Raw genomic sequence first — 576,716 nt, forward strand, 5'->3', positions numbered from 1 at the left:
GGTACACTTCCTGGACACCACTGTACAACTACATAATGGACGAATAAATACCACCTCATACCGGAAACCAACAGACCGATACTTATATTTACATGCCTCCAGCTACCACCCTGAACATACCACTCGGTCTATTGTCTACAGCCAAGCTTTACGTTATAACCGTATCTGCTCCAATGCTCTCGACCGAGACTCACACTTAAGAGATTTACAACAAGCATTTTTGGGACTACAGTACCCACCAAATGAAGTGAGGAAACAAATCAACAGGGCCAGACTAGTACCCAGAAACAGTCTGCTTGTAGGTAGTTCTGTTTGTCCATGATGACCACTGCTCCGCCTTTGTCGGCTTCCTTGATTACGATGCCAGAATTGTTTTGGAGGCTGTTTATAACATCTCTTTCTGCATGGCTGAGGTTCTGCTTTAGGTGTTGTTGTTTGTCAATTATTTCAGCCTGGGTACGTCGACAAAAGCATTCAATGTAAAAGTCCAATGAAGAGTTCCGGCCCTCAGGGGGTGTCCATGTGGAATTCTTTTTTCTGGCGTTTTGTATCCCCAATCACCCTCTGAGGTGGGTGGGGCTGAGAGAGCTGTGTCTGACCCAAGGTCACCCAGCTGGCTCCAAGGGGAGGAGTGGGGAATCAAACCTTGTTCTCCAGATCAGAGTCCTACTGCTCTTAACCACTGTACCAAACTGGCTCTCTTGCCTGCTTTTTGCATCTGTATAGTCTTCTTTTCCCCACCATCACACATATTCAAACTTTAGATGTAGACAAGCAGCCTATTAAGCATTACGATCATTGTCCACAAGGAGGATGTCAAGTGAATTGACAAGCAATTATACATTTTTTATCTAGATGTATTATCCTTGTTAACTGGACCTAATTGCACCCATGTGAAAGTAAATATATAACCTTGATTCGGCCATCGTGGTGACATACATCTTAGGAAGCTCAGTTTATGAATGGCTTGCAAATCCATGGTTTCTTGGCAAATCAATATGAGAAACCATGGATTTGCAAGCCATGAGTTGCACTATCCATGGTTTGGCATGATGCCTTGGTTAACAAGCCACAGTTGCTGTGATTGTTCTGCCTCCTGAAGTTACTGCAAATAGAGCTGGAAATACAGAGCAGACCAAAGTTTGCTTGCCAGGAAGCCCATACTTTGTTTTAAGTTCTAACATGCAAGGTTTAGATTGCGAACCATGGCTGATCCACATGTCTGAATGGAGTCATATTGTATAAGGAGCTGAACATTTTTTTATGGTTAAGCACTACAAAACTGCGGGGTAAATGTTGAGCAGTTTATGTGAATCAGCCTCTTGCAGATATATTTTCCAATTTCCACCCACAGTATTAAACTGGAAAAAAAATCAGTATATGAACTTACTGTGTAGACTAGGAAATTGCAAATTTATTAGATTGATCAGAATGAGCCAATAAAGCTACAGGACCCGTTAAACAGTATAAGAGTAATAAAACGATTGATTTAAGATTGCCTTCAGAAAATTACAAGAAGCTTGTGAAGAAACAGGTTTTGGATTTTATTTTGCTGTTGCTGCGGATTTGTTTTCTTCAGTATTCTAATTGGGGCCCCATTTTAACACAGATATTCATAATTCTAAGCCTGGCATGGGTAATGCTGGGAAGGAAAGGAGAGGAAAGGGAAGAATGCCTTATGGCTTAGAAATACCACAGAAAAGACCGAGCACGTCTTCAGCAGCATATTAACTTGACACACTCTACTGAGAATCTGTAATAGCACCAGGATAATAATTAGGTTTCATTTGCTTTGGGATATTAAGTAAGAAACTGCCAGATGTTCCTGGGAACCAATTGCTGTGCTACAGTGGGTGTGGTAGCACTACTGGCATCAGTATTTCCCAGGTATGACTTGGCATGTTTAACATGCCCCATTATTACTGCTAAATTGTTACCTCCTTTTCCCTGCAGCGCCCTTTGCTTTCATTTCTTCCCATTCTGTTGTGTTCGCACATCCCTAACTTTCCTCTAGCATTCCATTAATTAACTGGAGATTGATGAGTGGAAGAAATTCAGACTGGAACAAATGTTCAAAACTTGGCAAAGGAATGCAAAGTCTCAAGGTTGGTCTGTAACCTCTGGAGTCCACACATTCAGCTGTGTAAATATGTTATGTGTGAAAGAATCTTTTCAGATGTTACATACCGAGACTCTAAAAACCACGGTACAGGAAGTTGTGCTACCTGCAGCCCTTACAATATGTGCAGTCATCATTTTGTGTGAACTGGGTCAACACACATCTTTATCATGCACATAACAACCTCAGTATTTGTGAATGAGAATCCAGAAATAGCTGATGTTCTGTTTACATGTTCTGAAGCTGTACACTCATGATAAATGCATGTGTTCACACAATGTGGTGACCATGTTTGTCTCAAGAAGATTGTGGGTAGCACGCTCCTGTTATGCACAGATGGTGGGCTCCTGGTATGCCTGGTTGTAATGTCTGAAAAGCCATATAGTGTGAGTGAACTATGGTCATCAATCTCTAGTGGCCGTAAAACAGAAAAGAATAAATAATGTCCCTTTCAGAAACGTATGTAATCCAAATAAAACTGTCCTTTAATAGATACACAAAATGTTCACGAGTAAGAAAGCATTCACATGAAAAGTCAAAAAGGACAAGATGTGTTTCAACTGAACATTCTTCAATGCTCTCTAACATGTAAGTGCCCTGGCACCTTAAAGACTAACTAGATTTCCAAGGTAAGCACTTTCAAGAGTCAAAGCTCCCTTCATCAGATATATAAATGCTCTATCTATCTATCTATCTATCTATCTATCTATCTATCTATCTATCTATCTATCTATCTATCTATCTATCTATCTATCTATCTATCTATCTATCTATCTATCTATCTATCTATCTATCTATCTATCTATCCATCTATCCATCTATCCATCTATCCATCTATCCATCTATCCATCCATCCATCCATCCATCCATCCATCCATCCATCCATCCATCAGCAGAGAGCCAGTATTTCATTTCCTAATGAAAGGGGGACCTAGAGGAGGCAGGAGATGGCGGTTCTGTTGCTATCTTTCCTCCTCTTTTGCCAGGTAATTAGTTAATGTGCCAAAGGTTGATGGTGAGCTTTTTTCTGGTCTGTGAGCTCGAGTTGGTGCCTGGCTACATCCAACCCTTGATGTCATCCCTTGAATGCATGGGAATCTGAAAGAGGTCCATACGTTGTAATCCCAACTTGCACTCTCATTTCTGCATAGCTTAATGGGTGAACAGGGTTTAAGTTTGGTCATTCAAGGAGTCATTCAGAGCGGCTCTGCCATCTCATTACAGTCTTGCTTCTTTGCATTGGGCCTTTAGCCTGTCTTTTGGCCACTTCTTACAAATGGAGAACAGGCAGGAGGCCTTCTGCACACACACTATGGTTCTGATCTGAATTGGTCCCTGTGCATGAGAGAACTGAGGGAAAACCAGAACTCATGGCTGACGGTAACACATTTCACAGGGTGAGGACTCCAGACCCAACCTGTATACTCCATTATGTGTGAATATTCTGTGACTCTGATTCTCAAATGTATTTGCATTCTGCATTGAAAGGAAATCAGTTCCAATAATGTTTTGCCTGTGGTGGTGTATCTTTCTACAGTTTTGAAAAGCTTTAGTTCTCTCTAAATTTATAAAACTTCCAAGATGTGTGTCATGCATTGTGGCTTGAACTTATCCCATTGGAATGGGTTAACACCAAATGTTCAGTAACTTTTATTATTATTATTAAGCTTGAGGAAGAAGAAATCAACTACAGCATTCTTTAACACCACTTTAATTAGATCATTAGGGATTTAGAGTTCTCTTGCTTGAATTATGCTGTGGTGCCTCCGTCTTGGCTATTGAGTTTATTTGAATTGCTTTTCAAACCATGCATTACAGAAAGTGGTTTAAAGACATTTAACAGCACAGAAATAAAGACTACCTCTTTGGAGGCCTTTAGGCCGTGAGAATTTGAGCTTGGTTTATGAAGTGTCTCCAAGGAATGATTTCATCTTGAATTTAACCAGTCTTATCCTTAATATTAGGAAAACCTTTGCCCTTTCAGATGGTCTGGTTTTCAAAGCTACCCATTAATTCCAGCTTTAAATAATAATTACGAGTTAACTTTTAAGTAGGGTTGAGAAACATGGATCTCCATGGTCCGTCTTGGGATCTCCAGCAGCTTTCTCACTGGTTAAAATGTAGAAGGATTTCAAATTCCCCATCCCTGGTGTTTTAGATTCAGTTTGAATCCCGCCCCCCTGTGAATCAAACCTATCATTCTTTTAATTTTGTGCAATTTTCTGCTTTGTGGCACCAAATTTTACCCATAATACGTATTCATTTTTATCATCATCTGTGCATCAATACATCTATCTGGGTTATTTTTTATTCTGCCTTCTCTCCAAGGAGTTCAAGGTGACATTCGTGCTCCCTTTATATCTTCACAACAGCCCTGTGAGGTAGGCTAGGCTGAGAGAGAGTGACTGTCTGAAGATCACCAAGTGAGGTTCATGGCAGAGTTGGAATCTGAAATTGGGTCTCCCAGATCCTAGTCTGACACTCTAACGACTACACAGCGCTGGCTACATTTGTTCCTTAGGAAATCGGAAGAACTTAGAATAGGGTTGCAATATTCCATTCCCCTAAATTTGCACATTAGGGATCCCATTCCCTCATGGTCTGAATGGGCCCCACACAAAACATGAGAGAAAGCCTGCTGCTGGCACGATGACCTTACTTCCTGGAAGTGACATCATCATGTTGGCTCCAGAAGCATGCCCACACTTCCCATGTGTGCAAGATTAAGTGCAGAGGGTGCAGGCACCTGGCAACCCTACTGCAAATCCTAATCTGCATTTGGTGTAACCCAATAATTATACAAATCAAGATTTCTCATTGTTTTATTGTCTTTTACTTTACTGTGTATCTGCTCCTGGGTACTACCTTAATAACTTGAGCGAGAATCAGAAGCAGCATTTTTTTTTAATGTTCAGGTCAGGAGGGCTTTCCTTTTTTGACAGACAACAGCAAAGCTTCTCGTGCTATGATGCTGAAAAAAATCAGAGCTAGAAAATGGAAGGCTAGAAGAATGAAAGGCGGGACTGACCTTGTTTCTTACTAAATGGTAAGGTAGAATATTGCCAGTGTGCTTTGTCTTCTGTCTCTGGACCTTAAAATATAGACAATTGATCATTATTTATTGGAAGTTGGGGACACTAGGTGGGAAGCCCAGGATTAAATTTCTGTAGCTGGAGCCCTTTTCAGATATTATGTGCATGTCTAACAGGAGCCTGGCAACCACATGTAGATCCTCCCATTATGTGCAGTTGCCACGTTGTGTAAACACATGCTTTACTTGTGCTTTGGTATGCATGAACAGACTGCTCAATTTTTCTGTATTCTGGTTTCTGTGCATCAGAAAAGCTCATATATGCAAAATACATTTGTTGTTCCTGTTCAAACAATATTGACCATGCAAATCAGGAGGATGATGGGTAGTGTGTGCTCCCACTATGTGGGGTTGATAGGTACACATGGATATAGTATCTGGAAAGGGCTATGGCATGGGCACGAATTGAAATACGAATCAAATTCCATGACAAAACGGTCCAATTCGTGTATCACGAAAATGTGTTTTGTGAGGCCATGCTTTTCATGAAATCCATTACTTTCGGGGCCGATTCATTTGATTTGTGAATTCTTCATGATGCCAGACAGTCTGACGCCAATCCATTGATACTTTAGGCAACATAGGCCAGGAATGTCTGCAGACCTTTTGTTGCTGTGGAATCCCCAATCTAAGCCCACATAACCTTGATAGGCAGGTCTCCCTGCCAACCTGAGGTCTCCCATTCTGTTCTATGAGGGCAACGAGCAGGGGGGAGATGGGCCTTCTATAACCATGGGAATACCAATGTCATCCCTCCAAACCCTGTTAGGCAGGTCTGTCTGCCAACCAGAGAGGTCCTTTTCTGCTCTATGTGAGCGTTTTTTATATAAGGCACAGCTCTGTGCCTCCTGCTTTCAGTTCCAGTAGTTAGAGAGAGAGGGAGGAGCTGTTGTTGGGATTGGAGTGAGAGAGAGGGGATTTGGGAACTTTTGGTTGGATTTGCTGCTGCTTCAAGACTGAAAAGCCTCTTTCTTATTTTCTGCTCTTGTCCTTGCTGGGAAGGTTGTTTGATGAGGGTGCCTTTGAAATATCTCTGTGAGTTTGGCATTCCTGGGTATGAACGGGGCCATTGTTGGGCCCCGGGATCTGACGAATTACAAACCTAATGAATCGTTTCGTGAAATGGGACAATTTCATGAAAGTTTGTGGTTCATGGTTTGTGGAATGCAATGAACCACGAAACTAAGGGTCCTTTCGCCCCAGTTTCGTGCCCATCTCTAATCTTATTGCAAACTTAGAAGACAGTCTATCAGTGCAATCCTGTGCAGAGTTACTACAGAGAAAGCCCATTGATTTCTGTATAAGATTTCACTATATGCTTGTAGGGTTCTATAGGACTCTAGTGCTTTCCTCCCTTCATGTAGTGAGGATCCCTGGGTCTTTTAAGACTTTCCAATGAAGTCAGGTCCACTTTTATATGAATTCATTGTATACCCATCAATCTGTTGAAAATTAGCCCTTGATAGAAGGGGTTAGATCTGGCACAAAATTTCCACTTTTGCTATTGTGTAAGCAGAAATCTAAGAAAAAAAGAATGTGGTCACTGTTTCCACTAAATCAGGCTTATTGCATCCCCACCTGTGATTCCATTTGCTGAAGATTTTGTGCAACTAGTTTCTATATATAGGGAGGAAAGTGCTAGTTGTTGTACAAGATCGTGTGCTAAGCTGGTTTATGTTTCCGCTTGAGCATCATTGGATCTAAGCCAAGGCTTTTGTCAAGCTTAGGGATGCACCAAGGAGATTCCTCACAGGACCCTTCCAACATTCTCCTCCCAATGGCTTCAAATGTTAACCCCCAAAACTCTGATTTTTGTGACTCTTTTCTTGTATGGCTTGTTTTCATGTTATCTTTTATTTCTCCTGAATCTTCATCATCATTTAAGATGAGCATCATATATGATTTCAGCAGCAAGACTATTATATGCACAATATTGAAAGTGTCCAATACTGCTGGTAATGGATGAATGGGTGATAAAGGTATTGGAACTTGCAACGGTGGCAAAACTTACATTACTGATCAGAGAGAAGACAATGAGTTTGTTGCTGAATGAAAACCTCTTATTGACTTTCTAAATGAAATGAATAACAATGATTTGATGACTTGTGGATTTCTGGACTAAGGAATTTGGCCATGAGAAAAAAGAGAGTTTTTGTTTTTAAAATAGAGTAAGAAGAAATTTGAAAATACTAATATTTGTCACGGAGAAAATCAGAAGCCTCCTTTTAGTTTATGTCTTTCTTTCTTTCTTTCTTTCTTTCTTTCTTTCTTTCTTTCTTTCTTTCTTTCTTTCTTTCTTTCTTTCTTTCTTTCTTTCTTTCTTTCTTTCTTTCTTTCTTTCTTTCTTTCTTTCTTTCTTTCTTTCTTTCAAGTATACCTTCTGTTCTATTTGTATGGTTTGCTACTGATTCCATTTGGCTAGTCTTTGGGCTTATTGTAGATTTATGTCTTGTCTTCCTTTTCTGTTTTTATTTTATAAGATTCTCAATTAAAGAAAGACTAGCGTCAATGCACTTGGTTGTTTGAAAGCTCTGGACAGAGTAGCTCAGGCATGTCGTTGTGAAAGAGGTGTGTTGTAAACAGGAAAGTTGCCTAATGCTGAGGCGTCATCATGCATAATTCAGAACAACTTGACTTCTATGTCCGCAGTTATGTTTTTAGAGTTCCAAGGTGCTAATAGTTTAAACACTACATATGATCTCCCCGTGCTTTGCTTTTTGGTGCCAGTGGGTGGTTACTCAAGTCTGATTCACAGCACAGTTATATACGTATCTCATGTGAAGAAAATTAATGAGAAATGCCAAGATTTTTGATAACAGCAATAATTTAGGTAATAACATAATTAACATTTTAGGTATGCCAGCTATTTCAAAGCACTGTGAGGGCTGGATTATTCCTGGGGACTTTGCCTGCACCTTGAGTGTCTTTTCTTTCATCCTCTCTCTCGCGAGTTACACACTGCTGAGCATCTGTGAAGAATTCTTGCTTGATTGCACATGATGCCGGTTTGATTCAGAACAGTGCGTCAGTTCAGGATTGTGCGTTGCAGCTATGGCACTGTAAAAAAATCCAAATGGTCCCTTGAAGTCATCAGTATGTTGATCTTGGAGACACTTAACATTTCGTGAAAACATTTGTTACAGATCGAGGGTGCTTGAGAATAGAACAGGAAGTAATGAATGAAGCTGGAAATGAGGCTTAATCAGACAGTAATATGCCATGGGAAATGACATTTCAAGATTTACTTATTTAAAATATTTATCAGTGGAATCCTAAGAACACTTTTCCAGCAGTCAGCCCCATTGAATAGATCAAAGTAGGGTTCTGAGTAGAGATGGGCACAAACCGGGAAAAAAACGAATCATGTGGTTCATGGTTCATTGCATTTCATGAAGCATGAACCACGAAATTTCACGAACCACGAATCCTGGTTCGCAAACTGGTTCATTTGGTTCATGAAAATGTCACACTCAGGTCAGCAAATCGTCACTTCCGACTCAGCAGAAAGTTACTTCTGGGCCAGCAGAAGGCCACTTCAGGGTCAGCATAAGGTCTGCAGGAAGTCCATCCCCTATTGCCTAGGAAACTGATTAATCGGCGCCAGGCTGCCTGCAGTGACGAACCAAAAAAACGAACCAAATGAACCAGCCTAAAGTTTGTGGCGGTTCATCAGAAATGGGCTCTGACGAATCACCGGTTCACGAACCACAAACCGGACCAGTTTGTCACGAACTTTGGTTTGTATTTCGGTTCGTGCCCATCTCTAGTTCTGAGTAGACTGGCATGCATTGATTGCCCACTGAGTAGATCTGCATGGACTGAGTAGATCTGCATGGATTGCTCATTATATCCACTCCGTTCTGAAGGTATCTTCTAGAATACACACACACATACTTAATTACATATCTAATAGCAGGGAGGAACAATTAAGCCATGGCTTGTGCTTTGGACATAATATCTTATATCCTAGACCTTTGCCCTATGTGTACTTTAATCCATATGTACTGTAATCCTCCTTGTGGAATTTGCTTCCTCTCATGCTGCTAACACATTGGGGCTCACTGAAATCATGTGGGGTTTGAGCTAATGGAAGTGCCTAGTATGAGAGAGAGCACCTGGAGAGAACTACACACAGAACAAAGGTACAGCATCTAAGCCAGTGGGTGGTATTCCACAAATGGAGAAAGAGCTGCTTAAGTTAGAAAAATGCATCCAACTTTGCTTAGTGGGTTGATAGGAGGAAGATTCTGGTTTGCTGTGAAACAGACAGCTCCTTTCACAGACCCCGAAAAACTGACAGCCCAGGCAGCAGGAAAAGAGGCTGTTAGTTTCACAGACCCTGTGCCGGTTTCAACCCAATACCAACTTTGTTCACCTCTCTGAGTGGGGCACTCATCTGTCCAGAAGGGCAGTAAATAAGCACATTGTTGTTGTTCTGCTGTTGCTGCAGTGAAATAGACCCCAGCACTGTCTGGCATTGTAAATTGCCATAATCAGTAGTTGCATTTGTTTGAATAAGAAGTGTGGTTAAATTTTTTTTAAAACACTACATTTTGTTTGGCTCTGAACATGTCAAGGAAGAGGTCTTATGTAAACTGAAAGCACTCAGCTGGAACTTAATGACTTAGGGTCTAACTACGTGTTATGTTTTCCATGGGGATGTTCTTAGGCTGGGTGGGGAGGTATGTTGTAAAGCTCTGTGTTTCCAAGACATGTAGGGTTCCCAGGTCCCATTACTCTCCTAGTGGGAATGAGGGACCTGCCACTTACCTCCAGTTTTACCTCCCGAGGCACGCTCCTGATGTAGCTCGATGACATCAGCTCCAGGAGTGACATCATTGTGCAGACCCTGGAAGTGCTGCCATGCTTCACTCCAGGCCTATTTGGACCCCCAAACAGGCCAAATCAGCCAGGCATGAAGCCTGGGAGCACTGCCCGGGCCTATAGGATGATGTCACACTTGGGAGGGATGTCATTGCCCCATGCTGAGAGTGTGTCCCAGGAGGCCTATTCCCACACCATTTCCCCCACCAGCCAGATGAGTGGTGGCAGGAGGAGGCAGCTGAGAGCTAGGGATCTCCCACCCCCACCAGGCTACTGGCCACCCTAAAGGTATGCATGGGACCAATTTGGAGGACTGCCCAACAGAAAGACATAAACTGGGGCTTAGATTCTTGCAGTCTGAAACAGTCTGGGGTGGCACTGTCTGCCCCATTGGGGCCATTTCAGGTTTTAAAAAAAGACATGTGGGTGGAGGTCTAATTCTTTCTCTCCACATGGTGCTGTCTTAATGCAAATCAGGCCCACAAACACCTCTCTACCCAACCCAAGGGGCTTCCTCTGGAAAATGGAATGTACAGTTACAGCCCTGTAGTGCGGTTGTTGCAGTGCTGAACTAGGATTGAAGAGACCAGAGTTCAAGTCCTTACACAGATACAAAACTTTCATTTCAGGGTGGCCTCAGTTAACCTCTCTCTCATAAAATAGATTGTTTAGGATGGTGAAGAGATAAAAATGTGATAGCTCGTAATAAAAACAGTGTTATCATATTGCCTGTAAAGAAACAATTAACAGTGACATGCCAATTCAGGGAAGATGTTCAGTTCTGTGATAAACTCTCTTGAATCTCATTTCTTTCTTTGTTAAAGTGATATTTGAAAATGAGGTTGAATAAACCAAACCAGAGAACTTAGATTGATGTTGTGGAAGTCTTCTTCCGTCCTCTAACACTCGTAGAGATGTTTGCTGTCTGTGAATGGCCGCTTGCAGTTGCCATTTCACCAAGCTGACTCTTCTTTGACTATCTTGTTTCCCTTACAAATAAAGATTTGCATCAGTGACAACGGTGGCAATCTGTCTCTGCCTTCTGTCTTAGGCAGATGTTTTTGGGAGAGAAAAATGAGGTCGATACTGATCTCACTAGAAGCAAGATTGTTTATAAGCCAACTTGGGAAAACAAAGCTAGCAATCAAAATGTAATGCCTTTCACTTTTCTTCTTCTTTTTTCTACAAAAAGCAACAACTAAACCTATCAACTAAATTTTAAATAAAAGGAAAGAGGAAGAAGGCCTTGAGAATATTTATTTTAGAAATATGCATTCATACCAACTAGCAGCTTTTTTCAAAAGAAAAATAAAAGTTTATATTGCTGGACCCTGGGATATCAACTTTATATGGTTGATTCCTAAACTTGTCCTCTAACATGAACAAAAGAAAACTGATGATTGTGGCAGAACACCACACACACACACACACACACACACACACACACACACACACACACACACACACACACACATCCACTAAGAAGGGATTTTAAGAAATTTGCCCCCTAAGGGAGTAAAACAGGGTAAATGTGTTTTCCCAAAGGGATACAGCTTCCCTGTGTGGCTGGCAGGCTGCTGCCTGCTTGCACCCCCATCCACTGCCAATGTGGTCACTCTTCCCTGATTGGACCAGCCTTTCAAGGTCATTTTTGGGCATAGAAAGTGCTTTACTCTATAGGGAACTTGCACATATTCTTGGATACTTCTAGTTGTTACTTGATGATGCTCATTATGCCAGAGTATGTTCACATTTTAATAGAGTATCAGATTGTATTTTGAGGCCTAAATGAAAATTAATTCTTCTGTATTGCATAATATCGAATCTCAAATTAAGATTTGAAATAACAATTTTGGGAGAATTAATCAGCTCCCTTTTGTTCAAAGAGTGTGGGATTCAATGGAAACCTATGGTAGGATTGTTATTTCTGATACATATAAAAAGAAAATTAAGGAAAATAGGGTGATTTCATTGCAAGAAGATTTGAGCAGAGACTTACTATGAATTTACTCTATTTAGTTGGAGGTAAATTGTTGGTAGGAAAGTCTACATTTCTACTTACTTACTTACTTACTTACTTACTTACTTACTTACTTACTTACTTACTTATGTCATTTATAGTCCACTTTTCTCACTGAGACTCAAGGTGGATTACACAGTATGAGATTAGTAAAATCAGTATCAAGTACATTTCAATACAGTATCAAGGACATTTCCATAAACAATGCCATAGGGTAAATAGATACAAGTTTAAAAGACATAGTATTAGCAAGTATCCAATACAGAGCAGAAAAAATACTGAAGCAGAAGGTAACAAAATGATTGAGAATTGGGAGATGAAAATCAGCTTCATGTTTATTGTCTTAAAATTATCACAGATATTGCTATAAAACATCTGCTATTAGAGGTTCATCGGGTAACATGTATAACAGTGTTTAGGGCATACCTACACATCTTGCTTCAGGTAAGCTTTCATGAGCATATTCCATCAAATGCACTGATGAGTGAGTAGGGACAGGGGGAAATGTTCTCCTAAAAGAGTAAATACAAAGCTAAAGAAGAAAAGAAAAGAAAAATCTGGAACACAATCCTGAAGCTAGCTCATTCTAAGTCGGATTATGTATGGTTTATCAAGATCTGTACTTCCTGCAGAGGTCTTTCACTTTGAGTAGTCCCCGATCCTTTAAACTGGAGCTACTGGGGATTGAACTGGAGACCTTCTGCATATAAAGCAGCTGAGCTCTGCCACTGAGCCACAACCCCTTATCTTCTTTATAGTTGACCAATACATCCCTACTTCTGCCTTCAGATCAAAAGAGAGAATTGTTCCCACAGGGCTTAACAAAAAGTGGATGGGAGTACGGGTTAGTATCCCTCTCCCTCCCTCCATGTTACTTTGTAAATTAGCTCTATCCCTCCTCTTTTCAGTAGAAAAATAAAAATAAGCAAATGTTTATATTTTTCTCAATGGTTTTAGATCTTCCTGTTGTTTTTGTAGATGAATACGTTTGCATCTATATGCATTTTATATGGTATTTATACATACAGAGTACATCATTTATACATATGATAAATGATTTTATGGAAGAAAGAAAAAAAATGACATGAAAATGAAGTATTGTGGAAGAAAGAACCAATGCTGAAATGAATTTTCAGGTTGAAATGAAGATGAGAAATTTGACAATCACCCTACTGTGAAGCACAACCCTTGTCTAATTAGGTCCTTTGTTTGCATGCTGTGGCTGTGTGAAGTTATGTCACCATTTTGGAAGAAAATCACATCTTTGAAATGTATTCTGTGACAACGGAAGTCGGCCTTTCCTATAAAGTGTCAATACTGGGCTGCTCTCCCCCCGCCCCGTTCTTTTGTGAACAGAGAGCAGAAGAACCTGTACAGTGGCAGCAACACTTGTTGCAACAATATATTTTAAGGATATGGTAAGCAAGCAATGCTCTTATTTCTCAGGTCTTGATGCCTCAGGTAATAGAATTATCGCCTTATAAAGAAACTGTCTCGAAAAAAGAAAGAAAGGGAAATCTAGTCTCTTTATAGGTATGTACAGTCATTTTTTGTACTGTACAGTTACTTGTGATTTTATATATATATATATATATATATACACAAAAATAGGTTTGGAGAGAGCATGAGGTAGCCATCATAGAGAAGCTAAGAAGCTCTCGCTCTGGCCAGAACTTGGGCTAATTGCAATAGATTGCAGCAAGGGAGCTACTCTGCTGTGTACAAAGCCCTGATCCAGAATCAAGTTGTCTATGAGTGCTTCAGCTTTGCTATGGGCAAGATGCGCCCTCCTTCCAGCTGCACTCCACTCCCAAGATGGATGGCTCTCTGCACTGGGCCAGGCAGCACAGCTGTCCGTGGCTGACTGAGGCTCCTCAGTGCTGCAGCAAAATCTGATGTCAAGGGCTGATCATGAGTAGGCATGGGCACGAACAGCATTACAAACAGAAAAAACCCACAAGCAGCCTAATCTGCTGTTCTCAAACAAGCTGTTTGTGAGGCCCCATCCTAAACGAACAGGTAGTTGTTAAAAGCCTCGGTTTGTTGCCTTCAGCAGCCGTTTGGCAAGCCAGACAGTCTGGCACCTGCTGCAATCAATCCTCTTGGCAACTGGAGGCAAGGAGGGACTGAACTCTGTCTGAACTTCTTCTGGCTTTAACCCTTCAGAGTACTTCCAGCAGAGAGTCCCGTTTTTGCCACTGTGAAGAGAAAATGACAGCCAAGGGGGAGATCCATGGATCATGCCTTTCCCGGGGTGCAATCTCTCTGAAACTTGGGGGGTCTTCAGAGGACAGTGAGGACTATGTCCCCTGCAAATTTGGTGGGTATTGGACATTGGGAAGGTCAGTTTGTGGGGTGCTTAAAGGGCCCTTCCCCTTGCACGTGGCAGGAAAGGGCCCTTTAAACTATCAGCTGGCAGGCAGCAGGGGGAAATCCCCCCGCCGCCGCCTGCCAGCTGATAGTTTAAAGGGGTCTTTAAAGGGCCAGGTAAGTGGGTTTGAGGGGAGGGGGCTAAGTGGGGGGATTGGGGTGGGGGGTTCTGGCCCCCATGAACAACGAACATGTCCAGGAACAGTTCATGTTCGTCCATGTTCGTTGTTCGTGGATGGCACTGAACGATGAACAGGGTGCTTGGGTTTTTTTTCTGTTCGTGCCCATGTCTAATCATGAGATTAGACATGCATAAAATGCTTTGAGTTCCATGTTGGGGGAAAGGCAGGCTAAAAATGCAGTTATTGAGAATGATAATGGATTGGAGCATACACTGATTTCCTTTTGGTGCTATAGAAACCTCTCATATCATTCCTCAGGGTCATCTGTCCTCAGGAACTTAGTAGAGATCTGTGGGCTGCAGTAGGAATGGGAAAGGTAGGAATGTTAGTCTGAATTTCACCTGTTGGATTCAGTGCCTGAGATCTGGATCAGGGTATGTGGGTATTCTAAACAGGCGCATTCAACCTTACAAGTGACAGCTCCCCAAACCATTCAGAGCATCAGGGGGAGCTTCTGCCAGAAGGATGTTCTTCATCTACCTCTTGTGCATGAGTGGAAGTCCTTTCTGTTTGTGCACAGCTGCGAGTGCATGTGCATGCACATTCCTCCTTGCGTTGCACTAACATTATGTAGTGATGTTTTTATATAGCATGCTAAGGAAAATAACCAGCTAGATTTTGTGAGACACAGAAGGATCTAAATAAAGCAAGCCCCAACTTACACATCTGCCTGTCCCTCCCCCGAAGTTTTGATACAACAACCCTAGTAGCCACCTAAGTTACTAGCCAAGGTTTTGATACAACAATCCCAGTAGCCATCTTGTTCAAGTCTTTGGTGGCTTCTGTCTTTTGGGAGTGTGCTGAGGATAAAAACATCTAGTTTACTGGATGAATTAAGGGATCTGAATAGATAAACAAAGGCTTTAACACACAACTCTACCCTCCCTCCCCAAACATACAGACACAAATACACATAGAACATTTGATGTAATTACGCATCTCATCTCAGCAGTCATCCCATTCAAGGCATTTTGTTGATTCTGACTTCTGTGGAACGTACTGAGGATTCTCTTTCGCTTCCCCAATCCTTCTTTCATTCTTGGCAATCATAGTGTGTGCTGTAAAAAAACAGAAACTCCCTTTCTTCTTGAGTCCAGCTTGGAGTCAAATAACTCAGCAGTAAGCATCTCTTCCAGCCATTGAATCAGCAGTTTACCCCATCAAAACCTTTAAACCTTAATCATGACAATTGATTTGTGAATCGAGTTGGGGGGGAGGGGGGAAAGGCTTCTCTGGCTCATTCCAGCCAATGACTTCAGTAAATAAAATGCTACTTTAGCTAAGAGTAAGCACTGTGGGACAAGGTACAATTATGAGCCGAGTTTGGCGATTATATTTATTCTTGCCCTATTGCTTGTATGCAATCACTTGCGTCAGCAAAGCTGTTTCGGTCCAGTGTCTGATAAGCCGCTGTGTTAAGTCAATAATGGAGCCCGGGAAGGGAGTTAGTTTCCACTCCTTGGTTTCGAGCAAATGGGATCTTTCAGTTGATGAACAGTTTTCTTTCTGTAGAGGTCCGTCCCTTTAATGGCTTTGTATCTGACACAGATAATGCAAAGGCTGGCTATTTTCTCAGAAAGAGAGTGAGAGTAGTGTAATTGAGTGCCTCTAAGAAGGACTGGGAATGGGTATACAGATGAGCAGTGGTCTAAGATGAGGCATAGTCAGATGAGGCAGTGGTCTGAGATGCACAGTTCAAGAGTCTGCAGCAGCTGCGGATGGAACTCCTTCACTTTTTCTCAGGTTCTGCTTGGGTTGGCACCCTGTATACAGTGGTTGCACTCATGATTTTCTGTGACATGGTGGGGGTGCTAGGATGTGCTCTGTTTTTGCTTGTTGTGATGATGGTTTGAATTTTGAGACACCAAGGCATGCAATGAGAAAAGCAAGTAGTTGCACCAGCCACAATGGTGAAGTTTCTGGGTGATGGTTTGTGATACACTTCTTCATACAACACACAGTTATCATGTGGGATTTGCTGTAGCATTGGTTGCTATCTTAGATGTCTTTAAAAGGGACAGATTTTTGGAGAAGAGCTTCACCAGTAGCTATCAGCTGAGAAGGATTAATGGGTCTTCTGTAGTAGCATATATCTGAATACTAGTAGCTGTGGGTCAGCGGGTCATTTTGGTGCCTGTGCCCTGCTGGTATGCTTTGGGGGGGGCAGGGGATCTACTGTGAGAAACACATTGCTAGAAATAGATGTACCTTTAGTCTGATCCAGTAAAGCACAGGTAGAGCTCTGTGGGATCAGATGGAAGATATCCAGTAGTGTGTGCGTGTGTTACCTCTCTTTATAATGAGAGGGGTTTTTTTGTTTATCAATATATCTTTATTAAAAAAAATATAACAATGAACTACTAAACTATATACAATAATGAATTTGCAGTCTATAATGAGAGTTTGAGCCCCTCTGAGCATACAGGATTAAAATTGCTTCATTTTCCATGCTTTAATCCAAACAGTTTGTTTGGAGTAAATTACAAACACACTCAGCATACTTTGCGTAGCGTATTGGATTCATGTGAATATGCGGCAGATGAAGACGTGACAATGTCCTTTGAGCCAACATGCCCTTTTAGAGGAAGTTAAATGGAGAAGGGAACAGCAAGGAGCGATCAAAGCCTTCATGCCAATATGGAAGGCGGTGGAAGTGGACAGGGAGTAATTCTGTAACAGAGTGAAGGGAAAGGCTAAGATCTATAATGGGAAGGGGGGTGGGAAATGGTTGAGCTTCATTAGTGAAGGCAGATGACCTTCAGTTGAACTCCCTAGTTTGTCTCAGGCTTGGAAAGCCACAATAATAAAAAAAAAAAATTACACTTTCTTGTTATTCAGAATTGCTTCATGGCATACAACAAAGAGGCCCACCTTTATTTATTTTTTAAAAGCTATGTGCTGTATTACTTTGTGTTTAAAACCATTTACAAAAAAAGCATGATAACTAGCCATAAAATCAACTATAAAAACACAGCAAACAATCGAAACAGACGATCTCATTTGCTGCATAAAGGCTGCTCGACTCTTAACCAACTGTCTGTTTTCTTCAAGAACATTTGATCTCTTTTGTGAATGGACATTCTGAACCTCTTCAGGAAGATTGGTCTAGAGCAGAGGCAAGCATGAACCAAAATACGAACTGAAGTTTGTCAAGAACTGAGCCAGTTTGTGGTTCATGAACCAGCAGTTTGTGGGAGCTCATTTCTCATGAACCCGGTTCGTTTGGTTTGTATTTCGGTTTGTCATTGCAGACAGTCTGGCACCAATGAATCAGTTTCCTAGGCAACGAGGGGGGGATGGGCTGTCTGTAGACCTTCTACTGACCTGGAAGTGACATTTTCATGAATCAAAAGAACTGGTTCATGAACCGGGGCAAGTTCGTGAAAGTTCGTGGTTCGTGAAATGCAACAAACGATATGGTTCAGAATTTTCCTAGTTGGTGCCCGTCTCTAGTCTAGAGCATTGGTGTATGACTGCTGCAAAACCACAATTCCTTGATGCTGACTGAGTCATACGGGGGACTGATTACACATGCACTAAACACATGTTTAAGGGGGGGGGAACCCCAAACTGAATTCGCATTTTGCGTGCGACTGCACTCATCTTCAAAAAGCTCATGTTGGGGACTGGGTTCATAAGGAAGGAGAAGGTTCGTCAGTCCCTGTTTTCAACCCTCAAAAGAGCCATGGGAGGCTTCCTCTGCATGTATGCTTGCGAGCTCATCCCCCCACAAAACATTTTAAAGGTGAGTATGGTCACATGGAAAATGTGAGTCCATTTGGAGTTTACCACTATTAAACATGTTTTTAGAGCAAATGTTAATCAGGCCTTGGCAAAGTATTTGTCCAACTAGAACTGGGCTTGATATCCAGATGTTAACTCGTGCATGGGCTTATGTAGGGAGTGATGGTCCTTCAGCTATGTGGATCCCAATGCCTTGAACTGGACCTGGAAGTAGATTGGCTGTGAAGCTGATGCCAAATAGGATATATATGAAGCCGCCAGTCAGCACAAAAGGGAAGATGAATGGCATAATTCTGCAGTAATTGAAGCTTCTAGGTTATTTTCAAGGACAGCTTCATGTAAAACACATTAGAATAGTTGATAGTCAAGTTTCTGAAAACATGGATGGAAGAATCTAGCAGGAAAGAAAGCAGCTGTACAGTAGATACAAATGGAGAAGAAACACTCCAGGTTGGATGCAGGCTCTTTACTTGGCCAGGAAAGGTAATCTCTGGGATGTTCCCTTTTGTTCGCATGTCAGGAACAGGGTACTCATTCAGGTTCTGGCTCTTAGGTTCACGCAGCAGAGATGGGTGTATTCAAAATAACATGCGCTTATTAGCAAAATGATATGGGGAATGGAGCAACTGAGGTTAGGAAAAGGGAGCTCATGTAATATACATTTCTAACTAACAAACGAACAGAACTAAGGAGCAGGGGGTCCACTCCATAAGACTAAACCAACGCACACAGATGGGGGGACAGACTGTTCCATTGTAAGATGTACAGGGTAGGATATTTGGAAAGGGGGTCAAAAAGGAACGGAAGGATTTTTGGAAAGGGGTGGGAGAAAGGAACAGGGTAGGTTTTTCCATAGGAATCTTTGGAGGGAGGGAATGTGTAGGATCTTTGGAAAGGAAGAAAGAAAGTAACAAGGTAGAATCCTTTGTAGAAGCAAAGCTAAGGCAAGGGGAATAAGGTTCTCCTTCCTGCAGCTGCCCTGCTCCACTGCATCATTCATCACTATGGCATCACCCTATGAGACTGCCACAGCTCTCTGTGTGGCCAGACTAGGCGCAGCTCTCTCCCACATCATTTTTACACAGACCCACACCCACCCACCTACACAAACACACAAACACACACTTGCTGTAATGCTTCTCTGAAGAAGGGATCAAAATATATATATTTTTAATTGGGGAAGCCATTTATTTATTTTTGAAATGGATCAATACATGTCAGTGTGAGAGTGGATGCAACCATAAAATAATTATAATAGCAGTGTGGGTCCAGAGTGAGTAACTTTTATTGAATAAAGGGATATAAGATCAGATTTATCATGTGTTCTGCTGGCATCCCAAATTAGGATAAAAAATTAAATATGAATTAAATAAATTATTTTACATTCTAATTTGATTGTATAAGAAGGAAATATCAGTGCAGAAAACAAATTCCTCAGTGTGCTTGTTTGTGTGAGTGTGTTTGCAGTGCTTCCTTAATGTGTCAGTAATATTTATAGAAATTTAAGGGGAGCTTTTTTGGGGAATAGCCAAGTTAAACATTAATACGAATTTACATTTTCAAGGAGAAATAGCGATCTCCTAGAAGCTCTTAGGATTTAATAGTGCAGTTAAGCAATTCAGCATTATTAGCAAAGAATTTGCTTTTCCATAAGGGAAAAGTTGTCCCTTTTCTTTAAAAAACTGGTAACATGACATTGTATTTGGAAAGAAAATTCATCCTTTGCTAGAAAAAGGTTTCCTGCTTGGCTGCTTCTTCATGTATTTGAGGATTCCTACACAGATGGCACTTTGATGTAGCAATTAGCATGAAATCCTCATGTGACATTTGTAACTGCAGGTTTTTCTGCGGAGAGGCAATGTCCCCCACCTCCTACCAAGTCCCAAACTGTGAACCATTTCAGAAGTTCCATAGAACTCAGAGGGGAGCAGTGAAAATTGATTTTATTCTGTTCTCATTTATCTGCAAAGTCCAGATGTAGATTTGATTTTCCTTACCCCATTGTACTGGGAACTCGGGAACCAGATTTAAATGTTATTGTTGCTGTATTTTCCAGCAGTATACTCTAGCAACTTTGCAACAGTTCTGCAGCATTGAAGTTAATGAAAAGGAACACAGCTTTCAATCAGTAACCAATTATTGCTTCATTTGAAGGACACAGAAGTATCAAGTCCTTTGAAAAGCCTGAAAATATTTAAGTATTTTGTAATTTGTTTGTACAATATATGTTTTCTCCTAGATGTTCCCTGAGCTTTTTTAAGCGGGGAGAGACAGACCCCACCCTGAGCCCGTTCACGGGGAGGGTGGGCTGAAAATCGAATCAATAAATCAATAAATAAACAAATTCCAGGTTAAACACAGAAATCTTTCTTTCTTTCTTTCTTTCTTTCTTTCTTTCTTTCTTTCTTTCTTTCTATAAAATAATATCCTTTCACTAAGGTATTATATATTCTTGTATTTAATAAATAGACTTAAATGACACAGTTTAAGCACATTTTTCAGAGTGACTCGCAAATTTAGAAAGTAATAATAATAATAACAACATTTGATTTATATACTGCCCTTCAGGACAACATAACACCCACTCAGAGCAGTTCACAAAGTATATTATTATTATCCCCACAACAATCACTCTTGAGTAGATATGTCAAACAAATGTTGGAAATGTGAGCAACATGAAGGAACATTTTATCATCTTTGGTGGACTTGTCTTAAAGCAAAAAAAAAGGTGACTAATTTATATGATGATACAGATAGGGTTGCCATTCCCCCACCAGAAGAGGGGGATCCCCAGATCCCACCCTTCCCCCCATGCCCACTTATGTGGCTGGCAGGGGTGCGTTCCCTGGGAAGTCCCCTCCCCGGACAGCACGGCACACCCTCGGGCAGGGGGCGCAGTCCCGTGCCGTGAGAGTGGGCGACGGTGGTGAAAGCAGCAAGAGCAGGCTCTGGCTGTGAGCATGGCTGCTTGTTCTCACCGCAGCCACTGCCTCTGGCTCTCGCTGCCGCCTCTCGCTGCCACAGCCCCTGTATGCCAAATGAGAGCAAGCGGGCAGGAACGTGGGTGGCGGCAGCTGCGCTCGCAGTGAGACCTGGCGGCGCTGGTAACAAGGGCTCCCTTTGACCCCAGGGCACCCTTTGACCCTGCGTGATGACATCACTCGCATAAGTGACATCATCACACGAGCCAGGAGAAAGGAAGCCGAGGTAAGTGCTGGCTCCCAATCCCCCAGTAGGAGACTACAGGGACCTGGGGATCCCCTGTTGAGGACCTTCAGGTCCCTGGCAACCCTAGATACAGACAATTTTGAAGATCAATATACAATTTAAATCAGAAGCCATTTTGCTGGGATTAATGGACAAACAGTTGGAAAACAAACATGGGTCGAATCCACATTCACCCATTACCCGCATGTTTATCGGATATCTTCCGTTTGCCTCCAATCCATGATTTTTTCCTCTTCGTTCACATTCCTGCTTCCAATCCGTCTTTCTCGCGCGTCCCTCTGGTCACACGGCCGCTCGAAAACCGCTTTTTTGGGCGGGACCTTTTTCCCCGCCCATTTTTTTTAATTTTTTTGAGCGCACTTTTCTGTTATTTCGATCTTGCCTTATAAAGAAACATCATTGAAGATAATGATGCCTCTCTTTCCCCCCACTGACAGCACTGATGGCTCTCTCCCGTTTCTTTTTGGGGAATTTGGAAGCATGTGGGAAGCTTTCGTGGGCATTTCCTACGCAGGACAGTTCAGTGCCTGAATTTTACTGAAGTTTCACTTCCTTGGAGTGTCATTATTTCAATATTTCATAATTTTGATATTACAGTAATATAAAATAAAAAAAATAAAAAACAGTTAAAAAGGAAGTTTCGCGAGTCCGTTCTGAGGATGGATTCACCCCAAAATGATTTTTCAAACTACCAGATTTGATTCAGAAACAGCATAATCAATAAATCCAATGCTATGAAGTCAAAAACAGTCTTTTGCAGACTACGGAGCACTTGCAAGTTGAATCAGCCAATAGGAACTCTCGGAACGGCCGGAGAGACAGGAAGGGGGGTGGTTTTTAAAAAAACCACGTAAATTGCGCATTGGCCCATTCACGGCCACCGTGAAACTCCCGTTGAAAACCTGTGACCACATATTTGGGAGAAATGCGAATGAAATGCGTCTGTTTAATGAGGTAATGTGACCGGCACTCAGGATTGCGTGGGGAATGCGGGGAACATGCGACTTAGAATGAGTAATGTGGATTTGACCATGGTGTTCTATTTCTACATATGACAATAGCGGCTAGGCTTTTATATGTGCAAAAATGGAAAAGTACTGTTTTGCCTTCAATGGATGATTGGATTGTGAAAATGGAGTTAGCAGAGATGGCTAAACTTACAGCTCTGATTAGAGATAAAACACTGTCTACTTTCATGAATAATTGGAAACCCTCATTGACTTTCTGTGTGAGACAAGAAACAATGAATTACTGATTTGTTGATTTCATTTCTAAGAAGATAAATTTGGAAAAATAAATAGAAGGGGGGCAATATTGAAAAGATAAATTTTAGGAGTATTAAAACTACAAGTACAATGTGTGTAAAGATATTAATAGGTGGTGTAGAGGAAAATGGAAAATGAAACATATTATTTTTCTTTTTCCTTTCTTTAATTTTTGTTTCTTTTTCTCTTTTTTTCTCTTTCTATTCCTTTTTCTTTAGTTTTTTTCTTTCTTTGCCCCTTTATTGGACTTTTAATCTCATTAATAATAATAAAAATATATTAAAAAATCACTCTGTGAGGTGGGTAAGGCTGAGAGAGCTCTGGAAGAGCTGTGACTGACCCAAGGTCACCCAGCTGGCTTCAAAAACCCGGTTCTCCAGATTAGAGTCTCGCCGCTCTTAACCACTACACCAAATACCAGGTGTCATAAACAACATGAACCATAACTATGAAAATATTTAAAAACACAGTTCTGCCGTTTAAATACAGTGTAGTTAAGAGAGTTCTCAAATTCAGTCTTACTTGCTGGCTAACAGCCAGAAGGAAGAAGTTGTGGCTTAGGGTGGGGGGCAGGCAACTTCACACAAAATTCCTCTTGTATAAATGACTATAGAAAAAATGGGGTTCCTTTTATTATTTAATGACTGATGCAAAAGATTTGGTACATGCCTTGAAGGACAGACAGACAGACAGACAGACAGACAGACAGACAGACAGACAGACAGAAAGTGTTATTTTCATAAAAGTTATATGAAACCCTATAAATCTGTGATATAAATACTGCATTGTATGTTAGCCAGTTCTTTCTGCATTTGACTGAGTTGTTGAAATTCATGACCTCAGATTGTATTATAACATCCTACATTGTGTCTAAGATTATAATTATCTTTTGTCAATCTATATTGAAGAATTATAAAATTAAAACACAGTTTAAAAACATGCAAAGATGCCTTTAGATTTTCCCCATTTACCCTTCTTCAGATGGTAGAGAAGCTGGCAGGAAAGTCTCTTTGAATGATCCCAATAGATCAAGGACTGGCATAAATATAAGAAGAGGGATTTCTTTCAGATCAATAGGACCAAAACTGTGTTAGATTTTTAAATGATCAAAATCAGGGGTTGAACTCAAAAATGTAGCTAATATAGGTATTTTATTGGGTTGCCAGGTTCCCCCGGGTTCAAAGCAGATAATGGTGGGATTGGGGGGGGTCATGATGGGAGCACCTACCTCATGGACAGTGCACTTATACTCTGGAACGCTTTCACATTGTGCAGCGAATGATATTATTCCCAGTGCAACATGGAAGTGTTCTGGAACATGCAGGAACATGCTCTAGGGGTAGTTTCTTGGCTCGTTCATGCACCTTTCCCACTGGCATTTTTTTCAACACTGCTTGCTGCATCAGCCATGTACTGTCTTGGATGGTTCAACTGGCCTTCATAATCCATGCCTTGGTAGCCTATATGCTGGACAACAAAAATGTGTTCTATTTGGGCTGCCTTTACATTTAAAGAATTCTAGAGCATGCAGGAACATGCTGTGGGCATTTCTTGGCCCGTTCCTGCACCTTTCTCCCACTGGCCATGTGAGAGGTGGCAGAGGTTGGAGATTGGAAGCAGAGGATCCCCCACCAGTAGGCTGGTAAGCCTAGTGTTTTAGGATAAATAAGACGTTCTTTGTAGCCTGCTCCAGTTTAAAACTTGGGGTGCCAAATTATGGACAAAGTGAACATTTAAAGGCAGTCCATCTAGAATATAACAAGAATATGTCCTTGTCATCCAGTATATAGGCCACCAAGGCATGAATTACGGAGGCCAGTTTGACCATCAAAGACAGTTGATGCAGCAAGCAAAGCTGACAAAAATGCTCCCCTGACTATCACATGTGCCACTTGAGAATGTTGTGGGTAACATTGCTTTTTATCTCTCTACAGAGTCATGGTAAATAGTTTGATCCATCCATTTTGCAGCAGACTACGAGTCATTAGTTTCTTTGAGGTATTTCTCATTCATTTGTACTCAGTGTATAGGCTCAGTATATGCATACATAATATGTATATAAAAGGGATTTATCAACATGCAAATAGCATTGAAAATGCATACAAGCGTCAATTGGTGCAGAATGCCGCAGCCAGTGGGTCATAGGGAACTTATCACTTCAGTCCTAGTTCATCTATACTGGCTTCCAGTTTCTTTCCAGTCACAATTCAGGGTGCTGGTGCTGACATTTAAAGCCCTATATGGTTTGGGACCAAAATACTTGAATGACTGCCTACTCCTTTGTGAAGCTACCTGACCACTGTGGTGATCTTTGCAGGCCCTGTTTCAGGTGACCCCTCATCCTTGGAGGAGGCAGCTGGCAATGCTGTAGAAGGCCATTTCAGTAGGCAGGGTATAAATGAAGTAAATAAATACATAAATAAAATATTTGACAGAAGAGGGAGGGAAGGGGAAGACATGAACAGCTGAAGGTGCATAGATACCATTCCATAAATCTTGTTTACAGCAAGCTTTCTGAGCACTAATGCGTGTTTAGAAGCCACGTGGTTTGCTGTATCTGTGGGTAGTTTACAAAACACATGGCTTCTACCATTTTGAGCTTTCTGAAACACGGTGAGAACAAAGCACTTTTAGAACCTATACATTTATTAATCATGGTAACACTATGCAAGCCAAATAGAGAAGTCATAAGCTAATTAGAAGTAATCCTTTTATTCACTTTAGTTTTCATGCTGCAATCTAAATGCTTTATTTGCATAAATTAAAAATGCATTACCAAATTGCATGTGACGTTGGGTGTAAGAGAGATTGCATTCATGAACATAATTGGCTTTTCTTTTACTTTCTTTCTCAGCAATTCTTAAGTTTAATCCAAAGGAACCCAGAGAAGATAGCTTGGGAGTTAATTTTGATCATCACATACTTGAGCTTGCTTTTAGGCATACAAGAAAACCAGTTGATTCTTAAATGTATATTCTTGGCTAGAAGGGGAGTGAGGACGGATACATCTTTGAATTTAGGGCACGCACCAATAGATATTCTCTGTACTGAGAACATATGCCACCAAATACAGCAAATGTGTGTTTGCACTCTGAAATCTCTGCTAAAATGTTGTAGAATGTTATCTAATTGTGGGTGAAGAGGCTTGAATGCGTGTTCTCCATCCTCCAAGCAAACGTCTTAAAATGAAGCAAGCATGTATTCAGACTACTTCCATTTTAAGAGAATACATCTGTCACTACCATTCATTCATTCATTTTCATTCATTCATTCATTCATTCATTCATTCATTCATTCATTCATTCATTGTTTAAAACATTTGTTTGTTACCTTTCAAAGCAAATATGGTCCCCAGGGCAGCAAACATTTTTCTCAAAACATTAAGACAACATTTTAAACAATTTAAATAACAACTTAAACAAATTAAAATACAATTTTAAAAACATTTAAAACATTTAAAATAGTATAAAAAGAATTCAGTAAAACATCACCAAGAACTGGGAGGAGGGCCAATAACAGCTATTGGCAGGGTTGCCAGCCTCCCTCTGGGGGCAGAGGATCCCCCGCTCCCCCGCTCCACCACCCACTGTCAGTCCCTAATTTGAACATAAGTGTGTTATTGGATTCAAATCTTGCCACTCTACTGGGGAGTAAGTACAACTGGGGAGGGAAAGCAGCATTGTATATAGTCAGATCTTGGAAGCTAAACAGGGGTCAGTATTTGCATGGGAGACTACCAAAGAAAACTGCAGAAGAAGGCAATGGCAAAACATCTCAGCTTCTCACTTGCCTTGAAAGCCCCTTGCTGGGGTTGCCATAAGTTGGTTGTGACTTGATAGTACATACTAGCCAGGGCTTTTTTTCTGGGAAAAGAGGTGGTGGAACTCAGCTCCCAGGACTGCATGATGATATCACTTTGGGTCAGTTGGAACAAGGGCACGAGAGCAATCTAAACTCCCCTCTGTCTGGAGATCAGGGGACGGGGTCACCGGCCATGTGACCATTTTCAAGAGGTGCCGGGACTCCATTCCACCACGTTCCAGTGGAAAAAAAGCCCTAATACTAAGAGAGATAAGTACAGCTGAGCAGAATGGGATTTTAGGATTGCAATGGGTGTGTTCTTTTTAACCTGTTGTCTCAGAATGGAAAGTTTCAAAAGCAAAACAAAAGACATATATATGAGAGATGAAATGTCCATTATTATGACCAACACAGTGCAATGGGGTCGAATCGAGACTGAATATTGCAGAGAATTCTGAGCAGCTGCTGTCCCGATCTCTTCTCATCAAGACCAACTTAATCACTGTCAGAAGACCAGTCACCCGGTCTGGACTCAGTTTTGGTTTTTGAAACCGGCTACCCGCCTCTATTGCTGGCATTTTAAAGGAAAACAGTGCTTTAAAAACACACAGTATTTCCCCTTTTTAATGTTAATAACAAACCAATGACCCTGGTCTGAATATTGAAACCAAGTGGAGAGTGCAAGGTTAAACCTGTCCTTTCCTTGCATGGCTCCAAGGTAAATTGAAGCATGCTCTTTGCTTTTATAAAGGGGGCAGGAAGCGTGATCTTTGTCACATCTGTCTGAACCCTGAGAAAGTATGAAGAGAGCACCAATCTGGGCCAATTTAACTTGCAACTGAGCACTCCAGAGGGCCTTCAGATCGTTGTAGATAACTGGCAGCAACCTGCTGTGTTTGCAACTGCTGCAAAAGCTGCCACAAAGTAGCTGATGAGAATTCAGCAAGATACAATATAGCCCCAATGACGGTACTTTGCTAAGAATGAATGACAACCGTTCATTGAAAAGGAAGAAAACTAAAGGAGGCAGCATTCAGAATTGCTATAAGCACGGGACCTTCTTATGTATAGTGGGAGCCAGTTGCCCTTCTTACCATTATTAAGGTATTTACCTGGTTTCAGTATGTCAAAGGGATTTAATAACTTCCTTCCTTCCTTCCTTCCTTCCTTCCTTCCTTCCTTCCTTCCTTCCTTCCTTCCTTCCGTCCGTCCGTCCGTCCGTCCGTCCGTCCGTCCCTTCCCTTTCTCTTCTCTTCTCTTCTCTTCTCTTCTCTTCTCTTCTCTTCTCTTCTCTTCTCTTCTCTTCTCTTCTCTTCTCTTCTCTTCTCTTCTGACCTATAAGTCTTAAGTAGCATTCTTCAAACATGACTGAAAAATATGAGGAAGAAAGGAAGAATTCAGGCCATAGGAAGTTAGTACGTAAACTATAAAAAGGCGAATTTCTTATAAGTTGCCCAGTTCTCATGGCCTGAACAATTTAATAATGTATGTGAGCATTCGTACCCTTATACCAGCTTGCATGCTTAACACTAGAACAGCTGCTTAGTGGAGATGATTTCAAAATCCCCCATTTTGATTTTGCTTCTTCCTTGTACCAGTCAAATCCTTCATTCTTGATTTTTGGGCCATTTTGTAGTTTCTTTTGCCACGTTTTCCCATGAAGTGTTCACATTTCTAAGTGGAAAATCATAGTATATTCTATAATATATAGAATGCTAAACATGGATAGGAGACCTACAGTGAAGACGAGGGTCACAGAGGCAGGCAATGGCAAACCACCTCTCTTGCCATGAAAACTCCACCAGGGGTCACCATAAGTCAGCTATGACTTGAGGGCACTCTCCACCACGACTGCATCAGTAGAAACACCCCATAGGATCCAACCTATGGTGTTTTAATGTTTCAATGTTTGCTGCCTTGAGGAATCCTCTTTGAGTGGAAAGGTGTCACAGAAATGTTTTAAGCAAACAAACAAACAAGCTACATCCCTGCTTTTGGGGTGGAGCAAGGCCACCACTGTGCAAAGCAAAATGGTCCAGCATGCCACAGTCTCGGCACACATAAAAAATATAAAAGTTGTTCAATGAGTAGACACAGTACAAATGAATATACAAAGCTTGCAGCAGAGAGCAAAGTACCAGAACACTGACACAAATATTAACAAATATGAAAAGCAACGAGATGGGGGAACATCCATTCGTTTCGATTGCTCACTCAGTTGATGACTACTGAATTTGTTGAAGTGGTCACCCACCGCTACGTTCTCAAGGTAATTGCCTCGACTGCTTGAATGGTGCTCTTATTGAGGGGCTGATATTGTTACACTTGAATGTATCCAAGTTGCAGATGGCCCTTCAACAACAACCTGATTTACCAATTGTCATAAAATGTGCAAGTCAGTGGAATTTGTTTGTTTAACTTCTTTACACAGGAGATTGGAGAGATCTTCCTTGACTCCCATAGTATATTGTTTGAATAGAAGAGACCTCTGTGAACTCATGAAATAAAATGCATAACTGTCTGGCAGTATCAGATAATTCTGTTGGAGTCAACCCCCCCCCTCCATTACCTTTTTCTCTCCTGCATTTTTACATTCTTTGTACTTTGAATGTTAGCTAGAAGCCTTTTCAGTACAGATTTTCCTGTTTAGAATGCTGGAGGGAGGAAACCTTTCTCTGAATTTAAGGAGGGAAACAAAAGATTTATATTCCATATATTCTATGTCTTTAAAAAAGCACTCGGTGTTAAATAAATGCATGAAGGATTCTTCAAATTTGTAATCCATTTAATATTTAATAAATGCAATATATCATTTTTATAAATATGCATAAGTAAGACACAGATTTAGAATACATACGGGATTACAATAGTATAACACATTCATCTCGCCTGGCAAGAGAAGGCCACTAGTGTTTTCTAAAGATTGTATTAATCCTCATTGGTGGAGATAAACTCTTTGCCCTGATGCAACTATTATAAATTGGGTTTATGCAAAATGGTTCCTTTTAATTTCCCCAAAGTGTAAATTTCACATGAAACTGCCGAAGGGAGTACAACAGAAAACATAAGTGAAATATTTAAATGTAAGAAAGAAACACATTGTGGGCAAAAAATATGGCATTTCTGTCATCCACACAAAAAGAGCTGCAGAAACAATAATGATGCTTGATTATCCTAAAGGTGTTCTCTGGATGAGAGATCCCAGGTTTCAGAATTTGACCTGGAGAGCCTGAACTTGTCAGATCTCAGAAGCTAAGCAGGGTTGGCCTTGGTTAGTAACGGGATGGGAGACCTCCAATGAAGACCAGGGCTGCAGAGGCAGGTAATGGGAAACCGCCTCTGTTAGTCTCTTGCCATGAAAAGCCTGCCAGGAGGTGCCATAAGTCAACTATGACTTGAGATCAGGATTTCATTTCATTCTACATGGAACCAACGGGCATATGATGTGTAGAAAGGATTCGGCTTTCTGAAAGGAAGGATTGGCTCTGGTTAGTGTTTTTGGTCAGTCTCACTCAATGCCCCTCTTTGCAACAGCTCCCATTGGAGCTTTTTGTCCGTGTGGGTTCCATCATTCCCAGCATAACCCATGTGGTGGTGAAATGGGACCCCTCCTAAGAAAGTGTTTTCACATCACTGATGGCACCTGCTGTAGTATATGTATGAAGTGCAAAGAGGAGATGCATCCACACAGTGTTCACATTTTAAAATATATATATATATTTAAAACCAGGGTTTTTTTCTGGGAAAAGAGGTGGTGGAACTCAGTGGGTTGCCCTTGGAGAAAATGGTCACAGGGCTGGTGGCCCCTCCCCTGATCTCCAGACAGAGGGGAGTTTAGATTGCCCTCCGCGCTGCTCGGCGGCACGGAGGGCAATCTAAACTCCCCTCTGTCTGGAGATCAGGGGGGCAGGCCCACCGGCCATGTGACCATTTTCAAGAGGTTCCGGAACTCCGTTTCACCGCGTTCCAGCTAAAAAAAAAGCCCTGTTTAAAATATTTTAAAGTTTTCCAGCCCATTTTATGGCCCCTGAGGTGGTGAACAATAAAACTATTAAAACCAAGTTTTAAAACACATGTAAATTAAAACTGAACTGAAAAACAAACACAGGAATGGGAGGAAAGGCCAGTGACAATCAGTGAAGAAATGCCAGACAAAACAAAAGAAGGGGACTTATTTCTCTGGGGTTATCAGAGGCATGTGAATGGTTTCAGTTCTCTGGGCCAGCATCCTTATATTTGGAGTTGTGTATGCATTTGTCACATTTTATGCATGTCTCAACGCAAACACGGGCATGGAAATTATGAATCAGCTCTCAGCATTTCCCCACTTTCTCAAGAGCTCTAGTAAATCTCATCAGATAGTAGGTGTACATATACATAGTTATGCATGTTAATATGCATTTTCACACTCACCCACACACAATGTCTGATGATACTCGCTAAAACACTTGGGGAAAAAAAGACAAAGTTGAGATGAATTTATCCACAATTGATGATAATATCAGCAAGTTGGCCCTAGTCAGCTCTTCTTGAGGTGTCTTTGAACAATCTGCCCTCCTGGATTAGTTCATTTGACCTCACTCTGCTTTGTTTACCCAGCTGAGGTGCTGCCACAACTGAAAATCTCAATGACTAGGCAGACAGTTGGCAAACCTACTCAAGACAGGTGTTTGCCTTGACAGCCAATTAGAACTTCCAAGTCCAGGGCAGTATATCTTAAAAGCACTGGATGATACAACAAACATCCCAGGAGAGTTCTTGCCTTTATGTCTTTCTTATAAGCTTCCTGGGAACATCTGGCTCATCCCTGCAGGCAACTGGTTTCTCGACTAGAGGGAGCATTGGCTTGATCCAGCAAGGCACTTACATTGCAATTCAAAATAATATTTCTGTCAGTGGCAGAAATGCTACAGTTTCAACTGGCACATTAGCACCCCCCGCACAAAGGAAAATAAAGATTGAACATCTGACAAGAGGCAGTGAGATATGTGTAACAATTATACAGAATCATTAAATATTTTAAACAAATAGAATAAACACGCTCCCCGTTGTGATGCACATACTCTGCAAATTAAATTGTTTATGGAATCTACACGGCTTGTTCTCCAGAATTATATGGATCAAATCCATCACATTGACTGGGACACCGAAATAAAAAGTGTTTAACAATTGAGCTGGCTTCTGTTGCACTGTGGAACAGTCTGACTCAACTTGAGATACATCTCAGCTTAATTAGAAACTATTTATTTGCCAGGACTGCCTGGGCTATCCAAGTCAAGTCTTAGATGGGTGCAATCAGGAACAAAATATGTATCTTATTATTACATGTCTTTTAGGTCTACTTGCTCCTTAGTCTTACAGATTTTGTTTTGAAAACAGGCCGCTCCTGAAATATAGGCCATTTTCATGCGTCCTTATAGGGATATTCCACTCACGGAATGCTGGTGGCTTTCCTCCATGAGTCCAGATGTCTCCATTTGTGAAACGGTTGCAGGCTGTTTGGGTTCCGATTTTTAGTGACTTTTCTGGGACTGCATTTTCCCACACTTTCCCGCAGTTTCAGAAACGGTATCCATCCCCCAAAGGAAACCAAACAGCATGCAGAAGGTGCAGTATAAATGTTGTTAAATAAATAAAATAAATAAATATTCGAAATAAACACTGCATTTAAAAAAAAATCTCAGCTTTGATGTTTGATGCTGGCTGACCATCTGTCTAGATCTGTAGAAGTTTGCAAATGCATATTTTCATAGTCCAATGGGAGACAGCCTCTTATCCCGCATCACAAAGGCATTTCTTCCCCACAGTAAATAATGAATGCAAGATGAGTCCATTTCAGGTTCGATTCATGAATTATTGTGGCAGTTGAAAAGGGTATATTTACTTGCCAAACATATTCCCTACAATGTTGTCAGCACACTTAGAAGAATGGCTTAATCCTCATTCAGGAGCAGGAAAGATTGGTTTGAATCAGAAGCATCTTTGTACATGCACAATTTTGTAAATACCTGATGCCAACCTGTTCAGCAGATGTTTGCAGCTGTAAAAAATGAACCTGACTAGCTAGGTGATCAGCTTGTGCCTGATCAACATCTTCGAGCATGGGATGTTCAGCTGTCAAACTGTGATACATTTGCAACGTCCCTGCATTGAATTTCCTTCAGCTGGAATAGATAGCTGGTTTTGGTCTTTATTCTCATACATATCCATGCGTTTCTAATCTTGATTATGAAAAAAAAAAGAATCAAATGTGATCTCCCACTGGGATCATTTCTATTTGCTTTTCTGCTGGTGCAAGAAGGAAGAGGGTCTCCTTTTGACCCCTGTGGTAGTGATCGTGTGGGGCAAGGCTGCAGTGAGGAGGAGAAATGGGAGAGGGGGTCCCCCCCCCATCGCATCAGTACAAAATCTGGTAGGATCCAGCTCATTACCTTCCACATAGATTTTCTTGTTGTGTGCATCACTGTTGTGATGAATTGGGGTTAAACTGGCTATAGGCTTTGACATTCCCTTCCTGACTTAAAGGACTGTTTACTGCCACCTAATGAATTCACTTCACACTTGCTGCTTACCCATCTATAAAATGGATTTGATAACACCCACTTCCTTGGTTTCTTGAATGGCGTGTAAAAAGGATGCATAGTCCTTTCAGATATTTGGAAGACAACTAGTATGTTTTTTTTAAAAGGATGCTTAAAAATACAGTGACCCATCATCTCCTACAGGAATGCTCCATGTAATATCATGTGCCAGCCCTTAATGCACACAGAAATCAGCCATCAGCTATTGACATTCTGATAAGCTGGGAAGAGATTTCTGGTAGGTGATTCTGCACATGCTGCCTTTGTGAGATATTTCAGATTTATTTCCACAACTTATTGCACATTCATTGGGGGGGTGTCCTTGCAGAAAATTGCCAGGGGAAATGGATTTTTGTTTTCTTTTAGTGGCAGAACAATTTTCCACTTGTCGCCCAAGTATCTGATGACAAGGATAGGACAGAGGAGCTGCAAGTCCTCATAGGAAGGTTCTGATGAAATAGCTATTTTGATGCCACTGGTGGGTTCTTCAGTGTGCCTAATGCACACCGGGAGAGCAATCCTAAGCAGGTTTATTCAGAATCCTACTCAGGTCTATTGAGTGGGGCTTACTTCCAGGAAAGTGTTCTTAGGATTGCATTATTTACATAATTTTAGACTACCCAAGGGCTGTGTATATAAAAGCAGTGCCTAAAATGTAATGGGGAAGGCACCAGACAGAGGGAGACAAGGCAGTAGTTCTAAAGCTGAGGTGCAACCACATAAAAGTCCCTGTCCTTTTTGATCAGTAGTCTATGATTAACGTTTTATGCATGACCCCAAACAGCTGTGTTTCATGTATTCCAGTGATACTTTTAAGGATGTGATTGGAAAGGGTTAATTTGCATTGCATGGGTACTGTATTTAGCAGATGTGTTACTTGTGTGACGTATCATATGACACACTAAATCAGGAGTGGGGGAGCAATGGGATCAGCCATAAAAGAAGCAGCAGTTCAGCTGCAAATAGGCATAAGAGTCAAATCAGGCCGCCAGTGTTCACCAAGGAGCTGGAAGGGGAATTGGGTGCTATTACTAGCCTGTTCAGGAATAAAGACTTGTTTGGAAGTAGGACGGGTGGGTGGGTGGACAGAGATCGATCGATCGATCGATGGATGGATGGATGGATGGATGGATGGATGGATAGTTTAGTGGCACTGGCAGAGGGCCAAGTGTCCCCCAGCTTAAAGAGAGTAGGTTCTCCTAAGTGCATTCCTGGTCAGGGAGGGAGAACACAGGCTGGGTTCTAACAAGAACTGTTCTGCCCCAGAGAGCAAGCTTAGAAAATGGGCCTGAGGTGAAAACATAAAGAGGACAAATGCTGTCATTTCCTCCAGAGAGATCTGATCTCTGTTGTCTGGAGATCACTTGTAATTCCAGAAGAACTGGAGACCTCATCTGGAGGTTAGTAACCCAAATGTATATACAGACCTCTATGCCCCTGGTATCTGGTTGTTTTGGGGGAAGTTGAAGATAGGACACCCTGGGATGATGAGGCCCCTGACCAAGAGACCATGGCCCCTGATCATGGCTAAAAGATCAAAACACATTTTCACAGCCCCCAAGTTGTTTTCTGGGCCATTCTGCCTGGTTTCTGAACACACTATTGACCAGTTCAATGTATTTTTTTTTCCTGTAGGGAGGGGGAAAATAAAACTTTCCTTGCTTGGTAAAGGCCAAAGAGCTGGATGCCTCTTTCCCACAATAAAATATCTCTTGGTTCAGAAGGAAAATGAAACACATTCATAGGCTGCTGTTTCACGCTTCTGCAAAACTTGACAGAGAAAAGTGGTCTAAAATCAATGAGGTAGCACTAAGCAGTCTTTTATTGTCTGGGCTGCGAGTCTCTTACAGTGACGTCCCAAGCAGAGTTACACCCTGCCAAGTCCATTGAAGTCAATGGGCTCAGAAAGGTGTGATTCTGCCTAGAATGGCACTATTAATCTGTCCAAAAAGAAACTTGAGTCTAAATGCTGTTAAAATTATTTCTATGATTATCCCTGATACACATTTCATGGTGATAATGGTGTATCCCTCCCGCCCCCTTTGACTGGGTATCTTTTTGTTTGTTTGTTTGTTTGTTTGTTTGTTTGTTTGTTTGTTTGTTTGTTTGTTTGTTTTAGGAAATAGAATTACGTTTGTAATTTAGAATGATTGTATAGAGCAGTAAAATTTTAAGTGTGGTATACTGGTTAAAGACAAGATTCTCTGGAAAAGTCAATAAAGCCAGGAAAAGTGGAAGGCACTAGGAAAAGAGGAAGAGACTGCTTGACTCAATAAAAGAAACCACATCCTCCAGTTTGCAGGATCTGAGCAAGTATGTTAATGACAGGACATTTGGGAGGTCTTTCCTTCAACTGTGGGAATAGTTGGGCTCAGCTCTTCAGTCTACCATGAGGAATACTGAATGACAAATCAGTCCCTTCTCTTTCTCAGGCTAACCTATTTTACCAGATTATCGTGCAGATAGAAGGAGGGAGGGGGAGAGACTGTACAGTCTGCCCTGTGCTTCCTGGAGGACTTTCTGGATAAAAGTTAGATGGCATACTACTTGAGGCCATTCCATGCAATATGTGAGGGATTTGTGATCAACAGAACAATCCAATCCAACACATAGGTGTACCTTCTGAAATCGATTGAAAGAGGGCTTAGAAGAATGTAACTCTATTTAGGATTGAAGCCTTTAACCAGTATACCACACTTAAAATTTCACTGGTCTGTGCAATCATTCCAAATTACAAACAATTCTATTTCCTAAAACAGACGAACAAATTTCTTTATCCTTACATTTTGTCCACAGGGGCTCCCAGCTTAGATCAGAACCATGGTTCTGACAGAGGGGTGATTACCTTTTTCTAAATAGAATACCTTTTGATGGTGATGGGAGGGGAGCGGGGAGACAGATATAATAAAGATACAATAAAGGTATCTGCCTGGGATTTTTCCCTCTTCGTATACCAGCTTTTGGGGAAACAACATGGGATGATATTTGCCCAGCCATATGAGACAGGAGGCTATAGTGTCACAGAAAGAAAATCTCTTCATGGTTGCTGCTGCAGTGTTTGATTTGGGGTACCCCAATAGGCAAGCCTGATAGATCTTGGAAGCTAAGCAGGGTTGGCCTTGGTTAATAATTAGATGGGAGACCTCCTCAAAGACCAGGATTGAAAAGGCAGGCAATGACAAATCCCTTCTGTTAGTCTCTTGCATTGAAAACCCCAACAGGTGTTACCGTAAGCCAGCTATATCTTGATGGCACTTTCTACCACCACTACCAACCTGGATTGAAATCAGTGCTAGATTCTTCTCCCGAAAATGTTGGATTTTTATAAAACATGGCAAGACTTTATTACATATACTAATCAGAAAAGTACCCTACTGAAGTTCTATTCTTATCATTAGATATTGAAAAAGCCTTCGATTCCTTAGAAATATGTTATTTAGATGAAACACTATACCATATGGGCTTTGAAGAAAATTTCCAACGTATAATAAAGACAATCTATTCACAACCCACAGTGCATGTCAAAATAAATGGCAACACTTCAGACAAAATCTATCTACATAGAGGAACAAGACAAGGCTGCCCTTTGTCACCTGCTTTATTTGCAATTGCCTTAGAACCACTGACAATAGCAATCAGGGAGAACACCCAAATTCAAGGAATCACAGTTAACTCTAAAACATATAAACTCAGTGCTTTTGCAGATGATATGCTGCTATACCTCACAAACCCAATCCTATAGCTTCAACACTTATCAAATCTTTTAAGTTTATTTGGTCAAATTTCAGGATTAGAAGTAAACTACACCAAGTCGAACATACTTCCTTTAAACACAACTACAACTCAATTGAATATTAAACACATATATAAATTCCAGTGGGAACCAAAAAAACTACCATATCTGGGTATAATCCTACCATCTGACCTCAACCAGTTACTAAAGTTAAATCACATAGATAAAATGGCTAAAATAAGAGCAGAATTAAGTGACTGGAATAAAAAACAATTATCATGGTATGATAGATACCATCTAATTAAATCATTTGCACTTCCTAAGTTAATTTTTCTCTTTCGAACAATTCCAATATAAATCCCACCAAAACTTTTAAAACAATGGCAAACCTTCTTCAATAAATTTTTGTGGCAAGATAAACATCCAAGAATTGCATTTACAACACTAAGATTAAAAAACACACAAGGAGGCTTTAATTTCTCAGATATTGATCTCTATCAAAAAGCTGCACGATTAAAAAATGTAATTTCTATGATACAGAAGGAAGATCATATGGATTGGATCAACCTTTTACAAAACACACAACAAAATGAATCCATTCAGGATCTTCTATGGAATAAACAACACGTCCGCCCCACAAACACTAAACAAAACATCTTTTTTACAGCTATCCTAAAAGTATGGGATGCTTATAGAAATAAAATCACCCCCCAAATATTCCAGGTTCTCTTCTTTTCTTTTTCAGGATTGGTTTCCACCGGGTCTCTCACCTGCATTCACTAAAAAATGGAACCAAAACAACATAACAAGGCTAACTGATATTGCCTCCCGAGAAGGCTTACTAGATAAACCAGAATTGGAGCAAAAAATTAATAGTAATATATCATGGTTTATTTATTTTCAATTAAAGAATCTAGCCTCTTCTATAAACTTAAAGGACATTATGAAACAACCAAAGACTGCATTTGAACAAATTATAGATAGGAAAGGTCTTTCAAATAAAGGAGTAATCTCCAAAATTTATAATATTTTGCTACAAAACCTTAAACTTAAAACCTTAACATATCAGTCAAAATGGCACCAAGACTGTGACAAAATATTATCAAAAGAACAATGGGAAATATTATGGTCCTCTAAAATATTTAATTCATCAACAATTAATATTAAACTACAGTCCTATAAGATATTAACAAGATGGTATCTTACACCCAAAAAATTAGCAGCTATTTACTCTCACAGTTCATCTTTATGTTGGAAAGGATGTGGGGATACAGGATCATATATACATTGCTGGTGGAAATGTCATTACATAGAAGAATTCTGGAATACAATCTTGCACCAAATCTTTTTGTTAACTGGCTACAAAATACCAAAGAAACCTGAGCTGATATTTCTGAATCAATGGGATGATATAGAGATCCCACCAATTCGACGAGACCTCATCAATATCTTCTTAATGGCAGCAAAAAAATTAATTGCTTTAAAATGGAAATCACATACTGTATCGACAATTACCAGTTGGTATTCTAAAATATGGGACCATTTTTTATTTGAAAAAATCAATGATGGAATCTATCAAGCTGAAAATTTCCCCAAAACAACAAATTTTATGGAAAAATGGTTCCCCTTTTTTGAATACATTTCTAAAGAATAAAATATACTGCATTTCTAAAGAATAAAATAGCATTTCTAAAGAATAAAATATATCAAACAATCCTGAATCTATAATCCAAAATATATCAGATCATTCAACTTGAATTTGTCTTTCCATGTTTTACCTTTCTCTGTTATGTAGTTTTTAACAATTTACTCATGTTGTATTTCATATTGTAAACAGTTTTGTTAATAATTGAAATAAAAATATTTTAAAAAAAAAGAAAAAGTACCCAACACCAACATTTATCTGAACTCTTCCTCAAACTCTGGAAAAGAGATTAGATTTATAGTATACATGCTCTAGAAAAAAAGGAAAAATGCCATTAAAATTTTCTTCTCCACATTCTACATAGTACAAGATAAAGTTGAGAAGGCCTCCATTAATAGGTTAATAGGTTGATTCAACATTGCCTGCTTTATTTCTCTTTTCCTTTTATTTTTTTCTCTTATTTTTTTCTTTTATCATGTTTTTCTTTTTCTATTCCCTTACATAACTCTGAATGTTATGTTTGTAGTCTAGATGCTGTTTGATGATGATGATGATGTGTTTGAAATTTTTTTAAAAAATATTTTTTTTTAAAAAAAGATTCTTTACACGAGAGAGTTACTGCTCCTCAAAACTAATTCAACTAAGTGGGAAGGACAAAACGTTTGAAAAGAGAAGGTGCATTGATCTCACATTTTATCATTGTTTTTCTAAACGGCAGTGACAGCATTTGCTTTCACGAGGGTCACACCAGGAGATTTTTTGCAGTAGAAAACAGCCTCCTTCCCTAAAATCCCACTTCAGACTTTCCTCCTGTTTTCCAAGTATATCACCAATGTAGCAGGCCCTGCACAGAAATCCCTCTGTACCTGTCCACAAACTGTTTCTATTAAATCTGTTATCTGGGACATTTCTGGGCTTGCATGCAGTGCCAGAAAGCAACCGAATTTTGTGAACACAGTGGTTCAGTTTGAAAGTGCAGTCATATTTTATGGTTTCTCCCAGACAGAGAGGAAACTACAGTCATGCCCCCAACCTCTCCATACATACAAATGGTACCATCCAAGTTAACTCCTGTTTTTGCATTACTTGCAAATGATGTTAAAATGGTATATACCATGCAAGTGGATTTTTAAAAATGCCAAAGAAAATAAATGTCATGAAAAAGGTCTTCTAGACCATATGCATAAATTAAAAGAAATGAAATTTATAAGAATAATATTATATATCTGCCTCGAAATAAAATGGGACATGGGATTCTGAATTTGCTTTAGGAAGGGCAGAAGCAATAGGTAGTACCTGGATGTCCAAACAGATGTGTTAAACCTCCTTTGACAGATGTAAGACACCCAAAATGCATGACAAACATTTCCTGCTTTCAGATAAAAACATGGCAGGAGCCTATATTTCAGTGGCATTCTTTGATTTAGAATTTGCAATGCTACACACATCAGCATCCCCTTGACACCATTGAGATGGTGTCTGTGCATCGCACTGTCACATAGAAAGACATGTTAACATTGCCCCCCCCAGTGCCTTGACATTGAACAGTTGTTTTCCCACACTTGCAATGACATTATTTTGCTACATCGTGATCTCAGAAAGTCATCTCTGTTTCAATAGCACAGACATCTCTTTTGTTTTTCTTCTTTTTCTCTCCGTTTGACATTGTCTTACCATATCACACTTGTAAGGATATTATCTTGGCAATCCAATTATGATTGCAAGTTCTATTGAAATGAAACAAGAACGCTATCACTGCAGAAATCTCAGGGTAAAGAGTGTGTCGAGTCCAGAATGGCTGACTTATGCCTTCACAGGAGGTCAGAACATTGTAGCCACCTCATAGTCTCTCATGCATGAATTAATCCGCATTGTTTTATTTGGGCTGTGATGTTCAGACCAGTTGTGCATGTAAGGAACATTGAGCTCCAAAGGCCTGTCAATTAGCTATGATATATTAGCCAGCTGACAGCACTTTTGAGCATCATATTGCTTCAGTTTTTTCTGGAATAATCACACTTCAGTAACATCTAGTTGACTTAGAGAATGCTTTAGTTATGCTTGAAGTGCTGTCTTTGTAATCTGGTATGCAGCCGAGGAAGAAGTGAAATACCAGACTGGTTTGGACATGTTGCCAAATCCTTTTGGGGGGTCATATGAAAGGGAAAGGCTTGTGATTTACCTGCTTTCTCTATCTCCTGGAGTGGCCCACAGGGCAGGCATGGCCAGGCACCTGCCAAGACCCAGAGGGTGGCCCATGGCCCATTGCTGACTAGCAACGCTTGGCCTCAAGCACTTGTACTACAAAGACGGAATCATAAATGCCAGTAAGAGGACCTCCCATAACCTGGTAATAGGGACTCTTGGGAGGCAGTGGAACGTAACTCTTGTGTGAGAGTTGCATTCTGTTAGCTACTGGTGCTTTCCACCAGGAAGTCAGAGAGTGTCCCAAGGCCTGTGCAAAAAATCTCCTGTTTGGAAAGATGTTGGAGGGACTGGAGCAACGATTCTCGCTGGCTCTTTTTAGCCCTGATGGCATTAACTCCACTGATGCAGGGTAGAGAGATGTATATTTGTCTGTGTGCGTGTGTGCGTGCATGCATGTACACACATGCATACATCTGTGGATGAACCAAAGGTGTCACATTCAGTGGGGCATCTTCCTGTCCCTCCCTGAAAAAAATGGAGCTGCACTGCTCATGCACTCCTTCCTCCCTTCAGACTAGCCTATTCGTTCTCTTCCTTGTTTGTGGTAAACCAAAGGTTATCACAAAATACAATTATATTCCACAAAATTACATTTGCAAACTCCACAAACGTGCAGAATCACAATTCTTCCGCTACAATAGGTAAATGTGATACAAAAAATTCAAGCTGCAATACATGTAGGCAATAGGCTATGTAGAGGTACCAGTCAAGAGTCCAATTAAAGACCAATCGTGGTCATATTAAGTAACAGTGTGAATGCGTATACAAAAGCCAGTGCTGCAAGCAGATAATTGGTGAAGTAAGTGGATGGCAACGAGTATGAGCCGGCAGTCTTTCTTCGCTCGTTTCAGACTGCAATGTCTTTCTTCAGGCCACCATATCTGGAAATAACAATGCACAGTAATACTACAATTATCATGCCAATAGCACAAGATGTTACAAAATTAAACGCCATTCGATTACTTACATCAAGGAAAAAATTTTTTCAATCCATTCAATTCCACCAGAGTACCGCATCCGTAATACCATAAGTTATCCAATGTGAAACACAAGCCCTCCTTTCCCATTTAAATATCCCCTGATAAGTTAATTGAAACACGCCCAAATTAATAAGGGTTCCATTGCACTTTCCCCGTTTACCAATTACAAGTATTATATGTAGTTTTTAATAAATATTTCAATAATAAATACTAGATAAAAATGTTTTAAAATTTAAAACTTTTAGATTATAATATGTTCTAAATGGGGAAGGCACCTAGAGAACCGGCGTTTAAGAGGAGGGCGAGAAAATGAAGGGGGGAGAGAGAGGGGGAAGGAGAAAAAGAGGAGGGAAGATCATATAAGAGAACTTAAAGGGGACTATATAAGGCCTATTGTTATATTCATAAAAAGGATGAAAAATCGATGTCATGGTTAAGGCCATGAGGGATCATAGTGTGTAATCGAAAGATCCATCTGATTTCTGCTTGAAGGAGGAACTTCACATGATGTTCAGACTTCGATATCGTTTCCAAGACCGAGAAACAAAAGGTTCTGTCATTAAGATGTGTAGAGCGGAAATGTTGGTATAAGGGTGTATCCATATTAAGATTCTTTATCCTTGAGATGTGCTCTTGAATGCGAAGGCGGACCGGGCGGGTGGTGCATCCCACGTACAGGAGACCACAACTACACTGGAGGAGATAGACGACATATGAAGTATTGCATGTAGAGAAAGACCTGGAATAGAGTGGTTTACCGGTGAGTGGATGGCAGATCTGTTTTAAGTCTATGCAGAATCTGCATACACTGCAATGACCACAGGGGAAATGTCCTAATGGAAGATCGTTTTTTTCGGTTCCTCTCCTGAAGTCGGAGTGCACCAACATGTCCCGCAGGCTCTTGGTTCTCCGGTAGCCAATCTGAGGTGGTTTGTCACATCCAGGTAAGTTTTTAAGTATATTCCAGTATTTCCTGATGGTCCGAGTGATCGCTCCTGACATAGGAGTGAAATCAATGGCCCAGGTAATCCCATCTGAGTCCCGATCTCGAGGTCTATAAGTGAGTAGGTGGGATCGGGGTGTTGACTCGGCTCTTTTCATGGCCCGATTTACAGTCCAGCTGGGGTAATTACGTGCCATAAAGGCTGCCCCCATTCGTACTGCCTCTTTCTGGAAGTCTTGTCGGACCGTAGCATTCCTTTTAATACGGAGGAATTGTCCCACTGGTATATTTTTCTTTAGAGCTGATCGGTGGTGAGATGTATATTCCAGGTAAGCTGCTCTATCTGTGGGTTTTCTATAAGGCTTGACCCCAAGTGATCCCACTGCTCGTTTAAACACAATCACATCTAAAAAGGAGAGATGTTCTGAACTGCTTTGATATGTGAATTTGATGTTAGGATCGATCCCATTGATCCAGTTCATGAATCCCTCTACCTGGTCCTTATGTCTAATTATGCAAAAAATGTCATCAATAAATCTCCTAAAGCAAATTAAATCCTCATGAAAGGGGTTAGATATTGGATTATAAATAAACCGTTCCTCTAAATCCGCCATATACAGAACCGCAATGCTGGGAGCCGCCGGGCACCCCATAGCGACTCCCTTAATTTGATAAAAAAATTGGGATTCGAACCTGAAATAATTCCTTTCCATTATAAGGTCTAACAGGTCTAGGAGGAAGCTGGTAGGAGGTGACCTCTCAGGACGGGAGTCAAAAACCTTCTCAATTACTATCCGAGCATCTTGATGGGGGATGGACGTATAAAGGGACTGAACGTCCATAGTAAGTAACTGTACTCCCTCTGGGACATCCATATTTTCTATTAGTTGGATAAAATCCGTGGTGTCCTGAATGAAGGATTTTACACCTTTAACAGCCGGTTGTAACAAGCGGTCAATATAGATAGCTAACGGCTCTAGGACCGAATTGCAGGCTGATATTATTGGTCTTCCAGGGGGGGATTGTAACGATTTATGAATTTTTGGTAAGCAATAGAAGACTGGGACTCTCGGATCTAAATTCAACAGTGCTCGATGTAATGACTGATCAATGAAATCACTACACAAGGCATTATCAAGCACTATTTTGATAACCTTTGTAATTTCCCGTGTTGGATCGCCATCTATGGGGCGATAGAATTCACAGTCCTCTAATTGTCTTAAAACCTCTTGCCTATAGTCTGTGCTGTTTAAGACTACAATACCCCCCCCTTTGTCGGCTGGCTTAATAATAATGTTGACATCCTTCTGTAAGTCCCATATCGCTGTTCTTTCTCGGTTGGTCATATTATGTCGGATATGACGCTCCTCTGTCTCTAACTTCCCTACCTCTTCTAGAACCAGTTTCTCAAAGGTCTCAATCTGTATATCAGATACACGAGGTATAAAAGTCGATTTGGATCTCAGGCCATCAAAAAGAGGAGCTGAGCCGGTGTTACCAAAATATTTTTTCAATTTTATTTGTCTGAACAGTTTGAATAAATCTACCTGGGTGCTTAGCCTATCATATCGGGGGGTTGGTACAAATCCTAGTCCTTTGTTAAGAGCATCAAGTTCAACTTTGGAGAGGGATCGTGAAGATAAGTTAAATACTATATTCTGTGTCTCCCTCGACGGGACAGCCGTCCCCGTGCCAAAAAAGAACGTCGCGATTGTTGGATGGGCACTACGCGATTCCTGAGGTTGCGGCTCCCCTCTTCTCCCGATAACTCTGTGTCTGAGGGGTCTGTAGTATCGAATTCCAGCCCCCCAGATGTCGTTGGTGCCCAAGTAACCCTTTTCTTAGGGGCTTGCTCCTTCCAATTGTAAATATTCCCATTGGAATAGTCCTGTTTATCCCGATTGAGTTTCCTCATCTTCAAGTCTTTCAATCTTATTTCACAGTCTCTAATAAGTCTGTTAGTCTCATCTAATTTTTTCTTAAAGTCCTCTTCTGAGTAGTCAGATTTTAACTGTGTCTTTAAGTCCTCAATTCCCTTGTCTACCTCTGCCTTCTCCTGAGCTATGCGTTCAATCAACAGCAGCATTAAATCAAAGGAGCACTTATTTAGGATCGACGCCCATCTCTTTTTAAAGGGCTCATCCGTTTTATACATCCCGGGGGGTTTATGCATGCGTAGCCCCCTTGGGATGATATGTTCTTTACAGTACTCCGTAAGGGAGGCGGCATGGAGAGTTAGTTTGGTGGACTTATTCAATTGCTCTGTTAATAAATCCCAATCCTGGGCTGGAACCTCACCTCTATTAGCGGACAGGGAAGGGATAATAGACAGAATCCTGTCTCTTTCAGTCAGTGAAAAAGCAAAAGTATCCCTATAATCTGCCATAATTATCCCACTTCAACTAAGACAAAACAAGAGGGGGAGTTCCACTTCCAATACAAGGATACGCAGAAAGAAAAGAAGTGGAAGAAGCACAATCGTAATCACAAAATACAATTATATTCCACAAAATTACATTTGCAAACTCCACAAACGTGCAGAATCACAATTCTTCCGCTACAATAGGTAAATGTGATACAAAAAATTCAAGCTGCAATACATGTAGGCAATAGGCTATGTAGAGGTACCAGTCAAGAGTCCAATTAAAGACCAATCGTGGTCATATTAAGTAACAGTGTGAATGCGTATACAAAAGCCAGTGCTGCAAGCAGATAATTGGTGAAGTAAGTGGATGGCAACGAGTATGAGCCGGCAGTCTTTCTTCGCTCGTTTCAGACTGCAATGTCTTTCTTCAGGCCACCATATCTGGAAATAACAATGCACAGTAATACTACAATTATCATGCCAATAGCACAAGATGTTACAAAATTAAACGCCATTCGATTACTTACATCAAGGAAAAAATTTTTTCAATCCATTCAATTCCACCAGAGTACCGCATCCGTAATACCATAAGTTATCCAATGTGAAACACAAGCCCTCCTTTCCCATTTAAATATCCCCTGATAAGTTAATTGAAACACGCCCAAATTAATAAGGGTTCCATTGCACTTTCCCCGTTTACCAATTACAAGTATTATATGTAGTTTTTAATAAATATTTCAATAATAAATACTAGATAAAAATGTTTTAAAATTTAAAACTTTTAGATTATAATATGTTCTAAATGGGGAAGGCACCTAGAGAACCGGCGTTTAAGAGGAGGGCGAGAAAATGAAGGGGGGAGAGAGAGGGGGAAGGAGAAAAAGAGGAGGGAAGATCATATAAGAGAACTTAAAGGGGACTATATAAGGCCTATTGTTATATTCATAAAAAGGATGAAAAATCGATGTCATGGTTAAGGCCATGAGGGATCATAGTGTGTAATCGAAAGATCCATCTGATTTCTGCTTGAAGGAGGAACTTCACATGATGTTCAGACTTCGATATCGTTTCCAAGACCGAGAAACAAAAGGTTCTGTCATTAAGATGTGTAGAGCGGAAATGTTGGTATAAGGGTGTATCCATATTAAGATTCTTTATCCTTGAGATGTGCTCTTGAATGCGAAGGCGGACCGGGCGGGTGGTGCATCCCACGTACAGGAGACCACAACTACACTGGAGGAGATAGACGACATATGAAGTATTGCATGTAGAGAAAGACCTGGAATAGAGTGGTTTACCGGTGAGTGGATGGCAGATCTGTTTTAAGTCTATGCAGAATCTGCATACACTGCAATGACCACAGGGGAAATGTCCTAATGGAAGATCGTTTTTTTCGGTTCCTCTCCTGAAGTCGGAGTGCACCAACATGTCCCGCAGGCTCTTGGTTCTCCGGTAGCCAATCTGAGGTGGTTTGTCACATCCAGGTAAGTTTTTAAGTATATTCCAGTATTTCCTGATGGTCCGAGTGATCGCTCCTGACATAGGAGTGAAATCAATGGCCCAGGTAATCCCATCTGAGTCCCGATCTCGAGGTCTATAAGTGAGTAGGTGGGATCGGGGTGTTGACTCGGCTCTTTTCATGGCCCGATTTACAGTCCAGCTGGGGTAATTACGTGCCATAAAGGCTGCCCCCATTCGTACTGCCTCTTTCTGGAAGTCTTGTCGGACCGTAGCATTCCTTTTAATACGGAGGAATTGTCCCACTGGTATATTTTTCTTTAGAGCTGATCGGTGGTGAGATGTATATTCCAGGTAAGCTGCTCTATCTGTGGGTTTTCTATAAGGCTTGACCCCAAGTGATCCCACTGCTCGTTTAAACACAATCACATCTAAAAAGGAGAGATGTTCTGAACTGCTTTGATATGTGAATTTGATGTTAGGATCGATCCCATTGATCCAGTTCATGAATCCCTCTACCTGGTCCTTATGTCTAATTATGCAAAAAATGTCATCAATAAATCTCCTAAAGCAAATTAAATCCTCATGAAAGGGGTTAGATATTGGATTATAAATAAACCGTTCCTCTAAATCCGCCATATACAGAACCGCAATGCTGGGAGCCGCCGGGCACCCCATAGCGACTCCCTTAATTTGATAAAAAAATTGGGATTCGAACCTGAAATAATTCCTTTCCATTATAAGGTCTAACAGGTCTAGGAGGAAGCTGGTAGGAGGTGACCTCTCAGGACGGGAGTCAAAAACCTTCTCAATTACTATCCGAGCATCTTGATGGGGGATGGACGTATAAAGGGACTGAACGTCCATAGTAAGTAACTGTACTCCCTCTGGGACATCCATATTTTCTATTAGTTGGATAAAATCCGTGGTGTCCTGAATGAAGGATTTTACACCTTTAACAGCCGGTTGTAACAAGCGGTCAATATAGATAGCTAACGGCTCTAGGACCGAATTGCAGGCTGATATTATTGGTCTTCCAGGGGGGGATTGTAACGATTTATGAATTTTTGGTAAGCAATAGAAGACTGGGACTCTCGGATCTAAATTCAACAGTGCTCGATGTAATGACTGATCAATGAAATCACTACACAAGGCATTATCAAGCACTATTTTGATAACCTTTGTAATTTCCCGTGTTGGATCGCCATCTATGGGGCGATAGAATTCACAGTCCTCTAATTGTCTTAAAACCTCTTGCCTATAGTCTGTGCTGTTTAAGACTACAATACCCCCCCCCTTTGTCGGCTGGCTTAATAATAATGTTGACATCCTTCTGTAAGTCCCATATCGCTGTTCTTTCTCGGTTGGTCATATTATGTCGGATATGACGCTCCTCTGTCTCTAACTTCCCTACCTCTTCTAGAACCAGTTTCTCAAAGGTCTCAATCTGTATATCAGATACACGAGGTATAAAAGTCGATTTGGATCTCAGGCCATCAAAAAGAGGAGCTGAGCCGGTGTTACCAAAATATTTTTTCAATTTTATTTGTCTGAACAGTTTGAATAAATCTACCTGGGTGCTTAGCCTATCATATCGGGGGGTTGGTACAAATCCTAGTCCTTTGTTAAGAGCATCAAGTTCAACTTTGGAGAGGGATCGTGAAGATAAGTTAAATACTATATTCTGTGTCTCCCTCGACGGGACAGCCGTCCCCGTGCCAAAAAAGAACGTCGCGATTGTTGGATGGGCACTACGCGATTCCTGAGGTTGCGGCTCCCCTCTTCTCCCGATAACTCTGTGTCTGAGGGGTCTGTAGTATCGAATTCCAGCCCCCCAGATGTCGTTGGTGCCCAAGTAACCCTTTTCTTAGGGGCTTGCTCCTTCCAATTGTAAATATTCCCATTGGAATAGTCCTGTTTATCCCGATTGAGTTTCCTCATCTTCAAGTCTTTCAATCTTATTTCACAGTCTCTAATAAGTCTGTTAGTCTCATCTAATTTTTTCTTAAAGTCCTCTTCTGAGTAGTCAGATTTTAACTGTGTCTTTAAGTCCTCAATTCCCTTGTCTACCTCTGCCTTCTCCTGAGCTATGCGTTCAATCAACAGCAGCATTAAATCAAAGGAGCACTTATTTAGGATCGACGCCCATCTCTTTTTAAAGGGCTCATCCGTTTTATACATCCCGGGGGGTTTATGCATGCGTAGCCCCCTTGGGATGATATGTTCTTTACAGTACTCCGTAAGGGAGGCGGCATGGAGAGTTAGTTTGGTGGACTTATTCAATTGCTCTGTTAATAAATCCCAATCCTGGGCTGGAACCTCACCTCTATTAGCGGACAGGGAAGGGATAATAGACAGAATCCTGTCTCTTTCAGTCAGTGAAAAAGCAAAAGTATCCCTATAATCTGCCATAATTATCCCACTTCAACTAAGACAAAACAAGAGGGGGAGTTCCACTTCCAATACAAGGATACGCAGAAAGAAAAGAAGTGGAAGAAGCACAATCGTAATCACAAAATACAATTATATTCCACAAAATTACATTTGCAAACTCCACAAACGTGCAGAATCACAATTCTTCCGCTACAATAGGTAAATGTGATACAAAAAATTCAAGCTGCAATACATGTAGGCAATAGGCTATGTAGAGGTACCAGTCAAGAGTCCAATTAAAGACCAATCGTGGTCATATTAAGTAACAGTGTGAATGCGTATACAAAAGCCAGTGCTGCAAGCAGATAATTGGTGAAGTAAGTGGATGGCAACGAGTATGAGCCGGCAGTCTTTCTTCGCTCGTTTCAGACTGCAATGTCTTTCTTCAGGCCACCATATCTGGAAATAACAATGCACAGTAATACTACAATTATCATGCCAATAGCACAAGATGTTACAAAATTAAACGCCATTCGATTACTTACATCAAGGAAAAAATTTTTTCAATCCATTCAATTCCACCAGAGTACCGCATCCGTAATACCATAAGTTATCCAATGTGAAACACAAGCCCTCCTTTCCCATTTAAATATCCCCTGATAAGTTAATTGAAACACGCCCAAATTAATAAGGGTTCCATTGCACTTTCCCCGTTTACCAATTACAAGTATTATATGTAGTTTTTAATAAATATTTCAATAATAAATACTAGATAAAAATGTTTTAAAATTTAAAACTTTTAGATTATAATATGTTCTAAATGGGGAAGGCACCTAGAGAACCGGCGTTTAAGAGGAGGGCGAGAAAATGAAGGGGGGAGAGAGAGGGGGAAGGAGAAAAAGAGGAGGGAAGATCATATAAGAGAACTTAAAGGGGACTATATAAGGCCTATTGTTATATTCATAAAAAGGATGAAAAATCGATGTCATGGTTAAGGCCATGAGGGATCATAGTGTGTAATCGAAAGATCCATCTGATTTGTGCTTGAAGGAGGAACTTCACATGATGTTCAGACTTCGATATCGTTTCCAAGACCGAGAAACAAAAGGTTCTGTCATTAAGATGTGTAGAGCGGAAATGTTGGTATAAGGGTGTATCCATATTAAGATTCTTTATCCTTGAGATGTGCTCTTGAATGCGAAGGCGGACCGGGCGGGTGGTGCATCCCACGTACAGGAGACCACAACTACACTGGAGGAGATAGACGACATATGAAGTATTGCATGTAGAGAAAGACCTGGAATAGAGTGGTTTACCGGTGAGTGGATGGCAGATCTGTTTTAAGTCTATGCAGAATCTGCATACACTGCAATGACCACAGGGGAAATGTCCTAATGGAAGATCGTTTTTTTCGGTTCCTCTCCTGAAGTCGGAGTGCACCAACATGTCCCGCAGGCTCTTGGTTCTCCGGTAGCCAATCTGAGGTGGTTTGTCACATCCAGGTAAGTTTTTAAGTATATTCCAGTATTTCCTGATGGTCCGAGTGATCGCTCCTGACATAGGAGTGAAATCAATGGCCCAGGTAATCCCATCTGAGTCCCGATCTCGAGGTCTATAAGTGAGTAGGTGGGATCGGGGTGTTGACTCGGCTCTTTTCATGGCCCGATTTACAGTCCAGCTGGGGTAATTACGTGCCATAAAGGCTGCCCCCATTCGTACTGCCTCTTTCTGGAAGTCTTGTCGGACCGTAGCATTCCTTTTAATACGGAGGAATTGTCCCACTGGTATATTTTTCTTTAGAGCTGATCGGTGGTGAGATGTATATTCCAGGTAAGCTGCTCTATCTGTGGGTTTTCTATAAGGCTTGACCCCAAGTGATCCCACTGCTCGTTTAAACACAATCACATCTAAAAAGGAGAGATGTTCTGAACTGCTTTGATATGTGAATTTGATGTTAGGATCGATCCCATTGATCCAGTTCATGAATCCCTCTACCTGGTCCTTATGTCTAATTATGCAAAAAATGTCATCAATAAATCTCCTAAAGCAAATTAAATCCTCATGAAAGGGGTTAGATATTGGATTATAAATAAACCGTTCCTCTAAATCCGCCATATACAGAACCGCAATGCTGGGAGCCGCCGGGCACCCCATAGCGACTCCCTTAATTTGATAAAAAAATTGGGATTCGAACCTGAAATAATTCCTTTCCATTATAAGGTCTAACAGGTCTAGGAGGAAGCTGGTAGGAGGTGACCTCTCAGGACGGGAGTCAAAAACCTTCTCAATTACTATCCGAGCATCTTGATGGGGGATGGACGTATAAAGGGACTGAACGTCCATAGTAAGTAACTGTACTCCCTCTGGGACATCCATATTTTCTATTAGTTGGATAAAATCCGTGGTGTCCTGAATGAAGGATTTTCTCGCCCTCCTCTTAAACGCCGGTTCTCTAGGTGCCTTCCCCATTTAGAACATATTATAATCTAAAAGTTTTAAATTTTAAAACATTTTTATCTAGTATTTATTATTGAAATATTTATTAAAAACTACATATAATACTTGTAATTGGTAAACGGGGAAAGTGCAATGGAACCCTTATTAATTTGGGCGTGTTTCAATTAACTTATCAGGGGATATTTAAATGGGAAAGGAGGGCTTGTGTTTCACATTGGATAACTTATGGTATTACGGATGCGGTACTCTGGTGGAATTGAATGGATTGAAAAAATTTTTTCCTTGATGTAAGTAATCGAATGGCGTTTAATTTTGTAACATCTTGTGCTATTGGCATGATAATTGTAGTATTACTGTGCATTGTTATTTCCAGATATGGTGGCCTGAAGAAAGACATTGCAGTCTGAAACGAGCGAAGAAAGACTGCCGGCTCATACTCGTTGCCATCCACTTACTTCACCAATTATCTGCTTGCAGCACTGGCTTTTGTATACGCATTCACACTGTTACTTAATATGACCACGATTGGTCTTTAATTGGACTCTTGACTGGTACCTCTACATAGCCTATTGCCTACATGTATTGCAGCTTGAATTTTTTGTATCACATTTACCTATTGTAGCGGAAGAATTGTGATTCTGCACGTTTGTGGAGTTTGCAAATGTAATTTTGTGGAATATAATTGTATTTTGTGATTACGATTGTGCTTCTTCCACTTCTTTTCTTTCTGCGTATCCTTGTATTGGAAGTGGAACTCCCCCTCTTGTTTTGTCTTAGTTGAAGTGGGATAATTATGGCAGATTATAGGGATACTTTTGCTTTTTCACTGACTGAAAGAGACAGGATTCTGTCTATTATCCCTTCCCTGTCCGCTAATAGAGGTGAGGTTCCAGCCCAGGATTGGGATTTATTAACAGAGCAATTGAATAAGTCCACCAAACTAACTCTCCATGCCGCCTCCCTTACGGAGTACTGTAAAGAACATATCATCCCAAGGGGGCTACGCATGCATAAACCCCCCGGGATGTATAAAACGGATGAGCCCTTTAAAAAGAGATGGGCGTCGATCCTAAATAAGTGCTCCTTTGATTTAATGCTGCTGTTGATTGAACGCATAGCTCAGGAGAAGGCAGAGGTAGACAAGGGAATTGAGGACTTAAAGACACAGTTAAAATCTGACTACTCAGAAGAGGACTTTAAGAAAAAATTAGATGAGACTAACAGACTTATTAGAGACTGTGAAATAAGATTGAAAGACTTGAAGATGAGGAAACTCAATCGGGATAAACAGGACTATTCCAATGGGAATATTTACAATTGGAAGGAGCAAGCCCCTAAGAAAAGGGTTACTTGGGCACCAACGACATCTGGGGGGCTGGAATTCGATACTACAGACCCCTCAGACACAGAGTTATCGGGAGAAGAGGGGAGCCGCAACCTCAGGAATCGCGTAGTGCCCATCCAACAATCGCGACGTTCTTTTTTGGCACGGGGACGGCTGTCCCGTCGAGGGAGACACAGAATATAGTATTTAACTTATCTTCACGATCCCTCTCCAAAGTTGAACTTGATGCTCTTAACAAAGGACTAGGATTTGTACCAACCCCCCGATATGATAGGCTAAGCACCCAGGTAGATTTATTCAAACTGTTCAGACAAATAAAATTGAAAAAATATTTTGGTAACACCGGCTCAGCTCCTCTTTTTGATGGCCTGAGATCCAAATCGACTTTTATACCTCGTGTATCTGATATACAGATTGAGACCTTTGAGAAACTGGTTCTAGAAGAGGTAGGGAAGTTAGAGACAGAGGAGCGTCATATCCGACATAATATGACCAACCGAGAAAGAACAGCGATATGGGACTTACAGAAGGATGTCAACATTATTATTAAGCCAGCCGACAAAGGGGGGGGTATTGTAGTCTTAAACAGCACAGACTATAGGCAAGAGGTTTTAAGACAATTAGAGGACTGTGAATTCTATCGCCCCATAGATGGCGATCCAACACGGGAAATTACAAAGGTTATCAAAATAGTGCTTGATAATGCCTTGTGTAGTGATTTCATTGATCAGTCATTACATCGAGCACTGTTGAATTTAGATCCGAGAGTCCCAGTCTTCTATTGCTTACCAAAAATTCATAAATCGTTACAATCCCCCCCTGGAAGACCAATAATATCAGCCTGCAATTCGGTCCTAGAGCCGTTAGCTATCTATATTGACCGCTTGTTACAACCGGCTGTTAAAGGTGTAAAATCCTTCATTCAGGACACCACGGATTTTATCCAACTAATAGAAAATATGGATGTCCCAGAGGGAGTACAGTTACTTACTATGGACGTTCAGTCCCTTTATACGTCCATCCCCCATCAAGATGCTCGGATAGTAATTGAGAAGGTTTTTGACTCCCGTCCTGAGAGGTCACCTCCTACCAGCTTCCTCCTAGACCTGTTAGACCTTATAATGGAAAGGAATTATTTCAGGTTCGAATCCCAATTTTTTTATCAAATTAAGGGAGTCGCTATGGGGTGCCCGGCGGCTCCCAGCATTGCGGTTCTGTATATGGCGGATTTAGAGGAACGGTTTATTTATAATCCAATATCTAACCCCTTTCATGAGGATTTAATTTGCTTTAGGAGATTTATTGATGACATTTTTTGCATAATTAGACATAAGGACCAGGTAGAGGGATTCATGAACTGGATCAATGGGATCGATCCTAACATCAAATTCACATATCAAAGCAGTTCAGAACATCTCTCCTTTTTAGATGTGATTGTGTTTAAACGAGCAGTGGGATCACTTGGGGTCAAGCCTTATAGAAAACCCACAGATAGAGCAGCTTACCTGGAATATACATCTCACCACCGATCAGCTCTAAAGAAAAATATACCAGTGGGACAATTCCTCCGTATTAAAAGGAATGCTACGGTCCGACAAGACTTCCAGAAAGAGGCAGTACGAATGGGGGCAGCCTTTATGGCACGTAATTACCCCAGCTGGACTGTAAATCGGGCCATGAAAAGAGCCGAGTCAACACCCCGATCCCACCTACTCACTTATAGACCTCGAGATCGGGACTCAGATGGGATTACCTGGGCCATTGATTTCACTCCTATGTCAGGAGCGATCACTCGGACCATCAGGAAATACTGGAATATACTTAAAAACTTACCTGGATGTGACAAACCACCTCAGATTGGCTACCGGAGAACCAAGAGCCTGCGGGACATGTTGGTGCACTCCGACTTCAGGAGAGGAACCGAAAAAAACGATCTTCCATTAGGACATTTCCCCTGTGGTCATTGCAGTGTATGCAGATTCTGCATAGACTTAAAACAGATCTGCCATCCACTCACCGGTAAACCACTCTATTCCAGGTCTTTCTCTACATGCAATACTTCATATGTCGTCTATCTCCTCCAGTGTAGTTGTGGTCTCCTGTACGTGGGATGCACCACCCGCCCGGTCCGCCTTCGCATTCAAGAGCACATCTCAAGGATAAAGAATCTTAATATGGATACACCCTTATACCAACATTTCCGCTCTACACATCTTAATGACAGAACCTTTTGTTTCTCGGTCTTGGAAACGATATCGAAGTCTGAACATCATGTGAAGTTCCTCCTTCAAGCAGAAATCAGATGGATCTTTCGATTACACACTATGATCCCTCATGGCCTTAACCATGACATCGATTTTTCATCCTTTTTATGAATATAACAATAGGCCTTATATAGTCCCCTTTAAGTTCTCTTATATGATCTTCCCTCCTCTTTTTCTCCTTCCCCCTCTCTCTCCCCCCTTCATTTTCTCGCCCTCCTCTTAAACGCCGGTTCTCTAGGTGCCTTCCCCATTTAGAACATATTATAATCTAAAAGTTTTAAATTTTAAAACATTTTTATCTAGTATTTATTATTGAAATATTTATTAAAAACTACATATAATACTTGTAATTGGTAAACGGGGAAAGTGCAATGGAACCCTTATTAATTTGGGCGTGTTTCAATTAACTTATCAGGGGATATTTAAATGGGAAAGGAGGGCTTGTGTTTCACATTGGATAACTTATGGTATTACGGATGCGGTACTCTGGTGGAATTGAATGGATTGAAAAAATTTTTTCCTTGATGTAAGTAATCGAATGGCGTTTAATTTTGTAACATCTTGTGCTATTGGCATGATAATTGTAGTATTACTGTGCATTGTTATTTCCAGATATGGTGGCCTGAAGAAAGACATTGCAGTCTGAAACGAGCGAAGAAAGACTGCCGGCTCATACTCGTTGCCATCCACTTACTTCACCAATTATCTGCTTGCAGCACTGGCTTTTGTATACGCATTCACACTGTTACTTAATATGACCACGATTGGTCTTTAATTGGACTCTTGACTGGTACCTCTACATAGCCTATTGCCTACATGTATTGCAGCTTGAATTTTTTGTATCACATTTACCTATTGTAGCGGAAGAATTGTGATTCTGCACGTTTGTGGAGTTTGCAAATGTAATTTTGTGGAATATAATTGTATTTTGTGATTACGATTGTGCTTCTTCCACTTCTTTTCTTTCTGCGTATCCTTGTATTGGAAGTGGAACTCCCCCTCTTGTTTTGTCTTGTAAACCAAAGGTTGCCAAACTGTGCTTGTGAAAATCATAGTTTACCTCTAAACCACAACAGTCCAAGACGGGGAGAATCACATGAGCAAAGGCTTGCTTAGTTAACAGTAAACCATTATTTGGCATTTTGTCCAAATGAACCGGGAGTAGTGATCACATTCCATTTGTTCAGGTTCTAACAGTGAAATCCTAAGCAGAGTTACTCCACTGAAATCAGTGGGTTTAGAGACTAATGTAACTCTGCTTAGGATTTCACTGAAAAAATGCAAAGGCTCACCTGAATCTCTTAGGTTGTTTGCATGTTGCTCCTAAATGGTCCATTTTCTTTAAACATGAAGACTAGACATGGGCACGAACCAAAAAGCCCCCATTCTCTTTCCGCTCAGGGTGGCAGGAGAATGGGAGCGGTCAGCTTCACTCACCTTGCACCGGCTTCAGCCCATTGGCTGAACCCAGCGTGGGGTCTGAAACTGACAGCTCCCTTCTCCTGCCTCCCAAGCGGCAGGAGAACAGGGCTGTCAGTTTCACATACAATCAGCGGCACAAGCTTGTCTGGCTTTACAAACCACTGACAAGTGATGACTTGCACAAACCAGGTAGAAGTAGTCATGGAGTTCATGGAAAACGCAGTCCCATGAAACATGCTTTCACGAACCACGAATCACCCTGGTTCGTGCTTTGTTTTGCTTCATATTGTGATTCATGCCCACCTCTAGTGAAGACCTTAAGTGTATATGTGATGCTTTTGTTGCAGAAGCTCCAGGTAGCTGCGGTTGCCAACTTGTAAGTTGTTCTCCATCATGATACTGTTGGTGGTGGCTTGATCTACTGAAACTAGGAGGTGAAACATGGTTGCTTCCACATTTAGGATTTTGTCCACTTTGCAATGATCAGATGCATCAGGGGAGTAGATGAGTGAGCATTCTCTTGCACTGTGCTCCCCTCCCCTCCTTCCATGGGATGTCTAATTCCTTAGGCAGAGATACTGGTATCCACAAGTATTGATTCAGCTATGACCAGTGAGAGAAAGCTTTGAGGTTCAGGGCACGGCTTGGATTCAGAGAGAGCATTGGGAAATCTATTGGTTTCTTCCAGATTGGCTGATTGGGCAAAGCCAGCCCTGCTCCCACCAATAAAGGGGAAGGAGTCGGTACAGTATGTGGGTGGAGCTTGCTGTGATTGGTTGTGCAGTTGCAATTGTATGCACTATTAATGCTACCCAAATTATATGCACTGATGATGTACACCAGCTTCTTTCGAAAAAAATGTACACATGCACTGAAGTCATTTGAATCCCATATTTTCAAGTTATGAAATAAGTCACAGATTTTTTTAAAGAACTGCAATTCTCTGCTCCCCTTTAAGCTGCAAAACAAATCAGCATGCATGTTCTGTTGCTGACCACTCTCGCTGTTTCCTTTATTGTCAGTCTTTGCTAAATACCATGTCCCTGTAGGTTTTAGTAAATCCATGTATTAAAGGTACAAAGGTATTAGGGATTTATGCGGACATCAAATCCCCTACTCTCATCAACATCTTAAGTAATTTTAAAAAGAAATCCTCATGCAAAAAAGCGGAGGAGGAAGGGGGAGGAAGGTCTCCTGATTAAGAGCATGTAGACAAGGCCCATCTGGTTGTTTTCCCATCTGAATAATGAATGTGGGTTTTGTGCTAATACTCTTTCCTTGCGTGAAACCCTTGCACATTCTCCAGCAAATGAATCCTCGTGGCCCTTGTTTTTCGCTCTGCTTTTATGTTGCTGTCATCCACTTATGCATCATAAAAACTGAGTGTAAGAATGAAGCCAGAAGCCTTTTGAGTTATGCAGCAAAGGAGAGGGAATGCAGGTAGAGAGGAACACAGTGAAAGATTATGACTGTATACAGGCATACTTTGAAATTAGGGCTCACTGCTCTTTTTCCTCTGACAGCTCTAGTCTGGCTTCCTCTAGCCTTGGCAACCTGTTTGACAGATGTACTAATCAGCTAATCAAACAAAATTCACAGTGCAGTCCTAAGCAGAGTTACTCTAGTCTAAGCCCCTTGATTTCTACTTAAGGTTGCACTATCAGTGTCCCTCTCCTCACTTTAGTTGGGATGATTTAGAAAACAACACACATTTTTAAAACCTATCATGGAAGCAAAATTAGCTTTTCAAACTGCCCCAGGCAGGCAGGGAGTGACTAATGACAGAGGCCTGCCAATCAGTGCTCCCCATTGCCAACTTCTGCCAGACATAGAAGGAAACAGCAAGAAGCGTTCTTTTTCCTGAGGTCATTCTTAGAGAGAAGGCTGCAGACAGGTACAGAATAGAGTGAGTGTGCTTTCCCAGCACACTCCAGCTTTGCACATTTGTATACAGTCTTAATGAGTGAAGACAAAGTTTGGTGCAGTATATACAGCAGTGTCAAAATAAATACAAAGTCCTGTATACCTGTACAGTGCACACTGATACTCATGTTTCCTTTTCAGGGGTTACCAGTTTACAGACAGCCCCCTCCTCATCCAATGCAGTGGTCATAATTAGAGATGGGCACGAATCGAATTACGACCCAAAAAAACACACAAACCAGGCTGGTTCGTGGTCTGCGAACCAGTGGTTCGTGGAAGCTCATTTCCATGCAATTCCATGAACTCATCTACTGGTTCATTTGGGTCATAAAGGGGAAGTTTAAATGGACATTTCCCCATGGAAATAGCCATATAAACTTTTTCTGCGGCTTGCAATCCGCAGGGCCCTTTAAATTGCCCAAACCCCATCCCCCACCCCTACCCCCAGCCCCACACTTACCTTGCCCTGCGGGCCTGTGTCATCATCCCCCTCCTCCTGTGAGGGGCAGGGAGGCCGTTTTTGGCTTCCTCTGCCGCTGAAAACAGCCTCCCTGCCCCTCAAATGGCTGCTGCGGTTGCCATTTGAGGGGCAGGGATGCCATTTTCGGCCTCCTCCTCTGCCACATGGGCCCAGGGGGTGGTGGAGGAGGCCGAAAATGGCCTCTCTGCCCCTCAAATGGCCGCAGCATTTGAGGGATGGGAAGGCCATTTTTGGACTCCTCCGCTGCCCTGTGGACCCACGCAGTGGCGGAAGAGGCCAAAAACGGCCTTCCCACCCCTTGCAGGAGGAGGGGGAGGACACCGTGGGCCTGCAGGGCAAGGTAAGTGCCGCCTGCCAGCTGATAGTTTAAAGGGACCTGCCACTTGCAAGGCAGGAAAGTGCTGCTGCTAAGTGGCTGGAAAGGGGCATTTAAACCCCACAAACCACGAACTGGTTCGTAAACTTGCCCCAGTTCGTGCCAGTTCGTGGTTCCTGGTTCATGAAAACCCACGAACCTCATGGTTCTTTTTTTTGTGTGTGGTTCGTGCCCATCTCTATTCATAATCCTATTATTTCCCCTACCCTCTCTGATTGCCATTAACATGACTTCCAGTCTCAATCCAGTGACAATTTCTGGCCGTCTCCTGCTGTCTGGAGCTTGAAACAAGATGGTGGGATCCTTCATCCTCTCCCTGTAACCTGAAGTCAATGCTGAACCATGTCTGGTAGTAAGGGAAGAATCATAACTTGTTCTGTGGTGAGATTCCAGCCTTTTTTGTGAGGTAAACGTCATGCCTGTTCCCTGTTTTTAACCATCAGATTGTTAAAAACACAAAAAGTATTTCATGCTTCCTTACTAAGTGTTAGCATATCCAGTGTCTGCTATAATAGGTTTAATGCTGTTTATTTCCATTATGGACCTCTTTAACACACACACACCCCACCAGCACCACTACTCTGTCATGGAATTATGGAATTTATTAAACTGAGTGCTTAAACTATGACTGAGGGAAACCCTGATTCAAATTTCCACTCAGCCACACAGTCATTCTACCTGACTGCAGAGTTAATATTGAATTATACAAGTAATTACTGAATTTTAGAAGTCCAACAGGAAAATACAGACTGTTCTGGCACTTATGTCATGATCAACCAGTTGCTTGTGGGATATGACCAACATCTATCTCTATTTCCATCATTTACCAGGAAAGTATGACAGCTGCTTTGGCTGGTTTGTCCGGGCATGAAGGAAGCCCACAGAGACAAATATTTCTGACATATACCATTCTCAAAGCCAACCATGTGCCCCTCCCCAGTAAATTACTTTTCCTCCCATCATTTACTATTAACCCCCTCGCCATTTGCAATGAGCAAGGTATAAATCTCAAAGACAAGACAGTGCTCAGTAATTCCTGACATTTACTAGCAGATCTGAAGAACTACCAGCTGCCTTCAGTAATTTATCCTGTAATTGTTGTCCTTTACTATAAACACTGCATTTTGTACAACAGGTTGGGAAATGCCTAGAATTGTGATGGAACAAATAAATTATCAGACCTTTTCCTGCATTCGTTATGATTTTATTTAATAACATCAAAGGAATTCACAGTTTTCCTGAAGGATGTTTTGCTACAAATAAGTTACGGTCTGAGAGGGGATATTTTTTTTTTCATTTGAGTGTATTCTTTGTTTCTAGTCCCCCCCCCATTACCCCACTTGTTATTTCCCACTCATAGATCATTTTTGACTGATATTTGAAAATTGGATGACAAGGAGACCTGGAAATGATTGGGGGACAAAGACTGAATGAGCAACTTTTTCTTGGGCCTTTGGCAGGTAGCAAAATTTCCTTTAAATCTAAACTATCCCCAGTGTTAACACTTCACAAGTGATGCCTAAAGTACAAGTGAGTTCAAATAATTCATTCCTGCTGTTTCAGTTTTAACACCTCCTTTCAATTCTGAATCTCCCTTGTGCAAATTGAACAGCAATTTGTTATTTTCATGCTTTTTTTTTTTGTTTCTTCCCATCAATCCCCTCCCTCCTATAAAAATGTACAAACTTTTCAGGGTGATTTCTGCATCAGTAAATCAGCCTCATAATATGCTAACTATAAGGAACTGCAATTTGTATATCCTCTCTTTACCCTGCATTATGCACATCATTTTTATGTATAATGCTTGTATCATTCCTAATAGTAAAGTAACTGGCCCCGTTATGACCACAAACACTGCTCAGGCAGACTACGGGCCAAGCTACAAGTGACAAATGACACTTGAACAGCAAGTGTATTTCTCCCTGTTAACTTGCCCTCCACTCAATCCACTTGCTGTTCAAGTGTCATTCGTCACTTGTAGTTTGGCCCTACATGAAAATAAGGTAGGGATTATCACATACCTGGGTAATTCCCCAATGAGACTTTGAGGCAGTTTGATGTAGTGGTTAAAAGCGGCAGGACTCTAATCTGGAGAACCAGGTTTGATTTCTCACTCTTCTGCTTGAAGCCAGCTGGATGACCTTGGGTCAGTCACAGCTTTCTCAGAGCTCTCTCCGCCCCACCCACTTCACAGGGTGATTGTTATAGGGATAATAATAACACACTTTGTAAACCACTCTGAGTGTGGAATTAAGTTGTCCTGAAGGGCGGTATATAAATCAAATGTTGTTGTTATTGTTATTAAATTAACCAAAAGGATCCCCCTGAAAAACACTGAAGACTGAAGATGTTTCAAAATTCACAGAGTGATGTGAGCAGTTGTGTGTGAGGAAAGTGGGGGAAGATTAGCTCTTCAAAGCCCCAGAATCAAAGAGGGGGAGATTTGTATAAAGTACATTGTAAAACCATATAACATGTATACCCTGTATAAATAAATCTACAAAACTAACATCTAAAAGCACAGAACTGGGAGTGTTAGTGAAAATATTTTTAAAAGAATGAAATAGCAGGATTGCATTGTGCCTTTACTTTAGGCTTGCCGCCAGGTCCCCTTACCCTCCTGATGGGAGAAGGGGAGGCCTGGCTCTTACCTTCTTCTTGCCCTCTTTAGTTCTTGTGCATGCATGGACCTGCAGCGGCATGATGACGTCACTTCCAGTGACATCACTGCACAGGCACAGGAGTGTGCATGTCCTTTGCAGCAGGCTGATTTGGGCCTCAAACAGGTCCAATTTTGCCCATTGGGGGCCCAAATTGGCCTGCAGCAAAGTACAGGAGTGCTGTCAGGGCAGCATGATGATGTCAGTGACATTGCCATGCCATCTCGGGAGGCCCATTCCCGTGCCTTCCTCCCCCGCTGGCCAGGTAAGGGGAGTGGGGGGTGGAGGGTGAAAGCAGGGGATCCCTTGCCCCCACTGGAGGAATGGGATCCCTACTTTAATAATAACAACAACAACAACAACAACATTTGATTTATATACTACCCTTCAGGACAACTTAATGCGCACTCAGAGCGGTTTACAAAGTATGTCATTATCCCCACAATAAAACACCCTGTGAGGTTGGTGGGGCTGAGAGAGCTCCAGAGAACTGTGACTAGCCCAAGGTCACCCAGCTGGCTTCAAGAGGAGGAGTGGGGAATCAAACCCAGCTCTCCAGATTAGAGTCCTGCGCTCTTAGCCACTACACCAAACTCTGGCTCTTTACATCCTGATGTCTTCCTAATCTACACCTCTCCCATCTAATCAATCTGCATTGTACTTTACATCCTGATGCCCTCCCTTGTAACACCTGACCCACCTTTGGTTGGGATATAAAGACTCAGGGATATGCATTCCTACTCCTGTCTGAAGAAGGGAGCTGTGACTCTCGAAAGCTTGCACCCTGAAAATCTTGTTGGTCTCTCAGGTGCCACCGGACTCCAGTCCTACTGTTCCAGTGCAGACCAGCCCAGCTACCCACCTAAACTATGAATGAAATAGGAAACATTTGCTCACCTCTAGCATAAAAGGTGCTGAATGCTTAGCCACTTCTGACATGGTTTGTTGATAAGTGCACTTCGAACTTGACCCTTACAGGCAGGCTGAGTTCACAAATAGAGAAGTGAGGGGACTGTGAATAATTTGTGGAGAGGGAAAATCTCATCTCTCCATTTACTACATCCTGTCCCTATGTAGTTTTCCCCTTCCCTTTTTCTTTGTCCTTCCCTTTTCTTTCTGATCCTGCATATTTCTCCAATATTTCTAGAGATTGGTAGGCAGACTAAAATGGTGGTTTAGAGATTGCAGTGCTACATTGCATCATCTCCTCCCCCTCCCCAAAGATGTGACATCACTTCAACTGTGTTGTTTTATTTTTTATTTAATAGAAACTAGATTCTTGCTTGCCTTTTTAATGGCAAAAGATATGTTTGGCACCCGGTTCCTTCTGCCCCCAGGAATCCCCACATTTCCCCAAATAAGATTTCTAATAAAGGAAGTTATTAGTTTTGTTACGACAAATCCTTCTTCTCGCCGTCTCTTTGCTGCTTCCTAAGGCATGTTTTTTGGAATAATATGCTGTTTGGTTTTTATAGGGCTGTATAAACCGTAAAAAGCTACCACATTGTAGTCCATAAAGTGGCACAATTTAGAATATAGCAGTTTGTGAATGGCATCTGCTATAACATGGTTAATGCCATTTATTTCCATAGGAGTATTTTAATACATTTTTTAAAAAGGAATCTGATCTTAGTTTAAAATGCACATTCCATAGAGCTAAAAGTTTGGCCAAGATTACATCTTTCAAAGTTTCTTTAGAAGGCTACTGTAAAATTTGTGTATATGTTTATTTATCTGTGATTTTAATTTTCTTTAATGTGGTTTCTCTACTTTGACTGTCAAAATTTGAAAGAACAATACATGTACAAATACTTGATTTTTTAAAAATAATATATCACTGTTTCTCTCTTTTATTTTTTGTTATTGCCATAAAAAAGAATTAAAGGCACTGTAAAGGACATTAAATACAAGCACATTCTGAAAGGCAATTTCACGAGCATGAAGGAAAGAAAACAACCAACACAAAAAACTGTGTTTGATTGTTGGTTATTCTGTCATTTGCTTCAACATTAACTTTTTTTTTGGTATAGCTATGAATGGCCTTAATCTTTAAAACTGACAGATCTAAATGAAAAGCTATAATATTTTGTAAGTAGAAGCCTTTCAGAGCCCTGCTTGGTACCAAACTATGTTGCCAAACACTAATAAATAAATATATTGAATAAATAATGTCAAAGATGTTTGATTTGGTCCAGAGGTTGCTCTGCTGATATCAGCCAGACAGTGGCTTTATTTCATCTGAGCTAACATGCATCCATTTATTTCATGAACAGACTATCAAAAATAATGTAGGGAACAGATGCCTTTCAATTATGTGTGTCTGAGAGTAACTGTGTATAACTTCAGGCACCGGGGCACGCTTCAGGGGAGGGGGGTGACTAAGGCTTAGAAAAATTATAATGAACATTAGTGAATAAATGCACTCATCATAATAGAAATGGGGAACATGCAATTAATTTGCTCTGCAGTTATGCGCAGGATAGGGAAAAGAGTGTTGTTTGGAACTTCCACTAGTCAGTGGATAAAGCTTCTGTCCTCTGTCAAGCACATTGTTCCTTTCTGAAAAGCAGAATAAATAATAGGAAAAGTATGGCAAAAATATGATGGATTTGGATATTGAATTGGGCTGGGGGGAGTCTCTTTGACACAGAATTTAGATTATTATCCAGGGAACATTTAATGCAAATATATATAAAGATAGTCTTGACTAGAGATGGGCACGAACTGAAATATGAACCAAAGTTTGTGACAAACTGGGTCGGTTCATTATTTGCAAACCAGCAGTTTGTCAGAGCCCATTTCTGATGAACCACTTCGAAATTTAGGCTAGTTCATTTGGTTTGTTTTTTGGTTCCTCACTGCAGACAGCCTGATGCTGATCAATCAGTTCCCTAGGCAACAGGGGATGGACTTGCTGCAGACTTTCTGCTGGCCTGGAAGTGGCCTTCTGCTGGCCCGGAAGTGACAATTTGCTGACCTGGATGTGACGTTTTCACGAACTAAACATACTGATTTGCAAACCAGGGCATGTTTGTAAAAGTTCGTGGTTCATGGTTCATGAAATGCAATGAACCACAAACCGCACGGTTCATTTTTTCCCAGTTCGTGCCCAGCTCTGATCTTGATCATGCTTTATAACCTGACTTCTTCAATTTTTTTCCTACCTCAAGGAGCTCAGCATGAAACTCATGGCTCATATCCCCATCACTGTTTCCTCACAACAACACTACAAAATAGGCTAGACTGTCTCACTATATGAAATGCCTTGGCACATGTTTGTCAAGTGTAAGAGGAGGCAATGTTAGACGGCAAGCATAGTTTAAAAAGACAGATCGCTCCTCAGAGGGTTTGTTAATTTCATCTTCGCTTCCAGAAGTCTGTCAATTTCACCTCTCCAGTCTAAAACACTGCGGAATCACAAGCAGAGGACAGTGAGGGATGGAAATGGGGTTGAACTACCTTCCAGAGCTGGGCTTAGTCTGGAGAGGTTATAATGGGCTGAAGTTTCCCTTCTGACATTTCACAGCCCCTTCACACAGCTCCAGTGTATAGCAAAGCCTTTGCCTTGCCGCTGGCTATGTCTTTTAAAACTACTCTTCCCAGCTAACATTGTATCTCCCAACACGTGTTCTTTGTGTGTCAAATGTCTCGTGTAGAGAGACTCTAAGTGCATGTGAACAATGAGTTTCAAAGTAGAGTGGGGATTTGAACCTAACCCCTCCCATCCTGAATTGCTGGTCTAACTACTGCACATACTAGATTATCATCATCATTTCAAAGGCTGCATACTTGGGCCTGAAGTACTTTCATAGTCTGGGAAGTAAATCGGTCAATCTGGATTTGAGTCCAGTAGCATCATAGAGACCAACAAGATGCTGCTAGACTCAAATCTTGCTGTTCTACTACAGACCTGCTGTTCTACTGCAGCCACCCACCTAAACTATCCTTGGTGATTCCTGTAAATCTTCAAGTCCTATCACAAAGCAGTGTATCCAGTGCCAAGCAGTATATATCAGTAGCTATGATAAGTGATTGTAAACTATGCCATTGCTATCATAATGGCCACCATTTTGTTTTTTAGGAGGATCCACCTCACACCATTGTGAATCAGAGTGGTGAATCTGGGCAGAATTTCATAGCAACAGGCCAAATGCTGGCTATATTTTCCAAATGAAAGTAATGACCCCCCCATTGTAAGGCTACCATTTGGATGCCGGTGCAAACGATGTAAAATGGAATTATTCAAGAGGGCTTTTTACTCAGATAGGAGGGCTGTGCTGTGAGGAAGTGGTCTCAAGAGAGCTGCCAGTAAAAGAATAAGGAACCCATCAGTAAAGGGATACGGAGGGACATCAGACTTTACTACTATTGCTGTAAATATTGAGGGACCATAGAGTCCACTACCATTGCTATAAGTATGATCCTACTGCGTAGTTCCTATGTTATTTCATATGTCAGTTGTAGAATTGGGCTGAATCCACATGTCCTGGCGTTGCACTAAACTTTTGCTAAAGTTCTGGAAGTATAGTGTCTTTCTAGCGCAATTTCTTACTTGTGGCGCGATGAGTCAGAAATTGCGCTAGAAAGACGCTATACTTCTGGAAGTTTAGCGCAATGCCGGGACATGCCAGGACGTGTGGATTCCACCTTGCTTACACTCTGTTTCAGCATTTCTTCAGTTCTGTATTGGATTTCTGCTGTTTTTTAAATCTTTACAAATTTGCATGCTTATTCCCATAACGTGTTTATTGAAATGTTTTTGGTATTGACTGTACTGATTTACACTGTAATCTGCCTTCAGTCTCAGTGAGAAAGGTGGACTATAAATAACTGTAAATAAATAAATAAATAAATATAATGTTGGTTTTGTGCTGGCTTTCCTGTAAGACAGGGTTCAAGTATTCTTCCAACCCAAGAAGAAGTTGGAACAATCATAAGCACACATGAAACTGAGTCGGATTATTGTTTTCCCAAGGTTAGTATCATCCAATCTGACTGGCAGAGGCACTTGAGGTCCCACATTGAAGAATTAGTGTGACCCACTACCTGATTCTTTCAAATGGAGTTGCTAGGGATTGAACCTGGGACCTTCTGAGTGGAAAGCCGATGCTCTACCACTAAGCCATAGTCCATGCTGTATCCCTGAACAACAGTCATAGTCACTTTTATAATCAAGATGAGCATTACGAGCTATCAGAACTTATATTAAGGTTACAGAGTGACCTCACCCGGGCCTGCTTAGACTCTTTTATCCAGTCCCTAAAATGAAATGAAAAATGTGAACATTAAATAAATCATCTGAATTTCAATTCAGCTGAGACCCTACTTTGCAGGACTTAACATAATGGTGATAAATTCATCCTGATAATGATGAAAAAATGCTTCCGATAAGAAAAAATCCTGAGGACCATGGATGAATTGAAGGGCCAGCTATCCAATTCCATGATTATTGCTTTTTCCTGCATAATTTTTTCCTGTTTTCACCCATGCAGAGTTGAACTGTGCAAGTATAAGCACAAATATACAACTTAGAAGTCGCTCAAGGCACTGGTGGAAGCATGGCGTTCTGTTCTTGCATAAAATCTGTTAATGCCTTTTGTTCCTTCTAATGCATGGATTTTAATAAAGCCTACAGGGATGTGATATTTATTGTTGGTTGGCATGTCATAAATGGGTGAACTGCATCATTTTAACAATATATTAAGGAGTGTGTGAGTGCAATTTAAATCACACAATATGTCCCCACAGCTCCCTCTTAAGAATGTATGCAAGTATTTACATTAAAACAGACTTCTGAGACTCAGGAGGGTACAGACAACCTTGTTTTCCTTATAGCCGTTTATTAATGATGCAGTGGGTCAAGCTAGATAGGACAGTAGCAGTCCCTGCTTTCTTTTCTCATGCCTGCCCTGTTAATGTATAAAGTAGAGAATTGGGGCTACAGTAATAATGAAAGGGGCACCTGGGACAGCACAGCTAAACCTTCCTCCCTACAGTCTATTGCTTTAGCACTTCCTTTCCAGCTCAAGTGCTAGAAATGAGCTAAGGTCAGTGGACCAAAGCAATGGAGGGGAGGCAAGAGACAAGGGAGGAGGCAAGAGTTCAGCATCTCTGCCTCATCTGTATTCTGTATTATTAAAGAATCTCGAGCCACATTTTATAGCTGTAAGCCGTCCCCTTCATGCAGGTTAGCTCTGGGTCCTTACCCTGTGTCAGACATAACACAGTCACATGTGAACTGGTGATTCTCCTCAGTTCTTGTGTGTGTGGTAGGCAGTTAGGATCAGGTCCATGGTGCATGTGGAAAAGGGACTTCAGCTTTCCCTTTGCACCATTTCCCCAACCTGAAACAGCCCAGGAGAGTGCTGCTTGGGGAAATGCATGGGTTCCCTGGGGTATATGTGGGTTTCCCCGACAGACCCAATAGCATCTTCATTAAGAGGACCTAAGCAGACATTAGATTTGTTCTCCTTAATTTATTTCTGCCGCAGGTACTCTGGGAGCAGGCATTCAGACTGAGGGCTAAGCTACAAGTGACAAATGACACTTGAACGGCAAGTGGATTGAGTGGAGGGCAAGTGAACAGGGAGAAATACACTTGCCGTTCAAGTGTCATTCGTTACTTGTAGCTTGGCCCTGAGAGATTGTGCTGTAAATGAAGCACAGTAAAAATGGGACACTTCCGTGTGTTTAGATTGGAACTGTGTAGGTACTAAAGAGGGAAAGATTGAAATGCTTCTTTCATTTCCACTTCATTGTCTGTTTTCAGGCCTAGCTCCTCCTGTGTTCTTTGGATGAAACAGCACCAGGATGCTGATGGATGAGCTGACTGGCTCTTGAGGACTCATGGTGCTGCAAAACTGCTGCAAAGCTGCCATAAAGTATAATGTTGTAAAATTGTAGTGAGAATGCAACATGTACTTTCAATGTATTGCAATTAGTGTTGCCAGGTCCAGGTTGGGAAATTCCTGGAAATTTGAGGGGTGGAGTCTGGAGAAGGTAGGGTTTGGGGAAGGGAGGGGTCTCAGTGGGGTATAATGCCATAGAGTTCACCCTTCAGAGCAGCCATTTTATCCAGGGGAAGTGGTCTCTCTTACCTGGAGATCAGTTGTAATTCCGGGAGAGCTCCAGCTACCACCTGGAGGCTGGCAACCCTAATTGCAATCAATATACAAATTAAGCTGAGGCAGTAGCATGTAAACTGTTTAGTGTCAAATAGCATTTATTTAGCCTAGAATTGTCCATTTTTTCTGATATAAAACAACGCCACTGCTAGGAAGCATCTAGGCAATTCTAATCATTTATAAGCCTTCAAGTCACTATCCACATTCTCCTTCTATTATAGCTAATGTTCCAGATGTGTCAATTCTCTGTAGATCTTTCTGGCATGGTTGTTGGTTTTATACTATTTTGCTCCAATCTTCTTTCTCCGTAGTCTATATTGTTTTGGTTCTCTCTCCTGTCAATCATAGTCTATTTTCACTTCTTCCTTGTCTTGATTCCCCAAGAGGCTTCAGTACGTTCCTGCTTAGGCTTTGCCAGTAGAAGGACAGAAGCATTAGCAATTGCCCAGCTAAACAGCTTCCTTTTCGGTTTAGTCACCTCTGTTTTCACAAGCTACAGGCTGACAGTGGTACTAGCAAGGGATTCTATGTTTAGAACCCCCTTATCCCCCCTGAAGGACAAAACTCCGCTAAAATCATGGTAAACAGAGCTGATCCAGTCATTATGCTCTGTTTGGATGTTAATCCAGGGTTGGAGAGATGTAGAGAATATATCAGGGTATCAAGATTTGCAATATAGGCAATCTGTAATTTGCATCTTTTTGTCAAGCATTTCTTAAAGAATTTCTCAGTGAAGAGTACAGCCAAATTTTTTATTCCCTTTCATACTGACCATGCTTTCTTGCAAGTGGCATCCTCTTGGTTATCATTTTCTCCCCTGCAGTTCATTCCAGTTATCTTTAATTTTCTTGTATCCCTCAGGACAGCTGTAGCCATTCCAAATTATGAGTCCCCTTGCTAAACTACTAAGTCAAAGGCCTGCTAGAGGTGACACCTCTTCTTGTAATCACAAGTTGATTTTTTTTTTTGCTATAGCAAATCGTGGGTTGGTGCTATGACCTTTTGTGACCTTTCCTTCCCAACCTGCAAAAAGAGTATTTTAGAATCCAGGAGAGAAAAATAAAAGTCATCTATCTGGGGATGAAACCATATCTCTGGAGCTTTCCCATATTTTCAGATTTAATAAACATTCTTTTATATGCCAATAAAGGCTTGCTTGACTGACTGACTAAACATCTCTGAGAAAGTAACTCCTGTCGGATTTTCTCTTGGTCAACCAAAATAGCAACATTCTCTCGGTGGCTTGGGAGCCACTTCTGGCTCTTCTGAGTACCATTCCCCAATATGGCATCCAACCCGTGTTTCAGGAGAACAGGCAAGGCCTTTAAGCAAGGGGGAATGTGGTTGGCCATTGGTTCCCACCTTGAAACAGCTGCTGCCAAAGGAATGGAAAAGCTGTAAATGTCCTTAAGGTGTAGACTGCATGCCAGGAATAGAAGTAAATGTGGTTCTTTTGTTCAGTTTTAACTGTGAATATGGTTTTCCATAAGCCACAGAGTGATCACCAGTGTTCTAGAAAGTTTCAGCTGTGGCACTTTTCAGGGACTGGAGAAGTGCTTTCTAATAAAGGATCTGGAGTTTTAAATGGAATAGCTGATGTTCAGGATTTATACACCGCTTCCCTTTTTCTATTTCTTTTTCAAGACCCCCCCCCCCAACCTCATTTATCTTAGTCCTGGGCCCAAGTACCCTCCATGCAGAGAGGGAGAGTATGCTTGGATGCCCCTCCCATGTGTGATCTCCAGCTTGTCAGTAGTGTGTCTACATGTGCGGGAAGTGTGCATGGATTCAATCCAACCCCATGATCAGGAACATTCAGAAAGCATCAGCATTGATAATGGGATGCTGCTTTTGAGCACTCATTGACTGAATGTGTGTTTGTGAAGGTTCTGTGTTAAGGGCTCTGGACTCTATTTAAATATTATTAACTGGCGAGGAAGTGCAAAATCCCTTTCAATGAAAGATCAAATTCTTTAGAACTTGGATCAGTGCCTTCTGAATGCTGATCCTGTGGAATCGCCTACTAAAGGTGTGCACTGAGGAAATTTCAGTTTCAGCTTTGGATCCAGGGCTTCTGAACAAGCACCATTCCATTTTTGGTTTGTTCTGGGTGGCCTGGTGTCGGTTCAGATCATTGCACACATGAGAGGCAGGTGTTGGCTGCCCATGTGCACACTGTTTCTTTTCAAGGAGGGTTGGGAAAACACGGATCTGGGACAACTGTTTTTGCACTTAATGGCAACAAAATCTCACAGAACACAGTCTTCCCTCCAAATCATCGACCCATCGAGTTTGAGCACACACACAACAATGGGGTTCTGCATTTACTGACCCCAAAGAATGCTTGAGGAAAGGCACCAAAGCGAGTGTTGCATGGCTGCACACAGAGAGACTGTTATTTTCAGGGGAGGAGTTGGGGAAGATGAAGATCTATTTGCACTTAAGCAAAAACCCAATACCAAGCATTAGACCTAATCCAAAAACCCATCAATCCAAAGAGTTTCTCCTCAAGCACAACACACACACAACAATGGACTCCCCCAGAATGGTGAGTGGGGTGGGTGGGTGCACACAATGGTGGAAAACTGACTGGCAAAGCAGCGGCAGTGAGCTGGTGCCCAAGCAGGAGAGCACTCTGTTGCCAACCAGTGTAGCACAGCAATTGTATTTTAAAAAAACATTCTTGCTTTATGATAGTGCCAATAAATTATCTTTGTGTCCTATTGTTGTCTGTTGATGCCATGTTTCCTTGCACTTTGTATTTGCATTCCCATAATGAGGGGTGAATCCTTCCTTTTGATGCTCAGGAGGAGCCGCCTATGAGAGTTGATATGGGTGGATCTGACCAAGTTCAGTACTCAGTTCTGACCTTTGAACGCTGGAACCAAAAAGCCCAGAAAGAGCATTGTAGAGCTCTTCTCAGGCTTCAAAAGTAAGAGCAAATTGTTCACAATAAAGGCCTTCATCTCAGCATCAGATTTTGTGTCTCAGGGCCAAGCTACACATGACGAATGACACTTGAACGGCAAGTGGATTGAGTGGAGGGCAAGTGAACAGGGAGAAATACACTTGCCGTTCAAGTGTCATTCGTCATGTGTAGCTTGGCCCACAGTGAAGAGACCTGCTTGAACTGTGATAGACATTCAACTCAATGTCCTCTGCCTCTGAACACCTGTTTGTCTTCGAAAGTCGCTAAGTTTTTGACCAGAGTAGACCATGCAGACCACATTACCATGATCCTTTGTGTTTGGCTGTCGCTCTGTCATGAGTTGACACTGGGCCATAATGTTGTTTCATGCCATACCCCAAACGTGACAGAACACTGGCAGAGAAATGTGTAGGGGTGTGCTGCCATGCCGTCAACATGGGGCTCATTTTATGTTTCACTCTTATCCTCCTGCATCAGTGATTCCTCTCCAGCCTGAAACAGTCCACTGCAGTGAGATTGGGAGGCAGGGTGTGGTCCTTTGGTTTTGTTAGTGGGATATTGAGGGAATGAGGGATTACCCTCTTTCTTTTCTCTATTTTTTACCAATGAAGATGGGAGACCGGGCAGGTCACCCAGTCTTCATTTTCCAACTAAAACCGTTAACCCAGAGTTGAAGGATGAAAGGCAGTAAGTTAAAATAGGGTTGCCAGGTCCAGGTTGGGAAATTCCTGGAGATTTTGGGGGCGGAGCCTGAAGAGAGTGGGGTTTGAGGAGGGAAGGGGCCTCAGTGGGGTATAATTCCATAGAGAGCACCCTTCAAAGCAGCCATTTTCTCCAGGGGAACTGATCTCTGTTGCCTGGAGATCAGTTGTAATTCCAGGAGATCTCCAGCTATCACCTGGAGGCTGGTAAGCCTAAGGGCCAAGCTACACATGACGAATGACACTTGAACGGCAAGTGGATTGAGTGGAGGGCAAGTGAACAGGGAGAAAAACACTTGCTGTTCAAGTGTCATTCGTCATGTGTAGCTTGGCCCTCAGTTAAAATGAAGTCAAAGCTACAGTCTCAATAAAGAAAATAAAGGGAGCCCAGACCAGTCCATGTGGAATACTGGTCTGGAAAGACTTTGGTGTCTGCATGCAACTGGTCACAGTACACAGCCTTGCAAGCTCAGCTAATTTAACACTGGGTTAACAGTTTTAGTTGGGCGCCAGAAAAGGTGAAAAAATAGAAGCATGTCCTAGTGCTTCCTGACCCATTAACTTAGGTTGAGTTCTGCAGTCACAGTTGGCTATGGTGGCACCTATATGAAAGTCAGCAGCAGAGAGCATTGAATGGACAACCTGATCTGAACTTGCCTAGTTCCTCCTTGGTGTGGCTCTTCTTTAATAATTCTTTATTATTTCCAATGTTCACCCTAATCTGCGTCACATGAGCCTTTTTGGCAGTGGGGGCTTGGAGGCCGGAGGTGACCCTTCCCTCCTCAATTCTGCGAGGGCACTGTGCCGTGGGCTGCTCCCCTCCCTAGTGCAAAGCAAGCCTTTTAGGAATTGGAGCTACTCAATGCAGATTTCATTGGCCAGGAGACACCAAAGACAAAATGCAGTCAAGCACAATGGTCACATTCCTCTTCCAACTAAAGGAGCTACGCTACCCTAGGGCTCAGTCTCTCTCCTTGGGATCCGATTGGTTGGTTGCTTTTAAGGAAAGAGATACTGCCACTGCTGAACTGGTGCCTGCCTGCCAGCTCTGCCCCTATGCAGTAAGAACCAAAACCAAAGACACAAAGTTTGTCAGTGTTGGCGGGGGGGGGGGGGGGAGTCGTTACAGCTTCATTTCCTGACTTTGTTTCACCATTCTGGAAGCCACTTTAACAAACTGAACTTGCGATTTCCATGTGTGTCCCCAGCTCGTTCACTTCATTTTGCACACCCATATCATCTACTCTCCAAGACCTGACCTAGTGGGCCATATTTATACAAAAAAACCCACCCACTTTTTTCTTAAATTTGCTTTTAAAGAAGAGCTAATAAAAGTCTTGTGGTACTATTTTGAGGAATCCAAGGGGACTGTTTCCTTCTTAGGGCATATTCTGCTCCTTGCCATACACACTTTGCTGTCCAACGTGCGCTGGAGATGGAACAAATGTAATCCTTGACTTGCAAAAGTCTGAAAAACAATGGAACAGTTTATATGGGACTAGATGAAACAGTGGTATTACTTGGTATAAGGCCGCTTCATATGTTCACAAGTCCCTATAGTGTATTGGCTTTCTGAAGCATCTGGTTAGCCGAGTGGGAAGCAAGAAACTGGATTAGATGAACCTTTGTTCTGATCCAGGAGAGCTCTTATGATCTTTATACATTTCGGAAGGGCGGCAGGGGAAGGAAGATTAAATGAGTCTGTAAGGGATGCTGATTGTAACTTTTGACACTGCCATCCTAAGCAGAGTGCACTCTTTTAAGTCCGTTGGAGTTGAAAGGTTTAGAATGGTGTAGGAATGACACTGTGGCTGATTCCGCACACATTGGATAATGCACTTTCAATGCACTTTATCAATCATTTGAGGTGGATTTTTTGTTCCGCACACAAAAAAATCCGTTCCAAATGATCTATAAAGAAGATTGGAAGTGCATTATCCAACGTGTGCGGAATCACCCTGTAAGTGTCTTTATGTCTGATTATGGCAAAAAGAAAATCTTGTTGGAAACTTACTCCTTTCCCTCCAACAATAACTTAAATATCACCAAGTGAAATGATCTTGCTGTTGAATAGGCCATCTCTTCCTATGTTGATGTTTTATTGACGAAGCTCAAAACAATCCAATACTGGCCTTGCGTGGAAGTTTTAGTATACTATGAATCCTAGTGGTTTTAACCAAAATATTGATAGAAGCATGCTGTCTGAACTGAGAGCCTCTGTGCAGCCATCTGGAATTGACAGGAGACCCCGTCATGTGACATGCTCTTTCTTTTGCCTTTTCAGGTAACGACAATAGCGAAACCCTTCCTGAGTCTATCCCGTCTGCTCCTGGGACACTGCCCCATTTTATGCAAGAGCCAGATGATGCGTACATTATTAAAAGTAATCCCATCGTGTTGCGCTGCAAAGCTGTGCCTGCAATGCAAATCTTTTTCAAGTGTAATGGGGAATGGGTCCATCAGAATGAGCATGTCTCAGAAGAGAGCATGGATGAAAGTACAGGTAAGGGAGAGCAATGCTTGTGCATTCTCAAAAGATTCTCTGTTCCCAAATACGTCACTGGCGGTGGTTGGAGTATGGGAGGGGCAAAGTGAACCAAAAAAAGAAGTGTTACATTGGGCAGATGGATGAAACTTCCAAGAATGGGGTTTGTTTGGGGGGTGGGGGTGGGTATTTTGACTAGAGATTAAAGAAATATGTGAAATGAACAAGCATGTGTAGTTGATCCAGGACTCCAACCCTTTTCAGGTGTTTTGTGTGGGTAGAATGAATGCTTTTGGGGGGAAGTGCTCTCGTGGTGTCAAGCTCCACCTCAGGCTTTCCACGTTCATTGGCATGTATGCATGTCGATAGCAGGGGTACTTCATTGGATCAGCTCTTTGAGGAAGAGATGGTGTTCTGTACAGTCATCTAGAATTGGTAGAAAGGGGAAGAAAGGGAAGAAAGAATTGAAGAAAGGGGAAGGGTTTGCTCCCCGAATGTGTTGCTAACCAAGCCAGGGTGCACAGCCATGAGAGACCTGCTTGAGATGAATGCTTTGCTAGTCAGTCAGTTGGTCAGTAACATACTGGTCTCTTGTAAGGCAGGGCACAGAAGTGAAGAAAAATTGTGCTGGGCCTTATAATAGCAAAGCTGGGTATGAATTTAGGTAGCTTGCTAGCTACAAAGTCAATTGAGGCCAAGTTGGGAAATGTTAGCTGTTTATTCGTTTTGAAAATTTATTTGCTGTCACTCTGTAGACCTGCCAAAGGTGGCTCATGAGATAGAAAAAACGCAATACAATTATTTTAAAAAAATCATTATTTAAAAACAAAACATTATACCGTTAGCCATAAAACTAGTGGTTGGAGATAACGTTTTTCAATCAAATACATCCCATCATCTTGTTTCAGTTTTAGGGCCTCCTGCCTTGATAGGCAAGTTTGCGTATTCAACAAAGAAGATAAATTTGAACAGTAAAATATTCTAAAGACATAATTCCTTTGTATGAAAAGAATAAAATCTAACTAGGATGGTTTTGCCCTTATTGCAGGATGGCTCTTTTGGTAATTTGCAAACTTATTTGGCTTTTGGCTGACTGATTGACCTTCCCACAGGGCCAGATCTACGGGGGGCAGGGGGGGTCGCTTGCCCCAGGCACTGCCAAACAGAGGGTGCCAGAGCGGCTGCTGACTGGGAGCGTGCACTCCTGGCCCTCCGGCGGCAGTACGGGAGGGCTGGGAGGCCGCCTGTGCTGAGCTGGGCGCCTGCCACTCTGATGGGGCAGCCGACTTGCTGCGTGCTTCTGGCCCTCCAGAAGCAGTGTGGGTGGCTGTGCGACAGGACTAGGAGGCTACCTGCACTGTGCGCCTGCAGTTGAAGTCATCACACATTCCTGGGAGCTCACATGCGCTTTGCACACGTGCGTGCACACGGGCAGGGAAGACACCAGACTTGGGATGCCCCGAGTGCTGGCAACCCCAGATACAGCTCTGCCTTTCCATTCATCATTTGTTTATTTTATTTGCATCCTGTCCTTTATTCAAAAAGCTCCTATCCATTTCAGATATGATTGACTATTACATTATGGACAAATTTTTGCACCATTTTCTGGAGCTTTGCTTGGAGACTATCCCCACAAAGCTTTTCCCCCCCGCCCCACAAGGTGGTTTTACAAAGTTACTCTGGTGACTTACCCATCAAAGCCTGCCTCTCTCATATCGGCATTCGGCAGCTAATGAAGTTAAATGAGAGGGCTCAATATTGCAATAACGGTATATCTGCAAAGCAGGAGATTGGGAGGATGTTGAAAAATGATCAACAGATTTTATCAGACTTTCAGACAATTCTATACCCTTTCTTATTTAGAAACATCTTGATAAGTGTTGCAAACCAATTTAACGGTTACACTGCCTTGTAATTTCACAACTCTTGTTTTGTTATTACCTCCCCCTCTACCTTAGCTTCCCAGATTGCTAGGCAACTCTGTGTCTTGGAAATAATAATGTGGATAGAACATCTACTCATAGAACAAAAATTCCCATTGAATGGAGAGTGGCGATTGCGGGTGAGGAGGAAGAAGATGCAATTAGAAATTGTCACATATTCTAAAGGGGTGTTGGAAATAACATATTTGTGCGTGACAGATTCTGAAAAGATTACCTACCCAAGACATTTTCTAAATGTTATTCTAGATTATTATATTTTTTATGCATTTGAGTTTGTGAAAAGAATTTAATAGGTATAACCTTTTACTTCCTAAACTGTTTCTGCATCAGTGCAGAAAGAAATATCTTCATCCCCACCCTCCACTTATGGTTAATGAAAATTGTTTTTTGTGTGTGATGTATTTATTTCGGATTAATAGCAGCAAATGCTAAAACAGATCTATCTAAATGGAGCTATTAGAGTTAAGAGAACCAAAACAAACATATATACAAGTCAGCCAGTTTGGTACAGTTGGTAGAGTATGTCTAGGACCTCTGAAACCTGAACTGAGAGCCAAACTAGATGTGATGCTGTCCTTGTGTCCAATACAGGGCCACTGCTGTCATCTTAAAGTGATTTTAAAATGCCACAGGCAGAGACACTCTTGCCCCCATGCACGTTATTAAGTGCTGAAACTAGGGTTACCAGGTCCCTGCATTCTCCCAGCAGGAGATTGGGACACCGGCACTTACCTCCCCTCCTTCCCCTGCACGTGCACACTCCCAGCTGGTGTGATGATGTCACTTCTGGAAAGTGATGTCATCACACGGGTCAAAGGGCAGCCCAGGAGTGCTCCTGCACTCACCAAAGGACTGAATCGTCCTCCTACAGGGCCCGATTTGGCCTGAAATGGGCCCACTGTGGAGTGCGGGAGCACACTACGCCACCTGGGAGTGCGCCACCCCCACTGGCCAGGTAAGTTGGGGGGGAGGAGAGAGCAGGGGATCCCTTGCCCTAGGCGGGGGAAGGACAAGCCCAGGTGAATCAGCCACCGGGGGAGGGGGGAGAGTGCAGCTGTTTAAGCATTTGAAAAAGGCATAGAGGGAAAGCACCTCAGCCCACCATGCTGTGGGCTCAATCATGATGAGTCCCTCATGACATTTTAAAATCACTTTAAAATGCTATTGCTGTCCCATGGCAGACATGAGGAAGCTATCATGTCTAGTTTGGCCCTGAAATACATTTTCAGCTGTGAATCTGGATGCCTTGGGCTGGCCACTCTCTTGCAGCTTATGGAGAAATGCGCTGAAATTTGGAAATTTTGACTCCATAAAACCTTTCTGTTTAGTGGAAAAAACATTTTCCCCTTTCCTCAGCAGAGATCAGGTGGGTCGGGGCAGGGAAGGGAGATCCAAATGGTCTCCAGTAGGACCCTGCCAGGGATTTAGACATGCAAATCGCATTCTGCACCAAAGACATGGTCAGCTCAAAACTTGCTAAAAGTGGACATAAAGGAAGGGCTATAGACTAGGTTTGCCAGCCTCTAGGTAGTGGCTGGAGATTTCCCGGAATTACAACTGGTCTCCAGGCCACAGAGATCAGTTCACCTGGAGAAAATGGCTACTTTGGGGGGTGGACTCTGGAATTATGCCATGCCAAGGTCCTTTCCCTCCCCAAGCCCCACTTTCTCCAGGTTTCTCCAGGTTTCACTCCCCAGATCTCCAGGAATTTCCCAACTTGGAGCTGGCAACCCTACTACAAACAACTAACTGGGAACAGAGATTTGAGTGGTTTGGAATGCCAGAAAGTCCCTTCCAGAAGAGTTCAGGAAAAATTCTTTGACCTGTCCAGGAGGTAGGCAAACTGAGATGATAAAATCCCCTGGCACAGAGGGGAAACCTCTATTTTGCTGAGTTAATCTGGAGGCTGAAGGGGATGCCACCTGGCTGCTGCAAGCGGCTGTTGCCATGTGGTATACTGCAGGCTAGAAAACAGACTCCAAGATCATGGAAAGCCTTTAGAACCCAATAATTTCTAAGTTGAAGAGCCAGCCTTAGAATAAGATATGGCTAAGGCATGTATAACGCAAGGAACAGAAAAACTGCATTTGTACACCTTTCTTTCAGGATCCCTTGCTCAACCTGTTGCTTGAAAGTATGTGAAAATTTTCTTTTTGGTAGAATTTTATAAATTTTGATACTAGTAGCTGTTCAATGTACCAGGTGATCTGTTGGCAAATTGCAAATCCCACACTGTTGTGCAGGTGTAGTGAGACTTTGGCCATTTCCACACACGTTGAATAATGCACTTTCAATGCACTTTCGTAATCCTTTAGAAGTGGATTTTTTGTTCCACACATGGAAAATCAGTTTCAAATGTTCACTAAAGAGTACTGAAAGTGGATTATCCAATGTGTGTGGAAGCAGCCTTTGGGTAGCAGGAGACTCAAGTATGAAGTGGAACCTTAGGGCCAAGCTACACATGACGAATGACACTTGAACGGCAAGTGGATTGAGTGGAGGGCAAGTGAACAGGGAGAAATACACTTGCTGTTCAAGTGTCATTCGTCATGTGTAGCTTGGCCCTTAGAATTGCAAACCAGTACAGGAGAGCGGGGAGCCTTGACCCTCTCAGGGCCAAGCTACAAGTGACGAATGACACTTGAACGGCAAGTGTATTTCTCCCTGTTCACTTGCCCTCCACTCAATCCACTTGCCGTTCAAGTGTCATTCGTCATGTGTAGCTTGGCCCTCAGTTGGCAGTTCCTACGAAGGCCAAGTGGTGGCAGTGGTGTATCAAAAGGAGATAAAACCCCCTCTGAGAGTTGGGAGGAACCGGGTGGGTGGTGAGTACCAGACTGGTTAATTCCCAGATGCCTCAGAAGGCAAGGGGGAGTAGTGCCTATGTGTCACTGGGGCTGTTTCACCACATAGCATAACCCACCTCAGAAGTCTTCTTTTCTCTTTTTAATTAAGAAACAAAATATAGGAATTGTACATATTTGTTTAACAAAATCTTTCAGCATCCAGGATCTAGTCTTAATTACTCTTATTTACACCCAAAATGTAGGTGTAATACTCCTTAATTACTCCTATTACACCCAAAATATAGCTATAATAGGGTACATCCTTTGAAGCCTAAATCTACTGGAATGAAAGGGAGATGCACACATTTTGAACCCTGTTCTGTCATGCTTGGCCCCCAGTTTGTACCATGCATGTGTTTCTAAGGGGACAGGAGCCCCGTTCACATGTTATGGTGAACACTTGTTGTCTGTTCTGGCTAGATGGTCCTATCATAAAAAAATCTGCATGAGCTATCCAGGCAGTAAACAAACTGCTTGGAAAATGTTTCTTTGTTGTTTGGCACGTTCCAGAGAAAGAACAGCCGAAACGAGTGGAAATGCTAGCTCCCTTGTTGAACGGAGACGGTTAACACCTTTTCACCTTCTCTAAGCTAAAAGGAAATACACAAAGAAATGACTAGTTTTGGACTTTAATGAACATATTTAAAGCACTGTAGCTCTTTTGAACCCTCAGAGGAGTATAACTCTGGGACTCTTCGTGGCTTAACCTCCCTTTGTATATTTATTGGCTAATTTGCACTTTGCACTTGTTTACGTTTATTCACTTTCTGGAAGTTGGAATTGATATTTATTTATAAATACTGCCTTTGACATTTTCTCCTTGAGAATTGTTAAATTTGGTTAGTAAGTTGGCTTGTGGTGGGGGGTTTCCTTGTAACATTTGCTGTCTGCGTCCGCAGCTCTCTGGTTTTGCTGGTTGCATGTGTCAACCAGGCCTTAACTGGCCATTACAACTAAATTCTCTCCCCCTCTTCTTTTGGAAGGGAAGTAGGTACTAGCTATGAGTAACTGTAGTTCTTTGTCTTTCTAATATTCCAGCTGGGAGGGAAGGTCAGAGCATGTTAGCACCCCACCAGATTTTAGAAATCCTGCTGACAATTTGTAAGTGCTCACACCCCCATCGAAAACAACCACATTGTATGTGTCCTCTGACATTTCTAGAATCTCATAATTATCTAAACTAGTTCCTTGTCTTCTTCAAACACCGTTCCAATGGTTTTATAATTTTAACCATGTAATGTTTGTTTAACCATGTATAGTTATCTGAAGAAGGGAGCTTTGACTCTCAAAAGCTTATCTTGTTGGTCTCTAAGGTGCTATATAACCATATAATGTACATTTAAATTGACATTTGGGTTTAACTGTGGATAGAATCATAACAGTACCTAAAAGTAACAGCAGTGCCTATTGCAATATGATAGTGCTGCAGAGAGAGCTGTGGGTATAGAATGAAGAACAGTTTTATAGACCTCTCAGGCGATGTCAAAGGAAGTATTTGAATACACAGATAATAAATGACATAAATGTAGTCAGTTTCTACAGGAATACCTGTGCTGGGTACATTTATATAGTCTAGCACTGAATTTAATGCAAGATCTTATTCCCAGGTATAAGCAACTGTTGCAAAGTCCTGAACTTACTATTCCTGATTCTGACAATGATGATAGTAATTAATAATCATATGGCAGGGAACAGTTATTTGTATTTGTTAGGTTGTCATAGTATCCCACCACCTACTTCCTTAAAAATATCAGAATACCCTTTAATCTTGTTGCTAGGATGGAAATGCAAAAGACATTTTAGTTTCAATTAATTATCAGTTCTCTTCCCCCGCCTCCCAATAGGAGAATAGCACTCTGCTTTTTAATTATCTACATTTAAATGGCCAGTACAGGTAGAGTAGCCTACAGGCATCTAAGCTTTAGAACAGATTGATTCACTTGATCTGACAATTGATGCTATGTGGTCTCTTTAGTGTCCCAGCTTGATATTCCTTTTTAATTTTTTATTGAGATGTAGACTGGACAAAGGAATTTGCTTGACAAGGAACAAGATAAGGACATTCCTCCTTATCTTGACATCAGCAGGCTGGGAGTGTGTCTGCAGGCACCGTTGTCTTAATTTTTCCAGTCCCAGATTTTCTGATTGGCCCTTCTTCTGTCACCTAGTTCATAGTATTTGGCCTAGCATGATGCAGGGTGGTAGAGACAACATGGGGTCTGGATATAGGGACCAAGTTCTGTTCTGTGCTCAGCTGCAAAGTAGAGCAGGTAGCCTTGGATATGGCATTATTGACAGCCAGTGTTGTATAGTGGTTACAGAGTCACATGAGAATCTGGGAAACCAAGGTTAAAATCCCTGCTATGCCATGGAAGTTTGCCTTGGGCCAGTCACATGCTCATAGCCTAATATACCTCTCAGGGTGGTTGTGAGGATAAAATGGAGATGGGTAGAAGGTTGTAAGCCACTTTGAGGAGAAAAAATGGGGTATAAATGAAGCAAAATTGATAGAGATAGAGATAGAGATAGAGATAGAGATAGAGATAGAGATAGAGATAGAGATAGAGATAGAGATAGAGATAGAGATAGAGATGATGGAGATAGATGGGACAGAGGCATGGTATAGATAATGAAAGCTAAGCAGGGTTGGTACTTGGATGGGCACCACCAAAGAAAACTCTGCAGTGGCAGGCACTGGCAAACCACCTCTGCTTCTCAATTGCCTTGAAAGTCCTGTGCTGGGGTTGCCATAAGTTGATTGTAACTTGGTGGCACATACATGCACAAAGATAGAGAGATATAGGTATAGATATAGATATATCCCTCTGCCTAATGTATCTAAATATGTATTTATTTATTGGTCAGATTTGTATTCAGTGAATTTATATTCACTAGCTTACACAAAGCAGAAGACAACGTCTGTAAAATGCATCGTTTCATTTAAACAATATATCTATGTCATTGTCATCCAAACATCACTAAAACTATGCAATAAAAGAAGCTTGACGACTCACCAGCAGGCTGTGTTGGCACCGGGGGCTGGACGAAGTGGAGGCGTGGCCAGCCTTGAAGAGGAGGAGCGGCCCCCTCCTCTGGGCCAGCCACGTGGCCAGTGCCATTCCATTGGAGCAATAAATGGATATGTGAAATGAGATGGGGATGGTAAGAGAGGAGAGTTTGGCAATAGTGACATAACAGACAGAAGCCTTTTTGGTGGCTGGTGAATTATTCAAGCAGGAGAAATAAAATTACTTACCGTGAAATCCTAGGATGTGCTTAGGATTTCATTGTTAATGTATAAATACTGCCTTGGAAATCAACAGCACATACTTTCAACATTTAGCTGGTTTTCACATGAGAATGAGCCCCCCCATGAATGACCCCAGCTCATGTGGCAAGTCCAACAGGCTAGTAAATTATAAGCATGTCCCAAGAGCTGGAAGTTCCCACTGCACATGGTCAAACTTCTTTGAAATCTGGCTCATTTTAAATTGTAAACACATTATCAAGGCAGTTGTATGAAACACTCCAATCAAGAGAGAGAATGGGGATTGCGCACAAGGTCCATTTAATTTTTTAAAATGCCTTCCTCTAAAAAAAAAAAACCCTAGTGTTTGAATAGTTTAATCACTGCTCTACCTACCTCATTGATAATAGAGAGAATTGATGTGCTTGCTAGAGAGACGAATTTCTGTGAGGCTTTGACTTCTGGGAATGTGAGATACGCTTGCCACCGAAGTGCAACCTTGCAAAAAAGACCCCTGCATCCTGAACAACTGTATATTTATTGATTTTTTAAAAAAGTCATCTAAAAAAGGCTCTAAGTATATTGGCAGAGCAATGTAAAAGCAGACGAGAATTATGTTAAAGATAAGAGATGCTTTCCCACGAATGTGTACCTTGGTAATCCTTGTGAACGGTGGTGTTAAATGAAGTAGGCGCTTGCATTTCTCTTTTATATGGCGGCAGCTGAGTGTCAGCATTTCTGAAGGTTTACATGATGGCTGAGCAGAGCAAAACCGAACCGACGGGAAGAAATTTAATCGTGATGGTCAAGAGTCTGTCTGGGGATCCCTGCAAAGACTCCCTGTAGTCTCGTAGCAAGCTAATTTGTAGTGAGAGAGGGAGCCCAGTGCAGTCTATAGATTTGGAAGGGGATCCATTCACATACTACAGACTAAGAGCAGAACCACAAGTGACAAAAGGCACAGGTTGGACACTTGTCAGCTTCCCTCAAGTTTTGATGGGAAATGTAGGCAGCTTGGTGGAATGTTGGACAAGTGACAGTTGAAAAGTCCATTGGACAGCAGTCGGAGAGCCAAGCTGCAAGACTAGGATGCCTACATTTCCCATCAAAACTTGAGGGAAGCTGACAAGTGTCCAACCTGTGCCTTTTGTCACGTGTGGTTCTGCTCTGAGTGGTTTTGGAGTCCAGGCACATGGAGAGCTGAAGAAAGGAATGTGAAATTGTGTTGTTTTTAAATACTAACTAGGGTTTTATTTTATTTATTCATTTTTATTTTGCCATTTTAGACCCCATTTTTCTCCCCAGGGGGGATCCCCCCACTGGTATAAAACATTCTCCCCTGCTTCATTTTATCCTTATGACAACCCTGTGAGGTAGGCTAGGCTGAGTGTGTGATTGGCCCAAGGTCGCCCAACAAGATTCCATGGCAGGATAGAGATTGGGATCAAGGAAGAGGGAAGCAAGGGGAAGGTATAGTGGACTTCCCCTGCCTGTTTTCTGCAAAGAGAGAAAAAAACTATTTCAAAGCTAAAGCTGAAGGTATTGTACAATCCAAACCACCAAATTAAAACCGTTTTCTCCATAACCTCCTTGAGTGAGTAAAAAGTGAAATACGTTCTCTTGTCATCATGACCCTGATACATGTGGCCAGCTAGAATCTGGGAGCCCTAGGTTCAGATCTGCACTCTGCCATGGAAGCTTGCCAGATGCACTCTGAGCCTAACTTACCTCACGAGGTTGTGAGGATAAAATGGAGCAGAAGAGAATAACACAAGGTGCTTTGGGTTCCCCTGGGACCTCACCCAGCTTACCACTTTAGAAATCCTAATGGCCTCCCTGGTTAGAGACAATGAAGTGGTTGACTCACACATCCAGCTAGAAGCTGACACTTAGCAGGGAAGAGAGATTTGGGAGACTTACGTTGCTAGAGAGCCAGTTTGGTGTAGTGGTTAAGAGTGGCATGACTCTAATCTGGAGAACCAAGTTGGATTCCCCACTCCTCCACTTGAAGCTGGTCGGGTGACCTCGAGTTAGTCACAGCTCTCTCAGAGCTCTCTCAGCCCTACCCAGCTCACAGAGTGATTGTTGTGAGGATAATAATAACACAATTTGTAAACCACTCTGAGAGGACATTAAGTTGTCTTGAAGGATGGTATATAAATTGAATGTTGTTATTATTATTATTAGAAATATCCTTCCTGGAAATTTCAGGAAAGGCTTCTTTGACCTGCCGGGGTGTGGACAAACAGATAAGGGTCAGGGTTAGCTCCCTTTGGCTAAATAGTAAAGAGTCCAGTAGCACCTTTAAGCCTAACCAACTTTACTGTAGCATAAGTGTTCGAGAACCACAGTTCTCTTCGTCAGATGGCTGATTCCCCCTTGGGAGAAGGAGCTCTTACACCTGGCTGAAGGTCACCATTGCCATGTGGATGGCTGCTGGCTTAAACAAAGACTTGAAAATATTGGGAAGCTCTTACATCGCTGTAACTTCTGTGTTAAAGAGCTGCTAGGGCATGTACAGAGTGAGGAGAGAGGAACTGCATGTCTTTTGGGTTCATTGCTCAGACTGTTGCTGTGCTAAGAGTATGCATGTGGGCATTTTCCTTTTAATAAATGCTTTGTAATTTTGGTTTTGGGTGGTTTTCTCTGTACCACCTAGGCCTCCGTTGTTCAAGAGCACTATTTAAAACAGGTGCCCGGAGAAGGGGGCAGTCAGCTGGCAAATGGCTAACCCCTCAGTGGTGCATATGTGGGGTAAGCGCTCTCTGTGGTGATCAGACTCTGGGTAGCAGGAGACTCCGGCAAGCACAAGGCAGAGGCTTAGGGCCAAGCTACACATGACGAATGACACTTGAACAGCAAGTGTATTTCTCCCTGTTCACTTGCCCTCCACTCAATCCACTTGCCGTTCAAGTGTCATTCGTCATGTGTAGCTTGGCCCTTAGATGGCAAGGAGATAGATGGCAAGGAGAGCTGGGAGCCCTGATCCTCTCAGCAGGTAATTCCTACAATGGCCAGGTGGTGGCAGTGGTGTACTGAAAACCCTTCCAAGGGAGTATGGCACAAGGGTGTGACTCAGGGCTAGGCGGTGTCCCAGATGGTTGCTGGTGTGTAGACATGTATAGAGTGTGGCACAGTGAGTGTGGCACAGGGCCAGGCGGTGTCCCAGATGGTCGCTGGTGTGTAGACACCTCAGAGAGCAAGATGGAGAAGTGCCAGCGGGTCAGTGTGGCTGTTCTGCCACAGAGAATATCACAAGTCAAAATTGACCTCTCACCTTCTGTTGTTAGCCCTGCAAAGATGGGTAGGGAGAAGGTTGTGTTGTGTTCCAGAATTCATAATAGCAGGATCTTCTTCTGTTCCCTACAGCAGACAGATGAAATCAGCACCTCTTTATGTAGAGATTGAGGAATGACCCCCCCACACACACACCTGAACTAGAACCAGAAAATACATACATTCTGTTCCCTCTGACAGTGATCTAAACTTTGCTTTTTCTCCATCTTCAGCCATGCTGAATTTCTTGTTTCCTAGAACTCTAACCAAGCCTTAGTCCAGGAGTCTCTTTTCAATTATCTACGGCCAAGTCCTACAATATAGGAAAAAAATACCTTTGTACATACATGGAGTGCTTGTCCCTAATTTTCAGTAACTACAGTCTCCTTATTCACATATAATTCAGGGGTGGGTTCTGTATAGGAAGTAAAGCAAGGTTTTCAAGCACAGGATATGAGCATATGATCCAATCCCTTCCCTCCAAGTTCAAACCCCCACCTTTCTATGAAGCCCACTAGGTGACCTTGGACCAGCCATTCTATATCAGCCTCATATATCTCATCAGGTTGTTAAGAGGGTAAAAAAATCCTCTGCATGGCTTCATCTAACCCGTGTGCCTATCTGGTTAGCCTATCAGTTTGAATGACTGGACTTCTGTGCTATCTAATCAGAACATTGGTGGCAGGAGTGATTTCCTGAAGTCAACACTTCCTTTTTTTATAACATTGGTCCAATGACTTAATTTCCTTGCAGCTTATATCTCAGGTTCATTCAGAGTCATAAATATCACCTTCCGCTGTGCATTGCTGCAGTTTCTGGAATCATCTCAGCCCATTTGTTTTGGGGGAATATTTTACAAACCATGAATGTAGTTTCTTGTTGCTCTGGCAGTTCACCTTGGCTAGATAATGTAGACAGTGATATATCATCAAACAGAGGCAAAAGCAGGTAAACATTGCAGGTAGGTCTACTAGTTAATGAGTGCAGGGGAAAGCAATAGTGGTATAATACACTTTATGTGAACAACTAAAAATCATAAAGGAACCAACTAGCATTTGTGTTCCCCAGATCATATCTTCAGGGTGGACATTCAGTTTAAAAAGATGGGGAACAGAGAGTAAGTGTTTCGATAAAAAGGTATGTTAAAAGCCTGAATCCCAGAGAAAGTTCTATAGATGGAAGGGATTTCTGTGAGTCAAGTGCGATTTCTCAGACTCCCCCTCCCATTGCAGCCCAAAAATTCCCCATGAAAAGCTGCTCCTGGGGGAAGAGATCTCCCACAAACAGCATGAGGGAGAGGTAGGCATCTGCAATGGGAGGGGGAATCAGGAAAAATCACCCCCCCCCTTCCTTTCATGAAATCCTTTGTTTGTGGTACACTGAGATCTGGATTGTGTTTGTATCTTACCTATTTTTTCCACAATGTGTTTTATGATGGCTACAGCTGTTTTGCAGCCCTGAAATTCAGCAAGACACACACTTTTCCATAGTATCCAGTGGCTGCTTTTTGTCTAAAGGACACAGGAGGTGCTAAACTCAAAAGGAAAGCAGGAATATGATAAATGTTTTGCTGTTGACTGTATCTAAGCTTTGCCTTCGGTCTTCCAAATAGCTTTTGCATATAATTAATTTCTCATTAAGCACACACGTTTCTCAGGTTGTGTTTGCTGTTGCTACTATACACAGGTGGATTTTGAAGTTGATTTCATTATCAAGTTCTTTCCTCATTTTGCAATGATCTTCAAACTGAAACATGTCTGTAGGAGAACTCGTGAGCAAGGGGGGGGCAGATTTATTAGGACAGGAAGGATTAGTTTTTATTATCTTTATTATTTTTCCTTATCTTTATTATCTTTATTATTTTTCCTTGTTAACATCCTGCTATTCCCAGAGATTGTGACCTCAAAACAGTGCCACACAACACCACAACAACACTTCTGGCTGGGTAGGAACCTGGTAAAACCATAGAGATTGGGAAAACTAGACTGTCACCACACTGAGCTGATGTCACTTCCAAAGCCATTCCACCTCCTCTATTTTTCCTTTTCTACTGAGTGCTGGCAAAGGACAGGTGGGATGGTTATAAGTCACTTTGGGTTCCCATTTAGGAGAAAAATGGATTATAAAAGAAGTAAATTATAATTTTCTCCCTGATGTTGGCAAATCATTCCCTCTGTGATTATGGGGGCCCATAGAATCACTTTCCACAGCACGAAGATTGAGGAATCTGGAAATATCACATCCATATGTTGCAACATACAAATAATAACCATTAAAAATTGTTTTATGGCCTGGAATTGTATTTTGTCATACAAAGAAGCTAGTTTGAATGGGTTTCTATGATTTTTCTTTCTTTCAAAGTTGCAGAAGAGAACAATTGTATTCTTCTGCAACACAGAAACGTATAATAAAAATCCCTTCAAAATTAGCCCTTTGTGTATTGTAAAACATGTTTTCAGTGCACAAAGGATTAGTTTTCAAAGGATGTCTGTATTTTTCTTTATTTTTATGTTGCAGAAGAGTTCACTTGTAGTCTTCTGCAACACAGAAATACATCAATAGAAATCCCTTCAAAATTAAGTCTTTGTATACTGAAAAAAGACAAATTCATCTGGTCCAAAAAGTGAATTTTGAAGAAGATTCAGTTAATTTTTTGTAATTTCTTTTTATATTGCAAAATGTTGAGTGCATTTCTTCCTTGGCATTGTGGAAGGTGGTGGTAGGGTTGCCAGCCTCCAGGTAGTGGCTGGAGATCTCCTGGAATTACAACTGGTCTCCAGGCCACAGAGATCAGTTCACCTGAGGAAATGGCTATTTTGGGGGGGGGGTGGACTCTATGGGAATTATGCCATGCCATTCCCTCCCCAAACACCATTTTCTCCAGGTTTCTCAAGGTTTCATCCCCCAGATCTCCAGGAATTTTCCAACTTGGAGCTGGCAACCCTAGGTGGTGGAGGTGGAAAGTACCCTCAAGTCACAGCTGACGTATGGTATCCCCTGCTGGGGTTTTCAAGGCAAGAGCCTTAACAGAGGTGGTTTGCCATTGCCTGCCTCTGCAAACTGTTGTCTTCTTTGGAGGTCTCTATTCAAGTACTAACCGAGGCTGAACCTGCTTTTCTTCTGAGTTCTGACAAGATCAGGCTTGCCTGGCCTAACCAGGTCTGGGTAGACACCTTTAAAAAAATCACTGGTGTCTATAGTCTTATCACACATTGGGCCAGGGCTACCTAGAGCTGCCAGGGCCCCCCAAAGATTCTCTCTCCCCTCCACCACTTGACTTTGATCTAAACCAAATATAATAACAAAACAAAGTACTTGGGTTGTTGTTACCATTCATCTCTAATAAAATGATCCAGGTGTCCACCTTTGTGTCCATTTGTGGCAGAAAATAAAGCTAGGAGTCTCACAATTGACCACCAGCCTTGTTCGATCATGTGAGTTTTAGCGACAAAAATGAAGGGAACCAGAATATCTTGGCTCCAATTATCTCCAGAGTCAATCACCCCCACCCCCCAGTGTTATCTGCAGCGGAAGCTGAAGTTCTTTGTTTGCAAGCATAACTCGTTAGAAAATGATGTCGGGGTGTTCAAAAATTGGCCACCAACCTCAGAGTGATGATGGGAGTTGCAGTGCCAAGGATGAAGGGATTGTGGAATATCCTGGATCAGGTTATCTCTCTGAGGGCCAAGCTACACATGACGAATGACACTTGAACGGCAAGTGTATTTCTCCCTGTTCACTTGCCCTCCACTCAATCCACTTGCTGTTCAAGTGTCATTCGTCATATGTAGCTTGGCCCTGAGAGGCAATATGTAATAAGAGAGCTTTTAAGCAACCACTCATCTATGCCTCATACTCAAATCCCCAGTCTGCCACAGAAGGTTGCTGAGTGACACAGTCTCATACAGGCCTACTTCACAGAGTTGCTGTGATCATGGGGAAATATTAACTGCCCCCCTTATGTTCATAATATTAATGAAGGTTTGTGACTACATTATTATTAAGAATGTTCTAAGCTGCTAAGCAGGATAGAGATGAGAAGGAGTTAAGACCAAGGCTTGAAAATAAGGGCAGAGGAGAGGACAGAGAACAATTAGAAGATGGAGAGAGAGAGAAATGAAGGCAGATTATGAAAGGAAGAGAGTGACATGAAGGAGGAGAAAAATATGGAAAAGAGGAAGAGAAATTAAGGAGAAGAGAAAGAAAAATAGCTTTACTTGATTACTGTGTGCTAACAGGGGCTATACCTTTGCAAGATCTGGCTGGGTAGACAAAACTATGGAGCTGAATGGAGTGAAAGGATCAAGACGAAGATAGACTGCTGGAGACAATGGCCTTTTAGAAGGCTGCAGCAGCCATCAGATGGTCTTGCCTGGTTAGCAGCATCTTGCCATATAGTCTCCTAGTAAAGTTTGCAGAAAGGTGCAAAGAGCAGATAGTGAGAGCTACTGCTGTTTCCTGGGCTCTTCCTTCCCTGTGCCTCTAGTGGCTGCAATGCAGAACTGCATTAAAAGTAAAATAGATTGAAATGCTTTTCACAGAATCACAGAGTTGGAAGGGGCCATACAGACCTTCTAGTCCAGCCCCCTGCCCAATGCAGGATGAGCCTAAAGCATCCCTGACAAATATTCATCCAGCCTCTTCTTGAAAACTGCCAGTGAAGGGGAGCTTACCACCTCCCTTGGCAGCTGATTCCACCTTTGAACTACTCTGACGGTGAAAAAGTTTTTCCTAATATCCAGCCGGTACCTTTCTGCATGTAATTTAAGCCTGTTGCTTTGAGTCCTATCCTCTGCTGCCAACTGGAACAGTTCCTTGCCCTCCTCCAAATGACAGCCTTTCAAATATTTAAAGGGAGCAATCATGTCCCCCTTCAATCTCCTCTTCACCAAACTAAACATTCCCAAGGCCCTCAACCTTTCCTCGTAGGACTCAGTCTCCAGACCCCTGATCATTCTTGTTGCTCTCTTCTGCGCCCTCTTGATTTTGTCCGCATCCTTTTTGAAGTGAGGCCTCCAGAACTGCACACAGTACTCAAGGTGCGGCCTGACCAAGGCAGTATAAAGAGGTGACCTCTTGCGATTTCAATGCAATGACCCTTTTGATACAACCCAAGACTGAGTTTGCCTTTTTTGCCACCGCATCACACTGACTGCTCATATTTAGTTTACAGTCCACTCTTACTCCAAGATCTCTTTCATATATACTACTACCCAAAAGTGTATCCCCCATCCTGTATTTGTGCTTCTCGTTTTTGTGGCCCAGATGTAATACTGTGCACTTATCTATGTTGCATTGCATCTAATTCCCAACTGCCCACTTCTCCAGAGTATTCAGGTCTTGTTGAATTTTAACTCTATATTCTTGGGTGTTTGCCACTCCTCCCAATTTGATATCATCAGCAAATTTAATGAGTAGCGCATTTACCCCTTCATCCAGATCATTGATAAAAATATTGAAAAGTACCAGACCCAAAACCGAGCCCTGCGGCACCCCACTAGACACCTCCCTCCAATCTGATGAAACACCATTGACCACCACTCTTTGGATGCAGTCCTCTAACCAGTTCCCTGTCCACCGAACTGCCCTATAGTCCAGTCCACAGTCTTCCAGTTTATCCATTATAATGTCATGGGGAACCTTATCAAAAGCTTTACTGAAATCCAGGTAAATCACGTTGACAGAATTCCCACAATCCAGTAAGCTTGTCACTCGATCAAAGAAGGAAACCATGTTGGTCTGACAAGATCTGTTGGGCACAAAGCCATGTTTACTTCTCTGGATCACTAAGCAGTCCTTCAGATACTTAAAGATTGATCCCTTTAAAATCTGTTCTAATATCTTCCCATCAACAGAAGTCAGACTGACCAGCCTGTAGTGTCTCGGGTCATCCTTCTTCCCTTTCTTAAAGATTGAGATAACATTCGCTCTTCTCCAATCTTGTGGCACATCCCCAGTCCTGCAGGAGGCCTTGAAGATGATGGACAGAGGCTCTCTAGAAACTCTCTATAAAGTTCTTTGAGCACTCTTGGGTGCACACCATCCGGCCCAGGGGATTTGTATTTGTCCAATGCAGCCAGGTGCCTCTCCACAACCTCTCTGTCAACTAGCCCCCCAGGTGTTCTGTCATGTCTACTACCATCTCTAGATGGGCTCGAGTTCTTCAGGGAGAAAACAGAGGCAAAAAAGTCATTAAACTTGCCTGCTTTTTCTCTCTTCTCTATCAGAGTTTCTCCTTCCACACCCAACAGTGGTCCAATTGCCTCTTTTACCTTGCATTTGCTTCTCACATATCTGTAGAAGTTTTTCTTATTGTAGCGAGCCCCCCTGGCCAGACCCAGCTCATACTGAGCTTTGGCTTCTCTGAAGGCTGATCTGCAGTACCTAGTAACCATCATATATTCCTCTTTACAGGTCTGTCCTTCTCTCCATTTCCTGAACATTTCCTTTTCCTCCCTTAGCCTATTCTGGAGCTCTCTGTTCATCCACACCAGTTTCTTGGAACCCTCACCATGTTGCTGGAATAGTGAGAGCTATTCTGGCTTGCTGAAATGGTGAGGGATCTTCTCGTGGCTACGCAACACAGTCATATTGATAAGCATGCTAAGTGTAAATGGTTTTGTGTTGCAGGGAGCGGGGGCTACCAAGGCCTTGGCCGGAGTGGGGGAAACCCAGAAGTGACTTTAGTCCTCTCTAGGAATCTCCAGAAACTTGGTGGCTTTGCCCCTGTCTCGCACTGGTTGTCAGACTAAGCCTGTCCGCTGAAGGGGGGATTGTCTTGGTGACCTTTTGTTTTTATGACATAATGCTGTGAATAGTAGCTTTCTTTTTATACTGGCAAATGAAGTGTGAGGGTATCATTGAACAATCTGAAGGAGAGTTACTCCACTCTAGTCCCATTGACTTCAACTGCTAATCTCTCTTGCTTCTGAGTGCTTATATGATACAGATACATTAGCTGAGAGATTCAATATATTTAGAGAAATGGAGAGGGGTTTCCCCCCCCTCCCCACTTGAACGTTTTTAAGAGCATTTCTCAAATTGGCTCTAAAGTACTTCAACTTCTGTTTTCCCAGTGGGATGAGACCTGCTAAGAGTAACTAAAGTTTCCTTGTCTGATAAATAAAAAGATTACAGCAATAACTGCTGTCAGCATTTTTCTCATTTAAACAAATAAAGCTGACAAATGATGAAGTTTGGTGCAGCTCTGTTATGTTTAGTACATACATAGCAATTATTCATCCTCTGCCAGCATTAGTCTGTCTACCGCTAAACCACCCAGCAGTGCAGAAAGCTTATTAGCATAGTGGCACCAGAGGCAAAATTCTATGTGCTTTGAGGCTGGGCTTGATGACAAAGGATGATGCTCATAATTTGCACAATAATTTAAAGGGCTGGGCAACCGCTGCAAATTGGAATTGCATAAGGTATCAGGGAACAATGTTGGCTTTCATTTATAACACATTGGTTCTTCCTCAAATTGATTAGGGTTTTTTTGCCATGTAATTTCCTATATTTGTTTTCTCCCCTTCAAGGCATAAAACAGCTGAAATATAAAAGAGCAGAAAAGATTTCCCTTCCAAATATGCTCACACGCTAACTGTGGTATTTTGCATTATGATTATTTCCCAAATAACTAGAGACCTAGTAACAGTTAAAAATAAACCAGACCCTATCCATAGGCTTATAATTTAAAGTATGTTCAGATTAATGGAGCATCCATCATTGAACCATCAAAGTGACCCTGTGAGGGAAGTTATTCTGAGAGATAATAATAAACCTAATTGAACTCAAGGGCAGACTGGGCGGCAAAAATGACCCTGGAAAGGGCTGGTGGGGAAGATAGCCTCCCAGGCCATTGGCACACTGGGTAGTTAACGGCCAATCCACTCCTGATATGATCCAGTTATCCCCTGGCCAAGGGGGATGTATCAGAATGAGGTAGTAGAATGAAATCAGTCAACAGAGAGCAGATACCTTTTTATGTAAAAAAAAAAAAGATGACAATCAAAAAAGGAAGCACATCAAGGATGCAAAATTGTATCCTAGCCTATTATTTTCTACGCTGGTTCTCTGCTTTTATAGAGAGTTCTTCTTATATAGAGGAGCTTTTGAAAATATTCTGAAATGAATGAGCCCATATTACCACTTCAGAATCCTATTCTGTTTCTCACAAAGACCAGACACACATGCTCGCCTATGCACCTGGTAGTTACTGCATGTTCAACCTGTTTCCACCACCCACCCCCACCCCCGTTCCATATAACACTTCTGCAGAACGTTCCTTCACCTGGGGATTACTACAGCACCTTTTCTCTATGTGTAGAGTTGCAGCTAGATAATTCTGCAGAAGGATGTATTCATGTGAGAAGTGATGTAGAAGTACAATTAAGTTGTTTTAAATGGAGTACAAAAACAAGATGTGAGCAATTTTCACTCTTAAAGCAGGGATGCTGCCAAATCTGACAGCTCCCACAATTTCAGTGTTGGTTTTTGTTTGTGGGGATCAAACCTGAAAGTCTTTAATTTTTTTATTTTTCCCTTGGGCCAGTATTCCCCCTCTTAAACATACAAAAATTCTTAACATCCTTTTTTGTCTCAGTTATGTATAAATGGTATAAAATTCGCCAAATTGAATAAAAGAAGCAAATTGGAAACATCTGTGCAAAGGAGTGAAGCAAGAAACAATGTTAAGAAAACAAACAAAAAATGCCTATTTGTGTTTCTTTGGCTAAAGATGATCGCTTTGATATGTGTTGGTCAGTGAGTGATCCTGAGAAGTCTGTGTGTATGTGGCAGCGGGAGGGGGGAGGGATCATTCCACAATACCACACCCAATAAATTCCTGGGAGACTCAAGTTCAAATCCAGAAGTGTGTACAAAACAAATAACAACAACAACAACAAAAAAGATTGATCTGAATCTGGGTACCAGGGAAACCAGAAAGAAAGAAAGAAAGAAAGAAAGAAAGAAAGAAAGAAAGAAAGAAAGAAAGAAAGAAAGAAAGAAAGAAAGAAAGAAAGAAAGAAAGAAAGAAAGAAAGAAAGAAAGAAAGAAAGAAAGAAAGAAAATAGGCCACAATGGCCAGATAAATCGAGGATTAGAGAATCCCGGATTTATCTGGCCATTTTGGCCTATGGGGAAAAATATCTAGGTGGCTGGTGTGTGTGTGTGCATTTTTCAAGTAAACTCTACCACATTTGCTGGAACTGTACTCCTGACTGTACACTAAATACTCCTCCTCAAGTTTCAAGAAGATTGGAACTCGGGGTCCAGTTCTTTGGGCTCTTGAACAAGATGCCTCCAGCCACTCTCCATTGTTTTCTACGGAGTGAAAAATTCCAAACTGGTTTTCAGACAAACACACACAGAGGCAAGGCAGCCACCGGCCAAAGGCACAATCTCAATGCAAGCTGAACTAATAGAAAGCCCAACAGAACCAAACTGATGCAAGGGAACTCCCCCAGAACCCAAGTCCCTACTGAACGCAGACATTCTTCATTATTTCCTGGGGTGGGAAATTGAACAAGCTGGATCTCAGACAAAAACATATAAGGCCAAAGGCACAATCCCAAATGCAAGAGAAAGCTCAACAGAACCAAAATGAAGCAAGGGAATGGAATCCTCCCAGAACCGAAGTGAAGTAAAGGGATCAACATCAAACCAGAGAATCATATCAAACCATCACATTCCACCAAAACCAAAGCCAAGGAAGGGAAACTGTTGCAAGCCTAACAGAACGAGTGTCAATCACAGAAGCCAGGCAGAACCCAGAACCAATGGAGGAACACCATAGAATAGAACCATGCAGTACCCACATCATCAGCCGTGCAGCACCAAAACCACCAAGCGCAAGGCAATGGCAAGCAAACCCAGTTGTTGTAATTTAGTATAAAATGGATCCCACTCCCAAGGAAGGCCTTTCGAAAGTGAGAGGGAGGGGTAATTTTGGGAAACCCAAGTTCTCCTGTCTCTAGTCTCTGCAGGCTGCTCTGCAGCCCAGACTGCCACTCTCACTGACTCAGAGGACCCTCAAGACAGAACTGCAGGCTGCATCAGCCCTTCTTCACCAGCCATCCTGTTTCATCCCACCCCTGCATTGAAGAAAGTTAACATTACACAGAAGGACAACACAACAGCATTCTGAGGCTTCATTTTGGGTGTTTCTGTAGGTTTGCCTGTGCTTGTTTGTGGCACTTGCATGGTGTGTCAAGGAACTTTAACTAGGGAAAAAGCAATTCCACCCCCCCCCCCCATACGCACAGGAACAGAAGTTAACGGTAATGCAAAAGCACCTCCAAGACCAATTAAGTAAAAGCAATTAATAACTAAACTTGAAGCTTAGAAAACTGCCCCTTTGCCCTATTACCTAACTCCTCCCCAACACAACACAAGGCCAGCTAACCTGTCCCCCCCTCAAATGAGGGGAAGAGTCTTTGGGGGCTCAAAAAACAGGTGAAGTCAGGTGGCCCTCCTCAGGCAGGCAGGAAGACCAGGCCATAGGGCAGGCAGGTAAATCCAGTATCCAAGGCAAATAGAGCAGCCCGCAGTCATTGTCTTAGATCCACACAAGATCCACAGAGTCTTCTCTGAGCTAAGCCTGCTTTTTTAACACCTTGCAGACAGTTTGAAAAAGGCTCTGTCCCATCCAGAAAGGTTCTCTTCCATTGGCCAGACAAGGAGAGCTCTTGCACCGATTGGCCACTCATTTCCCCTCCCTGCCTCACCCCCTCTCCTGCTTCACCTCCCTCCATTCCCCCGCCCCAAAAGCACAGGAAGGATTTGGAATGGGCCAGCCATCAGGATAAACCTGCATTTCCTGAATTAACCTGGATTTTCCCTGATTAATCCGGGCATCTTGATCCAACTTCCTAGATCTGGTCCAGGATTCTCTGATCTATTCTGGCATAGCCGGATTATGCTTAATCTTATAAATCTGGCTATAAAAGATGAATCAGAAAGCCAGATCACACACCCCTATACAAATCACCCTGCCTTGAAGCTTCCTGTATAACCTTGGGCCGTTATTCTCTAATTTATCTCACATGTAAATTTGAGGATAAATCATGGAAAGTAAAATAATATATGCCACCTTTTTCCTTAGAAAAGGGAGAGATAAAAATATACTAAAAATAAATCATATTCTGTAAACTGAACTAGGTCTAGAGTTTTATGTACGAACACTTGTAATGTTTATACATTATAGTGTACATGCCACTGGTGTTGCATCATTTTTACTCTCACTAGCGTTGAATAAGGAAAATGAAATGAGCATATAGAATCAAAATAATAAGATAATGGGTTAGATCCAGCAATTTTTTCCTTCACACTCTGTAACCAAAATCCCTCATCATACAGCAGTGACCATCCCACATGAGTTTTGTATATGCAGGTTCCATGATTCTCAGCATAATTTTTTGGGGTGATCAAAGATGCCTTCTTTCTTTCTCACTAGCAAAAAGCTGCTGGGACTCAACTCTGTATTGCTAAAGGGAAATACTTAATGAACTGTACCCCCACATACACACCTTTGCAGCTGATGTCATCATGGTCAATGCAACTCCATTTTTTAAAATTGCATTTGTTACTTCAGAGTTCTATTAATTAATGTTTTTAATATAAAAGATTTCTTGCAACCGTTTGTGACTGTGCTTCTCCCTTTTTTCCGGACATCTGCATGCACACTTCTCTTACACATAGTAAGGACTATCTGCCTCGAATGCTGGTGTGTATTCTAGCTCATAGCACAGTTTTAAATGCTGGTATTTGGTGGGGAGAATGTCAGCTTCCATACTTTGTACCTCAGTTTAATGACTGGAATAGGTCATACTGACTTTTAAAATTCCAAGAATAGTACTGTTTGTAAACTTGGTTTGATACCCATCTGCAACCTCCTCCCATCTGCAATCTGGTGGAGATTTGATATCTCCTGGTGGTCCTCTGCTCCATGCAATCATTTTTTTCCCCTACTTGCCTTCCATTGTAACTTGGGCCATGATTTATGCACACTTTCTTGTGAGTAAACCCCACTGAACAAGCAGTGCAACCCTAAAAAGATTTACTCCAGTCTAAGCCCGTTGAAATCAATGGGCTTAGACTGGAGTAACTCTCTTTAGGATTGCACTGTAAGTGGTATTTCCTTCTGAGTTAATATGCTTAGGACATCTCTTGTGGCAGATCTTTGGTAGGGGGCGAATTGCCATTTGTACTTTTTTATTTCTGTTGTTGATTTTTGATTTGATGATTGGTTCCACTTAATTTGATATTTATTTTAAAATGAACTTTTACTTTGATCTGGCTTTACGAATGCTACCCGTGATGATTTCTTTTTCTTTTACTGTTTTTGCTACTGCATTACCTCACTGACATTCTCTGTGTTGTTATCTACCATAAATATTATGTTTTGAAACAGAAAGGGAGGGTAGAAATCACCAAAATAGACAATAAGAGGAGAAAACAGAGCACTGCAGTACACAAATATAATCATCAGTTGATTTGGCAGTAGCAGAATAACAACGGTTGGACATGTTTCATGGCCTGTGCCAGCCACTGGACCCAGCAGCTGACATACATCAGTTGCTGAAAATTCTTTGACGAGAAGTTCTGTATTCCTCTGCAAAGCATGGCATTGCAGCAGCTGTCTTTGGTGAGGAGCATCTCAGATGACACAATTGCCCAGTGACTTCTCTAACCTTCACAATGAAATCGATGCCAAGGCTTGCCCCTTTGTTTCTACTCTTGCTTGTAGCAGTGAAACGGGTCACTGAAATTGTTAAGGACTGCCGTAGATGGAGACTCGTTCGCTGCCCATGCTGTTCAATTACAGTTGTTTGACACAATTCAGGGAGCTGGACCAAGGATGGGTGAGTGGGGTTTGGATAGTAGGTCATCTTTCTTCATCCTTACTTGAAGGTCAATGCAGAAACTGCATCAATGTGTGTATAATGCACTTGGTTCTTTGGAGCAGAGACACTGCTGGAACGCAAAAAGAATATTTCTTCTCATTCAGACAGGTATACCACAAAACTGATTCAGGTACACAATGTTTTTGCTGAGTGAGCCTCAAATAATGACAATAGATCCAATTCACCTTTTGTATTTTGCATTCCCAAATCCTAGAAATGCATTTCCCAAAGAATACAGTATGGTACCGAAGAGGACCAGCCCTGAATCAAATGTCGCTCTGGGAAAGGAACATCTTAGTTCCCCCCTCCATTTATTCAACTTTTAAACACTGTTTTGTTGCATTTATAGCCCATTTCATGACTTTGATGCATGATTTGCATGCATAATTATTCTTGTCATAATATGATGATAAATTTTCCCACTAGGCTATGTAAATTTGTATTTATTCATCCCATATATAAGCAAATAAAAACAAATAGGTTCCATCTAAGCTCAGGGAAGTCTCTCCCCCCCCCCCATTTTACAGACAACTGAAATGTACAGCCATCAAGAAATTACAGTGTGAAACGAAACTGGCATTAAACGCCCGTATGGAATACAGCTTATTTGTTTGTTTATTTATTTAAACATGTAATCCTACTTCTTTTATACATTATAAATTACCATGGGATAAAGTACGATATCCCAGCTCAGTTTTTTAAAAAGACCGTCACCTGCCCAAATAGAAATAATCCTTTTTGTAAAAATTCTAGTTGCTCAGCAATAAATACAAGCCATCAGACAAACTGGGGTTTGGATCCTGTCACCTGTGAGTGCAACCATTCAGGATCTTTCCTGTGTTCCTCTCCCACTAAAACCACCACCCAGTCCTGGGGAAGTCGATTCTTTGCGTTGCAGTGCCTAGTAGGTCAGGCAGATGAATTCCTATTACTACCTATTTTATGTTTAACACAACATACCAAGTTAAGCTGCAATTGTGCAATGGACATTTCAAGCAGAGTAGTGTTGGGTGAGGATGACGCCTTCATCTGTCTTCCACTCTCACTGTTATAACAACAACAACAACAACAACCAACATTCGATTTATACCACCCTTCAGGACAACTTAATGCCACACTCAGAGTGGTCCTCACGACAACCAGCCTGTGAGGTGGATGGGGCTGAGAGAGCTCTAGAGAGCTGTGAAGTTCTTTGTGACACAGCTCTAGAGAGCTGTGACAACAACATTTGATTTATATACCGCCCTTACCAACTTAATGCCCGCTCAGAGCAGTTGACAAAGTGTGTTATTATTATCCTCACAATAATCACCCTATGAGGTGGGTGGGGCTGAGAGAGTTTCTAGAAGCTATGACTGACCCAAGGTCACCCAAATGGTTTCAAGCAGAGGAGTGGGCAATCAAACCCAGCTCTCCAGATTAGAGTCCTACTGCTCTTAATCACTGCACCAAACTGCTGCTCTTAACCACTACACTGTTCCTATCCTAACCACTGTGATTGCTAACACACTCTCCTTTCCCACTGTTCCTTTGAGTAGAGATGCTATGTCATTTCGTGGCCACATTTTTTTCACTTAAAAATTCTATTTTTTATTATGGAATCTGTCTTCTTGAACAAAACTGCAGATCCTCCCTCCACGCCCCAAAACTGATACTAATAAAATGTTATCATGATATTACTGCTAAAATGTATGCCCGTTGTTTTGCATCAGTTTTGTAGAATGTTATAGCAATAATGTAAAAATAGTGTACAACATACAAATGGCATAAAAGAAACACATAAATAAAACATCAGCAATAAAAATGGGTGAATGGAATGTGTTTACGACATTAACATACAGAAACCAATGGAATGGCTCCTACCCCTATTCTACTAATCTACTGAGCAAAGTTTACTTATTTATTTCCGTTCCTCTTGTTTAGGGAACCTTCCTCCAAATTAAGTCACTCTTCCATTAGAGGGAGAACCATTTAAGTTGGAGTAAGTCTCCTTAGATCGTAGGATGGCTAACTTGGTGAACTGTTGGATCCTCTTTAATGTAAAGCAGCATATTTGTACATCTTCTGTATAACTGCCTAAAGGGACAGTACTTATGGAGTGGAAACAAGAGTACTTTGGCTGGGGCATATACAGGTGGAAAGCCATGTCTGAGTTTTCTGTATGGACTTTAGAAAACACTGTGGAAAAAGACTAATTTGCTTAAAGGATTGCTGACCCAGCACTGGGTACTCTATGGACAGGAATCCATCGAGATGGAGTCACAGAAGTTGTAAAGAAAGTTTGGGTAGTTTTATTCACAGCACCATTAGGAGAACAGAAATAAGGCAAGTTCAACCATTTTTTATAGACATATATGTGTCCCATGACATCACACAAGCCTTTTTTTCAAGTAATACAGTGGCTTGCTTCATGGGTCATAAACGTGTACCAGCTGTCTTTTAGACCATAAAATGTATGGCACCTGTTTTATCTGGAACAACCTCACAAGTATGTAGAGAACAAGAGAGTCCAACATGAGATCTTTAAATCCGTATCAAAAAGCTGATCTTAGCTGGAGTCAACTACAGTTGATGCTGACTCCAGATCATTTTAGCTACATAACATTTTTATATAGCAGTATGGTAACCAGATATGAAACACAGATCCATACCCAACAATGGCATCAACTGAGAAGAGGAACTCCATTCTTTCTCAACACATAGAATAGTTCTCTTATGATGATGCCAGTAGTTCATTAAGCATTAGATTTGAGATGCCACTGGACTGAATCTTGCTTTTCTACTACAGACCAACATGGCTACCCACCTGAAACCATTAGAGATGTCACCAAAATTCATTCTCTAGGTTCAAGATATGTCCTTTGATGGCTTGCAATTTTCACTTTCAGCTCAAACTCAAGAATCAGAGCCCACAATTCTTCTCTGGCTAAGATCTATATCTGTGTTAGAGAACTTCATTACTCTTCCTCCGACACATACAGCTTTTGACAGTTAACCAGCCAAAGCGAGGCAAGAAGAGAATCTAGCACCCAACTAAGCTAAAATCTCCACTCCAGTTTTAAGCATCACCTGAATGGGCACATGATACTGGAAACCACTCAAGATACCACAGACATGACAACAAATGTGATCCAGACTGAGCTTAATCTTTGTCCTTCCTGATCTACCTGGGTAGGTCTGTAGCAACAGAGCAAGATTTGAATCCCTTAAAGACAAACAAGATTTCCAGAATAAAAGCTTTTGAGAGATACATTTTGTATCTGTTGAAGGGAGTTTTGACTCTCTAAAGCTTGTAAGGTGCTAGTGGATGAATCTACCTGTGGTTTCCCCTGGATGTCATGAGTCTGTCTCTGGTCCTTGGATTCTGATCCTACTCCTTGGAACTCCAGAGCACTGCACACTTTTGACTGTCCCTCTGGCCCATTGTGCTCTTAGGTTTAACCTGGCTATCCATACACTCGCTGTAAGGCACCATGATTACTACAGAATGACCCAGGTATGCTTTGCATGTGAAAAGTTGCCATTAGTAGTCTTAACAGAGGTTAAGACAGAAGAAATGGCAATCGATATATGTAATATGTATTTTTTAAAAATACTATAAAAGGGAAAAAAGATCTTTGTACTAATTAATTGGGGGAACCTTTTTAATCCAGTCTTGAATATTATACACATCATACAGTTTGACCCTCAGTCAGATCACATTACTGATATAGTTCTGGTATCAGTATATATAACTAACATTTCAAAATTGTATTTTCCTCAAGTTGCTTGTCTATGCATCTGATGAAGAGAGCTGTGGTTCTCAAAAGCTTATGCTACAGTAAAGTTGGTTAATCTTAAAGGTGCTACTGGACTCTTTACTATTTTTTTATAGAGGGTTGCTCATGTGTAGTGTTATCTGTATGACATTAAATCAGGTCAAAACATGTTTAAAGTGGTTCAATTGCTTTCCAAATAATTTCACTTAAAAAAAAAAGGTGTATTTGAGCTGGAATGAAGCCAGTGTTCCAAACTACTAATAAAACAGCTGGAACTGACCCCAAACTCCCTAAGCTTTGACTTCTCGGGTTCAAGATTAAAAATGTACAGAGGAGCATCTCACCTGAAGGATCTCAGTGAGCACAGGGAAAAGAAAATGTGGTCAGATGAGAAATAAAATATGCTAGTCACACGTTATTCAGAGTTGCTCTCTTCTGTTTCAGGAATGCTGCCATATTTTGTGGCCTTGCTGTTTTGATTTGAAAATGCCCTTCCTGACATGGGCTCTCCCCACTGAACCCCCCCCCATGTTAAATGAAATTCAAAAGCACTGAGCCACAGCCACTATCTAAACTTCTGCCCTATATTTGGGAAAGCCAAACCCAAGTCTATCAGCTTGGTATTATAATTTCCAGTCAGGGCAACTTGGTGTCAATCTCTGATCTCTAATGGTTTTGTCCAGAGGATATAATGAAACTGGGAATTAATGAATTGTGTCATGCAAGTTGTGAAGAACATACTGTGTAATTGAAACAGTTGGGATTTGCTTGTTTCTTTTCAATTCAGACCTGTGTCCACTGCATAAAAATGGTGTAAAAGAAGCCAATGAATTGGGAACTCTGGTCCCCAGCAGCAAAATGACTGAAATGAAAAGGCTTCCAATGACAACATATGGAAGAAACAAAAAACAATGAAGAGGGCATATTTGTAAATCTCTATTATCTTTCATAGTTGACAAAGAAAAAATAATTATGATTTTCTGCAGGCTATAAGAGTATCAAGACATCATTACCATAATGAAAAGCTAGACAGCTATCAAGGGGTCTAACTGAAGGACTTTGAATCTCAAAATGCGGAACATAATCATTAAGTGAAGCTGGTACCATAGCAAGGAAGATCAGAAGAATTTTATTCTTTTTTTTTCTCTTTGGGGTCCTTAAATGGTAAAGTATATAGGATATTGGGTTTCAGACATCAAATCTTGTCTGGCCATGAAGTTCATTGAATAGTCTCGGGCAAGTCATTCATTACCTGTCAACTAGAGGCTTTTGCAGCTGCAGAATTCAGAAGGAAACCCAAAGAAATGCTGGGACCCTTTAACACCTCAACGAGCTTCATTCTTGGCCCTTCCTCATCCTTTAATCCATTGCTCTTGAATGTCCCCCCTCCCAGTTCTGTCTTAAAAATCACAATAGGCCTCCCTTCTTACTTGCTGAAGGCACAAACTAACTTTTGAATGCCTTTCAGAAATGAAATAGCCTCTTTTTAATGTCTGAGATTGAATGGAAGGCAATTTTATGGAATCTAGGTTTATGAAGCAGACCCTCCCCCAAAAGAGAAAGTGTGTTTGTAGGTGTGTGTGTTATGTGCTGTCAAGATGCCTCCAACCTATGGTGACCCTATGAATGAAAGACCTCCATAACATCCTATCATTAATAGAGATGGGCACGAACCACACACACAAAAATGAATCATGAGGTTTGTGGTTCGTGTATTTTCACGAACCAGGAACCATTATCTGGCACGAACTGGGGCCAGTTTACGAACCAATTTTGTGGTTTGTGGTTTGTGGAGTTTGCAGCGGCAGGGAAAGGAACGTTTGACAATTTAAAGGGCCCTTTCCTGCCTTGCAAGTGGCAGGTCCCTTTAAACTATCAGCTGGCAGGTGGCAGGGGGGGATCCTTTAAACTGCCCAGCCCCCAGCCCCACACTTACCTTGCCCTGTGGGCCCGCAACATCCTCCCCCCATGAGGGCGGGAAGGCCATTTTTGGCCTCTTCCACCACTGCATGGGCCCACAAAACGGCCTTCCCGCCCCTTAAATGGCGGCTGCAGAGGCCATTTGAGGGGTGGGAAGGCCATTTTCGCCTTCCTCCACCACCGAAAATGGCCTCCCTGCCCCTCAAATGGTGGCCATGGGGGTTTGGGCTGGGGTTTGGGCAGTTTAAAGGGCCCTGCAGCTTGCAGGATCCCCCCCCACCGCCTGCCAGCTGATAGTTTAAAGGAACCTGCCACTTGCAAGCCACAGGGAATTTCCCTGGGGAAATGGCCATTTAAACTGCCCCTTTATGACCCAAATGAACCAGTAGACCAGTTCATGGAATTTCGTGGAAATGAGCTTCCATGAACCACTGGTTCGAGACCCACGAATCGGCCTGGTTTCTGCGTTTTGGGGGGTTGCAATTAGAGGTGGGCACAATCAAGCCGTTTATGGATCTGGGCCGCCGCCGAACTCAGGTCACCGATTCTAACCGATCAAGTCCTGTTTCCGATCCGGAATCGGGAAACGGGGAGGCCAAAGCGGGAGGCGCCCCGCTGTTTCCAGCGATATAGGAATGGTGGTTGGTGGCAGCAGCCGCCAGGCCCGGCGGGCACGGGGAGGGAGGGGACGTACACACACACACACACACACACACACACACACACACACACACACACACACACACACACACACACATAGAGCAGGAGGGGAAAGTTTTTAACCCGGCAATGAGCCGCGTCCCCTCAGGGAGGGGACATTCACACCAGGGCCGGATCTACGGTTGCCAGCGCCCAGGGCAACTGTAGTCAGGCTCTTGCGTACGCGCACGTGCTCCTGGGTCGCCACCCCGCCCATGCAGCAAGCCGGCTGTCCCAGTGCGCTGCGGAGCTGGCAGCAGCGCGAGTGGCTCAGAGGCTGCCCGCACCATTCACCTGCCCCGCAAGACAAGGGGCAGCCGGCTTGCCCGCGCGCTACTTGTCCTGGGGAAAGGCGAACAGCACGGGCGGCCTCCCAGCCACCCGCACTGCCTTTTACCTTTCCCCAGGACAAGGAGTGGCTGGCTTGCCCGCACGCCCCTTGTCCTGGGGAAAGACGAACCGCACCGCCTTTTGCCTTTCCCCAGGACAAGGGGCGGCTGGCTTGCCTGCGTGCCCCTTGTCCTGGGGAAAGACGAACGGTGCGGGCGGCCTCCCAGCCACCTGCGCTGCCTTTTGCTTTCCTCAGAAGCCGGCTGCCCCCTTGTCCTGCGGGAAAGGCAAAAGGCAGCGCGGGTAGCTGGGAGGCCACCCGCGCCATTCAACTTTCCCCAGGTGCACTCCTGGGGCTGGCAACTGCGCCCGGCGCCCCCTCTTTGGCAGTGCTGGGGGCAGACTACCCCCCTGCCCCCCCCCGTCGATCTGGCCCTGATTCACACACACACACACACACACACACACACACTTAGAGCAGAGGGGGGGATCTATCCCTGCCTCTCCAAATAGAGACACCCCATCAACATGTTTCAGCCAGCTTTTAACAAAAAGCAGGGACAGAATCCTCCGTTCCTCCCCACCCTATTTTAAAAGCAAGCAGCCAGTCTTCAAAAAGCATATTTTAAACACACACACAGAACTGTGAATGAGGTTTTCCCACAAAATACGGTGTTTTAAAAGCAGGTTAAAAACAGAGAGTGACAGACAGAAAAACACCCATTCCTCCTACAAAGCCCCGTTTTTTAAAAAAAGCAAAAAACCTTTGTGCCCATGGCTTCAGAACACCCCCTTCCCCCTCCCTCCCCTGGGTTGCTGCTCCGTGGTTGGAAGGAAGCCTGCTAATCAAGGAAAGCTGGGCTTCCATTCGGTTTTCCAGGGTGACAGGAGGGCAAACACAGCTCAGGCATTACCCTGGCTCCGTTACTAGGAGAATAGATTATTGGCGCCTGAGTGTCTGGCTCTCCGATTAGATCATGATGGCCCCCCCGATCAAGCCCCCCCCCCGAACGCTGGATCGGTCACCGTGGACAGAACTGATTAGCTGAGTCCCGATGGCGCAAACGCCATTATCGGGGTTTTTTTCACATCGTGATTCCGATTGTGCTCATCTCTAGTTGTAATTCAATTTGTGCTCATCTCTAATCATTAACAAACTTGTTCAGATCTTGCAAACTAGAAGATGTGGCTTCTTTTATTGAATCAAAACATTTCATTTTAGGTCTTCCTCTTTTCCTACTACCTTCCACTTTTCCTAGTATTATTGACTTTTTCCAGAGAATCTTGTCTTCTCATGATGTGACCAAAGTACGATAGCAAATCATACTTATTATCAAAAGTGATGGTAAAGATGCCTCTTGTGTTTTAAGCTCTTCATGTGTTTAAATAAAAAAATGAACAAGCAAGTCCCAGCTGTTTCAATTACATGATAAGTTCTTCACAACTTCTCTGACACAATTCATTAAATATGTGTTTCCTTTCAATATATCCTCTCGACAACCCCATTGGAGCTTCAGAGAGCAGCACCAAACTGCACTGACTAGAAGTTATAATATTAAGCCAGTAGACTTGAGCTTTGCTTTTCCAGATATTGGATAAAAACTTAGCTAGTGGCTCTGGTGCAGTGGTAGAGCATGCAGAAGGTCCCAGGTTCAATCCTTATCATCTCCAGTTAAAATGATCATGTGGTAGGTGATGTGAAAGTTCTCTGCTTGAGACCCTGGAGAGCCTCTGCCAGTTAGAATAGACAAAACTGAGGTTGATAGACCAGTGGTCCAACTCAGTGTCCATTTGGGATGGTGGTAGAGGAGCATACCTTCATGTCAGAGTTGACTTACAGTGACACCTGGTGGGGTTTTCATGGAAAGAGATTAACAGATGTGGTTTGCCATTGTTTGCCTCTGCAACCCTGGTCATCTTTGGAGGTCTCCCATCCAATTACTAACCAAGGCGACCCTGCTTAGCTTCTGAGATCTGAAGAGATCAGGCTCACCTGGGCTATCCAGCTCAGGGTGTTCATATGGGATACTGTCTGCTTAAATCAGTTTGTAGATTAAAGTGCAGCCTAACTTATCCACTGTGTTCAAAACACCACCAGCACCCGGTAACACAGCACCCCGCTGTGTTAGTTATCATGGGAAGTTCCTTATGGATTGTCGGGAGTTTCCGTGTCAGGAATGTATGGTGTTGGTAGAGAGTCCCTTTGTGTGATCAATGAGAACTATTTAACTGCATTGCTGCTCATTACTGTACAAGTATGAAGGAAGTATGTCAGGCACAGTGTTCCAGGCTGCCTCCAACTGCTGGGCGTAGCATGTTGTTCATTCCCCTTAGAATAGTTTTAGGCTCTGTAGGTAACAGCAATTCTTCCATTAGCCAGTGTTAGTTTCCTGTTGGCCTTGAAGCTCATTGCTGTTTATTGTTCTAACTAACTAACTAACTAACTAACTAACTAACTAACTAACTAACTAACTAACTAACTAACTAACTAACTAACTAACTAACTAACTAACTAACTAACTAACTAACTTCATTTATACCCCATTTTTCTTCTCAATGGTGGACCCAAAGCGGCTTACCTTGTTCGCCTCTTCTCCGTTTTATCCTCACAACAACCATATGAGGCAAGCTTCCACAACAGAGCAGAGATTTGGACTGGGTTCTTCCAGACCCTAGTCTGACACTCTAACCACTATTCAACAGTGGCTCTCCATCTCTCCATGGCACAACTATGTCTGCAGTGACCATAAAGCTTTAAGTTAATTTTGTTTACCATTGAAGCGATGGATTCACTCTTACCTTGGTTGAGGTTGTGAAGGATATCTCTTCCTTGAGGACTGGTCCTGCTCTTTGATGACGTTGTTCACATGGAATTTTTTGAAGTATGAGATTTCATTAAAGCAGTCCACAAGCCACAGGATATACATGTGATGGGAGTATTTTTTGTTGAAACATTAGGCAAATTCATTTAATGTGTTTAAAAATACTATACAATTAGCCTTGTACTGTCTGTAAATTGGCAGTGGCAGAGGATTATCCTCTCTCTCCTTGCATACTCTACTGACAATGAGAGGTATCAGGGATGAATAAGAAAGAATAAAGCTTTTTTTCCTCTCTTTAATTTCCTAAATCCCTTTCTGTGATAGCATCAAAAACAGCAGCACTATTCATGCATGAAGGTGAAGTGGTTTTAATTAGTTTCTGTAAGAGAAAGGGCAGTTTGTACGTTATTATTATGGGACCTATATTTTCTGTAATTTACCATTCGAGATTTGTATCTGTTGATGGTTATTCCAAGCACACTTGGCGCTTGCTCCTGCATATGTTTCCTCAGAAGCAAGTTCCTCTGTGCCAGTAAGATTTATTCCCAATCAGAGTCACCGTGGATCCCCAGGCAGAGATTCTCTTTAAATGTCCCATTGCACCACCCATATCTAACCAAAACTTCCTGTGGAGACAAATTGCGTGTACTGCTCAGCTCTAAGTGTCCCCAGGGTTTCCAAAGCACCTGGAATTTTGTCCCCCGAGTCCCCTGCTCTTCGTGGCTCTGTTTCCTAATAACTGTATATAGAGGCTAAACTACCGTCTGCACATATTGGATTCCATGCCTCTTTTTCAAGGCATCAAAGCAGCCACAGGTAGCCCAGTTTTTAACTCCTCTCTCCCAGCACTGTGATTCCAGTGTAACTCCCCTTCCTCTTTCAAAAGTTTTCAAATTGAGCAAAGCTACTCCCTGTCCGTGCTGTTTTCGGATCTAGCTTGGTTTTTAACTCTGGGTTTTAATTATTAACCATTTTATTGCGTTTTATGTTTTTATGATTTTGTTCATCAGCTCAAGCAGGTTTTCTGTAGTGTTGTGATTGAATTGGACCACTTTATTTCCAATTGCAAAAGTGTTTGAAATGTATAATGTCAAAGTGACACATTTTTGACCCCTACCAGTAACCATGCCTTGGCATTTGGGCATTATAAATGGCATTAGTTCTTCAAATTTCATCAGCCTTAGTATTTGTGAGACAGAAGGCTGAAACAGATTTATTGCAGAAGAATGTACAAATATGGATAGCCTGAGGGTTGTAGAGCTGCTGACGTCAATGACAACAAAGGATTTTTTATTTATTTATGTCATTTATAGTGTGCTTTTCTCACTGAAACTCAAGGCATATTACATAGTATGAGAAGTACAGCCAATATCAATGACATTTCAATAATGAGAGCCAGTTTGGTGTAGTGGTTAAGAGCGCGGGACTCTAATCTGGAGAGCCGGGTTTGATTCCCCACTCCTCCACTTAAAGCCAGCTGGCTGACCTTTGGTCATTCATGGCTCTCTCAGAGCTCTCTCAGCCCCACCCACCTCACAGGGTGATTGTTGTGAGGATAATAATAGCATACTTTGTAAATTGCTCTGAGTGGGCATTAAGTTGTCCTGAAGGTCAGTATATAAATCAAATGTTGTTGTTGTTGCTATAAACAATGCCATAGGGTAAATAAATGCAAGTTTACAAAGACATAACTCCATTGAAAGTGGGGAGTACAATGTCCTCCAACATCTTTGCCTTCCCAACAAGCATCACTTCTGTCTTGTCTGGGTTTAATTTCAATTTGTTTGTTTTCAGCCATTCAGCAACAGCTGTCAGGCAGTGATCCCATATTTCTTCTGCATCCTGTGGGGAATTGGATAGTGAAATATAGAGTTGTGTGTCATCTGCATATTGATGACATTTTGCTCCATAGCTGTGAATGAGCTCTCCTAAAGGCATTACATAGAGCTTGAATAACACAAGAGATAGTATTGGATTCTGCAGAACTCCACAAGATAATTTTCATTCTGAAGATAGCTGATATCTGATGGCAACTCTTTGAGACCATCCCATGAGACACAATTTAAACCAGTCCAAGGCACATAATTTGATGCCCGCTTCTGTCTCTAAATGCCTCAGTAGAATGGCATGGTCTACTGTGTCAAAGGCTGCAGATAGATCCAGGAGGAGCAATAAGAAGGCATGGCCTTTGTCTATGTTCAGATGGAGATCATTCACTAAAGCTACTAGTGCCCTCTCTGTCCCATGACCTGGCCTGAATCCAGACTGAAAAGGGTCCAGAGCGCTAGAGAATTATCCAAGAAGAGCTAGAGTTGGTCATCTACCACTCTCTCAGTCATTTTGCCCAGAAAGGGTAGATTAAAGACTGGGCAATAATTAACCACATTATTTTTGTGTAGGAATTTTAAAATTATTATTATTAGTGGGGGAATAACCACCTGTTTGAGCAGCCAGAGTTAGAAATTGATTTACAATAGATTTGATTTACAATTGATTTACAATAGACATCAGTGTTTCACTTATATGGTCCTTACTTGATTTTAACAGACAAGGATCCAGTGCGCAGGTAGGGGCTTTCATAGATTTGTAATTGTAAGTGGTCCAAGGCAGTCCATATGTAAGCCAGATGGTGTATTAAGCATTTCTTCCATCTCCTCTGTATTACAGCTAGCATCCAGATCACAGCATATTCATGCTATTTTATCAGTGAAAATCTTGGCAAAGGCCTCACAGTGAATTGTTTGTTCTTGAGGCTGTAAAGGTTCAGATTTAGGGGTTAGAAGGTGTCACCTTGAACAGTTGGGATAATTATGAACTAGCTCATGCAAGGGTTGCTGAGAAATAACATTTCTTTGACACTTTAATTGCTGCTTCATAGGCCCTCCAATGGGTTCTACAGTGTGTTCTGTCAGTTTACACGGAAGTTTTCCTCCAGCATCTTTCTAGGCATCTTCCAACCCTCTTTAGGTCACCCAGCTCCATGGTAAACCACTGGGCTGGCTTCCATCCCTAGGGCCAGAGGGGTCGACAAGGAGCAATGATGTCAATAACTTCAAGGAACGTCCATAGAACACGTGTTTGGAATTCTAAAATCTCCTAAGGCATTTTGGAATCTAGAAGGATCTTTGACACTTTGTGGATGAATCATTTTAACTGGAACCCATCCCCCCATCTGCCTTCAGCAGATGATGGTCTGACCATCATCAGTTCAGGCCGAATTGCCAACATTGAAACAAGACTTTCCCTCAAAGCTCAGCGCAAAATATTAAGTCCAAGGTGTGGCCTCTTTCATGTGTAGGGCCTATTGCTATTTGAAAGAGACCCAGGGTTGACTTCCGGTTTGGGATTCATGGAGGTCTAACGCAGCTCCATTTGCGGAGCTGACCGGACTGCCGTTTTAACCGGCCGGAGGGGTGAAAATAACCCGCGGCCGACTGCTCTCAGGCGGGGAGCAGGCAAAGAACGCTCAAGACCCTAGGGTGAGCTAGATCTCGGACGAGGGGGGGCTCTACTCAAGGAGTCTCCCCCCCGATCCTTGAGGTCCCACCTTGCGACGGGTCGGCTATAATCTCTGCGGCAGTTTTGGGGCCAATTCGGCTGGCATAAGACCTACATACCCAAGCTTCGATCGGGGAGGGAAGTCGAGAGGAGAATTTAAGATCGAAACAGCGATTACAACCCGAGAAAGTTGAAGAGAAGGTAAAGATCGCTATCTCTTGAAACGGGACAGATTGATAAAAACAGAGAGGAAAGAAAGTAGATTTTTAAACTGCAACAGACTAGTGAAAAGGAGGTGAAGACTCGGCAGGAGTTGTATTTTAAAAGAGACTAAATTTAAAGAAGTTATTGCAAGAATCGGACTATTGTTTTGAATACCTGTGGTTTTGGAGCTGTGGGAAAAAGACACCATCGCGAGACCTGCTGTGGGAAGACGGGAGACAGGAAGTGCGTAACAACAATAGAGTGGCTGGAGGGAAGCGGCCCTTGCCGACGGACAGGAAGTAGGGAATCGCCATTTTTGAAAGGGGAAGGGTCGCGGCTTCAGCGGAAGAGGAAGTAGGCCATCTTGGATTACAATAACATAGAGAAACCATAGAGAAAAGACGCCCGACATTTTGGATACAAAAAAATTAATTTTGGCAAAGATTGGGACATTTGAAAAAAAGGAAAACGTTTAAATATACGCCACGGAGCTAAGGAAGAGAGCAGATTCGTGGGAGCGAGCTAAAGCAAGCCCCACGATGTCGAAAAAAGAGTGGCAATCGGCAATAGAAAATTTGGACAAAAAACTTATAGACATGATGAAAGAACTTAAGGACACGAAATTGGAGCTTATTAAAGAGGTCAAAGAAGTTACACAGACAGTAAAGTCGGAGCTGTCAGAAGTGAAAAAAGGCGTGGAAACGATTAGTAGTGAATTACAAGGAACGCAGCAGAGAGTTAAAACAGTAGAAGACGCGATGGAGAATTTAATAGACACGCAACAAACAGAGATGAGACTGGTGAAGGGGAGGATGTCAGTTGCAGAAACTAAACACATGGAGAAGCAGCTTCGTTTTCGTGGTCTGCCAGAGGTGGAAGGGAAGTCAGCGCAAGAACAGATGACTGAGGTGTTGGCTGATTACCTGGGGAAGGAGGAGGAGGAAATTGTGGCTATCCTAGATGTGGCGTACCGTGTGAACTCGAGAATTGCAACCCAGAGGAAACTGCCAAGGGATGTGATTGTGCAGTTTACAACTAGAAACATGAAAGAGAGGATTGTGACAAAACAATTTCAAGATCCATTGGAGATTGATGGCAAGACGATTATCATAATGAAGGAACTGCCCAGATCAGTGTTACTGGACAGGAAAAAATATAGAGTGCTAATTCAGACTTTGAAGGACATGAATATTAGATACAGATGGGAGTTACCGGAAGGAGTGTCCTTTGAGTTTGGAGGGGCAAAAAAACGCATCAGATCTGAGCGGGAGATGGAGAGATTTATCAAGGACAATGAAAAAGACTTACCAACAAAACCATGAATATGGAGTGTAAAGTATTATCTTGGAATGTAAATGGACTAAACTCACCGAATAAGAGGAAAAATATTTTTCATTGGCTACTAAAACAAAAATGTGATATTGTTTGTTTGCAGGAGACCCATATTAGAAAACAGGATGTAAAATATTTAAAATCTGGAAAATTGGGCAAAGAATTTGTAGCGGCCTCAAACACGAAAAAAAGAGGAGTGGTGTTGTACATAAAAGAGGAGCTGCAGCCAAAATTTGTTATGAGAGATGTTGAAGCTAGATTTGTAGCAGTGGAATGTAATTGGAACTTAAAGAGAGTGTTGGTAGTCGGACTTTATGCACCTAACGGTGCAAAGGAAAGCTTCTTTGAGGATTTAAGGAAGCACTTAGACGATCTTGGATATGACCAGATAATTCTTGCTGGAGACTTCAATGGAGTGACAGATTTGGAACTAGACAAAAAGACTACAACAGCACAAAAGAAAAGAGGACTATTGCCAAAGCTTTTTTTTGAGTTGATTCAACAAGAGACTCTCGAAGACGTATGGAGGAGAGAATATCCTAAAACCAAACAGTTTACTTTTTATTCTGCAAGGCATCTTACATTATCAAGAATTGATATGATCTGGGCCTCAAAGGACTTAGCGTTATGGACTAAGGAGGTAGAAATAATGCCGATGGTAGGCTCAGATCACAATCCAATTATGTGGAAATTTGGAAAAAGGAGAAAAAGGAAAGCCTGGAGAATAAATGAGGACTTGTTACAGGAAAGTGAGAATATGGAAATACTGAGAAGAGAGACAAAGTTTTTTATACAATACAATGTGAATAAAGAAGTACCAACCAGTAAAGTTTGGGACGCGTACAAGGCGGTTGTAAGGGGCATACTAATGGACTTAAATGGCAGAGCAAGGAAAAAGAAAGAGGAGAAAAGACAAGAGATTGAGGAGAAAATAAAGGCCAAAGAAGCACAGTTAAAAAAGAGACCAGGGAAAAAGAAAATACATCAGGAAATCAAAATTCTTCAAGAACAGTTAACAGCAATGAGTAATAAAGAATTGGAGTGGAACCTTAAAAGACTGAATCAAAAAGCTTTTGAGGGTGCTAATAAACCTGGGAAATATTTGGCATGGCAATTGAAGAAGAAAAGGGAAAAGAAAATAATAAATAAAATCTGTGAAGAAAATAAAACGTACCTGGAGCAGACTACCATTAGTAGAGCCTTTTATAAATTCTATGCTAAGTTGTATAATAAAAAAGAAGTAACCAAAGAATCAATAGCATCATATTTGGAGAAAACCAAACTCCCAGAGATTTCGGAAGCTTGGAGAAATAAGTTGAACAGTGAAGTAACTGATGAGGAAATAAGTAAGGCAATACAATCCGCAAATCTAGGAAAGGCGCCAGGGCCAGATGGACTTACGGCCAAATTTTATAAGATAATGGCCAACGAACTGGCACCATTCCTAAAAGAGGTGATGAACGGAGTTTTCAGGGATCAAAGAATTCCAGACACTTGGAGCGAAGCGAATATATCATTGATCCCAAAAGAGGGCCAAGATCTGACTAACGTGAAAAATTACAGGCCTATATCATTACTTAACAATGATTATAAAATTTTTGCGAAGATATTGGCGGAGAGACTGAAGGGGTGGCTCTCGGAAGTCATAGAGGAAGAACAAGCAGGCTTTTTGCCGGACAGACAAATAAGAGACAATTTAAGGACAGTGATCAATGCTATTGAATACTATGATAAGCGTTGTGATAAAGAGGTTGGTTTCTTCTTTGTAGACGCTGAAAAAGCGTTTGACAATTTAAACTGGGATTTTTTGTTTGCCACTATGGAAAAGCTACAACTGGGAGAAAGATTCATCAGAGCAATTAAAGAAATTTATAGAGACCAGACTGCAGCAATTGTAGTGAATGATGAACTGACCAAGAAATTGACGATTAGTAAAGGAACAAGACAAGGTTGCCCGTTATCTCCATTGTTGTTCATTTTAGTATTGGAGATTCTGATGATACAAATACGACAAGATGAGGAAATACGAGGAATAAAAATAAAGGACTATTCATACAAGGTTAGAGCATTTGCAGATGACATAATGTTAATTGTAGAAGATCCATTGGAGAACATGCCAAAAGTGATAGATAAGATCAAGGAGTTTGGTGACTTGGCAGGTTTCTTCATTAACAAAAAGAAGTCAAAGATATTATGCAAAAACATGACTAAGCAGAAACAACAATTGTTAATGGAAATAACGGACTGTGAAGTAACTAGTAAGGTGAAATATTTGGGAGTTGAGCTAACTGCAAAAAATATAGATTTGTTCAAGAACAATTATGAAAAATTATGGACTCAGATAGAGAGAGACTTGATCAAATGGAATAGACTGAATTTGTCATGGCTGGGCAGGATTGCAGCAGTTAAGATGAATGTGTTACCAAGAGTAATGTTTTTGCTACAGACAATACCAATCATCAGAGACTCTAAACAATTTGAAAAATGGCAGAGGAAAATATCAGATTTTGTTTGGGCAGGCAAGAAGCCTTGAGTGAAAGTAAAAGTTTTACAAGATGCAAAGGAAAGAGGCGGAATGCAACTGCCCAACCTGAGACTTTATCATGATGCAATCTGCCTAGTTTGGTTAAAAGAGTGGATGACATTAAAGAATAAGAAACTATTAGCCCTAGAGGGATATAAAAAAATTTTTGGATGGCACGCATACTTATGGCATGACAAAGTAAAGGTCAACTCGATGTTCCTGCATCATTTTGTAAGGAGAAGTTTATATACAATCTGGAAGAAGTACAGAATTTACCTACAAGAAGGAACCCCCTGGTGGGTGGTTCCATACGAGGTGATAGATCCGAGAGCTGTTGATAATGAACAACAATGTTTAACGTACAAAGAAATAACCAAAACTGAAGCATCTAAACTTAGAATAAAGACGCAAGAGGAACTATCACCTAACTATGATTGGTTCCAGTACAGACAGATTAGAGACTTATACAATTCGGACTCTGCAAAAGGGGGCATACGAACAGAGAACTCGGAACTAGAGCAGACCCTTCTTAAAGAAGACAAGAAAAGAATATCCAAGGTATACCAAGTACTGTTGAAATGGTATACCGAGGATGAGATAGTTAAAACACAAATGGTGAAATGGGCTATAAACTTTAATAAAGAAATAACAATGGAGGCATGGGAATACTTGTGGAAAACTACAATGAAGACAACGACATGTATTAATATTAAAGAGAACATTTTCAAAATGATTTATCGTTGGTACATGACACCAAAGAAGATTGCGCTAGGGAACTTGAACACTTCTAATAAATGCTGGAAATGTAGGAAGCATGAGGGCTCCCTCTATCATATGTGGTGGTCGTGTGAGGTAGCTAGGCAGTTCTGGGGGGAAATAATAAGAGAAATGAGTGAAATTTTACAGTTTCAAATAAATAAGAACCCAGAACTCCTGCTGCTAAACTTGGGAATGGAGGGAATTCCAGCCCATCATAGGACGTTGATATTTTATATGACTGCAGCAGCTAGACTTTTGTATGCGCAGAAATGGAAAGTACAAGAAGTGCCAACTATTGAAGATTGGATCTACAAATTGCTGTATATGGCTGAAATGGATAAGATGACAAGAAAACTGAGAGATCTGGACTCAGGGCAGTTTAACACAGACTGGGAGAAGCTGAAACAATATCTGGAGAAAAAGTGGGAGGTGGGAGGAAAACTGTGGCAGTTTGAGAACTACTGAAGTATAATAAAAGTATAAAAGAGAGGGGTGACTTTACCGGGGGAGGAAGAGAAATGTGAATTTATAAGCAGTTAGATTAATTAATTGATTGAGATATATATAGATATGTAAAGGTTAATTGATAGAATATTGATAGAGAATAATTAACGGTTTAAACATGAGGATTGAGTAATTAACAATATTTTTTTTTTTACTTGATAAGACTTATATGCACCAAACTGAATGTATAGAAGAGTTAAAACGACTGATTATGGGATGAGTTATATAGAAATACTATAAAAAGAAGAAATGATTAATATATAGAGAACAAATCAAATTGTTTGATTTAAATGTGGGAAACTTTTATGGTTTATGATATATAGAAATACTCAAAACTGGAAAATGGGATAAATTGTTTATCTAAAGAAGTATAGTTTGGATGTATAATAAGTAAAAGAGTTAAAGATGTACTGCTTAATATAATGGAGAATATATATTTGTTTTAGAAAGAGGAAGTTAATAGAAGTAAGGGAAAAGGGACAGAGGGTGGGAAAGCTGTTGGAAGTCAACAAAAGGGGGGGAAAGGGAGGGGGTTAGAAACGAAAAATTTAGGGGAAAATTGAATGTAATGGAATGTAAAAATATTAATGTTCTAACCCAATAAAAATTTTTAAAAAAAAAAAAAAAGAAAGAGACCCAGGGTTGCCAGGCAAGCTATAAATTCCTGGGCTGGACATGTCTTGGAACACTCAGCATGGTTGTTGAAGTCCCCCAGAACAATAAGTCTAAGTGTCTTCAACACCATATCTGCTAGCAGCTCTGCAAACTCAGAAAGTTGCTGGACAGAAAGTTGCTGGGCTAGAAAGGGGATGCTGGATCTTAGCAACTATACATAGTCAGATAGATGGCCAGCATGGCTTGATTGTTGTGATGTAGACAGGGTTGATAGAAACTCATTTACAACATTTCCAATAATTCATATGAGTGTGAGAAAAAAGTGTGTTTGAGCATGTACAAGGTACCATAACCTCAAGCTGCTTCTATATCTTTGGGCTTCTGGGGAGACATGAGACTTGTAGGCATGCTTTCATCTCCCCCCACCCTTTCTAAACTATATAGAGATGGATAAACAGATAAAAGCAAACATATGCCTCCAGTTTTTAAGTGTCATTGATGTGACCATCAAAGAGAGGGGGAAAGAAACAGCAGCCAGGTATCTCTCCCCAATGTGGTGTTTCTTCTTTGTTCCTTTTTTGCAATGTTTTAATGGTTTTAACTTTGCTATGCAAACCACTTCGAGAATTCTTGTCTTGGAATGTGGGAAGAATCCAATACTGAGTGATGGATGCCTGCATTGTCAAAGCCTTTCATGTATATTGATGCAACCAGCATACTTGCAGAAGGATGGACACCTTGTGTGTTACACCTCTTTGTAAGAAGTGTAATAAGATTGACCCCAGGAACTATAGACCTGCCAGTCTTTTGGGTATGGCCTCCAAACTCTATATCTTTTTCCTTTTGAAAGAGGAATGGGAAAAGTGTATCTAAGTTATTTTTGTTAAACAAGCAGGCTTGCGAAAGGGCCATAGCACTATTGATCAGAACTTTGTTATACCATTTGATTCATAAATGTATTAATACATGAACATGTATTTTATGCATGTTTGATTGTCTTTTTCTATGTTTAATTGATAGACACCGTCTCTGTAATTGTTACGAAGACAGAATTCCCCCTTTTCTGGGGGAAATTGAAAGGCTATGTGCTGATACTCCTATGAGATTAAGGGGTGGGACTTAAATTAACCACTTAAAGAAGAAGTGCAGATAATAAGTTCAAAGCAGAAATGTCTATTCATCTCTTTCCTTTTAAATTTTGATATCAATAAAGTGATCCAGCAGTTATCATCTTTAGCCTTTTTCCCACTGATAATTGAGATTTGGAAGGTCACAGTGCAGTTATCCGTAAATCATAGGATACTGCTTTCAGTTACTGGCAAAACTGGAGACCATTGTAAAGACAGTTGGCCTATTACTAACCACACAATTAATTATATAATTGTATTAATTAATCATCTGTGCAGAAATGCTTGGGGCCATAAATGGACACTGGAAAGACACAAGATCTGAGAGTGCCATTTTAAAAGTAATTATGGGACTATTTAATGATAATATTTCATGCAAGTTTCATTTATCTGTAAGTAGATTATTTATATCTAAATCCTGCAAGGTGAATTTAAAATTCCTTTGTTCTACAGATAGTCATTTGGTAGACTAAGCAGTGAAGCTTCTTGAGGGCAAAGTCGTCAGCCAAACGTTCTGAGCCAAGTCAGCTAGAGTAATGGTACAAGTCCTGGTGCAACCATGCTTATTTATTTTATTATTTTAACATATCACACTCTTTCTTCTAGACACTAGTACTACTTGATATACAGTGGATACCCAGGCACTGACCATATCAGCAATGAAAAAGCACTGTATATTTATTTCTCTAGGTTGTTACCTAACTTGACCTTCCTATGGTTACCAATGTATTGATTTGCCATGTTTCACTTTAATTGTGGAGAGAAAAGTGCCAAGAAATGACCTTAATATAGTGATGGAGGAATTTGAAGATGCACAAGCTGTTATGTATAGGTGGTACTGCAAAATATTTTTCTATCTATGTCATTATACTTGTGGGGATTCTTTGATATTTATTTCACTGTTTTTATAAGAAGATTCATGCTAATTTTTGCAAGCAAATTCTCTAATATTATGAATAGAGATGGGCACGAACCAGAAAAAAATGAACTGTGCGGTTCGTGGTTTGTCACATTTCACGAACCACAAACTTTCACGAACTTGCCCTGGTTCGCAAACTGGTTAGTTTGGGTCATGAAAACGTCACATCCCGGTAAGCAAATCATCACTTCCGGGCCAGCAGAAGGCGACTTCCAGGTCAGCAGAAGGTCTGCAGGAAGTCCATCCCCTGTTGCCTAGGAAACTGATTGATCAGTGCCAGGCTGTCTGCAGTGACGAATCAAAAAATTAACCAAACAAACCAGCCTAAAGTTTGTGGCAGTTCATCAGAAATGGGCTCTGGTGAACCACCGGTTCGTGAACCACGAACCGACCTGGTCCATCACAAACTTTGGTTCGTATTTCAGTTCGTGCCCATCTGTAATTATGAAACCTTCTCCAACTTAGAGTATTTCGGTTTAGGTGGGTAGTTTGTGTTGGTCTGCAGTAAGATTTGAGCCCAGTGGCATGTTAGAGATCAACAAGATTTTCAGGGTGCACGTTTCTGAGAGTCAGAGCTCCCTTCTTCAGACACAAAGTAATTTAGAGTTTCTCCTGGCCAATAATGATGAAGAAATTTCTCACTGAATAGCTGTTTTAACTAATAGCTGTGTATCAAGGGTGAACTTGCTTACTATCACAAGAATTTGTGCCTCTGAGAGACTCTTAATTCTGGACTATTGATTTTCCATTGGGTTTCTTTGTATCTGTTATTTGATTGTCTAGTCTAGTGCCTGATCAGTTTTATTTTATTGCTTTTGGTTGCTGATTGTTGTCTTACTTTGTTATGGCCACTTGTTGAAATATGTAATCAGACCACAACCCTACTTGCAATAACTTGGAAGCAAGTCCCATCGAGTTCAGCAAGGAAATTCACTTAGAATCATAGTCACAACAACCTCTTGCTAGCTTGTGTTTTGTGTGTGTGTGTGTTTTGAGCCAAGCAAACCAACTTTTTTTTTAAAAGAGCAAAAGTGCAAACAGAAGATTTTCAAGGCAGATATTTATGTGGTTCTGAATCCTATCTTGGCAGAGTAATGCTTTTCAAATCATGCATTCTGACCTAGTTGGCTGTTAGAATTTAATTAGCAGCCATATATTATTGTCAAAGTAATTAAAGCTTTGCCTTGATTAAAATATGGAATTGCTTAATTAAAAAGAGAAGGTTTGGTAACCTTAGTGTTATGCTTGAGTAAGACATTTCGTATCGGCTAATTCTCCTGTATCTTTCCCGTTCAGGCTTGAAAGTTCGGGAGGCATACATCAATGTGACAAGGCAGCAAGTGGAGGATTTTCATGGGCCAGAAGACTACTGGTGTCAGTGTGTTGCATGGAGTCACCTAGGGACTTCAAAGAGCAGGAAGGCTTCGGTCCGCATAGCCTGTAAGTGGTTGGAACTTGTTACAGAAAACTACACGTCGGCTGTGCAATGCAGTCAATTTCTCATTATAAGTATAGGGGTTTCCTGGGAGCCCATCTCTGTTCTCAGACTCCATAATTTTCTTTCAGCTTTCTCTCTGGCAATGTGTAAAGAACATTTCTTACAATGCATTGTGTACTTGGGTTACAAAAGACAAGAATCTTAGACATATAGAGTATAATTTTCAGGGTTTTTTTCTTGCCTAGAAGTATTTTTCAGTAGAAGCCCCTGATAGAAACATGCATGCACCCTTCTCAGCAGACTGAAATGTTTGCATTTCATACTCAGATTTCTCTGACCTGAGCACACACCTCTTAAGTACTTGGGTACTTTACATATATGACAAGAAATTAATGATCTTTTCTGAAGTTCCACCAAAATCAAACCCTGATCTGGTGATCCATTTAGAAGGCTGAAACACATATTACTGGATGCAGCTTAATTTTGCCACTAATACTGTTGTTGAAATTTCTTTTTTCTCAGTTTAAATATCCATCAGCGGTTTGATCTGAGTTGCTTTGAAGTGTTTATGGTTGCTTGCTTTTGCTTGGAATAAGCCCTGCAGGTGTCACAATAAGTCCATGCCAAAAAAGGAGAGAAAAAATATGGAAATTGAAAACCTACTGAAATATGGCTGGTGATAAAGGTTTGCAGATGCTGCAGAACTATTTAAACGGATGTGTTTGCTACATTTTTTAAAAAGGAGATAGGACCGAATGCATGATAGGGTCCCCTCACCCTGCAGCTCTAGATCTGCTCTGGGATGTTGAAATTCATTTTGTTCAAGGGTAGGTGGAAGGTGGCAAATTGTTTTAGCTCAGCTACTGTAATAGTATTATTATGTTTCTGTTTCAGGTGGGTAGCCATCTTGGTTTGTAGTACAAAAGCAAGATTCGGGTCTAATAGCACCATAAAGACCAACTAAATTTCCAAGGTGTGAGCTTTCAAGAGTCAAATGTGCCTTCATCAGATAGGGAGATAGACAAAGGGAGCTTTGACTCTCAAAAGTTAATGCCCTGGAAATCTCGATGGTCTTTAAGATGCTATTGGACTCTAATCTTACTCTCATGCTAATGTATTTATTTAGAGGATGAACCAGTGAGAGACTGAGATTTAACTAAGGCTATCCACTGAATTGGATTTGGACCAAGGTATTCTGATATCCAAACTCTCGTCTATGCTTTGTGCTTGGGCTGGCCTATATATGTGTTTTGAAGTGAAGAAATTGTCTCAGGTCACTTTATCATAAGAAGGGATTTTAGGGGGCGGAGGGGGGTGGTTAGATTGATTCAAGAACCTTCACAAATATAATCCAGAGATTTGGGGGGAAGTATGAATTATAACTGCAGATCACTGCTTGCTGTTTTCATATGAGTAAATTTAGGATTCTAGGTGGAGTGCCTCCCTGCCTGTGGATGCCCATAGGCTTATAAATCAAACTACTTATCAACCACAAACTACATATTGGGTGTTGTGGCTAGAGCTGTCAGCCTGACTAAAGAACAACTACTAGTTTATTTAGGGGTGATTTTAAACTTCTCATTCCTACTACTTTGACCCAGGAGTCCCTGTTTCTTCATTTGTTTTGCTTGTAAAATATACACATTGTCCAGTGCTATCTGTGTTTCAGTAATGCACCATTATACATATATGTATAAACATGCACATTGTATGTAGGAATGCCACACAGTTTGCAAATGAATACCATACAGCATGGCTATGCAGTACATACAAATCTAAAAAAAGAGCAGCAAGAAAGCATAGAGCTGAAACTGTTAACAAAAATGTAGTTAAAATTTTAAAAGAAATGGACTGCTGTATGTTCTCTCATTCCTACTTCTCATGTAGCTATAGTTGCTCATTGGAGCAACATTGGAAGCATCTGCAAGTCTCAAGAGCATCTAGATTAATTTCATTACATGAGCCCAAAATAAGTGCAATGCTGTTTTTTTTCCCCAGGGAGTCATCAACCCCACCCCACCCCCATTTTGGTGATGGGCAGACACTCAAAGGGTACAGAAGTATTAAAAATATTCTTGAGGGTTTTTTAAAAGACATCTGCTCATTTATCTATATTAACACAGTTATGGAGCTTTAAAAATGTTTTCATGTGCATTAACAGATTCATTATTGCCAGCAACAGGCTTAAAAAAAGACTTAATTCCACAATTGTTTTTTAAGCCAGGCATTTATGTGCATTAGTGCAAAGCAATGGACTTTTTAAAACAAGTCTTTTAATTCCACAATTGTTTTTTTAAAGCCGACCATTTATCTGTGTTAACACCACAACAAAGGGGCTTTTTAAAATAAAGAGTCTTTTTGTGTCTGTGTGTACATGTCTGTGTGTGTACGCACATCAGTATGCAGTTCAACTTACAGCAAAGAATGTGAGCAAAGTCCTTTTCGGTAAAATAAAGAAAAATGGAACCAAGACAGCATTCCCAATGACGCATATGGAGGGAAAATGCATGAGAGAGGAAAGTAGGGCCTTCCCCCCCACCACCCCAAACCAGGCTTTTCCCTACCCTTCAAATTGGCAATTTTCCCATTACAAATCAAACACCATGAAAAATATGGCACTCTGGTTTTACATGCCTCTTGTGGAAAAGAACTTAAGGGAAGCCTGTCAGAATGGACAAGAGAACCACCCTTCAGCTTAGTAGAAAGCATCATTGTTACTCGGCAGACTGTACCCCAAGTTTAAAATACTGGGCAGAAGGAGAGAATGGCTTTGTTTTCTTCTCAGGCAAGCTAACTGTTTCTTATTTCTTGCCCTTTTTTCTCCAACCGTGCTTCCAGACCAAGGCCTCACTGTTAAGAGATGGTTGTCTTGGTAGAAGGAAAAAAGAAGTGCTACAAAATTCAGAGTGAGAGTGGGGAAAGAGAACCACACAACCGAATCTGTGTGTCCACATTCCACAGTGTTTTCTGTTGCTGCTTGAAGTTGCTTATGCTAACAAACCTAAGCTAAGTTACACCATTGAAGTACATGGACTTAGAGATCCTCCTGGAATTTCACTGTACATCTTGCAAGTCATTTTCAGTATTTACCTTCACACAAACGTATGAAAATTCTATGGTTTTATGCAGGGCTTTTTTTAAAGAAGGAACGCGGTAGAACGGAGTTCTGGCACCTCTTGAAAATGGGCACATGGCCAGTGGCCCTGCCCCTGATCTCCAGACAGAGATTGCCCTCTGTGCCACTGGAGCGGCATGGAGGGCAATCTAAACTCCCCTCTGTCTGGAGGTCAGGGGGCGGGGCCACTGGCCATGTGACCATTTTCACCGAGGGCAATTTAAACTCCCCCCCCTTGTTCCAGCTGACCCAAAGTGACATCATTGAGTCTTGAGTTCCACCACCTCTTTTTCCAGAAAAAAAGCCCTGGTTTTATGAGTATGCCCTCTTTTTGTTTTTTCACTGTGTATTTATTTACTTCCATTTATACTCTGCCTGTCTCCCCAGTGAAAACACCAAGCAGCTTACATTGTTATCCTCTTCTCTACTTTATCCTCACAACATCCCTATGAGGTGGTTTTAGCTGAGGGTAACCAAGGACACCCAGTGAGCTTCCATGACAGAGTGGAGAGTCAAACCTGAGTCACCCAGAGCTTACTCTGACACTAACCACTACACAACACTGTCGTTGTGAGCCTGTTAACTCTTTCAGTTTTTCATTCTGGCATTCTTTGTGTGTGTGTTTCATGGTGTTTTAATACAAATTATACACTATGCTACTTTATGTACCATTTATACCCAAGTGATGCAAAAACAGGTATAAATTGTAATGATGATAATCCTATCAAATCTGATTAGTAGAGTCAGAGGAAAAGGGAAGACTACTGTCTCATTCTAAGCAGGGAAAACCCAGGTGAGAAATGAGTATTTATTACTTCAAACAATATATTCATGAAATTCGGTAATATCTTTAACATATACATGGGGCACAATCCACTAAAATTTGAAGTTATCTCTTCACTTGATTTTCTGTAGGACTAAGTGTCAAACTGTACATGATGTCAGAATTTATACATGGGCTGGACTTGATACTGGAGCTCTCTTCTTCATGCCCTAATTCATTGCAATTGGACTCTAGCATTTTCTCAGGGCTTATCATGTATTGTCTCTGCCCCCCCTCCCCGCTGCTGCCACTTACCTAGCTGGCAGGGGGGGAAGGCATGGGGAACAGGCCTGGAAGGCAAAAAACCTTCTGGGCAAGTGCACAGCAGGAGCCCTCCCCAGTGGGTGCAACAACTTCGCTTCTTCGAGTGACATCCTGCCAGCTGTGGGCATGCTCTCACACTTTGTAGGGGCTAGTTTTGACCAACCGCCCCCCCCCATGGGCTGAACTGGCTCTGTGCAAAACATGGGAGCAAGCCCATTGCTGGCAAAATGATGTCACTTCCTGGAAGTGACATCATCATGTCAACCGTGGGAGAGTGAAGTGCAAAGTGCTAGTGAAGGTTTTACCCTAAGGTAAGTGCCAGACCCTCCCACCACCACCAGGAGGGTATAGGGCCCTGGCAACCCTATATTGCACATACTTGCATGTCTTTTTTTAAATACAGAATTTCTTCCCTGCCGTTCCACTTGTAGTTTGAATGCATTTTGGTATGGCGAGTCCTGGCATTTTTCACAGGTTTTGTTGTCAATAGATTTCCCTTCATCTTGCCACAATCAATACACATTAAAAAGTAATGCTTGTCCTACTGAGCGGTAACTTTTACCACATCAAAGTAATGTGTGAACCGTGTTTTAAAAGAGAGGTTTAAGGGGAAAATTCTGTTTGGCCATGGTCATTGTATTCCTTCCACACAAGTCATCAGACATTAGAAATGAACTTGCCGCTGGATTATTCTCTCTGCATTTAGATCTCCCCCCCACCCCTTGGAATATTTTTTCTACCACTTCTTTTCCCCCAGATGTCTGCTGAACGGGGCCACTTTGCATTTAACAGTTGGATAAACTAATAACACCCGCCTTGTGATTTTTATAAATGTCTGTGATTTTTCATTGGCTGATTTGCTTGGAATGAGTAAATTATCTTTATTTCATTGCATTAACAGCCATAACAGTGAACGAGCTGATAATTCCTCAGCATTGCAGGGCTGCAAAGGCCTATTATTCCGAATTGAATTTTTATTGACTCTTTTTCTCTACTATGAATTTTTCCCCCTAACATGGAAGTGTGAAAAGGGAGCAAGAAATTTAATTGAAGAGTTTGGATCGATCTGGCGGTCTGAGTTCTCTAGCCACAAGGGCACCGGCTGCTGGAGCTCACCTGTATACCCTGACATCTACTTGCATCAAAAACTTTTTAATTAATGGACAGCCTAGGCAATGCAAAATTAACATGAAACAGACATGGATTTAATCAATCAGGAGAGGCATAGATAGTCACCCAACTCTATGCATTATTCAAACCTAAGCCCCATTTGTCCTGCTTTCTGTGCCCCTATTTCAGAGGTGGGTGACACATAGAGACAGGGCATTTTCTGTGGTGGCACCTCTTCTGGAATGCCTACCCCTTGAGGCTCACTTTGTGCCCACTTTACTGTCTTTTAGGTGTCAGGCCAAAAAACATCTTTTCACCCAGGCTTATACTAGCTTATCATAACGGCTTTTTCGATGGTATGCTTCTGTTTTATTGATAGGGTTTTTAAAAAAAATGCTTTGTGTCCAATGGGTGGGACTTGTTTTTTATTGTTTTGATTATAAGCCACCTCAAGTAGGAGTCTGAAGAGGTGGCATAGAAATATCCCAAATAAATAAATAAATTTGATTCATTAAAGTTTACTCTCAAGTAACCATACATAGGCTTGGACCACAACCAAAGGATATGATGCTGGACCCTCTTACTAGGGAGCAATTCCCATTGAATTTAATGAAGTGTCCTTCTGAGTAAGCATATCGAGAGTTAACACTACATCTCTTCCAAAATTTCTCTTCCAAAACTTTTCTTCCATATCTTCCAAAAATACTTCCTCCTCTGATGGAAGACTGGAGAAATCAAAGCATCCCCCCCAATAACTAAGAATTGCCTTTTGGTGAGTTGTTACCTACCTTATCTTACCACTCACTATATATTTAGTCTCCCTTTTCATGTACCAAATTTGAGCACACTTGCGAAATACAGTGTTCTCCTCTTCATACCACATGGCAATCACTTATATGAATAGTATTGTAGATAATGTTCCTGATTAGAGATGGGCCCGATCTGAATTACAATTTCAAACCCCCTCCCCCCCCCCCGATTTTGGCGTTTTCGCCATCGTGACTCAGCTAATTGGTTCTGTCCATGGCAACCGATCCAGCAGTCGGGAGTTTGCTTGTTCGGGACTTGATCGGATGGGTCAGTTTCTGTTTGGAATTGCAGACACTCTGGTGCTAGTCATTTATTCCCGGGGCAATGGAGTCAGGGAAATGAGCTGTGTTTGCCCTCCTTCTGTCACCCTTGAAACACGAATGAAAGCCCAGCTTTCCTTGATTAGTAGGCTTCCTTCCAACCACGGAGCAGCAACCCAGGGGAGGGAGGGGGAAGGGGGTGGGCACAAAGGAAAGGCAAAAGGCAGCATGGGAAGCTGGGAGGCCGCCTGCGCCGTTGGCCTTTCCCCAGGACAAGGGGCGTGTGGGCAAGCCAGACGCCCCTTGTCCTGGGGAAAGGCAAAAGGCAGCGCAGGAGGCTAGGAGGCCACCCGTGCCGTTCGCCTTTCCCCAGAGCAAGGGGCATGTGGGCAAGCCAGCCGCCCCTTGTCCTGGGGAAAGGCAAAAGGCAGCGCGGGAGGCTGGGAGGCCGCCTGCGCCGTTCGCCTTTCCCCAGGACAAGGGGCGTGCAGACAAGCCGGCCGCCCCTTGTCTTGTGGGACAGGTGAACGGTGCGGGTAGCCTCCGAGCCACTCCGAGCTCCGCAGCGCACCGGGACAGCCGGCTTGCTGTGTGGGCAGGGGCGACTCAGGAGCACGCACACGTGCAATAGCCTGACTACGGTTGCCCTGGGGGCTGGCCTCCCTGATTCCCGATTTCGGACCGGAAATGGGACTTGATCGGTAAGAATCAGGAACCTGTGTTCGGCAGCAGCCCAGATCCATGATCAGCTTAATCGGGATTTATTTTTGGATCGTGCCCATGTCTATTCCTGATAGACATACTTGCTGGACTTCTCATATATATGAAGAACAAGATTCAGGTCTAATTGGTCTCTAAGGTGCTACTGGACCCAAATCTTGCTCTTCTACTATAGACCAGCATGGCTACCCACCTGAAACTATCAGATGATGTATGAGCATAACATCTGAAAAGGGCTGTGCACTCCATATTAGCTATCCACTTAAGAATGTAAGAAAAGCCTCCTAGGTGTAGTGTAGTGGTTAAGAGCAGCAGGACTCTAATCTGGAGAGCCAGGTTTGATTCCCCACTCCTCTGCTTGAAGCCAGCTGGGTGACCTTGGGTCAATCACAGTTCTCTTAGAACTCTTCCAGCCCTATCCACCTCACAGAATGATTGTTGTGAGGATAATAACAACATGCTTTGTAAACCACTCTGAGTGGGCCTTAAGTTGTCCTGAAGGGCAGTATATAAATTGAATGTTATTGTTATTATTATTAATCCATTTAGTTCAGCACCCTGTTTCCCACACTGACCAGTCCAGTACCTCAGAAGGCCTATAGCAGGGTCACTAACACATCTGTTGAAGTTTGGTATTGCCTAAGAAACCTCATACTGCAATACATCCAAGTTGTGTAGGAGTGTTTTCTATATAGATTGCAATACATTAACAAGGCTATTCTCCTGGATGTTTGCAGTATTGAACTTCTGTGTGTCTTTTCCAGATTTACGGAAAAACTTTGAACAAGACCCCCAGGGAAAGGAGGTGCCTATTGAAGGGATGATAGTACTACACTGTCGGCCACCAGAGGGAGTACCAGCAGCTGAGGTGAGCAACGATTCCTCTCTCTCTCTCTCTCTCTCTCTCTCTCTCTCTCTCTCTCTCTCTCTCTCTCTCTCTCACACACACACACACACACACACACACACACACACGCACACACCTAATCTTCTTCATTTTGTCAAAATCATAGAAACATAGAACTGGAAGAGACCCTAAGGATCATTTAATCCAACCCCCTGCACAATATAGGAAATTCACAACTATCCCCCTACTCTCCAGTGCTTCCTGCTCTATGCCCAGAGGAAGGCAAAAAGAAACCCCAAAATGGCAATTGACATTACCCCGGGTGCATGAGAAACGTCCACGAGAGTCCTGCCCTGGCTCATCTCTTCTTGCCCTCCCTCTCTCAATCTGCCTAAGTTAATCAGGTTGTTGTAATAAGAATGTAAAAGCTACAAAAAGCAGAACAGTAATTTGCATTGCAAATGGATTTCTGCTTTCTCTGTCATAAGAGAAACAATCAGCCATTGACATAAACCGTGCAAGGGAGTCTGAAAGATTATTTAAGGCAAATGTGTGAAATGATTTTAATATTGCCTATGTTTTGAAATATACTTTGTATCTTTGTATTATACTCATTTAAGAAGTCAGATATGAAAATGAAAGTAAATACAAGGTTTGTCTACTCATAGAACAGGAGCTATAATCTCAGAACTCATATTACTTACAGGAGCAGGCCCTAGTTAAGTTTAGGATTGCTAGCCATAGCTGCCACTCTAGTGGGAGAATTTGGGGAGGTGGGTTTTAACCATTGAGTTCTGAATGAATCCTAGACATGATGCACTTCTCGTTTTGTGCCGCAAGTAATGCATGATACTGAAGAACTGCCCCTCCTTTTTTTGACCGCCAGCCATCCAGCAATGATGGGAAGTAGGAAAGAGTTCTTCCACTATAGGAAAGTCATCTCCAGTAGCATTTGTGCTAGCTTTTGGTTAGGTCCCACAAGCTAGAATTAGGCCTCATTGAACATCTGAGGAACAGATTTGACAGATGTTCCAAAACCATGTCTCTATCAGCCCCTGCAGCAAATTCAGTACAATACAGCAGCATTAGATAGTTGCCCCACACCCTTTGAGGGTTGCCTGTTTATGGGCCTTTTCAGTGGTCATCCCCCTTTAGATTGACCTCCCAGACAGATTTAGGGAGGCTTTGAATCTGTTGGAATTCCATCAGCAAAGTAAAACAACCTTTCAAAAAGGCCTTTAGAGTACCCTGTTACTGGAGGAAAGCTGCTACAGCATAGAGTTTAAGTGGTTGTGCTATGAATCAGTGTTTTGTTGATCCCAGTCCCACTACTACCTTGGGTAACCCACTCCTCTCAGCTCCAACATCCCTGCTGTATTGTGGAGATAATAACAACACTGACTTGGTTCCCTGCTCTGAGTGGGGCACTAATCTGTCTAAAAGAGTGGTATAGAAGTGCAGTTGTGGTTGTTAAAGTTTGTTGGGGCTTCTTGGTAAGGGTCTGTGGAATGACTGTTGCTTAGTGTGTGTTTTTACTGGTTGGCTTTAAGAGTTATCTTTGTTATAATTCCCCATGTTCCTCTAAAACTGCTGCACATGCATATGTGCAGCTAGCCTGCCCCAACTTGGAGATACTTAATTTACTAAGTAGGTTGTCTTAGGCCATCCAATAATTCTTCCTTCAGTATATGCTTTGGGTTTGCCAGGTGTCGTCTTACAGGAGAACTCCTACTCCCTACCTCCATTGGCCCAATAAGCAGCAAGAGGAAAATGGGAGTGGGGAGGGATTGCTGCTGATGTGAAGACCTGGAAGTGATGTCACTCCCCCTACCCACATGACTCTCTATGAACTGACCTAATGTATATGGTGCAGAGGGGAAGTAATGGGTGCTAGAGTAAAGGAAGTTCTCAGTTGACCTTCCCAGGTCATTGTGGCAAATGGTCAAGATGTGACATCAGCTGTCTAATTCTCCACTCTCCCTCAAATTTAGGATGCTTAAGTGTTTTGTTCATCTCCATGTAATGGAATTTGAGGCTCAACTGAAAATTCAGTCCAGTCCAGTTTCTTCCAAACATGGGGATCTTTCTGTAGCAGTCTTAATTCTTTATTATTTTATTATTTTTTTAAAAAAATTGTGCTTAATTCTTGTATTTATATTGTCCACCTTTGATGAACGGACAAAGCTGAGTGTATAAATATTTGTAATTAAATGAATACCACTATGTGAACATTACATGATTTGGTGTGTGCCCAGGCCTATGTTATCTATCTTCCATGCTGCTGAGGTATTGTATGAAACAAATGTTAGACAACTGATTTTGCTACAAATCTAAATGGCAGCAAAATTCCAATTATGTGGTTCTATTGTATTAACCTTAGAGAAGTGGGCTGCTGCTTCTAGTTGTGATAGTGGATAAATTGTACATTGTGTGGGAAAAAAATATTCCTTCACTAGCTCTTTGTAGGCATTCGTAATTCTGCATGTGCACACCTCTAGCCATCCAACATATGGATGAACATCTGCATCAATCCCTACAAAGTAGACCCGTCATTGGGATCTTCCTTCTTCAGCATTTTTGATCATAAGTACATCAACTGTGCTTGCACAGTCCTAAGCACATAGGATTTATTGCAGTTGTCAGAGTGTGCACAATCCCTGATCCCTTCTGCTTTGTGTGCACATGGTTTTGAATGCCTGTAATGAAGGTACAGTATGTGGCAAAATACATACTTGTTTGTGCTTTCTCATTTTTAAAGACTTCTTATGTAAAGTAAACCATGTGTAGCCCAGCCTTCTGTAGCAGTGTTAGTTTTCTGTGAGCTACATTCTTATTTTTTAATTTGTTTTGTATAATCTGAATATTCAAGCATACAATCCCCCACCTACTGCTTTTCCAGGAAGTTTTATCATGTGGGGATCTTTTTATCTAGACCAAACCTTTAATAGAGGAACACAGTGAACAGGTAGAAGAGAATGATGTAATACTCCTCTGTGCAATGAAAATGCAGTGGGAATGCAGATTCACTAATCAGCTATGCCCAGCAGTGCCACTGAGTAAAATTGCTTGTCTCTATTTGGCATTCTCTTTGATCATCTTTGGCCATACAGTTCTCAGTATTCTGGAGCTTTCTGCAAAGGGTTTGTTCAGTACTCCCCCTGAAGACAGATGGTTGCTGAGGATGGCCAGTTTGTTTTTCACAAACTCAGTAATAACATGTGCTAGAAGACTTCTGCCCTAAGCACCGATATATCTACTCACCTTCAGACTAGTAGATGGAGGAGTTGTACACCTCATCCCTAGGTTGTTGTTATTATTATTTATAGTCCGCCTTTCTCACTGAGATCCAAGGCAGATTACACAGTGCAAATGAAAATATAATACAATGAACTGCTAGGACATTCGCAGAACAAAGAAAAATAATGAACAATAGTTAGGACATTCCGTGAAAGAGATACAACAGGGTATGGTAGCAGAAAATTTGAAAATAAGCATAAAGTTGAGCATAGAAATGAAATTTTTCTGAAAGTTAACTAATTAAATGGCATGTTTAGCAATGTGGAAACTTCCTAGTAGGTGCATATCTGCATCAGCAGACAGTATCCAACAGTGTAGCATATAGTTCCTGTCCCTACCAATGTATCTCTGAATAATTCAGTTTTGCATAGTTTGCAGAAAGCCAAGAGAGTGGGAGCTTTCCTGACCTCCTCAGGCAGGCTATGACTTAAAGTGGGGGCTACCACAGTGAAAGCACATGTGTGGACAGCTGTTGATTCTGCAGGGTGGTGTCTACAGAAGGCCCTTACCAGATTGAGTGAAGGCTCTTACCAGATGAGTGAAGCTGCCGTGTTTGTGCATGAAACATCCTTAGAGCCAAGCCAGATGAGATCCTGGGAGTTCATGTATGGAGCTTGCATTGGTCTTTTTGGGGGCTCAGTTTGGATTTACAGTATTAAACTTACTTACTTACTTACTTACTTACTTACTTACTTACTTACTTACTATCCCTTCTTTTCTCCCCAAAGTGGGGGAAATGGCTTATATTGTTCTCTCCTCCATTTTATTCTCACAACAACCCTTTGAGGTAGTTTAGGCTGTGATCGACCCAAGTTGGAGGATTCATCCCAAAGCTGTTCTTCATAAATTGTTTCAACTGTCTTTGACTTAATTCAGATTCTTATTTCAATCATTACTCAATGCAATCTATCCCAGAATTCTTAAACTCAAAGCAAGTAAACCATCTTCTGATACCTTTGGTAATGTGCAGTTTGCAGCAATTAGTTCTCCCATCCAAACTATCTTATCACAGGTTCCTAGAGCAAAACCTCTGCCCGTGCATGTGTTTAGATTACATTGTCTGCACAAGCTGAGTCAACAATCTTGGATACTGCTTTTACGGTGTGTGATGGAGGAGTGGGGGCATTCAAAGGAATTTGAAGAAGGAACTCAGAGCCAAGCTACAAGTGACGCCTGACGTAGGTTGGACACTTGTCAGCTTCCCTCAAGTTTTGATGGGAAATGTAGGCATCCTGGTCTTGCGGCTGTAATGGAGAGCCAAGTTATAAAACCAGGACGCCTACATTTCCCATCAAAACTTGAGGGAAGCTAACAAGTATCCAACCTGTGTCAGGCATCACTTGTAGCTTGGCTCTCAGTTGCCCGATTTGAGTCCATCTTGAGAATAAGAGGGGCTCTTTTTAGAGATGGGTGGTGGTTTTACCTAACAACTTAACCCTGAAGCTTTGGGCCGTTCCTGCGGTGGCATATTTATTTTCCAGAATGCTAGAGGTACATCTCTGTAGCCGCTATTTAGATGCTTAGAGAGAGAACTGGTATAATCCAGAGATTGTTTCATATCTCACTTGAAATCACTATGGTATCTATTAATTGGGTGGACAGAAGAAGCAGGGGAAAAATAAACTTTAAGGAACAAGCAGCACATTCTGTTCATTAGTCAGAAAGCCTGCTGAGGCACTTGCCATTGGAAACTGATTTGTGGGATGAGTAATGAGGCAAATTGGGAGGAAAAAAGTAATGGAGAGAGTGCCAGTGAGCTAGAAATATGGTGTGTGTGTGGGAGGGGGGAAGCTGATTAATAATGAGGAAAGAAAGGAAATGTGAGTTTAAGCCTAGAAGACTGGAGGGTTTACGGGGCTTTTTTTTGCAAGGGGCTGAACGTGTATTGAAAGGGAAGTCATTGCTCAGCATGTGAATATCAATATTCATCCCACTTTCACCTCTGGTCAACAAGTGTTGGCAGGTTTTTATTGTTTCAAAAACCTGCACAACTTGTTTAATCGGAATCAACAGTGAAGCAAAAGAAATACACGTTCATTGTGGAAGAGGAAACCTGCCTCGAGCTTTATGCACCTTTTTCATTAGAAGTTCAGCTCCTAGTGTTCAGTGGTATAGCTAGGCAATTTTGAACTATGAACTATAATTCCCAGTATGCATTGGAAGGAAGAATGTAGAAGAATCATGATAAATGTTAGGCAGACTCATCCCTCTCTACCTACATCGTATATTTGGGGGGGGGGGGGGCTCTATTGAGCCATGTTGGCTGGAGCCCTAGGGTTTTACCCCTAAATCCAGCCCTGATGGTACTATTTCAGCTGTTAAGAAGCATTTTTGCCCACATTTCCTTTCCAAGAAAGGAAGATGTTGAGACTTGGAGGAGTGTAAATGGGAGCTTGGTGCTTCCTAGCCCATCGGGGAGGCAGAGAGGTGAACACTTAAATATGCACCACCTCCACCAGGCATATGCCATTTCAAGTTCCCTATCATTGAACCTGAAGTGAGATTAGCTGGTCATTTTGGAGCCATGCAGGAATTTTTTGTATCTTTCTTCAACTGATCAAAAGAACTCCTTCCCCCCCACCAGCTTTGTATTGTCTGTTTGGGAACCCCCAATTTAGGATTGGTAAGGCCTTAACTGGGTATGTACAATAATAGGTAAGGAAATCTGGCAAGTTCCGTGAGCCATCTAACAAGAGGAGGAGGTTCAGTTGAAAGAATTCAGATGGTAGGGCAGGAAAAGTATCATTGCAAGATACTGCTGATCAGAATAGACAACACCTACCAAGATGGACCCAGTATCTTCCTTGCTATCAGATAGTTTCAGGTGGATGACCATGTTTGTGTTTAGTAGTAGAGCAAGAGTCAGGTCCAATAGCACTTTAAAGACCAACTAGATTTCCAGGGTATGAGCTTTTGAGTCAGAATTTCCTTTGAACACTCAGACCCTGGAAATCTAGTTGGTCTTTAAAATGCTACTGGAGCCAAATCTTGCTCTTCCTTGCTATAAGGCAGCTTCATTCATGTCTTCATTAGACAGCACAGCTTTCAGCCCTATCTGCAACTTTCTCCTGGAATGGCAGCTTAATGGCTGGACAGTTGGCACATTTTGCATTTTAAAGTCTTAACAACTAACAAAAAGCTCCAGCATAGCAATTAAAGGAAATGCAAAGTAGTTTTGAGTGGAGCAACACATATGCTTGGCAGAATTTAAGTTTGCATGATATTGTGATATAGTGAAAGCTATGCATAGCAATCAAGGAAAGGGGAGTCGGTGGTAAAATAGATTTACTGGGTGTTTTTAATCATTCGACAAACATAAAGGGAGTAGATTTGGTTATTTATTGCAATTAGGTAACTGCCTTTTTTGTGAGACTCAAAATAGTGTAGACTGGGAGGTCTCCCATCAAGGCACAAACCAGATCTGGCTCTGTTCAATTTCAGTGATCACATGGTTACCAACCACCCCCTGGTTAGGAAGATAGAAAGTATAATTTGGGAATTAATAGGTAGACCTATGAACAGCGCTGTGATATCCTAAACTTTACACTTCAAGTGACTGTTTTACTTTTTTGACTTTTAAAAAAAAATTCCAGTCAAAAGAGTAAACAGTACAATTACAGACATATACTCCATGTCAAAACTAGAGGCCACCAATGCACACTGGCAGTGAGTTCCTCAAATACGTTTTTCTGTTGTTTGAAGAAATACTTTATCTTTTCTTTCAATGAAAGTATACTAGATATGATGGCTCAATGAGAACTCCATGTACAGGGGCAGTATACCACTGAATACCATGTATGTCTGTGTGGAGAGGGGAGAAGTGGAAAACGTTGAAAGAGGATGAAACAGGATGTCGAATTAGATGGAACACTGGCCTGATCCAGACTCTTAGTTTTTACTTATGGTATGGATTGCTGGACCTGCAGGACTTTTTTGTAACCCCCTTTCTCTGATCCACTGCTGCTTGTGCCAGTTTGTATATGTGTACATTAGAGGTGGGCATGGACCAAAAAATGGACCAAAATTTGACATGGACTGGCTCAGTTCAGCATTTGCAAACAGGTGAGTCATGGGACGCTCATTTTTCATGAATGCGACAACTTTAGGGTCAGTCTGTTGGTTTGTGAAACCAGACATCAGTGCACTGAGCAATCAGTTCCCTAGGCAACATAGGGGAGTCGCCTGCAGACCTTCTGCTGCCTTTGGAACACATCAATCTTAGCCCTGAAAACCTTGATGGGCAGCTCTGGCTGCCAACCAGAGAGTTCCCATTATTCTCTATGAGAGGAAGCAGTATATATACACCCAGCGCTGGGCCACAATTTTACTTTTCAGCTGTTTACCAAGGGAGTACCTGCTTGTTGCAGGAGTTTTTTTGGATTGTGAGAGGCAGGCTTGGGGCTTGTACTGCAGCAAGGCTCTGGGAGCAAGCTTATTGGGTTTCCTCGGCTGAGGGCTCACTCTTCTGTTCAATATATATATTTTATTTCAATTCTTATTTACTTGTGGGGGGGGGGGTCTAGCCTAGGGCTCTGCCCCAACCCAGACTCAGGGCTGTAGTAAGGCTCTGAGTGCAAGCTTATTGGGCCCTTGATGGCTCACTCTTCTGTTTCATTTTTTAATTTCAATTCTTATTTGATTGTGGGGTGGCGGGCTAGTCTAGGGCTCTGCCCCAACCCAGTTTTAGGGTTGCAGTCAATACCTGGGACCAAGCTTACTGGGCTCCTTGAGGGCTCACTCTTCTATTTCGTTTCCCCCCTTTCAATTCTTATTTGATTGTGGTATATTGGGCTAGCCTAGGGCTCTGACAATTGCTGCAAGCCAATGCAAGTCAATTGGCATTTGAGACTCCTATTCAATCTACAGGAAGTTTCCTGGTGGCGGCCACTTTGGGGGTCTGTAACTCAGTCCCCTGAAATGCAATCTTGGCCAAACTTGGAGGGTGGTTGGAGGAGAGCCTGCTGAAGACTCACTGTGAGTTTGGCATCTCTGAGTGTGAAGGGAGCAGTCATAGGGCCCCTGGAAATGATGGACCACAGACCAACAAACCAGTCCACAAACAGGGGCGGGTCTGTGAAAAGTCCATACTCCGTGAAACACGACGGACCTTGGACCAATGGTCCGCGATTTTCTCCTGGTCCATGTCCATGTCTAGTGTACATGTGTTTGTGCATTGAGGGTAAGACTTCATGCAGCTAATCAGTAGGCCCTTAGTAGACTCTTAGTTTATACCTATGGTATGGATTGTAACCCCCTTTCTCTGATCCACTGCTGCTTGTGCCAGTTTGTAGATGTGTACATAGATACATGTTTTTGTGCATTGAAGGTAACACTTCATGCAGCTGATCAGTAGGTCCTAAGTCATAAGACTTTCTGCCCCAATAAATGTGTTAAGCGCTAAGGTGCCATGGGGACTTAATTATTGTTACCTGTCTGGAATCTTTGGAAGGGACCACTTTACTGGCAAAACTAAGTAAATAAACCAGCGAAACCCTCAAAAATTCAAAATCCTGCTTGTATCCAACTACTCCAGCTCACCGTGGCATAAAGATTCTCTTCCACTCATAGAGAGCTCCTTCAGCTGTATTAAAGTGCAGCAGAGCAAACAAAGTGGTTGGGATAAATTTAAGACTCATAAGCAGAAGGATAGCTGGTGCTATCCTACAAAAGCCTGGGCAAAAATTTTCCCGAGAGCTCATGCAGTGCTTGAATAGGACATGTAATAACATTCTTCCACTTCTGCCAAGTGGTTGTACAACCCACGGCCACGTGTGGAAGAACATTTTTGGGTATAATTTTTTTTCATTGAACAATACTCTAGTTTGAGTCTTCCAGGAACAGAAGACCCCTTCTGCATTCAAAAAGCCAGACACAAGTTGTTATGTATAAAATCTCATCTAAAATAATAAATATACCACTGTTAAAACCCAGCTTCAGGGTGTTTTTTTCCTGTACTAAAATAGAAATTAATATAACAGTTCCTGAAAATGTTTAGGGCTAGGCTATGGCAAGTCCACAAAAGTAGACACTTGAGCAATCAACAAGTATTTCTCTGTATTGGGGCTGCCAGGTCCTCCGGAAGGGGGTGGGGATCCCCTGCTCTCACCCTTTGCCTTCACTCACCTAATGAAGGGAAAAGGCGGGGGAATAGGCCTTGTGGATGCTCTCCCAGGAGTGATGTCATTGCGCCACCACACGAGTGCTCCTGCACTTCACACCAGGCTGATTTGGGCCAGTTTGGGGCCCAGATTGGCAAAACACACACATGATCCTGGGCCTACATGATGATGGTACTTCCCGGAAAGAAAAAAGTGAGTGCCAGATCCCCCACTCCAGCAGGGAGGGTAAGGGGACCTGGCAACCTACTCTGTATATGCTGTTGTCATTGTGTGGACTTTGTTAATGGTAGATGCAGCCAAGGTTGATCCCTCATTTAAACTTAAGTCATTTTATCAAGGTGATAGGTGGTAATAAAATAACTGAGGTATTATTTGAGTGAGAATTGATTTCTTGAGGAAATAGCCCACCTTTTCCTGTGCATTAGCATGTGCTAATTTTGTAATGCATCTAAACCATTCCAGGGGTTAACCCTTCTGGCTGCTGAGAACCTCTTGACTACTTTTTCCTCAATTCATTATTTTGAACTATAGTACTTTACATTTACCAGCTAAATGAAAAATCTATCTTTCATAAAAGTTAGGAATGATGTCCAATAAAAAAGCGACATTTTAACAGCTTTCCACAGATTAAAATGGTGGAGTTCTCAATAAACCCTGATTTACTGATGTTGGTAGTAAAATGGTTATTGCTGCTAATAAAGTCTGTAAATCCTAACAGGTCATATTTGCTTTGGACAATAAAACTTCTCATAAAGGCTCAGTGTATAAGGCTAATTCTCTTCACATCAAGGTAAGCAGACTATTCAGAGCAATAATTCATAACCTTTGCTGACTTGGTCTACATTTAAATAAATGGCAGTGTGTTCCTACAGCAGTAGAATTCCTAGCTCTACGTTCTTTTGTTCTGGCAGGTGTGATAATAGATGTGCAAAATGGCAGATTCACGCAACATTGGGCTGGGTTCCTTTGGAAGGAGAAAGTTATTCCGGAGCAGTCAGGCATAATCAACAGCACTACTTCTTCTCTCTTTGTGCCTGCAGAAAACCTGTGATACCATGCAAATGGTTGTTCGTGATAAAGGTTAAGCTGATTAGAATAGAGCACTTATCTTTTGATAGAAATAATGATTTTACATGTAGCATGAATTTTTATCTATGCGTTTTTTTTATCAGCCATCCTTTGACAACATGCTGTGCATTCCTTTTCTTATCAACTGTTGCCAACGGTCTTTCTGTTTAACTGAGAAAGTAAATATACCAGAGGAAAAAAAAGATTGACTCGACCCTTTTTAAAGTAAAACCGAAGTAAACAACACTGGCTTTGGGAGAACATGGATGTTTTCAGGAACACCGCAGAATGGTGTATTCATAGGAAGCGTTCAAAGGCATGGTGAGATGTGCTTCTTGGTTCCTTTGACTCATAAAAGTCCCATATGGTATAGATCTCTGCCACATTTGACCCTTCATGACCAAAACAGTGGAAGGGTACCAGAGCTGTCAAATAAAGAGTGATGCTGGCGCTGGGATTTTTTTCTTCTTACTAATAATATAAGGAACTTCTCCTGAGTTTTCTTAGTGCTAAAGAGTATAAAAAAATGTATGAAGTGCACACTACAGTAGACACTCACCATTCATAGGAAATGTGTTCCTGGAATCACTGTGAGCAGCAAAATCCACAAATACTGGGAGACAGGAGTCTGCTCCTTCCTGTAGCATACAACCAAACTTGCTGCAAGAGTAATACTTATAATGATGGCACAGTGGGAGCAGAAACAGATTGGAGACTGCATCACACAACTGGACCTGAATCACAGATAAGTCAAATCATGGATCTGTAAATGGTGAGGGTCTAATGTTTTTTTGTTTCATGCTGGAAAAAAAATGCTATTTTTGAAAAAAAAACTTGATAGTCCGGCAATTTAATTCAGTGATCTTGGTTTTTAATTAAAGGCAACACCAACTTAAAGGTTGCAGGCCTCTCTTTGCAAAGGTGTCTTAATCAAACATAGCTAATGAGCACAGCTACTACACTGTGGATTAAGGCGCCTTTGCATTAAGGATTATTGTGAAATATATTTGCTTGGATATCACAATCAGAAGTGTGTCTTCCCTTCTCCTTGACTCCTCCTTTCCCCCCTTCAGTGTTGAAGACTGTAGATACCCAGGTTGGAGTGGGGGGATTATATGAGTGCATATTTCCACAAATCAGAGATAATTGGAAAAACACACACCCAGTACTTTGGTTAGTTTTTGGTGTCTACCAAAAACCAAAGGTAGACAGCAGGCGTGGGGGGGGGGAGTTTTAGGTCCCCTGAGTAAGCATCTTTGGATAAGTGCATCCAATTATTTGTTAAAAAGTTCTAGTGTGATCGCAGTGATTCTTTTAATAATATAATATAATATAATATAATATAATATAATATAATATAATATAATATAATATAATATAATATAATATAATATAATATAATATAATATAATATAATATAATATATTCACACTAGAGAACCTTAAAAACACTCTTGGCATGGACAGTCATGCATCTCCTTGCCACCTATTGATAGCTGTCCTTCCTTCCTAGCCAGTTTGGTAGAAAGGACACGTGGACTGGTCCTACCCATACAGTCGGGTATTTTAAATGTTATTGCAGTGGCATTTGGTGATGTTTCAAATGCTGTTTTCTGAAAGGCCACTTGGAACACAGTTAAATAATGGAAACACTAAAAACTTGGGAGAAAAAGAAGCAGTAGGTTAGATCTAACCACCCAATTCTCCTTCCTACTGCCCCGTCTCACATGGCTTTTGATGACGTGAGTCCCATAATCCCTCAGCACAACCTTTTGCATGGTTAAATAAGACTCCCTTCCTGTCTTTTTCACTAGTAGAAAAGGTGGTTGGATCCAACCCAGTGTCACCAGATAAATAGGGGAGCAGCAATACCAAACATTTCTTGAATTTTTATAATAAATTAATGGTATGAGGGTTAATATGTTGGGTTGGATCCAAAAGTTGGGTTCCATAATAGTGGAACCTTCCTTTCGTAGAAGACAGACATTCCACCAGGGGAAGGGCTCCTTGAGCAGAAGTCTCCCCTATCACATAAGTCAAGGTCTGACATAAACAAGGGAACTGCATGATATCAAGCAGAAAACCTGATAGGTTTCAGTCCACTATCTGCACCTGTATTAATTCTGTCTTTGCAGTAGTCAGTATAGCTGACAGAGTTTTTGAGGCTGGTTTGTTTGTATGCATACAAATAGCGTGTTTAAAAGCATGTTTATCATTTTATTCATGTTCCAAATATTTTTTTTTTTACTATTAATCTGCTCAAAACATTTCTCAAGCAGTTCAGAGTACTGTAACTGGTCAACAAACTGTTTTTTTTTAATGTTAGTGTCTGAAGCAGGATCAAAACAGAGTTAAAGAGAAATATTCATGAACGTCAATCACGACTGAACCAATTTTGGTGAATCAGCTCCCAACTTCTCTGCTGAAATTCCATTTCAAAATAATCGTACAGAAACAAAATACTGCTGTACTGGCAGGAGATCTCAGGGAGGATCTGCAATGGGTGATTCTCCCCCCACACACACACCTTTTTGCCATGCATGCAAAATTATTCTTTAAGAAAGCCTTACCTGAATTATTCTTGAGAAATTTGTGAACCTCTAACTATAAAACAAAATATTTAGTGTTTAAACATGTGAGTAGGTGTGGATAATTCAGATCCAGAGGAAGTTTAGATCAGAGTATGTGAATAAAATACATTTCAAGAAAGAAAAAATATATTTCAAAATTCCTTTTTCTGCCCTATGGGATTGTGGTCCAACTTTGCATTAATTTGCAGGTATCTCAGAGTCAGTTTTCCAAACTTGATCCTCATACTATGATTCAGATACTCAGTTTCCATTGTCTCTAAGCATATCTCATTGTTGTAGCTCCTGGCACTTTTCCAAGTTTAATTATTGAGTTATGGCATCCAAATTCAGACTGGAACCACCACACAAGGAGCGGGGATTTAGTCTTCCTTATGCCATTTCCTCACCTTTAAATGGCCCCATGGAATTGCTGTTTGCCTCTTTGAGGTAAGCCCAAAAGTTGGATAGAAATATGTTAATTAATAAAATAATAATTATGATTAATTATGTTTTTACACTAATGGACAACAACTTGCTGAAGAAATTAATACAGCATGAAGGATGATGCAGAGATCAGTAATGTGCAGTTATGCATGTGTTTCAGTGTTGCTTCTGGATGTGAGAACTGGGGCTCAACAAATGCCTCTGTATTTTCATCCATGTAAGGTTGGAGTGGGTGATTTCCTACAAAGTAATTCCTGTTGGCATTGGTGCAACTAACTCCTAAGTAAATATCTGTAGGATTGTGCTCTGTTTCTGATAAGTGATGGAAAACATAGTAAAATACTAAACCCACAGGATAACCAATATAGCATATTCGTGTATTTTCATTACATTTAACTTCTGTGTGCTTTGGGGCTAGGAAATAGTCTGTAAGTACTCTGGCTATGAGAGCTGTAATGTTCTTTCCGCCCAGTTTGTTCTGTTTGGTGATTTGTAAAGGATGCACCTCTTCCAGGATTTGCTGCTGCCGGAACACTTCATCCTTACGATTCCACGCAGTATTAATTTGATGGAGGGCGAGTTAGATGAACCAGTTCTTAAGGCTTTAGCGCTGTGTTTGCCAGGATCAAATTAATTTGCAGATAAAAGAGGCAAACCTGACACTGTCGATGCATCATGCGCGTACACAGTGTCGTTTTAGCAAATAGCCTTTAAGCTGAATCACGTATTAGTAAAAGCAAACAATCAGGGAGGCTTGCAAATAAAGAGCTGCAGTCCTGTAATTCTGCCTGAATGTTGCACAGGCATGAATCAAGGGACTGGGATTCCTGCTGAGGCAGCACAGACTGTAACATTGCTCTGGTTTTTTCAGCAGCAGGTTTCAGTTCTCTGATTGTTTGTTTGTTTGGGGGTGGGAGGGAGGGCGAGATGTTACTGGTTGAGGGCATCCTGTCTTACGCTGGGGGAGGATTGAGGAAGTTCCTGGCAGATTAAATTGGTTCATTTGAGTACGGGGGGGGGGGGGGGAATCAATGAAAAAGATCTCTGCAGCACATTGGGCCAAAGAGGCCATATCCACACACCGTTTCAAAATACAGCCTTGACGCCTATACTAAATTTCCATAAAACGGAAGCCAGGGCAATTTTTGCCACTGCCCCCTCTCACCTGTGATTCCCTCCTCATGCTTTTTATGGGGCCCCTCCCCCCACCCCGGGAGATCATTTTGGGTTGCAGTGGGAGGGTGAGACAAGGATGCCTGTTCCACTGATGGAAAGGTCTTCCATTGATGGAGATTTGCTGTAGGATTCAAGCCAGGAAATCTTGCAGTTATTCATTTCTGTCTATAGTATTAACTGGAATATGCTTGTCCTTTGTAAAAGTTAGGGACATTAATGTGGACCCTATCTTTCCATACATGTTTCTGTACCTCCTGTCTACCCCGGAAAGATTGTTCCCTGGGTCATCATGGGACTCATACAGAAGCTGGAGTGAGGAAGGACATGGGGGTGAAATTTTTCATCATTCCCCTTCCACAAGCACACCTCTGCTGAGGAAAGAGGTGACGTTTCAACCTCTTGTCTTTCCTCACTTCAACCCACAACCTGCATCGCTATTCATCAGCACAGATCCTGTGGCTGCAGGAATTATCTTTCTGGGCTGGCCTCAGAAGGAGCTGCAGGAACAAAGACGTATGCAAGAAAATTCCATGTGTGGGTGACTGTAACTATCCATGCCATTGGCTTCATCTAAAATTATTCTCAAACTTTGTTAACTATGTGCACGTAACAGATTGTAAACTGAGTTGCATTACCTAGTGGTTGGAAGTATGCTTTCTCCCCCTAAATCAAATTTCATCATCTGGTGGTTAAAAATGCATCTTCCACCAATTCTAGGATTCTTCTTCTGCATATCTAAGGCTGATTCCGCACATGTTGGATAATGCACTTTCAATGCACTTTATCAATCGTTTGAGGTGGATTTTTTGTTCCGCACACAAAAAAATCCGTTCCAAATGATCTATAAAGAGGATTGGAAGTGCATTATACAACATGTGCAGAATCACTCAATATCTAATTAGGGTTTTTATGGGAAGGCGTAGGATTTCTTGTTCCATTTTTTTAAAGATATAGCATTGTCTTTTTCTTCTTTCAAAAGAGGAATTCTCTTTGGTTTCTCATTAATTTATCTTTAAGTGTTTTTTTAAACTATGTGATAGTGTATAGTTCCTTAACTGTGGATTTCTGCATGTTGTTGTGCCATTAAAATATGATACAAAGGGTAAAAACAGTTTGATACAGCATGGATATGTTCAGGCATGCACTGGCTTGTGTTTAATTGTTTCTTTAATGACTCATTTTGTCCTTAATTTTTCAACTATGCTTGTACTATACAGATAAATTACTTATTGGAGACTTGAATTGAATCTTCCTCTATATGAAAAAGGAATTGATTCAAAACTGCCTCAAATTCCTAAAAAGAGAAATAGAAACTGATTGCTGGGTTTCAGGAAGAAATTTGGCAAAGGGAATTAAGAGAATTCTTCTTAACAACCCTACATTCAATAGACATGTTTGTTCCTTGGGATGGGCAAACACAGCTGCCTTTGGGGGGTTTTCGTCTCCATCTGAGATTATTGAATTGACAGCCAAAAGAGCAAAAACAGAGTGCCTCATCTGGGCTTCAGTTTCCACCATGGGACTTGTGCTCAGTCACAAATATTCAGCTAAAAAAGTGTGGTTGATTGCTTCCCTTCTCCCAAAGTTGGTGAAAGTTGCTTGCAGCAAGGTGATAGTTTGAATAATCTACCATGAACACTGTATGAGTACTCGGCATACCTCCACTTACTCCACTTGAGAGGGGTTTGGTGGTGTTTGGAAAGTCATTTTTGCTTGTTCATGCCACAAACCATTTTATTGACATGCTCACCTCAAGCAAGTTAGACAAAATTGCCTCTCCCAGCTTTACAGCCTTGCTCAACTTTTCTTCACCTTTTCTAAGCCACCAGGTGACATTCGTTCTCTTCCCCTTCTGAGGTAAAATAGCACAGAGAAGCACAGTCTTTATGACTCTTAATAGCCACAAAAGAAGTCAAAATAAATCTTGTGAGGGTTGGGGAGCATTTTGTCTTCCACCCTTTACCCATTTTGCCCTTTTTTGTGGGTAACAATGCAGGGCGGCTGCCTACCACTTTTAATTCCACTCTTCCTCCAAGAAGTTCAGGACCGCATCTCTATTTTAATTTTTTACAAAAAAACAGTTAGGAAAGTTAGTCTGAGAACTGGGCCAAGGTGAGTCTTATGACAGAGTGGAAATTCAAGACACTCTGCCCCACACCCGCACTGTGCTAAACATAGCATGCTGGTGGTATATTTCTGGCAACTTATTTAAATTGCCCCCAAACTTTAGTCACCATCCTTTGGGCTGTTGGGGAGAAATCAGAAGCAGAAACTGCTTGTGAAGTTCAGCTGCTGAAGCAGAGAAGTAGGATGCTGCCTCTGGTGGTGACTGAATGTGGCTGAAAATTTCAGGAGACCTGTGACAGAAGTGAAGGCCCTTACCTAGTGGGCAAGCTCCACTCCTTTGGATGTTAATTAAGCTCTGAAATCACAGTCAATTTACCTAGCAAAGACAGAACAGGGAGTTGGACCACATCCCAGATAACACAAAGATGCTGTCCAGCGTCACTAGTAATGCTGCCAAATTTTAAACTACACACAAAACAGAATTTAAAAGTGCTTCTTTCATTTTTTTCTCTTTTTAAAATTGAAATAAAGCATTTAAAATATAACATTAGGAGGGAGCTGCAATGACTTTAAAGCATTTTATAGTCTGACGGAATCTTAATTTACATTAGAGACACAGTTAAATAATGCAGAGCAAAGGAAGTTAGACCTTGGCCTTGCCTTCTGAAGAAACTCTCTCTCTCTCTCATACACACACACACACCCCTGGCTGACTCCTTTCTGGGCTTCTCCCTCTTTTTTTCCAAAAGGGAGGGGAGAAGAGGGTGGAGGGAGGGGTGAGGCAAGGAGGGAGACATGAGTGGCCAATCTGTGCAGGGGCTCTCCGGGTCTGCCCGGCTTCTGTGAATGACAGTTGAGCTAAGTGACAACAGTGTCCCTTGCTTCAGTTTGGTTTGAGTGTCATTCTCTTTTTTGACATGATTGTATGGTCTGATGATGGCCCCCTTGATTCACTTTGGTTCTGGGGGATCCTATCCATTCCCTTGATTCACTTTGGTTCTGTTGGGCTTCCTCTTGCATTTGAGAGTGTTCATTTGGCCACTGACAGCCATACCCATGTGTGTTTCTGCCTGAGAGCCTGCTTGGAAATGTTTTCTCCATAAAGAACAATTGAGAGTAGCTAGGGGCACCTTCTTCAGGGGCCTGTAGAGTTGGCCTCCAGTGTCCAATTTCTCTGAAACTTGTGTGGCCTTTAGAGGACAGTCTGGAATAGGTTCCCTTAAAAATTGGTAGAGTTTTCTTGAAAATGCCCCACAGTACCCCGGATATCCCCCAGATAGTTTTCCCGATAGGGAATGGCTGAATAAATCCAAGATTCTCAGATCTGTCTTAACCAGATTGGAGAACCTTTCCTGGATGTAAGGAATCCTGGATTTTTCAATGATCCCTAAAACTTGGATACAGATTTTCTGGATTTTCTGTGTATTTGTTTGTTTTTGGTGTACACCCCTACTGAGCACCTGTAATGGTTTCTGCAACAAACCTGGATTAACCATGAAGTTATATAGGTAAAGAGTAGGGTCACAGACACAGTGGCTTCAGCACCACATTGCAGTTATCTCTCCTCTATCTGGTATGGTACTCATCTTACTCCCTTGCTATAACAACAACAACATTTGATCTATAAACCTCCCTTCAGGACAACTTAACACCCTCTCAGAGCAGTTTACAAAATATGTTATTATTATCCTACTTCCCACACTTCCTTGCCAGCTTTCTCTCAGTTCTCCTGTCTGTATTAAACTGCCCTCAGTCAGGGCTGAATCTTGAAACTGTCAATACTTGACTACCCTAAGCTAAGGCTGAAATCACGCCCCCCCCTCTCCTCAGCGTCCAGTTCAGAAGTCTCTCTCTGTTCAGCTCATGCTATCCAATCAGATTCCTTGGAGTAGCCTGTCACTCAAGGCTCTGGGTTTCTGTCAAGAATTAACCCTTCACATCCTTCAGTTGTTTGTACAGCACTTCTAAGCTTTTAAAAAGTGCAATCTCTCACAGTAGTCTTGATCCAACCCATTGTAAGCTCAGTAGTACAGTGTTTTAGCTCTAACTCTAACCCATAGCATCTCCAGTTAAAATAGGTAGGTAGTAGTGGGAAAAACCTTTCTCTGCTTGAGACTTTTTAGAACAGCTGCCATTCAGAGCAGACAATGCTGAGCTATATTGTATAAAGCAGTTTCATAGAGGAAGGAAATATGTTGAACATTCCAGTTGCTCATACAGTGGAGATTGATTTGTTTCTCTTTCTCTTCGTTCCACCCCCTTCTTGAAATGCACTGGAAAATATGGAATTGATAGCCTTGAAGCCCCATGTGGACATAAGAGGCAGTGTGATGTAATAGTTAGAGAATGAGACTGGGACCAGAAAGACCCAGGTTCTAATCCCTGCTCAGCCATGAAGTTTGGTGGGCGGGCTTGGGCCAGTTACTCTTTTGCCTAGCCTATCTCATGGGGTTGTTGTGAGGGTTAAAAAAGGTGATGAGGAAAAATATGTATACTCAGTACATTGAAGGAAGGATGGAATAAAAATGGACTAGATAGAGGATAACAACCAGTAGATGAAAATCGAGGCTCAATTTTGTGGGTCCTGCTGCATTAAAACCTTTGTAGGAACGAGAAGATTTTTGGTAAGGTTTCTAAAATAACACTTGCATCTCTCAGTTAGACAGTGGAGTGCTCAAAAATGGGTTTGGCTCATTTGCAAATTTTTTTGCAAGTTGTGGCCAGCACAGCCGAATATTTGACAAAGTACCTGTGTTCAGCTGGATGTGCACATGCAGTGTCAGATAGCTTCCCTGCAGCTTCCACCTCCTCTTCTGCAGTTCACCATAGTCGTTGCACAAAACATTAACATTTCACACTTAGTAACTGACAGATGCAGGGGGGGCTCCCTGATTCCCCAAGGGCTTCTTGATGGTATGTCTTAATGAGACTTAATGAGACAGCAAAATCTCTGGATAGGGGACCATTTGAGCATGCCCGATTTTTGACTATCTGTGTTTTTACACACACCACTTTACATCCACCAATTATTGTTAACACTTGTTCAACTAAGCAAAAAAACCAACAACTCGGGGTTGTGTGGCTTATGTTCTGTCTGTATTCTTGCTCTAACCCACCGACAGCAGCCTATGTTTTTTGTTTTTAATTGAAATTGTGCATCTTGGGCATACAGGGGCAAAGACAGGGTGAAAAGCAAATCAAGAAGTAGATCACTTTAATGACCTATTAATGTCCTTGGAGCTTGCAGGCTTTTGTGATCAAGGAAGTTCTGTGTGCTAACTGTGCCCATGCCAAAGCTCCAGTATGCAAGTTGCAGAGGTGGCTTATTTACCAAATCTGGCCTGCCCATGACCCTGCGGCATAACATCTGGAAGAAGTTGTGTAGAAGAGTCTGTATTTCTTTCTTGTGTTGTTTATTTGTTTTTTGTCTATTTATTTATTTATCCAACATATACTGCCTCTCTACCATGTCTGGTGCTTGAGGCAGTGATGAAAACCAATAAACATATCTGAACATTAAAACTGGTAATACAATATTAACATGGAATGCAGACATTCATACTCAATAACATAGTAAAATACAAACACTAAACGCCATAGTAGAATGAAAACATTAAAACCCATACATCTAAAAGAACATCTAAAAGGACAGCACCACCCCTAAATCCTTCTTATACACATTGTCGGTTGCTTATCCAGCAGGATATAGAGCTATCAGCATACTGGTGGCACCCAACTCCAAAACCCCTGACAATCTTTACTAAAGCGTGCATATAAATATTGAATAACTTTGGGGAAAGAATTTATCCCTGAGGGACTCCACAAAGAGTTCCCACCAGGCCAACTTCTCCTCCTCGATTGCAACCCTAAAGAAGCATCCTTGGAGGAACCAGGAGAACCAAGCCAAAGCAGCTCCCCTCACTCCAGTGAGGCCAAGCGGTTAACCAAAACGGCGTGATCAAGACTGTCAAGCAGTGCCGACAGATCTAACAAGCTGCTGCTGCTTGACATGGTGTTCAGTTCACAGTACAAGAAAAGCCATTGCAGTGATCTCTAAGGGGGTTACTCACCTGGAAACAGAAAGTTTGATTATGATGAGTTGGATCCAGCCAGCTTTTAGCTCTGTCTTGCCCCCATCCTTCTCCTTACTACAGTCAACATCCCACGTAGCTTTTTAAAATATAGTTCTTGTGATCCCCATCATAACCTTTTGGGGTGATCAAAGGGGATTTGCTCCTTCCTTTTTCATCTACGAAAAATCAGGTTGTATCCAACCCAGTATGTCTGAGTATCTATTGTATTTGTGCCTGGGTTGTGAATAGCAATAATTTTAATTAGTTAAACCCCATAAGGCATACGAATAACTCTGTCCATACAGGTGGTAAATCTCCAGAAACAATTCCTATTGCTGACTTTTTTATTACTGCCTGCTTTTTTTGTTGCTTCCTTTCCCAAACGTAACTTACATCTCCACTCCTGTGGAGGTATACATTTTCTTCCTTCAACTAAAGGTACATAATGTAGCTCTGTCTAAAATAAAACATCCTCTTTTATTTCTTTACAATCTACCATGTAGTTATCTTCTGTATTTCACTGAAACCACATCTGTTGTATAGTTCAATAATCACGAGTAATAAAGACCCTATGCTGTTCCACTGCGTAAGTCTTTCCATTCAGATGGTTTTGGATATTTTCTAAAGTAAAACCTATTTTTGTTTCATCTCTCGTGTGTTCCTTCAAGCAAATGCCCTGACATAGCCTCTCTTTGTTGATGTCCTTTGCTTTAGTTTCTTTAGATGTAACTTCTCCTACATTGTTCAGATGCGTCTTTAAGGGCCGCTTATCACCAAATCACTGTTGTTTCCTTTGTTGTCGCACTCAAAATTGGAATCTCTTTTGTACTCCTTTGTGTGCTGAAAATAAACATTGCTATTGCTTTCACCCTCCCTTCCTCGATGTCTTCTATTACTGTATAATGGCATACAGTACTTTGGTGCTTAGATTTAGCACATCCTGGTTTTTGCAGTCCTACAGTGGCAATAGATGGAGTGCAAAGTTTTATAAGACTCCTGTGCAGTCCAAGGAATGACCCCTTTGATTTAGTTTCCCAAAGGAAATGCTTTCAATCCCAACATCTTCTGATGGGAAACTTTGTGGTTGACCGGAGTGAACTGTTTCAGTTGAGTGTGGAGAAAACAAACTGGCCAGAACTTATGTGAATCACAATGCAAAACTAGATCAAGATGGGTAGCCATGTTAGTCTCTCTGTAGCAAGACTAACAAAATTAGTGGTAGGGTATGAGCTTTGTAAGCTCAACTCATGAAGCTCATACCCTACCACTAATTTTGTTAGTCTTATAGGTGCTACAGGACTCTTGCTCTTTTCTAATGCAAAACTAAATAGAGTTACATCCCAGTAAGACCATTTAATGAAGTTTGGAGTGTGTAACTGCTTAGGATTGCACTGTTGATAGAAGAAATTTCACTGCATATGGAAACTGAAGGTTCTCAGTCTGTAAAGAAGGCCTTCAGGAGGCAGACACATCTAGAGATAGAGGCAGAAGAAACCACAATGATAGTGGTGATAGGGATGGAGGAATCTGACATGGACAGCGGAATAGATTCTCAAATTGAAGTTATGTTGCAGCAAAAAAAAAAAAAAGACAACTGTGACACTGTAATAGCTAAGTAATGTGTTGTTGCAAGCCCTCTTATTTAAAAAAAAATATTGATTAGTTCCAGAGGCCACATTACCAGGTTTGGTTTCCAATGGATTCGAGCATCCTAGATACCCATGGTGACTTTGTAACAGTTGATTTATGTACAAATACATGATAGCATGGGAGACACTCCAGCAGATCTCATAGCCCCCCAAAAGAAGCTCTGTACTCCGAAGTGTTTTTCTTTCAGATCCCCCCCCCCTTGGTCCCAAATTCAGAGTTCTCATTCTTCACACACACGGACATGCACACGGACACACACACTTGCCTTCCTCCTAAAATCAGGGAGAAGTCACCTACAAGAACGCATGGGTATTGGATAAGCTTGCCAGCCCCCCACCCAGGGTGGGATAAACCATGCTTCTCTGGCTGGTGTCTTGGGGGAGGGAGGCACAGTGGGGGAGATGTACACATGCTCCCACTGCGCTGGAAAATGACATCGTTTTCCAGTGTAATGGAGAAGCTGTGGCTCATGCTGAGGCCCAGTTCATAATGAATTAGGCTTTGGTCTGACCCATGGCTTCTCCATCATGTGCACATGGGAGATGACTGACCCCCTCCCCCTGATGCCCCCGTTGACCGCTAGGGGAGCTGGCAACCATAGTATTGAAAAGAGCTATCAGATCATCTCCTAAGAATTAGCTCACATAGAGGGAACATTGAACAGCCCCTTTTTACAGTGGCATTATGATTAGAAGTTTCGTCATAAGATACATGAAATGTTGGTACAGACGTGTTCACAAACACACACAGACACACAGAGTGAGAGTGTTTTAGATGCCTGAAAATCTATTTGTCTTATATTTCTGTTTGTCTTATTTTTCATGAACCACTTCACCGGCACAGAAAGGAGAGACATTGTAAGAAAGCGGAGAGAAGTAAAAAGTGTTCTGAAAGAGCGTTTAGTTTTCACATGGAAGAACGCTTACTGAAGGCCCCACCCTCCTAAGAATAATGTTCATATACATGTTTCCAGTGCAGTGTGAAGGGCAGTTACGATGTCAGCAGTGCTAGCTCCTGTCATCTCCTTTGACCTCTGCCCTCTTTGCAGTATTCGAAGTTCCAAAGCAACCAGCAGTCATGCTAGCCTGTGCTGCAGAGTGCAAAAACAGCTGAAACACATTTGAACCTTCCAGGGAGCTTAAAAAAGCCTGAGGCAGCTGCCAAAAATAGGTGACAAACCTAAAGGAAGCAAAGGATAAGGGAGAGAAAGTTGAGGCAAAGCCATCTGAGTTGGGGGCTATAATTCATCGAGTGAGCTAGCTAGCATCCTAGTTTATGGTTACATTTGAATATACATTTCATGGTCATCTTGTTTCCATGGCCACCAGGAAGGGCTACATCTGAATAAACTGTAGCAAGGTAAAAGATACAAGAGACTGAGGTTAGGATGCAAATGAAACCAAAAAGAATAGGCAATTTCTCATCCCTGCTGCTCTGGCTGCCAAATTTTGCTTCTCTCATAAACCTGAGTCTCTTTTTTCATGTCATTTTCTGAGTCTCATGTTAATTTTTCCGCAAATAGTATATACATTTTCAAAAATTCTCTGTACATCAATAAATATTCATAATATGATTATTATACAAATAAATGAAGTACATTGTACACAATGATGTCGTATCCACCATGTATATGCAATACAAAATGGATCTCTAAAACGGATAGCAAAAAGCAGAGAACAAAATTGTTGACCAAAATATTGATAAGTGAATACACAAGTTTACTCCCTGACCTGGAAAATCCAGTTGAACCTGATCTTGTCAGATCTCAGAAGCTAAGCAGGGTCAGCCATGGTTAGTAATTGGATGAGAGACCTCTAATGAAGGGTTGCAGAGGCAGGCAATGGCAAACCACCTCTGGTAGTCACTTGCCATGGGGTCACCATAAGTCAGGTATAACTTGAGGGCATTCTCTACTCCACACAGGTTTACATCTTACATTTCTATGATATTTTTCTTAAGGTGGCTTATACAGTATGAATACAACAAGGTTAGAAGTTGACCTTTGATGATAATTAGATTTGTTGACCAACTGGAAATGTTGGAAATGTTGGTAGTGGGTAGAGCTTCTAATTCAGGCCAGATGGGATATGGCTTCCAGTTTTTCTCACGGTGTTGATGAAGTAGGGAGCTTAGGAAAATATCAGGTATTTTTTAACTCATATACGAATCTTACAGTTATCCTAACAATATAAAATAAAAGTCCTTATGTGTGCCCATTATTTATTGTATAATGCAGGCCATTCTTGTTGCTGTCCATTTCTCAAGAGTGATGTTGTGATGGCATTTGTCTTTTATGTTTAACACATAAACCAACTTGGTCACACTCTGCATCCATAATCCTCAAGCCTATAACCCTTATGAGTAAGCAGGCTGCTTGAGGGGCTTTCTATCCATAAGAACTTTATCTCTTGCAATTCTAAATGTTCTACTGAATACAGGAGCCACTACTTTACCATGACACACTCATTTACTTTCAAAGTAAAACAATGATGAATGTGGATAACTTGATTCTGTCATTGTGTGCGGCTCTGTACCATCAGAGGTGGAACATCCGGAATCAATATGACTAATAGATTCTGGCTCCCTGTGATAGAGTCAGCAAACAGGATAAATGATCACATCCTCTCTGGCTCACTGCTAGTAATTTCTTCCTACTCTCTGATCCGTAATAGCCACAATGTTATATTCCGAGGCTGCTGTCAGACCAGTCATGGCTCATGAGATAGTTTCCTTTTTTTAATAAAATTTTTATTAGTGAGTGGTAAAACAAAGAAAATTTTGCAAATTCGACACAAATAATCCCATTTTACCCCTTGCTCTATCCCCCACCCTTTTCCTCCCCCCTCCCTATTGACTTCCAACAGCTTTCCAACCCCTAACCCTTCTTATTACTTAAATCTATTTCGTTTATATTTCCCTACCAACTTTAATTCAATATCTCTTATTCTAAGCACATTCTTATTTTTTACATAACCTCTATCAAACCTACTATCAATATAGTATATCTCAACTCAATATAACATACTAATATAATATAATATATAGCAAGGATCGCCCTATCTCTTACTTTAAACTTATTCTATTTCTTTTCTTTTAAGCATATACTCCATCAAATACACTATCAATATAGTATATATCACAATAATATATTATATATATGTTGTATGCTATGCCACCAATGTAGCATAGCACACATCACCACACAACACAACCACATATTATATTATATGTAGTCTGATCTACTAACCCATTGTTTTATGTCATATATCATATATAGTATACCTCATTGAGATATCTGTTTTCCCCTTCTCATTATCCCATATACTCAATGTAAAATCCCCTTAAATATTATATAGCCCATGAGATAGTTTCCAATGGTCAGTTTCCACTTGGTCAGTTTCCAATGGGGTCAAGTTTTGGGTAGTCTCCATGATCGTTTCACCTTATTACTTCTACAGGGGGTGAAATGTTTATTACTTTGGGCATAGAAGCAAAGGATGTGTTGCAAATTGTGCAAGTTCTGCACTCGGTTAATTTGTTAGGCCTGTTGGTGCCTTTCATCAGCATCAATCACTTCTGTCCAGACTTCCCAGTTCTTTGGACTCAAATCGGTGTGTTGGAGATAATGAATATTGATAGCCAAAGAATAGGCAGTCATCGAACAGTCATCGATTTTATTTACTTCATTTATACCCAGTTCTTCCCCCCAGTGGGGAGCCAAGGTGACTGACAACATTCACCCCTCCTCCATTTTATTCTCTCAAGGAAGGTTAGACTGAGAGCTTGTGACTGGCCCGAGATTACCCGACAACCTTCCCTGGCAGATTGGGGATTTGAACTTGGATCTCCCAGATCCTTGTCTGACACTCTAACACTAGCTGCCAAATTAACCTTTTATTTTCTGTAGTCTAGATCCAGCTTGGGTTGCTACAGAAGATGGCTTTTGTATTTTAATCCTAAAGTGAATGGAAATATATCAATATCCCCCTTTTCATTTTCTTTTGTTTCTATATGCTGTCTTGAAAAAAAGGTTGCTCCTTCCACTTCCATTGCTGATACCAATAATCTGTTTATTTCTTTTGTACATTTTAGTGCAATGTATATGCAATGGGTACATGTAATGTTGATTTTGTGATGCACAGATCAAGCTCGGAAAAATGTGCAAACTGATGGCAAAAATGTATCAAACAGTAACAAAATGGTACCAGCATAAAGGCTCATAAATTCTGTTTGTCCAAAGGAGAAGCTAATTAAAACTGGGGGTATTCAAACTGAACCACCACACATGGGAAATTCAGTGGCATACCAGAGGCAGAACCACCTGAAAGAATGGGTCACGAGACTGATCCAGTAGTTTACAGGAGATGTGGAGCCTTTCAAAAATATGAATTCAGTCTGCTATTGGGGGTGGTGGGCTGGGTTCAGTCATCCTCTGTTCTTCTCCCCCCCCCTTTTAATTTTATTTTATTTATACCCAGCAAGCTTCTGTGGCAGAGTGGAGATTCCAGCCTAGATCTTCCAGATCCTAGTCTGACACTGCAACTACTGCTTCACATGTTTGGTGAAGGTTGACACAACAAATGACGGTTTAATTCAGCAAGGCAAGATTAAACCAGGATTCGGACAATGTGTAAACCCATAGTTAAGACTGAATTTAATGTCTGAACTGGGCCATTAGGTTCCAGTACTGAGAAAGATTAAAATGAATGGCAAAATGACCTTTAAGAAATTCCAGTTTTGTATCCCGAATTGAGGACATGTATTTGATTTTCTGGTCCTAGCTGACTGGACTCTGGAAATCACCATTTGGAGTTCCTCTGCATGATCCAAACCCATGTTTTTTTGTTTATTTCTGAACCCTTTTATCATTTTGCCCAGGCGATGTATACTTTCTTCAGTGTTTCTTATGCATCAATAAACCAGCATTTTACATTTAAATGATTAGCACTGTACATATGGATACCATATGCGATGCATATTAAAACCATGCAACATATGTACCAACACATTTATAAAGTCAATAGTGAAACCGAAATTACCGACAAAAGTAGAAGCACGTATAAAGAGAAAAGAGACAGGGAACGCTTGTTTTTCCCTACCCAAACTTCCAGTGGTCACCCAAGTCACATACCCGCTCCCATCTTTGCCTAAGGAGACCCACATGAACACATGAAACTGCCTCGTACTGAATGATACGTTGGTCCGTCATGGTCTATATTTTGTCTACTCAGACTGGCCACAGCGCTCCAGTGTCTTAGGTAAAAATAGTTGTTTATCTGCTCATAGTTGTTTAGCTGCTCATATGACTATAGTCTTGAGCATCAACAATACAGAAGATCAGAAAGCAAGTATAATGATAGCAGCAAGTAATGATAATAATAACAATAGATATATAACCAACACCACCCAGCTGGAACACCTAATTGTCCAGATCTGACTATCTATTAGATTTAATCACATAGAAAAAGAATTTGGCTACTGCCAGAGTAATATTATGTTCACTTTCAGCCAGAAGGATCTGCATCTTATAGTCTGGGTGTAGTGTTTAAAGTGTTAGACTAGGATCTGAGAGACCCAGGTTCAAATCCCCAGTGTGCCAGGGAAGCATTGGGCCAGTTGATCTCACTCAACCTAACCTACCTCACAGGGTTGATGTGAAGGTAAAATGGGAGAGTGATGTAATGCCATCCTGAGTTCCTTGGAGGAAGGGTGGGGAAAATGTACCAAATAAATAAAAGAATAGATTAATGTCAGTAGCCATATAGCTGATAGTCCCTTTGTTGATATCAACAAGGGACTCATCTTGCTGTGGCTTTGGTAGCATCTTGCTGCACACCTACCCTTGATTCATCACAAGCCAGGCAAAAAACATCCTGCACTGTTTTGAACAGTCCAGTTAAATATCTCGTTTATTTTTTCTTTTAAATTAGTTTTGAAGCAGGCTTTCTCAGAGTTGCTTTTTTCAACCACTCAGCATATGTTTTGACAACTTAATGGACTGTTGTAGACTGTGAAAACTCCACTAAAAACTCTGTTAGTTTATTTAATGCCGTTGCTTTTAATGGAAATGTAAAGCAATCTTTCTTCTGGGCAGTCCACACTCGTATTGAAAACCCATCAACAAAATATGGGGAGGGGGCACATAAAACACAAAACGTTGTAGGTCCACCCAAAGCAGCTGGAGTCCTTGTTCGGTGTTCTAGATGGTGTATTTATAGTGCTTGCCCCGAACAGTATAAAGTGTAATCTAGCAGGATAACTATATTGTAATAAAAGCACTGTGGTTCTTGCCAAAATGGCCTGTGAATTATGGTCATCACTAAACCTTGTTTCCAGTTATAGAAAACACAGTATGATTACTTAATGCGTATAGCATGCATTTTATATACTTTGTTATAGATCTTAGGCCTTGTGTGGCTAGAATATCAATACTTGTTTTACTTTGGAGGCACGGTGCTTACTGATATAATAAGTCTCTGGCATTTTTCCCCCCGTCCACAACATTTGGAGCTCAGCATATGCAGAATCTTCCAGTGTGTACTGATGCAAGTACCAGCAGTGCCAAAGACTGGTTCAACGTAAGAGGAACTCTGCTAGATCATGCCGTTGGTCCACCTAGATCCAGCATCCTGTATCACACTGTGGCCCTGGAGGGCCAACAAACAAGGTGTCAGGCCAAAGCCTTCCCCTAAAGTTGCCTCCCAGCACTGGTATTCAGAGGTTTGCTGCCTCAGTATATGGCGGCTTCCTTGACTCATCTTGGATGGTAGCCACTGATGGACCTGTCCTCCATGATTCTGCCTAAGCCCTTTTTCAAAGACATTTGTTCTTGTGGCCACTACTATATCCGCTTGCTTAATGACCAGGGCTTTTTTTCAGCTGGAACGTGGTGGAACGGAGTTCCGGAACCTCTTGAAAATGGTCACATAGCTGGTGGCCCCGCCCCCTGATCTCCAGACAGAGGGGAGTTGAGATTGCCCTCCGTGCCACCAAGCGGCACGGAGGGCAATCTCAACTCCCCTCTGTCTGGGGATCAGGGGGCGGGGCCACCAGCCATGTGAACATTTTCTCTGAGGGCAACCCACTGAGTTCCACCACCTCTTTTCCCAGAAAAAAATCCCTGTTAATGACAGCCTTGCAAGCATATTTATAAATGTGTTAGTCCCTGTTCATAGTTTTGAAAACCACTAAATTATCATTTGAAGGAAGAGTTAAGAGCCTGAGATCAATCCTGATGCAAAAAGGAATATTCCGAAACAAATAATTTCCCCTGCTTTTCCAGCTTTTCTGTTTTTAGCAATGCTCCCTAAACCTTAAAACTAACAGGAAACCTACCTGTGCATTTTCTTTTGGATGTACTTATGGGCGCATCTGCAACACTGAAGGAGGGGGTGGATAATGTTTAAACTGGCCTGTGGGGTCTGATGGCTTAGAGAGATCTGGTTGGGTGGGGTGAAGTGGGGAGAAAACTAATAAAAGGAAGCCAAAACTCCTTATGCAGCACCACTGCTTTCTCCTACTCTCAATCCCCTCCATTTGCTACCCCTTAGAGAGCCAAGCTACAAGTGACGCCTGACACGGGTTGGACACTTGTCAGCTTCCCTCAAGTTTTGATGGGAAATGTAGGCGTCCTGGCTTTACAGCTTGGCTCTCCATTACAGCTGCAAGACCAGGATGCCTACATTTCCCATCAAAACTTGAGGGAAGCTGACAAGTGTCCAACCTGTGTCAGGCGTCACTTGTAGCTTGGCTCTCAAACTCTTAGCTCCTTACTGTAGAAGTCTCCCAGGACAGCTTCTCCCCACACTGCCCCCAGTAAGTAAAACCATACCCATTTCTTCACTCCCTCAGCCTCAGGCTACTAAGGTGTAATAGACCTTCCAAATGGTCTGTTACACATGTCTGGAAATCCTGCCTGCCTACACGATTAAGAAAAGCGCTACTTATTAATAACAATTTACAACAGCATGTTGCTTTCAATCACAGAAGAATCCTTCTGTGAACCGAACAAGGGGGATACTCGTGTTAGTCTGTCTGTAGCAGTAGAAAAGTGCAATAGTCCAGTAGCACCTAGAAGACTAACAAAATTTGTGGTAGGAGATGAACTTTCGTGAGCCACAGCTCACTTCTTCAGCTCACCATTGAAATGATGTTGGGTTTTTTTGCAGTTGCATTTGCCCCTCCCCTCCCCGTCCCATCCCATCTGGCTTCTAACTTCACTTCCTGGAGTGACTGTAATACATACTTTATGTGACAAATATGAACCAATTTTCTTTCTAGCTTTATTTCTCCGGGAAAAAAATCCATGTCCTGCAGCATCATAAAGGATCGTTTAATGGAAGGCTAGGGGCATGGGGGATGCATCAAGAATAACTCATCTCTAGACCTCCTGATCTGAGCTCTAAACAACGATTTTATTTTTATTTTTGCGGCAAATTAAAAATGTTTGCAAAAACGCAGCCTTGCAGATTTGCCCATGAGTCCTTCTTGGTACAAGTCCTCTGGGCAAAGCACATGCGTTCTTTAGCTGATTACCATTCTTTTTGAGTGAGCTGTCAAAAGCTTGCGGTTTTTGTTTTATTTGATATCTCACAAAAATAACATATCTTTAGGGGGAAGATGCTCTGTTGATTACAACGCCACATTCATGCTGAGTGGCAGCTATTGATTAGATCAAGGGAGTCTATGGTAGTCTCTTGATATATGCATGTTGCTGCTTCCCTTAATCCATTGCAATGTAAGTTTCCTCTGCTTCTAGCAAGAAATCCTAAGAAATTCAAATTCATTTTTAAAAAAGTCTTTACAGTACATCTATTCCTAAACAGACAAGTAGAAGAAAGCCCATGAGTAGGTTTATTTTGCAGGACGTCTTCTTATATCATTTTTAATGAAGACGTCAGGGATTGTACATACGTGGGAGCAAGCTGCTCAAGTCTTCCGTGTGATCCCCTCTTGCACCTAAACTCACCGTGCACAGATAAAAACACATCATTACCTTGTGGAACTTATGGCTGCAGGATGTTTTGACAACTAGTAGATAAATGCCTTGAAAGGAAGATTAGAATGATTAATGGCTATTTGCTATGATGGTTACATGGAATCTCCATGGGCAGAGGTAATATAATTCAGTTAATGGGGAGGGAATAGAAGAGGGAGACTTTGTGTTTCTGGGACCTCTGTGGCTTCTCTTTGGCCTCTGGTGGATTTCAACTGCTTCTTTAGTTTTGTTGTTTGGAAACTGGCTGTCCCATCATTTTACATAGTCCCATATAAATTATATACATCAACCATCCACAAAGACACATGAATCTATAAAAACAGCAGCAAAAACTAGAAAAGCTATAGTTCCAAAAAGTTAAGTGAATATAAAAAGAAAGTCCACAGGAATTATTTGTTCATCTTTTGCATGGAGCAGTGGGGAGCAGGGTCAGCTGGCACGATTCCCCCCCCCCCACACACACACACCATGCATGCTTTTGACCATATATTGGAGTCTATGCAGAAAGGATCGAGTGGTTGGATCTTTGTGAGTGATAAATTTTAATTGAATGATACTTACTTGGAGAAGCAGAGCCATAGCAGTTTTTCAAAGGAACAGAGCCCTCCCATCAACCCATCTAGCAATAAATGGAAGGAATTCAGCATACCTGCCGAACTCAATACCCATCACTTTTGTGCTCCCCCCCCCATCCCTTCCCAGGCACAGTTTCTTTCTCTAAGTAACTAGCTTGAAGCAACGAATAAAACCCAGTAGCTCCTGCAGGACCTCAGCTAGCTGATAAGAATGACTATCACATTCATTTTTCATTGTCACCTGCTCAGGCACTGTAGGTTGTGCAATTTACAGCCATTCTGGATAATTCATAAGATTTGGTCTTGTTCTCCCAGAATCTAATGGCGCCTCATTCATCAGTTGGTCCCTCTCAGACTTCCTTTGTCCATCTTTAAGGAGTATTTGCAGAACAAAGAGCACTGGAGTTTTTGTTGTGGAGTGCCATGTTGAAGCTCTGTTTGTTTTTAAGAGACCGTTCCACCAGCCCAGTGTTTGTTCTGTCTTCAGAACTGCTCTGGCTTGCCTGCTTTGCCCTTTGACACTCAGATCTTTTGAAGACAAGATCTGTTTGGGCAACATTTTTTCATTCTCTCTCTCACACACACACACACACACACACACACACCCTTCCCAAGTGCTTCATCTTTGCTACCCCGAGCATATTTTTTGATGGCCCTAGATCATAGATTAGGTATTAGAACAGCAGGCACAAGTGCAGAGCCTGGAGTAATAACTCTGTGGAGGTTCAAACAAAGAGCAGATTTCAAAGGCAAGCTTGTGATCGCTGGTGCTTGTAGAAACTGTTTAATGCTACGTCTCAATATGTTAAAATAAAAAGGGCTTAGATTTCATGGAGATGTCAAATAATTGGAGTATTGTCTGAAACAAAGGAGTTGTTTCACCGAGAAATATTTAGAACACAGATATGATTTTAAAAACAAAAATCTGTATATGGTTTTAAGCATCAAAGGCATAATCAGCATTTTTGGGCTTCTGCTTACTTAACTCCAGTTAATAGTTGGCTGGATCCTTGCCCATGATAATGCCTGCAGTTGATCCCTCAAAAATAAATTAGTGGTGGGTATCAAAGGATCTGGAGTGTTGCTTGAATGGGAAAATGTCACCCACCCAAAGAATGTCAAGCCAAAAGCGTTTCTTGAGAAGAGACGTGCCTTCATTTCTTATGTAGGTTGTTGCTCATTTGTCCCCTTTCTCAAAAGTCCAGGATGTATGTTATTGCAACCTTTTAGCATACTGCTAAAAGGGATTGTTATTGTTGTTGCTTTATTTTCTATGTCAGTTCTAAACTAAGCAAGTAACACATTTCAGTTTTCATGGCTACTGCTATAATGGCAAAATAATGTCGAATAAAACATCTTCGTAAGCTTTGTGTTTTCTGCACTTCTCAGCTACGTGTTCCTGTATAATATAATTTTACAAGATAAAATGGGAGTGGAGTGATGACGTGAATTATTTTTATTTTTTATTAATAAATTACTTTGCCACTTTCCTCCCCAAAACTCAGGGATGCTAAATCTGCGTTGGACAGTCCTTGAAGATTTGGGAGTGGAACCTGGAGAAGGCAGAGCTTCGGAAGGGGAGGGGCATTAGCAGGATGTAATGCCATAGAGTCAATTTTCCAAGGCAGCCATTTTTTTCCCTCTGTCATGTGGGGATCAACTGTAATTCTGCGAGAACTCTGGGTCCCTATGTCAAGGGCAGTTGCAAAAAAGGGTAATTTAGTAATTTTTAGTAATGTTTATTTAGAGGCCCCTCATAATCTACTGAGGCCCTAAGCTGTAGCGAGCACTGAAAGAGCTGTGTACAAAAATTTCCAAAATACATCATGAGTGGGTTTTCATTTGCTGGACTTGCTGTTGTAGGCCCCAGGCAGTGAGCCTCTGGTAAGGTCCAAGAGCCCTTTGGCTTGTTACCATGATCTCGCTCTTCTTGCCATGCCTAGACTTGTATACCTACAGAAACTCAGTTAGATATTGGAGAACACCTGGCTAGGTGTTCTCCAAAAACCTCCTCCCCTCTGTTGCCAGATTATCAGGGTTTTATCAAAGCTAGCCTGTGCTTTCCATTTTGGGTACCCCTCTCACAAGGAACAAACTGCCCACTATCCAGGCTACCATCAAATCTTAGCCTTTATGTTTTTTAAAAAAAATATTTTTAGTATAACTTTTAAATAAAATGTTCTAAATTTTGCTACAAATCTTTCAATCTTTTTGGGGACTGAAGGGTTTCCTAGTTTGCTTTTGTGACACTGTGTCTGTGGAACTCCCTGCCAAGGAAGGGCCTGAGCTGTCTTGATGTTTACAAAGCTTGTCAAGACCATTCTGTTCTGTCCAGTTCTTGGTTAATGCTGTCTTTTACGTCACGCCTTACTGCAGTGCTTACTGGCTGTTGTTTAATTTTAAGATGTGGTTTTAATGTTTTGAAAGTACGGCTGCTGTGTTTTTTGTACTCCCAGCTTCCCCAAGCTGTTGGAAATCACGGGTTCAGCTGTTTCAAAGCCAGTTTCCATGTGAGGAGACATTGCTGGAAATTTATGGTGTTCTTCCAATACCTGTTTATTTAACAGCCACTCAGGAAAAGGGAAAGAGGAATACTACTAGTATTTAAAGGAGCATATAAAGCTCCTGTGGCTTCGAACTACAGCCAGACCAAATACTCTTCTGTTTATGCAGAACACTGTATCCCTCCAAGGAACATAAAGGGGTGTGTACACCCTCTCTCAATTTTATCCTTAGTGCAACCCTGTGGAGGTAGGTTAGATTGAGGGAGAGTGACTGTCCCAAAGCCACCCCATGAGCACCATGGCACTTAGGGATTTGAACCCAGGTCTCTCAAATTCTAGTCACTCTAATTATGACACAGCCCTAACTTTCATTAGATCTTATTTTCTTTATGAGCTTGCACATGGGTGCCTCTATTGCAGAAGTCTGCACAGAAGAAATGCATCTGCAGTGGAAAGGGACCTGTGAAATTTTATCCGGACCTCTCTCCTACCTCATTTTCTGAATTAAGAAACTGATGCACTCCCAGGGTGGGAAACTACTTTTAAAACTTTTAAAAGCCCAAGAGAACTTTTAAAAGCCCAAGAGTACTGATGCTAATTCTATAGTATTGTGAGGCTCCTACCTCACCAGCACCCCTACCTGCCTCCCATCCTGCCAGTTCCCCAGGCAGGTGTCCTCTAGCCTCAAACAGGCAGGGAAAGGGGTTGCACCACTTTGTTCCTTCTCCTGCTCTTGGACTGCCATCACACTCCTGCTGCAGCTCCCTGCAATTCCTCCTCAGCCTTCACAGGAACCTAACTTTAAAGGATCCTGCTTGCCCCACCTCCCCAGATCTTCTCCCAATCCTCACCCATAGGGTTACCAGCCTCCAGGTAGTGGCTGGAGATCTCCCGGAATTACACCTGGTCTCCAGGCCACAAAGATCAGCTCACCTGGAGAAAATGGCTACTTTTGGGGTGGACTTTATGGAATTATGCCATGCCAAGGTCCTTTCCCTCCCCAAACCCCACTTTCTCCAGGTTTCTCCAGGTTTCACCCCCCAGATCTCCAGGAATTTCTCAACTTGAAGCTGGCAACCCTACTCACCCAGCCTCCCTGAGTGGCCATTCTCCCAGCCTATCTGATGGGAGGGCTGGATAGACTCTGCAGTCTCCTGGCCCCCACTCCAGCCCAGGGTGGGGCATTTGCTGTTCTCTGCCTGGCTCAGCCCTGCTGCTTTTGGAGCCTCGTCAGTGGTTCCCTTGGCAGCTTGGGGCAGTGCCTGCCTGGTTTATGCTGTCAACAATCTTCTGTGGGCCTGGCTGAGGTAGAGTTGCCTAGGCAACTGCAGGAGAAGGGTGAGTCAGCTTGATGGCTGCAGGCTGTTCCCCAGGGTTGTGCCTGGGCATTGGCTGCTGCTGTCCTAATAGTGAAGGTGGCCTGGGGCTCTGTAGAGGTACCTGTAGCTGAAGTACTGACAGAGATGATGCTGCAGGGCCTGAGGAGAGTGCCTGCTACTGCAGGGTTGATGAGGGGTGGTGGTGGACAGGAGGACGGCATCACTGGATGGGAATCAAAGAAAAATGTATCAGTATGGACTGATTATATCATTTTTTATTATTAATACTTTGAGATAGTACTACTCTGGCAGTTCTCAAGGAAAGTATCTGTTGTTATACCCTGAAAACCCTGCTATCAAAGCATTTGGGCAGGAGGCCTCGATATTTTGGGAGGAACCCATTCGTTAACTCAGAGTGCATATGTAACCTTAAATTGACTAAGGATGTCCACTTGGTACAGACAAAAAAAGAGAAGTTTGCAAAGATTGTCTGCCCAATCTTTGGAATCGGAGGGAAATCGGAGGGAATCGGAGGGAAAAGAACTTCTGTCCTCCTACTTGTCTCCATCACAAACAGAACAAATGGGTCTTGGTGCAGCCACGCTTCCTTTCCGCTTTTTTCACCTGGTACTGTACCAGCTCACCGTTTTGCCAGTATACCTGCCTGCTTGAGGCCTGCTCTGATTGGCCTCCCCCAGCTTGCCTATGTGATGATCTCTAGTTTTCAGCCAGCCTGATTCAGACACAGCTGTGCACCCAGACTGCAGCTCCTGCCAATAAATTCCCCAAAGGTATACCTTGCAGTTCCATCCAACCTTTCGTCTTCTCAGCCAGCTTCAAAATTCAGTCTGTCTCTCGCTGCTCAGATCTGACTATCCCATCATACATGCGTAGAAGTGAAACATTCATTTAAAACTCCATTTTGCCAGGCAGACATGGTCACTGAGTACCTACCAGTCACCATAGGATATTAAACAATCATCTATTGCTATATTAAGTCATGCCAAAGCTGATACAATAGCACTCCTTTAAAACAATTGGTAGTGGCTTTGAGCTCCCATCTGAATGGACAAGCTAGTAAGATAAGATAAAAATGAAATTTAAATGCAAAAAGAAATGAAGTTAGGTCACATCTGAACAATATCAAGCATTTACCTAGAAAAAAAGAATATATAGTTCATTCACTGTTTCCTCCATTGGTAGTTCAGGTTTCAGGAAGAAAAAAAATGCCTCCCATAAAGGAATGTCAGCATGAGGATCAGCCTAGATGAAATACTGATCTATGATCAGAACTTTTTCACTTTAAAATTCTCTTATCAGCAGCTGTGTTGGTGCAGGGGTTGAATTTGGATCACTGCACTGGGCAGGAATTTCTGTCTGTGCCAATGTAAATCGTTTCCAGGACAGACCTATTGTTCTGGTTAGAAAAGTATATTTGTCACCCTACTAGGTCAGATAGTTTCTCTAGGCTATTTACATCTAGAAAAGAACACATGGAAAAAGGTTAAAGTTCTTGCTCAGAGCTGTGGATATAATCCAGATCTATTTAAAGAAGTGTAAAGAAGCAGGAGAGCCAATCAAAGATCTTAAATGTCTCATCTCGTTTGACCCTGATAGAGAAAATGGTCTGCCCGGCCAAATTCTTTCCTATAAACACCCTATTTTTAAACAGCATAGCTCATTACTGGCAAGGAATGTTGACCGATAAATTGTATCCTTTTATTTGAAATGTGTTTATTGCATAGGCACTTTGTTAGCTGAGAACAGAAGATAATTAAGTTCCAGGAGAGCATCTTGCTTCCTGATCTGCCTCGGGAATCAAGCTTCACTGAATCCTGCCTATTGCATCTCATGCTTCAGCGGAAACTCATGTTCCTCTCTGGAAAAGTCGGAGGCCCTTGGCTTAGCTCTGTGGCACTTGGCAGTGGATTATGTTTCCAGAAAATACCGTGGCAGGAGCAAAATGGCCAGGGAGAAAATGAAGCTACAGGATATACGAGTTACAGAGTTGCAAGAGGGAACTTATTAGTCCTATACCAGGGCCATTTCCACACACGTTGAATAATGCACTTTCAATGCACTTTCGCAATCCTTTAGAAGTGGATTTTTTGTTCCACACATGGAAAATCAGTTTCAAATGTTCATTAAAGAGTATTGAAAGTGGATTATCCAATGTGTGTGGAAGCAGCCCAGGCCTGGAATGGGAGTCTTTCCTTTCAGGGCCTATGTAATCTGTTGCTAGAGCTGAGGTAGACTTGAACGATGAGTGCATGAATTAAGACCTGGTCTTATATTAAGAAGGGCAGATTCTGGCCTTAGTTATAGGACACAGATCAGAACTCAAAACAAAATATTAATTGCATTTGAAGAATGGTCAAAGGATAAGGAGTGGTTCAGGGCTAAGGAGATTTTCCAATTAGGGTAAAAAAGAAAAGGTTCGAGCTGGGAAGGAGGTATGTTTGAAGACAATCTTGGCTTGATCAAAAAAGTGAGATTTTGGCAGGCAACTCATTTGGGCATGCAGTCCGAGAAAAAAAGTCTTCTCTTTGGGAAATACTAATGTGGCACGTACCATTTGTGGGTAAAAATACACAGATTAATCACGGAGAGTCCTTGCTTAACAGTCTGATTGCCAGATGCTGGACAAGATTACCCTTCTCTCTGGGATACCTACAGTGCAATTCTAAATTGCATCTTTCTGTGTCCACTGAAGTCTTGTGGCTTAGAAGGGTATAACTCTATTTAGGAGGACTGTACTGCTGTTCTACTGGCAGTTACTGTGATGGAGTTAGGCACGGTCATATTTCTTCTGCTCCTTTTTGTCTTGATAATGGCCAGAAACTTATTTACTAGTTTCAATGTGACTCACACAGAGAGAAGTTGATCGCAACCCCAAGATTGGGGACTGGGGGAAATACAAAATAAGGATTTGTTAGTAATTCAGCAGATCATTTAAACCAGGTTTCCTCTGTCAAACATTCAGACCATTGCATCACACTGGCTTTCTTGTTCTGGAGATCAGAAATACAAATAAGATGAAGGAACAAACGAATAAACAAATGAATGAACCATGAAGGTAACAAAACAGAAATGTTGGAGGAAAAACAGCATATCTGCTTAATAGGTTTGATCATGAGACAGAAAAAAAGGATAGCTTAGAAAGGTCTTTGGATTCAGCCTGGTTTGATTGCTTCCTTTGTGACTGGAGGGACTCTTCTAGTTCTATAATATAATTTGATACTATAGAACTAATAATTTGATATAATTTGATTCTTAATAAATATTCACATTTTTGAGTGAGTAATCTCGGTAGGTGGATAAATCCATTTATCCCTCAAAAGATACGCCTGAACACATCCTATAGAGAATGAATAAAATAATATATGAAATTACCTTATACCAAGTTAAACCAATGCCCATTATTGTCCAGTCTGACCATTAGTAGCTCACTGTGGTCTCATGCAGAAGCCTCCGTGGTGCACAGGTTGGAGTGTTGGCCTAGGATCTGGGAGACCTGCCATGTAAACTCTTTGGGTAACTTTGGGTTAGTTTCCTTCCCTCCCTCCTTCCCTTCATCTCTATCAGTCTAACCTATCTCACAGGATTGTTGTTAGATGGATAAATAGGAGAAGGTGAGAATCGTGTTGTCTGATTGGGGGCTCCGTTAGGGAGAAAAGTGGGCTATAAATATCTCAATAAATGAAGTAATTTGCCCCCTACTACCTGTGATTCTTTGAACTGCAGATAAAGGATCATGGGATCTTTTGCATGCATAGTAATACAATAAACACCATATTAAAAAAAAACCAGTAAAAAAGACATGAACAAGACCTGCTCAGGATGAAGCAGCTGGGTTCATTTTCTGGCTCTTTTGAACACATCACCTCTGGCCCCTCTGGTCCACCCATAAAGTACCTGAAACAGGAAACCAAACCTTAGCAGAGATGTTAAGCAGCTGGTAAGATGTTTCTTCTGCCCTGGATAGCCCAGGCAAGCCTGATCTCATCCAATCTTGGAAGCTAAGCAGAGTCAGCCTTGTTTAGTAATTGGATGAGAGACCTCCAAAGAAGACTGGGATTGCAAAGGCAGGCAATGGCAAACCACCTCTGTTGCTTTCTTGCCTTGAATACCTCAGCAGGAGCCGCATAAGTCAGCTATGACTTGATGGCACTTTCCACCACCAAGAAGTTTCTTCTACTCCTTCTCTTCCTGCTGAAAAGGTCCCTTAAAAAGGGAGGATATAAATAATTTTTTGTTGCAGGCTTCTCCATATTTTCAAGCAAACAGATTCCATTTTCTCTTGATGGTAAGGCCAGAAATTAAAACAAAAAGGATATTAGTCCAGGAATATTAATATCTTAGTAAATGGAGCTTTGTGAAAGATGATGTCAGATGTCCTCTGGAATGTTTTCATCACAGATACAGCAGCTAAAATCATATGGTATATTCCTGAGATGTCCATCTGGAACAGTAGTGGTCATTCATTGGACCCTCTGCTGGTTGAAACTTCTCTTTGGAAATCTTTTGATGCTCCATTTTGATTCACATAGTCATGATCAAATTTTAGCATTATACAGAGCCAAAGAACCAACTTTAATTTTGTCATTCTCTATAAGACACTCTGAATAAAAATATCCCTCAATCTGTTTTTAAACTCTAACTTGTCAAATGCTAGTTTGACAGATGAAAAATAGACTTGAGAAATTCCGTAAGACCGCATTAATAATAACATCCTCTGCAACTAAGATCCCCCATTTAAACTATTAAGTAGGGTTTTTTCCCCTTTAAAACTAAGTTTAGGTAATATCTATATAGGAGGAATTTTGATTGACAATACTCCAGTTTTGTGTTAATCAGAAAGTAGGAGTTCCCCCATTTATGTCTAATAGAGCTCCTGGCAAATTATTTTATACAGTTTGCAATTCAAAAGTAATGTGAGGTATATTTTGGCTTCTAACATGAGACACTTGGGGGATGTGATTTGGGGTATCCAGAACCAGGCCATGAATATCAGCAACCCCGTCTCTCTCTCAGCCTCCCACCTGTAATAGGGGTAGCTTATCTTCCATGGCAATTGTAATAATTACAATAGGGAGTATGAAGCACCGTGAGCACTGAAACAGCCATATAAATGCAAAGTATTATTATGTAAGCTGGGAAAAACAGCCTTGAACGTTATCTCAAAACAATCTGTGGTGGAGCCTACAGTCCTTCTCCAAACTTGACTTGTAGGATGGACTTAGTAGGTCCATGCATTTTGAGTATACACATGATAGGGTCTCACACTTGCATGTATTTGCAAAGAAGGGGGAAATCCCTCTGGATTCGAATGGAATCCTCCAGGCCCTGTAGAACTTCTGTAGAAATCTGTCTCTTGAAGTCCAGGGACAGAGTATTCTATGGAATTCTACAGTTTTGCTCATCCTCAGTCTCAAGGCAAAAAATTGGAAGGTCTTAGTCATCGTCTGACTATATCTTCTGATGTAACAAGAAAATAGCAACAATAATTGTATGAGTTCATTAATCCATGTGTATTTCATACCTCATTGTACTTGTGTATAACAACAACAACAATAATACCAATAACAACAACAACAATAGTAATAATACCAATGACAACAACATTCAATTTATGTACTAGCCCTTGAAGACAACTTAATGCCACACACAGAGTGGTCTACAAAGTGTGTTGTTATTATTCTCACGACAATCACCCTGTGAGTTGGGTGGGGCTGAGGGAGCTCTGAGAGACCACATGGTCACCTAGCTTGCTTCAAGCAGGGGAGTGGGGAATCAAACACGGCTGTCCAGATTAGAGTCCTGCCACTTTTAATCATTACATCAAACTGGTATCAGTTCTCACTGTTTCTTTATAGTGTCCACAGCCAGTCCAGGTGATTTTCTTTTTGTATGTGGTGATTAGGTTGGGTAATTATAGTTTACTTGTGTCTGAGCCTAGAGGCATCCATAGCAGAAATTAATATCCAACAGTAGCTAGGATGTTGTAAATGTCCATCTTGACACCGGAACATAACTATTGCATTGCATCAACTGCTTGTTTTGTCTAGGGAGTTTGTGGTGAGTTGCATAGGGAGTTACCAGTATTTGAATTCAGACCCCTCCAGACCAGTCTAATATTCAGTTTCTCTAAATGAGGGGTAGTATCAAGTTCTGTGATTATTTTGTTTTTTTCTCAGCACTTAGGAAGCAATATCACTAGTCCATTTCCCTTGACCAAAATGGTAGTGGTAACAACAACAACAACAACAACATTCAATTTATATACCGCCCTTCAGGACGACTTAACACCCACACAGATTGGTTTACAAGGTATGCTATTATTATTCCCACAACAAACACCATGTGAGGTGGGTGGGGCTGAGAGAGCTCCTAGAAGCTGTGACTCACCCAAGTTCACCCAACTGGCTTCAAAAGGAGGAGTGGGGAATCAAACCCGGTTCTCCAGATTAGAGTCCCGCACTCTTAACCACTACATCAAACTGGCTCTCTAACAAAATTCGCATTAAATTTCATGTCCATTTGTGCATAAACTGGTGTTAAAATTACATATATATATATATTTTAGATGTCATAAACCATTTTTGGACATTATATAGTGGGAGCCTGTCAAACATATGCGAAGGGAGCACATTTGACCTGCAGTCTTCCTGACTGGTATGATGGCTGTTGTGTCTGAACAAGAGCAATGTGCATATTTACCATATATGAACAGCCCCTCTGTACACATGAACATGAATCATGGAAAAGCCAGTGGTCAGTTTCTCATGCTGGAGCTTACATGCATATTAAATATGCTTGCAGTCCATGTTCACATACCATGGTTATTACCACATGTATTGGGAGGATCTACGCATTGGTTGGTGGTCTCCTTGTATGTGTGATTGTAATGTCTGAAAAGGTCAAAAAGATGGCTCACAAATGGTGGGGAAATGACGTAGCATCCGTAAAAAACAAAATAGAAAGTAGCAGAGAAAATAGGTGGGATGACAACGTGCCCAACAAATATGTGTGAAAATGCCTGCTGTAAATTTAGCTACTGCTAGCAGAAGCAAGGAAGAATCCAGAGTCCAATTCTCCAGGGAAGCCAAACATATCCCATGGGTTGAGGCAATGAAGATTTTATTTGATTGAGTGAGTGAGTGAATGTGTACCTTGTCTGTCTGTCAAAGTTCCTGAGGCTATTAGCAATAAAATTCGGCAAAGGTGTAATACCAGAACAAAATTGTACCATAAACAGAAGAACTCATCACTCACAACATACAGGGTAGGTGACTACATAGAGTGCGGCAAGCTTCTTGATTGGTTCTTGGCAGACAGAACAGACCATATGATGTTGGCTAAAATGTACATAGAGACAAGGTTGTATGATTCCTTGGGAATTGTCCACCACACAGTATACACTCACACAAGTCTCTGTAGGAGTCTTGTAACAAGCTTACAACAGTGAGAATATTGGCTTTGCTAAGCCCAGAGGTCTGCTGTCAGAGCTCCATTTCACTGCTTGCCTTTCAAAAGCCCTCTTTTGTGGATGAGGCTAGGAAATGGTCTGTGCTGCATTGTCTCAGAAACAATTTTAACATTTGACCTTCTTTGTATAGCAAACCTACAAGTCTTGGGGTGCATTTTAAATTCTAAAATGATGTAGTGATGAAGAACATAGGGTTAAGAAAGATGGGATAATTGTATTTTGCAAGCAGCTCTTATGTCAATAGCAGGGGAGAATCAGATATTTTCATTCGCAGTCTGTTGTCTTTGGCCCTAATGAAAGCATTACTTGTGATCAGTTTTCTGCAGGGAGACTAAAATGTGGGTATAGCATTTTATTTAGTAATTTTTGTGGCAAAAAAAAAGCCATGTTCAGATGTTATGTCTGGACAACGTCAGGCCTGGCTAGGGGATTCTCTCAGACTCTCCACTTCATCCAACACAGTGGTATGAGTTAAAAGGGTCCTTATTCAGATAAAACTCCCTAGAAGTGCACTGATATGTACACACTGCCCAGAATGCTTAAGTACAGTCTTCCCCGAGAGGTTATACTTCAGTTCCCCTCCCCAGTCCAAACAAGTCAGTTGAAGTCAGTGAAAGATCTGCAAGAGATGCCCAGCTGAAGTTCCCACGCTTGGTTCCCATATAGCTGCACTGATAAGGTCTCTAAGCAAAGCACAGGGACAGTGAAGGAAGCTACACTACAGGAAGAAAGCCCATTCCCCCCCACCCCCGGTAGACATGGGCCATTTCCACACACGTTGAATAATGCACTTTCAATGCACTTTCACAATCCTTTGGAAGTGGATTTTTTGTTCCACACATGGAAAATCAGTTTCAAATGTTCACTAAAGAGTAGACATGGGCACGATCTGAATTACGATTTTAAAAAAACCTCGATTTTGGCGTTTGCGCCATTGTGACTCAGCTAATCGGTTCCGTCCACGGCAACCAATCCAGCAGTCGGGGGTTTGCTTGTTCAGGACTTGATCGGATGTATCGGTTTCTGTTCGGAATTGCAGACTCTCTGGAGCCAGTAATTTATTCCCGGGGCAATGGAGCCAGGGGAATGAGCTGTGTTTGCCCTCCTTCTGTCGCCCTCAAAACACAAATGGAAGCCCAGCTTTCCTTGATTAGCAGGCTTCCTTCCAACCACGGAGTAGCAACCCAAGGGAGGGAGGGGGAAGGGGGTGTTCTGAAGCCATGGGCACAAAGAAAAGGCAAAAGGCAGCGCGGGAGGCTGGGAGGCCATCCGCGCCGTTAGTCTTTCCCCAGAACAAGGGGTGTGCGGGCAAGCCAGCCGCCCCTTGTCCTGGGGAAAGGCAAAAGGCAGTGCGGGTGGCTGGGAGGCCGCCCGCGCCATTCGTCTTTCCCCAGGACAAGGGGCACGCGGGCAAGCCAGCCGTCCCTTGTCCTCGGGAAAGGCAAAAGGCAGCACGAGAGGCTGGGAGGCCGCCTGCACCATTTGCCTTTCCCCAGGACAAGGGGCGCGCTGGCAAGCCGGCTGCCCCTTGTCTTGCGGGGCAGGTGAACGGCACAGGCAGCCGCCAAGCCACTCTCGCTGCTGCCAGCTCCGCAGCGCACCGGGACAGCTAGCTTCCTGCGTGGGCGGGGGGGGCAATCCAGGAGCGTGCGCGCACGCGCACGCAAGAGCCTAACTATGGTTGCCCTGGGCGCTGGCAACCGTAGATCCGGCCCTGGGAATGTCCCCTCCCTGAGGGGAGGCGGCTCGTTGCTGGGTTAAAAACTCCCCCCCTACTCTGTGTGTGTGTGTGTGTGTGTATGTGAATGTCCCCTCCCTCCCTGAAGGGAGGCGGCTCATCGCCGCCACCTCCTGCCCACCAGGCCTGGCGGCCGCTGCCACCAACCACCATTCCTATATCGCTGGAAACAGCGGGGCGCCCTCCCGCTTTGGCCTTCCCGATTCCGGATCGGAAATGGGACTTGATTGGTTAGAATCGGTGGCCTGGGTTCAGCAGCGGCCCGGATCCACAAACGGCTTAATCAGTATTTTTTTTTTTTATCGTGCCCATCTCTACTAAAGAGTATTGAAAGTGGATTATCCAGCGTGTGTGGAAGCAGCCATGCATTCACAGTCATAGCAGGCAGGCTGGTTCACCTGCCTGACACACATACCAGAAGGCTGGCAACTGAGTGTATCATGGGCTTCTCCTGCTATGCGCAGTTACCATATTGTCTGAACAGGGGCACTACATTATTTTTCATGTATGTACGGTTTTGATACGTATGAACCATAACCCTGAAAAATCAAATGTGTGTGTCCATACTGAAGCTGCACACACATGTTAAATAGATGTGGTGCCCCTGTTCAGACAGCATGGTACTAGGTGCAGTACCCTCGTGATATATGTGGTTGCCAATTTCTCTGTATGCTAGAGTTGCCAGGTCCAGGTTGGGAAATTCCTGGAGATTTGGGGGACAGAGACTGAAGAGGGTGGGGTTTGGGGAGGGGAGGGGCCTCAGTGGGGTATAATTACATAGAGATCACCCTTCAAAGCAGCCATTTTCTCCAAGGGAACTGATCTCCATTGCCTGGAGATCAGTTATAATTCTGGGAGATCTCCAGCTATCCCCTGAAGGCTGGCAAGCCTACTGTATGCACAGACATAGCATCTGAAAAGTGCTAGTATTTTATTTGAGATGCTACGAAAGAGGATCAATGAGTACTTACCAACCTGTTGACTTTTATTAGCTCTTGAAGAGTATTCTGGGGAACTTTCCCCATCCATTAAGAGTGTCTTGATATTACTCTGGGAAGTGGCAACCAGTTGGTAGAATGAGTCTAATGGGAAAGGTGTGTTTTTTGAAGGATCACTCATGAGGGACACAGTTTGTAAAGTATCCATTTTTCTCCAAGGGACTGAGTAGATTAAACTGGCGGATTTGTGGCATCCATCGGGAACCTTTGGGAAATAAGTTGATCTGGTTGCTGAGATGTTTTCTGTTACTGTATTAAGCTGAAACGTTCAAAGCTCTCTGGAAATTCTCAAGCTTTCAAATTCTGTTAATGACCTATTTTAACCATCAATTTTATTTTATTTTTTTAAAAAAAAGTTTGAGTGTAATTTCTACCTCAAACTAAATTCCAATGTATCTTGGGGTAGAAATGTCCCACAAATCCAATGTTTGTGGTGGCAGAAGTCATTGAATTTGACAATGCCAAAACATCCAGAGCTTGAAAACTTGCATATATGGACTTTTTTTTTCCTTTGAGTATATGTAACTCTCCCCTTTTACATATTGAATAACTCACATCAGTTTTCCTCCTTTATAATGATTATAAAGATGTAATGTTTGAATGAACAAAAACCATTATTTTGAACCTAAGATATTAGAAAAGGGAACACCAACAAAAAATCTACTACACCCCACCACAGCAGCTTTGCTCATCTGAACAGGGCCTTCTGCAGGTGGCACCCTGCACATAGGCAAAATCAACAGCCTAAAAATGTGCATTCTCTGTGGTGGCCCCCACCTAATAGAATGGCCTGCCTGAAGAGGTGAGGAAAGTTCCCACTCTCCTGGCTTTCTGCAAACTTTGAAAAACCAAATCATTTAGGAGGACTTTTTTACATCAGTAATAGGAATGTGCTGTAAGGAACTGATTCAGAGAAATCTGTTGGAAAGGAACAGGGATTATAGACTATACTACTGTGTACTGTCTGTTGCTTTAAGTATGCTCCTACTGGATAGTTTCTTCATCTTATAATATGTCATGTCAATTTGGTTATGTTTTGTTTCAGCATGGTTTTCATGTCTGTGTCAAATTTGTGCTTGTTTTTCTGCAACCCTTACCCTTTTGAATTATTCAATTGCATGTTCTAGCCATTGTTCATATCGATCTATGTAATCCACTTTGAGTCTCAGCAAGAAAGGCAGACGATAAATAATTGAATTGAAAAAGAATAAAATAAATCTTGTTGCATAGATCCCTCCATCTCTGTTTCCAACCCATACATATAGTCTCTTGAGCCATGAAAGGAATATCATAAATGGGTGTTCAACCTGGGATAGCCTCCCTGAAATCCTGGACCCTAAGGATCCCAGGTCCTCCAGTGGAGGATCCCTCACTCCCACTCTCTGCCCTCCGCCACCATTCACTTGACCGTCGAGGGGGAAAGGCGGTAGAACAGGTCTCCCGGTGCGGTGCGATGGCATCACTCCCTGGAGTGACATCATTGCACCATCCCAGGAATGCTCCCAGGCCCTGTGTGATGACAACATTTACTGGAAGTGATGTCATACCAACAGAAATGAGTGCCGGGTCTCCCCCCCCCTCCCCGCTGGGAAGGTAAGGGGACCTAGCAATCCTACTGGACCCTATTAAAAGTGTGCCTAGTTTTGTCCCCCAAGCTTGGGCTATGTGTATGTACTTGTATTGTCTCAGACTCAGATGAGTCTTTTAAGTGGAGATGTTGTGTGAATAGCACTTGGGATCGTTCACATGCCAAAGTAGGTACTCTGCCAATGAGGCCATTTTGTTCTTTTTTTTCTTTAAGGCACCAAGGTTGCAAGGTTGCTATTTGATTTTTAAAAATTCAGGAAGAAAACAGGGTTGGTTGCTGTTCAGCCAATCAGGATGCAGAGGAATAAAGAGGAGGGTGAAAGACAGGGCCAGACCTCACACCAAAGAAAGCATTCTGCACTTTAAAAAAGCCCCATTTTGACTTTGCCAGGAAAAAAAATCATCAGGGTATGTACCAGAGCGAAAAGCAAAAAATCCAGGGAAAGATCGATTCTGCGGCAGATGCATCCCTTCTCCGTGCGGAATGCAAAAATGTCTGGGAAGCAGTTTGGAGACCCATTTGGGGTATTTTGACCCTGTGTGTAGAACTCAATGCAGTATGGGGCCAGAACTGATGAAAAAGCTCCCTGCAGAAAATACCTAAATCTCTATGAATCATAAAAACCTGCATATCTTTAAAACACTGGTGAGTCCAGGCCAAAATTATGATCTCACCTGTTATATGCGTCTACATCTGGTGTGGGAAAGCAAAGCAAAAACAGATTGGCAAATACCTTTGTTTGGAGACACTAAAACTTTCTTCTCCCTCCCCTTCAAGCTGGTTCAGCTTGTTTCTGTGGCCGACACATTTGTCATGCGATGGTCCGGTTGCATTTCTTTTTACTGCACGCCGTCTGTTAGCTTCTAAAATAAACGGGAGTGGGGGTGTGCTCACATTCTGTAGACTCAATATGCCTAGCTGTGACTTTTTAACAATCTGGAGGAAGTGCCATAAAACACAAGCCCAAACCGCAACAGTTTTACTATTAAAGAACTGGGTTTATTTCTTCCAACATAAATCTGTACCCATTTAAATTACAGAAGGAATAGAGGGAGAGAAAGAAGTGTGCTCAGATATTCAGTTTAACAGCAAATCTGGTGTTTAGGTGCATTTAGTATGCATCTCATGGCACAGCCTAAATGTAACACATTTGTTAACCAATAATTCTGCTTCTTCAGCTGTAGCTGTAGTGGTTTAACTTCAACTCCTTATTCCAAGTGTTGTGCAGAAGAAAAAATACCTTTTTATTATTATTCGTATCACAAATATCTCTCTTACATTTCCTGGAATGCAAAAAATGTATTTTTTGGAATGTTGTAAAGTTTATATAATATTGCTGTATTATATTAGGGCCAGGAATTATTCCATCTTCTCAAATAAGAGATGTGAAAATGAAGTTACCTGTGCCAGTTTTCTCTCAAACCAACATTGATGTTTTGTTCACAATTCAAAATGGTCCATATTTAGAATGATTTTCCAGTGGTGACATATGACATGGTGACTAGCCGGAAAGCTGTAGTCACTTCATGTATATTATAAACCGCCTCGAGCACTTAAATCTGGTGGAGAGGCACTATATAAGTTAAACAGATAAATAAATAAATAAATGCTCACAGTTCTATCAATTGTATGGGTTAAATTTGCCTCAGATACAATGTGGTGGTGAAAGCTATACAATATGCACAATTGGAGGGATTTTCAGACTTTCGTTGTAAAACTGGTAACTGATGTATTGTTATAGGGTTTTTTTTAACAAAAATCCTCTTTTTATGGAGGCGGGTAGCAGTCATGGGGGACTGAGGCAAGTTAGGAAACTGCAGGGGAAAAAACACTATACAGACTCTCCATTGTCACTGTGAATGCATCCATTCGCAGCAGCAACACAAGACACATGGAAAATCCTCGCTGTATGGAAACAGCCTTGCTGAACCACAAAGGTTTGTGCCTGAATGAGCATGTGACAGTGCAACTCCCCCTAAGGTAAAAATCTTCAACCTCATAAATTGATGAAAAAATATGTAAACAGATAAAACTTGTTTAATGGGTTGCTCGGGGTAGAGAGTTCAGTCAAGTCATAGCTGGGGGTTTTCATGGCAAGGGGTTAACAGGTGGTTTGCCATTGCCTGCCTACACAACACTGGTCTTTGTTGAAGATCTCCTATCCAATTACTAACCAAGGCCAACCCTGCTTAGCATCCAAGACCTGACAAGACTGGGCTTGCCTGGGCTATACAGGTCAGGGTGTTTAAAGGCTTAAGGGTTAGTTTTTAATATTGTGTTGATTTTAATAGTAAGCTGCCTTGTGAGGAGGCAGAATAGAAATATCCTTAATAAATAAATAAATAAATAAATCTAATAAACTGATTTGTAACTAATGCAAAAGCAAGAATCTTAAAATAGGGAGCAAAAGTTCTATGTAATTGCTATTTTTCATTCTTCTGGCACTCCCTGGCCATTTCCACATGGCTTACCTTCTTCTGGAAAACAGCGTCTTCGTGCACGAAATCATGCAAGAATATGCTGTTATTGCACGAAATCACGCGAGAAGATGCTGTCTTCCGTGATAACAGCATCCTCTCGTGCGATAACAGCGTCTTCTCGTGCGATAACAGCGTCTTCTCGCGTGATTTTGCACGTGAAGATGCTGTTTTCCGGAAGAAGGTAAGCCGTGTGGAAACGGCCCCTGTATAGACTTGTTTGGATTGTTGTGTACAGTGTTGTTTACAGTTTTAATGAACAACTCTTATGACATTTATACATTTACAAGTGGGGGACCTGCAAGGACTTGAGGGGCGGCTAATTTCCCCCTCACTATTTCCTCTTTCCCATCCCTGACAGCCCTCATAGCCTCTCCCTTTCCCTGATTCCTTCTCTCCTTTCCACCCACCAGACAACCTACTAGGGGTGTGCAAGCCAAAAATTTTCGGCTATAGCCGAAAGTAGAAAGCCGAAAGAAGATTCTCTATCGTTAAAGCCGAAAGCCGAAACAAGAATCTCTTTCGGCTTTCGGCTTTCGGGATTCTTTCGGCATTATTTCGGCATTATTTCGGCTTTTTTCTAAGGGAAAATGCCTCCGTCTTCCAGGACGACTGGAGGAGGCATTTTCCCACCGAATAAGCCCAAAATTGGTGGGGACCTTCCTCTAACCCTTCTCTAACAACCACCCAAGTTTCAGACAGATTGGACTTTGGGGGGCCATGTTATGGCCCCCCAAAGCAGGTCCCCCCATCCTCCCATAAGAAAGCGAAGGAGCAGCATATTGTTAGCATGCTGCTGCTAATCTTTCTTCATTATTTCCTATGGGGAAAAAATGAAGAGGCAGGCTTCCTTTGCCAGGGGTGGCATTTTGCATGCAAAATGCCCCCTTACCCTCAGGGGCCCTTCTCCCACCCCTCCTCCCACCCCCCACCAAGGCTCAGCCTGCTCCCACTTGGGGGGGCCATTTCATGGCCTCCCCAAGTAGGTGCTCTAATCTCTACCACTGACAGCTGGGGGAGGCTTGTGTTGCCAGGGGTGGCATTTTGCATGCAAAATGCCCCCCAACCCTCTGGGGCCCTTCTCCCACCCCTCCTCCCACCCCCACCAAGGCTCAGCCTGCTCCCACTTGGGGGGGCATTTCATGGCCTCCCCAAGTAGGTGCTCTTTTCTCTACCACTGACAGCTGGGGAAGGCTTGTCTTGCCAGGGGTGGCATTTTGCATGCAAAATGCCCCCCAGCCCTCTGGGGCCCTTCTCCCACCCTTCCTCCCACCCCCACCAAGGCTCAGACTGCTCCCACTTGGGGGGGCCATTTCATGGCCTCCCCAAGTAGGTCCTCTCAGCCCCTAAAGTCCACCCCTTACAGCCCCACACAAACCCAATTCCCCCCCAGCTGCCACACACAGACCCAAATCCCCACATTAGCCCCTCACAGACCCAAATCCACCCCCACCTGCCCCACACCCATAACCCCAGGAACAGGCTGGCAAAGGCCAGCCCTCTCCCTTTGTTCCCTATGCTGGGAACTTCTAAACTCTCTTTCCCTGGGCAATTCTGCACAGCCCAGGGGTGCCACAATGGTGGGCACACTTCTGAGTGCCAGCTGGTCCCTGTGAAAGAGCACCTGAACCACAGACACCCTCCCTCAAATTCCCCCACCACCTACAGAGATGGCTGGCCAGCCAGCCCCATTGTTCCCTATGATGGGAACCAACTGCACAACAAAGAATAAAACAAGAACAACACAAAATAAAGTTTTAAATTTTTTTTCTCCCTTCCAAAGTACAAGTAGGCAAAGCATTATGACACATTACACCAGCAGTCCCCCACACAGAAAAATTAAAACAAAACTCACTTAACATCAGAGAATCACAAAACACGATTCCTGTCAAAAACACTTTATTTCTTGAACAGCTTTAGGTTACACAGCAGGGGGGAACACCAAAGGGCATGGCAGCACTATCTTACACAAAAATAAAACAACTCACTTAACATCAGAGAATCACAAAAGCACAATTCCTGTCAAAAACACTTTATTTCTTGAACAGCTTTAGGCTACACAGCAGGGGGGAACACCAAAGGGCATGGAAGCAGTATCTTACACAAAAATAACACAACTCACTTCACATTAAAGAATCACCCCAAAAAATTGCTGTCAAAAGCACTTTATTTCTGTAACTGCTTTAGGTTACACAGTAGGAAGGCACCACAGAGCAGGAAAGCAGTGTACTACACAAAAATAACACAACTCACTTCACATCAGAGAATCACACAAACACAATTGCTGTCAAAAACGGTGAAGTGGGTTGTATCATTTTTTGTAGTACATTGCTATCATGCCCTGTTGTGCCCTCCTACTGTGTAACCTAAAGCTGTTCAAGAAATAAAGTGTTTTTGCCAGGAATTGTGTTTTTGTGATTCTCTGATGTTAAGTGAGTTGTGTTATTTTTGTGTAAGATAGTGCTGCCATGCCCTTTGGTGTTCCCCCCTGCTGTGTAACCTAAAGCTGTTCAAGAAATAAAGTGTTTTTGCCAGGAATTGTGTTTTTGTGATTCTCTGAATCTCGGACAGATTCCAATCTGTCTGAAACTTGGGTGGTTGTTAGAGAAGGGTTAGAGGAAGGTCCCCACCAATTTTGGGCTTATTCGGTGGGAAAATGCCTCCCCCAGACGTCTGGGAAGACGGAGGCATTTTCCCATTGAAAAGCCGAAAGAAAGCCGAAAGAATCCCGAAACGTTTCGGCTTTTTTCTTTCGGCTACCCGAAACGTTTCGGCATTCCCCGAAACGTTTCGGCATTCCCCGAAAGAAGCCGAAACACTTTTGTTTCGGCATTCTTTCGGCATTCTGAATGCCGAAACGCACATCCCTACAACCTACCTTTTATTTCGCCCCCCCCCCCCGCCCCAGGCTTCAGCTTCCCCTTCTCCCCTTGCCAGTCTCTCCCTGGGAGTGCTCTGTGAGGTTCCAGCCCCGGGGTGGGCCCCGTTGGTGGTGGGTACTCACAGGGATTTGTGGTGTGCAACTCACTTTCCACTTATATTGTCGAAGGTTTTCACGGCCGGAGAACGATGGTTGTTGTGGATTTTCCGGGCTGTATAGCCGTGTCATTGAGACGCTGAGAGATCTCTGTCTTTTGGTGCTACATCTCTGAAGATGCCAGTCACAGCTGCTGGCGAAACGTCAGGAACTACAATGCCAAGACCATGGATATACAGCCCGGAAAATCCACAACAACCATCACTTTCCACTGTATTCCATCCCCACCCCATACTATTTCCTCTTTCCCTCTTCTTGGCAACCCCCATATCCTCACCTTTCAAAGCTTCCTTGTCTTCTTCCTACCCACCAATCTTTTAACTGCCCCCCATATAAAGCTATATTTATGATTTATTTACTTCATTTATATCCTACTTTTTTCCACAATGGGGACCCAAAGCAGCTTACAGCATTCTTCTCACCTCCATTTTATCCAAACAACAACCCTCTGAGGTAAGTTAGGCAGGGAATGTGCAACTTTCCAATGTGCAAGGTCACCCAGTAAGCTTCTTTGGTAGAAAGGAAATTTGAACCTGGGTTTCCCATGTCTTAGTTTGAAACTCTAACCATTACACCTCACTGGCTTTTGTGGAGTGGCTACTATTGAACAGTAGCTAGCCGCCTGGCAGGGGTTAGTCATTTCCACACTACTCACCTTCAATCAGAACGCTGCAGACCGTTGCAAAAAAACTGCGGAAGATAGCATTTTCTCGTGTGAGTTTTGCGCGATGTTGCACAAAACTTGCGTGCGAAAACGCTATCTTTCGCAGTTTTTTCGCAACGTTCAGGAGTGTTTTAATTGAAGGTGAGTAGAGTGGAAACGGCCAAGGTCTGGTGGCTGCTGCCAGATCTAGCCCAATAAGTCCTTCCCCAAAGGCCCAAACAGCCCTGGAAAGGGCCCTCCCCCCTGCCTTTTCCTGACAGATACCAAGCCTGGAATAGTGATCCAAGTGTTACTTGGTTGCCTAGCATCAGCCACTGAGAGCTTATGGTTAAAGCTACAGGAGCTCCATGAATCATTTTGGGGTTCTTTTTAACCCTCAATGTATTCTTTTTAGAGTTCAGATTTTTCTGCAAACCTGGGGCATTTTTCAGGTGTGTAGGAAGATCTGTCTTCACCGTTCGTGGCACCAGTCTCCAGATTTAAATATCCACAAATCAATGCCACTTTGTATTTAAGGTATCAGGACAGGAGTCCTCTATCTTGTTGACCATTGAGCAGCTTTGGAATTTTGATAATAAGCAGGGCTTTTTTTTCTGGGAAAAGAGGTGGTGGAACTCAGTGGGTTGCCCTTGGAGAAAATGGTCACAGGGCTGGTGGCCCCTCCCCTGATCTCCAGACAGAGGGGAGTTTAGATTGCCCTCCGCGCTGCTCGGTGGCGTGGAGGGCAATCTAAACTCCCCTCTGTCTGGAGATCAGGGGGCGGGGCCACCAGCCATGTGACCATTTTCAAGAGGTTCCGGAACTCCATTCCACCACGTTCCAGCTGAAAAAAAGCCCTGATAATAAGTAATGGGTGACACAAAAACATGGTTACTAGGAGTGTGTGACCAGTCAGAAAATGGCTGCCAGGGGGACTGGGTCCAATCACAAAATACTGAGTGGTTTCACAAAATGTTAGGAGGTTCCAAGCTAAGCATTCTCCTATGATCGAGGCAACTGTTTCCAAATGGGTGCTCCTTGCAGATTCAAAGTTAACGCTTCTTCTGAAGCACATTTTATAACAATGGAATGGAGGAAAGCTAGGATTGGCTCTTTACATGGGGAAGAGGTATTTGGAGGAAGAAACAAAGGGACACAAGGAAACAACACATTGTTGGGCACCATGCCACCCACTGGAAAAATTCTTACGTTATACAGAGGGGGGAAATGTGTAGGGATACAGAAAATGTGTATCACTGGTTTGATTTGTGCAGGGGGGAAATGAAATTGAATTGTGGGGTTTTGAAACAGCAAGAATGAGAGATTTAAAATCATCCCTACAACAGAGTACAGAGACTGCAGTTTCATATCCACAGAGGGTAGAGCTGTCCTTAACTTGATTGTTATGTTTAGTCAGTCCACACAAAAATGCTTGCAGCTACCTAGAGGCAAATGCCGCAGGGCTATTTTTGTTTTGTTTTTTTGGAACGACAACCACAGTGGTAAAACAAAAAAAAATGCTCTAGGTTCAGGAATAACAAGATATATCTAGTCCTTTGTTATTTCTCAAGAAGAAGCTTTGAAATTTGCTGTTGTCATCAAGAGTGGACACCACATAAACTGCGAAAGAAGGTCATTTATCAGGTTGTTGCATTTGTCAGGATGGTACCTGAATGCTGTACATAATACTCTAATTTCCTACACACAGGGCAAGCTTTTTCTCTAAATTTTGTTAATTAATGGAACTGAAGGTTTGCTATAGGAAATGGCAGCAGGGGGAATCATCCACAGTTATTAAAGCAGTTATCACAAATGGAATAATAATCGAAACAAGCGTTCAATTACATTTAATTTCAGTACATGTGGAGACTACGGAAGGGATGCGTTCCAAAGGAAAGGGCTTTCCCAGTTATTTTTGGGAAGCGTGTGTGAGCGAAAATTACAGATTACCTTTATCCCTAGAAGAGGTTGTAGTCCTGCATCTTCTGCTAATGGCCACCACTTCTCCATTAGAATCCTTTTTTATAACGCTCAGACATAAGCCTGGGAAGTACAGTTTCTGTCCCTTCTATGGATAAACAGAAATGTCAGCTTCCACCTGGGCCCCATGTGTATCTCTCAGGAGTGTGGCTACTCTCTCCATTGGGAGGGAAGGTGCTATATTAACACTCCAGCAACAGAAAGTTTCAACCCTCTTTTGCACTCTTTGGCTTCTTTCACATAGAGGATTTGTTCCAGGGTTTTGACTATATGCAGGGCTTTTTTTCTGGGAAAAGAGGTGGTAGAACTCAGGACTGCACAATGACGTCACTTAGGATCAGCTGGAACAAGGGGGGAGTTTTTTTAAAGTTTAAATTGCCCTAGGTGAAAATGGTCACATGGCTGGTGGCCCCGCCCCCTAATCTCCAGACAGAGGGGAGTCTAGATTGCTAGCGCGGAGGGCAAACTAAACACTCCTCTGTCTGGAGATCAGGGGGCGGGGCCACTGGCCATGTGACCATTTTCAAGAGGTGCCAGAACTCCGTTCCACCAGGTTCCTGCTGATAAAAAGTTGACTATTTGTTAGTTTTTGGAGCATCCTTTAATCGTCCATGAGTTCCCTGGTTTGCCATGACATTTTCCAAACCTGAGTTGCTCTGATCTTTCTGGAGAGATCACAGTCAAAGTGAGTTTGCCTGTAGCATGGATGCAAACCTCCCAAACCACACTATGCCATTGTTCTATTGTATCCCTGCTACCTGCCATGCCACCCATCTCACACAGCAGCTTTTTGTCAGATTTTTTTTTTTAAAAAAAGGTAGTAGGTGTATTGCTATAGCATCATAAGACTGTAACACTAGACTTGCTACCCATTTTTACAAGCTAGCAAAAGAACTTTGGTGGAAAGGCAGAGGATGGCATGCACAAGGGAATAACATGGAGAATATTCCCATGTGAACTTCTATATGTTTATTTATTTTAATGCTGCCTTTCCACCACCCTGCTTTGGATCCTCAAGGTGGTGAACAGTCAAAAACTTTAAAACAGGTTTTTAAAAGACATAATATAACAACAAAAGGGACAAACAACATATAGTGTCATATACGTCTGTCTACATACCTGCCATGAGTATTCTCTGTGCTCTGTATTATGTGCTGATCCTCTGAGAGTATGGGAAGTGGCATTTTGGGGCCTGTCTAGCGGAGGGTTGCTTATCTCACACGTGCCTGTGGAGATGTCTACTTTCCTTTTCACAGCTGCTTGAGAATGTGTCCACGAGTGCCGGCTTCTCCCTGAGAACCGAAAATAACTTCTTCTCTCCTGCAGTTCTTCTTGCCCCCTGTATCAAACCCCCTTCTCCCCTTCTAGCCCTTTTGCGCCAGAATCCTAACCGTCCAGATCCTAAAAGCGGGAACTTTCCCTATAACGAACCCCTTCAACCTTATACATGTCACTTCTGCCAATACCCTTGTCTGTGTATACTGATACTGATGGATCTCTAATAAAGTAACTTTAACTCATACATTGGAGTGTGTGCAGTGGAGTACGATGGGGATCTAACTGCCAGAACCTGACATATAGACAGGTACAATATATACTCAGCTGAAACACAAAGGAGGGTCAGTGAGGGAATGTCAGATGGAACAGATAAGCCTTTACCCGCTTTTAGAAGACAATGATCAAGGAAGACTTGCAGCTTCAGGGCCATCTTTATAAGGAAAAGGCAGTCATGGCCAGTAGCCAGAGAGATTCCTATAATACTTGATTATAGAACTCTTCCTAAATTAATTGCCCATCAGTGGGCAACCTTTTAACCCAAAGTTTGCAAGTTGATTGAATTATGGGGCAGCCAGGGCCGGCCCACTCATTGAGGCCGGCCGAGCAGCTGCCTCAGGGTGCTAAGGTGCCAGAGGGGCACCGGCCTGGGGGCAGGGGTGCGCACCACGGAGCTGCTGCCGCCGCCACCGGCCAGGAGTGCGTGCTGAAGGTGGCAGCGTGGGCCAGCTGAGTGAGCAGCCTCCCGTTCAGTTGCTCTGCAGGCCAGGCACAGCCGGCGGCCAGGGTGGCTGGCTGCGCCTGGCCCGCAGAGCAACTGAACGGGAGGGCTGGAAGGCCCCCCACGCGTGCACCAGCCCTGCATGATGATGTCACATGCGGTGATGTCATCACACAGCCCGGCATGTGTGTGCGCTTGTGCGCGCATGCACAGATGCAGCCGTTAAGCTGCCTCAGGCGCCAGTGATGCTGGAGCCAGCTCTGGGAGCAGTATACTGCGTGTGTGAACTGCAATATACTCTGCTGTGTATGTGCATTTTAAAAGGATATAAAAGCGGGAAGTGGGAGAAAAGTTTGCTGCAAAAACAAGAATAAAAGATTGGTTTTAAAAAAAGAACAGTTGTCTTGGGTGAGAAGAGCATCAGCTGAGCATTGCAAAGCCCTTGTAGCTTTGTTCCTGGGTAATCTTCCCTGCCTGCCTCTCTTTGATATTATTGTGTTTTGTGTAGCAAAGTGTTGCTGGTATTTAGATTCCCCACATGCAGATATTTTCAAAAGCAGGCCCATTAAAGCGTGTCTTTCCTGCTGAGCAACCTGTGGGCTTGTTTTGGTCCTATTTATAACAGATGTTTATAAGGCTGATCATTGCAATGAATACAAAGTTGTGGGCACTGTAAGAGTTCCAGTAATTGCTTTCCTCCCCTCCTAGTTTTACTTCCATGCAGTATCTCTTTTTTTGTAAAAGCAAAAGAGAAGGGAAGAAGAAATTAAGTGGTTGCATCTTGGAATGAAAGAGAGCCTGAGGAGAGGATGGGGCAGGAGGCTGCTGTTCCTTCACGAAGACAATCAGCCATTTCAGATGACCTTAAAGGAAAGCCAGTTAACTTATGCGTGCTCATCTCATCAAATGATGATTTCCAAGTGTGTAAAAACTGCCATAGATCAAATGTCTGACATCATCACAAACTGTAGTACTTTTTATTGGAGATAGCAAGGCATTAAGTACTGAATGATGAATGCCTGTGGATGAACCACTCCAAAGTCTCTTCTTGGGGCTGCCACTTACTGAGCCTTGCTCACTATTGTTTACTGTGATCGGCAGAGAAAAGTCTTTTCTCAACACCTGCTATCTCCTTTAACTGAAGATGCCAGAGGCTGAACCTTGTGCATGTAAGCCATGTGCTCCACTGTTTATCTTTGAATCTCCATAGAGCTAAGGATCCATATTAGATTTTTAGATTCAGATCTAGTAGCACCTTAAAGGCCAACTAGATTTCCAAGGTATGAGCTTTCAAAAGTCAGAGGTCCCTTAGTTAGGCTCTCAAAAGCTCATACCCTGAATATCTAGTTAGTCTTTAAGGCTCTACTGGACCTGAATCTTGTTCTTCTACTATAGACCAATCCGTCTACCCACCTGAAACTATATTTTATTTCACTGAAACGTAAATCTCCTGGCTCAAGAACTGCATGTTAACTCACTGGCAATGCTTTACTCTGCACAGCACAAACTGGGAGCTAATGTGGTTCAGAGTCTGGTCTGTATAGATTTTTGCCTGGCCTGGAACACATCATTCTTAATCAGTTTCTAAGCTGTAAAATGGGACAGCATGAATGGCAGGATGAAAATGACCAAAACAAAGTTTGCCAAAAATTCTAGAGTGAACACAGAATGCTGATTCATACACACAGAAGAGAGCTGGTTTGGTGTAGTGGTCAAGAGCAGCAGGATTCTAATCTGGAGAACTGGGTTTGATTCCCCACTCTTCTACTTGAAGCCAGCTGGGTGACCTTGGGTCAATCACAGCTTCTTGGCGCTCTCTCAGCCCCACCCACCTCAAAGAGATTGTTCTGAGGATAATAATAACACATGTTTTAAGATGCTCTGAGTGGGCATTAAGTTGTCTTGAAAGGTGGTATATAAATCAAATATTATTATTATTATTATTATTAGCAGCAGCAGTAACAGTATAGCCCCAATAAAATCACCCCACTTCAGGTTGGAGGTGGAAATTTATGTATGTAAATCTGAACCATTTGCATATACATCAAATCTCTAAAGTTCCTTGCCTTGGAATACTAAAGCATCATAGAGAAGCATTGAAACCCAGTCCCCTTGAGAACATCTGAAGTTACAACCCCCCCTTTTAACATGGGTGTCTATTAAAGTATGTACTCCTTACAGAGGCAAGAGGCGAGGCAACTGAAACAGTCATTGAGTCCTGTAGCTGAGTATATGCAAGTAACTTGAAAGTCTGGCCTTGCCCAGTCACACAAACCAATAGCCAAAGGCCAATCATCTCTTGGTCTCTGTCTCTTGGCTTGTTGCTCATGTCGTGCTGGGGACCATGGTGACAGCAGCAGATAAAATCGGACGGACACTAAAGGGCTTCCAGTTGCCCTTATTTTATGCTCCTGGATCAGCTGTTGGCCAAATTTACACAAGGACTGAGGAGTCAGAGTGTCTTGGAGGGGGTTGAGCTTCCCCCAACAGAGCCAGCGGCAGGGTAAAGGCTTTGCTGCATGCTGGAGCCATGTGAAGGGGCTGTGAAATGCCAGAAGGGAATCTTCAGCATATTATAAACTCTCCAGGTCCAAGCCCAGCTCTGGAAGGCAGCTCCAGCCCACTTCCATCCCTTGCTGCCCTCTGGTTGCAATCCCACACAGTTTTAGACTGGAGAGGTGAAATTGACAGAGCCTTCGGGGAGGCGAAGATGAAAGTAACAAACCTTCTGAGAAGTGAGCTCCGCTAGCTCTGTCTTTTTAAACTACGCTTCTCAGCTAATACTGTATCTCCGTACACTAGATGAACACGTGCCAAAGCGTCTTGTGTAGAGAGACTCAATGAGATGCACCATCTCAGGGCAACCCAGTAGCTAGGAATGGCTGTACTTTGTATTGGGCAGGGTATTATGTGGAGATTTCAGTATACCCCAGTAGGAACGTATAAGATAAAGTCAGTAGAAATGCTTCTGAGTTAGGAAGGGCAACAATCCAGTGTGCGACTTGGGGACATTGTATTAATATTAACGTTAAACTGATGTTCTTACCGCTTGCTCTCCAGAAATGTCTGTCTCAACTGCATTTTTCTAAGCATCAGTGATCAGGTGGACATTTACCAGCCCCTTGGGCATTCTAACTTGTTCTCTGGAAATTTGATGATGCATATCTAGGGGAAGAAAAATTAGAAATGGGAAGATATGTAAATAAATGTTGGGTTTGTTATTTTTGATTTGCATATACATGGTTTGGTTTGATTAATCTTACATACTGCAAGCATCGTTCTTATTCAAATGGCTTGTGCGGAGAGGGGACCGTCTTACTTTGCCAAGTGCGTGGTGAGATTGGTTCTTTTTTGTCCCTTCAATTTGTGTAATCGATTGAAAGATGGACAACCTTGTTCCTGTGAAGCAAAAGAGAGAGCTAATCCTTACTGCTGCTACCCAGGATGTGGGATGCTTAACCGATTTTGCGTGGATAATGTTGTCAACGGCTCTTTCTTAACCGCATGTTGTAATTGGAGCAAATTTATGATTATGCTAATACATCCTTGGCTGTTCTATATATGGAAGTGAAGTTAATCCATATCTGCCTCTGCATTTCCTTCACAGATCATTTTGTGTTGCAGTGATGCCGCCTGATAGGAGAATTTTCATTTCAAGCATGCCTGATTTTAAAGGAAAGGGGAATGATAAATTTACAGGGTGTTATAGACAGTCATTCTGAAATTTACTTCATGATCTAAGCATTAAAATCTTCAGAAAGCCTAACAAGGGCTGGGGGAAATGTCAGTATTTTCAACCCATTTTGAACAATTGCATGATAGATACCCATGAAAAAGCAGGAGTTCAGTGTCAATAAATCTCTAGTCTATTATCATCCTCACCGCCCTGGGCAGGTTCAAAATGTGGAGCCTGTCTCCATTCAGATATGGAAATTCTGCAAACTCTCACACACTTCTCCCACCCCACCCCCACTTCTTCTCCTTTGTGTCTCCCTTGGAGATGTTCTCCAAAAGGAGCTCAAATTGTTGGAAACAGTAAAAAAACACACAACCCTCTCATCCTTGAAAGAATCAGCTTTTAGAGGTTTTTAATGCTTTGGTATCATTTGGACAACTATGGCGGGCACACCATGTGAGATTAGAACCAATTATTTTCTAAGAGGCCAGGCCTTGAGGACAGAGTTACATATAAAAGGGGAAAGGGCTGCAGGAATGCCAAACGTGCAAATTAAAAAGTGCATGATGCGTCATGTGCGCCCTTGCAAATCATCATTTGAGTCCATAGTTCTGAGAGCTTTGGGGATTTTTTTTAAAATGTCCCTTCTTCTTGATGTTCTCCCTTCCCTCTGTTCACCATTCTTTTAAATGCTGCACAGTAATATAAACATTTCCCCCCTACAATTACAAATGGAGACTTTGCAAATCAAAGGCCTATCTCTTGCACTTGGAAAATTCTCAAGTGTATGTGTGTGCGTGCATGCATGTGTGCACATGTTTGGGGGTGTATATAGCATAAGATGGCTTTAAATTGAAACTGAGTGTGTTGCAATCAACTACCAACTTTCTATGATTCCCGTAGATGGGTATGTGTGTGAATGAGCTGTGATCTCTAATTTTGAAGCACTGGCATGTAGCGTAAAAGGATCAGAGCCCTGCTCCAAAAGAGATGTCAGCCATAACATTAAGAGCCTCGTGCTACAGCAGCTAGTTTCATTAGGAGATCTGGGATCAGATGGTTGATGGGCTCTATGAAGGTCACTGGTTGACTTTGGGCAAGTTCCACCTCTCTCAGCATTATTCTACAGTGTTGTTGAGAAGATAAATTAAAATGATATAATGAACTTTAAAGCAGAGTGAACTTGTTAGTGCCTCACAGCGCCATCCTAAACAGAGTTACACCCTTCTAAGCTCATTGATTTAAATGGATTTAGAAGGATTTGGATTGCACTGCTGGAGTACTGAAACAAAAATTCTTCAGCTCTACACATTCACTGTTGTTCAGAAACACTACATAGACATGCACACACACAGAGCTCTTAAACTTCTGCTAGAGAGGTATGAAATGAAAGAAGTTTTAATTAGGGGTTTAATATTCTCAGCTTATCAGCCTTGCTCTGTTTTATGGATAGATTTTTTTACCTTGTGCTTTAAAAAAATGGCTTGTGTATTATTGTGTGGTTTTTTATTGTAAGCCACCTCAAGCAGAACTCTGAAGAGCTGGTATAGAAATAGTCTAAAGAAAGAAAGAAAGGGGGTATGGCAGGGGGTGAAGATTGGAAACAAACCTTAAAATAGCTGTTAGGATATTGGGAACTATATTGATGCCTGTATGGCTTTTGGCTCACCCTAAGCATTGTGTTGATCTCCCATGCTCGTGCATAAACATCATATCGAGTAGCAGCATTGTCACAATTGCCTGCCTTCTCATTTTCCTGCTACTCCCTCCTCCCTGGTAGCATTAATTTGCAGAGATGTGGGGAGCGAAAGGTACGTCTGCTATGCTCCTTCTGTCCCTAGCTAACCAACGTGACGGATGGTACTGGAAAAAGAGCCTGCTGCTTGGCATGGATTCTAATTGGCTCTGATGGTCTGTGGCTGCAGATTTGTTTATAAACTAGGAAAATCTACAAATTGCCAACCATCTGCACTGAGCAGTGTGCTAATGAATGCCTGTAGCCCACAGATCCATAAGCTGATTACCTCCACATTACAAACCCTTCTTCCAGTGGTACCCAGCTGAGTTATCTGTCTGAGCTTGAACCATAGCAAGATATTGTGACTTAACTACCACTTGCTGATTCCTAGAGATTGAAAATGCTTGCCACTGAAAAGCCGATCTCAGTTGTTGTTGTTTTTAAAGCTTTAGTGGAGTCTGTTGAGTCTACCCTTCATTTACCTGTTTTCTGAGCAGTTCAGTTCAAGCAGGGTTATGCTGGTAAAAACACATATAGAGTATTTGAAGATGTAGTGGCATATAAGGTCCATATATTGCTATTTCTGCCCTGACCTAGATAGCCCATGCAAGCCTGATTGCATCTGATCTCAGAAGTTAAGCAGGATCAGCCGTGGTTAGTAATTGGATGGGAGACCACAGTTGCTATGCACAGGCAGGCAATGGCAAACCACTTTCTGATAAGTGAATTTGCATTTTCAACATAATTTATCACATAAGGTATACACCTCAAAATATGTTTCGCACCACAGGTGTATAACAAAAAAAAATGGACCCACCCGTTCTTGCTCTTATATTTTCTCCACCAGGTGGAATGGCTTAAGAATGAGGAACCGATTGACTCTGAGCAGGATGAGAACATTGACACCCGAGCAGATCACAACCTGATCATCCGTCAAGCCCGCTTGTCTGATTCCGGGAACTATACCTGCATGGCAGCCAACATAGTTGCCAAAAGAAGAAGCATGTCAGCCACAGTTGTGGTGTACGGTCAGTGGATGTGAAATGCTAATAACTGCTTGGCCTGCGAGTGCTGATCTGGTGATTGCCACAGTTGAATTGAGCATCGGTAGCTTTTAAAGAGATTCAGATCAGATGTGGTTCCTAAAAAAGGATCTTCAGGCCAACAACTCACTGGGTTGGATCCAATGACAACCTTCTGCACCAAAAGGGTATCTTCTGTTCACAGAGTCCAGTAGCACCTATAAGACCAACAAAAATTGTGGTAGGATATGAGCTTTCATATCTGGAGAAGTGAGCTGTGACTCATGAGAGCTCATATCCTACCACAAATTTTGTTAGTCCTATGAGTGTTACTGGACTCTTGCTCTTTACTGCTTTAGACAAACCCGGCTACCCATCTTTTTCTGGTCACAGAGGGAGTCTTCTGTATCCTCTCCTCCATAATTAGAATTTTCAATAGCAGAACACAAAGACATCTTTGAATCCAACCCACTTTTCCAGGTTAGAGAATTGTATGTGGAACTCCATACAAGTTATGGGACTTTTAAAATGGCTGAGCACTGGTTTAGTAGTAGAGCATACATTTTGCCTGCAGACAGTCTCAGTCCCTAGCATCTCCAGATAAAAAGATTTCAGGAAGGTGGTGTTGCCAAAAAAAAAAAAAAATGTTCTCTGTCTGTTCTAGGGGACCTTCTGCTCATCAGAGTAGGTATCGGGCTGCATTGACCAATGTTCTGGCTCAGTACATGTCCGTAAATCACACTGTGTTGAAACCTGCTTGCCATTGGTGAAACAAGATATAGAAGTAGGTTATTTACATGTAAAAATGTGCATGGGACTGGGTCGCTTTCACGTTCACTTTCTTTATTCCATGTTCTCAGACCAATGGGTCATATAAGCAGACAAATCCAGTAATTCAAAGGTACAGAATAATACAGTTCAATAAAATAATTGACCAAATAACCAGAAATACTAAACACAAAGTATAAAATATGTCATTAGGGGAAAATATCATTAAAAAAATAGATAGAAATTTTGCCAAACAGTATCTAGATTCCCTGATTCACAGTCACAAAATCGTTCAGAAAAGGAAATCCTTAGGAACCCAGTCATGGGACTGGGTCAAATCTTTCAATCTGGACACCTCTTGATTCACATAATGGACGAATAGCTTTTTCCCCCTCCCAAATCACCAAATAATTTGTAGATGCTTATTTAGTATTTTTTAAAAAACTCTACCTTCATAACTGTTCTAAAAATATTCCTTGGATTAAGATATTGTGTGTTGCATTTTAATGAGTAAATTGGATCAACAGTTAAAAAGAACATTAATTAGCTTTTAATTGATGGACTTAATAATTGATGAGACCATGTGGGAATGTCCCTCCTCGATGCACACCCATATTGCTCACAGGGCACCTATTCTCAGCTGCCGTGCTTCACCACAAATGGTTAAAAGGTAGCTAGGCAACCATGGTTAAAATGAGAAGCAAAGATAACTTTCAGAAGGGTAAACAGCTAAGAAGAATGAAATGTGTGTCAGATTGTATAAAATGATAAAATCCAGTCTGCACTTCCGATACTGCTATTAGCATTGCTACTTAATAGATGTTTAGTCTAGGGTCTGCAGAGAGCACACAAGTAATTCAGTTTCTATTTAGAGGGCTTCCAGTCTCCATGGCAGGAACTAGGGTGAAGCCAAAGATGGATTCTTGAATAAGAATGGACTAGAGGAGAATTAGGTGAAGGAAAAAGGTAATGTTAATAGAGTTCCACTTTAGCAAAAAAATGGGTAGCTGTATATACTAAGAGTAGCTGCTTTGTACTGAATCTGACACCCTTGGTCCATTTAGACCCATGTTTTTTTCCTCACTCTGGCAATGGCTTTCCAAACCACAGGCAGAAATCTTTCCCAGCCCTGCTGCCAGAGGTCCTTTGACCTAGGCTGCTGAAGACTGAATGTGGGACTTGCCACTGTCCTTGAGGAAGATCCTGCATTTGAGGGCATACTATTCTATGAGTAGCGAGTAGCACAGGAGAAAGATGAGACATGGGATTATTGGAAGAAAGCAAAGGTGGTTGATAGGACAGAAGTAAGGCTTTTTGTTGCTGATGCTGTTGTTTGGGTGTTACTTTGTTTTGCATGCAGGCTTATGCTTACTATAAAATTCAAATCAATTATTTTAATCAAATTATGATTGCATGTGGGCAGCTCTTCAAATTTTGCTATGGAAAGATATCTTTGATGAATGGACATTCTCAAAAAGAAAAAAACAAGCCTCCATAACAATTAAGGGCAGACTCATATACTCATGGACTAGGGATTCCATATATGCAGTAGCCCTGCTGTATACATGACATAATATGTAACATTTGACTTTGTAACATGGCATTTGAGAGACAATTCTGAGTGGGCATGGGGTGATTTCTGTATTTCAGTAAGAGAACAAAAAAGGAGGCCATGGATTGAATACAGCTTCCCAGAGAACTTGCTGTAACTCAGTACTCCAGAAGTAAAGTTAAGATAATTGCCTGCTTGCATCTCACAGAGGAAGAATGCAAATCAGACTTTAGCATCATTAATTTAAAAAATCTGGTTTCCACCCTTCTGTCTTTTTTTAAAAAATTGCAATATCCAACCTAATGAAGAGTTCTGGTGAACTTGAAAACTTAAGCAATGTTTTCTCGCAATGTAGTTGGTCCTCATCAAAGGTATGACACACATTTTGACATCATGTAACTCCGTATGTCCAAACTGCATTCTCCCTCCAAAGGCCTTTTCAGACATTACAATATGTACGGTAAAGCCCACCAACAGGACTGCATCCACAATGATCCCAGTATGTACCATCAGCATTGTGTCTGAACAAGGCAATACATGGTTTCCTGTGCATTTACAACTTTAGTAAATGTATAAACTCCAAAAGTTCTTGTATACTAAAGCTGCATGTGTATGGAAAATCCACACATTGCCATTTTTGCATGAAATGGTGACTGTACATATCAGACGCACTGCAGGTGGGGCATGCTCCTGTTGGTAGGCTCCTGTTACCTGTGGTTGTAACACAAAAAAGTTTGGGGTAGGGCTACCAGGTCTCCTTCTTGGTAGGGGGGTGGATGGTGGGTAGAGGGTATGTTCCGAAAATCTCTTTCAGAGCAATGGCATAACATCGCTTCCAGGTTTATCCTGGAAGTGATGTCCGTGTGTTGATGTGGTAATCTGGGTTTCACTGGAAACTATGATTTTACAGTAGAGCTTCTGGTGACTCATACAGCACTGTGTCAACACAGTGACATTACTTCCAGGTTCACCTGGTAAGTGATATGCTGTAGGTCTGATGGGACCTCCCATGTCCCCCCCCCCACCAGTCTCCTGCTGGGCATTGGCCACGGGGTGCTAACCTTATATGTGAATTCATGAACAGCCAGCAGGGGTCATCTATGCATGGAGTCTTAGCAACTCATCCTCTAAAGGAGAGACTGTCAGTCTCAGACTTACTGCCACAAAGAAAAGATGTAGTTGTTTAGCTTCTCAGAGAATCAAACGGAAATGGGAAGAGGAAAGCAGAAACATCCCTTTCCTGCTTTCCCCCCACTCTCATTAAAACATAGAATGACATTTTATTGATTAAGTCAGAAGCTGCCTAGACAACCTCTCTTCATCTTTTTTGCCTTTAAAGGATCATGTTTATCCTTTAAGTGGAATGTTTTTGTAAAGAATTAAGGTGGTTGCCTCCTCTTTCCCCATCAACATCTTTCTGTCATTTCTAGCACCTCTGGCATATAAATCTGCCTCACGCAATCATGCCAATTTGTTGACAGCAAATCCTTTATGTAATTGCATCTAGGTGTTATTTAAGCAGCAGAAAAAAATGTTAATATGCCTTCCATACTGCTTTTTTTGTGTGTTGGCTGCAGTGAATGGAGGCTGGTCTTCGTGGACAGAGTGGTCAAACTGCAATGTACGATGTGGAAGAGGGTGGCAGAAGAGGTCACGGACCTGTACAAACCCTGCCCCTCTCAATGGAGGCGCCTTCTGCGAGGGAATGTCTGTGCAGAAAATTACCTGCACTTCGCTTTGTCCTGGTGAGAGAGATGTTCTCTGGCAAGTCTCAATTTAAATGTTGCCCGGCCCATGGGGGGGGGACCTGTCACTCTGAGTTGTTTGTAGGATGCAAAGTCTTCAGAAGGTATTGCTTATTTGCTTGGCATGGAATTCTACTAGCTCCACTTTAGAGGCAAATTTGTGCAAAGTCCTAGATTCAGTGCAGCATTACGGACCTTTTCAGACATTACAGTCACTTGGAGCCTAACAACTATACATTGCAGAAACATGCAATCCTCACAATATGTATGGTTGACATGGTGTGTGAACAGGGGCAACACATGTGTTTAACTTATACATATACCTTCAGAACAACTGAAGTGATCTCTAGATTTTTCAGGGTTCACACACACTGAGCCATATGCCCAGGAAAATAAACACGTTTTCCTTGTTCACACAACATGGTGACTACACAAATTGGGAAGATCAGGAATAGCATGTGTCCCATTACACATGGTTAATATAAAAGGTAAAGGTAGATCCCTGTGTAAGCACCAAGTCATTACTGACCCATGGGGGGACATCACATCACGACATTTTCTTGGCAGACATTCACAGGGTGTTTTGCCATTGCCTTGCCTAGTCATCTGCTCTTTACCCCCAGGTAACTGGGTACTCATTTTACCGACCTTGGAAGGATGAGTCAACCTTGAGCTGGCTACCTGAACCCGGCTTCCAATTGAACTTAGGCCGTGAGCAGAGCTTGGGCTGCAGTACTGCAGCTTACCACTCTGCGCCACGGGGCTCTTATACATGATTTTAATGTCTGAAAAGGACTTATATTATGAGGTATGTCAGAGTTGGGAACAACATCAGGATGCTGTGGCAGTGAAGTATGAGAAAATTAATGTTTCTGTGCCAATTACAGCCACCATTACTAGATGCGGCACTATGTGGGGCGGGGGAAGAATGCATAAGTGAATTCTTATGTCAAGGACAGCATGTCGATGTATGAAATGAAAATGGTTGGAAGCTTGCAAGAGAACCAGTGTGATGTAGTGGTTTAAAGTGTGAGACAAGTCTCTGGTAGAGCTCACACTCCTCTGGGAGAGGCTAGTCCAAATCTCCGCTGTGCCATGAAGTTTGCTGGGTGACCTTGGGCCTGTCAACATCCTATCAGCATCATCTACCTCATAGACGTGTTGTGAGAATAAGATGATATATTTGTGTGCCGCTGTGAGCTCTTTGGAGGAGAGCAGGATAGCTTAGTGCTCACTCTCACACACTCCATCTCTCTCTGTCTCTCATTCCAGTGGCCAGAAATTTGGGACAGAATAGCCCCTCACCGCTGGAGCTACCACCACAAAGCAGGCTGTAGCTTCACCTTTGAAGTAAACTTTAGTATCTGGGAAAGGGGCATAAGATGGTAATAATCCATGGCCTCTCTCTGAGGGCCAAGCTACACATGACGAATGACACTTGAACAGCAAGTGGATTGAGTGGAGGGCAAGTGAACAAGGAGAAATACACTTGCCGTTCAAGTGTCATTCGTCATGTGTAGCTTGGCCCTCAGACTAATATAAAAATTACCATCTGTCTCTAATGTATGACATAATTAAACCAGTAGATAGAGATTAATAATCCTCAGTGTTCGTCTCAGTATATGAATTCTCCTCTCTCCTCAAAGGAAGTGGGATTGTACATACTTGTAAATTTTAAGCATATATGCATATTCTCTTACGGTTTTATTATCTCAGGGCCAAGCTACACATGACGAATGACACTTGAACGGCAAGTGTATTTCTCCCTGTTCACTTGCCCTCCACTCAATCCACTTGCCGTTCAAGTGTCATTCATCATGTGTAGCTTGGGCCTTAGGCAAACGTTCTGGGTGACGAGGCTTTTAAATATGACTTGACTTAATCTTGGATTTTATGGAAGGCTTCTCCCCCCACTTTTGAACTGTCTCTGTTAATATGCATAAATTGGACATGAGCAACTTGAAGTAGAGATGGACACGGGATGGCAGAGCCAAAGTTGGTAGTTGCAAATCGGTTGACAGACGTATCGATTCTGCATTTTGCAAAGGTGTTAACAAGAGGCCTGCAAGACCTGCTGAGATGTTTCTTGTAAATGTCAGAATTATCTCAAGCTCTAGAGCTAATTGAACCTTGACTTTGCAAAGCAGTATTTCCTTGGCTGCCAGAAAACAATTCCTTTAATGAACTTTCTGAAGTAAAAGATTAATAGTATTTGAGAAAGAGACAGAAATAGAGAGAGATGTAGAGAGGAATATTGTAGATCATATTTACATCCAAATTTAAAGAAACCTAAACCTACAACAATCAAAGTTCAAAACAGGCCAGGTATTTCCAAGTATATTTACATTGTTGTTTGAACGTCACCTTTCATGACAGCTTACTCTCAGAAAAACTGCCTGTTTTCTTCTGGTGCTGGTGCTATTTCTGCACACACACCCCTTTGGGAGACCTCTTCTCCTACATGTGATGTCCTGAAGGCAGGAGTGGTGGTGCTGAAATACCCCCTTCCCTGTTAGAAGAAGGGACTGGTGATGTCTCTTGCTCAGGCCTTTAGGACCTCCAGCAGAGAAGAAGGAAGGCAATAACCATAGAGTCAGTTAGATAGATAGGCTGCTATCAGTCTCCTTCCTGCCAGGGGAACTTCCTTCCTTCTCTTCTCTACCCTTCCTCTCTCTCTTCTTCCCTGCATGCACTAGGAGAGGCAACATGGTGTCTCCTCCTGAGAGAGATGGCCTACTTTCTATCTAAAGACATCCTAGCTAGTTAGATGAGTTATTAGTTCTTTCTCTCCACTAACCTTATGTAATTATATTTATTTAGACAAACAGTTGTTGGTTCTCTAACTTGGATGAGAGCTTTCTGCATGCAGTTTTGTTTAGTTAACATGCCTTAACTAAAACCCAATATTCCCAACCATCACTTCCTTTGTTTCAGCATCTCCTGATCACTTTCACACACAGCCCACTCTCCTGAATTATTCAGTGCACGGAGAGTTCATTGTCTCAGTTGCTTCCTCTGAAACTTGGTCCCCTTCTTTCTGTTCTGCTCATTCCTTAGACTCGTGATACTCAGGGCCAAGCTACACATGACGAATGACACTTGAACGGCAAGTGGATTGAGTGGAGGGCAAGTGAACAGGGAGAAATAACACTTGCCGTTCAAGTGTCATTCGTCATGTGTAGCTTGGCCCTCAGTGGCTCTGAAGCCGCCCGTAGCTCTTCTGAGAGCTGCTCCACAATTTGGCACCTGCCGCACCATTTGGGACAGTGGACAAGCCCCTTGTCTGATGTGATTTCCACCTTGAAAGAGGTACCACCAGAGGAACGGGTTAGCTGCAAGCATCCCTGCAGTACAGGCCTCATGCCAGGGATGGAAGTCAATATGGCTGTTAGTTGATGGTAATCGTGAATATGGGACTCTGTGAGCTGCACAGAGAGAGCCACAGCCCTTGATTTTGTAATTTATGTGTTCAATAATTTAGCCCTGTCTGTCTGAGCTTTGTCTACCCTTCTTATCCCTATTCTGGCTTACTGGATGACCATGGGCCAATAATCTTCTCAGGTCCAACCCTCATAGGGTTGTTACAGAGAGAGAGCAGGAGGAGACCAGGAGATCCTTGGAGGAAGGGCAGGAGAGGGAGGGAGGGGGAGAGAGAGGGAGATTTTTTTTAAAAAAACACCCCTACTATTTTCTAAAGCAGAAGAAAACGGGCTAGTCGGTGTAGAGCATGCTATACTTTCTCTAGCTGTGCTCAGCAGCAAAAGAATGCACTTCATGTAATGAATGTTTGAACCTGTGGGGGCTGCAGTTTTTAGCCAGCTTGTGCTGACTTCTAGCTGTGTCATTTTTAGAAAGATAGTTGAACAAATGACACCTGCATAGGCTGAACTCAGCCTGCATCATCTCTTCTGGCACATGTACAAATGTAAAAATTTCCACATTTGCAGTGGCATGTGAAAATCCAATCCACATGATGCTCCATCCTTGGTGGCTGCATGTGTTCAAACACAAGTTGTTATGGCTGAATGCCTGTTGCAAAGTTCAGATGCAATGCTAAGCTGTGGAATGCTGCTACAAAAGTGAAACGGTATGGGCCCTGGGGCTCATGGCGCAGGTCTTTCCCCCTATGCACACATCTTCCCTTGCGCGGTGAGAAAACTAATCTCCAGATTTTCAATAAACCATAATTTGCTGTTACATCTCTGGTTTATGCTACTCCTGAAAATCAGGATTCCAAACCCTGATTTATTCCCTGTTTGGAATTCGAATTACCAGGACTAGCACAAATCACAGTGGAGTGGATCCTACCTCTGACTTCCCATACCACTGAGCACAGCTTGTTTTTGTTTGTTTGTTTGTTTGTTTGTTTGTTTGTTTGTTTGTTTGTTTGTTTGCATCCCACCTTGGGCTCAGGTTTAGAGCCTTCATCCGATCTAAGGAGACTTCCTCCAACTTAAATGGCTCTTCCATTGGAAGAAGAGCCCTTTAAATCGAAGGAAGACTTCTTAAGCTGGAGGGAGACTACTTGGAAGATGTTTGGATCCATCCCAGTTTATCATATTAGATGTAACAATATGTTGTAGGTTTTTTTAAAAAAATCCACCCCAAATAAATAATTTGCTCATGACCGATGAGCAGAGGAGGAAGAAGATAGGAGTGAATGCTTGAGTAAGCCCTGGGCTCCTTAAAGGTTAATTCATGTAACAGAAAAACATGGTTGGCCTTTTGTCTGATATGAGTGTGATGTGCTCTGACTGGAATTAGCAGCTCCCATGCAGGGCTGTTAAGGGCCACTACAAAACCTCTGGCAAAGGTTCCATAACGGATCCTTCTCACACCTCCCAGACTCAACCCAAACATTCCAGGAAAACAAATCACATTATTTGCCAAGCATCAACGGTCTCAAAAGTGACCAAGGACTCTGGAATTTTTGTCCCCTCATTCCCTTCTCCATGAGTCCAAATAGCCATAAAACTGCCAGTACCTGTGTGCAGTTGCTGGCACCATTTCTCTAACCCAGTATGTGATGTCATCCTGCACCAGGGGCTGCCACCACAGAGGTTAGAAGTAGAGATGGGCACAAATCGAATTACGACCCCAAAAAATGCACAAACCAGTGGTTCGTGGAAGCTCATTTCTACGAATTTCCGCAAACTGGTCTACTGGTTCGTTTGGGTCGTAAAGGGGCAGTTTAAATGGCCATTTCCCCAGGTATTGACCTATAAGGCCCTGTGCAGACTGGGGCCAGCGTACCTGAGGGACCGTCTCTCCCCGTATATTCCCCAGAGGACTCTCCAATCAGGAGAAAAGAAATTGCTATCAGTCCCTGGCTCCAAGGAGGCCTGCCTGGCCTTGACTACAGCAAGAGCTTTCTCAGTCCTGGCTCCTACCTGGTGGAACACTCTGTCTACCGAGACCAGGGCCCGGCAGGATCTACTATCTTTCCGCCGGGCCTGTAAGACAGAGTTGTTCCGCCAGGCTTATGGCTGAGGCTGGGCCTCCACTGGGTGGAGGATATAACATCTACTCCCCTCCCTATGAGAGCTGCCCACCACTGTTCTGAAGCTGCTGCCATGTTCAATTGCACTGTTGCACTTTCTGTACTCAACGATATTGCCGCCACCAAGAAAAGAGTGCTGCTATTTTTAATCTTTATACAATGTTTTTAATGTTTTATGTTTAATGTTTAATGGAATGTTTTAAATGTTTTAATGTTGTTATCCGCCCTGAGCCTGCTTGCGGGGAGGGCGAAATATAAATACGATAAAATAAAATAAATAAATATAAACTTTTCCTGCGGCTTGCAAGCCGCAGGGCCCTTTAAACTGCCAAAACCCCTGGCCCCAGCTCCAGCCCCACACTTGCCTTGCCCTGTAGGCCCACAGCATCTTCCCCCTCCTCCCACGAGGGGCGGGAAAGCCATTTTTGGCCTCTTCCACCACTGCGTGGGCCTGCACAGCAGTGAAGGAGGCTGAAAATGGCCTTCCCACCCATCAGATGGCCGCCGTGGGGGCTGGGGTTTGGGCAGTTTAAAGGGCCCTGCCACTTGCAAGTGGCAGGTCCCTTTAAATTATCAACGGGCAGGCAGCGAGGGGGATCCCCCCTTGCTGCCTGCCAGCTGATAGTTTAAAGGAACCTGCCACTTGCAAGGCAGGAAAGGGCCCTTTAAACTGTCGAATGCCCCTTTCCCTGCTGCTGCTAAGTGGCCAGAAAGGGGCGTTTAAACTCCACGAACCATGAACCACGAACTGGTTCGTAAACTGGCCCCAGTTCGTGCCAGTTCATGGTTCCTGGTTCGTGAAAACCCATGAACCACGAACCTCATGGTTTGGTTTTTTTGTGGTTTGTGCCCATCTCTAGTTAGAAGTCAGCACAGGCAAGCAGCTCAAAGAGTTAGGAGAATAGGCATTCATGCTGTAAACCTTTCAAAGAACAAGAAAATGTGATTCTACCTGATCGTTTAAATAAAATAGCCACATTGGCAGGGACTGTGATTTGCATTCAAATAGTGAGTGTGGGTTTTTTTTGAAAAAAAATGCATCCCATCAATGCAGAACACCACAGTATTGGGGGCAGATTGCACAACTGAAGCATAATGAAAGAAAATTACTCCAAAGTTGTCCAGTACAAACAGACCCCTTGCTTTTGTCCCAATTGAGACTGAAAACCAATTTCGAACTGTCAGCATTTTTCTTGAGATGACTTTTGGGTTTGTTTGTGTGTGTGTTTGTGTGTGTGTTTGCTTTGGGCAATCTCTGCTGCTTTTTAACAACATTGTGCTAGCCCAAATGAATGTGAAAAATGGTGCAGAAAGTTGAAGAAGGGTAAAAAGATACAATCTAAAAGAAGCTATTAGGCTGCTCTTGGATAAGAGGTACCTTCTGACACATTTAATTGAATGCTGCTTTCAGCTTTAAATTCAGCTTCAAGTTCTAGTAGAAAGATTCAGTTCACCTTCATTCAAGTCCTGTAGCTTAGCTGTAGTTTACGTAAACAGATGGACTGTTCTCCTGTACTTGTTAAATACTCTGTTTGTACACATACAAGAGTATTGGTTCCCGACAGGTCTTCTCATTGACTTGCTGACATGCATGGACTTTTATTTCATGGTGAAACATTGAATCCTGCAGTCCCCCTCTGCAGTTTAGCAGTGGTGGTCTTAGCCACAGGACACCTAGGGCAGCTTCTATAGGCTGGGAGGGCCCCAACTGCCCACTGTCCTGCCCCCCCATGGAGGGAGAAATTAGCCAGACCCCACATACCGGTGCACCTGCTCACCCCCTTGGAGGCTCTGGTACTGGCCAGCCAGCACACATACCTGTCTGCCCCCTCAAGGACTCAACAAGCAGCCAGCCAGTGTTTCACGCTTGCCAGCCCAGCAAGGGATAGTCCACCTGCTTGAGCCTGCCTGCCTTGCTTATCCTGGAAGGTAGGGGGTGGGCACTGATAATGAAGCCCCATCCTGGTTTCCCCCCCCCAGGGAACTCAGAATCAGTAAGACCACTTCTGCATTTCAGGAACAGTTTTATACATCTCCATTTGGGATCATTTGGGAGAGCTGCTGTAGCACAGTGGTTAAGTGGTTCAGCTGTGAATCAGCACTCTACTGGTTCGAATCCTACCACTGCCATGAGCTCAGTAGGTAGCCTTGGGTAAGCCGCTCCTCTCAGCCCCAGCTCCCCAGCTGTATTGTAGGGATAATAATAACATTAACTTGTTCACTGCTCTGGATGAGACACTAATCTATCTAGAAGAGACTGATCTAGATGAGACATGATATATAAGCAAAGCTGTCATCATCATCATCATCATCATCATCATGGTTTAGGGCAGTGATTCCCAGTAGGATGCATGTGAGTCCCTTGGTCCCCACTGACACATTTCCTAGTACCATTCCTTCCCCCAGCTGGTCCTATACTTTCTCTGTATTTCAGAAGTGCCTACAAAGCTGAGGACCCCTGGTTTAGGGTTATGGGCTAAATCCAGAGTGTAAGGATTGGATGCATACATGTGAAGTTATCATTCTGCTCCTAGAAGGTGCCTGTTCATTCCCAGAATCAATATTTTCATTCACTGAGGTTTCTTTCTGACAGTAGAAGGATGCCTTCTAGGAACAGAAGTGCATCTTTTGATGTTAGCTTATGACTGGGTTGATGCATCCAGTAGTGCATCAGCTGGGAGCACGGTTAGTGGCAGACTCACAAGCAATGGCCAGGGGAAGGATATATGGCCAAGTGGGGGGGGCACTTAGGCAGGTGGACAGGAAGGAGGGTGCAAGTCGGGACACAACAGCAGGCAGGGAAGAAAGGCCCAGGCATTCTTTTCCCAGCCCTCCCGAACCTGGAAGGGGCCCTGTTGGTGGCCTCAATCTCATGATTGAGGATATAAATAGTCAGAGATCTTTCTAGATGAAGAAAATGGGCATTTGGCCACTCAAAAGGTAGTGAAGTTGGAAATCTCTCTGTTAAGAGAAAGATGGGTTGGATGAGTGCCATTTCCCTGGGTAGGATATTTTAAATAAGTACATGTGAGGACACGCTTCCTTAGTAAACCCAAGTTACTAAGGTTTTGAAGTTAGGTAAGCATCTTCGACAAAGTCTGCTTTTTAAAACTTCCATCTGGACCTATTTAAATAACTTTGCTTTACTCTTTGCATATTTTAAATCCATAACAGTGCAGCTGTAAGCAGAGTTACACCTTTCTAAAACCATTTTCTTTGGTAGACTTAAGAGGGTTTAACTCTGTTTATTATTACACTGTAAATCTGACTTGCCTTACTGAACTGTTCAGGTTCAATAAAGCTTGCTAAGGTGCTAATTTAATAAAGTCCAAAACCAACAAATTAACTTGTCAATTAACTTGTAAAGGAATTGTATTCCACACTATCAGTGCCGTTCGAAACAGAATTATACTCCTCTAAGCAGATTGTCATCAGTGAACTTAGAGCAGTGTAAGAATAGCACAGTATGTCTCGATAGGATCTAGCTAGCTTAGCACCTCAACCAGCCTAAAGGCCAATGGGGTTTTAAATGTTATTTTTATCATTTTTGCAATGCAAAGAATACATTTTAAAATGAGAATACGTTTATTTAGGATTTATGCTTCCTCCCCCAGCAGTCTTCCTTCTTGTCTTTCCTTCCTGCCCGTTCCTTTTCTCCCCTTCCACATCTTGTCAGGTTTCAATGAAACTGCAGCAGCCATTTTGGATTACCTAGGAAACGCAGGAAGCATAAGTAATGTCTGTAGTGGTCTAGATTATCCGAAATGGCTTCCAAGATCCCATAAGGTAATCTTGTGAGATCTCTAAACTATACAACCTTTATTTTATTCCTTCCTTTTTTTATTTTGAGAGTTTTCTACAGACCTGAGGGTTTCCCAAATTTATAGCAGCATCTCCTTTTTTGTACTAGTCCCATTGTGTAGAATTTTTGATACACATTCTGGTGCCGTGTTCAAAATGAAATATATTGTTTTTAAAACAAATGAAATGAATATTAACTCAACCCTATATTGGGGGCCGTCTTAATATTTTATTTATTTTGACAAAATGTCCAGACCTTGCTCTGAATTATACAAGTTTGTATTAAAAACATATAATTCTTTTATTCTGTTTAGTGGATGGTGGCTGGGAGGTATGGAGTGAGTGGTCTGTCTGCAGCCCAGAATGCGAGCACTTGAGGATCCGTGAATGCACAGCTCCACCACCAAGAAATGGTGGGAAATTCTGTGAAGGTCCAAGCCAAGAATCAGAAAACTGTACTGAAGGCCTCTGCATACAAGGTAAGACTGGAAATGCTCAAGTTAAATGATCCAAGCAGTTTGTCCCTTAAACAAAGATTCATGAATGAGTCTGTGAATCATTTTAGATACTAGTAAGAGCTGTGTGTAACAAAATCCTTCCGCAAAGAGTGATGTGGGCATGTGTTTTCACAGCTCTGAAATTCATTTTACTGTTGGCTTTTGCTTGCAGCTCCAATCCCGTATCCTTTGAAGTCAATGGAAAGAATTATCTTGCCTAGAAGGGGAGTTTTGGATTTCTCCCACAGTGAATAATGTATTGGTGATTACCTAAGGTGGTCTAACACATATGTGTTGTTAAGAAATGAGAGGTATCAATGGGAAGACAGTAAATCAGATTGTGTAGCAGGAAAATGGGTAACTCCTAAGGTTACCAGGTCCCCTTACCCTCCCAGCAGGAGACGGGGACCTGGCACTCACCTTTCTGTTGTTCTTTGTGTGCATGCAAAGTGTGCACATGCTTGATACTGGGCCGATTTGGGCCCCAAATGGGCCTGATTTGGCCCCTTTGTGGCCTAAATCCTGGATTCAGTTCAGCCCATTTGTGGCCTAAATTGGCCCACTGAGAAGCACGGGAGTACTCTCGAAGTGATGTGATGATGTCATTCCCAGGAGCATGCCTGGGAGGCCTGTTTCCCTGCCTTCCCCCGATGTTGGCCAGGTGAGTGGGGGAGGGGGCAGAGGGTGGGAGCAGGGAATTTCTGCCCCCCTGGGGGAATGGCATCTCTAGTAATTCCCTTCTCCTCTGTGCTAGTTCAGGTGAATAGTAAGCCATACAGAACTCTCACTTGATTCAGGAATCTGCTATATTGACATTGTGGATGTGTTGCTACGGAATTCTGCCCAATAAAGAATTTAGATTTTTAAAAGTGGGGTGTTGTCAATTCAGAATCATGTCCCAAAATTGTGGGCAAACATATCTAAGACTGATTTTTCCCCTTTGCAAAGCTCGCTTTGTATTCATCCAGAAAGTGCTCTGCAGTTTCAGCTGAGCTCTAACATACTTTCTTTGGGTCCAGGTCAAATGAGTAACACAAACCCCGCCCACACACATACAGATCTCACACGCACCATCTTATAATTCTGTTTTTTTTTAATTTTCAGAATTATAGAAATAGAATATATCATGGTAATAATTGTACATTCTGGAACAAACTGTCTTCCCAAGTCTTGATATAGTCCACTGAGGTTCCAGTTTCCAGTATGAAATTACAAGAGGCTTAAGGCTGAACTCTGTACTCAGATTTTTATTTTCCTTTTTTAAATTCTTATTTTGCGCTCATTATATTTTGATAAAGTCTACCTTGTACCCTGGGTTCATGGGTTACTGAATCCTCTCTAGGGTATTTTTTTTTTTTAGATTTTCATTCTTCCATTTAACTTTAAAAAAAGAAAAACATTTTTAAAACGTTAATTCCAAGGTTCATGCACTTACATTGAATGTTTGTATTTCTTTCAAAATCTTGAAATAAGTGCTTTAAAGAATAACAGCACAAAACCCATATACAGTGTGATTGTGAATTAAATATCGTTTCAGGTAGGTAGCCGTGTTGGTCCACGGTAGATTTGAGTCCAGTAGCACCTTAGAGACCAACAAGGTTTTTCAGGGTAGATTTTTCAGAGTTAAAGCTCCCTTCTTCAGATATAGGGAGGAGTGGAGATCCCTGAGCTTTTATATCCCAGTCAGGAGGTGGCAGAGGAGAAGCAAAGAAAGGAGTCAGGAAGTAAAGACGCAATGCAGCTTGATTAGAGTAGAAATTAGCATCTATAGAGAGGTAAGAATCCTATGTCTCTATTAAAGCCCTGTTGGGGATGGGGTTTTTCATTGTTCTGAACTTGTAAATGAACTCATGTTGAGCAGTATCATGTTGTATTCTGCTCTTGAAGCTTCTTTGTTTGAGGACAGCCACTTTTAAGTCAGCAGTGGAATGTCCTGGAAGATTAAAATGTTCTCCAAGTGATTTTTTGGTGTTGTGATTTTTATGTCAGATTTATGTCCATTTATTCTTTTGTGTTGGGACTGACTTGTCCTTTGGAACCCTGAACATCTTGTTGGTCTCTAAGGTGCCACTGGACTCAAGTCCTATGAATGATCTGTGCCTGAAAATATTGGGGGGGCAGTAACTGAAAGCAAGCAAGCAAGTAAGCAAACATAGCAACGCAGTATATGGCAACACAAGGAGTACAGTCTGGAATCCAAAATGGCCTGCCGCCAATTTTTTATCAGTGGCCCAAAGGAGATAATCCATCTCCTTGATCTGGCATTGGATACCTGGGCTTCTTCTCTTCAGAGCAATCCTAAATAGAATCCTATTTAGGTCTATTCAATGAGGCTTACTGCCAGGAAAGAGTTCTTAGGATTGCACTGCATGTGATTACACCATTTTTTAAAAACTTACCAATATGCTGTTTAGATCAGTGGTTCCTATTATGTATTATGATTTCCTCTCAAAAGAATAGAGATTTCAGCTCATAGTAACAGCTTTATTGAGAACTGGAAGCAGACCGACAAAAGCAGAGGCTCAACAGGAGCCAATATATACACATAAACACCATGCCCCTTTCCAGCAATAACCAATAGGAACACACACAACTAGAATCCTCAGGTAACTGATTTGCAGCCCTGTGATTGGTCTTTATTTCTGTGGACCGATTGGCTGCTGCCAACAAGTAACAACCAATGAACATCAAGACATTGGGAGCCTAACTCAGCCCAAACTCAACCCAGTACATAGCAGTTCCTTGTTTATTTTATTGTAGTAAAAGGACATTTCAGAATCCAGGTATGCAAGACACCAAATCTCCTGACCTCCAGCAGTTCTGTCCAGCCTCCATTGTCTGGCAATTAACCCAATATTGTTTGCACTGTTTTTGAGCTTCCCTTCCCTTATGGACTAAAAAAATGCCAACACTCCCCTCCCCCCAACAAAAAAGCTGAGATTCTCAGGATGCCATTTTATATATATAGTCTGAGACAGAAAATGGCATCGAGAATCTCAGCTTTTTTGTTGAGGGGAGGGAGTGTTGGCATTTTTTTAGTCCATAATTATCCATTTTATCAAAAAGCTCAGAGATTAGTAAAGCCAGCATTAAATACTATGGAGGAGTTCATGCTGACATTTTCATTTCTTTTTGGTTTTGTATATGGTCCTTGCCATCCATTCTGTTTGTTTTGCACCACTCCAAGCCTTGTTTATTCAACCATTTGTACACCTTTGTATGCCAATTATAAGTTACTGATGTAAAAACAATGTTGAAAACGGTGCTAATTTTAATGGGAAGAATTTAACATGAGGAAAGTCAACTGGTACAAAAATAAAGATTCATGGGTCTGTTTCTCACAATTTTTGACATTTGGTCACCTTCTCCAGAATAGGGCGAATGAACCCAGGCAGGGCTTTTTTTCTGGGAAAAGGGGGTGGTAGAACTCAGCGGGTTGCCCTCAGAGAAAATGGTCACATGGCTGGTGGCCCCGCCCCCTGATCTCCAGACAGAGGGGAGTTTAGATTGCCCTCCACACTGTTTGATGGCGCAGAGGGCAATCTAAAATCCCCTCTGTCTGGAGATCAGGGGGCGGGGCCACCAGCCATGTGACCATTTTCAAAAGGTTCCGGAACTCTGTTCCATTGCGTTCCAGCTGAAAAAAAGCCCTAAACCCAGGAGAGTTCAGGCTGAAAGGGTCATTCTATCAGGTGTTCTGGTCCATAACATTTAGAGCAGTGATATTCACTCAGTGACTCAGGAGCCACCTTTGACTCTTCTGAGTACCATTCCCCTATGTGACGCTTGCTGCATATTTCAGACAATCTCATTGTGACTTGTGGTTGGTTCCTATCTTGAAACAGCCACTGTTAGAGGAACAAGTAAGCTGCAAGCTTACTTGAGGTGCAAGCCTTTTGTCAGAGATGGAGGTAAAATGTGGCTTTTTTGTTTGATGGTAATTGTGAATGTGGCTGTTTGTGAGCCACAGAGTAAGCAGCATGTATCTAGAGCTTTTTAGCCATAATTCCATACAGGATGCACTGTTGCCCATAAGTATGTTATGATCTATTATTTAAAGATCATGCAAATTACTGGATACAGAATGATCAGTTTAGCAAAATAATAAAACTTAGAAGTGATTCCTTGTGTAACATAAACAGAATAGGTAATGAGACTCTTCAGTGTGGAGGAACTTGCACTACGGACTGTGCCTGCGAATCTGTCATGCTGTTTTCTGTTTGATTATCCTGCTGTGCATGAAGTAAACACTTCACCATAGGTACTTGTTTGGTAGACCTCCTGTTTTGCTGTGTGGATTTCTGCACTGGGCTTACTGTGCTAGGATGTGTGGAGTAAAATCTACAGGCAGAAATAGGATATGCACAACCTATAAACTACAAATTCACTTCTGGGCAAAAATCCCTAAGCAAGTCAAAACACAATCATTGAGAATCTCAGCTTCCATTTAAGAAATAGGTTTTTTTTTTAAAGACAATCTGTGGCTGTCTGTATTTTTTCACTAAAGAACACACACACACATTTCTGTTCAGAATAACTCAGATCCTGTTTTCTTTTTTCTTTTTTTTAAATTAACTTGTAACATACAAACGATAACAATAACAATATTAAATACTTAAATCTCAACCAAATCATAATACAGAGGTAATCTTATCAATATATATAATTTTAAAGTTTCACCCAATCATGAAATAAGAAACATACCTTTTATAACAGTAACCTTCTTGGTATAGTTTCCCAATAGTTATGTTTACCAGAAACCCCACTTTTCCATTTCCAAGATTCTGTTTTCATGAATTTATCTTGCTCAAATTATTTTGCTTCTTCTAAACATAGTGGAGCCAAGACTTAAAAAGAAGACTACTGAATCCCTGCCTCCTGTCTAAGAGTTCAGTTTTCAAGCCTTCGAGGCTAGAAACATGCCTAAGAATGAGTTGTTCAAGATGCTGAATTCTACATAGATTTAAGTTGGGAGAGAAGCTATCACTTAATAGTACAGTGCCTGCCTTGCTTGAAGAAGGTGCTAAGCTCAATCCTAGTATTTCCATTGCAATAATTTTAGGTGTTAAGCAAGACCATTCTCTGTTTGAGAACCTGGAAAGTCACTTCCCATCAGAGTTCAGCAAACAGAGTATGAGAGACTGACAGCTTCATGTGGTCAAAATCGAGTGCCACCTTATGAAGTTTTATGTGTGATGAACAGTTTAAGTCCTGTCTAGACTTCTTGCTTGTGAAAATAAGTTGGTAAACACAGGCAAAAAAAGATGAGGATTTGTAACTAAAGGAAGGGGGGGAAGTAAATGTAAATTGTGGATAGTATAAAAGTGAAATATTTTGGAAGTCCATCAGAATTATTTCAGATGCTGTAAAATCCTTCAGGCAGTAAAATCTCCATAGATGCAACTGCATGCAGAAAGAAGCATCTCAATTTGCCTGGCCATGTTGATATGAACACGGGGATACAAGGCAATTGCTGGTGTGTATGAGAAACAGTGCCTGTTGTTACAGCCTTTCTGTTTGCCATTATTTCCTCTATGTGGTTGGGTATGAGGATCCTTTCATATAGATGGCTTCCCATAGAGCATTCAGATATGAAGAACTAACTGGAGTTTGTCCATGATAAGCATAAACCTGGTTTATTTGGGCTCAAAGACCAGATTGAAGTCTTTCTGATCTAAGAAGTCAACAGTAAACCTTCAGTGGAAAAGTACAAGAGTCGGGTAGCACCTGTAAGACTAACAAAATTTGTGGTAGGGTACGAGCTTTCGTGAGCCACAGCTCACTTCTTCAGATGCACTTCTTCAGGCTACAGACAGACTAACGGCTACCCATCTTGGTAGACCTACAGTTTGTTATGATGTCTGAATTTGAATGTCTTAACAAATTGGAATGTATTTATCTAGCAAATTTCTATACTGCCTCCTTAGTGAACCTAACTGAGGTGGCTTGCAAAATAAAACACCATACAAGTTGTGAATCAAGTTGTGAATCAATACCCAGCCAGGGGGAAAAATATAAAATACTGAACAGCTTCAAATGAGTTTTAAATGGGCAAAAAACCTGGAAAATAAAATGGTGTCAAAAGATCAGTCCTGGGCAAAAAGAAATGTTTTAACCTTGTGTCTAAAACTGAGAAGAGTAGGTGCCCGATGCCTCAATGGGAAGAGCATTGGAGGAGGGGCATGGCCCAGAGTTAGAGGATTTGTTTTGCGTGCAGGAAATTCCAAGTTCAATCCCTGTCATTCATTCACCTGTCATATTCATTTCAAGTTTTCCTCTGCTTGCACTCCAACCATCTGCCCAAACTCTTCATTCCCCTGAGCTCTGCACTAACCAAGGGGCAACCTGGGTCCTCAGGAGAAAAGATAGTGCTCTCAAGCTATCTTCATTCCACAGTCCCCCGTCTTTTTTTTTTTTAGGGATGTGGGCTGGGAATTCTTTTGAAGTCTTCAACAACATCTCTATGTAAATGGGGAGAACAGAAGGAGGATTTATCATCTTGGTTGCCATTTTTCCTAATTCTTTCCTAGCTCTGCAATATCCCATTGGAGACACAGCAACCAGAACTGTACACAGTATTCCAAATGAGGCCAAAGCATAGATCTGTGCAGAAGCATCACAATATTGGCTTGTTCAGTTTTCAGATCTCATGTGACACCTTCGTACTTTATCTCCTTTCTTGACTGAAATGGTTTATCGTACGTGACCCCGGTTTTCCCAAACAGCAGGCCAGTTGGCTGGGATCCTCCTACTGGCATTGAGAGGAGCTTTAGACAAAAGCTTGTGTTTCAATCCCATCAGAAAGACAAGAAGATGCTTGAGACACAGGCTGTATCAAACGCTGCTTTGGACTTAAGCTCCTCGAAAGCAAAGCTTGACTTTTGCCCGGCTGTGTCAACAGATGCAAGCTGCAAAAGCAGGTTGCCTTCTGAAAGGATTAGGAGCTGCTCTTATGTGCTGACATCCGAGCAAAGCATTCGCTGCTGGGAAAAAGAAAGAACTTTGGGCTCTGAAGATTCTGCTGTTTGCGATCCTTGTCAAAAGTTGAAGAAATCATTTCTCACCCCCTTCCTGAGGAAAAAAAAAACTTCCCCTCTTTGCTCTAACATGATATCACACTGGAAGACAATTTATTTCCTCCCCCCCCCCTCTGCTGCTTATTAAATTTAATGATGATGAAAGATGCTGGATGGAAAATTCTGGAGACTGCAGTATGCTATTGTGCCTCTCTTGAGGTTAAACACAGTCCAGGCTGCTGCTGCTATACCCATATGAATCCCTTTGTATTTGAGCCATCTCATTTTCCCAGAAGAAAAAAAAGGCACCTCGAGTTGAAATGATCGTTCACATCCATTCTTTCATTGTTAGCCGTGGAGGAAGTTCTGGAAGATTACAGTCAAGATCAGACCGGCACATGAGCCAACCATTTTGGTTCTTTCTTGGAGCCCTTGTGCTGGTGTGGTCTGCACATGCCACAAAATGAGGAAGTAATGAGGTGCCAGGCTTCTGAGGTGGTAGAATGGATTCACCACTTTAGATTGTGAGGGAGGAATTAGAGTTTTCAGTTTCCCTAGTAGCCCCTTCTAAATTATCAGGACAATTATCACTTTGTTTTTCGTTAGGAACAGCTACAATGATACCAAACAATATGCAAGCTTTTGAGTTCTCCAGAACTCTTACACAGACTGGATGTTACACATTTTTTTAAAAAAAAAAAGTGGTGGGGGAAGAAAAAGAGGTGCTTCAGGCTATAATTTTAAAGGCCATTTTCTTATCAGCACCTCTGTGTTCAGTTCCTCTGAATGAGGGCAAGACAGCTCCTTCCTGGCCGGATGCGGAGCAGCTTGGATGGGGGCCGCATTTGCAGCCCCATTAGAAGGAAAGGCTAACTGTGCCGTTCCTGGGCATCTGGGGGATGGCTAGGGTGGGCAGAGCTTAAGGCATTTATGCCTGCTCCACCCTCCCTTCAGCATGCAGTTGCCTCGTTAGCTCGTCCCACCTACCCTTCCTATTGCAGTGCGGATTAGCCGGTCACTGTTTAACAGGGCCAAGTAGGAATTTTTTCTCTTCTCCCAATTGGCATTCAGGGAGGGGTTTTTCCCCTACCTTGCACCGTGGGATGTGTTTAGGTAACTGGTTTTGGTGGAGCTGTAAATAATTTGACCACTGGCAGGTTAGGATGGGAAAATGAGTGGGATGATGACCCCCCCATGGCACATCCTCATTGGTAAGGAATTGGGGTCTGTCAGGAGCGGCTGGTGAGCTGTACTTTAGCGAGCTGCGAGGGCAGGCTGCCACGTGGCTCCCCTGTACAAGTAAGGACCTCCTGCTGTACGGCGAGGTGCTGCAGGCTTGGAAGGGGAACCATTTGCCTGGCCACTGGGTACAGCCATGTGTTTGTATGGCTCACCCTTGGGGCAGTGAGGGCTCCCCCAGACAGGTCAAGGCAGAGGTCCGGAGCGACCTCAGGGCTTCAGCTGTACAGCTAGTTAGCTAGATCCCTTGCCGTAGTGACAAGTTATGTTGTATTCAATGAAGTGGCCCAATTTTATTCTCAAGCTTTGTGTCTGCCTTTCATTTCGACCGGGGGGGCGGGCAAAAAGGTGTCTCTCCATTGGAATTACGCAAAGATACAAAGTCTCTCTTGTATCTCTCTGACACAAAGAGAAATTTACAGATCCCTTTCAGGGTGAAAGTAAAAAAAATACTTGGTAGTCTTTATATTAACAGTTTTGGAAATAAATTTAAAGTGTTGCATGTTTGTTTGGCTCAACCCTGCAATTCAGACCCTCCCTTCATAGGCAGAGGGCTCTTCTTGCCCTTTAAACCACACCCATCCATGCCAGTTCTGATCAGAGGGCCTTCCTCATGGGTTCTCCTGAATCCCTGATTAGTTGATGGGATCTATAAGAATATGTTAATCAGCCCTGTCAATTTGTCTTCTTTCCCAATGGGGCAGAAGAAGAAGGAAAAGATTGACTAATCAGGGACGATTTCAGATGGGGAAAGTTATAGCTCCCTAAGAGCCAAGCTACAAGTGACGAATGACACAGGTTGGACACTTGTCAGTTTCCCTCAAGTTTTGATGGGACATGTAGGCATCCTGGTCTTGCAGCCTGGATCTCCGACTGCTGTCCAATGGTCTTTTCAACTGTCACTTGTCCAACATTCCACCAAGCTGCCTACATTTCCCATCAAAACTTGAGGGAAGCTGACAAGTGTCCAATCTGTGTCATTTGTCACTTGTAGTTTGGCTTAAAATCCCAGGGAATGGACTCTAACGTCTCAGTTTTCTTCCCCCTGTTCAGAATTAGGCCTGCACAACAGAATGAATTCTGCAGGCACGATACATGGAAAGTAGTATAGGCCTTTGACTCCATTCCACCAACATCTTAGAGCTCAACTTGTCATTGATCCCTCTTGGTTCTGTTTTTAATAGATCTTATCAGTCCCAGGACTAGGAAAGTTCAGAGGTGATTTGACTTGTGTGGGGATGGGAAGAATGAAGGCAAGATTAGGACATGCTCCTTACATTTTTTTTCATAAGTTACTAGTCTTGTTTAGATGAGCCAGGAGTGCATATTTTCTTTACACTCTCCATCTGTATTGGTTTAATCAGATTGAAATATTAAGTGCTGCATATCTTTTTTCATCTACATGAGTTGTTATTTTTTTTCTACTCCTTTATAGGTCATACCGTATGTTATTTGTTTATGTCAAATTATTTTAGGGCTTTTTTCCTGCTTTTGCTTTTTCAGCAAGTTGGAATTGACGCAATTATCTGATATTCTTTGGTTGCGTCGCTTTCTTTTTTGTCCCTTGTTGTTCCAATATGTGCCTTTCTAGCTCTGTGTTTTTCCTCCCTTAGGGAGTTCCAAAGGAACTATAGCGCAGTACTTCTGAAAAGTAATCTCTGAGGCTATTTTTCACAGGCACAACTTGTTAACATCGTTCCTTTCATGAAGCTGAAATAGATAGAAACCATTCCTGCAGTTAACAAGTATGGGTTCTCCCCTCCTCCCCTCAAAATTCCCTCTCGGAGGTGCATGGCTTTAAGTGTTGCTGGTCCAAAGACTGCCATACTTTGGCTAGCTTGATTTCCAGTTTCTTGTCCTTACTGTTTCCATCACCAACTCCCCATTTTACTTCTCCTTTATGCAAATTGAATCCATGATTCTCTATTTTCATGCCATTTTTTATTTTCTTACTCCATTTCCTCCAGTAAAATGTACACATTTTTTCAACATTGTGTATCAGAAGTCGACATCATATCTATACATGAAATACCTCTATGCATTAAAAATGTTGTAGAAATTCTATGTCAAAACTCCATGTGATGAATACACACTGCAAACAAATCTATAAAACTAGCAGCAAGAAGCAAAGATCCAATGCTATAAATCCACATAAAAAGAAATGAAATAGGGAACATTTGCTTATCTTGCAACTAGAGTATGTAACTGAAATGAGGGAAGAGTATCTTGCACCCCCTAGAATTGCTGCCGTAGACTGAGAACCAACTGCTGCCTGTTATGAAGTGAGGAATCTTCCACTGTAAGAATGTTCCAATAAAAATTTCCTCACATATTGAAAGGGAACCACTGGATCAAGTCCCTCCTCCTCTCCAGTATCAAAAGATGGTTTCAAACAGCCATTTATTTGCAAACTCACCACAGAGCAGCTATAAATATAAAAGGGAGCTTGTAGTCCGTCTCTGCAGTTAGAGAAGCCCCCGACTCTTGACTTCTCAGAAATGTAGGGGGACTTGAAGACTGAAGTGTTCATTTTATCATGTCTCCTGTATACATTTCCTCTTCCCAAAGTAACATAGAAGCCTTAACAAATTAAAAATATCAGCTTCAGAACATATCCTGCTTTAAGGGTTTTGTTCAAGGAAATGATTACCTCAGTTTGTGATGTAAGGACTAATGTCCTAAACTCTAGAAAGCAAGCGGAGTTCTAAGTTCCTGGGAGAAAGGCAAGCTTATTCATGTTTTAAATAAATAAACAATTGCAGAGAAAGAACAAGTGAGAGAGACCTTGCCTGTATTGGGGTGTGTGTTTCATATAAGGTCAGGAAACAGATCATAGCATTTTAAAATTATTGTCTTACTACAATGTATTATGCATCTTTCCTCCCCCAGTATTCAGAATTATACCTTGAATGTGCATATCAATTTTCAGCCCAATATTTCAGTCGTGAAGGAAGCTATTTCATTACAGAGTGGGGGGGGAGGGGGGTATTTTAATTTTTTTGTTGTTCAACAGATGCATGGGTAGAGCTGATATTCTGATTGGAAATGTAAAACTGTCCTACGCATGCACCAACTTTCATTCCAGATTCTCAATAGTCAAAGAAGAAATTACATTAAAATGTATTTTGTGTTGTTTCTCTCTCTCTCTCTCTCTCTCTCTCTCTCTCTCTCTCTCACACACACACACACACACACACACATGAATATCCATGAAAATGTATGTGAAGAGTTATATCAACTCATGGACAATTATGCCACAAGCATACATAGTAAATTACTATCTGAACTCTCTGCCTTCAAGGAAAAGAGGATATTGCAATAATTTGAAAATGGGTGTGAGGTGTTCAAGATGTTTTTCAAATTTGAAACATAAAACTGTGACTTAATCATCAGTATTCTTTGACTGCAGATTTCAAGCCTCTATGCCATAAGGACCATACTAATTTTCAATCAGCTAGAGAGTTTTTATCTGATCAGTCACTGATAAGGACACCAAAATTGTTAGGGTATTTCCTGATTAACACAGGGCCAAGCTACACATGACGAATGACACTTGAACAGCAAGTGTATTTCTCCCTGTTCACTTGCCCTCCAATCAATCCACTTGCCGTTCAAGTATCATTTGTCATGTGTAGCTTGGCCCACAGATTAGTGAAATTTGGTGCATATCTAATCCAAGATGCCCACAATTTTTAAAAAAATCTGAAAATGGAACATTTATATTTCTGAAAATGGAGGGAGTGATAATGTTCTCCAAAATGTTTATTCAACATCTTTACTAACTGAATGCTGGTATATAGCCCAAGATCCAAATCACTTACTAAGCTGGTTTTTTTAAAAAAGATATACTAGGGAATATTTCTGCTGTTCAGACTTAAACAAGTTACAACACAAAAATTGATCTTTGGTACATCCATCGTTCCAGACTTCAGATTTCTTACTTTGTCTGTGTACATGCATAATTAATTTATTTAGCAATATTTTTTATGCCCCCTCCCTGGTGGACCTGCAAGTGGCAGGTTACGAAATAAAACCTATAAAAATTAAAAGTTACTCATTAAAATCTTACATTAAAAGCCAACATCACAGATCCAACTGCAGTATAAAAATATAAAACACGGAGCAGCTTAAAATAACAGAGCTACTGTAGCATAGTGGTTAAGTGGCTGGGCTCCAAATCAGCACTCTACTAGTTTGATTCCCACTACTGTCATGAGCTCTGCTGGTAACCTTGGGTAAGTCACTCCTCTCAGCCCCAGTTCCTCAGCTGTATTGTGGGGATAATATACATCACTGATTTTGTTCACTGCTCTGAGTGTGGCACTAATCTATCTAGAAGGGCAGGATATAAACCCACTGTTATATTATTATTGTTATTATTATAAAATGGCATTAAATTACTTGAGTGAACTGAAACTGTTGACCTGGCACCTAAAAGAGACCAGTGAAAGAGCCATGTGATTCTCAAGGGGAAGGGCATTCCATAAGCAAGATGCTATTAAGAAAAGCTCTCTCTCTGATTGCCACCCACCTCACCTCTGAAGTTGGGGTCAATGAGAGCAGAGCTTGTGAGGTAGACCTTAACTTGCAGGCTGGAAAATATGGGAGGAGGTAGTCCTTCAAGTACCCGGGCCTCAATAAAGTTGAGGACCAGCACTTGGAATTTTACCTGGGTCAAAATGGGCCGCCAATGTAGACCTTTCAGCAGTGGAGTGATACAATCCCCATATCCTGTTCAGGACAGCAGCCAGACCATTTGGCAGCCCCATGTGAAGGGCATTACAGTAGCCTAACCTGGATGTCATCAGTGTGTGGATCATCATGGCCAGATCACTATGGGAAAACACCACTCTGTATGTTCAAAAACCTCTTACTTGGAGGACATGAAGCAGCTTTGGAGGATGTAGGGAATAGAGCCAATCCAAATGTGCAGGGGCTGTATCACAACTATAAGGAACTTGTTTAAAAGTTCTCCTATGTCAAAGCTTTTTCTAAGTTATTAAGGGAAATCATAGGCTAGAGGCCATTTTGTTGATATTTTAGCTTTCCCAGTGCCAGTAGGGCTTTGCTATGGCATGTCCTTTCTCTCCTGTATGTGTTCTAAAGTTTTATAGGGCTGTACCACAGCTCTGTGCATGAATATTTGAATTGGCTCCAAGTATTGTCATTGGCTCTTCCACTGCTCTGAATATGACTGGTGCTTGCCTTGACAGAAGATGAAGACTCAAGATTGATATTTGATAAAGATATGGCTGCCCGTGATATGCAGTGCCTCCCATCTGATATCCAACTTTCTCTTGGAAGCTGAGGTCCATCCATGCCTTTGCCACCTCAGTCCTATAATATTTTATGTGAGGCTTCTTTTGAAAATAACTTGCCAGCTTCAGCTTCAAGGAGGTCATTTTTTCCAGGGGCATCCCAAACTCTGGAGCTATCAGTGTCCTACGAAATGGGGAGCCATATCTGGCACTCAAATGTTGGAGCGATCACTATCCCAGCTGCTGAAAACTAGTTCACATGTATGCTTATGTATATTTTTGAGTACTCCATATCACATTGAAATCAATAATACAACTCTTATCGATTGCCGTTTTTGTAACATACTTAAGGTTTTTTTCCCCATACAGTTTTTATTGTTATTGTTTAATTTGCATTATGGAAGAATATAGTGAAGATGTTTGTTTTAAAGGGAAAGGAGAAATTATATACAATTGATAATGTCAGCAAATGTGAAAAAGCCTCATTCATAAGATGGGAAAGAGTGAGATTTAGAAAGAAAATAATTCCGTGTACATCTATTAAGCACAACTTTCTCTCTGTCTCTCTACTTCTCTCTCTCTCTGTTTCTCTCTTTTAGATAAAAAGCCTCTTCATGAAATAAAACCCCCAAGTAAGTTTATTTTTCTCTTGTAAATATATTATTTTTCTTTGATACTCAGCTCTTTTCTATATATTTATTTAAGAATTAATTAAGGGAAAGAAATACAATAAATATGGCAAACAAATATTGAAATAAAGCACAATACAATCATTTTTAGCATGTCCTTCCTTCCTGCCTTGACCTGGATGGTCTAGGTTAGCGTGAGGTCATCGTATCGTGGAAGCTAAGCAGAGTCACCCCTGGTTAGTACTTGGATGGGAAACCATCAAGAAAGTCCAGGATTGCTACACAGAGGCAGGCAATGGCAAACCACCTCTGTTCATACCCTGCCTTGAAAACCCTTTGAAGTTGCAATAAGTTGGCTGTGACTTGATAGCATTTTCCATCACTGCAGACATTCCTACTAGGCAACATTAGGAGACTGACTAGAGCAGTGCTGTGTAAACTGGTACTTTCACTCCCACAGCGAAGCAGAACTCCATGTGATGTGGGATATTTGTTGATGAATCTCCTCACATGAAATGAAGCTTTAAAAATCAGCCCCAGTGGGGAGTTCTTGGGGCCATAGAAATGGGGAATGGAGTTAATTCTTCCTGTTTTGCCATTTCCTTGACTGAAGCTGCCCGCTCAATGCTCTTTTAACCATCCTACAGAGAAAGACAGGCACGCCACGGATGCCTGGCCTTCCCCCCATCAGTGTAAGGAAGCCTGTTTCAATGGGGGGTAGAGTTAACCTCTTGTTCCCAGTGCCATGGCCCAATCTGTATTGCCCTCAAGCTGGTTTTAGAGGATGTACTACACTCTGGGAGTTCCAGTCATAGATCCGTTACAGCAGTTGTGGACTATATTTAATTGTATACTTTCAAGTCTCATACTTCAGAGGAGTATAAATCTAAGGGCCAAGCTAGAAGTGACGAATTACACTTGAACAGCAAGTGAACAGATTCATGTGTATTCCTCCCTGTTCACTTGCGCTCCACTCGCACTCCACTCGATCACTACATGAGTCTGTTCACTTGCCATTCAAGTATAATTTGTCACTTCTAGCTTGGCCCTAAGTGGCATAGAAAGCACATAACCTATATTTGGCCTGTAAGGCTTCCCCCAACCCCACAAAACCAAACTTCTTCAGGATGCCCAATACGGTTGCCACCTTTGTGTTGGGAAATTCCTGGAGATTTAAGGGTGAAGCCTGGAAAGGGCAGGGTTTGGGGAGGGACCTCAGTAGGGCATAATGCCATAGAGTCCAACCTCCAAAGCAGCCATTTTCTCCAGGGGCCATTGGATTAGTTGGAACTTAAGGGGAATAGGGCATTGAATTGGGGGATTGAACTTATTCAGGATAGGTCTATCGTTAATAATAACCATAACAACAACAACATTTGATTTATATGCTACCCTTCAGGACAACTTAACACTGACTCTGAGCAGTTTTCAAAGTATGTTATTATTATCCCTACAACAATCACCGTGTGAGGTGGGTGGGGCTGAGAGAGCTCCAAGAAGTTGTGACTGACCCAAGGTCATCCAGATGGCGTCGCATTTTAGTCACAATAGCCTCTGATTGTTACATGTTAGGGAACACTAAGCAGGTAAGGGTTGTTTCTGCTGGCCCTGCTGTGGGCTTTCCTGATGGCCACCGTTTGAAACAGTATGCTAGACTCGATTAAGCTTTAGACTGATGCATCATGTGGCACTTACATTTTTATAACCACACAGTGAAACTCACTGGGCCATTATGACACATCTTTGTCATCGTAAGGGACCTGCCCCATCCAGCCAGCAAAATTAGCAGAGAAGATCACGTGATAGTATTTGTGTGCATATTACTTTATTCAGGACTTTTTTTCTGGGAAAAGAGGTGGTGGAACTCAGTGGGTTCCCCTCGGAGAAAATGGTCACATGGCCGGTGGCCCCGCCCTCTGATCTCCAGACAGAGGGAATGATCTAAACTCCCCTCTGTCTGGAGATCAGGGGGGGCGGGGCCACCGGCCATGTGACCATTTTCAAGAGGCTCCGGAACTCCGTTCCACCATGTTCCTGCTGAAAAAAAGCCCTGAGTTTATTGTAACTTTAGCAAGGTTTTCAGTCAAATACTGGCTCCTGAAGCACTTAAAGTGATTTAGAATGCAATTGTAAATAAAAGTATATGTAAAAAGTACTCACTGGGAAGCAGTGAGTTTTTGAATCCAGGCACTGTGGAAAGGTGGCTGGCTGTTTCCTCTTCTGCCCCTGGCTTCAGGAATGGCAGCAGGGAGCCCAGCAGCACCTCCACTTGCCTGATTAAATGCTGCATTTCTGTTTATCCTCTGCTCATCTCCGACATAATGACTGGATCCTTAAGGAAGACCAGCCAGACTGCTGGGGTCGATTTTAGTACCGTTTGTTCTTTGGGGAATTAAACTATTTCTTTAAAGTGCAAGATTAGAAGTGTGTTACATAAATACAGCTTGTTGCCTGTTATTGAATGAAACAGGGGCATTAAATTTAAGAGGACATGAATCATCACTGATGCAAAATCAAAGTCAATTATTAAGATAATTGAGAAACAACCAATTGTGGTAAATAGCCTTATATATAATTCTCTCCGGTTTGGAACTGTGAGGCTTGTATGTTAGGACTGCTTCAGAGACAGTCGAGGGAAAGGCTGAAGAGAGGAATAGATTTCCATAGCTGGTAGCTATAAAGGGGCAAGGTGTGAAGAGGAAAGGAGAGATTGCAAGCACAGCAGAGATCCAAGCACAGTTGCTTGCTGCCTGCTAGAAAAACTAATGGCCAAGCAGAGGGAATATGTGACCTGCGCAGCTTGTGGGAAACCGTTGATTGTAAATGAGATAATTTAATCAATTTCAATTCCTAACGTATTAAGCCAAATGTTTCGTTTTGTGCTTCTACACATCTTAAATTATCTTCAGGTGTTTTATGAAACTTAATCATGGTTAATAGAAACTTCATTACCATAAAATATGCTTTCAAATGAATGTTGAGTAACAGTGTCAGGGAATACAAGGAGAAACATCTTCTGTGGTTCCTTCCTACATGAACCTCTCCTAAAGAAAATGATTTCTTTTTTAATAGGGGACCGTCTCTCAGTTGGGAAATGCAGGTCTCCAAATAATAACTAATAAGTGCCCCCACACTTTCAATCCTTTTGTCCAAAATGTATATGCAGAAAATGACAGGCATAAAGTGTCTGTCAGCTCCCTCAGCTATCTCATCTTCCAAGGGAAGGGCATTTTGTTTGAAATGGGTTAAAATGGAAGTTTTATTGCTGTTTGGTGTTTTGTAACAAGTGATTTTTCTGAAATGAAATAAAAGATGTGTTCCCCCACAGGCAATATTTTCTCTTGGAAGAAAATTAAGGTGAGGGCTTTTTTCATGTCACCTCTTTAAGGGTGGGATTATTTCTAGTGAATCTCTTAGGACCCTCCATAAACAAGGGAAGAACAAATTCAAGAGCCTTCCATGCACCTGATCAAGAATAAATGCCTTTGTGAATACCTGGGTAGCAATTTTAGGTCACATTTTAATGAGAGCCTCTTGTTAAAGATGAGGAAACTTGAGGGAATATGCTCACATTATAGTGAAGTTTTTGATTATATGTTTCAAAGAAGACTGGCAGGATGAAACTCCAAATTCCAGACCTGTGCATAAAGGTTAGTGTTATTAGAATGTATGTGTGAATATCATCTTTCAAAGATTTGAATGTATGAACTCATTCCAGTCAGTGGGAAAAGGAGACTAGAATAAATATTGGCAGGGCCAAACCTCTTCTCTAATGATCTAATTAGGAGTAAGTCCACTGTAGCTCAGAGCAGGTCTCTCATGTTTGAGCTTGTAAAGACTATTAAAAATCCAAAGCCATCTGAAATATAGATCTCTGGAATCCATGCAGCCATGTTAAAGGCTATCACCTGCTTCTCTTACATCCTGGCAGGTCTGCGCAAAGGTACACGAAGCCCCAGAGCCAGCATTCCTTTTTGTCTTTTCACACAATACAACTAGATGTTAGGCAAGTGCAAATATCCCTTTTTTTGTTTCATGTGTACAATGAAATATCCAGTTCAGAATTTGTGTGCATATGAAAATGTCAGCTAGGGGAGATTGCTACCACTAGGCTGCTACTCTAATCCTAACCCCCCTCCCAATTGCACATACTCCAGCCTATCAGCTTTCCCCTTTACTCTTGGTTTTTCTCTGAAGGTTCAGGAGCTGGGGAGAAGAACTTTGTGGGACATTACTTTCCAGTGGGACTTGTTTGCATAGAACATCTGCAGTCAATGGTTTTGGTCCAATGAGGTCGACTTGGGGGCGGTGGGGGGGGGGAAAGGAAGGCTGATGCAAATACTGTGAATAGGGTAGTAAGTGTCACTGCTATTCCCTTGCTCCCCTCCTAGCCCACTCCTTCTCGACCTCCTCAAGCTACAACAAACACCTTGTGTGTCATTGTAGTGCTTGACTTAATGTTGTATCTGTTCCTTGGAAGTGCAACTGCTAACGAGCTGGAGGGTGCAAGTTGCCATCTAGGATATAGCAGTTGTTAATTTAGGGTTGTCATATTGCCTGGTTGGCACCCGATGCCTATATGGCCCATTATTTTTATATATATATATTTCATTTGCATAGCCTGCCATTTCCATTGAGACTCAAGGCAGATTACATGGCGTGAGTCGATATGATCAAAGTTTGGGGCATTAAATAAACAATGCAATAGGCTATGGATTGCAGAAATTTGAACACAAGCATAATTCCGAATACAGAGATGAAATATTGTTGAAACAAAACATAAGCCATTTGACACGACATATTAAACAATGTGAAAATCCAGTAGGTGCATGTTTATGTCAACAGACGGTACTCATTAGTAATATAGTAGTCTGCAGTCCCTGTCCCTTTACAACAGCATCTCTTTGAGCCATTCTTGCAGTACAGTCCTGTTACTTGAGTGAAAAATCCCTCCTGAATAATTCAGTTTTATGTAATTTGCAGAAAGCCAGGGGTGTCCTCTTCAGACGAACCACTCCACAAGGTGGAGGCCACCGCAGAGTATATCCAAGTATGGGCAACAGCTGCTATTGCCCAACTACATAGTGGTATCTGCCAAAGGCCCTGTTAGCAGTGGGGAAAGGCCCATTCCAACATTCTTTCATTCTAACCAGTGTGGGAAGTCAGTACTATATTTAGGGTGTGGATTACAACAACCCAGTTTTCCACTATCCCTCTCTGACACCTTAACCTCTATGTTGAACTGCCGATATTAGATGACCTATAAACAGCAAGAGTTGCCCATCCTTGAAAAAGGGCTAACCAGTTAGCAGTTCCAGCTTGTTGTCTGAAAAAAAGTGGGAACACTGAAGCCTTAAAAGGATGTTTGAGAGCCTACACCACATTTTTGCTTTTTTATACTTTTTTGTGTTCAGTACGACTTGAACATTTGTGTGAACGTTGATCTACTTATTTGTCCAATCTGTTGACCTCCTCAAAGTGAAAACTTGCACCATACAATGTCTATAGATCTGTCTGTGGCCATTAGCAAATGTTGCCTAATGCTTTTCATAGTCATATTGTATTTTTGTCAATGCTTCTGGCTGTTGATTTTTGTAGTGTTCTCATTGTGTATGTATTGTATACACAATGTATATATTATTTATAGGTGCTGTATTTGTCACTTATCTGTCTACTATCAGTATATCTCATAGCAAAAGGATGGCCACCATGCAGATATTCAAATCCATACAATGGGGCCAACCCAGACTATCATCCAGGAGTCTGCAAATCTATAAGAAAACTCCAGGTTTTACACAAATGTTGCATAAATTCTTGGAGTTCTAATGGTTTAGGGGGAGTTGCCAAAGGAACCCAAAATGCCACATGAACATAGAGCTTTGGTGAGGAGGCACAGATGGCCAGCAGGAGGAGGTGGAGGTGGTAGCAGTGCTGAGTGGGTGGTAGGGAAAATTGTGATGAATGGAAGGAAGGGTCGTGACCCATCCTAGGCCAGACACAGACTCAAGTGGATGAACAGGAAGAGTGGTGGAGTGAGATCAAGGGGCTCATGTAATGCCCATAAGAACACAAGAAGATCCCAACTGGATCAAACCAATGATCCATTTAGTCAAGAATCCTGTCTGGCCAATCAGTTACTCTAGAAGGCCAACGATATCCCTCATGAGTCCCCTCTGGTAATGAATAATGAAGAAATAAGATTAAATTGTGTACATTTTATTGGATCATCTTGGTACGAAGAACCAAAAATGGCATGAAAATAAAGAACCACAGGTTTGATTTTGCACAAGAAGCAAAATCAAAAGGGGAATTTCCAGACTGGAACTGTAGAGTTGAGAAGTTCCTAATTCCTCCACGCGGGTCGTATGCACACTAGGTAACTAAGCAGACGATTAAAAACTGGTATCCCTGTTAGGCTTCTGCAGCCAGAGCAATGAAGAGACTTGTAGCATCTTGAAAACTAATACTTTTGTGGGGGGTGGGTATTAGGGTCAAGAAAGAAGAATGGAACGAGTGAACCTGCTGATACAATCACAACAACATGGCAGAATCTCCTGTGATCACTGCTGCCACGAATATAGAAAATGCTTCTGGTCACTGTGACTGTATCCACGAACATGCTGGTTCATTAATTGTATTCTCTGTGCACATGGTGTCCCTGGGATAGTCAAGATGTTTCATGTGGTGCTGTTTTTCACTGCATGAACTGGCTCCAATTTCTCTTTTAGAAATCCTGGAAGTGACAAATGACCTTTCTGATCTGACGTTCTTCTCCAGTTTAATTTGTCAGAACAAATGTTCAAGACAAAACAGAGGTTTTGTTTTTTTCTTTTCTTAAAGGAAATTGGGTCTTTCTTGAAAAAGAGTTTTAATTAAGAAAGAATAGAGATTATGGGCAAATTGATGGTAACACAATAATCTAGAACATTTTAGAACAATAGAAAGCAGGATGGTTGGAGTAGAGATTGTCAAATTGCTCTGCTTTTCTTACTGGATTATCTCATTTGATTTTGTTTCTACCAAAGTGCTGCAGCCCATAAATCTCATATAAGATTTTATCTGTTTAAATAAATAAACCCATGAATGTAGTCTATATTATTATAAATGTGTCTGCTGTATTAAGTTTGAGGAGAAGGTGAAATAATTGAAAAAAGGGAAAGAAAAACAAATTCAATGGATTTTACTCATCTTTCCCCTGTTATTATCATGTGTTTTTTTCCATCACTCCCCTGTTATTATCATGTTTTAAAAACTGTGATGAGTTTTCACTGTGACATTGCCTAATTGGTTCCATCAACAAAGATTAATGTCTGTTTTTTTCTACGTAATGGGGAAAAAAACAAAGTTAAACCACTAAAGAAGCTACATGACCCCAGGGACACATGTAACATCCTGTGAATTGTTATTGTTACCCATGTCTGGCTGAATGTATTTTATTCTCGTCCCGCACATGGACTATCAGTTTAATGCATTTTGATCCTATCCTTCCTTCAAGAAACAGCAGGGCATCATATATCCCTTTCCCCCCTTTATCCCTCAAGGCAACCCTATGAAGTGATTTACAGTGAAATCCTAAGCAAAGTTACGCTAGTCTAAGACCATTGAAAACAGTGGGCTCAGACTAGAGTAACTCTGTTTAGGATTGCATTGTTAGTCTGGGAGTACGTGACTGGCCCATTTTCATTCAGTGAGCTTCCAACAGTGTAGGGGTTTGGATCCTGATTTTTTCCACATCCTAGCCTGAAATTCTATCGATCATCATCATCACCATCATCATCATTTCTAGAGACTACATTATACTAACTCTCACTCTGAGAAACTGGAAAGTTAACAATAAACTCTATATGCCAATAGAAATATTCTGTGTTTCTGTTCTTCACAGCTTTTCTGATATCTCCTCTCTAAACACTTCCTAAAGTTTCAAAGGGTATACTCAGAATATAGCACAAATAATGTTAAATAATATTACTGTTCTGAGGTAGAGGGAGGTCACTCTGTGAAGTACTGGCTGCCAGAAAAGAAATTTAAAATGTTTAGTGGGTCAGCAGTTTAAAACTGTCCATTAAGACAGTTTATCTCAATGTTTTAAGCTTTGAGCTGGCCCTTTCTCTAAATGTACTAATATACTAACCTTAATGCAGCACCTACCATCTGTTCGACAGCAGAATATGCTACTTTCTGCTGCATACAATAGGATCTGAGTGCTAAACAGGACATGACACTGCTGTGATTTTTAAGGGATTTAAAAATACCACAGGAGTTTGATCCTGGTGAGGCTCAGAGTGCAGCTGGCTGGGGAGCTCTTGTTCCTCCTATATGCCATTATTTTTTCAAGACCAGTGGATGCAGTCACATCTATTTTGATTGGGGCATTTGTCCCACATGGACATTAGAAAGGTGGCAAGGCATTTCGGATCCACATCCCAATGCCACACTATCAAACAAAGCATCACCTTTTACCAAATCAGGTTGGGATGATGGGATATTGGGAAGAACAGAAAGGAGCTGTGGCTCAGTGATAAAGTAAGTTGTTTGCATGCAGAAGGTATGGTACTTTCTTTGGCATGTTCAGATAGGGTAGCAAGTTCTTGAGATAGATCTCTGCTCGAAACCCTGGAGAAACACTAGCAGACAGGCAGTTAATAATAAATAATAACTGTACTTATATACCTCTCTTTTAGACAGATTAGTGTCCCACTCAGAGCGGTGAACAAAGTAAATGTTATTATTCTCAAAATACAGCTGGGGAGCTCAGGCTGAGAGGAGTGGCTTACTCAAGACCGCCTACTCAGCACATGACAGTAGTGGGAGTCGAACTAGCAGAGTACTGATTTGCAACCTAACCACTCATATATGATAGTGGAATTATTCTGACTTGGTGACTCATTAAGAATTCTCTAGTAAAGACTCATGTATTGGCTGGTGAGGTAAGGATGGCTTTCCTACCCCAAATGTTGTACATTTTGCCATTTTGAGTACCTTTTTTTTTCCTGTCCAAGATGCTGTATATTCTGCTGATTGGAACTCATTGCCAGCACCGCAAAGGGAGCTTGGTTGTTCATTGGGTGCCATTTCCTCTCTTCCTGCAGACATTGAGAATGCCACAGACATTGCCTTGTATTCAGGCTTGGGAGCTGCAGTCATTGCCGTGGCCGTCATCGTAGTCTCCGTGACTCTCTACAGACGGAGCCAGAGTGAATACGGTGTGGATGTGATCGACTCATCTGCCCTGACAGGAGGCTTCCAGACATTCAATTTTAAAACTGTCCGACAAGGTTGGTAATTTAGAACAATCCTTATTGAGAGAGAGAGCAGAACTACAAGTGACAAAAGGCACAGATTGGACACTTGTCAGCTTCCCTCTAGTTTTGATGGGAAATGTAGGCAGCTTGGCGGAATGTTGGACAGTGGCAGTTGAAAAGTCCATTGGACAGCAGTCAGAGAGTCAAGCTGCAAGACCAGGATGCCTACATTTCCCATCAAAACTTGAGGGAAGCAGACAAGTGTCCAATCTGTGCCTTTTGTCACTTGTGGTTCTGCTCAGAATCTTCAGAGAGTACTTTACTGTTGCAGCGTGGAACTGATTTCACATGGTTATCGTTCATACCTCTCCAGTAATACCTGTGTACTGGAACCAAATGGGGAGGGTGATTCTCTTGAATTCAGGTAAGTAATATTTATTCATAACTGTTCCGCTTGGGTATTGCTTTTACAAGCTTTCCTGAGCCTTCAAAAGAAGCTAAAAATACAAAAGTCCTGCCTCGAATGGAAAAAACAGAGTCCCTTCCTACAAAGAGTTAGGTGCCAGTGCTCAAAATAGAAGAAGGGATGGTTTTGTTTCAAATTAGGCCAGACTCAGTTTATTCACTACCCATGTGGGGTGGAGAGAGAGAAGAAGGCCACAAAGCCCATCAGAACCTATTTCCATCTTCTAGGATAGCCCAGCCCAGAGCTGTTTGGGAGAAGCAGGCAGGTACTGGAGGCACTTGGAGTCTCTCTACATGAGAGACTCCAGTGTTAGCTGGGAAGCAGCTAACATTGATGCAATGTTAAGTGGGAAGCATAGTTTAAAAAGACAGCCAGTGGAGATTGCGCCTCAGAGAGTTTGTTAATTTCATCTTTGTCTCCTGAAGGCTCTGTCAGTTTCACCTCTCCCGTCTAAAACTGTATGGGATCACAACCAGAGGGCAGCAAGGAATGGCAATGGGCTGGAGCTGCCTTTCAGAGCTGGGCTTGAACCTGGAGAGGTTATAATGGGCTGGTGTTTCCCTTCTGACATTTCACAGCCCCTTCACACAGCTCCAGTGTATAGCAAAGCCTTTGCCCTGTCGCCAGCACTACCTTTTAAAACTACCCTTCCTGGCTAACATCGAATCTCCTGACACATGTTCTTCATGTGTCAGATGTCTCATGTACAGATACTCTCAGAGAGACAGCTTTTTGTTGTTGGAGAGAGATGAAGCTGTCTCTTCACGTGCCTTGACTCTGCAGATCCTGTCTTTCCTAGGCTGCACTCCATGTTCATCTCTAACCCATGAAGGAAGTATGACCCGGAGAAAGATTCATCTTCCCCCAACAGCTGAAGTCTCAAGCTCAGCGCTAATTTCCATTCCTTGCTGCCCTCTGGTTGTGATCCCATACAGTTTTAGACTGGAGAGGTGAAACTGACAGAGCCTTCGTGAGGCAAAGATGAAATTAACGAACCAGCTAGCCTTTCCCAGTTGGCCCTGACTATGAAACCATTTTTTTCCCCGAGGGAATATTCACAATACTGGTGTGACCCTGTTCCGTCTCAAGATGGTTTTCATCCCTTGAAAAAAAGGATGCTTTTAAGTCTGAAGGAAGTTGGTTTTAAGTCTGAAGGGGTTGGCATCCTGCCCCATCTCACCTCACTGAGAGCCTTGGTTGGAGCCAATGTCAGGCTGTTGAGATTCCAGTCTTCTGGTCGTAGTCGTGTTTTGTAAGTGATAGGCTACAGTCTGACGTAGATTTTGGTGTACTGAAGCCTATTAATATCAGTGAACTTATCCATGTCGTTATAAACTGCACACTGATATTTTCTAAGTAGGTATAATTTCTACTAGATGTTGTCCACTGGGCCACATGTTCAGAACTCCTAGCACATCCCTTTTCTTCATTTGGAAGAAACAAGATGAATGAATTAAGCAGAATTAATTACCAATTTTGTTATTTTTATACTACAATCCTTTACAGTTTAAATAAATTGCACTAATCAAATTCAGGAGCTCATGTCTAAGATTCGGTGCAAAAGAGAGAGTTAAATCTGAACAGTTGAAAAGTAGATTAAAAAAAAATGCTTACTATATCATGTTTACTCCCTGCAGTGACATATTAACACATGCTTACAATATCTAGGATGTGCAATCTCTTTTCTGAAACACTTTCTTTGGTGATTTAAGAGACGCAGTAGTTAAGTACAGTCTTTTGAATTCCTACCATTCATCTTGCTGAGATGGTTGCCTTCTTGAATGTGGGAGGAAGTGTGGAAAAGGGTGAACATTGCTGTGTTTTAATTCTCCTGCAGAAAGATATGATACAGTATTTCATAGATAAATATATAGATGTTTCCCTTCCTAAGGGACACGGGCCTCGCAAAGCATAGATTAAAATAATTGAAGCAGAGAGAAATTCATGAAGACATTTGAAATTAAGGGTTATATATTTACCGCATCAGAGTTTGCATATATATGGGTTGATTTTCAGAGAGATGTTATCTTTGACTTCATTATCAGAAATATGTATTTCAAATGTGCTTTTCTGGCAAAACATTAGGAAGAATTTCCTAACCGTTGGAATAGTTCCTCAGTGGAGCAGGCTTCCTTGGGACGTGGTGGGCTCTCTTTCTTGGGAGGCTTTTTAGCAGTGGCTAGATGCCATCTGTCAACAATGCTGATTCTATGACTCAGTATGAACTTAGTTAGATCATGAGTGAGAGGGCAGGAAGGGATAAGCTAGTGCTCAGCTCTCATGGCCCTTTTGTGCCCAGGGTACTGCCATTCGTCACATTGGGGTCAGGAAGAAATTCTTCACCAGGTCAGATTGGCCAAGGATGCTGGAATTTTTTTGTCTTCCTCCGGGCATAGAGCAGCGGTCTCTGGGGGAGTATGGGGAGGTAACTGAATTTTCTGCATTGTACACTAGATGACTATTGGGTCCTTTCGAGCTCTATGGTTCTTTGTATGGGCATGAGGTGTCCTAACAATCTCTCACTCTGGATGATTTACAATAACACTGCAGAAACGGCTGGCATAATTTGAGACTTTTCTGTGCTTAACTGGGAACTATTTATTTACAGGAATATCCAAAGATCCAGGGCAAAAAGTAGATTGTTGCAAGCAAATAACAAGCCTGGTATGTGATGTCTAGCTCTTCCTTTTGTCCTTCAGATAAATACTAACTGGATGTAGCCTGAATCCAATAAACATTGCTGAAGTTCAGTACTGCAAAATCTGCTATAAACTTAGTATTGCTGATGCATAGCATTCTGTTTTAAAACACGGTGCTGAAAAAAATGCAGCCAGATAACACAATTTATCCTGCTCGAATTCTTTCTCCCCTATTTCAGTCATGCTGCTGCTCATTTACCTAACATGCTCCAGGGCTAGGACTAACTTACTCCTGAGTACTTCTGATGGCACGAGTGGAACTCTTCTGGAAATTACCCATTGGGGTCAGTGTGAACATAATGCTATGGACTTTGGATAAGAAGAATGTGGGTTTGCGTCCTACTTCGGATCACCTTCAGGCTCTGGCTTGAAAGCCAGTTGGGATCCTAAGAACAACTTGGGCCATGGAAATCCGGGTTCATATTCCCATTCAATCATGAAACTCGCCAGGGCAGTTACTTCCGTTGGCTTCACATCTCTCATAAGGAGATAATGAGGGTTAAAATGGGGGAAACTCTGTGCATGCTGCCCTGAACTCCTTCAAGGATTAATATGCTCTGCCACCATTGGATTTCAGATGGCTTTAAGAGACTTTCCTGCTAATATGGTCAGCACTCCTGCCGATGCCCTGGTTGATCACTGGAATGAAGAAATGAACCAGGCCATTGACATGATCACTCTTAGATGTCCTTTCTCAGGTCTAAGAGCCTGGACATCTCCTTGGTTTACTTAGGGGCTATGGGTGATTACAAAAACAAGGCTGATGGCTAGAGCAACAGTAGAGAAAGAATCAGGACAAATCTGACAAGGGTCAGGCTAGAGTTCATTTTAAGGCCTACTCTGTGGCAGCGATGGCAGCAAAGAGCTGCTGTAGCATGGTGGTTAAGTGACTGGGCTCCGAGACAGCACTCTGCTGGTTTGATTCCCACTACTGCCATGCGCTCTGCTGGTAACCTTAAGTAAGCCACTCCTCTCAGCCCCAGCTCCCCAGCTGTATTGTGGGGATAACATTGACTTTGTTCACCACTCTGAGTGGGGCATTAATCTCTCCAGAAGGGTGGTATATAAACACTTGGTTACTATTATTATTGTTATTAAAGAAACAATACTTCTCAACCATCATTGCATCCACACAGTGTAGACCTGTGGAACTCTTCTGTGTGCTCCAGGGCCTATTGGGCTCCCAGCCTACAGGAGGTGAACTGCTTTGCAGCCCACTGTAATTATTTTATCAAACACTTTGCAAATAAAATCTCTTACATCTATTTTGACTTGGACTTTACACTAGCAATGACAAGATCGAATGATCCCAGGATACCAATTTGTCCAGTCATATGGGATACCTTTCAGCTTGTCCAGTCTGAGGATGTGGACAGAATTCTCAGAGGTTTGAGACCTGCCACCTGCTTGTACAACCTTTGCCCCGCCTAGCTGCTTAAATCTGCCAGGGGGCACTGGTGGTCTGGGTCCAGGCAACAGTAAATGCCTCCCTGAGAGAATGGGCAGGCAGTGGTGTGTCTACTCCTAAAGAAACCTACTCTGGACACAGGCAATTTGAATAACTACCATTCAGTCTCAAAGGTATCATTCTTAAGAAAGGCGATTGAACGTGGCTGCGCAACATCATGGATTCCTGAATGAAGTGAATTGTTTAAATCCATTCCAATCTGGTTTCAGGTCTGCCTATAGGACTGAAATAACCTTGGTTGCCCTGGTGGATGACCTGCGCCGGGAGATGGACAGGGGGAGTGCAACCCTTTTAATTTTTCTGGATCTCTCTCTACTTTTTGATACCATCCATCATGGTATCCTTCTGGACCACCTTTCAGGGTTGGGTCTGGCAGGCAGTGCCATGCAGTTGTTTTGGTCCTACCTTGAAGGTGGGTTTCAGAGTGTGGTGCTGGGGGACTGCTGCTGTGCCCCTTGACTTCTGGCCTGTGGGGTTCCATAAGTTCCATCTTTCCCCCCAAGCTTTTCAACATCTGTGTAAAGGCACTGGGAGAGGCCATCCAAAGATTTTGGATAAACTGCCACCAATATGCTCTGCCTTGTGGTTCCAGCAGATCCCAGGGAGGCTGTAGAGACCACAAACAGGTGCTTGGAGGCAGTTTTGGAATCGATGAGGACTAATAAACAAACTTAATCTCATTAAAATGGAGGTGTTACTAATGGGAGGAAGGTTTGACCCAGGAAATGAGATATCTCCTGTTCTACATGGGGTTGCACACCCCCTTCATAAGCAGGTTTGTAGTTTGGGGGTGCTGCTGAACCCTAGCCTCCTGTTGGATAAAGAGGTGGCGGAGGTTGCCAGGGCTGCCTTTCACCATCTTCACCTGGTGAGCCAGCTGAGGCCCTTCCTGGTAAGGAAAGATCTTGCCACTGTGTTGCCACCATGGTGCATGTGCTGATTAGATTACTGCAATGTGCTGTACATGGGCTGCCCTTGAAGACTGTCTGCAATTGGTACAGCATACAGGAGCCAGAATGTTGACTGGAGTGGATCTTAGGAACCATATCACTCCAGGCTTGTTCTATCTACAGTGGCTCCCAGTTTTCTTCCGGGCCCAATTCAAATGCTTTAAAGCTTAAGTCCAACATACCTTATGGACTGCCTTATTCCATATGAACTTACCTATCTACTCTGATCACCTTTGGAGGACCTGCTCTGGATGCACCCACCAGCTGAAATTAGACAGATGGCAACCCGAGTAAGGGTTATGGTGCTGAAACTTTGGAACTCCCTCCCCAGGGAGATTCATCTGTCTCCTTCTGTCATTGTCTTCTGCCAGTAGGTGAAGACTTTTTTTGTTTCATTTAATACTCTTATTGCCCCCCCCCCTTTCCTGGCTTGTGTCATGTTTATATATTTACATTTTTAATCAACTTGTATAAGTATTTTAAATGCTATTTTAATGCCTTAAATGTTTTAATGATGAATTGTTTGCCACCTTGGGGCGGGGGGGCTCATTTGGGTTGAAACACAGCGCAGAAATGTTTTAAATAAAATAATAAATATGTAATACAACGGCAATAGGACTAGAATAATATTTTGTAGTCCACCTGGAGTCCCAGTGAGAAAGGTGGACTATAAATGGAAGGCACTAAATAAATAGATTGTGCCCTAAAGTTCATATTATCTAGCTTCCAATGTTGCTTTCAAATTGCATTAGCAAAGGCATACTTCATACTTGTCTGAAGGGTTACAGCAATAGAAATTTTTATACTTTATCAACCGGGGAGAACTTTGTGGCCAGTTCTAAGCACAGTTATTTGGAAGTCCAGTCCCAATGAGTTGAGCAGGACATGCTGCATAGCAAAAGTGCAAAGTTTGGTTGCAACTAAAACACACATGACATTGGGGATTCATGTCCTGATCCTCAGACATTAAATTGAGCTGCAAAAGCAGCTGTTGCTAAGATGTGAATCAGGCTGACAATGCTAGAGAAGAAGGTGTTAACTTTGTTGTTGTTGTTATTGATGATGATGATGATGATGATGATGATAGAAAATGGTCAAGTTAAGATCTTATGGGATTTTAGAATACAAACTGATTGACACCTTGAACATAATACACCAGACATAACAGTTGTGGAAAAAAAATTAAAAAGTATGGATAATTGAGATTGCAATTCCGAGGAATGCCAGAGTCGAAGAAAAAGAACAAGAAAAAATTATTAAATATAGAGATCTGGCAATAGAAACCACTCAACAATGGATGAAGAATACAACAGTAGTCCCCATTGTCATCAGGGCACTGGGAACTATTTAAAAAACTTCACAGCTTATATGGAAAAACTGCAGCTTTCTAATATAACACCTACAGAGGTGAAAAGACAGCGTTACTTGGAACAGTGTACATTTTACACTGATACCTGGCTGATACTTCGGTCTCTGGTGGAAACTTGTATTAGCTCAGCAAGGCCAATCAATGATAACATATGATCTTTATTGATTGATTGTGTTGTGTGGAATTTGAATAATAATAATAATAATAACTGCACTTATATACTGCTCTTCTAGACAGATTACTGTCTCACCCAGAGCGGGGGACAAGTTAGTGTTCTTATTATCCCCACAATACAGCTGGGGAGCTGGGGCTGAGAGCTTACCCAAGGCCACCTACTGAACTCATGGCAGTAGTGGGAGTCGAACCAACAGAATGCTGATTCACAACTCTGAACCACTTAACCACTGTGCAACAGCAGCTCTTTCCATTTCCCAAATTAAAAAATGTGCCCTTGTTAGACTACTGTAATCAATCTTCAGAGCCATGGGTCTTAAAGCAGCCCTGGAATGGAGGAGAGATACTTTCTACCAACAAAACTGTCTATGGGAGGACTTAAATCCCCTTTCCTTAGCATTGCAGCCCCAACCCAGATCCCCTTTCCCCTTTCTGATTTTTGCAGTTCAGTTAATCATCTAGGTCTTTAAACATCACTCTCTGGGATCACATGCCGCTTGGAACACAGCTACAGAGATATGCCATTAAAGAGCATTAGGAAACGACTGAAGGAAGTCAGACAGGTGTTTGAAGAAAGCTGATAACTTACAGAAGAAAAGAGCTCTGGTGAGCAGTCCCATATTTATCAGCAGTACTGGGGAAACATTAATTGGCTGCAGTAGCTACAGCAGATCGTTCGGGGAGGTCAGTTCTCCCTCTGAGGCGGAGGACATCTTGGGTGATTCCCACCATCCAATCAGGGAGGCAGGAACTAACTTTCTTCCTCTTCCTGTCTAGCCTGTGGGACCACCCTCTCTTCAGTTCTGTTCCTGCCTCCAGGGAGAGCAGTTCTGCAGCAGACTAGCTCTGCTGCCTTTTTTTCTCTCTATCTCTTATTTATCTTTCTTCTTCCTCAAATCATTCTTTACCTTACTCCTTACTTACTTCATTACCTTACTCTCCTCCCATTTCCTCTTCTTTTACTCCTCTTGCCAAAGAAAGAAAAGAAGAGGAAGAGATGGTCTCTAGAGAGTCATCGGACTCTGAGGAAAGCTTCATGGAGAAGAATTTGGGCTGTTCCCACGGAGAGCCATCCTTCCGGTGGCGGGAACAGGCCCAGCCAGCACCAGCATGCCTCTGAGGCTGTATGGGTTCCCTGGCAAGGAGAATATGGGCTGTTCCCATGGAGTGCCGTCCTACCGATGGCGGGAACAGGCCCAGCCGGCACCAACATGCCTCTGAGGCTGTATGTGTTCCCCGGCAAGGAAATGGCCTTGGAAGAGACGCAGGCCTCTCAACAGCTCCATCTTCCACAGAGGGAGCTTGTTAAAACAGCGTGCCTCAGCCAGCCAGCTGAGAACAGCGCCACCTGGTGGAGCTCAATTTTGGCGGGAAACAACGCAATGCACTTGCCAATCTCCTGGCAGGAGAAACATGGCTGAAATATAATCCAGACACCCAGAGCTCCAGCCGACAAGCCCAGGAGGGCCATGTAAGTGTTCCCCCGAGCGTGTTATACCTCCAGAATTCCTGTCAGCAATTAGACTGGCTGTGAGGGAGGAAATCCTGTTACTTTACCAGTCAGAAGCACCTTGGCCCTATAAAGATTCCAGGAATCTCCTCAGCCCTGGCTCCATGTGAATGTGCCCATGCCAATCTCCTGGCTGGAGATTTTACAGCAGGCCTTTCCCTTTTGGATTTAGCCCTGCTTTTACAACAGGATCTAGCCCTGCCTTTCCTTGTCAGATGGGTAATGTATAAAGGGCGCAATTTTCCCGGTGTCTTTGAACCTTTTAACTCTTAAGACTAACCAGGAGAGAGGAAATAGTGGTGTGGTGTCTACCTCCTCCTCCCTCCATGAGTAAGGTTGTAGCTGTGTGGAAGAGCTTCTGCTTTGTATGCAAAAGATCCAGGTTTGTTCCCCATTAACTCCAGTTTAAGAGATTAGGTAGATGAGGAGAAAAACCTCTTTCTGAGACCCTGGTGACCTGCTGCCAGTCTGAGGAGATAACACTGACCGATGGTCTGAGTCAGAATAAGGCAGTTTGTAACGTTTATCAGTCAGGGATCCCCACAGAGCAGGGGGATCGCCCTCAGATAGAGTCTGTAATAACAAGGAGAAGGAAGAATTCCTTCAGATGTGGAGGAGGAGGAAATATCCTTACCAGAACAGTCAGCCCAGCTGTCTGAATCTGAGGTATACCAGTATTTACTACCTAAGACATTCTCAGCCTTAGGGCTGTAGAAATTACCCTTGGGGGAGTGGGACCCTTAGACTGGGAATACCAAATCTGACTCAGGGAAACAAGAGCCTCTTCCTAGCAAAGGTTCCTCAGAAAAGGTCCTCCCATTTCCAGAATATTTGTGGAGAAGGTTCAAGGCTGAGTGTTCTACACCATGAGCCAATTAATAATCCCCAAACTTGGTCCCCCCCCCCAAAAAAAACCCTGTACTTACTACCTTTTTTGCTATGAGTTGTTGCAGGTACCTGCGATGGAACCTCCAGTGGCTACTCTTCAGTCATCTGGGCTCTGGTCAGAAGATGGGTAAGGATCAGTCAGAGACCACTTAGACAAGAAGAGAGAGGCCATGCTAACAAGAGCTCACGAGTCCGTGACCATGGCTATTAAGGCTACAGCTATTGTCTCTATTGCCTCAAGAGTGTCAGGAGTATGGATCTGGAAACTGATCCAACTCCTCCTGTACAACAATAGCTGCCCCCATTGAAGGGGCAAACAGAAATGTAAGGGCCAATACCTTCAAGACAGACATCATCCTGGATACATTTACCTTTTTCTTCTAGGATTATGGTCTTGACAGCAGTGACAAGCTGGCACGCTTGAGTAAGAGCATGGCCAGCAGATTCACACTCTAAAATTATCATCCTGGCTTACCTCTTTCAGAGAGACAAGCTATTTGGGGGTGCCCTGGGAAAGATCTAGATTGAGACCTAGGACAGAAGAATGTGTTGCCAAAAACACTCAAACAGTCTGAGAGGAGATCCATCGGACCTCAGCCTTTTATTCATAACACACACTACTAAGGTCCAGACAAGATTCCAAATGGCCATCCTGAGGTTAATCTAGGCAACCCTTTAATAAGGGTCTGTGTGTCTTTTTAAGACCACATTTGTAGTATAACGGTTAAATAACTGAACAGTAATGCAGTACTCTGCAGGTTTACTTCTCACCGCTGCCATGAACTTGCCACATGGTCTTGGATAAACCAGTCCTCTCAGTCCCAGCTCTCCAGCTGTATTGTGGGGATAATGCTTACCTTTTCCCAAGATCAAACAGACAGTTCTCCACACGGGGAAAGAGATCAACCTTAATACCCAGATCTCTAAGACAGAACTTGCTAGCTGTCCCGTGAGAGGCCAACTACTCTTTACCATCAAGCTTAGGTTGACAAGCAGGCAGGCCTTACACATAGTCTCACAAGGCTATTCCATACAATTTGAAAGCTGCCCTCCAGAAAGGGGTCTACTCAATCTTCTTCTCAGTCCCTAAAAAGAATAGGGACTGGAGGGTGTTATTAGACCTCAAGTTTTTTGAACAAGTTTATCAAATTATATCACTTCTGAATGGAGACTCTGTGCTCAGTCACAGTGACTAATCAATCAGAAGAACACATGACATCTACAGATCTCACAGAGACATACCTCCATGTACCAATTCTGACAGCCCATCAAAATTATCTAAGATTTTATGTTTTAAAAAAAATAAATAAATAAATAATAATAATAATAATAATAAAACAAAAATTGACAATTCTGAGCCATCCTGTTTTGGCCTGTCCATGACACCAAGAGTATTTACAAAATTCATGTTCAACCCCATCATACGTTTCAGAGACAGGGGGTATTCATGTTCACTTGTACCCAGATGATCTCCTGATCGGTTCAAGAGAAAATCTCACCACAACACTCAATTCACCATTCAGTTCCTACAAGCTTGAACACCTGGGTTAGATCACAGTCACCAAAAGGGTTTTTTCTATCCCTCACCAAAGAAAAGGTCAGGAAGACCAAACTGCTGACTGAGACTGTCATCAGAGTGCAAAATCACTTCTCACAACACTACTGAAACTGATGGGTTTGCTAGTTGCTACCTACAATGCAATACCTTTGGGGTCGTCTATAGGCAAGACCACTTCAGACCTTACTTAGATCTGATTAACAACAGATCATGGAGAAGACAGATCTTCCCATTCAGATACCACTTCAGATCAAAACCCATCTGAGCTAAGGTCACCAACCCAATACAAAGCAAAAGATTCATGATCCTTCAAGAACAACAAATATTTACAGGTGTAAGAATCAGGTTAGGCATGTCTTCCTAACAATGACGTAGAAAGGGGAGCAATTTGTCTGGCCCTGTTCCAGTTCAGAGATCCGTATGGACAAGGTTGCAGACAAAATATATATAAACAAGCAGGGGGGATTCAAGACCTTGAAGTGACACAAGTGGCAGCAAGGATACTTACCTGGGAGGATGGTCACCTAGCTTCAATCAGAACTGTACACATCAAAGGCATATCCAATGCCCAGGCAGACTGGCTGAGGGGACAACGGGTATAGTCCCTTAAGAAACATCTCATAACATTGCACTTCACAACACCTCATGAACCTGTGTGCGCCCCAACACAGCCATCAACTACTGGGGTACATGACAAGATTTATTCTACTCACAAGCAGATGCCCTGACATTGCAGTGGCCATTAGGCCTCCTCTATGTATTACTACCCTTACCAGTAACAGACCATGCCTTTCCACCCTCCAACAGATGGTGATATTTCCACCTCTCATCCTACTGACCTATCCGGTCAAGTTACAGCAGGGGCCGATTTGGCTCTCTCATTTAGACTTATTCTGCTTAACCGTGTGGAAATAGAAAGGAACGCCTTCCTAAGATGGGGATATTTCTGAGAGGTGGCCGACATTCTCCTAGCATTCAGAAAACAGTTTATGCTCAGAATTTACAACTCTTATTGGGAAGCTCTCAGTAGACATTTTACGCAGCCCTGACCAAGCATCCATTTGAACCAGTCAAGGATGTTCCCCTGAGAAGGCTGAGAATGAAGACTATCTTCCTTATTATGGTCGCGTCTGCCAGAAGATTTAGTCAGACCTGAACTCTGTATCTTTCCCAATAGTAAGGTGATGCCTCAGACTGTCTTCCAAAACTGTATTCCAAACTGCATAGTTTGCAAGAAATAAGGCTACCATATTTATACCTGTACCCTAAATAGACTAGGGAGGGGCTCTGACACAACCTAGATGTCAGAAGGAGGATTAAGGCCTCTGCTCCGAATATTGCAATTTAGAAAGTCAGTCTTACTGTTCTTAAATGTATCTCATCTCAGTTTAGGGAAGAAAATGTCTTCAGCAGCAGTAGGTGCCAATAGCAAAACATACACTATCGAAACTCCTAAAAACTCTTTTTGCAGAGGTTCCTTGTGGGATACCAGCTCACTCTTTGAGGAATGCTACTACCAGTGCAGCGTTACACGGGAACATTTTTGTAGAAGGCTGAAAGTTTGTCAGTCTTGACCTTATTAAGATGCTACAAATCGAATCTATATGATTCAGCGGACAGCGACTGTAGTGGAAAAGTACTGCAGTGCGTGATCATGGACGAAGACCACATCCCACCCAGAAACTGGAAACTGCTTTGGGAGCACCCAAGATGTCCTCCGCCTCAGAGGGAGAACGGACCTTTGGACACTTACCGTGAAGGGTCCTTCTCCTCTGAGGAAAGGAGGACATCTTGCCCTCTCCGGGTCTCCGTCCTTCTCTACCCTGCTGCCTCATTCTTATACCTCCTCCGGGTTATGCTTTATTTACAGTACATGTTAATGCAACAGGTGTTTTTTCTCTCAGTATTAACAGTTGCTGAATGATAAATTCAATGTTACTGCTTTGTGGAGTCACCTGAACTGAAGAGAGGGTGGTCCCACAGGCTAGACAGGAAGAGGAAGAAAGTTAGTTCCTGCCTCCCTGATTGGATGGTGGGAATCACCCAAGATGTCCTCCTTTCCTCAGAGGAGAAGGACCCTTCACGGTAAGTGTCCAAAGGTCCGTTCTCTATACACTTTTAGAAGCTGGTTTAATTATTTGGTGAGGGGAGAGGAAGGTTGTTTAGTGTGAATTGCCTGAATCTGTCCTGAATATTAGGACAGATATTCAGCACATCCTAAATGCCAGTCTCCCGTTTAAGATTCTTCCAAGTATTAAGACACTGAAAAATGAAGGCCTTGAGCAAAAAATCAATACTCCTCTTGAAAATCTAGGTCTCCCAGTTCTTCAGTTTGCTCACTGTTCACTGGGCCAAAGATCTCCCATTATAAGATTTTTAGCTAGCTTCCCCTGCATAATTCCCCACATACGTTATTATTAAAAAGTGAAAAATCATGACTACATGAGAAGAGCGTAAACTCAGATGAGCTAATTGCAATCTATAATAAGGGCAGTCCAAATGGGAATTGAAGAAATTAGCTACAGATAAAGAAGAATAAGTATATATCAAATAGAACTATATGTATTACTCTCTCTCTCTCTCTCTCTCTCTCTCTCTGTGTGTGTGTGTGTGTGTGTGTGTGTGAGAGAGAGAGAGAGAGGAGTATGAAAGTAAAAAAAGAAGTGTTGGCAGCGAGATAAAGCCATTGAGGAAAAGCTAATGAACTTGTTTTCTCCTCATCATGAAGCATATAGATAAAATTCCCACTCTTTCTCTAAAGTGATAATGTAGAAGAAATTATCCATACAACCTCAGCAGAAGATGGGGCACCACAAATGGGCAAACTAGGTATATGGAATCTGTTCGATGCAGTGTGCTGGGGAAGAGTTGGCATCAGTTCACTCAAAGAAAGTTGTATCTCTCCCCATAGATTATCAACAGGCCTTTGAGGATGCCAAAAATATCAAGACTGTCTTTTTTAAAAATATTCAAAGTAGAGATGGGCATGAACTGAAATACAAACCAAAATTCGTGACGAACCAGGCCAGTTCATGGTTCATGAGCCATTGGTTCATAAGATCCCATTTCTGACAAACCGCTACAAATTTTAGGCTGGTTTGTTTGGTTCGTTTTTCAGTTCATCACTGCAGACAGCCCGGCACTGATCAATCAGTTTCCTAGGCAATGGGATGGACTTCCTGCAGACCTTCTGATGACATGGAAGTGACCTGCTGACCTGGAAGTGACCTGCTGAAGTGGTGATTTGTTGACCTGGAAGTGACATTTTCACGAAACAAAACGAACCAATTCATGAACCGGGGCGGGTTCATGAAAGTTCGTGGTTCGTGGTTTGTGGTTCGTGAAATGTGACAACCCATGAACCGCATGGTTCATTTTTTTCTGGTTCATGCCCATCTCTAATCCAAAGCTCTTAAAGAAGAAAATAACCTTTAATAGTTAGGGGTTCAAGCAGAACTAATGATTGATGTGAATAACATTCGATCATTGTCCTGTGCCACAGCAACTATGTGAAACTGAATTTAAACTAAGTAAACTATGTTACTTACCTGTTGCTATGAAACTAAACAGCTTTCCTGTTGATTCTGTGAAGCTGCCTTATATTGAGACAGAATTGTGTGTCCCTGGAATCTGGCATGCCCTCAGACTGACCTCATCACAGTCCGGTGTGGGAGAAGACATGTCTATGCCAATAAGCTTGCTCTGATTAAGGCCCTTTAAACTCTTAGTGCCACCATCATGAGCAGCTGCCACCAGACCAAGTCTGGGAGAGAGGGGATAGGGTGGAGAAACACTGCCTGACTGGCCAGCTTCATTCCTGGTCTCTCATGAGTGGTCTGGAGGACCAGCTGGGCAGATGCAGCTCACTCATAAGGGGCTACTCTGCAGGCCAGTGAGGAGGGCAGTACCATATCTCTCTATTGACTGCAGGAGAGAGACCAAGGAGGGGAGAAGGAATAAGTTGATGAGAATTCCCATCTTTCTTCATGTCGGAGGCCCTGTAGGGCCCCAAGGAAGTCTCAGGCTAGAGGCAATGGAAGAAGGTTCACCCAAAGGTCTTGATCAGGAACTTTGGTCCATCTAGCTTATTTTCTCCTCTGATTCCCAGCAGTTCTTCTGGTTTTCATACCAGGAAACATTTCCCAACACTTCTGAGTGGTGATCCTTTTAGTGGAAGTGGATGGAGCTTCTGCATGGCAAACATGTTTTATACCACTGAGCCACTTCTTTTCTTGTTGTAGTGAGAACCCTCAATGATTTCTATGATGTCACAAACGTAGCATTTAATGGAATACGATTCTAATTTCTGGTCAACATCTCTTTTCAACAACAGAATGTTTGCTTTCCTTTGCTCTCCAAAAATTATTTTCCCACATTGCTCATTTGATAGAAAGACTGCTTCTGAAAATGGTTGGTTCTGATGTAGCTGCTTTAAGTCCTGTTGATCAAGAGAAATGCAGGACATAAACACTTTAAATAATTTCAAGAAATAAATTCATTTTGGGATTGCCAGAATCCCATATGCTAAGACTTATGGGACAAGGGCTGGTGATATGATGAAGAGGGCCTGATGATATCATATTGAATAGCAATACTGCAATGGTGGTACATTAGGAATTGTACTATATGGCACCTATAAATTTCTGTTTTCATGATCATATGTCTTTAAAGAGATGGAGAAATCATCACATACATTTCCAAGGTATATAAATGGAAATCAAGTGTATGCAAATTGTTACTGAGCTGTCAGTACCAGGTTGTTGCATCCCAGCTTCAGTTTACACAACAGCATTTTAATAATAATAATAATAATAATAATAATAATAATAATAGCAGCATTTGATTTGTATTCTGCCCTTCAGGACAACTTAATGCCACACTCAGAACAGTTTACAAAGTGTTATTATCCTCACAACAATCACCCTATGAGGTGGATGGGGCTGAGAGAGCTCTGAGAGAGCTGTTCAATATATTGTCGAAGGCTTTCACGGCCGGAGAATGATGGTTGTTGTGGATTTTCAGGGCTGTATAGCCGTGGTCTTGGCATTGTAGTTCCTGACGTTTCTCCAGCAGCTGTGGCTGGCATCTTCAGAGGTGTAGCACCAAAAGACAGAGATCTCTCAGTGTCACAGTGTGGAAAAGATGATCTTTTCCACACTGTGACACTGAGAGATCTCTGTCTTTTGGTGCTACACCTCTGAAGATGCCAGCCACAGCTGCTGGAGAAACGTCAGGAACTACAATGCCAAGACCACGGCTATACAGCCCTGAAAATCCACAACAACCATCTGAGAGAGCTGTGACTAACCAAAGGTCACCCAGCTGGCTTCAAATGGAGGAGTGGGGAATCAAACCCAGTTCTCCAGATTAGATGCCTGCCGCTCTTAACCACTACACAACTGGCTCTACCACAAGAAGGCATCCATAAACATCTTAGAAGAAGCCAGTAGGTGTGTCACCTGGTGGATGGCCCTGAGATTTCAATCTGCAGCCCTGCTGTTCATAGTCTCGGGTCCAGAGCCTGAAACATGGCTACCCTAGTGATTGTGAGCAAGACAAATTCCAGCCCACTTTTCTTAGGTAGTGTTTCACACAGAGATTTTAATATCAACTCTTGAGTTATATCTTCCTTGAATCATTTAATGTCTAATGTTATTCTAAGAGGCTGCACAGCACTGGTTGTCAGGGCTTTTGATTTCACCTGTGATTAACATGTGAAAAGTAATTTTCAGCCACATGGTTTTCAAGACAGCAGATTATATAAGCATAAGCACTGGTTTGACTGTGCTGGTTTGGCTTCCGGATTGTTAATTTTATATATCACACTGACAAAAAAGAGAAGAGGAACAGCTATTCAGCATGCTACCATTCAATTATTCGACTTCATGAAGAAGACTGCTATTGAGCAACAGAATCCTAGTGCCCAGAGAGGAAGCTCACCTCTGTTTTTTATGGGTTTTTTCCCTCTACAGTGAGTTCATAACAAAGCCGAGGAAGTCGCTGGCATTCTATTCTGATTATTACAGAATAAAGAAACTAGCTGTGATTCCTATTCTTGTTTATGGAAAAGAAAAGATCAGTGTGTGCATAAATATTTCCCTTTGTGCAGGCCTTGGAGGAGTACCTGTGTGCTTGTGTTTCTCAGAATTATGGGTTTGAACTACAGATGCTTCAGTATCTGCTATTTGGCTTATATCCTGTCCAACGCTGCAAGCTGGATGCTGACCATCTGGCAGGCTGCTTGGATAAATCCAAACCAGTTATCTTGATGTTTTCTTGTATGGTTGGAAAGCAGTGTGAGTTGTCAACCTCTATTTGAACTACTTGCCATGGCAATGTATTTTTTAAAAAAATTGAAGTTGATGCTATTACACATTACAGTATTTTTACCTTAGGCAATATTCCTGTGTTAGGGGATAATGAAATCAGCTTAAAGGGAAAAATAGCATATACTTCTCCAATTTAAGTAGAAGCGTTGTTTGATTACACTGTTTTTTTCCCCATTAGGAGTCCCCGCTCCTGCTCAGTCTGCCAAACAGCATAAAGTTTTTAAACAATTGCTTGAACGGAGACTTACTATTTAGGTGCCTCTGTATACCTTTGATATCTGCTCATTATCTGCCCCTTTCCCATGTCTGTACCTTGATATGAAAAATACTGCCTTGTGTTAGATATAGTGCATAGCACAAATTTCAGTGTTGTTTTTTTTAAAAAAAGTGCAGAAAACAGGACAAAGGACATGGTTTTCAAATCAACAACTTTAAAATTTAATGGTAACCAAGGCAGAAATGTTTTCCCCGTCCCCCCAACACCCATCGCTTTTTTCAAGTCCTAATTGTAGAATTGTTTCTTTTAAAAACCATATACTGTGTATGCATTAAATATCAATTTACTAAACATTAAATACATGAAAAGGAATTAGGCTGCATAATCTATCCAATAATTAGCCACCTGCAACTATATCTGAGAAGAATAAGCTAAGTTACCATCTTTTTCCTACACACACACACACCAGGCAAAATACTCTGTGAAAGTTGTTTTGGATCATTCATATGACTGAACAAAGCATATATATGATATGGATCATATTTATTTGTTTATCATTTTATTTATGTCATTTATAGTCCACCTTTCTCACTGAGACTCAAGGAGGCTTACACAGTGTGAGATTAGTACAGTCAATATCAAGAACATTTCCATAAACAATGCCATAGGGTAAATAGATACACGTTCTCAAAAGGTAAATAGATACAAGTAGGTAAATAGGGTAAATAGATACAAGTTCATTAGCAGGAATCCAATACAACATAGCGGTGAAGTCAATGGTTCCTAACTCATTAGTGGATCATCTGAGATCCCCTCCTTACAATACAGCCCTCTTATCTGAGTAAAAAGCCTTTTTGAATCATTCAGTTTTGCATTGTTTGCGGAAAGCCAGGAGAGTAGGGGCTGTCCTGACCTCCTCAGGCAGGCCATTCCACAGAGTAGGGGCCAACACAGAGAAAGCCTGTGTATGGGCTACTGTTGATTTTGCCGATGTGCAGGGTGGCAACTGCAGAAGACCCTGTTCAGAAGAGCGAAGCTGCCACGTAGGAGCATATCAAGGGAGGAGGTCCCGTAAGTAAGCCAGACCAAGGCTGTGAAGAGCTTTGTAAGTGATAACCAACAGTAACCAAAGGGGTAGCCAATGACCCAGTGTTTTTTCTGTGCTTGGGCAAAATGAGTATCACCTGTGTCATTTCTAGTACATTTCCAGGAGCAAATTTGAGTTACAATACTATTCAGTCTTTGGAAAGTCAAATAACTCTTATTATGCTTATGTGAGAAGATCATTCCTACAGACATGTTTTGTCACTCAAATCTACTACTGGTGGTATAGTCTGAACCAACTCTCAAAATGGCTTTATGCAAGTTACTACCTCTCTGACTCAAAGGATGGCAGAATAAAAATTAAAAAGTTAGATTTCACACACACCCATTTGTAATGTGAAGACAATTTGGTGTGCGTATACAGTAGAATGAGAGTAGAATGAGCTGTAGAATTTTAGACTGTAGAAAGGGAAAGAAAAGATCTTTGATTTGAATGCTCTTCTGTAAGTAGAAAATTAGCACAATAAAGAGAACGATTATTGGCCATGCTGTTCCTTATTCTATTTGCAGGAAGTTGTGTGTATGTTTTTTAATGAAAGTAAGCACACAGAAATGTAAGCTGTTGCTGCAGTGACATTCTGCCACTTCATTCTGCAATTGAAGACCAGGCCAGCAACACAGTCTTACTTTGCAACATTGCACCCAACATTACTGCAGTGTTGTGTCAAGCCCTTGAACCTTTGATCTGCTGTCTTATGTTTTATATATTTCTTTTAATTGGTTTTTCATTAGCTTTATGGTGCCCTTTTATTATACTTGTTTTATTCGTTTGCCACCTTGGTGGCTCGGATTGGGCAGAAAGGTGGGATATAAATGCTGCAAATAAATATTTAGGGAGAAATGACTGTAAATAGTAAATGATGTTGTTTGTGATAGAACTGCTAAATGGACAAGGGTCAAAAAGGGCTGGACCAAAATTGGCCAATTATATAGGGGATGCAACCAACAGATGCATGTCCTAAGTTCATGAACTGGAAGGCGCACACACACTAATACTCCTTTGGTTTTTATTCTTCTGAAGGGATGATAGATAGCATTATATTTAGTTTCACAGCAGAAAATCCAAGCAAAATGTACCTTTCATCTTCTGCAGGAAAAGACATTTTAAAAGCAGGAAAGAAGTTTTACACAGACCAAGGGACCTGAGAAAGGGAGGATGCCAGGTTAGGTCCCAGATATCTTGGTCTACCTTGTGGGAGGTGTTCATGAGCAAATGCAGGCAACCTTTTGACCACACGTGTGACTTATGTCTCATCAAAAGTTCCTTGCTGCTCAACAAGATGACATAAATGGGTGAGCAAGGATACAGAGTTCACCCCATCACAGGCTCCTTAATTATGCTTGGGTGCCATCTTCTGCAGTCTTTAGCTTTATATACAAGTGTCTGCAGATGTTGGTATCAGCATTCACTCTTGATTTAAATTCAGTCTAATCTGCACATGAATGCTAGAGTGCTTATGAAATGCTTATAAAACACATATTACCAGTGAAATCAAACATTTTAAAGGAGCAATTTTTCATTTTGCATTTGAGTATTGGGTGGGACACATTCTGCCTTCACTTCATGCCTGGTGACCTGGTTTCAGAAGCGATTGTGCTTCAGATACATTGTATTGCAACAAAGTGTTTATTTCAAATATCCCATGTGTTTCTCTGCCTCATTATCATTAATTACTCTGTACTTTCTCAGCTATAAATTTGAGGCTCTGTGGGATAGGAATTTTGCAGTGGACAAAAGAAGAATGAGCCTGGAATCGTTTGCAGTTTGACACCTTTAATTTCTGGTGCTTCAGCTGCAGAGCTGCAAAACATCATTTAAACCGTACAACTCTTCTTTGTCAATTGGGAAACAGTTCTCAACTGGGGACCTGTGGAAAAGGGGTGGGGGGATAACTGGATTTATCAAGCCAGGCATCACATATGGAGACAATTTCCACTATACTTTTTAATTTGAGCACAGAAAATATCCAAACTGAAAGGGTGAAAAATGCATGCACAGTTATCAGTTGTGCTTGGGCCATGCACAACAAAACGACTGTACTCTCCGATGTTGCTGCAACTGGTGGGAGCAGCTCATTAACCTCCTGCCTTGGAATGCATAGATACCAAGTAGGAGATTAAACTTCAACACAGAACTTGAACAGCATTGCATGGGCCGTTTTTTCATTATCTGAACAATCCCACACCCAGCAGGACCTTCTCTGACACCACACATAATGCCCCTTCATATTCATTGTCCTGTGACACCCCACTGGATCCGCTCCAGACATCCACGTCAATCTTGTAAAGCCATCTCCTCCCTGATTTGCTATCTTGCTCCCTACTGCCTACCCACCCTTGGGAGAACCCATACTGACACTCAATGGGGCCACACCTCCAGTTTGAATGGGTGTGATAACCCATGTCCATACCCTTGGTGGCCTGATCCAGGAGCACCTAACAGTGAAAAGCATACCCTTCGATAAAAATTTAAGAATGGTTTGCTTATCATGGAGAAATCCATCCATGCCTGAATCATTCTCTTTTCACCGTGGCATACTTTATTTTTCCCTGTACATCTAGGTATTTCCACCACCACCACCCATAAAGACCACCTGCTCTTAACTGTAAGGCCAAGTACAGATTTTGGCATTTTTCACAGGAAAGTTTCCTCCTAGCACTTGGTTATTTGTTATACATAATTGAAAATAGGCACTTTATTGTTTTTGTTGTGGTGGTTATTAGACATGGGCAGGAACCAAACAAAAATGAACCACATGATTCATGGTTTGTAGCATTCTACAAACTACAAACTTCTGACCTTTTCCCAGTTCATGGTTCATGAGGCTGTCATTTCACAGACCCTGTGCTGGAACCAGTGCGGGGTCTGTGAAACTGACAGCCTCTTTTCCTGTTGCCCAGGCTGTCAGTTTCACAGACCCCATGCTGGAACACTGCCAGAGCCTCAGGAGAAAGAGGCTGTCAGTTTCACAGACCCCACACTGGAACACTGCCAGAGCAGCAGGAGAAAGAGGCTGTCATTTCACAGACCTCGCGCTGGAACTGGTGCAGGGCTGTGGGGTCTGTAAAACTGACAGCCCAGGCAGCAGGAAAAGAGGCTGTCAGTTTCACAGACCCCATGCTGGTTTCAGCCCATTGGCTGAACCCAGCGCAGGGTCTGTGAAACTGACAGCCCCTTTCTCCTGTGCAGGGGCTGTCAGTTTCACAGACCCCACGCTGGGTTCAGCCGATGGGCTGAAACTGGTGCAGGGTCTGTGCAACTCCAAACCAGCCACAGAACGGCTGGAAAAATTAATTTGTTCTGTAAACACACGTTCCCATGGAACGCGTGTTTTGGTGCAAACGAACCAGCCATTCTGTACAGAATTTTGTTCCGTGGTTCGTTTCGTGCCCATCTCTAGTGTTCTTAACATTATTAATAATAAATATAATTTACAGTTGGCACTTCAGTAATAAATGCTAAATAACAAAATGGCAAAAATTGATGAGATGCTGAATGGGCATAAACTATGTCCACTGAAAACCACCATCTTTTCTACTGAGTCTCCTTCAAGTTAAACTCTCCTGTGTTATCTTGTACCATGTTCTCAACAGAGGTAGTGAGCCTGTATCTGGGCTGTATCATTTCAAATACCTGCTGGGGACACCCATTACTGAAAACATCTCTGTTAAAAATGAATCTCCTGCACATAGAAAACTAGATTGTTACATCTAGTTTTCTGTGTGGAGGAAATCTTTATATGAAAGATTGCCGACCTCCAGGGGGGCCTAGAGATCTCATGGAATTAAAACGGATCTCCAGTTCCCCTGGAGAAAATGGCCACTTTGGATGGTGAACTTTGTGGCATTATACTCTGTGGAAGTTCCTCTCCAAACCCCGTCCTCCCAGGGCCCTACCCCCAAATCTCATAAATTTCCAAACTTGTTGGCAAATTTACTGGAAGACCATTCAGTTACGTGAACTCCGCAATGGCAAACCACCCCGTAACAAAATGTCTGCCAGGAAAATGTCATCATGCGACGTCCCTCCATGGGTCAGTACTGACTCGGTGCTTGCACAGGGTCTTTACCTTACCTACCTTACCTTTACCTTACCTATTGAAGAGTATAAAATAATACAATCTAGAGCGAGGCTTACCATCTCACTGAAAAGTAGGTCATGGCAATTCTGTAAGCACAGCTATGCTCACAACACTTCCTATTGTACCTAACAATGGTAACCGATTACCTGATTGATTTTCCTTCCATCAGGTAACTCCTTGCTTTTGAACTCATCCATGCAGCCTGACCTGACAGTGAGTAGAACCTACAGTGGACCCATTTGCCTTCAAGACCCCATCGACAAGGAGCTGATGACAGAATCATCCCTTTTCAACCCTCTGACTGATATTAAGGTCAAAGTTCAGAGTTCATTTATGGTTTCGTTGGGTGTGACTGAGCGATCGGAATACCGTGGCAAAACACATTCCGGAACATTTCCACATGATGGTAACAGAACCTTCAATACGTTGCATACAAAGAACAAAGCTGCATATATCCAGAATCTCTCATCGCTCTCCAAAAGAAGTGAAATGAGGGCTACTGGTGTATTTGGCCACCTGGGAGGACGTTTAGGAATCCCCAATACAGGTAGGTTGTTGCAAAAAGTCCCTTATATATTTTTTTAAAAAAGGATGAATAAGAGTCTGTGCAACAATGCTGCTTTTAAAATGTGCCATAACAAGGTGTGTCAGTTCTCTCAGTGGAGACTGACACAGATGAACTCTTGCTTGTACACATGTAATTGTTACTAGCTGACAACTTGGCAGAGCTATCCTAAGAGCTATTGGCATGCACTGCACATAGTAAGTAAGCCTGGAGCTGGAGCAGTTGTGCCTTGAATCTTTGTGTCTGCAACCCAATGAAGCAGGCCACCATTATTTCCATGCCAGAGTTGGACTGCCTTCCTCAAATCATTGGTACGTTCCGGTTACATTTCCAGAATTGTGCTACCTCCATTTTCACGTTGGGTCTTGGGTGTTTGCAATCATCCATTTGGAAATCATGCCCAAGTTGAACATACACCCCCACCCACCAGGAAACCACCTTCCCCTGCCCTCCTAAGGTAGTAAGATATGATACATAGGACTACTTTGACAGGGGAGTGTTTCCAACCACGTAGCCATTAATGGAAGAAAGATGGAAGACAAGAGAAAGGATACTCTAGGGAAAAAGTAGAAGAGTATAAATTAAAGCAAACAATAATCAGTCTATTCAAGAGTAGATACAGACCACTCCTAAATGTTGAAGGTGGGAAGAATAGGATTAACTAATCAAGGAACATGTGGTGTAAAATATAAACAGAACTGATATCTACAAAGGGTTCAGCTGAGCTAATACCCCCTATAATCTGCGGAAACCCAATTCCTGCTCAGACCTGGGAGATAGTGTTGAAACTGGTGATGAAATTTGATTCACCACTTTTTTGCATGAAGTCTCTCTCAGAAGCTCTTTTGTCGGAGCACAGTAACTTTTAGGAAAGCAACAGTATGTCCTGGAAGATTATAATATTATCCTTCAGGGATTATTATTAATTGCTGTAATATTATGGGGCTTACAAAATTCTCGTTAGCAATATTCATCTGCTTAATGGGCTCTTTTTGGATCAGGGTTGTTGTTGTTTTTTGGCTTTTTAAGAAATTCTTTTTGACAGGTTGAATTTTCATCTTTTTATCTAGGATTGATTGTCAGAAATCCTGAACATTGGATAAGGAGATATTTACATTCTTAAATAAATATACTACAATGATACGATAGCACAGTGCCTGCGATGAGTGGTACTGGTTCCTTTGAAGCATTAAATGAAACACACAACTGGCATGATGTCAGGCTGACACCAGTTTCTGTTCCTTTTGGATTCTGGTCCCTTCCTTTTTTGGGGAGTTGTGATAGCCAAGAGTTTGATTTCATTTGGCAGTGCAGGATCTGCATAGCCAGGCATGCCTCTGCCAGTTGGAATGCAGTGTGTTAAAAATGCCAGAGCATAGGTTTCCTCTTTGTTCTCTGTAACCTTGGTTTTAAAAAAAGTCACGTGGTTATAGAAGGGTTTTTAAGAAAATTATAACAGATGTATGTTGCTACGGATGCACACCTAAGGAAATGATATTTTTGGATACAGATTTTGGGAAGGGCAAAAATACTGGTATTCTGTGGTATTCAGGTCCCCTGGTACTGTTTCAGGATTCAGGTTCAGGGTTTTGGGGGGGGGGGGTGATTTCAGAATTATTCAAATTCCATTCCCTATGAGGAGAATTTTAGAGGGGGCTGAAGTGGCTAGTTTTCAACCAAATGACACCAAAATTGCAGGGGATCTAGAGCTACATGATCACAAAAGATTCCCTAGGTTTCAAGCAAGTTGGACCAGGGGGTCCAATTCTACAGGTCCCTGCTGAAACTCTCCCAGCCATCATATATGCAGAACTGTGGACTAGAACTGTGGACACGAACAGAAAAAAGAAAATGAACATGGTGTTCATTGTTCATTGTCATCCATGAACAACAAACATGATGAACATGACCTGTTCACGAACATGTTCGTTGTTTGTTGGGGCCAGCAGGCTCTCCTCCAGCCATCAAGATCCCTACCACAACACTCCCAGAAACCCTACCTGAGCAGGCAGCAGGAAATGTACCAATAATAAATAATAGTTTGGCCCAGAGCCTGGCACCAGCCCTGGAACTTGAAGAGGTAGATCCCTATCCTACCACACACAAAGAAAATTCAAGCTCCAATGCACTCTCCCTGTCTCTCTCTCAAAATGCCGACAGCAACTGTCTCTCCTTCACTGTCTGCAAAACCAGAGCATGGAGCCCCCCTCCCCCTTACTCTTTGCTTCCTTGTAACAAATTTGGAGCTCCACACTTGAAAGGAAGACCTGCCTATCAATCTAAATTGGGCTTAGATTGGGGTTTCCAGGGCAACAGCAGGAGTTCAGACAGAGTTCAGGCAGTCCTTGCCTCCGGTTGCCAAGGGAATTGATTGCAGGTGCCAGATTGTCTGGCTTGACGAACAGCAACGAACGAGGCTTGCAACGACCACCTGTTCATTTAGAATGGGGCCTCACAAACAGCTTGTTCGTGAACAGCTGATCGGGATGTTCGTGGCTTTTTTAAATTTCATATTGCTATTCGTGCCCATCTCTACTGTGGACTAGGAGAAAAAAAAACAGCCCTGCCCTCTCAAAGGAAGGAGTAGGAGCCAACCACATTTGCCTGTCTTCCATTATTCCTTATGGGAAACTTGTGGTGGGCGGAAAGTGGCTGTTTTTAAGTCAAATCATACCAAAATTGTTATGTTGCCCGTCTACTAAAGACACCCCCCCAAAAGTCAATTGGACTCAGGGTTCCAATTCTGTGGGTGCCAACCATCCTACTTACAGAGGGAAAAAGGACCCCAGCCCCACAAAGGAAGGAGGGAAGGAGAAGGAGACATTCAGACTCTCATCTGTACTGGACCCTGGGCCTGACTTGCACCAGTCAGGAGCCATCGTGCCTGCACTGGGTGAGTTTCGTGCCAGCTAGGAGCTGTCTTCCCTAGATTTGGGGTTGGTTGGTTGGTCAGGAGCGGGTGTTTTTGCAATATCTCGGAATCCTAGATTTGTGTAACCATTCTGGAAAATCACAGTAACAACCCTAACCAGCCATTTTTGTGTATATTTTTCGCTCCTGAATTCCGTAATGCATACCCCATGTAATGTTCTCTTGAAATCCAAAAGGTTCTGTCACACTATTTTCCTGCATCCCTAAGTACATAATAGTTCACTGTGGAATATTTACATTTTGAACAGATGCTGAATTTTACTGTGGAACATTGGAAATCACAAGTGAACGTCTTCATTCAGAAAGCCAAGGCCATAGCAAAAGTGATTGTAAAATGAAGAATAGCAGTGCGTGATCTATGGTTTAACTACATTTAGGCAATGAAGCAATTACAATGAATGATAGCAAATTCCAAAAGTCGATTGTGTTTCTGAAGATGTACACACACCAGTTTAGATACAGCAAATGTTAGACTGGCAGGATTGTAATTTCCTGGATTCTTTTTTCAAAAGTGTTACCTTGCATATCATCTTAAACTCAGTAAGGAGACCAAGAACCTAACTCAATGAGATCTATCACCTTTTTTAATATCACCATTCCTCCAGGGATCTCATGTACATAGTTTACATGGTGCCTCCATACTCCATTTTATCCCCACAACAACCCTAGGAGGCATATTAGGTTGAATAGAAGAGAGTCCAGTAGCACCTTTAAGACTAACCAACTTTACTGTAGCATAAGCTTTCGAGAATCACAGTTTTCTTCATCAGATGCAGCACTGTGCAGAGAACTGTGATTCTCGAAAGCTTATGCTACAGTAAAGTTGGTTAGTATTAAAGGTGCTACTTGACTCTCTTCTATTTTGCTACTACAGACTAACACGGCTAACTCCTCTGGATATAAAAGGATGAGAGACAGTGAAGGCAACTACCATAGGTGAGCAAGGTTGGGAGCCTGGATCTCCCACATTTGAGTCCAAAACTCTAACTACTTCAATGTACTGACTGTCTGAAATGAAAATGATATGGAATGAGATCCATCGTAGTTGCTGTGTATCCACTGGGTGGCAGTGAAGTTAGATGAGGAAAATGGTGTAGGAGAAAAGTTGGACCTCCTTTCTCCAGTGAAATATGGGAACTGCTGGTGCTGCTTTTTATTTATTTATTTAATAAAAATGTAGATCTGCTTATGGATCTCTTTTCTTTCAATCTGATTGTTGCATAACTGTATCTGATACAGCTCCTTAGGTGGTGCTGGAGAGTGCCCTCAAGTCATAACTGACTTATGGCAACCTCTGGTGGGGATTTCACGGCAAGAGACTAACAGAGGTGGTTTGCCACTGCCTGCCTCTGGAACTCTTATCTTTATTGGAGGTCCCCCATCCAATTACTATCCAAGGCTAACCCAGCTTAGCTTCTGAGATCTGATGAAATCAGGCTTACCTGGGCTATCCAGGTCAGGGCAGCTCCTTAGGTGCACTGCATGGAAAGAATTGCTCATGTGTATGCATTTAGCCAACATCTTACTTACTTACTTACTTACTTACTTACTTACTTACTTACTTACTTACTTACTTACTTACTTACTTACTTACTTACTTACTTACTTACTTAATTTATACCCCACCTTTTTCCACAGTGGGGACCCAAGGTGGCTTATGTAATTGTCCTCTGCTTCATATTATCCTCACAACAACCCTATGTGGTAGGTTAGGCTGAGAACAGACCTAAGGTCACCCAGCAAGCTTTCTAGTGAAGTGGGGATTTGAACTTGGGTGTCCCAGATCCTAGTGAAACACTTCTACACCATGCTGTCTCTCATGCTGGTTGTGGTCCTCAGAATTCCTCTCTTTCTGCAGAGATGAAACAATGATTGTGCCATTTTTACTAACATCTAAATCCTAAAAGGAGCTTTGTTTTATTAGGAGAACCCCACAGAGAGCAACACTGATTTTGTTGTTGTTCTGTTTGGGGAGTGTCCCTTCCCTAACCCAGCTTGCTTCAGCCTAGTTTTGAAGAAGCTCAATTGAGTTTTGCCACAGGCTGGATTTCCCTAACATGTATATCTTGCCAAAGGTGGTTCACAACACACACACACACATGTCTGACCAAGGACACAGGATACCTTGATGCAAACGTATTATAAAAAGACCCTGTTGTATAGTGGTTAGTACAATAAGACCAGGCTGAAGTCCCTGTTTAGTCATGAAGCTCACCTACAGTGACACCCTATCAAAATTGTGTATTTAAAGTTCTGTCGAGTCATAACCAAACCTATAAGGATTTCAAGGTAAACAGAAGTCGTTTGCCATTGCCTGCCTCTGCACAATGACCCTGAACTTCCTTGGTGGTCTCCCATCTAAGTACTACCCAAGGCTAACCCTGCTTAGCGTGCAAGATCCGATGAGATCAGGCTAGCCTGGGCCATCCAGGTTAGAGTCCTATCAGAATCACTCCCTGTTAAATCCAAGGAAATCAATGGCCTTAGAAGGGTATAGCTCTTCTTAGAATGACACTGTAGGTGACCTAAGGCCAGCCATTCTTTTTAAGCCTAACCTGCCTCAAAGAGTGAGAATAAAAAGCAAGTGAGTTAAAAGGATGGGATTAAAAAGAAAACCTTATGGAATGGGGAAGGGCTACACTAGATTAACAAATAGTGACAAGGGGGGGGATTTAAAATACCTGGTGGAGAGTCCCAGGAACAGCAGGCTGATGGTATCATCTTGAATAATACTTTAATCCTAACAGCTTTCTGTGATCAAAGAGTAGTTTGAAGGTTTTAAGAAAGAGATGAAGATCCTTGGATGCATTTTTATATGCAAAATAATATTAATCTCAAACTAGACTGCTCTGTTGTCATACAAAATAAAAGGCGCTTGGGGGTAGAAGGTGTTTCTTTCTCTCAGTCTTAAAGATCCACAGCTAGAGAGGCATGTCAGAAAAGAGAAGTTGGCCCTTGAGCATCTATTGGAGATTTGCTTTGCTTTCAGAAATCGAGCTTCTCCTTTGATGGGTCTGGTTTTCCTTACCACTCAGTCATTATTTTTGACTCGTGCTCTTTCTCGTGAGTCAAAAGACTATGTGCAAAGAGGTGTTGATTGCTTGTGCGGAGAACAATACAGGAGACTAGATGCTCAGAATAAATGTGGAGCATACAATAATTATAGATGCAGAGGAGTTAGCCGTGTTAGTCTGTGGTAGCAAAATCAAAAAGAGTCCAGTAGCACCTTTAAGACTAACCAATTTTCTTGTAGCATAAGCTTTCGAGAATCAAGTTCTCTTCGTCAGACGCATGATACAGAGACTGGTCAAATACAGAAGAGGAGGGAGAGAAGGGGAGGAGAGAGAAGAGGCAATTAGGGGGGGAAACTAGCAAAGGAATTTTTTGGTTCCCCCCCCCTAATTGCCTCTTCTCTCTCCTCCCCTTCTTTCCCTCCTCTCTGTATTTGACCAGTCTCTGTATCATGCGTCTGACGAAGAGAACTTGATTCTCGAAAGCTTATGCTACAATAAAATTGGTTAGTCTTAAAGGTGCTACTGGACTCTTTTTGATTTTACAATAATTATGAATTTCTTCTTGTAAATGGCAGGCAGTGGCTTATTGTGGAAGGCACCTTGGCCGTTGTGCCTGCCACCACTCCCTCCTTTACAGTATAAGTATGTGACAATTGTTAATGGTTCAGTCTTCAATAGTTATCTGTGGTCCTTTCCTCATGGGGCATTTTCATCAGTTGTGGCCCCATATTGCATCGATTTCTCTTCAGACTTCTGCATGCATGGTCAAAATACCCCAATTCAGTCTTCAAACTATTTCCCAGTCTTTTTTGCGTTCTGCACAGAGAAAGGATCCAACTGACGCAGAATCGATCTTTACCTGGCTTTTCTGCAGCTTTTCTCCCGGTACACACACACAGATATGTTTGTTTTTTTCTTTTTCAGCTAAGTCAAACTGGGGCCTTTTTGAAGTGCTGAATGCTTTCTTCCGCATAAAGCCTGGCCCTGGCCCTGGCCCTGGCCCTGCCTTTTGCCCTCCCTTTTATTTCCCTGCATCCTGATTGGTTGAACAGCAACCAATCAAGGATTTTTCCTGGATTTTTAAAAATTAAATTGCAACATTGTGATGTTGCAAGGCTGGTGCCACTAAAAAAGACACAAACCCCCCCCCCCCCCACGTGATTGGTCAAATGACCATAAATAAAGAAATGAAATGACAAAAAAATCCTTGTAAGTTTCCTCAACTGAGGAAACTGATGAGTCCTCAAAGCCTGCAGTGGAATTGGGGCATTTTTCTAGTGCAGAAATAAAAAAACAGACATCACTTGGGTTCAACTCCCTCAAAGTGTGGAATTAAAGAATCGAAGCAGTATGGGGCCGGAACCAATGAACAAAGTGGATCCAGTCATCATGGGTTGAATACACAGAAAGCCCGATATAAAGTTCACCATGTGGAAGAGGCCTGAGTCTCACAATGTATGCCATGTTCAGAGTGAATTTAGTATGTGGACAGAAAGTTTACTCAGCACTCTGCAGAAACTCAACTCTCATGGGAGCAGAATTGCGTGTCACATTTCCAGACATGTTTCCAACTCCCATGTTCTTTCTTGTTGGGAGAGTTGCTATTTTGTTTGTTTGTTTATGTCATTCATAGTCCGCCTTTCTCACTGAGACTCAAGGCGGATTACACAGTATGAGATTAGTACAACCAGTAACAAGTACATTTCAATACAGTATCAAGGACAATATAGCCCACCTGCTTTGCTGGGACGCAAGGCAGGTTATTATTTTATTTTTTTATTATTTTTATTTACTTTAGATTTTTATTCTGCCTTCCCTGCAAAGCAGGCCCATTGTTAGATTTTACCTTTCCTTTCTACCCTCATAGGTCACCAAGGAGGCTTACAAATTTAAAACATACAAATTAAAGTCTCATCTTAAAAACCATTGAAACAAGCACACAAAAACATCATTAAAACAACCCAAATTTAAAATAAATACAAAAGAGAAAAACAACAGTTAAAAACCTTAGAAAAAGAGGAGTGGTCACTGAAGGAATGCCAACCAAACCAAGCAAAGTCTTCACCAGCTGGTGGAAAACTGCAACAGAAGGGGACAGGTGAATATCCTTGAGGAGAGAATTCCAGAGTTTTGGTGTCACCACTGAGAAAGTCTTCTCAGGTTGCTATCTGCCTAATCTCACAAGGCAGGGGGACTGACAGCAGGGCCTCTGAAGATGTCCACGGTGGGTAGTTTCATAAGGGAGTAGGCGATCCTTCAGATGTGTTAACAAAGTGTAAGAGAATGCAGTCAAATGGCATGAGACATCTAACAAACAATGCAATAGGACTAGGATCACAAAAAGCAGAAATAATGCAAAAAAGTATCTGACCAGATACGTTGAACAATGCAAGAAATGAATTACAAAGGTAGAAAACAATGCAGTGAGAGCAATATAATACATACAATAAACAGTAGAATAGTGCAGTCTTGTTCTCTTTTTAATAGTGACCTCCATTCCGTTACACTACAGCTTTATTCCCTTTGTAGAAATGTCCACCTGACCAATTCAATTTTACACATTTTACAGAGTGGAAGTGGAGTAGAAGCCAAAGCAGAGAAAGCACATGTACTGGCAGCTGTCAATCATACCCATTTGCAGAGTGACACCTTCAGAAGGATTTGCTCAGATGAATGAAGCTGTTGTGGCCAAACTTTGGTACCAGAACAGTTCCATTCTGGTATATTACAGTCTCTTGCAAAGCCTCTGCTAAATAGACTTTATTTCCAAGATGAAAAAGTAAACTGGATCTTTAAAATCTGTTCTCTGTTCTCTCTTTGGCTTACATAGTAATCTAACAGAAATTTTTAATGTTAAAGTAGATGGCTCTGTAGCAGAATCTGACCATCCACAGTCAAGGTAAGGTTTTCTAGATACTGAATGGACTCCACAGAGATGCAGGATATTAGCAAAAAAAACCCCTCTGGCCTGATGAAGATGGAACATCTTCTGAGAACTGCAGGACATTGAGAGCAGCTTAGATTCAAACAGCAAGATGGAGAAATTGGGCTTATAGATTCATTGAAAAGTAGTAGGGGGAGTTACAGGGGAAGTAGAATGTCCAAATTATTCGTCGTCTTCTCCAATTCCTTGTGTACCTCATTTTTCATAACAAACATCAACTACTTAGGTAGCTGGTGGTGGTAGAAAGTGCTGTCAAGTCATAGCTGACTTATGGCGCCCCTACTGGGGTTTTCACTGCAAGACTAACAGAGGTGGTTTGCCATTGCCTGTCTCTGCATAGCAACCCTGGTCTTTTGGGGAGGTCTCCAATCCAATTACTACCCAAGTTTAGGCCAGAATTACTACCCAAGGCCGACCCTGCTTAGCTTCTGAGATCTGATGAGCTTGAGCTTGTCTGGACTATCCAGGTTAGGACTTAGGTAATTACTTTTCTTTAAACTTTCTCCCTTACACTTTTTAAGCAATTTAACCTCTCTTACCCTTACTCAGTGAAGAGACTGTGACTGTACTGGGGTTTCTTTCAGACATCACAGAGCGTTGTTCTGGCAACAAACACTGAATGCTTAATAATCACATAAAAACACCACCTCGGTAATATAATGAGAGGTTGTCTCCTCCTATTATTGATATTAAGATTGGCTCAATCACTGGTGTCATTGCTTCAGAGGCTGAGAGCAAGGCTCTTAATGGACTTATTCTTCATGTAAGTGAAAGAGACTAATGATAACCAACATGTCACCAACAAAGCCATAAATTCAAAGCACGAATAACTTGTTTTCTAATGAGCCCCGAATTGCAGGAACAGAGCATGACTGCAAGTAACCTTGTTCTTGCTGTGTCAGTAATGGAATTAAGAGGATGCCATCTGTATACTAAAATGGTGGTTGAGGGTGCCAAGCCCCAAACTGCATTCTCCCCCTTCTCTCTCTCTCTCTCTCTCTCTCCCTTTCTTTCTTTCTTTCTTTCTTTCTTTCTTTCTTTCTTTCTTTCTTTCTTTCTTTCTTTCTTTCTTTCTTTCTTTCTTTCTTCTTTCTTTCTTTCTTTCTTTCTTTCTTTCTTTCTTTCTTTCTTTCTTTCTTTCTTTCTTTCTTTCTTTCTTCTTCTTCTTCTTCTTCTTCCTTCCTTCCTTCCTTCCTTCCTTCCTTCCTTCCTTCCTTCCTTCCTTCCTTCCTTCCTTCCTTCCTTCCTTCCTTCTTTCTTTCTTTCTTTCAAAATCTGGGGGATCCTGGTTCAAATCCATACTCCACTGTGGAAGCTCACTGGGTGACTTGGGACCAGTCACCATCTTTCTTTATTAGTATAGCTTACCTCAAGGGTTGAGATTGTGAGGATAAAATAAGGATGTTCTTATTTTCTTATTTTTTTCTATGACCTGTTTTTCATCCTTGTGGGGACCCAAAGGGAGAAAAGCTGCCTTAGGCTTGAAAATGGGGGAGAAAAGTGAGGCATACATTTTTAAATATTTGCATCACACACACACACATAAATATGCAATCTGTTGTTGAGGAAATAAGCATGCAGAAAGTACAAGCTCAGCTGGCACGACTCCTCTGTCGACACTTTCGCGTGCAACCTACTATCAGCATCCATCATAGAATCTCAGGAAATATTTTTGGGCATGCACAAAAAAACCCAAAATGTAAATAAAACTGAAAAATAACTTAAAACAATGAAGGAAAGGGAAGGAAAGATTCCAATCCTTACCTTTCTTTTCAACTAATTTATCAGAAAATTGTAGGGGGGACATCAGGTTAATTTTTTTTTTTATCTCATTCCTCCACCTGTTCTTCACTGGCATTCAGAGGTACATTGCCTTGGAGCATAAAGATTCTTTTTAGCCCTCATGGCTAATAGTTACTGATAGACATTTATCCACCATGGATTTTTCTAATCCCTTTTTAAAATCATCACAACTTATGGGCATTGACGCATCCTGTAGTGGTGAATTCTTTCCTTTAATTATGCACTGTATAAAGAAGTACTTTATGTTGTTGTTTGAATCTTCCGCTGATCAGTTTCACTGACTGCTCCCAACATAATAAAATGGAGGTGATATTGATATCATGAAAGTCTGTGTGTATGTGTAGATATGAGAAGAGCACTAAAATACATAGGGATGTGTATTTTAGTGTAAAGATGGAGTTACTTGACTGGAGTATATTTGCCCACAAAATAGAAAATTGTCTGTCTGTCTGTCTGTCTGTCTGCCTGTTTATAATGTTCCTTTCCACTTGGCTCATGGTGGCTTATCCATATGGATACTCATTTTTGAATTACTCATGGACCCATTTGGTTTAGAAATTTTCTTGTTGGTAGTATGGTCTTCTTTGTGGACACAGTAATTCTACGGATTACTAATAGAATGCAAATGTATCCACATCTGAGACACATTCAGACCAGGTGGGAGAACTGGTTTCCCAGCCATGGAACTGTGGAAGGGGGCCAGCACTGGGAGGGGGTCATCGAACAATAAGTGCAGCCATGCTGAATCAGACCATCAGTGTCTCTAGTCCAGTCTGCTCTTTCACACAGTGGAAAACAAGATACCCTCAGAAGGCCTACAAGCAGAAAATGAATAATCCCTAAGACAAAATTATTGCAAAAGTAGCGGCATGCATGGGCAGACATTGAGCCACTAGGCGTAAGTTGGAAGCAGAGGTAGACACCATCTTTGGAAAAGCACCCTAGGAGAAAGCAGCATAATCTTGCAAACAGACATATCCCAATTCATGTGGTCACATCCAAATATTTTGCCAAACAATTTCCCCCTTGCTTGTGACTAGAAAGCAGGATGCAAGCCCAATTAGTGGGTGCTGGATCCCGCCTAACATAGGGTTCTGCCATTTCCAAATGGGAGAAATGCCTGGAAGCAGTGAAGGAAACAGAGTGCAAGAGAATCACACTGTGCCTTATACCTTTCAAGAACTCCTCCCACTTTGCTCATAAACCTTGCCAACATTACAACTCTTTCTTCCTCCTTGTAGCTTCCACAAAGGAGTTTGAGAAAGTCACATGTTGTACCTTGCAATACAGTTATAGTTGTAGCAGGAAGGTGGCAGAGCTCCAGTGGTTTGGGGTAGGTGACCATAACTGAGGGCTAGAAGGGAGCTGCAGTGAGGGGGACCGTAAAGATACCCTGTGCACATGGATCCATAAAAAACCTGCAGCCAGCCTTGCTGTGAAGCTGTTTTTAATTGGCACTCAGTAGATTCCAGTAAAAAAGACAATACCAGTGAAATCTTAAGTAGAGTTACTCCATTGATTTCATTCGGCTTAGACTGGAGTAACTCGGCTTAGAATTTCACTGTACCTGACTGAACCATTCAAACAGGAGTACACGGGTCATTTCGTAGAAAAAGAGGTGGAGGAACTCATTAGCATAACTCATTAGCATATGCCACACCCCTTGACATCACCAGAAGTGTGGTATTAGCATAACTGATTTGCATGTGCCACACCCCCTGACATCACCTATCCTGGCTGTTTTGGACCCAATCCTGGCCATTCAGGGCCAAAATTGGCCAAAAAGGAACCCAAAATGGCCGAAAAGGGGCCCAAAATGGTCAGGATCAGGCTGCTGCTAAACAGAAGAGTGCTCCACCACCCGTCAGAGGCCCAATTCAGGATGAAACTGGCCCAAAATGGCCGAGAGTCAGGTGGGCAGGGCCACCTGACATGTGACCTCTTTGGGGAACTGCCGGAACTGCGTTCCGGCACGTTCCCCCTTGAAATGAGCCCTGGGAGTACATCTTTATTCTAACATCACATCTCTCACAGGTGGGAATCGGAGCAGTTGCTATGCTGTGGGAGTGTGCATTATATCTTTGGACATGTTAGCAGTCATCCCAATATTAAGAAACAGCTTACTCTTGGTGACTCAATTGGCCTTATTTGTGGTCGGGAACATTTTTGTTCTGGGTTTTTATAAATATAGTTCTGGATTGAGAATGAAGGTCTTTGTGCCTCTGATTTGTATTAATGTGATGTCCATCTGATGTGACCAGTTTTCTTGTTAGTATTAAGTCACATTTTCTTTTTCAGGACACTTTGCAAACTGTTGCTAAAAAGCACTGTGCAAAGATTGCAGATCAATAAGCAAAAAATAAAGGCAGAAATGGTGTGGGGGGGAAAGAAGGCATGTCAAGTAGGGGTACACACCAAGAAAATTTCCATTTCAGTTTTGGTTCCAGGGGTTCCCAAATAATTCTGTTCTATTACTAGTTTGTTCTGAGTGGACAGTTGCCAGCTCAGAGCCTCAAATCTGATCTTTTTTCTTCTTCTCATTTTTATGAGTTTCAGACCATTGTGCATGCATAAGGTGGGCGTTGGTTGCACATGTGCAGATGCACACTTTTTTTTTCAAGAGGGGTAGGGAAATGAAGCTCTGGAGCAGCTGTTTTCACACATAATCAAAAACGCATCAATCTCCTAGTCTAAACCATTGATCCACTGAGGTTTTCCTCAAGCACAATATCACACATACACAACAACGGAACTGTAGAAGGTGAGCGTTGGTGAACAAGGCAGCAGCAGCATGGTGCTCCCAAGCAGGAGAGCTCCAACCAGTGCAGTACAGCAACATTAAAAACAGCCTGGCTTCATGTTCACCTTTTTTCTTTTTCTATAGTGCCAATAACTTACTACTGTTGCATTCTGTTGTTGCTGCTATGGTTCATTGTGCTTTGTCCCACAAAGAGGGGTTAATCCAAATCCCTCCTTTTGATGCTCAGCATTCCACCACAAAATGGGGCATTCTCACTGCCAAAACCAGATTGGCAGGGAGGAAGATAATGCCATTTCCTAGGTAGTGATGGGTTGGGGTTGAGGAGATACACCCATGTGCATTGGTTTCATTCCCCCTTCTCACCAACAGGGTTAATTAGTAATGTATTGTCCCTCTCCCCTTGGGATCTCATTGGCCCTGTTCAGGAAAAGAATATGCTGCCTTGTGAGGCGAGCCCTGTGCCTGCCTGCTGCTGCAAGATATGAAACAAAATGAAACACACAAACTTTTTGGTGGGAGGAACTCGTTACAATTTAGTTTCCTGGATTTGGGTTCAGTATTCCAAAAGCTGCTTTAACAAAACAAAACAAAACTGCAATTTCCAGGTGTGTTTTTGGCTCGTTTTTTCCTTTATGCACATCCCTAAGGCCTTGTCTTCCACTATGCTGAGAAATCTTTACCCCCCCCCCCACCTTCCTGCTGCTGCTCAGTGGAATTGAATGAGGAAGAAAGTGGCAAAGCCACAACATCATTGCTGACTATATACATGGAAATGATGTCATGAGCTGCAGCATCACATACCCGGCCCACAACAGCTCTTGGGGGTTGCCGGTAGATGGCTGGTAACTCTACGAAGAAATGCAGAAAGGAAAGTAGAACACATGGCTCATGTTGGTACATGGGGCTCAGTGTAATTCCATGTCAAGCAACATCTGAAAGTGAGACTCGCCTTTGCTGTCTTGTGTCTCTGTTTTTTCCGATTATGCAGAGTGGAGAAATCACTTTCTCCCCTGGAGCACCATTTTGGAAGGCTGAGGCAAAGAGAAGTCAGGGAAGGGCAAGACTTCTCAGCAAGGTGTAACAGCCTGCTCTTGAATTTATTCAAAATTAAACTGCAGCAAAAGTGTTTTCTTAAGAGCACATCTTGTTTAATGCCTCATAATAAGTGTAACGGCATTACTAAGGGAGGTCAGCCATCCTCTTTTAAAGGGCAAAAGGCTTTTAAAGGCAAAAAAGCTATGCTTTTAGGAGGCCTACAGAGTACACCAGGATGTTTATAATTGCCATTGAGCGCACAGAAATAGTGAGCTGGCCTTCTGAAAAAAAATCACATGTGGTGTGACTTATAAGGAATGTGGAAGGAGAGGTAATGGGGCTTTCTCCCCACCCCCTGGATTTGTGAGGGGCTTGACGGGGCCGCAGAGCATATCTGGAATGTGGTTGAGGGCTACAGAACAAGTGAAACTTGGGATTAGTGGGTGGTAGGGTTGCCAGCCTCCAGGTAGTGGCTGGAGATCTCCTGGAATTACAACTGGTCTTCGGGCCACAGAGATCAGTTCACCTGGAGATAGGGTTGCCAGCTCCAAGTTGGGAAATTCCTGGAGATCTGGGGGGTGAAACCTGGAAAAACCTGGAGAAAGTGGGGTTTAGGGAGGGAAAAGACCTTGGCATGGCATAATTCCATAGAGTCCATCCCCCAAAGTAGCCATTTTCTCCAGGTGAATTGATCTCTGTGGCCTGGAGATCAGTTGTAATTCCCGGAGATCACCAGCTACTACCTGGAGGCTGGCAACCCTACCTGGAGAAAATGGCTACTTTGGGGGGTGGACTCTATGGAATTATGCCATGCCAAGGTCCTTTCCTCCCCAAACCCCACTTTCTCCAGGTTCCCCCCCCCCTCCCCAGATCTCCAGGAATTTCCCAACTTGGAGCTGTCAACCCTAGTGGGTGGATCCATAGAGCCATGATTTAACTGCAAAAAGCAAGCACAGAATGGCCTGGTTTGGGATTGGGGGCAATTTGTCTCTGGGCCATTTCCCAGATCTGCCAAGCTTCTAGAAGTCCTGTTTTGAAAAAAAAATAAAGCACAATAGATATACATATGTTATTCACTCCTAGGGCTTAAAGTAATGGGAAGGGATGTTTATTATCAGAAAAAACATGGCCAGCCCCTTATCTATATCCCTGCACTGCAGCTTCGTTTTGCAATCAATTATACTCCTCATGATCCGTACTCAGATCAGCAGCTTCCTACATCCTTTCTCCCTCAGGCTTACCTGTTAGGGAGAAGATCTACCAGCTGTGAGTGCATGTGTGTGCATGCATACAAGGAGAACCAGAAACAGGGCTGATGGTAGGGAAGCTCACGTTCCTTCAGTGTACCACCCCCCTCCCCCAGTCATAAATATTGCAGAACACTTTTTAAATTCCTTGGCAAAACCAAATATTCAAAATATTTTTTAAAACATTCCTTTTGAGTTTCTGCAGTATAACATGGCTCTTTCAATTTGACACAGTTGCAAAAGCCACACTCCTGTAGGCTAAAGAAGTAACGTCCCTCTTGCGTTATCTCGATACCTTGCACAATATTATCTAAGTTGTTGCAGGATCGCCTAATCCAAAAATCATGGTCTTATGCATCTGAATAAGTTGTATATTATTGTTGTTATTGCTGTTATTATTATTTTGTTCATTTATACCCCATCTTTCTCCTCAATGAGAACTCAAAGTAATTTACAGTGTTCTCCTCTCTGCTTTTTTATCCTCACCACAACCCTGTGAAGCAGGCTAGGCTGAGAGTGTACGACCGGCCCAAGGTCACCCAGCAAGATTCCACGGCAAAGTGAGGATTCAAATCTGGATCTCCTGGGGCCTAATCTGGCACTCTAAAAACACTGGCTACTATGCCACGGAGATGGCGATGACAATCCATCCATCTCATAAAAGGCCACTATGTTCCTTTAGCCCAACCCCTCCCTACAATTGTGATTTACTCTACTTCCAGCATAAACCTGGATTGTGTTCCAATAAACTCTGGTTTTGTTCTGTTACAGGAGTTAGCCTGCTGATTCCACATGGAGCTATCCCTGAAGAAACATCTTGGGAGATCTACCTTTCTATCAACCATGGCGAGTCCAGGTAAGACGCGTACAAAATCTCTACACCTAAACCTGTCAAGTTCAAAAATATCTTTTAAGAACTGGGGTAGGGATGGGGAGTAATTGAAAGAACAGCCAGAAAAGCAAAAAAAAAAATTGTATATATTGCTATTCATATTGGGGAAAAAAACCCAATAAAACCAGAGGCTTGTACTTTCTTCTCAGCATCCACCTGGAAAGCATGATTCCATCAGAGGTGCTTTGTGGACTTGGATAAGGTTCATTAGTGCATCGTGCTATATTTGGAAAAGCTTTTGCTCAGTTCAGGGTAGACCTGCCTAACATACAATCCGTGAGCCAATGTGGCCCCATCTGTGAGTCTTTGCAGCTTGCCAGGTTAACCTCACCCTCCTTATGTTTGGCTTGCCAAGAAGAAGGTAGCCAAGAGAAGTGAATCAAGAGAGTCTCTTGGCTCTGTGTACTGCTCCAGCATTGCCAGAAGCAGTGTGTGAGCTGAGCTGTGTACCACCGTTATTCGAGAACAGGCATGAGCTGGTCTTCAGTGCTTGGTGGTATCTGTGTTAACTGTCAAACGGTAAGGTATACTTGGTGAGAGAATAAGCTATAAATTGCCCATTCACAGTTGAAAACTATGAGTATGATTAAAAATTTGGAAAACTGCCTTGTCTCTTGTATTCAGAAAAATGTTCCTAAATGTCCCTGCAAATACCTGATTTGTCGTTGTTTGCAGTTATAGGGATTTATTGTGAATGGCATAGAGATGATTGGTAGATATTTTCTCTCTTTCTCATATAACTGTCCAGGTCAAGCTTTAGTTTAATTCATGGATTTGGTATTCTTTGTCTGGAAGATGATGTGTTAGTTGAATGATGATCAAACAATGACTGGGGAGTCCTTAAAAGCTAACTTTCCAGGATATATAATCCTTATACAAAATTAGGGCCACAGAAGGAAGGAAAGGAGAGTTTAATCCCTGCATAGTATCACAGTGACAATCAGTATCACCACCACCCTCATTCCTATCGCCGTCAAAAGGAAAACAAAAAGATACTAGATTTCCCCCCCCCCACTTCCACTGTATGCATTTGGAAGAGGGTGGTTTTGGTAGGATGCAGGGACAGGAGGATTAAATCCCCTCTTTCCTTTCCACATAGCCTTAAATTTAGCTTTAAAAGAAGATGGATTCATCTAAAAAACCTCCCATCCGCTTCCATGTTAGTGAGATTTTGAGGTTCTCATCACCCCACCCTTTATCGCAACCTGGCAGTCTTCAGCCACTTGATGCTAAATTGCAGGGCTGGACAGGATTGTCGTCCCCCCCCCCGAAAGTTGACATAGATTGACACAATGTTGGTTCAGCTGCATAGTAGCAGGCCACTTCTCCTGCTTCCCTTTGCCTTGCCTTGTCTCACTGACCATGTCAGATATGCATGGTGGGTTTATGTGGTAGGGGTGTGCAAGCCAAAAATTTTCGACTATAGCCGAAAGTAGAAAGCCGAAAGAAGATTCTCTATCGTTAAAGCCGAAAGCCGAAACAAGAATCTCTTTCGGCTTTCGACTTTCGGGATTCTTTCGGCATTATTTCGGCATTCTTTCGGCTTTTTTCTATGGGAAAATGCCTCCGTCTTCCAGGACGCCTGGAGGAGGCATTTTCCCACCGAATAAGCCCAAAATTGGTGGGGACCTTCCTCTAACCCTTCTCTAACAACCATCCAAGTTTCAGACAGATTGGACTTTGGGGGGCCATGTTATGGCCCCCCAAAGCAGGTCCCCCCATCCTCCCATAAGAAAGCGAAGGAGCAGCATATTGTTAGCATGCTGCTGCTCATCTTTCTTCATTATTTCCTATGGGGGAAAAATGAAGAGGCAGGCTTCCTTTGCCAGGGGTGGCATTTTGCATGCAAAATGCCCCCTTACCCTCAGAGGCCCTTCTCCCACCCCTCCTCCCACCCCCCACCAAGGCTCAGCCTGCTCCCACTTGGGGGGGCCATTTCACGGCCTCCCCAAGTAGGTCCTCTGAGCCCCTAAAGTCCACCCCTTACAGCCCCACACAAACCCAATTCCCCCCCAGCTGCCACACACAGACCCAAATCCCCACATTAGCCCCTCACAGACCCAAATCCACCCCCACCTGCCCCACACCCATAACCCCAGGAACAGGCTGGCAAAGGCCAGCCCTCTCCCTTTGTTCCCTATGCTGGGAACTTCTAAACTCTCTTTCCCTGGGCAATTCTGCACAGCCCAGGGGTGCCACAATGGTGGGCACACTTCTGAGTGCCAGCTGGTCCCTGTGAAAGAGCACCTGAACCACAGACACCCTCCCTCAAATTCCCCCACCACCTACAGAGATGGCTGGCCAGCCAGCCCCATTGTTCCCTATGATGGGAACCAACTGCACAACAAAGAATAAAACAAGAACAACACAAAATAAAGTTTTAATTTTTTTTTCTCCCTTCCAAAGTACAAGTAGGCAAAGCATTATGACACATTACACCAGCAGTCCCCCACACAGAAAAATAACACAACTCACTTAACATCAGAGAATCACAAAGCACGATTCCTGTCAAAAACACTTTATTTCTTGAACAGCTTTAGGTTACACAGCAGGGGGGAACACCAAAGGGCATGGCAGCACTATCTTACACAAAAATAACACAACTCACTTAACATCAGAGAATCACAAAAGCACAATTCCTGTCAAAAACACTTTATTTCTTAAACAGCTTTAGGCTACACAGCAGGGGGGGAACACCAAAGGGCATGGAAGCAGTATCTTACACAAAAATAACACAACTCACTTCACATTAAAGAATCACCCCAAAAAATTGCTGTCAAAAGCACTTTATTTCTGTAACTGCTTTAGGTTACACAGTAGGAAGGCACCACAGAGCAGGAAAGCAGTGTACTACACAAAAATAACACAACTCACTTCACATCAGAGAATCACACAAACACAATTGCTGTCAAAAACGGTGAAGTGGGTTGTATTATTTTTTGTAGTACATTGCTATCATGCCCTGTTGTGCCCTCCTACTGTGTAACCTAAAGCTGTTCAAGAAATAAAGTGTTTTTGACAGGAATTGTGTTTTTGTGATTCTCTGATGTTAAGTGAGTTGTGTTATTTTTCTGTGTGGGGGACTGCTGGTGTAATGTGTCATAATGCTTTGCCTACTTGTACTTTGGAAGGGAGAAAAAAAAATTAAAACTTTATTTTGTGTTGTTCTTGTTTTATTCTTTGTTGTGCAGTTGGTTCCCATCATAGGGAACAATGGGGCTGGCTGGCCAGCCATCTCTGTAGGTGGTGGGGGAATTTGAGGGAGGGTGTCTGTGGTTCAGGTGCTCTTTCACAGGGACCAGCTGGCACTCAGAAGTGTGCCCACCATTGTGGCACCCCTGGGCTGTGCAGAATTGCCCAGGGAAAGAGAGTTTAGAAGTTCCCAGCATAGGGAACAAAGGGAGAGGGCTGGCCTTTGCCAGCCTGTTCCTGGGGTTATGGGTGTGGGGCAGGTGGGGGTGGATTTGGGTCTGTGAGGGGCTAATGTGGGGATTTGGGTCTGTGTGTGGCAGCTGGGGGGGAATTGGGTTTGTGTGGGGCTGTAAGGGGTGGACTTTAGGGGCTGAGAGGACCTACTTGGGGAGGCCGTGAAATGCCCCCCCCAAGTGGGAGCAGGCTGAGCCTTGGTGGGGGGTGGGAGGAGGGGTGGGAGAAGGGCCTCTGAGGGTAAGGGGGCATTTTGCATGCAAAATGCCACCCCTGGCAAAGGAAGCCTGCCTCTTCATTTTTTCCCCATAGGAAATAATGAAGAAAGATGAGCAGCAGCATGCTAACAATATGCTGCTCCTTCGCTTTCTTATGGGAGGATGGGGGGACCTGCTTTGGGGGGCCATAACATGGCCCCCCAAAGTCCAATCTGTCTGAAACTTGGGTGGTTGTTAGAGAAGGGTTAGAGGAAGGTCCCCACCAATTTTGGGCTTATTCGGTGGGAAAATGCCTCCCCCAGACGTCCGGGAAGACGGAGGCATTTTCCCATTGAAAAGCCGAAAGAAAGCCGAAAGAATCCCGAAACGTTTCGGCTTTTTTCTTTCGGCTACCCGAAACGTTTCGGCATTCCCCGAAACGTTTCGGCATTCCCCGAAAGAAGCCGAAACACTTTTGTTTCGGCATTCTTTCGGCATTCTGAATGCCGAAACGCACATCCCTAGGTAGTCGCAGTAATGTTTGCTGTTGAGTTATGTTGTTTGTCACAGTGCCGATCCTGGGTAAAGTGCAAGATGGGAAATGAGCCAGGGGCTGGGCTTGAATTAAGATAGCAACAGTGTGATCTGCAATTCTATGTACTCTAAGTCCATTGAAATCAACTGGTTTAGACTGGTGTAACTCTGCATTAGAGTGCACAAGTTGCCTGAATTGTCAGTCAGAAACAGTGGGCGGGAAGGTTTCCCCAAAGCACTTAAAAAGTTCAACGTAGAGGATGGATCCATTCTTTTTCTGAGAAATTTAATTATATTTATTTACTGAGAATGACAATTTGTACACATAAGGGATCTCAGATCCTCTGGTGGGGCAGGGATTCCCCACTCCCACCCTCTGCCCCCCTGCCAACACTCACCTGGCCAGTGAGGGAGGAGGTGCGGTACAGGCCTCCCGGGCATGCTCCCAGGGTGGCATGATGACATCACTCCCAGAAGTGATGTCATTGCACCCACCCCCCAGGGGAGCAAGCCAAAGAAGTTCTCATGCAAAGACAGCAACAAAAGTGGGTGCAAGGTCCCCCCTCCCACTGGGAAGGTAGGGGGACCTGGCAACCCTAGTACATATCTGTCTGTCTGTCTATTTATCCCTCCACCTATCTGCCTAGTGCAATACTATCCTGTCCTTCCTCTAAGGATCTTGGAGAGTTGTACAGGGTTATTTATTTTCTTACCCTTGTACAAATTCACAGACTGTTCTTCTTTTGTTCAAGATGGCTTTTTCAGGTTAAGCGGTGTCGAGTCATAGATCCTTCTGTCAGTCATTCACTGTTACATTTCTTCTAGCTTCCTTTTAATGGTTGAACTTTAGTTCAGAGACACCAGACCCTGGCTGCACAGAAGGTTCTGATCTCCCCTCCCCCACCACCTTGTTGCCCAGGGCTGCTACACATCTCCTTCTTACATCTCCAGCCTGAAGACTGCATTCATGACCATCACCTCTGTTTACAGGATGCAGTGGGATACACCAAACAACATGCACCCAATGTAATTAAATAAACACCAGCAACATATCACAATGCATTTTCATGATTACTTTTTAAAAATCTGACGGGAGGGAATGATTTACAAGGAAGAACTGATTGAAGTATTTCTATTCCTATTTCCAGAGGGCCTGGTGCTCGATCTTGAGACCCTGTAATTAAGTCTTCCTTTGACCCCAGGAGAATTGTACTCCTTGACTGATTTTTGAGGCTTTGTTCCCCTGAGTGGTTGCAAGGGAAGAAGATTCTGTGCTCAGGAGGATGGAAAAACAAATACTTCTTTTTTAAAAACACACACACACACGTTTGAAGCTGTTCTTTCGTATCTTTGACCTCTGTAGGTGCTTGGCTGCATGAGTATTCAGTAATATTGCTGATGCTTCTCTTAAAACCACTGGAAAGCTATTTCACATAAAATAAATATTTGGATGCAATTGCTTAGAAGGCTAACTAATAATCATTGGTATTTTTCTTTAAGAAAATCAAGGGTGATACAGTCTTGTCAGTGGATTTTGATGCCTGAAGATATTTTTCCAAAACTTAATTCTGGAATCCTTTTCTGCCCTCCTCCCAACCCCGATAGCTCAGCTCCTTTGTGAGACCTTTCATATTGCATCTCCATCTGCTGCTGGTGCTTTTTGATCATTTTCAATGAAAGATTAAGATATGTGAAGGGAACGAAGGGGAAAAAAAGGATGAACCCAGCTGTTTCATCTGCAAGAGCTCTGTAGAAGCGAATTAAAATGGGTTAATTAAATAGAAGGAGCTCATATTTTGCCGGCTGTTTTTACTTCTGTGGGCTAAAGTGGGGAGAGCAAGCCACACCAAAAGAATTGTCATAGGGAGATTTGCTTTCTGAGAAGTAGAAACAAAAAAAAATAGAATGTTACACATTTATTCCTTTTCAAAAAGTTAAGACAGAATGCCACACATTTATTCCTTTTCAAAGAGTCAAGACAGCTGTGATATATATAATCCCCCCTGAGACTCTGCCTCTTTTCTTTGCCAGTGTGTAGGGAATATACAATTTTATTATTATTCTTTTTTACTTCCTGAAAGTCTACTTTTTTTGCCTAGATTAATAGCCCTCAAACTCATCGCTAAAATGGCTGCCTCTACATGCATGCTTGAAGCTAGTTAAAGGGTCAACTGGTAGCGTCCGGAGATATTGCAAAAGATAACACAGAAAGAGCTTACCTGGTTTTATAGGTCCCCTAATAGCATGGCAGTCAGTCTACCAACCACAGTGTCTCCAACTTGGTACCTACTTTAAAGAACAGTGACAGATAAAGAGCTAAAGAACTGACCTACGCCTCCCTTTGCTTTCAGGTGATGGGCCAGCCAGTTTGCTAGTAGGTGGGCAAAAAGCAGCGCACTCCTCCCTGAGATCGTATGACCTAATGCACTAGCTCAGTAGGGAGAGGAAAATGGAGGAGGAGAGCCATTGAATTCAAATCTCATTTTCCTCTTCCATGTCAGTATGTCCAATTTCATGGGTGTGCATGTATATGCAGCAAAATAATGAAAATATTCAGTTTGAAATGGAGATATATAAATTGAACCAGGAAGGTGTTAAAATTCAGTTTTGTTATACCAATAATATTTACTTGGGTATGTCTGTTCATAAGGCAAGTGCAACCTCATTTCATCTGGAACTGGCCCTTTTCACACTGCTTACCTGCTGCTGGAACGTCACGAAACATCGCGCAAAAAGCATGGAAGATAGCATCTTCTCGTGAGAGTTTTGCGCAATGTCGTGCAAAACTCTCACAAGAAGACGCTATCTTCTGCAGTTTTTGCGTGATATTTCGCGATGTTCCAGCAGCAAGTAAGCAGTGTGAAAAGGGCCACTGTCACAGCAAGCTGTTAGTCCTTTATTTCTAGATTTAGCAAATGTTAGAACTGAATCTTTTTTTTCCTTTTGTTTTTAATAACCACCATAAATATTTTTCTATTTACATTCTTACTGTTGTTGCTTCTCTGTTGATGCCACTGAAAAGTGCTTAAAAATGGACTGGCCCAATTATAGATCTCGTTATGGGTTTGTGTTCAAGTTATGAAAATGATGGCTAAAAGTCACTTCATGAAGACTTTACCAAGTCAAAAAAAGCACACAAGAACGAACTCCTACAGGAACTTTCAGAACCTAGGCCTCACTGCCTCTATTGAGTGCATTGGGTAGGGTTGCCATGCCAACCTCCCAGTGATGCCTGGAGATCTCCCAGAATTACAGCTGATCTCCTGACTACAGATATCAGTTGCCTTGGAGAAAATGGCTGCTTGGGATGGTGGACTCTGTGGCATTATACGCTGGTGAGGTCCATCCCTTGCCCTTCCCAAGATCCACCCCCAAATCTCCAGGAATTTCCCACCCTTGTGTTGGCAACTCTAGCAATGGAGGATAAGGGGTTGACATTCCTTTTTAAAAAAATAAAGAATTTTATTTAAAAGAAAAGAAAATATAGTAAAGTAAGTGCATAGTAAAAAGATTGTATAGATTCTAGATCAGACATGAAGTTGAAACTTATACAATCTTATACAAACAATAAGTTATGTAAACAACACATCTGTAATAGTTTTTAAGGGGCTGACCTTCCTAAGGCTCTCCTAAAATGTTACAGAAATAATTAAGAATAGGTTGCCATCTAAGTAACGGAGATTCATTTTGTGATAACTAGGACACTGAGATAGTACTCTGGGTGCTCATTTCCATCTGGAACACCATACTATTGATTGTGCTGATGTCTGTAATTCTCTCTTTCTGTATGCAAATGTATCAAGTGGTATTCCTACACGGTATTGCAAAATGCAAACCGATTTGCCCTTTCCTTTAGTAGCCAAGGTCTTACAGTGGTTAGAGCAGGGCTACTGGCAGCTCATCAGATGTTGCAGAGTAGCTTATGCATCTCCTAGAAGAACCAGGAAAAGATATGTTCTAGGTTTTTTTTAAAAATAATGTTTTTCTTTCATATTATTTCCCCCGTACTGCTTAGCTGACAGCTCCATTTCTGGTGCCATCCTTAGTCCTTTTTCTAGGACAGAACAAAACATGGTAATATTCTGGGGGCTAGAGTAGCTTGGGATATTTTTAATTAGTCAGAAGTAGCTCCCCATTAAAGAAAAGTTTGGCAGTGCCAGGCTAGAGCATCAGACTGGGATGGGGGAGACGTGGGTGCAAATCCCCACTGCACCATGTAGCTCATTGGGTGACTTTGGGCCAGTCATTCTTTTTCAGCCTTTTCGTGGGATTATTGTGAGATCATAATGGAGAAGGTGGAAATCATGTGTGCCATCCGGAGCTCTTTGAAGAAAGGATGAGGTTTTTAAAAAATGTGACAGATGCATCCTTCAACATCCTAGTAAACACCGCTGGCAAAAATATACAGAGATTTCCTATCACATCCTTGTCTTATGTCAACAGGGTCAATTTTGACTCACTGATGGTGTATCTGTTTGGACAGACAATCAAGTGGATGGATGAAAAAAAAACAGAAAAGAGTGTGTACAATGTGTACTGAAATGCTCCTTTCAGTGTCCTAAGAGGCTTGCATTGGGAGATTGTGATACACTGAATGGCAGCCTAGCATTGACAAAGTGACAGTAAATCACTGCTAGGAAACAATGTTGAGTGAAGGGGAAGGGCTATCTTGGCCTGCTGTGATCACTTCCAGTACAGCAACTCAACAATAGCCAATGCTTGTTGGGATACCAAGCTCACAGACAATAGAACCAGTGCTGGGAGAGAAGCACTCGGAGTACTAATGGCTTGTACACAGCCTTAGCCTGTTGGCATTCAGACTTCCATTTCCTGTAAGGGATTCTGAATGGTCTGAATAGAAACTGTTGTGAGCAAGGAGTGGAATGACAATGCAAGTAGCAAATAATGAATGAGACTCTTGCTCAGATTCTCTTAGGAATGTCTTCCTAGCAATTCATTAAGGCCAGGACAGTGCGTATCTTTAGCACTGGCAAATGAAGCCATCCCCACAAGGGGCTTGCATGAAAGAAAACAAAAATATTGTTTCACACCCGTTCGCTGCAAGAAGTCACACAATTGTGTTGGATAGGTATGCTTGGTTATTACATGGTACATGGGTTCCTCAAATCTTTGTTAGCAGTTGTGCTCAAGCATTGCCGAAGCTCAAGTGTTTTCATTTCTAAAGAGGTGTGTGCCAAAGCCAGTTGGCTAAAGGAGCAAGGAGAAGGAGTAGTAGCCAGTTGATCCACTAGACATTTGGGCCAGTTAGATATTTATTGATTTAGTATATTTTTATTCTCCTTTTTCCCTGATGGGGACCCACAGTGCTTTACAAAACAACAACAACAACAAAACCACTTTTAAACCATTTTGCACAGCATCAAAACCCCCCAAAATGATAAAAAGTAGACAGGACAACCTGAGTGGGTGTCCACCAGGTTAATCTATCTGGCCAGGGCCATGGGCTGTGATTCATAGGCTAAGAGCCAAAGGCCAAGAGATCTTGCCCTTCCAACTCAAACCTCCAGATGTGCAGAGGTTGTAAATACCTGCTGCTGGGGAGAGAAAAACACTCAACCTGAATGTTTCAGGTTGGCAGCCATATTTCCTCAATTTCCTTTCCTGTTGAAAGTAGGTAGGGATGGGAGAGAGGCATGACTTTCTAGGGAGTTCTTAGGGAGTTGCCAGGTCCCCTTACCCTCCCCTTATGCTCCCAGTGGGAGGAGGGAGACCCAGTGCTTACCATTCTGCCACTCCTATTATGCTCCTCATATGTGCGCTTCCCCAAACCTGCATGAGAACATCACTTCCAGGAAGTAACATCATCATGCAGGTACAGGGGTGTGCATGGGCTTCACAGTGGGCTGATTTGGGCCCCAAATGTGCCCAATTTGACCCATTTGGGGCCCAAATCAGACTCCTTCAAAACATGGGAGCACTCTCAGGGTGTCACAACGATATCACTTCCCATGTTTTCCAATATTTGCACTGCTGACTTTCAAGAGCCTGTTAAAAACATATTTGTTTATATATCCCTTCAAATGTTGTGCTGGCCATGTTTACTCATTTTTTGACTACTATCCATGATTCCTGATTTGTACTTTTTGGGCTCTCTAGCTAAGGGATTGAGAAGATTAGTGCAGGCTGGGTGTCATGGAATGGGTTTTTAATGCAAGGATTACCAAATACTGCATGTAGAGTGTGGAAGGTAAGTAAAGGGTTAAAACAACAGCCTGAAGAGAGGATAATTAACATGCTGCTCCCTCCCCCCTCTGTGATTGGCCAGTGAGAAGATAACAGATTGGAGCTGACAGTATTGTCAGGGGAGAGTCTAGGCTTGGAATTTGACCAGGGAGGGTCAGGCTGAGATTCCTCTGTGTGAGGAAAAGAAGGAAAAAGGTTGTCCTAACTGGGACAGCTTAAGGGCGATGAAAAGTTTTTAGTTGATGAAGTAAAGTGGGAAGCCAGCCCTAATTTTTGGCAGAGGAAGTGGATAGTAAGGAGACTCCCCTTCAGCCAGATGTTCAGGTTTACATCTTTAGCAGAATAATAATTCTTGCCCAGTGTCTGGAAAGAGAATTTTAGCTCTGTGGAGTACCCTGGTCTGGAGTAAAAGGAAAAGAGTGCTGTGTGGAAGTCAGAACACCTAAGCTTGTGAAGTGAAATCTTACGAAGAAACCTTGTTTAAGTAACTTAAGTCTGAAACGACCATCCTCTCACTTCTAAGATCTGAAACAACTGAAAATAAGCTTTAAGAAGACTATTGTGCTTAATGCTTGTCAAGTATACTGTTAAAAAAACACAAAATTTACCCCAGCTTTCCTTTCCCTGCCTGTCTACATACCAATCCTGCCTGTTGAATAGAGCAACTGTTTATGGTGCCTAATAACATTACATTTTAAATTAAATTAGTTATTTGCAGGACAGCTTTAAAAAATGAATAAACCTTTAGCTTCACCCACAGTGTGGACTGGCATCATCTGAGGTGTGTCAAAGGAACAACGCTCCATGAGAAATCACCTCCATAATGTGAACACCATACATATAACATATCCCATGACCTGACATCAGAATACTGAGCATTTCTCACCTCCATCCGTCAATGAAGTGGAGCAGGGATGGGAAAGCGCACTGCAAAGCATAATGATAGCAGGATATGAGGGAGTGGTACTACTCATTACAGAGGGAACTTGACACACAGATACCCTTTTCAACAGCAGCCTTGCTTTGCTTATAATGTCTAATCTTGTCCTCATGGAGTAGTTCCAAAGCAATCCAAGGGTCTGTGTGTACCTGCAAAAGTGGACGTCTGCAGACTGACATCTTCACAACAGATGGGGAAACCATACCCTTTTCTGTTGTTTTCTGGCACTGTGACCACATGTATGGGGAGAGTGTTCTGCACATGATCTTCCCGATATGTGTCATCACATATCACTTCATCTCAAAGTCTTGCACCAAGGCAGAAAACCCATTCATTGCCAAGGCTGAAAACTCATGCATCGCCCCTTTCAAACAAAATGGCAATTGAGCATACTTACTGGGAAGATCATGAGCTCTTCATTCTTCGTGTATGTACGGTCCCTGCACAAGGCATAGAACAACTGAAAAGAATTGTTAACAATGGAATATGAATATGAAATAAACAGGCACAAGGTTTTTTATCAGACTGAGTTGCTGAAAATGTGAAGTTATACCAGTACGTAAGAAAGTAATAGCCGTTGTCTTACAACAAAGATAGAATGAAGCACCGAATTCTAACAATGAGGTGAGAAGGAAATGCTTGCATTAAATCTGCCCTGAGCTCCGAAAGCTTTTTTGACAGCAATTTGGTTATCTCAGGTTTTCCTCCCAAACTTTATCCTTCCAATGCATAAATTGTGTTCCCTTTCTCATCTGTGTTTTCTCTCCCCTCTTCAAACCTTTCCGTACTGTGCTGGCCACACAATATGTGGATGAGATGAGCCAAATAATTTTTAATTAAAGATGAGCAGGAGAGATAACAACGGCTAATAGCTGTGAATAACATGAACTGTGCTTTGCTTGGGGGTGGGGGGTGGCAGAGACAGGGTTCTGATTTACCTAGCTGATTGTGTATTGTAAAGCGGTTTCATGTGTTCTAATTACAGTTTGTTTGTAGGCATCACTTTCTTTGTTGTCAGTTCTTCTGGAAGAAATAGCAAGTCCTATTACGACGATTTATCATAAATATCCATTCCTGTTAATTACACACATGCTGAGGTGCCAAAGCAAAAACACTGCTAGTCCTAAGCCTGAGAGGAATGCAGAGGGACCCTGAAAGCCCACAAAGGAAGGAGCTCCCAGCCTTTATGGATATCCTGTGCATAGTTCACTGTCATTGCTCAAACTGTGGAAACAGCCATGCAAAGAGTGACATTAATCATTTCCAGGCCTTCCTCTTTTATTTGTATGCAAAGTGCTTTGTAATAATTCTCTCTTTAATGCTCTTAACAACTTTATGACAGAAGTTATTAATCTGGTTTATGAGTGATGTCTGGAGATGACTGATATGGCTGAGTTGAGCAGACACCTCCCCATACACCATTTTTTGTTTTGCAACCCTCATCCTAAAGAACAAAACTGAAGAGTCATTTGGGCAACCGGGGGGGGGGGGCGGCGGAGGGGAGGGGTTATGAACATTGGCAGCAAAGTTGTTGTCATCTTAGCCAGCATGTGCAGTAGTAGGCAGAATAGAAGCAATGCTTCCCTCCATCTTTTGACACATGGTCATCCTCCCACCCTGGGCAATCTGATACAGGAAGTGTTGCCCTAATTCTGGGTGGGCTCCATTTGTACTCACTGAGGCCGTCACGATGCCAGGTCTTTTTGACTATTTGCCAGTTTGGCATCATCACATTTACAGCATGATCTTTGATTGGCTGGAATCACCTATGAGGAAGCAGCAATCCCAGTTTTTTTCTCCAAATAAGCAGTTGAAAAAATGGGCATCAAACAGGTGAGGAAATGTGTGCTGGGGGAAGGGGTGGTATTTCAGGGAACATTCTGAGGGCCCCGAAACCTTCCTTTTCGCATGCAAAATGTTATATCTATGAAAAATGGGTGCATCTCTAAGATATTATCTTGTTCCTTTCTCAGATATAATTTATTGCACTTATATAACCAAAGAGTTGGGTGGCTGGTCAGTGCCTGGATCATATATGAACGTAATAAATTAATATTAGGGAGACTTTTTCCCCATTGGGCATTCTCGCCAAAATATGCCACTCTGATCTGAATTATATATGTTGCAGAACACAAGTGTATGTATCTTGTTACTTTTGTGCCTTTTTGTTTTACTTTCTCATGAATGGTACACAAAAAGCAGCACAGAATGATGTACACTGAATAAATGAATCCTGTATAAATTCACTATGAAATACCAATCAGCATATGTCTGAAAGACAAACAAATTTTACCAAAAAGAACAATAAGAAGCAGAGGACCGAAACTGTTGGACAAAAGAAAATGAATATAAAGAGAAATGACATGGGGAACATCCACTCATTATGAGCTGAAATGAAGCTTCTAACATCAAAGCTCCATTCACAAGCGGCAAACCTATTCCTGTTAAGTTGATAATTTGTGGGCTGGAGAGCTACAAAGATGAGCAAAGCTTGCCCATTTTGCAAGAGGCAAGGAGAAGAGAGCATATCTCCATGTTGCCCAGGCACACACACGGACACTTCCCTTTGTACCCACGCTGATTGTGCTGAGGAGGCAAATGAATGGATTGGCTTACGTATGTCACTACATTGCTGATTGTGATTTCCCCTACCCAATGCAGTAAACTTTTGTGTAGCTGCCAAAGCCAAATCATAGAAACTAGCGTTAAAGATGCAGATGATCTACCAGCATCATGCCAGAAAATTACCAGACATCTCTCCCTGGCTTCCTTAACATACTGGCAATGTTGTGCTTTCTCTGCAAACAGTCACAAGAGACTTGAATTAAGGATACACTGAACATTTGTTTGGGTATGCAGCTATTTTGCACAAAGGAATTGGTTTCTCTGAGACTGTGGCTGAGGCCAAGTATGGTATACTAGAAACAGAGCCCGTTGTGCAAATAAATACAACAGGCTCTAGAAAGCTGGGGCTGGGGGGCAGTTGGGAAAGGCTGGCAGGTGGGGGGCAAGGGAGGTCTGGGGAGAGGTGAGAAGCAGGAGGGGTAGGGAGTGATGGCTGGTAGGGAGGCAGTGGGGGTTTGGGGAGGGTGGAGAGGCAGGAGGGGTGTGGGGAGGGATGGCAGGTAGTAAGGGCAGGGGGGTGGGGGTGGAGAGGCAGGAGGGGTGTGGGGCGGGATGGCAGGTAGGAAGGGCAAGGGGGTTTGGGGAGGGTGGAGAGGCAGGAGAGGTCTGGGGAGGGCTGGGAGGTGGGGTGTGGAGCCAGGGAGGGAGGCCAGAGTGGGTTTGCTCTTCCCTCCGCATGCCCGGCTCCAGTGGGCCTTGCAGGGCAATGAGTGCATTGCTCATGCCCCATCGCCCTGTCCTTTCCGAGAGGGCCGCGGTGCGGCTCAGCGGGGCTCCGAGGGCGACAGATGCTTTGCCTCCACCTCGTCCCTGCCAAGAGCGGCGTGGCACAGCTCAGCAGGGCTCCAAGGGCGACGGGCGCTTTGCCTCCACCCGATCCCCACCAAGAGTGGTGTAGCTTGGCTCCGAGGGAGACAGGTGCTTCGCCTCCGCCCAGTCCCCACCTAGAGTGGTGTGGCGCGGCTTGGCGTGGCTCTAAGGGCAACGGGCACTTCGTCTCCGCCCAGTCCCCACCAAGAGTGGCGCAGCAGGACTCCGAGGGTGACAGGTGCTTCGCCTCCGCCCGGTCCCCACCGAGAGCACTGCGGTGCGGCTTGGCAGGGCTCCAAGGGTGACAGGCACTTTGTCTCCACCCAGTCCCCACCGAGAGCACTGTGGTGCGGCTTGGCAGGGCTCCGAGGGCGATGGTGCTTTGCCTCCGGCCCGTCGCCCAGGCTCCACTGGGGCTTGAGCATGTCGCTCTTCCTGCGCCGCTGCCTTCTTCCAGCAGGGCTACCTAGCCCTGGGCCGGCAGCGCCCTCCATTGGTGGCATTCCACGGCACACTTTTATCCTGGTGCGCCACGCAGGTGCACCAGGATAAATGTGCGTAGTCGAAAAGACGCTAAGGGAATTATATAGTAGGATTGGTTAGTGTGTTAGGAGATCTGGGTTCTAATCTCAGGTCTCTGTTCTCCACTGAAATTTTTCATGGCCACATCTCTCAGCCTAACCTCCCCCACCCTAACCTACCCCCCTTCCCCACACAAGATCCATTGAAGGTCCATGCAGGGCTTCTTAAAGATAGGGTGGAATATAAGAATGATTCACAAATGAATAATCAGATTAGGCAAATGAATGGAGAGGCATCTGCTAGCTTGTCCCTGCTAAGCAAATTGTCCTTATTAAATGAGGAACACAAGAGGGGATCCCTCTGCATTAAAAAAAATCTAGTTTACATTTTGGTTTAGATTTGGAAATTGCCCCTAATGTACAATCTGAGGTGCACCAATTCCCAATTTACTATCCATGTCTATGGTTATAATTCTCCCCAAATGTAAAGGTTAAAATAGAACAGATCAAAAATATGGACATACTGTGGAAAGAGTATAGGAAGGTGTGTGCTTGTTTGTATTTCAGCTTTAAGGCAGGAAAAAGGAAAAATAGAATGACTGGAACAGCAGGACCTTGGGCAGGGAATTCATGCTTTGGGGCTTCTCTTTTTGCAGTATTTCCTTGGTTTTGTTTTTTATTGAATTATTGCATTTCAGTTTTAGTCAAAAAAGCAGTGACTTGCCCAGCCTAAAGAATGAAACACATATATAGGCACTCAGTTCTCATTGTCCAAACAACTGTCTTGCATTTGACATGGTGACTGGATTCTTTGTGTTACTTTGATTTGTGCTTAGTGTTTCAGACCGTGTTTAAGCCATTGTGCAAGGTCAGTCAGGTTTGTTGAGTTTGTTGATGTGGTGTGCTGAGGTTTATAACTCAGCTGCTGAGTACGCAAGCATTTTTAAAGCAAGAGGCCAATGGAAGTGCAGTGCCTCTTTACTCTTACAGAAGTGATCTCTACCTTTCCCAGAACACTTTGCACATGCAGACACTCCACTTGCCACATTTATTTTTATGGCAACCCATCCCACACCATTCCAGTTACCTTGTATGTTTCCTGCACTTCCTATCCTGTTTATGTGCTGAACTTTTTTTCTTCTCAGGTATTCTTCCTTCCAAAGACCTGGGCTTACATGTGCAATATAAAATCCTACATTTTTACCCTTTCTTAATATCTTCACTACTACTTCCACGGTGCATTGCAGTTTTAAAATATGCTTGTGTATGTACCATCAGGATTCATCTAATGGATGCTGTTAAACTCATGATATTGTATGCTGTTGGCAGTAATAATGAAAAATTACAGCAATAACCAATACAGGTGGACACAGCTAGTAATCTAAGAATGAGATTCATTGAGAATAATTTACAGACATTAGCATTCAAAACACTAATTGAGCCTTACAGGGGTCTTTTCTCTAGCACCAGTGAAGGTGGGGAATATTTTAAAGACTGGATCTTGCCAGTTTTTTCACTCACACCAAATTCCATCCCATGGCACAGTTCCCATCCCACAAGGCTTTGGTACATACAGGACACGTGATTCTCAGCATGGCATTTTTGAGTGGCTAAAGAAGATTCCTCCTTCCTTTTTCACCTGCAGAAGAAATAGTTGGATCCAACCCTACATGTGTAGAACATATAAAATTATGTATAAATGGTATATAGAAATGTGCAATGTGCATATACCTATACAATACAGACAGATCTACAAAACCAACAGTAAAAAGAAGCATACCATAGCATAATGTGCATTTTATACATACAACAGAAATAAAACGGATCATTCCCCATCCCAGCTTATAACTCCCAAATCATAAGATGGGTATGCATAAAAACAATGGTTCAACAGTATGTGAAAGATACATGCTCACATGGAGTCATCAAATTCCAGTGAGAAACAGCACTTCCCCTAATACCCCATTGTGATCAGGCCAGCCCTTGGATGCCTTGTGCCCCCCACTTCAGCCACCAGTGCCACAGTCCCTTGTCAAGAACTTGATCTTGCACATGCTGAATTATAGTTCTTTTTCTGAACCGATACAAACTAAGATCTTCTTCTTCAATGCCTTCTGAGCATCTTAAGGTTGTTGAGAAATGGAAGGGTAATTTACAACTCCAGTTGGTAGCACCATTCTTCCAGGTCTCCCTGCCTTGGTGTCCAGTCTGCTAAAATATAATTTTTATATGTCAACAGAGCATTTGACTCATTGCAGTTTGACTCAGTGGCCTTTTCTCAGCCTTGCATTTAAATCAATGTCTAATTCACAAAATGTAGGGAGGCAGGGTGATTGTTCCAACCTGAATCTATAATATAGACCTTGTTAAAATTGGAAGGGAGAAAGCCAGTGCGCTGCAATTAAGTACTGCAACAGAGAGAGAGGGGAGGAGGAGGAGGAGAAGTAAGTTATAAATTGTTATGCCATGCAAAAGTGTGCTTTTTTTAGAAACCTGGGAACATTGTGTTTGAAAAGTCTTGGTACCACTAGTATATCAAACCACTATTAAAAAATCTCTTCAGATGAACCTCCTTGCTTTAGCTTTGGTTTGCCTGTCCCATAGTTTGGAAGATAGACTTCCCCTGGAGACCTTCGGTGGGTTTTTCAACTTCTTTCACAGTTCTGGAAGAACATGATAATTTATTATCTCCTCCTGCTGCAAAGCGGAAAGGATGGGCAACGATGGGCAAGCCTTTGTCTGAAAGGATGCTGTTTACTTTTCCATAGGTTCATCCCATGGAGCTGATATCAAAGCGGGAGGTTTTAAATAGCTCCCCCCCCCCATTAAAATGCCTTGGTTGGGACCAAAGTACAAAAAGAGCACTGCTGGATCAGAACAGTAGCTTATCTAGTCCTACATCTTTTAAAACCAGATGCTCTGGAAGGCTCATCAGCCCCCTTCAATGGTTGCCTCCCAGTGACTCATATTCAGGGTCATACTACCTCTAGAATTCCCATTCGATGGTGATGCACACATTACAGAGTGCACAGATTGGGTCCAGGGTCCCCACCGTATGTCCTGTGTAATAGTCACACATGAACAGCAGGATTTGAATCTAGTGGCACCTCAGTGGCCAACAAGATTTTCAGGGCAGAGGCTTTTGTGAATCAGGGCTCCCTTCTTCAGAGTGCTGACTCTCAAAAGCTTACACCTTGAAGATGTTGTATTGTGCTGCTAGGAATGTGCATTCGAATATTCCTTAGCTGAAATTAAAGTAACTGTTTTGCGTTGACTCAGGGGTATCTGAAATGACCACAAACACTCCTGAAAATTTTGGAGTAAAGTTAATTTATCTCCTAGGTGCCATTGCACTCAAATTCTGCTGGTAGGGCAGACCAACATAACTACTCACCTAAAACAGTCGCAAATGAGTCTCAAGTTCTCATCAGTTCTTGGATGTACATGATGCCCTAGTGTTTGCAGTATGTGTAGGGAAAGGACTTCACACACACACACCAATACTGGTTTCCCAACTGGAAATGGCCCCAGGGGCATGCTATTTGCAGAGACTTGTATACAAATAGCTCTACCACGGCTCATTCCAGTCCAGGTCAGGAAAATTTGAGGGGAGAAGCTGAAGTCCCTTCTCCATGGATTCTTCCTCACAGGGTGAATCATGTACCTTGCACATGGGAGCTGAGGAGAACTCCCATTAGAGTTTTACACAGGAGACAGGGGAGACCCTTGACCTAACCTGAGTACTCTGTAATGTGTGCATTGGTTATCAGGGTTAATAGTCATGGATGGACCTATCCTCCATGATTGTGTCCAATCCCCCTTTCCAAGTTACCTGCATGATTTTTGCCACTTCCTTGTTTCCTTCTAAAACAGCTCCCAGCATCCCATGGCATTCTGCAGAAGAAGGAGTCAGAGGTAGAGATCCCTTCTGAATCCAGCCCTATATTTGTATCAGGGTTCATTTTTCACTGGAAAGGAAATGTTTACAAGCCCTGTTCTGAGGAGTGCATTTAAAAATACAGTCTTCGGATCTTGAAAATTTAACTTTGATGAAATAATTGAACTATGGTAATTCCCAAATTCTTGGGTAGGTTAGAAAATCCCCTTTATAGGAGCCCACTCAGTTTTCCAAAGCACTAAATGCCATGGGAGAAAAAGACTGTTTTCCCCCTAAGGCTTGCTTCATTGCTTGTAAAACAAAACAAGCGTCTGAGTTTGATGGAGTCGAAAGGATTAGATCTGGTTTGTGATTTGTTTACTCGGAACTCCAGGGAATATTAAATACCTGCAACTATACAATGTTTTCCTTCCCCGCCTTGCTTAATAAACAGTGACTGAATTGCATCCGCAGTCCTCATGCCATGCTGGTTATTAGAGAGAAGGCTCTTGCTATTTGCAGTGTGTGAGAGTTCATCTAATTAGCTGATTTCAGTTCATTTGGCATTAAATAATTCCCAGAATTCCCATATATTTGCACAATATGTTCACCGGGGGGAAGTTTCTCTGAAAGCAATTAAAGAGCTCCCTCAGGAAGAACCTGCCATTGGTCACAGCGCATGGCCTGTTTAATATCCGGAAGGACGATTGCAGCCAGGATTTGCTGCAAGAGAACATGAAGAGCAATCCAGGGACCATTAGAAAAAATCTGTGGAACTCTATTACCAATCAAGTCACCATAAAGCAACTCAACATTTGGCTTTGCTGACATGGCATGGGACACCCATGCCTCAGGGAAGGGTTAATGACTCCAAACCATTTTCTAGAATATATGTGGCTGTATCCAACAATATTCTGCTCTGTTGTTCTGTTCCTCCAGTACAGCAAGGTTTTTTTTTTTCTCTGAAAGAGCAAGGCTTCTTTATTAGTAGTATTTCGTATGCTTGCTGCTAAGAATGTGCATTTGAATATTCCTTAGCTGAAATTCAATTAGCTGTTCTGGGTCAGCTCAGGGGCATGTGAAATGACCATAAACACTCCTGAAAATTTTGGAGCAAAAGCTAATTTATCTCCAGGAATTTCAGGAGTGTTTCAGATTTCAGGGAGGCAGTAGAAGCATGGAGGGAGGGAGGAAGGAGATGTATACCCTGGCCCCCAGGTGTTCCACTGTTGGTCTGTCAAGGTCAGTATTGCCTACTCAGTCTGGCAGCAGACTTCCAGGGTTTCAGGTAGAGGTCTTTTATAGCCTCTACTACTGGATCACTCTATAGAAATTCTGGGGATTGCGTCTGAGATCCTCTGTGTGCAAAGCAGATGCTCTGTCACTGGCTCTATCTGTCTGTCTGATCTCGTCAGATCTTGTAAGCTAAGCAGGGTTGGCCTTGGTTAGTGATTGGATGGGAGACCTCCAATAAAGACCAGAGTTACAGTGGCAGGCAATGGCCAACTCCCTCTGTAAGCCTCTTGCCATGAAAAGCCCGCCAAAGGTTGCCATACGTTAGCTATGGCTTGATGGTACTCTCTACCATCATATCTATATATAATTTTAATTTTCTTATGCATAAGACTGTTTCTTCCTCAACTAGTTGTTTATCCCACTTAAATTACACTTTTGTTCATCTGAGCCCCATGAGAGAGAGGCTGAAACCTTTGACCTCTCTCATTATCCATTAATCTGTTTATCCAATCTATTCCAGTATCTGACACACAGAATCACACCTAAAAGATTTAGGATGGAATTCAAACTAAAAGTCTCTCTGCCACATCTCCTCCTTTCCCCACTTCCTATTCTCTAATTTTTTTGCTATAAAAATGTGAAATATGATTCCATAGGATCTGAAGAAGTGAGATCTCTCTTATGAAAGCTCATGAGGGAATTAATGTTGTCAGTCTTTAAGTTTCTACTAGACAAGTTATGTTTTTTATCTGGCCTTTCCACCAAAATTGGCTTCTAAAGTGGTTTATAGGATTGAAAATCACAATTGACAAGTCAAATTAAATATTAAGCATTCTTTGGGCAGAGGATTCTCAGCTGAGCTGAATTCAGGACTGGCATTCTTCCAGTGGTCCCATCAGTGGAAATTGAAAGCTGAAGGGAGAGGACTCCTCAGGAGGAGGGCTTTTTTTCAGCTGGAACGCGGTGGAACAGAGTTCTGGAACCTCTTGAAAATGGTCACATGGCTGGTGCCCCCCCCCGATCTCCAGACAGAGGGGAGTTTAGATTGCCCTCTGCGCCGCTCGGCAGCACGGAGGGCAATCTCAACTCCCTTCTGTCTGGAGATCGGGGGCGGGGCCACCAGCCATGTGACCATTTTCTCCGAGGGCAACCCACTGAGTTCCACCACCTCTTTTCCCAGAAAAAAAGCCCTGGGACTCCTGCTGGAGCTGGATCCATACATGATAGAAGGGTGTGTGTCTGTGGCTTCTGCTCCCTCTGTTGCCCTCAACAGTGGTAGTGGAGGGAGTCTTATCTCAGTTGGAGCCGAGTCCCTGCACAAATGAACGGAACAAGCCTAGATGAAACAGGCACAAAATGTGTTTTTCATTGTGAATCTCTATGCTCCTTGGAGAGCAAGATTGGGGTCCAGTAGCACCTTAAAGTCCAATTAGATTTCCAGAATATGAGCTTTCGAGAGTCAGAACTCCCTTCATCCATGGAAGGCACCACATAGTTCATAGATGATAGGTAGTGGTTTGAGAAAAAGGAAGGCAGCTGCCAGCATCATTTTAAAAAAAGATTTATGCAACTGCTTGCTAAAGAGTTTCTGCATTACTAAACTAGGAAGGCACGCTGTATAGCCATTCTTATGTGCAAAAGAGCTTGTGCAAGTAGAAGATCTAATTTTGCTTTTCTCATACAGTGCTTTAACATAAGTTGTGAAATTGCCCATCCATGAGCAGCATCTCGTGTGGTCCACTTACTAAAGGGCACCTTCTTATCCAGCTCCTTGGCAGGTGTTCTTGATAACCTCTGTTTGGCTTTGGAGCACCTGCAGGATGCAGGATGACAAAGCCCAGGCCTCAAAATCTTCTGAAAGTAATGTGAGACTGATTTATTCCAGCAAATGTCCTGCAGCTGATGAGAAGCTGATGAGAAGAAGGATGGAACGTTATAGTGCTTTTCATGGATAATTAATAGTATACAATTAAGAGCCAGATTTGAGTACAATAGCACCTTAAAGACCAACTAGATTTCCCAAAGGTATATATTTAATAAGCTAAATAAAGCTGTTGCCTCTCCCCCCCACCCAGCACACTGATACACATACCCTGTTTCTTCAGCTGGTTGGTTGTCATGAAATGTGCTGCTTTTGTGTGCAAGAAGAAAAAGGTCAGTTTGCCTGGGGGGAAATTTCCCTTACTATGGACCTATACCTGCATTCCATCCTTCCTCCAATGAACTCAAGGCGACTTCCATTTTATCCTTACAACAGTCTGAGAGGGAGAGAGTTGATTCTGGAAAGGTGATTGTTAGGGATCTCAGAACTCACAGGGTTAATAGTCATGTGATTATGGTGGCAACAATAAGGAAGGGAAAAGGGAAACCACCCCCAGCTCCTCATTTTGTAAGTATCTGCTGCACTGATGCAAGAGGGAGGGGAGTGATTTCTCCTGCCTCCCTCTCATCAATGTGTCACCCAATGGTGACTATTATTCCTATAGGTCCCGTAACCCGAAAAATCAGCTTTCCTAAGGTCAAAAGGATAGCTGGAAGGAGGGGATGCAGGAAGGATCCCAGATCATTATACTCACAGATTGCTTGTAACAATTTATTTACTTCATTTATTTACTTCATTTATACCCCACCTTGCTCCCTAACAGGAACCCAAATTGGTTCACATCATTCTCCTCTCCTCCATTTTATCCTCAGAAGAACCCAAGAGGTAGGTTAGGCTGAGTGGGTGTGACTGGCCCAAGGTCACCCAGTGAGCTTCCATTGCAGAGTGGGGATTCGAACCTGGGCCTCCCATATCCTAGTTTGACTCTAAAATCACTAAACCACAGTGGCTCCCAATCTCTGTCTACAATGGCTTAATTTTTCTATAAAAAGGCTGGCTATGTGTCATTTTGTATGTTCTTCATTCTTGTAATCTATTCACTTGTCTCTTCCCTAGATATGGTGTAGCACCAACCCCCCTGTGTCCTGTCCTTAAAATAGGGCTGGATTCTGCAGCTTTGCTGCTCAGTCTCCTCAGATCCCATTTCTCACTGCCACCATCCCATCTAGCTTTTATCCAGTTGGGTCCTGTGATCCCTGGCATAGACTTTTTGGTGAGCAAAAAGGTCCCTCTCCTTGCACCTGTGGAAATGTTGGTAGAACACTGCCCAGTTTTGTGGCTGTCAAGGTGATAACCATACCAGTAGGTTTTTGCTTAAGATGCTTCTTTTGAGATCTTAATTTGCTGAAGATTCTTCTCCGATGGCTACTGATGGCTATAAGATACTTATTTCTATGAGCAGTGATGGCTGGGAGCCACTATGTGTCTGGCCCACCTTTCATACTTGGAAGGAAGTGCAGGGAGAACCAGTTTGGTGTTTGCAAGGTCACCAGTTAAGGAGATGAGAATCTGAAGTTTGCAACTGGGGGACAAGAAGGAGCTCAGTGGACATGCTGTTTGCCTGCGGTGGGGGGGGGGGGCAGAAGGTGAAACTGTGTTCAGCTTGCATATTTGTAAGTAAACAGATTTATTTATTTATTTATTTATTTATTTTCCATGTTTATTCCACCTTCCCCGCACAAGCAGGCCCAGGGCAGATTACATCAAATAAATACATTTATAATAATTTTTATCTTTAAAAAAAGTTAAAATCAACAAGCAACACAGGCCTCCACCATATGCCTGGTGGAACATCTCTGTCTTACAGGCCCAGCAGAAAGATAGTAAATCCTGCTGGGCCCTGGTCTCACTAGTAGAAATGGGCATGAACCAAAATACGAAGCAAAATTAAGCAGGAACCAGGCCAGTTCGTGGTTTGTGAACCACGGTTTGTCAGATCCCATTTCTGACGAACCACCACAAACTTTTAGGCTGGTTCGTTTTGTTTGGTTTTTTGTTTGTCACTGCAGATAGCCTGGTGCCAATCAATCAGTTTCCTAGGCAACAGGGGATGGACTTCCTGCAGACTTTCAGCTGACCTAGAAGTGACCTTCTGCTGGCTTGGAAGTGACTTTCTGCTTGCCCAGAAATGATGATTTTCTGACTTGGATGTGATGCTTTCATAAACCAAATGAACCGGTTAGCAAACCAGGGGCAAGTTCGTGAAAGTTCATGGTTCGTGAAATTTGACAAACCACGAACCACATGGTTCAGTTTTTTCCTGGTTTGTGCCCATCTCTACTCACTAGACAGAGAGTTCCACCAGGTTGGAGCCAGGATCGAGAAAGCCCTGGCTCTGGTCACGGCCAGGCAGGCATCCCTGGGGCCAGGGACCACCAATAGTTGTTTATCTCCTGATCAGAGCATCATCTGGGGCACATATGGGGAGAAGCGGTCCCACAGATACGCTGGTCAAAGTTCGCATAGGGCTTTGTAGGTTAATACCAAAATCTTGAATCTGATTTGGTACTTCACTGTGAAAATACTGAAATTATGCAATGCTGTCTTTTCTCCAGGAAAGTGATCCCACAGGTGGATGACCCAGGAACTCTACCCCTTGGGGAATATATATTTTACCGCACATTTTAAAAATGTCTTTAAGTATGAAAAGCCAGCTCTTTTTTGTTTTTCTTTTTTCTATTGGGAACCATTACTACCAGTATCAGAATACCCCAGAGTACTAATGCAGCAACTTTTAAAGTTTAACCTATATTTTGCTCCCACTATGGGTCACCAACTGTCTCCCCCCCTCTCTCCTAATAAAGTTCTCCTCTTGTTTGTCAGCAGCATCCTTTGGATGCAGGAAGACAGGTTTGAATTTTGTGTGCTTGATGTGAATGAGATAAGAGAGATACACTCACCAAGTGAAATAATAAGGTGTCTGGCAATGTACAGTTGTTAGCTTTTCCAGCAGTGCCACTGAGTCAGTCAAGGTGTCACCAAGTCATTGCAGAGATTACAGGAGAGAAATGAATGTGAATTTAGAATTCTGACAAAGCCATAAAGATGTATGGAAACTGGCTCGAAGACTCTTGTAGAGTTTAAGACCATTTGGTTAAGGGATGTCAAGATTATCGGGTTCAGAGGGTGCCCGAAGCTTCTCAAATCCAGTGCTCAATCCTTGTCTCCAGGTCAGTCACGCAATCCAGATCACAGAGGTAACAAGAGCAAGCAGAAACAATAAGGTGCACCACTGGGGAAAATATCAGTGGCCTAAATAAATCAACCACACACTATGATGGAAAACAAAAAGCAACATCTCAACATATCTCCTGGCTAGTGAATTTCCAGCAGCAATTTGCAGCCTTTCCCAGGGCAGCACCGTCCAAGAACTAAGCAGGCTGACATCACCATCCTTTGTCCTGGTCAGATACTCCAAAAGTCTAGATCCATAAAGGGACCATAATCAAATTATTGTAGTTCATCAGCCACTTCACCCTAATGAAGTTCACCCCATCAGTAAATGTGCCACATCTCCATCAGAACTGTTAACAGAGTTTGTGATGTATCTGTGCTGTAGCACAATGGTTAAGTAGTTGGACTGCGAATCAGTACTCGACTGGTTGGAATCCCACTACTGCCATGAGCTCAGTAGGTGGCCTTGGGTAAGCCACTCCTCTCAGCCTCAGCTCCCCAGCTGTATTGTGGGGATAATAAGAACACTAACTTGTTCACCTCTCTGGATGAGGCACTAATCTGTCTAGAAGAGTGGTATATAAGTGTTGTTGTCATTCTTCTTGTTGTTGTTGTTGATGATGATGTTGTTTAAATGAGCCATCACAAACTAGTTTCAGTTTCCCCTTTCGAGGCATGTATGGGAGGAACCTTCCTTGGGTTCAGTTCTGGGAGCAATAAAGAAATCTGCTGTTGGAACTACCCATGTCTCTTATGTGCATCTGGATAGTAAGCCTGCTCCTATGCACCTGACCCCAGGGGATACGACACAGTTGCCAAATGGATTGTTCCATACGTTCTGCCCCTTTCTGCATTGCATTTGTTATTAAAATGTTTTAATCATATATACCCATGTATACATATACATATACCCATATACCCATGTATACACAGTTGCCAAAGGAATTGTTCCATATCTTTTGCCCTTTTCTGCATTGCATTTGTTATTTAAATGTTTGACTCATAATGGTTTGACATGTATACTCATACATTCAAATGTAACTATGTTATGATTATTCACTATTTATATAAGCAGGGATTTTTTTCAGATGGAATGCAATGCAACAGCATTCCGGCACCTCTTAAAAATACCCACATGACTGGTGGGTATTTGGGCCTTAAACGGCCAGGACTGGGCTGCTGCTGGGTGGGGGAGGGTTTCCCCTACATGGCAGAGGCCCATTCCAGGCTGATTTGGACCATTTCTGGTCCATTTCAGCCATTTTGGGCCCATTTCTGCCCATTTGGGGCTCGAAACAGCCAGGATTGGGCTGCTGCCAGGCCCATTTTGGGCCCAAAATGACCGGGATCGGGGCACTGCCGGGCAGGGGAGTGCTCTCCTGAGTGGCAGCAGTGCATTCCAGGCTGATTTTGGCCTGAATTGGGCCCCCTGTGGAGCACAGGGATGCTCCCAGGCGGTCACGACCTGTGTGATGACTGTCCCCAGTGAGTTCCTCCACCTCTTTTCCCAGAAAAAAACCCCTGCATGCAAATGATATATATTGTATCTACAAGTACTGTCTAAATTTCACATTAAATCACAAAAGTGTAGACACGTAGAAAGGAAGGTACACAAACTACAGGAAAAGGTGGGGAAATGAAATCGTGGAAAACAATTGAAACAAACATAAAAAGAAATGACAAAGGGAACAGTCGCTAATCCAGACATTTGTTTAAAGGGTTTAAATAGTTGTTCTTCTAATGGCAAACTCAGTCTGCTGCGGTTTAAAGTTCTTGACTGGAGGGAAAACTAATTGTTCTGTAAATAGCTAGCCATGTGTCACATTTTATGTTCTTAATTCTTAGTGATCTTTCCCCCCCCCCTAAACTGAAAAGCCTTGGATGTATTCTCTGGTCAGTCCACGGTTTCACATGATCCTCCACTCAAAAGGCATATGAACATAAATTGGGCTATTTCATACTCCACTCTAGATAATCCCAGATGTCTATAGCTCTACCTTCTATCCTACTACTTTGTTCAGCCAAGTTTGAAACGTTTCTCCAAGTGTCTCTTCTGAAGAGGGGTCCAGTGCCTGGAGGAAGGCTTCCAATTTGGCTGAGCCAACACTCAGAAGAAGGAAAAATTGAGCATTCAGGTAGAAGGAAATATCTTGAAGCTCGGGTCATGGACCTAGGCTCTGAATCTCCCATAGAACGTCATCATCAGAAACTACTTTTCTCTGAAGTTGCTGCTGGGCAGAAAGTTAGAATAATTGCAAGTACCCCTATACACCTGCAGAGAGCCTTACCATATTATCATAAGTCATCCTCACAACTCCATTTCTGTGTGATTCCTTCCTAACAGCCTTGACACAAATCAGGTGGTATAGGAAATATGCAATATAAAAGTTTTGGCTATGAGAGTACACAAGAATGTGTGCTATCAGTCGCCATGATGGAAAAACCGCAATATAAAAGCTTTGGGGTTTGTGAGACTATATTTATTTAAAAGAAGCTCACTATACATTTTCTGCAATTTTGAGAGTGTTTTTGTTCTGTCTTTAATACAGCATGGAAGGGAAAATGAGTTTGTGTGGGATGGTGATAAATTTAGGTCAGAAAGATAGACATATTGTGGGGGGGATTCTCATTGGATATTTCAGAACTTAATGCCTCCCCCCCACTTGTCTTACTCATCGAGTTTGTTCAGGGACAGAACCAAAATGTTTTCAAGACAAGAAAATCAACCTTGACTGGAGATGTTTGTGTGAGGATCCATCGGTGTGCCATAATTGTTTGCACAGCTTTAAAATATTATACTCTTCACAGTGCTTTCTGAACAACAAAGAATAGCATGGCAATTCTATCATCTAAGGCTTTTTTGTTGTTGCTACCATTGATACTAAAAGCATTCCTTTTGAAATGTGAGGTAATCTAAACAACTCTGACTTGACAATAAATGATCAGGTATTGAATAGATCCTGATGGATCTTTCTTTCTTTCTTTCTTTCTTTCTTTCTTTCTTTCTTTCTTTCTTTCTTTCTTTCTTTCTTTCTTTCTTTCTTTCTTTCTTTCTTTCTTTCTTTCTTTCTTTCTTTCTTTCTTTCCTTCCTTCCTTCCTTCCTTCCTTCCTTCCTTCCTTCCTTCCTTCCTTCCTTCCTTCCTTCCTTCTTTCTTTCTTTCTTTCTTTCTTTCTTTCTTTCTTTCTTTCTTTCTTTCTTTCTTTCTTTCTTTCTAGCTAAACTTCCCTGTTTGTGACTATATGTGACATGCCTAACAGATGTGTGCAGCCCTGAGATTTTGGCAGCAGAGATTTTAAATATTTAGTTGGCATATTGAGCAAACATAACTTCTCCCACAGCAATCAAGGATCAGAATGGATGCTCACAGCACTTGATGCTGGAAGCAAGTTGGGCTTGATTTTGTCTTTTTAAAAAACAAACAAATGATTAAGCTTTGCACTTTTGAATAGCAAACTTGACGGCCTTGAGCTTGTTAATAAGCCACTGAAATGGGACCATGCAAAGACCAAATAGGAGTCTGGGCATATTCCCAGTATTCTCCAGCTTTGCAAATAAATACTAGTCTGTATGTCTGGAAAAGGGAGAAATGCATGCATTTTTCTACTCAAATCCTCCCCTGTGCAAGGCTCTGAAGTTGCTAGTTTTGCATTTCTGAACTAAACAATTGGTACCAACCATGGTGCTGAAGCTACAAACTACTGCCCAAGGTCAATAATCCAGTGCATTTATTTGTTTTTGGACTCATGGACCAAGAGTCCTTAGTGAAATGCAGAATATGCTGATTTGGGTGCGCTCAGTCTGCCACAACTATGCAAAGCAAGGCTGTTTTGTCCTCTGCTGGCTGGATTTCCTCAGATCTTCCCAGGCAAGGGCTTGGTATGATAAATGCACAGTGCTTGCTCTTTTCTTAGATTTATACCTTGCGAGTGGCTTTTTGTAAGTATTTTTTTTATTATTTTGTTGGTTGATGGTTGTACTTATCTTTCTGTGTTTACAACATGTTGCTTTGTTAGCTGTGATGAGTCTGTGGGGATAAATCAAGATAGAAGTATTTTAAATAAACAAATCAGGGTAAGTAACATTGCTGTTGAGTTCTCTTCTGGCTTGAGATGAGAAGAAGTCTCCTTCCACCCTGCACCCCATTTACCTTACAGCTGCTGTAGGTGGTGGGAAATAATTGAGAGTGACCACAGTTGGGGGCTGCCAATGAGGGCCTGGGATTTAAGAGCAATTGAAGAACTCTCCAGAAAAAAAAAAGATTTATTGCGGAGAGTTCTCCAGTGTTGCTTATAAATGGCTAGGCCCTTTCCTAAATAGAGCTTCAGAGTGTTTGTCGATACATTTTTTAGATCTGGAAAGTTACAGATTTTTCAGTTAACCTTTGCTGCTTTTGATTTGATTTGGCTTTTTAATTTCCTTCATCATTTTAAAACCCCTTTTTGCAAAGCCTACAGCCAGAAGGCAGTGAAGTCCTCCTTGGTCCTGAAGTAACTTGTGGCCCTCCAGAAGTGACAGTCTCCACTCCATTCGCCTTGACAATACCACACTGTGCAGAAGTGAACTCTGAACACTGGAATGTCCACTTAAGAAAGAAAAAGCAACAAGGGAAGTGGGAGGTAAGTGAAACTTGTCCCCTAAGAACAAGAAGAAAGAGGGCTTAAAGATGTTAATAACCAAGGCAAATCCTTGCTTAGCTTCCAAGATCTGATGAGATTGGGATAGCCTGGGCTCAGGACTGGCACATCCATGGAGGCTGTGCCAGCAGCCGCCTCAAGCGCTGAAGTCTGAAGGAGGCACCCAGCCGGCCCCCAACGACCCCCTGACCCAAAAGCAGGCCCTGTCCCCCCCGCCCCTTTACCACTGCACCCACCTTGGCTCAGCCCCGGGAAGTCGGTGGCGTGGCAGCAAGCGGGGAGGTGAGTGGGGAAGTGGGCTGCATCCCTGCTCGCCTCTCCACCCCTTCGCCGCTGCCGCCTGCCTCAGGTGAGGGAGACACTCCTGTGTGATGATGTCACAAGTGACATCATCACGCAGGGCCGGAGCACGCACGGGGCAGGTATCTCACCTCAGGTGCCAGAAACCCTGGCACCAGCCTTGCCTGGGCTACACCACTGTCTCTGAAGTGAGGCAAGCACCTACAAATGACAGAGCCTTTTCATGTTGTGGCACCTCAGCTTTGAAATGTCTCAGCTTTGAAGTGCCCTTCCCACAACTCTTTGCCTGGTGCCAGTTTTCTTATATTTTTAGCTTTGGGTAGCAAATACTTTTTTGCACAGGCCATTCCTTGAGTGTGTTTCTGACCCTGTCTTTCACTTTGCTTCACTATTCACCCTGTTATGGTGCCTTTATCCCGCATTAAGGTTTTGTATTGGTTTTGTGCTGCTCATGGGCTTTTAAAGATTTTTTCCCCTCTGCTGTGCTGTTAATTGGTCTTTTGTTTGCTACAGCTGTGGGTAATGGCATTTTAACTACTTTTTTGATATCTGTTGCTTTGTGGTTGCTTTATTTTTTATTTATGGGAATATTGTTAGCCACCTCAGGAATCAATTAAGTGTGGGGAATAAAATATTTGAAGTAATTGATAAATACTGTTAATGTGAACAAAGTTAAACATCTTTCCCTACTATCTCCTCTATGGTAAATCATATTACCTTGTGAGTTGCTCCCCTAACCTACAAAGGGGCTGCTGCTTTCCATATTTCCTTGCAATTGATTCTGTCATATCTTACTGCAAGGCTATTGAGAAGGACCATATTTTTCTTTCTGTGTTCTGTCCTGGACTGTGGACTAGTCTTAGTCTAACTACGGTTGTGAAAGGGGAAGGAGGGTTTTTTTCTGGAAATTTTCTTTTTTACATATAGCAGTTGGTTCTTCTTATTCTCTTTACCTCTTTCAAATGAGAAATTCTCTTTGATTTCTCATTAATATATCTTGATTTTTTTAAACCAAGTAATAGTGTAGACTTTCTCACCTGTGGATTTCTGCCCGTTATTATGCCACTGTTACATGATACAAATGGTAAAAAGCAGTCTGATGCTGCCAAGTCCCAGTTTGTGTTTAATTGTTTATTTAATGTCTCACCTTGTTCTTAATTTTTCAACTATGGTGATAGTATATAAATAAATGCATTACTTAGAAATCTGAATCAAATCTTCCTCTTCATGAAAGAAGAATTCATTCAAAACTGACTCAAATGCTTAAAAAGAGGAATAGAAATGGATTGCTGGATTTCAGGGAGAAATTTGGTAAAGCGGAATTAATTCCACCAAACAACCCTAATCCTTGCTTCAAGACTATGTAGACTACATTTCCTTGTAGAGGCTCTTTCCTAGCCTAGTGCAAAGCTACCATGAACCACTTTTCTCTATGAGTGGTTCTGTCAGTCTACAAAGGGGCGCTGTGCTCCATATTTCTTTGCAATTGACCCTGTCGTATCCTACTGTGAGTGTTCAGTCTGTGGACTGTATTTCCTTGTGAGTGGCCTTATCCTAGCCTGCTGCAAGACAATATGGACTTCATTTCCTTGCAGTGATTCTGTCCTATCCTAGTGCAAAGCTACCATGGACCACCTTTCTCCATGAGTGGTTCTGTCCTAGTCTACAGCAAGAACAGTCTGGACCATATTTAATTGTTTGCTTGTTTAAGAGCATTCCCACCCTGCCTTTCTAACAATATCGCCACTGAAAGCATCTTGCAAACCCAAAGAACTGTTTTAAATGTGTCCACTATGAGATGAAGCCAGTCCTGTTTGCCTCACTGCCAGAGGATGGGAATGGAAGGACAAATGCTTACAAAAGTCTTCATCCCAGTACCCTGGCAGTCTTGCTTCTGCCATTTCTGCTGCTAAAGTAGTTCTGTCGTCTGCCTGCTATTTGAATTCTCATTCAGCTATCAGCCAGAAATCCATGAATAAAACTGAAATATTATATTGCAAAGCCTTCCCAGCCATTTACTGAACAACGGCCCAATGCAATAGAACAACACATGCAAGATGAAAGATTTTTATTAGTATAAGCATTATTGTAGTGAATGTTTTAATCAGGCTTCTGATGCAAACACTTGTTCAGGTCTTGCATATTGGCTTTGATGTTCCAAGTGATCCCTCTCCCTGACAGCAAGAGAGGAAAAAATAGCGTGAATGTGGGAAGCTGTACTAAAATTGTTTATACATCATTGCTATTGCCTTCTGAACAAATTGGATTTCTAGGTAGTACCTTATTAAATATGGCCCTGCTGGCTCAAGGATTATTTCAAATTTCTTGTTCCTGGTATTTCACCCTGCAAAACCCCATTTAAGTTTGCATCTTGCATGTGTGAATGGAAACCATGATTCTTTATTTCCATACCAATTTCTGCTTTCTCACTTCAAACTCTCCCTCTTTGGCCATCGGAGGAGCAAGATCTCCATTGATGGGAGATGAGAGGAGGTGATGCTGAGTAATTCCCCCTCCTCACTGCAGCTGCACCTGTGCCATTGTATAGTTTGTTTATGAGAGTCTCCCAACCTTCAGCAAAAAAGTTTTCAGTGTGCATGAAGTTTTGCTTGGGAAATGGGAAAGTGGGGGAGACCCGTCTCTCTAAACTCCTTCCACTTGCACTTCTGCAGGATTCACCCTATTGTTTTAAATGCTTTACGGCGTCAGTCCTACACAGATTAACTTGGGAGGGAATCTCATTAAACTCAGTAAGACTTACTTTTGAGTGATCATGCATGGGACCATGCAACACATTATTAACGTTGCAGTTGGAGTGCAGATCCATGGCTGATTATAGCTCTGTATTATTCAGCGCAGCATTTTCAGTGTTTAGTGTGGGCGTGAGAGACAAAACCGGCACCACTCTCCGGTGTGATTCTACAAAATAATTACCCTTGTTTTGTTTTCCTTTGCTTATTTTTTAAAAGCGTTCCTGCTGTTGCTGTTTGGTGCCTTCCGAAACCCTCTTTTCTTCTCCTTCGCAACTCATTATGTGGAAAATTTCCAGCATATGGTGGGAATTGTGGCCAGAAGCCTCCCTTTCATTTAAAAAGCCATTTGCCATATCGACCTCCTGTTTCAGTAGTACAAGTCACAGTCCCACATGGCCTCATGGAATTATTTTATCTGTTCTTTGGATTCCAGTCTCATTGTCAAAACAACATCAACATCTTTAAGATCTTTAGACCCCTCCAGGTGGGGTCTGAAGATCTCCCAGAATTACAACTGACCTCCAGACTACACAGATCACTTCCCTGGATAAAATGGCGGCTGTGAAGGATGGACGCTATGGCATGAAATCCCACAGAGGTCCCTCCCCTCTCCAGGGGTTACCCCCAAACTTCTCAGGAATTTCTCAGCCCAGAATTGGCAGCTGTACTTGAGAGCTAAGGCCCACTTCTTCAGATGCTTGAAGTCAGGGCTTTTTTTCTGGGAAAAGAGGTGGTGGAACTCAGTGGGTTGCCCTCGGAGAAAATGGTCACATGGCTGGTGGCCCCGCCCCCTGATCTCCAGACAGAGGGGAATTTAGATTGCCCTCCACGCCACTCAGCAATCTAAACTCCCTTCTGTCTGGCGATCAGGGGGCGGGGCCACCAGCCATGTGACCATTTTCAAGAGGTTCCAGAACTCCGTTCCACCACGTTCCAGTTGAAAAATAGCCCTGCTTGAAGTGATACCCTAATGTGGCCTTTTCAGCCATGGGTCCCAGACTCTAGGATTTTCTGCTCCAGGAGGTCTCATAGGCCCCCTCCATTTTGTTTTTTTTAGAAATTATTTCATTCTGAAGGGCATTTTTGTTTTGGTCCCTGAAGTGGTTTGGTAGATCCTGTTGCTGATTGCTGATGTTATGTCTGCCTGCGGATTTAAAAAAAAAATTCTGATACTTTGAAAATGTAATCAGTGTTTCTATGATTGCATTTATTCTGTTTTGGCTACTGCATAACATAGTTTACAGTTACAATCTTAAGCAGAGTTACACACTTCTATGCCCACTGACCTCAATGGACTTACTTAAAAGGGTTTTACTGTGCTTAGAATTGCACTGTTAGATTTTGTTTTTTTAAAAAAAATTAATGTAGATGTTTCTATCAAGCAGTCCAAGCTAGGTGGCTCTTGAGGTGGCCTTTTATATTTTTATTATGTTTGGATTTCATATTGTTTGTGAGCCACCTTGTGTACCATCTATATGACAAGAAATCGGGATATAAATCTTTTGAGTAAATCAATGTTAGTAAGTGTATATTCCTGAGATAGAAACAAGCCAGAAGGCCCAGAAAACCAAGAGACAGGTATGCTATGCTGTAGAACATAAGCAAAAATAAGATCCAGTCAAAAGATGAAACAATTCAGAGCGGCTGTGAGGAATGCTTCCCAACCGGTAATAAATTGGCAAAGCAAAGAAAATAGAGTACATAGCCCTCAAAAGATTACTTTTCTATAGTGAGTGAGTTCCTACTGAGAAGATGGAGTTTGATAACATCAGATCTGAATACGTATCCCAGTACAGCAGCTTCATGCTGGAGTCTTTGAACCGATCCAGCCATAATTTTTTTGGCTCAATCTTGCCTAATTCTCCTCCTTCCTATAGCCCCATATGACTGTGTCATTGCAGTGAGCCCCAGCATAGCCTTGGTAGATGTTCAGGAGAGGACCATTCCTCTGTTTTTTCACCAGCAGAAAAATTGGTTTTATCCAACCCTCCATATGAACCCTTTGTTGCTGATGTATGGCAGCTTTCCAGACTGTCACTGAATGTCACTTGGAGGCTGAATGGCCCTGTGAGGTTTCTGGGTGTTTCCATTTTAAATGTTTGATTTTGTCCATTATTTTTGTATGTACCAAAAGCCTGGTGGTGGGTAGAGCTTGTATGAGCATGCAATTCATCCCCCGCCCCAAAATATGAACATACACATTCATAATTATTTGTCCATTTGTATTAACAGAGCTTGCAAAATATGGGCAGTACATAAAATTATAACAGGTGCACGTTGAGTTGCTGTGCGTCAGGAGGACTGAGCTGATAAAGCCATTTTAATTTATCCCTGATTTTGTATGGCGTAACTGTCATCAGTGTTGATTCACCTCATTTTCATTGCTGTCATTAATTATTTTGTTCCTTTCTCACCATTCGTGTGACATTTTTTGTCACTTACACACAGTTACCTCAAGAATAATGTTTTTAAAATGCATTAATTTTAATGGGGAAAGTTCAGTCTGAGGAAACAGAAACCGGTAGAAAAGAAAAACTCAACGAATTTATTTCTCCCATGGGAAAAACAACACCAAAATGAGGATATTTGTATCAAGCCAGGCAGTTTTTATGTCAGTGTATGCTGAAAGAGCCAGTGGTAAAAACACACTGCCAGTCCTCTGTTCTTTGCACTGGACTTCCAGTTTCAGTATCTGCTGGGCTTCCCGTTTTGGTATCTCCTGGACCATAATAGCTGTCTCCCAAGAGCTGGGTATACTAATACTAATAATGTTATACATTCTAAGCTAATTCAGAAAACATAAAACAAAATCACCACAATGTTTTTGTTTGAATGCTAGTTCTGGATAATAATACATATTCCCCTTTCTGAGTGTTTTTAATGTTTCTACCTATACAGGAAGTGATGTCTGTGGAAGAGGAAACCACGTCCTGCTATTGCTTGTTGGACCCATATGCCTGCCACATTCTCTTAGACTCTTTTGGAACTTATGCTCTCATTGGGGAGCCTCTCTCAGAATGTTCCATTAAAGAACTGAAAGTGGCAGTCTTTGGCTGTATGTCTTGCAATTCACTGGATTACAGCCTGAGAGTATACTGCATAGATAACACTCCCTGTGCATTTCAGGTAAGATGGAGACTGAGGTGTCTGTCTTCTTTTTTTCTAATGCCTGTTCTTGATTCTGCTGTGCCCAAATTGTGGTACTGGAAAATTTCAAACTGACCTGTCTATGAAGGAAGAGTGGGTGCTTGTTTGGTCCAGTTATACTTACACTGGGGCAAATATCTTCATTATTTTGCCTATCATCTGCTTGCCTTTATGTTATTTGGGGCATGGCATGATGACTCTGAGCACTGAGCTGGTTTACGTATGCAGCAGAATAAGGTGGTAACATGTTGAGATGAGAAAATGACCTGCACCATGTTAGACTGCAGATGTGAGAAGTCCACCTCTGAATATTTCTTCTGAGAAGAACATCATAAATAAGCAAAACTAGCACATCAGGGAAAAATGTTTTGTCTCCTCCCCTTATGTGCCATGCTTCTTTTCTATAAAACCACCTAGCCAAGAGGAAAGGAGGGGTCCAAATATTTAACACTGAGGAACATTCCCAAATGTGACCCCCCCCCTCTCTTCCACTTCAGGTCTTTGTCCCCTCATTGTCACCCCATCCCCCTGCGTGTGTGAACCCGGCCTGAGCTATGAATCAAGAAGACTTTGTATTGGATCATGCCTCTGCCACAAATTCGCTAGGGTTGTCTTAGATAAGGCCCTTTAAGAGCAGTGGGGATATAAGACTGAAATGCAAAAAATACCATCCGTATCATCTCTATGGACTTAGATCAAGATGAATAGCTGTGGTAGTATGTCTATAGCAGTAGAAAAGAGCAAGAGTCCAGTAGCATCTATAAGACTAACAAAATTTGTGGTAGGGTATGAGCTTTCGTGAGCCACAGCTCACTTCTTCAGATACAGTTAGAATGTGAGTCCATCTGTCCTTATATCTCTATGGACTGTTTTATGGATCATAGAATCATGGAGTTGGAATGGACATCCAGGATCATCTCGTTCAACCCCTGGCACAATACAGGAAATTCACAAACACCCCCCACCCCCACGCACACTCCCAGTGACCACTGCTCCATACCCAGCAGATGGCAAAAAAATCTCAAGGATTCCTAGCCAAACTGGCCTGGAGAAAATTGCTTTCATCCTGACCCCAAAGTGACAATTGGCATTACCCTGGGTGTGTAAGAAAGAGTCGTGAGAACTAAGCACTGATATAACCCTTCCATAGCTAAACCACCCATGGCTATGGATGGGCCGTAGTTGAGTGGTACAGCCTCTTCTTTGTATGCAGAAGGTCCCAGGTGCAATCCATGGCATCTCCATTTAAAGCATCTCAGGTAGCAAGTGTTGGAAAAGACATTTATCTGCCTGAAATTCTTCTTATAGACCACAATGGGTAAGATGAATCCAATGGTCTAGTTCAATGTAGGCATCTTTTTACTAAGTTTTACAGCGGAGTGTGAGCTTGAATTTCTCCAGTGCTGCTCCAGGACTCTAACCACACATTCATGTAATCACATGTAACTGCATATAGGGCTGCTTTAGTGGCCCTTATTAGGGCAGAAACTCAGGGTATAAAATTTTGTTAAATAAATATGCACGAACCACTTTGAACATTCTAAAACAATAATAATGGTAGTGCAGAATGATTGAAAGAGCATTCAGAATATTTTGGGTCCACATATCTTCTGGGATTAAAACACAAAGCACGTATCAAAAATCCAGTGATAGCTTTGGATTCAGTGACTGAATACAGTTCTGTCACTGTATTGTGACAACCGAAGGACAATTAACTTTGGTGAAGAAATTCAGTAGCAGACAATTTTGTGAGCAGCTCTTTTAGAACTACTTCAGGGCACCTTTTTAAAAATTCTCCAGTAATGCCAGCCAGATTTCATGCTGGTACCCCATTCACAATGATGCCAACATCCAACTACTCTGTTTACAACAAGGAAGCCCTACTGGGTATATATAGTGTTTCCTGGGGATTCAAAACCAGATGTACTTCTGCAAAAGTCAAAGGAGGGCGATTTCAATACACATTTTTCTTATGCAACGCAGGTGGCTTTCCAAGCTACTGCTTAAAGCTCCTCTGTATTGTATCTGGAGTAATGAGTTTTGAGAGTTTGGCAAGGCTTCTGGGTTGGTAAGGCAAAATACAAAAACTGTTAAAACAAAAGGGGCCATAGAATTCCCTAACTTGCATTGGAAGGAAGCAGAAAGAAAACAACATTCTCCATCTCTCCGATGGCAAAAGCCTGGAAACGTGCTCGAACAGCAGAGTAAGGATCTGGCAGCTCACCTCCAAGAGACAATCCTGTTCCTTCTGGAGGAAAGAAATGCTTTGATGCAGCATAACATCACAATCCTACAAGGGGTTACGAAGCAATTCGCATAAATGGTTGGCAATCTCAGTGAACAGTGAATCAACTAAGCAGTGTCTGAGCCACAGATGAGAAACAGCTTTCGAGAAATCTCATTGATATAACCAGCCAGTGTCCCCATTCGAGGCAGAAAAGGGCAACCTAGAGTTCAGAGGGGGAAGGACAGAATAGGCACTCAGTGTTTCAATATCTATTTCAAAACCAACACACAGCAAAGTTCAGAAGGATGAACCTTTTGGGGGCAGTCACCTTCTATTCAAGAAGGCTGTTTGTACAGCCAAAATGGCTTCAAAATGTAATAGACTAAGTTCCTATTGATATTTGCCACCACAGCAAATTATGGATTAGGGCACAAAGCAGGGCCTTAAAGAACATATGCAGTTTCTGAGTTTCAAGATTGAGTTGTGCAGTTACTTCTAGAGCTGCTTAGAAAATGTCCACTTCTCAATTTATCCACCAAATTTGATCATCCACAAATGGATTCCTATGTATTGCTTAGGGCCAAACTAGACGTGGTATTGGTCACATGTTCTCCATTGGTATTGACTGCCAGTTCCCATTGAGAGCTCCTAAAAGTGCTGCAAGGCCTCTGTGCAGGTTGGGAAAGTGTATATTAGCAGGAGCCTCTGCTTTCTCTGTGGTTGCAACCACAATTGGTGCCCCATGACACTTTTAGAGGGAGTTCTGCAGTGGCAGCAGCTGATATATAGCTGTTGGTACCCATAGAAAACATAGAAGGTCTTTCAGGAGCAACTGCTCACTCTCCAAGCAATTCAAAGCATCTCTCTGACCCTCCTCCTGCGCTGCTGTAATTGCTTTCTTATTCTTCCCTTTAAATCTGCCACAGCAGCTTCTCTCCTCTTCCCCTTTCATCCAAAGAAGGAGGAGGCACTCATGTGCATCTTTGCTTGGGATTGGAAAATGACAGCACCAACAAGCTTTCCTATTTGTCTCTCCTACTGCAGTGGAAAGGTTTTCCCATCTGAGCACTGGTGACCTGCTCAGACTGCAATTTTTGTACAAACCACCATTTTATGACTGGCTCCACCCACCAAGCTGCCATTTTGTGACTGGCTCCACACATCAAGTCACTATTGGATGACTGGTGGCTCCCAAGGCTCTTGAAATCAAAGTAACTCCCATAAACATAAACTTTGCCCTCTCCTGACCTACAGGATAATGAAATAAGATGCATGTTCACAAACATATTTTCAGGAACAATGCATGATTAGAACATTCATACATCCAGACATACACTGAGTAATATTACATTGCCTAGCAAAGCAAAATATGCATTCAAATATATATTTTGGGCTGAAGCACTGGGCTGGGGAAAGAAAATCTAAATAGATGTGTGGAAGACCAAAGTCTATTTACAAGTAATCATAAACAAGTTGACAGGATGGAGCCTGGGGGATTCATTCTTCTCTCCTCATGACTGGCTTCGTTCTGACTGGAGTGTTGCTCCAATGTTTGTTTTGTACCACTTCATTCTGACAGCGGGAGCTCACACAGTGGAATTTTCCTCAATAGAAAAAAAATCTTCCAGATTGAAAACTAAATCAGAGAGAAGGGTTCTAGTTTCACTTTCCCCTAACAAACAGGGATTTTTGTTTTCTGTGGGAGCATTCAGTCAAGTGAAGTTGCAGTCTGAAGTGGTACAGCCCAAGTCAGAAGAACTTGGCAAGTTGAAATGTGAAAAAGAACCTTGACAGGATACCTTTGGAAGTTAATAAGAAGAATAGTTGGTTTAACGGTGATTGTAAAAGAACGAAAAGGCATATTCAACTAAAGCATTGTGAGTTTTAAAGTGACTGTACAATACCAGCCCTTTGAGAGCTGATGGAATTGTAAAAAATGTACAGGGAACTGATCAAGATGAGGAAACACACCTTTCCTATGTTTTGCGTCTCCTAGAAAAAGGGTCATTAAAGAAGGCATGGTAGAGGTTTATAAAATTATGTATGTAGAATCATTTTTAAAACCCCTATTTATATTCTTTACAAGGTTTGTAGCATAGCTGTAAAAATAATGTTAATGTTCTGCAAACAAATTGTCAGGAAATGGTGTTTTGCAAGGACGCACTTGAAGAAGCATTGATAGATTCTAATGTACCATTGGATAACCTTGCAAGTGTTGCAATAGACGGAGAACCTGCAATGCTGGGAAGAAATCTGAGCCTTATCACATTCTTGAAAAGTGATCCCAAATTCCGTGTCTTATTTCCATGATGCCATCCATCGAGAACATCTTGTTGGCATTTATTTCAAAATATGAAACGATTATGAAAACAGACGTGGTGCTTTCATTGACTTGAATGGGAAGACTCATCGCTGGTTCAGAAAGTTCATCGAAAGCTAAATCTGGAAGACAAAACAACTCAATATCTTTTTCTACTGTCTTGTGTTGTAGTAATTGGCCATCACTGTATTAAATTCGTCCACTCTTAAAACCTCTCAAAGCTTCACTTACCTAACATGGTGGTTGGGAGGATAAAACAGGAACAGGGAATTCTATGCAGGGGTCATTTCGTAGAAAAAGAGGAACTCATTAGCATAACTCATTAGCATAACTCATTAGCATATGCCATACCCCTTGACAGCACCAGAAGTGTGTCATTAGCATAAGTGATTTGCGTGTTCCACATCCCCTGACATCATCTATCCTGGCTGTTTTGGACCCAATCCTGGCCATTCAGGGCCAAAATTGGGCCCAAAATGGCAAAAAGGGGCTGAAAATGGCTGAAAAGGGACCCAAAATGGTCAGGATTGAGCCGCTACTGAGCAGGAGAGTGATCCACCACCCGTCAGAGGCCCGATCCAGGCCGTTTCAGCCCCAATCCAGGCCGAAACGGGCCCAAAATGGATGAGAGTCAGGTGGGCAGGGCCACCTGTCATGTGTCCTCTTTGGGGAACTGCCAGGACTGTGTTCCTGCACATTCCCCCTCAAAATGAGCCCTGATTCTATGTATACTTCCCTGAGTTCCTTGGAGCAAGGGTGAGCTAAAAATGTACTATAGAAGAATTACTGCCAACAGGGAGGCTCACACAAGTCCTACCTCTACCAATGATTATTTATTTTTTATTTGTCATTTATTAAGTGTGATGTAGCACATACAATTCTGATGGTACATAATATTAATAATTTGATATGGATGTAAAGCTTCTGCGTGTATGTTGTGGCTTTTGAAGCTGTGAAAGATGTTTTCTGTTGCTTGGTGGGTCTAAAACTTTGATCAACCCTGATCTAGAGCTTCTGCAATAGAATCCTCCAGACAAATCTTACTTTCAAATGGAATCTGGAATGTGATCAGGAAATGTGGCAATTGAAATGTGATCTATAGGATATCTTTTTTTGAATTTCCTTCATGTCTACATATATGTTATACGAAAAACCAAACACAAAATCATCTGCGCTGAAACAAGAGTCTTGTAGCACTGGAACAAGAGTTTTAGTGTGCTGTCTTTCTGAATTACTTATTTCTTTACCATTTCTAGTTGGAATACTTTAAATTAAGTTTTTCTATTTCCCTCCTTTTTTCTTAAGGATACAGTTACTGCTTCAGAATTCCTGTTTCCTTTCAGAAAAGCATGAAGAGTAGTTATTCTTATTTTATTTTAATGAAGATGAATAAAATATTGTTTATATGGGTCCATATAAGACCGATTAGATTTCCAGGGCATGAGCTTTTGAGAGTCGAAGCTTCCTTCGTCAGATCTGTAGAAAGAGATCTGATGAAGAGAGCTCCGACTCTTGAACGCTCATACTGTGGAAATTTAGTTGGTCTATAAGGTGCTAGAGGACCCAAATCATCTACTACGGACCAACACAGCTGTGGGTCTTCCCTCCTGAATTTAGTAGAGTATTTAGTAGAGTAGTGTTTAGTAGAGCTAATCTCAATAACTCACAATCTAGAACTTCATATAAATATGGAAAGGGAATAAATGATTGCAGGCAGTTGTTATGTTATGTTATGTTATGTTATGTTATGTTATGTTATGTTATGTTATGTTATGTTATGTTATGTTATGTTATGTTATGTTATGTTATGTTATGTTATGTTATGTTATGTTATGTTATGTTATGTTATGTTAACTGCCTGCAATAATATCGGATGAGGTACTCTGCAAAATATTGAAGAAACAACTATGGCCATTTTGAAACAAGTCTATTCTGCTCCTTGTGACAGGCTATTTTTTGGCATTCGCGTGCACTCATACACACACTGCATCCTTGTATATATAGTGCTACATATATATTGTACATATATACTGTATATATACTGCCAAATATGACCATGTAGTCTGAACTCCATATTGCCATAATTATGCTTCCAACAGTGGTTGGACAGAAGGCCGCAAGCAAGGCATAAAGGCAACCATACATAATAGTATGATGAGTTCTGTATACTTGACGCTACCTAAAAGTTCTAGAGATACTAAATTTTCTCATTCAAATTTACCCCTTAATTTTGGAATTCTGAATTACTTGGGGAAGGGAAGGTAGCACGGTATAGCCCCATCTCATCTGATCTTGGAAGCTAGCAGGGTCAGTACTAGAGATGGGCATGAACAGCAATACGAACTTACAAAAGCCACGAACAGCCCAGTCAGCTGTTCGCGAACAAGCTGTTTGTGAGGCCCCATTCTAAACAAAGAGGTGGTTGTTGAAAGCCTCCTTCATTGCTGTTCATTCCTGTTCATCAAGCCAGACAATCTGGCACCTGCAATCAATTCCCTTGGCAACTAGAGGCAGGGACTGCCTGAACTCTGTCTGAACTCCTGGTGTTGCCCTGGAAACCCCAATCTAAGCCCAATTTAGCTTGATAGGTAGATCTTCCTTTCAAGTGTGGAGCTCCAAATTTGTTACAAGGAAGCAAAGAACGGGGACGGTGGCTCCCAGCTCTGGTTTTGCAGACAGTGAGGGAGAGACAGTTGCTGTTGGCATTTTGAGAGAGAGACAGGGAGAGTGCATCGGAGCTTGAATTTTCTTTGTGTGGGGTGGGATAGGAATCTACCTCTTCAAGTTCCAGGGCTGCTTCCAGGCTCTGGGCCAAACTATTATTTATTACTGGTACCTTTCCTGCTGCCTGCTCAGGTAAGGTTTCTGGGAGTGGTGCGGTAGGGATCTACCCCTTCAGATTCCAGGGCTGCTGCCAGGCTCTGGGGCCACGCTATTGTTTATTATTGGTACATTTCCTGCTGCCTGCTGAGGTAGGGTTTCTGGGAATGTTGTGGTAGGGATCTTGATGGCTGGAGGAGAGCCTGCTGGCCCCCACGAACAATGAACAATGAACATGTTCGTGAACAGGTCATGTTCATCAATGTTCATTGTTCGTGGATGGCAATGAACAATGAACACCATGTACGTTTTCTTTTTTCTGTCCGTGCCCATGTCTAGTCAGTACTTGGATGGGCAATCATCAAGGAAGGCTGCAGAGGAAGGCAATGGCAAACCCCCTCTACTTCTCACTTGCCTTGAAAGCCCCTTGTCACAGTCACCTTAAGTTGATTGTGACTTAACAGCATGTACCTACGTGAATTACCTGGTGTCATCTCCCAAAAGGATCTGAGTTGGATCCACATTCCTATTCCTGGATTATCTTATCCTGACAGAAAAATTCAAGAGGTAAATGATTATATCTCATGGTTTTTCATACCAAATTATGTGCAAGCAGTTTTCCACTGCTTTCAGTTCCATTGTTTCGTTGTGATGGTTTTCCAGTGTACTGGAGTGCACATCAGTGCATGCAAAAGGAGTCCTAAAAATGCTATTATGTGTACAATTGCATTGATTTCTTTTTTTCTTTCCTTTTTTTGGGTAGTTTTTTAAAAATATAAGGGCAACAGAAATGAAAAACAGATGCAGATGTATGGAAGAAACTGACAGCTGTCACAAAACAAAACCATCTATGCTTCAACTCCAGACAAAATTTTAGAAATTCTCCTAGTTATACGAGATTTGTGAAGTGGAACACGGCACAAAGCAAAATTGGGACAATAGAAGAAAGAATTGGGAAACCCTTTTCATCTTTAAACTTTTCCTGCATCTGGAAATTTGCCCGTTATTCCTCTTGCACTATGGCAGCCATCTTCTGATGTAGAAGAAACCCTTTTCAAAAAAGGCAATTCTGGAAAAGTCCCAAATATCAAATGAATCAAGATTTGATTGGGGCCATATTCTGAGGCATGCTAAGCAAAGATAATGGAAGGAAATAATGTGTGGGTTTTAACACTGTGTGCCTGTTTCCCCTTCTCCACTGCAGGAAGTAGTTTCAGATGAAAGGCACCATGGTGGGCAGTTGCTGGAAGAACCAAAGCTGTTGCATTTCAAAGGGAATACCTTCAGTCTTCAGATCTCTGTCCTTGATATCCCCCCTTTCCTCTGGAGAATCAAACCATTCACAGCATGTCAGGTATTTGCGTATCAAAACTTGCATTTTTTTTGAATTCCCAGACAGCTCTCGAGATCCCAACATTTTCTTTGTATAAAGTTGTTTTTCAGATTTTTCACACGGTTTATTGGATGTCTCAGCCATATGTAATCCACCTTGAGTTTCACTGAGAAAGGTGGACTATAAATAATATGAATGAATGAATGAATGAATGAATGAATGAATGAATGAATGAATGAATGAATGAATGAATGAATGAATGAATGAATGAAGTTCAATGGTCTCCTTAGTACCATGTACGCATTTAATAAATAAATACATAGGGTTGGATTCAGCCAGCTTTTCTATTCAACCTCATCCAACTTCCCTTTCATGTAACTGTCTCCCTTGGCTTTTGTACCTGTAGGTAACATGATTTTTAGCATGGCCTTTTTGAGCTGTCGGAGAGGATGCCACTTCCTTTTTCACCAGCAGAAAATCTCGTAGCTAGCTTAAGCTCTGTAATCTCCTCTTGGCATGCAAACTCCCACACTCTTTGCACCTCCTCTAGGAATGGACTCATTGACTATTGCAACAGCTTCATTTTTCCAGATTTACTCTGCTGTACTACTACTTTATTTATTTATTTATTTTATCATATTTATATTCCGCCCTCCCCACAAACAGGCTCAGGACGGATAATAGCATTAAAATCATTTAAAACATTTCATTAAACATTATCATAAAACATTAAAAGCATTGTATAAAGATATTAAAAATAGCAGCACTCTTTTTTTTTAGTGGCGATTACAGAAAGTGCAGCAGTGCAATTGAAACATGGCAGCAGCTTCAGAACAGTGGTGGGCAGCTCTCATAGGGAGGGGAGTAGATGTTATATCCTCCAGCCAGCGGAGGCCCAGCCTCAGCCATAAGCCTGGTGGAACAACTCTGTCTTACAGTCCCGGCGGCAAGATAGTAGATCCTGCCGGGCCCTGGTCTCGGTAGACAGAGTGTTCCACCAGGTAGGAGCCAAGACTGAGAAAGCTCTTGCTCTAGTCGAGGCCAGGCGGGCCTCCTTGGAGCCAGGGACTGATAGCAATTTCTTTTCTCCTGATCGGAGAGTCCTCTGGGGAATATATGGGGAGAGACGGTCCCTCAGATACGCTGGCCCCAGTCCGCACAGGGCCTTATAGGTCAGTACCAAAACCTTGAACCTGATCCGATACTCCACTGGCAACCAATGCAGCTTGCGCAATACTGGTGTAATATGCACCCTATTTGGTGCTTTCATAATGCATTTTGCACCAGCTGTAATCTTTGGGTCAGGCATAAGGGTAGGCCCGCATAGAGCGTGTTACAGTAATCCAACCTAGAGATGACCATCCCCTGGATCACTGTAGTTAAGTCACAGGTAGACAGGTAAGGGACAAGTTGTCTGGTCTGCTGCAGATGGAAAAAAGAAGACCTGACAACCGCTGTGACCTGTGCCTCCATTTTCAGGGAGGCATCTAGGATCACCCCCAGGCTCTTAACCCTTGGAACAGGCACAAGCTGTTCCCCATCGAGGGTCGGAAGCCGGAGTCCCGAATCCAGTCCCCCATGGCTCAAGTATAGGACCTCCGTCTTTGTTGGGTTCAGTTTCAGTCAACTCTGTTTCAACCAATCAGTCACGGCTGCAAATGCATGTTCCAGGACATCTGGGGCTGAGCCGGGCCGTCCATCCATCATCAGATACAGCTGGGTGTCATCTGCATATTGATGGCACCCAAGCCCAAAACTTTGCACCAGCTGGGCAAGGGGGCGCATATAGATGTTAAACAGTAAAGGGGAGAGTATTGCCCCCTGTGGGACCCCACACACCAATGGGTGACAGGGTGACAATTTCTCCCCAAGCGCCACCCTCTGTCCCCGACTGTGGAGAAAAGAGACAAGCCACAGTTCTAGATATGACAGGCAATAACTCCATTTCAAGGGAAGGCAAAGAAGATCAGCATCTTAGGTCACTGAAAGGAACTATTTGTAAATGTTTTTGGAGCAAGAGAGGAAAAGTGTGTTTCATCCCCAGGTGCACTGGAAACTTGTTCATTTCCAGGCTCTGATCAAAGTGCTGGTTATTAAATTTAAAGACCTAACCCAATAGGGACCAGAATACATGAAGGACCACCTAATCCAGCAGGCCTCTGCCCAAGTATAGAAGTTATCAGTGAACCCTCTGCTCTCTGTTCTTCTGGTTTCAGGAATGAGGGAGTTGGCCATGAAGGACTGGTAGCTTATTTGTGGAATGTTCTCTTCTGGGACCAAATATCTCCCAGCACCATACAAAAGTCTCTTTTTATTCTCCTATGTAGATTGAATTTTGTAGGGAGGGACAGATTAACATACTAGCAACAGCTGTTACAAATGTGTTATTTTGAATTGTATCTGCAGATTTCAGTGGGTTGGATTCAACCAGCTTTCCCAGTGGTGAAAAAGGGAGGAGGGAGTCTTCTTCAAAAGATCTCTGCTGGGAATCGTGGGTTCTACACAGGCAATAGCCATGAGGGTCAGGGTAATCAGCAGGGGAACTGAGCAAGACTGAATGAAAAAGATGGCAGGATCCAAGCCAGTGTTTAGCTTTTGGTTATGTTATGCTGCTTTTTTTTGGCATTGAATTACATTTTGTTTGTTGCCGACTTGAGTTTTAGTTTAGTTTTACTACTATATTTTCTTGTATCCTGTTGTATATGGTTTCTGTTGGTTTTCGTTGTTATAATTGTTGTTGATGATAATGATATGATTTTGCTTGGAAACTGCTGTGAATGTGCTTGGAGAGGCAGTATACAACTAAAAGAAATATAAACAAAATAATTAGAAATGAAAGTTAAACACCCCGTAAGCCACTCAAAAGGTGCAAATCGACACCTTCTGTTTCACACCTGTACCTACTTCAGAACTGGTCTATGTCTGCCAATAAATGAAGTGATAGACTATCACAGAGGTAAAATGGAAAAGTGTGCTTTGGACTGCATGTGATGGATTCCTGTTTACTCCATACAGTTTTCCAAGTCCAAAGAGTTTATTGTCTATAGCCATAGGCTATCACAATTTGTTACCAGAACTGCTCTTTTATTATAATGGGGAATTAGCTGTAGCAGTCTGTAACTATTAATATTAAGCGAGGATCATAACCTATGTATACGGAGGTCCTGATCCCAGACACTCTAGTGAAAAAGAGGCAGACAACGAGTCAGGTTCAAACACGTGTATTGAGTGTAGCGTAAGCCTAGCTTGCACAATCATACAAAGAACATACAAGGTCTAAGAAATACAGAGTAGGAAATACAGAGACATTCGCATTAGCTGGTTCCCAACGATGATAGGGGAAATACTCACTTATCCTGGAGCGAAGCAGAGACACAACAGCGAGGGTGGCCCAATGCCAGCACTGGAACCACAGACGGACAGCAAGGAGGTCTGGATAGGGAATGGCCGAGGCCACAGACAGCGAGGGGTTCTGGATGGGAATGGCCGAGGCACCGAGTGGTCTGAGAGACCAGCTTAAATACCCCAAAACGTACCCTGGGGCTGGTGCTGTACTTGGTGGTTCTCACAGATTAAAACAAAGGGTCTAATGGGCTACTGAATGGCTTGGATGGGCCACTTTGGTAATCAGATTGTGATAAGTGACACCTCAGGAAGAGGGGACAAAGGAGGGAGGGGGAAATCCAAGTGGGCTGAAAGGATGTTCCAGCGGACAGGGCTTGTCCTGATATCATCAGCTTTGGAATGCGGAGGTTTCTTTGAGATGCATTCTTTAAGTGCTTGGGATGGTCGGCACTTAGTTCCTTCTCCGGGGCGGCTCCTAAGATATGCAGAGCGGGGCGAGGGGCTCTCGCTGCGGACGTGGTGTGCCCGCTTCGCCGAAATGGCTTCTCAAAGCAGTCTTCTTCCCAGGGTCTTCTGGCTGCCTGAGAACATGGATGCCGGCTGGGCATAGCTGGGGCTGGATAGCAGGCTGCCCGGTAGCGAGGGCAAGCTCGGCGACCGGCTCGTGGGAGGCTCCAGGCGGGAACTGACCAGGGAGCGCCTAGCCAGGCTCGCTGGAGGTTTCCCCGGCAGGCGCCCGGCTGCTAGCAGCGGCTTGGGCCCATATGAGGCAGGCTTCCATGGAGGCAGCGGGAACAACACTTTAAAACACAGTCCAAAGCAGGGAACAGGCACGGTCCGTGGCAGATGGCAAAGCAGGCACGGGGAACACTTGTAACACAGTCCAAACACACACTGGGAATTCCAGATACAGGTCAGGGCAGGGCTGCCCAGAAAGAGAGTCCTTTGTGCAGTTATCCAAACATGGAGTCAGTAAACTACACAGTCTATTGCAGCAGCAAGATAATTGACACGCAGGCAGGAAACTGACACGTGTATCGGAGCACACACGTGCAAAGCAGTCTTTGGTGTAGCAGTAAAACAGCAACGCAGGAAACTTTAGCACAGTTCATGGCAGGCCTTAAAGCAGGGGAGGGGGCCTACTTGGCAACAATTCCCCCCCTCGGAGACCCCGGGACGTCAGGCGCGCGGGTCTCCGAACTTGGCTTCAAAGGTGAGGTGGTCGGCAATGTCCGGTGGTCGAGCTTCGAGCGAAGAAGGAGTGGGAAGGGGAGGAGGGGGAGGCGTCACTCAAAAATTTAGTTTGGAGGACCACCTAACCGAATAAGTGCAATTTAGATCAGCCAATGGGCTGCAGGTCTCTGGGTTCACACCAGGGGGTGTGCTAAGTGCAATTGTCAGAATAAATAGCAATAATTCATAAGTAATAGCAATTCATAGTAGTATAGGCAGCAATGAGCAATTCATGCATATAAATAGCAATAATTCATAATTGTGTACATTGATTAATTCATGATTGAAGGTAATTCATACGGAATTCATGATGGGTTAAAAGCACTAAAAACCAGGAGCAATTAATATACATGAATCAATTCATGGATAGTTAAAATCATAAATAGATACATAGGATTAAAGCAGGGACAATTAAAAGCAATTCATACAGGGTAAAGTGAAATGTGCAAGCATGGCATAATTCATTGAGGGTAGGCTAATTCATAAATGGTTAAAATCATAAATACATAGATACATGGGGTTTAAAATGATAATTCAGGAAGTTAAAACCAATTTCATAGATGATAGCAGCAATAGTAAAAGCAAGTGCGGAGAAATAATTCATGGGGGGTGAGCGGCGGAAGGGCTCATGGGGGACAGAAAAATAAACTCTGCAATTAAAAGACCGATTCAATATGGCTGGATTAAAATCAAATTCATAGACTAGAACTGCCTCGGCGGAGGGAGTCGGGTTAGGAAGGCAATTCAAGGTTAAAATCAAATTCATAGGGATAAAGTTCATGGGCGCACTTGCAATAGATAGAGAGAGGGACTAGTTCGGGGCTAAATTCATGGGAGTTAACATTCATAAAAGCAGTGGAAAGAAATTCATAAAACAATAGAGCAACAAAGATCACAGACGGCTCAGTCCGCAGTACAGCTGCTGGACTGGGTTGCATATTTACAAGAACAAGCAAGCTTAGTTCATGTGCTCCAAAACACACTTCCACCCCCCCTTGCTGTCTGTGTCAATCCGCAGAGCAGGGTCGGCAGGCGGCGAGAAGGGCTTCAGGCACACAGTTCTAGTCCTCATGGAAGTGGCGCTGCTGGCGGTCGTCTGGAGACGGGCCGTGGGCTGGGAGGCAGAGAGATATGTCCCCCCCTAGTCCACAAGAGGGCCTCGGAGCGGAGTCCAGCAGCAGAGCGTCCATGGGGCCGGTGCAGGATCCGTACACATAATAAAACATAGTCATAGTTTATAACAACATAAGCAATAAAACAAACAAGGGTTAAAGGAGGGCGCCAAGAACGACCCTTAAGGCAAAAGAAGGTCGGGGTTATAGTGATCCAAGCGGTAAGACAGCTGGAGTTGCTGGAGCTGTCGGCGGCTCCAACAGCCCAAATAAAGTAATGAGGCACATAATAAAACTTGGAAGGCCAGAATCACAACGATCGGGTGCAAAGCCAAATTGTAAATTCCAGTGGCAGTGGGGCTCCAGCCAAAGAGGGTTTCCCACCACGAATGCTCGCCGGTGGTCTTAATCCGCTGGACCAGATCCAAAATCTCCTTTCCGTTGTGGGACACAACCAAAGCAGTGGTGTCCCCGTCCCTCTGGATGCTCTGGAGGGTGCGGTGGAGCTGGGGGTGGGTCAGGAGCTCATGGATTAGCTCCAGACCGATGCCAAGGGAGACTGGCTTCACATACCGATAGATGGAGGGTGCCACCAGGATCTCTTCTTGGGTCCAGACCGGTACCGTGTAGGTGAAGTCGCAGGCTGCCACCGAAGACAGGTTGCAAAAGCAGCGATTGACTCCCGGGATCACAGGCTTGAGCTGGAACGAGTTCAGGATCACAAAGTCGCAGGCCGTTTGCACACAGGCACATCCTTTCCCAATGTAGACCACAGCGGAGCTGTTCTCCCGGACGACCTCGAAAGAGCACTCATTGAGGGCGTCGACTTGCGGGGCTACACAGGGGTGATGGGGTGCAAAGGCTTGGTCCTGGCAAATGAAGCCGGTCTGGTCTCGATGCTGGCACCCTTGGAGGCTGACGAGCTGCCATCCGGTCGGGGTGAAGCGGGCCCAATGGTCGGGGTGTCGGGCGTAGAGGACTTCGGCGTTGCTGACTTGGAGTCCCAGAGGCACGACTGGGTACACATGGAATGACTCGTGCGCACTGGCCGTTAATAAAAATAATTTAAGCTCCTGGGTGGTCGGCGAGAATGAGGAATTTACGAGAGACCACCAGGATTCAAGCTCCAGTTCTATGGGTGACAATTTGGGCATAATCAATCTTTTAATTTCCAGGGGCAAATGCCCGTCCGTGGCTTGCCGAATTAGCCCCATGGCCACAGCCTGATTCAATTGTTGGGCTTGCATACATGCCATGGCTATCGACACGTTGCGTTCAAAAGACTGTGTTCCTTTGAGCAGCAGAGAAAAATCTCTTTCAATTTGACTCTCCCAGTTAACTAAAATGGAGCTGATCTCGTGTTGCCCATTCGAAATGGAATTTAGGGACTGCACCACCGGTTTACCTAAGTCGGAGATGCTAGTCGTAACATGGGCAAACTTATTAGCGAGAGTCTCAATGTTGACCGAATCCATGATTGCTAAGCCTCCGGCTGCTGGAGCAGTCCAGTCGGCAATGCTTCGTCTGGCACGCGAGAGAGAAGGGGAGGGATCGATCCACAGTTGTAGCCATGCATTCCAACCCTTGCTACCGGCCTCCAGATAGGGAGCGCACCGCGGCAGCCTCTGGGTTATATTTAGCTCAGCTAAGTCTATGCGGATCTCTTTTAAAGACATTTGCGGGCGGACTAGAACTCTCTCTCGAATGTCAGTCTTCAAAACATGGGAGCCCACTATATGCGTGCCGCCTTGGCTTAATTGTTCATTGCTAGCAATCAAAGGGTCAATTTGGATGGTGTGGGTCTCCTGGGTCCGGATCAGCAGGGAGTAATTGCCTGGTTCATGAGTCAAATTTACAAAGAGCAGCCCAAGCCGGTGAAATTTCTCTACTAGGGGCTTGGTTTGGCATTCGGGCGTCTGTTGAACCAGAATCCAATCGGGTGGGCCATGTTTGGCTAGGTCTTCCTCTTTTACAATCCAGGTCAGGTTCTCCCAGCGTTCTATAGCAAAGGAGAGAACTGCGCCTGAAGGGGGCGTGATAGTGACTGATGCAGACTCAGTGGCAGTAGTGCCTAGTAGGATGGTCATTCTAAAGGGGTCTCCTGCCTTCCATACTGCGGCCGACACTAAAATAACTTCACAGTATGGTCCGAGAGCCTCAGTGACAAATGGCGAGGTCTCGAAGTTGGCAGGGGTGGTATATTTGTCTACCACCGGGACTGCGGTGGGGGCTGGCCTTATACGGGGAAGAAACATACAGGGAATCGGAGCAAGTGGTGAAACAGTATCCGTAGGCGAGTAACACACTAGCTCTTGAGACAGAGTTTTTACTCCCACACATAAAATAACAAGCTCTGGGGGTCGGATCCACTGCTCTTCGCAACTGCGGAAGTTAGTGCGATCCGTGGGGGTGGTCATATTGCTTTGCTGCACAACCTTGCAGACCATCATTTCGTTTCCTGCCAGGGTATTAATACATCTCCAGTGGGGGTAGGGCATTAATTTGGACGGGCGTCCCTCTATTAGGGTGCCTGCCAGCACGAGCAAACACAGAGTAGCCAGGTGCCTCATCTCCTGGCCTTCCTTTTCCTTTTGTAGTGAAAATATCCTGGGGAGACCTGCGGATATAAGTACAGGCTCCCTGAGTTTGTTGCAGCAAAATAAATAAAGTGAAGTAGGGAGAAAGAAAAGGGAGGGCGTTTTTCTGCCAGCACTGTCTATTAGGTGGGGCTCGAACGAGAAGTCCCGGAGCACTAAGCGAGCCTTCCAGCTTGTTGCTCTGGGGAGCTCCTGTGCGAAGGTTTCTTTCTCAGGCATGTATATTTCAGAGGGGAAACGTCTTTACGTCGAGCAAGGGTCGGCTGTGCGTTAGGCGGGATTATGCAACTCGCCCCAGGGATCCCTGGGTGCCTAGGCTATGTGGCCTTCAGGTGCCCCTTGCTTGGTGGCGGGCTGCTTTTACTTTGCGGGCTGAGAGCTATCGGTCCGGCTCGGCCTGGCCTTGCCGCTTTAAAAGGAAGAAACTAGAGAGCGGTTTCCAGCAACTCTAAGGGTTGTTGCTAAAGGAGACCTTCGTTCTATTTTTCTAAAATAATTTTTAAGTAGGGGTGGTTAGGGTTGAAGGTATGTTTTATGATGGTTTGCTTTTGCTTTGCCTTTTTCCCTCTGCTTTTTTTTTGCAGGACCTCTTGTATGTATTTCAGCGGACCATATTTTTTCCTAGGATCAATTTTTGGAGGGACTCCCTCGGGAGGCCCCAATTTCATGTTAAAAGAAAGAAACACACAAAGCAAAAGCACACGGGCGTGGGTTATTTTCAGGTTGCCCTCACTTGGAAGGCCTGGCAGGGCTTCATTATAACTTCAATATGTCTCCCCCCCTTCTTTTCCTTTGTACGGTACGGGCAAGGGAAAAGATTACGTGGGGCAGGCGGCTGCTGGCGGAAAGGGCCGAAATGGAGCCGAAGGCGCTCGGCGGCGTTTATCGAAAAGCGGCGGAGGCGGCCGAGATCTGCCGGCGCCACTGGGTCTGGGTTATTCGAGGGTCATCTTGGCGCAGGGGGATCCTGGCTATGTAAATGCGGCACGCTGCCCCTTGTGCGTGGCGAACGCACCTCAATAACACATTCCAGAGGGCACATATTTACAAAATACTGGCGGGTCTTTTACTTTTGCACTAAAGCGTACTGACTGGTGGCGCCGTATAGCAACTCACCATGACGAATATGAACATTAGTAAAAGAGAGGTGTTGGGCTATCTGGGGGACCTTTTCCAGGGGAGGCATGGCCCTCAAAGCCAAAGCCGACCATCATGCGAAAGCGTGGGTCTGGCAGGTGAGACCCCGAATCTACGTAGATGCGGGATCTTCACCAGCACGGCGGGTGAAATGTTTTCAAATACAGAGATCACCTTTATTGGTGTGTCTCCAATATTGGAAATGCATTCACTCTTGGGCTAAAGCCTCTTCAACCACCTTCACACACAGCAAATCTCTTTTGCCTGTGCAATTTTTTCCGAACATGCGGCTTACAATCCAATTAAGAATCACTTTCGGTGGTGGTCCTATTTGGCTTTGGTTGCCGTGTCTTCCCCAAGGGTCCCAACTGTGGGGCCCGCCTAATGAGGTCAAAGAATAGAACTGGAAAAACTTTTAACATTTACACCGATATCTACATATTCTATTGTTTCTTTTATTCTAAAGCTACAAAAGTCTGGTCTAAGGGGACACACGGTATCTCTGGCCCAGGGTGGAGTGATATCTGGCGAATCACTGGGCAGAGGGGGGCTGGGCTGGTGGTGGTTCCCCCAGGGTCATACACAGGGGGGGCGGTTTGCAGCGGCTTCCCTTTCCATTCTTTTAATTGAGAGGCATGAAAGTATTTTAGCCACGTTCCTCCTGTCTTTCTCTGGATAGCTACCTGATAGACAGCTGGGGAGACTCTTTTTGTGATAGGGACTGGGCCTTGCCACTTGGCTGCTAGTGAATGCGCCTTTTGCGAAAACTTCCTGTACAGAACGAGCTGTCCTTCCTCCCACTGCCTGGGGTTCCTGACCCATCCCAATTTGCGGTCCATATCCTTCTGAGCTGTGCCCAACTTCTGGGCCACTTGCATGTGGACGGCGTGTATGGATGAGAGCAGGTCCTGGACCCAAGCATCATTAATCACTACAGGCTGCATATCGGAAGGGAGCTGCGTATCTAGCCAGAAGGCCTCCGGGAGCTGCATTCTTCGCCCTGTCATTACCATATGGGGTGTGAGCCCGTGAACTGCGGTAGTGCCTCTAATGGCCATTAGGATTATGGGGAGTTTTTCATCCCAGTCTCTCCCGGAGGAGCGAACCATCTTGCGGAGAGCCTCCTTGAGGGTCCGGTTGGTTCTTTCTATGGCGCCTGAAGCTTGAGGGTGGCCGGCTATGTGGAACCGTTGCTGGATGCCTAATGCTTTACAAAGCTCCTGTGTAACTTCCCCGATGAAGTGTGAGCCTAAATCGGAGTCCATGACTCGCACAATGCCCCATCTTGAAAAGACATTGTTGAACAGTAGTTTGGCGGTGGTGGCTGCATTGTTGCGCTTGCACGGAAACGCTTCGACCCATTTGCTAAAGGGGTCTATGACAGTGAGGCAGTAGCGATTGCCGCGAGCAGTGGGGGGAAGGGGGCCGATAAAGTCAATCTGTATGCGAGCCCAGGGTCCATCAATTCTCTGATGCTGGAGGGGAGCTCTAGGTCCGGTGGGGTCTGCATTAACCATAGCGCAGGACAGACAGTTGTCTACCCATTGCGCTACTTCGGTGTGCATGCCAGGCCACCAACCAACCTCTTTTACCCTTTCCAGAGTCAGATCCTTGCCTCGGTGTCCCTGCTCGTGGACAAACTGAATTAAGTCAGCCCTAACTTCCAATGGCACTACCCAATGGCGTTCGCCGGCTGCATCTACTGCCCAAACTATGTCTTCCTCTTCTCTGATCATGAGTCTCCCTGTCTGATCCCTTCCTGCGGCTAGGAGGTCAGTTATTTCTGGGTCAGATTGCTGCAGTTGTGCTAGGTCTAGTGTTCCTGCGGTTCCCTGAGCTTGGCTGCGGGCTTGTGCCCGAGTGGTGACAGGGCGGAGGGGACAATCGGTGGCTAGTTCCGGTGGGGGAGCACTCTCAGTGGCGGCTGCCTTGGCTGCAAGGTCTGCCTGGTCATTCCAATAAGCGGTCTCTGAGTTCGTCTTCTGGTGTCCCTTGACATGGGTCACCTGCGTTGGGCCGGAGCGAGACTGGAGGAGTGCTGCTACTTGCTGCCATAGCTGTAGGTGGGCTACGGGTTTCCCATCGCTGGCCCTCCACCCCTGATTCTGCCACACCGGGAGCCAGACCGTGGCGGCTTTGGCCGTCCAATCCGAGTCTGTATAAATGGCAAGTGGGCTTCCTGGGGGCTCAAACTCAAGCACCGCCAGAAGTGCTTGCACCTCAGCCGCTTGGCTGGAATGGGGGCGGGCTGGACCTTTGAGGGTATGGGCGTCGCTCACTCGCACGGCGCCGTAGCCTGTCCGAGGGGAGCCTCCAACGTGAAAGGAGGAGCCGTCACAGAACCAGCATGTGAAGCCGTTCTGTCGGGCTTCCTCTAGCGGGACTCCCCAAGTGACTGGCCAGACAACCTGTGATGGCGGGTCCAGGGGGCACTCGTGCTCGGTCCCGGTTACCAATAGGCCATAGGGGGCTGGAGGTTCAGTGGTTTCCTTTTTGAATTCTACTCCGCGGTTGACCAGGGCCAGGGTCCACTGGGCTATGCGAGCGTTTGAAACTTGTCCGTCTTGTATCTTTCCCGACAGGATATATTTGAGGGGCGTGTGAGTGGTTTGCACTATTGTACGTGAACCTCCTATGATAAATTCCCAATGGGTCAGACTCCAAACCAGAGCAAGGCATGTCTTCTCGCATGGGCTAAACTTAGTTTCTACTGCGGTTAGGTTGCGAGAGGCATAGGCTACTACTCTAGCGGTCCCTGCTTGCTGCTGGGTGAGCGTGGCTCCTATGCTCTTGTCTGATATTGCTAGCTGGATAAAGAAGGGCTGGGTAACATCTGGATGGGCTAGGGCCGGGGCTGCGGCCAGACTGCGCTTTAGCTCGGCTAAGGCTGTCTGTTGCTCCGGTCCCCACTCCCAGGGAGTGTTCTTCTTGAGGAGAGCATAAAGGGGGCGAGCTTTGTCTGCAAAGGACTCGATGAAGTCTCGGGAAAAGTTGAAAGTTCCTAGAAGGGCTCTGAGGGAGGGGACATCGGTGGGTGCAGGCAGCTTGGAAATGACCTCCATTCGCTGGGCGTCCGGGGTGCGACCCTCGGGTCCCAGGGTCAGACCCAGGTACTTGACGCTGGTCTGAACCAATTGGGCCTTTTCCCTGCTTGCCTTGAACCCAGTCTCGCGGAGGAGTTCCAGGACTTCCCTGGTGATTTGGCGGGCTAATTCTTCCGTGGGGGCGTGGACTAAAATGTCATCCACGTAGCTCAGTACGTGGGGCCTCGAGGAGGGTTGGAGGCGTTCCCACATCTGAACTACATGGGCATGACAAATACTGGGGCTGGAGTGGAATCCCTGGGGGGTCCGCTTGAATGCGTATTGCTGGCCGCGGAAAGTGAACGCGAACTTGTACCAGCAAGACTCATGCAACCGGATGGAGTGGAAAGCATTGGCCAGGTCTATGACCGAGTAGAACCGGGACCCAGCGGCAATGGCCGTTAGGATCTCATTATACTTGGCCACAACCGGGGCAACTGGAGGGGTGGTGGCATTCAGGGCACGGAAGTCGACCGTCATTCTCCAGGTCACTCCATCTGCTTTCAGAACTGGCCACAATGGGGCGTTGCAGATGGACTGCATCGGGAGTATGACGTCCCACTCAAGGAGTCCTTCTATGGTCTTAGCTATCCCTGCCTCAGCTTCTGCTGGGTACTTGTACTGTCTTTGGGGAGGGGGGTCCTTTCCTTCAATCAGGACGCAGGCGCCCTTCACTATCCCACACTCGGCCTTGTCTGTCACCCACACTTCGGGAAAGTCCTGAACCCAGGGGTCTCCGGTGACGGGGGCGAGAGGAAGGGGGGCCTTGAGGGCTGCGCATCAATGGACTGCATTAACAAAGTCGGGGCCTCCCGGGATGCGCCACAGGAGCCCGTTCGCTAGGTCAATGGTCAGTCCCTCGGCACGGAAAAATGGCATGCCCAAAAGTCCATCGTCTTCTCCCCGGTTTGCGCACGCCGAAATCCGGGTGGCCAGGTTCCCAACGGAAAGGGGGATGTCCTGCCAGACCGGGGATTCCTGCATGCCGCCTCCAAAACCGGCGAGCTGCATTGTAGTGGGGGTCTGGGTGCCCTTTGTGACTAAGGTGGGCCGGAGTATATTAAGTGAAGCTCCGGTATCTATGAGGAGGGTGGCAGGCTTCTTCTTTTCCCCGGGAGTCCCGATCCCTGCCTTCACTGTCGGTCTCCCCCATGTATCCGGCTTTAGTTTGGCAACTATGCCCACGGAGGGAAACTGGGACTCGGGGCAACCCTATTCTGATCCTGCACCCTGATCGGTGGAAGCGGCGCTTCCTCTAAAGGGGTTGTTGGGGCTCGGGCGTTCCCGAACCGCAGCTATTGGGGGACTCGAGAAGGGAGGGTCCGGCGGCAAAGGGGGCGCCGACGGAGGCACTGGGGGCTGCTGCTGGTCTTCCCATTCCATGATCGCCTTCATTAGAACGGACGTGGGCTTTCCGTCGAAGAGCTCCATGTTCGCTCCAATGTTTTTGAGGCGCATCCATAGTTCCCAACGGAGGGAGTCCCTGGACTGGGGCGTGCTGCCGCGGTCCCGGTAGCCCTCGTGGTCGCCCTGCGATGCTCCCCAAGCATTAGACTGGTCTGGAGGCGGGTAGACCTGATGGTGGTACGGGTGCGATGCTCGTGAGTGAGAAGGGGCTATGGGTGCATCCTGTAGTCGGGGCTCGTGGGGTCCCTGCTGGGAGGAGGAACTGTAACTCGGGGTAGGCGCAAAGGAAACTCCCGGACGGTAGTCCCTCGGTCCTCTTCCCCGGTTAAAGCTACTGCTCCTTCCCCTCAGGATTCCTCCCCTTGCCTCCGGATGCGGGCTGCGTCCCTGTGGTCGGTACTGAGAGTGAGGGCCATGATTGGCATAGGTAACCGCGCTAATCGGCTCGCTTTCCTTCCTACGAGAGGCTGGGGACTTCACATGGCGGATGGCGCCGGTCTCTCGCAACAGGCCAGCAATGCTCCTGATGCGGGATTCCAGCTCTCCCCATGTAATGCTCCCGGGCTCGACTCCTGCTAGGGCTAGGCGAGTGGTGCTGTTGAGTCCATCTATGACTGCTCTCCTGAACTCTAAGTCGTCGAAGTCCGGCATGTCACTTAAATCTAAATCTACCTCGTCTGCTAGTTCGGCTAGGAGCTGTTTCCTGGCTAAATATGCCTCTGGATCCTCTCCGGGTTTTTGAGATTCTGCAATATATAGGGCCTTTAAACTCTTGGTGGGCCACAGGAAGGCGCACAACTCTTTCATGGCACCATACTGACTGCGAGTGGCTAGTCTCCGGTTGGAAATATATGCGTTAAGAGAGGTGACTATTTCGGGGCTGGCACAATGGCGAGCCAGCTGAGCTACATCGGAGCCACTGGCAGAGGGCTGGGACATGGTCACGTGTGCAAACCATTGTATAGCTGAATCTCGGTTCAGGGGTCCCATGCGGTCCGCTATGGCTTGGAGCTCATCGGGCCTCCAATTGCAGGTTTCCTTAACTATTCGGTCTGTCTTCCTGCCATCATCGTCTGTGGTGACAATTTCTTTGGTAGCTATCGGATGGAGGGGCTGTGGAGCTTCCTCGGGCTGGGATGAAGGAGGTGACCAACTGTCGGTACTACCTTCGGGGAGGGCCAAGAGGGCTGCGGGATGCACGGCGGAAATTACGGCCTGCTGCATCCCCAGGTGCTGTTTTAGGGCCTCTAGCTCCCTCTTACAAGCGGAGTGGTCTGCAGAAGCTACCTTGGAGTGATTGTGCTCTGCCATGAACTGGGCAGCATGGGTTAACTTTGCAATTTTCTCCTGACCTTCAATTACTGCGTGCTCAGCCATATCGGCACGAGCGGTGGCTACTTCAGCCTTGTGCTGGGCGTCCTGGAGGGCGGTAGTTAGTCCTTGCTTCTCTAGTATGAAATTGACGCGTTCGGCGCGCCACTCAACTGCCTTTTCCTCATGGTCTCTTTCCTGTTCGGCTAGTTTGGCCCTGAGACTCTGGATTTCTAGGTGCAGGGCGTCCTGTTCTCGCTTTGCTTTTTCCTCTAGCTCCTTCCTTTCTTTGTCCTGGGCTATTCTGAGCCTCTCTATCTCCTGCTCACTATCTTCCTGCGCTATATGTAATTTATTTATCAGGGACACGCTGTCCTGTAAGGCAGTAAAAAGTGCCCAAGCTCCGTATCTGTCCTTCTTGCTCGACTTGGGTTTCTCTTTCTCACAAAAATCTTGGAAGGCACTTCTAACTATCTGGAGTGGGTCGGGTCCCTTGAAGGAACCGGCTTCCCAAGGGCAATCTCCCTTCTTGACTAGCCACTTCTCCAGGCGGGGCACGGTGGGGTTTGCCCGGTACATTTTTACTTTTTAGTTTAAGGCTGATCTCGGGGGAGGTTAAAGAGTAGATCAGCGACACCAGGGGTGGGGCGATTAAAGCTGCTCAAGGGTTTTAACAACTTCTTCCTCTCTATGTTCCTTTTGGGAGGTTTATCCTTCCCTCAGGTCCTCAAGGGTTTTTACCAGGGGGTTTTAAGGTTCTACTTCAAGGGGATTTTTAAGGGTTCTACACTCGGCTCTTCTCCACCGGGGGAGAAGGAAAATTCCTATTCCCGTTTCAAGCTTGCCTACAAGCCACGGGACCAGGAAAAGTTTACTGGCTCAGAGGGTGCTCTCAAGCTCTCTAAGCCCAAGAACAAAAACGCTCAGTGCTTCCAAGCCTCTGCCTAGAAGCTAAAGCTCAGGGGTCTCCCAAGCCTCTACTCGGAAAACCAAAGCTCAGGGGTCTCCCAAGCCTATGCGCTCAGAAAACCAAAAAGTGTTCCCAAGCCTCTGCCCGGAAACTGCAACTAAGGGGTCTCCCAAGCCTCTGCTTAGGCAACCCGAAATGCTCCCAAGCCTCTGCTCAGGAACTGAAGTGCTTCCAAGCCTCTGCTCAGAAGCCAACAATGCTCTCAAGCTCTCTGCCCAAGAACTAAACTCAAAGTGTCCCCAGGCCTCGTGCTCAGAGACAAACGGTTAAACTGTCTCCAAGCCAAGACCAAAAGACTAAATGCGCTCAAGGACTGCCTCTGCAAGTCCCCAAGCAAAATTGCTCAGGAGTAAAGCTTACTGTACTCCCAAGCGAGGTGCGCTCAAGAGTTTTACCAACTCCCAAGCAAAAGTGTGCCCAAGAGTCCCATTGACTCCCAAGCGAGGTGCGCCCACGAGTCTGACTTAAAACTCGCAAGCGGAAAGGCGCCCAAGAGTCTACCTTAAAACTCTCAGGCGAAAAGCGCTCAAGAGTCTAACTTAAAACTCTTAAGCACGGTGCGGCCGGCTGCCGCGGGGCTTCAGGAACCTGGCTTTAGATTCCCAAAGCTAAACTGACTGAACGAACGGACTATCGATCCCTTCCCGTTTCCTCCGGAGCGGGGATTGAAGCCTAAGTGCTGGCAGGAACGGGGGTTTGGACGGACTTAGGAGAGATGGGGGAGGGCGGAAGAGAATTTTATATGTGCTGCTTCAGGAAGTATATATATAAATCTATAGAGCCTACTTCTGGGATCCCACCCACATAGACGCGTTTAGGCGGCCCGGAAGGTGGCCAGGAACTTCACCAGTTCAGAGGTCCTCACCCACAGTACACCGGTTATAACGGCTGGAGGGCCTCGCGGTGCACCACAAAAGGCAAGTAGTCCAAAGCTGGCTGAAGGAGGAAATGGGGAAAAGCCAACCCACAAGATAGAAATGCTCGCTAGAGCCACACACACTCACACTTTTAATTCCCTGAGCTAAATTGCGCTCTTTGCACTGAGGTCTGGAAAATTTTCCTCTAAGTCAGTTCGCTGAAGACACGCGTGTCGACTCACGTGTATTCACACGAACTGGGTTATGCCCGCATTCTCCACCAGTAAACTGTTACCAGAACTGCTCTTTTATTATAATGGGGAATTAGCTGTAGCAGTCTGTAACTATTAATATTAAGCGAGGATCATAACCTATGTATACGGAGGTCCTGATCCCAGACACTCTAGTGAAAAAGAGGCAGACAACGAGTCAGGTTCAAACACGTGTATTGAGTGTAGCGTAAGCCTAGCTTGCACAATCATACAAAGAACATACAAGGTCTAAGAAATACAGAGTAGGAAATACAGAGACATTCGCATTAGCTGGTTCCCAACGATGATAGGGGAAATACTCACTTATCCTGGAGCGAAGCAGAGACACAACAGCGAGGGTGGCCCAATGCCAGCACTGGAACCACAGACGGACAGCAAGGAGGTCTGGATAGGGAATGGCCGAGGCCACAGACAGCGAGGGGTTCTGGATGGGAATGGCCGAGGCACCGAGTGGTCTGAGAGACCAGCTTAAATACCCCAAAACGTACCCTGGGGCTGGTGCTGTACTTGGTGGTTCTCACAGATTAAAACAAAGGGTCTAATGGGCTACTGAATGGCTTGGATGGGCCACTTTGGTAATCAGATTGTGATAAGTGACACCTCAGGAAGAGGGGACAAAGGAGGGAGGGGGAAATCCAAGTGGGCTGAAAGGATGTTCCAGCGGACAGGGCTTGTCCTGATATCATCAGCTTTGGAATGCGGAGGTTTCTTTGAGATGCATTCTTTAAGTGCTTGGGATGGTCGGCACTTAGTTCCTTCTCCGGGGCGGCTCCTAAGATATGCAGAGCGGGGCGAGGGGCTCTCGCTGCGGACGTGGTGTGCCCGCTTCGCCGAAATGGCTTCTCAAAGCAGTCTTCTTCCCAGGGTCTTCTGGCTGCCTGAGAACATGGATGCCGGCTGGGCATAGCTGGGGCTGGATAGCAGGCTGCCCGGTAGCGAGGGCAAGCTGGGCGACCGGCTCGTGGGAGGCTCCAGGCGGGAACTGACCAGGGAGCGCCTAGCCAGGCTCGCTGGAGGTTTCCCCGGCAGGCGCCCGGCTGCTAGCAGCGGCTTGGGCCCATATGAGGCAGGCTTCCATGGAGGCAGCGGGAACAACACTTTAAAACACAGTCCAAAGCAGGGAACAGGCACGGTCCGTGGCAGATGGCAAAGCAGGCACGGGGAACACTTGTAACACAGTCCAAACACACACTGGGAATTCCAGATACAGGTCAGGGCAGGGCTGCCCAGAAAGAGAGTCCTTTGTGCAGTTATCCAAACATGGAGTCAGTAAACTACACAGTCTATTGCAGCAGCAAGATAATTGACACGCAGGCAGGAAACTGACACGTGTATCGGAGCACACACGTGCAAAGCAGTCTTTGGTGTAGCAGTAAAACAGCAACGCAGGAAACTTTAGCACGGTTCATGGCAGGCCTTAAAGCAGGGGAGGGGGCCTACTTGGCAACAAATTTACCAAACATCGACTAATAAACAATTAAATCCATTATCACAGTTTGTATAGGTTACTTAAAATTAATTAAAACAGTACAGTATGCCAAACTATCCCCGGAATCAGGAAATGGTGGATAGAAAGTCAGGGTGTGTGAAGTCTTTGAATAGTAAATAATTTACTGATTGGCAGATTAAGGAGTCAGAACTGGAAACTAATCCTTTTCCAGTATTTTAAAACTGCAAGGTGTACCCACGTCTTAAGGGAGGGGAGTCCTGTTTCAGCCCTCATACAGAAAACTAGCACAGCAGGGTGAAAGCTTCTCTCTTTGCTTGTTCTGCTGGTTTTCTGTTTGCAGGAATTATCTTCACATAGAGGGACAGTCCAAGATGTGTACTTCTGTGATCCTCTGCCTGCAGACCAAAGTGATGCTGGCCATTCTTAATACTCTATCACATCTTCATATATCTTTAGCCTACATTTATAGAGCTGACCTTACAGAGATTTTTGCAAGAGGTTTATAGCAGCATCAATAAATATTTTCAAGCACCTTAAAACTTAAAAGCATTCTAATTGGGGATTAGAAGCATGCAGGGGGGAGAGATGAACACTGATGTGGTTTATGAGGGTGATGAGCCAGTGGGAATGCTGTAACCATTTACACATAGTTATGGGACCACAGCCATATTTGAAGGGTAAGCAACAACAACAAAAAACCCTCACCTTGAGCTCTCGGATGAAATGATTTTTGACAAGGCTAGGATATTGAAGCTGAAGCAAATATTTCCTCTTGCTGAGTGTGTGGAATTTGAAAGACTCCAGTGGCTGAGAAACAACAACAATTGGTTTGGATCCCATCAAAATTGGTCAAAATTGGTCCTGTTCTACCCCCTGCAGATTGTGACTTGTTTCCTCCCCTCTCCTACTACAGCCTTAAATGCTTCTCCAGGGGATAGGGGACCCCAAACAACATCATGAAGGGGAAGTTGGAGTGCTGCTGAGGGAGGAGGATTGGCAGGAAACATCTGCCTTGTGTGTACAGATCTCCTTTACACAATCCAACTCATTGTTGGCTGAGACTCCTAACAGGTCATCTGGGATGGTATACCTCTGGGTACTGACTTCAGCTTCATGTGTTGAGCAAGGCTTGTGGTCAATTTTTGCTTCTGCTTGTGGTTCAAAATGAACTTCACATTCCATCCTTGAAACCGCTAAGAGTTTTCTACACAGGTCTGAAGGGCTAATGTCAGGCGCCTTTACTAAGATATCCCTTGCCAAGTCTGGCGGCAACACTATTATCCGATTACAACACTATGGTTAGATTTGTCTCCCATTTGCTGACATTTGACTCCAAAGATGCAGTTTGCTACTCATAATTGTCGGCGATGAACAAAATAGTCTGATTAAACCAATTGGGCCAAAGTGTTACAGATAATGTGAGGCAGAGAGGGTGAGATTTGGCAGATCTTTCTAGGGAATAGATTATATAGGCCAGATGGTGGCCTCCACAATAAGCTATACCCACTGCTTCTCCTGGGACAATGAAGTGTTCTTTCCCAAACCACTGGTACTCACAGGATAGTTATTTTAATAGGAATTTTGTTTATTCAAGCCACGAACAGCCAGTTTTCTAACAGTACAACAATTCAGCCGTTACTAGGGGGGAAAGTAAGAAGAAAAGTACTGTGGCAGTTAGAATATTCATCCCATAATTTTCCAGCAAGTTAACCCTTTCCAAATACTTTACTACAACTAGATTGCTGCGGAACAGTCTCAAGGTTATTCAGTGGGAAGAGTTTCCAGTGGAAAGGTTCAGAATATGGAGTTTCTGTATATTTTATTTTAGTCATTTGTATCCTGTATCCACAGCCAATTTTTCACAGTCCACAGTTGATTAACAGATGTGTCTCTATAACTCATAGGTTTTTTAACAAAATGACGGCAGTACTTGATTCTAGAGGCAGCTTACGGTAAAGATGATACTAAAAATATAATCGCAGATAAAAGAATAGATTAAAACAACCAGTCCACATGTAATCCCATCCTATTCAAGGTGAGATATGGGGGGGGGGAATAATTCAGATCAATAAGAAGCTAAGGGAAGCCGTGGATTCTGATTCAAAAGAGCATTGATGTAGAATAGGGTTGCCAGCTCCAAGTTGGGAAATTCCTGGAGATCTGGGGAGAGAAACCTGGAGAAAGTGGGGTTTGGGGAGGGAAAGGACCTTGGCATGGCATAATTCCATAGAGTCCACCCCCCAAAGTAGCCATTTTCTCCAGGTGAACTGATCTCTGTGGCCTGGAGACCAGTTGTAATTCCGGGAGATCTCCAGCCACTACCTGGAGGCTGGCAACCCTAATGTAGAAGCCAAAGAGGTGTACTTAGGACCCTTTTTTAAGACCTGAAATTAGGTTTTCAGTGGCAAAGGGTGATATAGAATCTAACCCCCCCACACACACACCATTTTCACATATTCCTCTTGCTGCATTATTGTATATGCATGATTTATAATTTATTTAATTGAACACATTTATATATTACCTTTCCACAAATATGTGCTGAAGAAGTTCACTGTCTAGAAAAACAACTCACAGAGAATTAAAAAAAAACACAAACAACTATAAAATTAATCTAAAAGAGCATCCCTCATCCAAGTAGGAACATGTGCCCAGAAACCTGCTCCCATTCATGCATATCTCCTAGATAGGTAGCTTGTGAGTTACCAGTAGCTTTTTGGCTGCTGCAGAATAGCTTGTGCATCCCTGAGAAAAACCAGGAAAAGATCTAGGGAAAAATCTTCTCTAGGCCTTTAAAAAACCCTTTTCTTTCATAGAATTTTGCCTGTGTTGCTTAGCCATTTCTGGTCCTCTTCCTAGCCCAAGTTTCTAGGATAGAACAAAACATGTTGGGTGGTAGATAACTTGGGATATTTTTTTATTACTCAGAAGGAACACTCACTAAAGAAAAGGTTGAATCCGCTTGCCCCAGATGAATTAAGGAAATGTTTAAATTTTATTAATGTATCCAGCAGCACCTACCTTGGAGCGTGAGTTTCTTCCAGCACAGTTTGAATGTTGGAAGATTCAGTGTCTGGTTCCTGCTAAGGGGTGATTTACATTCTCACCATCTGTCAGGAGCCTAAACATAATAGGAAATCAAACCAAAAGCATTTCTGGATTACTTTACATATTCATTGCTTTGCTGTGTTTTGTCCTATCTGATTACTTCTCTCCCCACCCCCCCCACACACACTTTTCAGCTCAATGACTCTCTCTCCACCACCCACACTTTTTCTTTTGCCCAGCTGAAAGGGAAAGATAATTTCTCTGGGAAAATCTAATTACAGTTGCTCCAATTTTAATATTTTGCTCCCAATGTTTTCTTTATCACCACTGGTATCTTGCTGCCATTCAGTGAGTCAGGTTCTAAATATAGTGTTTTAGTTTACCATTTCGTGTCGCTCCAAGCAATCTGGAAGAAAACTATGAAGCGGCTCTGCTTTGCTTTTCTCTTGCTCTTTCCAAAAGCCTCAAAAACAGCTGCAATTTAGAGTTCTGCCAGGCCTACAGCTATTGGATTTCTCCCTGAGCCAGTGTTAGGGGCTGGCATTGCTGGGCACCTGTAGAGGCTCCCAGAATGTCAGGAGGGCAGGCTACTGTGAAGCAGAAGTGACTGCAGCCTGCCCTTGCTGTTTGTAGGCATTCCAGGCATTCTTTACGATATGGTCCAAAAAGTCATCAGCTGCTACAAGAACTGATTATATGGCCCTGTGTTAAAGGTGGAACTGTGCATTATCTGTAGTAGATGTTGTTATGGACCAACATGGTTGCCTACATAGTTTTTGTTCAGTGTATGTAGAAGTGGAGAAAAGCTGTAAGGGGAAAGTTAAATACTCTTTTTCTCCTGATGGTCTCTCCTTTTCAGTCCCATCTGTTTTCTGTTGTTGATTTTTCAAAGTAATCTTGAATGATTGCTTTTTATCATGAATTCTAAATTGACTTGTGCTCTCAGAATGTGCATTCTCACACTGCTATTTAGTAAAAGATTTGCACATTGTTTCTCATTTAAAAAATTCAAGCAATATACACAAAAACCAATAAGACTTGAAATTGATTTTAAATCAATGTTCATATCACCAAAGCAAAGCAAATTCATAAACAAACTAATCTATCAAAATCAGGAAAAAACAAAGCTTTTGGCTTTTTTTAAAAAAGGAAGCTGCTTAAAAACCTTTCTTAACAGGGTTGAAGAAGGTGTACTCAAAACCACAACAGGCAGTCTGTTCCATAGAAGAAGGGCAACCACAGAGAATGCCCTGCATGGCTCTGCCACTGTCCTCACCTCTCTACCTGAAAGAAGAGGAAGATGCTGAGAAGAGGATAATTGATGGGTGGGCATATATTAGGAACCCGAGAGTTGTGAATCAAAATGGACACATTTCCCTCCATGATCTGCGTTAAGTTCAACAGACTCTGAGTCTCTCTACACAAGATGCCTTGGTGTGTATTTGTTAAGTGTAGGGAGACACAATGTTAGCCGGGAAGCAAAGTTTTAAAAGACAGAGCTGGTGGAGATTGCTCCTCAGAGTGTTTGTTAATTTCATCTTCACCACCCCAAAGGCTCTGTCAGTTTCACCTCTTCAGTCTAAAACTGTGTGGGATCGCAACCGGAGGGCAATGAGGAATGGAAATGGGCTGGAGCTGGAGAGGTTATAATGCGCTGAAGTTTCCCTTCTGGCATTTCACAGCTCCAGTAGCAAAGCCCTTGCCCTTCCACCAGCTCTGTTTTTTTAAACTACCCTTCCCAGCTAACATTGCATCTCCCAACATGTGTTGTTCACGTGTCAGATGTCTCACGTAGAGAGACTCTCTGTTGCAGAGGAGAAGGAGGTGGCAGCAGATTTATAGTTACGTTTATTTTTAATTGTTTGTTTGTAGTCTGCCTTTAAAAATTCAGCCGTCATGACAATTTCATTCAAACTAAACAGTAAGTCCATTTCTGTGCATGTGGTTATATCAGCTGTCATCTCAGCAAACGTTGACTGTACTGGTGCAGAGATGATACATAATGTCCAAACATGTCTAATTGCTAATAAAAAAATAAGTTTGAGGCTTGATTGGCAAAATAAATGATTAGTATAAGAAGGGGAAAATTGTATTCCAAGCTCACTGTACTTCAACAGTGCAGCATAACTAGTTTCAGCACACCTACCCCACCCTCAGTACGGCAGTATGGGTAAGTTGGTTTGTTTATTTAAGGCCAGTTTATTTAGACAGTCTTTCACCATTCACAGACAGCAGGTAAGTTGCGATGATAATGAAAACCTAACCTTAAAACCAATCCAACAGACACCTATAGAATCACATTGCCATATAATCTGACACTAATCACTTCCTTTAATTATACCTTCAAGAGTCCCGTTCCAAAAACCACTCGACCATTGGCCCTCTATTGTTTGGGGTTTTTCAGCCAAAGTGAGCTTTTTTGAAGCTCAGAAGGTCTGTGTTAAGTTACGACTGACTGAGATATCTCCGGGGAACCCCTATATACGATGCCTTTCATTCCATGGAGGCAGGTGGAATGAATAAGAAATTGGTGGTTGTCATGCTGTGCATTTCTTTTCTCTCTTCCTTGTCGAATTGTCACCCATCCACCTTCTTCTCTTTTCTTTTCTAGGAAGTTCCTTTTTCTCGTGTGTGGTGCAGCAACCAGCAGCCACTCCACTGTGCCTTTTCCCTGGAGCGCTACACTCCTGCCACGACGCAGCTCTCATGCAAAATCTGTGTCAGACAAGTCAAGGGCCATGAGCAAATCTTGCAGATCCAGACATCGATTATAGAGGCAAGTTCCCCTTCACCCATTTGTTAGGTGTTTTATTTTTACATTTTCTGTATGAAGCAACAAAACAGCTTTCCTTCCTTCCCTCCTTCCTTCCTTCCTTCCTTCCTTCCTTCCTTCCTTCTTTGCCACTTAAGGATATTGAACATTTGCTGTTGATGTTATTTACAAGCTGATGTTATTTACATCAGGGCTAAGAGAATGGGCTATACTCCAGAAGGTCGCCAGTTGTGGTCTCGTCTCCTCCATGTACTCTGTAGATAGCTTACAAGGGATCTGTTTTTGCCAACCCCACATTTTCAAAATAGAACCAACAGTTTTTGGAATCCTTAAAATCAATAAAACAACATGAAAATATATCACTAAATAATATTTTTTTTAAAGGTCAGTGCGTAAAAAGCTAGCCTGACAAGACAGTTTGGGGTTGGGTCCTTTGCAATGCCAGCCCAAGTGGATTATTCACACTTTGAGCACTGAAATAAACAGGCTCTGGTTGTTTAGGGACCTGTGTGAACATAAAAGCCATGCAGCATAGCCTGCTGCAGTGAAGAGGAGGAGGAACTTGGCAAAATCACCCTTCTGACTCTTCCTCTCATCGCACTCCATTAGCACAGGAGTCTCCACAGGAGAATCCAACAGATTCAACCTGCTTCCCACCTCCACTCTGCAACCTCCCATGTTGCATAGATTTTGTCCACATGGATCACCTGACCCTGGCATTGCCTTTTTGTGTCTCATAAAGGGCAGCCAAGGGAAAGCAGAGGCAGAAAAGACTTGCCTGTGCAAGATCTGCCTAGAATATAATATGCAAGTTCTAACCTGACCTGGAGTGCTAATTATCTGTGTGTGACAATTCTTTTTTAATGGATGAACTTCCCATCATTTTCAGCTGGCCACCTGCGGCTAAAGCGGTACAACCCAGATACAGGGATACCACTGAGAAAACTAGGTACAGATACAAGATTTTAATACAAAGTTTCTTTTCCCCTTCTTAAGTGTCAGCGCTGTCTGTCCTCTTCCAAGCATTTATCTATAGAATGCCATGGGCTGCACATTAGCCATTGCCTCTTCAAATAGATTCCTTGGTACAGCAAGATTTTTCATACCCCATCTCTAAAAGGTGAAAGAAAGACTGCTGATTCAGCATATTTTTTCTTGTTTAAAGGCTTGATGCGTCAACTTATTGTTATTGGTGCTTTTGCACTCCAGGTAGCAGGCAGCTTATCTTCCAAGCACAGCCTACCCAATCTGCTGCATATTTAATTTAAAACAATCAGGGGAGGGGGGTGGGATGTGATGTATCTACAGCATTTGTATTACTTCGCATAGATGTCTTCTGCAAGGCACCATAAATGTTATATGAAAAGGCTTGTCATACCATTTTGATGAAATATTTATACTGCAGGAGGACCTAGAGGTCCCAGCTGGGAGGTGTATCCTCTTGCATTAGACAGTGAGAAGGACACATGAAAAACGCAGTTCCTGACCCATAGAGTTTGCAGTCTCAAGGATTTCAAAGCTAAACAGATAAAGAAATCCATCAGCAAACCAGGGAATGCCTGCAAGTAATGGCTTGACTTTTGGAAAAACAGCATGAAGCATTAAAGAGCCCCTCTGTACAAAATGTTCCAGCATTTTACTCATATGAATGCCTTCCACCAGTCAGATCTGCAATCGGTCTAGCCTGGCATGTCCACTCTGACTGGTAGCAGCTCTCCAGTCTCTCAGATGGACATTTACAATATATATATGCCCCTGAATGTCCACAGTGAAGAGCGCAAAGGTCAACTCATCTGGATATGAAGTTCCATCTAGCCATTATATTAATTTCCTCCTCCTATGATGAGTAACACAAATTACAGTATACTACTGAATCTGATTACAAAAATCACAATTTGTACATGTGGCTTCAATTCTACCCATATACAATTTCTGATATTCTAGACTTCAGAGGGAAAATACATTTTTTTGCAACTGGTAAATGTAGAAAAAAATAAAAATACTTGTGGCAGAAAATACAGAGGCAAAAAAAAAGAATTTGGAAAATGTTAAGTGTATCAAATGAGATTTTATATACTATTAACATCGGGCTCTTTTTGATGTCTTTTAAATGTCATGGGAACATGTTTCTACCATAGATGTTCATGGTCCTGTATGTTGGAAAGAGAACTGCAGGAGTGGATTTTAAAGCTTGGGTCTACTCTCCAAAGCAAGGAACTGATTTCTGTTATTTGGAGGTCAGTTGTAATTCTGGGAGATCTCCTGGCCTCACCTTGAGATTGGTAGCCTTACAGCTTCCCAGTGTTCAGGAGAGCTCTGGCAAGATGAAGATGGAGGGGAGAAGGCCCTCCCTGCACCCTGCTTCTTGTCCTGCCCCCTTCTCCTGCCCCTGGCTGTAACAGGCACATCACTGAAACAAGGAGCCTTGCTTCCAGCCAGCTTGTACGTTTGCCTGTTGCTGACCTCCAGTTGCTGTTTCTTCACACACCCATATACACCTGCCCCTGAGCTGGAAGGAGGGTCCTTGAGCAAGAGGGGGAAACGCTGTCAGAAGACCATCTGCTGACAATTAGCTCCCATTAAGACACATCTACAGCCATTAAGGAACATTTTCTTTCTTTAGTCGAGAGTCCGACTCCTGACTGCCCAACAGATGCCACTTTCAAAACCATAGCGATAGATCCATTCATGATTCTCAAGTAGCAATCTAAGAACATTTTAAAGAAGTACACTTATTTATTTATTGTTCAGTTTGATGCAAAATACAGGTTACCTTGGCATACAGAGTATCCACAGCTCTGGCTATTCTCTGGCACAGCCCCTTACTTTTCCTTAAGTGGATATTTATTTTTTAACAAAACGTATCTGCACAGTTTTTGTTCTGCAGTCGGGGATTTGGATGCATGGTAATTGCCAGTGTAATTATAAAGGAGATAGTTTGGGGAGAGCGTAACCCATGAAGTATTTTGTTTTGCATGCAGAATGAAAGAGAAACCATCACTTTCTTTGCACATGATGACAGCAACTTTCCTGCTCAGACGGGCCCGCAAGCCTTCAAGATACCCTACTCCATTCGGCAGAGGATATGTGCCACTTTTGACACACCTAGCTCCAAAGGCAAAGACTGGCAGATGTTAGCACAGAAAAACAGCATCAACAGGTAACTGGAGGCAATTCTGTACGACAGCCATTGTGGCATGAATCAGCAACTTTTTTGTTGTTTCTGTTTTTTGTTCATACCTGTGTAGTAATGGAATTGTATACACTGTGATCAGCACTCACGTGTTTTGAAAGCAGCCTTTGAAATTGTTCAGGAATCCAAGATTAGGTAGCGGTATACCTTTAAAAATATTTATAATAGAGGTTCAAAGGAATATTGAAATTGTAGCTTGGATAATGCAAACTGCCAGCAGAAAACACTGACAATGCAGGATATTCCTCACCTTCCCTTCTCTCGAGAGCCGTTTCCAATGCTGGGAAAGTTCATTCCCAGGGTCAAGGACCTTGTGTATAATAACAGCCTCATCGGTCATGTGGCTGTTGTAGGGAAGGAAAGCTCCACTCACAAAGAGAAAGAAAGGAGAATTTTAGTTTCCTTCCCTCTGCCCACTGACAACCACTGCAAGTCCCTCAAACCTGGGAATAACGGGAGGACAGGAACAATCCCATGATCCTTTGCACCACTGATTGCAGGATCTAACCTGATATGTTAAAATAATAAAGGATAGTATAGCATGTGATATTCCATTAGAATGTACTCTGATCCTTTTAGCTTCCATAAAAATGATATACAGATAATTGGGAAATCAATGGCCTAATACTGAACCATAGTTAAGGGAGCTGAACTAGGATTTGGAGGGATGATCAACTTTCTTCCCATATGATGCTGGAAGCCGCTACAGTATAGGAAGATAAAGTCATCCTGTTCCACCTCCTATTCCCCCCCCCCACACACACACACACATGTGAGGACAATATTTTCCTTCAGTGACAATGCTATGTAGATATAAAGAACAAAATGATGTAGGAGAGGAGCAAAGAGGAGAATCTCTATTCTTGCTGAGGGCTAAGGATAATGTTTACAAAATGTGTTGTTGGCAGCTTATCTTTATAGCTAAGGAAGAGCTTCCGACATCCATTTCCAAGGTTTGCTTGAGATGTGTGGAGCTTGATCATTGCAGGCTTTCAAGATGTATGTTGAACAGGTTCCTAACATTTAGCTGCTATTTGCATATGTAGGAAAACTGTTCTTGACCTCTGTTGGAAGACATGACCTCCAAGGTTATGACTAATACATGTGCTTCCTACCAGGGACTCCCCTTCTGCTTTCTTTCTCCGAGGAATGGGACAAAACCTCTCCATACAGCCCAGCTAGTGTGGTTGAGAGAAAGCTGATTCCACTTATGTCATGCAAAAGACAGAAGGAGGGAGGTGAATCTAAGGCATCAGTAAAAATATGTTGCAACATTGACATAAGGGCATATAGTAAAAAGTCCAGTAGCACTTTTAAGACGAACCAACTTTATTGAGGCATAAGCTTTCGAGAACCACAGCTCTCTTCATCAGATGCATCTAACGAAGAGAACTGTGGTTCTCGAAAGCTTATGCCTCAATAAAGGGGCTACTGGACTTCTTACGATTTTGCAACTACAGACTAACATGGCTAACTCCTCTGGATCTATAAGGATATATAAAGCTGCAGGGACATATCACTGGGGAGAGACTGGACTTCAGAAGAGGAAAGAGTCTAGGCTAATCAAGTTCAGTTAAGATGTCTTCCCAGAAAGCAAGGGAGGGGTTTTCTTTTTTGTTTATCTGCATAGGTGAATTTGGTAAACAAGCAGTACATAATTGATCTCGGTGCTTTGAAACTACAACTGAGAACAGTTGGATTACTGAAGAAATTGAATAAGCGCTTGTTCTTCATTTTGAAAGGGAAACAAAATTGATGTCAGCCAAACTCTGTACCTTTGAAATACTGGGTATCATTCCAAGCCCCTAATCTGGGCATTTGTTATAGCTGTGGTTTGGAACAACCCACTGTACCTTCTGGAACTAAAGCATGTGTATTTTCCATTGGCTACACTAATTGCGCAGAGAGAAAAAAGAAACAAGACACCAGAGGCACACTGGAGTTGGATGCTTTTTTCTGAATGTTTGGAATAACTATCCAGCCCGCAGTCTACTTGTGTTGCTTCCAAACCAAGATGCATGCTGTTGGAAGAAGTGAACGTAGGTGGCTGATTCTTGGCTGGTGGTATTTTCTTGGTTGCTTTTTTGATGGCATAGTGCCCCTTGTGCTTCTCAATAATGTGGATATCTATTATTAAAGAAAAGATGGCAAATAGATGCTTTCTTAGCGGGTAGGTTGCACTCCTGAGCAGTGTGTGAGCATTGCATAGCATTCCAACCCAACAGAATCAGGATGATGTTCATGTTGGAACAAACACCACAAAGGCATGGTTTGATGCTGCAACAAACCACAGTTCATTCTTCACATATAATTGGAAAAGATTACCGAATTCCCTTCTCTTGGATGCTTTCTTCTAAATGCTCCTCCGCGGTGTGGAAGTTTCTGTTTATTTATTCATTCCCCAGGGCATGATTAAATACAAACCTACTGATATGGAGTCAGTCGGTCAGGAAATCTTTCCAAAGGAAGCTGGGGATGCACTGCAAGCAGTTCGTTACGGCTTTTTTCCATGTCTATCTATGGTGGCTTCCTATAGCTACAGTTTGGAAAGTGTATGCTCATACATGATTCTCTATAATGCCTGAACAGAGCAAGGGGGATTTGTTCATGGATGTATTGAGCCTGGAGCAGGTCTTGGAACAGAATTTGAAGGTTATTAGGCAGGTATTTAGCTACCACAGCCCCCAAAGGGGTTCCTCAAGCTCCATGTTGTTTCATGAGCCTTGTGATCAATTGGAAAACTGACTATCAGTCTGTCAAAAGGATTGCAAGGGTGAGATGTTTCTTCCTGGTTGCTCCTCTGCTTGGAATTCCCTTCCCTTAGATACACGGTAAGGTATACGCCTATCTTCTGGAAATGGTGTGAGACGTTTGAATTACAGTTGGCTTTTGGCAGCTAGGGATCAGGTGAACAAGAAGGGGCTTAATAGTTGTAACTGGGGTCCTAATTTGCTACTTGCCCTTAATAGGATAGGCTATAAATGCAAGTGAATTTGTATGTATGTATGCAAAGTGGTATGTTGCAATACTGCAGTCCAAGCTCTGCTCATGACCTGAGTTCGATCCTGGCGGAAGCCAGCTTCAAGTAGCCAACTTAAGGTTGACTCAGCCTTCCATCCTTCCGAGGTCGGTAAAATGAGTACCCAGTTTCCTGGGGGTAAAGTGTAGATGACTGGGGAAGGCAATGGCAAACCACCCTGTAAAGTCTGCCAAGAAAAGGTCATCATGTGACATCCCCCCAAGGGGCAGTAATGACTCAGTGCTTGCACAGGGGACTACTTTTACCTTTTACCTATGTATGTATGTATGTATATATGTATGTATGTATGTATGTATGTATGTCTCACTGAGACTCAAGGCAGATTACACAGTGTAAATCAATACAACCAACAGCAGGGACATTCAATAAATAATGCAGGGTATACAAATGCAAATTTGCAGAGATTTGAAAGCAAGCAGAAATCCAGTACAGAGTTGAAACAATGATGAAGCAGAGCATAAGCACTGCAGTTCTAGATGTGATACATTAAACAATGCAGAACCTATCCAGTAGGATCATAGTGACAGCAACAGACAATGCATAGTAGTATAGTCTATAGTCCCTGTCCCTTTACCAATGCATCTCTTTGAAACCACTTCCTTACAGTACAGTCCTCTTATCTGAGTAAAAAAGCTCTCTTTAATAATTTGAGAGGAGTTAGCCGTGTTAGTCTGTAGTAGCAAAATAGTAAAGAGTCCAGAAGTACTTTTAAGACTAACCAACTTTATTGTAGATGCAACTAATGAAGAGAGCTGTAGCTCTCGAAAGCTTATGTTACAATAAAGTTGGTTAGTCTTAAAGGTACTACTGGACTCTTTACTATTTTAATAATTTTGTTTTTGCATAGTTTATGGGAATCCAGGAGAATAGGATCCTTTCTGACCTTCTAGCAGAAGGTGGGGGCTACCACAGAGAGGAATGTTGGAGGGGATCGCCACATCATTTCCCCCCATTTAGGCTATGTGGAAACAGAATTGGCTCCAATAAGGCAAGACTACAGCAGGGGCTTTAATTTGAAAAAAATGCAAAAGCAAATTGGATTGAGCTGAGAGCAAAAATACGGATTCTGTGCTCAGCAGTGTATCATAGAAGGTGGTTGTCTTATGTTCCAGGGTGTTCTCAGTTAGTACTTTGAGCAGCATTTACTTATTGATCAGTAAACACAGAACTTACCCCCTAAGTGAGGAAGCTTAGGGATGACATTTTGCCAGGAATTATGTGATAAAGGTCTGATGACTTTCCAAATGGCTTTGGACTTTCTGGCTTTAGCCAGTAAGCTACTCTTTTTCTGCATTGTCCAGGTTTTGTGCTGTAATTGGGAGACACAATCATGTGTATGGCTGCGAGAAAAAAAATCCATGAGCCTGCCCCATTCCTGTACTTTCCTATACAGAAATCAGCAGGTGAAATGTTTCACACATGAAGCGAAACACTTGCTCATTACTGCAAATCAAACTGCTCCTGAGCATGTTGTATTGGCAGATGGGGGAGATTCAGATGAGGCCATAATCATTGGGGAGGCATATTGATTCTGTCACCCTGTGCTTATTGCTGCTGCTGCTGCTGGTGGTGGTGATGGTGATGGTGATGGTGATGGCAGGGGCGGCGCAAGGGTTTGCGGGGCTTACGGCCGGCCGGCTGGGTGCCCTCCCGCGCGCTCGCAAGCGCACGCACACCGGCCTGCGTGATGATGTCATGCATGATGTCATCATGGGAGCATGCCGCCGCTGGCCTGATCGCTGCGGCAGGCAGCCTCTGAGCTCTCCCGCTCGGTTGCCTGCGCCGCCGCAGATGCCTGCCCGTGGCGGCTGCGCCCAGCCGGGGGCTTGTGCTGGTGGCAGCGGCGGTGCGGGGTGGGAGGGATAGGCGGCGGCTGCTTTGTGGCGTGCGCTCCCGCCTCCTGAGCTCCTCCGGCACTCCCTCCGGCACCCCGCACCTGAGGCCACCGCCTACCTGGCCTCAATGGGTGCACCAGCCCTGGGTGATGGTGATGATAATGATAACAACTGCACTTATATGCTGCTCTTCTAGACAGATTAGTCCCTAACTCAGAGCGGTGAACAAGTTAGTGTTATTATTATCCCCACAATACAACTGAGGAGCTGAGGCTGAGAGGAGTGGCTTACCCAAGGCCACTACTAAGTTCATGGCAGTAGTGGGATTCGAACCAGTAGAGGGCTGATTCGCAGTAGATTCGAACCAGTAGAGGGCTGATCAGCTACAGCAGTTCTCTTTCAGGTTTTATTTAAGGTGTTGTTTTTATCCTTTAAAGCTGTACAGAGCTGGGGACCCACGTGTCTGAAGGACTGCCTCTCCTGGTATGAACATGGGTGTCAGCTCTGCACATCATCCCAAAACTTCCAACAGAGTGGCCTGTTCCAGAGCCTTTTCAGTAGTTTCCTGAAGTTCTGCAGTTGGCTTGGCTACTTGTGGAGGTACAAACTCCTCCTTCGCTGCCTTCCAGCCTTCTGCAGAACGTACAAGACAGAAGACTTTTGGAGTTTAGTTTTCAAACTTTTGTAATGTGTACTTGGTTTGCAAACAGTTGTTATGACATACACATCCTGGGTTTTATTGAGCTGTTTATCTTAATGATGCAAATGCTGTTGTAAACCAGCCTTTCTGGTACGTTGTCCAATTTTAATTAGGATGTTGACCCACTTTAAAAAAAAAGAGCTTGCACAAATCAATAAAACTGCAAGAAACTGTGACCTCTCCCCTTTCACAGGCTTCATGACCCACACATTGGAAAATGCTGTTGTAAACCACCATGAGCCCCCTTTTTGTGAGAAATGGTCATCCAGGAGAATTTTCATAGATCAGCGGCCTTATACAAATGGTCTTTGTCCTATTGGGCACAACATTCTGCTTGTGTGTTGAACATAAAACAAATGGCTTTGGGAAAAGAGTTACTGAATCAGTAACTGAATCAACTTCAGCCCCCACATACCGCTTGAGAGAGCCGTTCCACAAATGCTTGAGAGAGCCGTTCAGAGTCTCTTGTTATGAGTATTCAAAGTGTTTTAAGTAGAACTGGGTGTACACCAGTTGTACCGTTGTGTGCTTCTTCCATAGTTTTGCTGTGTCAAGAGTTCTGTGCTCCTTTCCAATGATCCACTGCATATTTCTGTGAACTCTATTTGTGTGAATGCACACACGATGCATATATATTTGATACATATTGCAAGCCATACTTCTATAATAACAATAGTATACAAATTGCTATCCAGTGTGCCTTCCTGCCCCAAAATCTGGACATATCAACAGAAGATGGATGAAAAGAGTGCACCTTCAGTTGAGTTCTATAAAATGAAGTCCTCCTAATCCAGCAAGGCTTTAGAAGTACACTTAGTTTGGACATTACGTGAAAGGACAGCAAAAACCTAGTCTCAGGAACTTAACCTGCAATGGCTGTTTCACATAATTAATGGACAAGTATTAGTGAACTCTGTCTTAGCACCATCTGGAAGTTTTTTTAAGCAGTTCTAATTCTATAGCAATTTCAACGTAACCCCAGGAAATCCAAACTTTTCGGGGCTTATACATGCATGTATTATGTATAATGGAGTGGTATGTAAATATGATTATGCATATGCATGCTTGTGCAATAGTTTTGACTTGGATGATTATCCCCAGAGGAAATACTCAAGTCAATTTGTCAAGAGGCAGGCTTAATGGCAGAGTCGGAAAATAATGTGCATTCAAAAAAACCAGTTTGTTCCACTAGGTCCTTTGCAAATAGATGTCCTGAACATTTCCATAAATCATGGGTGCACATTTTTTTGCAAAATCGAAAAAAGAAGACGAAGAGAGGCAACTAAAAAACGAAGGTCTATGCCAAAGCACACCAGACCCCCGTAGGAAGGCAAATGTCTTCACTGTCTTGCCTTGCATACAAATACGTAATATTTCCTTACACCATCATCATTTGCTAGTAAATTATGGATGTCATTTTAGAAACTCTTCTTATTTAAACAAGGATACAGCTATTCCCATTCATACAAATAACTTTGTTTGTACAGTCGTGAGAAGCCAAACTTTTGTTCCTTTGCCGGAATGATGCTTTCTCAGAATGCAGAGCCAATGCCCTCGTTGTGGGTGTCGTTATGCTTTCCAACAGTGCTGGGAAAATCCAGCAATTCACAATAAGTCCATATATGAATTAAGCCCACCTATTCATTCTTTAAGGTTGTCTTCTGAGGCCTCTGTGTAAGGAGGATCTGCCAAGTGACTCTCAAAAAGACTTCACTGCATGAGTTAAAGAACTTTATTGATAAGCTACCAGTTCAGGATCTTAAACCATCATTGACAGGAATGGAGATTCTCTACAAGCACAAAGCATACATAGGATTCTAAGCCCGGGCAAATTCCTCAGTCCCCACCCCCTTGAGGTAATGGTTAGCTAAGTTCAAGCAAAAGCCTCCAGGTGGGAAAAAGCAGAGAGCAGAGCTGATGTAGAAAATGTCTCAAGGTCGTGATGAGTGTCCATGCTAGCATCTCTTCCCAGGCTCAGGGAAGAGGCGTATAGGAGAACATGCAGATAACAGTAGAGACAGCCCCTCCCTTGCATACTTTCACATCACAGTCATGAAATAGCTTCTGCCTCAGTTATACCCATAGCATCAGAGCCTCAGAACATAAACAAACATTACACAGGGCCTTGTTGAATATGACAGGTGAATACCTGACACTCTGGCCTTCTGAGATGAGGTGAGGGGGGTCAGAGATAGGGTCTTTGCTTTGATGGCACACTGAGAAGATCTCCTTTATGATACTCATGATACCTGCTCTGTTTTCTTTTAGGCACAAAGTGCAGAAGTTTATATTTTTCCCTATTTGTTCTATTTGTTTACTGATTGAGTCAAGTCTCTCTTGTCTCTTTGTTCATACTCCTGTTTCTTTTCATCTTTGAGTTTTAGGATTGGTGGTTAGCTACCCTGAAGGCTTTTGATTCAACAAGTGGGATGGTGGGATATAATGAGTTTGGTGCAGTGGTTAAGAGCAGCAGGACTCTAATCTGGAGAACCGAGTTTGATTTCCCACTCCTCTGCTTGAAGCCAGCTGGGTGACCTTGGGTCAGTCACAGCTTCTCGGAGCTCTCTCAGCCTCACCCACCTCATAGGGTGATTGCTGTGAGGGTAATGATAAAACACTTTGTAAACCACTCGGAGTATGGTATTAAGTTGTCCTGAAGGGTAGTATATAAATTGAATGTTGTTGTTGCTATTATATTTTTAAGTAAACAGCAACATTCTTGTGGGATATCTAGCCGATGAGCTGAGCTTCATGTTGGATGGATAATGTCTTGATCCCCATGTAACAGTCTCAGCGGCATCAGTCAACATTCCCATATCCTAACCACTTTACTTCTGCCTTTCTCTTCCTGTAGGAATTTGTCTTACTTTGCTACCCAGCGCAGCCCATCTGCTGTCATTTTGGACTTGTGGGAAGCCAGGCATCAGCACGATGGCGACTTAGACTCTCTAGCCTGTGCCCTGGAAGAGATAGGAAGGACACAGCCCAAAATCTCTAACCTAACAGACACTCAAATCGAAGAGTCCAGCTTCAGCTACAGCAGACAGAACGGACTTTAGTGCTCGCTTTTCTTTCAAGGACTGGGAGCCAGCTTAGACTTTGTACTTGAAGGAATTCATATTGGCAGGGAGAAAATGACGGTGCCCCCCCTTTTTTCCTTCTGCATTTCATGTGACGGCTCACTTCTTCATGCCCTCCATCCAGTTTCCATTTGGATGAACGGAAGAAGCCGGTAAACCATAAGGAGGATGCAACCTCTCTGCACGGTTGTTGCCGCAAGAAGGGAAATGATAGCTCTCCTTCACCCAAGGTTAAATCATATCTGAGTATTAAAAAATAAGGGCATTCCTTGCAGCACAAAATGTGTAGAGAATGCTACTCCAACCAAGAGAACGAGAGAGGAAAATGTAGTGAATGTTTCCAGATATGTGACATTCTGAACACTGTTTACAGTTTTGATATATTTTGCCTGTTCTCCGTTATTTTGTAACTTGTTTTAACTTGGGGAGCTGGTCTTTCACCCGGGATATAGCTCTGAAGATAAGATGGGACAGGTGTACAAACTGGTACTTTAAAAAAATCTGATATTATGGACCCTAATATTGGGGGGGGGGGTTGTTTGTTTGTTTGTTGAGTCCGCTATTGTTTAATTAAGGAGACCTATTCATCCGCAGTAAAAGAGGTTGTTTGTCAGTGTGGCTATTCATAGTAGTCACAGGTGAACTCTACCAGACTTCATTTGGATTAGGATTTGCAATTATAAATGCAAGGAAAGAACTCTAAGGAAGTTATTTTCTAAGAGTTCTGCCTGTGCAATTCTAAGATCACTTACCAGTGAGTAACGTCCTATTGAATAGACCTGCTTAGGTTGTCGGTGCAAATAATTGCCTGCCCAGATCCGGGAGCCCCCATTGCTCTCCTGTTTTAATTCTGCTTCTCTCCTCTTTCTTTGTTCTTCTTGGTGATGGTGATGTGGCAGCAGCTCCATCATTTAGCTCTCTCTTCTTCCTCTTCTGTGGCTGTTGTGGAAGGAAAGGAGGAAGTGAGGTGGACCAATCTCTCCTCCCCACTCTTTGAAATATTGCTTCTTTTTAATTTCAAGCTATGGAATTGCTAGAACTTGGAATTCTCCTAGAGTTTCTGATGTAGTTTGGTGGCATCACTAGTTAGTAGTGTGGTTTTTGGATGCGCTGGCTGAAATGCTTTCTGTTGTCAGCTCCATTATACTTGCAGTGAAACAGCTGGTGCCTTTGAACAAAGCAAGGAAGTTCTCAGCAACAGTCCGAACCCATCCACCAATGGTATTCATGCCACATGCATATTTGCTGCTCAAGGCTCCCATGGTACCACCAGAAGTTGCTGCTCCTGTGAAACACAATATTGCAAAATGCTTTCGAGCAAAAATGGGTCGAAACTAGAGCTGTGCCTAAAGCACTGTGACCATTGGGTTCATTCTCACCTCTGTACTTCACTGAATGTTGATAGTCATCTTTTGTTTCATTTCCCTTCAGGTGCAGAGTCTTTGATTGAGCCTTAATAAATCCCAAGGATGCTGCCCTGGTTAGAGTTCAGCTCAGTTGATTAGGCAGCTACTTCAAGCCCATTCTTTTCTAACTAGCTCAGGAACTAAATGGCTTTCCCTACCCAAAGCTGGACACATTCCTCAGGCAAGTTGCTTGGGGACTGCATGTACAAGATAAAGTTTGATGTGACAATTGAAAGATACACACACACACACACACACAAAATAAGGCTCTACCCCTACTCATATAGTTCCACCCACTCCCCCAACCAATGAACCAAATCTGATATAACCCTAAAAGGTTGTCATAAGATCAGGTGAGGAAATGACAGGGCATGACAGGACATGTAATTCTGAGTACAAACTATATGATTATCAATGTATTGCCGAAGGCTTTCACGGCCGGAGAACGATGGAAAACCCACAACAACCATATATGATTATCGTCAGGGCTTTTTTTTCTGGGAAAAGAGGTGGTGGAACTCAGTGGGTTGCCCTTGGAGAAAATGGTCATGTGACTGGTGGCCTCGCCCCCTGATCTCCAGACAGAGGGGAGTTTAGATTGCCCTCCGTGCCACTCCAATGGGCAGGGCCACCAGCCATGTGACCATTTTCAAGAGGTTCCAGAACTCCGTTCCCCCACGTTCCTGCTGAAAAAAAGGCCCTGATTATCCTAAAGCTGATTACGGCTCCCTGTGCTTTGCATCCCCTTTCTTACAAGATTTCACAACAAGAGCATGATAGGAACACACAGCCTTATTGTTCAAAGCAGCCCGGATCTCCGAATAGCCAAATATTTAAAATCTAAGAAAATCAGATGGGCAAACAAACAAATATCTATCCTTATCAATACTTAGATTTGATATAAAGTCTGATGGCAAAAGATCCAACATGTTTTGTATCTTTTCCCCTCAGATCAAAGGTGGTGACAATAATGTGAAGTACAGCTCTTATCACCAATTCACCTCCCCAAATGTCAGTGTCAGTCAACTAAATGAATCTTAGGACTGGACAGTGCATATTATTGGATGGCTGTAGCCCCTTATAGATAGCAACAATGACTCTAACCTATGCTTCTGCAGACACAACCCATTAACACCCAGTGTGTCCCTTTTCTTCCCTCACATTGCCCGCCTCATCCAGTGATGAAGCCAGCATGGCTTTCCATACCTTTCATGAATGAAAACTGGAGAAAATCTCCAAGACTTTTGAAACTCTAATTCTGAGTTCTGTGTGAGAGGAAAAATGGGAGTCCCAAATAAGTAAGCTTCCTTCCTAACAGAACTTAGCCTTGGTTTCATCCTTAAGTCACTGCCCTTACCTAGGCCAACTGTGCATAAATGGACTGTTCAATTGCTCCTGCTTCTACATCATCTCATATAGCATTATGTCAAAGAATCCAAAGAGCAGATTAGATTAACAGTCATAATACTACCAGAGCCAAAAAACATACACTATTCTTGCTTGCCAAAATATTGCCTAAACCCGCTACAAGTTCAGAGTAGAGATGAACGATTCTGTTCTGTCTTCATTTTTCTGATCATCTTTGCATAGGTGTTCTGTCTTCTCCTCTGTTTAGATTTTTTTGCTATTCTGCCCCCCAATACATATTTCAATATGTATTAATATGTATTCTACTCCAGTGTGCAAAATGACATTCATAGGTGTTTTGCTGAACAAATCCAGTATTAATGCATAATTGAATACCTATTTAAATATGTATTTTACTTTGTCATTCATCAATGACAAAATAAGAGGAGAGAAAAAAGCATAATTGGGACAGTTTAGATGTGTTGCACCAAGGCGTGGGCATAATCAAGTTGCGCAGCGAATTTCAGTGGAAGAAAAAGTTGTGAGCACTGTACAGCGTCTACAAGAGCACCAATGCCTTCTCATCCTTAATGAGGAATTGTTCCTGTAGAGTAGCGGTACTCAGTGGCTTGGGAGATACATGCGGCTTTTTGATATGCTACCTGTGACTCCTCTGGGCATAGCTCTCCAGTGTGGCACCCACTCAGTGTTGCAGGAAAATGGGCAAGATCATTGCCTGGTATGGCTTGTGGTTGGCACCTTGAAACACTGCAGGCACTGGAGGATGGGTCCCTGAGCTGTAGGCCAGGCCTGAATATCAAGGGACCATGCTGTCCAACAACCCTCACCCTTCTCCATAGCCTCCAGACTCTCATCCCAGCACCTAAGCAGCTGCTGGAAGGAGAGTAAGCTGGCCACAGGGAAGGGTGAGTAAAGCCACCACCCTGGCAGGCATCCAGGAAATAATAAGCTGGTCATAGTGGGTGTTAGTGATTCTGCTCCCCTAATCCACTGCCAAGGAACCTGAAGGACAGAAAACTGATTATCACACTCTCTCCCCTGAACTGCTATGCCGCACACTGAAGAAAGAGTGGAAAGGCAGAGAGAGAAGACCTTCTCCCTACAGATATACATGGCCTGATTACAGTTCAGCAGTGGTGAGGAGAGCCACAACCTTACATGTTCAAAACTACTCTAGCCATTAAAATGTTATTATTATATATTATTAATAACTCTATTAATTTATGTGCAGGTTTTGCGAGTAGCGCACCGGGCAGACAGTAGCCATGTGGCTCTTTGGGTTGATGGTAATATGAATGTGACTCTCCATGGCCATGGAGTGAGTACCACTGTTGTAGCAGAATGTAAAAAGGGAGACCCTCACACCCATCAAGTAGAAGTACACTTTTTCAGTCACTGTATGTTGGTGTAAATTCATTCAGTTCTGCCTGGGCAGGAGAAGACTGGTCAAATGGTTGGCTGGAAAAGGCGGGGAATCTATTTGTCCATCTTTCCCAAGAGAAGATTCTGGGAAGATTGCCCTGGAAGCTTCAGAGCCTTTCATCAGTCCTGTAGAGAAGCTCAGTGGTTAAGTGGTTGGGTTGCAAGTCAGCACAGCACTGGTCAAATCCAACTACAGCCATCAGCTCAGCAGGTGGCCTTAGGTAAGTCACTCCTCTCAGCCCCAGCTCCCCAACTGTATAGTGGTGGGGATAACAATAACACTGGCTTTGTTCACCTCTCTGAGTGGACACTAATCTGTCTAGAAGGGTGGTATGTACACACTTTTGTTGTTGTTATTGAAACAATGTGCTTGTATGCTTTCCTGTAGGCCAAGCTCAAGCTATTAAGCCAGGCTCCTGAACTTTTCTAGCACAGAAGACCAATAACATTTTGACATGTGCTTGAAAATCAAAAAGGTTTTTAAAAATTGATATCTATTTGTAAACTCAGGAGGCAGAAGTTAAACAAAATTAGATGCACCATCCAGAACCAATTAGCTTTTCTCAGATTTCTCTCTCTGTCTTCTTGACCAACCTAAGCTCTTCAAGAAGATATTAATAAAAAATGTGTAATCTTATTTTTGTTGTTTAAGGTAAGAGTAATCAAAACTGATTGCATTCTGTATGCTGTTTACATCATGAACAGTAAGTATTTAAAGCAGATCATCAGGTTAATCCTAAAAGCTCTACCACTCCTGTAAATGACAGACAGAAAACATTACTTGTCCCATAGTAGTTCAGAGTTTCACAAAGTTGCTACACAGGGCTGATGGATTCCTTGCCTTTGCAGAAATACAAGAAATAATTCCTGAATAAAATTAACTATTGTGGCAATCTAACCTAAAGTCTAGACGTTGAGAGGATATGGGTACTATTTGCTATGGAGAACTCCAGTGCTTTCAGCATTTACCACCATGGACAGCAGCCCATTTGTCTAATGTCAAATGTTAACCAAAGAGGCATCCCTGGTAAAAACCAACAGGCCTGAATGGAAACCACACCTGGGGATAAATAAGGAACTATCCAACTGTAATATACATAATGTCTTCCCTATTTTCAGCCTGCAACAATACCCGAAGGGGGTACCCTCTTTTAAGAAATGCCTTCCTCATTCCTCGATGCTCCCTATAGTAATCTGTCTCTGCCGTCGAATTGCATTTCAGTCGGAGCATTTGCCCATATGGGATATTTTGTCTCATGTGTTTGGGGTGATAAGATCGATAATCCAAATATGAATTTCTATCGATCGGTTTCTTATATGGTCTTACTCCAGTTCTCCCCTGGTGGTCACGATACATTACAACATCTAGGAAACTTACACAGTTAGAGTCTGCTTGTATAGTAAATTTTATATTCATGTCTAATTGATTGATTGATGTCCCAAAGGCTTCAACTTGGTCCTGTCCTTTAAATAAAATATAAAGATCATCTAGACTAATTTGATAGAATTCGTCTGAATACGAGATTTATTGTTGCAGGCTGAAAATAGGGTAGACATTAAGTGCAGGGTAGGGTAGACTAAGTGCATTGGCACTTAGTATCTGAAATCAGTGGATGTGAAAGACCTCCTAAGGTGGGCTTCAAGTGGACCAGGAGTATTAGAGACATCTTAGTTCACTCCAATTTAAGAACAAAGAAAGATGATGCAGTGTCTTCTGCATTGTTCTCCTGCTTTCCCTTGTGCACTTTTCTCCTCCTTCCACCATTCATGTTACATACTGTCCTCCACATCACACATCACTCCTTCCCTCCATTCTCAATGGTTTAGCTACCACTCTTCTTTCTGTTGGCATTTAATGTGCCCTAGGAAATACAAAATTTGTGGCTTTATGGTCTCTTTCAGTCCTTTTATTAAGTTATGATGTCTGTACCTGCACAGACATCATTAGTCAGATGGCAGGTGTCAAATCCCTCATTAAAAAAATGTTTTGGGATTTTTCTATTAACTTGAGTTTCTGCTGTGTTTGTAGAAAAATCCCCCATCAACCAAACCTGGCCCAACTGTGCAGTTTTTTTAAAAAAAATCTAAATGATGGGTGCCATATATATATGTGTGTGTGATATATACATATATATATATATACATATATATACATATATATATATATATATATATATATATATATATATATATATTTCAAATTGTGCATAAAAACACAAGACATACATAGAAAATACAATATACAGAAATAACAGAAGAAAGTGGAGAACAAATCATAGACAAAAATCTAAACAAATATAAGAGACAAAATAGAAAAAGTTAGCTCCCTTGTTACTTGTTCCTATTAAAACAGACATACACAAACACAGAGAGCCTGGAGAGAGAGGTTTTCTCCCCACTTCTTTCAGATTTGAAGATTACTGCACTCTGTTAATTACCATGTAAGATGATCTCTAATATGTTTTCTAAATACAAACTAGCAATTAAATACACAGGAAGAAAATTGTCCAACATGCAGTTTGAAACATTTCACTGATTTCCTTCATCTCCTCCTCCCAATGTTATGACCATAAAATGCTGTCTTCTAAGCTTTCCCAAACTTTCTTTCAAAGCAAGACAAACATGGTTCCATATAAACTGCTCATAACTCTTATGCATAAAAGGAGATTCCTATTCTAGTGATTTATAGGTAATATCTTCCTCCAGATTGAAAAGAAATGTTATGTTCAAGATGCCAAAAAAGCTAGGAAGTTTGGAGATTTTTCTAGGTAAGAAAGAAAAAAAATGTTTTTCTATTTTTAACAAGCACTGTGTCAGTCCCTTTTACTCTTTCTAGGGGAAAAAAGTGCAATGATATTTTTGTAGGTGTATGTCTGAGCTTTATGAGGCTTCTTGTACTAGTAAATGAAGTTAGTATTTAAGTCTACCAAAAAAAGACCTCATTTCTTTCTCAGCGTACAAGATTTTAATCTAAACGAGACCACACAAATAACATTGTAAAAACCTGTAAATTAACTTTGTGATTTTGCCATTTAGCAAAATTATGATGTATGTTATTTTGGCAGAACTATGTGCAATTATTAGAACAGAAGGATTAGAAAAATGATGCTGAGACCAGCTAAAGGCTAGAAGGACATTTAGAGGAGAAATTTAGAGGCGAGCACAAGAACCCCATGCATGTTTATCCAATACTAAATATCTCTGATTTTGCTCCATAATTACAGTCCTAAAGACTAGACAACAGAATATGAGAACAGAAATCAATTGTTCAAGTCCGTATGAGATCAAAGCCTGTTCCTAACATGGCCATGTGGTGTAGGTGTCTATCATTAGTTCCTTTTCAGAAAGAAATGGTGAACAATCCAAATCTGACACAGTGGGTGAAAGGCAAGACTTGGATAGATCATGCATGTGAAATTTGACTACCATTCTGCCCCCTGGCAATATTTACACATAGTTTGGCTCTTTTTTGTTTTTAAGGGGAGAGAGGTCTCCCCTTAAACTGAGGGCAAACCACACTACATCCTAGGCAGATGACAAAACCCTTGCAAAACATAGTGTGCCTTATCCTTGGGCCGTTTTCATGTCTTACTGGCTCCAGTACGTCACACAAAGCTCCAGCTAGGACAGCATCTTCCTGGTGCAATTTCCCAGTTCTTGCGCAAAATTGCACCAGGAAGACGCTGTCCTTGCGGGATCTTTGTGTGACATACCGGAGCCGGTAAGACGTGTGAAAGTGGCCCTTGTAATGTGTGGTATTGGAAATACAGGAATTCCCTTGAGGACATGTTGTAGGTATGCAACTATGGGCCAAGCTACACATGATGAATGACACTTGAACGGCAAGTGTATTGAGTGGAGGGCAAGTGAACAGGGAGAAATACACTTGCTGTTCAAGTGTCATTCGTCATGTGTAGCTTGGCCCTATGCCATTGCAGAACCCAGGATAACAGAAAAACATCTTTTCGAAAATCTGTAACACACAATCCATGTTTCCCATTCCATTGTTTCTTGTCATCTAGTTCCCCTTTCCACTTAGTTCTTCGAATGTGAAAGCTCCTCCTGCAACCAGTCCGGCAGCCCTCTCTCTACACTCCATAGTTCTCCATCATAGGATGCATTCTAATTCTATATTCACTACTATAATTTGGCATCTCTGGACCTTTTCCACATTTCTTCTTTGCCCAGGGTTGTGTTTTCAGATATTTCTAAGCCAAATTTTTACACAAGATTGGTTGTTTCATTTTGGCTGAGGGATATCCAAAACTGCAAAAGGTATTCCCAAAAACATCGGAATTCCTGTGATTTTGGCTATCCTGGTTATTTTGGTTTTGGGATAGGGTTGACATCTGAGTCCAGATGCCAGGTCTACTGCTACTGTTTTCAATGTTTAGTAGACCTGGGGTCTGAACTCTGGAGGCTGTCTACCATTGCTGTTTTCAATAGGTGGTAAAACTACATTGATACCTGATAAACACCACCATCACCACTCCATTACCTGAAATGGATTCCTGAATCAGTATCAATCTTCCTGAAATGCTGGGTTAATGCTTCCTAAAATACCAAAATGAAAGTTTTGCAAGGGCACAGCTCTGTTTTGCACAGAAAGTATCTAGACCATTTAGAATCAAAATATACAAGTTGCATTTCTTGATAAGCTCGGCCCAGCTCTTATTCTTCTGCAGCTCTGCATTATCAACTTCTCTAATAATATGCTATTATTAATTTCTATGCCATCTTGATGAAATGAAGTTGGTTGGTTATAGAGGGGGAAAGTTTTTATCTTTCAGGTGTTTCACCATTAATTCTACTGGCAATGCTACTTTTCCAAAGAGAGAAAAAAATGCTCTGCTCCATTTACCTCTTTACAAAATCATTTTTCGGACCTAATATGCCTGGAATTATGTCTATATCAGTACCTTTGCTGAACATGTAGTATAAATAGCTGAACTCCATAAGGGGTAGCCGTGTTAGATTTGTCATTTTTGTTGGAAAGCAGGTTCTTTATTGATTCCGACCACATGGTTCCATAACCCAAACCATTATTGATGAGAGGCCACCTACCTCTGCGTTTCACTTGAGTGAAAATTGTGTGACAGGGTGTTGTTGTGTGACAATTTCATTGAAGAATGTTTGGAAATAGTGAGTTACGAATATATGTATATAATTTGGTTCTTCTGGCAGAGTCAAGACAATTGTGCATATTGCTTCTTTTGAAAAAGGTGCCTCTGTCTAGGGAAAAAATGGTCTAAAAAGTCCATCACAAACACAACCCACATTGGAAGCAGTTGCACTGTGTTACAATGCAGATAACTGGTTTCTTTTTGACATCAGGCACACAACTGAGGCATTTGAATTTTTTAACATTTATCTTCAGCTGTTTTGTTTATTTGACTCAGTAAAGGAGTCAATGTCCTCTAGCTTGCAAGATGTGAGCAGTATGGGTAATGACAGGACATTTTGGAGGTTTTTCTTTCATAGGCTCACCGTAAGTCAGAAAGCACTTGATGGCGCATAACACATACACATCCATTAAAAGAGTATCTCACCTTTTCCATCACTAAAATTGAAGCCCTAAAATTAAAATAGATACATAGTGGTGATGGAGAGTGTCCTCACGTTATAGCTGACGTATGGCAACCCCTGCTGAGGTTTTCTAGGCAAGAGACTAACAGGTGGTTTGCCATTGCCTGCCTCTGCAACCCCAGTCTTTGTTGGAGGTCACCCATCCAAATACTAATCAAGGCTGACCCTGCTTAGCTTCTGAGATCTGATGAGATCAGACTCACCTGGGCTATCCAGGTCAGGACAAAATAGATATATGAAGACTGGAATTTTCATCATGCTGAGAACTGATGCTATCAAGTGGTTGTAGTAGAGAAAAGAAATGGAGAACACTCCTTGAACCTTCTTTCCATTGTGGCAGGCAATGTTCTTTTTGTCAGCATCAAGAATGGCAGATATAGGCCCTTTTTTGCCCTAATGCCCATTGGGATGAAAGTTTTTTCCAGATCATCCTTTGTTTAATCTGTCAGTTACATTGTTCACACAATCAAGTGGTATAAAAAGATAGGTGTTACGTATCACAAACATGTCTAGCAGTTCAGTATTGTATCCCACATGAAGCTGCCTCATACTGATTCAGACCATAGGCCTGACAAGCTCAGTATTCTCTATTCTGGCTTGACAGCACAGGAAGTTTTTTTCCAACCGCTGTTCTGAGATCTTTTAACTGGAGATGAATTTGTGTTCACAAAGCACACGTTTCAAAGATATGGTGGCTTAATACTATATCAGCACATATGTTACTTACATTAAGTACACTTTTGTTCCACTCTTTCTTCAAGTCACTCAAGATGGCAGGCCTCATTCACCTTCTTTTATCCTCTGTGTCGTATGTTAGCCTGAGAGAGAGAGTGGCTGACCCAAGGTCACCTGAAACAGTTCATGACAGAATGGAGATTTGAAGCTGTGTCTCCCAGATCCTACACCAGTTCTTGAACCACTACACCACAGTGGCCCTATATGCCATTCATTTACAGTGACATCTATAGTAATGTTTCTTTTATTTTAAATCAATCAACCAATGCACCAATATGGAACCTCCATGCTTCTTTTTTTATTGAGCTTTAAGCGCTGGTCTTTTGATTGAAATTCATGTGTAATTCATATGCCCATGAGCAACCTATTGTCTGAAAAAGTCATCTTAAAAGCTTGTGAACATCGTCTCTATAAAAGTCTTTTGTGGACACATTATATCTGTCTGAGGACCATTGTAATAATCACTATAAAGGCAAGGAAATCCTGAGGTAACTCCAGTGCTCTTTAAAAAAAGAAGTCTCAACATTTCTTGCCAATATTTTATATTAGAATCAAATTGTCCAGACTTTGGATTTCTTGTATTTTCTGTGCTGGGAGAGAATTGTTGTGGTTTGCAAACTCTTTCTGAATCTATGATTCCAATTCTCTGTCTGGACTGTTTTCGCCTGTTTGATTCATGATTTTTTGCTGTGGAACTGTGTGTGAGCTGAAACTGTGGTCCCGGCTCAGATTGGTAGCACTTGTGAAAATGTAGCTCAGGGGTGGTGTATTTAGAGCCACTGCTTCTGCTTGAAACTATAGACTAGTGTAGTATTCAGAAATAAGGCTTTATAGTGGCTTACTCTAAGGTTGTGTTTTTCTTAGAAATTACTTAGTTTGTGCATTCTGTGTTATGAGATCCAAAACGAAAAGCTTGAAACAAAATTTCAGGATAAAATCAGCATTCTTTAGGCTACGCTCAGATGATGGATGTGGGATTTTGGCAAACAGAATAAAATGTGTTGGGGGGGGGGCTATCTCCCAGCTGTCCATCAACTAGTAACAGACCATTGTTCTCCAACGTGGTGTTCATTGGCTCCATGGCTCTTGCAGATCTGCTTCATTGTGCCCACTTGCTCCTTTCTCAAAGTGAAGGCGCAGCCTTGGCTTTCCCCATTGATGCAGGAGATGAAGGAGGAATTGCCTTTATGTCTGCAGGGAGCACCCATTTGGAAACAACTGCTTTCGTCATAGGAGGATGCTCATCTTGGAACCTCCAAATGTTTTTGGAACCTCCCATCATTTTGTAATTGGACCTAGCCTTTGTGACAACCATTTTGTGATTGGTCCCAGCCCCAATGCCATTTTGTGGCATCCACTACCTGAAAATTCTAAAAGTACACACAGGTTCAGTGAGGTTGGGGACTCCTGTAACAATCCTTTCACACTATGTTAATGTTTCTTATTTTGCATCTTATGGAACATTGTCTCAAGGAAGCATTCTTGTAGATAGAAAGGTTTCTGCCCGTGGAGTGTGATTTTTTTTTGCCTCCTTTTCCTTCTGCAGCCCAAAATGTCTCCCAAAATGCTGCTTCTTGGGAAAAGGGAGCCCCTGGGAGCAGCATTTCAGAGGTCATTGGGGGCTGCCGTGGGAGGAGGAGGGAATAAAGTTGTACTTTATGGGTGGAACTCCTTCCTTCCATGGAATAGTTCTGTAGATCCAAAGCAATTTCATGTTGAACCTGGATGTCTTCTGCAATGTGGTGCTAGATTCTCAGATGCAGCATTAACTCACCTTTTCTTTACATGGAGCTACCAGAATAAAATAAGAGACTCCAAACCCCTGAGAGTGTGTGCACATAGGGACCATCAGTGAAATGTTTTCCTCTGAAATCCTTTTGACTACAAAAAGGTTACATAAAATTCCCATTGTCAATTTTTTTTTTCAAAATCAGGTGGGGTGAAGTAGAATCTAGATCTCTTCTGGATCCATCCTTTCATGCACAAAGATAATACACAAAGATAATGCACAGAAAAGTGACTGAATCATTTCCCTGATGTTGGTGTTTCTTTTGTATCTGTTAATTCATCCCCAAACTGTCTCAGTAAGTAGTAAAGCTTCATGAAAAACCAACCCTTGAATATTTTTGCTCTTATGTTTGTTGTTTTTGGTATTGGGCTAATGCTTTCATATGATTTCTTCACCTGTGTGAAAAGCCATGGTATGTTCCAAAAGATACTTGCATCCAGGGATGCTGGTATGTATGACATTGGTAGCACTGGGTCCATGAACTGAAATAGTGGTGGACCATACTTGCAGGAAATTGTCCTGACCAAATCTACTTAACTGAAATTATTTGTTGTCCAAATCTCAATTATATTCTCTCTGTATGCGGTTTTTTTAAAGTTTTGATCATTGATACTGTTGGATTTTTAAAAAGTATCCTTCAAAGCCACTGTCTCCCTCAAAGGAACGTGAAAGAATGGGCTGTTTCAACCTCACAAGTAATTTCACAAATTTAGACGAAGTTTGCATTGGCTACTGACTTCCTTGTGCTAAACTAAATCCTGCAGTCCTCTTCCTCCATTGGCAGTCCTTCTCCATCAGTGGAAGCCTTTCTCCACTGGATGAAGCCTTTCTCTATCCAAGAAAAACTTGGAAGAAAGGAGTCTCAAGTAACAGCTAAGTGGAAAGGAGTTTTAGGATCCAATCCTTTGTATTCTACATCAAGAAAGCAAAGAAATGGGAATTAGATGATTCCTTAAGATAAGCAAAGCATATGGCCTTGGCTTCATACCACACTTTCTGTGCCTTGTATTATCAATGTAAATTCTGAATGTTGTACAGTGACTATTCTTTGGGAAAGTGGCCATGGCTGCTTTTTCAAAACATGTACATATTGTAAAAACAGGTATATACATCATATATGTATCTATCTCTCTGTCTCTCTGTATGTATCTATATATATGTGTGTGTGTGTGTATTATACATATATATACACACACACACTATGTGTTGGATCCTTCCAGCTTTTCTGGTGGTGAAAGAGGGAGGAGGGGCCCCTTTTGTTCACCCCAAAGGGTACACCATAGAGTGTGAGACCCACATGAATAAAAACCATATGGGATGGAGACTGCAGTGAGGAAGAGAACTGAGAAAGATCGAGTAGAAAGGCTGGCAGAATCCATGAAATATATAGATATATCTTGAACAAATTATGTTATAATGGGGGGAAAGAAAATAATAGAAAAGTTGGATGTTTTATGTAGAGTTTGCATAAAATAGTATGGTTCCAAAAACCTTTGAAGATGTACAGAATTACTGCAGATTCGTTATTTATGAATAAAATGCCTTTTATTGACAGATCACAAATGGAACGTTAACTGTGTGAGAAACTGATGATATCAGTTCTTTGTTTTTTTCCCCAATGGGCCGCATACAACATATGCATAATTTGACAGTATGCCAATGTGTTTCATTGTCTTTAAAACATTGGATTTTTAAAAATAGATTTCTATACAACAGTCTCCCTCTACATATTTGTTCCCAGAACAGACTGAACCCTGCACAAGGACAATAATGGTTCCAGAATACTGAAACGCCCTTTTACATTGCATTTGGAGACATTCAGTGCGAAATGTTGCCATGGTTTCTCCACCTATCTGGCTCTGTATCACCTGGGGACATATTCACACTACTGGTTCTTCCCCTGTCTACAGAATTATCCAGTTGGCTGATCTTCACTCCTGGCTGCATTCACATGTAGCATATGGCAACACATCCACATGCATGCATTGCAGACAAGTAATCTGAATTCACTCAAGCATGTAATTGCATTATTACATTGTATGTGGTACACATTGGTAAAACACAAGAAGAATCTGGATATACCTATTAAGTAACGTTTATTTATTTACTTAACTTATAGTCTGCTTTTCGCACTGAGACTCAGAGCAGATCATGTCAAAATTTCTTTTTTGAAGTGGTTTACTCATGCACATGTGCATAGATAACAGAAGCCCTCTTTACATGACACATGAAAAGTGAAAACAGCACTCAGAGAGAGTAAGTGGAAATGGGTGTACCTGTATATGATGTTTAGAACATAAAACACTGCACCTGTGCATTTATCATTCCTGCAATTAGGAACGGACTCTGCATACGTGCAACTGGTGTTCACATTCTAGCAATTGCATGTAGTTGAAGTGCTATGCATCAGCATCACCTAGGTTTTACTGCCTGAAAAAAAAACTTCAGAAGAGGAGGTAAAGGCATTGAAAGCTGTAGCTGACTACACACGCTCAGCAATTTGTACAACATTCAAAATTATAAAATAAAGCAACAGGATTTAGAATGAGGACTGGGTAATTGTGAACTCTAAAATCTAGAGAGAAATCAAGAGGAAGGGAATGCCCCCCCCCCAAAAAAAAACCCCACCCCAGAGCAGAGGCAGGCTGTGGTCGAAGAATGCGAGCCCCATCACATTTAACGAGGTGTTTACCCAGCAGTCTAATTCCATTCCAGCAGGAGAAAAGATCCATATGAATCAGATAATGCATAACAATAATCCATTCACAAATGGATCTCTGAATATGGCGACATCCCCAAGTAAGCCTCTACAATATGCATCATTATAGATACAGCAAATGGGAAGAGGAGAAGATGTTGTAAATCATAACCTATTCATCAAAGCCTTTATTGCATACATTTCAGTTATCAGCCAAGCTATCGTAGGCTGTAGAACATAATGGCAACACTTTGTTATAAATGGGACATAATCATAACTGCTTTTGATAGTCATTGTGGTATTAATCATGATTAATTATGTTTGTATGGCAGGAATGTATAATATTGTGCCAAGGCCTATTGTGGTTTAATGAACAGTCACATTAGAAATTAGGCGGTGAATAAAAGACAGTCAGAGAAATACAACACTAGGAAGATGTGGCAGTGGAAAAGAGCAAGAGTCCAGTGGCACCTATAAGACTAACAAAATTTGTGGTAGGGTATGAGCTTTTGTGAGTCACAGCTCACTTCTTCAGATAGGAAGATGTCCTTTTCACACAAGAATGCATTATGGAAGGTTATGTATACCAACATGATACTCATTGGGAAATGTATTATATGAACTCATCACACAACCAAAACACACTCTTTTAGGAGTCAATTCTTTTCCTTAAGCAAGAAATTAGTATTTTGCTAGCAGGGCTTTCTTTCTGGGGAAAGAGGTGGTGGAATTCAGTGGGTTGCCAGCACAGGGGGCAACTCTTGGTGGGAGGTGGTGCCTCTGGTACCACGTGTGCGCGCAAAGTGCATGCATGCTCCGAGGGCCAATGAGGTCACTTTGGGTCAGCTGGAACAAGGGGGGAGTTTTTAAAAGTTTAAATTGCTCTTGGCGAAAATGGTCAAATGGCTGGTGGCCCCACCCCCTGATCTCCAGACAGAGGGGAGTTTAGATTGCCCTCCGCCAGCAGCGTGGAGGGCAATCTAAACTCCCCTCTGTCTGGAGATCAGGGGGCAGGGCCACCAGCCATGTGACCATTTTCAAGAAGTTCCGAAACTCCATTCCACCGCATTGCAGCTGAAAAAAAGCCCTTCTTGCTAGCCATTTTTATCCCTCCCTTCCTCCAAGGAGGAAGCAGTGTACATAGTTCTCCCTAGCCTTATTGTATCCCTTCCACAACCCTGTGAAGCAGGTGAGTCCAAGAGACAGTGACTGGTCAGTGAAAGGTCGCCTAGTGAATTTTGTGGCAGAGCAGAGATGTTGATCATGGTGGTCTTGCTTGCTCCCATTTTAACACTTTTAATCATTACACCAGATTGGTTCTCAGAATTACAGCAGATATTGTTCTCTGTAGCATCTGGGATGTGCCTCTAATGTGTCTGTGCAAAGGAGTATCCTTGGTAGAATAATGAGATTTTTTATGACACATAGGGTTCACAGTTGCAGAGGCTAGGTTTCATTTCTCTGGCCCTGATGTAAAGTTGCAGCATGGACTTTCCTGCTTTTTATAACACTTCATTTCTATTTTATTTTGTTTCTGAAATGTCATAGATAGATCATACCATGGTGATGGAATTGCAGTCACAGCTGGCAACTCCTAGAGTCCAGGTCCTGGTAAAGTAGACCCATATATTTTCCTCCCATAATCTACATGTACCGTGAAACGTGATAAACCACCTGATCAAAAGAAATGGTGTAGGGTTAATACGGACTGTAGCTATGACGTCAAGCATCTGTGACACCATGACATTCTCAGTAGCTGGAAGATAGTGCACCAAATCTTTAAAGAACCGTGATATTTCTCAATTAGCAATTTATTATTATGCACTTTGGCGGCCCCCGATTCAACCGGATTTAGAATCTTTTCCATAATGCTGCTAAGTGTGTACAAAAGGCATGAAGTCTCTCATCAGATTCAGGATATTAGACAATCTAGCTTCACTGAGAAAAATATAATTCATTACAATTCCACACAGCATCAACATTATCCATGACACCCTCAGGGACGCATTTATACCAGCTTGCATTTTTCATGGTGCAGATTCTCCACTGCAACCCCTTCCACCACACTTTCTGCACAAGAAGGTACCAGTTGCCATGCAGGTGCCATACAAAACACCTGGATCTTCTGCAGAAGATGGGGTGGGGGAAGATGGTTCATAGAAGTCAAGATTTCAAATTAGTCACCGCTGTGCCTTTCATTTGAAAAATCTCTGTTTGGTTTTTGACTCTCCATTGTGCACATTAATCAATGAGACTTTATTTTTGTGCAAACCTTTGCTTCCACAAGTCTAATGTTTCCTATAAAATGGACACAAATTGTTTAACAATATTGAGATCAAGAAAGCAGCATTAAACATCGCAGGTTAACTCCTAATCAATATTAGAGATGGGCATGAATCGAATTATGACCCCAAAAATGCATGAACCAGGCCAGTTCATAGTTCATGAACCAGTGGTTCGTGGAAGCTCGTTTCCATGAACTTCCACGAACTGGTCCCCAGGGAAATGGCCATATAATTTTTTCCTGTGGCTTGCAAGTGGCAGATTCCTTTAAACTATCAGCTGGCAGGTGGCAGGGCAAGATCCCCCCTTTAACACCAGCCAGCTGATAGTTTAAAGGGACCTGCCACTTGCAGCTGCAGGGCCCTTTAAACTGCCCAAACCGCAGCCCCCACCTCACCAGCCCCAGCCCTGTGGGCTGCGGCCATTTGAAGGGCAGGGAAGCTGTTTTTGGCCTCCTCCACTGCCCTGTGGGCTGTGGCATCCTCCCCCTCCTCCCACGAGGGACAGGAAGGCCATTTTTGGTCTCTTCCACTGCTGCATGGGCCCGCAGGGTGGCGGAGGAAGCCGAAAATGGCCTACCCACCCCTCAAATGCATGGGCCCACAGGGCAGTGGAGGAGGCCAAAAACAGCTTCCCTGCCCCTCAAATGGCCGCAGCCATTTGAGGGGCAGGGAGGCTGTTTTTGGTGTCAGAAGAAGCATAAAATGGCCCTCTTGCTCCTCAAGTGGCCACCACGGCAGCCATTTGAGGGGTGGGAAGGCTGTTTTCTGCTTCCTCCACCACCCTGTGGGCCCACACAGAGGCGGAAGAGGCCAAAACAGCCTTCCCACCCCTCATGGGAGGAGGGGGAAGATGCCGCGGGCCCTCAGGGCAAGGTAAGTGTGGAGCTGAGGCTGGGGGTGGGGTTTGCACAGTTTAAAGGGCTCTGCCACTTGCAAGCAGCAGGTCCCTTTAAACTATCAGCTGGCAGGCGGCGAGGGGGGGACCTGCCGCTTGCAAGGCAGGAAAGGGCCCTTTAAACTGTCAAATTCCTCTTTTCCTGCCACTGCTAAGCAGCCGGAAAGGGGCATTTAAACCCCACAAACCGGTTCGTAAACTTGCCCCAGTTCATGCCAGTTTGTGGTTCCTGGTTCGTGAAAATCCACAAACCTCTCCCATCCTAAAACGATTCACCATGTTTGTCAATCTACCATAACCTCAAACACACAGCCTGCACGTACTGTGTTACAGGATGGAGCTAACCTAGCTTAGCTTCCTTCTCTCTGCTTGATAACAATAAAATCATCCTGGACCTCTATGGAAGGACCAAGAAGAAGTCCATCCCAGGATGGAGCAATATAAAGGAGAACTGGAAATGTAATGCCTCTTAACTGTCCATATAGCTATGGCCACACAGGCTAACAACCCCCTCCAAACTCTTCTTTGCAATAATAAAAAAATGGCTACCCCCCTGCCCCCCGGGCACCACTCCCTAACTAACTCCAGATCCTGTCAGGGCTGGTAGCTTAGTACTAAACTTGATATATTTGCCGGATCATTTTTGCTGAGAAGCACAAGGACTTGAAGATTTGCAACTCAAGAGAATTTGCTAGTCAAGACAAGGTGTCATTTGGGGTCATCTCATTCTTCATTTCCTCAACCACTGAAGACAAGCTAATTCACCAGGGCCTGGCACTGGAGAATCTCACCCTTCTTTTGGCCCCCAAACTCAGGTGAATAGCCACAAATCAGAAGCCTAATTGAGGCTCCTTTCAGAAATATACAGATGTGATACATCAACAATCCTGAGGTTTCAGGACATGTGTTATTTTTGTTAACTTTAAACTGTGAATGGCCTACTCACAGTCTCATGCACTGAGAAGCTTAATTTTGCAGCCACTGAAGCTGCTGTAACATTGTGGTTAAGTGGCTGGGGTGAGAATCAGCACTGGTTCAGCTCCCACTACTGCCATGAGCTCAGCAGGTGGCCCTGGGGAAGCCACACCTCTCAGCCCCAGCTCACCAGCTGTATTGTGGAGATAATGATAACACTGACTTTGTTCACCACTCTGAGTGTGGCACTAATCTATCCAAAAGGGTAGTATATAAGAATATTGTTGTTTTTGTAGTCAAAGTTGCCCCAGTTGGGACTGACTGAGTACCAAAATCCTGTAGATTCCTGGCTTAACAACAGCTAACCAAATAACTGGGGGAAGCTTGCTCTCATGCTGAAAAATCAATACCCCCCTCATTTCTCTCATATTAAAATGTTCCCTAATAGCTGTCACAACAAAGCAAAGCATCCTTGCACCTCTGCAAACGTATCCCCTTTCCCACCAATATATCTTACTTGACTTGATTTTAACTGAATATTCTTCAAAACAGTGCCCTGCCGGAACTAACCCACAGTGATAAAGCTACCAACTCACCAGTCCAAAATATTACAACCTTTTAAGTTTGCCATATTGCCAAATATATATTTAAAATCTGGGATACCGCACACGGCACCAGTGCAATGTCATGAACCGCTGGCAAATATTTGCACAAGACTTCCTGGTGACCCTTTCCAAACATCCCTGAGTAATTTCATAATGGTGCAGTGTGCTGAATGAGTACAGTTCATCTGTGATTTCTGTAACTGGATGACTCGGCAAAGTTTCACTGGTGTTCCCACCCATTCACATCTTTCCAGATCCCCAGGACAGAATGAGAGATCCTTTGCCTGTTGTGAAATAACACTTGTGATTTGGATGTTCTGCAGATTTTTAGAGTTAAAATTGTAAAGCTTTCCTTTCTCCTTTCTCCTAGGCACGTATTTGGCCCATGTACATAGCTTTTTAAACTAATTGTCCTGCCTCACTAATGTGAGTGCATCGGAATAACATGTCTTTATCCATTGCAAATTATTTTTTTATGCAAACATCTTCAAGAGCATTTAGGGATCATCTTCATCTCTGCTTGCAACAATGACATAATGGGGCTGGTTCACACAGGGATTGTTCTCTGTGCTGCCTTAGCATTGCTGTGTGTTGACTACCGACTAGCCTTTCTGAAGTGCCGCATGCACGAGCATCCATATCCACTTCCTGTAATCTTGCTCATTATTCTATTAGACTTTAATGGTGCTCACAGGTTGTTCAGGATTAATGAGACAAATGTCCTCAATCAAGAAAGCAGTTTAAGAACACATTGCTAATTCCAATTAAACAATTTAATAATGGCTGATCTTTTTTCTTTTTATAATTTAGGTGGCATGATGGGTGGCATTATTTGCCCTTTTAGAATGAAAGCTTGCTTGGATGTTCCTGACCCAATCGTTCAGGTAGGTTAATGAACTGGAATCTCTGCCATCACTCTCCTTGGCTTGTTCGTAGCACCTTCTCCCAGCAGCTCAAATGGGAAGGAGATTTACATGAGGTGGGACTCTGGGGTAGACAAGGGGAGATGGAACTCTTCCATCTCCCCTTGGATTTCAGCAGGAACCAGGTGGGGAAAAAACAGGAACAGATTTCCCCTATTCCTTTATTTAATTCCAAAAGCTTTCTCCACATTGCCCTTCACTCCTCCTTAATAAGGGAAATGTATACAGTTAAGTCTGGAACTGGAATTTGAGCATTTTGCTGCCAGTTCATTCGGATCTCCCTCTCCCATCATTGTATTAATGCACCTATGTAAATTATTTTAAGTAGCGTTTTCTCAGTCTTGTGCTCTACCTTATTGATAAAGTATCCCATGAGAATAACTGCAGACTGCTTTTTTGCAGTGTTTAACAATGCCTGCATGCATGTATATGGTAATGTTGAGGCAGGGATGAGATAAGAAATATGCTGAAGGAACTGAGAGCTGTACATGTCCAGTGCTCTGTACAAATTTCAGTAATTAAACAAACATTGGAGGATTCATAGTGCATTGATCAAGATAGGTAGCTGCATTAGTCTATCTGTAGCAGTAGAAAAGAGCAAGAGTCCAGTAGTACCTATAAGACTAACAAAATTTGTAGCAGGATATGAGTTTTCGTGAGTCACAGCTCGCTTCTTCAGATACCAGAAAGCTTATACCCTACCACAAATTTTGTTAGTCTTATAGATGCTATTTAACTCTTGCTTTTTTCTACTCATAGTGCATTAGTTTCAGTTTGGAATGAAGAATGGATGATTCAAAACCCCAATAGGGATGAAAATTGGATGAGAATTTTTGGGACCTTCCAGGGCTTACTCAAAGAATTTTGTCACTCTCAAAAAGTGCACCCTTTCAATGAAATCATAATCAGAGCCACACCTTTCTATGTCCATAGACTTAGGATACAACTATGCTTATGACGGCACTTTTTACCCTCATCTCTGCCAGCTCCAGCCAGATGTGCGCTGAGCATCTCCAGCAACACTGATTATTGTAGGATCAGTCAATAGCATCGTACATCCAAGAGGCAATGGTTATAAGCTCATCCATGTCTGATGGCCAGGAATGTGCCAAACCCCTGTGGCACATTGGAGACTTCCTTATTGTAGCGTATATCAACAGAATGCATGATGTTCATACTAGATAACAACAGACAACTAATTTAAAAAACAGTTTCCTGCAATTCAAAGGGTATTAACTAGGGATGTGCGTTTCGGCATTCAGAATGCCGAAAGAATGCCGAAACAAAAGTGTTTCGGCTTCTTTCGGGGAATGCCGAAACGTTTCGGGGAATGCCGAAACGTTTCGGGTAGCTGAAAGAAAAAAGCCGAAACGTTTCGGGATTCTTTCGGCTTTCTTTCGGCTTTTCAATGGGAAAATGCCTCCGTCTTCCCGGACGTCTGGGGGAGGCATTTTCCCACCGAATAAGCCCAAAATTGGTGGGGACCTTCCTCTAACCCTTCTCTAACAACCACCCAAGTTTCAGACAGATTGGACTTTGGGGGGCCATGTTATGGCCCCCCACAGCAGGTCCCCCCATCCTCCCATAAGAAAGCGAAGGAGCAGCATATTGTTAGCATGCTGCTGCTAATCTTTCTTCATTATTTCCTATGGGGAAAAAATGAAGAAGCAGGCTTCCTTTGCCAGGGGTGGCATTTTGCATGCAAAATGCCCCCCCAGCCCTCAGGGGCCCTTCTCCCACCCCTCCTCCCACCCCCCACCAAGGCTCAGACTGCTCCCACTTGGGGGGGCCATTTCATGGCCTCCCCAAGTAGGTGCTCTTTTCTCTACCACTGACAGCTGGGGAAGGCTTGTCTTGCAAGGGGTGGCATTTTGCATGCAAAATGCCCCCCCAACCCTCTGGGGCCCTTCTCCCACCCTTCCTCCCACCCCCACCAAGGCTCAGACTGCTCCTACTTGGGGGGCATTTCATGGCCTCCCCAAGTAGGTCCTCTCAGCCCCTAAAGTCCACCCCTTACAGCCCCACACAAACCCAATTCCCCCCCAGCTGCCACACACAGACCCAAATCCCCACATTAGCCCCTCACAGACCCAAATCCACCCCCACCTGCCCCACACCCATAACCCCAGGAACAGGCTGGCAAAGGCCAGCCCTCTCCCTTTGTTCCCTATGCTGGGAACTTCTAAACTCTCTTTCCCTGGGCAATTCTGCACAGCCCAGGGGTGCCACAATGGTGGGCACACTTCTGAGTGCCAGCTGGTCCCTGTGAAAGAGCACCTGAACCACAGACACCCTCCCTCAAATTCCCCCACCACCTACAGAGATGGCTGGCCAGCCAGCCCCATTGTTCCCTATGATGGGAACCAACTGCACAACAAAGAATAAAACAAGAACAACACAAAATAAAGTTTTAATTTTTTTTCTCCCTTCCAAGGTACAAGTAGGCAAAGCATTATGACACATTACACCAGCAGTCCCCCACACAGAAAAATAACACAACTCACTTAACATCAGAGAATCACAAAGCATGATTCCTGTCAAAAACACTTTATTTCTTGAACAGCTTTAGGTTACACAGCAGGGGGGAACACCAAAGGGCATTGCAGCACTATCTTACACAAAAATAACACAACTCACTTAACATCAGAGAATCACAAAAACACAATTCCTGGCAAAAACACTTTATTTCTTGAACAGCTTTAGGTTACACAGCAGGGGGGAACACCAAAGGGCATGGCAGCACTATCTTACACAAAAATAACACAACTCACTTAACATCAGAGAATCACAAAAACACAATTCCTGGCAAAAACACTTTATTTCTTGAACAGCTTTAGGTTACACAGTAGGAGGGCACAACAGGGCATGATAGCAATGTAGTACAAAAAATGATACAACTCACTTCAGCGTTTTTGACAGCAATTGTGTTTGTGTGATTCTCTGATGTGAAGTGAGTTGTGTTATTTTTGTGTAGTACACTGCTTTCCTGCTCTGTGGTGCCTTCCTACTGTGTAACCTAAAGCAGTTACAGAAATAAAGTGCTTTTGACAGCAATTTTTTGGGGTGATTCTTTAATGTGAAGTGAGTTGTGTTATTTTTGTGTAAGATACTGCTTCCATGCCCTTTGGTGTTCCCCCCTGCTGTGTAGCCTAAAGCTGTTCAAGAAATAAAGTGTTTTTGACAGGAATTGTGTTTTTGTGATTCTCTGATGTTAAGTGAGTTGTTTTATTTTTGTGTAAGATAGTGCTGCCATGCCCTTTGGTGTTCCCCCCTGCTGTGTAACCTAAAGCTGTTCAAGAAATAAAGTGTTTTTGACAGGAATCATGCTTTGTGATTCTCTGATGTTAAGTGAGTTTTGTTTTAATTTTTCTGTGTGGGGGACTGCTGGTGTAATGTGTCATAATGCTTTGCCTACTTGTACTTTGGAAGGGAGAAAAAAAATTTAAAACTTTATTTTGTGTTGTTCTTGTTTTATTCTTTGTTGTGCAGTTGGTTCCCATCATAGGGAACAATGGGGCTGGCTGGCCAGCCATCTCTGTAGGTGGTGGGGGAATTTGAGGGAGGGTGTCTGTGGTTCAGGTGCTCTTTCACAGGGACCAGCTGGCACTCAGAAGTGTGCCCACCATTGTGGCACCCCTGGGCTGTGCAGAATTGCCCAGGGAAAGAGAGTTTAGAAGTTCCCAGCATAGGGAACAAAGGGAGAGGGCTGGCCTTTGCCAGCCTGTTCCTGGGGTTATGGGTGTGGGGCAGGTGTGGGTGGATTTGGGTCTGTGAGGGGCTAATGTGGGGATTTGGGTCTGTGTGTGGCAGCTGGGGGGGAATTGGGTTTGTGTGGGGCTGTAAGGGGTGGACTTTAGGGGCTGAGAGGACCTACTTGGGGAGGCCATGAAATGCCCCCCCCCAGTGGGAGCAGTCTGAGCCTTGGTGGGGGTGGGAGGAAGGGTGGGAGAAGGGCCCCAGAGGGTTGGGGGGCATTTTGCATGCAAAATGCCACCCCTGGCAACACAAGCCTCCCCCAGCTGTCAGTGGTAGAGATTAGAGCACCTACTTGGGGAGGCCATGAAATGGCCCCCCCAAGTGGGAGCAGGCTGAGCCTTGGTGGGGGGTGGGAGGAGGGGTGGGAGAAGGGCCCCTGAGGGTAAGGGGGCATTTTGCATGCAAAATGCCACCCCTGGCAAAGGAAGCCTGCCTCTTCATTTTTCCCCCATAGGAAATAATGAAGAAAGATTAGCAGCAGCATGCTAACAATATGCTGCTCCTTCGCTTTCTTATGGGAGGATGGGGGGACCTGCTTTGGGGGGCCATAACATGGCCCCCCAAAGTCCAATCTGTCTGAAACTTGGGTGGTTGTCAGAGAAGGGTTAGAGGAAGGTCCCCACCAATTTTGGGCTTATTCGGTGGGAAAATGCCTCCTCCAGGCGTCCTGGAAGACGGAGGCATTTTCCCTTAGAAAAAAGCCGAAATAATGCCGAAAGAATCCCGAAAGAATCCCGAAAGCCGAAAGCCGAAAGAGATTCTTGTTTCGGCTTTCGGCTTTAACGATAGAGAATTTTCTTTCGGCTTTCTACTTTCGGCTATAGCCGAAAATTTTTGGCTTGCACACCCCTAGTATTAACAGGTCCCAAAGAGATAACAAATAATTCATCAACTTGTGCAAATGAAACACCGGTTTTTACTCTGATTCTAGTGAGTCATATTAAATTTGAAGAGCAAAAATAGTTTTTTAAATTGGAGGATAGAAACAACTAGAAAGAAGAGATATTCAACTAAATCTAGAGGAGCAGATATTTCATGGTATAAAAAGCTTATCAAATGATGGATATATCACTAATAAATCTTAAATGAGTTAGGTGGATTATAAGTATTTCCTAATGTGGAGGATTTTTTCTTTCTTTTATAAATCTTTAATTGATTGATTAACTTCGATGAGATGCCTTGTATGTCTGTTTCATTGAGGTAGGGGAGCCTAGCTGATAAGAAGAAAATTGATTCATCTGAAATATGGTGCTGGAGGAGACTTTTACAGATACCAGATGGCCAAAAAAACAAATAAGTGGGTTCTAGATCAAATCAGACCTGAATTTTCTCTAGGAGCTAAAATAATGAAACTGAGGCTATCATACTTTGGTCACATCATGAGAAGACAAGATTCTCTGGAAAAGTCAATAATGCTAGGAAAAAAAGAAGGCGGTAGGAAAAGAGGAAGACCCAACATGAGATGGCTTGACTCAATAAAGAGGGCCACATCCTCCAGTTTCCAAGATCTGAGCAAGTCTGTTGATGATAGGACGTTTTGGAGATCTTTCATTCATAGAATAGCCATTCGTTGGAAGCAACTTGTTAGCACATAAAATAGACATCAAAGCACAGACTTTATTAACAAGATAAGTTACTGACCTGGGAATTAAGGAAATATTGTGTTAGTTTCATCCAGCAGATATGCAATACATTTTTCTCTAAAGCTCAAACAGGATTTTTATTTGATTTCTCTGCCACCGATTCTACCAGTGAGGAACAGATCCTCATTCTCTCAGATCTTTCAGTGCTACTTACACTTAGTAAAGTGTAGAAGTAGAGGGGCGAATTACACTGGAGTTTTAGCTCTGTGGCTAAATGATGACATATTTGTAAATTAGTTGAATGAGGTGATTAAGTAATAGCTGGAGCTCAATAGAGCTACAATGCCATCCACTGGCATTTGATGGGATTCCAAAAAGACATTTGTTGGGAGCCAGAGAACAGGAATATACTTTTTAGTCTTAAAGAAAAAGTGTCCCAAAGAGATGTTGATCAAATAAAGTAAGCTGGCCTTCAAGACAGTTCACTGAAACCCTGACTGTTCCATGTACTCCATCCATTGTGGATCCCAGATTCTCCATTGCAGCAGAAGTCATGCTCCATCTGTGTTTTCCTAGGCTATGGTATAATCTGTCACATTTTTCTATCCCACCCCTTTCTCCAAGGGGCTCCTGATGGTGTTCAGGGTTCTCTCCTTCACCATTTTATCCTCAAAACAACCCTGTGAGTTAGGTTAGGCTGAGAGAGACTGACTGACCCAAATTCACCCAGTGACCTTCATGGCTGATGAGGAATTTGAATCAAGTCCTAGTCTGGCATTCAACCTACACTGAATTGGCTCAGTATGCACAATTCTGCACTACTGGGCAAGCCAGCATACCCATGCAAGTTCCTAGAGCCCAGGATTCTCTAAGGGGAAACAGAAAGGAGGTGCATGACTCCAGAAGGCAACTCATCTCTTAGGGCCAAGCTACACATGACGAATGACACTTGAACAGCAAGTGTATTTCTCCCTGTTCACTTGCCCTCCACTCAATCCACTTGCCGTTCAAGTGTCATTCGTCATGTGTAGCTTGGCCCTTAGTCGAGACAATGAAGCTCACCCCTAATAGCCACTGAATACATCACCAATTTGCACCTCAGTTGTATTTTCTGTGCAGGCTGTCACCTGGATGGCATAACCGGAGCCTGGCAAAAATGAAGTACAAAAGTACAGGAAGGTATAACAAAAATAGGGATGTATGGCAAACTACAAATGAAATGCTACCTAGATCTGCAATATGACAAAAATGTGACAAGCATATAAATAATACTCCTGCATAAATGTACAGTAATGATTAACAGGATTTGAGAACCTTAAACACAAGATTTCCAAAGTATAATCTTTCAAGAGTTAATACTCCTTTGCATCTGGCAAAAGGAGGTTTGCCTCTCCAAAGCTTATGCCCTGGAAATCTTGTTGGTGTTTAAGGTGCTACTGGACTTGCCTTCTAGCTCTTCTACTGCAGACGAACATGGTTATCCATCTGAAACAGTAATGAATGACAATAAAAATGTATGATACATCAAAAAGTATAAAAAGGAGTGTATTGCCACCCTAGTTGGAATAAAGAGGCAGACACCCAGTTGGATCTAAGGGCCACTTTATTAACTATATACATTAACATTAATACACACAGCGGCAAGGGCCTAAAGCGGTACAGGTCAGGCCACGGGATCCCCATGGACCACCGCCCTGACCTGTCTGGGTGAGCCCCGAAGCCCCGGGTGCGCCCCATCCGTTGGATGGCGCGGACCCGGCCGGCCAGGCAACGTGGTCACCCCCTTCTCAAGCTCCTAGCACCTCAGCCGTATAGCAGTGAGGTAAGGACTCACAAGCTGGGGTTTCCAAAGGCAGCCTGCCCCTGCAACTGGCAGCCGTCAAAGCAGTACCAGCCCTTCAGGCAGGCCCCTCTTCCCACTAAAGGGGGAAGCGCCAAGGGTGCTCACCGTCCCGCACCCTAACTACCCCAAAACCTGCCAGGACAACTTAACTGGCACCACCCAGCAGCCAAATTCCTCAATCCCTACGTACTGGTGCAAGGTAGGCGAAAAAACCCCTCTCCACTTTGCCAATTCCGGAGGGGAGGAAAAAAATTCCTACCTGACTCTGACACAGCAGCCGGCTAATCCTGCACCAATACTGGGAGAGGAGGGTGGGCCAAGCAACTGGCCGCAACTGTGGCTGGGCCAGGCAGAGCACGTCCTTCCTCTGCTCTGCCCCGCCCAGCAACCCCATTCCTGGAAGGAGGGCGGGGCTGGTGTTGCCTCACTCCTTCCAGGGCGGCAATAACGGCACCCGGCTGAACGGCTTCCAGCCTGCCGGGTAAGTGCCGCATTGCCACCCTAGTTGGAATAAAGAGGCAGACACCCAGTTGGATCTAAGGGCCACTTTATTAACTATATACATTAACATTAATACACACAGCGGCAAGGGCCTAAAGCGGTACAGGTCAGGCCACGGGATCCCCATGGACCACCGCCCTGACCTGTCTGGGCGAGCCCCGAAGCCCCGGGTGCGCCCCATCCGTTGGATGGTGTGGACCCGGCCGGCCAGGCAACGTGGTCACCCCCTTCTCAAGCTCCTAGCACCTCAGCCGTATAGCAGTGAGGTAAGGACTCGCAAGCTGGGGTTTCCAAAGGCAGCCTGCCCCTGCAACTGGCAGCCGTCAAAGCAGTACCAGCCCTTCAGGCAGGCCCCTCTTCCCACTAAAGGGGGAAGCGCCAAGGGTGCTCACCGTCCCGCACCCTAACTACCCCAAAACCTGCCAACGCCGAGGCCAAGCCTCTGCTTAGGCCTTGGCGCCCCACTGATAACCTAGGGCCAACTGTAGCCCTTGCCGCAAGTCGTCCAAAAATATTTGGTTGCCCACTTCAGAGAGGTGCACTCCGTCGCCTCTGTAAAGGCCCGGCACCCTGGCCCGTATCCGAGGATGAGGCAAATACACTCCTAGCCCTCCTTCCAACGCCTTTTGCATGGCACGATTGGCCTTCATCCTCGCTCTCTCGATGGCTTGTCGGGAACCAGCTTCCCTCCAAACCAAACGAGGTACCATGGCTGACCATATAATCAGCACTCCCGGCCATCGCTCAGAAATAAGGCGCAAATCAGCTTGCGCCTGAGCAGACAACGCTTTGCCCTGGAGCATCCCCAAGTCGTTGCCACCCAAATGAATAACGAGGATATGGGGGGAAACATGCCCCGATCCAAACAGCAAGGGCAAGAGTCCTGACCACCGGAGGCCACAGCGACCCTGGCATTCCAGCACAGCCTTCTCGCTCAATCCAAGCTGTGTCCCCACAGCTGTCCTCCTCGCTTGGTGGGCAGCCCAAAAAACGTAACTGTGGCCGCAGATCAGGATACGTTGCCGGGCACCGTGCGCTCCATAACCTAAGAAACAATCAATTAACAACGTTCAACATGTGAAAGAGGACGTACGTAGGAACGGTAAGCAGCCGATTTCCACCTGCCCACCCGCTGAATTGCCTGCCCCGTGTATCCCATGGCTGCAGCGGTGGATGCAGCCCCAATCCTGAACGAATGAGTACCAAAATTCACTCCTTTCAACCCCAACTTGCTCAAGGCACGCTTCGTCACTGCCCAGAACTGAAAACGCGTAAGCGGAGCACCACTCTGGTGAGAGAAGAGCAACCCCTCACCACCTCCCCTCACCTTCCAATACCTGCTCAATGCCCTAACGGGGCACAATTCCGCGTCAGCACAGGGACCCAACCGCACTACTGCCCCCTTCCTCTGTTGGTCAGTTTTAGACCAGCGAATCGTAAGGGCAACGGCCTTACCTTCAAACTTCAAGTCCCCGGCCATCAAGGCACGACCCGAGGCATCCCTTCCTGACTGAGCTACCAGCTCGCTAACCCGAAGGGCCCCAAAAAAGGCAGTTAAAGCTGCCGCATGGAAAAGTGTCGCTTCATACGGTGACGAACAAACCTCTTTCCATGCCACCTTCAGCCCTTTAAGGACTGCCGGGGAAATGGGCTCCCGCAGATCCACTCCTTTAGGGCATTCCCTGGCCCAGCCTTCCAGCATCTTCCTAACCCGGAAGTCACCCGTGGCCTCCGGTAACCCCCGGGCTTTGCTGACAAATGCTAGCGCTGCCAACTTCCCCCTGATGGATCGCACCGCCAACCCCCTACCTCTTTGCCAGACACAGAATTGTAGCAAATGTTCAACCGGTACCGGCCAGCTATCAGCCAAACCCTCGTCCGTCCTGAACTCCCTTAACTGGCCTACCGCTCGCTGATAAGCTTTCCTTGTGCTGGGTGCGATGGCTGCTTGAATAGCCCGCCAAACTTCGGCCTCCCAAGCTGCCATAGCTCCGGTGGCATCCGAGCCGGGAGCCGATCGGCCTCCGGAGCAAGGTTCCAAAAACGCTCCATCTGTAGGCGAGACAAAGCGTCCGCCCTGCCATTATCCACCCCAGGAACATGCCGGGCTCGGAATAAAATATTCTTACGGAGGCACAACAAGGTAAATTCCCTGACCAACCTCATCACCATAGGTGACTTGGATGTCAACGCATTGACCACCTGAATTACTGCCTGGTTATCACACCAAAAATGTACCGTGTGATTAGCCAGCTCCTGCCCCCACAGGTGAACCGCCACAAAAAGTGGGAAGAATTCCAAAAAGGTGAGATCCCTAACTAATGCAGATGCCAGCCAATCTTTTGGCCACTGCTCCGCGCACCAATGATTCCGGAAATAAACTCCGAAGCCAATGGATCCTGATGCGTCCGACGTCACCTGAAGCTCCGCCTCGAGCAAGAGAACCTCTCACCACAAAGAAACCCCATTAAACTCGGCAAGAAAGGATTCCCACACTGCTAGGTCTGCACGCATACCCCCGGATACCCGCAGCCGATGATGAGGTGCCCTCAGACCCGCCATAGCATCGCATAGCCGACGCAGAAAAGCCCTGCCAGGAGCAATAGCCTTGCAGGCGAAATTAAGGTAACCCACAAGCTGCTGTAGCTCCACCAGGGATACCTTATGCTGAGAGCGCATCCTAACCACCCTGGACCTAAGCTCATCCACTTTATCTGCCGGCAACCTGAAAGACTGTTGGACGGTGTCCAATTCTATCCCCCAAAAAGTCAGCACCTGAGAAGGACCCTCCGTCTTCTCATGCGCCAATGGCACACCCAACTCATCCGCCAAGGCCATAAAAATGGCCATAAGCCGAGCGCACTGTCCAGACCCCGCCGGCCCAGCGAACAAAAAATCATCCAAATAATGAGCCGTATCGCGAGAGGCGGCCCTACGCCGCACCTCCCATTCAAGGAATGAACTAAAGCGCTCGAAGGCCGCACACGAAATGGAGCAGCCCATGGGCAATGCTCTATCCATGTAAAATTCCCCATTAAATGCAAAGCCAAGAAGCTCAAAATCATCGGGGTGAACTGGCAGAAGACGAAAGGCCGACTTAATGTCGCATTTCGCCATCTCAGCCCCCACCCCACACCTACGGACCACCCTGACTGCTTGGTTGAAAGAGGTGTACCGGACCGAGCATAACTGCTCGGGAATAGCATCATTCACCGATTCCCCTCTGGGAAATGACAGGTGATGAATCAAGCGAAATTCCCCTTGTGCCTTCTTAGGCACAACCCCCAGAGGAGATACCCTAAAGTTGGGGGTCGGGGGAGCAGAGAATGGCCCCAACACTCGACCCTCAGCACACTCCTTCTCAATCTTATTCTTAACTATGCCCTCTTTACCCAAAACTGAACGTAAATTGTCAGCCATAAAAGGTGCCCTGGCACCCTGAAACGGAATCCTAAATCCATCCCGAAAACCATAAAACAAATAAGCTGCGTCCTCCCGCCTGGGGTAGTCTTGCAAAAGCAGTCTAAGGACCCTCAACCTTACTGGGCTGGGGCCCTTTGCCAGGGGGGTGCTGACCCCCCGAACCGCCACCTCCTGATTTCTTCCCACCCCATCCCGGCTTACCCTTGGGACATGAATTGTATGGGTGGGGACCACCACAGGATGGGCATTCGTGCCTGAATCGGCAAGGCTTCCGCATACAGGAACCCTTGTACGCAAACTCCCAACACAGGAGCCGGGGTTGAACCGGCTGACCCGCAGTGATGCGGGAGCTCGTGGCCTGCGAAGGCCGATGCACTACGTGCCCACTATCTGACCTGTCCACAACGTTCGGCTTAGCCGGTGACATAACTTGTAGCCACAGTTCATGATGAACCCGATCCCATGGAATATTTGGGTTCATGGCTGCCCGCATACGGAACTCCTTGTCGTACTGCATCCATGCAGCACCTGAGAAGCCCGTGTACCCCTTGAATATAATATCCAAGTATTGAAATAGTTGGATAGCCCTGCTAGGTTGAGCCCTGACTATGACCCCTGCATAGATCAGAAAACCGGGCAGCCAATTATTCCACGTCCTGTCCACTTTCCTCCTCCTAAGCCGCTCCTTATCCCTGTCATCCATTTCATCCTTACTCTTTTTCTCCAGCTCTCTAAAGAGCAGAGAAAAAAGGTCCACATACTCCCCTTTCAATATTTTATCTTTGGTTGCCTGGGTAAGGTGCTCGCCTAACGGCAATGCCGTGTCCCCAAAAGGAACAGCGTTGAAGGGTACCTGGCCATATGCCAATGCCAGGGGAGGGTAAAACCCCCACTGGGTTCCTGCATACCCGGGCCATCCCAAATACGGGCTGGGGAGGGGGAGGGCCGCTCCACCTCCCCAAGACGCCGGACCAGGCGTTGCCTGTTGTGGTGGCAAACCCACACCTGCAGCCACCCCGGACGCCTGACTACCACCGGCTATCTGCCCCCCAAAAGGCGCGTAAGTCCCCTGTGGGATAGCAGGCATGGGGGCTGCCACTGCGGGGCCCCATGGTCCCCAAGGCCAAGGACTGGCTGACTGTGGTGTAGTGTCATTACCTCCACACTCCACAGGTTCCACAGCGACCGCCACAGGGGATGAATCCTCCTGCGATGCCTGCTCCCCGGCACCGGACGTCTCCTTAGGTTCCGTAGGCTCAGCGCTGCTCTTGCTGCTGCTTCCGCCAGCAGCTCCACCAGCCGCTCCTTCCAAAAGAGATAAACACCGTAAAATATCCCTATTTACTGCGTTTCTAGACGCCCTTCGTACAGGCCTCGCCGTATCAGGTTCCTGTGGTGGCATACCTACAGACCCTTTCCCCTGTTCCAAAGCACGTAGGCGCTTCAAAATATCCTGCTGGTCAGCCACCTCCTCTTCCTCTGATGAAGACAAGACCGGACAAGGCCTTTTTGCTGCTTGCTTCGCCACTGGCTGCTTCCCCTTAGGGGGACCTCTACCCTTCTTAGGTGGCATGGTAGGCCTACACCACCAGCACTTATGGGAAACAGCTGCTCAGTGCAATGCAGCAGATAATACAAAACCAGCCACAAAATGGCCGCCCACCGGGGCTGCACCACAAAATGGCTGCCCCAGGAGAGGGAAAAAACGCCCAGTGGGCCCACTGCAGCCTGATTGCCCTATGGGCCTTATAGATGGTGCTTTGGGGAGGAATTCGTAAGCCCAAGGAGGCGGGCCACGCCCAAACAAAAATGCCCCAACCACCCCAGCAGAAGGCAACTTGGGGGTAGCTGCCCACTCCCAACCGGGAGTGAAAAGGCGGGGGTCCACACCCAGCACAACACCTGCTGCCACTGAGGCGCACGCTGCTAAGCTGCTAAGCCCAGGGCCTAAGCCACCAGCACCGCATCCACCCTCGTAACCAGGGCCCTGCTGCCAGCTGCACCCCCCCAGCGGCTGGAAACGCCGCACCTCAAGCGCCGCGTCAGGCAAAAAAGGGGGGGCCGCTCCAAAACCCACGCCCGACGCGACCGGGTGAAGGCCTGCGCGTCCCGGCGCGCCAAGCCGATCAGGGCCGGAGGGACTGTTCCCCGCTCCCGGGGTAAGCACCCTGCCACCCGCCGCGGCCCTGTGCTCAAGGCCGCGGACAAAAACCGCCCTGGAGCCAGGCCAACTAGCACGCAGTCACGGCCGCGCTAAAACGCAGCACCGCGCTGCGCCTGCCCAAGCTTCCCTGCTCCCGTCGACGCTACGCCTCCTCCGCCTCTGCCGCCGAGTTCGCCGCCGAAACGCTGCTGCCGCCGCCACTCTCTCTCTCCGCTGCCGAACCGCGCCACAGAGCCGCCGCTGCCGCCGAGAGCCGCCGCGACCGTCGCTCGCCCAGGGCAGACAGGTCTGCCCTCACCAAGCAACTGGCCGCAACTGCGGCTGGGCCAGGCAGAGCACGTCCTTCCTCTGCTCTGCCCCGCCCAGCAACCCATTCCTGGAAGGAGGGCGGGGCTGGTGTTGCCTCACTCCTTCCAGGGCGGCAATAACGGCACCCGGCTGAACGGCTTCCAGCCTGCCGGGTAAGTGCCGCAATACATTAACAAAAAATATTGCCCTATGTTCTCCTACAAATGGACCTTGAGCTTGTTTGGAGGTTCTAGCAGGGGAGCGCAGCTATCGTATACCCTTGACCGAATAATGGTACACTCCTTCTATCTGGGATGGTCGTCCTCTTCCACCGAGCATGCAGCTTCGGGAGGGACGCACATGGAGCGGTGAGGGAGGAAGGGGACACCCGCCTAGCCAGCCAGATCAGCCGAATCAACCCTGGCGATCAATGGGGTGACAGATGTTGCAGCCAGATCGCCCTCACATTGCTCTGACTCGCTCAAAGTCTATAGACTGTTGAACGATTCCTTTCATGATGTCACCGAGAAGGTGGCTAAGTTTCTCCATTCTGCTTTGAAGTTGCGTCAAAGGATATCACGGAAATAAGCTCTAAATGTATTTATGTATTTGTAATGCAGTATTCTTTTAACTTTGTTCTTTCTTTTTTGTAAGTGGATAACTTGAATTGCTGCTATATGCCAATAAAGGCTAACTTGAACTTGAACTTGAAAAAAGATTGTCAGACAACTCTTATTTCTCTGAATCGTCCTCAGAGTGTTTCTGTAGAGCACTATTTGTTCAGATCATTTATAATTTTAAAGACAATCAACCACCGATTCAAAACAAGCCAAAAAAGGTCTCTCACTCATGCTATGTAGGATAACTACCATCAACTCAGACCATGGTTCTGTTTCTGTAATTGGGGTCTGCAGGGTAGTGTGCTTACAAGAAGATACAGGGCTACATTAAGAGAGCTTAACTACACACCTTGATTTGTATGTACTTGGCAAAAATCAGACGAAAAATCAGGTCTGTTAAACAGAAGCTTTTCACTAAAATGATGTTGATTTTTTTCCAGGGCTTTGCTATTAATTCTTTTCATAAATACACAGGGAAATAACCCAGCAGAGCATAAGGAATTTTTTTTTCAGGGAAATAGAATCTAACTTGCCCAAGAGACAGCTCTAGCCTGCTGCACAAAATGAATTGATTGAACTGAAGTCCTTCTGCCTCTGGTTGATTGACTGATCCATTCCTGGTGTGATGCGAAATCTGAAAACACAGGCCGGCCAGCCAGCCTGTTTCCAGCAGGCCTCTCGGTTGCCAAGACAATTTCTCTGATCAATAGCCCTAAAATGTAGAACTAGATCAATGCCGTGCTTTCCCCAACAGCTGCTAAAGATGAGACCCTGCTGTCAAAGTACGAGGTCGAGAATGACAGAAATCTTAAGGGAGTTCTGATCGTTTGGCATAAGGCTAAACTAGTAATCAGGTGGGTCCTGCGGTGGAGTGCACAGAAAGGGGTGGCTTTGTTGCTCTGCAGGATATGTCTCCGTGGCAGGCAGCAAAGTCTGAATCGTCGCTGAAAAAAATGAAAACATCTCTCGCCTGCTGTATAGCTATGATGGCAAAAGACAAACATTCTTAGAGTTGAATAGCATGGTTTGCTACTCACCTATCACGGTGCTTGATGTTCCTTACTGGGACTTTTGAAGGCTCCTTCTGGCCAGGAAAGGTGGGAGAGGTATGGAACACTATATTTTTGGCAGCAATTTTATTGCTGATTTTCTCTGTGGTTTCATTTGTACAGGGTCTTTTGTGAGAGAAAGGTAGGTTCAAAACATCCTGATTCAATAAAAAAGACTGTTTATGTGTGTTGTACAAAGGTTATATACAGTTCAAATGGTATTTATGCCTAGAGAATATTTTATTTACGCTATATATACCTACAGTATAAATTCATGCATATAATATCCACAAACCACATCATGCTGATGTATTCCTGCACAATTCATGTGTTAAAATCATGTGTACTTTTTGCCAGGGGTGGATAATCCTTTGCAAGGAAACTGAAAATGGTACCAAAAAAAATTTGACACATCCAGCTGCTGTAAAAAAAAAAAAAAAGGAAAATCAACCGCATAGATGAGTCAACTAAAATACTCTCTCTTCTGGAGAGCCTGCTGAAGGGGAGAACCACAGGATGACAGGCCGTGAGATTCCACATGAGCGCAAACCTCTGCATGGATCCACCTGCCACCTGGGAGTGAGCATACCCCAACAGCCCCCAACCGGGCTTGTCTCTTCAATGCACCATCCACAAGATGCCTTAAGAGAATCTCCACAAGCCCCGTTTCCCTCAAAAAGGATCCATGCCGAATACCAAAACTATCCCTACCCAACACTGTGACAGCGATATAATAGCACAAAGCATAAAAACCCATTTCCCCAAAGCGTTTCAGAACCCGAAAAGCAACCATCACAAAGAAAACTTTCAAACCCCCAAGCCATTGCAAATGACTGACCAAACCACAGAATTGAGGGTGGGATGGGTGGGAAGCCGAATCAGGAGCCAAGAGCTGAGGGTCTGGTTGGACCAGAGGAAAGACTTCACCCTCTAAGTCTACCAGCCAGGAACCATCCCACAGGCTGCCTAGCCTGATGCTGACTGAATGGCTGGCAATTTAGGGCCAAGCTACACATGACAAATGACACTTGAACGGCAAGTGGATTAAGTGGAGGGCAAGTGAACAGGGAGAAATACACTTGCTGTTCAAGTGTCATTCGTCATGTGTAGCTTGGCCCCTAGAATCTGGGGCTCCAAAGAGGAGAGTAGGAGCAGCCGGACCCCCAGGACAATGGTGGCAGCAGTGCGCTGCACCCTCCCCCATGGACCACAAATGAGGCCCCAGGTAAGTTGGGGCCGGTTGCTTCTTCCTAAATACCCAGTCTTGTCAGTTTCTTGCTCCTTGCTGAGTCATATAATGAAACTGTACACAGCCCCAGCCATTACACATTAATCCTTTAATTATACACAGGCTCTTATGAAACCTTGTCATGTTGTCATCAGCGGCCTTTGGGCTGAACTTTGTCTTGTCAGGCTGGCTTTATCATTCATAAATATTTCAACAAGAACCATAGACTGCTTATGAATGATTGATTTCTTCCACTTCACTGACCTTTCTTATGAGGATTTTTATTAGAATTACAGAAAAGCCATCCTAAAAAACTTGACCATCAATTGTTAATATTATATGCTGCCTGAAAGGCAGAAACCTCAAAAAAAAGGGAATAAATGGCACCGCCTGACACTTAAAATGATACATTAGCCTAAAAAATTAAAGGCAAACCACAGTTTAAGGACGATGATTTTGATATGCTGGGTCAGCCTGTGGAATGTTCAGAGGGAGCTATGTGTCTAAGTGTGATTTTGAAATATAGGGTAGAAAGAAGACGTGTTTGGGCAGAAGTGATTTTAAATTTCTCCTCCTTGATATTTGGAGTCAGAACATCTCATTTTCATTTCTGTCTGCTTTTCCACAAATCAAAACAGTGATTCTGTAGTAGTAGTATTCTTTATTACAGCACTTAGCCAGTACATCAGTGATTCTCTATTTCAGTACAACTTTTCTGTTAAATGGCAGTGGATTTCCCCACATTTTTGTGAACCACTATGCCAGTATTTTGGATTATACATATATTATACATGCAAATATGTGTATAAAATTATGGAATGTATACTTGCAATACAAATGCAAGTATACAAAATACAAAATACAAAACCAATAGAAGCAGATATCCATATTATAAATTAGTATTATTTGGCGGGGGTGGGGCACATACATTGGATTCCATACGTTGCTCCTTACCCTTTGGAAATTGAGAACTAAGAGACAAGCTACACGTGACTTTTTTCACGTGGACAACACTTGATCATTTTTGGAAGTTTTCCAGGGAACTGAAGTCCCAGTGTCCTTTCCCTCTCTGTTAGAATCGCTGCCTGAAGAGCCAGAGAAAGCTGGCTGCAGCAGCAGCTTTTGCAAATCGTTCCTCCAGCCACAAGCCTGCTCTCAACGATCGTTTGGGGGCGGGCAGCTGCTACTTTCTCCCTGGGTGTCCTGCTACTTTCTCCCTGGGCTGCTCTGGAGAAAGCCACCGTGTCGGTGAAGCTCCAGCCGCAGCAACAGCGGAAGAATCTGCTGCTGCCCTAACATGCCCTCATTCCAGTTTTTCTTCAGGAGCAAGGGAAGGGTGGCTTTCTCCAGAGCAGCTCCCCGGGAGCAGGACACCCAGGGAGAAAGTAGCAGTTGCCCGCCCCCAAACAATCGTTGAGAGCAGGCTTGTGGCTGAAGGAACGATTTGCAAAAGCTGCTGCTGCAGCCGGCTTTCTCTGGCTCTTCAGGCAGCGATTCTAACAGAGAGGGGAAGGACACTGGGACTTCAGTTCCCAGGAAAACTTGCGAAACGATCAAGTGTTGTCCATGTGAAAAAAAGTCACTTGTAGCTTGGCTCTGAGATCAGCCAAGCTCCCACTGGATCTGACATTCGCAAACCTTGAGGTGGGATCCCAGAATAGGTTACCACTCTTTTATAGGTAGCTTGCAAGGTCAGGAGGATAGTAAGGTAGAAGAGGAATCTCTAGGAGACGTGGTAGCAAATTTGGTTTTCTCTGCATAATGTATGAAATGGCCATGAATTGCAGCCTGTAGCTCAATGGTACTATATATTTATGAATGCTAAAAATGAAAAACAAAATAGAAACATGTTTAATGTCAGAACAGCGTAAGATCCTTGCATTTTATGTTGTGGGGGTGGAAATTAGCATAGGGTTTCTTCATCTCCAATTAAGTATTACTCAGAGCCGAACCAAACGTGACAAGTTACTAGAGTTCAACTCATGTCTGCTTACCTCAAGGTTTGATGGGAAGTATAGGAAGTGTAGGTCTTTGCAGCTTTAAGTTTAACATTTGTAGAGTGGCAGGGAGAGAAGTCCAGGTGTGGGGCTCTTGCTGTGCGCCCCCTTCCCATTCTCTGGGTGTGTGTGGGGGGGTTCAGGGCCCCTCTCCTGCCCCCCCTTCTCTGCACAGGAGACAGGGCACCTGGCCGCTGCTAGCTGCTAACACGGCTTCAGGCAGGGGCCAGGTGAAGAAGTCAGCAGACAGTGTGCCCAGAGCATTGCTGCATCTTTCTCCCCTTCACTCACCTGGCCCCTGCCCAAACCCGTGCAGTCTGCAGCCACATAGCCTGGCATGCTCTGCCTTTCTCCACTCACACAGAGCATTGCTTCATCTCCCCCTCTCGCCCGGCCATCACAGAGCGATGCTGGGCTATGCAGCTCTGGGCTGCACAGCTTCGGGTAGGGGCCAGGCGAGTGAGGGGGGGAGATGCAGCGACGTTCCGGGTGCCTTTCCTCCCGCTTTCCTGATGCATCGCTTCATCAAGAAAAATAGAGAATTATGGGTTGGATGTGTGCAAAAGGGATGCAAAATTGAAACAGAGTCAAAATAGAGATGAGAAAGTTGAAATCACCCCTTGTGAGAATGGTGGAGACAGATAAGTACCTTTAGAGCATCACCTAAACAAGAAAGATTGCATTTGTCTGGAGCCAAGCAGTTAATATTCACAGGCTGATCCGATCATTTGCACGTTCCTGCATTTCTAATTTTGTTGTTCAATCAGCATGAAGAAAAACCTTCAGCAATTAACCACAGATGCTGATGATATGTAGAACTCATAATACTCCAAGGCTTTCACTTTGCAATGCTAGGGCTGAAGTTGGTGGTAAAAATCAATCTGCATTCACCAGATTGATTGCTGTGTACTAATTTCATCAATACAACACCCACGGCTGGGGAGGGGGTTAAGCCAAATATTGCATGGGGCTTGTCACTTCTGACACCCCAGATGCCTTGGTGAATACAAACCAACCTGATGGCTTTGCTCTTGCTTTCTTCTTTTTAGAAAATATAATATCAGGCTGTACCTTTTCACCCTGGATCAGAACATTTATTTTCAGTTGAATAAGTAAGCAGGCACACATCCCATCTCTTGCTTACTCATGCATCAGATTTCATTTGTAGAAGACTTGCCAGGTCTGGTGCTTTTACAATGAAGAGCAAATTGATGCTTGTGAAAGTCTTGATTATGATGATCGTCTGATTTGACTTGGAGAATATAAATAAATTGCACCCAGTCCTACGTTTATTTAGGATTATCTCATTTCAAGGAAGAAGATTCTATGAGAAAGATAAATTTTTGCTTCTGTCTCCCTCTCTCTCTCTGCCCCCCCCTCCTTCCATACATTACATTCTGTAAAGGTCGATGGCCTGATTATGCAATCTGAGCAGTAAATAGATAACCATAAAGAGAAAAAAAGAGAAGAAATTCCAAACACGTGTGTGTGGGGGGGAGGGGTTTGAATATATGTTAATTGCATCAAGGTCATCCCTTCCTTGCATAGTCTTTGCAAGCTTAACTATAGGAATGAGTAGATCTGCATTACGTTCTGTGGGTTTTCTCTGTGCATATGCCCTATAGAGAGGATTCTCATTAAACCTGAAGATGATACTGGGAGGGGTTGCAAATACACTAGAAGACGAATCAAAATTCAAGGTGCTCTTGACTGGCTGGAAACCTGGTCTAAAACTAACAAAATGAATTTCAACAGAGATAAAAGTAAAGTTCTCTACTTAGGAAAAAAACAAAGGCACACTTATAGGATGGGGGAGACTTGTCTTGGCGATAGTACATGTGAAAAGGATCAAGGAGCCTTAGTCGAACATGCATTGAGCATGAGTCAGCAGTGTGATATGGTAGCTAAAAAGATAAATGTGATTTTAGGCTGTATCAACAGGAGTACTGTGTTCAGATCACACAAAGCGATAGAATCACATTTGTCTGCTCTGGTTAGACCTCACTTGGAGTACTGTGTTCAGTTTTGAGTATCACAGTTTAAGAAGGATGTTGATAGGCTGGAACCTGCCCAAAGGAGGACAACAAAGATGGTGAGGGGTCTGGAGACCAAGTCCTATGAGGAAAGGTTGAAGGATCTGGGTATGTTAAGCCTGGAGAGGAGGTGACTGAGAGATGATATGATAACCCTCTTCAAGTATTTGAAGGGCTGTCACATAGAGGATAGAGTGGAGTTGCTTTCTCTCACTCCAGAGGGTCGGACCAGAAACAATGGGTTAAAATTAAACCAAAAGATTTTTCATCTAAATATTAGGAAAAACTTCCTGACAGAGCAGTTCCTCGGTGGAATAGGCTTCCTCGGGAGGTGGTGGGCTCTACTTCCTTGGAGGTATTAAAGCACCTAGATGGCCACCTGACAGCAATGATGATTCTATGACTCATTAAATTTAGGCAGATCGTGGCAGGGAGGGCAAGAAGTGATGAGCCAGTGCTAGGCTCTTGTGGCCCTTTCTTACATGCCAAGGGTAACGTCGATTGCCACTGTGGGGGCAAGAAGGCATTTTTCTCCAGGTCATATTGGTGAGGGTTCCTGGAGGTTTTTTGCCTTCCTCTGGGCATAGAGTAGGGATCAGTGAGGGAGGTGGTGGTGGAGATAACTGTGAACATCCTGCATTGTGCAGGGGGCTGGCCTAGATGACCTTTGGAGGTATCTTCCAGCTTTATATTTCTCTCATTATATATCTGATGCATTTTTATCTACCCCTCCAACAAGGAGCTGAGCATGGGCAACATGCCTCCTGGCAGAATAGGGTTTGGACCCAGATTTTCCAGATTCTGTTCCAACACTCTAATCACTGGTTTTCCATCTGCTCTGCTTGTTTTCCACTTCAGCTTAGATAATTTTGAGACTGATATGCAATCTGGTCAACTTCCTCTTTCTTTCAAGTTATATATGCACTCTGGCATGGATTAAGCAGTGCAAAGAGAAATATTGATATAATCACGTGAAGATAGCAGCAGAATTCTTTGATTTTTTTTTTAAATTAAAGCTTATGTGCTTTGATGCATATGCAAAATTGCAAGGAGGGAAAGACCTGACATTTATTTATTTATTTATTTATTTAATTTTCAATTTATATTCTACCCTCCCCACATTTCTAGCAGGCTCAGGGTGGATTACAGACACATACAGTTAAAATATATAAAAATATTATTATAAATTAGCAACCATAAAAAATCCAAAATTACTACACAATTTAAAATACATATAAACATGAATATAGCAGCACAACTAACCAGCCTAAATCAACTCCAGAGCATCTTCATAGTAAAAAGATGACTGAAATGGGGGATATTTGTGGTGGGGAGGGCCCAATCCACCATCAACTGGCCAGGGGGGCTCCGCCTAGCACCGTCCATATGCCTGGCAGAACAGTTCCGTCTTGAAGGCCTGGTGAAAAGATAACGTCTTGCTGGGCCTTGGTCTCATCAAACAGAGCATTCCACCAGGCTGGGGCCAGGACGGAAAAGGCCCTGGCCCTGGTCGATGCCAGGTGGGCCTCCCTGGGGCCAGGGACCTTTAGCAGATGTTTCTCACTGGAACGAAGAGTCCTCTGAGGTTTGTATGGAGAGAGGCGGTCCCGCATGAAACTGCAGCAAACTACTTGTGCACCATGGCTTGAACAAAGTCTGAAAATTCAAAATGGAAGGATGGAACATGAACCCATTGACACCACTGCCCAAACAACATCATGTCAGTGAGGGGCACAGTGGTAGAGTATCTGCTTGGCATGCAGAAGGTCCCAGGTTCAATCTCCTGCATCTCCAATTAAAAAGGCCCTAGGTGTTGTGAATGATCTCTTCCTGAGACCTTGGAAAACTTCTGCCAGTCTGAGTAAACAATACCGATCCTGATGAACCGATGGTATGATTCCATTTAAGGGAGCTTCATGGGTTCAGAATCCTAAAAGAGAGTGGCATAGGGTTACGTAACTTTCATATTTGAAATTTGAAATTTGAAACCTTAAAAATAAAAAATATTTAACCCCTGCCCAAGAAGCAGCACTTAGAGCTTTAAAAATTGAATCCTCTGTCAGTAGCCGATGCTAGGCAACCACAACAATATTGCAAGCCTTCAAGCCCATCAGTAAAACACAAGGGGGAGGGAGCACAGCCCTTTCCAGGGAGGGCCAGGCCCAATGGAAACCATGGCAACTTGCTGCTATGTGAAGTGTATGACTCACCTAGGCCTTGCTGAATGCTACTCTTCAACAGCTGCCATCCCACAAAAACCAGAGTGGTATAGTAGTTAGGTGTTCATATTAACATCTAGGAGACCCAGGTTCGAATTCCCACTCTGTTGTGGAAGCTTACTTGGTGATTTTGGACCAGTCACACACTCTGAGCCTAACCTACCTTAAAGCGCTGTTGTGAGGATAAAATGGAGGGGAGGAGACTAATGTAAGCTGCTTTGCTTACATGGAGTGTAAAATAGGGTATATATGATGTAAATAAATGATAAATATAGCTGAAGATGGGGACAGAGAAAAAGTAGGTTTACTGGTGGGTGGGAAGGAGAGAAGAAAGCAGGAAAAGTTGAGAGGCAATATGGGCTTTCAGGGAAGGGAAAGAGGAAATAAGATGCTTTATGGAAGTCCTTGTGAGTGCTGCAGTTGTTTAATATATTGACAAGTAGAATTATTGAGTTAAAGAATATAATGTAAGTAGGTTAAGCTATGTTTAGTATTGAAATATTTTTGCAAGTATTTAACTTGAATTTATCATAAAAGACTCCACCTGTCCCCGTTTTTTTAAAAAAAAATTACTGAATTTTGCATGAATGTGTAGCTTACCAGAGCTCTCAGTCCCTTTGGTTCATCTGCATCATCTTTCTACTCAGGCTACATCTACAGATGTAAGCATGAATAAAATATTGCAAAAATAAATCTTGATGTGATTTTGTGTATGATTGAACCAAGAGTTTTTGGAGTTGTTTCACTAGTAATGTGTAATAGAGTGTAGTGCCATCAGCAAAGCCTCACATGGAAAAAGTCTTGATAGAATCATCCATGCAAATACATCTAAATGGTTTTGTTACAGTGTTTTATCAGTGACTATATCCGTATTAATACAGAGGGGAAACAACACAATGGCAATACAATAGAGTGGTCAGAGTGTCGCACTAGGATCTAGGAGAAGTAGGTATGGATCCACACTCTGCCACGCAAACTCGATGATAACTTTAGGCCAGTCACTCTCAGCATAAGTAACCTCACGGGGCTGTTGATATGAGGATAAAATGGAGGACAGAACCATGTTGTAAGCCACTTTGGGTTCCTGTTAGGGAGAAGAGCAGTGCATAAATATTTAAATAAATAAGTACGTAAGATGTAAACCTCAGGAACTTTTGTTAAAAACCCGAGTTCTACTTCCAGGATTGAATTCTGAAACAAGAATACAAGTCAAGTGCAACACGGTGCACCGTGAAATTTCAAGACCACAAAGAAAACAGAGGAAATCAGCCCCTCCTTCATTTAATTATTAGGATCTTCTTTTCTTTATATTACTGTCTACGACACAGGGAGATAATGTTTTATTTTTCCTGCTTTTCATTTTTGTTGCAATTGTAAGTTGGGTTGGTTGTTGTGGATTTTCCGGGCTGTATTGCCGTGGTCTTGGCGTTGTAGTTCCTGATGTTTTGCCAGCAGCTGTGACTGGCATCTTCAGAGGTGTAGCACCAAAAGACAGAGATCTCTCAGTGTCACAGTGTGGAAAAGAAGTTGGCTATGTTCAGAGTTAGGCTATGTTAGGCTATGTTCAGCCACTGCTGATTTTTCCAGATGGCCAAGTCTGCAGTGTCTTTCATGTTCTTTTATTCTTTTTTGGATGCTATACTGTGTGGTCCCGATGTAAACTTGTCCACAGCTGCAGGGTATGCGATATACTCCTGCAGAGGTGAGGGGGTCTCTACTGTCTTTTGCTGATCGTAGCATCTGTTGTATTTTTCTGGTGGGTCTGAATACTGCTTGAAGGTTGTGCTTTTTCATAAGCTTTTCCGTGTGATCAGTGATTCCTTTGATATATGGCAAAAACACTTTTCCTGTGGGAGACTGTTTTTCCTTGGTTGTTTGATTTATCCTTGGTTTAATTGTTCTTCTGATTTCATTTCTGGAGTAGCCATTTGCTTGAAGTGCATGGTTTAGATGATTAGTTTCTTCGTTGAGAAAGTGTGGTTCACATATCCGCCTTGCATGTTCTACTAATGTTTTTATTATGCCTCTTTTCTGTCGAGGGTGGTGATTGGAGTTTTCGTGTAAGTACCAATCTGTGTGAGTTGGTTTCCTGTAGACCTTGTGACCTAACTGAGAATTTGCTTGGCGGATGACCAAGGTATCTAGAAATGGAAGTTTCCCCCCGATTTCTTTCTCCATGGTGAATTGTATGTTCAGGTGGATATTGTTGAGGTGGTTTAAAAACTCCATCAATTCTTCCTCACTGTGGCTCCAAATGATAAAGGTATCATCTACGAACCAGAACCAGACTGTAGGTTTGTGGGGTGCTGATTCTAGAGCTGTTTTTTCAAAATGTTCCATGTAGAAGTTTGCTATAACTGGGCTGAGAGGGCTTCCCATGGCCACCCCATCCGTCTGTTCATAGAATTCGTTATCCCATTGGAAGTAACTAGTTGTCAGACAATGGTGGAATAAGGCTGTTACATCCTATGGAAAAATCTTCAAGTAAATGGCTACTCCAGAAATGAAATCAGAAGAGCAATTAAACCAAGGATAAATCAAACAACCAAGGAAAAACAGTCTCCCACAGGAAAAGTGTTTTTGCCATATATCAAAGGAATCACTGATCAGATGGGAAAGCTTATGAAAAAGCACAACCTTCAAGCAGTATTCAGATCCACCAGCTACGATCAGCAAAAGACAGTAGACACCCCCTCACCTCTGCAGGAGTATACCGTATACCCTGCAGCTGTGGACAAGTTTATATCGGGACCACACAGCGTAGCATCCAGACAAGAATAAAAGAACATGAAAGACACTGCAGACTTGGCCATCCGGAAAAATCAGCAGTGGCTGAACATAGCCTAACTCAAACAGGACACAGTATCCTATTCCAGGACACTAAAATACTGGACAACACTTCCAACTACTTTGTCAGATTGCACAGGGAAGCCATTGAAATTCATAAGCATAAGCACAATTTTAACAGGAAAGAAGAGACCTTAAGAATGAATAGAGCATGGTTTCCAGTCCTGAAAAACACCAGGCTAACAAAATACTCTATACCCGACAATAGCCCTGCAGAGAAGATTAGCATATCAAGCACCAATCCATATGCAAAAGAACCTCCTCAGGATACAGTGAAGCCTCCCTCCATTAGCATTCCACACCCTGGGAAACTCTTACAGGATGACTTAGCCCAACCCTACCTTCCTGAGTAGATATAAATTACCTGCCAACTTCTTTTCCACACTGTGACACTGAGAGATCTCTGTCTTTTGGTGCTACACCTCTGAAGATGCCAGTTACAGCTGCTGGCGAAACGTCAGGAACTACAATGCCAAGACCACGGCTATACATCCTGGAAAATCCACAACAACCATCGTTCTCCGGCCGTGAAAGCCCTCGACAATACATAAGTTGGGTTGTTTTTTCTTGGTTTCTCTTAAAGATAATTAAAAAAAATAAACTACTGATTCAAACACTAACTTTGATCAATTGAATTATTGTAAGCACACTATGACATACATGGGGATATCTTGGTGCTCTGCCCTTCCCCCTGATGCTGTCTCATCATTTAACTTCGGTTGAATATGCTCTCCCGTACTCAGCGCTCTTCAATGTTGCAATTAATTCAATTGAATGATCTTCAAAAGGTATGTTAAGTGGCAATGCCATGGGTCATTAGCTTTAACAAAGTCAGTGTGCTCTATTTCATTTACCATAATTAGTATACTTATTATTATTTAGCATGCTTCACCTACAAGTGATCCCCCCTTGATGCATCGGAAGGCAAGAGCACAGACACTATGTGTGTGTGCTCGAGTGGTGTCCACTCTCTACCCCTTTCCTGATGTGCTGTAAGGCCATTATCAGATTCCGAAAGATGCTGCTCAGCACCAAGAACACTCCTTCCCAACCCCAACCTGCCATAAACCTGTTCTGGATACACCCTCCATCTTGCCTGATGCCTCGGGGAACTTGCTGATCATCCCTGTCTATTGTGAGCAACCCACCCTACCTCTGCAAAACTAGAGAGTTCATTCTGCCAGGGCTTTCGTTTGGGGGATTTTGCTTTGGACCAATGTGTTTGTTCTGAACTCTAGACCACAGAGGCATTCTGTATAATTCAAACACTCACATATTATACCATGGAGACTGGATGAGTCTATTAAAGGTGGTCTTTTACTACCTCTGAATTTTGTTCAATAATCGTTGTCCAACATAGCTACTTGCTTTAGGTTTGCTAATTTTAAACAACAGTAAAGGGGAAAAAATGACACTAACTATGCTCCTGAAAGATATTGGACTCCCTTCTATGCACTGCAACAGGACAAAATGATCCTGTAACTTCATAAGCACCCTAAGTTGTTTGTGCACTTGTTCCATTGTCTGCATAATCAAATGTTTTAGGCAATGGTTGAGTCTATACAATTTCTAATGGGACTGGGGGGAGATTCTTTATTTCTCTTATTAACACTAATGAAATTAAATTGCTTGCGGATGGGGTCCCACAATGTAATAAAAATCTGGCAAATGGTCTCATTAAAATGCAATACAAACAAATCCAGTCCTCTACCTTAGCACTCTGCACAGGCGACAGTTATTGCAAATTAAAAGAGCTCTGTAAGTGTTCTATCAACAACTGTATACGTTTCGCTGGGCCACCATATTTTAAAAACACAATATTGAGGCAAACAAAAACTGGAAATGGTGCTCTCAATCATAACCCAATCTTGTCCATGTATCTACAGTCGTATTGCAAAGGAGACCAACAGCAAATTGTACTCACTGCTGAATCATAAGGGATAATGAAGCTGCAGCGAATAGACAACTCCATATTTACTGAAAGGACTGTGAAAGCTAATTGCTCCCCCCAATCTCCCAGCTTCTCAGCCCTTTATCATATTTAACCTAGCTAAACATTCCAAATAGTGTGACCCTATGCATGTGTACTGGTACTCTCCATTACTACGTATAGAAGTGAAAGCCGGGAAATGAAGAAAGGTAACAGGAAGAAAATTGATTCATTTCAAATGTGGTGCTAGAAGAGAGTTTTACGGATATCATGGATGGCCAAAACAACAAGTAAGTGGCTTCCAAATCAAATCAAGCCTGAATTTTCCCTAGAAGCTAAAATAAAGAAACTGAGGTCATATAATGAAAAGGCAAAACTAATTGGAAAAGACAATAACGCTAGGCAAAGTTGAAACTGTAGGAAAAGAAGAAAACCCAACATGAGATAGCTTGACTCAATAAAGGAAACTACGGCCTTCAGTTTGCAAGATGAGAGCAAGGCAGTTAATTAAAGGATGTTTTGAAGGTTGTTAATTCATAGGGTCAGCATAAGTAAGAAGCAACTTTGAAGGCACATAACACACAACACACACGACTGACTTGAATTTATTAAATTACTCTAAAGCACAGAATTGCAATATAAGAGTTAATGGTGTCAAAATGGCACGCCCTAAACAGCCAACCTTTAGCTCACAGTCTAAGGGCCAAGCTACACATGACGATTGACACTTGAATGGCAAGTGGATTGAGTGGAGGGCAAGTGAACAGAGAGAAATACACTTGCCATTCAAGTGTCATTCGTCATGTGTAGCTTGGCCCTCAGTTAGGAATGTAGATGAGGTAAGCAAGGAAAGGGCTTATAGAGCAAGTGTTCACTATACACAAAGTGTTCTTTAAATTTAAGAGTTGTAAATACTTTCCCCGAAATTTACTCCATTGATAACTATGAGACATATTTCAAGTTGATGTCTTGCTTTTGTTCCTCCCTGGCTGGCATTCATTGGACTTGTAGTTAAGAATGAGTGCCTGCACATGCTCAGAACATGGTCACTTTAATCTCTTCATTGGCATCTATGACAAACTCTTCTTTCTTCCTGATAGCTGAGATTGATTAGCCATTTTACTAAATGGTAGTGTAATTTATAGAGCAAAGTCCCACATCCTCAGTGCTCCAATATCTAATCCTCCTCAAAAAAGTGTCACACACTTGTTTACAACCCGCAACTCCTACTGTTCAATTCCAAAGTGGCCTTGCATGCTTCCAAACATTAGGAGATACTCTAGAACTCTTGGGAAAGAAGGCATTAGCTTTTTCCCATCATTAACAGAAGTCATGTGTAATTCCCAGAAATATTATCTGAGCAGAAGGGGGGTTGTCCGGTGTATATCCATCTCCACCAAATAAGGGGCTGGATGGAAGCCTAGCACAGCATAACAGATCTTGGCAGCCAGCTCCTAAACTTGAAGGATCTTTATGTTGCTGCATTTCTGCCGCCAAACGAATAGCCAGGGGTGGTCTTCGCTGTGGGGCAATTGGGACAGCTGCCCTGGGGCCCATGCTGGGGGTCCCTGCTCTGTTCAGCTGCCAGGGCACCACCTCTGCCTGCCTCTCTGTCCTCTGGAGTTGTGGCAGGTGTCAAGGACTTTAGAGCAGTTGCCAGGACAATCATCTGTAGGGAAGTGCCACCTCCCTGCCAGCTTTGCCACCAGCCCCTGCCCTGAAGCCATCCTGCACCCAAATATCAGGAACTGCCAGGAGAGCAAAAATTGCCCTGCAAAGAGCCCTGCCCCATGAAGGAGGGGAGAAGGAAGAACAGGCTTCTGTGGGGCTGGGGCTGCTCCTGTCCAGCCACCCACCCACGGCCACAGCCATGACTGCCAGCCGACCTGCTCACTCGCTCAGTGCAGTGCAGTGGTTGAGGTTGCTGCCTACACCCTCCCACCCAATCATCTTCACAGGGCTTGCTGTGCCCCAGGGTGGCACAACTTTCTTCCACCAGGAAGAAGGCCTTTATGATTGTGGCGCCCTCCGTTTGGAACGCATTGTTGGAAGGCACTCTTGCTCAGCGGGGCCTGTTGATGTTTTGGCAACTCTGTAAGTATTCCAGTGTGTGCTTTTGCTATCTAATATTCTTCTGTGAGGCAGAGCAAATTGCTGCACAAGTTACTACCTGCAATTTTTATGTTCTTCTCAGTGTTTTCTAGGCTGGCATGGGGACTAGAGTGGCTTTTAGTTATTTGTATGAGGCGATTGTTTTATTGTGATTTTATTGAATATTATATTTTTGTATTGGTTTTAACTGTTGTAACTGTTGAGAGCCGCTTCAAGATCTTAATTGACGAGAAGTCAATTGAATTAATTAATTAAATAAATAATGGTGGCAGTTGCTTGCCGCAACCCACTTTGGCAGTCTGCAATGGTTACTCACGCTGACTCAAAAGACAACCACAAATTTATAATGAAGAATATGTCATTGTCGAAGGCTTTCACGGCCGGAGAACGATGGTTGTTGTGGGTTTTCCGGGCTGTATTGCCGTGGTCTTGGCAAGACCACGGCAATACAGCCCGGAAAACCCACAACAACCAAGAATATGTCACTTTCAAGGCATTGTCTAATGGTCTGCCACGGACAGTCTCCTCTGAATATCCCAGTAGCCACCAATTCCCTTGGCGGATCTGAGATACTAGTTCATGAAGGAACTACTACTTGGGCACGGTATCTGCAGAAGTAAGACAGCTAAGAACGATGTCCTGTGGTTAAACAGAATACTGTTGGAACGTTAGGGATATTTGTGTCACAGAGAAACATAATAGCCAACTTAGCTGTAAAGTGGCAGGATCGGAAGGAGAAATCATAGATTCCGCACCACGGTTTAGCTCACATCAGCGAATCAGCCCATTCCCTGAAGACACAGAGCAGTTGGCAGCAGCAGAGAGCTCCTCACCGTCGTCTTTGCCTGTAGCATTCCATAGCAATCTTGTCAGTAGCACAAGTGTAACAAATTGCATCTGTTTATTGTGGCTGCTGTCTCCAAGGCAGGAGCATGCAGCATTTCAATTTGAATCCTTCCTACACACTGGCTTTGAGAATGGGCCTGTAATCGTGAGGACCTTGGGCACTGCAAAATACATTGTGGATGCCAGCAGAGCTCAAGCAGCGATTTTTCAGCAAACTGGGGTGGGGTGGGGGGAGTTGCGCTAGTTAGTAGTGGTATGCTGAAGTCCTCCACGTTTAAGGGTCTCGCTAGATGATACATTTCTGCAAGGGCATGCTTTGTTTTTTACATGCTCCCTGCAGTGAGACATCAGCTGAAGGGAGCAGCGTCTTTTTTAAAAAAGGAGAGTTCAAACAAGCTCAGAATGGTACCCCAAGGGGAGGGAGTGCGGCTGCCTTCCCCCAAGCATGGGCATGCACATTAAAACCAGCGCATGCTCGTTCAGAAATGTATTGACTAGAGACAACCTAAGGAAGCCTCTTGCAAGGCCTGTATTATTTGAGCCTATTCTGAGATCAAATAAAAGGATCTTCTGACCTACAGGCTCTTACACTGTACCTTTTCCCCCTGGTTCAAAGTATCTTTAGAAACCCTACCATGCTTCAGCTCAGCAATGCCGCTCGATCAAATGTTTCAAAGGAGTGAACCATCCTGCAGCTTCTTAGGCAAGTGACTGTATCATCAGTGCAGGTTGATTTGGTACTTGTACATACAGTGTAAATCATTTATACATGTAATATGCTTGCAAATGTGATTTGCCGGCATTTGAAAAATGGGTGCTTTTTTAATGGGAAAAATTCCATGCAAGGAAACAGAAAAATAGTGTAAAAATAAAAAACCCTAGGTCTGATTTTGCACGTGGGAGAAGCAAAATTGAAATAGGTGTTTTTGAGTAAAAACAACAGCGAAGAGTCTTTGAAAACATCCCTAAATGCACCTTTTTGTGATGAGATTCCTTGAAACTCTCCACCAACACCCACCAGCAGTCGAGCAGGCAAACACTAAAATCCCGTTTTCCATGTTCCAGCTGTTGATGCTGTGGTTAGGCTGGCCATAAAGGGTCTGATTTAAGACCAACCAGAAATCTGCATAGCTGGAGACCAATGAGAGTTCTACGTATGACTTAGCAAGCTGCTACTTTGTTTCAATTAGAAACATTCCCAGTGTTCCCTAGAAGGATATTACAGATGAAAATAATAATAAAAGCCCATTAGGAAAGGCACTTGAGAATGTAGTTTTAAAGTGTGTGCTCATGAAAGAGCAGATGCACTTGAGTCTGAACTGTAATCAGTCTGCGAATGCTGGACTGTTTTCCTGGACATCCAAAATCAAGCTGATTCATAATTATGGGGTAGGATAGCAGTATTTAAAGGTGGTGTGTGAATGCTGTGAGTTCACACAAAGTGCAATGGCACCAATGGGTAATGGCAACCTTGCATTGCATCTTGGGACAGTTGGGTCGCTTTTGCATCTGTGTATTTACTACTTCAGCATTTTCTCCTCTGGAGGATATTTTGCATTTTTACATACAATTGATACAATTTGTGATTGGCTATATACCCATGTCTTGCACTGAACTGAAGCTAGTGATTAAGCAGTTCACTTCCACACAGTTGTGATTTTTAAAAAATGCTCTGATTTATGGGTCAGTGTACCTGTAGAGAAGAGCTGCTGAGATCATGCGAGATAAAAACTTTCTCATGCTTGTAAAGCCAAATCACCATATCACTGGGAACCCTGGATGTTGTTGCAAGAATGTTCAAGAGCAATTGAGCATCCTGGAACCATGAGAAACAGATAATGTTTTCCCCAAATACCTGCTAGCCTCATGTTCAAGAGCACTGGTTGTCTCAGAAGGGCCTTGCGAGCTAAACAAGACATGTGTGACACTGGTCAGGTCTACTTTCTTCATAGATGGTCATAGTTGATGAACCGGTGGTGGAGGAAAGTGCCCTCAAGTCATAGCTGGCTTACGGCGACACGCCCCCCCCGGCCAGGGCTTTTAAGGCAAGAGACCAATGGAGGTGGTTTGCCATTGCCTGCCTCTGCAACCCTGGTCTTTACTGGAAGTCTCCCATCCAGTTACTAACCAAGGCTGACCCTGAGGTCTGATGAGATCAGGCTCACCTGAGCTATCCAGGTCAGGGCAGTTGATGAACTAGCTTAAGGAATTTCTGGGTACTTTCACCCTCATTTTCAGAGACAATGAGAAATCCAGGAGCATCCCAAAACTATGAGAGCAAGCGTTTAACAATCACTGTGTTCTGTACCTCTCTACTACAATTAGCAATCTGGAAACCAATCCATCCCAATTCCCCAGTGTCCTCATGTTCGCGGTCAGGCAGAGATTTCTGTCCGTCAAGAAATGCAGGCAGAAGATGTGAAGCCAATTTCAAAATTCCCAATATCAAGGCCAGAAGAAGCAACTGCCAGTCCTTGCCTGGCAAGAGCCTCTTTACATATAATTATCTGAATGAGAATGACAATGAGATTGCATCATTTCACCCCTTTGAAATATTTAACACCTCAAGAAGACACAACAGCCGCATTTGTTATTCCTACGCTAGGCAGACATCTGGTGAAGGGGTTGGGATGAGGAGTGAGTAGTGGGAGAAAGCCTTCTGAGAGGTTGCCAAGAAGATGCGATAATTCATTTCAGTAACATGGGACGGAACATGTCATAAATGTCAAGAACTAGATTAACAGCTGGAGAATAAGGAAGACGATGAAGCCTCAGCTTAACCTCTAGGCTCTTTGTCACAATATGGTGTGACTTTGCAGCTTTTGTTTGCCTCTCCTTCCCCCCCCACCCCCCAGCAACAGAAGCTAAGAGTTGGTTTCATGCAACTGTAAAGAGTTTTGTACAGCAATTGCTTAAAGAAGATGAAAGGGCTTGTGCATGAAAGAAAGATATTTATGGTATGTTTTGATGGGAAAACCCCAGTGAAAGTACATATTTATTTAAAATATTTACAGCCTGCCTTATTTCCTTAGAATCAAGCAGGGATAGATTGGGAAGGAAAAATGGCCTTGGAAAAGGATCACACCAGCAAAGGAGGAAGGACTGTGGTGGCAAGTGCTGTGGATCTCACATGGGTTCAGTTCAAGGTACTGGTTATTACATACAAAGGTCTTCACGGCTTTGGTCCAACATACCCATGGGCTTGCCTCCATCCCTATGTTTCTCCACGGTAGCTTTGCTCATCTAAACAGGGTCTCCTGCAGGTGCCACCCTGCACATGGGCAAAATCAATAGCAGCCCATACACGGGTGGTGGCCTCTGCCCTGTGGAACGGCCTGCCTGAGGAGATCAGGAGAGCCCTTGCTCTCCTAGCTTTCTGCAAATGATGCAAAACTGAATTATTCAAAAAGGCTTCTGTATTGTAAGGAAGGGCTCCCAGATGCTTCTCTAATGGCTTAAGGACCAGGACTATAGACTTAATCGCTATGTTGCCTTATATACTACCTGGTGTCTTAAATATGTGCTCCTATGAGCTACTTGTGCTTCACGTGGTCTAATGTCAGCCCTAGAATTGTTTATGTTCTGTTTCAGCATTTCTTCAACTCCGTATTGGATTCTTACTAATGCTATGTCATTGCAAAATTGTGTTTATTTACCCTATGGCATTGATTATGGAAATGTCCTTGAAATTGACTGTACTAATCTCACACTGTGTAATCCACCTTGAGTATTAGTGAGAAAGGTGGACTATAAATGATATAAAATAAATAAATAAATGGGTTGTCCTGGGCAAGGCAAGAATTTCTTGTCTCACCCAGGATATTCCTGAGTGAAGTGAGTCTCGTCTTGGACAGAGTAGCCCTGGATAAGGCAGCCCAAATGGGTAGGCAGCCTCCAGTCTATCAGCCCACCAGGACTTTCCCAGTGGCTTTAGTGGATTCTAGGAACAATGTTTCAAGGAGCTGAAGTCCATTAACAAAACAATACAAAATTTAAAAGAAAGTACAGATTTAAAACACTGCCAAATTTGGCAGAGCAAGTCACAAGGCTAAAAAAGAGGGTCAGACTCCACCAATATGCCGAACAAAAGAGGAAGAATGTACAAGTGCCATAAAAAGCCCTAATCTGTTGAACTTGAAAATTGTAACATGTACACATTTGAAGCTAGTCACTTTTTCAGGGATAACTGGTACCTGCTTTGAGCCCTGGGATGCCTGTAAGAAAGGCAAGTATGTAAATATTGTAAGTGAATACATTTTAAATATATTAAATAAATAATTATGTAAGTAAAATGTAAACATGAATTAAGCAAAATTAAATACATTTGTCATTTAATAAAGATCTATTTGTTCTGTCTCCTTAAGATAAAATATTTGCAAAACATTGTTTCTAGCAATACACTTTTATTATAACAACAACTTCTGATTTATATACCACCCTTCAGGACAACTTAATGCCCACTCAAGAGTGGTTTACAAAGTGTATTGTTATTATCCTCACGACAATCACCCTGTGAAGTGGGTGGGGCTGACAGAGCTCCAAGAAGCTGTGACTGACCCAAGGTCACCCAGCTGGCTTCAAACGGAGGAATGGAGAATCAAGCCCAGTTCTCCAGATTAGAGTTCTGCCACTCTTAACCACTGCTCATGTGCTTATGCAAATTACTTTATAAAGAAAATCTCCCTGTACTGGTTATAATACTAAGCATTTTTCTTTTTAAAATGTACTTTTGCACTTTTAAATGTCACATTAATTTTATAATTCTTTTCTTGGAACGAGAAAAATATATTTTCCATGCCCAGATGAATTTTACTTAAACTGTATAGCTATAATCACCTTCAGTTTGCCCTATTCTTAATTTAAAAAATGTTCTTATCAGCCTTCTTCTTCCTCGTCTTCCTCTTCTTCTTCTTGCCTTCTGTTTCCTCATGCTGAATTTTTTGCATTAAATGTAGGCACTATTTAATGTTATTTTTTCACCAGTTACATAAAAAATGGCTTGAAATGGTATTAAACCATTGCGAATTGAAACATGGGACATGCAGGCCAAGCAGTTGTCTACCACTGGGCCATGGCCCTACCCAAAGTACCAGCAGAATCAGTTTCAAAATGCCAGAAAGAGCATTTCAGGACTTTCAGCTTTAAGCCCCAAATGTCCCGAAAAGGGTGTTGTAAGACTGGAGCCTCTAGGGTTGCCAGGTCAGTCCTCCTTACCCTCTCGGTGGGAGGGGGACCCAGCATTCACATTTTTGTTGCTTCTGGGAAATTATGTCATTGTGCAGGCCTGATTCAAGGTCCAAGTTAGCCTGCTGCGAAGAGCAGGAGTGCTCTTTGGGCAGTGCAACAATTTCATTCCCGGAAGTGACTTCATTGCACTGCCTCAGGAGCATGCCTAGGAGGCCTGTTCACCCATCTCCCCCCTCCCCACTGGCCAGGTAAGTGGTGGCAGGTGGGGAGGGTGGGAGTGGGGGATCCTCCACCACCAACAGGGAACTTGGGATCTCTAGGAGCATCCTTGTGCTAGGCCTTCAGGCCTTCTCTGAGCATCTTTCCTCCATATTTAACTGTTTCCCTCTCTTGGTTGCTGAAATAAGTAAATATTCAAGGAACTTGTTCAACTTCCCAGAGTTTATTTTCCACTTCATACTCCAGACATCAGGGCTAGCCCCAGGCAATGTTTCTAAACAAGTAGCAAATGCCAGGAAAATTAGTACTGGCTTATTTCTCCCCCTTCAAAACAAAGCACACGGTTGAAATTCAACACGCATTTTGTCAAGGCACTTTGATGGTGGGTGACCTTTGATTGACATTTACTCTGTATATGTGCCTCGGAAAACTATTCTGCACCTTAATAATTACAGAGAGGCAAAAAGTATCAAGTTGTGGCAGGAAAATTATTGGAAATAGTGTACAGCTGTGTTTCCCTCAGTTTTAGCTCTGCGGCATGTCTTTAAAGATACTCAAAAAACATAACAAGAAACTTCTATCACTTATTTAATGGATCACATGTATGATCTTGCAGCAACTAAGTCTCCACAAATGCTAAGAAGAACTCTGAAAGCCAGTCAAATGCTTTAGGCAGCGATGAGGTGGTATGAGATGCTTAGCTGCCATTCAAAGTGGAGAACCCCATACTTGTTAATGATACTGATCAGGGCTTTTTTTCAGCAGGAACGCGGTGGAACAGAGTTCCGGCACCTCTTTAAAATGGTCACATGGCTGGTGGCCTCACCCCCTGATCTTCAGACAGAGGGGAGTTTAGATTGCCCTCCGCACCACCGACAATCTAAACTCCCCTCTGTCTGGAGATCAGGGGGTGGGGCCACCAGCCATGTGACCATTTTCACCGAGGGCGATTTAAACTTTAAAAAACTCCCCCCTTGTTCCAGCTGACCCTAAGTGCTGTCATTGTGCGGTCTTGAGTTCCACCACCTCTTTTCCCAGAAAAAAACCCCTCGTACTGATGATCCCTGAGTGGGAGAGCTGGAAAGCAAACTTTGCTGGGTCAAAATGCTTACACCATTTTCAAAGTGGCCAAAGCCCCTTTGAATCTGGCTCCCACTTGGAATTCAGGGTGCCTGCTGTCACAGTCCAGGCCTCCCCTGGCTATAGGGATGTCCCATGGGGAGAGTAAGGGGACCAGGCAACCCTGCTACATATCTTTCTGGAGTGGAGGAATAATCAGTAGTTCAACCGAAAATAAGCGTATTTCCCCCCTGAAAATAATTATTCTTCATCCATTTCCCTAGCTGCTAGGATTGTTGGGCATTTCTTGGTTGCAGGCAACCAAGAATATAACAATCCACCCTGGCTCAGTTTCCATCCCCCCAGTAACACCTGGGATGTGCACAAAGAGTAATCTCCCCCTTCTTCAGAAGAGCAATGTTTGCAGCTTGAAGGAAGGGGAGAACTGAAAGGAAGAGGTGGAACTGGGTTGCTAGGGATGCCGACTCTAAGCTGGCAAAATCCTGGAGATTTTGCAGGTGGAGCCTGGAGATGCCAGGTTTTGAGGAGGGGAGGGACCTTAGCAGGGTATGATGCCATAGAGGCCTACCTCCAAAACAGCCATTTTCTCCAGGGGAACTGATTTCTATGGCCTGGAGATCAGTTGTAATCCTGGGAAAGCACCAGCCACCACCTGGAGACTGGCAACCCTTGTTGCCTGGTGTACTGTTCTATAGCCTTCTTGAAATGCAAGTTTCCTATGTAGAGGGTAATTTGTAAGCATCTACCTACCGTCTGATGTGCCACCACCACCCTTATACCTTTACAGCCTTAGTGAGAAAAGAGTTTAAGCCAGTCTCTTTCTGCCCCGTTCCCTGCATAACTGATGTGCTTTCATGATGTGCTGAAGTTTTCAAATGGAAGAGGCTAATGAATTCTGCCCTTATTAAGCAAATATTTTCTTTTTGTACAAAAAGTATGAACGTGCTGCATTTTACTGTTTCAATGCACATGTCTCAATTTCATGTTACTAGAATTGCCATTTTTAAAATATATATCTCAAGTCTCAGTATAGTTTAACACTTATTGAATACAGCACTGGGGAGTGGGGAAGGAATCAATAGTTTTTATTCTGACGTGGCCCCATCTGTTGATACTTAAATCTGGTAATCAGGGCCATGGGCAGACAAGGAAGTTCTTTCTATTAACCTGAAAAAAGCACCAGGATTGCAGAAGATTTGAATGTTTCTTCAATTAATCAGCCAACGGGTTTTTGCCAGCATATTTTCAATTACCGTTTCATATTCTTACTTCCTCATAGGCATTATTTTTATAAATGGTCACTGATAATACTGTAGCTCATCAACAAGTCAGTTGATGCAGATGGAACAATGCTGTAATGGAAACAATACCGTGAAGAAACATCCAGCTCCAGTTCTTCAACGTGATTGGTGGTCACTCTCAGGAATTCTGCATAACAGAAAACATCACCTATTAAGGAAGAAAGGAATAACCATTGATTTATGAACTTCTCACCAGTTGGACTTTTATAAGAATAAGTATTTATTGATTGTACTATTTATTGACTGTGCTGGTTTACTGATTTTGTATGTCTATTTATATTGGATTTAGAGTGATTGACTACTTCTGTGAATTTATCTGAATTATTGCACAATATTTGCACTTTGCACTTTGATATATATATAAAACTCTTTAAAAATGTAATATTAGTAGTTAAGTCTTGTAAATTTGGAGATAGAGTGATTCTGTCCTCCAGAGTTCGTTATGGTTTTAGGTTGCTTTTTCCGGAGAAGCCCATTTGGTTTGGTATTGTATTTTACCTCACAGGCAAGGTGGATGAGCCATTAACAACACCAGAACCCCTCCCAGTAAGCCGATGGCCTCCCATTGACCTGGGGCAGGCCAGCCCTGTGTCAGCAAGGCTCAGTGCAGCCCACCTAAGCCCCATGCAAGCCCACCTGAGGTGGCAGTGGATGCAGTGCCCAGCCTACCCAAACAAGGTGGAGAAGAACGTGCCCATGTGAACAGAGGTGGGGAGGTTTCTTGAGCCCTGCATGAGGCAGAGGAAGCCGTGACTGGCCTGCCAGAGGCCTGCATGAGGGAGGCAGCAACCAGCCCACTCAAGCCCCATGTGAAGCAACCAGCACTGCTTCTGGGCCATAGTTTTCCCCTGCAGAAAGCGCCTGGTGTAGGGAACAAGGGAAAACTGAAGGTGAAAGGAGAAAAAGCTGGTGGGTGGGAAGTAGAGAAGGCGGCAGGAAAAGGAGTAGGCTACGGGGACTTTCAGGGAAGGGAAAGAGGAAATTGGGAGGGATGAGATGCCCCCACCCAGTACTTGCAGGTTCCCGCTTTTACATTTGCAATTAGCAAGAGAGGTTGTTCTTTGATGCAGTCCTTTCTTTAATGGAAAAAAATTCTACTTTTGCACTTAATGAAAAATTTCATTAGCCCATCATCATATAAAATTAAATACAGCAGTTGAGGTTAAACAGCTATAAAGACTTCTCTCTCTATAAATATCTCTTCCAGAAGCTCACTGGCATAACCAATGGGATACTGCAACACATTTACCATATTGTGAATATTTGATCTCCCATTTTGGCAAATGATGAAAAATTAATTGGTCCAGATGTGTCCATCCTGGAAGCAGGCACATGTTCATTTTACACACCATTTAGGGATTCCCAATGGAGATTGTTACAGGATGATATTAAAATATCTAAATGATAGAAAAAGCAAGAGATGGGGGAAGGTGTTAATACTTTGTTTTTCCAGTACCAGTGAATGTATTGATTGGAAATTAAACGATTACCCCAATATCTCCCCCTCCCATTATGAGACCAGAATTGGAGCTCGTAGTCCATATATTTATCGGCACTTGTCCTTATGATTTGCAAAAAGCTGAGCCTCTGAAACGGAGGTACTCAGAGACAGCTGTAGGTTCCAACAGCAAATTATAAAGTCAGCCCTAATATTTCCTCTTCCATATTTACCTATTTCATTTTAATATTTCCAGACAGTAACAATAAAAATGATTTTCATCAATACAGTCATTTTATCAAAAATGCATCAATACACTCCTAATCCCTGAGTTTGTACCAGCTGCTTTGAATGGCAGGAAAACACTAAGGGAGGGAAATTTCTTTAAAAAGCTAATAATGATAAATTCCGGAAGAATAGTCATGTTGATCTGTTGGAGCAAAACCAACAAAGTGTCTTGCTGTACCTTGAAGATTAAGAAAAAATACTGTGGCAGAAGCCAGCTTTTATGGACCTTTGCTGACTACATCAGACACAGGAAACGTTACCCTTGGTTGACAGAGGGTAAAAGTTCTTGCATCTGACCAAGTGAGCCCATGAAAGCTTATATCACAATAAATGAGTTAGTTTTTAAGGGGCCAATAAATATGGGTCCTAGAAAGTGAGGATGAAACCTTGCTGCTTCTTGGTCCCCCCTGCCCCACTCCCCGCCGCTAAAACTAGCACAGGATAAATGCTTCCACATTGCAGTGGCACAATGAGGGGTTATATAAGCCGCAAAGACATTGAATCTTTTTTAAAGTTATTTTTTAAAAGGGCACAAACAAACTGAAAATGACATTTGGTTGAATGTTGGTGTTCATTCTCAGCAGTGCTGAGACTAGAGATGGGCACGAACAGCAATACGGACAAAAAAAAAAAGCCACGAACAGCCCAATCTGCTGTTTGCAAGCAAGCTGTTTGTGAGGCCCCATTCCCGGCGAACATGTGTTCATTCCATGCCCTCTTCGTAGCGTTTGTCAGCCGTTCGTAAAGCCAGACAGTCTGGCGTCTTTCTATCAATTCCCCTGGCAACATAGGCATGGACTGTCTGAACTCTGTCTGAACTCCTTTTGGCTTTCCTTCTGGCTTGTAACCGCTCAAAGTAGCTTCCAGCAGACAGTCTAGTTTTTTCCACTGTGAAAAGAAAATGACAGGAAAGGGACCCATGGATCATGGCTTTCCAAGCATCCAATCTCTCTGAAACTTGGGGGGGGGGGGGTCTTCAGAGGACAGTGAGGACTATTCCCCCTGCAAATTTGGTGGGTATTGGACAGTGGGAAGGTCAGTTTGTAACTCCTCAATTAGTTTCCAGCAGACAGTCCAGTTTTTGCCACTGTGAAGAGAAAATGATATGAAAGGTGCAGAGGAGCTAGCTGTGTTAGTCTGTAGTAGCAAAATCAAAAAGAGTCCAGTAGCACCTTTAAGACTAAACAACTTTATTGTAGCATAAGCTTTTGAGAATCACAGTTCTCTTCGTCAGATGCATGGAGGGCAAGAAGAAACTGGTCAGATATATAGGTGGAGAGGGGAGGGGGCAGTAGGTGCAATCAGTAGCTTATAATATGGAGATCAGTTTGCTTCTGTTAAGGAAGTCAGTTACTTCTGATAATTAGATAACCATTCATAGTCTCTATTCAATCCCATCTTGACTGAGTCAAATTTACATATGAATCCCAACTCAGCAGCTTCCCTTTGGATTTTGTTTTTGAAAGGTTTCTGTTGAACTACAGTGACCTTTAAGTCCTTGATGGAATGCTACGATAAAGCTCATGCTACAATAAAGTTGGTGAGTCTTAAAGGTGCTACTGGACTCTTTTTGATTTTGATATGAAAGGGACTCTCCTTTACTCGGCTCAAGTTCAGCTAACATTACAAGTCACTGCTTCAAGGATGCTTGGCTCAATGGGGCAACGATGGGCACTGGCTCACCCATTTCATTCTTCCCAAACTAGCAGCAGTGCAGGAGGAGACGATTGATAACCTGACACCAATGGCCATTGCTGATAAAGAGTCTGAGTCAAATGGCCTCTGAGGAATAGACAGTTGCTGGGCCTTGGTGCAGCTTGCTCCTGGCCACCAGTGGCCCTCTAGGATAGTAGCCCACCGGGAAAATTCCCTGTAAGTTAAATGGCCAGTTCACCTCTGAAATAGCCTCATCTTCTGTACCTTCATTCCAATTCAGATTGCTCCCTTTCTGCCAGAGGGCCAAATTATATATTAGTTCAAATCACAGAATTCTAGATTTATATTCCTGTTTTGCCCTTAAATAAATACAGCTAAAATTATATTGTGACGCAGTGCAGATGAAGGGGGAATCACATTTTTGAAGGATCCCCATAATTAAAAAGAATCTTCCTATATGTTGAAATCTATGATAAGGCTAGAACAGAGCACTTCCTCTGATCCAGATATCGCTAGTTTTTCGATCAAAGGAGCATCAATCATCCAGTGCTCTCATGCTGTTCTCTGAAAGGGGTATCACCCCTGAAGAATTGTACCATGTAATATTTCTTGAACGCACTGTTTGACTCTGACTGACATCCCAAAACATTTGTTTATTTCTCTGGGAGCGCTTGTCGGTCTGAAAAAAAAAATTCTTCCCTCCCTCTCCATTAAGGTTGTCCAAAATGGCACTTAACGATTTAGAGCCTTAGAGATAAAATTGTCTCTGTCAGTCCACCCTAGTCATGCCTGGAGAAGGTTTTACTGCCACATGAAACCATGTAATGCCCCAGTGTTTAAAAAAGATCTATCACTCTATCATCAAACTTTTATAGTCTCTGTATATGTTCACTTGCAAAGCAGTGACGGCTGCCAATGCAGGGAAGTGAAAGAGATGGATGGAACAAAGACTGCTAATGAATGCCACCAACTGGAGTCTGCTTATATTCTGACATAATTTAGTAGCTAAGGAAGATTGCTCAAGTCTTTGCATACCACACATTCCATGCAAAATTACAATTACATAACACCATCTGAGGCCATAAAAGAGTTGGCTAGGAGCATGACTCTACCACAAATTCTCAGCCTTCTTTCGTGTTAACATTGACGATTTAACCAGTTGGAAACAAGTTGAAATTTACAGTACGAATGCAACACAGGCTGCTAGCAGAGACTGACACTGTTTACCTGCTGGTATCTGGAGTGTCTGAACTGTGTAATCTTGTACTCAACTATTGGGAGAAAGAACATGGGAGGGAGAGGCTATAATAGCAGAACCACACTCAATAGTAGCAGAAAGTTTGGCTACAACTTTATGAACTGGTCTACTTTTGTAATTCAATTTTAGGCATTGTTTATGTTATATCATGTCTGATACCTTTTCTTTTTGCAGTTTTTTCTAACGTTTGTAACCCTGGTCCTATTTCATTGCTTATTGAGTGTCTTATTAAATCTGATCTGCTTTGAGTCTCAGCAAGAAAGGTGGGCTGTAAATAAAGCAAATAAATAAGATAATGTAATAATCTGCTGTGGGAAAGAAAAATGTCCCATTTGCTCATTCATCTATTTTGGTGGAAGGGAGCGACCTCAGCAGGGGATAATGCCGTAACTTTAACTCAGCAGGGGATAATGCAAATTTAAGTTGATTTGTCTTAAAGGTGCTACTGGACTCTACTATTTTGCTACTACAGACTAACACGGCTAACTCCTCTGGATCTATGCTCCTGGAAGTTGGTAACCCTAGTTTGAATCCAGCAATCCTAATATATCAGGTACTGAATAGAAACAAAAGTATATAATGGCAATCCTAAACAGAGTTACACCATTCTAAATCCATTGACTTGGAAAGGTGTGACTCTAGTTAGGACTGCAGCATATGTCATCAGCTACCCCCTAGCTAAAGAGCCCTATGGCGCAGAGTGGTAAGCTGCAGTACTGGAGCCCAAACTCTGCTCACAACCTGAGTTCGATCCTGGCAGAAGCCAGGTTCAGGTAGCCGGCTCAAGGTTGATTCAGGGCCAAACTACACATGACGAATGACACTTGAACAGCAAGTGGATTGAGTGGAGGGCAAGTGAACAGGGAGAAATACACTTGCTGTTCAAGTGTCATTCGTCATGTGTAGCTTGGCCCTCAGCCTTCCAGCCTTCCGAGGTCAGTAAAATGAGTACCCAGTTTTCTGGGGGTAAAGCGTAGATGACTGGGGAAGGCAAAGGCAAACCACCCCATAAAAAGTCTGCCAAGAAAATGTCAGGATGTGACGTCCCCCCATGGGTCAGTAATGACTTGGTGCTTGCACAGGGGACTACCTTTACCGTTTACCCCCTAGCTAAACATACAATATTCATTGACTTTATTTCTATAAACTTTTCCCGTCACTCTAAGAAAACCTATGAAAGAAAAACTATCATTTGACCCTGCTAACTTTCCCACCCTTTCTCAAACTGTACAGACCAGCTGTCATTTTCAATCTGTCTTCCATCTGGTTTAAAAAAATATGAATAACTTGTAACAACATATTGGTCACATATGTTTTTTGGAAGGTATTTTTTCCCTTGTCATATGTATTTGGTGGAAATTTGGAGAGAGAAAAGGGGACAATTTTATAACAACAACAACAATGATAATGATAATAATAATGATGATGATAATAATAGTAATGATAATGATGATGATAGCATTCAGTTTATATACTGCCCTTCAGGGCAACTTAATGCCACACTCAGGGTGGTTAACAAACTTTCATAAAAGTTATTATCCTAATAACAATCACCCTGTGAAGTGGGTGGGGCTGAGAGAGCTCTGAGGGAGCTATGACTAGAGATGGGCACGATCCGCATTACGATCAGAAAAAAACCACGATAATGACGATCACGTGATCGTGACCTGGCAGATCGTGATCATCCACGGCCAACGATCCAGCGATTGGGAGAGGCTGGATCATTGTGTTCAGGCTCGGATCGGGGATCCAGACACTCAGGCGCCAGCAATCTATTCCCCTGGCAATGGAGCCAGGGGAAAGCCTGAGCTCTGTTTGCCCTCCTTCTGTCGCCCTGGAAACCCGAATGGAAGCCCAGCTTTCCTTGATCAGCAGGGCTTCCTTCCAACCACGGAGCAGCAAAGCAGTCACAAGTTGGGAGAAGACACCCAGGGGAGGGAGGGGGAAGGGGGTGTTCTGTAGCCATGGGCACTCCAATCTCATCCCTGCAAACCCTGATAGGCAGCTCTGATGGCCAAACGCAGACCTCCTGTGTTGCTGAACGGGACCTGAGGGGAGGCGGCTCGTCGCCGCCTCCCCGTGCCCACCAGGCCTGGCAGCCACCGCCACCACCCACCTTCCCACGTAGCTGGGAATACCAGCGTGCCCGCTTTGGCCTCCATGATCCACGATTCACGATTCATGGTTCGGGAACGGGAGATGATTGTTGCAGATCGTTAATGCGTGATTGTCATCGGCGCCGATCCACAATCCGCTGGGTCGTTAATTTTTTTTGGGTCATGCCCATCTCTAGCTGTGACTGACCCAAGGTCACACAGCTGGCTTCAAGAGGAGGAGTGGGGAATCAAACTCAGCTCTCCAGATTGGAGTCCTGCCGCGCTCAACCATTGTACCAAATTTTTCAGGAAAGCAGTGCATAAAGTATTTGAGATTTAGACCTGAATGTTCTTGCAAACTAACAAACACTAAGACAACCAGGCAAAATGGAGTAGAAAGAAAGAACAGACTAGAAGGACAACTTGTGTCTCTCCTTGCCAAGCAGGATAAAAAGACTTTTTAAATTTTTATCTGCCATATTTTAAGAAAGATGATAGATGGGGGAAGGAGATGTGGAAAGCAATGTAGGAATGTGCATACCCAGAGCATTTGTGATCCAATTTGGAATATTCTACCCCAAAAAGTGATGGGACAAACTCGTAAACCTGGAGTTCCTGCTTGATGTCCTATTTGGAAGAGACTTCCTTCAATCGGAGGCTCCCTGATCGGGTTCTCCTTGATGCTGACAGCTGACAAAGACACACAATTTCCAAAGAAAAATTAAACAAGAGATTAATTGGAGAGGATGTGCCCGCTGGGTCTTGTCCTTCAGTATTGCCTCTTCCTTTTTCTCTCTCATGGAGCAGAGATTAAGATTGTCACCAACCTAGCTATAACAGATACCGAACAAATAAAAACTTTCACAAAAGTAATCATCTCATTACTGCCAAACTTGTTATTCTTCCACTGCTCATTTCATGCTAGTGGGGAAAAACAAATTGCAAGGCTATTGAATCCAGGTTCAAGGACACTACATGACTGATAGTTAAGATGCTAGTTACAGTTTCTGGACACATTTGCCATGTTTCAGAGTCACACACAGACAGCTCTGATACATTCAATTCAAGGGAAGTAGCATTCTTGCGTGTATCGGTATATCCTATGTCTGTGTTGTCATATAAAATAAGCTGTTCCTTTGCATCTTGCTTCTCACTTTGGGAATACAGCTCTTTCCCATAGAGACCTTTGCACTGTTGTTACCCATACACCTTGCATATATGTGTGTACATCTGTTTGTAAGAATGTATGTGCACTTTACAAATGAACCCATAGATCAGGATATGGATAAATGTGCAGTTTCAATCACAGGTTCAGCTGTACATGTCTTGAATGTAGCATGAGAATTACTCAACACACACATAAATAAAATCAAGTGTGTAGTGTACATGGATTATATTTGCGTTTACTGTAACTTGTGAACAGGGCTTTCAAGGAGACAAAGTGATATCAATGAGCTTAGACTGGAGTAACTCTGTTTAGGATTTCTCTGTAAGAGGACAATCCTATGCAAGTCTATTCAATGGGATTTATTCCCAGGAAAGTGTTCTTAGGGTTCCATCATAAAATCCTAATATTTCTGATCAAATCCTGAGTCAGCAGCCCTAGAAAGTGCAAGCACTTTAAGGTGACAGTAAACAAATGCTGTCAATAAAGAACACAACTGTTTAAGCCTCTGGCTTGTACTCAGCCGTGTAGTATGGAAGACTTAAAGGGAGGAAGAGGCAGCAGTTTCTGCCAGTTCCCTCCTTCCTTTGCAGATCTCCACTTTGTTCCCCTGGGCTGCTCCTGAGGATGCAGTGTCTCTCAAGGAATAAATCTGGGTGAGGGCTCAACAAGCTGCAGTGGGAGGACAAAGCATTACTGCACAAATTCAGCTCAAGGAGCAAATCTTCTATACAAAGAATTGACAGGAAATATGAATTTCCACAGCATTTTCAAAGCTACTTTTTGGAAGCTAGGTGAAGGCCGCAGTGGATTTATTTAAACATGCAAAGGAAACAAATTATTTACACTACCATAAACAGAAGAATATGTTCATCATTCTGTGTGATGAGACAACATGGACTGAATCACATACAGAGATCCCTGAGCACCGTGAAAGAAAGCTGGTTTCATCTTTACCAACTTGCAGAAAACACTAGCATGGAATGTGATGATGGCCATTGACTTAGAATGCTTTAAGGGAGGATTAAATAAATTCACGTCTCCCTTAATGGCTTCCGGCCTAGATAACTAAAAGGAGCCTCCAGACACAGAAGTAGTAGATGTGGGGGCAGCCATAGAGGAATTCTCTGACTTCTGAACCCCTCCCATGAGGATTTCTCAGACATCAGATCAACAACTATGGGGGAAGGATGCTAAACTTAATGAATTGTTGGTCTGATCAAACAAGCGTCCAGGAAAAAAAACATAACAGACAGATGTGTTCTTGTGAAAAGGTCCTGGTAACCAAAATTACTCTGTATCAATTGAAAACAAGTTTGTTGACTTCAAATGCATCAAAAATGCTCAAGAAACGCATAAGAATGTCAGCAGAAGAATTGCTCTAAAAATACAGTGGGTTGGATCCAAATAGCTTTTCTGCTGGTAAAAAAAGGAAGGTGGCATCCTCTTTGTTCACTCAACAAGTCTGTGCTAAGAATCACATGACCTGCAGGAACAAAGGCCATCCAAGATAGGGGCTGCAGGGGGGATTGGGTGAAATTGTGATTGCTATTGTGGCAACCATTTTCTGGGGGAGCCCGCTTCTCATCCTCAAAAGTCCAAAAGTGCCAACAACATCAACCAGATTGGGGACCATTGCTCCAGTACAACCTCTTGCTCAAACACTTTGGAACAGAGTCGTTTCTCTCTGCTTAAGGTATTTTGGTTCAGTGTGTCTCCTTTCACCACTAACCTTACCCCTTCCCTGTCAGTACTGAAAAGAGTAAATCTCACATAAGACTATGCTCAATTTCCACCTCTCCCGCCTCCGTATTTATCCGCCAGCTCTTAGCAGACATTAAGCACAGGGAATTATTTACCAAGTTTATGGGGAATAACACAATGATTTATCAACACTGATGGGGGAAAATAGCCTAATTTCTCAGCGGCGAACGGAGGGGAAAAAATCCTTTGAGCATAAACAGATTGCACTATTTATACATGAAAATATTTTCTGCATCTATAAACTTACTACGTCCAAGTATTTTAATTAATTGCAGCAGTTGCTATGGAAACCTTCATAATTCAATTACATACATTCAAGGAAGTGCAGCTTATTTATGGCAATATGAAAGCAGGTAGCACGGGTGCTGAACCAGAATCAAAGTAAGACACCCTGGAACTAAAGCATTTTGGCAGGCGTCACAAGTAGCCGGAAAGCATCTTGTTTACTTGCAATTGATGCCTCTGAAATAGGACACTGATGACATATAAAGGTAGTTCTGAAAGGGTTTGTGTTTAGCCAGGAGATGCCCAGGTTCAAATCCCCACTGAGGATCAAGCTAGACATGTAGGTTTTTAAAGTGTTGAGCTTGGATTCCCTGCAGTTTTGAGGAATGACTGTTAAAAAATAAAGGAGAGCCCAAATATGCTCAGAATGCCTCCACGGGTGGAGGAGGGGTTCCTCCCTCCCCCCTCAAGCCATTTCCCTGTGTCACAATAGCAGGGGGTGGAGGTTTCCCCTCTGTTTTTTCTGTTCCTCGCGGGGTATTCTGTGTACATGGAGCAGTAAGAATCTACGCATTTAGCTTGGCCCTGAGTTTCTGGGCCAGTCAATCTAACTCACCACACAGGTTTTTGTGAAGGCAGGTAAATGAAAGGAAGGTAGCTGTGAATTTCTTGCATTGTGCAGGGGGTTGGACTTGATGACCCTTAGAGGATCCCTTCCAGTTCTATGTTTCTGTGTTTCTAACCATGAAATATAGGCAGATGGGGTAAAGGGGAAAGGACCAAGGAATGTACTGGAAGGAGTTGAACTCCAGCACTACATACAGTCTATTCTTCTGAGTGGTTTTTCTCGTAACTGGGCTTGGAATTGGAAGTGTGGTAACTGAACTATAAAGCTGCAAATTTAAGCTGTGTGTGTGTGTATGAACATGCACATGTGAGCGAGCACAAGATCCAATATTTCCTGCTGAGCTGTCACTTTGGCTCTTTATTTGTGTCTGTTTAGGGAATTTATATGGCACTTTCCCAGAGTCCAGCTCAGGGCAGTTTATGAGTTAAAACAGTTCTATAAAATCATACATTAGTGACATTTAAAAAAAAACATTGAAAACAGACCAAGAGTATAAAAACAACACAAAACAGCCAGTGAACATCCCCAAAGAAAACAGAGCTCAGACAAGAAGCAGGCCATAAAACATCTAAACGTTTTGTTATAAGCCTGGATAAAAAGACATGTTTTCACCTGATATTATGGCAGGCACCAGGCAAGCCTTCTGGAGGAGAATATTACATAGAAAAGGCAATAGGACTGAAAACACCCTTGTTGTTGTTGCCACTTGCCTCACCTCTGCAGCTGGGCACACAGAAAGAAGAGTTTGGGAGATGGATCTTAACTGGTGGGCTAGACAGTATAGGAGGAGACAGTCCTTTATAGAGCATGCTACTATGCTTTCTATGTTCAACGGCATGATGGGACTTTGGCTGTCCCATATAGGTAAGGCCACAGCCATATGGATATTGTATGGTTCACCCAGATGCCAACATACTATTACCATAAATTATGTTTTGGACATAGAGCTGACAGCATTGCATTTCATCAAGGGCCAGGCCCTTCTTTTGGCCCTTAGATATCTCTTTTATCACCTTAATTTCATCATCTGGTCTGACATAAGGAGAACAGAGTCACTCACTATAGCTGGAAATTGCACCCCAAGTGACAATGACAACCACCCCTTGGGGATGTTCATTTTTTGTTAGAAATGGAAGTTTAAAAAATGAAAAATCTGAAAGCTTGCACTTCCAATCTACTTTAGTTACCCAAAGGAAGACTGGGTGTTTTTTTTTTTTGCTAGATGTGTCATCAGTTAAAAGGGGGTCTTCTTATATTTGCATCCTCTCTCCTCATTTCATAAGCGTTCACCTGACATTTTATTGCTTTCTCTACCAAAACGTTTATTGCCATATCTCAGGTGCTGTTTTCAGTTATACTTCTACCTATGTTATTTCTTTCCTTGTTCTGTGCATGAGCCAAGAAGTTCAGGTGCTCCTATCTTTTTTTATCCTTTATATATATATATATATATATATATATATATATATATATATATATATATATATATATATATAATTAAAACCAAACCTAAAAAAACCCCTACTTTTTCTGTATTTTGTATGTTGATTAGTTGTTTTTGTTTTTGTTTGTTTTAATAGTTTAGATCCAGGTGCTCCTATCATGTGTTTTCTTCTCTCTTAAATGAAATGGATTGTTCGGTATTTCTTAGAAGCTGCATTAAAAGGTTTGTTCTCGGTCCCTCCTCCTTCACGAGCCTGTAGCATATTTATTTAGAAGTTAAGCATAAGTTCCAGAAGAGCAGTTTGAACACCGGAGAGCTTAAGAAAAAAATAAATCCTCAAAACCATCAACAAATGAAAGATTGCTATGTGAGGAATATGAAATCTCTGCAATTAACCGACAGGAGAGAAAATAACAATAACAACTTAATTTCCCTTTTCAAACAGGCTGCCGATCTCCCCCCGCCCCCCGAATCCTCTTTTTATCCTTGCCCAGTACTTGAGAATGTTGTCATGCCAAGCAGAAAGATGCCAAGGACTTTCTGGCCACTAAATTTTACTCAGTTGTGATGGCTGTCCCAGAAGCATATGGCACATTAATGCTCCAAAAAAAATGACACTGATAGCCAAAGCTATTCAGCAATAGCAGAAGTCTATATAATTATAGAGGCTTGTTTAAACATAAGAAAAGCCAGATGACATCCCCAAGGCAATAATAATTTGTGAGACCCCAATGAAGGAACAGTCACCCCCCACACTTTTTTTTGTAGTGGAGATTAGTGGAGATGCTTTAATATTTACAAAGAACTCTTCTGAAAATTGAATTAGAATGCTAGATTTATCACATCTCAAGCACACAATTAAAACATGAGGAGTATCTTTTTAAAGAAATATTTTGAAAAAAGGCAAATAGCATAAATAAATAAGACAGAGGCATACCACATGCACATTTTGTGCATATTATGTATAAAAGATTTACGTTCCTAGGTGGCTACAAGAAACTGTTACCAAAACCAAAGCCTCCCAATCCCATTTACAGACTATGGGATGTTGCAGTGAATAATTTACAGCAGGGCTCCTTCCAAAAATTTTCTCACCTACATTTCTCTCCAGATACCCATTCCTTTCCTTCATGTGCATCATCCTTATTACCATGGCTTTTTTTCTGGGGAAAGAGGTGGTGGAACTCAGTGAGTTGCCCTCAGTGAAAATGGTCACATGGCTGGTGGCCCCGCCCCCTGATCTCCAGACAGAGGGAAGTTTAGATTGCCCTCCATGCGAGGGCAATCTAAACTCTCCTCTGTCTGGAGATCAGGGGGCGGGGTCACTGGCCATGTGACCATTTTCAAGCGGTCCCAGAACTCCGTTCCCCCGCGTTCCCCCTGAAAAAAAGCCCTGCTTATTACATTACATTAATAATATACTGTAGAAAGCAAACCTGTTTTGACTGTAGTACGGTAGTATGCTGATTCTTTTTGTGTGTGTTTTAACAATGTGCACATTAGTGAAATGTCACACACACAAAAATTTTATGCTATATATGCTCTAATGAAAAAAAAGCCAAAAATACACACACACAAATACATACACTGGTTCGGCTTGTTAAAGCAGCTTCTGGAATTCTGAACCAAATCTGAAAAACGAGGCAATGACTCCTCCCAGCCAAAATGTTTGTATATTTCCTTTTGGTACTTACTGCATAGCGGCTATGCAAGGCTGGTCAGGCTGTGGAGTGGACCGTCCAGCAACATCTTGTTTTCTTTAACAGCAAGTCTATCTGCACTCATCATGCAACCAATTGGATCCAAAGGGAAGAGACTGAGCCCTTAGGGTTAACTCTGTTGGTGGGAAAGTGATGTGTGTGGCGCACGAGTGTGCATTTTTTTCCAGTGCTTCCTGGGCAATGGGGTTGGCATTGGTGTTGAGTGGCTTGCAGGGATCAAATTTTACTCTGCACTGGAGGGGGCGGGGAGCAGCAGTCAGTGCCAGCATTGCCATTGGCATTCCTTTCTGTACGTTTTTATGCACAATGCAAGGAAACATCCACAAGGGTGTGCACACATCGGTTTGAGGAGGGAGGGGTCTCTTTCAGCCTCTGAGTCCCTGGCCGCTGCAAGGGCTCATGTTATGCAGATTATGGTGAAAATTGGGAGGGGGGGGAGGCAATTTTTAAAGGAAAGCCAGTAGGGTCCAGGCATGTGGAGCAGGTTCATGCCCATTCAGTGGTGATCTGTTGTTGCTGTCCTTTGCTTAGGTGCCATGATACTAGGCCACTCATTGTGTGTGCAAAAACAACTATCCAGAGTCTCACCCTCTTGAAAAGTATGCATATGTTATAGCAAGAAATGAGGCAACATTCCACTTTACCTACCCCAAAACAGTTTCTACTTTTATGATGTAGATATATCGTTAGCTGTAGTTTTATTGTAAATTTAGTTAACCCGTTGTTCTTTAATTACTTAGTAATTCTTGTGTATATTTTAATATTTAGTGTCTTTCAATGTTTTGATTTCTAACTTCTGATGTATGTTGTTATAAGCTGTTATTGTACAATTTTTCTCTGTTTTAATAAAATGTATTTAAAGCTGAAAAAAGAGTGTGCATTTGTGCATGCGCTGCCAACATGAACGCAAGAAGCAGAAACTCCTGAAATGAAAAAAAACCCAAATATATCAGTTCTGACCAAATACCACCCCAGTTGGAACAAACCAGTAACAGGACATGATTGTTCCATAAGTCCCAGAACCAAAACTGAAATGGCAACTTGCTAGATACACATCCCTAGCCCACACATTGATAGCGGAGGGGGGAACATGCAAATGAATGGAGGGGACTGTAAATTGTGATAAACTGCACATGCTCCATTTCAAAGCAGGTGGTAGTTTTGCAGGTACAGGTGGCCTTAGAGGAGATGGATTCGGCCTGGATTTGGACTGAAAACAGTGTTGTTTTCTCTGACTGGGGATGTTCGCTGGAGAGTATCACAGTCTGATAAAGGGAGTTTTGACTCCCAGAAGCTTAAATTGGTTGGTCTTTAATGTGCTACTGGATTTGACTCTTGCATATCTTTTGATTCTCAGGTTTTAACTATCATTTTTTGTTGTTCCTTTCATAACCAGTTTTATGGATACCATTTTAGGCTGCTAAATATTGTTATAGACATGGCATATATATTTTCCAAATAAAGAGAAGCTGGATCTAGCCAGGTTCTTCACTCAACCTCACCCAGGGCTCCTCCATGCTACAGCCCCCATCTCACTTGGCTCTTGTACATGCACATCCCATTATTTTTAGCACAGCCTTTTTGAGTGATCAAAGAGGATGCCTCCTTCATCTTTCACCAGGAGAAAAACTAGTTTAACCCAGTTTTTGATCACACCAATGCTTCATCTAGTCCAGCATACTATTTCACATGATGGCCTGCCAGGTGCCCCTAGAAGGCCAACATGCAGGTCACGGAGTCTCCTCCACCCACACCAGACTAATATTCAAAAAATTATCTTTGAATGTGAAGTTTTCATTTGGTCATTTTGGCAAATGGCCATTGATGGAGTAGCACCTATAAATCCATCTAATCTCTTTTTAAAGACTAGTAGCTGTCATCGCATCCTGCAGTAGTGAATACCAGAAGTTAATTACCCGTTCAGTCACTGTATACAGATTGGGTCTATTCAGACCTTCCAAAGAAAGTAGCAGGTTCAGGGGATGTGAGAGCAGGCACAATCCCCCTCCCCCAAACTTCCCTTCCATGCATTCCCTGAATCTGGAAAGGGCTTGGAAACAGTTACAGAATGTGTATCTGAAGGGGGGGGAGTTAACAAATGATTACTCAAGGGCAATGACAATAAGCAAATGTATTAAGAAATAAGCCCAATTAAACTCAGTTGGAGTTTCTTCTTAGTATACATGTTCAGGATTGTGCTGTTGGACAGAAAGACAGACTCATTGTTATCATTTTCAAAAGCTTCCTTTGAAATGAAATAACTGGAAGAACAAAGTCTTGGGAAAGGATCTTATGAATTATAAAGAGAGCCTCCAGTATTGAACAGAGAGTCAAGTTCACAATGCCATGTTTGGCTCAAGATCAGCAGCTTGCCTCATCTTTGTTGCTCATGTTCCTTAAAGCGCATGGCTCCCCGTGTTCCTATTATAATCTATTTAAGGTTCCTCACCTGCTTAAACATCTTGAAAGCTAATGAGATAGAAAAATCCCCAATGGATGGCTATTCTAGGACAGAGAAGAGTTCAAACCTGAAGCTTGGCACACAACTAGCTTCTGCCGCCTTACATTTGAAGTACTAGTGAGATCACTATTGCTTTCCTTAGCTGGCATCCTACCTCCATGTTCTCAGGCTCAGAAAGGTCTTTCCCATCCCCTCTATCTGTATCCCACACCTTGCACATGTTTGCATGTGCTATGCCAGTGAATTATGGGCTCTCCCCTGAATTTAAGCTGGTCTAAATCTGGACAGGAGGGAATTCCAGAACCCAAAGAAAAGATTTGAGTTGCATACTAGGAAAATAATATCCAGCTCTTTGGACAGCTGTTGAACAGAATGTGCTGTTGAATAGAATGTGGTGACCGGGGGGAAATATAGCACCGTGGAGGTCTGCCCAATTGTCTCATAGAGGACATAAGCACTATTTCCCTAGGCTGAACTTTGCCTTTCTACTTCAACACTTGTGGAAGCCATCTGAAAACTGTCAGACTCCTATCCTTAATCAAAAGCATCATTGTTTTGTTGTTGTTATGCTCCTGTAGTCTTTAGGCAACACCAGTAATTAGTCATGATTTTTACCTCCACAGCATTTGTGAAAACAGCACCTGACTGGGAATTAGTCTGTGCCTCACTACCATCAATGAAATCTCCAAGGGCCTGGATTATCAGGGTTAGTTTAGCATTGTGTTCTATTTCAGCACATTAGACATGACTGGGGGTCTCTGAGGACCTGGTAAGAGCTGCTGAGGAATTCCAGCACCGTCCTGCAGGAAGACATTTTGAGAGAAAACCATTCTCCTTTTTTTCAATCATATTAAGGCTTGGATAATGAAAGATGACAGCAGCAGTGCTCCAAGCAGCAGTGTGGTTTGTTTCTTTATGTTCAGCTATGGCTACCCCTTTACAACTTTTTGAGTGAAAAGTAAAGGGAGGCCTTTGGTTTAGTTTGTCTACTTGCCAGCCCTACATAAGAGAAGGCCCAAGTACAAACTTAACACACATGCCTGCATACACGTGGGCTTGAATCTACTGGATGATTTCTACCAAAGGAAGAGGGGTCAATTTTGGACAATTCCCCTATTACACTTCAATGCCCCAGCTCCTTCTTCATGCTGTTCCTTCATGCAAATTATATTATCCAGTTTGAATATTGAAATATCAGAATGAAGGTTGGTGACACACTCACAGCACAGGTCTACATTTCAAGTTCAAACTCAAAACACTAGACAGACCTCTAGAAACATGTAGTGACTTCCACAGCTCCCAGCACTGCCTATGTCCTTTGCAGCAACTGAAGTAACAAATGATATGATACCTCCAGCTCAAGTGACTTATTAGCAAAGAATCAAGAAATTGTCACAACTGGGACATTAGATGACTCAGTTCAGATAAATCCACTTTGTGTGCAACAGCTCCATCATCACACTTCACTGTTCCAGTGGATACACTTCAGCTAATGGAAAAGAAAGATTTCTTTACTTTCTTTGCAGCCCAAGTCGTCATAATCCATCAAATGGACTCTATGACATACCCAGTCAGAGACAGCACAAGTCTCATTCTACTTGTATTGTCATTTTCTTCACAACTCTGATCTTGTGACTCACAAGGAATGATGACAACAAAAGAGGAAGGCAAGTGCATTTTTGTCTTTCACTCTTGTCATCTTTTTAATCCAGCACCCAACAAGGACCATGAAAGAATTGCTTCTCTTGTGTCTTTCATGTTCCCTTAAGGAATTCCAGAATCCTACTGGATCCATAAATCTCTAAGAGTGGACCATGTTGAAAAGCTCCATGATCCAATAGATTGGTCCAGCCATTCTCACTTATTTGTTGATCACATCATAAGTTCCTATTGTACTGTACGGTGGTATTCACTTTTTAAAATGTAGTTATCTGATTAGATTTTCTCATAGCATCTTTGCGCTACAAAATGGAATGTAATATCTGAAGCTAGGCCTCTACCAGTTGGGCTGCAAATCAGTACTCTGCTGATTCGAATCCCACTACTGCCATGAGATCAACAGGTAGTCTTGAGTAAGCCGCTCCTCTCAGCCCCAGCTCCCCAGCTGTATTGTGGGGATGATAATAAACACTGACTTTGTTCAATGCTCTGAGTGGAGCACTAATCTGTCTAGAAGAGTTGTATATAAGCACAGTTATTATTATTATTATTAGTGAAGCCCTATGTCCAAGAGGCCACTGCATTTTTAAAAATCTCTATCCTCCCGTAAATAACAGATGAGAAGATCAACTTGATGCTGACACTTGAAATGTTGAATTGCATCCTTTTTTTTGAAAAAAATTTTTATTGGGTTAGAACATTTTTATTTTTACATTACAGTCAATTTTCCCCTAATTTTTCGTTTCTAACCCTCTCCCTTCCCCCCCCCTTTTGTTGACTTCCAACAGCTTTCCCACCCTCTGTCCCTTTTCCCTTACTTCTATTAAATTCCTCTGTCTAAAACAGATATACATTCTCCATTATATTAAGCAGTACATCTTTAACTCCTTTACTTATTATACACCCAAACTATACGTCTTTAGATAAACAATTTATCCCATTTTCCAGTTTTGAATATTTCTATATAAACCTATATATCATAAACCATAAAAATTTCCCACATTTAAATCAAACAATTTGATTTGTTCTCTATATATTACTCATTTCAACTTTTTATGGTAATTCTATATAACTCCTCACATAATCAATCAATTTAACTCTTCTGTACATTCAGTTTGGTGCATATAAATCTTATCAAAAAAAAGAAAATATTGTTATTTACTCAATTCTCATGTTTAAACCTTATCATTAATTATTCTCTATCAGTTAACCTATACATATCTATATATATCTCAATCAGTTAATCTAACTGCTTATAAATTCACATTTCTCTTCCTCCCCCGGTAAAGTCACCCCTCTCTTTTATACTTTTATTATACTTCAGTAGTTCTCAAACTGCCACAGTTTTCCTCCCACCTCCCATTTCTTCTCCAGATATTGTTTCAGCTTCTCCCAGTCTGTGTTAAACTGCCCTGAGTCCAGATCTCTCAGTTTTCTTGTCATCTTATCCATTTCAGCCATATACAGCAATTTGTAGATCCAATCTTCAATAGTTGGCACTTCTTGTACTTTCCATTTCTGCGCATACAAAAGTCTAGCTGCTGCAGTCATATAAAAAATCAACGTCCTATGATGGGCTGGAATTCCCTCCATTCCCAAATTTAGCAGCAGGAGTTCTGGGTTCTTATTTATTTGAAACTGTAAAATTTCACTCATTTCTCTTATTATTTCCCCCCAGAACTGCCTAGCTACCTCACACGACCACCACATATGATAGAGGGAGCCCTCATGATTCTTACATTTCCAGCATTTATTAGAAGTATTCAAGTTCCCTAGCGCAATCTTCTTTGGTGTCATGTACCAACGATAGATCATTTTGAAAATGTTCTCTTTAATATTAATGCATGTCGTTGTCTTCATTGTAGTTTTCCACAAGTATTCCCATGCCTCCATTGTTATTTCTTTATTGAAGTTTATAGCCCATTTCACCATCTGTGTTTTAACTATCTCATCCTCAGTATACCATTTCAACAGTACTTGGTATACCTTGGATATTCTTTTCTTGTCTTCTTTAAGAAGGGTCTGCTCTAGTTCCGAGTTCTCCATTCGTATGCCCCCTTTTGCAAAGTCCGAGTTGTATAAGTCTCTAATCTGTCTATACTGGAACCAATCATAGTTAGGTGATAGTTCCTCTTGCGTCTTTATTCTAAGTTTAGATACTTCAATCTTGGTTATTTCTTTGTACGTTAGACATTGTTGTTCATTATCCACAGCTCTCGGATCTATCACCTCATATGGAACCACCCACAAGGGGGTTCCCTCTTGTAGGTAAGTTCTGTACTTCTTCCAGATTGTATATAGACTTCTCCTTACAAAATGATGCAGGAACATCGAGTTGACCTTTACTTTGTCATGCCATAGGTATGCGTGCCATCCAAAAATTTTTTTATATCCCTCTAGGGCTAATAGTTTCTTATTCTTTAATGTCATCCATTCTTTTAGCCAAACTAGGCAGATTGCATCATGGTAAAGTCTCAGATTGGGCAGTTGCATTCCGCCTCTCTCCTTTGCATCTTGTAGAACTTTTACTTTCACTCGAGGCTTCTTGCCTGCCCAAACAAAATCTGATATTTTCCTCTGCCATTTTTCAAATTGTTTAGAGTCTCTGATGATTGGTATTGTCTGTAACAAAAACATTACTCTTGGTAACACATTCATCTTAACTGCTGCAATCCTGCCCAACCATGACAAATTCAGTCTATTCCATTTGATCAAGTCTCTCTCTATCTGAGTCCATAATTTTTCATAATTATTCTTGAACAAATCTATATTTTTTGCAGTCAGCTCAACTCCCAAATATTTCACCTTACTAGTTACTTCACAGTCTGTTGTTTCCATTAACAATTGTTGTTTCTGCTTAGTCATGTTTTTACATAATATCTTTGACTTCTTTTTATTGATGAAGAAACCTGCCAAGTCACCAAACTCCTTAATCTTATCTATCACTTTTGGCATGTTCTCCAATGGATCTTCTACAATTAACATTATGTCATCTGCAAATGCTCTAACCTTGTATGAATAGTCCTTTATTTTTATTCCTCGTATTTCCTCGTCTTGTCGTAATTGTATCATCAGAATCTCCAATACTAATATGAACAACAATGGAGATAACGGGCAACCTTGTCTTGTTCCTTTACTAATCGTCAATTTCTTGGTCAGTTCATCATTCACTACAATTGCTGCAGTCTGGTCCCTATATATTTCTTTAATTGCTCTGATGAATCTTTCTCCCAATTGTAGCTTTTCCATAGTGGCAAACAAAAAATCCCAGTTTAAATTGTCAAACGCTTTTTCAGCGTCTACAAAGAAGAAACCAACCTCTTTATCGCAACGCTTGTCATAGTATTCAATAGCATTGATCACTGTCCTTAAATTGTCTCTTATTTGTCTGTCCGGCAAAAAACCTGCTTGTTCTTCCTCTATAACTTCCGAGAGCCACCCCTTCAGTCTCTCCGCCAATATCTTTGCAAAAATTTTATAATCATTGTTAAGTAATGATATAGGCCTATAATTTTTCACGCTAGTCAGATCTTGGCCCTCTTTTGGGATCAATGATATATTCGCTTCGCTCCAAGTGTCTGGAATTCTTTGATCCCTAAAAACTCCGTTCATCACCTCTTTTAGGAATGGTGCCAGTTCGTTGGCCATTGTCTTATAAAATTTAGCCGTAAGTCCATCTGGCCCTGGCGCCTTTCCTAGATTTGCGGATTGTATTGCCATACTTATTTCCTCGTCAGTTACTTCACTGTTCAACTTATTTCTCCAAGCTTCCGAGATCTCTGGAAGTTTGGTTTTCTCCAAATATGATGCTATTGATTCTTTGTTTACTTCTTTTTTATTATACAGCTTAGCGTAAAATTTATAAAAGGCTCTGCTAATGGTAGTCTGCTCCAAATACGTTTTGTTTTCTTCACAAATTTTATTTATTATTTTCTTTTCCCTTTTCTTCTTTAATTGCCATGCCAAATATTTCCCAGGTTTATTAGCACCCTCAAAAGCTTTTTGATTCAGTCTTTTAAGGTTCCACTCCAATTCTTTATTACTCATTGCTGTTAACTGTTCTTGAAGAATTTTGATTTCCTGATGTATTTTCTTTTTCCCTGGTCTCTTTTTTAACTGTACTTCTTTGGCCTTTATTTTCTCCTCAATCTCTTGTCTTTTCTCCTCTTTCTTTTTCCTTGCTCTACCATTTAAGTCCATTAGTATGCCCCTTACAACCGCCTTATATGCGTCCCAAACTTTACTGGTTGGTACTTCTTTATTCACGTTGTATTGTATAAAAAACTTAGTCTCTCTTCTCAATGTTTCCATATTCTCACTTTCCTGTAACAAGTCCTCATTTATTCTCCAGGCTTTCCTTTTTCTCCTTTTTCCAAATTTCCACATAATTGGGTTGTGATCTGAGCCTACCATCGGCATTATTTCTACCTCCTTAAAATGTTGAATTGCATCCTGAATGTCCTTAAAAGTTCTCAGTCTGCCAATCCAAATTGAAAGTAGATGTTTCATCACATTGTAAGGTATCTGTGGAGAATGAGAGGCTATTTGCAACTCCTCTGTCTTGGATGCTGGAGGATTGGCGGGGAGGTGCAAAGTCCTCTGGGACAGAACAGGAACACACAGAGGACCCAAGCAGACATGAAAATGGACCTTTCATGTACAGAGCTCCACAGAATCAATCTGGCTTGGGAAACAGCACAGAGAGGTAGTTGTAAACTCTCCTCTCTTAGGATCACTGTCCTAATCCAAATTAGGGCCCTTTGCATCTTGCTAATTAAAAAAAAAAGCTTAGCAGCTCAATAGATGGAACTCTAAGAATCACATCTGTTTGGGGCTAGAGAGGCAGAAGGTAGCAGGCAACAGAAAACAGCTGCTGAACATATATGGGAGCTGTTGGAGGAGGAGAAAGCAGAATGTGAGGCTATGATCTTCAGCACTATGGACAGCACCCAAGCAGACAATTTTCCTGAATCCTGAACAATTGCCAGAAGAAAGGAGCCCATATAAACTGGAGAAGAGATGGATCTTTGAACCAAGTCATACCATTCTTAGGGAAACCATATTGTTCTTGGAGCTCTGCATCCTTTACAGTTTTACTGTGACCTCTCAATGGTCATGAGAGCTATTCATTCGGGTGTCCTGTGAGTGACAGCAGCATGTACTGCTACTTCTGAATTTTGCCTAAAGTCAAATTCTGTGCCAAATTTGTAAGTTTATGCTTGAGAATATCATCTGATGAATTGCAAAATGCAAAACAAACAAACAAAAATAAATAAAACTTAGGATGGTTCCATAAAGAACAAATATTTTGTTATTAAGATATAATGTTTTCAACAAAAGTAAAAGATGTACTTTTCCAAATGCCATTTCACATTGAAAATGAAAACATTAGCAAAAAATAAGGATATGTTATTCTATTACATGGTCTATTTTTTTACTTTCTTCTTTTATGAAGATTGACTTTTATGTTTTTGTCTTACTTTTTGAGTATTTTGTTCCCAATTGGAAAAAAAAAATCAATGCATATTTTATTTTAAACAGAAAGAAGGAGAGAGATACAAAGTGTCAGTTCCCCATCTGACAATCTAGAGCCAACTAAGGCAACTATATTTGAATTGTGTTGGTTTGTATTTTGTCGCAAATTCATCATTTCATTAAATTTCTCAGCTTTGTTCTCTAACAAACTCCTAACTGATGAATTCATGCCAGAATCAGAAGGGATTATTTTAACAGAAAAGTGTAGGCATAACACCATCTGTAAATCTCAGCACAGGATAGAATTTTAACCATAGCAGTCAACACTTTCTCTCAAGCATGAGACAAACAAATATATCACTAGGTTCTAAACTGAATAAGAGAGCAAAACATTGTCAGATATGGCTTGACCTTATTACAAATAAACAGTTCATCTATAATGCATTTAACTCAAGTTCTTCTTGTTGTAATGAATTAACTGTTCTCTAGTGGACAGCCACCGCAAACACATTTTGGAAAATCATTCCAATAAAAACTACATCAATAATAACATCTCCAAAACGTTTTGCAGTAAAGAAATGTTTAAACAGTGATTTTCTTCCAGGTCTCTTGTCAGAAAACCTAGAAGGGATATAAACATCCCACAATTACTATTTTTAATCCAATGCGTACCATACATTCCAATGCTATTAATGATTCATCTTTTTAATTAAAAAAGGGTAAGATATAAAACAGGGGGGTTGGTTGCTTCCTTAGGCTTTGAAACATAACGTTCTTATATATCTTAATTGTACCACCAGAGAAAATTCTAATTTAATGACTCTTCATGAAAGATGATATTGCATTACCGTTTTATTCAGCTTACTTAAAGGAAGGTAATCAAAACCAGTTAACTAAGCAGTAGTTTTATGAACCTCTTGAGGATGAGAGCAACAGTTGCAGTGATAACGTTCCAATGTTCTTTTCACTATTTGTTATTTTGGCAAGAGGGGAGTTAACTTAATTGTCCTGGGGCACCAGAAATCCAGATTTTATTTTTTGCTCTCACAACTTCCTCCAACAACTCAGATGTTGCAAGGCCAAGTCACAATGGACTAATTAATCCTGCAGGACTCTACAACTGTTTATTTCATACACACATACAAGGCAGTCTGGCTATTAACTAATCCCTGCAAAATCTATGGTTTGGCTACCTTGGAGGAGAGTTTTGCAGACAGAATTTAAATTAGGGATAGTTTTGAATTTCTCATTTGCTGTATGGAGCTGAAAACGTCCATTTTCATTTAGCTTCTCATGGGTGCTCTTAGCACCCATGATTCTTTATTTTTGCAGTATTTTCTGCTTCCTCACACAGAACTATTTCCATAAATATAGTCATTTTCCAGTGTTATTTGTGTGACAGTAAATCAGCACTGTATATATATTATACATATAAATGATGTATGAGGTACATATAAATACACTATAAATTGTGTATGGAAATGGTACAACATGTGTTCCCAAAACAAATCTACAAAATGCTGTGAGTAAAGATTTGACCCAAAATATAAAGATTTAAATAAATAAATAAGTGTGTGTGTGTGTGTGTATGTTTGAGAGACAGAGAGAGAGAGAGAGAGAGAGAGAGAGAGAGAGAGAGAGAGAGAGAGAGAGAGAGAGAGTTAACATTGTTCTATAATCCATCTTGGAGAGTCTGCAAGGTGTAGTTAGTCAGACTATGATCTGGGAGACCCAGGTTCAAATCCCATAGAAGTTTGCTGGGCGACCTTGGGCCAGTCACTGTCTTTCTCAGCCTGATGGATTTCTTCAGGGAGAGAGTTTTGTTACTGCAAGCATCTTGGATTTGTGTCACCGTTATGGAAAGTCAATGATCTGAAACAGTGATTTCTGTGCATATCTTTGGCTCAGGAATTTAGTTTTGCACCCGTCTTACTGGGGAGATCATAATGGCCCACTAAGTCAAGGTCATCTCACACTCCATCTGCTTTTACCCAGGTGGGTACATTGGTGGAAAGGTGTGACTATCTTGTACAAACATAACAGGTTGTATTAAGCTAACTGTAAGCAAAGAACAGAACTTTCTGTCCTGCTCTACGGCACATTGTCTGCCCAAAGCAGTGCACTCAGGGTCAGATGACTCACAGGAACAGTGGTGGACAAGGTGTTTAGATCTGTAGAGAGCTGTTATAGCATAGTGGTTAAGTGGTTGGATTGCATAGTGGTTAACTGGTTGGGTTGCTGGTTCGAATACCACTACTGCCATGAGCTTAACAGGTAGCTTTGGGTAAGCCACTTTTCCCAACCCCAGCTCCCCAGCTGTATTGTGGGGGTAACAATAACACTGACTTTGTTCACTGTTTGGAGTGGGATACTAACCTGTCTAGAAGAGTGATATATAAACACAGTTGTTGTTGTTGTTGTTGTTGTTATGTAGAGGGAGCAGGAATCTGTAAAATCCATGCCTCCCCTTGCTGGTGGAATTACTCTTTTTCCAGCAGAAAGCAGCCACTAAATAAAAACAACAACAATGCAAACACCAACCTGATGATTCATAGAATCTGCAGGGAACTCTACAGGCAGCACAAAAGCACTGTACAAGAATCACTTTAATTTTGGTGCCATTTTCATGTGAACAGTTTATATTTATTTTTGAGTTTAGAAAGAGATTTCAAGCTATTTTTATCTCCTAGAGAATTGTCAATATTTTCTGGATGAATGCATTCTAAATGGTCTGCTTTATTCATTACATCCCTTGTACTATGCACTGTTTTAATAAGGCTTTGATTATACCTGACATCTCAAAGTAGCCTTGAGTCGGGTTACTTGATTCAACCAAATTAAATATGGATTATATGCTGTGTAATTAGGCCAGACCAACAGTATTATACACTAGAATGTCATCTGAAGTCCACAAACTCCTAGCAACCAGAACTAGTATAGAAAGGCAGTTATCTGGCAGAGAGTTCATAGCGAGGTGATGACACGATCATAGAGTTTTGTGTTTTAAAAAGTACTAAAGCACATTTAAAAGGTGTGAAAAAATGAATCAGATGGTGTTTATCTTTTCCTAATGATGCTTTAATTGAATATAATTGATGTTGCTGCTATGGAGAGAGCATGTGCTTGGCAAATCAGAAGACAGGAGGATGTGTACATTTAATTGCACATCATAGTGAAGGTAACACACTAGAAAGTTTATATATCATAGATATGATAGAGGTTTTTTTCCCCACAGGTACTCTACAAAATCTTACCTTTGCCTACAACAGAAGGCTAGAAGGAAGCCCCCCAGAGAACAGATATGAAGCACAGATGGATAGGCAGGGAAGTCGAGCACTTCTGTACCTGCACTAAGAATCCATCTTTGAGAATCCTGGCTACATTTTCACAGTGCTTCATATTGCCAATATCTGTGATTCACCCCACCTGAAACAATATCTTTCTCACAAACAGAGAGTTGGAGAAGATACAAATAGAAAGGGAATGTCTGTGCTAAAACAGGAGCAGGCAACTGGCAATGTCTTCATCTGTCTCTCTTCCTCCCTTGTCTCTGTCTCAGGTAGTTGGTCTTATATGGAGGCTGTGGCAGGCAGGACTCAGTCTGAAAGATCATTCCAGAGGGAAGGGGTTAAACACCCTGGCTGTCAGAGATCTCCAAATCCCAATGCATGGTGAGCAAGCACTTCTCAGAGGACTGGAATTGGCACAAAAGTTCATACTGAGAGAGAGGAATCTCATAGTATGCAGGATATCAAATATCAGGGTAGGAAAGACCACTGCCTAGTACCCTGGGTAACCACCCCAAATCATAAAAGATGTGATGTTTACCCCACCACCAGGCATCAGGGGGCACAGTCTTGGCGCAGCAGCACCCAACCTTCTCCTCATTAAGGAATGTAGCTTATCTCATAACCAGCCTGGCTGCAGGTGGCTGTTTAGTCTGCTGTTGAATAGATGCTTATCTAGAGAGCTTCAGCATTTATGTCAAGGGGACAATAAATAGCCCCATTCATGATGTCTTCCCAAACTGCAGCTAACACTGGCACTGGATGTCCTATAAGAGGCTCTCAGCAATGCTACTTCTGCCCCAAAATTGGCAAAGACATGATTGCCAATTAGGAAGTGGTTTCTCCTGGGCTCCAGGTGTCCAACTGTGCACCTCCTCTCAACTTGCTTAGTAAGAATGGGTTCATCTCAAGAAGGATGGTAGAATGCTTTTTATACTCACCTGGCACTTGCATTGTGACATCATTGATTTTCCCCATGTTTATGTCATTTCCAGTTCTTGCCAATCCACTTCTAGTAGAGTCACCAAGGCCAGCTCAGGCTCCAGGGCCATGTCCAAGGTCTATTTGCCAGAACAGATAGTACTGGCCTAGTGGTACTAATGGTTCCTAAGATAAATGCATAGCCTACATTTGTGTGAATTACATCCTTAGGCAGAAACATAGTCTTCACATTAGCAGAGACCATTCCAAGTATAAGCAGAAGACATTACAGCATAAGACACATCGGGCTATTCCCCACAATTATATTTTAAAGACTATCAGTGCTTGGGAACCTGTGTGTAACCCTTTAAAGCTACCCAATGCCGAGTCAATTCCCATGGTTGGGAAGATAGTATAATTAATTTCCTTGGGAGCTAAGTTCAATTAATGCACAAGGCTTAGGTAAACAATGTTACCAAATTTAATTTCCTACATAAATTCTCCATGCACTTGATTAAATCCTTAGTGCAAGACTTAACACATCAAGGAGGGTCTGGTATCCTGAGGACAGTTAATTAAGTAATGGAGGATATGTACAGCTATCATAAGAATGATCAAAACTGAAAAAGGGTTCTTGGACACTTTCAAGGTTAACATATTTATTGTGGCATAAACTTCTGTAGACTAGAGCCCACCTCATCAGACATGAGCTCTAATCTATGAAAATTTAGGCCACAAAAAAATCTGTTAATCCTTAAAATGCCACAAGACTCCTTTTTTCTTCTTGATGCAATAGAGTAGCAGGGCTACCACTGTACAAATACTGTATTTAATCTAAAGGAAGAAGACCCTGAATTTAAGATGGCCCTCCCCCTCCAAAAAAGTTATAGACTTTTTTTTGTTACTTGACATATCTGTAACTTGAATATGAAGGTTAGAAAACCCTCTCTTTTTCATGGCATACCAAGAAAAAAATCTATTTTTACATTTGAGTTAATACAGTATTAATCAAGTTAACGGTTGAGTCATCAAGTCAAAAGATTTAGGTTTAAAGAGGCAAAAACTCATTCAGTCACACTTGGACAATGATAAACATTTAAATAGGAAATGCATGCAAAGGCAGGAGATAGCCTTCAATTTCAATCAAAATCCACCACCACCAGATCTGTCATCTGCTCAGCAAGAAAGTGAGCAAGTGACAGGTTTAGTCTCTAATCAGACAGGACAAATTCTAATATTTGCAATGATAGGTATGCATTCTTTCATGAGCAGAAAAAGCAAACATCTTATGGCTACTGTATTCTGACAGGCTGCAAGAAGAAGACAAGCAAATTTAAGAACGACAGTGCTGCTAGGTCAAATCAAAGGTAATGTGGGAGAGAATTAAAATAAGCAATTTAACCTTTCTTCGACTGGCTTCTGAGAGTTGGTCAAAACTCCAACATGCAGCTTGAGCCAAACAAAAACATCTTAAATTCACTTTTTTTGCTTTCGTACTGGTAATTATTTTTTTTACTTTTAACAGAAATTACGAAATGGAATCTGAATGAATGCATTCTATTACAATATTTAAATTAACATTTGTGGTTCTGCCCTCTGATACGATTAAGGTTTGGGAAATGATCGCCATGTCATCTAGGTCTAAGCCATGGCTTTCTACACCAGGAAATCTCTCTTTGTCTCTGAAATGGTCAAATATTTTAGGGTAGGGGTCACTGTTTAAAAGAAATCAGGGCATCTTTAAGCATCTGACATCACAGACAAGACATCACAGGATTGACACCCTGGTCCCAAAAAACATTTCAGCATTTCATTATTTGATTAGTTCAGAATGTCAATGCAAAATCATCTACAGTTGAAGATATTCAGAGGATACATAGAATCTTCTTGGTAAAATGAATGTTAAGTCAGGGAAGACAGAAGAGTGATCTCAACCAGACTGAAATATCATTCTATTATCTTCCCCCCTCCAAACAATACTGACGCATTCCATCTTTAGACAGCTATTTGTCAAAGACTATACACATGCTGGCTATGAAAGCCATCACTGCATGAAGAGTGCTGTTGCACCTTCTGTCCCCTAGAAACACCACATCTTTAATAAGGAAAATTAATAATCACAAATGAAACAACAGTCTTATCTACAGATCTTTGTTCGCATCTCAGTCATATCACTGCAAGACTTAAATGTTCCTCGCAAATTACATTAATATCACTGAACACCTACTTTAGTACATTTTGCACATTGTTCTAAGAATCCTCAGGTAAGATCATACAATAAATGCCAGTGTACTTTCCAAACCTAATTGTTCTGGAGCAGAAATAATGAATAACATTTAGACATACGAACTAGGCAAATAAAGGAAGAAATCTGCTAAACACCAGTCATCAATACACATGCACACGTATACGCGCGCACGCGCGCACACACACACACACAGAGCAAGCAGTTGTCTACCAGACAAAAACTTCCTGTCTAACAGATGATCTGTGCTTGAGGTATGGGGACAGATAGAAAGGACAAATTCATTTCAGTTAAAATTTGTTTAAGTTTTATTCCACTCATTCTTCAAGGAGCTTAGGGAAATGTATCAAGTCCCCTGCCGGTTTATTTTATCCCCACAAAAACCCTTTGACAAGAAAGCTTGGATGAGAAACTTTGGATGAGAAAGACTGATTGGCCCAAGGTTACTCAATGAACTTCATGGAAGAGAGGTGAAAATGAATTGGTATTTATTAAGGAGTATTGAGAATGGGATCTAGGCAAGCCAAGGTGATCAAAGTTGGCTAAATTAAATGGTTACTGTGGTTAGAAAGGATTATAGAAATTTAGGAATAGTTGGGGTTTTAAAAAAACAGAAATTTGGGATAAGGGTGGTTTTTTGTGAAGAGGAGGAACCCTCTTTTGCGGTTGCATCAAGAGAGTGGGTACTTTATATAAGTTAGATAGTGAATTTAAAGGGAAGGATCTGAGCCATGCCGTGTAATACTATAAAGGGCCTGAATTAATCAGATTATTAATCTAAATACATGCATTATTTAAGACTCATTGGGTGAGAAGCAGATATATGTCATGAGTAAACTATAAAGCTAGAAAACAGGAAACTCCAAAGAGTCAGCCATAAAACTGGACATATTTTACTGGAGGTTATGAATTACAAGCACAGTTGACCCCATAGCACAGAATAAAATAAAAATGCTAACTGCCAAAAAAGGGCTCTTGGGCTTGCCCATGCCTCATGTGATATGTGTTGTGGAGCAGCAGTTAAAATCCTATGTGGAAAACTCACAAATATATAGAAAGTGTGAATAATAGTTCTGTATAAGAAAATGCAGCATTTAATATTAACAAATTGTACATGTTCTGAGGTAAATGTGAGGTGATTTTACTTCTCTAAAGGAAACTAAGCTATGAAGTATGTAGGCCTCTGGGCAGCCTGCCAAGCAGTGGAACTAATATCTAGTTAGTGTTAACAAAGAAGTGGGGTTTCTCTCTGAGGGTTTCAGCGTGTAATTTATGGGGCAGAAGGATTCAAAATGTATAATTTCTGAGCAGTCAAGTTTATAATTGTTCAGGTAGTGGATTGTGTAGGCAAGCCTGATCTTGGAAGTAGACAAGGTTGACCTTTGTTAGTAACTGGATGGGAGACCTCCAAAGAAGACCAGGGCTGTTTCCACACTGCCCTAAAATAGTGGCAGGCTCCTGGAACGCTGGCTGCTTCTTCGCACGATATGAGCTGAAAAAACGCCCCACATCCATTTTAAAGAAAACATCACGTGAAGAAGCCGCCAGCGTTTCGGAAGCCTGCCACTGTTTAAAGATAGTATAGAAACAGCCCACGATTGCTCTGCAGAGGCAGGCAGTGGCAAACCACCTGTGAATGAATCTTGCCTTAAAACCCCAGCAGGGATCACAATAGTTGGCAACAACTTAATGGCACTCTCCACCACTGGGGTGAATCATTTAACCACTTTACAACCAGTAAGATAAGGGCGAACTTTAATTGGCTGAAGGGTCTGGTAGGAGCAAATAAAGGGCTAGCCTAGTCAGAGAGAATCAATAGTGCAAATCAGTCAGAATCAGCAGTTGTGGGGAGAGGAAACAAAAAGAGCTGATGAACTGGATGGTGGAGAAAAGGTGTTACACATCATACACCACAACCTGCCTTACACTGACCCAAACCATTGGCATCCAGGACATTATTATCTACTCTGTGTGGCAGCAGCTCTCCACTGAAAGCCAGTTTGGTGCAGTGGTTAAGAGCAGCAGGACTCAAATCTGGAGAGCCGGGTTTGATTCCCCACTCCTCCACTTGAAGCCAGCTGGGTGACCTTGGGCTAGTCACAGTTCTCTGGAGCTCTCTCAGCCCCACCCACCTCACAGGGTGATTGTTGTGGGGTAATAATAGCATACTTTGTAAACCGCTCTGAGTGGGCATTAAGTTGTCCTGAAGGGCGGTATATAAATCGAATGTTATTAATATGTTATTATTGTCTTTCTCCTAATCTACCATCTGATCCTTTCAGCTGGCGATGCCAGGCATTGAACCTGGGACCTCCTCCATGCCAAGCAGATGTTCTAACATTGATTCACTTATAGCCCTTCTTGTCTGAAAGAAGAAGCCTGTGACCTGGCAGGGAGGGCTGAGAGGAAGACAGAGGTCGGAGAAAGGGACTCACCAGAGGATTAGCTGAGAAAGAAGCGGCATGTTTCAAGTGCAGTTGCTTGGGGTCCTTATTCCAAAACCTTCACTGAGCAGTAATAAATAGAAATAAATAACATCCCATTATCATAGTAGTAGTGTTGGTGAGGGTTGGTATGAGTAAAGCTAAAAGTATTTTAAAAAAACATGCCCCCCATTGCCACATGTGTGTTTAGATACTGATTTTATAAGGTATCCAAAGAAATCACCAAAACTTCTTGGCTTCTTGTTTCCCTGACCTCTGTGGCAAGATGCCCACCCTCATCATAATTGCCAAGAAAGCAAACCACTGTGTGGGATGTTGAGTTGTTATTACCAGTCGCCTGGCCTAAGGATTTCTTTGCAGAATCATTAATTTTACATCAAGTGGGCCCTTTTTTTCTCTGAGCTTCAAGTTAATTCCAAAACAATCACCTAAAGTAGTACAGCAAAACAATATTAGATAGTGGAAGGAAAGAACTTAAGACCAAAGGAAAACAACCAGTTTTACTCCCTTGACTTTTGGGCAAAGACAAAGGTGCAGTGTAGATTTTTGTTGTTGTTACAACAATGCAATTAGACAGCCTGGGACTGGGGCATCCAAAGGACCTCTGGCTCACAAACAAAAGTGTCAATTTGAGGAGGACATTGTGTGAAGCCCAGCTCTAAGTTTTTCATCCTTCAGAGAATTAAGGTGTTTGATTTCATGGCAGCAGGAGGTGGGGGGAGGTGTCCCTGTGGAATTCCCTGTCAAGGGAAACTTGTCAAATGTCATTGCTGAAATATTTTACACACCTGGAGGAATTATTTTATCTTTGTTGCCATTCTGATTATCCTTCCAGATATCTGCTGCAAGTTGTTTGTTCTGGGGTGTTTTTTAAAACTAGGATTAGAGTTTGCAATGAAGGTTTGTATCGATCTCCATTCCTGCTTGTATCTGAGGAAGGGAGTTTTCACTCCTAAAGACTTATACCCTGAAAATCTTGTTGGTCTTTAAGGTGCTACTGGACTTGAATATTGCTTTGTAAGTAACTTTTATGTAAGCTGCTTTGAGTATTTGCATAAATGGCAAAGGACGGTGCATTGTTTTCAGTATAACTGTAGCTGCACCTACACTGATGCTATTGGTCAGACTGCATAGTCGGAATGCATTGCTTACAGCTGACGGAGTTATGTCAAACATGCAATCACGTGGAGCCATAATGGCATCAGCATAATGCAACTCTTCTATATCTTACACTGGCGAGCTTTCTTGTGTACCACGAGGCAATAACATCACAGAGCAGTGTGGGTAGTTCTACAGAGAGGATGGCACCATAGTGGCTTGACCTCAAGAAACTTTATTTCATCACTTCTTTCTATCCATGCCAAATGGTGGAAGCCATTCATGGAAGGGGCCAGACATGATCAAACATTTGTGACTTGACTACAGGACAAGTTAAGTTTCTCAAGTTAAGTTACTCATGATTGGATTTTTGTGGGGGGATGGGGCTTGGCAGGCTGCTGTTAAAGACATAAGAGCTCCACCTGGAAAAAAGTTGCCAGGTCTGGCACAGTTGCACATTATGGCTCCTAGACCTCACATGCACGCACATGAAAGAAAACAACTGTATTTCCCCATTCCAGCCTTTACAGTTCAAACATCTAACTGTGTAGGTTGTGATTATTTTAAAATCCTCCCCCCCCCCTTGGAAAAGTTGCTAAAAGGGCTTTTATTATTCAGCTCTGTACCAGTTGAGAAATATCTGTTCCATGTACTACCCCTCCAAAGTGTGTAGAGGGCTGCTTTGAAGGGGAGAGAAAGTGGCAATATAATATTGTCGACTTGGAGTAGAATTAATATGGCAACTGGTGTTTTATGCAAAGAAAGAGACTGATAACTGGGGATCCTTTAAGCAAATAGTGCCTAGAGATTAAAACAAGGGAATGGGGGAAGAGGTTCAGCGTATGTCGTCTTCATCAGCTATTGCTAAAAGTCTTTAAGATGCTGTCATATTATTGTAACTTGGCTCCTAATGAAAGCATGGCTGCTTCATCATTATTCAGCTCCATCCTCTACTATGCTCTGTAATCTCAAACTGGCTGTCTCATCTATCAAAAGTTCTCTTCCTTCATGCACTCTATTTGGATGAGCGAGGAAGCATGCAAAAACAAAACAAAAAATTATTTATTCGCAGGTACTCTTCCCATTTGGATAGCTTCCCAATACCCTCCTTGCTTGACTTTCATTATGCTTTACAGTAACCACATGCCTGGCAAGGCCCCTCCTTTTACATGGTAGAAATTATTTTGGTAGAGTTTTGTTTTCAGTTGCATTCGATTGTTTGAAGATTCAAGAGCAATTCTCCCCATACCAGTCCAGTGAATCCCAATGGATCATCCAAACTGCAGCCTCCTGCAGCAGTGGATTCCCTTGTTATATATTCCCAGGCCAGCATTTGGGTTTACAGTCGGTGGTGTCCATCACTGTTGTGCTAATGGACATTGCCAACCCTAAAAATCACCCAACTTACCTGGCATTGGATTGGAGAGGCTATATATGAGGCAGTCAAAGCCTTCCTAGAATAACTCTTGGATCCTTAACATTGTGAATTAATTGCTGGGACAGCTGTCCTGGTCACATTCTTTCTTAGAGGAGAGGGAAATTTTAGGTGGCTAATGTCAGTTACATTAACCATTTGGTGCCATGTGTGTGCTGCATGGTTCCTTGTGTCCTAGAAGAGATGCCCTGCCTGACCAGATGGATCCTGCCTGGACTATTCTTTTCTCAACAGATAATTTTGATTCAGTTCAGTTCTAGCTAGCCTTTGTCCTTTTCCCCTGAATGGGTAGTGGAAGGGGTAACAATTGGACACTGGTGTGGGTAGTTTGGAAGTGGTATTATTTTCACTGTTGTGTTGAGTTCTGTGTGGTTTTAATCCCCGGTTGGTTTTGATCACCTGCTTTTCCTTTTCTGTGCTTCTGAGGAGTTCTTGGTGTGTATTATTGATCCCTCAAAGTCCAGAAAAATATCACTCTTGAGCTCAGGCAATTTCCCCTCCATTGCTTTGCAGAAGAATGAAACTTTTCTGTAGCATATGTCTCTGCAAATATAATCTGCTCGCTGCCCGCCCCCCTACTCCCGATGAACTAATTGCAAACTGCATTGTGACCTGAGCTTGCCTCAATTTTTTAAAAAGCTCCTATTTCTCTGCAATACAATCAGAGGGCCAGTGGTTGCTTCATTGAACAGATATTCTAGAATGACTACTTTTACTCATAGTTGCTAAGTTTAGTAGAAAACAGCAATACAGATCTAGAAAACTGGTGGCCATTTTCTTGCCGCTAAGCAGAGGGGATGGCTAGGAGCACTGTAATAAGGAGCTGTAAAATCGGACCCGTTTGTCCAATTTACTTGAAATTTGGGGAGAGTTTAGAAGAAGGAGCGGACTAGGTTTCCTGATATTCCTGGTGCCCCTGAGTTTTAGTATTATGGGAAAGGGAGTAAAAGCTCTCTTTATCCACTTTCTGTCCCCTTAGCCATCTTTTCCTCTATACTAAAAAGACCCAGACTTTCATCCTAGAAAAGGTGCTCCAGCCTCTTAAATCATCTTGATTGCCCTCCTTTGTACCTTTTCCATTTCTGCAATAACCTTTTTGACATATGGCGACCAGAGTTACACACAGTATTCCAAATGAGTCTGCCCCACAGTAGCCACATTGGTAACTTGGTTTAACTTTGTAGATATATTAGAAGTTGGGAACATTTCTGGAGGGGGGAATAAACTGGTCAATCTGTTGTTTCCCAGGAGTTGATATTATCGGATAGGCCCTAGTGCAACATTTCGTAGAGGAAGGAGGAACAGTTGTAAATCACTGTCAGAGTGCAGAAACCTAAGATCAATTTATTTAAAACTTTAACTAGAATTTTAATAAAATTAAATAAACGTCACTTTATTTTCATTCCAGTAGAATGATTGCCAACAGGAATATGGCAATTACCTGGACTGCCTGCTAGCTGGGGAGGAAAACCAGCCTGGTCTGTTTCTGGGCTTTCCAACATCAGCAGTTGATGATATTTATTGCCATGCTGTAAAAAAAAAAAAAATCATCCACTGACTTTTAAAGAGCGAGCTGAAACCAGCACAAATGTTAGCAATCCAACAGTGACAATCCCTCCACCTTCTATTTCATTCTTTCACTCTGTCTAATTCCAACCAGAAAAATATCTCCTTGATTATTTGTGTTGGTTATATGTATGAGAATTATGGAGAACCCAAACAGGGCCCTCCTTTGTACCGGGATGCTTGGGGAGGGACTACAAATAGATGAACTTTACCCATAGTAAGAGACAAGAGACCATGTACATCCTTTAGCAAGGCAACCTGAAAATGCCGTTTCTTTTTACACCACTACATATCAAAACTGACTGGCTACAAAGTGTATATGTAACATTATGGGGCAACATTGTTTCTGTCTCTATATGATCACTGATTGTCTAGGATCACACTGTGATGGGGAATATAACATGATGCAGAAAGGGATGATATTATGTCTATACCAGGTGCAAGATTTCCACATCTAAATGCACTGCCAATAGGGTTATTTGCCTGGGACGGATGTTGGAATAACTGGTCTGTAATTTCCTGGTTCCCCCCGGGATTCTTTTTTAAAAATCAGTGTAACATTTGCTACTCTCCAGTCTTTTGGTGCAGTGGTTGATTTTAGTGACATGTGACATATAGAGGTTAGTAGATCAACAATCTCACGTTTGAGTTCCCTATGAACACTCAGGCATATGCCTCTAGGACATGGAGACTTACTGGTTTTCATTTCCCCAGCGTGTCTAGAACTTCATCTCTCATCACTTCAGTTTGACTCAATTCTTCTGACTACTTTCCTGAAACTAGTAGCTGTGGCATGGGTACATGCCACACTTTCTGCAGTGGACACAGATAAAAGGAATCCATGTAGTTTCTCTGCCATCTCCCCATCTTTTTTTAGCAATCCTTTTATTCCCTGGTCATCCAAAGATACAACTGGCTAGTTTCCTGCTCTGGTTATATTAAAAGAAATGCTTGTTGTTTTTCTTGATGTTTTTGGCAATCTTCTATAGGTAGGACTACCAATATACTTGGATATTTAAATTAAAACATACACTTGGGAATATGTTGTATATATTTACAGTATACAAAGGGATATTTCATAGCAGGTTTTTTCTCAGTACTCCTTCAAATTCCCTAGTTTTTTCACAGGAAAATTGAAAAAAAAATCCTGAAATTTTTCATTGTATTTTCTTGGCCTTCACATATCTAACCTGGACTTATGAAAGGTCTGGCATATCCTTTTCTTGCTGTTTCAAACAGACTGAAATAAGCTCTTTGCTTAAACAAATCAGGAAGACAATGGAAATTTTGAGTCATTTGGGCATGACTATTTTATAAGTTTAGGGACCTCAGTCTTGTTTGCACAATAGCCAGCAATGTCAAAGTAATATTTACCCTCCAGCTTTCATCAAATTTTCAGTGCCGCTATTATTTTTAACCCATTGCCAAAGGCAAATCTTTCAGCAGATGATGTTGCAAATGGAGCTGAGAGAGGTCAAACAATCTCTCCCAGCAGGCATCCTGTATTTGTTTGGAAGAATGAAACAAATAAATAATACTGAAGAGAAGTCATATACATCTTGAAATGCAGAGGAGCTTCGCGCTGGCCTCCTCTCTCCTTCCTACATTACTATGGAATGTTAAAGACTTGTTGACCTGGAACTTTTAGTTCAACAGAGAAGCAGTTGTACAGCCCATAGAAGGCTTAATGGATGACCTGGTGATTGGGACATAGACAAGTTTATAGATCTGTTTGCCTCAAGGAGAAATGACTTCAAATTTCTCATCCCCACTGTTTTGACTCAAAAAGTCTGCTTTTGATTTCACTTCTCCCTTGTGCAAATCAAACCTATGATTCTTTATTTTCATGCCACTTTCTATTTCCCCATATTGAATTTTCTCCATAAAATGTATGCATCTTTCAACATTATTTGTAAGTCAATAAATCAGCATTATACATATATTGTAGGTGTCAGTGATGAACATTGTACATATAAATACTGCATAAATTTTACAACACACATATGCAATACAAATGAATCTGTAAAACCAACAGCAAAAAGCAGAAAGAAACTGTTGACAAGTTATAAATGAATATTTTTTTTTTAAAAAAAGAAAGGCATTAAATGGAGAACATTCACTACCCTCTAGCTTACTTACATTTAAAATCATCTAGGATAACTTTATTTTCTTTGGCCACAGAATGAATAAATGCAATTTGTATAGAATACAATTTATATATTTACATTTATACTCTTTTCAGCCAAGATTACTTCTTCAGGTAGACATGCCATTCCTAAACTCAAGGAAGTCCTTAACTCGAGGAAGTGTCCCTTCTTTAGCATAAGGTTGCAGACTACAGTTTGGGATATTACTGGAGATTTGAGGGCAGAGCCTGGGGAGGCAAGGGTTTGGGGAGAGGAAGAAATTCAGCAGGGATATGATGCCATAGAGTCTGCTCTCATTTCCTCCAGGGGGGCTGAGATGTCTGTAGTTTGGAGAACAGTTGTAATATCAGGAGAACTCCAGATTGGCAACCCTACAGTTCATCATTAAAGTGTCTTTTACCGATGCAAAAGTAAAATCTATTTTAATACATGACTGGTGCAATGCTAGGCAGAGTTATTCCAGTCTAAATCCATTGGAACCCACGGGACTATGCAGAATATTACACTGTAAGGCTGGTATGCCCCCTACCTCAATATGAAATCACAAGATGCTAGGCTATGGGTTAAACTAATATATTAATTGTAACTGTTTACTTTTTAACGTGGGCTATGCTAGAGATAGTCCACCTCTCTACCAGCATTTCTGGACAATACCACCCTGATTCCTAACTCAATCTGCTTTGCTTACTGCCCAAAAAACTGTGCAACGTATTCAGTATCATAGGTTCAATCGGCATACAGAAATGAAACTGACAGGGAGATACTCAGCTTAAAGAAGCAAGGATGAGACCTTCAAAACCATGCTAGGTACATATTTTCATTTTTTTAAAGGTGAGATTGAGAAGGGTATCTCCTTTCACCACCAGGCAAGATTGACCTTTTAATCAACCAGGACATTTCTTGATGATCCAGTGCCCTAGATGGAGACTTCTTCCAGAGAGGGCTGCTGGCCTCCTCTTCCTCAAAAGAAGAGAGATCCAGGAGATGGTTCACATACCACAGCTATGCTCATACTTCTTTGCAAGGAAGAGGCAGCATCCATGAGAACAGTGCAGGGGGCACTATGGCCTCCTCATATCAGCTGCTTCCAGCTGACAGGGACATACTCCCTATCAATTTTGCCTTGAACATCACAGCAGATTCCCTTCCAGGAACTCCAAAGCAGAGGAATGGTGTGGCAGACCAGGGCTGAACACCCGGAAGTGTAGCATCTTTCTAGCACAATTTCTGAATCGCGCTAGAAAGACGCTACACTTCCAGGTGTTTAGCGAACATTTAGCGCAACACCGGGACGCTCCGCAGGTGTGTGGAATGGATTCAGCCCAGGTCATAGAAGATGGGTATGTTGGTAATGATGAACATAGGTAGGCTCCCACATAAACACCAGCCATACCATAAACCACATTTTCTCCATACCAGGACAGAGTGATCAAAAATATTGGGCGTAGTTTAGTTCCTCAAATCACTAGAATTTCCTCCTAGTATCAATAATATATCTGTAAAATGGGAATGTTGATAACACAAGAATGTTGTGAGGATTTACTAAGCAAAAGATACAGTCTTAAACACAACCCCATGACTAGAACTTATTTTTGAGAATGCAAGGTTAGCATCGGGCTGCACTTAGAAAACTCTATTACATAGGCTTATGGCAAGAAATAATACATGGGGAGGGGAAAGCTTGAAGCAACTACAAAAACTAAGGATGAAATGAATGATTACTAGCAATTCTAGTCAATTGTTCTGCCTTTGGATGAGACTTGACTCTACTGATAGGTTAAACCATGTTTATTTTAACACTCATCTTCAATGAGTTTTATTTATTTTTTCATGCCTTTTGCTTTACATATTTTTTTATTATTACTATGCCCTTTAACTGATACAGTTCAACAACAAATCCAAAAATATAAATTTGTATTTCATGAACCACAAATTTTCACGAACTTGCCCCAGTTTGTGAACCAGTTTGTTTGGTTCATGTAAATATCACTTCCGGGTCAGCAGAAGGCCTGCAGAGAGCCCATCCCCCCATTGCCTAGGAAACTGATTGAACGGTGCCAGGCTGTCTGCAGTGATGAACTGAAATACAAACCAAATGAACTGGGCTAAAATTCATCACTGTTCATGAGAAATGAGTTTCTATGAATTGTTGGTTCACGAACCATGAACCAACATGGTTTGTAATGAACTTCAGTTAGTATTTCGGTTCGTTCTTGCCTCTACTTTTAACTTTATCTTCACAACAGGCAAGCTAGAGCTGTTTTCACATGCCTGTTAATGCTTCTGGAAAATCATGCAAAACTTGCAGCACGATGGCATCTTCATAGTGTGATTTCCCATTTAATGGTGCAATGACAGAAATCGTGCCATTAAATGGGAAATCGCACTATGAAGATGTTGTCATGCCATGAGTTTTGCGCAATTTTCTGGAGGTTTTATCTATGTGAACCTGAGTGTAGGTTACTAGAGATTCTCCAGTGATTTTCATGGCTGTTTGGGGATTCAAAACTGGTATCTCCAGGTCTTGTTTGATACTGTAAGCTTGATACCACACTGGCACTGATCATGTTTAGTCAGTGGGATTCAATTGTACATAAAAGCAAGCCTGCCTCCTATCCCATGCTCAGAACCTTTCATTGGTTCCAGGTTAAGAGCTGCTGATTGTGTCGTAACACCCCAAAGCTTTCTCATTCCACATTTTGTTCAAATGGGCCTGTAGGAAAGTTATTTTGTAAGCAACAAGCACAGGGGACATTAACACATACAAAAGACATTATCGCTCAGGAAATGAAACACACACACACACACACACACAAATTGAATATTGGAGAGAGGAATTTCCCCCTCACAAATAAGGAAGTAACTGCAAGTTCTACCTTAACCTCTTCTGTTATGGTTGCTAAGTAACGATAGCGCAGTTGCTTGTGTTCATAGCTGTTCCTGGTCTAAGCCCTGACAGTTTGATTAATTCTCTAGAGTATCAAACCTGTACTGTGAATATTTAAAGTAGTTCCAGCATTTACACAGAAAGCTGTTTGCCATTGTCTATGATTTATACAATGCATTTTATAATTAAAACTGTCACCTGCAGGTGGAAAGCTTAAATAATTTTGGGGAGGAAAACGCCGTTAAATCCCTTTGGTGGAGATTCTTTCATTCTGGCCTCCTCTCTCCATTTTAATATTCTAATGTGTGCCTCATCCATTAAGTTGATATAGAGTCCTATGGCTTTTAGGGAAAAAATAAGATCTTTAGCAAAATCCCTGACTGAAAACTGAAAACCCCTATAAAGAACCACATTCTGCCAAAAGTAGGTATTGCACTCATGTACTTTGCAAAGAGAGAAACTTTATATCACTTGCAACTGTGAGAAATTGCCTATATTTCATAGAAAATTTGTTTAATTTATGCACAAAGCTTCTAAGCTACTGGTCTCCTTAAGGCAGCTAACTATAAGAATAAGAATAAAAGTACTCTACACTTTTATTCCATGATTCTTCCAACGAGCTCACTGTGGTATACATGGGTGTCTCTCTTCCATTTTATCCTCACAAAAGCTCTATAAAGTAGATTGGGCTGATGGAGAGTAGAGATGGGCACAAACCAAAATACGAACCAAAATTCATGACGAACCAGGTCAGTTCGTGGTTTGCAAACTAGCGGTTTGTCAGATCCCATTTCTGACGAACCACCATGAACTTTAGGCTGGTTCGTTTGGTTCATTTTTTGGTTCGTCACGGCAGACAGCCTGGTGCTGATCAATCAGTTTCCTAGGAAACTGGTGATGGACTTCCTGTAGACCTTCTGCTGACCCAGAAGTGACCTTCTGCTGGCCCAGAAGTGACTTTCTGCTGACCTGGAAGTGATGATTTTCTGACCTGGATGTGATGTTTTCATGAACCGAATGAACTGGTTTGCGAAGAACTAGGGACAGGTTCGTGAAAGTTCGTGGTATGTGGTTCATGAAATTTGACGAACCATGTTTGATTTTTTTTCATTTTTTCGGGTTCATGCCCATCTCTAATAGAGAGTGACTAGTACATGGTGAGCAAGTTTTGGGTCCAGTATCGCCTTAAAGACCAACTAGATTTCCAGGGCATGAGCTTTTAAAATTCAAAGCTCTCTCCATCAGATATCTGACTTTCAAAAGCTCATACCTTGGAAATCTAGTAGGTCTTCAAGGCACTAGTGGATCTGAATCGTGTTCTTCTACTAGAGACCAACATGACTACCCTCCTGAAAGAGGCACATGGTGGTAATCCATCAACTGCAATTCCCACTACATTAGATGGCGCTATAAAATCCAGGATAAATAATCAATCAACTAGAGTTGGGCATTTGCTTTAAAACTAATTTGAAATGAAATGAAAATCTCTTATTTGTTCTATTGTTTGAATAACATCAAAATATTGGGAAGCTAACACATGTGCTTGTTTTATCCTGACAGTATGTTTTTGAGAATTCACAGAAAGTTTGGACCAAGGGGAAAGAAATTAAGCTGATATAGAACCTTTCCAATCATATCAATCAAACCTCTTGCAATAGCAGAAAATTGTACTCTTTCTGCTTTTCCTCCAACTATCAGTGGTTCAGGGTGAGCTTTCTTGACTAAATATAAGCATTCTCTTCAAGTTCTTATTCAGCCTGAATTAGTTCTGTTTTGTTGCAGAGTAAACATTTTAAAGTTCTTTCTCATGCTTTTTAACAACTATGAGTTTCCCCCTTCCCCTGCAGAGAGGGCATTAGGTGATTGGAATAAGTTGGTACCCAACCTTGAGCACCTCTGCAGCTCTGCAAAGCCAAGAAAAAGGGCAAGTCAAGAAATGCTGGGACTGATTCAGGGCTTCCGGGGGAAGGAAGCTATGAACACTCTAGCATCACCCTAGTACTAGTTGCGGGCAGGCAGCCCATTCTCCTAGCAGATACCAAACCAAGGCACCAGAACTGTACTATACCTGCATACAATACCATAATACACTGTAGGATTGCCAATCTTCAGGAGGGAGGCTAGAGTTCTCCCAGAATTACAGTTGACCTCCAGACTACATTGATCAGTTCCCATGGAGAAAATGTCAGCTTTAAAGTGGTATTATGTCCCAACTGAGCTCCCTCTCCAAACTACACCCTTCCTAGAATCCACCACCCAGATCTCCAGGAATTTCTCAAGCTGGAGTTGGCAATCTAGGTGAATCCCTCCTGTTATAAACAGATCCTCACCTATTGAGGCCATCTTAAGCCCTCTGACCTTTCCTGGGTTTCTGAGACTTTTAACCTTTTGCCTAGAGGTTTTTTTTTTTTTTTTTACTGCACAAAGGGAGGGGGAAGCAGCAATGTATTGCCTTGATTTTTTTAAACTGTATCCTACCAGTAGTGTACATTCAGCTGGCCTCCAAAACCACATGGGAAAGTAATACAGGAAAATGCTAAAGGCCTTTTTTTCCCCAGAGAAAACATCTATGAATGCTAAATCACAGCTCAGCTCCTCGTTCGTGCTGATGCAGCTCTATAGTCTTATCTGGCTTGAATGGACTGAATCAGCGTTGAATAGTGCCTTTCAAGTAGACTCCCGTGGGGCACTGATAAGAAAATTTGGTAGCCTGCAAAGAACAAGCGAAGCGGCAGAGTGGTCTGCTGCAATACAGCTCTTCGGAAATACTCCATTTTTCTAAGCCCTCCATGAGAGAACTGTTGACTCCCATTTTACAGAAGGAAAATCAAGAAAGAAATGTTCCCACTCAAAGGAAATGGGCTTCTTCTTTTGCAAAGACTTGGAATATTCAGCCAAGTAAGGTGGAATATATGAGAACTGTATGTACAAATAAGAGCAAAATAGCAGTTTTATTTTTACTTCAGGAAGTTAAAAGTGTTTTTCCGAGGTGAACATAGAGGATGCGCCAGGTTGTGGAGTGCAATTATCAAACAAGGAAGAAGTGTTATTGTGTGTTTTTAATATTTTTTTAAGAATATATTTTAGTTCTTTAATTTAAATCATTTCTATGCAGCCTTTCCACCCAAATACGGTCCCCAAGGTAGCAAACATCCAATTATTAAAACATTTAAAATGTTAAGGTAGCATTTAAAATATGTGTGTGTGTATTTAAACAACTCAATAAAATATAGACTTAACACATAACAACACAACCAGAGAAGAGGGACAGTAAGGGGAATATGTCAAACAAACCAAAAAATTATCTGCAGGTGCTTTGCCAAGGTGATGGACTCAACGACTCTGAGAAAACTAGGAAGGGGTTGAACTCCCCCACCTCAACAGGAGCTGTGTCCTGCCACCCCTCCAAGGGCTATAACATTCCAACCTTGCATTCTGTTTGGAGATGCCCCTCCTTATTGGGTTGCATCATAATAACAAATAATAATAACTGCACTTATATAGCACTCTTCTAGACAGATTAGTGCCTCACCCAGTGAGCGGTGAACAAGTTAGTGTCATGATTATTCTCACAATACAGCTGGGGAGCTGGGGCTGAGAGGACGGGCTTACCCAAGGCCACCTACTGAGCTCATGGCAGTAGTGGGATTCAAACCAGTAGAGTGCTGATTTACAGCTGAACCACTTAACCACTGTGATACGGCAGCCTGACTTTGCTTACTTCCAAGATGTTTGCAGAGGATCTGATATCTCTTACTACAATATATCAGCCTTAAGATCAAGTTCAGAAATCCAGACACATCCATAATGGGGAGGGGCCATGGCTCAGTGGTAAAGTATCTGCTTTCCATAAAGAAGGTCCTAGGTTTAATCCTTGCCCTCTCCTATTAAAAGCATCAGATAATAGGGTAAACAGTCAGACCCTCCCTCATGCTGAAAAGGGCAGTTTATGGATATGGAATATCATAAATCCCTTCCACATAGGCTTTAATCACATGGCACTGCCTAGCAAGGTGGAATGGATGCCAACAGGGCACAAGGTGGAAAATTACCAGAATGTGAGTCATAGGTGGACTGATTGCAGGGCCGGCGCGCCCATGGAGGCCAGGTAGGCGGTGGCCTCAGGCGCGCGGGCACTGGAGGGGCGCTGGAGGGGGTGTTGGGGGCAGAGGCGCGCGCAGCGAAGCTGGCATGACAGGGCCGCCTGTAGCTACTGCTGCAGCCAGCCAGCCAGCCAGCCCCTTGCTGCTGCTGCCGCCGCCGCCGCCACACACCCCAGCCGGGCGCAGCCTCTGTTCGCCGCTCGAGCAGCGGCTCGCGGCTTCTGCGCCCAGCTGGGGTGCGTGGCAGCGGCAGCACGGAGCTGGCTGGCTGGCTGCAGCAGCAGCTGTAGCCAGCCACGCCAGCTCAGCTGCGCGCTCCTCCGCCCCAGCCGGGCGCAGAAGCCGTGAGCTGCTGCTGGGGCGGCACACGGAGCAGCCTCCGCGTGCCGCTACAGCAGCAGCCCGCAGCTTCTGCACTCGGCTGGGGCATGTGGCAGCGGCGGCACGGGGCTGCCTGGCTGGCTACCGCTACTGCTGCAGCCAGCCATGCCAGCTCAGCTGCGCGCTCCTCCGCCCCAGCCGAACGCAGAAGCTGTGAGCTGCTGCTGGGGCAGCGCACGGACCAGCCTCCATGCGCTGCTCCAGCAGCAGCCCGCAGCTTCTGCGCTCGGCGGTCCGTGCGCAGCCTAGCCCCCCTGTGGTGCGTGATGACGTCTGCGATGACATCATCACGCCTCCCGTGGGGCGCGTGCGCGCCCGCCGCCGCAGGCGCTGAAACCTCTGGCGCCGGCCCTGACTGATTGACTGGCTGCCCCTCCACGCCCCAGACAAGCACTTGAGTTAAAACAAAGAGGTCTCCCAAGAACTCCAGTCCTAACTAATCCCGTCAGCTCCCTGATTTTCTGCTAATCTCATCAACTCCCTGATTCTCTTCCTTTCCCACCCACCCTAATTTGAGCTATTTGAGCTGTTCAGTGAACTCAATGGCTCTCCCCATCTGTGGCAATTGCTGGGTCATCAAGCACCATTCACACCTTTTCTCAATCACAGGTAGAGTCAATAAGCCTCTCTTAAACTTATTATTCCAGCCTCTGGACAAGCCATCAAGCCATTGTCTCTAAGGCAGAGGTGTCAGTTTTGTCCCAGGACATGTTTTGCCTTATAATTAGACTCCCCTATCCCTGTGCTTTGTGTGTGTGTTCTGGACCCATACGTGCACCCTCAGATATGTCTGAGTACTCTCTTCTCCCTGCCATGAGACACTGGCTGTTTTCACTACTCTTTGCACAGACTATCCCCCTTTTTAGGAACTGGTAAATGTCATCCCATGCTGAATTGCTCTCCCATTTTCCTCCCTGGTTTTCAGCTTAGCCCTGTGTGAGAGCTGTGTGTGTTTTTGAGCCTGTTTGTTTGGTTTGTATCTCTCTTTAAATAAAGAAACCTTTCCTGATTAACATCTCCCTGTTTATTTGAGATTTCTCTGATGAATAATCCTGGCATACACATGTGGAGACAACCCAGTTACCCTCTCTCACTGTCTCCTTAATGCTAATTCCCTCAGTTAATTAAGGAAACCTCCTATTTGGGTAACAATAGAGGATGTGAAAGATTTCTTCCTGAGACTTGGAGAGCCATTGCCAATCTGAGTAGACAATATTGACCTCAATGGACCAGTGACTTGATTCAGTATAAGGCATTTTCATGTCTTCAACCAATAAAAACCAGCCAAGTTCTTGGAGAACGCAAATATGAAATTGATTGCTTTAACTAAGATATGCAAAATCATCTTTCTTACTAAAGGCTTGGAATGTAGCCAATGTAACATCAACTTTGGGAAAACCAGGAAATTAGAGGCCCATTCAGCCAATTTCTGTCCCAGATAAATAGGTAGAAATAATTGTGATTTTACTGTCATTACGATTTTACTGTCATTATATGTTCTTCTGAATAGGTTCAGAATTTTTTTTTTTAAAAAAAAAGCGGTTGTCAGTGTGTTTATTTATTTTAGGATGTTTTTATCCTGCTCTTCTTCCAAGAAGCACATGGTGACATAAATAACTTCCTCTTCCTCAGTTCATCACAACAGGACCATAAAACAGTAACTGGACCAAGTCACCCATGCATGGTTCATATCATAGTGGAGCTCGGAACTTGATCTCCCAGATCCTAGTCTAATATTCTTAATCACTATATCACATTGGCTCCACATATGAATTAGTACATATTAAGTAGGGCCTATTAAATGGATGTACTATTCAGAGGAAGGTAATGGCAAACCGCTCTGTTTCTTTCTTGCCTTGAAAACCCTATGGGGGGATCGCCATAAGTAGGCTGTACCTTCTCTTATTATGTTTGCATCCAGTGTTACTAAAGAAAAAGTAGGTCAGTGCTACTAAAAGGCCTTCCCCCCCCCAGTCACACTGACCTTATAAATATCACCTCCTCTTGGATCCAGCCTATCTGATTCTTGAGCCGAAACTACTGCAATGTACTCTACGTCGGACTCCCCTTGAAGACAATTCAGAAATTCCATTTGATCCAAAATGCTGCAGCTCATTTGTTGATTGTATCTACCTAAGTCATGTGTCACCAATAGCTACTATGTTAGTTGCCAACATGTATCCAAGCTCAGATTCCTAATGTGTCCATTCCACTTCTGAAATAAAAGCAAGCTGGTCAGTAATCCACCCAGGGAGAAATTGGGATAAGGAGAATTTTAGAAACATTCTTACCCACTGGCTATTGCCAATGTAACTTTTCTTTTCTCCAGTTCTGATAGTCGTAACTCAGCCCGCTTACAACAATTCCTTCTAGCCCGACAGCCAGCAGGATTCTTCAGCATACCTAAGCCGGCCCATCAATCATTTTTTTACCTGTTATTTACTTCGGGCTGTTTGTCTTCCCCTTTCTCTGTGCACAGCTCTCTGCTGTTTCCATTAGCTGCAAACGATGGGTTTTTGCTCCCTTTCTTTCTTGCCTAGTTCATTTCTTTGTGACTTGCTCCTGCATTGCAGGGCCATTTCCAGCTGAAAGCGCTGCCCCTACTCAAGTTGATTGACTCTCCCATCTGAAATAGGCAAGGCAATGAAACTGGAAACATTGCTGAATAAAATGCCCGAGTCTGCCCATCCAGCCACCCCACGCTTTAACAAAAGGACTACAAATTATTTCAAACACAATATACAGGAGTAGCACGGCATCTCAGTCTTGCCAGATAATACTCCAGCACAAGCGCAGAGGACAAAGAGACACAGTTTCAAAGTGTTGCAAAGGGAAGAAGAGATTTGCAGAAGAGCCAAACGCCGGCTGGTTGTACTGTGTTTTTTCCTTTCCCGAAAAATGTGCCCAGCAGCAAGTCAGTTGGTAGCCAAGGAGCACATATTAAATTTGACTCTTTGGCCAAGTTTTAGACAGCGATGCGTTAATGCCAAATTCACTGACAAAACCAGTAGATATGTGGCTGGAATGAAGTTAGCTTTACATTTTACTGTGAAATAAGTTTTGAGTTGAAACAGAAAAACAGGTACATTCAAATATTTATGAAAGATTTATAATATTTCTATCTTATATTTGTTTCTGGGCCCAATTTAAGGTGCTAGTGTTGACTTTTAAAGGCCTACATGGTCTGGGACCAGCATACTTTAAGGTCAGCTTACTGCCATACCAATTTATCTGACCACTGTGGTCATCTTCTGAGGCCAGTTGCAGGTGCTCCTGCTTTCCATGTTTAGGTGGATGGTAGACCAAGAGAGCTTCTTCTTGGCAAGGGCACCAAAATTATGGAAATCCCATCCCAGGGATTTTCATTCGTCCCTTTCTATCACTGTCTTCCATTGGCAAGTAAAGGCTTTTTTTTGTTTCACCTGGCATTCCCTCAATGATCCTACCTTACTGCTCTTTTTTTTTTTAACCTATGTCTTTTAGTTTTGATTTATTTGGTTTTATAATCTGTTTTTAGAATATTCTGTTTTTAGTTTTAGCTCCCTTAGTGGCAATGATTGTGTAGAAAGGCAGGATATATATTTGGTAAATAAATAAATATCTTCCTTCCATCTGGGGACTCCAACAGTGCTCACTTTTAGCAAGGCTGTTGTATCACGTGCCTCCCAATTAGATCCAAGATAGATCAAAAGTCCCCAGTCTTGGTGAGTCTGTAGGTGCTTTTGGAATTTTGAGCCTGGAGAATGGGCACAAGCACAAAATGGCTTCCCCAGGGGACAATCATGAAATGGCTCTCATGAGGTCATAGAGCAAATCACAAAACATTGGGAGGTTGCAAACCAAGTGCCCTCCTATGATGCAGACCACTGTTTCTGAATTGGTGCTCCTTGCAGACACAAAGTTGATGATGCCTCCTGGGCTCCTTTAAAAAGACTTCTGTTCCAGTGAGATGGAGCAAAGCCAGGACTGGCACTTTGCTTTGGGGAAGCCACGCTATGGAGAAGAAGCAAATGGCTACAATGAACTCCACTGGTGGGTATCGCACTGGGCATCACTGCCATACATCCATTAAAAGTTTTTAAAACAATGAATGGAGAGGGGAATGGTACTGAAATTTTGTTCTCTCTGCACAAGATTTTAAATGAAATATTTTGGTCATACTGAGTGCCCTACAGCCGGTCAATGTGCAAGAAAGCTTTTTTAAAAAATGGAACCATCCCCCTCCCATCAGTTACAGGAGCATGCAATTCGGGATCCCTATACTGAATAAAAAGGGGGATATATGCCTAAATGGTATAATCTGGCTAAAATGGAATCAAGTAAGAGAATCCCAAATCACATCGGGAGATCAGATTCTGATTGGCCAGAAGTTTATTTGGTTTTATCTAGCAAATGCTGCAGGCTGGCTTCTCTAAGGCCCCCCTTTCTTTCCAGGCACAGAAGATGCAACACTGTCTCCCTCGGCCTGTTCTTTCACAGCTCCCCATGCTCCCGGCTGGCTCCTCTCCCAGCATCTCTGCCTGCTGCCTCTTATCCCTCGCTGGCCTTCCCCACTCTCCTGCTGTGGAGCTTGCCTTGGTGCTTTGAGCCACTTTGAGCTCCATACACCTTGCATCAGTTTGGGATTCTCTGGTTTGACATTGGGGTGACAGTGGTCTCCTTGCTGTAGTTTGGTACTGCTGGGCTTTGTTGGTTCAGCTTGCTTTTTCAGTTTCAAAATCAGAAAGCCTACGGACCCCAAGATACCTTGGTGAAATAAGAAAAATTGACAGTGATATTTTGAATGTGTGCCTGCCTAATTCTAAGGGCACAAAATATAAATTTTACCAAAGACAGGGTGAAACATCTATCTTTACCAGCCAAAAGATATAACGGATGAAACATTTCTTTCCTATATTCTTCGTTTGTACCCTTAATTTTAATTATTCCTTTTCTGTAAACTTCAGTCAGTATCTTCTTTCTTGCCCTTTTTTCTTCTGCTGCAGCTCATCTCACTATTGTATGTTGAATATCATTAGCTTGTAATTTTCTTCACAATCTAAACATTTGATTCTATCATCATCATCTTATTATTATTGTTTTCATCATTATCATCATCATCACCATTATTATTATTATTATTTATTGAAATGGGTGCCTTAACCATATGCAAATACTTTTTGAAACTGAAGAGCATTTTGAAACGTACAAAGAATTCTCTTAAACCCAGATAATCACAGAGAATTCCTATTCCCAACAAATCAGAGCATCTCACGTTCCGGATTTGCAATGAGGATAAGAGCTGAAGTGTGACACTTTGCATGGTGAGTGCTCACAAACTGCTGAGTGAAGCTAGTGGAGTTGAAAACTGCAGTGCTGTTATCATTTCAGACTGCTTGCAATGCAGGTAATGAAGGCAAAGCTATGGAACAGCTAGGAGAACTCCCTGTTCATACATGGCTGCCTTGAGAAAAGGCCTAGGGAGTGAGAATAACAATTCCTTTTTAGAAAGAAAGAAAGATAAAGCCGCTCTGTTCTCAGCAATAAAGCCCTTTCTTCAAATTAATTTTTCTATATATGTGCCCCAAACACTGCTGTTATAAAGAAATGAAAGGCACATTAAATAGAGTATCACTAATATGTTCACCAATATCAACTCTCATGTCTCACTGGGCACTTTTATAAGAGCTATTTACTTGCTTTAAAAAATCCTGCCTCTCCATAATAATGTTGTGCCAACTGCATTATAAATGTTCAAACGATGTCATTGTAGCATTCCCAGTAATATTTATATTCCTTGTTGCATATTTTTCAATGCCACTGTCTAAGAGCATTGATCTTCTATTTTCTATTCTATTGTATTATATCTAAAGCTGTTTTAATGGTTTTGAGCTTTTGCTGCTTTGGGGCTCTAAGTTGGGTGGAAAGGCGGCATAAAAACCTTCTAAATAAATCAATAAAATAAATATTTATATAATCTCCCCAGTGCTAAGCAGGTATCATAAAAGGACATTTGTTTTGCTTGAAATGTCTCTGAGGTTCAAATCCAGAAACTGAACACTTCTTGCACATGCCTTTCAAGGGCCCTGGCTCATGGTCTCAGCAGGGGGTTGGGAAGCAGACTATAGTTTCATGAAGTATTCATTACCATTGGAGGGGGGCAAAAAAAATTCATGCTAGAGTCTAAAATGATCTAATTGCAGCAATGACACACATACCATAGACTATCACCATTCGTGGATTGGTGACTTATTTGCTGTCCATGATTTGATCACCCAACACAGTTCCTAGCCTATTTTAACTTTTCCTATGCCATTATTGTAATCATAATATCATTAAATCTGGTGGATTTTTTTTTTTTACTATTGAGGGGCAGCAGAATTTGCAGATTCCCTGCGGCTCAGTATTTGTACATTTTGCAATTTACTGCAATCCTGGGAACGTATCCCCTACGAATGGAAAGGGGTCTATTGTATGTGATTGTTTCTTACCCCTGCACTCTCATGGTGCTATTCCTTCATCCTATCCATTCACCAACAGCATGTCAAAAGTCTTATCTGTGATGAGCATCACATAGATTTTTCACACTCTGTTTGCCCAACCCATGCTTTCAGGTCTGTAGGAACTGAGCAACACTGACAGGAAATAGTTCGCACATTGTATCTCATACGAAAGTTTGCCATTACTCATTTTTTTCCTATTTTATTATCAGCTGCATTTATTTCACTCAAATGTGAATCTGCTTCTTTTAAAGAAAGAACTCTCCAAAGGTGTGTGTTTTCCGAAGGAAATAGCACCCATTTGCAACCAATTAATATGAATCTTTAAAGACGTGTCTGCAATGCATATATGATGACGGGTAACACATGTCCATCAAAACCTCCTGTGTTTTAAAAGTGTGTTCCAATGCCACATTTCTGGCACTATTATGAGAATTTAAAGTGGCTGTTTCCAGCACTGCAAGACACACTCAGCTTATTCAAATCACAAGTTAACAACATAAAACATATGAAAAGATTATTTTTGTGTACTTTTTAAAAGCAGTTATAGAGCTTTTAACTCTTTCACAGACTGAATGATCTGCTTTTTTTCTGTACAAGATCAAAGTGTTGCCTGATCTCCTGGATGTGTAACAACAGGCTAAAATATTAATGTCCTGTTGCTTCACGGTGGCAACAACAACACTACCAATGGTGACCCTTTTTACAGCAAGCCGTGTCAAAAACATCTTCCTTTGAGCTCCTCTCTCATCTCTGCTCTTTAATGTAATCACAATGAAGACATCTTTTGTGCTGAACATGATCAAATGCAGTGGAAGAACACAAAGCCGAAGCCTTTTGCCCCCAGGGAGAAGAAAATAAATAGCATTGTAGGTAGATTAATCTCTCGATCACCGCTGCTCGCCTAGTCTGAAAAAAAAAGGTCTGTTGTGAATGCGAGGAAGTGAAAATCATCTTCCTTTTGTGGTGTATCTATGGAATATGAACCTGCATACTCAGAGGACTGATCTACAAATGCTGGGATCAGTTTTGTGACTCCGGCTGATGCACAACGATGTCAGATAAAACAAGCAGGACAAAACCAGACAACTCTGCACATCTTGGGATTGCCTGTTGACTTATCAGCCTTTGGGCACCTTCATGATAGAATAATCAAGTGAAATCTTGAAACCCAAAAGTTGGACACTGGTTACCAGCAGACATGCTGCAGCGAAGGCCCTGTCATCTTAATGCCATGCTACAGGAAAAAGACTACTGAATAAAGCTGTGGCCTGTTTTCAATCATCCTAGCTTCAGTGTGGTGGCTGTGCGGTGGCTGTGTGGTGGCTCCCCCCTCCACATATGTCACTGTGAACCTTACTGCATTTGCACTTTTCCCTCCCATCACTGCCATTTCAGCTGTGCCCTTCAAACATTTGTGAATACAAGGATTTCATGGTTCTAAACTGGCAGGAAACCTTTTTTTAAAAAAAAAATTCATCTGAGCTTTAATCAAGCTAATTGCAATATGGCCTCCGCCCACTCACAGACAGTCCCCACCCCCTTCCCACTGTGGAGTTTGCTTTGACATGTCTGCATCTGGCCTTTAAAGTGACAGGGAGAGTGGAAAAAACTTTAAATTTCACCAGCAGGGTACTATAAATTATGGAGAAGAAAACTGCAAACGCTGTTGGAGTCCATAGTTTGGAAAGAACTTAACTGCTATCTTTTATCTCAAACTCTGCCATGTATTTCTTGTTACTCCATTGGGAAGCTGGGCACACTTTAATGTGAGGAGAGAGAAAACAAGAGTATCAAATCTGTACAGTGACATCTTCCTTCCAATGTGCTTTTTAAATTTCTGCCTTTTAATTAAGCCTTGTAATACAGCTATTCCAGACCTCCCCAAACTGATTAATCAAGCATATTATCGGAGATCTGAAATTCAACTGTAAAATAGTTGTTAACGCCCAGGGGGAGGAGGGTTATTAAACTGCAGAAATTGATGAGGATCAAGGTGGAAAGGTATTCTTAGAGGAGCCTGTGACAAAAACACACATCTGATTAACAAAGTGATAGTTTCTTTACTGTTAAGCTAGCAAAAGGAATTTACAAAGCTTGCAGCTGTGCTCATTGCCTTTAACAATGGAACAATGTTTTCACCATCCTCTCAGGGTTTGACAGTAATATATTGGTTTTGGAACATCCTTTGTGGATGGATCTAAGATATCTGTGGGACAGAATGAACCATTTCCAAAGTAGGGAATCAATGGATGGTTTATGAAACTAGCTACCCTCTTTCCTACAGCTGAAATGTAATTTTGCCTATAATTTTGCCTACAATTTCCCTAAGCCAAAATGGTAAGTTAGCATGTCATGTTTAAATTATTAAAATTCTTGAACTTGACCATTCAAATTTGGAAAGTTATTTTCTATAGTAAGACTAAAGTTTCATATTGCCACCCTAGTCGGAATGAGACAGACACAAGGCTTGGAACTAAAGGGCCACTTTATTAAACATAACATCAGCCATTAATATGGCAAGAGCCAACTAGCGGTACAGGTGAAGCCACGGGGTCACCCCTGGACCTCCTCCTTGACCTGACTGGGTGAGCCCCAAAGCCCCAGGTGTGAGCCATCCTATGGATGGCTAAGACCTGGGCGGCCGGCAAAATGGATCCCCCCAGCTCAAGCTCCTAAGCCTCAGCTGTACAGCAGTGAGGGAAGGACTTGCACATGGGGTTCCCCAAGACAGTCTGCCCATGCAGCACGGCAGCCGTCACAAGAAGTACCATCCGCTCCTGGCAGACCCCTCTTCCCCATCAGTGGAGAAGCGCCTAGGGTACTCACCGGCCCGCTCCCTATTCCCAAACTGTATCCTGCCAGTGACCATCCTAAGGTGGCTCCACCTTGCCAATTACTTCAACCTCCGCAAGCAGTACAAGGAATGCAAAAAACCACCTCTTCCCCATGCCAATTAGGGAAAAGGGGAAAAAAAATCCTACCTGGCTATGTCAATAGCAGCTGGCTAATCCTGCACTACTAAAGGGTGAGGTGGGTGGGCTGAGCATGCAGAGCAACTGCCAGCTGGCTGGGCGGAGTTGCCTCATAAGGCTCCTTCCTCCGCCCTCCCGGCCTGAGACCCAGATACCCTGGAAATGCTCTGTCTCCTCCTCCTTCCAGGGAGGCAAAGAATGGTCCCCGGCCTTATCAGTGGAAACTGCTGGCTGGGAGGGCCATATTCTCATCTGGGCTTTAGTACTGAACTTTAAGCTTGGTCTTTTGTATTTAATGAAGATGATACCACATGTGCAATATGAAAACCAGATTTAAAATGTAGGATTCATATTCAATGATTGATCAGGGTGATTGAGCAGGCATTGGCAAATAGATCACATAGAAATCAAAGATAAAGCATTTACTATGCTTTGGGTTTTATAATTTGCCTGCAAATCCAAACTGGACCTTGATGTTGTATTAAAATAGTTATTAAGGCGGGCATGAACCAAAATATGAACCAAAATTTGTCACGAATACACATGGGCATGATCCAAAAAAAAAAATACAGATCAAGCTGTTCGTGGATCCACGCTGGTGACGACCCCAGATCACCGATTCACTCCGATCAAGTCCCATTTCTGATCTGGGATTGGAGGGGCGCCCCCCCACACACACACTTAGAGCAGATGGGGAAAAAACTTTTTAACCCTGCGATGAGCCACCTCCCCTCAGGGAGGGGATGTTTTCTCTCTCTCTCACACACACACACGCATGCACTTAGAGCAGGGGGGGAGTTTTTAACCTGGCATTTTCTCTCTCTCTCTCTCTCTCACACACACACACACACACACACACACACACATGCATGCACTTAGAGCAGAGGGGGGGAGTTTTTAACGCATCCCTGCCTCTCCAAATAGAGAGAGAGAGAGAGAGACACCCCGTCAACAAGTTTCAGCCAGCTTTTTAAAAAAAGCAGGGATAGAATGCTCCATCCCACCCGATTTTAAAAGCAAGCAGCCAGTCTTCCAAAAGCATATTTTAAACAGGAAGAAAGTAAAACCAGGATCCACACGGATCCTCACGGATCCTATGGTTTTTTAAATATGAAAAACACAAATGAAACATCAAATCACATACCAACTTCTTGCAAAAAGCAGGCACTGGGCTGAGAAGCCAGGAGGAGAGAGATATCTCTTTTCAGTTAACTCTTTCAGCACTGAACGAACTCAGGAGAGGAGCGCAAAACAGCTTGATAGCTGCTCTCAAAGCAAGGGTTTTTTGAAAGAGTTAACACTGAGAAGAGATCTCTTCTTAACTCTTTCAACGGCACTGAATGAACTGGACAAGAGAAAGCCAGGGTTTTTTGTTTTCTCTCTCTCTTAACCCCTTCCTCTCCCAATCACTTTGCTTATATTTTTCTCAGGAAGCCACCTTTTCACTCAACTGTTTGCTTTTCCTCGTTTGGGGAAATATTATCAAGTTTCAAACAGAGCTCAGGCATTCCCCTGCCTCCGTTGCCAGGGGAACAGATTGTTGGCTCCTGAATGTCTAGCTTCCTGGTCCTATCACGATCGCCCCAGAGTCCCGACTGCTGGATTGTTTGCCATGGAAGACAACGATCCACCAGATCATGACTGGGAGATTGCCATTATCGTGGGTTTTTTTTTTATAGTAATCCAGATCGTGCCCATCTCTAGTCACGAACCGGGCTGGTTAGTGGTTCGCGAACCAGAGGTTCATCAGAGCCTATTTCTCACGAACCGCCACTAACCTTTGGCCAGTTCATTTGGTTCATTTTTTGGTTCATCACTGCAGACAGCCTGGCACCAATTGATAAGTTTCCTAGGCAATGGGGGGATGGGCTTTCTACAGCCCCGGAAGTGACCTTCTGCTGCCCCAGAAGTGACATTTTCACAAACCAAATAAACCAGTTTGCAAACCAGGGAAAGTTTGTGGTTTGTGAAACGTGACAAACCATGAACCGCACGGTTTGGTATTTTCCTGGTTCATGCCCACCTCCAGTTATTAACCTGGTATGATTTTTCAGTTTTTAATATAGAGAAAATCTATATTTTTCATGTACAGGCCATCAGGACAGTGAATAACAAATCCTTATGTGGCCAAAATCACTTCCAGAGAGAAAACCAGATTGGATGACTTTACCTTGAAATTTCAGTGCTCACCTGTCCAAGGTGAACTTCCTGAGACAAAAGGCAAGTATATAAAGTTTTTCAATAAAACTAATGAAGCTTTGAGTAACCATTTATTCGATTTAAAACCTTCAGAAAGACCAAGAAAAAGACCTTGATTAATCACACATGCAAACACATGCATACCACATTTAATACAATAACATTGCAAAATGCAAGCATTGTGTTTGATGAGGCATTCCCTTTTTTCTCTGATGTAAAAGGGAACACCTCTTCTGAGACATATACATGTATCATGAAAAAGTCTTTTATGATACATCAATAAATCAAATTATACACATGAATGAGGTATATTGAATGCATAAATACTGAAATAATTGCATACATAAACCACTGACAATAATTCGGCTCTCCCAGCCGCGGCTCGCCGCGTAAGCTGGGAGCCGGCAGTTGGAGCCCTCGGACGGAGAAGGAGGCAGACTCCCTCCCTCTCCATCCGGGTTCTGGGAAGGGGCGGAGCTTAGCGCTTTTGTGCGCGTTCTGCCCCTTCCCAGCGTCAGAACGTCCAGGCGCTCGGAGGGGACGGAGGACTTGCTCCGTGCTCCGGCGCTTGGCAGAACAGCAGAGGAGCTTGGCCGGCCGGCTGGCTTGCTGCGGGCCGCGCACGGCCCTGAGTTGTCGTGCCGCCACCGTGGTAACGGCGGCGGAGGGTGTAGGGCGCCGCCGCCGCGGTATCGGCGGCTAAGCGCGGCTCGGATCTTTGCGTGCCCGGGGGCTTTGGGGAATTGGCCCTAGTGGGCCTGGCCCGCGGCACTACCCTTGCCTGTTGGGGGCTTTTCGGCCCCGTTAGGGGCTCCCCCCCTGGGGCTATTATTCCCCCCATTGTCCCCCCCCCATTACTGACGGCCATTGGCTTCTTGTGGGGTGGGGTCATTGACTGGGTGTGTGTGTGTATGATACCACCTGGTGGGTGTTAGCCGCACTGCAGGTACTCCTGTTGCTGGGGAAAGTTGTGCGACATCTTTGGGGGAGTGTGGTCACTGCAGCCTTGGCTTGTTGCTGGGGAGGTTTGGGCAACTCCTATTGGAGAGAGCTGTAACTGCTCTAGCAAGGGCTTCTTGTGATACTTTTCTTTCTTGTACCTTAAGCCTGCTAAACCATGCCACCCAAAAAGGGAGGGGGCCCTTCTAAGGGCAAACAGCCGGTGAAACGGCCTGCACCCAAGAAACCTCCTCCAACTCTGTCCTCATCGGACGAGGAGGATGGCCCTAGTAGGCAGGAGTTGATGGAGCGCATGGCCGCTCTGCAAAAAAGGGCAGCGGGTTTGGCAGTGGGTGGAGATTTACCTCAGCCACGTAGGGGTGCGAAGCGAGTCGCAAAAGTGGGATTTAACAAAGAATTTGCCTCTCGTCTGTTGGCATTAGAGAAGATGACAGCCCTGAACACAGGTGAACCCAGCTCCAGTCATCGCCATCCTTCTGCGCCTGAAGCGGAGGGCGAGGGCTATCTGCCGGGGCCTGAGGACTGTGGACAGGTGGCTGTGGCGGTGGAATCTCCTCTGGCTGACGGTACGGAATATCAGCCGCACTTGCACACACACCAGAACACTGTTTGGCCGTGGGGGGCTGGAGGGCAGTCCACTCCTTCTGGGGTGTCGCTTCCTTCTACCTCTGGCGGTTATAACGCACAAATTTGGCCTCCATTGGGACAGCCTATTTGGCCTAATTGTGCCAGTGGTTCTTTGTGCCAGCAGTTGCCTCCGTTGCCATCAGGGAGTGGGGCCACTGCCTGGGACGGTCACGGGCATAATCCATCGAGCACTGGCTGGCCCTGTGGTTGTGGGAATCAGCCCGCCCTGCCCCCTTATGGGATGCAGGGATTCGGTATGGTTCCATATAGGGCCCTACCTACTGGGGATACGGCACTGCCGTTGGGGGATCACCTGACGCAGGCCACCCGTGAGAAGATTTTGCGGGGAGAATATGTCGATGTCTTTACCCTTCTCTTCAGGGAACTGGAGAAGAAGGATAAAGATGATCTTGAGGATAGGGACAAGGAACGGATCCGCCGGAGGCGGATCGATAGAACCTGGGCCCACTGGCTTCCGGGGTTTTTAGTATATGCTGGTGTTTTAGCCAGGGTGCAGCCGCATAGGGCCCTTCCCCTGTTTCAATACATGAACATCATTTACAGGGGTTATACTGATTTTGAGGGTGGGGCCTGGCTGCGCTACGATGAGGAATTTCGAATGCGGGCCGCCTTAACCCCTAGTTTGCCGTGGGACCAGATTTGGGTCCAGCTTTGGGTTCAGGTTATGACTCCTTCAAAGTCCACGGTGGGTGATAGGACCGAAAGCGGTCATTTAATTATCAAGCCAGTTCAAGGTTTGGGTCCCCGCACCCCTGCGGGGCAGCTGGTTCAATCACGGCTGCTCTGCTGGGACTTCATGTCCAAAGGGGTCTGTTTTAAGCGAGCATGTAAATTCCGGCACGAGTGCCCCACTTGTGCTGGACCCCATGCCCACTCTGCCTGTCCCAAGGGACGGCAGGGTGGCCAGGGAGGAAAGCGATTTGGGGGCGGCAGCGGCCAGCAGCCTGGTGCTGGCAAAGGGTCCCAGCCCGGTAAGGCTGAGGGTACTTGAGGAATGGCTTCAGGTTTACCCACGGCGTCGGGACGCTGAATATTTAATTTCGGGTTTTAAGTTTGGCTTTCGTATTCCGTTTCACGGCCTTAGGACACCTTTCATGGCAGCCAACCTTAAATCAGTGGCTGGCATGGAAGATGTGGTGCGTGGTAAGATATTAAAGGAATGTGCTGAGGGTAGGGTATTGGGCCCTTTTGATGCCCCCCCTGTCCCGTCCCTCAGGGTTTCTCCTTTAGGGGTGGTGCCGAAGAAGGCGCCGGGAGAGTTCCGCCTCATTCATCACCTCTCTTTCCCAAGATGGGGCTCGGTGAATGATGGCATACCCGAGGAACTCTGTTCAGTGCATTACACCTCCTTTGACCAAGCAGTCAAAGTGGTGCGACGCTGCGGGGTGGGAGCCGAGATGGCAAAGTGCGACATCAAGTCTGCCTTTCGCCTGCTCCCCGTTCACCCGGGAGACTTTGATCTCCTGGGTTTTGCATTTGAGGGCAAGTTTTATATGGACAGGGCCCTACCCATGGGGTGCTCCATATCTTGCTCTGCATTTGAGCGCTTCAGTTCCTTTTTGGAATGGGAGTTGCGTCGCCACTGTGCCTGCAAGGACACCTGTCACTATTTAGATGATTTTATGGTGTCTGGTCCTGCGGGTTCAGGGCAGTGTGCCCGGCTATTGGCAGCCTTCATTGAGCTTGCTGAGGAGCTAGGGGTCCCCTTGGCCCATGAAAAAACTGAAGGACCAGCGGTGATCCTGACGTTTTTAGGGATCGAGCTCGATACCATGCAACAAACTCTGCGGTTGCCACTTGAGAAGGTGGTAGACCTTAGAGCGAGACTGGAGGACTGCTTGGGTAGGGACAAGGTGTCCCTCCTTGAGTTGCAGCAGTTAGTTGGCCATTTAAATTTTGCTTGCAAGGCTGTTGCGCCCGGCAGGCCCTTTCTCAGACGGCTGTGCGATGCTACGGGGAACTTACGGCTACCTCATCATCACTTACGAATTAATAAAGGTATGCGGGAGGATCTGTTAGTCTGGAGGGAGTTCCTTGCCGCATTCAACGGGGTGACTTTCTGGAGGGAGGATTTGTTGCTAGAAGCTGAACTCCAAGTCACCTCTGATGCCTCCGGTTCCACTGGTTTCGGAGTCTTTTTTAGGGGGCATTGGTGTGCTGACCAATGGCCCTCTGATTGGGTGGCCCAGGGATTGTCCAAAGACCTTACGTTTTTGGAGTTTTTTCCCATGGTAGTGGCGCTTTGGCTGTGGGGGTCTCAGTTGGCAAACCACGCTGTCCACTTCTGGTGTGACAACTTGGCGGTGGTACACGTGGTCAACACCATGACTTCCAGATCCCCCAGGGTGATGCGGCTGGTGAGGGCCTTTGTACTTAAATGCCTACAGCTGAACATACTTTTTAGGGCCAGGCACGTTCCAGGCGTTAGCAATGGTGTGGCAGACGCTTTTTCTCGCCAACAGATGGAACGATTCGGGCAGCTTGCCCCTTGGGCCGACAGGCAGCCTGCGAGGATGCCATGGGAGCTGTGGGAGCTTGGACGCGGAAGTAGATAGAGCAATCCAGCTGTCCATTGCTCCTAGCACACGCCGGGCCTACGACCGTGCGGTAGGACAGTTTCATCAGTTTAGGTTGTCAGCCAACCTCCAGCATGTTTGGCCCATTCCGCAGGAACACTTACTGCACTTTTGCGTCGTGCAGAGGGATAGGGGGCTGGCAGTTAAATCTATTAGGGGCCAACTGGCCGCTCTGGCTTTTGCCAGCAAATCACGGGGCTTATCGGAATTTACAGGGGCCTTTAGGATTAGGAAAGTGCTGGAGGGATGGTCTAGGGAAAAAAGGACGCCCCCTGACCCTAGACAACCCATATCTCCTTCGGTCTTGCGGGGACTGGGGGCGGCATGGGCTGAAGTGTGCTCATCCAGGTTTGAGCATAAACTCTTCCATGCAGCAGCATTAACTGCATTTTTTGGGGCCCTGCGGGTTAGTGAGTTGGTTGCCTCATCGCGCTCTGATTTATCGGGTACGGCCTTGATGGCCAGGGATATTAAATTTGTGGGAGACAAAGTCTCCATTTGCATCAGGAGGTCTAAGACGGACCAGCAGCAGCGCGGAATCACCTTCCACTTGGGCCCTTGTTCTGAGGCAGGCTTGTGCCCTGTTAAAGCCCTCAAGGAATACACCACACTTCGGGGTGATGCCCAAGGGTTGTTTTTCTTACATGAGGACCATGCCCCTTTGACTAAGTATCAATTTTGGGCGGTAACTGAGAGGGCGCTTAAGAAAATAGGCTTGTCGGGGGTCAAATTCGGCACTCATTCCTTTCGGATTGGTGCGGCCTCCACGGCAGCGGTTTTGGGATACCCCCCAAAGGCGATTCAGAAAGTGGGTAGGTGGCAGTCGAGAGCGTTTAGGTCTTATATCCGACCCCTACAGCAGTTTTAAATGGCGAACTAATTGCTCTTTCTCCAGGTGCCGTGTCGGGCCATGAGAGGAGGAGGATCCTGATATGTGGCCACAGCATGGTGTTTTGGGCGGCCAATCAAGCCAAGAACACGCCGATTGGAACCCAGTTGGGGCTGAGTGCTGTGGCCACAGTGGAGTGGCAGGGACGGCGGGGCCTCAGGTGGCCAGGCCTCTTGCCTCTCCTGTTTAGGGGGCGGATGCAGCCGCCCCCACACATTGTGGTCATCCACCTGGGTGGGAATGACCTTGGCATGGTACAGGGTAAGGCCCTGTCAGTGCAAGTAGCGGTGGACCTAGCATACATAAACGACCAATGGCCTGGTGTGCTGGTTATATGGTCTGAGATGCTACAATGTCGAGTTTGGCGGGAGGCTTTGAATCCCAAGGCTATAGAGAGGGCCCGCCGTAAGACTAACTATGACATCAGGAAGGCGTTGGGGGAAGGCTTGGGCATTTATCTGCCACACCCCAAGATTAGGGCCGAATTTGCCCACCTCTACAGAGGAGATGGTGTCCATATGTCACCTGAGGGCAATGAGTTATTTTTAGATGACCTTCGGCAAGGGCTTCGGGTGGCGCTAGGCCACCTGTGGGGCGCGAGGGTCTAAGCAGAGGCTTGACCCTTGCGTTGGCAGGAGCTTTTGGGAATAGGGTGCGGGCTGGTGAGCCCCTGTGGCATTCCCCAAGGTTGGGGAACAGGGTCTGCTGTTAGGGCGGTATGCATGGGCGGCTACCGTCAGGGAGGGCAGACGCCTGAGGGGATCCCCGGGAACAAGACCTAACCTCATGCTTGGCGGCTGGGGCGCAACAGGTGCTTGAGTGGGATCCCAGGGCCTAGCTGGCCGGGTTGCAGCCATTCAGGAGATGGCCTACACCCAGGGCATTGGGGGCTCGCCCAGACAGGCAAGGCGGTGGTCAGGTGCTGACCCCAGGGCTTGACCTGTACCGCTCAGTTAGCCCTTGCCGTACGTTATTGTTATGGTCATTTAATAAATGGCCCTTTTATCCAAGCCTGTGTCTGTCTCTTACTTCCGACTGGGGGTACAATTCGGCTCTCCCAGCCGCGGCTCGCCGCGTAAGCTGGGAGCCGGCAGTTGGAGCCCTCGGACGGAGAAGGAGGCAGACTCCCTCCCTCTCCATCCGGGTTCTGGGAAGGGGCGGAGCTTAGCGCTTTTGTGCGCGTTCTGCCCCTTCCCAGCGTCAGAACGTCCAGGCGCTCGGCCCACCCACCTCACCCTGTTTTTAGTGCAGGAATAGCCGGCTGCTATTTATGAGCCAGGTAGGAATTTTTTCCCTCCTTCCCTGATTGGCGTTGAGGAAGGGGGGTTTTTCGCCTACCTTGCACTAATTGTGGTGGTATGAGTATTGTTGGGTTTAGCCGGTCAGTGGTAGTGGCAGGAGCTTTTGGGAATAGGGTGCGGGCTGGTGAGCCCCTGTGGCATTCCCCAAGGTTGGGGAACAGGGTCTGCTGTTAGGGCGGTATGCATGGGCGGCTACCGTCAGGGAGGGCAGACGCCTGAGGGGATCCCCGGGAACAAGACCTAACCTCATGCTTGGCGGCTGGGGCGCAACAGGTGCTTGAGTGGGATCCCAGGGCCTAGCTGGCCGGGTTGCAGCCATTCAGGAGATGGCCTACACCCGGGGCATTGGGGGCTCGCCCAGACAGGCAAGGCGGTGGTCAGGTGCTGACCCCAGGGCTTGACCTGTACCGCTCAGTTAGCCCTTGCCGTACGTTATTGTTATGGTCATTTAATAAACGGCCCTTTTATCCAAGCCTGTGTCTGTCTCTTACTTCCGACTGGGGGTACAACAAAAGAATAAACAAAAACAACATTGAAAAGAATCAAACATGTTAACAAATATAAATTTTATATAATAGAAAAAGGAACATTTGCCATCCTAAGCAGTTGTACCCTTAGTCCATTGGCTTGCTTTTCTCCTCCAAAAGATATGGGATGTACTAGGAGGATTACTAAATGAAATTGCATGCTCTACTGGTTTTATAAATCAGGCTCAGACTTCTGAAAATGTCAGAAAAATCATTCCTTTTTCCATATAAAGACTGTATAGTAAAAAGTGGGATAGGGAGCATAATCAGGCTAATGTCAAATAGCCCAGGAGGCATCATTTTGGGAAAAGAGCTTTGAAAAGTCAAGCTAGTTCATTTATTCACTTTTTATCCCTCCCCCTCCAAGGATGTTGGGGTGTCATACATGGGTATATGATCCCCCCTCCTTTTATCCTTATACCATCCCTGTAAGGTAGGTTGTGTTGACAGATGTTGTGTGACTCAAGGTCACCCAGAAAATTTCATGGGGAATGTGAACTTATTCCCCAGTTCTAATCTAATGCTCTAAGTACTACATTATACTGTTTTTTGTGCATCCCATGTATATTTAATCTCATGTTACAATCTCACCTTTACAATTAAGAATAGAGACATATTTTGTTTCTGTACAAACTTCCTTGCAGTAGTGGTAAGAAAATGTCCTGTTTCATTTTTAAATATTTGTTTATATTTTTCTGCCAAAGTTTTCAGGTCTCTGTCATTTTTATAAAAGTCTTTGTGTTGCTTATGCATGTACTGTTTTAAATGCTAATTATACAGTATTGATATATGCAATGTCATTTGTACATATTACTCATATACAATGTTTGAATGCTGATCTATTAACTCACGAAACATTGAAAAATGCATACGTTTAAAAAAAAAACAAATTCAGTGAGAGGAAGCAGGAAAACATGTAATCTTGGGTTTTATTCTTACAAGAGAGAAACAGGATGTGGGGGCAAAACAGCAGGGATGAGAAATTCAAAGTCATCCCAACTTTGTACTATGATAGCCATGAAATATACAATATTGAAAAAGCTATGCACAACGCAACATCGATTAATTATTTATTACAGGCTAGTGTCTCATGTGGAAAAAAATGGTAAACAGCTGTACTGGCTCTCACAAAATCCAGAATAAGGAAGTAAATCCAGGAAATCACTTTTTATTAGGGCCAATCAAAATTTCATAAAACACTGCACAAGCTTTCATGTTCATATGAACTCTTCCATCAGGCAGATGAATGCTGTTGAACGCTGACAGGCACACTAACTAACTTGTTCAACTGGACATTCAGCACCACTAGAACTGGCATGAAAGTCTTCCTATTTCCACCTTCACTTTTTCAGTTTTGTAACATCTGCCTGATGAATAAGTCATATGAAATGGAAAGCTTGTCCACTATTTTGAGTCATTTTGATTTTCGCTAATGAACTGGTATTGCATGGATTTTCTGTATTGCCTCTTGTTCTAGAATCCTTAATGCTATACTGAAGTTTTACTCAGCAGTCCCTTAAACTTGACTTCCTTCAAAGTTAGAGCTGGTTGAACAGTGAACTGTAATAAATGGTATTAAAATGCACCATGCTCTTCATTCTTCTATTGCTTTTACACACTGTACAGCTCACTTTTTGTAGCACAAGTTGTTTTTATCCTTTTTTATTGTTGAAACTTTCTTTTGCAGAGGAGACAGTTCTAGGTTGAGTTCTTGCCAACAGCTGACCTGTTGGACAACAAACAGGTTTGATTGTGGAGGAAAGTGACTGCAAATGCATGCATCAATGCCTGTGAAACTGGTCCATGGAAGAGGATTTGGTGGCTTGGCAAGATTTTGTCCTCATTATCTACATTCACATACACTGCTCCTTCCAATAGGGAAGACAGCTGGCATGAGCTACTGCACACTTGGAAGAGACAATGCCCTTTGACAAAGCATGCCAACCTACCACCCTGAGGGCACGAGAGCTAATTAAGTCACCCCATCCATTACCCCCTCTGGCAATGGGCAGAAAGTGAACCAAACATGTACACACATTTCTGGATTACGATGCTGGCAGTGACAATCTTTAGAATGCCTTACTTTTCCCAGCTGATATAAGATACATATTTGAAGAGCAGATTAGAATGTATGTAGTAACCATCAAGTTTTCCTTTCTTAAATGTTTTTCACTATGAGTGGAATAAGGGACTGGAGCTAATAAAAACCAAACTTTATGTGCACAAATGTAACATGTTTTCTCCTAGATCTTTGGCTGATAAATTTTGCATGATTTTGTGGATTATTTTGTGCAGAAATTGAAAAACACACTGTTTTGGTATGCTGGATGGCCAACCGCATATATCAAGTGGAACTTGCCTCTGTCCTAGTGATGATAAAATTCTCATTGTGGGCAATACCAAGACTTTTCACAATGCAGGCAACTGAGAAGTATTGTGTTTTGTCAGGGTGGGATCAGCAAAGTTGCATTAGCTTGGACATCAGATCTGTTCATTTCAAAGTATGCGTAACAAAATAAAGAAGTAGATATCTGAAAGACTACATAATGCCATAATTACGCAAGTGTAACAAATAACCAAAACATTTAACGTGAAATGCTTACTCAAGCATCTGAAATCCTGTGAATCGATCCAAGCAGTGGTCCTTTGTATCTTTAGTACATACTGCAGAAGGCAGGCACCAGTTTAGGAGAGGCATTCTCCCTTCTCTCATGCACAGGAGGAAATGCCTCTTCTAAGATGGCACCTCCTGCAACGTAGATATGCATTATCCCAAAACAAAGTGTGTGTTTTGATTCAGAACTATTGTTTTTACTCATCGGCATATTGTTATTTATTTTATTTATTTATATCATATTTGTATTCCGCCCTTCCCGCAAGTGGGCTCAGGGCGGATGACAACCTTAAAATCATTTAAAAACGTTCCACATTAAAACATCATATAAAAATAGCAGCACTCTTTTGCCTGGCAGCAGCAATACAACTAATAACCAACGATACAGCAGTACAGCTAGATATAGCAGTGCAGTAACAGCTGCTGAAAAACAGTTTTTGTTTTTGTTGTAAATATACACAATTGATTAATCAGCAAATTAAATATTCATAGATTAAGATTGGGTAGGCATGTTAGTCTGTTTGTAGCAGTGGAAAAGAGCAAGAGTCCAGTAGCACCCATAAGACTAACAAAATTTGTGGTAGGGTATAAGGTTTCGTGAGCCACAGCTCACTTCCTCAGACATAGCTGTAAATTCATAAATAGTTAAAAACATCTCTTTTTATAAAGTGAACTATACTGCATCAGAAATTCAAAACCAGCAAAAATAAATTTAAATTGTGTCTGTAATAATGTGGCTTGGATCCAACCTACATTTCTGTAGGAGCAAGGAGGGAGTGATTTTCTCAGATCCCCTCTTGCTACGGTCGACCTCCAATTATTCCTTGGGGTCTCCTGTCCCCTTGAGACAGCATTTTGGGGTGTGTTTTGGGCTGCCATGTGATGGAAAAATAAGTGAAAATGCCCATATCCTTGTGCCCTTGACAATCTAGATAGGATCCAAGACAATGACCTTGTTTATCTTTATTTTTTATAATTTCTCTTGAATGTTAGAGAAGTTGCAAATTTTGCCATGGATGCATTCGGCAGTTGAACTTACCTTATTCAAAGGTGTCAATCAGATGTCATTTGTTCATCCTATTTTTTCATTCACCCTATTTTTTCCTGCTGAACTGGTTTGCATTGTGTTTTCACAAAACCACACATACACAAAGTTTTATATTGATTGTCAGCTATCAATATCATGGTGGGGGGATTAGACACTCACTCCTAGAGTGAGTGTCCCAGTCTTGGTAAATATACGTTAAAAATATAGCTTGATGACCTGGTAAGTATTGGATAGGAAGGTTATCAGATGCGCTGAATAGCCCATTAGGTAACCGGGAGAAGTAAGGTGGAAGAAGGCATTGATGAGATTAGGCAGGGAGGTGTCTCAGGAAGCCTCATTATCTCTGCTTCTCTCTGGGACATGGGGGCTGTTCAGTCATTTCCCCTATGATTCATGGCTTGGTAACTTTCCAGTCTGGCTGGCATTCTCTCTGCCTGGGGCCAGGAAGTGTTAGGACTTCTGGTAAGGGGCTTATGATATTTCATATCTATAAACTGCCCTTTAGCATGAGGGAGGGGTCTGACTGCTAACACAACATGTCTTGATTAATCAACAAAAACTGGTGGTTAATCAACGAATAAGAATGTGCATCTATTTTGAAATAGACAAATAAAGCAAAATCCCCATTTGTTTCCATTTATTTTAAAATGAAAATGGGAACAAGTGAGCCAGTGTTATTTCTCTCATTCTTTTCATATTTTTACCATTAATTGCCTGTACAATTATAGCCCTTTCTCATATTGTTCTGAAATTTTGCAGCAAGTATCCTTTGGATGAGGGCAGACTCTTGGAAATGTTAACTATATTGAATAGAAAACAAGAATTACTTCCAAAAATGTGTTTCCATGCACCACTGGAGATGAAAAAAGAATGGGGTTAACAATGTATATAATGAAAACAAATGAACTTTTTGAAATGCAAATTAAGTTTTAAAAGAACACTGTGTAAAACTTTATCACTAAGATTTCTTTAGATGGCTGACAATTTTTCTCAGTTTTCAGAGAATTCTAACAAACAACCACTTTCTGCTGGTGGAAGAACAATTCTACCACTGGAGCAGGACCTGAATTTTGCCCATTTACCACCCAAAACAGCAAACCACTACTTTGTGCCCTGGGCTGTTTCTGGAGGTCCTTTGAGCGCCAGGAATTGTGCTTTGGGGTAGGGTGGGCTATAGAGGGCAGAGGAGATGGGGAAAGTCCTATTCCATAAATGAAGCTACATAAGCTCCATTATACCCTGACCTGGATAGTCCAGGTGAGCCTGATCTCGTAAGATCTCAGAAGCTAAGCAGGGTTGACCTTGATTAGTAAATGGATGGGAGACCTCTAACAAAGACTAGGGTTGCAGAGGCAGGCAATGACAAACCACTTCTGTTAGTATTTTGTCATGAAAACCCCACCAGGGGTCGACATAAGTTAGCTATGTCTTGAAGGCACTCTCCTCTAGACATGGGCTCAAACAGCAGTACGAACAGAAAAAACCCACGAACAGCCCAATCTGCTGTTTGTGAGCAAGCTATTTGTGAGGCCCCATCCTAAATGAACAGGTGGTCGTTAAAAGCCTTGTTCTTTGCCTTCAGCAGCTGTTTGGCAGGCCAAACAGTCTGGCGCCTGCTGCAATCAATCCCCTTGGCAACCGGAGGGAGGGGGCGACTGAACTCTGTCTGAACTCCTTCTGGCTTTCCTTCTGGCTTTAACCCTTTAAAGTAGTTCCAGTAGAGTCCTGTTTTTGCCACTGTGAAGAAAAAATGACAGCCAACGGGGAGACCCATGGATCATGCCTTTCTGAGGGTGCAGTCTCTCTGAAACTTGGGGGGTCTTCAGAGGAGAGTGAGGACTATGTCCCCTGCAAATTTGGTGGGTATTGGACATTGGGAATGTCAGTTTCTGGGATGTTCCTGCTCCTTGCACGTGGCAGGAAAGGTCCCTTTAAACTATCAGCTGGATTCCCCCCCTGCCGCCTGCCAGCTGATAGTTTAAAGGGACCTTTAAAGGGTTAGGTAAGTGGGTTTGAGGGGAGGGGGGCTAAGTGGGGTTGGGGTTGGGGTGGGGGTGGTTCTGGCCCCCACGAACAACGAACAATGAACATGTCCGGGAACAGTCCATGTTCGTCCATGTTCGTTGTTCATTGTTCATGGATGGCACCAAACAACGAACAGGGTGTTCGGGTTTTTTCCCCCATTTGTGCCCATGTCTACTCTCCACTCCAGCCTCCATTATAAGCTTTTGTCTGAAGTTTTTATTTGAAACTTACAAAAAAACATTTCTCTAGTTCTCTTGGCAAGCAAGTGCTCAGTTTTGTGTTGAATAGGCCAGAAATGATCCCCAATTAATTCCTGAGCCAAACTGTTGGTCCTATATCCTGATTAAAAAAAAGAGTCTGTCAGGTAATGTGAGAGATTGTGATCCTTTCTTCAGAACTACAATGATTTCCAATTCAATCTGAGGCATGCTTACTTGGTAGAAAGCCTATTGACTATTATGTATATACACACACATACGTACATACACATACATACATACATACATACATACATATACATACATACATACATATATATACATACATACATACATACATACATATATATATATATATATATATATATACACACACACACACACACATACATACACATACATACACACACACACACACACACACACACACATATATATATACACACACATACATATACATACATACACATATATATATATACTTTTTGTATACTTTTTGTATCTTACCTTTTACAACTGATTGACCAGGCAGGCAGACTTACACTTGCCAGCATAATATCCAAAGTCACATTGTACTAAAACATCTGTCATTGTGTTTTCAATGTTTAACAGGTATCACATTAGAACTAGAAATCATGCCTTTTCTGAAACTGCAAAATGAAATTAAAACTTTTTTTTTAAGTACACACTCCTAACTTCCACTTACTAAGCTATGCATTGCGGGGGCATAACCTGTACTTCTCCCAGACTGTTTGTATTTGGCTATTCGGACACCAAACCCTTGGCCCTACCATTGGTGCATATTTTGCCTGTGCCTTCAACACTGCTCTGTGATGCCCCCAGTGCTTACCCATTTGCCAACATTTTGAAGGGCTGTAATATATGTCACTGTGCATATGCCCCAATCAAAACTGGTTAATAAATATGGCAGGGATTGGGGAAAAGCCTGGTGTCATTTTGGTGAAAGATACTAACATAATGAATAGAGGGAAATGGCTGAGAAGGTTGTGTGAAAGCCACATACATTTTGTAGTCATTTCCCACCCAGGTATCTGCTATGTTCTGGGAAGTCCATTGACTTCAATGAGATGAATGTGTAAGCCACAGGATAGCAGCCCAGAAAAAAGGTAGTTGGCCATGGAGTGTCTCGCACTATTCTGATTAGCTAATCCCATACTATTCTGATTAGGTCAAAAACTGTGCCAAAATGCTGCCCCCTGGTAGTGAAGCAGACTTACACAGCCAGCCTCCCATTGGCTGGGTGATATGAGATGTGCAGCTGAGCTTCACCCCTTGAAAGAGACTTGCGTTTCTTTCACTTAATGGGGCATAGCTAAAACTGCCCGCAGCTCACAATGACTGTGAACAGCCATCTGTTTCTAGCTTCTCCATTATGGGATAAATCTTCTTGTGTCATTAATACAAAGAAAAAAAAATGGCCACAATCTGAAGAAAGAAGTTTGTCTCCTGCTGCAAAACTACTTGAAGCGGCCATAAAGCACACAACTAGAAAAAAACATGTGGTGAAACTTTATATTTATTGTGACACCGAGGTTCTCTTGAACCAGAAAAAGCTGAGACAAAGTTACTATTCTAGTAGTTCTGACTCTATTCTGTAATCTAGATGATCCTCTGAGAAGCTTTCTAGAGAGGTGATATCAGAGACGCTTCCTGTTCATTGAGGATGGTGGGGAAGCATTGTTATTCCAAAGTGAACATTTAATGATATAAAACATGGATAGAAGCTGTAGGGGCTGGGGACTTCTACCACAAAATGCCAAATCTTTCTGAATAAGCAACACAATAACTCATTCACTCTTGTTCTGGAAGCTAGCCCACTTCGAATGTGCAGCTGGTTACAAGGAGATACTTCAGCATAATGCAACCCCATAGAACAGGGGGACTGAATGTGAATACCTTGAATACGTGGGCTGGTTGTGTGGGTTTTTCTCACCTGATCGTCTTCCTTCCTTCAAGGGATTGTGTGGGGAAAACCTATGCAATAGTCTCCACTTATGTGGTTGCATTATTCATGCACAAATTCCCTTGGATCATGAGATCACACCATGCAAAACCAGCTCTCATCCTACAGTCTTTGTGTATAAAGAGAGCTGCAGAGATTAACTCCCAGAAAACTAAATTTAACAACATATATACATTTCGGAGAATGAGTCTGAATCACAAACCAGCAGATTAAAAGATGCAAACATATGTTGGGAATGAAGTGGACAGCTGTCCCCTCATATATGAGCTCTCGGTAGGTTTAATGCACCCTCTGTTTTCTCTTTCTGCTTTGGAATACCACTGAGCCAACCCTTTTTGGCACTAAATAATAATGCTGGTATGGTAATTTCTAGTGTGCTACTGTCCTTCGTGATTTTAATACTAGCAAAGGCAATTCCACCATACATTCTCCATTGAAAATTCTTTCAGGGCTTTATTAGAAAGATTTCTTGATGTAATGCCATGACAAATTGTGATTCTAATACACTGTGCTAATACATTGACCATGTTCTGGAACATGAAGAACTAAAGGGCCTGGCAGTCCAGAGGAGCAGCGACTTCTAATTTCCTATTCCTGTTGTTTTGACTCCAAAATTCCCTGATGGTGCTTCCCTCTTGTACAAACTGAATCCATAATGCTTTATTTTTACATCATTTTCTGTTTCATGCATCAGCTTTTCCCTTCCTCTGTAAAACTTCCTGTTGTGAATTTACAGTGAATGATTCCATTCTATGGACTTGGTTTAAAGAGATATGCCTGAGGAAAGCTACAATCCATGACAAAAGGAATAGTAATATTTCTTAAAGATTGTAGATAACTCCTCAGTGGCCTGTCAGTGTCCAGAAGTGGCTCTGTCCAAGTACCCATCAGGGCTTGGAGGAGGTGACCTCCCTGAACTGAAGGGAGGGGGCATATTTATGTCTCTGTGTATGAAGAAGCAGAAGTTTTATTCAATCAGAGGCAGAGGAGAAAGACAGTCTCATACTGCTGTCAGTTGGCTGAAATATTTGGATCTCTCTGATCTCTCTGAGAATTTAAGGTGGAGTGGATCTGCTGTCCAGCAAGTGTGTCAAAATAGCATGTAGGGGGTGCTCCACATGCACAGAATACTCCATGGAACAGCAAACTCCATACGGAATTTTAACCTATAAAGCCCTTAGCAGACTGGGACCAGCATATCTACGGGATAGCCTCTCACCATATGTTTCCCGGAGGGCATCAGCTGATAAACAACTGTTGGTGGTCCCTAGCCCCAAGCATGCTCACCTGGTTTTGACCAGGGCCAGGGCCTTTTTGGTCCTGGCACCCACCTGGTGGAACTCTTGTCTGTGGAAACCAGGGCCCAGCAGGACTTACTATCCTTCCGCTGGTCTATAAGACAGAGAAGTTCTGCTCGTTATATGGTTGAGGTTGGGGCATGGGCCAGCTCCTTTTCGCCAGTCTCCTGCTGAGCGGGAAATGCAGCCCCCTTCTCCCGACTGTCTGCTGACTCACCTAATGTGTGTACCATCTCCCACCCCATGAGATGTATTTGATTTGGGGTTGGCATATGGGCTGCTATGGAGAGCTGCTGCTTTCTTGCACTGATCCTTATGTTTTAATGTATTTTGATGTGATGAATGCATTTGATGTATTTTAGTGTGATTTTTAGTAATTGATGTTACCCGCTTTGAGCCCACTTGTGGGAAGAGTGGGTTATAAATCTAATAAATAACAACAACAAAAACTGAGACACCCCCCCCCACACACACACACTCATTATTTTGGAAAACAGCTTGAGGGGGAGAGGGGAGCCCTTCCTCCCCCTGAGGTGGTGTTCTGAGGCCGTTTGAGCTCTCCTTTATTTTTTAACAACCATTCCCTGCAGCAGCTGTGGGAACCAGAGTTGGGTCTGAGGGCCAAGCTACACATGACAAATGACACTTGAACGGCAAGTGTATTTCTCCCTGTTCACTTGCCCTCCACTCAATCCACTTGCCATTCAAGTGTCATTCGTCATGTGTAGCTTGGCCCTGAGAAACTCAGGGCGAAGCTACAAGTGACGAATGACACTTGAACGGCAAGTGTATTTCTCCCTGTTCACTTGCGCTCCACTCAATCCGCTTGCTGTTCAAGTGTCATTCGTCACTTGTAGCTTGGCCCTCAGAGATCTAGACCCAGGAGAGAGAGTGAAGTAGCCCAATGATCTTCAGGTGTGGAATTCTTTGTCAGCCACTCCTCCCACAAATAGTATGAATACAGAGTATAAAATCTTTTTTTTAAAAATCTGTGAAAAAAATGACATTGAAAAGCAGAGAACTGACAACTGTTTACACACATATACAAATACAGAAAGAAAGGATATTAAGAATGTTCACTTCTCCCTCCTTCGCTCTACAAATAATGAGTTCCAATGCCATTGCTCTGCCATCTTCTCTGGCAAATTTTATGATGGCTTTACTAGCAAAGTTAGATTGAAATTCTTTCAAGGAAACAACTTGATAACACACACACACATCTAACCCTTAATAATTAACGAAGAATATTTCCCATTAATGATGTATGTTATGCAGGGCATTTAAAGGATGGAATGCAAAAGAGCTCTTGGCAATTAGCACAGGAACACTGGGGAAAATTCCATGCAGTGCCCAGAGGGCATTTTATCTCTGCATAAGCACAGCCCTGCTGCTTGTCCCAGAAGAGAGACCGGTATGATAATTCACTTCTTTGCATTCATACTAAATTTTGCTGGTTGATACGGTCAAACAAAAGAGTGGAAGGTTTGCTCCCTAAGCATTGGACTCACAACCTTTTATCTCCCAAAGTTGTTGATGCAGCTAAAAGAGAGAGTTTTGAATGTATTTCAGAATATTGTTAAAAGCTTGTTTACATAACTAGGACAATAGCAGTTAAATATTAATGCTAGTGGAATGAGATATTCAATTCTGAGATGATTTACTACCAGGAACTCTGTGCAGAGGATGATAGCAACATGGTGTATGCAAAGATACACTGGAGAATAATGTATTGCACCTTTCTGGTCAAGTTAATGGTTGGTCTCAGCCAGTCTTTTCTCTGTTTCACCCAATTCCCCTCCTTCTTCCAGTCCTCGCCTCATATGACTTTTGTCCATGCAGGTCTCATGAACCCTAGCATAGGCTTTTTGGTGATAAAATGAGACCCTCTCCTCCCTTTTCAACCAGTAGGAACATTGGTTGCATCCAACCCAATGTTAAGATTAGCCTCGGTAAGGGGAGTGAAATTTCTTTCCCCCACGCAAAATTCATTTTTTTAGATATAGCCATTGAATCCTCTTAGTCTCTTTCTCTTTTAAAAGAGGACTTTCTCTTTATAGTTTTCTGTTATACCTTGTGAAGTTCAGGGGCATCCATGTCTCTGCCCTTGGTGGCTCCCTTATCCATCACACTCTTTTCTGTCCTGCTTCAGCTTGCAGATCTTCAGAACTGGGTAGGGGAGCGGGTTTGCAGCACCTGGTTTCTCCTCCTCCTCCTTCTCAATGGGCCTCACTAACACAGTCTGGAGAGTGAACCCAGCCATCTTCCTCTGGCCTGCTTCTAAGCTTCTCATGAAGCCAGTGCAGCAGGCCATAAATATGTTTGCCCAGTCCCCTTACCAGCGTTTAACTTCTTGTTACTCCCAGTGTTTTCCTCATGCATGTGACTCCTGTGGTGATGTCACTTCTGGGAAGTGACATCATCGCGCATGCATGAGGGGCATGCACATGCTTCACAGCAGGTTGATTTGGGCCCCAGATGGGCCATATTCATCCCGTTTGGGGCCCAAATCAGTCCGCTGCAAAATGTGGAAACACTCTTGAGGGTGTGATAACATCACTCCTGGAATATGAGAAGAGTCTAAGGGCCAAGCTACAAGTGATGAATGACACTTGAATGGCAAGTGGATTGAGTGGAGGGCAAGTGAACACGGAGAAATACACTTGCCGTTCAAGTGTCATTCGTCACTTGTAGCTTGGCCCTAAGGTATAGTTAAAACTGGTCCATGATATGGCAACCTGGCTGAAAATAACCAGGACTGGGTCTCTTGTGTTCTATGGAAGAAAGGCAGGAAATCAATGTAGTACATATATTAGAGAACTGTTAACACTGCCACATTGCTAGATATTACCTAATATCATCATTTGAAAAATTCAGCTTGGATTTTTCTTTTGGAAAAGGCATTCCTTCTTCACTATATGTGTCCCATGCATCAGCCGTACTTTAAAATTTCAGTCACAGTGGATTTTTTTGAAATTCCTTAGAAGACAATATGAGATACAAGTAAAGCCAATATAAGAAGTGTAGTTATTAAGGTTTTAGTGTGCGTCAAGAACAAAAAAAAAATAAAGATCAGAACTGAACTAATACATAAGATTTAAAAAAGGTGATCAATGTATAAAAACACCTTGCATGCTGCTTGTTTTTTTTTGGGGGGGGGGGAAATAGATATAGAAAACCATCCTGAAGTTGAAAGAACATTCAGCTTTATAAAACAGAGGTTTTTGGAAAAGGGCAACAAACCTTCAATAATATTAAAAGAAATGGATAACATGTATGAAGCAGTGAATAAAGAATGCCACTCCAATTTAAAAAAAAATCTTGAATTCAGTTCTGAATACAGAGGATAGTCAGCTTTTTGTCAGATAAGACCTGATTAAAAAATGATTAGAGTTTGGAGTACCTAACATTCCTGAAAGAGATACGCTATATTCAGATGCCATGTCTTAACTGCAGGTAAAATCCATGCAAGCATGAATAGAAATCACTGCTGTGTATGCACATGTCCTTCGCAACCCGCACTTTGCTCACCCTCTAATTGTTAGCAGAGCAGCTTCGTCAGCGCAGTTAAGCATGTGAATGTGTGCTGATGAGATGATAAACTTACACAGATCCTGCTTATTTTAGTAAAGTAAATAAAAGTCATTTTTATTTTAGGAATTCCACTTAGGATAGGAAAGAGAAGAAATAAAGTCTAGTCTGATCTGTCTAAGCTAGGATGCTGGTAGATGCAGAAAGCAAGTCCTGCATCCTCCATGGTAGCGAGATTGAGAGAAAATGTGCATGCAAGCAGGAGAAAAAACAAAAAGAAAGAAGTCTCTTCGAGTAGCAATCGATCCTATGGGGGATAGCCCCCATAGGAAGGTAGGCTGCACCTTTCTAACTCTCCTTTGCTATATTTATTTATTTATTTATTTATTTATTTATAGTCCGCCTTTCTCACTGAGATTCAAAGTGGATTACATAGTGTGAGATTAGTACAATCAGTATCAAGGACATTTCCATAAACAATGCCATAGGGTAAATAAATACAAGTTTACAAAGACATAGCATTAGCAAGGATCCAGTACAGAATTGGAGAAATGCTGAAACAAAACATAAGCAGTTCTAGAACTGACATTAGACAACTGTTACCAGAACTGCTCTTTATTATAATGGGGAATTAGCTGTAGCAGTCTGTAACTAAATATTAAGCGCGGATCATAACCTATGTTTACGGAGGTCCCGATCCCAGACACTCTAGTGAAAAAGAGGCAGACAAGAATAAGTTCCAAACACGTGTATTTAGTGTGGCGTAAGCCTAACTTGCACAATCATACAAGGAACACACAAGATCTAGGAAATACAGAGTAGGAAATACAGAGACGTTCGCATTAGCGGGTTCCCAACGATGATAAGGGAAATACTCACAATCCTGGAGCGAAGCAGAGACACAGCAGCGAGGGTGGCCCAATGCCAGCACTGGGACCACAGACGGACAGCAAGGAGGTCTGGATAGGGAATGGCCTGAGCACCGAGTGGTCTGGGAGACCAGCTTAAATACCCCAAAACGTACCCTGGGGCTGGTGCTGTACTTGGTGGTTCTCACAGATTAAAACAAAGGATCTAATGGGTCACTGAATGGCTTGGATGGGCCACTTTGGTACTCAGATTGTGATAAGTGACACCTCAGGAAGAGGGGACAAAAGAGGGAGGGGGAAATCCAAGTGGGCTGAAAGGATGTTCCAGCGGACAGGGCTTGTCCTGATGTCATCAGCTCTGGAATGCGGAGGTTTCTTTGAGATGCATTCTCTAAGTGCTTGGGATGGTCAGCACTTAGCTCTTCTCCGGGGCGGCTCCTAAGATATGCAGAGCGGGGCGAGGTACTCTCGCTGCGGACGTGGTGTGCCCGCTTCGCCGAAATGGCTTCCCAAAGCAGTCTTTTCCCCAGGGTCTTCTGGCTGCCTGAGAACATGGATGCCGGCTGGGCATAGCTGGGGCTGGATAGCAGGCTGCCCGGTAGCGAGGGCAAGCTCGGCGACCAGCTCGCGGGAGGCTCCAGGCGGGAACTGACCAGGGAGCGCCTAGCCAGGCTCGCTGGAGGTTTCCCCGGCAGGCGCCCGGCTGCTAGCAGCGGCTTGGGACCATATGAGGCAGGCTTCCATGGAGGCAGGGGGAGCAACACTTTAAAACACAGTCCAAAGCAGGGAACAGGCACGGTCCGTGGCAGATGGCAATGCAGGCACGGGGCACACTTGTAACACAGTCCAAACACACACTGGGAAGTCCAGATACAGGTCAGGGCAGGGTTGCCCAGAAAGAGAGTCCTTTGTGCAGTTATCCAAACATGGAGTCGGTGAACCACACAGTCTATTACAGCAGCAGGGTAATTGACACGCAGGCAGGAAACCGACACGTGTATTAACACACACACGTGCAAAGCAATCTTTGTGTAGCAATAAAACAGCAATGCAGGAAACTTTAACACAGTTCATGGCAGGCTTTAAAGCAGGGGAGGGGGCCTACTTGGCAACAATTCCCCCCCTCGGAGACCCCGTGACGTCAGGCGCGCGGGTCTCCGAACTTGACTTCAAAGGCGAGGTGGTCGGCAATGTCCGGTGGTCGAGCTTCGAGCGAAAAGGAGTGGGAAGGGAAGGGAGAGGAGGCGTCACTCAAAAATTTAGTTTGGAGAACCACCTAACCGAATAAGTGCAATTTAGATCAGCCAATGGGCTGCAGGTCTCTGGGTTCACACCAGGGGGTATGCTAAGTGCAATCGTCAGAATAAATAGCAAAAATTCATAGGTAATAGCAATTCATGTATACAAGCAGAAATAATTCATATTTTGCGTACATAGATCAATTCATAACTGGAGGTCCGTAATTCATGGTGGATTGAAACACTAAAACCAGGGGCAATTCATAATTCATAAGCATAGGATTAAAGGCAAAGACAATTCATGGATACAATTCATGAATGTAAGAGTAAAAGCAATTCATAGAGGATAAAAGTGAAGTGTGCAGGCGAGGCATAGACCAATTCATCAGGGGTGGGACAATTCATAGGTGATTAAAACCATAAATACATATATAGGATTAAAACAATAATTCAGGAAGTTAAAACCAATTTCATAGATAATAGTAGTAATAGTAAAAGCAAGTGCGAGGAAATAATTCATGAGGGGTAAGCGGCGGAAGGGCTCATAGGGGACAGAAAAATAAACTTTGCAATTAAAAGACCAACTCATATAGTCAGATTAAAACCAAATTCATCGAGCTTAAAATCAGAAATAAAATAACCTTTAAAAGAGACCGTTCAGGAGGGGTCCCGGTTAAAACCAAATTCATAAAATAATAGATATGCTAGAATTACCTCGGCGGAGGGAGTCAGGTTAAAAAGGCAATTCAAAAGGTTAAAAATCAAATTCATAGGGATAAAGTTAATAGGGGGTGATAAAAAGGGTCCCAGTTCATGGGGAGATCATGGGCGCACTTGCAGTAGATAGAGGGAGGGACTAGTTCAGGGCTAAATTCATGGGAGTAGAATTCATGAAGCAATGCAAAGAAATTCATAAAACAATAGAGTTACAAAGATCACAGATGGCTCAGTCCGCAGTACAGCTGCTAGACTGGGTTGCATATATACAGGAACAAGCAAACTTAGTCCATGTGTTCCAAAACACACTTCCACCCCCCCTTGCTGTCTGCGTCAATCCGCAGAGCAGGGTCGGTGAGCGGCGAGAAGGGCTTCAGACACACAGTTCTAGTCCTCATGGAGGTAGTGCCGCTGGCGGTCGTTCGCAGGCGGGCCGTGGGCTGGGAGGCGGGAAAATACGTCCCCCCTAGTCCACAAGAGGGCCTCGGAGCGGTGTCCAGCAGCAGAGCATCCATGGGGCTGGTTCAGGATCCGTACACATAATAAAACATAATCATAGTTCATAACAACATAAGCAAATAAACAAGGGTTAAAGGAGGGCGCCAAGAATACCCATTAAGGCAAGAGGAGGTCGGGATTGTAATGATCCAAACGGTAGGACAGTTGGAGTTGCTGGAGCTGTCGGCGGCTCCAACAGCCCAAATAAAGTAGTGAGGCACATAACAAGACTTGGAAGGCCAAAATAACAATGATCGGGTGCAAAGCCAAATTGTAAATTCCAGTGGCAGTGGGGCTCCAGCCAAAGAGGGTTTCCCACCACGAATGCTCTCCGGTGGTCTTAATTCGCTGGGCAAGATCCAAAATCTCCTGGCCATTGTGGGACACAACCAAAGCAGTGGTATCCCCGTCCCTCTGGATGCTCTGGAGGGTGCGGTGGAGCTGCGGGTGGGTCAGGAGCTCGTGGATTAGTTCCAGGCCGATGCCAAGGGAGACTGGCTTCACATAGCGATAGATGGAGGGTGCCACCAGGATCTCTTCTTGGGTCCAGACCGGTACCGTGTAGGTGAAGTCGCAGGCTGCCACCGAAGACAGGTTGCAGAAGCAGCGGTCGACTCCCGGGATCACGGGCTTGAGCTGGAACGAGTTCAGGATCACAAAGTCGCAGGCCGTTCGCACGCAGGCACATCCTTTCCCAATGTAGACCACAGCGGAGCTGTTCTCCTGGACGACCTCAAAGGAGCACTCGTTGAGGGCGTTGACTTGCGGGGCTACACAGGGGTGATGAGGTGCAAAGGCTTGGTCTTGGCAGATGAAGCCGGTCTGGTCTCGATGCTGGCACCCTTGGAGGCTGACGAGCTGCCATCCGGTCGGGGTGAAGCGGGCCCAATGGTCAGGGTGGCGGGCGTAGGGGACTTCGGTGTCGCTGACTTGGAGTCCCAGAGGCACGACTGGATACACATGGAATGACTCGTGCGCACTGGCCGTTAATAAAAATAATTTAAGCTCCTGGGTGGTCGGTGAGAATGAGGAATTTACGAGAGACCACCAGGATTCAAGCTCCAGTTCTATGGGTGACAATTTGGGCATAATCAATCTTTTAATTTCCAGGGGCAAGTGCCCGTCCGTGGCTTGCTGAATTAGCCCCATGGCCACAGCCTGATTTAATTGTTGGGCTTGCATACATGCCATGGCTATTGACATGTTGCGTTCCAAAGACTGTGTTCCTTTGAGCAGCAGAGAAAAATCTCTTTCAATTTGACTCTCCCAGTTAACTAAAATGGAGCTGATCTCGTGTTGCCCATTTGAAATGGAATTTAGGGACTGCACCACCGGTTTACCTAAGTCGGAGATGCTAGTCGTAACATGGGCAAACTTATTAGCGAGAGTCTCAATATTGACCGAATCCATAATTGCTAAACCTCCGGCTGCGGGAGCAGTCCAGTCGGCAATGCTTCGTCTGGCACGCGAGAGAGAGGGGGAGGGATCGATCCACAGTTGTAGCCATGCATTCCAACCCTTGCTACCGGCCTCCAGATAGGGAGCGCACTGCGGCAGCCTCTGGGTTACATTTAGCTCAGCTAAGTCTATGCGGATCTCTTTTAAAGACATTTGCGGGCGGACTAGAACTCTCTCTCGAATGTCAGTCTTCAAAACATGGGAGCCCACTATATGCGTGCCGCCTTGGCTTAATTGTTCACTGCTAACAATCAAAGGGTCAATTTGGATGGTGTGGGTCTCCTGGGTCCGGATCAGCAGGGAATAATTGCCTGGTTCATGAGTCAAATTTACAAAGAGCAGCCCAAGCCGGTGAAATTTCTCTACTAGGGGCTTGGTTTGGCATTCGGGCGTCTGCTGAACCAGTATCCAATCGGGTGGGCCGTGTTTGGCTAGGTCTTCCTCTTTTACAATCCAGGTCAGGTTCTCCCAGCGCTCTATAGCAAAGGAGAGAACTGCACCTGAAGGGGGCGTGATAGTGACTGATGCAGATTCAGTGGCAGTGGTGCCTAGTAGGATGGTCATTCTAAAGGGGTCTCCTGCCTTCCATACTGCGGCCGACACTAAAATAACTTCACAGTATGGTCCGAAGGCCTCAGTGACAAATGGCGAGGTTTCGAAGTTGGCAGGGGTGGTATATTTGTCTACCACCGGGACTGCGGTGGGGGCTGGCCTTATACGGGGAAGAAACATACATGGAATTGGAGCAAGTGGTGAAACTGTATCAGTAGGCGAGTAACATACTAATTCTTGGGACAGAGTTTTGACTCCCACACATAAAATAACAAGCTCAGGGGGTCGGATCCACTGCTCTTCGCAACTGCGGAAGTTAGTGCGATCCGTGGGGGTGGTCATATTAATCTGCTGCACAACTTTGCAGACCATCATTTCATTCCCTGCTAGGGTATTGATACATCTCCAGTGGGGGTAGGGCATTAATTTGGACGGGCGTCCCTCTGTTAGGGTGCCTGCCAGCATGAGCAAACACAGAGTAGCCAGGTGCCTCATCTCCTGGCCTTCCTTTCCTTTCTGTAGCGAAAATATCCTGGGGAGACCTGCGGATATAAGTACAGGTTCCCTGAGTTTGTTGCAGCAAAATAAAATAAAGTGAAGCAGGGAAAAAGGGAGGGCGTTTTTCTGCCAGCACTGTCTGTTAAGCGGGGTTCGAACGAGAAGTCCCAGAGCACTAAGCGAGCCTTCCAGCTTGTTGCTCTGGGGACTCCTGTGTGGAGGCTTCTTTCTAAAGCGTGTATATTTCAGGGGAGACGTCTTTACGTCGAGCAAGGGTCAGCTGTACGTTAGGCGGGATTATGCAAACTCGCCCCAGGGGTCCCTGGGTGCCTAGACTATGTGGCCCTCAGGTGCCCCTTGCTTGGCGGCGGGCTACTTTTATTTTGTGGGCTGAGAGCTATCGGTCCGGCTCGGCCTGGCCTTGCCGTTCTAAAAAGGAAAAAAAAACTAGAGAGCGGTTTCCATCAACTATAAGGGTTGCTGCAGACGGGGGCCCTTGTTTTAATTTTTCAAAAATAGGCCCTCGTCATATGTTTGCAGGACAACCAATTTTTGGAGGGACTCCCTCGGGAGGCCCCAATTTCATGTTAAAAGAAAGAAACACACAAAGCAAAAGCGCACGGGCGTGGGTTATTTTCAGGTTGCCCTCACTTGGAAGGCCTGGCAGGGCTTCATTATAACTTCAATATGTCTCCCCCCCCTTCTTTTCCCTTGTACGGTACGGGCAAGGGAAAAGATTACGTGGGGCGGGCGGCTGCTGGCGGAAAGGGCCGAAGTGGAGCCGAAGGTGCTCGGCAGCGTTTATCGAAAAGCGGCGGAGGCGGCCGAGATCTGCCGGCGCCACTGTGTCTGGGTTATTCGGGGGTCATCTTGGCGCAGGGGATCCTGGCTATGTAAATGAGGCACGCTGCCCCTTGTGCGTGGCGAACGCACCCCAATAACATATTCCAGGGGTAACATATTTACAAAATACTGGCGGGTCTTTTACCTTTGCACTAAAGCGTACTAACTGGTGGCGCCGTATAGCAACTCACCATGACGAATATGAACATTAGTAAAAGAGGGATGTTGGGTTTCCTGGGGGTCCTTTTCCAGGGGAGGCACGGCCCTCAAAGCCAAAGCCGACCATCATGCGAAAGCGTGGGTCTGACAGGTGAGACCCCGAATCTACGTAGATGCGGGATCTTTACCAGCACGGCGGGTGAAATGTTTTCAAACAAAGAAATCACCTTTTTTGGTGGTCTCAATGTTGGAAGACTGCATTCACTTTTGGGCTAAAGCCTCTCCAAACACTTTCACACACAGCAAATCTCTTTTGCCTGTGCAATTTTTTTCCGAACATGCGGCTTACAATCCAATTAAGAATCACTCTCGGTGGTGGTCCTATTTGGCTTTGGTTGCCGTGTCTTCCCCAAGGGTCCCAACTGTGGGGCCCGCCTAATGAAGTTAAAGAATAGAATTGGAAAAAAAACTCTTGACATTCACCTATATCTACATATTCTACTGTCTCTTTTTATACTAAGGCTACAAAGGTCTGGTCTAAGGGGACACAGGGTATCTCTGGCCCAGGGTGAAGGGATATCTGGCGAATCACTGGGCAGAGGGGGGCTGGGCTGGTGGCGGCTCCCCCAGGGTCATACACAGGAGGGGCGGTTTGGAGCGGCTTCCCTTTCCATTCCTTTAATTGAGAGGCGTGAAAGTATTTTAGCCAAGTGCCTCCTGTCTTCCTCTGGATAGCTACCTGATAGACGGCTGGGGAGACTCTTTTCGTGATGGGGACTGGGCCTTGCCATTTGGCTGCTAGTGAATGCGCCTTTTGCGAGAACTTCCTGTACAGAACGAGCTGTCCTTCCTCCCACTGCCTGGGGTTCCTGACCCATCCTAATTTGCGGTCCATATCTTTCTGAGCGGTGCCCAACTTCTGGGCCACTTGCATGTGGACGGCGTGTATGGATGAGAGCAGATCCTGGACCCAAGCGTCATTAATCACTACGGGCTGCATATCAGAAGGGAGCTGCGTATCTAGCCAGAAGGCTTCCGGGAGCTGCATTCTTCGCCCTGTCATTACCATATGGGGTGTGAGCCCGTGAACTGCGGTGGTGCCTCGGATGGCCATTAGGATTATGGGGAGTTTTTCATCCCAGTCTCTCCCGGAGGAGCGAACCATTTTGCGGAGAGCCTCCTTGAGGGTCCGGTTGGTTCTTTCTATGGCACCCGAAGCTTGAGGGTGGCCGGCTATGTGGAAGCGTTGCTGGATGCCTAGCGCCTTGCAAAGCTCCTGTGTGACTTCTCCGATGAAGTGTGAGCCTAAATCAGAGTCCATGACTCTCACGATGCCCCATCTTGAAAAGACATTGTTGAACAGTAGTTTGGCTGTGGTGACTGCATTGTTGCGCTTACACGGAAACGCTTCGACCCATTTGCTAAAGGGGTCTATGACAGTGAGACAGTAGCGATTGCCGCGAGGAGTGGGGGGAAGGGGGCCGATAAAGTCGATTTGTATGCGAGCCCAGGGTCCGTCAATTCTCTGATGCTGGAGGGGAGCTCTGGGTCCGGTGGGGTCTGCATTGACCGTGGCGCAGGACAGACAGTTGTCTACGCATTGCGCTACTTCGGTGCGCATGCCAGGCCACCATCCAACCTCTTTTACCCTTTCCAGAGTCAGGTCCTTGCCTCGGTGTCCCTGCTCGTGGACAAACTGAATTAAGTCAGCCCTAACTTCCAATGGCACTACCCAGTGGCGTTCACCGGCTGTATCTACTGCCCAAACTATGCCTTCCTCCTCTCGGATCATTAGTCTTCCTGTCTGATCTCTTCCTGCGGTTAGGAGGTCGGCTACTTCTGGGTCAGACAGCTGTAGTTGTGCTAGGTCTAGTGTTCCTGCGGTTCCCTGAGCCTGGCTGCGGGCTTGTGCGCGGGTGGTGACAGGGTGGAGAGGACAATCGGTGGCTGGTTCCGGTAAGGGAGCATTTTCTGTGGCGGCTGCCTTGGCTGCGAGGTCTGCCGGGTCATTCCAATAAGCGGTCTCTGAGTTTGTCTTTTGGTGTCCTTTGACATGGGTAACCTGCGTTGGGCCTGAGCGGGACTGAAGGAGCGCGGCTACTTGCTGCCATAGCTGTAGGTGGGCTACGGGTTTCCCATCACTGGCTCTCCACCCCTGATTCTGCCATACCGGTAGCCAGACCGTGGCGGCTTTGGCCGTCCAATCCGAGTCTGTGTAAATGGCAAGTGGGCTTTCTGGGGGCTCAAACTCAAGCACTGCCAGAAGCGCTTGCACCTCAGCCGCTTGGCTGGAATGGGGGCGGGCTGGACCTTTGAGGGTATGGGCGTCGCTCACTCGCACGGCGCCGTAGCCTGTCCGAGGGGAGCCTCCAACGTGAAAGGAGGAGCCGTCACAGAACCAGCATGTGAAGCCGTTCTGTCGGGCTTCCTCTAGCGGGACTCCCCAAGTGACTGGCCAAACAACCTGCGGTGGCGGGTCCAGGGGGCACTCGTGCTCGGTCCCGGTTACTAACAGGCCATAGGGGGCTGGTGGCTCGGTGGTTTCCTTTTTAAATTCTACTCCGCGGTTGACCAGGGCCAGGGTCCACTGTGCTATGCGGGCGTTTGAGACTTGTCCATCTTGTATCTTGCCAGACAGAATATATTTGAGGGGCGCGTGAGTCGTCTGAACTATTGTACGTGAACCTCCTATGATAAATTCCCAATGGGTCAGACTCCAAACTAGAGCAAGGCAAGTCTTTTCGCATGGGCTGAACTTGGTCTCTACTGCGGTTAGGTTGCGAGAGGCATAGGCTACTACTCTAGCGGTTCCCGCTTGCTGCTGGGTGAGCGTGGCTCCTATGCTCTTGTCTGACACGGCTAACTGAATAAAGAATGGCTGGGTGACATCTGGATGGGCTAGGGCCGGGGCTGCGGCCAGGCTGCGCTTCAGCTCGGCTAAGGCTGTCTGTTGCTCCGGTCCCCACTCCCAGGGAGTGTTCTTCTTGAGGAGGGCATAAAGGGGGCGAGCTTTGTCTGCAAAGGACTCGATGAAGTCTCGGGAAAAGTTAAAAGTTCCTAGAAGGGCTCTAAGGGAGGGGACATCGGTGGGTGCAGGCAGCTTGGAAATGACCTCCATTCGCTGGGCGTCCGGGGTGCGACCCTCGGGTCCCAGGGTCAGACCCAGGTACTTGACGCTGGTCTGAACCAATTGGGCCTTTTCCCTGCTAGCCTTGAACCCAGTCTCGCGGAGGAGTTCCAGGACTTCCCTGGTGATTTGGCGGGCTAATTCTTCCGTGGGGGCGTGGACTAAAATGTCATCCACGTAGCTCAGTACGTGGGGCCTCGAGGAGGGTTGGAGGCGTTCCCACATCTGAACTACATGGGCATGACAAATACTGGGGCTGGAGTGGAATCCCTGGGGTGTCCGCTTGAATGCGTATTGCTGGCCGCGGAAAGTGAACGCGAACTTGTACCAGCAAGACTCATGCAGCCGGATGGAGTGGAAAGCGTTGGCCAGGTCTATGACCGAGTAGAACCGGGATCCAGCGGCAATGGCCGTCAGGATCTCGTTGTACTTGGCCACAACCGGGGCAACTGGAGGGGTGGTGGCATTCAGGGCCCGGAAGTCGACCGTCATTCTCCAGGTCACTCCATCTGCTTTTAGAACTGGCCACAATGGGGCGTTGCAGATGGACTGCATCGGGAGTATGACGTCCCATTCAAGGAGTCCTTCTATAGTCTTGGCTATCCCTGCCTCAGCTTCCGCTGGGTACTTGTACTGTCGTTGGGGAGGGGGGTCCCTCCCTTCAATCAGGACGCAGGCGCCCTTCACTATCCCACACTCGGCCTTGTCTGTCACCCACACCTCGGGAAAGTCCTGAACCCAGGGGTCTCCCGTAATGGGGGCGAGAGGAAGAGGGGCCTTAAGGGCTGCGCACCGATGGATTGCATTGACAAAGTCTGGGCCTCCTGGGATGCGCCACAGGAGCCCATTTGCTAGGTCAATGGTCAGTCCCTCGGCACGGAAAAATGGCATGCCCAAAAGTCCATCATCCTCTCCCCGGTTTGCGCATGCCGAAATCCGGGTGGCCAGGTTCCCAACGGAGAGGGGGATATCCTGCCAGACCGGGGATTCCTGCATGCCGCCTCCGAAACCGGCGAGCTGCATGGTGGTGGGGGTCTGAGTTCCCTTTGTGACTAAGGTGGGCCGGAGTATATTAAGTGAGGCTCCGGTATCTATGAGGAGGGTGGCAGGCTTCTTCTTTTCCCCGGGAGTCCCGATCCCTGCCTTTACTGTCGGTCTCCCCCATGTGTCCGGCTTTAGTTTGGCAACTATGCCCACGGAAGGAGACTGGGACTCGGGGCAACCCTATTCTGATCCTGCACACTGGTCGGTAGACGTAGAGTTCCCTCTGAAGGGGTTGTTGGGGCTCGGGCGTTCCCGGACCGCAGCTATCGGGGGACTCGAGAAGGGAGGGTCTGGCGGCAAAGGGGGCGCCGACGGGGGTACTGGGGGCTGCTGCTGGTCTTCCCATTCCATGATCGCTTTCATTAGAATGGACGTGGGCTTTCCATCGAACAGCTCCATGTTCGCTCCAATGTTTTTGAGGCGCATCCAAAGTTCCCAGCGGAGGGGGTCCCTGGACTGGGGCGTGCTGCCGCGGTCCCGGTAGCCCTCGTGGTCGCCCTGCGATGCTCCCCAAGCGTTAGACTGATCTGGGGGCGGGTAGACCTGATGGTTGTACGGGTGCGATGCTCGAGAGTGAGAAGGGGCTAGGGGCGCATCCTGTGATCGGGGCTCGTGGGGTCCCTGCTGGGAGGAGGAACTGTAACTCGGGGTGGGCGCAAAGGAAACTCCCGGGCGGTAGTCCCTTGGTCCTCTTCCCCTGTTAAAGCTACTGCTCCTTCCCCTCAGGATCCCTCCCCTTGCCTCCGGGTACAGGCTGCGTCCCTGCGGTCGGTACTGAGAGTGGGGGCCATGATTGGCATAGGTGACTGCACTTATCGGCTCGCTCTCCTTTCTACGAGAGGCCGGGGACTTCACATGGCGGATGGCGCCGGTCTCTCGCAATAGGCCAGCAATGCTCCTGATGCGGGATTCCAGCTCTCCCCATGTAATGCTCCCGGGCTCTACTCCTGCTAGGGCTAGGCGAGTGGTGCTGTTGAGTCCATCTATAACTGCCCTCCTAAATTCTAAGTCGTCGAAGTCCGGCATGTCGCTCAAGTCTAAATCTACCTCGTCTGCCAGTTCGGCTAGGAGCTGCTTTCTGGCCAAATATGCCTCTGGGTCCTCTCCGGGTTTTTGAGACTCTGCTATGTATAAGGCTTTCAAGCTCTTGGTAGGCCAGAGGAAGGCGCACAATTCCTTCATGGCACCATACTGACTGCGAGTGGCTAGTCTCCGGTTAGAAATATATGCGTTAAGAGAGGTGACTATCTCGGGGCTGGCACAATGGCGAGCCAGCTGAGCTACATCGGAGCCACTGGCGGAGGGCTGGGACATGGTCACGTGTGCGAACCACTGTATAGCTGAGTGTCGGTTCAGGGGTCCCATGCGGTCCGCTATGGCTTGGAGCTCGTCGGGCCTCCAATTGCGGGTCTCTTTAACTATTCGGTCTGTCTTCCTGCCATCATCGTCTGTGGTGACAATTTCTTTGGTAGCTATCGGATGGAGGGGCTGTGGAGCTTCCTCGGGCTGGGGCGAAGGAGGTGACCAACTGTCGGTACTACCTTCGGGGAGGGCCAAGAGGGCTGCGGGATGCATGGCGGAAATTACGGCCTGCTGCATCCCCAGGTGCTGTTTTAGGGCCTCTAGCTCCCTCTTACAAGCGGAGTGGTCTGCTGCGGCTATCTTTGCAACTTTCTGCTCTGCCATGAACTGGGCGGCATGGGTTAGCTTAGCGATTCTTTCCTGTCCCTCGATTACTGCGTGCTCAGCCATGTCGGCGCGAGCGGTGGCCGCTTCAGCCTTGTGCTGGGCGTCCTGGAGGGCGGTAGTTAATCCTTGCTTTTCTAATATGAAATTGACGCGTTCAGCGCGCCACTCAACTGCCTTTTCCTCATGGTCTTTCTCCTGTTCGGTTAGCTTAGTCCTGAGGGTCTGGATTTCTAGATGCAGGGCGTCCTGCTCTCGTTCTGACCTTTCCTCTAGCTCCTCCTGCGCTGAGTGCAATTTACTAATTAGGGACACGCTGTCCTGTAGGGCGGTGAAAAGTGCCCAAGCTCCGTATCTGTCCTTCCTACTTGACCTAGGTTTCTCCTTTTCACAAAAATCTTGGAAGGCGCTTCTGACTATCTGGAGTGGGTCGGGTCCCTTGAAGGAACCGGCTTCCCAAGGGCAATCTCCCTTCTTAACTAGCCACTTCTCCAGGCGGGGCACGGTGGGGGCTGCCCGGTACATTTTTTCTTTTTAGTTTAAGGCTGATCTCGGGGGAGGTTAAAGAGTAGATCAGCGACACCAGGGGTGGGGCGATTAAAGCTGCTCAAGGGTTTTAACAACTTCTTCCTCTCTATGTTCCTTTTGGGAGGTTTATCCTTCCCTCAGGTCCTCAAGGGTTTTTACCAGGGGGTTTTAAGGTTCTACTTTTAGGTTCACAAGGGTATTCTAAGGGTCCTACACTCGGTTCTTCTCCACCGGGGGAGAGGGGAAAAATTCCTATTCCCGTTTCAAGCTTGCCTACAAGCCACGGGACCAGGAAAAGTTTACTGGCACAGATGGTGCTCTCAAGCTTCTCTAAGCCCAAGAACCAAAAACGCTCAGTGCTCCCAAGCCTCTGCCCAGAAGCCAAAGCTCAGGGGTCTCCCAAGCCTATACTCGGAAAACCAAAGCTCAGGGGTCTCCCAAGCCTATGCGCTCAGAAAAACAAAAAGTGTCCCCAAGCCTCTGCTCAGAAACTGCAATTAAGGGGTCTCCCAAGCCTCTGCTCAGGCAACCAGAAATGCTCCCAAGCCTCTGCTCAGGAGCCAACAATGCTCTCAAGCTCTCTAGCCCAAGAACTGTACTCAAAGTGTCCCCAGGCCTCGTGCTCAGAGACAAACGGTTAAACTGTCTCCAAGCAAAGACCAAAAGACTGAAAGCGCTCAAGGACTGCCTCTGCAAGTCCCCAAGCAAAAGTGCCCAGGAGTAAAGCTTACTGTACTCCCAAGCGGAAAAAGCGCTCAAGAGTTCTACCAACTCTCAAGCAAAAGTGTGCCCAAGAGTCCCACTGACTCCCAAGCGAGGTGCGCCTACGAGTCTGACTTAAAACTCGCAAGTGGAAAGGCGCCCAAGAGTCTACCTTAAAACTCTTAAGCACGGTGCGGCCGGCTGCCGCGGGGCTTCAGGAACCTGGCTTCAGATTCCCAAAGCTAAACTAAATGAACGGACTAACGATCCCTTCACGTTTCCTCCGGAGCGGGGATTGAAGCCTAAGTGCTGGCAGGAACGGGGTTTGGACGGACTTAGGAGAGACGGGGGAGGGCGGAAAAGAATTTTATATGTGCTGCTTCAGGATATATATATATCTATAGCCTACTTCTGGGATCCCACCCACATAGACGCGTTTAGGCGGCCCGGAAGGTGGCCAGGAACTTCACCAGTTCAGAGGTCCTCACCCACAGTACACCGGTTATAACGGCTGGAGGGCCTCGCGGTGCACCACAAAAGGCAAGTAGTCCAAAGCTGGCTGAAGGAGGAAATGGGGAAAAAGCCAACCCACAAGATAGAAATGCTCACTAGAGCCACACACACTCACACTTTTAATTCCCTGAGCTAAATTGCGCTCTTTACACTGAGGTCTGGAAAATTTTCCTCTAAGTCAGTTCGCTGAAGACACGCGTGTCGACTCACGTGTATTCACACGAACTGGGTTATGCCCGCATTCTCCACCAGTAAACTGTTACCAGAACTGCTCTTTATTATAATGGGGAATTAGCTGTAGCAGTCTGTAACTAAATATTAAGCGCGGATCATAACCTATGTTTACGGAGGTCCCGATCCCAGACACTCTAGTGAAAAAGAGGCAGACAAGAATAAATTCCAAACACGTGTATTTAGTGTGGCGTAAGCCTAACTTGCACAATCATACAAGGAACACACAAGATCTAGGAAATACAGAGTAGGAAATACAGAGACGTTCGCATTAGCGGGTTCCCAACGATGATAAGGGAAATACTCACAATCCTGGAGCGAAGCAGAGACACAGCAGCGAGGGTGGCCCAATGCCAGCACTGGGACCACAGACGGACAGCAAGGAGGTCTGGATAGGGAATGGCCTGAGCACCGAGTGGTCTGGGAGACCAGCTTAAATACCCCAAAACGTACCCTGGGGCTGGTGCTGTACTTGGTGGTTCTCACAGATTAAAACAAAGGATCTAATGGGTCACTGAATGGCTTGGATGGGCCACTTTGGTACTCAGATTGTGATAAGTGACACCTCAGGAAGAGGGGACAAAAGAGGGAGGGGGAAATCCAAGTGGGCTGAAAGGATGTTCCAGCGGACAGGGCTTGTCCTGATGTCATCAGCTCTGGAATGCGGAGGTTTCTTTGAGATGCATTCTCTAAGTGCTTGGGATGGTCAGCACTTAGCTCTTCTCCGGGGCGGCTCCTAAGATATGCAGAGCGGGGCGAGGTACTCTCACTGCGGACGTGGTGTGCCCGCTTCGCCGAAATGGCTTCCCAAAGCAGTCTTTTCCCCAGGGTCTTCTGGCTGCCTGAGAACATGGATGCCGGCTGGGCATAGCTGGGGCTGGATAGCAGGCTGCCCGGTAGCGAGGGCAAGCTCGGCGACCAGCTCGCGGGAGGCTCCAGGCGGGAACTGACCAGGGAGCGCCTAGCCAGGCTCGCTGGAGGTTTCCCCGGCAGGCGCCCGGCTGCTAGCAGCGGCTTGGGCCCATATGAGGCAGGCTTCCATGGAGGCAGGGGGAGCAACACTTTAAAACACAGTCCAAAGCAGGGAACAGGCACGGTCCGTGGCAGATGGCAATGCAGGCACGGGGCACACTTGTAACACAGTCCAAACACACACTGGGAAGTCCAGATACAGGTCAGGGCAGGGTTGCCCAGAAAGAGAGTCCTTTGTGCAGTTATCCAAACATGGAGTCGGTGAACCACACAGTCTATTACAGCAGCAGGGTAATTGACACGCAGGCAGGAAACCGACACGTGTATTAACACACACACGTGCAAAGCAATCTTTGTGTAGCAATAAAACAGCAATGCAGGAAACTTTAACACAGTTCATGGCAGGCTTTAAAGCAGGGGAGGGGGCCTACTTGGCAACACAACATGAAGGCAAAATAATGGTGAGGTCTATGGTCCCTAACTCATTAGCGAAGCATCTGAGACCCCCTCCCTACAATACAGTCCTCCTATCTAAGAAGCCTTTTTGAATAATTTGGTTTTACATTGTTTGTGAAAATCTAGGAGAGTGGGGGCTCTCCTGTCATAACCTCTTCAGGCAGGCTGTTCCACAGGGTAGGGGCCACCACAGAGAAAGTCTGTCTATGGGCTGTTGTTTATTTCACCCATATGCATCCTGTTCAGATGAGTGAAGCTGCCTTGGAGGAACATAAGGAGGGAGGCGGTCCTGTAGGTATGCTGTACCAAGGCTGTGAAGAGCTTTGTATGTGATAACCAATACCTTGAACTGAGCACAGTAACTGATAGGTTGCCAATGGAGTGACTGCAGAATGGGGGGGGGGGTGATGTTCATGCTCCTGCTCACTCCTGATAACAGTTGGGCTGCAGCATTTTGCTCCAATTGGATTCTCCTAGTTAACTTAGATGGGAGACCTGTGTATAGTGCATTACAATAGTCAAGATTTGATGTTACCATAGCATGGATCCAGGCTCCCTCTATAACCTGAGACAAGCAACAATGTGAAGGTTCACTTCCCCTAATGTTGATTGAACACACACACACAATCCATGGCTTTAAGCCTCATTCAAAACCCTGTTTAGAATCTTGGCTTTTGAGGTGCTGGATATCACAGTACACTGGAGCTTGGACAAATCAGGAATTGTTCAATCATAAGCAATATTATAAGCAAAGCCATGTTGGATCAGGCCAGTGGCCCATCCAGTCCAACATTCTGTCACACACAGTGGCTAGAAATCCAGTGCCATCTAAAGGACTGTCAGTGAGGCCAGGACACCAGAAGCCCTCCCACTGCCTTCCTTCCAGCACCAAGACAACAGAGCACCACCTCCCCACAAAGAGAATACCATCTATCTCCTGTGGCTAATAGCCACTGATGGACCTCTGCTCCATATATTTGTCCAGTCCCCTCTTGAAGCTGGCAATGCTTGTAGGTGCCACCACCTCCTGTGGCAACGAATTCCATGTGTTTATCACCCTTTGTGATAAAGGGTGATAAACACCCTTTGTGATAAAGCTTCACACATTAGAAACAGAAGGTGGGAGAAGTGCGAACAGACATGTGAACGTATCAACAAACAGTGGTCATACTTGATTGGAATTTTATTGCAGCTGTTCTTTATGGTTGTATGCAGCCATATCCAATTTTTAAATGTACCTATAAATAGTCACTGAACATGGGATTAAGGGGAGGGGGGCATGATTAAATAGTAGAGCATTTGTTCTTCATGCAGAAGATCTCAGGTTCGATCCTCTGCATCTCTAGTTAAAATAATTAGGTATAGCCAGGAAAGACCTCTGTTTTATACTAGACAGCTGCCCTCAGTCAAAGCAACCAATACTGACTGTGATGGACAAATGTTCTGATTCAGTAGGCTTTTACACATCTCACAGTGAACATATTATTGTTCATTGTAAGCACATTGTATATTTATTACATTATATTGTTTTATTTTTAAAACTTGCTCTTTCTTACAAACAGATTACAAATATGCATACATCCAGAGGGCTAATATAAGGCAGCTTCATGAATAAGGAAGCAATTAAAACTGTATGATTCTTGAAAGTGGACCCCCCCCCCACCGTTATAAGAACTTTTAGGGATTGTGACTTACACTAGTAATTAATTTATTCAGTGAATTCTGGAATCCTGGAATGAAGCTAGAAATACTTTTAAAATATAAAACATGTATGGATTCAAAAAGAACAGGCACAAGCTTTCCAATCTCCCTTTTAAATCAGGATCAGAAGGCGTTTGTTGCAATGCTTGCAAAATGACGGAGAAAAATAATTGGCAAATATGTCTATCACGTTCAGGCAGGTTTTATAACTGGGCATTTGTCAGACATTACTGAAAGGGTGCTTAATATTCATCTATCTATTTGTAATGTTGTTCATGTGCAGACATGGAAATTAACAAACTGGGAGGTCAACCAGAGTACAAAATGGTGTCTGCCAATGATAAAGAATGATCTGCCTTTGCAGATGAATACAAAGTGTTAAATGATCTCCCCCCCCCCACCACTCCTCATCTCCAAAACTGCAACTGTTGGTACATGATGTCCTCATGCTGCTGGGGGAGGGAAACAAGTCTTAGCAACAGTCCATGGGTCTAGCTTTTATTCAATAAGAACAGAGTTTGAGAGGCTGTGGGAAAACAAGTGATATAGGTCCGTTCCTCAACTCAAATGAAGGAGATAAGAGGGGAAGTGAGAAGAAAATTGACAAGAGGATGGAGTTAAGGCAAGTTAGAAAAGAGAAGGGAGTGTCTGAGATCTGGGGAGGAGCCTTGAGTGAAGGAGGAAAGAGGAAAGGAAACAGAAAAAAAGGATGATAAACTTCCCCAGAACTGATCAGCAAGATAAGAAGGGAGGAGCTGAGTGAGTTGAATAGGGGAAGAAAGTAAGTAAGTGGAGGACGCTGAGCTGAGTTGGGAAAGTGTTGGGCAGTGGTTAGAGTACTAATCAAGGGTTTGGGAAACCCAAAGTTTACTGGCTGACCTTAGGCCAGTCACTCAACCTAACCTTAGATTTCTTGGTGTAATAAAGTAGGGAAGGGAAAGCAATGTGCATAACCTGAGCCTCTTGGAGGAAGAGAGGGATAAATATGCAGTAGATACGTAAGACGTTGAGGGATGGCGGAAGGGGTGAACAGACACAGGTGGGGGAAAGGAGATAAAAAATAGCAGAGTGGAAAAGCAAAACAAAGAGTGGAGAGTAATACTCTTCCCCCCTTCATTCTTCTTGCAGTTGCTCTCTTGCAATCAAAAAATCTAACCATAATAAGGAAGAAACAGTGTCATTTTCTCTTAGTATGGAAATAGCACAACTGTTTTCAGGTGCCATGATAAACTGTGGTTTCTTTAAGCTGTGGATTGTGCACCTCTGGTTACCCATCCTGATGAAAATAACAGATAACTGGTTTATATATACAACTTGGTATGCCTGCTATTTCTCTTCTATTCCACTCACCAGCAAGGAAGGTATCTTCACTATATTGCTGTCTTTTTGACCAAACTGCTGTGGGTGTTGGTGCTACTGTACAAACTGTGGTATGTGAATTCAGACATTATTAGCAAACCACATTTAAATCCAGATTTTATGCCAAGCCACAAACCCAGGTTTGTTGCACCATCAACATTTAGACATCACAATTTAGCTATGGATTATAAACTACAGTTCATTGTGAAGTCTGAATGCAGCCAGTGAGCCTGTGAAATGAGGCAGGGCTACATTATACTAAATCTTACCTGTAGATGGGTGTCTAAAATCATCACAAGATCTGTTGTGTAGATTTCTTTGGGATCAATAAAAATGCAGATTCATTCATAACAGTGACAAGTAATATCCATTAAGAGCCCTTTAACAAGAGGCGTGGGAGCTGTATGTACATGGCAAGCCATGCTTATGCAGAATAAGCTAAAATCCTTGATTAGTCTGTTATTAAATGAGTTAATCACAAAATAATTAAACACTTTTAAGTTAGCACAGAAACAAAGAGCCTGGCTTGTTTTCCTTCTACATGGATTCCTCTCGGTGAAGTACCTTTGGGTGTAACGGAGTAATAAACTCAGTTCTCCTGGTGATTCAGTGTAGATTCTGCAATTAATTCCACATTTTGGGATTTGGTTTTAGAGCTTTGTTTTACATGTGCAATTAAACGTGTTTGCAATGGGATGCATAAGACATATGAACCAACACAAGATGTGAGGTTCACACCTTACTCTTGCATTACCTGAACTCAAGCCAATAGCCACGCAAAAGAGAACTTTTCTCATTGCTGTTCCTAAACTCTGGAATGTGTTGCGGGAAGAAATTCAGAATTTACAATGCATTCCCACTACTACTCTATATCTATTACTCTAGCAACATGCAGTAGCATCTCTTAAATCAAAAGGCCGCCACCATTTTTTTAACTGGATTAAAAGGGGGCGATGTTTGGTTGGGAAGGGGGAAGAGACTGGGAGAAACAGAATGCTAAACTAAAATGCTGCAACCTTCAATTTGGCTAATTAAATTAAATCCCACTGGAGTCAATAGACTATAAGCAACTATGTACTGGATTACCATTTATTTTTTATTAATGCAGATTTTTTAAAAACAAAGACGTACACTCATTTGTAAATAAGGCATCTTAATGTCCTATCTTCTGCCTCAGCTTGCCCTCTTCCTCTCTTCAGCTTCGGGATAGAAATGTTCCTGATCTAGTACACATTTTGAATAAAATATATCTAGAGATGCAGTAAGTAATTTCCAATGAAGTTGGCTTCACTTTAGCTCCAGTAATCGAAAAACTCAAGTAATTAGATTTTGGTTGTTGGGGGTTTTCCGGGCTGTCTTGCCGTGGTCTTGGCATTGTAGTTCCTGACGTTTCGCCAGCAGCTGTGGCTGGCATCTTCAGAGGTGTAGCACCAAAAGACAGAGATCTCTCAGTGTCACAGTGTGGAAAAGATGTAGGTCATTTGTATCTACTCAGGAGGGGTGGGGTTGAGCTGAGTCATTCTGTAAGAGTTTCCCAGGGTGTGGAATGCTAATGGCGGGAGGCTTCACTGTATCCTGAGGCGGTTCTTTTGCATATGGATTGGTGCTTGATGTGCTAATCTTCTCTGCAGGGCTATTGTCGGGTGTGGAGTGTTTTGTTGGCCTGGTGTTTTTCAGAACTGGAGCCCATGCTCTGTTCATTCTTAAGGTTTCTTCTTTCCTGTTGAAGTTTTGCTTATGCTTGTGAATTTCAATGGCTTCCCTGTGCAGTCTGACAAAGTAGTTGGAAGTGTTGTCCAGTATTTTGGTGTCCTGGAATAAGATACTGTGCCCTGTTTGAGTTAGGCTATGTTCAGCCACTGCTGATTTTTCAGGTTGTCCAAGTCTGCAGTGTCTTTCATGTTCTTTTATTCTTGTCTGGATGCTACGCTTTGTGGTCCCGATGTAAACTTGTCCACAGCTGCAGGGTATACGGTATACTCCTGCAGAGGTGAGGGGATCTCTGCTGTCTTTTGCTGATCGTAGCATCTGTTGTATTTTTCGGGTGGGTCTGAATACTGCTTGAAGGTTATGCTTTTTCATAAGCTTTCCCATCTGATCAGTAATTCCTTTGATATATGGCAAAAACACTTTTCCTGTGGGAGACTGTTTTTCTTTGGTTGTTTGATTCATCCTGGGTTTGATTGCTCTTCGGATTTCATTTCTGGAGTAGCCATTTGCCTGAAGTGCGTGGTTTAGATGATTAATTTCCTCATTGAGAAAGCGCGGCTCACATATCCGTCTTGCACGATCCACTAATGTTTTCATTATGCCTCTTTTCTGTCGGGGGTGGTGATTGGAGTTTTTGTGTAAGTACCGATCAGTGTGAGTTGGTTTCCTGTAGACCTTGTGACCTAACTGAAAGTTTGCTTTGCGGATGACCAAGGTATCCAGGAATGAGAGTTTTCCCTCACTTTCTTTCTCCATTGTGAATTGTATGTTCAGGTGGATGTTGTTGGGTTTCAGTTAGGTCACAAGGTCTACAGGAAACCAACTCACACTGATCGGTACTTACACAAAAACTCCAATCACCACCCCCGACAGAAAAGAGGCATAATGAAAACATTAGTGGATCGTGCAAGACGGATATGTGAGCCGCGCTTTCTCAATGAGGAAATTAATCATCTAAACCACGCACTTCAGGCAAATGGCTACTCCAGAAATGAAATCTGAAGAGCAATCAAACCCAGGATGAATCAAACAACCAAAGAAAAACAGTCTCCCACAGGAAAAGTGTTTTTGCCATATATCAAAGGAATTACTGATCAGATGGGAAAGCTTATGAAAAAGCATAACCTTCAAGCAGTATTCAGACCCACCCGAAAAATACAACAGATGCTACGATCAGCAAAAGACAGCAGAGATCCCCTCACCTCTGCAGGAGTATACCGTATACCCTGCAGCTGTGGACAAGTTTACATCGGGACCACAAAGCGTAGCATCCAGACAAGAATAAAAGAACATGAAAGACACTGCAGACTTGGACAACCTGAAAAATCAGCAGTGGCTGAACATAGCCTAACTCAAACAGGGCACAGTATCTTATTCCAGGACACCAAAATACTGGACAACACTTCCAACTACTTTGTCAGACTGCACAGGGAAGCCATTGAAATTCACAAGCATAAGCAAAACTTCAACAGGAAAGAAGAAACCTTAAGAATGAACAGAGCATGGGCTCCAGTTCTGAAAAACACCAGGCCAACAAAACACTCCACACCCGACAATAGCCCTGCAGAGAAGATTAGCACATCAAGCACCAATCCATATGCAAAAGAACCGCCTCAGGATACAGTGAAGCCTCCCGCCATTAGCATTCCACACCCTGGGAAACTCTTACAGAATGACTCAGCTCAACCCCACCCCTCCTGAGTAGATACAAATGACCTACATCTTTTCCACACTGTGACACTGAGAGATCTCTGTCTTTTGGTGCTACACCTCTGAAGATGCCAGCCACAGCTGCTGGCGAAACGTCAGGAACTACAATGCCAAGACCACGGCAAGACAGCCCGGAAAACCCCCAACAACCATCGTTCTCCGGCCGTGAAAGCCTTCGACAATAATTAGATTTTGTTCCCCCCTTCGAAGCTATGTTGTCAAAATGAAGATAGCCTCCCATCACTGGAGTATATTTAGTTGTGATAAATATAGTCCCTGACCTTTAGTACATATTAAAAGAGGTAAGCCTTTTTTTAAAAAAAAACAACCCTGAGAAATTGGATGTGCTGTCAAGGCTGCGGTCTATTTTGCTATGCTTCCCATTGTATTGATCGGCTGCACACACGCACAAACACACCCAATGCAGCCACTCAAAGTGAAAGGAGTGTAGCTTTGCCACTCCTTAATAAACTTATTTCATTTTTTTGCTTCAAGGACTCCACACAAGAAATTAACAACATCAACTGGAAAAAGCCAGTTAAAAAGTCTTTTGATTGATGGGCAGCAGAGAACGGCACAGACTTTGTCATCTGATCTTTCTGAACTCCTACTGCAAAGAAATAGAGAGCCAGATTAGTCTCTCTCTCTCTCTCTCTCTCTCTCTCTCTCTCTCTCACACACACACACACACACACACACATATATATGATACCACACATAAAATTCCTTGTGCCTAATCTATCTTTTTTTATTTTTTTGTCTTAGATATGTGAGAATTTATTCCTTTTGAGGCAGATCAAGAATACTGAGGGCCAAGCTACACATGACGAATGACACTTGAACAGCAAGTGTATTTCTCCCTGTTCACTTGCCCTCCACTCAATCCACTTGCCGTTCAAGTGTCATTCGTCATGTGTAGCTTGGCCCTGAGACTATCCCTGTTCTGACAATATGGTGAACGTGTATATTGGGTGGATCCACATGCCGTTGGGAGACTCCTGCTATACGTGGCTATAACATCTGAAAAAGGCTAAATTATACAGTTTATTGTTAAATTTCAAATTGTAAACTGCTTTGGATGTCTTGACAGAAAGGTGGTCTATAAATACATAAAAATGAATACATTTAAGTCTAACCACCAAGAAAGTGTAGGGTTATTATACAGAGGGAGGCAATGGCAAACCACCTCTGAATGTCTCTTGCCTAGAAAATCCTCCAGGGTTGCCCTAAGTTGTGAGTGACTTGATCTCTCTCCTCCTCTTCTCTGAAGAAGTGAACTGTGACTCACGAAATCTCATACCCTGCCACAAATTTTGTTAGTCTTGTAAGTGCTACTGAACTGTCTCTCTCTCTCTCTCTCTCTCTCTCTCTCTCTCTCTCTCTCTCTCTCACACACACACACACACACACACACACACACACACACACACACACACAAGACACAGTGGTACTCACACCTTGGATTGTGGGGGGTCATATTTGCAATCCCCATCATCTGAAAGAACCACATGACAGCTGTATGCCCTGCATGCCAACTGTATAGCTATAATGTAACCCTTTGAATTACCAAAATGCCTCTGAGCATGTAAGCTGTCTTTTCCCACTACTGGGAGTTTTGTTTGAGGAGTCAGTATGTTGGCCCAGTCTCAAGCACAGAATCCCTGCAGCTGCACTACCTTGATAATATTGCATTTTAAAAATAAAGAAGTTTCATCTTGGGCCCATGCTAATGCTAAAATTATTTCAATTTCTAAAGACATTGCCTATTTTCCTTAATGATGGGGCAGGCACCATGGAGAACAGCTCTCAGAAGAGCCACAACAGCATGACAAACAGCCATATGTGGCTACCGAGCCACCAAGTGACTATCACTGGTCTAAAGGAAATTAGTAATAATAATAGCATTCAATTTATATACTGCCCTTCATGACAACTTAACACTCACGCAGAGCAGTTTACAAAGTATGTTATTATAATCCCCACAACAAAACACCCTGTGAGGTGGGTCGGGCTGAGAGAGCTCCTAGAAGCTGTGACTGACCCAAGGTCACCCAGCTGGCTTCAAGCAGAGGAGTGGGGAATCAAACCTGTTTCTCCAGATTAGAGTCCCGCCGCTCTTAACCACTACACCAAACTGTGAGTAACACATACACCCTTTGTATTTGCACCTCCATCTCTCTGTTTGCTGTTGTCTTCCCTGTGTCAGATTCTAGATTGTAAGCTACCCGGGGCAGAGATCTGACTTCTCATTCTCTGTAAACTGCTATGGCTGTCCTGACTCCAGTTTGGTCAGCCTCAGTTGCAAAGGGGGAATTCCAATCACACTCTGGTTGTTGAGGATTACCAGTCCATTAACTTTGGATTCATGAATATGCATGCATATGGCAAAAGGGGGAACATGGGGGAGAGGGTAGATCAGAAGTCCAACATGTACTAATACTAATTAATTCTGCATTGCTCCCAGCCTCCTGCCTGGCTGGCTGAAGCTCTTGAAACACTGCCACATTCTGCAATGAGAGCATCTCACAATTTGATGTTTAACTTGCAGGACAGAAGCCCAGATTCTACCCTCCCCCCTTTGTCGTGTGTTTACTGATATAGGAAGTGTCATAAGCAGCTTGGCTGTTTACTTTCCAGGCTTTGTCTTGGGGCATGTTCAGATATAACAAAGAATGATCAGCATTCAGGAAGAGCAAGAAGCCCTGAGTACACAACCCTGCCCTCTGTATCGTTTTATTTAATCAGAGGATTGGTGCTTGAATGCGTCAAGATTTTATTTGCGTTATTACATAACTGACATGGCTCTAATTTTAATCTTGCAGCTGGGTAATGAATATAGGATATTAATTTCCATAAAAGATGTCTTCTGGAAAGTGTCATTTGCATAGAGTGCCGTTCCAGCCTCTGTCTACTAATAAGATATTCCTTTTATGTTGTTTGCAAAGCCTTTAAAAAATATCTGTCGGTAGCAAAATGCAATGTTTTCCTGCTCTACTAGAGCTTGATTGTCAGTTTGATTGGTTATTTTTTATGAATGTCTAGAATGGAATAGGCTTTTCCAACCAGGGCTGCAACCTAGAAGTAGTCAAATCCAGTATGTACATTCAGAGTTTTATTGCTATCTTGGGTTTATTAATAAAATGTGCAATGAGATGGAAAGCCAATCCTGTTCAAGCAGCATAGTGGATAATTTTATTTGACCTCCTTCCCCTGACATAAGACACCCTTTCCACAAGTTCAAGTATAGCAGGCTCTTTAGTAATCCTCAGAAGACTTACACCCTTCCAGTGGGGTTTACATGCTTCTTTCTCCCTCAAAAAAAGTGTTTTCCTGATCTGGATCTAGCATCCCAGGGAACATTAAAATCACTAGCTGCATTATTTTCAATTTAACAGGCTTGTAGGCTGCAATAAAGATCGTATTGTGTACTGTAACAGGCTTTATTACACTCCAGAGCAGTCAAAACAATTTAATGTGCTAAACAGACCTTACCTGGAGCACTGAGTCCAGTTCTGGGTACTGCAGAAGGTTCTAGACAAACAACGATCTGGAAGTTGGAGGTCTAAAAAATAAGTCCTGTGAGGGAAGGTGGAAGAATCTGGTAGGCTTACAGAGATTTCACTGTCAGTCCAGAAAAGATTGGGCAGAGACATGACTGCACTCTTCAAATACCTGAAAGGCTGTCATTACGGCACAACCCCATTCGCTGCTGCTCCAAAGACCAGACTAGACCTTAAGTTACAGGTGGCAGTTTTCTGTTGAATAATAGTAGAAACATCCATAGTAAAAGCAATATGATCTTTAAACTAATTACCTGGAGTGGGGCAGTGGTTCTCTTTTGCTGGAGGTTTTCAAGCAAAGATTGGACAGCAATTGGGTGGAAATGCTTTAGCATTAGATTTTATGCAGTGAGCAGGAGATTGGACTAGATAGGTCATAAGTCCCTTCTAATATAAGATACTATGATTTACTATTTGATTGTTGCCCTGTCTTTCAATCTGTATTCATACAAGGTTTAAAAACCAACACAATGACATTGGTGCTGCAGCATCCAACAAGTAGCATAGCCCAGATATATCATCCCACCCAAACTTCAGCCCTCCTTAGGTTGTTGTGGTTGCTTTTATCTTAGTTTATGCCATCTCAACCTGGAAATTAGATAACCAGTTCTAGACTACCTACCTTCCCTCCTGGGTTTTCAGATTTTCTCATTGTCCAAGCTCAAATGCCTCAAGTCCATTGCATGGTACCTCACACCTTCCTCCCTTCCATGCTCTGACTTCATGGGGCTTTCTGTAAGGATGCCAAGCAACTTTCAAGAGACTTCAGGAGAAAAAGTTCTTCATTGATAAGATGCCATTATCATACACTTACACCATCCTTGCTAGGACTGGCAGGTACAGACTAGTATCAAGCAGATATAGGATTCCCCAAGGCAACTCCTAATTCCCGCCGCCCCCGCTTTCTCTTAACAGTCCTCTAACTCTGCAGACAGGAAAACAGGCTGTGTGATTCATGGACTGCTCATGGTCAAGCAGGCTCCCAGACTCAGGAGAGATTACAACAGGAACAAACACCTCCCGTTCCCAGTTTCCCACCCTGGGTTAAAATAACAGAATTACCTCAGCAGCATCAGCTTCAGCTGCAGGGGTGTATTGAATATGACAGGTGATCCTGAGCATCTGACACTTGCATCATCTACTCTAGTGCAATTACACAACCAGCTGCAGTTGCTACAACACACATTTATACCAACCACCATTCCACCTGCAGTCATGATTAGACATGGGCATGAACAGAAAAAAAACCCCGAGCATAGTGTTCATTGTTCGTTGCCATCCATGAACAACAAACAATGAACATTGATGAACATGATCCTGTTCACGAACATGTTCGTTGTTCATGGGGGCCAGCAGGCTCTCCTCCCGCCATCAAGATCCCTACTGCACCACTCCCAGAAACCCTACCTGAGCAGGCAGCAGGAAATGTACCAATAATAAACAATAGCTTGGCCCCAGAGCCTGGCAACAGCCCTGGCACTTGAAAGGGTAGGTCCCTATCCCATCACACACAAAGAACATTCAAGCTCCAATGCACTCACCCTGTCTCTCTAACAGCAGCTGTCTCTCCTTGAAAGCCAGAGCTGGGAGCCCCCCTCCACCTTGATCTTTTCTTCTTGTAACAAATTTGGAACTCCAGTCCACACTTGGGAGGAAGACCTACCTATCAAGCTAAATTGGGCTTAGACTGGGGTTTCCAGGGCAACAGCAGGAGTTCAGATAAAGTTCAGACAATCCCTGCCTGAGTTGCCATGGGAACTGATTGCAGGTGCCAGACTGTTTGGCTTGACAAACACAACAAGCAGCAATGAACAAAGCTTGCAATGACCACCTGTTCGTTTAGAATGGGGCCTCACGAACAGCTTGTTCGTGAACAGCAGGTTGGGTTGTTCATGGGTTTTTTTAGTTTATATTGCCGTTCGTACCCATCTCTAGTCATGATAGGTCTTTGATAACAAAGGACTGAGGGCACATTTTGTCCCTAGACTGATTCTCCAAGGCTTTGCTCCCCGCATGGACTCTGCCTCCTACAGGACTTGCTAGTGGCAAGAGTAGATCTAACTGCATGCTGTGCCATGTCTTGGCCCTTCCTAACACTAAGCTGAGTTTGTGCATAGATTTTAATCAAATCACACGAACACCATAACAATGATCTGGGGGACTGCTACATTGGTAACTATAACTGTGAACAGGGTTCTGGATTTGTCAGTGGATGATGAAAGTAGAATTAAAAGGCTAAAAATACCTGACCATTCACAAGGCCACAGAAACTACAGTTCCCATCAACCTCAGCAGGAAGCCATGTTAGGAAAGATTGGGTCTAATAATTCATAGGAAAGACAGATCAGTGCCTAGCCTCTGTTTAAGATCTATTCCCTGCACCTGTTACTCCACCCTTCAGGATAAATTATTCCCTTGCTGCTAGGGGGACTTCTGGGGCAGAAATGGGAGAAAGCACCTGTGAGCATTCAGTCAAGACATTGCAGGTGCCCAGCAGGGATGCTCATAAATATGTGAACATTTTCAGATCCAAGCATGGGGTACTCACCTCTCATCTGTAAGTTTGCAGTTCAGCAGTGGACATTATGAAACAAAAGCCCTTGCTTTTAGTGGAAAGCTTGCCAATAGAACTGGCAGAAAACCAAGTTTGGCCAGTCGCATAAATTTTGCAAGCAATACTGACAGGTCTATGCCTCAGTTTCAACCAAGCTTTAATTATGTAAATGGAAGGGGGGGGGAACAGACTGATTTCTTGATAGCCTATTAAATGCCCAGACTTTGTGATGCAATTTTCAGCCACAGCAGGAAGGTTAGGAGGACATATGAGAAGCTTTAGATTGAAAGACAACCTGCAGAGACTCATTTTGGAGGGCCAAAACAGAGTCAGCAAAACCAGAGCCCAACTAACACCTGACATGCAAACCAAAAAGAGATTTTGCTCAACAATTGATATTAATTTGACTCTAATAACTGGGCAGTGAGGGGGGAGAAGGCAATGGAATTATGCACCAGGCATACCAGGCCATACTAATACTTCTCTCCAGGAAGCATATTTAGTATGAAAATCCATTTGTTTAACTTTCTTCTCAGCTCCAATAGCTGTTTTTACTCAGAATCATAAAATGATCATTATGAAATAAAACCCTGGCATCAGCTTTATCATAGTGAGCATGAATTTTGGATGTAATGTCTACTTTTTAAGCTAAGATCAAATTAGTTGCTTGCGCGCTCTAGGTTCCTTTTGGTTGCATTGCAAAACACAGCTCCAAGTTTTAACACCAACAAGAAGCAGCAGCCAGCCAAATTAAGATATGTATTTGAGTTTTTCTTTCCAGTGAGGAAAGAATTTGCTCATGGTTTTGTGTGCATGATGTGTTAGGTTATCCAAAATAATCTTACTTTGCATTTAAAAATCTCTTGGCAAAGTGTTTCGCATATATTTGCACCATTTCAGGTTAGTAGAAGAAAAAGAATCAGGTCTGATAGCACCATAAAGAATGACCATAAAGATTTCCAGGGTATGAGTTTTCGAGAGCCAAAGCTCCCTTCATGGGAGACCTTCATTGATCTGACAAAGGGAGCTCTGACTCTCGAAAGTTCTACTTGGTCTTTAAGGTGCTATTGGACCTGAATCTTGATATATTATCACAGTAACACTGTAAGGAACACCAGTATTGCTGCCCACATATTGTGGATACTGGATAGAGGGGAGGACTGTATGGCTGACCTGAGACTACCAATTTAATTTATAGGCAATTTGAGAGTTGAACAAACCACCTTGGGGATTGCTGCTCAGCCTTTTTGCCAGAATCCTATACCAGCTGAACTAGGGTTCCCAGTCCCCAGTGGGAGTGGGGGAGCCTCTGCCCCCGCAGCCTCTTACCTGGTTGGCGGGGTGGTGGTGGTGCAGAGAATGCACCTGGAAGTTCCATAGCACGCTCCTGCTTGCTCCAGAACCTTCATTGTTGTGCTAGGAATGATGTCATTCCCGGCATGACAACAAAGTGTGTGTGTTTTGCTCACATGCACAGTGAATATAGCCCCCCTGCCTGATCCTGATCCCCTAGTTTGGAGCCTGGGGGACCTAGCAACCCTAAACCAAACACTTTCTGCACAGAAGGAGTCTCACTGTTTTCCTCCTGGCTGTATATTAAATACTCTAAAGAAAGTATTTGATTATTACGTGAAGATCCTCAGTATATATTTGATTCGGTATGCAAATAAAAAGCTCAGGGCCTACACTTCTGGGTGGGGGTGAAACAGCAGTATATCCTACTGTTGGCAAGGAATCCATGAATGATAACAATTCTTGGAATTCAGAAACCTAGATGAGATTATGATCTTATATATTTAGTTCAGCAAGGGACAGGAGTTCAGCAGGGATACGATGCCATAGAACCCACCCTCCTAATCTGCCATTTTATCCAGGGAAACTGATCTTTGTGGTCTGGAGATCAGTACTTGAGGCCTTGCCTGGAGGGTGGTGATTGGGAACTCTATACAGTCCTGTGACATTTCCTGTTTATGTGGCATCACAGGAAAATATCCCCATATCGACTGTGATGGCTTTACTTGGTTTCTTAGACTGAGCATTGCACACCATCATCTCCCTGGCAACAGCTCCAAAGTAACTTCCATTTTCAGCAGCTTAAAAGCAGTGAAGAACTTTCCTTTTGTTTCTTCTCCACTGCCCATAGGGCAAATAGAAGCTCTCGGTTTTGTCAGAGTTCTGGAAAGTGGTCAAAAGGAAAGAGTTAAACTGGCCATGCCATGGTCTCAGTCCTAATTGGGACATTTGATCACAGGTCTTCCAGTCAGAGTTACTGTGAGCTACTGTGGCACACGGAAAAAGATCCCTTTTGGTTCCCTCCCACACATATTTTTTTTTTAAAAAAGAGAAAGAATGAAATGGAGGGAGATGAAGGGAAGGATTTTTTTTTTTACTACTCTTTCATGGAACAAAAAGCCTCTCTGAGAATCCATAACTGCTCACTAACTCCTCACTTAACACGAGGACATAGCAAGTGCTTATTCCAAAGGGTTAAAACAAGTGTTAGCTTTTATCTGTTCTTAAACCCTAAGATTACAGACATTGTACCAGTGAGAGAAAGCAAAATGAGGCAGATAGACTTTTCCCATCTGCCCCCGCAGCAGTATATCATTTGGATTGAGCCTAAAAGCATCAAGAGGTATGTCAGTAGTTCCATATTTGCTGGATATTCTGGGTTCTAATCCTTGCATTTAATGTCATAACATAAAATACTTTTCATACATTAATTTTCTTTAATACAATAACTCTGTAAAGTAGTTCACATATTTATTATTATTCCAAAACTGTACACACTACAGAGAACACAGGTTGCATACAGCATCCTCTCTTTGTATGAGTGGGGAGTCCCCAGACACAACCTGTGTTCTCTATGATGTATGAACTGGAATTCATCGTTGACGTAGTGCTCAGTCCTGGGATATCCGATTGTGTAGCTCACTGTCTTGGCCACCATACCACAGAAGCCAGGTTTATTTTTTAGAGTTCTTTTTAGGGCATAAAGCTACACTGAATAATTCTTAGAATGAAAGATGGCTTTTAAAAAAAGGCTTCCCTCACTGTAACCAAGCAAATGGTTTCTCCTTCATTATATATCTCACTTGAACCTAGTTCTTCTATAAATATTGGAATACAAAATGGGAACTACAAAGCCTCCAGTCGTTTAAGCTCATTTTTTAATGTATTATGTGCACTTACAGAAAAAAAATCAGATCAGACACACTGAGACAGGGTGAGACAGAGGACAAGAACTGGTGTCACTGGAACAGTCTACTTGACAACAAATGGAGACTTTAAAGCGATTGTGAGGAAGATTTGTTTCACACCCCATTTATTCCAGTAACATCAAGTCAAGGAAATTAATACTCATATGTCACCCACCGCCTAATAAACTGATACAGTTGACTCTCAGAACAATATCTTCAAGACTGGAAGTTGGAAATACAATGTCTTTATAAATAACTCAGACATAATAGTAATAAAAAATTATAGGAGACCCTTTTGTGAGAACTAATATTTAGAGAACTCTAGAGGTTCAGAGGATTACAGATGGAAGGTCTGTTTCAATATCCCCCAAATACAAGTGTCAGACTTGCCTACATTTTAATAATGTTGATAGATTCCAATAACTACACTCTTAAACTGGTCTAGGAAACAAATTTGCCTAATGTTCCTTGGTGTGGTGTTGCCATTGCCAACCTCTGGGTTCTGGTGTGGTATTCTCCTGAAATTAAAACTGAGCTCCATGGTTGCCAGGTCCCCTTACCCTCCTGGCGGGAGCGGGGGTGGCACTTCCCTTCCCTTCCCTCTTTGCATGATCCTCATGCGCACACAATGTGTGCGTATGCCCCCGTGCCTGTGTGATGATGTAACTTCTGTGATGTTATGGCGCAAGTGCAAGGGCACGCACATGCTTTGCAGAGGTTCGATTGGGGCCCCAAACGGGCCTGATTCTGCCTGTTTGAGGCCCAAATAGATCTGCTGTGAAGTGGCATGATGATGTCATTCCTGGAAAGTGATGTTGTTGTGCTGCCCTGGGAGTGTGCCCGGGGGGGGCATTCCAACACCTTCCCCCACTGCCAGTTAGGTAAGTGATGGTGGGGGTGGAGGGTGAAAGCAGGGGGTCCCCCACCCCATCAGGGGAATTGGATCCCTAGCTCCAGATCACTGATATAAGTTCCTGTGGAGGAAATGGCAGTTTGGAGATTGAATGCTATAGCATCACGTTCTGGCCAGGATTTTTCACCCCCCCCCCCAAACTCTGCCTTTCCCAACCACTGCACCCAAATCTCCAGAAATGTCCCAAACCAGACGGAGTAACCCTATAGTCAATGTATTCTGTTTTTACTGTCCAGAAGTAGAAGTGGGCTCCTGTGGCAGTGATACCACTTCAGGTTGCAGGTGGTGAAGCAATTTTCAAATATTCCCCCTGTAAAAGCTATCAGGTTCAAAACTAGTAAAACTGGGTGAAGATTCTAGGGTAGCCCACTTCCTTCTGTTCTGATTGTCCATTTGTAAGAAAGCCTTGTTTTTCTTTAAATAGGAGATCCCCTCTCCCCATATCCCTGCACTCTTAGGGCCAAGCTACACATGACGAATGACACTTGAACGGCAAGTGGATTGAGTGGAGGGCAAGTGAACAGGAAGAAATACACTTGCTGTTCAAGTGTCATTCGTCATGTGTAGCTTGGCCCTGAGATAGTAGAGTCCATTCTACCATTTCATTCTCTCTGAGATCAGCTGTTCCCACATGGTGTATGTCAGGATAACTGAGTGGGCAGCTGCAAAAATATACATAATTTGCAAGAACAACATGAAATCTTAAGATAAAAATATAAACAAATAGAAAAATAAATGACAGATGGAACATTAAAGCATTTCTACTTTTGATAGGGAATGTACCTATATAAGTCTTTCAGAAGCATTTGATTCATTATTAATATAGTTATAGCCTGCTTTTTCCTGCATACTATGCCCTCTTTTAGAAAAAGTAGCTTGTCTCCACACAGTTAAGTACACTTGACTTAAGGGTTCTTGGGTGTGTGTTTTATGCGGATGGATTCAGGCCATTGAGGTGATTTCTAGAAGGGTTTTGTGAGAGGCAGCCTGGCAATGGAAAAGAGAAGGATGAATTCACTGCAGGGGATGGAGGAGAGAGAAGTGTTTTCTGAGAAGGTGCCAAATTTCTACTGAAGAGATCAGTCCAAAATAGAGTTGCTAGGTTCAGGCTGGGAAATTCCTGGAGATTTGGGGGGGGGGGGCTGGAGAGGGAGGAGTTTAGGGAAGGGAGGGGCCTCAGTGAGGTACAATGCCATAGATTTCACCCTTCATAGCAGCCATTTTTTCCAGGGGAACTGATCTCTGTTGCCCGGAGATTTCACCCTTCATAGCAGCCATTTTTTTCTAGGGGAACTGATCTCTGTTGCCTGGAGATCAGTTGTAATTCTGGGAGATCTCCTGCTACCACCTGGAGGCTGGCAACCCTAGTCCAAGGAAAACCTCCTGTGGGGCATATGAGAAGTTACTTGGCAGAAGAGTAGCCATGTTCTGGTTCATTTATAAGATTTCTTGTAACTTGTTCTTCAGAGCTATTCAATAAGGGAAACTCTCCCTATGTTCAGCCATGACAGCGTTGCTCATCTGAACAGGGTTGTCTACAGGTGCCACCTTGAATACGGGCAAAATTGACAGCTGCCAGTACATACACATTATCTGTGGTGGCCCCCACCTTATGGAACGGCCAGCCTGAAGGAGGTCAGGAAAGCTCCCACTCTCCTAGCTTTCTGTAAACTGCAAAACTGAATTATTTGGGAGTGCTTTTTGACACAGTTGATAGGATTGTACTGTAAGAAAATGGTTCAGAGAGATGCGTTGGAGACTGTAGATTAAACTACTATGTACTGTCTGTTGCTGTAAGTACGCTCCTACTGGATAGCTCTGTGCTATTTAATGTTTTGTTTCAGCATTTTTTGCTTTTTACTTCAGTTTACTTCAGCTCTGTATCAGATTTCTGCTACCCTTATCCTATTGTATTGTTTTATAGAATGTCCCAGCCATTGTTCATATTATCTTATACTATGAAATTCAGCAGCAGCGCCAGGGTTTTCAGCCAGCTGCCCCTGTGCACACGCACGCACACGCACCAGCCTGCATGATGACGTCACATGTGACATCATCATGGGTGCATGCATGCCGCTGGCTTGATCACTGCGGCGGGCAGCTGGGGTGGCACACGGGTGGCCTCCAAGCTCTCTTGCTCAGTTGCCCTGCGCTGCCGCAGATGCCTGCCCATGGCTGCTGCGCCCAGCTGGGGCCGTGTGCTGGCAGCAGCAGCGGGGCGGGAGGGCTAGGAGGCTGCAGCTCCGTGGCACACGCTCCTATCCCCACACCTCCTCCAGCGCTCCCTCCAGCACCCCACACCCTGAGGCCACTGCCTACCTGGCCTCAATGGGTGCGCCAGCCCTGATGGAATTCACCTTGAGCCTCCGTGAGAAAGGCGGACTATAAATTACATAAAATATAAACAAACATTAACTTTGCCTGGATATTTTCCACTAGCTCTCACCAGAGGAAAGCATACAGACCTTCCTGGAGATTATGAGCAGGGGCCAGAGAGACTTGCTGCTTCTCTAGGCTTGCAACCAGGGCTGAAAAAAAATGTCCTGTCTCTTTAATAGAGCTTTACTGTGCAGAAATGAGCAGCTGAAGCTTTTCATGGTATGGAAATAAATAACATGACTTGGTAAATAATGTCTCACTAAGCCTTTATTAAAGGGGCAAGTCTTTCTTTTCCTCCGGCAGTTGGCAACCCTAGTTATAATTAACACAATTGGGGCTACAACCTCTAGTTCCCAGTCCTTCCCCTTGCCATCAAATACATGTTGTGCAGTGCCTGTTGAAGCCTTAAGGGTACAACAACAACTCTGTGATCAATTGCAAGTGAGTAAACCTGAAAGGATTACACACATAGATGGTTATTTTCTTTGCAGCTGGTGGTGTGGAGAGTCTCTCCATATTATAGCAGTTAGCCACACAAGGAACCCCGATAAATGCTATAGCGGCTTCTTGGAGAAACTTCAACACAGTTGTAACTGCAGCCCTGTTGGTGCCATGATATATAGTCCAACATGATAGGCAGTTAGCAGTTAATCAAAGAAAATCTAGAGCAATTATTCACAGTCATGTACCCTGGTCAGTGGTCATCATAGACATTTGCCAAAATAGGTTGAGAATGAATTATATGAACTCAACCACAGGGGCCTACCGCTGAGTTAACATGAAGTCAGCCTGGAATCTCTGCATGCCATCCATTGTCCAACTATTCCATGTTTTGCATCCGGTTGTGATTTAATTCTTGACTGTTTTGGCAATGGAAATATATTTATCTTATAAGGCACAGAGAAAAGAGGGGGAATAAGAATGTGGTGACGTGATTCAAGAATCTGTCACTGTCTTGGTTATTGAGGTAAGTGCTGAAATAGCAAATGCACAAGCAGGCTCAATTAATCCTTATTAGTTCAGAACAAGGCAACAAAAGACTTAATTAGTGGTTATTAGGTACTGCTTGGAAAGGGAGCAGAAATAATGTCTGGTAGCAAACTGTGCTTAAGACTGCTGTTGCTACAGAGGGAAATCTGCCATCCTTCCCCATCTCCACATGATCGCTCACTGCAATGGGAATTACACTGTGCTCTTCAGTATTTTACCTTTGGGGATGTTTGAGAACTTGTTCAAATTGGTTTTAAATGTCCTGTATTCAGATGGCATTCACCACATATGTGCACTGAAAATGGAAGCAGAATATGGTAAGTTTAGTTATGGTGAGAACCCATCGCTGTATGTAAATACTTATGATGTTATAGGTCAGAGTATCTCCACTTTCATGAACAAGGCTGAGAGATGCTTCAGGAATAGACATGGGCACGAACAGCATTATGAACAGAAAAAACCCACAAACAGCCTAATCTGCTGTTCTCGAACAAGCTTTTCATGAGGCCTCATCCTAAAGGATCAGGTGGTCTTTAAAAGCCTCCTTCATTGCCTTCCGCAGCCTTTCAGCAAGCCAGACAGTCTGGCACTGGCTGCAATCAATCCCCTTGGCAACCGGAGGCAGGGAGGGACTGAACTCTGTTTGAACTCCTTCTGGCTTTAACCCATCAAAGTACTTCCAGCAGGCAGTCCCAATTTTGCCACTGTGAAGAGAAAATGACAGCTAGCGGGAAGACCCATGGATCATGCCTTTCCCGGGGTGCAATCTCTCTGAAACTTGGGGGGTCTTCAGAGGACAGTGAGGAAACTCTCCCTATGTTTTCCCCTGCAAATTTGGTGGGTATTGGACATTGGGAAGGTCAGTTTGTGGGGTGTTTAAATGGCCCTGGCCCTTGCATGTGGCAGGAAAGGGCCCTTTAAACTATCAGCTGGCAGTCGCCTACCAGCTGATAGTTTAAAGGGATCTTTAAAGGGCCAGGTAAATGGGTTTGAGGGGAGGGGGGCTAAGTGGGGGGGTTGGGGTTGGGGGGGTTCTGGCCCCCACAAACAACGAACAACGAACATGTCCAGGAACAGTTCCCGTTCATCCATGTTCATTGTTCGTTATTCATGGATGGCACCGAACGATGAACAGGGTGTTCAGGGTTTTTTTTCCGTTCGTGCCCATGTCTATTCAGGAAGAGTGGTACAAATCTGTTTTGCGAGTAAGTTTGAGTTCCCCATGTGTCCATGCTCCCTCTCATTCTCTTATTGGATCTGAAATAAGCCCTTAGCAATGAGTTACTTTAGTAACGATTAAAAGAAATAGAACCTCCAGAGCCCCAAGAAATGGTCTACCACTAAACCACAGCCTGATAGGTGGACTTAACAGATGTTTGTGTGCGTGTGTGGGGGGCTTGCTGGAGGTGTAATGACATCAGTAGTAACATGCTGACATCACTGTCCATATGCCTAGAAGTGAAATCAGCACATCAGTAGGGGAAACCAGGAATGCTGCAGCATCGGATCATGTTACCATCCATTTTGGACATTAGGCAACATGAAAGTTAATTAGAAATGTGCTAAATGGAAAAACAATGTCAGGCCTAAAAAAGTGTAGAACAGGCATATTACAATCAGCTAAAATTCAGCAAAGCACCCAATTAAAAAAAAAAAAAAGGAGACAGGCAAACCTTAAATGCATTGGACAGTATGTGCATTCCTGGCTACCCCTTGTAAACAGGGATGCTTTGAATTTTGCCATTAATGTGTTTGACAGTCAAACTTAATGTGTCCAAAGGTATCAATCAGACACCTGAGCTGATCACCCAGCCTATTTGGTTCATGCCAAACATTCGTGACTGCCTGCCAATCAAGTTTGTATGAAGCTTTTGCAAAAATGTGCAGGTGTAATGATGTTGTGGATTCAAACCAATCCTCAACACTTAGCATCACTGGAGACTACTTAGACAAGCACCCAAGGGTAGGATTTTATTAAACCTGGCATTTATTTATAACATTTATATGATTTGTGTTTGATTTAATAGTCTATTAAAACAATTGCCTGCTTAACAGAGCAGCTATGCGGCAAGGATGGGGCGGGAATAGAATTCAATCGAGCTCTGTGAGAACGTGCATGTGTGAGAAGCCAATTGCACTGTACCTCATGGTTAGGAAGGAATATGAAAATGCAAAACAGGTTAGGAAGGAATAGGAACCTGCCAAAACAGCCATGAATGATCAATAACAGTTGAGGCAACAACTGAAAAATCAGCTCCCTGTTTTCAGCCACTGTACAGGGCGTGGCCCCAATTCATGGCTGTTTGGGCATCCATGCTGATAAATTTTGTTCCTGGTTTTGCAGGTTATAAATACCTTGTTAAAGTTGTTGTTGTTGTTGTTATTTCTGACATAGCACCTACAGAATTGCAAAAGATGGCATTCCTTGGAACAGTGTACATATTGCACCAATACCTGGCTGATACTTAGGTCTCTGGTGGAAACTTGTATCACCCAGTTCTCCAGGTTTGAGTCCTGCCACTCTTAAACACTACACCAAACTGCATATGATGTCACTACACCAAACTAGTGTAGTAGTGACATCATCACTCAGGATCAGCTTCTTCTCCTGGGTCTCCTAGAAGTTATATTTTGGATCTTGTTTGTAGCACCTATATGTGCATATTGCTGAACATTAAGCTACCAATGCATAACGAGGGCTTTGCAGTGGTGGTGGGGGACTAGAAGGGCAAAATTATGGGGACCGTGGCCATCCTGAAAGCCTATGGAGATGGATAAACAATTGGATTTGTTCATATGATGTTTGGGTTATGTCTGTGTCGTTTGATGGGAGAGCAAACGTCTGGGAGCCTGTGTTGGTACTCAGTAGCTCTGCAGCTGCTAAAGTATAGCTAGAAAAGCTGTTAATCTATTTTCGGGCAATTATATTTTTCTAGTCTATCTTTAACCAAAGGAACAAACACCATCTTAGCTTTTAAATTGATGGACAGAGTATAGCAGAGTAAATGAATGTAGCACACAACAGACAGAGTAGAGTCTGCAACAGTGCACTGTGGGAGTGGGTGCTTCAGCATTGATCTTTGAGATGAGAATAAGGTGTTATAAGCATGTCCCTATTTTCATCTCTGAAATGTTGGATGGTGTGCTAATTTAACAGCAGCTGATCAAGTGTGAAACCTACTGTAAGTGTTCCAGCAGTAAACCGCTGGTAATTGCCAGTGCAAGTACATCGTTAGTGCCAGCATGACTATAGCTATACTGAAAACATCTCCATGAATAAGTTTCTAATGCACTTTAAGTACATACTTGAAGTATGCATTTAAGTTCCATGAACTTTGTAAAGAAGCCAGTCCGGAATCTGAAAACGGCAAGGGTTTTGAGAGCCTTAAAAAGAGTGAACATAGGAACATGTTTAAAACACAGTATGTGCTGCATTTAAATGTCACAATTAGGGATCCCATTCTCTTGGTGGGGGTGGGGGATCCCCTGTTCCCACCTTTCACCCCCCTACACTGCTTACCTGGTTGGCGAGGGGAAAGGCAGGGAATGGCCATCACTGGCATCACCATACTGCTCGAGAGTGCTCCTGCGCTTTGCAGTGGGCTGATTTGGGCACCAAATGGGCCTGTTTGGGGCCCAAATAACTCCACAGGAAAGTGTGTATGCACTCCTGAGCCATGCACAATGACATCACTTCCCAGAAGTGACATTATCACACCAGCATGAGCAGTCTCCCCAAGCGCCAGGAAGGTAAGCACTGGTCCCCTCTCCTGCTGGGAAGGTAAGTGGATCTGGCAACCCTAGTCACAATAAGCTACGATATATAAACCATGATTTGATCCAGTCCTAGTTAATTGTAAGGCTTGTCTGCAGAGAGTCCAATAAACCAGAGTTTGCTGGTTGGCTCCTAACTGGAGGTTCGAACTAAGATTTCTAGTGGGTTTCATCAACCATGTTTTGTGATGGCATCTGAATTCATGAGCCCCAAATTGTTGAACAGTGCTGCCCATGACCTAGCCACAGAGGCCGCAGTATAGTCAGAATGTCTTCCCTGTTGGGAGGTGGGAGAGAAGACAGAAAGACGACAAACCAAGGTTTGTTTGTTAAAATCTTTATATGACACCTTTCTCCTCAGTGGGACTTCTTTAGAAACTGTCCAGAATCTAAGACCTGATCAAAATTGGCAACCCTTCTTCCCCCAATTAATTATTTTCATTTATGCTGATATATTAGATAAATAAAATTTACCATATGGTCAGAAGACCTTTAAAATACTCTCGTTAAAATAGAACACCCTAAGGATTAGAATTTGATTATTTCACCATCTGGGGCCCTATCACAATCTACATTAAAAAAATATTGCCACCATTTCAGTGCTCTGTACATTTTATTTAGCAACTGGCAGAGCAGGGGTCTCCAACCATTTTAAGCCTGTGGGCACCTTTGGAATTCTGAACAGGTTGATGAGTGCAATCACAAAACAGCCCAAACCAGTGAGGCCATTTTCGGCCTTCTCCGCTGCCCTGTGGGCCCGCACGGTGGCGAAGGAAGCTGAAAACAGCTTTCCTGCCCCTCAAATGGACGCCATGGGTTTGGGCAGTTTAAATGGCCCTGCAATCAGCAGGCCCCTTTAAACTATCAGCTGGCAGGTGGCGAGGGACGATCCCCCCCTACTGCCTGCCAGCGGATAGTTTAAAGGGACCTGCCACTTGCAAGGCAGGAAAGGGCCCTTTAAACTGTCAAAGGCCCCTTTCCCTGCTGCTGCTAAGCAGCCAGAAAGGGGCATTTAAACCCCACGAACCATGAACTGGTTTGTAAACTTGCCCCAGTTCATGCCAGTTTGTGGTTCCTGGTTCGTGAAAATCCACGAACCACGAAACTCATGGTTCAGGTTTTTGGGGGGTTGTGCCCATCTCTAATCCCATCCATTTCTAAAAACACTTGGTCGATGTCAGGAACTGTGAGGACCCCTGAAGTAAAATAGCTAGTTGTTCAGCTAAGTGGCCTGGTACCATAGCCCAAAGTGGCACAATTACTCTGGTTTCTCTTCAGATCATTTAAAGCTTTCACCTTTTGCTCAAAGTTTTTATTATTATTATTATTGATTGATTCTAAAAATTCTATGGCATTAATTAATCAACAGCGGCTTGTTGGTTCTGGCAAACAGTCTAGTTCTTTCTTCTTCTTTTTTTTAAAGAAAAACCAGCAATAAAGATTAGAAGAATAACTGAACAGAGCAGTGGAGGGTGTTTCTCCTTGCTTGGCTCCTTTCAAGAACTCCAGTCCTGGGGGAATATGCATCAACAGCAGCTTGCATTCCAAACTCATGAAAGGAAGATAATATACTGGGGAATGAAGGTGGTGGAGGAGTTTAAACTGTGTTTTAGAATATGAGCTGCTTTGAGGACCTTATGGTCCAAAAAGAGGTCAAAATTCAGTAACAGTTTTGTCCTTCATATACCGCAAACTGTCCACCTTAACTTGTATCAACTAAACCGCCTAACATTATTTTTAAGGTCAAAAGCTATGTTCTTGAAAGTGAGCAATGCAGTCTGTGCAACGCTCCAACTTTACATGGCCTCACTCGATTCATCTTGATGCCCTTTCTTAATTCCATTTGAGGCTTTAATGGAGCTTCTTCAGGTAGCAAATGAAGAGCTTTAATGATGAGACCGTTTTACTTTTACTAGGCCTAGCTGCCAGAAAGATCCTTCTATAATCTCCCTCAAAGTTTTCACTACTACTGAAAAGTTTTATGTCCTCTTATGGACGGTTATGCCCAGGCAAGCTCGATCTCATCAGATCTCAGAAGCTAAGCAGGATCAGCCTTGGTTAGCAACGGTATGGGAGACCTCCAATGATGACCAGGATTACAGTGGCAGGCAATGTCAAACCACCTCTTTTACTCCCTTGCCAAGAAAACCCCACCAGGAGTCATCGTGCGTCAGTTATAATTTGACAGCACTCTCCACCACCACCACCACCACAGGGACAATTGCAAAATGTCTTTGTGCTTCTTATTTTCTTCTAGAGATGCTGCAAATTGTGCCACAAATGCATTCAACAGTTGAGTGTATCATGTAGGAAGGTATTAATCAGATGGGACTCAATCACCCAATCTGTTTGGTTCATGCTGAACAGCCACAGACACCTGCCAAACTGGTTTGCATCAGGTTGTTGCAAAACTGTGTGTCTGCAAAGATGCTGCCAATTCAAACTGATCAGCAGCCATTAGCACCACTAAGGCATAATTAGACGAAAACTGAAGAGTCAGATTTTATCGAAACACTGTGTTTATTTATGACTGGCTGATTTAATTGCCAGTGGAGATAGTGATGGCCACAAGCACAGAGACATTAAAAGGGTCAGATTCATAGTGAGTAAAGGGAAGCTATGAATTCTGAAGCAGTAAAATTCTGAAACCCTGTGCCAAGAGGCAACATCAGGGGAAGGCCTTAGCCTCCGAGTCCTGATTGTTGGCCCTCCAGGGCAACTGTTGGCCATTGCGTGAAACAGGATGCTAAACTAGATGAACCACTGGTAGGATCCAGCAGGACTCTTTTATGTTCTTGTTTTCTCCCAACCAATGTAATTGGTAAAAGCCTCATCATCCAATCTGGTTGCAGTTGTATGAGCTGCAGGTGAATTTGTATATAATTACCCGAAACTTTGTCTTGGTCTTGGTAGGGAACTTCCTTGAACTTGGTCGTACAAGTTTATGTCACACTGCTCTGACTGTCAAGTCAGAAGATTCCCTGAGTGGTGTGTACATAGTTGTGGGCCCTCAGTCTTTGGCAGCTTTTGAGCAGCCACTTTAATTTTCAGGATTTGGATGGGGAAATAATTGAAATGTCAAAGAGGCCAAACTAGACAAGACACAAGAGAGCTGTGATGAGATTTCCTCCAGATTCCAGATTCACCAATTCCACAGAGACACAGTCATACCTCATTGAGAGCCAAATCATGCTAGATGACATGACCCACATTGTCTAAACAGAGACACTATCTCTGTCTAGGTGACAGACCCACACTGGGAAATGAGAGACAGTTTGGTGCAATGGTTAAGAGCGCGGGACTCTAATCTGGAGAGCCAGGTTTGATTCCCCACTCCTCCACTTGAAGCCCTCTGGGTGACCTTGGGCTAGTCACAGCTCTCTGGAGCTCTCTCAGCCCCACCCACTTCACAGGGTGTTTTGTTGTGGGGATGATAACATACTTTGTAAACCGCTCTGAGTGGGCATTAAGTTGTCCTGAAGAACCGTATATAAATCGAATGTTATTATTATGTTATAAACTGCATCTCAAAGAATGGGATGCCACTGGAAGGGTCCAGGTAGATTAATGTTGGCTGGCTGGCTACCATTAGCAACCAACATGGGGTTGCCCAGTTCAATAAGTTTCAGTCTACTTGGCCTGGTTCCTTCAGTCCCCAAGGCTTGTGGACTTTCCAGACAGCCAGTTAAGTTGATATACTAGCTAGCAGCATAGTAAGACGGTTCAATCAGATTTATTTCTTTTCTTCCCTGGAAAACTGCTGTAGATGAAGGTCCTGAATCTTGTGAGTTGTTGGCCATTACCTCCTGCTTTCCTTTGCTTCCCAGGCCAGAACAAATCCCAGCCTCATATCAGCTTTCTGTGAGATTTTTCTCTCTCCTTATTTTCAGAGCTGAGCATATATTCTAAGCAAAAGCCCAACCCATTGAAGTCAATTGACGATTTGCTTTTAACTCTGGTGAAACCAGAATTTCATATCTTTAAAAGACTCTTTTACAGTGACAAACCAGCATAAAATGAACAGTCAGAGTATTAAAGAAAGCTTAAGATCTTTCCTGATTTACATTACAGCCTGAAAAAATCCTGTCGCATGGCCGATTAGGGTTGCCACTGCAATTTACTCAGTTGCCAGACATGTACGCTTCCCGAAGCATTCCGACTTGTGTAACTCGAGTTGATATGACTATGAGTAACCAAAGGCTGATCGAAAACTAGGAGTAGTTTTTTTCCCAAGTCAAGAACCTTACAGGTTTTAAGACATCCATGCCTAACAAACCTGGGATACCTTACTGTTTCAGGATTATCACAATTGCTGTAGGGGAGTCTGGCTGTATGGGCTCTATCCTCACTCCCTATGCCATTGATACCTCCAGCTACTTGAGGAAACTATGGCTGATTCTGCACACATTGGATAATGCACTATCAATGCAATTTATCAATCATTTGAGGTGGATTTTTTGTTCTGCACACAAAAAAATCCATTCCAAATGACCTATAAAGAGGATTGGAAGTGCATTATCCAACGTGTCCAGAATCAGCCCACAACTCATTAACAATCTCCTAGAGAATATCATCTTGGCCACTATGGATGTTGAGTTCCTATATAGCAACAGCCTCCATAAAGACAGACTACTGGAACATTATCTTGATAATACCACAGACACCTTGTTTGATAACTTCATGCATTTTTACTCCAGTTTTTTATACCATTCGTGTCTTCTGTTTAACAGCACAGACATGGATACCTGCCTAGCCCCAAAACATGCAAGTATATTCCAGTGGCTAAGAGCAGCGATTCCTCACATCTTATCCACTAATATTTCTCCTGTACTTGAGATTTATGGATAACATTTTCATCATCTGGACATATGTAAAAGTACCTTTTCAGAGGTTTCACCAGGAAAGAACTTTTACCACATAATCAGCCTGAGCCTGGATTAGTTCATACAACAGATTCATTTTCTAGATACCAAACTACAAATATGTGACGGACATATAAGCACATTTTATACTGAAAACCAATCAACCTCTGCACATATGCACATGATTCCAACTACTACCCTGAGCATAAGATGCAATTTTATTGTCTACAGGAAAGCACTATGATACAGCCTTATTTGCTTCACTTTCTCGAAGAGAGTCTAGAGGTGCGTTTGAAGAAAAAAATCATAATTTCGAATCTGGGATTCAGGGAAGGGAGTGTTACTGTGATTGCTGATTCTCAGGTGGGACATTACTGGTTTTGGATTCAAATCCATGTGATTTCTCAGTTTCCAGGGCCCCTGTGCCATGGCAGCAATTTAGTGGGCCATGCTGGAGCATCCACCTCTGGCTCTGGACACCAGTCCAATCAATCATCAATGATCTACGGCCAACCCTGTCAAGCTACACATCACTGTCATCTCCAGGTTAGATGTGAGGATTTTCAGCCAGATGCTGTTTTTTGAGTTCCCATTGGCAATTCAACTCCAAGACATGTGAAGCCTCCTTAGAATTGGGACCAAGGTGTACCAAGAGAGGAGACTTCAGCCTGGTCCCCCATCATGATTCTGATGTTAAATTGCCTTCAAGATCCATTCTTTTCCCTATTGGACAGGTGTAGGGTCTTGGTTCAGAGTGGAGTTTGAATGTGGGCTTTCCATAACCTAGTCAAACACCCAAAACACTGGAGGTGGTAGAGAGTGCTGTCAAGTCATAGTTAATTTATGGCGATCCCTAGTGGAGTTTTCAAGGCAAGAGACTTGCAGAGGTGGTTTGCCATTGCAAACCCTGGTTTTCACTGGAAGTCTTCCATCCAATTACTAACAAAGGTTGACCCTGCTTAGCTTTTGAGATTTGATGAGATCAAGTTTGCCTGGGCTATCCAGGTGAGGGCACCCTAAACATTACACCACTTTTAACTAGGACTATGACTTACTAGCTGAAAGGAAGTCTACAAAATGGCAAAGCAGTTCTTTGAGAAAACCGAGATACTTCTTGTTTTAAAAAAATTCCTTATGAATCAATCAATGTAAAAATCAAAAATGTAAAAATGCCTTGGCCATCACAGGATTATTAAGAGAGCATCCCTGTTTGGGCTCGTTGCTTAAACAGCATGCTTGTTTATATTTGCAAAGCTTTATTCTCTGTGTTGATTGTTTCCTGCTCATTCATAAGTAATTTAATCTCTCACCTGAAAAGCTGATTCATGTGAACCTAAGGATATAACAATCTTAGTGAGTTGCTTGATCCCAGGACCTGTTACTCTGCAATAAAAAACATTCAAGATTTATCTCCTGATGTCTCTATTATATGCTGACACTGTGAGTATCTTTCCATGATGGAAAAATGAGTAGAAGTCAGGCAGGCTGAGAGGTAGCACTGCAAAGCTGGAGAAAAATGCTTCAACTGGAAGAAAATGACCTGAGACAAAACTGTGCGTCATCGTCGTCCCCCTCCCCCGCCGCCATTTTAGGTAATAATTTTGTTTAAAGTAAAAAAGGTAAAGGTAGTCCCCTGTGCAAACACCAAGTCATTACTGACCCATGGGGGGATGTCACATCACAACGTTTTCTTGGCAGACTTTTTACGGGGTGGTTTGTCACTGCCATCCCCAGTCATCTACACATTACCCCCAGGAAACTGGATACTCATTTTACCAACCTTGGAAGGATGGAAGGCTGAGTCAACCTTGAGCCAAACCTGGCTTCCGCCAGGATCAAACTCAGTGAGCAGAGCTTGTGCTGCAGTACTGCAGCTGTTTAGTAAGGCAAAATTATTTTAATTTTTAGTAGAAATGGAAATTAAAAATACATTTTACAATAATGATTACTGATGTTTTCTGTTTATCTCATGATCAAAGTAAAAATCGATCACTACAATATTACAGAGAAATCCTCTCAATTCCCATTTGCTTCATTTACAGTCTACTTCCTTCCTTTTACGAATTTGGAGCTTGGTTCAAATCAAATTCCTTTTTGTTCCATAAAGACATCCAGATTTTGAGTTGTAGCAGTACTACATTTGATCATGAAGTGATGCTGCTCACTATCAGAAACATGTTGGAGGCAGTAGAATGATGTATTACCCATTTTAGCTCCCATGGACTTTTTGCACCCATACCATCTAAAACTTCCAGTATTGTTAATACAACAATGAAATGTTCCCCCCGCCTATTCCATTTTGTGCAAGACATTTGATTCTTCAAATTAAACAAAGGTCCAGTGACTTCTTCTACCATGAGGTAGGCAGCTACACCAAGCATTACGTGAGTCTGTCAAGGAGTCCTTTTTTGATCCCATGGCAGCCCTAAGCACCGCCACTTCCCTACCACATGGACGCTTTCTTGGAAAGACAAGCATTTATTACCATAGCCTGGTTTGAATTCCTACTGCTTTGCTATTTGTTCAGCATAGAAGGTGCTTATGGCCCTCCTTAAAAGAAAGAAAGTGGGTCAGGTATTAAGTTAGAAGAAAGATATCACCCTCTTTACTCATTGCATTCACTCACCCAAATAGCCATGGTTTTCTAGCACATTACCCAAACAGTATTTTACTTCTGCTTTGTTCATACTCTAAGATCAAAGAAAAGCAGTTCCTTTTAGCTCCCCCCCACCCCACAAAGAGAACACAATTAATGACTACCCTATGTTAGCTAAGAGCCATTATTCCCTGTTTTGTTTCTTTCTATAATCATTCATATATTTTAACAACTGTTTTCGTCCTCTTCTTTCCATTGTTGGCTTCCCACATCAGAATAAACTTTTTTCTTTTAACTTAAAAGAGAGTTAGAGATGTTTTACTGTGTTCGACACATGCTTGATTGCTGCTCAGGAAAGGTACCTCCTAGACAAAGCATATAGTAGTAGTAATCAATTAGCATTACTAGGCAGAGTGCTGAACCTTGTATGAGTTTCAGAATCAGGTCACTTCCTTGCTTATCTTTTGTATTTAAAATGTAAACATGGGTGGTGGTGGCAGGCTCCCCTTTCCTTTCCCTGTTCTCAGGATCTGTGGCATCCAGGTTCATCACAGGAAAGATCCCTGACATTTTCAGTCCAAATGAACTGGAAACAAAGTATTGAACCCAGATAGCTTTTTCACTCAATTTTGCCCAATTCCTCACCTTACTTTAGCCCCCATCGTACATGAATTCTGGTCCACGTAGACCTCATGATCCCAAGCATAGCCCTTTTGGGTGGTCAGATGGGCTTTCTCTTTCCTTCTTCACCAGCAGAAAAGTTGGTTGTATCCAACCCAAACATCTATACTCGGATATGTGTTTCCAAATAGAAACACATGAAGAGTAGTTATTCAAATGCACCCATGTTAGTGTCTATAGAAGATAATATCAAGAAAACCCAGTTGGACATTTAAGACGTTTTAAAAAATTTATCAGGCACGAGTTTTTGCCAGTTATTTTATCAGATGTTAGTGAGAGTGTAAACTACAAGCTAAAGAAATCAGATGGTGGGAGGTTTTTATGCCAGAACACTTAAAAGGACATTAATCAATAAAGATTAGGCAGGGGGAAGTCAAGGATGGCAGAACAAAAATCTCTGTTCTGCCATCTCATGTCTCATACATCCGCTCAGATGGCAGATACTCTCTGATTAAACTACCAGGGAGGTTTGAATGTTTGCGAACAAGCTTTTAGCAGTTTTTATTCTTCATGTTAGATTTGTGCCCATATCATCTCCTTCCCCCACCCTCAAGCTCAATTTATTGGCACCTTCTTTTGCATCCCAGCTCCGCCCACACAGTTCTCCTATTTTTCTTTGTGCACTGGAATTATGTCTGTCTACCCACAAGTCTGACTTCCAAGTGTTTTCTCAGGTGCTATGAGGGAAGCCTAGGAGCAGCTTTTCAGCATTTAGAGCTCATCTTTCCCTTCCTTTATTTTATGGCAGGAGTAGCTGGTCCTCACCGTTCTAAAGTGCCATATTAAGTAATATTTGAGTACAGCAGTACCAACATCAATACAAGTAGGAATGATATTCATATCTGAAGAAGGGAGCTCTGACTCACAAAAGCTTATATCCTGAAAATCTTGTTGTTCTCTCAGGTGCCACTGGACTCAAATCCTGTTGTTCTACTGCAGACCAACAAGGCTACCCACCTAAAACTCAACTAAACAATGTTGCATAGGCACCCATTTAGGCTCCTAGAGATGTCCCAGACTTTGTTTTAAACATAAAGAGTAAAGTTATCACCAAGTTTCATTGGGACAGATACTTATTTCAGGCTGTTTATTAAAAAACCTCATCACAATTCCAATTGAAATCTAATTGAAAACATATTCATTCAAATATAAAAGCCAGCTCTTCCTTTGATATGATAACCTGAAAACAGATGAAGTCCTTTACTGCTGAGCTCATCCTTGTTCAAAGGAGCCTAGGCATTCTAGTTAATACCAGAGAGGTCTCAAATCAAAAAGGAAAGGGCTGTTAATACCCTACTGGGATGAAAAGATTTTCAGCCCTTCAAACCACTGAACAAGTACACATATCAAAGCTGGTAAACAGTTACATTTAAAGAGAAATATATATATATATCACCAGCACGCTGGTAATCCTGATCTTTAAAAGCTGCTGTTTTAATCCTGCTTAATTTCTTAAAACTCTCCCGCACATAAAACTTCATGTGTTTGGGAATTAGCAGAAAACTCACTCACCTGTGAAGAGCAAAAGAAGTCCTTTAATTCCCAGGGTAGGTCTCGTCTCTGGAATATATGCTGACATATCAGCCAGTGCATCGAATGAGTGCTGGGATGGGAGGAAAAGCAGAAGTGCCTGCTTAGGTAACTACAGCGGAGTTAGCCGTGTTAGTCTGCAGTAGCAAAACTGAAAAGAGTCCAGTAGCACCTTTAAGACTAACCTACTTTACTGTAGCATAAGCTTTCGAGAAACACAGTTCTCTTTGTCAGATCTGATGAAGAGAACTGTGTTTCTCGAAAGCTTATGCTACAGTAAAGTTGGTTAGACTTAAAGGTGCTACTGGACTCTTTACTATTTGCAGTTGGATGAGATCTGGCTGAGTTTGCTCTCCTTTGTTGATAGGTACTTAAGGCCTTCTGGGCATGCCCATAGGCACTCCTGCCAAAGGAGAAACTGGGGAATACCTTACTAGGTTGCTGCAACTGACAGTGCAATCCTATGGAGAGTTACTCCAGTCTAAGGCCATTGACTTCAATGAGCTTAGACTGGTGTAACTCTGCATAGGATTGCACTGTAAATGACATCTCAATGAGTTTGTTCTGCTCTCTACATGCAGATCTTAAGGCTTGGGTGTGCCCAGACACCTGAAGCGAAGCTCTAAGCTTTGTAGCCTAGAGATGGTAGACAGAAAGATGGCATGCTTTTTGCTCAGCAAGCTTTTCCCACCTTTCTGCTGTTTCTTTCTTTCTTTTTGTATTCTAAGCCATTTTTGTTCCCCATTGGGGAGAAAAGCAGGATATAAACAAATCAACCAATGTGGTATAGTGGCTAGAGTGTTGGGCTAGTAGCTGGAAGGCCAGGGTTCAAGCTCTCGTTGACCTTGGGGCAACTGCATTCTTTCAGCTCACCTTAGTTAACAAGTTGCTGCAAAATGGGTAGATAAAGATGAGAAATCAAAGATAGGAATAAATAATGTAAACAAAGAAAATTTGAATAGGAACTCAGATTGACAGAGGTTATTGAAATGTTTATTATAAGCCTTAAATTGTCCAAAATGAAAAATATATTATTTAACTCAATTAGTTTAGTATAGTTAGTATAGTTTGGTACATTGTAGTATAGTAATGAAATGTATATATCATGGTGTATTCTGTGCTATTGATTTGGAGGTGGAAGGGCTATAGCAGTAAATATCAAATACTTTATAATAATATTTTTGGTTTAATAGCAAGACACAGTGGAAGAGAGAGGCAATGTCTATGAGAATGGTTGTTGTGGGCTTGAACATAATATTCAAATGATGTACAGTGATTGTGCTCTAGATAATCTGTGTAAAGGGTATCTTAATCTTCCCCCAGTGTAATGGGTATTTCTGTTTTTCCTTATCTTCTTTTTTCCTGTATCTCCTTTGTTGTTTAGAAAATAAAAAAAGAATTTTAAAAAGTTGCTGCAAAATGAGGAAAGGAGACTCATGTCTGCTGCCTTGCGCTCCATAACGGAAGGCCAAGATAAAAAACAAACATGATAGATAAATTGATCTTTATGGATGTGAAATTACAGAATCTTTTTGCATCTAGCAAGCGATGGTTCAATTTTTGCAAAGAACATGCTCAAAATTGAGTTTAATGCGCTCATAATGACCTTTGTCTCTCGTCGAGCACACCATGAAATCGCATTGATGATTTGTTTGCAAATTAAAGCAAGCAGCATTTTGAGTGGTTTTTTCCCTTCTATTCTATTTAATGACATTCACTGTAGCTGCTGATTGGGCTGCTGCTGTTGGCACGTACTCATAATTTGCTAGCTTGCTGAATTATGTACAGTGCATGGTCATCACGGGAAGTCATGTGTTGTATAAACTCAGATACATCTCAAGTGTAGGTGCTGATCCTTTGCCTGTTGTGCAGTTGGTGGCATTCATTTTGGTGTGCGATCCAGATAAAACAGGAAAACCAGCATTTGACTTCTGGTTCCATGTGGCTTCCTGTGATTTTTTAAAAAGAATTCACAACCTCTTGGAGGTCTGGAATTTCTGGAAAATGCTGCCTTATTATAGTGGAAAGAAGCTAATATACCAGACCTCATTTCTTGGACATAAATCTCCATGGGATTTCATGTAATCTTTTTTTAAAAATGCAGATTAGCTAAAGTGACCAAAAAAAGCATCTCCACTGTTGTTCTTAAGTCCCTGTAACAAGACAGATTAATAATCTAGTTAACTAACCAGATGCTAAAGTGAAGAAACCTATAAACTGGACTCTTGAATTTCTCATTTCCCAGTTTCTGATAATGAGAGGTGCGCCACCTTTGAATGCTATCATTTCTAGAAATAATGACAAATAACCATCGATAGACCTGCTGCTGATGCTCAATTGGTGGTTCACCCCCAAAATAACAGGGACTGAAGAATCATGTTAGCTTGCACAATAACCTATTTCCTTTCTTCTACTAGTGCTTTTGTTAATTTGAATCCCTTTGTAATGTTGGCCTAACCACTCTCCTTAAAATTAATATAGCAGTAGCCTACCTTGCTGGGCATGTATGCTCACTGTCCATCTACGGGCAATGAGAAGTCTAGAGAAGAAAGTGAGGAAGGGAGAAATTCTTCTGACTACTTGGAAGGATATTACAGATGGGTGGCTTCTAAGCAACTACATACCCAAGTCGTCTTTCTGTTTGTTCCATTGAGTAATCAGTTTCAGCAATCGATCACTCTGACATGAAGCATTTGGAGAAGCAGAGTATAATTTCTCTCTATTTTCTCCCAGTCTTTGTGCCAGAGTAATTGATAGGCTCTATGATGGTTCCCCTTACTTTTTCTGAAGTGAGAGATGGTAAGCCTTGCTTCATTATCAAGATGTTTAGATCAACTAGAGATCAGACTAATGTTATAAGTAGAGATGGGCACGAACCGAAATACGAATCAAAATTAAGCACAAACCAGGCCGGTTCGTGGATCACGAACCACGGTTCGTCAGATCCCATTTCTGCCGAACTGCCACAAACTTTTAGGCTGGTTCGTTTAGTTCATTTTTTTGGTTTGTCACTGCAGGCAGCCAATTAATCAGTTTCCTAGGCAACAGGGGATGGAATTCCTGGAGACTTTCTGCTGACCCGGAAGTGACCTTCTCCTGGCCCGGAAGTGACCTTCTCCTGGCGCGGAAGTGATAATTTTCTGGCCCGGATATGACGTTTTCATGAACCAAACGAACCGGTTCGCAAACCAGGGGCAGGTTTGTGAAAGTTCATGGTTCGTGGTTCGTGAAATTTGACAAACCACAAACCACATGGTTTGTTTTTTTCTGGTTCGTGCCCATCTCTAGTTATAAGCTTCCCATGACTGAGGAGCTCTAATGTTCTTTGGATTATAATTGGAAGGAGGTACAGAGCCACTCAAGTCAGATTCACAAATTACTTGGTTTATTGCTTATATAAGAAAGGACAATTTGATGAAAACTGTTCAGGAAGAAAAAAATCCTTGACAGTTTCACGGGCAGCAAAGTTTCTTGATAGTTTCACAAGCACCAAAGTATTGCTTGCAACGCTCTGTCATGATTTCTCCCACTGAAGTCCTTATTCTTTCAAATTCACCTTAAAACTCCCCATATACAACACTCATAAATAACTTCTGCTTTCATCTGAACTCTTTTTGCTTGTAAGAGCATTAATGTGAATACATACACCTGAAGCTGCCTTACATTGAATCAAAACATTGGCCTATCGAGGCCAATCAGTATGGTCTATTTTGACTACCCACTCTCCATGGTCACAGGAAGAGGTCTTTGACATCCACTACTACGATTGATCTCTTACACTGAATGTGATGGGGACTGGCCTGTGTGAAAAACAAATACTCTACCACTGAGCCAGAATCCCTCAATCCAGGCAAGGGTGTATCTTTCAACATTACCAATCATATTTGGTGACTCAAAGATGGGAGGATGCCATTTTTGCTGATACCTTCTTCAGATTTTAATCCCTTTGCTACGTCCTTCATTGATTTCAAGGGTCCCCCAAGCACCCGGAGTGTTTGAGAGAAATGGGAGGCTCTGGTAGAAGTGGCAGTAATCCCTTCCACAAGCTTTCTCTGTTTTATAGCTTCTAATCAGTATCGAACTTTAAAGAAACAATGCATAAAATGGGTTCATTTCCCCGCCCTTGAAAATGAGTACAGAGATGGAGCTGGTGTACAAGCATCAAGTAATAAATTTATCAGCCATGTACAGAATATGTTTCATTGTGCTGTCTTAAGTCTCGTGGGAGATAACATATAACATGTTCTCTGCATCGGTCTTGTCCTTGAAAATGAGCATGAGGATTGAGTTCAAATTTGATTTTCAAGTGAAGAGTGATGTTTCATTCTGCAGCTTTGCTTTTCAGGGAAGGTCTACATGGTCTGCTTTCCCTGAATACAAGTGTGTGTGGGGGGTGGGGGTGGGAAATCAAATTGTTATATGAACTTGACACACGGAATGTGATCTGAGCATATATTTTATTCTGCTATCTCAATGTTCTAAGGCAGGCATAGCTCCCATTCATACATTCAAGCAAGGCTGATGCTGCAATGTTCTAGCAGAAGAGGAGCCCCTCTCCTGCATTAAGCAGAGAGCAGTCAGTGAGAATCTGGCCTCTCTAAGATTGGACATTCATGCAGAGTCCTTAATTCACACTGGATGCCATCTGCATCTCAGAAAGGAGGCAGCTTGTATCATTCTTCCACTATGCTATTTCAGCACTTCCCTGGCTAACTGTATTAAACATGGCTTTCTGTTACAAAGAAACAAACATACGGTATGCCAAACAAGTGAGTTAAAGCCTCATTTCTTGCAGGCAGCAAGCAATTGTAAAAATATATTTTTTTTAAAAAACACTACACCGTTTCTAAAGAGTGGCGCGATCAAATCACAGGCCACTTTAAAATGGCAGCATATGCTGTGTTCTGCATGAACAGCCTACCATGTCTTCTCAAGAAAAGAACTGTCACTGTGGCTTGGAGATGGGTAGATTTCAGCTTGGTAATAATCGAAATTGATGAACCAAAGTCCAGTAGTCATACAGTGTAGAATATGCCTCCTTTTATCCCAAAGATTATTACAAAAGGACTTCAGCTTTTGTCAACCGTTGAATGGACTACCCATGCTGTATGTGTTCAGAAGAGTTGGACTTCATGTGATCTCAATGTTCTTTACGTTACTTGTCTGTATCCACTGTTTCTATTCTATATAGTCTTCACATTCTCAGTTTTGTGCCTTCTAGTGCAATGTAGATATGAGAATGATCGTTTGAAGAAGATGCAAGAACATTAGCTTTAGTGTGCTGGTTGCATTTTCTCATCAGCACACACTCAATTATCCTCTCCCCTCAGGTGCTCCTTGAAGCATATGTTAGAATCATCCATCAGGGCTATGGCTTGTCTTGTTCTGATATTCTTCAGTTTATGAACTCTTAGGTGTCAATTCTCCTCTTAGTGGTATGTGTCCTACTGTTCTGCTCAACAAAGTGTGATGCCTTCGTCTAGCCTAAGGAGTCTTCCTCTAACTTAAGAGCCAGTGTAGTGTAGTGGTTAGAATGTCAGACTAGGCTCTGGGAGACAGGTTCAAATCCATACTCTGCTATAGAAACTTGCTGAGCAACCTTGGGCCAGTTACATACTGTCAGCCTAACCTACCTAAAATGGAGGGGAGGAAAATGATGTAAGCTGCTTTGGGTCCTCTCTGGAGAGAAAGGTGGAGTATAAATGAAGTAAAACAAAAATAATAAAGTGGCTTTTCTGTTGGAAAGACAGAGGAAGGCTTCACATTTTGGTGAGCTCAGTAGTAGGGCACATGCCAATATTTCTGAGTTTAATGAATGTGGCACAGCCCACTTTCAAACTACAAATTAACCAAGTTCAGAAGCATTTCTAGTTAACACAAACCACAGTTTTGTATCATATCTTAACTGAGTCACCATGTATGACTATAGAAAGTATTTCGGTCAAATCAACATCCAAATGTTAATGAGATCCATCATGCATTATCAGACACAGATTAAATAAGCATTTATTTCTTAATTTAAACTATTTTTACCTGGTGTCTCCTTAGACCAAAGGCAGATAACAAAGGAACAATATGTTGCAAACAAAGCAAACACAAGGTAACAATCAATCAATCAATCCACAAACCTCATCAACAAGATAAGAACAACACAAATTCCCTTTAAATACACATCTGTCATTTTTTAAATATTCATATAAATCGGCTGTTCTGTGGTGAATAAGTACGATTATTGTTCTTATCCTTAACTGAAGCAATTATTTCATTTTGGGAGTTTTAAGTTCTAATGTAGACCTTGCATTTGCATTTATTTAACCCATTTTTTTTTTACTATGGTTATCAGCCCTCTGCTCTCACAATATGTTGGGTCAGAAATGTAGATGGATAAAAAGTGGCTCATGGAGCAATTAATACCGTAGTGATTAATCCACATTTCATCCTGGGATTCAGGTGATTGTAATGAACAGGCCACCTGGGAAAGGAAGGAACTGCTTTCCTCTTTGCTTAACTTTGCCAATACAGTTTAATTCACGGCACTGTGGATTAGCAGAAAATGGCCTACTTAATGTTCAGTGTAACTCTGGTTATAAAATTTTAAATCAGATACAAATTTATGCCTTTGTATTTCATGGGCACTCATAAAAAGCATCCTGAGCTGTTAGTGAAACTTATAAGTGGACTGAAATACGCAAAGCCGAGTGCTATGCCCATTTAAGTTTTACATTCAAAATAAGAGTATATTAAAGTGCATAAAAACACTGTTAAATTTGGGCTACCAGCCAGAGGTAGAAGGCAATTAAGAGCTGTTGACTGTCCTACGATTATAGGACACCATCGAAGGGATCCAAGTGGATTTATTTTTATTATTTTTTATTTACTGTATTTATAGTCCACCTTTCTCACTGAAACTCAGAAGAGATTACCCAGTCGAGACAATCAATATGCTGAGATATTTAATAAGCAATGTACTAAGACTAGTTATCTGAATAAGAATAGCGTATTAGACGTGATTAAGGGTGCAAATACAATGCAGAAAAATAACGTTACATGAGAAATGCAGTGACAGCAGGGATATATATGTGCAGCAAAGGGCTAATATGTCCTGTACACAATAGCATAGTCCTCAGTTCCTTCCTCTTTATAAAGCACCTCCCTAAACCATTCTGTTATAGCTCAGTCCAATTGCATTTTCTAGAAAAGCCCTCTCGAACAGTTTCGTTTTATGTAGTTTACAGAATGACAGAAGCGTGGAAGCCCTCCTGACCTCCTTGGCCAGGCCATTCCACAAGGAGTGATGGTCAGGCGTGGTTGATGTGTGCAGGAGAATGAGACGACAGAGCCTTAAAATGGTAGAAAGGAGTGCTCTGTAAATACTGCCATGAAATGTAATGCTAGTTGCTAACTTACAGTGCAGAGTTCACTCTTCTAAGCCATTTGACTTCAATGTGCTTCAACAGACAGCAAGTTACACCCTTCTAAACACTTTTGTCTTCAGTAGACAATGAAGCAATGTACCTGTTAGATTACTTTAAAAGAAGATTATACAAATCCAGGGAGGAAATGACCATCTAAAGCTAATATCCATGAGTACTGAAAGGAACCTCTGTGTTCTGAGACAATATAGCTCTGAATACCATTTTGGGGTGGTTTCGTCCTCTTTGCTTCTACGATGAGTCTTCTGGGGCCTCCAGGTGGTCTGGTCACTCTGTCAAAAAGGATGCTGGGCTGCTCTTATGTTGCTAGACCACTTCAGACTGCAGGTAGCAGATTCCAGCCTCTGACTGTTCCTTCACAGGAAAAAAAACCCACCATGCAATTAGAAAGCTAGCACAGTAGAGAGAAAAGTTCTGCTCCTCTCTGCTAATGTTTCCTGTGCCGGTTTTCTGTTAGCAGGGAGTTTTGGACATTGGGTGGCCTTCCAAAAGAGTGATTCTCCACTGGCAGAATGCAGTGTGCCAGTTCATCCTATCAGGTCATTCCCACTTTCTTTTCCTATATGTGTGAACCAGAACTCACTTGCTCAGTCATGATGATGGTGTATTCAGATGATAGTTTATTGAGCAGTAGTTTGGAATTCTGCACTGTCACCTGCTAAGCCTTTCATTGTCAATACTTTTAAATCTTTTTTTGTTAAATTGGAGAAGCTTTAGAAATTTTCATCACGTGAAATTCTCTACAGAATTTGGATTTCTAAGTTATTTGAACACCTTAAAGACAAACAAAATTTTCTAGGGTATAAGGGTTTTTTTTAGTCAATGCTCACTTCATCAAATATCAAATGATGAAAGTAAAATTTGAAGCACCTTATACAAAATTCTTTATATATAATCTTTCTGGAACAAGGGAGAATTCTTATTGCATTTACTCTAAAAAAGAGAGTACATTATTTAGAAACCAAAATCTGGGAAGAAATATGAACAGAGACTTTTTATAAAGAAAAATATTGGTTTAGGTTATTTCCATGTAACCTTGCTTGAGATGTAGGTTGCCAACCTCCCAAGAGGGTCTGGCTGATCTTCCAGAATTACAACAGATCTCCAGACTACATAAATCAGTTCCCCTGAAGAAAATGGCTGCATTGGAAGGTGGATTCTATGGCATTATACCCTGCTGAGTTCCTCCCCTCCCTAAATCCCACCCACCCCAGGAACCACCCCAAATCACCAGGGACTTCCCAGCTTGGAGTTGGCAACTTTATTGAGTCAGCCCACAGGCAGATGCAATTCAATGATAAAATCAGCAGTGAAATCGCAGGTGTCCAGGTGGCCAAGTTAGCAGCATGTCACTAAATAAGATCTACTCAGGGCCTGACAAAGTTATTAGGAAGTTCTGTTCAGTTTCCCCTGCTGTTCTATTTGCTGAAAAAATATCCTATTCTTGCAGGGCATATGGTCATCTTGAAATGACAAGCGAACCCGGGTTTCGGTTTCGTTTTCTCAGCCATGCCGGACGCTCCTCTCGGCTGGTCCGGGAGGAAACGACCGGGCACCCTGACCGGGCGGCTGATCCGCAAGGATTAGCCCCCAGGACTCCCAGGGAGGGAGCCAGGGTCCGGGACGCGGCGGGAAGAACTCCCCGAAATCAATGCGGGGAGGGAATTGCCCGTTTGTCCCTATGGAGGCCGGCAGATGTGCGCGGCGCCTCGAGTGCCGCCGGGCAACGAGAAACGGCAAGTAAAAGAAACAGGCGGAAGCCTGTAAACAAGCGAATCCCTTCTGTTCTACAAGCGTTTGTGAAGGAGAGGTTGATCTGAAGAAGACTCGCTCTTCCCCTTCGTGGAGTTCCAGAATTTTGTTGGCGCCCCCCCCCCCCCCAAAATGGCAGCAAAGAAGCAAAGTCCCGCTCTCGGTAAGTCAATCTCGGCCACCTTGCAGAAAGGGGAGTCGCTCGAAGAATTGGTGCGCAGGGCGGTGGTGGAAGCCATAAAACCCTTTGTTGACAAGCTGAACGAAACTGATCAAAGGCTGGGCTTAATTGAAAGCGAGGTGAAAACCATTAAGGCAGCAGCGGGGGGGGCAGAAAAGTCTGCTCTGGAAAGTGCGTCACTTGTGAAGGCTACAAAAAAGGAGCTGAAGTTGGTGGAGAACCAACTGATCGGGCTACAGGTGGAACGAACGCAGACAATTTTGCGTCTCCAAAACGTGAAAGAGGAGGAAAATGAGGATCTGTGGGATTTGGTCTCGGAACTACTGGCGACACCCGCGAGGACGACTAAAGAAGAGGTTAAAAGCGCCATTTTGGAGGTCCGTCGGGCTTCTTCAAAATATGCAACAAAGCGACAGTTGCCTCGTGAGATCATTATTGACTTTTCAACTAAAAAGATTCGGGACACCATCCTATATAACTCATACAATGCGGATTTGGACTTTATGGGTTTGAAAGTCAAGATTTTGAAGGACGTTCCATTTCTAGTCCGGAAACGGCGTTTTAAATATAAAAAGTTTGCAGCTCTTCTGAGGGACCATGGAATAAAGTACAAATGGTTATTCCCGGAAGGAATATGGTTCAGATATAAAGATCAGGCCTATAAGATATTATCAGAAGATCAACTAAAGGATTTTGAGAATAAAAACCCAGAACTCTGCTGCACCAAGAACGAAGAAAAGGAGGAGCCGGAGGGGGGGGGGGGAGGAGGAGAGCATCGCAACAGCAGTTGCACAGAGAGAATTGCGTCCGGGACCCAGAAGGGGGAGGAAAGTTTAATCAGAATTTGAAATGTTTATTCTCTGTATGATTAACCACTCCATCATTATTCTATGGAGCTATTTTTGTATTATGACAGTATGAAGGGAAACATTGAAGTGTAGTGTTTAGTGTTTGTAGTTCATTCCCCCCCCTTTTTCTTTTTCCACCCCCCTTTTGTCCCTTCCCTCTCCCCTTTCCTTGTGATAGTCTGGTGTAGTGTTTTGTAGTTATGAAAAATAAAAAAATTTATAAAAAAAAAAAAAAGAAATGACAAGCGAACCCCATTTCTGCTGGCATTTGAGTTAAAATCATGTCCTGGCAAGGCATTTCCAGTTTGCCACACTTGAAGCAAGTTCTACACTGGGCAGCAAGACCTACTCAGCAGTCATTGTGGTGAGAAAAAGAGCAGCAAAGAAAGTAATGGAAGAGAAACTTTTTGTTAATGAGGCACTAAATGTTTAATGCAGCATTTTTTAAAAAAGCAGATAAGGATGAGATGGTTGAGATTGAGAACACCAAGTTCAGCACACCTGAAGGCAAGTTAGTTGCAGGGGTTTCCACAGATCTTCCTGAAACTTGAAGCGACTTGTCAGGTTGACAAGCGATACCATATGGCGTCTGACCCTAGGCTTCTCCAGTGTCTGGGGAGAGAGTGTATATTGTAGGGAAATGGCTCAAGGTCAAACAGCAGCTGCAGCTGCTGAAACCCAAAGTGCCCTGTGTTTACATACATTGTAGTTTAATATTTGATACGGGCTTCAGAGACTTCTCCACTTGCCCTTGAAAGATGGCAAAAAGGACATAAAATGAGTCCAAATTGTGGGTTTTGCACACTTGGTTGCTGATGGTGTCCCAGTTGCTTCAGATTGAAGGGGTTAGGAAATGGGACTACACAAAAGCTGACTCGATCTCGATTCAGGTACTGTTTCTGATACATGTTTTACAATGTATTCTGCTGCCCGACAATAAGATCACCCCCCATCCTCTCAGAGAAAACTGCAAATATCGAGCATCTATAATGCAAAGGATTGCAAGAAATTGGTACACAAATAGTGTAACTTGATGCAAAAAGAAACAGCCCTTATTTATCTTTAAAGTTGCCCAGGGAAGGGAATTTCAGCATGGCAGAGGAAACATGGGCCATTTTCACACTGCTTACTGGCCACGGAACATTGCACTGAGCTCCCGGAATGACAGTGTCTTCCTGGCGCAATTTCACATGAGAATGGCAGTTCTCGCACAAAATTGCGCCAGGAAGATGCTGTCATTCTGGGAGCTCAGTGCAATGTTCCATGGCCAGTAAGCAGTGCGAAAATGGCCATGCTCAAGCTGAAATTCCCTGTTCTTTCAAGATTAGTGATATGTGATCCTTCTTCTGCTCAAATCCTAATTTGGTTACCAATTACAAACATCTACCTCAAAGAAATGGTTGCTTTTTATCAGCACCCCCACATGGCTGTAAATTATATGGCAAATGCTGTGCACATACATGTTCTTGCACAGCTTTCCCACGACTCATACGAGAATGTAGGAAATGCTACATATTAAGCGTACCAACTCCTCATTTCCATCCCCTCCCACAGGAAATGTTGTTGAAAATGCTAATGTGAAAAATGCATAGATTTTTCGGGGGGAAAGTTCAGTGAAAAGAAATAGAAAGTGGCCCAGAAGTGAATAATCATGGATTCAACTTGCAAAAAAGATTGAAACAGGGATTTTTCAAGTTCAAAGAGCATGGGGGAGAAATTTAAAATTATCTTTATTCTTAATGCAGTTGACCACTTCCTTCATCAAATTCTCAACACGGGCTGGTTTGCTCCTGCATCTCAAGTTACCAGGCTTGGGCCAGTGCGTCTGGAAATGCAGCATAATGCGGCTGTCAGCAATTTAAACAAAGCTCGTTATCTAAATGGATCCATAATTAATAAATATGTGAAAGGATGTCAGCCTTAATGATTGCCTACTTCCGCAAGCTTTATTTTATTTGCTTATTATCTGTGGCCTTCCCTCTTCACTGGCTCCCACTCTCAGCTAAAGTGCCAGCTTATAAATGAGATGTGACAGGCTGAAATGGAACCCAAGTGATGGCGTGCATAAATGAACACATTGCCCTGGTCCTTGGGACCAGAAAGAATTGACGAAGATGGAGGAGCTGCTAATGTCAATGAGACCCTTAGAAAAACCTAGTATTGACCTAGAGAGGATAATACACCATCTCTTACACACAGGGACCAGATAGTCTGGCTGCCTAGAAACACTCTGGTCTCCATATTAGAACACAAAACTCAAAGCGTGAAAGGTATTCAGAGTTGCTCCAGTGGATCACAGAGGCAACACACAGAGGCAACACACCCCTGTGCACACTTTCTGAGAATAAGCCCAATTTAATAAAATGTGACTAGAGATGGGCACGAACTGGGAAAATTCTGAACTGTACGGTTCGTGATTCATCGCATTTCGTGAACCATGAACTTTCATGAACATGCCCTGGTTCGCAAACCAGTTCATTCGGTTCATGAAAACATAACTTCCGAGTCAGGAGAAAGTCTGCAGAGAGCCCATCCCCCCTGTTGCCTAGGAAACTGATTGATCAGCACCAGGCTGTCTGCAGTGACAAACCATAATACAAACCAAACAAACCAGGCTAAATTTAATTTAATTTAATTTAATTTAATCTAATTTATTAGATTTGTATTCCGCTCTCCCCAAAACAGCAGGCTCAGGGCGTATCACAATTAACACACAAAGTTAAAATTACACCAGATAGTTCATACCATTTAAGACCATAAATGAAAAACATCCAAAAATTAAGATACATAAATATATATATATACACATATACCCAGCGGAACAGTAAAATTCACTACACATAGGCATTTTCAGTTCATGAGAATTAAGTCACAGTTCATCATGAGAAATGAGCTCCCACGAACTGCCAGTTTGCAAACCACGAACCAACCCGGTTCATAGCAAACTTTGGTTCATATTTCAGTTCATGCCTGCCTCTAAATGTGACTTTCTTCAGAGTAGACTTGCTCCTTATGTCTGGGAGATTGAGAAGGAGGAGAACTTAGGTGGCAGGGCATACTTTGGCCCAGGAAAAGTGATTACATGATCCCTCTTTCTTCTTTCCTTCTTCCCATTTAAGAAACCAGGGCTTTTTTTCAGGAGGAACACGGGGGAACGGAGTTCCGGAACCTCTTGAAAATGGTCACATGGATGGCGGTCCCGCCCCCTGATCTCCAGACAGGGGGGAGTTAAGATTACCCTCTGCGCTGCTCAGCGGCGCAGAGGGCAATCTCAACTCCCCTCTGTCTGGAGATCAGGGGGCGGGGCCACCAGCCATGTGACCATTTTCTCCGAGGGCAACCCACTGAGTTCCACCACCTCTTTTCCCAGAAAAAAAAGCCCTGTAAGAAACACACTATGGTGATAGTTTGGTGGAACATTCCGGTGCACACCTTCCCAGGAGGATTTCTCCTAGTACAGATTGTCATGGGTACTCTCTGCTTTGGGACAGCCAGTGCTTTCAGGCCTCGGAACCCTGCTGGGCACTTCCTTTGTTGTACCATGATTTGCGACTTATTACAGTATGCCCGACATGGCCCTGACACAATCTTCATGTGTATATGAACTAAATACAACTAACTACAAGGTGCTTGAACCAGTTCAAGCCTGTTGGTCGTTTTACTTTTTGTATGTTTAAACAAGTATGGAAGCACACTATGCAATTGTCAGTGTTTCATACAAGCACTATTATCTAATAGGGGTCCTTATTTTCCCCCTCCCCCACACACCTCCTCAGTGCTTGACAGTCAGTCATATAAACAAACATTGAGTAAATTGTTGGATTATCCAGTTATATTGAATCAAACTTGTACTTTTTAAACTGTTTGGTATTTGCTTAAGTCCGTGTGGTGTGTGAGTTATGCGCCATTAAGTTGCTTCTGATTTATGGTGATCCTATAAATGAAAGATCTCCAAAACATCTTCTCGTTAACAGCTTTGCCCAGAAATTGTAAACTAGTGGATGTGACTTCCATGTTATTGTCATTTAATTACCTGGACCAATCATTTCATGATCTCCAGAGAGAATCAATTGCACTTGCTGTGCAGGTGCAAAACCAACTCATCAATTGCACTTTCTGTGAAGACGCAAAACCAACCCATCAATTGCACTTACTGTGCAAGGCAGTAAGGACATGTGCAAGGCAGAAGGACATGAAATTGAAACACTACCACCTCTATATAGCCACAAAATCATTTGGCTGCCATGCAATGCAGTTCACAACAAGCCAAACAGATCAGAGGATCAGCTTATGAGTGATCATAGTCATCAAACAGGTACATCAGCTTGTTGAATGAGTTTGCCATGGAATTCACATCATCCTTAGATACAGGCTGCATTCATGTACCTGTCTGATATGCACCTCACCTACTGGCAATTTTTGCCAACCTTTGTACTTGCTTTTGGGAAAGAGGTGGTGCCCCATCTCTTGTCAATTCCATCTGTGGTCTAGACTCTAGAGTTGCAGATTTTACAGCATACCAACGAGTGTACAATGTCATTAATTCTTTCAGCAAAGCCCCTGTCACTATGAAGCTATTCTCCTGACTGCATATTAACCAGAAATGCTTTTTTTTTTTGCAGAAACCAGCCATGTTTTGTTGTTAAGATAGCTTTCATTCCAATGAAAATTTGGTTCTACTGCTAATATATTCACACTCAAGTGCCTTTGGGGTGGGGAAGGGAGTGGGATGGTGCCATTTAATTGAATTTCCTCTCTGACAGGATGGGTTGAAGAAAATATAATGGACTATTCATTAGAAAGCTGCTGCAGTTCTATTTTTTCTTCTTTACTTTCTTTGCAAGGCAATTTTTCACCTTTAGAAATAATTGCAAGACTTCTTGCATCAAGAAATAGAGCAACTTTAAAGTGACATTAGAGAGAGATGAGGAGAATTTGTTACTCTAGGTTTTTCTCTTTTTTTAGAGCACACACAAACATTCCTCAAAGAAGCTATGAAGCATCTGTTTTACAAAAACAGAACTTGGTTATAATGCAGCTAGGAAATTGTGGGATTAAGTTCTGTAACAGCAAGTTACATACCCTAACGTGGAAGACCTTAAAAGTGTTGAGTCCATTTGTGGTTACTGTTCATTATTACTTTACTGTATCCTCCAATATTTCTCAGGTATCCATGGAAATAACATTTGTACCTAGAGTTGATTCCAAATCTCTCTAACTTGAACCTGAAAAATTCCCATTTTAGTGTTGCTTTTCCCTTATGTAAATCAAACTAGTGATTCTTAATTTTTGTGCCCTTTTCTATTGCCTTGCATCAAATTTTCCCCTTAGAATATATGCATTTTAAGCATTATTGAAGCATCTATAGATATGCTTTGTAGAAGAAGGCAATGGTAAACCACCTTTGCTTCTCCCTTGCCTTGATGGGGTTGCTGTAAGACAGTTGTGACTTGATGGCACATACATACAGACATACATACATTTTATTTGTACATTATATATATGATATATATTTGAATTTATAGCCAAGGATCGGACACGATTAAATGGCTAGGATTGGATTGGATTTGAATTTGGCTTGGAGATGAATATATCCCAGAAATCCCTTCTTTAGGCTTCTATTAAGTGTTCCTGGCCCACACACTCCCTTCCTATGCACATCACGGGATTAGCTGGTCATGTCTAGGGATAAGCAGAAATCTGGGGGCTTTTTCCATGACTGACTTAATGGGGGGGGGTTCCCCCCTTCTCCATGTTGTTAGGGGAGAGGTAGAATTAAACAGGCCTGTTTTCTTGACTGGTTAGGCTAGAACTAGTTTGGCAGGAATAAGAGAAGTTCGCTTATGACAGGCAGGGTTAATGTAGTTGCTAAATAAATTGTTATGTAGGCCCCAGAAACCTAAGTAAGGGATTCCATGTTTGGGCTGTTAGCTGGAATCGGCCTTCTTGGGAGTCTGAGTGGGGAATTAACAGCAAGGAAGATGGCAATGTGAGATGGGTAACAAGCAGGAAATCTCCACCAATTTTTACCAGGGCCCCTCTCCAAGGTAGCAGATGAGGCTGGTGCTTTTAAAGTCAAAGAATAATTTTATTTAAAGAGGAAAAACTAACATACAAGAAGTTAATTGAAAATAGTTGATACAGAGAGAGAGAGAGTCCTAGGAAGCTAGCCAGAAGCTGGCATAGAGTGATGGCGGGGGAGGGGGAATTGATTTACCAATCAGAGGAGCAGCGTGGTCCATGGAGGAAGAGAGCTTCAAACACCAGCATTCTTGGCCAGGAGAGAGGGAGAGACTTAGGGAAGCAGCCCTAAGAGAGCAGCGCTTGGACTCAGGAAGCGTGCACAGTTTGAAGGGGGGAAAACCCCTAGTTCTTATAGGGTAAAACGTATCCTGAGGTGGGAGAGCCCTCCCAGCCATTAGCACAAAGACCGTGAAGGTCAGTCTCTGGGAATTACAAAGGTTTGATTACTTTAGTTACCTGCTGCCCAGGTGTGTGAATGAAAATGTAAATCTTGCCCTGGGACTGCACAAAAGGGGCAGTCTATTAGTGCATACCACCGGAACTGAGTTGGTGAATTTAGGATAGGAATGTACCTTACTAAAAATATGAATGCCGTTTGATTAGCTCCTCGATCAAGGACAGGAGATCTCATCATGGAGAGAGGGAAAGGAATGTGTTAAATGGGATGACACTGTGAGTCCTTTGTTGCACTGGGCTCCTCTTGGGGCAGGAAGGACTGTAAATCCCGTCACCTCTAATCACTCCACATTCCTCTGTGGCATTCCATTATGCCTGTGTCTCCTGGGCGGGACTCAGCAATGGTTAGCTGGAATCTTCCCTGGTAGCAATTTCAAACTGCCATTTTAAGCCAGGGGTTACGTAACATGGTATGACATGCAGCCATGTTAAAAATGGCTATTTAAATGGCAGAGGCTGGGCCAACTGCTTACAACTTATGACAGGCAGGGTTAATGTAGTTGATAAAAAAATCGTTACGTAGGCCCCAGAAACCTAATTAAAGGATTCCATGTTTGGTTAGCAGAGTCTATAGTTGGGCATAGGAAGCATGATTATAGGTGGCTGTGAGCTTGTTCTGCTGGCTGGTGTGCGTGCAGGAATGAAAATAATAAAAGCATACACTTGGTTTATATTTAAAAAAGAAAAGAGTTCTTTTGTTGTAGGAACTCCATACTCTGATATAAAAGGAGGAGAGACAGATCCTAACTACCTATCTAGTCTAAGGATGGACATGGATTGCAGGGCAAGGCCTGTATCCATGCTGCCAAGATGGAGGGAGGAGAAGGAGAGAGGTGTTACCTGGAACAAAGCCAGGAAGAAAAGGAGAGAGGGGGAGGAAGTCAGGAGAAAATCCTGAGAAGAGCAATCTGCATATTAAAGAACAGTCAGAGCAGTAAACAGTAAACAGAGTGCCCCGACCTCTTTGTCTTTCTAACTCTTTGGTTTGTCCCCCTCTGAAACCTGAGGAGGGGACAGCACTAAATCCTCCTCTTCCAACAGTAGTGACTAGCACCCAGAGATATCAGGTGTGATGGAGGGTCATTCCTGACTAGCCTGTCACTCAGCCCTAGAACAGGGTGGGTTGAGAGAGGATTCCGCTGAGAGCCAAGCTACAAGAGACGAATTACACAAGGAGGGGCACGTGAAGGGAGTCGCAATGTTAGCTGGGAAGCTGTTTTAACAGAGATCAGAAGGCTTTGTCAATCTCCCCTCTCTACAGAGCCAGGGCCATGGCTGCTCAGAGGATTTGTTAATTTCCTCTTTGTCTCCTGAAGGCTCTGTCAGTTTCACATCCCCTTCTAAGAGAAACCAAACCCTTAGCTGTCTGTACAGAATTCTGGAGGAAAACAGTGAAACTTGGCATCTCTTGACATGGGATGTTCATGTGATGATAGCTGAAGTCAGCAATTGATTGGCAGTGTGGCAAGGAATTGCTTACTGTGCTTGGAACCAGGATGTTGCCAGATATGGATGTCAGTGCCAGGAAAGGATACCAACTGCAGCCTGCCCTAAAATTAGAATTGTCATGATCTAGATCAACTAACTTTAATATTCATAAACTAGTTAAATCCAAAGTATAGTGTCCTTGTTTGCGCATACTACTGGTAAAATACAATATGTAAGTTTTTCTCACAGGTTTGCCAGAGGATTAAAATTCAAAGACCCTGGGGGTTTGAGTAAAGCTTAACTTTGAATATGAACAAAGTTTAACAGATCTAACACAGCCAGTTTTTGAAAATGGATAATTCTGGAACTGAACTCTACAACTCTCCCCCTGGATTAAGGTCCAGAAATGTTGACAGTGCCAAATAAGGTAAATAACCTTAAGGACCATCTTCTCATTTAAGTGAGTTACTACTAAAGACCAAAAATGAAATTTGAGGCAAGTATTGAAGCTGAAGAAATGTGACACTTCTGTCATTGCTGTTTGCCTACTGAAATTCTGCCTCAAATTTCTGCCACAGATGTCTTACTAAGGTTGGATATATTTCATTAAAAAAACCCAAAGTTCAGAGGAAGGCCCTCCCTCCCACAGACAAACAAAAGGATTTGGTTACCTCCCTTTGAATATAGAGAACTGGCTTCATAGAACTTTTTAAAACTAGAAAATTTCCATTCAAGAAAGGATAAGGCTGGCAAAATTTGAGGCAATGAGTCTGTTTGGACAAGCCCTACGTTCAGTGGAGAATGAGGCAGGGAGGGTGTGCCTCAACTCCCTGTTCACTCTTTCTTGCCACCTGTGCCTCTGACATAGGGATCCCAGGACATTCTCCTGATGGTTTACCTTCTTGCTCATTGGGGCCACCTGCGGAGATTACCTACCACTGGCAGGCACCCTAGGGAACATGAGTGGCATGTGCTCCTGAAGTGACGTCATTACGCTGGCTGCAGGCATGGTACCCCACTTAGTTGGGATCAATTTTGGCTCCCAATAGGCCAGAATTATCCCTGCACAAAATGTGGGAGCGTGCCTGCAGCCAGCTGATGATGTCACTTCCCAGAAGTGACATTCACTTGATCTCCACTTGAGCAAGTGAACAGGGAGGAATATGCATGAGTCTGTTCACTTGCCAGGCAAGTGTAATTTGTCAGTTGTAGCTTGGCTCTCATATTTTTTAAAACAGAGATGTAACATACAAAGGTTGCAATGCCAAACATAGCACATCACATTGTATCTTAACATCTATCAGCAAGATTTTTTTAAAGTTAAAGGAAATCTGAATTCTTTTAAAGTGAACAACTTGAATTCGAATCTGCAAATTTGCCAAATATTGCAAAATTTCCTTTTATGAACATGTGCCTCCTTTTAACTTTCATAACTGCTGGTACTAACTTGGAGTGGCTTTAAATGTTCACAAAAGAAAGAGAAGACACTTTTTTTGTTCTGCTTCTGCACCATATGAATCAGGTGGGAGTGGGTAGGAATATGAATGGTCATGGAATCTTCTTCTAGCAGATGTTGCATTGGATTTTTTTGGTCTCTTCCCAGATGGATTGCCTTCCAGAACATCAGAACAATATCAAGTGGGACCCCACAAATCTCCCTCCAGTGTTTCAACTTTTTTTTTTTTAACAGAGTCCTCAGTCCTGACCTACAAAGACTGTGGTCACTGGGGGGCAGGGGGTGGAATTATAGGTCTCAGAATCAAGGAACTGCAATTATGCTAATCTATTTTCCCCTTCCACTGGTGTCTACACTGATCTTAGCAAAGGCATTAGAGTGTTGATTGCAGGTCCACAGAATTGCACACCTATAGAATCAGTCTATTTTTCTAATGTAAGTGCTCGGTGGACACTTGGAAAATTTATTACATCAGTGACTGGAACTGGTAGATACAGGAAAACTTCAGTTAAGGTATTGGAATGATTTTTGTATGATCCCAATTTCATTGAAAAGAGTCCAGTAGCACCTTTAAGACTAACCAACTTTACTGTAGGATAAGCTTTTGAGAATCACAGTTCTATTTGTCAGATGCGTGGAGGGTAAGAAGAAACTGGTCAGATATATAGGTGGAGAGAGGAGGGGGAGTAGATGCAATCAATAGCTTCTGATAATGGGATCAGTTACTTCTGATAATGAGATAACCATTCATAGACTCTATTCAATCCAAGCCTGACTGAATCAAATTTACATATGAATTCCAATTCAGCAGCTTCCCGTTGGATTCTGTTTTTGAAAGGTTTCTGTTGAACAACAGTGACCTTTAGGCCCTCGATGGAATGTCCTGATAGACTGAAGTGTTCTCCCACTGGTTTCTGGATGTTGCCATTTTTAATGTCAGATTTGTGTCCATTTATTCTTTCGTGCAGAGGTTGGTTGGTTTGTCTAATGTACAGAGCAGATGGACATTGCTGGCACATGAGGGCATATATCACGTTGGAGGATGAGCAGCTGTAAGAGCCAGAGACAGTGTAGATGATGCCATTGGGTCCTGTAATTGTATTTCCTAGGTAGATATGAGGGCAGACCAGGCATCTGGGTCTGTTGCAGGTTTTGGTACCAGTTTGGTACCATATCTGACCAGTTTCTCCTTACCCTCCATGCATCTGATGAAGAGAACTGTGATTCTCGAAAGCTTATCCTACAGTAAAGTTGGTTAGTCTTAAAGGTGCTACTGGACTCTTTCCGATTTTGCTACTACAGACTAACACGGCTAACTCCTCTAGACCAATTTCATTGAATTACACACCCATAGAAAAGAAAGGGGAAAAATCAGTGATGATTTATTAGCGAGTACTGAATGAAAGAACACAACATTTGATGTAAGATGATTGGGCCAGAGCTCAAGGAGTAATGAACAAACAGGATACAAGCAGAACAGAACTGAGAAAATGGCCGGAGAACGATGGCTGTGGGTTTTCCGGGCTGTATAGCCATGGTCTTGGCGTTGTAGTTCCTGATGTTTTGCCAGCAGCTGTGGCTGGCATCTTTAGAGGTGTAGCACCAAAAGACAGAGATCTCTCAGTGTCACAGTCTGAGAAAATCTGTCCATACCTTGGAGAGGAGCTCAGAAGTAGTAATACAGCCCACTTGTCTTTCCCCTCCTCCTGCTTTTTCCAAACACCCAACAACACCAGTCAAAACAGAGTTCTCCTTCCCTCTGAGAACATGAAATAAAACTACTTGTATGTGTAGTCCAAGAAGGAAAAAAAAAAGGATACCTTAAAACAGCTACTCTGTCCTTAAAACTCCTATCGACCTTCTGAATTGTCTAGAGGGAAAAACGTTGAAAGGAGACAGGTTAGCAGCCTTATGGCAATAAAGTGGGGCAATAAAGCTCACAAAGGCTAATTACTATCATTGGACAACTGGGGCAGAGCAGGAAATTAATGGGCTTAAGGTGCACTTGGCCTCTGAAGAAGAAACTTGTAAAAAGAGCTCAATGTTTATCATCTTCCAGTGATGAAATCGGTGCTGCTTACAAGTTAAAAAGGAAATGTCTTTAGCTCGCCACTCATCAGATATGCCGATCTACCCTGATATTTTATAATCAAGTGATATCCATTCAGGTCTAGGTGCTATTCTCCCCTCCATTGCTCATTTTTCTAGCTTTGATTTCAGGGTAACAGTCCAGAAGATTGGAATGATGCATTAAACTTACAAGTAAAAATGTCCCACATTTGTCTGAATTTCTCCCCCGATTTTGAAATTCTAAATGACTTGATCTTGTTTCTGAAGTGCAAACGATGCATTAGGAGATTTCCAGCATTTTTGTTTCAGTTTCTAAATGTTGTACAGGAATCATATTTAACTTTCTGGACTCAAACTTACCTTCAGCAAGATTTCTGAATTATGTGCCTAGGAACCAGGTCCTTCGGGCTTTCTCCTTCCTTTATATTATGATGTGCATGGATACTTTGATGAAACTCTACAAAAGAGCAAACACAGGATGGCTGTATTTGAGGACTGCGTTAACATTCTTTTAGGGTGGTGTTTTGCCAAAATATAGGAGTGTATGTGTGCACCATTAACACACACATGCATGTACACACACACACAAAACCCTTGATGGAATAATTACATTCTATCACTTTTTTTTGCAATGTTTTCTCAATGCACCTAATATTAAAGGGGAAAGATACCAGTGAACAGAATAAATGTTAGAAATTCTTTACGTTAAAGTGAGGTTAAGGAGGAATGCAATGTAGTACAGTGGAGATTTCTGATACAGTAAGAAAATGGGATGGGAAAATCCACTTGTCCAGAGGTGAAATACATGAGCTATTGGTCATTGATGGGGAGACAGAAAAAACACTAGAATTTTAATTTCTGTTATTGGGATGACCTCATGGAATTTTAATATGGAGGAATATCAGCTCCCATCCCCCGTGGCTTGGAAGCCGCTTTTGCCACACCTCCTTTTCATATAAGGAAAATTATAGGCTTGCTTGGGGCCGAGGGCATGCTGGGAGGCTGGGCTTCCTGCCAATCAAAGGCAAAAAGCAAGCAAATCTTATAAGTTTGCTATTCCTCTGTAATGATATCTGCTGTTTGGAGCTGTCTACCCTCCCATCCTAGTATTTTGTGAAGGTGGGAGTAGCTGGTCACTTTGGGGCCAAGCAGGAATTTTTGGATTCTTTCAGACTGCCCGAGAAAAGATTCTTTTTTGCATGCTTCACTTTGCCACTTTGCCTGGTCAGGATTGGTCAAGCCCTGCTGGGAGTGCCTGGAGCAGTGCGGGCTTTTACTTAAGTTGAGGGACTATGGTAAGCACCCTGAGCCAAAGGGTTGCCAGGTCCGCTTACACTCCAGGCGGGAGGGGGATGACCTGGCACTTACCTATATCTTCTTCTCAGCCTGGCATGATGATGTCACTTCTGGGAGTGATGTTATCACACAGGACCTGGAATTGCTTCTGGGCTTCACACCAGGCAAGCACTTCTGGGACCTGAGCGAGGAGTGATGTCATCACACCGCGCTGTCATGATGACTTACCCATCAGGGGAGTTGGAATGGGCTCCCCTTGGGTTTTGAGCTTCACCTATTTGAATCCTAGTGTTTTCCAGCACAGGGGGGTAGGGGTGGAGTAACAGCCTCTCTAGGCATACATTAGTATGCAGGCCATGAAATGCAATTGGTGGGTTAAGGCTGTCTCATGCTGGGAGGCAGGATGGGTTTGCCCATTAATGCTAGCGTGCCTCTGGCACCCCCTTAAATAGGTGCCTACACTGAGGGTTGTGTATTAATAAGGCTCAGATCAGTTTAATAAATAAATTAGAGTTGAACCCAATTTTATGTGTGATGTCTTTGTTTTGGGAGTGGTGGGGCAAAGAAGTGTTATGAAAATGAGGCAAGACTGAAGTTCATAGTCTGAGGATTTCATAGGCCCTCAGTCTCAAATGAAGGAGGATAACACATTTTATAAAAAGAAGAAAATGTCTGGGGCTGCTTATAGAACCCAAATGATTCCACTCTAATATCTCAAAATCTAATTAAATCATAGCTGGGATCTAATTATTCTGTTCAGTCACCATTACTTTTATTTTAGGATCTACCTAGGCTTTAGAAACACTTAGTGCTTTAAGAGGCTTAATACTGCTGGGTTTTTTTTAGTGTATGTTATTTCCTGTGCATTCTGAAAACACCTGGAATTTAAAGGTGTTCCTCATAATAAATTCTGGGAAAGTATCCCAGGAAACTGATTTGATGATGGGGAATGGCAACAGATGAAAGTGGTCAGCAAAAAGGGCCATCTGTGGATAGATGGACAGCAATCAATGAATCTAAACAGCAGGATAAAATAATGATTGGTGATTAATTAGTAGTCAAGAGGCTACTCTTGTTTTAAAGATCAAGACATAGGCCATTTCCACACGGCTCCCTGCTGCTCGTAACAACTCGGAATATCGCAAAAAAAACATGGAAGATCACGTTTTCTCGCGATCTTCCGCATTTTTCCCGCAATGTTCCAGGTTGTTACAAGCAGCGGGGAGCTGTGTGGAAACAGCCATACCATTCTGGAAAGACTGATTTGAGTGAAATCTTTGTTCAAAGAATGCAATCTAGGGGATCACAGCATTGATGTTGAACTGGCGATGCCCCACCTGGAAAAAAACCCAATAATGGTACATAGTTCTTTCAGAAACCTCAGATACGAAAAACAAGATGGGATTTTTTTCAGTGTACACCTCAAGTCAATAGCAACTCCCATGTATTTAACTTTTGCTGGATTATATCAAGAACAGACGTGGGCACAAAATGGAAAAAACAAGAGGTTCATGTTTCACAAAATCGACCCATTTCACAAAATGATTTGTTAGTTTCATGATTCGTCAGTACCAGGGGCATTTCATCAACCCCGTTCACCCAGAGATGCCAGAGAAAGACAAGCAAAGAATAAATAAGGGAGGCCTCAGTCAAGCTAGGCCCCAGAGCCAGGCACAGGCCTGATAGGGCGGGTTGGGTTGGAACTGGGAAAAGGCACTGTCATCCAAAAGACCTTCCCAGCAAGCTCCCAAATCCACTCTCCCTCTCTTCCCCAAAAGTCAAATGCTTCCCAAAAACTCTCCACTCCACTCTCTCTTTCCAAAAGCTCCCAAATCCACTCTCCCAATTCCAGCAACAATTCCTTCCTCTCTCTTTGTCTACTGGAACTGAACCACGAGGCAGAGAGAGCTGTGCCTTAAATAAGAAATGCTCATAAAGAGCATAACAGGAGCTCTCTGGTGGTTGGCAGACAGACCTGGCCATCAACAACCCTGCCTCTGCAACCTTGGTCTTCGTTGGAAGTCTCCCATCCAATTACGAACCAAGGCTGACCCTGCTTAGCTTCTGAGATCTGACGCAACCAGGCTCTCCTGGGCTATCCAGGTTAGGGCATACATATACATATACATATACATATACATATACATATACATATACATATACATATACATATACATATACATATACATATACATATACATATACATATACATATACATATACATATACATATACATTCCATCTCTCTATGTATTTATACATTTTATCCCATCATTTGTCTAAGTAGCTGAGGGCAGCATATATTACTGCTACACAGCTACTCCAATGGAATGATCGTGTGTGTGTGTGTGTGTGTGCATGTGTGTGCTATATGTATAGGTATAGGTATAATTTGCATGTATGTATGTATGTGTGGATATGTGTGTGTGTGTATGTATATGGTGTGTGTGTGTGTGCATAATATATATGAATATATATACACGTATGTATGTATGTGTATGATGTGTGTGTGTGTGTGTATAAAATCAAGAGCAACCTTAATATTTATCCTTAGTATCAGCACTGAGAAACTAGTCCTACCTTGATGTAGCCTTGGATAAAAACAGATTTCAGCAGGTAAATCTTTGTTACAGCACTTGATGCTCCAAAAGCACGTGTCGATGTGTTTGGTGTGCTTTATTAAAACACACTCGCAGAGTGTATCCTTCCTCACATATTGCAATGCAGGGCTCTTGACTTCCCAGATCATGGTCAGCCCTCTCCTCTGCTGGAGTCAGTGGACCGGCCTTACTCTTTGTTCTTCACAGCTGTGCTTTACATGGGAGAAAAAAGGTCATAAACGGATCAACTCCAACTCTGGTGGCTGTTATGGGGCTGTTACATGAGATAGGCTGAAGCTCTTGGGCAGCCACTAAACGTAAGTGTATTACACATCAGCATCAGCAGTGAAAACCAATAGCTCTGATGTAAACTGGGCAGAGAATATGTTATTCACCGTCTTTTAAGACTGGAAATCACACCATGCAAGCACTCGGCAACTCTGTCAAGCTTTTAAGTGCTATTTGGAATGTATAGCAACATGCAATTCGTACAGTCGTTTCCATTGTTATTAATGCAGGATCAGTTCTCATGCTAGTCTGAGCACTCTTCACTAGAATCCTAAATGAACAGACTTCCCATCCTCTTCCAAGGCCAAGCATTATGGCGTTTATGAGTTAGCCGTGCGTCACTCCACACAACTAGTTTTTCCCCCTTTCCTGCAGGCATCCTAATGCCTAATTTTCAGTCACCCCCCACCCACCCCCAATGAAAATCACTATCAGTATGGCAAGCATTGGGAGTTTTAGTATTGATTTATGCCTTCGGTGAAGAGGTTAATTAAATGTGAATTTTAAGCTGACAACATGATTAGGGGAGTGAGGAAACCTGAATTCATGAATACTTCCAGGGTTGTTAAAATCTTTTAAAATGAACAAGGACTGGAAGAAAAGCATCTGTTAGCAGCCAGTGGATTAATACAATTCAGGAGAGTTTAAGGCAAATAATAGATTCTTTCTCAGATGTTCCAGTCTAGCTCTTTTTTTTATTAGTTTGCATTTATATTGACATTAGTGCTGCATTTAATAAGTTTTATTTAAAGCGACCTTAAAGATATTGTATTTGCACCTGTCCCTGTTTTTTTTCCTTTGCTTCACTGAAGCTTTCCTTTTCTCCTCCAGAAGTCAGAAACAAGGCAGAAGACACTTCTGAGCAGCCTGGCACTGAAGAATGGTGGTAGAGAGTGCCCTTAAGTCATAGATGACATTTGGCAACCCCTAGTAGCAAGAGACTAACAGAGGAGGCTTGCCATTGCCTGTAACCCTGGTCTTCATTGGAGGTCTCCCATCCAATTACTACTAAGGTCAACTCTACTTAACTTCCGAGATCTGACGAGATCAGGCTCACCTGGACTATCCAGGTCAGGGTATAATGGAGCCTATGGAGCTTCATTTATGGAATAGGACTTTCCTCATCTCCTCTGCCCTCAATAGCCCACCCTACCCCAAAGCACAATTCCTGGGACTCAAAGGACCTCCAGAAACAGTCCAGGGCACAAAGTAGTGGTTTGCTGTTTTAGGGGTAAATGGGCAAAATGCAGGTCCTGCTCCAGTGGCAGAGGGGGTCTTCCACCAGCAGAAAGTGGTTGCTTGCTAGAATTCTCTGACAACTGAGAAGAATTGTCAGTCATCAAAGAAATCTTAGTGATAAAGTTTTACACAGTGTTCTTTTTAAACTTAATTTGCATTAAAAAGTTGTTTGTTTTCATTGTTAACCCCATTCTTTTTTCATTTCCAGTGGTGCATGGAAGCACATTTTTGGAAGTAATTCTTGTTTTCTATTCAATATAATTAACATTTCCAAGATTCTGCCCTCATCCAAAGGATACTTGCTGCAAAATTTACAGCCAATGCTAGTCTGGTTTAGGAAAATCTCCCTTCATCCTGACATGACTCAGGGTGCTCACTGCTTATTCCTACCCACATAAGCTCTTTTCAGCCATTATATTTGGCTGCATGTATGGGGAGAACATGCAGTCCTCCCAATATATGCATGCTTGATATTTCAGGGTTCTGGTATGCATGTACCAAGACTGAAAAGATGTGTGTTGCCCCTTTCAGACAAAATGGTGGTCACACAGGGTGGAAGATTGCAAGTAGGGATTTCTTTAGAAGTATTTCCACCAAGAGTAGAAGCTGATGGGCAACAGATTCAGGGTAGAGAAAATGGAGTGCTTCTTTACTGAACATGTAATTAAATTGTAGAGTTCACTGCCAGTAGATATAATAATAATAACAACATTTGATTTATATACCATCTTTCAGGACAACTTAATGTCATGCTCAGAGCAGTTTACAAAGTATGCTATTATTATCCTCTCGAAAATCGCCCTGTGAGGTGGGTGGGGCTGAGAGAGCTCTGAGAGAGCTATGACTGACCCAAGGTCACCCAGCTGGCTTCAAGTGAACCTGGCTCTCTAGATTAGAGTTCTGCTGCTCTTAACCACTACACAAAACTGGCTCTCTAATGTAGTGATGGTAGCTGGCCATAGATGGATTTAAAAATGGATTAGATTCACAGATGATAAACCAATCAATGGCTACTAGTCAGGATAACTAAAGGGAACTTCCACATGCTAGGAGTCAACATTGAGGAAAGGCCTTGGCCTCTGTACTCTGTTTCTAGGCCCTTGTGGTTGGCTACTGTGTGAAACAAAATGCTGAACTACATGGACTACTTACTGTCCAATCCAGCAGAGCTCTTCTCATTGTCTCTGTCAGTCCCACAACCAACCACGCACTAAAAGAATAAGCTGCTATTATTGATTGACCGTGTTCCTCCTTTTACGTTGGGACATCCCTGATAATAGAAGGCCTTGAAAAAAAACCCCAAGGTTTATTTGTTCAGCCCATTACCCAACCTAATGGACAGAAAGAATGTACTCAATTGCTCTCGTCTTTCTCCTCCCACCTCTGTACAGAAGAACATGCTTTGTTTTTCACTCTCACACTCTATTCTCTTTATATGAGCTTCATCTGAAATTTCTTTTGGAACACTGAGCCATGGAGATTGCAATAAAGTGTTCCTTCTAGTGTTTGCCCTTGGCATATTGTGCATTACTCAATGGAACAGAGAGATTTAAAAAAAAACAAAATAATTTCCAATGCAAAGCCTGCTAGTGGTGTTTATGTTCTTGGGGACATAATAGGACAGGAAATTGGTTTCTCCTCCAACCTCATCCCATGTTTGGAATAAAGTTATAAGGCCACTCCACTGCAGCAGTCTTTCAGTGGTGTTTTTTGCTAAAAACTTATCTGAGCACACCCTTCTTTCTTGAGCCTTTTTCTGACCTCTTATATATGGGTCTGCATCTGAAATGGAAGAAATCCTTTATTTAAACCAGAAATAGTTTTGGAGAAGGATGAGATGAGTGAACAAGGAAAAAGCAAGGACCCTCCGGAACCATCCTCCTTTGAAGAATGTCCTTGTCTATTTCTTCTTCTACTACTCACATAAATACAACAGTTAAAAACTGGATGTGAGCTGAATCTATAGATAATTCCAAATTTCTTTCCCCTGCTGAATAAATCCCCAAATTCACATTTGTGCAATTTGAACCTACAATTCTTTACTTTTGTTCTGTGTTTCTTACACTGCCCCCCTGTCAAATGGACATATTTGTCAATGACTGTTTAAACTGTGCGCCCAAGCCGCTCCTGATGCAAAAACAACACAAACTAACCTTGAAAATCAAGAGCAAAAAGTGGAGCATCAAAACCACTGATGAACGAGGAACAAATGGAAAAAGAAACCCAGTAGGGAACATTTGTTTGTCTCTAGATGGAAATTTGGATAATCTCAAAAGATAGAAAGGACTGTCTTCAAAGAGCCACCTGTGTTTCATTAGTTTTAACCTCTTCCTTTATTGCTGACAACAGATGTAAGCACCTTGTTTTTTTCTCCTCACTAACCTTATCGTCTTTTTCTTCCAGTTTGTCAATTTGAAAATTGATTTCATCTCTTTCACGCACACACACACACCTTTGATTCCTGTTTTCTACCAGGAACTATTTTGAAAATTGTTTCCAGCTAAAAAAAAAATTTTTATCTGGAAACTTTTTTAAACCTTCACATTTTAACCTGGTTGTGTAATCTGGATATGGGATTCGGGAGAAAGGCTGGATTTTTGCAATCTTGCTGAATACGCCTTTCCCAAATCAAGTCAGAGAATCCGGAATCTGATCTGGGCTCCTGGATCCAGATCCCCAGATAAAATCAGGTAAATCTGGGTAAATCTAGGAAATGTGGCTTCAGCCTCTGGCTCCTGCTTTTTTCTATGAGAGGAAGGAGGGGGGAGTGAGGCAGAGGCAGGAGGGAGATGATGTGAGGTAGGGAGAGGGAGTGAGAGGCTAATCTGCATAGGAGCTCTCCTGTCTGTATGACTTCTGTGAGTGACACCAGTTCAGTTGGGTTAAGTTGCAAAACTGGCCCTTGCTTCAGTGTGGTTTGGGTGAAATTCTCTGTTTTAACATGATTCTCTGGTTTGATGTTGGTCCCCTTGATTCAAGTTGGTTCTGTTGGGCTTCCTCTTGCATTTGGGGGTGTGGTTTTGGCCACTGGCAGCCTTGCCCCTGCTTGTTTCTGCCTGTGAGCTGATTGGCAATGCTTCCTCCATAGGAAACAATGAAGAGTTGCTGGGGACAACTTGTTCATGGGCCCATAGAATTGGACCCTGGGATCCAATCTACCTGGAACTTGGGTGGTCTTTAGAGGACAATCATTAGTAGGGTTCCTAAAAATTTGGAAAATTGAAAAATGTCACCTCCAGATAGTTTTCCACATAGAGAGTAATGGCTGAATAAATCCGGATCAGAGAATCTTTCCTGGATTTCAGGAATCCCAGATTTTTTTTCTTTTGAGATTCCTAAAACCAGGATATGAATTTCCTGGATTTTTTGTTGTTGCACATTCCTACTAGCAGAACAAAAGTACATGGACAGAATCACATGATCTCACTGAAATGTACCACTAGGAAGTTTCATGTCTGAAACTAAAAAAGTGCTTGTAGAGTAGACTAACATAGCTTTTTTCCAGAGATGCTATGTCCTTAAGCTCCTAAAGCTCAGAGAGAGGCATTGGTAAGGACAGGGGCCATATGCTACTCTGTTGGTTACTGTTGATTATTTTGTGTTTTCGCTTACATTGTGTAATCTGCCTTGGGGGGGGGAGAGGGAGGGAGAGAGAGGGAGAGAGAGAGAGAGAGAGAGAGAGAGAGAGAATGTAAAATGTGGTTGGTTTGGGAATGTGGGCTAGCAATGAAAGAAGTGATTGCTCCAACTTGCTTTCTGAAGTGGTATAGCCCAAGGAGAGATGCACATGATTCTACTAGTCAGGCACCTCAGCTGTGATTCCAGGATGCTCAGTCTCCTTAATTTCACACTTTGGCACACAATCCAAAAGGAAATGAGTTATGTTTAAGACAACTGATATGATGAAGTACATAGACCTTTTTGGACATTAAATCCAGAAGTCCGATAACTGTGTCCATTGGGAACATGGGCTACCCACAATATTCCCAATACTCATAGTTGCAAGGGAAACAAGGGAAATATGTGCATTTTGCACATGCGATACTATGTCAGAATGTCAGTATCAGAACCATGAAAAATCCAGTTGTCAGTTCATGCGCACTGAAGCTGTATACACATACAAAATACGGGTGTTTCCCCATTCAGACAAACATGGTGACCTTGCATATTGAGAGAATTGGGAGGCTGCATGCTGATACACATTGATGTAATGTCTGAAAATGACTTATCTGGCAATGCAGTTCTATGCAGAGTTACTCTACGCCCATTGATTTAAACAAGCTTAGACAGGAGTAATTCGGCATAGGGTTGCACTGTAAGTCTGTTTGATTGGAGCTTTGCTGTTTAGTCAGTTGCAAAGAAAAATGTATCCAATCCAGAAATATTACAGGGGAAAAAAATCAACTAATAATTAATTACACATCAGCTGGAACATTAATACCTTCATTTTAAAAAAAGAAATCACATCATAATTTCAGCAGCCTGGCTGATATTTGCAAACAATAGATGTTGTTTTTCAGAAATATTTCCTGTTAAAATTGTTGAGTTATTCATTGTGAATAATTTAGCTTAGAAATTGAGCCCCCTATGGTTTTTATCCCCCAAACAGATTGTGCTTATCTGTTTATTTGATTTATTGATTTGTTTACTAATGCATTCATTCTCAGGACCTCTCAGAACTGTTTCCTCCATAGAGATGCTTTGCTAACTTAATAATAAGGCACGAGGTTTGTTGCCACAAGATTGTTGCCAAGTAGCCCCCCTCCCCTGCTTTAAAGCCTGCCATGAACTGTGCTAAAGTTTCCTGCATTACTGTTTCACTGCTGCACAAAGACTGCTTTGCACGTGTGTGTTCTGATACACGTGTCAGTTTCCTGCCTGCGTGTCAATTGCCTTGCTGCTGCTATAGACTGTGTAGTTTACCAACTCCATGTTTGGATATCTGCACAAAGGACTCTCTTTCTGGGCAGCCCTGCCCTGACCTATATCTGGATTCCCAGTGTGTGTTTGGACTCTGTTACGAGTGTGCCCCGTGCCTGCATTGCCATCCGCCACGGACCGTGCCTGTTCCATGCTTTGGACTGTGTTTTAAGTGTTGTTCCCCCCTGCCTCCATGGAAGCCTGCCTCATATGGGCCCACGCCGCTGCTAGCAGCCGGGCGCCTGCCGGGGAAACCTCCAGCGAGCCTGGCTAGGCGCTCCCTGGTCAGTTCCCGCCTGGAGCCTCCCGCGGGCCGGTCGCCGAGCTTGCCCTCGCTACCGGGCAGCCTGCTGTCCAGCCCCAGCTATGCCCAGCCGGCACCCATGTTCTCAGGCAGCCAGAAGACCCTGGGAAGGAGACTGCTTTGAGAAGCCATTTCGGCGAAGCGGGCACACCACGTCCGCAGCGAGAGCCCCTCGCCCCGCTCTGCATATCTTAGGAGCCGCCCCGGAGAAGGAACTAAGTGCCGACCATCCCAAGCACTTAGAGAATGCATCTCAAAGGAACCTCCGCATTCCAGAAGCTGATGACATCAGGACAAGCCCTGTCCGCTGGAACATCCTTTCAGCCCACTTGGATTTCCCCCTCCCTCTTTTGTCCCCTCTTCCTGAGGTGTCACTTATCGCAATCTGATTACCAAAGTGGCCCATCCAAGCCATTCAGTAGCCCATTAGACCCTTTGTTTTAATCTGTGAGAACCACCAAGTACAGCACCAGCCCCAGGGTACGTTTTGGGGTATTTAAGCTGGTCTCCCAGACCACTCGGTGCTTAGGCCATTCCTATCCAGACCCCCCCTTTCTGTCCGTGGCCTCGGCCATTCCCTATCCAGACCTCCTTGCTGTCCGTCTGTGGTCCCAGTGCTGGCATTGGGCCACCCTCGCTGCCGTGTCTCTGCTTCGCTCCAGGATTGTGAGTATTTCCCTTATCATCGTTGGGAACCCGCTAATGCGAACGTCTCTGTATTTCCTACGCTATATTTCTTAGACCTTGTATGTTCTTTGTATGATTGTGCAAGCTAGGCTTACGCTACACTCAATACACGTGTTTGGACCTTACTCCTTGTCTGCCTCTTTTTCACTAGAGGGTCTGGGATCGGGACCTCCGTAAACATAGGTTATGATCCGCGCTTAATATTTAGTTACAGACTGCTATAGCTAATTCCCCATTATAATAAAAGAGCAGTTCTGGTAACAGTTTACTGGTGGAGGATGCGGGCATAACCCGGTTCGTGTGAATACACGTGAGTCGACACGCGTGTCTTCAGCGAACTGACTTAGAGGAAAATTTTCCAGACCTCAGTGTAAAGAGCGCAATTTAGCTCAGGGAATTAAAAGTGTGAGTGTGTGTGGCTCTAGCGAGCATTTCTATCTTGTGGGTTGGCTTTTCCCCCATTTCCTCCTTCAGCCAGCTTTGGACTACTTGCCTTTTGTGGTGCACCGCGAGGCCCTCCAGCCGTTATAACCGGTGTACTGTGGGTGAGGACCTCTGAACTGGTGAAGTTCCTGGCCACCTTCCGGGCCGCCTAAACGCGTCTATGTGGGTGGGATCCCAGAAGTAGGCTCTAGATATATACGCATATATATACATCCTGAAGCAGCACATATAAAATTCTCTTCCGCCCTCCCCCGTCTCTCCTAAGCCCGTCCAAACCCCGTTCCTGCCAGCACTTAGGCTTCAATCCCCGCTCCGGAGGAAACGTGAAGGGATTGATAGTCCGTTTGTTTAGTCAGTTAGCTTTGGGAATCTGAAGCCAGGTTTCTGAAGCCCCGCGGCAGCCGGCCGCACCGTGCTTAAGAGTTTTAAGTTAGACTCTTGGGCGCCTTTCCGCTTGCGAGTTTTAAGTCAGACTCGTGGGCGCACCTCGCTTGGGAGTCAGTGGGACTCTTGGGCACATTTTCGCTTGAGAGTTGGTAGAACTCTTGAGCGCTTTTTCCGCTTGGGAGTACCGTAGCTTTACTCCTGGGCACTTTTGCTTGGGGACTTGCAGAGGCAGTCCTTGAGCGCTTTTAGTCTTTTGGTCTTGGCTTGGAGACAGTTTAACCGTTTGTCTCTGAGCACGAGGCCTGGGGACACTTTTGAGTACAGTTCTTGGGCTAGAGAGCTTGAGAGCATTTGCAGCTTCTGAGCAGAGGCTTGGAAGCATTTCTGGTTGCCTGAGCATAGGCTTGGGAGACCTCTTAATTGCAGTTTCTAAGCAGAGGCTTGGGGACACTTTTTGGTTTTCTGAGCGCATAGGCTTGGGAGACCCCTGAGCTGTGGTTTTCCGAGTATAGGCTTGGGAGACCCCTGAGCTTTGGCTTCTGAGCAGAGGCTTGGGAGCACTGAGCGTTTGTGGTTCTTGGGCTTAGAGAGCTTGAGAGCACCCTCTGAGCCAGTAAACTTCTCCTGGTCCCGTGGCTTGTAGGCAAGCTTGAAACGGGAATAGGAATTTTCCTTCTCCCCCGGTGGAGAAGAGCCGAGTGTAGAACCCTTAAAAATCCCCTTGTGAACCTAAAAGTAGGACCTTAAAACCCCCTGGTAAAAACCCTTGAGGACCTGAGGGAAGGATAAACCTCCCGAAAGGAACATAGAGAGGAAGAAGTTGTTAAAACCCTTGAGCAGCTTTAATCGCCCCACCCCTGGTGTCGCTGATCTACTCTTTAACCTCCCCCGAGATCAGCCTTAAACGAAAGTAAAAATGTACCGGGCAAACCCCACCGTGCCCCGCCTGGAGAAGTGGCTAGTGAAGAAGGGAGATTGCCCCTGGGAAGCCGGTTCCTTCAAGGGACCCGACCCACTCCAGATAGTCAGAAATGCCTTCCAAGATTTTTGTGAGAAAGAGAAACCCAAGTCAAGCAAGAAGGACAGATACGGAGCTTGGGCACTTTTTACTGCCTTACAGGACAGCGTGTCCCTGATAAATAAATTACATATTGCGCAGGAAGATAGTGAGCAGGAAATAGAAAGGCTCAGATTGGCCCAAGACAAAGAAAGGAAGGAGCTAGAGGAAAAAGCGAAGAGAGAACAGGACGCCCTGCACCTAGAAATCCAGAGTCTCAGGGCCAAACTAGTCGAGCAGGAGAGAGACCATGAGGAGAAAGCAGTTGAGTGGCGCGCTGAACGCGTCAATTTCATATTGGAAAAACAAGGATTAACCACTGCCCTTCAGGACGCCCAGCACAAGGCTGAAGCGGCCTCCGCTCGTGCCGATATGGCTGAGCATGCAGTAATTGAGGGACAGGAAAGAATCGCTAAGCTAACCCATGCCGCCCAGTTCATGGCAGAGCATAACCACTCCAAGGTAACCTCCGCGGACCACTCCGCTTGTAAGAGGGAGCTAGAGGCCCTAAAACAGCACCTGGGGATGCAGCAGGCTGTAATCTCCGCCGTGCATCCCGCAGCCCTCTTGGCCCTCCCCGAAGGTAGTACCGACAGTTGGTCACCTCCTTCGTCCCAGCCCGAGGAAGCTCCACAGCCCCTCCATCCGATAGCTACCAAAGAAATTGTCACCACAGACGATGATGGCAGGAAGACAGACCGAATAGTTAAAGAGACCCGCAATTGGAGGCCCGATGAGCTCCAAGCCATAGCGGACCGCATGGGACCCCTGAACCGGGACTCAGCTATACAATGGTTTGCTCATGTGACCATGTCCCAGCCCTCCGCCAGTGGCTCCGATGTAGCTCAGCTGGCCCGCCATTGTGCCAGCCCCGAAATAGTCACCTCTCTTAATGCATACATTTCTAACCGGAGACTAGCCACCCGCAGTCAGTATGGTGCCATGAAGGAATTGTGCGCATTCCTGTGGCCCACCAAGAGTTTAAAGGCCTTATACATTGCAGAGTCTCAAAAACCCGGAGAGGATCCAGAGGCATATTTAGCCAGGAAACAGCTCCTAGCCGAACTAGCAGACGAGGTAGATTTAGATTTGAGCGACATGCCGGACTTTGACGACCTAGAGTTTAGGAGGGCAGTTATAGATGGACTCAACAGCACCACTCGCCTGGCCCTAGCAGGAGTCGAGCCCGGGAGCATTACATGGGGAGAGCTGGAATCCCGCATCAGGAGCATTGCTGGCCTGTTGCGAGAGACCGGCGCCATCCGCCATGTAAAGTCCCCGGCCTCTCGTAGAAAGGAGAGCGAGCCGATAAGTGCAGTCACCTATGCCAATCATGGCCCCCACTCTCAGTACCGACCGCAGGGACGCAGCCCGTACCCGGAGGCAAGGGGAGGAATCCTGAGGGGAAGGAGCAGTAGCTTTAACCGGGGAAGAGGACCAAGGGACTACCGCCCGGGAGTTTCCTTTGCGCCCACCCCGAGTTACGGTTCCTCCTCCCAGCAGGGACCCCACGAACCCCGATCACAGGATGCGCCCCTAGCCCCTTCTCACTCGCGAGCATCGCACCCGTACAACCATCAGGTCTACCCGCCTCCAGATCAGTCTAATGCTTGGGGAGCATCACAGGGCGACCACGAGGGCTACAAGGACCGCGGCAGCACGCCCCAGTCCAGGGACCCCCTCCGTTGGGAACTGTGGATGCGCCTCAAAAACATTGGAGCGAACATGGAGCTATTCGATGGAAAGCCCACGTCCGTCCTAATGAAAGCGATCATGGAGTGGGAAGACCAGCAGCAGCCCCCAGTACCCCCGTCGGCGCCCCCTTTACCGCCTGACCCTCCCTTCTCGAGTCCCCCGATAGCTGCGGTCCGGGAACGCCCGAGCCCCAACAACCCCTTTAGAGGAAGCGCCGCTTCCACCGATCAGGGTGCAGGATCAGAATAGGGTTGCCCCGAGTCCCAGTCTCCCTCCGTGGGCATAGTTGCCAAACTAAAGCCGGACACATGAGGGAGACCGACAGTAAAGGCAGGGATCGGGACTCCCGGGGAAAAGAAGAAGCCTGCCACTCTCCTTATAGACACCGGAGCTTCTCTTAATATACTCCGGCCCACCTTAGTCACTAAGGGAACTCAGACCCCCACCACCATGCAGCTCGCCGGTTTTGGAGGCGGCATGCAGGAATCCCCGGTCTGGCAGGATATCCCCCTTTCCGTTGGGAACCTGGCCACCCGGATTTCGGCATGCGCAAACCGGGGAGAAGATGATGGACTTTTGGGCATGCCATTTTTCCGTGCCGAGGGACTGACCATTGACCTAGCAAATGGGCTCCTGTGGCGCATCCCAGGAGGCCCAGACTTCGTCAATGCAGTCCATCGATGCGCAGCCCTTAAGGCCCCCCTTCCTCTCGCCCCCGTCACAGGAGACCCCTGGGTTCAGGACTTTCCCGAAGTGTGGGTGACAGATAAGGCCGAGTGTGGGATAGTGAAGGGCGCCTGCGTCCTGATTGAAGGAAAGGACCCCCCTCCCCAAAGACAGTACAAGTACCCAGCGGAAGCTGAGGCAGGGATAGCCAAGACTATAGAAGGACTCCTTGAGTGGGACGTCATACTCCCGATGCAGTCCATCTGCAACGCCCCATTGTGGCCAGTTCTGAAAGCAGATGGAGTGACCTGGAGAATGACGGTCGACTTCCGTGCCCTGAATGCCACCACCCCTCCAGTTGCCCCGGTTGTGGCCAAGTATAATGAGATCCTAACGGCCATTGCCGCTGGGTCCCGGTTCTACTCGGTCATAGACCTGGCCAACGCTTTCCACTCCATCCGGTTGCATGAGTCTTGCTGGTACAAGTTCGCGTTCACTTTCCGCGGCCAGCAATACGCATTCAAACGGACACCCCAGGGATTCCACTCTAGCCCCAGTATTTGCCATGCCCATGTAGTTCAGATGTGGGAACGCCTCCAACCCTCCTCGAGGCCCCACGTACTGAGCTACGTGGATGACATTTTAGTCCACGCCCCCACGGAAGAATTAGCCCGCCAAATCACCAGGGAAGTCCTGGAACTCCTCCGCGAGACTGGGTTCAAGGCTAGCAGGGAAAAGGCCCAATTGGTTCAGACCAGCGTCAAGTACCTGGGTCTGACCCTGGGACCCGAGGGTCGCACCCCGGACGCCCAGCGAATGGAGGTCATTTCCAAGCTGCCTGCACCCACCGATGTCCCCTCCCTCAGAGCCCTTCTAGGAACTTTTAACTTTTCCCGAGACTTCATCGAGTCCTTTGCAGACAAAGCTCGCCCCCTTTACGCCCTCCTCAAGAAGAACACTCCCTGGGAGTGGGGACCGGAGCAACAGACAGCCTTAGCCGAGCTGAAGCGCAGTCTGGCCGCAGCCCCGGCCCTAGCCCATCCAGATGTTACCCAGCCGTTCTTTATTCAGTTAGCGGTGTCAGACAAGAGCATAGGAGCCACGCTCACCCAGCAGCAAGCGGGAACCGCTAGAATAGTAGCTTATGCCTCGCGCAATCTAACTGCAGTAGAGACCAAGTTTAGCCCATGCGAAAAGACTTGCCTTGCTCTAGTTTGGAGTCTGACCCATTGGGAATTTATCATAGGAGGTTCACGCACAATAGTTCAAACGACTCACACGCCCCTTAAATATATTCTGTCGGGAAAGATACAAGATGGACAAGTCTCAAACGCCCGCATAGCACAGTGG

General features: G+C 43.2%; 1 protein-coding gene across 1 annotated transcript; it reads left to right on the forward strand.

Annotated features, from left to right (window-relative positions):
- Nucleotides 1–52,411: 52,411 nt before the first annotated feature.
- UNC5D (unc-5 netrin receptor D) lies at nucleotides 52,412–352,590 on the forward strand. The gene is made up of 18 exons (XM_054998048.1): nucleotides 52,412–52,837; nucleotides 53,146–54,751; nucleotides 74,897–75,115; nucleotides 121,622–121,765; nucleotides 129,630–129,733; nucleotides 193,779–193,959; nucleotides 197,851–198,018; nucleotides 207,634–207,798; nucleotides 221,929–221,961; nucleotides 231,048–231,233; nucleotides 254,184–254,561; nucleotides 271,086–271,170; nucleotides 301,082–301,250; nucleotides 307,220–307,447; nucleotides 316,040–316,189; nucleotides 340,602–340,766; nucleotides 343,745–343,923; nucleotides 352,386–352,590. Exons 1-18 carry the CDS (start codon nucleotides 52,412–52,414, stop codon nucleotides 352,588–352,590), a joined length of 4,791 nt encoding a protein of 1,596 aa, XP_054854023.1.
- The last annotated feature ends 224,126 nt before the right edge of the window (nucleotides 352,591–576,716 follow it).

The sequence above is a fragment of the Eublepharis macularius genome, chromosome 14 (assembly GCF_028583425.1).
Source record: "Eublepharis macularius isolate TG4126 chromosome 14, MPM_Emac_v1.0, whole genome shotgun sequence".
NCBI classification, from domain to species: domain Eukaryota; kingdom Metazoa; phylum Chordata; class Lepidosauria; order Squamata; family Eublepharidae; genus Eublepharis; species Eublepharis macularius.

Excerpts from the sequence above, each read along its gene's own strand:
- UNC5D (XM_054998048.1), top strand. The coding sequence starts at position 52,412 with ATGTATAAAACGGATGAGCCCTTTAAAAAGAGATGGGCGTCGATCCTA. Across the intron at positions 54,752-74,896 it reads GATCTGCCATCCACTCACCG|GTAACGACAATAGCGAAACC; the intron begins GTAAACCACTCT and ends TTGCCTTTTCAG. Across the intron at positions 198,019-207,633 it reads CTGCACTTCGCTTTGTCCTG|TGGATGGTGGCTGGGAGGTA; the intron begins GTGAGAGAGATG and ends TATTCTGTTTAG.